Source organism: Lissotriton helveticus, chromosome 3_1 (genome assembly GCF_964261635.1).
Source record: "Lissotriton helveticus chromosome 3_1, aLisHel1.1, whole genome shotgun sequence".
Lineage (NCBI taxonomy): Eukaryota > Metazoa > Chordata > Amphibia > Caudata > Salamandridae > Lissotriton > Lissotriton helveticus.
Genome location: NC_136061.1, coordinates 87321288 through 87898003, shown reverse-complemented (window position 1 = coordinate 87898003; position 576716 = coordinate 87321288). Strand labels below are relative to the sequence as shown.

The 576716-nt window shown below is 46.0% G+C and overlaps 1 protein-coding gene across 1 annotated transcript; it reads right to left on the bottom strand.

Annotated features, from left to right (window-relative positions):
- Window positions 1-112286: 112286 nt before the first annotated feature.
- On the bottom strand, window positions 112287-516806 carry MAP3K2 (mitogen-activated protein kinase kinase kinase 2). The gene is made up of 17 exons (XM_078679280.1): window positions 516321-516806; window positions 403526-403591; window positions 389967-390085; window positions 377203-377243; window positions 368382-368481; window positions 363528-363641; window positions 362919-363018; window positions 353881-354011; window positions 295436-295515; window positions 246821-246888; window positions 244547-244639; window positions 229128-229334; window positions 182391-182539; window positions 175367-175498; window positions 167894-168023; window positions 133292-133469; window positions 112287-113491 (listed from the first exon to the last, which is right to left on the bottom strand). Exons 2-17 carry the CDS (start codon window positions 403527-403529, stop codon window positions 113266-113268), a joined length of 1872 nt encoding a protein of 623 aa, XP_078535406.1. The 5' UTR covers window positions 403530-403591; window positions 516321-516806; the 3' UTR covers window positions 112287-113265.
- Between the last annotated feature and the right edge of the window lie 59910 nt (window positions 516807-576716).

Sequence of the window (576716 nt, the reverse complement as noted above, 5' to 3'; positions counted from 1 at the left end):
AAAACATGGGAAAAACCGGAACTAGCTCCACCCTGCAGCTGTGACCATTTTTCATTTCAAGACACTATGCATTTTGTTATGTTTTGTGGGTTTTATTTAGAGCCCAGGAAAAAATACCTGGTACCAGTCATGAAGGAGGCGGGTTTCACACAAGTGAGACCGGCCCTGCTCTATTTGCAATCATTGATTAACCCACGCATTACCTTTTGTATGGCGAACTTTTTGGTTGCTGCAGCTAGGATAAAAAAGCACACCCACTAGTCCCATTGTCACCCCTTTTTTAACCCTTGTAGGCCTAGATCTGTATTAATGTATTAATGTAATTGATGGTATGGTTATATTCTATTGTGTATGAAATGTTCCATAATTCCCTGCATGAAATGTTTTTAATCTCTTTGTATGACTTTTAATTAAGTCGAATAAAGATAATTTGACTGATTGACTGACTGCCTAATGCAATGTTTAGCCATGTCACACAGCAGCGCGGCTGCAGGCAGGGCAGCATGACTGAAAGTAAAAATAAAATAAAGCAATACAACATTGTGCTTTTATTTTTGTGAGAGGTAGGGAAGGAGGAGAGACAACATGAGGGAGGAAGGATAGGCATGGAGGGCAGCACAGACAATGCAGGGTGTGAGAAAAAAGTGATATGATGCGGCCAGCAGCGCCAGCGTTATAGTGCTTTTTTTTGTTATTGTGGGTGGAGGAGCATAACAGACAACAGAGGAACAAGCACAACATGGACAATGGAGGTAGAGCGGGTTATGGCTAACATGTGCAACAGAGAGAGGACAGGTGAGGGGTTGAGACATGGACAAAAGAGTGCACTGGCAACACAGAAAATTGATAGGCAACACAACCATCAGAGTGGAGGGTGTGTTGGGGGTCAGTACGGAGAACAAGGGGGTGGTGGGTGGAGGGCAACACAGACAACTGAGGAAGGTTGGATTGGCGCAGCATGGACAATGAAGGGAGAGCAGGTGGGCAAGCGGCTTATGGCAACATAGGCAGTGGACAGGGGGCGGGTGGGAGGTCAACAGGAATAATGGAGGAAGGGTATGTGCAGTGGGGACATGAACAGAGGAGAGAGAGCCAGTAGGGGGGACATGAACAAAGTAGATGCAGTGAGTGGGAATTCAGGGCATATGCAAACTATGCAGTGCCTGAACTTCTCTTGTATAGGATATCGAAAGAACACATGGTGAGGATGGACAGTTTTGTGAATCAGTTCAACAGTCGTCACACAACTATGTGGAAACATATGCTTTTTCTGAATTCCTAGTGGCGGTCAGGCTCGCTCGCTACGCGCCGGACGGGGGCTGGTCTGGCAAAATTTGCCAGGGCTGGTTTCAGTTCCCAGTCCGGCCCTGGTTACCGACGCCTGAGCACTGCACACATGGCATATGATTTTAGATGTCCCGCCCGTGAAGCAAAGTGCACATTCTGTGGCCTAATTGGTCATTTCAACAAGGCATGCAATAGGAAGAAACCACAACATGTAAAAGCAGTGGTAGACGAAGAAGATGAGTTGGATGATGACACAGATGAAGACATCAACATGTACATCCTCAACATAGACGATGAACAAGAAGAAGTAAAGAAAACAGGAAAAGGAGCTAAGACAAGAAAACCGATGTGTACCATGACAATTGGTGGGGTGGAAATAAACATAGCTGCAGATTCAGGCTCACCTTACACCATCGTGAATGAAAAGGTATGAAAGGCAAAATTCAAAGAGGTGATCGGTGAGAGACTCAATAAACCGGACATAATTATCAAATCTTTTGAGGAAAAACTAATTGAAATATTAGGGTACAGGACTCTCAGGTTCATATTCAAGAGTAGAGAGGCTCAATGTAAACTCTATGTATCGAAGGTAGCACCATCTGTACTTGGATGGATGGACCAAGGTAGTCTAGGAATCAAGCTGGATCCTAACAGCCGTGAGCCAGTGCTTAGTATGACAGACGCAGACGACTACGCAGAATCTCAAAGTAGAATGCCTATCAAGACCGACAATGACACTAAAACAAATGAAATGGATGAGTCACGCATAGCAAATGTCAGGGAATGTTCCAGCAAAATAACAAGGGATGAATGGTTGGAGGAACAAATGAAGAACAAAGACATAGGAATACCATCCATGCCTTGGTAAATGATTGGCATCGACGTAATTGGACCGGTGTCTGACGGGAATGAATTACAATATATAATGGTTATAATTGACCACTACACGAAATGGCCAGAAATAAGGGTAAATAAAAAAGCTGATTCTCTGCACGTGGTCAAATTCTTGGAAGACATCTTTACGCCTGAGGGATTGCCAAAAAAATTAGTAAGTGGTAACGGGGTACAATTCACCTCAGACATATTCAAAGGATACATGAAGAAGCACCACATCGAACACATAACAACGTCAATATACCACCCTGCGGGCAACGGAGCCGTAGAGAAATTTAACAGAGTACTTGAAGGTAACATTCTGATAGCCACTTCAGACCAACTGGACTGGAAGAGAGAAATAATGAAAACAGTGTGGGCTTACAGGATAACGCCGTGCAAGTCTACTGGCAACAGCCCATTTGAACTCATGCGCGGACGGACTCCACTTACAAAGGACAATGTGGGCTGGGTTAAGGCTGCCCGCAGGGTACACTGGTCTTCAGTGAAAGAAAGACTAGCTCTAGCACAATCTAGGAGCAAGAGTTACGACAACAAGAAACCTGGGTGCAGGGAGGTGGAAATCAAGGCTGAAGATGTGGCGAAGGCAAGAAGAAGCAGACACGTCGGCAAGGGTCAAGAGAGATACACCAAACCTCTTACCGTTCGTGAAGGGTACTGCAATTCTGCACGCCTGAGTGATGGGAAAGCCTGGCGTTTCTCAGCATTGTCAGCTCGCAAACATCCCGGAAACGATACAGTGGGCAACACACTGTTTAAAACTACTGCAGAGCAATCCGGAACGCGGAAGGGTAGTACGGCAAGACAATACTTTTCTGACACTGAATCTGACATTGAACTTCCTGCAACCCTAGGGCGGAGAAGTGATGATGGTGAGCACGAAGGCACCCGACCAGAGGACTGTTTAGCCTCTTCATCCAGACCTGCAGGCGCAAGGCGCAGGCTACCTGCCATCCCGGTCTGTGACCTGGCGCAACCTATGGACAGAAGCAGGGCTGGTGGACTGTTGGGACCGCCAGCTAAACTTAAGGACTCTATATGTGGGTAGCGGAGCCTTATGCTCCCTTCCTGTTCTTGTTGGTTCCAGTTCTCCCCAAAGAAGGGGGATGTGTTGTGTTCATAATACATGTGTCCCTCTTGGGACACCTTACTCTGTGTGCTCGCCAGTGTCCCTGCGAGGACACCGTACCAGCAGTGAGGTCACCAACTGATAACTGTCAGAAGTGACAGTTACCAGCTGATCGCCGAGCTGACTGCAGCTGCGCTCCACGTTTGAGGAGCATGTGTGTTGGCCTTTGAATAAAGGAGTTAACTATCTACTTCTTGTTTGTTATTCTTAACACCTACATGATTTATTCAAGATTTTATGTCCTGATCTACAAAGGAAAAACCTCGTGATTTGTTGTTAACTTCTAGTTGACAATCTACTCATCTTTTAACCATCTATCAAGTTTGATTTCATACTGCTGTTTTCATCTTCATCATTACAAGAATTCATTCAAGCAACATTGGGCAATTCGGGAAAAAGGTACTGTGCAACTTTCTTAACCTTTTGAATGACAGCGGTAGCGCACGATTTACACTCGGACGCGCGTACAGTTTTAAATATTCAGTACGCGCTAGACTGTAAATTTGAGCAAACGATAGCTAAAAAAGTTTCGAGGTATCAGAGCGCTGCATAGAGACGACTTCAAGCATAGAAGCCGCCCTCTCGGCCTGGTCCAAATCTTTCCCGTAGGTGCCTGATGGAGCAGGGTTTCGCAAAAATGAAATCTGCTCGAACTGAGTACCCCCATAATACGTACTAACAATAAGAAGATATAGTAAAATTAACGTGCACCCAACATGAACATGGGGATACTGCATTGCGCATGCCTGAACCAACACGGAAATGAATAATAATGTAATAAATTTGTGGTTCAAAAGAAATTGCATGAATGCATGTGTTTCAGTATTTAGCATATTGCATTGTGCTATGAAGTAATGATTAATGCCGCTTTTCGTACTAGGCTTATGCTAGGTAACATTAATGGGAAACAGTGAATGGTGGGAGGTGAACAGTGATGGTGTCATTATCACATAATTAATAAATGTTCATTTCTATTTAGTGTGTTGGAGGAAGACGCCATTTTAGTTAACTTTGCTATGGTGGCAGGGGGACCTGTTAGGAGCGAATTTGTTCTGCAATGAGGAGAAAAAGATGTGCTGTGCACCACGGATGACATGAAGGAGTGAAGGTCAGTGTGTCAGTCGGCTGCCAACTACTGTATCCAAGCGTGAGACCGGAGTTGTTCTCTGCGAATAACTTTAAATCGTAAGAATATGAAAATGAATGTACATTTCTAACTTTTGTGGGGAACACTTGAACAAGGTGAGATTCAGACAATGGGAACTGTTGTACACAATAAAGTTGTTGAATAAAGGTGAAGTCATAGTGCTGTTACAACGCCACCCCCCCAGCCCACCAATCCCTGTGCGAGTTAGAGGTTAAAATGCAACATTTGAGGGATTAACATGTCAATGTAGACTATAATTAGGATGCCTTTAGGGTGTGGTTTAGAGAAGCTTTAGAGAGGAGAGAAGAGGGGAGATGCGTCACTGTTTGTCGGTTTGCAGAGAGGCCTAGCTGTTCCTGTCCTGTCCTGTCCTTATATCAGGTGCTTCCTGATTCCCTTTTGGGGGAACCCCCATCATCTCATGGGTCCAGTGGGAGGTTTTTCCTACAGACCGATAGGTTTGTATTTAGCCTATAATGCTCTCAGAATCTCAGCATTAATGTATTTGTCTCTGAATCTTTTGTCGCTCCACCTATACACTGCGTCTACAATATATTGATATGCATTATTTTAGATGAACCTATTGTCTCTTCATCTATCGCTCCATTAGGTATATTATTGTTTGGCATAATCATTTGCTGAATCTTTTGTCTCTTACACTATCCACTCCTTCATTGCATAATGTCATTGCATAATGAGTCTGTATAAAATGCATAATTTCTCCTGTCATGAGATTCGATGTTTATAATTGTGACCTAAAGCAGATGAGCATTTACCTTTAAATTGAGATAAAAACTTTCTTAATTAACCTTACCAAGAGTCTGCAATTCATTTTGACTAAATGGTTGACAATTTAGTATTTATCATTACCATCAACTATTCAACTAATTGGTCCATCGACCAAAATAGACGGAAAGTTGATATCAAGATTAGTTATTTAACGGATGACCCAAAGGGATCTATAAAAAGAAATATTTGATGAAAGGAAACAAATTGACCTCAACGCATCAGGGATACTGTGTGAATGCGTATGGGACATTGTAGTGATGTTGTTGAGTACCGATCCCTGATCAATTATTGGTATTGGTGCTGGATCAGTTTCTGTGGTAGCAGAGGACAGTTTAATTATTGATTAGTTTGGTAATGATTATTGATTGTTGGAAAGTGGGTTATTGGTAAGGGCAAATGTAGGTCTGCCACTGGCAATAGGGCCACTAACACATGGGAGGCCTCAGCATGGGTCTTAGAAAATTATTCCTATACTCAACCCTTGGTAACGTGGCTGCGAGAAGACAGGCTTTACTTCAAAGGCAGGTATGTAAAACATTTAAAAACACCAATTCAGGATATAATTATGACACAAATCATAATAAAAAACCAACACCAATTTATAAAAATAGGGAATATTTGTATCTTTGAAATGACACCAAAACGACAAAACTCCAATGTAGGGAACCAGAGATATGAATTTTCAAAGATTTAATAAAATATAGCACTTAGAAGATTACAGCACTATATTGTGATGCCTGCTCGCGATAGACCGGGCCAAAGTCAACGTTTCCAGCCGGGCGCGATGGAGTCCTAAGAGGCTACAGCTCGCGGCAGGTCCCGGTCTCAATTTCTGCCTTCACACTTAGAAACTTTTCTAGAGTTTTTCTTCTCGAGGCCCCTTGAAGCTCCCAGCCAGTCCGGATTCGGTGAGGGTTCGCTGGCTTGACTTGTGACGAGGTCCTGGGTCAACTTCCCTGGAGCGGACTTCGAAAATTTCTCAAGATCGCTTCAGCGGGGCAACCCAGGAATCCAGGCCGGCACGCGATGGAAGGCAGGCGGCCTGGGTCTCGCGGTTGCTCCCAGTCACCTTTTCTACGAGCGGACTTAGAAACTTTTCTTGAGCTTTTTCTCGTGGTGTCTCTTGATGCTCCTCATGTGGCCGGATCCGGTGAGGGTTCGCCGGCTTCAGATTTTCTCTAGTCCTGGTCAATCTCTGAGTAAATTATTTTGACCACACAAGCGCCAGAGTTCTGAGCTGAGTAGTCGACGGCGCTTCAACCTGATCAATTTCAGGTCTTCAAAACGACAAAGGTCACTTGATTTGGGAGTAGTGCAAGATGCTGCATACATGGAGGCCAGGGGGGTGGCGTTAGATGGTCCAACACGAGGAGGCAGTTAAAGGCAGAAGAGGCGAAACGATCCTTATTATAAGCACACAGGTCCGGTGTAAGAGTTCACAGGGGTAGAATCACTCCGGGGGTCCACAAGATCCAAGTAATGAAGATCTGGATTAGTAATACTGGCTGCAGAGAAAGTGGGGCTGTGCAAGTGAATTAGTGTAATATTTTAATACAGATTGCCAGTCTGAGGAACGGTCATTAAATACTAGGGAGGAGCGGCCGGTGGACCAATAAAGCGTCTGCGAGGGCCGGTGGGGTCAGGCCTTAGAAATCTTTGCACAGAAAAACTTCTCAGCAGGGCATTTCTTACTTCAGTAGTTTCAAGCAGCAGATCTGGAGGGCTCTGCCGCTCTCAGATAATTATTCCACATTCTCTGGGTCATGCAGGAGGTCACTTCTGACCAATGGGAGCAGGGTAACTCCTCAAAGTTATGACCACATCCTGTAGAGTGTGGCAGTATTCGGTCCCAGAGTGCATCAAATCTTCCAAATCCATAATGGCTGATTTTCCAGCAAGGAGGTAAGAGCTGGCTAAACACACCCTTGGGGAGGCTAATTTACGTAGACTCTCCCCCCTGCACCTGCTCATACCTTCCATAATCTTGTCATCTGCCTAAGGTGGGAAGTTCAGAGTTGAAATTCAACAATATGATATTGTTGGATTCATTAAAACCATTCTGGGAAGTCTTTGAATGGCATTTCTATCCTTCTCCTCTCAAGAGTTATTAATCAATAACTTTCTACCTTGTTAACCTATGTAACTGGGGATTTGCAATGGGAAAAATGACTTGGGCCATTTTTCCAGCACCGGGACTTACAAAAACATATTTTATAAGTACTTGCCTTATATCTACAGGAACCCCACCCCATGTGCAACTAGGGGAGACTTTAGGGGGTTCTGAATCTGTAGAAGTAGTGCAGATTCTCCCACCACAGTGCTCCTAGCATCAAAGTCGAATTTGAGCAGCACTTTACCACGATGTAGGGAGTGAAATATGAAATTGTGAAATTTCACTTTACCCCGGCATATAAAAACTCATTTTATTAGGGTTTACCGTATAAATATCTGACCCCCCCCTGGGATATCTAGGGGAGACCCTGGGGGTCCCTAATATGGCAAACAATCATAGGTTATCCATTTATAAGTGCCCCAAACACCAAAGTCCAGTTTGGACACCATTGACTTTTAAAAGCAGTCCTGGCACCCAGGGCTGTTTTTAAACCGACCTCAGGCCTCAGCAGTGCACACATGCAAGTCCAAAAATAGCTGTTGGCCTCTAAACTGCCATGCCCCAGGGTGCTGGGGACTTATAGGTAGTTTCAATCCCCTACCCTATTAGATACTAGGGGCCTACATGGGAGGTCATGCCAATGACAGGGGTACCCCACCATACCATTGTATACCCTAGTGTATGTAGGTGTTTTAACTGTATTCTAATGTATCTCTTTCAGCATAGCACTGGCCCTGGGACTGGTTAGGCAGAGCCCAGGGTCAGTCAAAATCAGTTACCTCCAGTATCAGTCAGAATAAAGTTGGGAGGTGCCCAGGGCAAATGATGACTTTGCAACATAGCCCCCCCTCCTCCCCCCCCCCCGACGAAAGGTGACCCTGGTAGTCCTCATCAGCTAAGTGGAAAAACCTGGAAAGTCCATCTGCATTTGCAGGGGCAACCCCAGGTCTGTGTTCCGGATCACTGACATAATATCGACGTCAAAAATATCGAGATACCAAAATATCGACTGCCTATCTTCAAACAGGTAAGTACTAAAATATCGACTCCAAAATATCGACTTACAAAAATATAGACTGTCAACATATCGATTTTTTTCAATGTCTTAAAATTAAGTTAAAAATAATATATATAAATATATTTAATATAAACTTAGAAATAATTATTAAATAAATGTAATATTCATAAATAATTAATATAAATTAAAAAATGATATCACCAAAAATAATACATATATATATATATATATATATATATATATATATATATATATATAAAAACATATTATTAAATAAACATAATATAATATAATTTAATTTAATTTCATTAAATTAATTTAAATTTAATTTTACTTTATTTTTACACTGTACCCCTAAAACCCAAAACTGACCCTGAACCCTAAAAATGCCCCTTTACCCAAAAACTAAAAACTGACCCTGAACCCTAAAAATACCCCTTTATCCAAAAACTAAAAACTGACCCTGAACCCTAAAAATACCCCTTTACCCAAAAACTAAAAACTGACCCTGAACCCTAAAAATACCCCTTTACCCAAAAACCCTGAACCCTATAAATACCCCTTTACCCAAAAACTAAAAACTGACCCTGAACCCTAAAAATACCCCTTTACCCAAACAGTAAAAACTGACCCTGAACCCTAAAAATACCCCTTTACCCAAAAACTGAAAACTGACCCTGAACCCTAAAAATACCCCTTTACCCAAAAACTAAAAACTGACCCTGAACCCTAAAAATACCCCTTTACCCAAAAACTAAAAACTGACCCTGAACCCTAAAAATACCCCTTTACCCAAAAACTAAAAACTGACCCTGAACACTAAAAATACCCCTTTACCCAAAAACTGAAAACTGACCCTGAACACTAAAAATACCCCTTTACCCAAAAACTAAAAACTGACCCTGAACCCTAAAAATACCCCTTTACCCAAACACTGAAAACTGACCCTGAACCCTAAAAATACCCCTTTACCCAAAAACTGACCCTGAACCCTAAAAATACCCCTTTACCCAAAAACTAAAAACTGACCCTGAACCCTAAAAATACCCCTTTACCCAAAAACTAAAAACTGACCCTGAACACTAAAAATACCCCTTTACCCAAAAACTAAAAACTGACGCTGAACCCTAAAAATACCCCTTTACCCAAAAACCCAAAACTGACCCTGAACCCTAAAAATACCCCTTTACCCAAAAACCCAAAACTGACCCTGAACCCTAAAAATACCCCTTTACCCAAAAACCCAAAACTTAAATTTAATTTCCAAAACCAATTACTTTTATTTACGAAGTAAATTTTATTTAATGGTCAATTATTAATTATATAACAAATTTAATTAATTAACATATTTAATTAGTTATTATTAAATTACTCCCCACCCTATCCCCCTATAAACTCACAACCCACTACAGAAATTAATTTACTAATTATTATTTATTTATTCTTAAAATATGAATAATTACCAATTATATTTTAATGATTTAGCATTAATAATTAATTAACAATTATTATTAATTTACATATTTAATTAATTAAATATAATTTACTTCCCACCCTATTCCCCTATAAACCCACAACCCGCTACAGAAAATATTTTACGAAAATATAATTATTGATCAATTAATCAATTATTATTAATTACCAATTATATTTTAATTAATTAACAATTAATTAATTAACAATTACTATTATATTACAGATTTAATTAATTATATTTAAATTACTTCCCACCCTATTCCCCTATAAACCCACAACCCGCTACAGAATAATATTACACAAAAAATTAAAAATATTATTAACTTACCTTAAATTCGATATTTTTGTTGTCTATATTATGTCTAGTCGATATTATGTCCATTCTATATTTTTGATTCGATATTATGTCCATTTTAGTCGATTTTTTTGTTGTCTATATTATGTCTAGTCGATATTATGTCCATTCTATATTTTTTACTCGATATTCTGTCCAGTCGAAATAAACAACTCGATATTATGACTGCACACCCTGTGTTCCACTGTAAAGTCCATCCCCTGTAGGGAAATGGACCACCTTAACAGCTTGGGATTCTCCCCTCTCATCTGCATGAGCCATTTGAGAGGTCTGTGGTCAGTTGGAACACGAAAGTGAGTCCCAAACAAATATGGTCTCAACTTTTTCAAGGACCACACCACAGCAAAAGCCTCTCTCTCAACGGCACTCCAACTTTGCTCTCTGGGAACAAACCTCCTACTAATAAAGGCAACTGGCTGATCAAGGCCCCCTTCATATAGCTGTGATAACTCTGCCCCAATCCTTTGCTCTGAAGCATCTGTCTGAACCACAAATTCCTTTGCGTAGTCAGGGGCTTGTAGCACTGGTGCTGAACACATAGCAGCTTTCAGAGTGTCAAAAGCCTTCAGACACTCTGGGGTCCAAATAACCATTTTGGGCCTCTTTTTAGAAGTGAGTTCTATTAGTGGCCCCACAATGGTCCCATATTTTTGAACACATCCTCTGTAGGATCCTGTCAGTCCAAGGAATGCCCTGACCTGAGTCTGGGTAACAAGAGCTGTCCAATCCAAAATAGTTTGGATTTTAGCTTGGAGAGACTGTACATGGCCCTCACCTACCAGGTGCGCAAGGTATACCACAGAACTCTGCCCTATTTGGCACCTACTTGCCTTAATAGTTAGGCCTGCTTGCTGCAAGGCCTGCCGCATTTCCCTCAGGTGTCTTAAGTGATCCCCCAGGTAGAACTGTATACAATTATATAACTCAGGTAAGCTGCATTGAACTGTTCCAACCCAGACAAGTCCCTGTTCAGCAACCTTTGGAAGGTGGCAGGCGCATTCTTTAAGCCAAAGGGCATTACCTTGAACTGATAATGTCCCTCTGGTGTGGAGAATGCTGACCGTTCCTTTGCTCCATCAGTGAGGGCAATCAGCCAGTAATCTGAAGTCAAATCAAAAGTACTCAGCAGCCCGTAACCTGTCAATGAGCTCATCAGCTCTAGGTATAGGGTGAATGCCAGTCTTTGTGACCGCATTCAGTCCTCTGTAGTCCACACAGAACCTTAACTCCTTGGGTCGGGTCCCCCCTGAGGATTAGGTTTGGGTACCAGTACCACTGGACTGGCCCATGGACTCTGACGGTTCAATTACCCCCAGTTCCAGCATCTTAGCAACCTCAGCTTTAATGCTGGCTCTGACATGGTCAGACAACCTGTACAGTTTAATTTTGACAGGTAGGCTGTCACCGGTGTCAATGTGGTACACACACCACTCAGTGATGCCTGGGGTCAAAGAGAACAGGCCAGAAAACTGCTCCAGCACTTGCTTACAGTCTCTGTGCTGCTGGTCTGTCAACTTGGGAGAGAGTATTACCCCCTCCTCTGACCCATTTTGCACATTAGTGGAAAGGAGGTCGGGCACAGGCTCAGTTTCCTCCTCCCCGCCTCATCAGTTACCAGTAACATGGTCATGTCTGCCCTGTCATGGTGGGGTTTCAATCTATTCACATGCAGGACCCTATGACGGTTCCTGGGGGTGCAAAGGTCAACCAAATAAGTAACCTCATCCTTCTTTTCTAAGATTGGATAGGGCCTACTCCATTTGTCTGGCATGCTCCAACCCCCACTCCAATTATCCTGGAGTATACTCAGGCATAATAGTCTTCTTATCATACCAGTGCTTCATGAGCTACTGGCTGGCCTCCAGTTTCCTGTTTACCTTGGACATGCCATTCTAGATCTCAGGCCTAGCACTTAGTCAAGCACTTTGCCCTTTGCTTCTTTAAGAGGCTTCTCCAAAGACTCTATCAGCAGGCTTAATGGCCTCCGCACAGGGTGTCCAAACAACAACTCAGAGGGACTGAAACCAATCCTTTTCTGTGGTACCTCCCTGTAGGCAAACAGTAAGCATGGGAGGAGAATATCCCATCTCCTGCTGAGTTTCTCTGACAACTAATTTATCATGCCTTTCAGGGTTTTGTTGAACCTCTCAACAAGACCATTTGCTTGTGAGTGATATGGGGAGGTGAACTTGTAGTTGACACCACACTCATCCCACATAGCATCCAGATAGCTAGTTTGTGCCCCTATCTGACATCACCTCTTTTGGAAAACTCACTCTGGTGAAAACAACAAGCAGTGCTCTAGCCACAGAAGGAGCATCAATGGTTCTAAGAGGAATTACTTCAGGGGACCTAGTGGCATGGTCCACTACTACTAAGATATAGCTATTCCCAGATGCAGTAGGTGGGTCCAGGGAGCCAACAATGTCCATCCCCACCCTTTCAAAAGGAACCCCAACAACTGGCATTGGTATTAGGGGAGACTTTGTCTTGCCCCTGGCTTGCCACTGGCCTGACAGGTGACAACAGCTTCAAAACTCCTTTACATTTTCAGACATATGGTGCCAGTAGAAATGGTTCATCAACCGGTTCCATGCCTTTGCCTGTCTCAAATATCCTGCCAGGGGGTATCATGATCCAAAGTCAGCATGAACTCTCTGTACTTCTGGGGCACCACCAACCTCCTGGTGGCCCCTTCCTTGAGGTTTCTGGCCTCAGTTTAAAACAGTCCATCTTCCCAGTAGATTTTGTGATACCCACTTGTGAGAAGTTGGCCTGCCATATGCTGTCCACTATTCTAGTGGGCACCTTGCACCAGTCCAAATGATCCCTTATTGATGGTAGGTTAAAGACAACCTTATAGAAAGCTATCCTAGTGGTAGCAGTGGAGAGCAGCGTTCTGGCTAAGTCTTGAAGGAATGTAAAGCAGCTTGTTTTACTAGTCTATAATCTCATGTAATAACCAAATGAAAGGAGAACCACGCCAGGTATATATAAAAAATATATGTATTTATTCTAAACACATCCCCTTAGTCTCTTTATGAGGCTAGTGGCAAAATAACCCTTTGTTGGAATGGGTTATTATGAAAGATGAATGAATGTTCGAAATTGTCCATATAAATTATAGCCAGGTCAGGTGCGAAGGCTGCCCCCATCGTGACCCCCTTGGTCTGAACATAGTGGTGGCCCTGGAAATAGAAAAAGTTATTTTTTATGGCTATTGATAGTAGCTGTGCAATGAAATCAGTGGGTACCTCCACTGGTGCTGGGCGCTGGTCTAACACCTTCCTGATGACTTCAAGAGCGGGGTCCTGGGGTATACTTGTATATAGGGAAACCACATCACAAGTCACTAATAGTTGGTCTTGAGGTTGGAATGGATGGTCATCAACCAGGTTTATAGTCTGCAATGTGTCCCGAAGGTATGCTTGGGTGTTCTCAGCGATTGGCTTTAGGAAGAAGTCGATGTACTTACATATGGGCTCAAGGATCGAGCCGCAGCCCGATACTATTGGTCTGACGGCTGGATTGGACATATCCTTGTGGATTTTGGGTAGGGTATATATTGTCGGGATGCGTGCGTAGGTTTTTCTTGTTGAGAAAGTCAAACTACAATTGACTCAAGAAACCCATACCCAGCCCTTTAGATGTCAACTCCAAGATTACATTGGATAAATCCTTTGTTGGATCAGCACCAAGGCGGGCATAACTGACCCCATCCTGTAATTGTCTCATAATTTCGGTTTTGTCGGCCTCTGTGTCCTGAACCACTATGGTACCACCCTTGTCCGCAGCTTTAATCACAATGTTTTTGTTATTTTTTAAGCTTAATAGTGCCATCAACTCTGATTTTGAGGTGTTGGGGGTAGCATGTTTGTAAGTGATAAGGAGTTTCAACACATCCTTCTGTACCATGGTTTTGTAGGCCAGAATTCTACTTGCATAGCTTGGTGGAAAGAAAGTAGAGGGGGTCTGTGAGGCCTGGTACTGATTTGTTTGGGATCGATGTTGAGTTTCTGAATAAGTAGCGTAGGCGTATCTTCCGGAAGAAACGATGGAGTTCTGTTTTGGTCTGAAACATATTGGGGTAAGTTGTAGGAACAAAGGACAGTCCTTTTGAAAGTACATTTTCCTCATCATCTTTCAACGTATAAGATGATATATTAACCAGCGGGTTGTGAGCCACCTCTACCATCTGTACACCTTGCAGCGGGTAGAGATCTCTCCGTGATTCTCGGGTAGGAAGCGTACTTGCTTGGGGATTGCTCCCCGACCTCTTTCCCAAGACGCATTGTTCTGCTGCTGCCCTCTGCCCGGACCTCTGGGCCAGTTCCCTCCTCATCCCTGTGGGGGTCTCCATTGGCCTTCTCCTAAAAAAGAGGGGTAGTTTTGTGGCGGATACCAGTTGTTGCGGTAGTCTGTACTGACTGAAGAGTCCGAGAATGTAGTGTAGTTTCTCCTGCCCCTCTATCCTCCTCTTCCTCTACCAGAGAAACGACCCTGCATATCCTGTTTGAAATAGTCTTCGTGGAGGTAAGGATAGGTATTCTTTTTGTCATAGAATCTGATGTCCTTAGAGAGTTTATCTAGTTTTTTGTTCTGAGTTGTTAGTTCAAAATCCTTCAGGCTTTTGCCCAGGTTTTGCAAAGTTTCCTTAGCGTTGGTCAGGGTGGAATCTCCTGCAATCTCTTGTCTAAGTGCAGCAATCTCACAGGTCAAGACTTGCACCTGTTCCGCCGCTGTTTCCACTCCTAGAACCATCCAATGTCGTGAAGCTTTAATAGCCACAAAGCTGCAGCAGGGCAGGAGCATAACTTATCTCAAATTCTTCCCCTTATTGGTGGCATTAAAAGTGGGGGGCCCTGAGTTTCGGAACAGGTCGGTTTTGTTTCATGTCGACAACAGGACAGTGGTGGACCTGGTAAACAATCAGAAGGCAAGGGACCTGCGTGTTTTGCTCTTATTGTGAAGTTTTATGCTGGTTTGTTTGCGATGTAATGTGCTGTTTCACGCGGAACATGTCCCGGGTGCAAGCAATGACATTGCGGATGCATTGTCTCGTTCGCAGTGGCAGCGTTTCAGGAGCCTGGCGCCAGGAGCGGAAGCTTGCAAGACCAAGGTGCCGGAGGGTATCTTGGCCAGGGGGGAGTTAGAGTAGTGGGTTTGGTGGAAAGATCTATAGCGGAATCCAGAAAGCGCTCTTACGGGTTGGTATCGTCTGAATTTGGTGCCTTTTTGGGTTGGAGCAGGGATGCATGGCGTATGCCCAGGAGTGACAGTGAGCAGGGAGTTGTTCGATTTGTGTTGGATTGCATGGACAGGGGATTGTCGCAGACGATGATTTCTGGTAAACTGGCAGGGATTTCCTTTTACAGCATGTTATATTTGGGTTTTGATCCGGCTAGGAATGATTTGCTGAGCAGAATGTTGAAAGGTTGGGGGCGGGTGAGGGGGGAGGTGGGGTGAGGCGCCTTATGATGCGATTACGTTTGAGTTGTTGCGGAGTTTGTTGGCTGAGTTGCCACATTGCTGTTATGATGGCCACAAAGTGGCTTTGTTCCGTTTGTGCATGTTTTTTGGGGCTTTTAGGGTGTCCAAGTTGGTGGGAACAAGGTGCGCACCTAGCAGAACGTTTGAGGATGTGCGTTTGGATGGGTCTCGACTGGGTATTTGGTTGGGCCGTTCCAAGACAGACCAGGTCGGACGGGGCAAGTGGGTATGGCTGGGAGAGAGTGGTTGTGCGGAGGTGGGCCCGGTGCGTGAGTGGAGAGTGTTTTGTGGCAAGGTGCAGAGGACAGTGGGGGGAATATTTTGGCATGCCTCTCAGAAGCGTTTGACTTTCTTTCAGTTGTTGGCGGTGTTGTGGATGGCACTGCGGCGCGTTGGCTGGGATCCAGCTCGGTATGGGACGCACTCGTTCCGGATAGGGGCGGCCACGGCAGCAGCTAGGTTGGGATGGTCATGGGATGAGATTAGGAGGATTGGGCGTTGGAGGTCTCGCTGCTGTGAACGCTATGTGCGCAAATGACGTGAGGGACGTTTTTGGGTAGGCAGGGCTGCTGCTGATGCGCTGATACTGCCTTGGCTGTGGTTCTAATATCTTTTTTCTTCGTAGGTTGCGTTCGGGGGCCGGGAACCAAGATGGTTACCTGGATTGTTGGGCACTCCTTTGTTCACTGGGCCTCAAAGTATGCGGACAAACAGGTGTACGGCCGGAGCCTGGGCCTGCGGAGCCATCATGAGGTCCATTGGTGGGGTAAGAGCGGGATGCGATGGGGTGCTTTGTTGCTCTGGTTGACGAAGAAGGTGGCTCAGCTGGGCTGCCCGGACATGATTTTTATCCACTTGGGGGAAAATGACTTGGTCAAGCAGTCAGGAGTGTCTTTACTACATTTGATGCAAAGGGACTTGAAGGCAATGAGGAGCAATCTGGCTGGCGCCTGCATTGTTTAGACTGAGTTTGTGCTACGACGTATCTGGAGGGGGGCGCTGAAGCCTGCAACCATTGAAAGGGCGAGGCGAAAGTTGAATAGGGCTATGAGACTTTTTTGTGGTGACCATGTGATCAAAGTGATTGCTCATGTCGGGCTGGGGCTCGAGGAGCCCCTTCTCTTTCGTGACGACGGAGTGCACCTTTCGTACATGGGGAATGCATACTATTTGATGGAAATGCAGGATACTATCAGTTTGTTGTGGAACGAGTCTATCTGATGCCGACGGGAGTGAGAACCAAAGGTGCGGTGGGGCAGGTAAACGCCCTCCGGGGGTTTCCTGGTTGGCAGTACTTGGGAGGAGTGGGGAGTCCATGACGGGCATAATCACCCTTCCGGGGAGCGGGATACAGGTGCAAGATGGGGGTGTGGCAGGCAGGAGTGCGATGGCTGGAGATGCTGGAGGAGGTTGAAAGTGAAGTGTGGAAGTGAATGATATAAGTGAAGAGGTTGTGGTGTGAATTGGGAGTGAGTAATTGAAGTACGAGAGTGGATGATGGTTGGAAGACATGAGGTTGGAGATTGTTAACTGTTTATTGGTGTTATGTGAAAATTGGTTGTCAACCCTGTCCTAATAAATGGCCTTTTATGCTAAAACTAACAGCGTGGAGTGGTTCTTGCGCGATGCTGTCCCCAGGGGAAGTGAGGTCGGCAGACCAGTCTGCCCCTGGGGAGTTCGCGCGAGAAGGGACAGTGTTAGGTAGTGTAGGGGGGTGGGGTTTAGGCTAGTGTTTTTATAAGGGGGCAGTGGGAGGAGGTTGAAAGAGAAGTGTGGAAGTGAATGATATAAGTGAAGAGGTTGTGGTGTGAATTGGGAGTGAGTAATTGGAGTACGAGAGTGGATGATGGTTGGAAGACATGAGGTTGGGGATTGTTAACTGTTTATTGGTGTTATGTTAAAATTGGTTGTCAACCATGTCCTAATTAATGGCCTTTTACGCTAAAACTAGCAGCGTGGAGTGGTTATTGCGCGACGTTCCTCAGATTTACACCTTTCCGGCCGAGCTCCACCTCGTCTGTCTCTGATCAGGGTTTGGAGGCATCTCTCAATATGTATGATGTGTATGTGCCCGCTCTCGCTTCAGTGGGCAACAGTGCCCCGTCCTACGGTTGCGGAGGTGCAGAGGACAGGACCGTCAGTCACTGCCCCCTCCCGCGAGAGTGAACGAAGACTCACAGATGCACGACATGCGCGGGGGACCTTTAACCTTTAGCAGTCCAACCTGAAGCGGATACCATAATTAACAGAATGTAACGTTATGCCTGCACCAGCGAGTATTTTATTGTCTTTCTAAATTCACAAATCTATTTTTAAACTGATTAATGTTAAACAACAGGTTAGTAAGGTTCATTTCACTCTCTCTCCCTTGTGTGTTTTACATCTGTCGCATTAATATTAACACGCTTTAAAAATGCGGACAAACGAGTCAGGGTGTGTAGATCTCTGCTGTGTCGGCTCCAGTTTCTGCCCTATTGACTCCCAAATACAAATTCCGTGACAAGAAAGCTCTTAGATTGCCTGAGGATTCCCTTTCAGTTTTTACTCAAGTAAAGTTCTGCACCTGAGTGTAACTGGTCCTTTGGCTTTGAACCCTATTTACCTTCAGGACACACATGCCCTCATTTTAAAGAAAACAAGCATTGGCATAGCCAATAGGTCTCGCCTTTGGGTCCTGTGTTTAGCCATGCAACGGTTGATGTTGTTGCACCAAGGATATTGAGCTGCATAACTAAATACTTATAAGGTCCCAAAAGCAAGACCTATTGGCTCTGCCAATGCTTGTTCCAGTTGAGAGCGCTACACTGGTGCCTCATCCCATGAGACTTTGTAAAACGCAATATCAGGTAAGGCTGCTCCTCTCGTATTAATGTCATGCAAAACAGGAAATACGATCAGTGTCCCGATTTAAGCACGCTGCAACCAAATATATTTATTTTGTCCCTTACTATGGTGGCATGTGGCTATCACCATTGATCTCTGATTAACTGGGAAATATTTGTGAAACTGCACAGTGATATCCGCTGAACGACAAAGCCTAACACAGGTTGGGATTACACACCATGACAAGATACAATGGGAAACCTAATGCTTATCACATCATGTGCCAGTATGCATCAGTAGATTTTATTTTATGTCCTATTAGTTGTACGTGTATTTTTTTGTCTGTCCACGACTGGTGGCCACTTTAGCTCCAGACACACATTTCGGTCCACGAGAAGGTACATTCTGGTTAATAAGGAGGTCTTATGCCAGAAACATGATGTCTATGTTGTTAGTACTATATGTAGTATTTCCTCTTTTTCTAACTAGGTTGGACATCCAACGCCAAGACAAGTAGGTACCACTGTTAGGTTACTATTTTTCGACACAATTGTGGGTTAGGAAACTTACCAATATTTATACTGCTGAAGAAGCGCCACGGATCCTTTTTGTCCACCAGGGGTACGAAACATGTTGATCCGAGTTTGACCTAGTTATGGGTGCCAAACCAGATTACGAGGGTACAATACAACCCCCTTAGTAGCAGTAACCTATGAGGCTTTTTAATTTGCCCGGGGAATCCATTTATTAAAGGTTTAGGTGATATACTCCAATCACTTTTAACTCACATCATAGCACACTCAACACCACCACACTTAGACACTACTTGCATTAAAATGGCAAAAAAACTAAAGATTTATGCGGTAGTGATTCTTTGGGGGATCCATAGGGCATTGCAGTGCCGGCCCGATGAGGAGCAACTGCCCTATGATGAAGCATGACATCCCTGTGAAACTGTCTTGTTGACTGTCCCTTATGATTTGTCCAACTCCTATATAGTTCTCCTCCTTCCTTTTTAGGAACAGTGAACCCTACCTCTTCATTTATCTCTAAACTCCCAGTCCCCTCTCTTAATTTGTTTTGATAGATCTGCAACAGTCTGCACAACTCTTTGCCTGGACCCCTGATCAGACACCCTAGTGTACCCATGATGTGGACACTGGAGATAGCTTGCCTATCAAAACAAAAATCCATTGCCAGTCTGACCAAGTCAAGGAAAGCATCATGGCTGAAGTCAGCAAGATGCTGGAGTTGAGAGTCATTGAGCCTTCTGTGAGTCCCTGGGCAAGTCCAACGGTCCTAGTCCCCAAACCTCATCCACAGGGTAGAAAGAGAGTGATGAGGTTTTGTGTGAACTACAGGAGTCTCAGTGTTGTCACCAGGACAGATGCACACCCCATCCCCTGGCCGGATGAACTGATCGATAAGTTGGAGGCTGCCAAATGCTTATTTACCTTTAACTTAACTGCAGGGTACTGACAGATTGGCATGGTCCTTGGGAGCAAAAGAAAAGACAGCATTCTCCACACATGATGGGCACTTCCAGTTTACTGTGATACCTTTTGGCTTAATGAATGCCCCTGCCAAGTTCCAAAGGTTGTTGAATCAAGTCCCTGCTGGGTTGGAAGGCTTTAGTACAGCTTAACTAGATGATATTGCTGTGTTTAGCTATTCCTGGCAGGCTCACCTGGTCCACATGGGGAAGGTTTTTTAGGCCCTGCAAGCTGCAGGCCTAACTATCAAGGCATCAAATTGCCAGATGGGGAAGGGGACATTTGTGTACTTGGGACACCTTGTAGGTGGAGCTCAAGTCCAACCCCCAACCCCTTCAACCCAACAATCCAGACCATTCTGGACTGGGAAGTTCCAACAACCCAGACCCGAGTCGGGGCATTCATTGGCTTGACTAGGTACTATAGGAGGTTTGTGAAGGTATATGGATCCATTGAGACACCCCCTCGCAGAACTCGCCTCCAACAAAATGACCAAGAAATGTAACTGGACAGCTGGCTGCCAAAAGGCTTTTGACACCCTAAATGTGGCAATGTGCTTGGCACCTATTCTCAAGGCTCCAGATTACTCCAAGCAGTTCATAGTGCAGACTGATGCATCTGAGCTAGAGAAAGGAGCAGTCCTATCCCAGACAATTGATGATAGACAAGACCAACCTGTTGATTTCATAAGCAGGGGGCTACTCCCCAGGGAACAGCGTTGGAGGTCCATTGAAAGAGAGGTCTTTGCTGTGGTTTGGTCACTGAAGAAGCTGAGACCATACCTATTTGGTACTCACTTGCTAGTTCAAACTGACCACAGACCACTCAAATGGCTAATGCAGATGAAAGGAGAAAACCCAAAATGTTTCAGGTGGTCTATAGCCCTACAGGGAATCAACTTAACAGTGGAACAGAGACCTTGGACTGCCCATGCCAATGCATATGGCCTTTCCAGATTTTTCTACCTAGACAATGAAGACCCTCTTGGGAAAAGTTAATCTTGTCCTCTTTCATTTGAGGGAGGAAGTTGTGTAGGAAAGTGCCCCTTTTTTCATGGTTACCCCCCACTTTTTGCCGGACATCTGATGAAACCTGACGATGTGCTCTGGGTCCCTGCCAATAAGGCTCCCAGGGCCTGTGTTCTTTCCTAAGACTGTACCTTTGCACCCAAAATTGGCACATCTCTGGCCACAGGTAAGCCACTTGTAAAAGGTACCATGGGAACCAAGGGCACTGTGACCAGGGAAGGCATCTAAGGGCTGCAGCACATATTGTACCACCCTTAGAGGCCCTGTTACTTACCACCCACACACTGACAATGCAGGCTGCGTGTTTTGGTGCAGTGAAAACTGAAGACTCAACATGGCACACATCTATGTGTGCAATGCCTGCAACCCACTGCCTAGGGCCTAGGTAAATTACCCCTCAAGTAGGGTGCACTAGCCCTAAGGTGAGGACACAGTGGCAAGAGCCCTGTACTCCTACAGTGTCTAAGCCCATTCTTAGACAGTGTAAGTGTAGTAAACCATAAAGAGTATATGGTCTGGAAGTTAGTCATTACAAACTCCACAGCTTCATAATGGTTTTACAAAAAATTGGCTGAGCACATGAAACCCACACTGTTGCCAGTGTTGGATGTAATATAAAATGCACTCAGAGGGCATCTGAGAGATTCCCCCTGAAACGACTAGCCCTGGTGTGGATCCTGAATGGCTACCAGCCATTTGCCACCACCAGACAAGTTTCTGGACCCCTGGGTAGAGAGCCCCTGCTAACTGGGTTCAGAAAGGAAGCCCATCCTGGGCAGAGGTGTCATGCCTCCTCCCCCACAATGGGCTGGGTCCATGAAAGGGGAAGCTTCAAGGGCCTGCCGCCTTTAAACGCTGTCCCAGCCTTTTGCTGCCCCCAGCAACTGGCTGCCACCGGTTATGGCACCCACTTTGGGCGGGAATATCGGCAGGAAATCCAAGCTAGGAAGAGAAGTATGCCCTTCTTTGCTAATCCCACTTCTCAAGTGGGGGAGGCGAGGTGAATCACACATCTCAGTCTCTTCCATCTTGAAGAAGAGGGGACTCAGCCAATAAGGAAGAAGCTCATGCCCCCTCCCTCTGGAGTCCGGCATAATAGGCGGAGTACCCATCCCAAGGAAGGGACCCATTGGTCCCAACCTACACACCCCTTTAACGCCCCAAAAGTTTGTATTTAGGGTAGACCCTGAACCTTGCCTCCTCAGATTCGAGGAAGAAAGAAGGACCAAAGAGCTGTGCTGACACAGGAAGGAGAAGAGGACACCAACTGCCTTGACCCCAGCCCTACCAGCCTGTCCCGTCAATGGCCTGTCCACAGCAAGAACGTCCAGCAACCCCCAGAGCCCGGAGGACTAGGCCTGCAACCCTCTTACAGACTGTCTCCTGTGAGCACCAGATTTGATCAAGCAAAGACTCACCTCCACAATCCAGATTCTGGCGACTACGTGATTCTGCACCCGATGCCCACGGTCCGAGTTCGAGTGGCCCAACACCCGAAGGTGGTCTCCCGAGTGATCCTGACCTGGGATATGGTGATCCCCAACCTCCCTTAACCCTCCAGATGACTTCTGCAGCTTCAACCAGAAGGGACCCCCCTCCCGACATCGACCGGAGCTAGTAAGAAAACCCGACACCAGAAGACAGCCCTGCACCTGATGCCCCACGGCCTTGGGTGGCCCAACTGACGCTGTTTAGGCATCCCCAGATCCCAACTTACCTCTACCAAGGGTGGTCACCTTAAGGAAGTCTCCCTGCCCGAGCCAGCAGGATCTTTCTGAAACCACAGGTCTCCATTAAAAAGCACAGGGTCCCCAATGTCCGTTTTGCACCCACCACCCGGCAGACCCAGTGACGCTGGTGGTGCAGCTCCTGTGCTGGTCGTTAGCCCCTGCAGTGCTGAAATTAACCCCAGGAGATTTGCTCCTGCACTCAAGCGGCCTGCTTGTAAGCAATCCCTAACCAAAGTCCCCTTTGCCTCATTGGCTAACATTTGGACCCGCACTCTGCACCCGGCCCCCCCAGTGTCGCTGGTGGTGCAAATCGAGTGCCCATCTAGACCTGTGGAACCTTGGTCCTAACCACCAAAACTCACCCTCATATGCCGTGTACTTACCTTCGAAACCACCAACACTTTTTCCCCATTGGAACCCATATAAAGAGAATTTGGGCCTAACAAATGTCTGTGTTGAACTGTGTGGTGTAAAAGCACAAATCTTTAGGGATAGACAATGTGGACACACACAGAGGCTGGTTGAGTGACTTTGTTGCCAATGAACTGCAGCTGAGACAATTTGCAGGTAGATCTGATTTCAAAAGGAAAAATCAGTCCTTATATACAGTTTCAGAACCTTCAGACTGTGGACATCATAGAAATTGCCGTTAGCATAAGCTGAAGGCATTTTAGTTGTGGCACCCATTTTGTTAGCCATGTGATTTCTCTGTATTCACTGTTGCCTGCCTTTCTATTCTGCTTGAGTCATCAACTGTGGTTAACTCCTTCAGTATCGAGCCAGAGCACTGTGTAAGCTCAGAAAGGCCTGTAGTTGCTAGAATGCACCTGTCTTAGAATGTAACTGTCAGGCTGTTACAACTGATGTAAGCAGTTCTGTGCCCCTCCCACTCTGCTGACAAAGTGGTTTCTATCTGTCCATGTTAGTCGATAGCTATTCCCATGTATGCTTCTCCCTTCTATTTGAGTCTCCATGCTTACTGTGCAACAAACTGGGTATATAAGACCCTTGGTTTCTGTATTCCTTGAACTACCTCATACAGTGCCCGAGGGTGTTGTATGGATGCAGTCCTACTCATGACTGATTAATAAACGTGTTATTTGATATTCCAGCTTCCATGCCAATCTCTATTTTGTAGGGTTAAGGACCAAAAAAGGTCCTTAAGGCTCATTTCCACAAATTGGCGCCCAACGTAGAGCTCATCCGAGACGCAGTCATCCGAAGGAGCTGTCTTGACGGAGGAATGGAATATTGCTGAGGAGGTACCCTGCTTGAGTAGACTCTTATCTTTGCAGGCCAAAGTGACTATTCCGGTTTTCCTGACCTGACCCTCCAGGTGGTGCCTTGCCCCGACTGAGATCTCCTTTGGCGTAAGTATTGCAGTGACCATTGGGTCGACCCAGAGCTTGGCAGGTGGAGGATGGAGACTTTTGTCATTTAGTAACATTTGTAAGTAGAGATGCTTAGCGCTCTTGAGTGTTCTGTAAACCCACTTGGTAATTTGGTCTCTTTTGCAAAGGCTTGGGGGTTTTACCCAAACTTGTTTTGGGTGGGTCTGCAGACCCCTGCAATAGGCATATCTTATGATTTGGTAAAGACACATAGTGTTTGCGAACACTCTGATAGACCAACTGGTAATTCGTGTATTTTGGAAAAGGTCTGGGGCTAGAGCCTGTCTTCTTTGGTAAGGTCGCTGAAGCAGCACTCTTGATTTTGATTTGCTTGGCCAAGATTCTGGTTTTGTTTGTTTGTTTGTTGCAATAAACGAAGGCAGGAAATGAGGAGATTTTTGGCTCTACTTTTTATAATTGGGGTAAATACTATGTGATGATAATATTATATTTTATTATAATATTTTTGGCATGCCTGCTCCTAGCACACTTCGTAGAATGTGTTGCTGTCTTGAAAGGTACCAATATGGATCTAGAAAGTAGTCAGCCGGCTCCCCTAGAGGGGACACCTAATAGGTTTATGTATATTAAATATGGTATTTCTTCCATAAATGTATAGTACACTATGGAACAAATATACGAAAAAGGATCCTGGTCTACGATGGCCAATAAATGGGTCATTAGATATTAAAAAGATTATATGTTTGTGTAGAAATGTGGGGATTTTTCTCCTTATGATATTTGTAACATGGAACGGTCTTTGGGCTGTTTACTTGTCTTGGTGCAGTCTCTGGACTGCTTTTGAGAGCTCTTGTTTGTAAATATGATTTACAATTGGTTTGGTTTGAGTACAGTCTGTGGGCTGCCTCTTGTTTTTGTCCTGGTGTGGTTTTGTGGGTCGATTGTGTGTCTGAGTGCCTATGAGGTTTGTGGACTGACACCGGTGGTAATGCTTGTGAAGTACTTGTTTGAGTGAGTAGCGACTGTGCTCTTTGGATGGCTTGCCTCTGCAAGCTGTGTTGTGTATTATGAGTGTGTGGCCCTTTCTTGAAAATGTTTGGAATAAGATCAATTTGGTTTGTTGTCGTCATTGTGTTCTGCAAATGTCATTGGAAGAATTACACTTTAAATTTCAAATAATGGATTATGTAAAATATGTTAGGTGATGCACGCTACTATGGAAAGTAAAAGCAGTAACAAAGTATAGATGTGTGAACGTACAATTATTATATTGCCACAATGGTTAAAAATTTGAATTAAAACTCGAAGCAGAATTGCCTAGCATTCCACATAAAAGGAGAAACTTTGATCTCACAACAAATAAAGCGCTTTGAGACCTTTGGGTATACAAGAGCTATATAATGTTAAAACTAACTTTACCTAGAAAAAGGCACTCAATAAGAAAAAGTAGGTCTCGCAGAGAAAAACAGATGTGTGTGTTTTACACAACGAGGACTTAACACAATTAAAAATAGATGACCAACATTTTGTTAGTACTGCCTATCAGCTGTGCAAAATGTTACAGCACTATCCTTAGATACATCATTTTAAATATTAAAAGGCATTCACATTATATGAGTAATTGGTTGCTGCTAAAATAAAAGCGTCCTCCTTTTACCAACCTGCAAACAATAGATTTTGACTGGCTTGGAATGCCTGGTTTTTAATAGAATGAACTGAACCTCATTCCCAGCTGCTTAAGCTGGCTGTCCGAAGGAAGCGGTCTGTTAGAGCAGAGGGTGGTAATGAGTGGTTTATCAACTTTTTGTGGTTTCTGTGAGGAAATTAGAATACAGCACATTGCTGTCATATTGGAAACAGATAGCATTATAAGGGGCTCTGTGCCATTACATGTTTGACAGGATTTATCAGTCCTAGAGCACAAGGCCTTCTCTCTTGAAAAAAGTGTAGAAGCTAACACCTGCCGGTCCTAAAACACAGCTAAATAAATAAGATGGGCTTTACCCAGGCACAAGCTACAAATAAACACCGTGGCAACTAGGTTTTAAGTTAGTATAAAATGGCATAAAAGCACGTGCATTAAACACTACTAATTTTGAAAGTTAGAAACACAGCTTCATTATTGTGGATAAAAGAGAAAGGATAAAAGTAAGGACTTTCTTTCTTGTCGCTTCCCTAAGAAGCACATCTGTGGATCTGATAGTAAAACTTTCTATGTTTCAGTAAAGCTTCTGTGCTTAGTTTCAAAAGAAGTTTTGTAAGGGTTATAAATAAATGCATTTAAAGACAAAAGAAAAGTAATGAGGCTTGCTTTTCATATGTAGAAACAACAAAAGGGTTTGTAATCATTATTCGAAAAATAACTACATGTAAAAAATTATTAAAAGTAATTGCACTAAAATTGTTTTTGCATTATTATAATCTTTATAATGTCTAATAACACTATTGTGAAAATTCAATAATATTTAGCAATGTAGAAAATTACCCAGTGTAAAGTATGCATTATGATTTCAATGTTTAAAATGGTTAAATATATTGTGCATCAAAATTAAAAAGGTGAGTATTAGTTTCTCTAACAATGACAATATTACTGTATCTTAGTGACAAACTTAAAATATGATTTCTAGTATGGCCTAATAGCTGCAGTCTCAAATACTATTAATAGTTATACAACAAGAGTAGCTCTAGAGACATGTGAATTACATCGCACGCCATAATGCACAATAGTTTTGGGCACATTATGGCGTCCTGAAAACTAACATTTTGAGCCAATTCTTTAGGTGCTAGAAAAGCACAGTGCACAAGAATACAAAAAATAAAGAGCAAAAGTTACATCCTACCTTTAAAATATCAGCACACAGGCACGGAGCAGGGATGACTTAGTCATGCTTCTATCAGACTAGCACTGTTGAAAGCAAAATGCCCATGTGTGAGGGTTTATATTTGGCAGGCTCGCTCTGGCACTTCGACTTTGGAAGACATTCCAAAGGACGGGGACAGAGAGTAGAGTGAGAGCGAGAGCGGAGAGAGTGGAGAGAGCGAGAGAGAGAGAGAGAGAGAGAGAGAGAGAGAGAGAGAGCGAGAGAGAGCGAGAGCGGAGCGAGAGAGAGAGCACGAGAGAGAGAGAGAGAGAGAGAGAGAGAGAGAGACAGAGACAGAGAGAGAGAGAGAGAGAGAGAGAGAGAGAGAGAGAGAGAGAGATTTTGCTTTGTATTTTTGGCAAAAGACCCGGCAGGTTCTATGAAGCCACAAGAGAGAAGGAGGGGCAGCAGCGCCTGTGGGCCATGTGCAGAGAGCAGCTCTGCCATGCATACAGAATAATGTTTTTTTAACTTAATATTACTGTGCCGGGGCTAGATAAGGAGGCAATAAAATTAAGTTTGCATTCATGCGCCATCATGTTAAACAGTACAATAGCTAAAGGAATTGGTATTCGGTCATTGGACTAATGTTTTTTAGTTAACTCAATGCGCTTGTGCAGTAAAATTTACAAAGTGGTACAGTCCAATAGTATTGGACATGGCCTCTTTGGTATGGATTCCCCTAGCTATTTACCTCCTACAAGTGTGTTCGTGTCCAGCTGCCAAAGGGGGTAAATATTGTCGACAGGAAGTCACCTGCTTAGGTCACCTCCTGTTGAAGGGGGGTTGGAAACTAGCTCTTGGGCACACTAAGGGTAAGCAAAAATAAGTAACACTATTTTTTTGGTTTTTGTTTGGTGTTGTGTTCTCTCTCTCTCTCTCTCTCTCTTTTTTGAGCCTGTCTAAGCTGTCTAGGAACGGCCATGAGACAATTGGTTGGGCTCGCTTTAGTCATTCATTTCACAGGATGCTGTGAATATGTTCTTGAATAAATAGAGACAAAGCACCTCACCAGTGCACATCTAATTGGCTATTAAATAATACTGTTTGAACAAATTGCTAGAATTAACAAAATGAATAAATAAATACGCCATGTTACTGCCCATATCGTCTTTAAATGGATGGAATTGGATAAGGATGGGTAGAATAGACTGATGTTCCCTTATTTGACCTTTAAGGGGAACTATATGTTGGTGGTTTTTGTTCCAAATTCCAAGGTGGCAACACCATTATTGTTGATGTTATTACAGCACTACATAAGTCGCAGAGGCATCACGAGTCCCTCATTAGTTAGTCTATGTAATTGAGCTGACCACCCTTGCTAGACCTGGTGAATAGGTTTCTCCCCTGAATATGATATTTCATGGCCCAGATGGTGAAAAGTATGATGCATATGGTTCACAATGCTAGGACAGATACCCATATGCCCTGAGGTCACTTTTTTAAAGAACAAAATGTTCTTTTGCTTGTTTTCTAGTCTGCCACAAAAAAGTTCTGCCTGGAAAATTCATGTACCTACTAGGTTATGTTTAATTGATCAGTTATTCATGTAATATGGATCTCTGTTATATTCACAGTTTTAGAGTTTCCCGCTACACCTATAATATGAGAGCATGGTCATAAGCGCAAAACATGGTTGTTCTTATGCAAGGAAAATAATTTTAGAGGTGTCTGCAGTTTTGCACAATAGTGAAGTTCACAAACTAGAAGCTGTATTGTGATTTCTATGACTTATTAAGTACAGGTTTGTTAAAAAGAATAGTTGTGAAATTCCTTTTTTTTAGGTTCTTCAGAAGAATAATATAGGGGCGTTTCTGAAATAGAATATCCTCTTTTGATTGATTATTTGTCTGTTTTGTCTACAGATTTCTGTTCTGTTCACTAACAGATATCTGCTGCCCTACAACCATTGCCAGAGGGGCCCAGACATCAGATCCTGCCTGGGGATTCAGCGCAAGTCCAGCTTGGAGCCAAGGTGAAGGGAACCAGTACAGGTGTTGCTGGCAACTAGAACCGCAGTGAAGGTAGAAGGCTGGAAGCACTGGGTCCATGAAAGTGACGTGAAACGTGTACCCCTACTACTGTTGGATAGTTCTTGGGTGACAGGGTCACCAATCAGGACAGAGACCTGATTCTTTGCTTTGTTCCTGTTTTTAAATGCCCAGCTGAGAGAGGCACAGACCGATAACAAGAGCAAGGAGGTTTTGCCTGAAGTGACCCCCTCTGAAACAAGGGATTCTTCGGATACACCGGTTTCTGTGCATCAGGCCTCTGAGTTCCGGTTCCCAAGTGAATGCAAGTCTGCACCTTTGTTTGTTGATAAGGAGGTGCCTGGGCAGACTAGGTACAATCTGCGGCCCTGACGAAAGAGCAGTGCGCCAGCAGGGCGACACAGGAGTTAGGGAAGGACTTGAGTTCAGGGTACAGGTGCTGTGTGCCTCTGGTGCCTGTTAGTTTTGAGTGAAGAATACTGGTGCACTGCCTGAGACACTGGACAGGATTGTTGAGGGTATTTGCCCTGGAGGGTGATTGCCCTATCCTGAAAGAAATACCTTTTCCATAGCCTTGGCCGTGATTGTTTTTCTGGGTTACAAGTTGTGCAGCTCCACCGTGGGAGAAGTGAACACTTGATGAACGATAAGAGCCTGCCTGTGAAGCTCAGATGGACACAGGGAGAAGACTCCCAGTGGCTTCAATTCCCCAAGTACTTTTTTTGTTAGCAATGTACCCCTTCAGCCATCCCATTTTTGAGGAGGAGCAGCCCTTTGCGGCTCCTCGTCCTAATTCCTATGGCCCCGTTTGGTCCTCCTGGTCCCCCAAAACAAAGATTGTTTTTGTTATAATATCTGTACTTGCTTGAATATTCGTATTTGGAATACTGTTTTTTCTGCAAGACAAAGATTTTGTGCACACTTGATAAGTACTACTCTGCCCTTCGAACATATCACTGGTAGTCTAGCCCTCATAAAGAAGAACACTGGAAGGTCTATCAAGATAATGCTTTTATTTAGACATTGCATCAGACATGTGCTGTTGGCTGTTTCCAAATTGAATAAGATAGCCACTGAAATATATCAGAGCCCTGGAACTTGGAATTGGACTGGATGGTTTTGGGATTTGCTTTCAGCTTGAGGTTGGAAAAGATTGACAGTTTTGTTTGTAATATTAACCATTATTTTCTCCTGTTATCGGTGTGTTCATTACGGCCCGATGCTCTGTTCCCTTTGTGCTACTACGTGTACCTCATGTATACTAGCTAAACAAAATGTTCAGAATGTAAATGCCCGACTAGTAACTGACCAAAAAAAGTAAGAAACTGATGTTTGTTGATATAGGTGACAACTTTCATGTTTCCTCTAGTGCATAGCAGATGTCTTCAGCTAATGCTAAAAGGGCCGTCTGTGGAAATCGCAGAAATTGCTGAAGCCATTTTAGTTGTGGCGCCCATTTTGTTAGCCATGTGATTTTTCTGTCTTCACTGTTGCCTGCCTTTCTATTCTGCTTGAGTCATCAACTGTAGTTAACTCCTTCAGTACTGAGCCAGAGCACTAGGTAAGCTCAGAAAGGCCTGTAGTTGCTAGAATGTACCTGTCTTAGAATGTAACTGTCAGGCTGTTCCAACTGATGTAAGCAGTTCTGTCTCCCATCTCACTCTGACAAAGTGGTTTCTATCTGTCCATGTTAGTCGATAGCTATACCCGTGTATGCGTTTGCCTTCTATTTGAGTCTCCATGCTTACTGTGCAACAAACTGGGCATATAAGACCATTGGTTTCTATGTTCCTTGTACTACCTCATAGAGTGCCCAAGGGTGTTGTATTAATGTAGTCCCACTTATTAGTGATAAACGTGTTATTTGATATTCCATCTTCCTTGACAATCTCTATTTTGTTGGTTTAAGAACCAGTAGACAGATATGGGCGAACCCCTGCACCAGTGGGCCCCTAAAAAGGCTCATTTCCACAAGACTTGTTAATCATTAACATCAGCACCATGGTGTGAGCATTTCACAAATATGTCCACGTATATTTTGTTTTATATGTGACACACATGATCATGCTAATATTTAGCCAATTCCTTACGCTACCACCTCCTGACCTAGAGCTCGAGTCTGTTATCTTGTTTTTGTCAAACAAGCACTGTTTGATCTTGTCGGCAGATGTTCCTGCTCTCTGCTTTCTATGCCCAATTTCCACACATGATATTTCCATGAACAAACACTTTACCCAAGCAGGAGCAGAGCAGATTGACATGTTCCAGTTCAGAGAGCTATTTCTAAGAATTAACTCACTGAACTGGCTTCTGTACACAGGTGAAGGCTAGTGAACCATTTCTCAGAATTCGAGCAAAGCCCAGCAAGGGGCACGTATAGGTACACAGTACATTTGCAATCCATTTGGTTCTTGCTGAATTGCAGACAGTTTAGATTAACCATTTCTGTATCATGGAGCTGTCCCTGATGAGTGAGCACATATTTGTAAGCAGGTGAAACACAGAAATTAATGTAAAACTATGGTTCACTTTAATATATCCATTCCCCAGAGGGGTTAATTAATTTTTCATCTTTCATAGAAGACCCTTTGAACCTTAGTTTAAAATAATTACATCCTGAATCATGTCAATATTCAATAATTATATTGTCTATTCCTATCATTGTCAGAAATGTCTATCTGCATCAATTCAGTAGTTACTGTTTGCACCAGTATTCAATCTTTTTCATTTGATACCATCACTGGGCTTTTTGCCAGCTTTCCCAATAGTTGACAGCATATCAGCAGGCAATTAATTAATAGACAACAGCCTATTAATAATAGGAATATTGTTATGAACATCATTTCTATTTTCCAACGCCATGCACTCAACAAACCCCAGAGTGACCCTTCTATATTCCATGTGCCAGAATCCCTATGTGCTTCTATGCCTATATTATGCAGTCTTTTCATTGCAGTAACAGAGGAGTCAGGGATATAGCTACAACATGATGCCCCTATTATTGTACAGACTCCTCCCTTCTCTGCCAGCATCATTTCAAGAACCATTCTATTTTGTAGGGAAACTAATCTATGCGCCTGAAGTTCTACTGTAATAATATGTAATATACTTGTAGCTTTGCTTATTGTTGCTTCTAGTAATCCAGATAATCTACGTATATTCCTGGAGTTAGTAGGTGGACCAATCCTTGGTATCACCCCTTTAAGTAGATCACCTGCTATTTCTGATACTGTATCTCTTTGATACACACTTCTTCTGCCTTTACGTGGTGTATGTCTTTGTATGTCCCTTCTTACATCTTTTATGTCTTTTATTGCTATAGCAGGTAGTACAAAACCCAGGTGACAACAACCACTCCAATTTGTTGGAAGCCATGTATAAGCTTTTTCTCCACAAATAAAATAAATTGAGTCACCTATATAAAGTGGAATGCTGTTATTTTCAGCCGTCATTTCGAAAGTCATATAATAATTTGCACTATGGCCCACCTGATAGGTACCAGTACGTTTAATACAAATACTCCCTATTGCGTTGTGTTTTTTTATTTTTAACTTTTTAACTTCAAAAATGCTTTTGATGGGCCTGCTATCCGTGTGCTTGTATTCTTATATAGAAAAAGGGGAGTAAAAATGTCAGAAAGGGGAAATGTTGCATTCTGTTCTACTTCTTCTTTGCAGGTCCCCAGTGTCAGAATATCTGCCATATATTGGTTATATAATGCTCCTGTAGGCTGCTCCATAGGTGTTCCTGTACCAGCAGTACTTTTCTGTACATTCTGCAAAACAGCTATTATCTCTATCTTTGCTATTGTTATATATAGAGCTTAACAGGATGCTACAAAGGCAAAGGAACATGAACCAGGGGCAAACCTTGGTCTACAGAAGCTGGGAATTGCAAACATACCCAGCAATCTCTACTTGTTAATACCTTATAGGTATGATGCAACAAAGTCACAAAGGAATTGTAATGCATTTCCTCCCTATGGGAACGTTCTTCAGGTGACAAAGTGTATGCAGGTATGGTACCCAGGGGTTTTGGTGTTGGGACTATCTGTTCCATGGGATAGAACACATCCAATAGATACACAGTGACTAATGCTAGCAATAATAGACAGAACATTACCCCATGTACGCACATTTTAGACTTGTACCATTTTTTCTCCATTTCAGAGCTGTATACTCCCTACGCATACCTATGTATTTTTATCCTTTCCTCAATTAGATGTAGTACTAGTAAGGACACTATGTTGTGAATTATCACTGTAAATTTGCACAATAATATAAACTAAACACACTAAAAGCATAAACATATCTAAGGTGAGACTATAGTACACAATATACTGAGAATAGTTATTTGTTAATATATCAGAGGGCCTTTGAAAACCCCTTGGTACTTCCTGCCTCCCAAATATATTCATGCAATCTTTGTAATGTACAACCCTTTGGTCATGTATATTGACCATTAGGGCAGCCATTTTACATGAGTGCCCACTGTACCTCACCCCAAGGTAGGCCTTTAAAGTTGGCGGTCAGTTTGTCTACTTATTTGCTGCAGTGGCACGGGCACTTTGCAGTCACAGGAGGACTCGCAAATACCTCCTGGATCTGTTCATCTATTCAATGCTACAATGACACACTCTTTGCTAAACAGTGTTATTTTAGACCAATCACTCCCGAATTAATGTTCTAAAACGTTTCTTGTATGCAAACGAGCTATTACCCCTGGTGGTAGTGTGTAATATACCCTAGTTGAATTTTCTCAGTCTGAAAGTATTCTACCCAAAGCTTCTTGTAATGCTATACTGTTTCATTCTCGCATTAATTGATATTCTAGCTGATCAAATACTTCCTGAAGGTGAATAAGTGTGCCTTCATCGTTTACCTCACTACTATTCTCGAAGTCAAGGATGGGTGTCAAAATATCTGTTAGGATAATATCTAGCAGTGATACTCCGTCTATTTCCTGTAGGAGATCAGTTACCGGAGTTACTGACATTCATGTCTTTTTTCTTTGTGGACCTCAAATTGTACCTTTTTTCCTCTTTGATCAGTTCTGATGTTGGCATGTGTTGCTGACCTGGGGCTTTGCTGGATGCCATCTCAGGGGGTACCCTCCTGTTATGGCTAGCGTGGATCCAGGATTTGTGATTGGTGCACTTTACTGTGTTGCGAGCAGGACTTGCTCCGGACCCTTCCAGCGAGCTTGGAGACAGTTAGACCTCTAGAATGTTTTGATCAGCACCCAATCTCCAGGCTTATACTTGTGCCCTTCAACTTGCAGTGGCTCTGGAAGGGTCCCTTTCATAGAAGCAAGAGTACGTGTAAGTGACATGCAGTAATCATTCAACAATTAATTGGTCAGGAGGCAGAGCATTTCTGTCTGGAACTCCCCACGCGACCATTAGCAGCCCAGTGACTATTTCATGTGCACGGAGTTTGTTCTTGGCATCTGGTGTGCTCCTCATGCTCATTAGGGAAATTGGTAAGGCATCCATCCAGGTAAATTTTGTGTCAGCACACACCTTTGCTATTTTATTCTTTAATATGCCATTTTTCCTTTCCACTGCACCAGCGGCCTCTGGATGATGGGCACAGTGTAGTTTCTGCTTTATTCCCAGAGCCTTGCATGTGAACTTTAGTATTTCATTACAGAAGTGGCTGCCATTGTCTGACCATATTGTTTTGGGACCCCAAAACGTGGTATCAACTCTTTTATTAGGCACTTGGCTGTGGAGATGGCATCAGTTTTTTTTACTGGATATGCCTCTATCCATTTTGAGTACATACACACCACCACCAGGAAATACCTGTATTTGTTGGTAGCATTTCACATAGTCAATTTGCAGGGCTTCAAATGACATTGTTGTTTTTTTAAAATGGCCCTTGGGTACAGGAGCAGTCTTACCCACATTGTACTGTGCTGTTTTTCTTATGTTCTTGTTCACCCAGAATTTGTCCATTGCAATTTGCTATGCCATTCCTGCATATGTGGGCCAGGCCATGCATGGCCAAACACATGGAATAGCCCATTCTTTCAGGTAACATGTATTTCTCCTTTGTTTTATTCATCCAGCACCCTTGAACAAATGACCCATTCTTTGACCAGCTCATCTGTTCTTTTGACGTTGCTTCTTCTAGCATTAGCCTCACACCTTCAGTTGTTCGATCTAGTGACTTCACTTCTTTAGGCAGTTCTTGGGCTGTTAATATTAGTGCTGAACGACTTTGTGCTGTCCGTTTTGATGTTGCATCTGCAAATGCAATTCCCTGGCCTACTTTGTCAGTCACTTTTTTGTGAGCACTGCATTTAACTAAGGCCAATTTCTTTGGGAGTGCCAAGGAGTTAAGTAATTTGGTGCTAAATACTCCATGCTGTATCTTTGTACCTTGTGAGTTAATAAACCCTCTTTCCTTCCAGAGCCTCCCTAAGGAATGTGCCACGTTGAAGGCATATTGACTGTCTGTGAATAGGTTAACAGACCTTCCTACAGATAATTCACAAGCTCATTTCAGTGTCACAAGCACTGCTGCTTGTGCAGACAACTCAGGTACTTACAAGACTCAACTACAGTGTTATTGGTTACAATTGCATAAGCTGCTGATGTAGTATATCCATCCTCTGTTCTCAGGTAGGACCCATCCACCCACAATTCTCCTTCAGCATTTACATAGGGTGTATCAGTCATATCTATTCTACCCTTTGTTTGTTCCTCATTTAACAAAATACAATAATGGTCTCAGTCCACTAAATCAACAGTGGCAACAGGTAACAGGATGGCAGGGTTTAGAACAGTACACTTGTGAAGTGTAACGTGCTGCAAACAAACAGATCTCATTCTGCGTGAGCCTGGCATTTGTGAGGTGCTGAGTACGTGTCTTATTCAGTATAGACATCAACTTCATGTCCCATTATTATGATTTCTGCACGTTGTAGTGATAAAGCAGTTGCTGCAACCGAACGTATACAGGAAGGTAACGCCTTGGCTACAGTATCCAAGGTGGCAGAGAAATATGCGCATGGTCTTTTGTGGTCACTTGACTGCTGGCAGAGGACCGCAAGAGCACCCCTGTCACACTCATGAACATAGAGTTGGAAAGACTTAGAATAGTCTGGTAGGCCCAAAGCAGGAGCAGAGAGCTTGCTGAATGGCAAGGAAGCTTTGTTCATGTTCTAGCAACCACTGAATTGGTTCAGGCATGTCCTTGTGGGTCAGAGCCAATAAAAGTTTTGAAAGCAAGGAGAAGTTAGCAATCCAATGTCGGCAATAGCTGGCCATGCCTAGGAAGGCTTGAACCTCTTTTTGGGTGCATGGCACTGGTGTCTGTAGAATCAATTTAATGCACTTATCATTGAATCTTCTCTGCCCTTTTAACAGGATGTGTCCTAAATAGGACACCTCCTGCTGAACAAATTGTATTTTCACTGGTGAAACCTTGTGACCACATTCAGCTAGGAAATTCAACAGATTGACGGTGTCAGTTGTACATTGTTCCTCAGAGGTGCTGGCGATCAGCAGATCGTCAATATACTGAATCAGCACAGAAATGGGTGATAAATATGAATGCATCGAGTTCTCTTTTACAGGCCTGATTATAAATACTAGGCTCTCTGAGAATCCTTGAGGGATTCGTGTGAAACAATACATTTGTCCTGTTAGAACTGGGATTTCTGGTAGGCTAAGGCTGACGCCAAAGCCAGGCAGAAACCACCATTCTAGTCAGGGCAAGGGAGTCACATGCCATGATAACCCCTGCTCACCCCCTTGGTAGCTTGGCACGAGCAGACAAGCTTATCCTGGAGGCAACGTGTAAAGCATTTGTGCACGCACGCAACAGCAACAACATCCTAGGCACACCACAAAAGGAACTCCACACAAGGTTATATAAAAATAACTTATGTATTGTCAAAACACATCAGATAGAAATCACACATGTACATTGTGCCAACTGGCAAGGGCAATATTCACAAGGGATTATTTTCAAGACAGGGCCACATGGGCCACTGTCAGAATCAGCACTTAGTAGAAATAGCACTTCTAGAACATAGAATATAGGATATAAAATCACTGTAGCACATATTTAGCAAGTATAGCACATAACCAGTAACTACTGGTAACAGGTAAGCACCACCTACGCAACCCTAACCACCTTAGGAGAATGTCACGCAGGGAACCAGGACCTCACTAGGACCACCTGTACTGGAAAGAACAACCACCTAAGAATAAAATACATTTAGGGGTATAAGCAAGAACACATTACACATGATGCATCACAACATTCAGTGGTGTAAGAACAAGGAAGACATATGATGCATAAAAACATTCAGAGGTGCCTGGACACAACTCAATCGCGCAAAAACACATAAGCCACCACCTGTGGCAGTCCTTAGGCCAACTGGCCTTGTTGGGGCTAGGACGCCCTGTGTCCAAAAGTCAGGGGCCTAAACGTGGCAGCTGCCCACTAATTGCTGGGCAGCTGGGAAAACTGCGACAGGGTCCTCACTGACCTTAGAACAGAACTGTGCCAACTGTGGGGGCCACACAGCCTCTGAAAACACTTGTGTCCCCCAAGAGCCTCACGGGGCTCTAAACATCATGTGGGCGGTGAGCCCCTCTGGACTCTAAATATAAAATGCCCTCAAGAGCCTCACTGGGCTCCAAATAAAGTAAATACGGCCACGAGCCTCTCTGGGCTCTTAAAACTAAGTAATGCCTGAGCCCCTCGTGGGCTCCTTAACAAATGTAGCGCCTAAGCCCCTCGTGGGCTCTTCAACAACTGTGGCGCCTGTGCCCCTCGTGGGCTCCTCGACAAATGGGGCGCAGTGAGCCTCTCTGGGCTCATGAACCAACAAAACTGCCCCCGGGGCCCTCGTGGGCCAAACAAGAATGTGGCCTGTCGCAGTCCCTCTCTGGGGGACTCGTAACCAAAGATATGCCCCTAAGAGCCTCTCTTAGGCTTGCACACACTGTCGTTGACACAGTCGTTTCTCCCTCTACGTGAAGGGCTCACCAAGATCCGGGCAGACGGCAGACATGCGAGGCTCCCGGGCCTGAAGGTCGGCTTCTCCTCCAGCAGCGCCTCTCCGGGGGAGACGCGAGCGATGAGCCAATCTCAGCGCGGCTCTCGCGGCGAGCCCCTGGTGACGTCGACAGGAGCTAGCCACTTTCAGCGCGACTCTCGGACAAGCCCTCCTTGACGCTGTAACTCCTGCGGGCGTCTCGGCCAATCAGAGCGCAGCTCCCTGGGACAGGCCCACAGCAGTGGCCAATCGGAGCACGGCTCCTACCGACAAGCTTCCAGCGGCTCCGTGATCAATTTCAGGCCCCGGACTGCGGCGGTGAGATGCGGGCAGGTTACTTTAGCGCGCCCAGTCAGCAGGCCGCTCGTGAAGTCGCTAGTCCGTACAGGGGGATCTTCTCACGCTGGGTGCGCTCACATCAGGTGAATCTTAGGCGCAGAGTCGGGGCTGAGCAGAACGATCTCGGCCCTCTTGAAGTCCTCCGGGGTGGCGGCGATGATAAGCGCGGCACTCTCAATCGGGTCAGAGAGCAGCCAGCGCGCCACACGGGTCAAAGGGCAGAACCTCCGTCCTTCAGCACACGGCAGCCCACGATCTCTTCAGCACACAGCAGCCCACGATCTCTGCAGCACACAGCAGCTTCAGGGGACACAGTAGAGTCTTATAGTCTTTGGCAACCTTTCTGTCCCTGGGTTGCAAAACAGGAGGCCAGCTCTTCTCAGGCCCTTGGAGATTCAGAGATTCAGAGACACAGCACACAGCAAAGTCTTTGTAGGTCAAGCAGGCAGGGGCATAGCACACAGCAAGCCCTTCTTCTCTCCTTCAGTTGAACAGCAGAACAGGTCAGCCCTTAGAGCACACAGCAAGGCAATCTTCATTAAGTTCCTTCAGCGGTCCTTCTTCTGGCAGAGGTTCCTCTTGATTGTAGAATCTAAAAATCTGTTGTCAGTGGTCCTTCTCTTATACCCCAAAAAGTCTTTGAAGTCTTTGTGCAAGTGGGCCCTGAGCACGGTCTAAACCAGTTCTGGGTGTTGCTGGAGCACTTAGGCTTCCTGGCTTCTTCCTTCCTTTCAGTGTGAGGGGTAGAGGTGACAGTAGCCCAGCATGAGGTGGAGCCAGCATTGTGGCAGGCAGGTTCACTCCCAGGTGCTATCTCCTCCCACCACTATAGTTGTAGATGAAGTCATTCAACCAAGGCCTGCCTCAGACAACCTCCTGGGGGCTCCCCAGTCCCTGTCACCCTTAAACCAGACAGTCAATCCACAAGCAGGCCCAGGCACACTCCTGGAGCCAGGCTCCAGCCGATCACGTGCCAGCAGATTCACTACACACGCAAACCCATGTCTAGAAGTGGCACTTCCACACTAGACACATTCATGCCACATACATAATTACGCAGCATTCAATCTCACGAGTTCGCACATACCAAACTCGACCCTGCACTCCCCACACATCAGGAACTACCATGGTCACACATTCCCCATGCATTCCTACGGGAGGGCAGGTCACTCACCACACATACACAGAGAGCTCACGCACTTTACACTGTACCACAGTGAAAAAGTCCGCAGAGGCCTAAAATCACTAACACCAGGTCACAGAAACAGGCTAGGCAAAAGCAAAAAGTTTCGGGGTGAACCTGCCAAAAAGAGCCAGGTCCAACATGTCCGTTTACAGAGAATGAAAACCGATACATGCTACCCTCATATACTGGAATTGAGAAGAAGGCATCTGTGACGAGGCGTCTGGACGGATCGGCATCGAAGATACATCTGAGTGCCCCAGGGCACTTCCCAGGCCCATCATGTGAGCACGATACTCACAAGCCCGGGGCGGGGCGTGTGCAACTTAAAATCACTTGAATCAGCTGTGCCGGGGGTGGGACCGGAGAGCAGAGAAGGCGAAGGAGCGGAACCACCGAGAGGAGCGAGGAAAGTCGAGACAAAACAAGAGACACGAAAACACCGAGAGAAAAGCGCGGAAAAGGAGAAAACCGACCGAAAGACCGGTACGGCGCAGGACGAAAGGAGGGTGTACCCTGGAGAAGCCGGGACGACGTCAGAGGAAAGCGCTATGGACGGAGACACCGGGATCTCACAAGCGGGTCCTGGACTCAGGCAAGTGCTCAAAAGGGTTGGGAACACGGTGGTTGGTTGGTGGGGAGTCCAGGCCAGCTATTCGGGGTTGTGAAACGGACAGGGGTTAGAGAAAGTGAGAGAGAAATACAGGCTGAACTAAATCAGGGATCACCCTGTTACAGGAGGCCCCGATACTTCGTGAAAAGAGCCTACCTCTCGCATCACATGCCGAAAAAAAGGGGAACCGAACCCAAAAGACCGAGGGATAGTTTGATTGGAGTATCAAAACGATCACTTTTATTTGTTGCATAGGAAGAGTAAGGCAGTGTAGTAACCGTCCTCTATCTTTTTTCTTTACCGAGGGTCCGTCCGGTGAAGGAGCGCAGGAACGGAGGGAGACAGCACCGACAGGAAAACGGACAGGAACCCCAGAGCTTCTTTTATAAACCACTGACCTTCTGTATCAAACCAAAAATAAAACCCTCTTAACACCGAAGCAAGCCTCTTCCCCCTTCTTGCGCAACGCGACAGTGGTGTCAGAAGTGGGATTTTTGGAGACCATCACACTAAGCACAGAACAATGACGCAACCAATATGAATGGACGATATGCTAGCCCAACTGGCGGAGGGTCAACGCCATTTACAGCTTGTGATGGAGGCACAATCGGAGGAGGCAAAGAAAGATAGGGAACACTTGCAAGAAGCGCTACAAGCACAAGACGGTCTTATGGCCCAGACCCAGACCCTCCAGGATTCTGCAATACAACGGCTCATTGACACGATAGCCAGCACAAAGGTACACCCAAACGTGCCAAGTTCAGTACTAAAAAATACAGAGCCGGAGAAGACCCGGACTTTTCTTCACAAATTTCGAGCGTGTGGCTAGTACTGCACAATGGCCCGAAGAAAGATGGGGTCAGTATATTGCCCCCTTACTATCGGGAGAGCTCCAAACAGCTTATCAAGCTGCAAACCCTGCCGGTACCACTCCCTATACAACCATAAAGAAAACGATATTGGAAAGACTTGGGTGTGACCAGGAGCAATACCGTACCCGCTTCCGCAGGGAAAAATGGCAAGCACAGGACAACCCAAGAGCCTACTTCTACCGAATACAGGATCTAGGTACAAGGTGGTTACAGCCCCATACCACAAGCAAAGAGGACGTAGTTGAAAAAGTCCTGTTAGAACAATTTATAGAAGGCCTCCCTGCCACTACCCGGGTGTGGGTAAGATAGCATCCCAATCTGACTGTCAATAACGCTATCAAATTGGCTTGTGCCCATCAGAGAAACCCAGAGACATGGCCCTTTACACCCCTTACACCCAATGCAGTCGTACAATGGTGGAGAGTAATGAACCCAGCTCCCCTACCGCCCCCGCCAAGACCTCTTATAGACCCCAGATTCCTGCCCCGGCCCCTGGGTAAAGAAGGGAGTCAAGCACCTCAATGCTTCAACTGCGCAGAGTGGGGTCACATCGCTCATAACTGTCCACACAAGACAAACAACGCAGAACCCATGGAAGTAGGTTACACGAAGGGTAGGGTCTTGTGGGCAGGTGAAGGCAAGGAAGCCTATCATCTCTCTCTCAACATCAACGGCATTACAACACTAGTCCTAATTGACTCCGGGTGCCGACACTCTGCTATTGCCGAGAACAGGGTACAACCGACCCAGTGGCAAGAGGGAGAACGGGTGTCAATCACATGCGTCCACGGGGACCAGAAAGAATACCCCGTAGCTATGACAACCTTAGAACATAAGGGCCACCAGGACTGTTTAAGGGTCGGAGTCATACCTCGATTAGTAGAAGAAATGATCATAGGCACCGATTATACCGGGTTTCCTGTTCTACTCACACAAGCCATTGAAGAACGAGAGACTCAACGCTGGCTACAGTAGGCCCGCTGTTCTCCTCTGAAATGGTCTCGGGTACGTATAAAAAAAAGAAGTCTTGCAGAGAAAAAAGGGAAGGGAAAAAAGATGGCAGTATTAAACGGTCAGGTTAACCCCTCCTCTGCTTCCACCTCTGTAGACACTGACATGGAAAACAAAACACCTGCCAGTTTTAGAGCTGAACAGAGGGAAGATCCAACATTAGGCCATGCCTGGGCAAGGAATGTAAACGACGAGGAAGACCAGGTAGGACCTTGTTTTGCTATACGTTAAGGGCTATTGTATAGAAAAACTAAAAAAGGTTCTGAACCCTTATATCAACTTCTGGTACCCCTTTCTTACCGCAGCCAGGTTTTGTATCTGGCCCATAATCAAGCGGGGGTGGGGGGGGGCACTATGGGAGAGAAAAGACTGAGGAATATTTGCTTAGGCGGTTTTACTGGCCAGGGTTTTTTTCGATCTTCGCAAATATTGTGCCACCTGTGCCATATGCCAGCTCTCGAATCCTCCCCACGTTCCCAAAGCCCCTTTGTGTCCCCTTCCTATCATAGAAATCCCTTTCACCACGGTGGGGATGGACTCGATTGGATCCTTAGTTACCTAGGCCTGAGGTTACCAATACATCTTGATCTTGGTTGATTATGCAACACGGTATCCTGAGGCCATTCCCCTGTCCAGTATGACCACCTCCAGTGTAGCTCAGGCCATGATCACTTTCTTCAGTAGAGTAGGTTTCCCAAAAGAACTACTCACCGACCAAGGGACACTCTTTATGTCCAAACTCATGGCTCAAATATGCACCCTACTGGGAGTCAAGCAGATCTGTACCTCAGTCTATCATCCCCAGACAGTCGGCCTGGTGGAGCGCTATAACCAAACCATAAAAACATTCCTGAAAAAGACTGTATTGGAAACAGGTCGGGACTGGGATAGACAGTTGCCCCTTACCTTATTTGCCGTACGAACCCATACACAGTCCTCCACTGGCCACAGCCCCTTTGAGCTAGTCTTCGGGAGGAAACCACGGACATTAGTAGACATGGCCGCTGACAGGTGGGAGGAGGAGGAAGACGAGGGACAGACCTTATTAGAGTATGCATCCAAGCTTAAGGACAGGCTGACAACCCTATGGGATAGCGTCCGTATACACCTAGAAACAGCCCAAGGAAAACAATAAGCCACTTATGATAAACAGGCCTCTCTCAGACAATTTTTTGTTGGAGACAAGGTCTTGCTCCTACTACCTTCTTCAGATAACAAGCTGTTAGCTCACTGGCAGGGCCCTTATAGCATTGGGTAGCCGTACCCCATAGAGGTAGAGCCGGTCAAATATACCATGTAAACCTGTTAAAAAAGTGGACAGATGAACCAGATGTTGCAGCAGAGGCAGCTCCTTCCCTATACATCACAAACAGTAAACACCTGGACATCCCGTTTCCCTCGAGAGCTGACGACCCCGGTATCATGATGATTCCCCGAGGTACCCAGTTATCCACGGAACAAAACATGTCACTTAATGACACAAATATGCGTTTAATTTGTTGGATTTAGACTTGTTAAAAAAGATGAATGCAACAATTAAGTGTAGTGCAGAAGGAGTTGTTTTCTTGGAAGTGGATGGGCCAATGACAGAGGAAATGGGTAACTGTTTTCTGTCAATCAGAATACGGAATATCACAGCACAAATAATGGAATATCCACAAACCAGTAAGCACACAGCATTTCCTAGAACAGTCTTGCATTTGAAAGTATATTTTACTCACCTGTGCAAAGTCCAGCTTGGTTCTAAATTAAAACCTAAGAATAACATTTTTTATAGTTACGTAACTGGTCTGGAGTCTGTATAGGAGTGTGTCCCACCAGCCTTGATTGAGTGAATACAATAAATGCTTAACACACCCTCTGGATAAGCCTAACTGGTCGCCTACACTAACAAAACGATAGCTATTAGTACTTACCTAATGTAGCCTCTGCTATACCTCTGGGGACTCTGTGCACACTATACCTTACTTTGGTATAGTATATGCAGAGCCAGCTTCCTACAACAACCCATTGGGGGATGGTCTGTATTTGAACAGCCCGACCTTTCTTGGCACCCACATAGCCAAATAAGAGTTGGTCATCCACGCAGAAGTGTTTTGTGCGATGAAAATAAAAAGATAATGTACGTTTTGGGGTACCAGATGGTGGAGTCTCTACTTCTCCTTAGAGGGATTAGGGGGGTGGATAAAAGGTGGGCAGAGTGAAAGATTGTCCCACATGAAAATGCAGGACAACCTTAGGAAGGAATGATGGCTTGGTACGAAGCATCACTTTATCCAGATAGACATAGAAAAGGGGGCTTAAAAGAAAGTCGTACAAAAGGGGGTGGTGATGGACGGAGCATCTGAACCAATCAAACACTCACACCCAGTCAACAGATCTGGGTTTAATCCATCACCGTTCTCTAGCCCACTCTGCCACCCCAGTTCAGACATGGCCATATGCAAATCAGTCTGACCCTGTACCTCATGGGAACAGTCCAGCCCGAACTGCCAAGCCATGCCTTCCCTGGACCGGATACAAGCTTCCGAGGACCGGTTTCTAGCATTTCACCCGTCTTCAGCTTGGCTTGCTTGAATCCAGTGGCAAAGTGAGCAAGGGACTCACGTCTGAGCATACCCTGCCAATTTACGGCATTCTGCATTCTGTCCATCAACTGTTGTTTTTGCATTTGTCAACCCGAGTGGGACGGGTATGCTCAGACGTAAGTCCCGTGCTCTCCATGCCACTGGAATCAAGCTATCCTGGCTGAAGAGGGCTGGAAGCCCGAAACCGGTCCTAGGATGTTTGTTTCCAGTCCAGGGAGAACCTGGCTTGGCAGTTCGGGCTGGACTGTTCTCATGGGGCACAGGGTCAAGACTGATTTGCATATGGCTAGGTTCAAACTGGAATGGCATGGTGAGCAATAAAACGATGGATTTAGGCCCAGATCTCTGTACTGGGGTGAATGTATGCCATTGTTCTGCATTCTGTCCATCAACTGTTGTTTTTGCCTTTGTCACCCCGAGTGGGACGGGTATGCTCAGACGTGAGTCCCGTGCTCTCCATGCCACTGGAATCAAGCTATCCTGGCTGAAGAGGGCTGAAAGCCCGAAACCGGTCCTAGGATGCTTGTTTCCAGTCCAGGGAGGACCTGGCTTGGCAGTTCGGGCTGGACTGTTCCCATGGGGCACAGGGTTAAGACTGATTTGCATATGGCTAGGTTCAAACTGGAATGGCATGGTGAGCAAAAAAACGATGGATTTAGGCCCAGATCTCTGTACTGGGGGGAATGTATGACATTGTTCTGCATTCTGTCCATCAACTGTTGTTTTTACAAGATAAAGTCTGCAGCTCGCCAACCCTGCAGGCAAAGGTGATGACAACAAAAAAAGTCAAGTTTGAGAGTCATCAACCTGAGGGGACAGTTATGAAGAAGATCGAAGGGAGCACACATAAGAAAGGTGAGAACCAGATTTAAGTCCCATTGGGGCAATAGAAAAGATGTAGGGAACAGATGAGTAAGGCCCTTAAAGAATCTGTTAACGATAGGAGATTTGTATAAAGAAGGCTGATCTGGCAGCCAAAGAAAAGCAGAGATGGCTGCAAGATATTCCAAGGCAGATCCATACTGGGCCAAAGAAAGTATAGGCAAGAAAAAACCTCTGAAAGAGGAGCAGAAAGGGGATCAACCTCCTTTGCTGTACACCATGCAACAAATTTGTTCCATCTACAGGCATATACAGTTTTAGTGGCAGGATGCCTGGCTGCCAAGATAACATCACAGACTTCGGGCGGAAGGTCGAAAGCTGTCAACTGCCGCCACTCAATCTCCACAGAAGGAGGTGGAGACTGGAAAGGTATGGTAAAGGAACCTACGACAGAAGATCCTCCTGAAGGGGAAGTCTGATCGGAGGATCGATGGTCTTGCTCAGAAGGTCGGGGTACCAGACTCTTTGTTCCCAGTCTGGAGCTACCAGAAGGACTTGAGCCCGGTCGCACTTGATCTTTTTGAGCACTCTGGGCAGAAGTGTTACAGACGAAAAGGCATACAGGAGGCTGAAAGCTCCACTCACGACGACAAGCATCAGTGAGCGCCGCCTTGTAAACTCCAACGCACAAAACTGTGGACATTGTCCATTCTTTTCAGAGGCGAACAGATCTAACGAAGGCTCTCCCCACCGCTGACAGACACCTTGCACCACCTCCGATGGAGACGCCATTCATGATCGACTAGGCATTGACGGCTGAGTTAGTTCATCCTGGTGTTCAGGGAACCCGCCAGGTGTTGAACCATCAGCGTTATATCCTGGTGTTCCAGCTATGTCAGAAGTAGAGCCTCTTGACAAGGGTCCCACAATCCCACCCGACTGGTCTGTTGCAGAAACACATGGTTGTGGTGAACACCTACACCACTTTCCCCCTGAGAGAGGGAAGGTATGCTTTTGGTGGCAGTCTGATCACCCTGAGCTCCAAAGGTTAATGAGGAGGCCGGACTCCGCTGGAGACCAGAGGCCTCTGATCTCCGCCTCTCCCATGTGGCCGCCCCATCCCAAAAGTGATGCATCTGTCACCATTGTGAAGTCTAGTTGGGAAGGGGGAGGCATCTGCTGTTGACCCAATCCTGGTTCGTTAGCCAGCAATGCAATTGGCGTGCAGTGCTCTCAGAGAACTGGATCACATTGGAAAGATTCCCTGATGCTGTGCCCACTGGAACTTCAGGTCCCACTGCAGAGCCCGCATATGCCACGTGGCATGGTCCCACCAGCAGGATGCATGAGTCCATGAGGTGCAGCAGCCTGATGGCCAATCTCACTGAAACCCGGGATAGAGGCTGAAACATCAGTATCGTAGCCAGAGTATCCCACACTCGCTGCTCGGGAGGATAAGCCAGAAACTGCTCTGTATCCAGAACTGCTCCGATGAAGAGGAGCTTCTGAGAGGGAATCAGGTGCGACTTCGGCGCATTGATAGTGAAACCCAGCAAATGCAGGAGGCCTGCCGTAGTCTGGAGGTGGGAGTCAACATCCTGGGGTGAGCCCACCTTCAACAGCCAGTCGTCGAGATAGAGGAAGACTGGAACCTCGGATCTGCGCAGATGAGCTGCGACCAACGCCATCACTTTAGTGAACACCAGAGGGGCGCTAGTAAGGTCAAAGGGGAGGACGGTAAACTGAAAATGTTCGTGGCCTACCATGAACCATAGGTAACACCAGTGGGCTGGCAAGACGAGAATGTGGCAGTAAGCTTCCTGCAAGTCCAACGCAACCATCCAGTCTCCATGGTTGAGGGCAGACAGGACCTGAGCCAATGTCAACATTTTGAACTTCTCCTTGCGGAGGAAGTAGTTAACGTTCCTAAGATCCAAGCTAGGACGCAGACCTTTGTCCTTCTTGGGCACCAGGAAGTAGTGGGAGGAACAACCACAACCTACATCTGGCAGAGGGACTCGCTCGATAGCTCTCTTGGCCAAGAGAGCCATAACTTCCTGACGGAGAAGGGCCAAGTGATCCCCTGAAATGGGATGGAATATGGGTGGCAATGAGGGAGGGGTAGTATCGTCGTGGAGGGAGTAGCCCCTTCGGACTATCTGCAAAACCCACCTGTCCAACATGATGTTGTGCCAGTGGGGGAGTTGAAGCCGGATCCTGCCGACCCCTGGGAACTGTTGGCCCTGGAAGTTTGGACTTGGAAGGTTGGACTAGGAAGGTTTAAAGGCTGCTGCAGAGGGGGCACTAGTGGACTGGCCCGCCCGCTGGCCCCTAGACCCACGGCATTGGGTCCCATGTCCCCGGCCATGCAGAGGCCAGATAGCTTGCACCGGTCTGTGGTCCTGGGTGGTGGGGCACCCCTTATGTAGCCACGAAAGGGGTGAAAGGCAGACTGTACTGGACGAGAGGTGGCAGCGAGGTCCAAGGATCTGGCCGTAGCTCTAGAATCCTTGAAGTGCTCGAGCGCACTGTCCGCCATGTCACCAAACAGGTGACGGCCATCAAAGGGAATGTCCAAAAGAGTCGATTGGACATCCCCAAAAAAGCCAGTGGATCTCGGCCAGGCTTAGCGCAGTAGGGCTACTGATGTAGAGATCGTTCTACCTAGTGAGTCAGCGTTGCCAAGCCAACAGCGGATGGCGAACTTAGCTGCGTCTCTCCCCTCTACGACCGCACGGGAGAGCATGACTCGGACCTCCTCCGGACACTGTAGCAGCACCTGCGCAACAATATACCACACAGAGTGGGTGTAACGTCCCAAGAGACATGCGGTGTTCACCGACCGTAGTCCTAAGCTGGCGGAAGAAAACATCTTCGTCCCAAGATGGTCCAGCTTTCTTGATTCCTTAACTGGGGAGCAGTAGGGAACGCGCCTTTGGATGTTGAGGCTTAGACCACCAAACTCTCAGGGGTTGGGTGTTGGGAGAGGAAAATGCTGTCAACCGGAGTTGGGCGGTGGTGTTGGGCAATTGTCCTACCCACAGGAGCCCCTGTGCTGGGCTTGGACCAAGTGCCCAGAAGGATGTCTGTGAGGGCCTCATTGAACAGCAGCAGGGGCCCGAAGAGGACGCTGCCGGCTGAAGCACTTCAGTCAGGAGATTAGTCCTGGCTGCCACCGTAGGAAGCTCAAAGGCCAAAGACCTTAGCTGCCCTGCGCAACACGACAGCGTAGGAGGTTCCCTCCTCCGTGGCCACGGTAGGGGGAGAAAGCATACCAAGTTCTGGTGAGGTATCAAGACCTCTGGGATCACCCAACTCCTCTCTCCAGTCCAGCTCTTCAAACTGGTATGCCAAAGGGTCAACAGACCCCTCCCAGGCCTCCTCTGGCTGCCACTCACGGCAATAGGGAATGCTAGGGTGGAACAGTGGTACAAAAGTACCAGTCCGCACCAGTCAGGCTCCGTGTCCAAGTCGAGAGGGAGGCTGGGGTTGACGCCGGCTGGGGACACAACCGTTATCGGAGGCTGCGGAGGCGTAGTCAATGGAGTCTGTGCCAAAGGAGGTGTCGTGGGGTCGACCAGCACTATCCGGATCCGGGCCTGGATCCCTGGGGGCCCTGCAGCGCTGGCTGGAGCAGCCAGCATCGAAGGCCTAGAACTCCCAGCCGAGTCTGCCGGGCCCGAAGCCACGTCGATGGAGTCGGACTGCCCAAAGATGGAGTGGAGGGCTTCGTAAAATATACAAAGTTGGGCAGAGGTCGCTCCGGCTCCGGGGAAAGGAGGGAAGCTTGTAGCAGTCCCAACAGGCTCTGCGGGCGGAGCCGAAGGACTATGACCTTCCACATCCTGCGTCGCGTCGGCCGATGGATGGGGAAGAGGCGAAGAGCGATGGTGCTTCTTTGCAGTCTTCTTGTGCTACAACTTACCCGATGACAAAGACTTCGAGGAGGAATGATGGTGGTGACTTCGCGACTGGTCCCGCGACCTCCATATTGACCGGGACCTAGAGCAGTGCAGATCTGACTGCCGCGCCTCCAGAAGCTTTCGGGACCGCTCCCGCAAAGACTTCAGGTTCATGGCCCAGCAGTCTGAGCACAACTTCGGGTCGTGGTCGTGCTCCAGGCACACGAGGTGTGGGTCCGTGACCGACATCAACTTGTGACAGGAGTCACAAGGTTTGAAGCCTGTCTGACGATGTGACATCCCTGCGTGCCTCCAAACCAATCAAACGCCATCACCATAACAACCATGGTGCTTGAAACAGGATGCATGTAACCCAGTGTTCCTTTACATCACCACATCGAAGCCAGGAACATTACTCTCCGTCTACACCTAGTTCCCCAACACAAGCACTGGTTACCACGATGAGACGCCTATAGAGAAGATGCTACATACATCAACATCTTCAGAACACATAAGCACCTTGCATAATGCACTGATCATATGTCTTATCACCGACAGCAGCATTGACTATCCAACAGACCAGATGCCCCATCCCTCGGACACAAAAAAGAGCTCCCCATGTAGTACCCACCTCACGGTCCATAGCTACTCCGCCCTCCTTCCTGGGACGTTAAGCTTAAAACCTGAAGTGAGGTTTGGGACTGCAAATAGACGCCATTACCCCGTTCGATTTGGATAGATTCAGTGATTTACAGATAGGTACATTTTTTTCCTTACTTTAGTTTTTTTTTAAAACAACTGTACTTTGAAATAACTTTATTGGTTTTATTTAAAAGAAAAAGACAAAAAAACTGCTGCAGCACTTCCTCCCGCGCAACAGGTTGAAATTCCCGCCCCTTCGTCCACCCTAACACTGTTACGCAAAGTCAAGCCCTGCATAGTGTGGTGGCGAGCCTCCAATGCCTGGCCTATCAGAGCGCGATCTCTGGAAAGCGAGCAAGGCGCGGCTCATCAACCCCATGACCAGTTTGCGCATGGGATTGTACTACTTCTAAACTCAACTCCGCACTGCCTTCACGGGCAAGCAGGGGAGCTGAGCACAGTAGGTCTCCGACGGGATAGACCTTTGATGAAGTAAGGCTTTACCCTCTAGAGATAAGAGATGCTGAGCTTACAGTAATTTATTTACCGAAGGGAACTCCCTTCAGCAGTCTCCTAACTTGCACACTTGGAATACTAATGCCAGCTTGTCATCTCTTTTTTGTGTTTTTTCCTTGCTAAATCCTTAGAGTGTGACTATACTCCTTTGGAAACTGCACTGGCTGCCTGTGAAGCTCAGGGTTCAGTTTAAATGTCTCTGTGTGGCCCATAAGGCACTCTCTGGTAAAGCCCCAGAGTACATTAAGCAGCGCCTGAGGAGGTATGTTCCCGGCAGAACTCTGCGCTCAGGTCAGACCTCCAATCTGACTCAACCCAGATTTAAACTAAAAACTAAAGGAGGCAGAGCTTTCTCGGTGATTCTTCCGCAACTTTGGAATGAGCTACCGGCCAGTCTGAAGGAAGATTCACAGCTACTTTCCTTCAGGAAGAAATTGAAGACGTACCTATTTAAAAAGGCAATACTTCCGGCCTAATCAGAGATGGCAGAGGGTTTTGGGGTGACAGCATGTTATGTTTTTTCTGTTTAAGCGCTTAGAGACAGGCGGTGATAGGCGCTATACAAAAACTTCATAACATAACATACAAGGCCTCCCCCTCTAAGCTCCTCCGAGGGAACTAGCGCCCAGTTTATCTCGGGGTCAGGGCCTCATTACATGGCCATTTACATATCATTTTCACTACACAAACCCCACCCTGCATGTATGTCACACTGAATAGCTTAACTATTGTGAATGGCACAAATTACATTAATTACATTTGCATTATCTATACATATAATGTATGGATGAGCAATGAGGCATGAATGAGTCCACTGGTATAATATTAGGTCTACGAACACCAGATCCTTTCACTTTCTGGTGCTCCCCACATTGTACCAGGCACTCTCACGGCACGTTGCCTAGGGGGACGATGATAGTGATGGTTCACTGCAACCATTAGCCTATCTCTGGCTTCACGACACATGTTGCAAAATATGTTTACCTTATGTGCTTTTTCTTTCTGTACTTTCTTTTGCAGGTAATTTCTCTAAGAAAACAGTGGCATGTACTAGACTTGGCTTTTTCGAGTGTGATGCATGTTAGTTGCATGAGCACCTTACATTCACGTCTCTGGGGAAGTGACCTATTTGCATCCCACCCTGATGAAAGCCCAAGACCTCTAAATAGGCCAATAGCAAGGGCTGAAACATGTTGGTGTTTTAGTTTAGGGTCATAGGACCATCACATCTTCCCACCCTACCATAGTCAGTTTTTTACCCTTCCCTCCCACGCCACTAATAAAGGACACTTTAGGAGCGGGAGAGGAATGTTATCTTAACGCTATGCCCCCATACAAAATCTTTATAAGTGCTCCTTGAAACACAGTTGAGACAACCCTGACCTTTAGGAGTCAGGGTGAGCCCAATGATGAAGCATGTCACTATTGGAGTGAGTGAGGGCTAGAATAAGAAAAGGGTATTTTTCCCTTCCCACCCTTGAAACAAGGGTGGTTAACAGCCTGTGGACCTGTTTAGGTGTTAATCTACACCTAACATACCTCATCCTCCCCCTCTCCTACCTTTTTCTAGGAACCATCCCGGTTCCAGAAGGGATATCCATATTAAACATTCCTGCGTGTACCAGGAGTCGAGCAACTCGAAAAAGAGGTCGACAAAAAGTTGAAATAGTATTAGTCAAAAAATGACTAACGGTACTGCTCGTTCCAGATCTGCGCTGACTGGCGCGGAAAAAGAAAGAACTGACGTCAGCGCGCAGGGGCGGCGTCTTAGTAGAAACCGCGACGAACGTGGAGTCGACCGATGTCACCTACCGACGAGCAGGAGTACTGCTGGAGAAAAATTCTCTGGATCCAGTCTGACGCATGGGGGTAATTCTAAGGTAAGGAAAGTGTAACTAATAGACTATTTCAGATGTCAGTGCTCATGGGCAGCGTCTATGTAGGTCCCGCTACGCCATCCCGGTGCCTACAACGCAGACGGCAGATGCGGAGCCGACCAATGCAACCTAATGACGCACAGGGGTACTGTTGAAAAAAAAAAATCAGGATCCAGACTGACGCCTCGGCTTTGTGGTTTTGAAGGTGAGGAATGCCTCATGATGAATTGTTTGTCTATTCTGTGAAAAAGTTTTATTTGTATGGCTTACACTTGTACAGCTGACAATAAAGAGTTGAATATCTGCAACGTCTAACTGATATAATGAAGTGTTACAATTACCAGATTCAGTGGTACCCAATCTACTAGTCATCTCTTCCGGGATATGAACCCTTAAACTGCAGGTTACTGCAGTGTCAGCATAGTGTGGAGCTGCCCCATTCTGGATTCAGGGAGTGGAGTAGGAACTTGAAACTGTAAAAGCCCCTCTACTGGAGGGAAGTAGTGGTGCAGATAGAAAGGCAGCCCACTATAATCAAACTCATGCTGTGGTAAGAATATAACTTCCTATTTGTATTTCATCAGAAAGGCAGGCAATGATGAATGTACAGCCGGGATGGCTTACGGAAGTAGACTCCTCTACAAATGGGAGCAAAATTAAAGCCTGCCACTTCTAATTCACCACTGACTGTAGGGCGATGCAATACTCAACTGCCTGCACGATCGACATGCATGCACACACAGTGTGTACTGCGATATTTCATTTGTGATAGAAATGGCTTATTTGTGATCATACTCCAAACAAAGAAAGACTACTAGGTGTGGCACCATATGACATAAGCCCACAAGAGGAAGGGGTGAGAGAGGGTGCTGGGCAGAAACTTGCTATCACCAGGTAGAAAGTGAGAGGAGCAGACAGGGAAAGCCTGGGGGAGAGCGAAATTTAAGTGGAAGATGCACAAGGGAGACGAAGAAAACATATTTACTACCATGGAGTGCTGATAGGCACATAAACAAGTTTATGGCGGCAAGCAGTAGAAAGCTATGGCCCATCAAAAACAATGGTAAAAAAAGCTGTGTTCCAAGGGAGAGATGAACTGAATAGAGAGAGAAAATCAATCAAGAAAACACAGGGGACTGAGATTGACACGAAAGCCATCTAACCACGAGCAAGGGTTGACTTGCAGCATTCTATAACATGTCATGTGCACAGACAGCTAGAGTTGTCTTTAAGGAGACTGCAAAATGGCCCCTCAATACCAGCTCATTAGAACACTCTTTGAACAGGGAAGCATCGAAAGAAGAGAATCCTTTCTGACCTGCCCATGATGCTTTGGTTGTTACTGGCTCTTCACTTGAATCCAAGGAGTGGAAGGGCTTTCCAAGTCTCAGTTCGCTGCCCCTTGTATTGCTTTAAGACTACAAAGAGTTGAATAGTGCCATCCAGTGTGGGAGAACGGTCTCCCTACTTGGGAAGAGACTACATTGGGCCATCTGAGAGGTCTGGCTGGATAAAGACCTGGATCATTGAAGCAATCCCAGAAGAACTAGGTTTGACCTAAGAGACCATAAGTCACTTTTCCAGTCTCCACAAGAAAGGGTACTTTGTCATTTGTTATCCTCTGTAGGACTGGGACAAAGCACCAACATCTCTTGCAGAATAATGTGACCTAGCAAGATAAGATCGGCATGTCCTACTTTGAGCTTTTTTTCTCCCGCAAAGTTTGAGGCTGCTGCAAAACTGTGAAAGTTATGCACCCGACCGTTAGGAGACTGTGTTGGAGAAATATGAGAACAAGCATTTGCAATGCAATAGGTCTCGCATTAGGAAAGTTTGAGCTATTGGTATTGTAAATGGCAAAGTTTTTATTTATGTTTTTTTTTTTTAAATAGCTAAATTAATAGCTTTGTCATTTACAATGCCAATAGTTATAACTTTCGCAAATGTGATACCTATAGCATTTGTAATGCAATATGTTTTGTATTTACATGACTTAGATGTATTGATATGACAAATAACAATGGCAATGAGTTGTCTCTATGTAGAAGACACTGAGTAAGTCGTCTACTGGTTTGTGGTCAATGCTCTTAGCTCACGAAATAGACTCTGTAGAGCAGTCTTTGGGCTTTTATTTGTTCGCTGATGTTTACTATAAGTATATGATTAAATCTATAAAAAAAAAAAAATCTATAAAAAAATAAAAACGACCACCAGCCAAGACAAAGTATTGTTCCAAAATAGGGAGCGGTAGCTAGCATTTGCCATGTGTGAACATGTGCCTGCAAAAACGGCAATGAGGATTAAGTGTGACAGGCGCAGAATGTAGTTAAAAGTCTCTCACAACTCTCTGGTTTCGCGTAGCACAGGCCGTCTTAAATGAGGACTGAGTGTGTCGGGTGCTGAATGTCGTGAAAAGTCGCTCTCTACTCTATTGATTTCGCATAGCACGGATAATTTAAGATTATGGCAGCCTGTATGCATGCATTCTTGTCGGCTACCCACCCATGCCCAGCCGCCATCAGCTCTCACCAGTATTGAAAACGCAGCACGGGCCCGGTGTAGAGAGGCACGGCAGGCTGCCTCCGTAGCTCGCGCGGTTCCTCTCTTTCTGGCGTGACCACATCTTCTTTGGCCATATACATGTCGCGTAGGGTCAAGGCGCTGAACAGAAGCACAGACAGCAGGGCTTTAAGTGGTCAGATAAAAAGTCAAAACAAAACCTAAAAGCCGCGCGCGTGAGCTTCTACCGTAGACAGCTCACGTCGCACGGCTCTTAGGTTTCGTTTTCCAAAGCGCATGGCAGAGTCGCGCTCGCACACATGCGCGCTCACGAGGTCAAATCCGAGATCCGAGACGGAAAGCGCGTGCACCTCCCCTGTCCCATTTACAAAGTATACTAAAGTATACTAGAGGTCCCTTCGCTACGCTCGACCTAAAAACGAAAATAACAACTATTCAGGATTCGGAGACTCTCCTGAATAGTTGTCATGTAGTACGCAGGGTCCCACGCTGAACCCTAAATCACAGAAGCAGCACTTCTTAGAATCAACTCTATGCTGTTATTTTTGTGATAACCCATCAAATACTAGATGTGCAGGTTGAAACACATTTTTTCATGTTAAAAACGAAAATAAGCCAGAAAGTATGACTTGGGAGCATGTCAGAGAAACAACCTTGAAGGTGATGAAATCCAGCTTTGTTTCAATAGGAGCTCTAGAGCCAAAACTCAAGACTTCAGTGGGATCCCAGACTCAGTGCTTCTGACTTGCCCGTATGAAGGAGTCCCCAAGCTAAAACTTTCAACCGGTGTAAGATGTACACCTTACTTGACCCAACACCAATGTGCTCAACCTGAAATCTCACCTAAATTCTGACAATCAGCAACCAATGATTTTAGCTGCCAATCAATTTTCTAGTTACATTGCCTTAAAACTTTAAACATTTGAACCTGTGGGTCCCTTCATCCAATATTTACCATAGTGTCACATTTTACTTATCTTTCAAGATTTTCCAAGTAGCCTTGGGAAATTTGTATTGTGTCACTTCTTGTCATTAGGCTGGGAATAATTGGTAGTCAATGTTTGCATAGCAGACTACATACAGACTAAGGATAAGTTACTTACCTGTAATCTTAGTTCTCTTCCAGGGGTATCCTCATCAAAGTCATAAGCACTGACCTCCATGCAGGCGCGATCCAAGGCCTAGCCAGACAGTAGTAATTAGACGGCCCTTCTCAGATGATTACACATTAGACACAGTGTACCTCCAGTTAGAACACCCCAGTTCTCCAGTTTAAAGCATTTGCTGGCATATAGAAACATTTACAATACAGAGCTGAATTAGAGGGTTATCGCCTTACCGAAGGTACGGCCTATTGACTACCATGCATGGACTCAAATCTAACCTCACATACCGTTCTAGAACAATGAGATCTGCTCGACAATACCTGATGAGATATGTATTCATAGGTTACTGTACTCCATGGCAAGATATATAAGTAATGGATGTTAAGCTACACTCGCAATAGATACTACTGTACGGTTATTTTTAAATGCCAATAAAAATGTATACACATATATGAACAAGTTACTTACCTTAGGTAACGGTATATCTGTAAGAAACATAGGTTAGTTATAGATTCTTTACCTTAGAATATTCCCCCGAGTGTCAGACTGGACCTGCAAAGTTTTTTCATCAGCAGTACCCCTGAGCATCGGAAGATGGCGTCGGTCGACTCAGTGTTTGTCGTGGTCGACGAGATGATGTCGCGGTAGCTACTTAGACGCGCCCTCGCGCGCAGACATCAGTTCTGTACACAACTTTCAACGCCAGAGCGCAGAGCCATGCAAGACACTGACCACTGGTACAAAAAACTAGGGCCCTGAAAAGAAATCCTTAACCCTAGAAGTCAATTTGCAGAACGGGGAGAATGGGTAGTAAGGAATCTATAACTAACTTATATTTCTTACAGATACACCGTTACCGAAGATAAGGAACTTGTTCATCTGAAAGAAACAGTTATAGATTCCTTACCTTAGAATAGATACCCCAGCAATACCAACCCCGGAGGTGGGTCTGCGAACCAAGTTCATACCAAAAAGTCATGGAGAACAGAATGGCAAAAGAAGCAGTCTCTCCGGACTTGGCTGTCCAGGCTGTAGTGTTTGGTGAACGTGTAAATCGATGCCCACGTAGCTGCCTGACAGATGTCATTTAGGGAGACTCCTTGTCCCAAAGCAGTAGTAGCTGCCGTCGCCCTGGTGGAATGGGCGCGCAGCCCCACTGGAGGCTCCTTCTTTTCCAAAGAATAGCAGGTTTTGATGCACAGAACGACCCACCTGGAGATGGACCGTTTATGCATGGCCGGACCTTTCTTAGCACCCAAGTAACCAACAAAGAGCTGGTCGCCCACCCAGAATTGTTTGGTGCCATCCAAGTAGAAGGAAAGCGGATGTTTTGGATCCAGACGGTGGAGCCTCTCTTCCTCTTTCGAAGGAGGCGGAAAGAAGGTGGGCACACTGATGGTTTGGCCAATGTGGAAAGAAGTAACCACCTTGGGAAGAAAGGAAGGTCTAGTTCTAAGGAAGACCTTGTCCGGATGGACAACCAGAAAGGGAGACTCGGAAGAAGGAGCTTGTCGCTCACTCACCCTGCGTGCAAAGGTGATGGCCACCAAAAAAGCAGTTTTCCAAGTGAGAAGTCTGAGAGGACAGTTGTGTAGCAGCTCAAAGGGAGCGCACGTAAGATATGTAAGAACCAAGTACAAGTCTCACAGGGGCATTCCGAAAGGAACAGGAGGTTAAAGATGAGTAATACCCTTAAGGAATCTATTTACAACATGGAACTTGAAAAGAGAAGGCTGATCAAGAACCCTAAGGAAGGCTGAAATGGCTGAGAGGTAGCCCCTTAGAGTGCCCAGAGCAGAGCCCTGCTGGGCCAAAGAAAGAAGGAACAAGAGAACCTCAGAAAGAGGGGCAGAAAGGGCAGATCTACAGCCTTTGCTGTGCACCATGGCACATATTTGTTCCATCTGTAGGCGTATACCGTCTTGGTGGAGGGATGCCTGGCTGCCAAGATAATATCGCAGACTTCGAGAGGCCGCTCAATCTCCATGCAAGGAGGTGGAGGCTGGACAGATTTGGATGCAACAGAAGATACTCCTGAAGAGGAAGTTGGATCGGAGGATCGATGGCGATGCTGAGCAGCTTGGGATACCAGACTCTTTGTGTCCAATCTGGAGCCACAAGAATGACTTGGGCCCGGTCGCCCTTGATCAACTTCAGCACTCTGGGCAGAAGTGGTATAAGCGGAAAGGCGTATAGAGGTCCGCACCTCCACTAGCAACGGAAAGCCTTGCCTAGCAAGTACCGCCTTGGAAATTCCAACACGCAGAATTGCTGACATTGCGGGTTCTCGTCGGTGGCGAATAGATCTAACCAAGGCTCTCCCCACTGTTGAAAGAGATATTGCACCACTCAGAGTAAAGACGCCACTCGTGATCCATCATGCACCTGCGGCTGAGTTCATCCACCCTGTTGTTCAGTGAACCGGCCAGGTGCTGAACCACCAGGGATATGCCCTGATGTTCCAGCCATGTCCAGAGGCAAAGAGCTTCTTGACATGGGGTCTACGACCCCACCGTAGCCTGTTTGTTGCAGTACCACACAGCAGTGGTGTTGTCCGTGAACACCTGCAGTACTCTTCTCCGGACAGAGGGAAGTAATGCTTTGAGTGCTAGATGGATCGCCTCGAAGCTCCAGAAGGCTGATGTGGAGCCCCGGCTCCGCCGGAGACCAGAGGCCTTTGATCTCCGCCTCTCCCATGTGGGCGCCCCATCCCAGAAGGGATGCGTCTGTCACCACAGTGTGTTCTGGTTGGGGAGGTGAGAGGGATCTGCCGTTGACCCAATCCTGGTTTGTTAGCCACCAATGCAATTGCTGTGCAGTGCCCTCTGATATCTGGGCGCAATTGGACAGATTCCGTTGATGTTGCGCCCACTGGTACTTCAGGTCCCACTGCAGAGCCCGCATATGCCACCTGGCATGATCTCGCAGTAGGATGCAGGAGGCCATGAGGCCCAGCAGCCTCAGGGTCATCCTGACTGAAACCCGGGATACAGACTGAAAGATCTGAATCACAGCCCGAATATCCCGGACTTGCGTCGTGTCCAGAACTGCTCCAATGAAGAGGAGATTCTGTGAGGGAATCGGGTGTGACTTCGGCAAGTTGATGGAAAACCGCAGCAAATGCAGGAGGTTGGCTGTAGTCTGGAGGTAGGTGACAACAGCCTGGGACAAGGCCGCCTTCAAAAGCAAGTTGTTGAGATAGGGGAAGACTGGAACCCCTGATCTGCGCAGATGAACTGCGACCACCGCCAAACCTCTCGTGAATACCTGAGGAGCGTTTGTAAAGCCAAAGGGGAGCACAGTAAACTGAAAATCATGTAGCGCCGGCAGGACGGGGATATGAAAGTAAGCGTCCTGCAAGTCCAACGCTACCATCCAGTCTCCAGGGTCTAGGACAGACAGAACCTGAGCGAGCGTCAACATTTTGACCTTCTCCTTATGGAGGAAGCGGTTGACGTTCCTGAGATTCAAGATAGGACGCATGCCTTTGTCCTTCTTGGGCACCAGAAAGTAGTGGGAATAGCAACCACAACCTACTTCCGGGACAGGATACGCTCGAAGGCTCCCTTGGCCAAGAGTGCCAAAACTTCATGTTGAAAAAGGGCTAGATGACCCTCCGACATGCAATGTTACTGAGGTGGCATGGATGGAGGGGCAGTCTCGAAGGAGAGAGAGTACCCCCTTCGGACTATCTGCAAAACCCACCTGTCCGATGTGATGGTGCGCCAGTGGGGGGGTGATGTCCAATCCTGCCGCCCACTGGCGTTTGGTGGCCCGGAAAGGTCAGACTAGGAGAGTTTGGAGGCTGCTGCAGAGGGGGCGGTGGTGAACTGGCCCGCTAACTGGCAGCCAGAACCATGGCGGTGGTTCCCACGTCCCCGGCCGCACTGGGGCTGAACAGCGAGCCACGGCCTGGTGCCCTGGGAGGAACGTGGTGTGGCACCCCTTTAAGGGGCCAAAGGCAGGTGGTGGAGAAGACCAAGGACCTGGCTGGAGCTCGAGAGTCCTTAAGGTGCTCTAGCGCGTGTCGGCCTTGTCGCTGAAAAGACGACAGCCATCAAAGGGCATGTCCATAGAAGTGTATTAGACATCCTCCGAAAACACAGTCGACCTTAACCAGGCGTAGCCTTGAAGGGCTACCGACGTGGAAATCGTCCTGCCTAGTGAGTTGGCGGTATACAGCCCAAAGCGGATGGTAAACTTTGCTGCGTCTCTCCCCTCGGCGACTGCACAGGAGAGCACGGCCCGGGCCTCCTTCGGGCACTGTGGCAGCACTTGGGTGGTGCATTAGGGTATCCAAGGTGGTACAGCTTTTTGGATTCCCTATTGGGTGGTGCGTTAGGGAATGCGCCTTTGGACGTGAAGGCTTGAACCACCAAGGTCTCAGGGGTGGGATGTTGGGAGGGAAAGTGGGGTCACCAGGGTCCGGGCAGTGGCGTCGAGCAATTATCCTGTCCACAGGAGCCCCAGTGTTGGCCCTGGACCGGGTGCCCAAAAGAACATCTGTGAGGGTTTCATTAAACGGCAGCAGGGGCTCTGAAGAGCTCGCTGCCGGTTGAAGCACCTTTGTCAGGAGGTTAGTCCCAACAGCCACCATAGGTAGCTCGAGGTGGAGAGCCTAGGCCACCTTATGCAACCCCACTGTGTATGACACTCCCTCCGCCGTAGCCACAGTAGGAGGAGACAACATGCCACGGTCTGGGGAGGTATCCAGACCACTGGCTTCCCCTAGGTCCTCTCGCCAGTCCGGTTCATAAACTAGTTGGTCGGTTAAAGGGTCCCCAGATTCCTCCCAGTCCTCCTCACCCTCTTCTGGCTGTCAATCTGGTCTCAAAGAGCCAGGGTAGAACAGGGGCACAAAAGTACCTGTTGGCGTCGGACCCGGTGTCAGTCAACGCCGGTCCGGCTCTGTGTCTACCTCATAGTGGAGGCCGGGGTCGACGTCGGCTGGGGCCACAGCAGACGCCGGTTGCGGACATGGTGCCGGTGGAGTCGGCGCCAGTTGAGGTGTTACAAGGTCGACTGATGCCAATCCAGATTCAGGCCTTATTCCAAGGGGACCCGCAGCATAACGTTTCGGCATTCACAGAGGCCTTGGTCACATGACGCAAAGGGGAGGGAGGGCACAATTTAAAGTGCAAATGCAAAAATAATTAAACCGTGATTGGTTGCATTAATCGCATGCTCCTGCAGTAAGTTCATAGACATGAAAAATATACTGGAAGGCTGCTCAAATTGCGGGATAATCCTCGTTTAGCCACTGTACATGTGCAAAAGCAATAAAGTGTAAACAGTTGTATCCAGAAGTGGGGTTTAAGAACACATAATAGGCATATTTACAAGATAAAATATCTGTTTAAACTTTATAATGTTGTCTATAATTATATATCAGGTAACAATTCACCAATATAAAACCAGGATAAGACTGTACAAAAGTTAAAATAAATTTAGACTTCTGATAAGGAAAACACTGATGTCCATATTCAACTATTGCACATTTTGTGATGGTTGGCACACACTACTGTGACTATACCATGGAGGAGATAATACCTGTCTAAATACGTTATCGCAGCCTCCAATTTTATTGTAAAGACGGTAATATCATCACTTTGCTAGCCTACAGGGGAACATTCAATATATTGCAACCAAAGTGATAGTAGAACAGGGGCACAAAAGTACCTGTTGGCGTCGGACCCGGTGTCAGTCAACGCCGGTCCGGCTCTGTGTCTACCTCATAGTGGAGGCCGGGGTCGACGTCGGCTGGGGCCACAGCAGACGCCGGTTGCGGACATGGTGCCGGTGGAGTCGGCGCCAGTTGAGGTGTTACAAGGTCGACTGATGCCAATCCAGATTCAGGCCTTATTCCAAGGGGACCCGCAGGCGTTGAAGGCCCAGGGCCCCCAGCCGAGTTCACAGGACCCGAAGAGTCGCGCTGCCCAACAGTGGCATGCACCGCTTTGTAGAAACCTCGAAGCTGGGCACGGGTCGCTCCAGGAAGGGAGGGAAGCCCAGAGCCGACCCTGCTGGCACCGCATGCAGAGCAGGGGAGAAGTGGAAGAGCGAATATGCTTCTCCGACTTCTTCTTGTGCTTCGACTAACCTGACCCAGAGTGCGAAGACTTGGAAGAAGATGGTGTTGGCTCCGCGACCGGTCGCTCGAACTCCTACGCGACGTGACCTCGAACGGCGCAGAGCTGACTTGAGTAGCTTTTGGGACCGCTCCTGCAAAGACTTCGGGACCATGGTTCGGCTTCGGAGCACGACTTGGGGTCATGGTCGCACTCCAGGCAGTATAGGCACACGCGGTGCGGATCAGTCACCGACATCAAACGGTTACAGGAACCGCAAACCTTGAAGCGGGGCATCCCTCGTGCACCAGGAGTCAATATACTCAAAAAATTTAAGTTGACATAAGTCGACAAAAAATCAGCCAAAAAGTGACTGGAGGTACTGCTCTCTCCGGATCTGTGCTTGCTAGCGTGGAAAAAGAAAGAACTGACGTCAGCGCGCGAGGGCGGTGTCTAAGAAGCTATCGCAACATCATCCCGGCGACCAAGACGCCGACGACGGACGTGGAGTCGACCGACGCCACCTTCCGACGCGCAGGGGTACTGATGACAAAAAAACTTTACGGGTCCAGTCTGAAGCCTGGGGGAATATTCTAAGGAAAGGAATCTATTACCAACTGTTTCTTTCAGAGAGATATATATATATATATATATATATATATGAGAATCTTTTCCGAAGAGAAGAACAGAGGCCACAAGGGGAGTTCAGGACAGGAAACAGCTTTATTTCGAAGGGCTCCAGCGTCGGCGGATGCATTTCGGCAAAGTAGCCTTCTTCAGCGCCTTAAGCTGTAAAGATCACATTCCTCATTAGCTCCTCCTGATTGAATGTCTGCTAGTACCTATTCTCCTCCCCCTTAAGCGGTCAGCACACCAATAGGAGTCCACGTTGAGTATAACGAACTTCAAGTCCCAGCATGCTTTGTGTTGGCATTCCCGAGATGGTGGCGTGGGGGAGTGAGTGACATCGTGGGATGGGTACAGGCTTCAGGTGAGTAGGGTGGGTCAGGGCACAGTCGAAATGGCGGAGTCCGTTCTGAGTCCCCTCAGACTGCAGCTGCCAGCCGCTCCAGGTAGATTGATGAGTGGGGGCAGTCAAATGCGAGACTACACGCCCCATTGAGAGGGATCTGCCGTATAATATCTCGGTCCACTATCGTTCTCCTGTAATGAATGGCGGACACCGGAGATACCAGTTCCCTGGTTGAAGAGATGCTGCGAGCAGCAGGGTGCCAAATTACCTCCGGGTCTCTTGATGCTGCAGGGCCGTCTGGACTGTGCGTCTGGGAAGCACAGAAAATATGAAGGAGAATCTTTTCCGAAGAGAAGAACAGAGGCCACAAGGGGAGTTCAGGACAGGAAACAGCTTTATTTCGAAGGGCCCCAGCGTCGGCGGATGCATTTCGGCAAAGTAGCCTTCTTCAGCGCCTTAAGCTGTAAAGATCACATCCCTCATTAGCTCCTCCTGATTGAATGTCTGCTAGTACCTATTCTCCTCCCCCTTAAGCGGTCAGTACACCAATAGGAGTCCGCGTTGAGTATAACGAACTTCAAGTCCCAGCATGCTTTGTTTTGGCATTCCCGAGATGGTGGCGTGGGGGAGTGAGTGACATCATGGGATGGGTACAGGCTTCAGGTGAGTAGGGTGGGTCAGGGCACATCCGAAATGGCGGAGTCCGTTCAGACTGCAGCTGCCAGCCGCTCCAGGTAGATTGATGAGTGGGGGCAGTCAAATGCGAGACTACACACCCCATTGAGATATAATATCTCGGTCCACTATCGTCCTCCAACGTCGGGGGATGCATTTCGGCAAAGTAGCCTTCTTCAGCGCCTTAAACTGTAAAGATCACATCCCTCATTAGCTCCTCCTGATTGAATGTCCATATTAATATATATACACACACATACATTTCGCGAAGATTCGTCAACCGGCGCCAAAGGTATTGGGAAAACAAAAAACGCTTTTCCTATGGAAACTAGGTCCTAGCTATAACTACCTACTGGCAACCGCCAGTAGGTAATATATGTGTGTGAGTGTGTATGTGTATGTGTATGTGTATGTGTATGTATATGTATATATGTATATATGTATATATGTATATATATATATATATATATATATATATATTCCACAAGTTGTTGCTTCTGGTAAGCCAAAAGCTCACCTCCTGTATTCCACAACAAAGAGCCGACCCAAAGATTGCTGGTGCGAAGAAAATTAATTCCAATAAAGCCAGCGCTGCCGCCATGACGCGTTTCGCCTCCAGGGAGGCTTGATCACATGACAAACTACACAAGCTTGCTGAAGCTATTTAACCCCTTCAGCGCTAATGACAAGGGTAACTCGTCATGGACTTTCCATTGATTTCAATGGAAAGTCAATGGACCTCGCACACACCCCTTAGCAGCCAAGTGGTTAAAGTGACAGTGCAATTAATGAAATCATAGGCATAGACAACATACTATACAATAGAAACGTCGCTGCAGTGCAGGAAATAGTCAAAGGGTGGTTACAATGAACCACAAATCTAAATGACCATATGCACATTCCAAAAAGTCATATAACCCGACATTTTTAGAAAGAAGAGCGTGTTTAAATGGGAAAAGTTCATATGAGAAAAAGGAGCAAACAAATTGATATATTCACATGATAATCAACATCATCTATGTACAACTAATGTTCGCTTTACATATAAAAAAAACCCTCTTTTTAAAAAACAATCGCTCTTCAATCAAATGCAGTTGCGTTTAGTCAATATGCCTTTGATGATTAATTTTTCTGGGATAGAGCCCAAGTGGGCATGTCACATTAGCAAAGACTGGAATAGTCAAAAAAGTGCAAAGAGGAAAATAGTGCAAAGATCGTTAAAGTGCTGATAGTCATTAAAAAAGTCCAATATTAAAAAACATGTGCCAACAAACTCAATCATTCTTAAAAACATCAATTCATCATTGAATACAGTTACATGATACAGAAAAAAGGGGAAATATATACATAGATCAATGAGATAAATGTAACCAGACAGGACTATGATAGGAAACTCCAAAAATCCTATAGACATGTATAAAGATCTTCTCTATCATTGAGACCGTTAGGATGCTTGGTATTGAGCTCCAAGATGTATCTTGTCTCAAGAAGACGGAGTTTGGCCTCACGGTCACCTCCTCTCCTTGAGGGTTCAACGCAGTCAATGAGGAAATATTGGAGTTTATCAGGGACACCAAGGTGTTTCTCCTGAAAGTGCCGGGCAACCGGGTAGCTCTGGTCGTGCCCCGTTATTGCTCGCATGTGCTGGAGAATGCGCCTGTGGGCGGGCAGCTTAGTGCTGCCCACATACTGGAGCCCACAGGGGCACTCCAACACATAAATAGCAAACTCAGTTTTGCAATTTAACCATTTAGTAATGGGAGTAGGATGTTGTAGGAAGGGGCTTTGGAAATGGGTTCTGTTGGTGCCCTGACGGCAGGCTTTACATTGAGGGCATATTTTGAAACCCTTTCTTAATGCTCCCCAAGTTGTAGAGATCTTGGGCTCTAAGGTGTTACTCACCAAAGTTTTAGACATGGAAGGGGACTTCCTGAAAGTCAGGATGGGTTTGGTGCCAATGTCAGGACCGATAATGGGGTCACTGCGGACCAAATTCCAGTTTTTATTTACGATTTTACGTAAAGCTCCATGTTGACGATTAAAAGCTAAAATGAGTCGTGGAGCACTCATTTGTCCCTCTCTTGAAATGGAGTTCACCATGTCATCTCTCATAGATTTGGGAATAAGAGCCTCTTGCCTGCTTGTAGAGTTAGAACGACGCATAGCTTTCGTGATAACATCTAAAGAATAGCCCCTTTCAAGGAAACGTTCCTTGCATGCCTCTTGTGCAATAGCACATTCGGCATCCGTGCTGCAAATACGCCGGATTCGAAGCATTTCCCCGAAAGGAATGCTTCGAATCAAGTGGGCGGGATGTTGACTATTTGAGTGTAGTATGGTATTACCAGCACTCGGTTTCCGATAGAGCCTAGTATTCAGGGTAGAATCTTTCACAAAGACCTCCACATCCAAAAAGCAAATCACGTCAGAACTTACAGTTGCAGTGAAGTTAAGGTTAACACTATTCACATTGATCAAATTAACAAAAGCCCTGGCATCATCCTGGCTACCTCTCCAAATAATAAAGACATCATCGATATAGCGAAGATAAAGGGAGATGTTATTACACAAAGTCTCATGGTATTCAGTAGCCAAGACCTGCTCCTCCCACAGCCCCACGTGTAAACACGCGTAGCTGGGAGAGAAGCAGGCCCCCATTGCCACACCCCTTATCTGATGATAGATTGCGCCATGAAAAATGAAAAAATTCTGTTCCAAGCACATCTTGGTCATTTCAATCAACATTTTGCTATGTGCAGTTGGATGAGGTAGATCTTTGTTGAGGTAATGCTCCAAGGCTTTGAGACCGTCCACATGCCTAATAGATGTATAGAGGGATGAAACATCCAAAGTCATGAGTACCATATCATCATCCCATGCGAAATCTGCAAGTTTGGCCAGGAAATCAAAAGAGTCCTTCACAAAAGAACCCAAGTTCCTGACATGGGACTGAAGAAAATAATCAATGTATTTGGATACATGTTCCAAGGAACTATCTATTGCCGAAATAATCGGGCGTCCGGGCGGTGTTGAACTGTCCTTATGCACTTTGGGGAGTAGATAGAAGGAGGGAATTACCGGATGTTCTTTTTTGAGGTATCTAAACTCCTCATGCGATAAAAGCCCTGCACTTCGCCAAATCTGAAGTTTGTTGGTTTGTTCCATCCATGAATTCTTCACAATTTGAATGTTACTCCTGCGGTAGCATGATATATCGTTGAGTTGCAGTTCCGCTTGATCAAGATACATCTTTCTCGGCCAAAGGACGACATTTCCGCCCTTGTCTGCCTCTTTCACAATGATGTCATTATTGGATCTTAATTTCTTGGTCAGTTGGTAGTAACACTGGTTTTGTTTGGAAATTTGAAATTTCTTTTTGTTGATAGTGGTGTATAGTTGTTTGATATCATTCACCACCAACTCTTGAAAAGAATCCAAATTGTCATGGGCCATAATTGGCTGGAACGTAGATTTGGGCTTAAAAGATGTCGTTAAACTCCCAATGGAAGCAAGTGGGACTTCACTCAAGTTGCCCGCAGAGGATTGTTGTTGTAAGTCCCATATGGTATCAAAGGTGGCTTGGCTTTGGGTACTCTGGAAGGTTGGACTCGATGTTATTGTTGATGGCAAAGGATCTTTTGGATGCAACTCGAAGAATTTTTTAAGTTTTAATTTCCTCGTGAATTTATAAAGATCCATTCGTGTGTCCGCATAGTTCATGTTGCAAGGCGGACAGTATGAAAGTCCTAAACTTAGTACTGCTGTTTCTGCTGGTGTGAGTACCAAGTTTGTGAGATTGATCACTGATTTTGTTTGGGTTTGCGACTTCTTTTCTGATTGCGCTTCCAATAAGTTGACTTGCCTTGATTGGTGTCTTTTGATGTTCCTGGAGCCGCGTTTCCGGCGTTCCCAGCGTTTGCGGTTTGCCCGCTGTTTTTTGGAGCGCGGGCTTTGTGAGAACGGAGAGTCTCCCGTCGATCCTGACACAGGCAATCCACCTCCTGCGCCAAGGATAGTTTGGTAAACCCCAACCCTGCATCACGGCTGGAGTCCATTTCCGGGTCGCTTTCCACCGCCGAACTTAAACTTGAAAAAGAGGTTGCCGGGAGCAAGGTTTCTTCTCTTGCTTGTTGATTCGTCAAGTTGGAACGTGCTTTGGCTTTTACAGCGTCATACTTTTTGGCAAAAGTAAAAACCCGGCCATTCGCATAATCAGCTCTATCTCTTTCGAACTTAAATGTTTTCCTTCTTTTGATTGTTTCTTCCTCCTTGGCCAAGCGATTCATCATATCTGCCCGTATTTTGGCAATGGCATCATTGGTTTCATGTTTGGAAATCTCATCTTCCAATGCATCTATTTTCAACTGTAGCTTTATGCGGTCGCTTTCGGCATATTTAACCAAAATGCGCAAATATACTTTTGAGCAATCCAGGTTGGCTTCTGCCCATTCGGCTAGCATGGCCGGGTCTGGGTCGTCATAGCTGGGGGCAATAGTACTACGTAAACCCCTAGGCACCCGACCCACCTCCAAATAGCGGGAGAGAGAGCAATGCTCCCACCACTTGGATTGCTCTGCTCGCATTAGTCGCTCAAGTTGTTTAAAAAGGTCTTTAATTGTGGGGGTTCCCGTATCCTGTATTGGTGGTGTGGCACTCGTTGACCCCCCGGCCGGGGAATCAAGAAACATGGATTCTGCAGCCTGTGCACGATTGCGTAGTCTGTCGGCGGCCATTTCGTAAAGCGCTATATGTTTTGGCTAATATATTGAACAGCACAAAAAACGACAAACGGGTACCTGGGAATCAATGTCCTGCCCGTTGCCGCGCACCTTCTCACTGCTCGCTCCTGAGTGTTTTCCGAGGGTTGCCGTGGCTCAGCTCCGGTCCCGTAGCAGGTAGGAACACAGATTCTGGCCGACCGCCCACTGAAACACATTTACGGCCAAGCAGGGGCGTTGCTGCCTTCTCCACGCCGGAGAGCGTAATGGAGTTCCGAACCCGGAACTACTGCTTCCTGCCGCGTTGCCCTCGTCGAGAAGGGGTCTTGCTCGTACCTGGAAAGCCTCGGTACTATAGATTCCACAAGTTGTTGCTTCTGGTAAGCCAAAAGCTCACCTCCTGTATTCCACAACAAAGAGCCGACCCAAAGATTGCTGGTGCGAAGAAAATTTATTCCAATAAAGCCAGCGCTGCCGCCATGACGCGTTTCGCCTCCAGGGAGGCTTGATCACATGACAAACTACACAAGCTTGCTGAAGCTATTTAAAGTGACAGTGCAATTAATGAAATCATAGGCATAGACAACATACTATACAATAGAAACGTCGCTGCAGTGCAGGAAATAGTCAAAGGGTGGTTACAATGAACCACAAATCTAAATGACCATATGCACATTCCAAAAAGTCATATAACCCGACATTTTTAGAAAGAAGAGCGTGTTTAAATGGGAAAAGTTCATATGAGAAAAAGGAGCAAACAAATTGATATATTCACATGATAATCAACATCATCTATGTACAACTAATGTTCGCTTTACATATAAAAAAACCCCTCTTTTTAAAAAACAATCGCTCTTCAATCAAATGCAGTTGCGTTTAGTCAATATGCCTTTGATGATTAATTTTTCTGGGATAGAGCCCAAGTGGGCATGTCACATTAGCAAAGACTGGAATAGTCAAAAAAGTGCAAAGAGGAAAATAGTGCAAAGATCGTTAAAGTGCTGATAGTCATTAAAAAAGTCCAATATTAAAAAACATGTGCCAACAAACTCAATCATTCTTAAAAACATCAATTCATCATTGAATACAGTTACATGATACAGAAAAAAGGGGAAATATATACATAGATCAATGAGATAAATGTAACCAGACAGGACTATGATAGGAAACTCCAAAAATCCTATAGACATGTATAAAGATCTTCTCTATCATTGAGACCGTTAGGATGCTTGGTATTGAGCTCCAAGATGTATCTTGTCTCAAGAAGACGGAGTTTGGCCTCACGGTCACCTCCTCTCCTTGAGGGTTCAACGCAGTCAATGAGGAAATATTGGAGTTTATCAGGGACACCAAGGTGTTTCTCCTGAAAGTGCCGGGCAACCGGGTAGCTCTGGTCGTGCCCCGTTATTGCTCGCATGTGCTGGAGAATGCGCCTGTGGGCGGGCAGCTTAGTGCTGCCCACATACTGGAGCCCACAGGGGCACTCCAACACATAAATAGCAAACTCAGTTTTGCAATTTAACCATTTAGTAATGGGAATAGGATGTTGTAGGAAGGGGCTTTGGAAATGGGTTCTGTTGGTGCCCTGACGGCAGGCTTTACATTGAGGGCATATTTTGAAACCCTTTCTTAATGCTCCCCAAGTTGTAGAGATCTTGGGCTCTAAGGTGTTACTCACCAAAGTTTTAGACATGGAAGGGGACTTCCTGAAAGTCAGGATGGGTTTGGTGCCAATGTCAGGACCGATAATGGGGTCACTGCGGACCAAATTCCAGTTTTTATTTACGATTTTACGTAAAGCTCCATGTTGACGATTAAAAGCTAAAATGAGTCGTGGAGCACTCATTTGTCCCTCTCTTGAAATGGAGTTCACCATGTCATCTCTCATAGATTTGGGAATAAGAGCCTCTTGCCTGCTTGTAGAGTTAGAACGACGCATAGCTTTCGTGATAACATCTAAAGAATAGCCCCTTTCAAGGAAACGTTCCTTGCATGCCTCTTGTGCAATAGCACATTCGGCATCCGTGCTGCAAATACGCCGGATTCGAAGCATTTCCCCGAAAGGAATGCTTCGAATCAAGTGGGCGGGATGTTGACTATTTGAGTGTAGTATGGTATTACCAGCACTCGGTTTCCGATAGAGCCTAGTATTCAGGGTAGAATCTTTCACAAAGACCTCCACATCCAAAAAGCAAATCACGTCAGAACTTACAGTTGCAGTGAAGTTAAGGTTAACACTATTCACATTGATCAAATTAACAAAAGCCCTGGCATCATCCTGGCTACCTCTCCAAATAATAAAGACATCATCGATATAGCGAAGATAAAGGGAGATGTTATTACACAAAGTCTCATGGTATTCAGTAGCCAAGACCTGCTCCTCCCACAGCCCCACGTGTAAACACGCGTAGCTGGGAGAGAAGCAGGCCCCCATTGCCACACCCCTTATCTGATGATAGATTGCGCCATGAAAAATGAAAAAATTCTGTTCCAAGCACATCTTGGTCATTTCAATCAACATTTTGCTATGTGCAGTTGGATGAGGTAGATCTTTGTTGAGGTAATGCTCCAAGGCTTTGAGACCGTCCACATGCCTAATAGATGTATAGAGGGATGAAACATCCAAAGTCATGAGTACCATATCATCATCCCATGCGAAATCTGTATCTATATATATACACAATTTCAACATTCTCTCACCAGGAGCCCTTATACTGGATACCAACGGCGCAGAAGAAGAGAGGAAGACCCAGGGTGCAGGTGAGCAGTAGTTTTATTCAATAACGTGGAAGGCCCACCTCAGCATAACGTTTCGGCATTCACAGAGGCCTTGGTCACATGACGCAAAGGGGAGGGAGGGCACAATTTAAAGTGCAAATGCAAAAATAATTAAACCGTGATTGGTTGCATTAATCGCATGCTCCTGCAGTAAGTTCATAGACATGAAAAATATACTGGAAGGCTGCTCAAATTGCGGGATAATCCTCGTTTAGCCACTGTACATGTGCAAAAGCAATAAAGTGTAAACAGTTGTATCCAGAAGTGGGGTTTAAGAACACATAATAGGCATATTTACAAGATAAAATATCTGTTTAAACTTTATAATGTTGTCTATAATTATATATCAGGTAACAATTCACCAATATAAAACCAGGATAAGACTGTACAAAAGTTAAAATAAATTTAGACTTCTGATAAGGAAAACACTGATGTCCATATTCAACTATTGCACATTTTGTGATGGTTGGCACACACTACTGTGACTATACCATGGAGGAGATAATACCTGTCTAAATACGTTATCGCAGCCTCCAATTTTATTGTAAAGACGGTAATATCATCACTTTGCTAGCCTACAGGGGAACATTCAATATATTGCAACCAAAGTGATAGTGCATAGTGATAAACATAAAATAAGTTTGTTTTCTTTACTATTAGTTTTTTCTCTTATTGCATAGCCTAATCCTAGGCTATTATGTTTCACTGCTGCGTCCACATTGCTCATCAGACATAGGGCCTATGATGTTAAGACAGTTAAATAACCCTATGTACAGTATCCTAGAACCAGCTATATAGTATGTCCATGAACTCAAGTCCCTGATCTGCGCTAAAAGAGACTATGAAAGGGAAGTGGGGTTCAAAGGCAAGTGTAAAAATCCTCCGTTGAGTTGAGACCACCTGGTGTCTTGCTGTCCATCTCTAAGATGTACCTGGTCTCTAACATTCTCAAAGTTCCCTCTCTGTCCCCCCCTCTTCTAAGGGGGCCCACAGAATCAATGGCATAATATTTTAATAGTGCACTGTTGTTATTATTCCACTCTTTAAAGTGCCGAGCTACCGGATACGCGGAGTCATTGGTGTTGATGGCTCGTATGTGCTGGAGTATCCTCTTGTGAACCTGCAACTTGGTACTACCAACATATCGCAGGCCACAGGGACACTCCAGCACATACACCACGTATTCGCTCTTGCAAGTTAGTTGTTTATTAATCTTGCGCGGGGTAGCTGAAAAGGGAATAGTGTATTCTGATTTGTTGATCCCATGAAGGCAGGCCTTACAGCTGGAGCATTTTCTGAAGCCCCTGCTTTTGTCCACCCAGTTTTTACGTGTAACCACCTCCGGACTAGACTTAACTAGGGCATCCTGCATAGAATATGCTTTCCTGAAGGTGATTGATGGCTTGCCCGGCATTTTTCCTCCTATAATAGGGTCACATCTGATTAGATCCCAATGTTTGGCAACAATTTTTCTGAGTGCGCCTTGTTGCTTATTGTAAGCCCAGATCAGTCTCACGGATTGTTTATCATGTGCCTCTGTGGATTTAGGTTTTTGCTTGTGCTCAAGGGCCAGATCACGGGGCAGTGCATTTGCCTTACGCATAGCCTTGTCAATCTCCCCCGTCTTGTAACCCCTAGCCAAAAATCTAATTTTGCTAGCTTCCTGAGCCTGGCTACATTGTGCGTCAGTACTGCACAGACGTCTGATTCGGAGCATCTCCCCGTAGGGGATGCTCCGAATCAAATGGGCGGGGTGATGGCTACTGGCATGGAGCACAGTGTTCCCTGCCGTTGGCTTCCTATACAGCTTGGTCTGTAGTTTACCCTTATTGATCTCTATGGTGATGTCCTGGAAGTGTACCTGAGATTGGCTGATATCTGATGTAAACGCCAAGTTATAGTGATTACAGTTGAGAGTATCAATAAACTGTTCAGCTTGTGTTCGTGTGCCACACCAAATTAAAAACACATCTTCAATGTAACAATACCACTGAACAATAGAGCTTGCAGCAATGTCAGCGTGCTCACCATAGATGACCTGTCTCTCCCAGTAGCCCATATGCAAACAGGCATAACTGGGAGAGAAACAGGCCCCCCATGGCTACCCCCCTGACCTGCTGATGATACTGGTTATTGAACATAAAAAAAATATGGTTCAAACAGAAAGTTATCATAGACAAGATCATCCTGTTGAGTTCCAACATAATTATAGGTCTTTGTCCCAAATAAAATTCAATAGCTCTAATTCCATCCCGGTGCACAATGCTGGTGTTCAATGATGTTACATCTAAAGTTATTACCCACCAGTTTGGATCCCACTGGATATCCTTAATTTTGCGGAGGAAGTCACTGGAGTCTTGGACAAATGATGGTAAGTTTTGCACATGCTCTTGTAAAAATGAGTCCACATAAATTGTTGTATTCTCCAGTAAACCCCCGCAAGCAGCAATGATAGGTCTACCAGGGGGTTTCGCTGGATCCTTATGAATTTTTGGGATCAGATACAGAACAGGCGTGATGGGGTGGTCATTTTTTAAGAACTTCAGTTCATCCATGCTAATAAGACCATAGGACCGCCACCCCATTAGCAAGGAGTAGAAGTCTGTCTGGGCTTTTCTTACCACCCCCACATCGCAATGTCTATAGCAGTCAGAAATATTCAATTGAGAGAGGGCTTCTTCCAGATAGAGTTGTCTTGGCCATAACACAATATTACCCCCTTTATCTGACTGCCTGACAATGATATTGTCATCTTGCTGGATCTTTTTAACCAGTTTAGTGTATTTGTCGTTCTGCTGGTATTTGTGTTGCTTAGTTTTGAGCATTTTGGAGTATAGCACCTTGATTTCTTTAATAGCTGCCTCATGGAATATTTCTATATTGTTATATAGCATAACCGGCGTGTAGGTGGAACGTGGCTTGAAGTTGGTGAGTCGGCCTAGATTGGTGTTCGGCTGTTCAGGTGTGCTCTGTGAAATCGATTGTTCGCATCTGAGGGATTCCATGTCATGTAGCAACGGGGCATCGCGCACCAAGAGCCCTTGGTTGTCTATTTCTGCTCGTACCCCAATCGCCCGTGTCTTACTCCCAGCAAAATGTTTTTGTAGCTTCAATTTGCGGACAAATTTGAATAAATCTATTCTAATATTGGCATAATTGAAGTCGCTAGGAGGACAATAAGACAGTCCCATCGATAGGATACGCAGTTCAGATGCTGTGAATTTGATGTTGGTAAGATTTAAAACAGAAAGAGCAGTACCTGATATTGCCGATGAGTTGCTCACTTCTTGTCCCACCGCCTGTTGAAATTCTTTTTTTGTTGACTTTTTCCTTGAGTTGGCTTTTCGGCGCTCGTAGCGCTTGGCATTGCGGCTTTTGATTTTTGTTGCGCTGATACCCTGGGGCGAAGAGTCTTGCGTCTGTCCTTGCATAGACACTCCGCCTCTTGGAACCCAGCCGGGGTTCCACCAGCGAAGTATTGGAGTCCATGTCACTTTCCACACTAGAGCTGAGATTGGATTCAGACGTGTCTTCCTGTTGGACCAAGCCAGGCATGGCTTTGGAGATAGACGGTTGCGATGGGGGGACAGAATTAAACGCTGTACTGGCTTTTATAGCGTCATATTTTTTCGCGAACGTGAAAATTCGCCCCTCAGCATAATCAGCCTTGTCGCGTTGAAACTTGTATGTTTTCCTTTTTCTAATTATCTCCTCCTCTTTCTGTAACCTTGCCATCATTTCACTCCTTAGCTTGGTGCATTCCGCAATTTCCTCAGTGCACATAGCTTCAACCTCTGCATTCAATTCCTCAATCTTTGCTTGAGTCTTCACACGGTCACTATCTGATATCGTACCAATATTTGCACATGCCGACGGGAGGAGTCAAGACTACACTCCGCCCACTCCCTGAGCATGTCTGGGTCAGGATCTTCGTAGCTGGGGGCTAACATAACTCGCAGCCCCCTGGGTATTCTATTGACCTCCAGTTAGCGGCTCAGGGAGCGGTGCTCCCACCATTTTGACTGTTCACGCCTCATACGTTTTTCAAGTTTTTTGAACTTCTCATGCGCATTAGCGCTTCCACTCTCGGCCACTTCCTGCGATGTGGACACAGCTACATCCCCGGCCGGGGAGTCGTCAAACGCGTTGAGGGCTGCCAGCTCCCTCCCACGTATAGCGTCTGCTGACATGGCACTTCCCAGGTGTTCTTGACGCTCAATGCGCACTCACAGTTACGATAGCGGCTTTGACAAATGCTTACCGCTAGCTAACTGGGCACTCACTTCCTCACCGGATCAATCTTTGAACGTGACGGCTTCACGAAACCGGGCTTCAGGTGCACATAGAGACAGCTGTCCCTGGGCTCCTCGCCAGGCTCAGGTTACCGCCACCGTATGCAGCGTCCGGGTGCTGGAGCAGTTTCTCCCCCACTGGAGGCACTAATCGACTTCCGGGTCAACAGAGGTCTTGGCTTCCTGCTGCTCCGCCACTTGAGAAGGAAGGGGTCAACCAGAACCGGAGAAGCTCGTAACCGGTTGTAGAGATAGACACAATCTCAACATTCTCTCACCAGGAGCCCTTATACTGGATACCAACGGCACAGAAGAAGAGAGGAAGACCCAGGGTGCAGGTGAGCAGTAGTTTTATTCAATAACGTGGAAGGCCCACCTCAGCATAACGTTTCGGCCTTCACAGAGGCCTTGGTCACATGACGCAAAGGGGAGGGAGGGCACAATTTAAAGTGCAAATGCAAAAATAATTAAACCGTGATTGGTTGCATTAATCACATGCTCCTGCAGTAAGTTCATAGACATGAAAAACATACTGGAAGGCTACTCAAATATATTGTTAGAAATGGGGGTCTCTAGTTGGCAATGGCTGGCACCAATGTCCAAATAGGGACCCTGCTTCCTAAGTCAGGGCAAGATGGCTACCCCTTTTGACAACCCCTGCTCAACCCTGTGGTAACGTAGCATGAGCACTTAGGCCTATCTCAGAGGCAGTGTGTGAAGCATTTATGACCATGTACAAAAAGGCAGTAAGGACACCACAAAAGGACACAACTCATGTAGGTACAGAAAAATAATATCTTTAACAGTTTAACTCAAAATTCTCAAAGCGTTTCAACAAGCTACAATGCACGTAACTAGTAGGGACTCAAGAAGGGCAATAACGTATTCCCCAGAACGTGACAATGACTGAGTTCAAGGCTGGGACCTACGTGACCGTGCCTTTTAGGCAGCTATGACCCCATGCCAATGGGGTGACAGGTCAGTTCTTTGCGAAGATCCAAAGATCAGGGCGCAAAGAGATGACAATGATTGATCATTTGTCCGAGGATATGGGCGGGTTGCTTAGGACTTTGATGAGGATAGCCCTATAAGGGAACTAGGATTACAGGTAAGTGAATTATCCTCCTCTTCCAGGGAAGCCTCATCAATAGTCATAAGCACTGAATCAAATAGAAAGCCCATCCATTACCTCTGTGGACAAATGATTAAGAATCAAAAGCGGCTCTTCTCAGCATTTAAACTTTTTTCTCAAAGAGGCCTGGCCTACATGAGTGTCTGCTCTCGTATCTGAATCGAGACAATAGGGTCTCGTGAATGTATGAAATGTCCTCCAAGTGGCTGCATTGCAGATCTCAGAAATGGGAATGTTATACAACAGGGCCACAGTAGTTGCTTTTCCCCTTGCGGAGTGAACCTTGGGGGTAGCCACAAGGAGTTTGTTGGATAACTGGTAAGCCAGTGTGATACATGAAACTGTTCATCTGGAGTTGGAATGTTTTGAGGCAAGAAAACCTGTTCTAATGGAACCGTAATTAACCAATAAATGGTCAGATTTTCCAATGGCCTTAGTCTTGTCTAAGGAGAATTTAATACTCTTAATGTCTAAAGAATGGAGAGACCTTTCAGCTGGTGTGGTGGGTTATAGGAAAGAAAGTGGATAGCAAAATGGACTGATTAAAGTCAAAGTCAGACACCACATTAGGCAGAAAAGCAGGGTAGGTTCTCATTACTACTCTGTGGCTGTGAAAGACTGTGTATGGCTCTTAAGTGCAGAGGGCTTGAATCTCGCTCGCCCTACGAGCAGCTATGAGCTCTACTAAGAAAGCAGCTTTCCATGTGAGATGTTGCAGGCTCGCTCTGTGAATGGGCTTAATGGGGGGGGGGGACCCATGAGCTTAGAAAGGACCAGATTGACCTCCCAGGGAGGAGAGGGGAACGAACTGGAGGAAAGAATTTCTTTAACCCTCCCAAAAAATCCTTAACCACCGGAAGCTGGAAGAACAATAGTTGGGAGGGTGACTTTTTATACACTGTAATAGCTGTAAGGTGTACTTTGATGGAAGCATACTGCAAACTCATTTTGGACAAGTGCAGGAGAAATGGCAAGATGACCTCCTCTTGCCCTTGAATCGGACACAACCATTTTTGCACACACCACAAATAGAATCTTATCCATTAAACGCATAAGTCATCGAGTGGAACGTCGCTTTGATTCTTTTAGAATGTTCATGCACTCCTGAGGAAGTCCTCGATGGCCATACTGAAGGAACTCAGAAGCGATGCAGCCAGGTTCAGTGAGGGAAGGTTGGAGTGATGGATTCTCCCGTTCAGTTTGGAGAGGAGATTCGGCCTGCACGGAGGCCTCTTGTGTGGAAGCTCTGACAGGGGTAGATGGTCCGGATACCACCATTGTCGTGCCAGTCCAGAGCAATCAGGATCATCCGAGCTCTGGAGTGATAGAGCTTGGTTATGACTTTTGGTATTGATGAAGTGGTGAAAAAGCGTGCAAATAGTCCCCTGACTAATCGATCAAAAGGGCATTCTCCTTTGTCCCTGTATGACAATAGCTTGACGCAAAGTTTTGGCATTTTTAGTTTGCGTCGTCCGCGAAGAGATTTATGCGCGGCTGGCCCTATTCCCTGAAAAGGTCTGCCACTATGTCATCATGCAGAACTCAGTCTTGATGGTCTGCGAAATGACGACTCAGGGGGCTTGTTTGAGTGTTCCCCTGGCAGGTGAACAGCTCTAATGGAGAGCTGCCTGGCTAAGAGCCAATACCAAATCGCTTGAGCCTTCATGGATAGGGAGCGAGATCGGGTATCTCCCTGCTTGTTCAGGTAGTATATAGTGATATTATTGTCTTTCTGGACCAATAGGGAGCTGGCCTGAATGGAGGGATAAAATGCCTTGAGGGCCAGATACACGGCCCGTAGCTCCAGCATATTGATGATATACTTGCTCCATGCTTGACAACAGACCCTGTGTTTGAAGAGGACCCATGTGGGCTCCCAAGGGGGCGTGGCTTTGGAGCCGATGAGGACAGTCACGTGAGCTGAGAGCTCCGCGCCGACCCCACCGTTTATCCTGAGAGAAGAGCCGGAAATATACTGCTGGCGTGCCGAGGAAGGAGCCTGAAGCTTAGGTGATCGACGGAGAACGAGATCGGTAGCAGTCCGGTCCCCGTTGCCCCTTAACGATCTGGGGGAGTGCGGAACCCGATCTGCCTTCACACAAAATGACGGCCGGAGCGGCGATCGCTCCACTTCCTGGGACTGCGGACCATCGGTGAGCCGGAGGGGAACTTGATGGTGGCTCGATCTGCAGAGAGCCGGACTGGTGCCCGTCTGACCCCCGCGCCTCTTAGTGCTCATCGGGAGTTCGGAGTTCGGTCTGCATCTTCATAGCCTGGCGGCCGATGCAGCAGATTGCTCTTCTGTCAAGAGGCTGGGAAATAGACTCTGGTGGCAGCCCTGCCTTACGGGAGACCCCCGCTGTTGTGAAGAGGACGCCGCACGATCGTGGCATAGACGCGATCCCCGGTGTGATTGGAGCGGGCAGAGAGGAGCTGCGAGACCTGCGCGGCCCCGTGGGCAATCGGCTGCGGGGAGGGGAGGGGCGGATGGCGTCCGGGAGCGAGCAATGTATAAAGAACCAGCTGACAGAGATTCTGCTGGTGCGGCCCTCTGGACAGTGGGGACTCTGGGAGCATAGTCCCTGGACCAGGGTTTCTCCTGTGCTGGCTTTACAGCCTGAAGGAGAGGGCTGGACTGAGCTGGGACTGTGCAGCTGCATAGAAAGTAACGGCGGGACTGGGCTTTGGTAGAGACCTCCCCCCCCCACGGTCCTACACCTCTGCAAAGCCCGGAAGGCCGAAAACTGGGTGACATAGGACTGACCTCAGTTTGGCCAATACGCAAAAGAGTGGATGGATTTGCTGGATGACCCAGCGGGAGTGGACTACTGGCACAGAGCTGTTTGGGCACGGAGGACTGACCTTCGGAGCCGACGGTGGGACCTGGGTGAGACGCTACTGCCCGGCTGACAGCGCGGGAGGAACCTGAGGTGCTTTGTGACCCCAGAGCTGGAGGCGTGCCCGATCTGGCGTACGGTGGCGACTGAGGTTGCGACGACACTGGTGGGCAGGAGTGGTTCCCCCCCGTATCTTGTAGTGGCCTCGAGCCCGGGACTGGAACTTTGCTCAGTAGCTGATTGTTGGGCCCTTCTCCCATAGTGGCTGGCTTTATGGACCGGGGTACACCGCTGGGTTGTCTCAGGGGCGGGGACTTGTCGATAGGACCGCTGTGATCTTGTTGGGCCTGATGCTCCCTCGTCTGGCAGCCGGAAGCCTAGTCTGAAAGTGGGCTGCTCAGTTGCACAGCCTGCAGGAAGTGGAAACAAGTGAGGAGCCCCCGGGAGAGTTGTGGTCGGCAGGAGCTAGAGGCTCGTAGCCCATAGTTGTTAATCTTGGTCCCTTTGTTGTTTATCTGTTTTTGATGGGAGAACTTCATGTTTATAAATGTTTTATTGCATTTATTTTCTCCTTTTCAGACCTAGTAGTCTGACCCTTTCTAAAGTATCCCCGGAAATTAGGCAGTACCGCTTTTTAGCGTTTTGAATATATTGGAACCTCGTCTATGCTTAATATTGTTTCTCTAAATTGATGGAATCCGTCGGGTAGTCCTATCTCTACCTCCTAAGTAGAGTTAGTGTGTGATGGAAAGAAACGGAGGTTGCTGTAAAGTCCGTTGTTTGTGCTTGGTGTGAGGCTTAGAGTCCTTTTTTTGTTACTTAGAGGCGGACGGGTGTTACGTACACAGTCACATGACACCCGACGTGACAATTAACTCACAAGATTTGCTTTAAAACGGATGGGGCGAACGCCCCTAAAGAAATGTTCTTCGGGAGAGGCGGCGCACGGTGCGGATAGACGGCCACACTGCCGGTTTGTTGAGGTAAGCGAGCCTTTGGCCCCCGGGGGTGTGAATAGATTGAGGGTATATTTACCTACTGGCATATACAGGTTTTTTTACCTCCATGCCGTTTTACCGTTTCATATGTCCATACCGCCTGAAATGTGAGTAAGGTTTCTCCCTGCCTTTTCAGACCGGTTGGGAAATCTCGGTGCTTAATATGCAAGCGTTCAAGTCACCGCCTGTCTGATATATGGTGCGAGGTCTTTTAATCTCCCCGCACCAATACACTGCTACAGAACCTCACGTTACATCCTTCGTCCATGTTAGAGCATGGGCGTGATCACAATCAATAGTTAGCAGTGGTTCGTTGCTTGCGCAGACCTTAGTTGTTTGGACTGCTTGGATTAATATGTCCTATTTCCACGTTGCAGGGTCCACGACTGAGAAGCCGGTCTGACCTACATATGGGACCAAACGTTCACATTAAGTAAGCTTACGCCCTATTTTAGGTTGCTCTCGTCTCCTCCTCTTCAAAGCTTTTAAAACTTTGCTGTAAAAATTATTAACTTAAACAAATCTTTCATTTTGGAAAACAGTTTTTTGCCATTATAGATTATGTTATGAATTATCACTGCTGACCGTTGATGCCCTAAGCCTCCCTCCGACTTTGAACATCTGTGAATAAGCCACGAACTCGTGTTGCGTAAAAATCACTGTCAACGCGGTTCCTTGTATTAAAAAGGTATCTTCCTCTTTGTAGCATTCCAGTGGCATTATACACGGACTTTATTTATTTAAGTAACTCGAACAGGTCTGTTCTGAAAATGTTGAGTTTGGATTTAATATGAGAAATCCTTTTTCTGCAGCAATCTCTTGATAATATAGGACGCTCAGTCCCCTGATATTTACTGGAAACGTCTTTGGCGACTCCACTTGCTTGGGGCGATTGGTAAGCATGTGGGCCATGCCTTTGTTTTGATTATTAGCACTAGTCGAAGGGCACATGAAGAGGCGTTGAATTTTGTTACCTCACACATTTTTGTAATTGTTTTTTGATAAATATGGGGAACTTTTACATGCTCTTGTGTTTTTTATTACTTTATAAATTCTTCTTCTGTTAACATTACCAATAGCAGTATAATATGGTATCATTTTGGGCAGCATGATTTCTCCCGGCTGGCCCTGGCTACTTGTTGCATTGATGCCCTGTCCCATTGTGGTCACGTTGTTGAGCCCCTGCTGTTTTGCAATGAAATTAATCAGTTTTAATGTTTGGGTGGTGACAAATTGGTCATTTTTTATGCATTTTTTTCAGATCCCCTGGTATTTGAACAGTCACGATGAAAAAGGTCCTGATGAAGGCGGCTTAAAGCTGCCGAAACGCGCGTAGACCTGCGTGGGCCTAAAGCTACATCTGGGCTCCCATATGTTTTAGCATTGTCATCTTGCTAACAATTCAGTTCCTTCTCCATCCTAGAGTGTGGTTTGAGTGTGGTGTGATTGTTAACACGTGAGTATGTTGAGAGGTATGGTTGTTGCCAAGGGGTAATTTTAATCATTATTCTTCTTGTAGATATTTTCCAATGTATGTGTTTTTGAGTTTTTTCATATGAATTAAGAATAATTCTCTGATAAATTTGGATTGATAACAGTTGTGATGAATTAAAAAAGAAAAAAGATAATAAAAATTTATATGTTTGAAATAATTTAGTATATTATGTGTTTTTGTCACCCGCTTGTTACATTTATAGACATAATTGCTTATTTAAAGTATAAGGCCACTGAAGGAACGTTTTCACATTGTGTTGGACGGCAAGACCAGTGGCTGCGTACCGAGGTCGCACCGGAGGGTCTGACACCATTCTATACCCTGGAAATGGCGCACAGGGTGCCTGCCCCTCAGTTGGCACCTGGGAGACCGCCCAGGCCTGTGGTGGCCCGCCTGCTCCATTATAAAGACAGGGACCTCCTGCTCCAGTGAGAGCGCACCGCAGGCCCTTATAAAGTGGACAATAATAACGTGTCACTGTTCCCGGATTATACTTTTGATGTACAGCACCATCGTGCCTTGTTCCTGGCGGTCAAGAATGCCATCCGAGGGGGGCGTGGCTTGCAGCCGACGAAAATGGCCGCTTGCTAGGAGAGCTCCGAGGTTGAAGTGACCCTCCGGAGTAAATCCGTTCATTTATCCTGATAATTTCTGGGAGGTGACGGCTCCAGTGACCGTCCGTGACCAGACGACAGCGCCGACAGCAAGTCCGGAGAAAATCTGCGGCACAGTTCTGATTCAACACGAGACCGGAGAAGGAGGGCCTACCCCGCTTGTGAAGCCGGGGCCTCACGTGATCCGCAGGCCCGGAGACCCGCCGGGGCGAAGAGCAACAAGAACGCCGCCCAACGCCGAGCGAAGAGTTGGGCACGGCAGGCAAGCAGAATCGTCCCACGCAGCCCCTGGGAAAGACGGGACCATAAGGTGGGAGCGCGCAATAGGAGCCGCAGCGCGGGAATGTAACTGGGGGCGGAGAGGCGGACCGCAGGCCCGGACAGAACGCAGTGAGGCACCCACGCCGGTGTAAAGGACAACTGCACCCGCGATCGGCATTGGAACGGCCACCAACCCCCGCGGCGAATCCCGACAGTCACCAGAAAAGGTCCTAGACCGGAGACAGGAAGCCGGGGCCCTGGGTATATACGCACACCGAGTGGGCTCCGAAATCGGCAGCATAACTGCGGCGCAATCCACATGTAAGGACCCAGCCGACCCATTTCGCCGTATTCAGGGTGGAGGCCCCACAGCACTATCCAGGCAACTGCAAGGTGGGCCCGGGTGAACTCAGTGTAAAGACTAGACGCGGCCCGCAATCTTCACGTGCGTGAGGTGCTTATGGAGGCTCTAGGGGCCCTCTCATACAAGACCCCTGTCAGCGTCTGACTGCCCACGCCATTAGCCCGGGTCTATACTGCGCATAAGCGAGAAAGGGGCGACTCATCGCAAAAGCTTCAAGCCCCACCTTGTGCATTGTGAATAGCGACGCGTCCTCCCATTACAGCCGACCCAGTGTGCCGAGATGTCTGGCAGGGGCCCACGAAACCTCACAACGCAGGCTAAACTGGACAAATATGCTTATAATAAAGTCTTTCCCCCATTGCAAGAAGGGAGGACCTCATCAAGCGGAGCCCAAGGCGGAGGAACGCCCAAAAAAGTCACGCTGGAGGACATAATGGCGGCACTGGCCGAAGTGCAAACCACTGTGGGCTCCATTTCTACAGACGTCTCCCTGCTCCGTGCAGACTTTCAAAAAATCACCGCCAGAGTGACGGAGGTGGAACGAATCACAAAATCTCTAGTGGGCGACACGGCAACACTGGCAAAGACGGTCTCCCGACTTGAGACAGAGAACAAAATGCTGGCCGAGAAGCTAGACGACCAAGAAGGACGCGCACGACGTAATAATGTACGCATTTTAGGTATTCCGGAAAGTGAAGGCACCCAGGCAATGGACTTATTCGTGGAAGACCTAATAAAAACTAGGCTGCAGCTCAAGGGGCTTTCCACATTCTTCTCAGTGGAAAGGGCGCACAGAGTGCCAGGTGGCAAGGCTCAGCCGGGAGCGTGCCCGAGACCGGTGCTGGCGCGCCTCTTCAACTTCAGGGACAGGGATGTCATTCTCCAGACTGCGCGGATCTCCCCACAAATCCGAATCCAAAACTCATCGATCTCCTTCTTCCATGACTACACTGCGGCGGTGTCAAAACGACGCCGAAGCTTTCTGGAAGTCAAAAAAGTCTGCGGTCCCGTGAAATTCCCTACTCCATGCTGTTTCCGGCAAGACTTAGAGTGGTAGCTGAGGGGAAGACGTGGTTCTTCGAATCTCCGGAGGAAACGTACGACTGGCTCGAAGGCTGGAGGAAGAAGGATGGACACCGTCGTAATGGAAGAGACCGCGGCCACCACGCAGAGGAAGCAGAGATACGTAGCCCTGAACTTTTCACTCCCACCGAAGAGGACTCACAGAATCCGGATCAGGGAGGCTCTGGCCTGAAATAAACCAGATGGACGAGTAAAGACTTCCACCTACCGGCCTGCAGATGCAGAAGGACATTGTTAGACGCCGGCTCTGGACATGGGGCGGAAACGGGCCCACCCGCAGACGAGGGTCACGTTCACCTCGGACTTCGTAACCCCGACACGCAAGTACACTGTTGGGACATGGGTTAGAGCACTCTGCTGAGTTGGGGTGGCGGGCAGTTCTGAGTCCGCCGGGCAGGGAGGCAGGGAGGGGGGAGGCGTTCAGGGATGGGAAAGTTAGTAATGCAAAGTTTTCTGTTTTTGTTCGAATATTGCAACACAGGCACCGTTTCTTCATCACCCACTTAGGCACGTCGACCTGGCCGAAGCGACCAGCTGGGCATCCTCGGTCACGATCACCTCGACGAGACACTCACACCATAAGCGTACTGCTAGACGCGCGGAAACGCGCTCTACACTCCCACATACCTCGTTCCTCGGTCCATAATTTAAATCCGGAGACATTAATGCATCAGCTTACAAATGACCATGGCTATCCATGATAACTCTTCACCAACCCCCCAAGCGCAACCACTAGCTGCCCCCACGCTAACGATCTTATCGTGGAATGTCAATGGACTGGGCCATAAAATTAAGCGGGGCTTAGTCCTTCAGTATCTCAAGAGGAAGGCGCCCACGTTAGCCCTATTACAAGAAACGCATTTGGTGGGAACTACCTCAAAGGCCCTTAATCGATGGGGTTTCAAGATGGTCACACACGCAGAATTCTCGGCGGGTTCCCGTGGGGTGGGTATCCTGGCCCAAAAAACCCTCCACTCCTCATCCAACGCACCTGGGCGGATGATCAAGGACGATTTGCGGCGATACACTGTCAATGGGAGGGGAGGCCATATAATGTAATCTCAGTCTACATTCCCCCTACATTAAACCAAGGGGCATTCCAAGACCTGGGTAAACTACTACTCGAACTCCCAGAAGGTGAACTAATCATGGGAGGAGACTTCAATGCGGTATCAAATACAGCGATCGACCGGCACCCTCCTCGTGACACCACTAGGCCTAACCAAATATTTAAAGATTTCCTAGATGCACTGGGTTTGGTGGATATGTGGAGACTTAAACATCCCCATGACCGTCATTACACATTTCATTCAGGGGTGCATAATAGTCTCTCCAGGATAGACTACATACTAACCTTGTCGATCCCCCCGGAAAAGATCACGGCTCTGGAACACCTGCCAAGAGGGATTTCCGATCATTCCCCGGTACAACTCATTTACACGGCACAGCCCACCAAACGACAAAGAATATTCCCGATATACCCCGGCTATCTAAAAAACAGAGCTATTCTGAAAACACTAAAGACTTCTACCACACATTACTTTGGGGAAAACCCAGGCTTTGTAGATTCGCCATCGGTCTTATGGGAGGCATTCAAGGTGGTGCTCAGAGGGCAGGCTATTTCTACCATTACCAGGCACAAGAGAGAACAGAGGGCTACTGTTGAAGCATTAGAAACAGCAGTTCAAACAGCAGAATTGGCACATGCCACAGATAGCACAGAAGACACGGCACACGCACTAACATTAGCATCACGGGAATACAAGGCATACGTAGAGGACGTAACCAAGACCAAACTGACTAACACACTACATAGGATCTATGAGTTGGGTGACAAGACTGGCAAGATGCTAGCCTGGATCGAACGTAGGGACAGGGCCAGTAGATTGATTGCCACAGTAGAACGCCCAGATGGCACACGCGTGACAGCGCCCCCACAAATTGTAGAAGAATTGGCCACTTATTATGAGACTGTGTACACTTCTCAGGGGGGGGGGGGGGGGGAGGACAGAGGAAGACTGCCTGCAATACCTGCGGGATATACCTCTACCCACACTATCACAGGAAGATGCACAGACACTTGAGGGCGACTTCACAGGGGAAGAAGTGGGAAAGGCTATATCAGCACTGCATACTGGGAAAGCGATGGGGCCGGACGGCCTACCCGTCAAACTCTACAAAACACTATCAAGACAGATAATCCCCTACATGCTCCCGATGTATAATGACTGCCTGTCAAATGGAGAGCTCACGGCTGACCAAAGACTAGCCACCATTGTAGTAATACATAAACCCGGTAAGCCACCTGACCGACCATCTTCCTACAGGCCTATCTCCCTAATGAATGTAGATGCTAAAGTCCTGGCGAAAGTCCTGGCGCTACGACTGCAACCCCACCTTACAGACCTGATACACCCAGACCAATCGGGCTTCATTCCTGGTAGAAGTACGTCACTTAACTTACGGCGTGTTAATGGAGTCCTTCACCGTATTCCCCTCTTACAGGAAGATGCGGCCATCCTCTCCCTTGACGCTACAATGGCCTTTGACCTAGTGGAATGGCCGATCCTGTTTGCGGTTCTCAAGAAGGTAGGCTTTGGCCCTAAATTTTGCAGTTGGGTTAAACTTCTCTACGCCAAACCAATGGCACAAGTGGTAGCAAATGGCCACACTTCCCGCACATTCACACTGGGATGCGAACGAGGCAAGGATGTCCTCTATCCCCGTTACTCTTCGCACTCATACTTGAACCTCTGGCAACGCGGGTACGAGTGGACCCCGTAATCAGAGGGATCACATGGGGGACGGGATGGGAGGATCGCATCTCCCTTTACGCGGACGATGTATTGGTTTATTTGATGTCCCCCTCCCAGTCGCTGGCAGCTCTGATGGACCTGCTCAGTGCCTACGGTGAAGTGTCGGGATTATTATTATTATTATATCTGATTTTGTAGAGCGCTCAGCTACCCGTAGGTTTCCCGGCGCTAAACGGACAGAAGTAAGAGAGGACAACGGAAGATAAGGAATCGGTTACAGAGAAAATAACCAGGTTTTCACACCTTTGCGGAATTTGATGTAAGATGTTTCAGACCGCAGAGGGATAGGAAGTGAGTTCCAGAGCGCAGGTGCCAGGTGGGAGAACGAACGTCCGCCGACTCTGGCACGCTTAAAGCGGGGAACAGAGAATCTGCAATGAGTGGAAGACCTAAGGGTGCGAGAGGGACAATATTGCTGGACTAAGGTGGAGAGATAGTGGGGGGCTTTTCCAGCTTTGATGCGGTGCATAAAGCAAAGTGCTTTAAATTTGGTCCTAGATTCTATGCGCAACCAGTGAAGGCTGCGCAGGGAAGAAGAGACTGAGGTTGTTCTCGGGAGATTACAGAGTAGACGGGCAGCCATGTTCTGAACTACTTGGAGCTTCCTGGTAACCTCCTTACAGGCACCCAGAAGAAGTACGTTGCCGTAGTCCAGCCGCGATGTCACTAGGGCCTGGACCACTGACTTCTGGGTATCTGGAGGCAGCATCCATGTGATCTTCCTCAGCCACCTGATGATGGTGGTACAGGTGGCCGAGACCTTGACCACATGTTGTCTCATGGATAACTGATTATCAAAGAGGACCCCCAGATTGCGTGCTGACGTTACTGGGACCGGTAAAGGTCCCATTTGCTGAGGCCAATGTTGCGGGCCCCAGAGAGCGGAATCCGGCCCAAACAGGAGAAGCTCTGTTTTATCGCCGTTCAGCTTAAGCTTGTTAGTCAGCATCCAGTTGGCGATATCAGTGAGTCCAGCACAGAGAGAAGAGGAAGGGGAGTGTTGATTAGAGGAGAGAGAAAAAATAATCTGGGTATCATCAGCATAAGAAAAAATAGAAAGTCCCGCCTGTTCCGCAAGAAAAGCAAGAGGTCTAACATAAAGGTTAAAGAATAAAGGACTAAGAATAGAACCTTGGGGAACACCATATGGAGAGTTGTGAACAGTGGACACAGAAGAGGGGGAAAAAACCTGGAAAGTGCGATGAGAAAGAAAGTCAGAAATCCAGGCAAGGGCGGGGCCGCAGATACCCACAGACTTCAGGGCAGACAAAAGGATGCTATGGGAGACGGTGTCGAAAGCGGCACTCAAATCCAAAAGGATGAGTGCCACTGTCTCCCCTTTGTCTACCTGGCACCTAACTGTCTCCGAGACTCCCAAAAGGGTGGACTCCGTAGAGAAGCCTGCACGGAAACCAGACTGGGAAGGGTGGAGGACGTCTGCTGATTCAATGTAGGTGGTGAGATGACGGTTGATATGTTTCTCCAACACCTTTGAGAGGCAGGGGAGCAAGGAAATGGGCCGGAAGTTGGCAGGATTGCTGACATCCGCATTGGCTTTTTTCAGCAATGGAACCACCATCGCATGCTTCCAGATATTAGGAACCACTGCCTCAGTGAGGGATGCATTCAGAAGAGCCAAGATGCAATCCAAAGGGGCAGTGTCCAGAGTACAAAGAATCTGGGGAGGCATGGGATCCAATGGAGAGCCGGATTTAATCTCTGCCAACAATTTCTGGAAGACGGGCATGGAGATACATTCCCATTTATCTAGTCGAGGAGAAGAGAGTCGTTCAGGATCATCCTGTGAGAAGAGTTGGTCCTGTGGCTGGAATGGTGGCCTAATTGAGACGGAAGGAGAAACGCCAAAGCCTGCGTAGATGTTATCAATTTTAGATGTAAAGAACTCTGCCAGGGAATTGCATTGATTGCTATTTAGGCAGGGGGCTTTGGGGGCACATGACATACCCGATAGTTCCTGAACTGCCTTAAAGAGGGCTTTAGGACGATTCTGGGCTTTCAGTATCGTGTCGTTAACATGATTAGCCCGGGCAGTGTTACATAGAGTGTGGTATTTATGTAATGCAAGTTTGTAGTTCTCTTTATCTGCCAACAGGTAGTTGGATCTCCAAATGCGCTCCAGTCTTTTGCAGCGTGACTTTTCCACTTTGAGTTCTTCATTGAACCAAGGGGCAGGAGGGTGCAGGAACTTTTGTGTACATTTACGTGCTGGAAGGCAGGACTCAATGGCAGAAGTAAGCCAGGTACTGATCTTGCCCACGTCATCCATGGTGATATTAGCCGAAAGGGGCAGAGTTTCTTTTAAGGAAAAATTAAGTTGCTCCAAATTCAGTTTATGCCAATTCCTTCTTGTTCCAAGGGAAGGTGGGCTGCCAGGGGGGCCAGGTGCAGCCGTTGTCTTGATGTGAAACTCTACAATGAAGTGATCCGACCAAATAATCGGTTTTGGGGATACTCCATCAACTGGACCAAATCGCTTCTCTATGTCCTGCGAGGCCACACACCGACACTGCCCCCAGACTGCACCCTACAGACGGTCACCAGGGGGTTTAAATACCTAGGGATCTATGTCATGCCACAAGAACCCTTATTTATGGAAGAAAACCTAATGAAACCACTACTGAGGCTAAAATCAGACGTCACACACTGGCGATCTTTACCGCTTACACTGCTAGGGAGGGCCGCATTATTCAAGATGCTATCACTCCCCAGATTTCTTTACGCGTTGCAAAACACGCCCTTTCCGGTCCCTCTTAGCTATTTCAAATCCATAGACACAGAAATGTCATCGCTCCTGTGGGATGGGAAGCCGGCCCGTATAGCACAGGCCAAATTACTCCAATCCTGGTATGACGGGGGGGATCGCCCTACCCTGTGTCAAATTGTATTACTGGGCAGCACAATTAATAGTGGTTAATCAATGGATACACGCCCCTCAAATGGATCCGGCCTTCCGCCTTGACCGAACTGTGCTACCACCTGACCAACTCATGCGGGCACTCTACACGAACAAACGACGCCACACCTTTACAGGCCCAACAGCCCACACGATCAAGATATGGCATACAGCGCAAAGAGCCTTGGGGTGGGAGGGAGTACTCACGCTTGCAACGCCACTTTGGGACACACGGCGACTAGGTACCCTGGCAAACACAAAGGGCTTCCGGCAATGGGACTTAATTGGTATCTCCAAAATCGGGGACTTATGGAAAAAAGGCGAAATAATCACCTTCCCTGCCCTTAAAGAACAATACGGGATGGCAGACACCGAACAGTATCGCTACGCACAAATCAAGCATGCACTACATGGGGCGATTCCAACAGGCACCCGACTGGCTGAGTCCTCCCCCCTGGAGGATAGACTCCTTAATGAATCCCTAGATAGAAGAGCGATCTCCCTCACATATTGCAAACTTATGAATAACATGCCCGACCCCACGGCTGTCCTCCGGAGCAAATGGGAGATAGACCTGGGGGACATAGAGGATGAAGATTGGCTGTACGCTCTAGCATCTCCCAGGGAGGCCTCCATTCCATCACGACTCAAGCTGGTGCAACTGAAAATATTACACAGAATATACTACTCCCGCACACTCCTACACCGGCTAGGTCGTATCCCAGAACCTACCTGCTTACGTGGGTGCGGTATCCCGGGCACATTCTTCCACATAATATGGGACTGCCCAAAGATCCAATATTATTGGGACCGAATACTCTCCGAAATATCAGAGGCAGGGGGTATCGTATTACCAAGAGAACCTAGGTCTTGTTTACTGAACATTTGGTCGCCCACTGACATGAACCGAGGAATGCAGACATGGGCAACACTGGGCCTAGCCCTTGCTAAACGGAACATTGCCAGGAACTGGGGCTCAGGGGTAGGACCCACCCGCGCTCAATGGGGAAGAGATATGGACACAGCCATGCTGGCAGAAAAGGCAGTATATGTGCATCGAGGATGCCCCAAGAAATGGACTAGGGTATGGGGGAAATGGAACGAATACAGAGGACAATTATGCGACCCACCACAGGACCTCTCTGATCTTGAAAGTAATCCATGAAGGAGACGCCCAGTGATGTTATGGTACATTGACATGGGGTTCTGGTTACCGGAGGGAGGGATATAGATCGTATGTACCCATAGACTGATGAGATGAAAAGATAGCAAACAACTATGTTGAGTGGATATCACTCCTCGGTGTGGGTGCCATGTCGCAAACACCGGTGCCCGATATGATGGAGAAAACTTTCGCATTAAGTGGAAAGGTGATGAAGTTTACTTGATGTATGAAACGGAAAATATGTTGCAAAGGAGTTATGCCTGTATCCTAGGTCTGAACCGAGATGCCAAACGTTCAGTATAATAGGTAAAGCAAATAATATACACATGGTTGCTCATTTCACCTATGCTGTATGATGCAATTTCAACAAGTTTGTTTTAAAAAAAAAAATAAAAAAAAATCACAGACCAGATTTCGACCCATACTGTACATTGTGTACCCACATTGTTACTAAACGCCGCCGTGCCCCTGGGATATCGGCACAAAGGCTGTGTTATCCGAATATTACAGACTGTTACTGACTAAATTGTGGCCGGCCCAAGGGGTTGTAGGCCGGAAGCTGTCTTTACTATCAGAGGTACAATAAAGGTCTTAAAAAAAAAAAAAGAATGCCATCCGAGGCGAAGGCATTCAATACTCCCCGATGTTCCCGGCGCGCTTGCGAGTGACACTGGACGGCAAAACTTTCTCCCATAACGATCCTGATGAGGCATGGAGCTGGTTGGAAACTTACCGGGCGGGGACGGATGGAGCAGGGGCCGCTGGAGGGTATACACCCATTACAACGCATTTTTTACAACGCACTACCATTACAACGGAACTTTTACAACGCAAATACTATTACAACGCATTTATTTACAACGCATGTTTTTACAACGCAGGTACTTTTACAACGCATACCATTACAACGTAAGTATTGGTAAGTATATAATTATATTTAAAATGTTATATGTTAGGTTTTTTTAAAGGGGTATTTTTAGGGTTCAGGGTCAGTTTTGGGTTTTTGGGTAAAGGGGTATTTTTAGGGTTCAGGGTCAGTTTTGGGTTTTTGGGTAAAGGGGTATTTTTAGGGTTCAGGGTCAGTTTTGGGTTTTTGGGTAAAGGGGTATTTTTAGGGTTCAGGGTCAGTTTTCAGTTTTTGGGTAAAGGGGTATTTTTAGGGTTTAGGGTCAGTTTTCAGTTTTTGGGTAAAGGGGTATTTTTAGGGTTCAGGGTCAGTTTTCAGTTTTTGGGTAAAGGGGTATTTTTAGGGTTTAGGGTCAGTTTTCAGTTTTTGGGTAAAGGGGTATTTTTAGGGTTCAGGGTCAGTTTTCAGTTTTTGGGTAAAGGGGTATTTTTAGGGTTCAGGGTCAGTTTTTGGGTAAAGGGGTATTTTTAGGGTTCAGGGTCAGTTTTCAGTTTTTGGGTAAAGGGGTATTTTTAGGGTTCAGGGTCAGTTTTCAGTTTTTGGGTAAAGGGGTATTTTTAAGGTTTAGGGTCAGTTTTCAGTTTTTGGGTAAAGGGGTATTTTTAGGGTTCAGGGTCAGTTTTCAGTTTTTGGGTAAAGGGGTATTTTTAGGGTTCAGGGTCAGTTTTCAGTTTTTGGGTAAAGGGGTATTTTTAAGGTTTAGGGTCAGTTTTCAGTTTTTGGGTAAAGGGGTATTTTTAGGGTTCAGGGTCAGTTTTCAGTTTTTGGGTAAAGGGGTATTTTTAGGGTTCAGGGTCAGTTTTCAGTTTTTGGGTAAAGGGGTATTTTTAGGGTTTAGGGTCAGTTTTCAGTTTTTGGGTAAAGGGGTATTTTTTGGGTTCAGGGTCAGTTTTGGGTTTTTGGATAAAAGGGTATTTTTAGGGTTCAGGGTCAGTTTTGGGTTTTTGGGTAAAGGGGTACAGGGTAAAAATAAAATAAAATTAAATTTAAATTAAATTAATTAAATGAAATGAAATTAAATTAAATTAAATACAATTACATTAAATTATATTATTTTTAAATAATATACAATTAAAAAAATTATAAATACTTACCAATACTTACGTTGTAATGGCAGCGTTGTAAAGGTACCTGCGTTGTAAAAAAATGCGTTGTAAATACATGCGTTGTAATAGTATTTGCGTTGTAAAAGTCCCGTTGTAACGGTATGCGTTGTAAAAGTATGCGTTTTAACGTCATACATCCCCGCTGGAGGCACTGCGTACAAGGTGTACCAGAAGACTGCGTCCTGGGACACAGAAGCCTTCCACGACGCAGACGGAGAGGGAGAGGTCAGCAGCCCTGCAGGCAGTGACAGATCTCACATGCGAGTGGTGCCGCGCTGCCGGGAGCAACTGACTCCGAAAAAGAGTCGGATGGAACGGACGCAGGGAGTGTTACTCAACCACATGTCACTCCAGGGACGGCGGACAAGATAGTTGATGCCTGAACTTCTGCAGTCTCCAGTGACTAGTGAGGGGTGGGTCGATTGGCCCTAGTACTGTGGCCTTTGGGTGGTTGGGTGGGGGTGCTTGGGAGAGACTTGGCGGTTTGGTGGACTTGGGCCAGACGTCATTTATGCTGTGTAGTTGGTCGCTTGACTGGAGGCCCTTCCGAGGGTGAGGAGAATTTCTTTTTGTTATAGTGGGGTTTGGCGTTTGGACACAGCGAGGCTGCAGATCGGATCTTCTTGGTGATCGAGCTCCCTCCTTAGTATCACTCTTAGAGTGAATCCCTGGTAGCTACCAGAGGGACTGCTAGTGGATAGTTTGGATGGGTACTAGCTGTTTAGAGCCTGTTCTGGGGTGGGGTAAGTGTGGGGATTGTTTTTGGGGTAGTTAGAGCCACCAGTGTGCCAATGCAGGAAGTGCAGTTATGGACCAGAGATATTCTGTATTATGGGGGCGTTACCCGAGTTTAAATGTATTATGTGGAATGTACGGGGGGTGCATACGATGTTGAGATGCCACAGGGTTCATACTTATTTAGTGCGTAGAGGGGTACAGATAGCTTTCCTCCAAGAAACCCATATGGATCGCGTTGAAGGCCAGGCATTGCAGCGCCGGTGGAGGGGGCAGATTTTTTATACAACGTATTCTGCTATCGCTAGGGGCGCGCTGGTTTGGGTGAGGGAGGGGGTTCCCTTCCAACCGACTCAGCAAATCGTGGATCCTGATGGGAGGTTTGTGGCTGTTATGGGGAGGCTGGATGGGAGGGACGTGACATTGTGCAGTGTGTACGCCCCTAATGTGGAACAGAGGGCTTACTTTGCTCGACTATATGGAAAATTGGCGTCATTTCTGACCGGCTCAGTGATCTTAGGGGGCGATTTTTACTCGGTCATAGATGTTGAGATGGATAGGTCCCACCCTCCGCTACCCCAGGCACCCATACATAAGCTCTCGAAACTCCTTAGGGACATGCAGTCTGAATGGGGACTGATAGATAGCTGGCGGGCGCAGCATGTTTGGGAGTGGGACTATTCTTATTTTTTTGCCCTACAGGATCTGCATGTGTGGCTGGACGCAGTGTTGTGTTGCCCGGACGTTCATGCGTTGCTCTGTCATAGCGAGTACCCGGCAAGGACTATATCTGATCATAATCATCTACTGTTGGTGCGGAGATGGACTCGGGGATGGCCTGCAATCCCTACATGGCACTTACGCCCGGAGGCTTTAGAAGACCAGTTGTTCCGCACAGGGGTGCAGGAGGGCATAGAGCATTATTTCCTCGAGAATGAGGGGACGGCCTTGACCCTGGCCCTAGAGTGGGATGCCTTTAAGGTGGTGGTATGGGGCTTATGCTTTGCTCAAACAGCGGGAGTTCGGAGGATGCTTTTACAGGATATATAGAGGGAGGAACAGCGGCTGCGTCGGGCAGAGAGGGCTCATTCTGAGGGCCAGGGAGCACAGGCCGAAGTCTTAGCTGCGAGAGAGGGAGTAGCGACGCATGTAGAGAGGTAGCGCTGCTTTGACCACAAAGATCATTTGGTACGAGCACACGCGGAGAGGGATAAGGTGGGTAACAACCTGGCATGGCTGGCCAATCCGTCGCCGAGGGGTACGCCTATCCTGGCTTTGTCCACCCCAGCGGGTACGCCGGAATATAACCAACAAGGGATTAATGAGATGTTCTTGGCATTTTATAAAGACCTGTATAAGAGTAAGTTGTGGGAAACGAGTGATGGATTGGATGAGTTCTTGGCTGAAATACAATTGCCGCACATTGAGGCCGACCAGGGAATCGTGCTGGGGCAGGAGATCACACTGGGGGAAATTCGTAGTGCAATAAAAATATGGCGCGCAGGAAAACCCAGGGGGCAGATGGCCTACCAATTGAATTTTACTCGACATATGTTGATATCCTGGCCCCCAAATTGTTAGCGGTTTATCGGGAAGCATGGGAATTAGGTGAACTGCCGGAATCTATGCGCGAGGCTATCATTATCCCGTTAATGAAACCGGATAGGGACTCGTTGTCTAAGTCGGTTTACCGCCCATTGTCAATGTTGACAACTGACTACAAGATCTTGAGTAGGATACTTGCGACTAAGCTTCTTCCCTTTATGGCACAACTAGTCCATTCTGACCAGGCAGGCTTTATCCCAAGGCATAACACAGCGACTAATACACGACGCCTTCTGCGGATTTTGGGTGAAGACTATAACGAGACCCCTGCCGCGGCGGTGCTCTCAGTTGACATCGAAAAGGCGTTCGACAGTTTAGAATGGCAGTATTTGTATCGGGTCCTACACGCGTTCGGACTTGGGGACTCCTTTGTAAATCGGTGACGGCTCGAGTGCGGACGGGCGTGACGATCTCAACAGCCTGCCAGGTAGGGCGGGGCACACAACAGGGTTGCCCGCTCTCTCCATTGATATTTGCCTTGGCCATTGACTCTCTGGCCTCCCACGCCCGGTTGGGGAGACATTATACTAGTTTATGCCTCTGTGGGGATGTGCAGTTCATCTCCCTCTATGCGGATGATTTGTTGATCTTTCTTGCGGCTACGGAAAATGCTTTGGAGGACGCTTGATACTTGCTGACAGTGTTTGGACAGTAGTCGGGCTGATGGTGAACTGGACAAAGACGTGCTTGTTTCCGGTGGCGCCGGCTGTGTTGAACCCTTCGCAGGTGGCGGGTATCCGCTGGGAACCCCACTTTTTACCTTACTTAGGTACCAACGTTTATCATACCCCCGAGGACCTACTGGAGGGCAATTTGGGTCGGGCCATATGCGGATTTAGGGGTAGTTTTGGGTTTTGGAGTACGTTGCCACTATCGGTAGCGGGTCGCGTGGCGCTTCTGAAGAGGCTGGCGCTCCCATGCTTATTGTATTATTTTCAGACAATGCCGATCTGGGTGCCGGGATCCATCTTCCGACAGCTCCGCTCTATGGCGGTAGGGTTTATCTGGGGGTCGGTAAGACGGCGGGTTGCTATGGCTACTATGACGCTCCAGAGAGCTGAAGGAGGCCTGGCAGTGCCGGACTTCGGCTGGTACTATTTAGCAGCGCAATTGCAATGGCTTACCCAGGCTGTAGCTCGGGAGTTCCGCGGCCCAGATAACCCGAAGGGAGATGGATCCCACGCTATATCTTGTCCTTTATAGTACTTCAGCAGAAGATGCGTCTTGCACCGCTCACTGTTGAAGAGAGGATGCTGCAGTTGTGTTGGATTCGGAGCCAACGCAGGGCTGGATTCACTTGCCCGTATGGGCATGTGCACAGCCTTCCCGTATGGCTGGGACTGGATGGCACTGGCTAACTAGGAAGATTTGAGAGTACAAGTGCTAGGAGACCTCTACGAAAATAGAAGGAGCTTACTTTCAACATATGATGTGGGGATGTACGAATTTGGGAACATATTGGAAGGAAGTGTTGGAACTGATGTGTAGTATAACTGATCGTACGATACAACTAGACCTGGGCACTTGGTTGCTGCACTGGTTCCCACACACCGCTAAAACGAAAGTAACAAGTACATTTTTAGACTTGGGCCTCGTGTTAGCAAACAGGGAAATTACTATGCATTGGAAATCGGCAAGGGGGCCGGGTGTGGGGAGATGGCGGGCGGAACTGCTCAAGTGGGCGCAGAGTGAAGGTACACTTAGAGTACAACAGACCACAGGCACCAACAACGACAAAGCGCAAGAGGCGGCAAGGGCGTGGGAGGCTTTAGTTGCAACATTGCAGGCTCCTGAAACTGGCTCGGAGGAGGGATCGGACTTGGAAGACCAGGGGGACCCAACTGGCACTGTGGCGCAAGGGGAAATATCCAGGGAACGGGTACTGAGATGGATGGTGCTTACTAATGAACATGCATGCCTTGTGCTGAATTCTGTTGCACCCTTATTGTAGATAGTCCATGCTGTGGAAGCACACTGGAGGCGGAGGGAGGGATGTGGGCGGGGGTTACAGTGAGAAGCATCTTGAGAGATACTATGCTGTCAATTGTACATTTGATATCGTTTCGCTTCTCATGACGATGGTTGTTTGAAAATCAAATAAAAAATATATTTTTAAAAAATGTCGGCTTCCCAGCCCTGGAGAAATGCATCTGTGATCAGTGTCTGTGTTAACGGTGTCTGATGGAATGGGACTCCCACTAGCAGATTTTTGCGACAAGTCCACCACGGGATGGAAGCCCTCGCTGACTGGGAGAGATGGACCTTGTCATCCCACCGAGTTGACTGCTAATCCCATTTGTCCTCCAGATCCTGCTGCAAGGGTCGTATTTTCAATCTGGCATTGAGACCTAGAAAGATGCAAAATGCCAATGATCCCAGGAGACAGGCAATCTGCCGGTCTGACAGCTGAAGAGTGAGAATAGAGATGGTTGCACTTCAGGGCGATATAGGATAGTCTCACCTCCGAAGGATACACTCTTCCTTCTTTGGAGTCCAGTCTGGCACCCAGATAATGTATCCTTTGGGTAGGCTGATGAATCAACATGGCAAAGTTGACGTGGAGACCCAGCCGCTGAAGCAAACCTAGACATGTTTGATACTTGGTCTTCGGCACAGGGGAGAAGAACTCTTTAGGAACCAGTTGTCCAGATAAGGATAGACTAACAGATCTTGGAGAAGTAAAGCCGCTGCAACCATGGCCATGCACTTTTAGAGGCTTGTGGGGCTGACTTTAGCCTGAGACAGAGAAATTTGTACTGGTATTGCTAGGCCCCTACCATGAAGAGTAGAAATTGCTGATGGCTTGCATTGATTGGTACCTGGTAATACGCATCCTGAAGGTCTATTGAGCACATCCAGTCTCCCTGCTGGAGGGGACAATATAATTGATGGAGAGCCAGCATGCAAAATTTCTCTCTGCGGATGGACATGTTTAGGAGATGTAGACCCAATATAGGGCTGAACACTGTTTTGGGACCTTTCTTTCTTTCACACCGGAAAGTAGAGTGTACACTCTTCTTCCTCTTTGAGGAGGAGGAACTTCCTCTATGGGGGATTTTTGTAGTAGAGTGGCAACTTCTCGTTGCAGTAGTTGCAGCTGGGAGCCTACAGCTTTACTGGAGGCATCGCTGGAGGTAGATGGCGAAACCTGAGACAATACCCATTTTGCAGCGTATTCAAAATCCACTGATCTTTTGTAATGTTGAGAGACTCTGGTGGATGATTGGCAATACTCTGCCCCCCCCTCACTGAAGTGGTGAACTCTGACAGAGGAAGCAACTGCTCATTGCTTCGCTTGCGCTTTTGTGGAGGGAGAGGTTTGACGTGGAGTTCCCCGACCACGGGAAGAGCGGTGCCCATGGTAGTGTGCTTTGGGCTGGTGTTGTGGTCACCTTTGAGACCACTGAGGGACTTAAACCCTCTGATGAAAGGGCCTACGATCGTACCGCCTGTATCGACGAGGGAAATATTTCCTTTTTTCCACCTCCTTCAGCCTGTCGAGTTCCACCTTCATCTTCGTAATTTCCTCGTCTGTATGGGACCCAAAGAGTGTATTCCTGGTAAAAAGTAGGATCAAAATACCGTGCAGAGCTTCGGGCTTAAGTGCGGTAAGTTGGAGCTACGACGAACGTCTATCACATATTCCATGTGCGTAAGCATGAGCTGCCAGGGTTACACCATCTGCTGTTGCACTAATCATTTGATTCGCTACTAGGCCGCCTTCTTGGAGAACTTCTTCAAATCTTGATATGTATTCTCTCCCCGACGGCGTATGCCGTGGCGATGGGAGTCCGGGTCGAGCCCCATGACTGTCCTGTAGTTGCTGAGTGTCTCTTTGGCGTTGAATGCTTGGACGTTGAGAGACTTGGACATACCGCTAGCGGTGAAGAGAGGTGCCCTGTCGACCCAGACATGGGTGAGTGTCTCGCCATCGAGCGGTGCTGTACCTGAGGCACATATTGAGCCGGCGTTGAGCGTTGTTGGGTAAACGCAGATGGGGCCCGAATTCTAGACGCCCTGCGTGGTGTCGCCGAAGGAGACTAATGCCTCAACGTCTTGAGTTGTCCAGATGACGTCGATGGAGACCGCCGCCTTGACTTTGATCATCGTTGATTGAAATTCCTCAAAATTATGATACATTGGTACCTAAAATTAAAAATAGTCAAAAAGTCAGTTTCTGGGAGTTGAGGACTGACATGCTGTAGATAATCAGGCCTGTGGAGTCGGATGGGAGTTCAGCTCTGCATCTATCTACCTCATAGGTTGGAGTTTGAGTGACTTAGAGCAATGGATAAACACCATGTATATGGCAGTTGCAGTTTCAATGTCTACAAAATATATGAATATACTTATGTAAACATTGATGAGGGAGGACTCCAAGCTGGACAGGGAATCCACTAAAGATCCAATGATGAAAAACCTAACATTTTACACATTGGAAGGATGGGTTTAATATTTATTCCCACTTTAAATTTTTACTTACAATAATTTTGATATGGATAGTCCTTGTGCATCCTATTTCAGATATTACAATCACAAATTAGTGATGTCATTCCTCTGGATTCAGGACAATACTATACAATTGTTTATCACCAACCCCACACAATTGTGCTATCTCCCTTATAAATGTGAGTGTAAAAAATGACCAGTAACATTTTCATGGGTGACAGCCGGGCAGACAGACGTTCGTGGTGTGTTAATTTGGTCCGTCCCATCACAGCTGACTCAACAGTAACATGTCTACATTTAATGTGCACAACACTGTAAACAGTCCAAAAAAGTAATACGCTTCAAGCAAATTGGAAATAAATATTTGTATTTATTAACACTCATGAAAATGCCAGTATCTTTCTGTAGTCAACAAAGGTTACTTCCAGAAATCCTTTTGCACCATAAATCTGTCCAATTAATTAAACTTTTAGATAATCCGATCTTTTAACTGTGCGAATTCTCTTCAGGCTCTCATGCATGATGAACCAAAGTAGAACAAAACAAAATGTGAACCAGCAATATACAAATTTCATATAAATCAAGTCTTTGCTCACTTACTAAATAGAAACATGGCTTCTTTTACATTTGATACAATAACAAAATAAAAGCCATTGTACCAGCAGGAGGAAAACTGCAAATACATTGAGAATTATAATAATAAAAAAAGTATTTGTTTTATACATTTGTACAAGCACAGTTCTGAGAATTAAAGTCAAAATGTGCGTGAATTGTGGACAACGCCACTGTGTACCTGGCATTAATAGGCATGTATTTCAACAGGAGTATACCGGCTCTCTTTAGACATACAGAGCAAGTGACATTCAACAGTGCGCTGTGTACCATGTGGACTATAAGAAAATGTAGGTGGTGTCGCTTTAGAAACACACCAGAGGCTGCACACAACAGATGCTGGCAATCAGCCGTAAACAAGAGATTACTATTGTAACAATTACAGTAAGGCACGTTGAGGCACATGACATTGGTGTACTCAGGCACTGAATAGGGACAGAGGTGAATCCTTTAAGACTTGCAGATTCGTCCAGCACCACAGGAATGCATTGGCTGGTACACTGCAGCAAGGAAAAGCCAATCAACTTAGAGTCGGTGTCTGCAAATTAAAGGTAATATCTGCTTACAACCAGCCTTCAGGACTTATCTCTAGTAACCAAAAATCAGGATAGCGATTGGCAACTGTTCAGAATGATAGTGTTAAAGAAAACGGCAGCAGGATTATCTGAGCAGCAGGTCTATGCATCACTAAAAATATACTAAAACTTATATGTTTGTCCCCACAGCATTATAGTGCTCGGGATCATGAGAAATACCCATTTTGTTGAGTTGTTTCAGCATGTCTAACAAACTATAATCAGAATGAGTCACTGTGGTTAGACCCTTCTGGTTGGTTACTTGGGAATAATTATGAACAATAGGCAGCCTGCACATCTCAGGACTGATCATGGGGTTCAGGAAAAATGAGGCAGCACAAACACAAGTTGTTTTCCTGCATTCGCTCAGATCGCCCTTTTTTATAGTCTGGCTATGGAACAGATGATTGTTTTTTTTAACCATGATCCACTCACCCATGGAACAAGTGGAAAAGAAACGGCAAGTACTGCTATTTCGCAAAAATTTCCACAGAGCTCTAGAAGTAATAAAACCTAATATACTGTTACTGAAACAACAGCTAGAGCAGTTGCTAGAGCAGTTGAAAAGTAATTTCAAGTTTCTAAATGTTCTGATTTTTTTTTTCTTTTGGGAAACATGGCAATGCCTGGGTAAACCAATGACATATGGCAATGCACCTGTGAGAAAATAAAAGCTTTGATGTTTCCTAGTTCTGTAAAACTAGAAAGAATAGCACCAGTTGTGATGAAAGTAAAGGAGGAAAATATTTGTGAAACATAACCTGAGGCACAATAATCTAAGAGGAAAGAGAAACGGATCATATCTGTTTCTAAGTGTAGTAAATACTTTTTCTTTCTGCTTAAGATACAATGATGATTTATGTACCGATTCACCTTTAATGAACACCTATTCAACATTGTATGATGAAAGGATTGAGGACACAAAAGAGTCTAAACAAACATTTAAAGGATGAATGTAAATGCATATAAACAAAGACCAACTGATTAAAATCAAACATATACAAAAGACATTAATATTTTTAAAAAAGCCGGATGAAATCAGTCATCCAGTAAAACATTAATCCTGAAACCTTTGAATACATTCTAACTGAACACTGATGGGAAATAAGTGAGACTGCAAAAGTCAAACTATGACTTGAGATAAGATAAAACAATAGAGAATGCCACCATTTAAGAGCCCTACTCTCCACAGGCTAGATAAAAACAACTTTCTACGTAAGGTAGAAAAAAGGGGAGTGCCAAATTTTACAAGTCTTTTATGTTTATTTTTCTTATTTCCACATCTTCACGAAATTAGTAAACATTCTAAAATAAACAATGTCTAAACAGATTCAGGAAAAGTATGATTTGCAGGGGGTAATGTCCTGCTACAACCTTTTTCCCAACGAGTTACCCTGCACAAAGAATTTCTGTGACAATCTCCAGCAGAAGCATTATTGTGACACACTTAACAGTTGGCTAATATTCACTGAGTGGACTATCTTTGCAATCTTCTGATTTGTTACCATTGAAAAATCTTGACAAACTAAAGTATTATTTTGCACACCCCTATGAAAATTGTGTGGAATCTGAATGGCGACAAAAGACCATTTGATCAGGACCCTTGGGCAAACTATTTGAATGTACCTTGACTTCTGGATTACTATCTGCTCAGGTTGCGAATCACACTCACTCCACTCATGTTTGGTGAAAGGGAAATGGGAAGCTGAGGACACATCTTGAAGAAACTGCCTTTTTACAATCAGCAGCGGGGTTTAAAGATAATACTAGCATAAGCACACTAAGAAATTACCCGCATAAGTGCCCCCAGTTTACAGCTATCTCCATACAACTTACTGACTCCAAATCAGGATAAAGGATAATTGGCCATGGGATAACGCTTGCAATTTCGCATAACTTGTAAGAGAAATGCCACTGCCTCTCTTGGTCGCCAGAATGAAGTGTAAATACTATAGATTTAAATTAAACCCTTTGGAAGCCTGTTTCCCCAGAAACAGTATCAAAAGGCCACAATCCAGATCATTATAGAACATGACATGTGGCTGCTGCTGAGTCCGGTGAACCATTAGGGTTCAAGAGGATACTGCAGGGTCCTAGGAAGAATGAGCAAACCTCTTTATAATGCAACCCGTTGTCTAATAACCCCACACTCCAAGACTAAAGCCCCCCCTGGCTCCATAAACTGGAGGACCCTAGAAGCCTGAACAGCCAATTGTTTGAGAAGTGTCTTCAAGGTCTGCCCTGAGCAACGGAATCTGCTGCTGTAGTATGCAACATCAGAGGTACTGGAGTTCATAGGGCCCCCTAGCCCCTAGAGTCCATGCCCAAGGCACTAAAGTGGAGGACTTCTTAAGAGAAGAAGACACACCACTTCCAAAGCTGCAAGACATTACACAGATTTAATAAAGCACATGCTACACCCTTCACATACCTCGAACTACCAAGACACGCTTCATATACGGGCAGACTCAAACAAAGAGACTCCATTTAAAGCAGCGCCATTAACTGACAGCAAAATCTTCATAAACATACACCCAGACAGTAGTACATTGCACACATACAACAGGTTTCACACACTCATTAACAATTGGTCAGAGTATTAAATCAGTGTACAAAATAATGTGCAAAAAAGTAAACATCGATAGAAATAAAAAAAATAAACACCTTTGCATGTACAGTAAAACAGTGCCAGCATTCATCTGAGAGTAAGTGTATACAACCATTTACAGAGAGTAGCCTCTAAAGAAGTATAGAGTTCAATGGCTACGCAAAATACTTACATTTAGATTTAAAAAAACATACATTTACACATTTGTACTTATAGCTTTTGCAAGCATGAAAAGCACACTTTTACATACACAAGTGCACTCTCATTTACAAAGATTTCACTGAACTATTCGTGCGATTTGTCAGAGACAAGTGTCTTGAGAACAGTCTGTGATTGAGCACATATTGATAAGTGAGAACTTTCATTTTAAAACCGGCATGAATGAAGAAGAAGACTATAGAACTAAGCAATTCAGTTCAACAATTTCGCTACCATGTCCTAAAACGAAAATGCAAAGCTCATCTTTAAAAAAATATATATATGCATATTTACAAACTTTGGAGAAAATAAACTGTACTTCAATAAAAGGGGAACTTGTAACGGTTACAGAGATGTCACACAAGAGGCTGACTGTGACAAACAGTACGTTTTATCATCTTAAAATGAGGCAATTCGCTCAGCCTACATTCGCACGCTTCATCGGTCCCAATACCATGAGGGAAGGCTTAAAGTCGCTCTGGTTCTGCAACCATTTGCACATATCATGTTCGGACTTTGTTAAAACTTTCCATTACATTTTAAGTCCTGCAATGCTTGGTGTGGTCAGCTAAAAAATCAGGACCAGCATAACATCTCCTCATTATGTTCTCATTGGCTAATTTAATGTGGCCGAGACCTAAGGGGATTTTAGATTAGGTCCTGGTGCTCACTCCATGATCTCTGGATGCTTAGCACATTTTGACAGCAGAGGCACTGCTATTGAGCTGCATGTTTTCTAGGCACCTTCCCCACCCTGCCCACTTTGGCAACAATGGAACGGAATACTTGCCTATTCCAGGATCTGCACAACTCAATGTACTGACGGAGTCTGTATCCCACATTTTTCTTTTTAGAGAAGCTTTTAAAGCCTGCCGTTGCGGGTTATTCCAGCCATTACAGACCCGCTCCAGTGTTCGGCTCGTGCCTTTAACAAGTGAGCAGACCTTTAAAGGCAGGTATAGCTCGCTACAAAAGGCTTTAAGGCTATTACAACATTCTGCCCCTTGAAGGCAAAATGTCCCAATTATAAAAACAAAGGCCTTTTGGAGCTCAAGAGGATTGAAATCCCCAAGGCTCCGTAGCCTGTATTTCATAGCTGTTGCTGTGATTGTTCAACAGCTATCAGCCCCATGCAGGGCCTCGGCTGTTAGCTGTTGAACATTCACAGCAATAAAGGGGGCTGAAGTCTTCCAATTTGTCTCCCTTGGCTTGGCTAAACTGTTTTTTTCTCGTTCAGGAACGGAGCAGCATTCCCCCTCCCTCCTTCCGAGGCTCCATTGACTGTGAGCTACTGGAAAAGATTTGGTGTACCCTGCAGCACAGTTGTGTACTAGAACATTGAAATGATGAGAGCAGTGGTCCTATACCAGTTTCTATATGCCACTGTTGCTCCATTGTCTTGAATGGACCTCTCAACATTGCAATATTTATTATTACTTTTAGAGCCTCATCAACCCCATGTTTGATTTGTAATGCCCAACTAAGGAAGCAAAAACAGCTCTCAGTAATCCCTGACCGAAGTGGAAAAGAAGTGAGGACGGCATCAAAAGAAACTCAAAAAGCTAGGCAAACGTACAATATTCCTGGGTGCGGGTTTGGTCCTACAAAGCACTGGACTATTTGGGAAATACAATAAGAAGACGCAGTTTAGGAATGAAAATACGTGACCATCCGCTAACAAAGTAGACCAGGGCAGTGGGATCTCGTGCTGAAAGTACAACATTTGCTTGTACCCCTCTATAGTGAGACATGACGATGCACAATTTGTGCACAGCTGTGCCTACCTTACAACTCAGTGAGATTGTGGGCTGTTTCACAGACTGTAGTAAAAGGCTGTTGAAAAAAAGAATTTCGCACCATCTCAGGCTGATTTTGCAGGTATGTGAATATTGTTATATTGAGTGAGACAAAGCACAGTGTTTTTGACCACTATAGATAATACTACAATCTGTGGGTGAAGCAGGGATTCATCCAAGTGATAGAACACTACAATTTAGCCTTGCCTTCCCGCCTTATATGCAAGATACACCACACATGGAAGATAGAGCCTCTGACGGAGATTTAAAAAAAACCAAATTCTAAAACAATAATGCTATACTTCAATAACACACAATGAACTGAAGCAGCATCTCTGTGGTAATAATAAGCATTACTATCAAACTCAATTGTACCTCTTATCCACAAGTGGAGGAATTAACACCTAGTAGAGCAGCCCCATTTGGTTATACAGATCCTTCGAGTCTATGTCATCTTTCCATGTCCATGCCCCAACTGTAATCTGAAGATTTAGTAACATATACGATTGCTCCTGAATAGCACATTCTCAGTAACTGAAGTATGGTCTATTAAAACTTGAAAATAAAATGAATCAAAACTAGAGTAAAGCCTATGGTATAAGGTATACTATTTACTTGACGCCCAAAAGATAGAAACAGTCAAACACATGACTGGTATCAACATAAAAATAAAATATTCAACGCATCAGTAAAAAGCCTCAAAATGTAAATGATTATGCAGTATGCAACAAAAACAGAATAACAGTGGTTACAGAAGGCCAGCAAATAACAAATTCTCAATTTGAGAAAATAACATTAGGAATAATTAAACCTGAACAAGTTATCCCACATACAGAGAAGGATTTACAGCTTGTTAAAAACGGGGTGAACTAAGAACATGATGCCTCAGCAGGCAGACGGACTAATACAAAATAAGATCTGGGCTCAGCCGTTTTGTAACAAATAAAGAATTCTGCTAACAAATACCTCAGTCTTCCAACAAAGCATACTGTTTAAAAATTATGTAAAATGCAAATTTCAAAGGCATCAGACTCCAGAACTGACTCGCATTACAGTACAGAAGTCCGCCTCTGGAACAGGAATGTCTCAACAGTCGCTCTATCTTCCACAGACTGGAAACAGAGATATAGAACAGCACTTAAAGGTTGCTAATGATCGCCCTCTCTGCAAAAGGGAATGGAAATCATGAAAGAAAGAAGAGCTGATTCTAAGGCAGATGAACTTTGGCAGAACTTTGTAGACTCGGAGCTAGCACAGTTTTTGTAATTTTGCACAAGTAATGCCAGGAAGATGTGCGATGCAAAAGTTGAGGAACAAGAGATGACATCTCACAATGGAATGATGGTTGGCACTACTGAGAGAACAAGGGTCAATGGATTCAACCTAACCCAATACCTTACAGTAGTTGTAATCACTTTTCGCCAGTATGAATAGGATTAATGTGTATTAATACGACAAAAAAGATCATGTGATGCTAACATCTATCTAAGCCACTAACATCTATCTAAGCCACTTGAGTTTGCCTGCTAAAACACATGACTTTTCACAGGGAACAGCTCATTTGTATAATGTGAGAACCAGATTAAATACCACAAGCAATATTCAGCCTACGGGTTGGGACTGTCCAGGCAAACATCTGCCATGGTCAAAGAAAAAATAATAAGTGGCAGCTAGGGCAATCATAGCCACTGATATACTCCTACAAGCAACAAATGCAGTAAATGTCTTAAATCGCAATAAACGCTTCAGAGACCATCAATAAAACCTAAACTCATGATTCTGGTGTAAAATCAGCCATGACTAAAAAGCTCCGAAGTCCTGGAACTGAAATTGAAGTATACAGAAAATAGTATGCAAGGCACGCAAAAATACAACAGTGTGGTCATACGTGGGGAGATTCCTGTGAAAGAGGGGAGGAGCCCCAAGTACGTAAAAGATATTAGGGACAGTCATAACATGACCCATAGGGGTTCCGCCAATGATGTACTGCAGCTTGGCTTTGGTTGCTTTCAACACATGGAGTTTATAAAAGACCTGTAGATCATGGCAACTGTCTGCTCAGCTGATATTGACACGAGCATTTCTGAACTTCAACACAATGCTGCCAAGGCCCACATCATACAAGCATAAATCCAAACAGGCATGTGTGGGGGCAGATCTATGCATGGAATAGAATAGTCAGACGGCTAGTCAGGAGGACAGAGGCCTCAAAAGACCACTTCCTTGGGTCGAGCCTCTCTATGTGACAAAACATATCTTATCGTACTGGTCAGAGTCTGCTTTGTCTCAAGCAAATAATTAACTATGGCACATCAGGTGCAAGATTTTTTGATTGATCTGTACACAAAACTGCCTTACGATTGTAAAATGTCATGAAATAATTTTAGATACAGTACTGGCAATGTCAATAACTCAAGGTGATATCATCCCAAAAAAAACTGTTTCCATGGTTGATAAACTGCCACTAGCATAAGAATCACTAAGCAGGACCGAATAACTGCCATCGAGGAAACGCGTCAATCCAACTCAGTATGAAACTGCAGAAAAGCAGAGATGAAAAATAGGAGCTCTGCTGAGACACTCTCAACTATGACATTTCAAGCTAAGTATCCCTTAGCAAGTGACAAAAGAAGGGCGCCATAGAACAAAAGACATCAAGAATGTTACATTTGAGGCCACAGAGCAGAACAAAAGTTCAACCACGTTCACACATCTTCAACTGGTAAACGTCTTCCAATAACTAACAAACAGCTTAACCGGTGGTTCCAAAAGAACACTTCAGATATTTCCAAACCAAAAAGCCCAATCTGGACCTCATTCTCTCACCAGCCAGACATAAAGGTTACGGCTCAACAGGTTTGGATATTGAATCAAACTCTCTACCACATCCCTCCTTAAGGAATAGGCTACCAAAGGACTCCTAAGGGGTATTGTAAATTAGGAAAGGAATGATACATCTCAATTCTTTTTTCAAAATCAGAGGAATAAGGGTAACAGAAACAAAGCAGCACGTATCGCCGAAAACTCAAGGGAAGATAATGGCATTCGCTACATTCTTGTACATATACTACTCAGAAACTGTTTCATACTTGCTGAAATCATCCACAATAGTCTGTTTCTGGGCAAAATGGACTACAGTGAGAGAAATGTCACTCAGAGACAAAATCAGAGTGCACCAATATCGGGACACCAGGAGTGAGCCCCTTCTACTTGTTTGTTCAGATAGTACATGGCTGGGTTTATGTTAAGTCACATGTAACCTTAACCAATCTCTCTCAAGCAAAGGAAGAAACACTGTTATAAAAAGTCTGGTAGATATGTTGGGGGTGTGTGTGTGCACATGCATGTGTGGTGGGGCATGGTAAAGACTATAGAACCACAACGGCAAACAAATTATTAGCAGCACAGAGCTAAATCATTCTCCCTCCATCAGGAACTCCGCCACCATACTCCTCACCAGTCCCAAATGTTAAAAAAAAATGTTTCATTAATCATTTTATTGTACATGGGCCCATAAGTACTATTCTAATGTAACAGGAATACATTTATTTTTCGAGAGCTATTGTCTGGAAAGCTGCTTGACAGGTTGCTGGGGAAACAATGCGCTTAAACTACTTAATAGGCATAGACAGTCCTTGTGATTTAGGAAAGTCTAATCACAAATCATACTCAACATCTTAGAATAACCCAGATGTCCTCATAAACAGTTGGCGAAACGCAACACCCCAACACTTAGAATGAGAAATAAAGCCCACTGTGGTAGGTCTTCATACTCAATGTGAGCTTAGCTGAATCCTTCCCAGCCGCCACCACCTAGAGGCATGCCTGCCAACATTGCTGATATTCCTGTTTTTATCTTACATTGGGATTAACTGGCTAAATATAACGCTGCATCTGAAGCACAATGGTATATGCTGACAGTAGAATGAGGGTTGTGAATCTTCCTAATCAGGTGAAGGCAATAGCAACACTCACATTTCCCACCTACCTATTGGAGGAGCAGGTAATGGGCTCTTTCATGATGCCAGTACAGGTTCTACGGGGCATAACTAAATGGCAGAAGGAACATTACTTAGTGGTAGCCTCCTCGATATTTGTGGGTCATGAATCATCCTCTCAACAGAAAGTGGAGAAATATCCCTTGCTTATAGTGGCCTTCACCAACACGGTGAAACAAAGAAATTCACCCAAGGACCACCACAGGAGCTCCCTGAAAGTGAAGTGTACAAATTTACTGGCAAAATCCACAACTTGTTGCTCATCATGAACATCATCCCGCTCACCCCCTAAAAAAATGAGGGGACTTTCTCTGAATTAGTATCAACATGGGAGTAAAATCAGGCCAGGCTCTCTTACTGTGACACTGGCTGCAGTGAAAATACCAAGTTAAAACAGGAGGTGTCCTTATTCCAAAGAGCAGGTGGGTGCAGGTCAAGATTTATCACTATCGGGTCTGGGCCAAGCACGGATGTCAGCAGCATACATGGTGCAGACTGCAGACAAGTCTAGTTTCCAAGGGAGATGTGATGATGTCTTTAAAACACCAAATATTGGATGAGACTGAGCCCTCTGATACAAAGTAAAACCATGAATCTATGATCCCATCCAGTCAAGTATGCTTGATTGCAGGATACAAAATAAAGACGAATAATACTCGGAATATTTTGTCAAGTGGACTACGGTAAATTAAGTTACGGTAAGGTAATGGTATCCGTGACCTTTCTAAACGGTAGCTGTGTGCACTTAAATGATGAAAGCGGCAACACTTTGTCAATAGCTTGAAGTGCAAGGGATAATTAGAACCCATTTTGGTCACTCACGAAGTTGGGATTACGTTTGTATTGTTTTAGTACAGAAGGTGCTTGCAATGAACTCACTGTGTCTAAAGGTCAGAATGGAGCAGCTCCCAATTTTATATGTTTCAAAACCTTGAGTTGCTAAAGCATTTCTTAAACTTTAGCAATCAAGCTGAAAAACTGAAAAACACCTAGAAAGTCACCCCCAGCTACTCAAAGGTGACCTGATGCCATACCAACAGCAGACGGAGTAATATATCAATGCCAAAGAATAGGACTATAGAAACGGCTTGTCAGTTCATGGAGTATACTGCTGCCAACCTGTATCTACATGTACCATCACTCATTCATCGGATCCCTTCTCATATGCAGCTATCAAACCAGAGGATTCAAAATTATACATTTTGTGCATTCTGCATAATATCGAAAACTCAAAGCGTGTATGGCTGCACGCCATTTACATTGTTGTTTTCTTTTTTTCGCCAAACCTTCAATAAACAATTATGAAACAAAAAAACTCTGCCTAATCTAAGACCTTAAAACTCTGGAACATAGCCTTTTCCCAATAAAGCTGAAACTACCATAAACAAACTGGATTAGATAATCCAGTCCTAGGTAACATGGAAGAGTGGATCAGCTACTAAACTGACAAGCATAAGGCCAGGATGACAAAAGGGCTCTCCTTTTTGGACTTCTGGAATCGATAAAATAGCCCTGCGTAAACAGAACTCGCATCACTTTAACTACAACAGTAACATCCCAGGAGAAATTCCACACCAATGTTTGCATATTCCACCTCAGTCTAACCAGAGGAAGGGTCTGGCCAGTAAACACTATCCTCCTGCTGGCCAAATGGCTGCCAGCCCAATCCCCTAAACTATCTCTGTCCCTTTTCTCCCAGCGCTCTGACATATGTCAATTGCCACCAATATCTTTCAATGTACTGCACTTTTTAAGCATCTAATATGTTATTTTACCTTTGAGGCTACAGATATGCATAGTACTCTTACATTTTTATATGCAAGTGTCCCTCCCTTTCTCTTACACATGACGAAGGAGAATTACATTCTGAAACTGTGTTTTCTGAATTCTAATTGGCTAGGGAGCTACAATGTTAGACTGGTTTTGACGAAAGCTTGTTGCATTAATGGTCTATCATTAGACTGTACCGGTCCGACAGGGGGACATTATTTTAAAGCAAATGTATCCTCAGAGTATATACTGGATTCACAACATTGTCCCTGTGCAAGCACTTGAGCCTGTTCTGCACTGCCACTGTGCACAATAACACTGCACAGATCGGGCACTGCTCCCGAATTCATCTGCTCTGCCATTAAGCCCTACCTCCCAGGCAGAGAACTCCGCTCCACTCATTTGGCCCTCCTAACCATCCCCCGTTTTAAAAAACAGAAGGCGGGTGGAGCGAGATTCGCCGTCTTGGGCCCAGCCTTTTGGAACTCCCTCCCAGTTACCCTGCGCACCTCACCTTCTTACCTCCAGTTCCGAAAGTACCTTAAAACCTTCCTCTTTATGCAAGCCTATTTGACTTAGACCCTTTCTTAGCTGCTGCCGTCCACTGCTTCAACACTAGCGCCATGAAACCGCTGGGTAAACGAACGCTGTATAAATGTTTTTAAATTCAAATTCAAAAATTTCAGATGTCAAAACAATGAACTACCTCCAGACATGCTACACTTGACAAAATATTGGGGCAGATGTAAAAAAAAAATGTATGACACTCTGGTCTGATTAATAATAATTCTGAGTAATGGAGCATACCACAGTCCATGGTTAGCAGGATCTCAAAGCACTTTAACAAGATGCAAATTTATCAAAAGATGGCCTAATTTTAATCTCCTGGTGACTATTAAAAAGTGGCGCCAGTTAATTTGTATCTTGTGATACAAGGCAGAGGCATAGACCTCGGCAGCACAGTAGACATCTTTCGCCTCTGCCTTCATTTTACATCGGACTGATTCTACGTTCAAATCAAAAAGAGGGAAAGTGCAGAACTCACGATACAAAAAGAGTTATGAAATTAACCGTCTGAATTGCACGGAGTCACCTCAAATTCGGCTTGAGCAATTCTCTCTCCAGTACAAGTTCCCAGTGCAAGTGGCTGGAATGATAGTCATACACAATTAAAGACAACTCGTGCAGCACCCGCGACTGAATGCGGCTGAGCGAAAGCAGCCAAACAAATTAAATTGCCTCTTAGATTTTCCCCAGTAAGTAGGCCCACTCTAGTCCCATAAAAGTAATCATGATTGGTTTTCAAGACTTCCAAGACCTACACGTGATCAAAGAAGTTCTACTGAGTATGGGAAGAACAGTCCTGTGACCAAATTATGGCACACAACCCCCCTAAATGTAGTCACAAAGCTGATTTACTCAACAGCATTACAACAGCTTGTTAAACCCTCTGCAGTTTTTGGGACTCATTTAGAACCGTTTTTTATCCAGGAGCGAACCTGTACTAAAGTGCTTTATCTGGGTGATCCACCTCAGTACTATCTTTGAAAAAAACCTATAATCTCCATGGAAAAAAGTTCTCGTCCTATATATAAAAAAAAAGCTTAATCATTCATTGCAATCGAGGCAAATTCGATTTTCAAGAGAAATACCACTTTTCCCTCTCGTCTATTCTTCCTTCTTGAAAGTGCAGTCAAACAGGAGATTAGGTCCACATGAACCAATGGAAGGGGAGCTGCTAGTGATAATGCGCAAATGTGTGCCGTAAAAGTTCTTCTGCAGAGGGTCTTAATTTAGCCTCTACAAAAATCCTCTTTAAAAAATCCCGGCAAAACTCAGAGCTGTGAGGTGGCAACTGTGGATTGGTGGTCTGTGTGGCAATTTTAAAGATGGCAGCCATGGCTTCAAACTCCGCCCAGGGAGGCTTCTCAGTCAGCATTTCTACCACTGTACATCCCACGCTCCTGTAAACACAAAATGATTGTATATTAGAGCCTAGTGACCATTATCTACGAAGCAAGATCACCAATTAAAACTCTCAAAGCTGGATTGTTATTGGAAAATTAGTTTCTGCAGAATTTTTTAAAATAAAATTCAAACGTGTTACAAGGCTACACCAAGTAAGCAGATAAGTATTTACATATTTATAGATATTGGCTTCAAATTGTTTACCCTGTGATGTATTCATTATGGTGTCATATACTACACTTCAAGAAAGAATCAAATCTTTTGGTTTTCTTCTAATTAGCAAGTAAGCTGTGCAGAAGTACTGATTTTGTTATCACGAAGGTCACTTCTGTTACGAGGGCTAAATCATCTTTCTCAATAAATACAAATACACCATATGCAGAACCTAAATTGGTGTTTTAAAGAGTAATTAATAAAGCCAAGAACACCACAATCAGTTCAGCTGATGAAGAGTAAGTTACTTACCTTTCATAACGGTGAAAAATAGAACATGCTAGTCAGCTGTAGAAAGAGAACATGCCTGATCACTACACCTTGCGGTCCAAAGATAAATGGCAACCATACCTGAAGAAAAATTGCCTCCTCTTCGACCCACCAAATAAAACTCACTCGGTCATGCGCAGACTCAACAGCAGGGTACCGTGCAGTCAATACAACGTTCGTAACCAAAGGAGTAAAGACGTATAGCTATGATGAAACACTCAAGCCCTAATGTCCGTATGAAGAACCAATCCCAGCCAAACTAGCGGGGATCTACCAGGAAAGTATTTACTAGACACAAACATAGGAATATGTGTTACGGGTCAGTGTGGCAGCTCTTGTGCAGTGTGGCTCGTTGCTATTAAGATCACAAACATGAGGAAGCTGAACAAAAGCACAAAATTAGAACCACAGTTTCACACTGGAGGAAAATCTCACAGATGGCCCACAGGGGGGACACAATGGCAGTAAAAATGTGATGGTAGCGCACTACGAAGTACAGACTAAACCGCATCCAGAAGTTGACGTTATGCAGTCAATGAGACGTACTTTAACGGAGGAGCCGCCCCTGACCGAATCCCTGTACGAAATCAAAAGGCCTCAGCGGTCTGCACTGCCAGCACCTCAGGCTGGAAATGACCGACTTCCAAAAGGACGTATGCACTCCTATGAGGATCTAAATCAAGGGGAGGGCAGAGAGGCCGGGATGGAGAAGATGGAAAGAGAAGGTTGCTGCTGTTCTTGGCATGTTCAGCCAGCAGCACACGTCTTCCCCCCCCCCCCACTAACCAATGGTAACACTGGAAAGGCAGGGACTGCAGTTGAACAGGTTGAGAAGACTAGTGGTGTTTATTTGACTGCATTTCCACACAGACTTTGAATCTCTGGTACTACCGAAATGAAGAACCCAAGATCGGGCAGTTGTGCACATTTGTTTAAATCCATGTTATGGTCAAGTAAGCACTTTTTGTCAAAAAGGCATGAGCCATCACAGGGAGTAGCAATCAAGCTCACCTTGATGTATTCAAGGAGATCAGTATAGTGCATCCGAGCGTGCCTACGAATGATCACAGAAGAACCCACAGACCTGACCACCAGGTCTATGGATTCGAGACTGGATCAAAGAATTGACCCAAAATCCATCACAAACCAGTCTGGCAAAGTACCCTCACTCATGGTGTAGGAAAAGGGGGACCCACCATCTGTGCTATCTTCCAAATAAAATGGAAGTATCTTGCCAATAGGCACGTAGTGGTGCATGACACAACAGCAAGGCTTTTCCATAAGAATAATCCCTCTCCCACCATCTCACTTCGTTGTGACTGTTGGAAAAATAAATGACACTGATTTTTTTGCATTAAAGAATCTTAAGTATCAAACACTGAAGCAAAGGATGAGAGGAAAGACATGTTGAATAGTCTGGAGCTGGGGGGTGACAGTGAACAACCGACAGGAAGCCTCTTGGGCAGACTTTAGCTGAACCGAAGCAGACAAAAAAGGGCTAAGATTGCATCATTATAAGGTAATATGGTACCTGACGAAAGCAAGGAAAATGGGACCCTAAGCCCTGGTTAGATAATAAGAAACATTGATACTAGGGATTCAAAGAACCCCTCACATACCTGGGTTCCAGCACGACTGCACCAGGTGGCCTTCTGTTTCTGGAGAAGGGACTATTATGGCTTGCTGGTGATGTACAAGCTAGGCGAGGGACTTGAGTAGTTTTTCTGTCTACTGAAAGTGTTGTTTGTGAGTGATACTTACAATGATGCAGTCATGGCTGTAGAAGTTCTACGAGGTATGCTTGCAATTCTGTTGACTTTGCTGTAAATGGTCTGAATATGAAAATAGCCAGCCCTGCTGCTTGTGCTGGACTGGTTAAGTGTCCTAGATAATGGGCATATAAGGTTATCTATTGATATATGTAGGTATCCTTGGGAATATCTTGCCGTCCTCATTGCATATTGGACTCTGCATGACGACTGAAAATAGTCAATCTGATGTTTGCAAAATTTAATAAATTCTACTTAAATGAAATGCTGGAATTTGGCAAAAACATTAATGAACTTACTAAAATTGACAATCTGTTATTTGATGGCAACATTTGTGTTTTTGCAGGCAGAGCAAGCCGTGGACGGGACATAAATAAAATGCCACTAACATGAAATCCTGGCACATACAGCATATTGAAAGCAATTACTAAAATTAATATGATTATATTTTAATTAATTATATTTGGAGGCAACATCAATGCATATACAGCCTTTGGATGCTGAATTTGCTTGGGAAAACCTCAAATTATGAAATGAGACATTTCTACATTTCATATCAACATCATACTGTCCCCTAAAGAGGAAGGTACTCTGTACTGCTATTATATGAATCATTTGCCTAAATAGAGGTAAAACTAAAATTCTAATCTTAGGAAGACAAGACACTACCACTCTGCCAGTTCAGTGGACATTCAGTAGTGGGCTTACCCCATCATCATTCAAAAAATACAAGAACTGAAGATAATCTTTGATGCAAACATCTTCTCCCCCTCAAAGGTGTAGCAAATAAGGCCTTCAAGCATTTATCCTTACTCTCCATAATCCGCCCTCTCTTGAAAACCTCTTACTGAATCGGACATACAAGATGCCTCATTTTGGGCCAAATCCTCTACTACAATGTGACAAAACAGGCCTGCTAAAAAACTTGATTGACAGACTCCAGGCTGCCACCAAGGTGCCTCAACTTACAAACATGTGACCGTATTAAAGCCAGCTTCAAATGCGTTTCACTGTACACACCAAGGCACTGGGCCTACTTGCAAAAATTGGACCCACAATACATCCCCTCTTGAAAAGTATGTTGAGTTTCCTCAAACGCGATTCCCCTTTTCCCATTCAATTGGCAGAAATATGGAGGACAATCCTTGGGTGTGATGGGTGGAAAATTGGATCACTTTAAGCCCAAAACTGAAAGTTAAACCTACATTTCTAACTCCTCTGAAAACTGAACATTAAGTCAGCCTTAGCGTACAACCTGTCCTAAACAGCTACTGAACAAAGTCAGGCATGTTACCACCTACCTGACTAGACACCAATGGGCTAGCTTTCAACATTCTGTATTTGATTATATTTGTTCTCACAGGTCGTTAGATCACAGAACTGTAAAGTTATCATATGATGAGTGGAATTAAAAAAGCATTTTTTTTGCAGAGCTGCTTTATTTACCAAGTGTTAGTCAATGCAAACCCTTTCTGTAGGACAAACGCCAGATAAGACAACAGCAGCTGGTGCTAGCCATCTTAGCAAAAAAAAGTTTTGTTATCGTAAGGAGGCACAAATTGATCCTAGGAATGTGCTCATTGGCAATAGACCTAGTGTTCTTAGCCAGGCTCAAGATGAGACCTCTCCACGAGGAACTTCAATACTAGCAGCTGCAAACGTCGGAATCCTTCGAAGACATTCTTCATGTCATCTCTAGCATGAAAGAAGCAATGCAATGGTGGTATCACAGGCCAAATCTCTCGAAGACCTCACTTTCTTGCAAGGGATTCCAGATTACATCTTGACAACAGACACCTCTGTGAGAGGCTGGGGAGGACACTTACAGGACCTCACGATTCAAGGCAAATGGTCCAGTACTCAGAAACTAAAGCACATCAACAGTCTGGAGCTAAAAGCCATATTCCTCTTTCTACCGGCTTTTTAATAATTAATTTTTTACTGAGGATTGCAGGTGCCTTCGTGCTGATTTATATGGACAATACGACCAGTATGTTCTACATAAACAGGGGGGAACCAAGTCTCTCACGCTTTTGCAAGAAGCTCAAGAGTTATGGAAATGGACAACCGGCATGTGATGTCTCTGAGCCAAACACGTTCTTGGCCTACACAATACAGTTGTGGTTGCTCTTAGGAGAGCAACAGACAGTTGCAATGAATGGGAGCTCAGTCAACACCAGCTGAGCATTGTATTTACGGTGTGGGGAAAACCAGCCCTAGACCTATTTGCCACAGATGTCAATGCCAAATACCAGTCCTATGCCAACAGCGATGGTCTGAGATATATGCCTATGCCTCTCCCCCCCGTCCCATTGATCCCCAGAGTGTTGACCTAAATGAAGCAGGAAGGTTGTCGCCTGATACTGATAGCTCCCAGATGGCCCAGGCAACAAAGGTTCCCAAAGCTTCTTCAACTTTCAGAGTCTGGACCCATACGCCAGCACCCATTGCCTTCTCTCCTCATCAGGAACAACAGACAGGTGTGCTATCCGGAACGGGTGTCACTGCGATTGCAGTCATGGCTCCTGAGTTATTAGAATTCCGGGACATGTGCATCTCGCATAAATGCAGGAACATCCTCGTAAAATCTGGAGCTGAAAGGACCAACAATATGTACAGACTAAGATAGAAACGGTTCTGCTTCTGGTGCCAATGAAATGACTTGAATCCATTTCAAGCATTCCCGGTGCAGATTTTGCCATACCTCCTCTCCTCAGGTTTGACTTTCACTTCAGTCAAGGTACATCTGGCCCCCATTTCTCGTTACAGAAGAGCTTCTAAAGCTCCTTCACTTTGTGCTTCAAGCTTGGTGAAACAATTTATGAAGGGTCTTTTCCGCACCTTTCCTCAAGGAGCAAGCACCTCCCTTGGAATGGAAGCATAACTTGGTCTTAGCACTGTTGATGACAGGGACCATTTGAACCGATTCACAGAGCTGAATTTAAAGTTCTTGACATGGAAGGTCGCTCTTCTCCTGGCTCTCACATTAGCTAGGAGAGGGACTGAAATACAAGCATTCACAATCAAGGAGACATTTTTACAGTTCAAAGAGGATACTGTGATTCTGAGAACTAATCCTACCTTTATACCTAAAGTAGCCTTTCAATTCCACCTTAATGAGCCGCTCATACTCTGTTCCTTCTTCCAAAATCCATCAACACCAGCGGTAGCAGGCAATACACACGCTTGATGGTAAGCGGTGTCTCAAGTTTTACCTGCAGAGAACATAGTATGCCCGAAAGACCGATCAATTACTTGTGGCTTACTGCCATGACAGGGAAGGAAGTGCAATCACGAAAGCTACTGTTGCCAGATGGGTTTCTGCGACAATGCAGTTTTGCCACATTAAGGCTAACATGCCTTTGACAAGAAGGACTAGAGCTCACTCAACCAGATCAGGAGCTACGTCAGCTGCCCTTTTCAACGGAGTGACTTGGGAAAAAAAAAATTGTGCTGCGACCTGGAGAAGCACTCATACCTTCACACAGCACTACTACCTAAAATCCGCAGAGTGAAGATGCAGCTTTTGGCCAGGCGGTACTACGCCATCTCTTCAACTACGGTAAACCTCTTTCTTGAAAAGTGTAATTGTTTTTTCTGGTAATTACAGGCACATATAGGAATATGATTGTATACAGTATAAGTAAACATGTTTAGGTATGTATTTGATCACTTTTTCTTTTTTTTAACCTTCTTTGGATATTTTGCAAATGAACATGAGATTATATAAAAAGTAAATTAGCATTTTCTCTGAATAATTGGATAAATTGTCTCATATTCTTTATTTAGGAGCACGTTGTATTGCCCATGCTTACTTCAGCCAAGATATGTAGCAACACTTGGAAAATGAGATAAGCATGCAGACATCTGTTAGTATAGCTAGTATATTTTGACAGACTTTGCTAGCAACATACTTGTGCTGTCTCCCTCCATCTACAACAGACGTGATCTTGGATGTTACTGCTTGGTGTTTTGATTCAAGCATGTGAATCTACTAAACATACCCCAATTACCTGTAACCATGGTTATCCAGTATTAAGATCTTTCATAGATTCATAAGCAACCCACCCTCCTCCCGTAGAGGCTTCTCTCTTTTGCTTATGGGATACTTACTTACCACTTGTGCAAGGAAAACCTGAGGGAATCTGCCTCCCCTGGGAGTGTTTTAGAGGGTGCTAGAAGCTGACTGGTTGTATTTAACATTTGGTCCTTTTAAAAAACAAAAAAGCTCATAGATAGGCTATAATGGCCCCATGATAGCCTATGACATTGATTAACTACTGCTTGATAATGATAACGTGGGATTCCCATCTCGACGAAGGGGAATTATTCAAGCATTTGAATCTATGAAAATACCCCAATACTGGGTAACTTGGTTATCCAATCAGAGTGCATTAGCTATGGCCCTCACAGGTACGCAAGGAAACAACAGTACCCATCGGTTACACAATGATGTTTCCAGAAACTTTATAAATGACTAATATTCAATCAAACACTAGAAGTCCACATCTTTTTCCATATTTGTGCAGTTGAGAGGACAGAATCATTCTGAAAGTTGCCATTATTAGTTCTTTTCCTGAAATTCATATGTTTTATTTATTTGGATGGCAGTGCTCAGGAGTGTCACTGAATTGAATGTGTATCCTACTCTGTTGGCTGTGGTTTAAGTAGGACCATGCTCTACGAGTAATCTCTGGCAATAGAGGCAATTTGGCTGAGGCAAGAATTAATCAGTACGACTAAGACAGATTGGAAAAAATAAACTAGGAGGAGAAGAATAAGATAAATCAACACCATGGACTAGTCTGTGACATATGTGTCATTGGGATTTTGGGCCTTATTTGGTTAAACTTTTCTTTGGTGCATGTGTATATGTTTTTGCTTACTGTTTTTTGAAGGTCAAATGTTTGTAACAGTTTGTCGTGTAGTTCCTATAATAATTATATAGGATCTGCGCGTTTGGACAGCATACACTGTAGGACTGGTGGCCGACTGACTCTGAACACTCCCACCGGGTATGCGGGCCTTGTGTACCAACTAGCTCACAGTGCCACTAGAATCCCCTCTTACCAAGGAGAGAATAGTTCTTGGCAACCATTGAACATGACAACCCTGATCCCTCAGGACAGTGGAAACAATATACTACTTTTCGCTCAGTCACTTGTGCTTACTTGGTCTGTCTCAGAGAGATACACAGACTAAACAGGCTGAGCATTTTCAAAAAGAATTTACTGAACAGTTGTTATTCTGGTGTAGAATAGATGAGCTGCAACAATCTTTAGAGAGTATAAGATATAAGTGATTAGCAGTACTATAAAGGTAAATGGATGGTATAGCTCTACCATCTTACAATAATCGTGTATACATACGAGTATTTAAAACACATGATAAAAAGATGCGTACTCCTACGATGCCTCCCTAACTAGATGTATCTAAATGTACCTAGCATGTGTATAGGTGTTAAGCCAAGAATCCCTCTAGTATTTAGTCAACCCCATTACCTGACGTGAGAGATTGTGGGACCCCATTCTGGTCTTGAGCTGGACACCCCGCTAGGGATGTCAGACCACTGCGAGCTGGAGTATCTGCATGCAGGAACCTGTGTCGGCCGGGAAGTCTCGGTCTCCTCTGCTCTATCTTAGCAACATGGGATGTATAAATACCCATCTGGACCATGGACCCCGCGGACCCTTAGCCAACTCCATCACGGATATTATCTCCCCGCAGGCCATCGCATCCACCAACTACACCCTGCTGGGAGACCTCAACTTCCACCTCAACAATCAACTGGACCCCAACACCACATGCCTCCTGGACAACCTCCACAACATTGGACTCCGCCAGATCGTGACCGAGCCCACGCACTCAGCAGGACACACCCTCGACCCCCTCTTCACTACAGGAAACTCCATCACCTTCAGCCACACCACCGAACTCCCATGGACCGACCATCGTTGCGTCCACTTCACCTTCAGAACACCCACCATCCACAGACACCAGCACCTGCTTCCACAAAGAAACTGGACCAAAATCACCGACGACCAGCTCACCTCCTCACTCAACAACTCCACCCCAACCATCGCGGAAAACGACGACCCCAAAACCGCAGCCCGAACCCTGCATAGATGGATCTCGGACAGCACCAACACCATAGCCCCCCTCAAGAAAAACAACAATACCCGTGCCAAGAAAGCCAGATGGTTTACCACCGAACTTCGAGAATCCAGGCGCACATGCCGCCGCCTCGAAAAGGCCTGGAGAAACACCAAATCCACAGAAGCCCACAAAAACTTCAGAGCCGCCACCAACGCCCACCATCAACTCATCAGAGAAACGAGGAAAAAAGCGATTGAAGACAGAATCTCCACCCACGCACAAAACAGCATGGAACTCTTCAGCATCATCAAGGAGTTCGCCCAACCCACCAGCGAGTCTACCGACATCCCTCCCTCACAAGACCTCTGCGACAAACTCAGCACCTTTTTCCACCACAAAATCAAGAGCATCTACGACAACTTCGACGAAGACAACCAACACACTGAACCCTCACCAACCACCCCCGACACCCGGAAACCAGCGATTGATGACTGGACAGCCCTCACCACCGTAGACACACTGAAGACAATGAAGTCAATATAATCAGGGGGCCCCACAGACCCCTGCCCCCACCACATCTTCAACAGAGCCGCCGACACCATCGCACCCATGCTCCGCCACACCAACAACCGCTCCCTGGCGACTGCCTCGTTCCCCGACGACTGGAAACATGCCGCGGTGAACCCCCTCCTAAAGAAACCATCAGCGGACCCCACCGACCTCAAAAACTACAGACCCATCTCCCTGCTCCCGTTCCCAGCGAAAGTCATCGAGAAAGCCATCAACAGCCAACTCGCCACATTAATTGAAGAACACAACATCCTCGACTCCTCCCAATCCGGCTTTAGAAAAAAACACAGTCCGGAAACCGCCCTCCTCGCCGCAACAGACGACATCCGCACCCTACTGGACAAAGGAGAAACAGTAGCCCTCATCCTCCTCGACCTATCAGCGGCGTTCGACACAGTCTCCCCCGCACCCTAATACGCAGACTCTATGACGCAGGAATCCAGGACAAGGCCCTCGACTGGATCTGCTCCTTCCTCTCTGGCAGGACGCAGCGGGTCAGACTCCCCCCATTCCTCTCGGACCCCAGACCTACCACCTGCGGAGTCCACCAGGGCTCCTCCCTCAGCCCTTCAACGTCTACATGCCTCCACTTGCCCCCATCGTCAGAACCTACGGACTCAACATCGTGTCATACGCAGACGACACCCAGCTCATCCTCTCCCTATCTAACGAGCCCAGCACCGCCAGACGCAACTTTCGAGAAGGCATGGAAGCCGTCGCCAAATGGATGAAAAACCGCTGCCTACAACTAAACACCAACAAAACAGAAGTACTCATCATGGGCCCAAACCCCGACGCCTGGAGCGACACCTGGTGGCCCAACACCCTCGGAAACCCGCCAACCCCCACAGACCACGCACGCAACCTGGGAATCATCCTGGACTCCGAGCTCAAAATGGACCGCCAAATCACCTCTGTCTCATCTTCCTGCTTCCACACCCTCCGCCTCCTTCGTAAGACCTTCAAATGGATCCCCCTCGAACACTGAAAGACAGTTACTCACGCCCTGGTCACCAGCAGACTCGACTACGGCAACGCACTCTATGCCGGAATAAACAAAAACGTCATCCGCAAGCTACAGAACATCCAGAACGCCGCCGCAAGACTGGTCCTCAACCTGCCAAAACACTGCCACATCTCCCAGCACCTGCGCACACTCCACTGGCTCCCCGTCGAGGCGAGAATCACCTTTAAGATGCTCACCCACGCACACAAGGCCCTCCACGGCACCGGACCAGCATACCGGAACAGCCGACTCAAATTCCACGCACCCCAAAGGACCCTACGATCAGCCCAGCTCTCCTACGCCGTGGTCACCCGCACCAGAAAGACCAGATCGGGAGGCCGCTCCTTCTCCTTCCTCGCTGCCAAAGCAATAAACGCCCTTCCGCTCCACCTCAGACAGACAACATCGCTCCCCATCTTCGCAAGAAACCTCAAAACCTGGCTCTTCGACAGACCCCCTCCTTGATGGAATGGAACCTGCACCCCCCCCCCCCCCACCCCTAGCGCCTTGAGACCCTTACGGGTGAGTAGTCGCGCTTTAACAAACCCCTGATTGATAAGTCTCACCAGGGGTCCTACCTCGCTGTAGTACTGTGTCGGCTTAAGGGTTACGTCGGCTAGGAACTTTATACATAGATATTATACAGGAGATGGTCGTCCAGTCGTGCTTCCAAGAATCCTCATGCATAATGTATGAGATCTCGAACTAAGGAAAACCTGTGTTCTGAATGCAGCGTGGTATCTAGGTAAAAGGTCAGTCCCTGTAAACCGTGACAAGAGTAAAGTAGGGAAGAATATTGGTGAAGGGTGATGAAGTTACTGGGCCTATATTAATTTGAAAAGTTTTATCTAGCGCTACTAGACCCGGAGGTATCAGAGCGCTTTACATGAGTTACAGCAAGTTACAGGTTACATAGTTACATCAATTAAATCAAAGAGTCACAGGGGAGGGAGGGAATAAACAACAGGAAAAACGAGGAAAACAATTTCAGATGTGCGGCTAGGTAGGTGATGGCTGATGGGATGAAACCAGTGCAGACTATTCTTTAGCGGCATATGACAGCTCCACTGGGAATCAGCCAAGGTTGCTCGTGTATCGAGGTGAGTACAAACAGTTTTGACGCCCATGGGACGTTGTCAAAGGTCCAACAGAAGTTCAGAGGAACGTTATTTATGACTTCTATATAGTGCTGGCTAGACCCGTAGGTATCAGAGCACTTTACATTAGGCTACACAATGTTACAGAGAATGAAAAAAAATACACATTACGTCAAAAATTAAGCAACAAATTGAAAGAGGAAAGAAAGGTGAGACAAATAAAGAGGAGGGAGGAAAGAGGGGAGTGTAAAGGGGGAGGATGAAGGAAAAGACGGCAGGAGAGATGAAAGGAAGTCTGCCCAAAGACCGACTGGGTAGGTGACGTCCGAGGAGGGAATCCACAGCCCATCACCCCGAAAGCTAAACAGATAGCTCCATCGGGCATCAATCAGATTCTTAGGTCTCAATTGACCAGGGAAAGTTACTAGAACAAAGTCCAGTGGATAGACAGGGTGGGAACTATGAGCAAGGACGGGTGAGGGCAAAGGTCAATAGCTGGAAAGAGGAGAAGAATAGAGAGGAGAAGAGTAGCAGGTATGGTGAAGAGGAGACGGGAGAAAAGTCCAGTAGAGAGACGCTTGAGAATTTGCCCAAAGAGCGGCTGGGTAGGTGATGGTCTAGGAGGGAAATCCATAGTCCATCTCCCCTTTAGCTCGCAAGGTAGCTCCACCGTGCGTCAGTCAAAATGTCTCGGTCTCAGCTGCCGATGGCAAGATCTCAGAGTCAAGTGTCATGGAGGGTGAGCATGCGTAGGGGGCGGTGAGGGCTAATCCAGAAAAGGATGATGACCAATGATTTTAGATCAGGAGAGATACTTGACACCGTGGAACGTCCCACCAGCTCAGTTTGGGATTCCCCCTGTACCTCAGGAGTCCCCCGCGGTGGTAGTCAGGACTGGCCCCAGTCGCCATCTTGGGGACAGGCACTGCAGCAAACTTCACCTCCGCCTGAGATGTAAGCATTGTGAAAGGCAGAGGGGAGCCAAGAAATCACGGTAGCCTTTCCAGCAGGAGACGTGGACCAAGGTCCTTCAGGTCGTTGGGCCAAGAATCCGAAGGTGTAACAGGTACTCACTGTGGACGGTGAAGGTTCAGCTGAGCGTCGGGTGCTCCTCACGGCAGCGATGGCACAGGCCCAGGATTCTATGGCACGGGACATCTACCTGCTCCCCACCAGCAGCGACTGTGTGCAACCTAGGCTGGGTTTGGAATTTTGTATTGTTGTTTATTTCGTTATTTTATTTATTTTAGGTATTGGTGTCCCACTCCTGGGGGTTCGAGCAGACTTCAGTCTTTCCATCGCACATCCTGTACCCGTGCCATTTTAGGGACAGGCATGAACAAAATGGTGGTGGAGCGCCTGTAATTGGGGCCCTGCCTCGCACAAACAGTCCCAGTGTGGGAGCAGGAGTAAACAGGATCAAGTAAAGCACTGACGGTGGGCGAGCTCCAGATCCAACTTTGCAATTCGAGATGGAATATAACAGGTGGAATTGTCTACATCTTTTTAGGTGAATAATTACATTTACATTTGGACTTACAGGATTGTATGATGATGGCCATTATGTGTAATGTGTTTATGGAGGACACTGGCCTTTGAGTGCACTGTTTTGGGATAATAAAAAACATGAACTACTCACTGTACTGGATCGATTCGGTTTCCAGGGCCTGTATTTCATTTGTGTGCATGCATGAGTGTGTCACAAGAACAAGCTCCAACCCGACTTATATGGCTTTACCATTTACTCTAAATACATGCATGCATGAGTGTGTGCCTGTAAAGTGAGACCTCATAAGGTGTTTTGAAACAGAATATGAATTTTGTTGATTAATATATTAGATTAATGTATGTAAAAAAAAGAGATTTCATTTTTTGACAGCTAATGAGGAATATTACATTATTGATGGTTTACTGGAAAACAATAGTCATTTTCCAGTGTGTGTGTTATTTAGGAGGACTGGGTACTTGTTGCAGTACCCCTTTCCCCCACACTTTTTGCCTGGTTTTTGATGCAACTGTGACTGAGGTGTACTGGGGCCCTGCTATCAATATTCACCGTACCAGTGTTTTTTCCCTAAAACTGTACCACAATTGGCACAACTTCAGTAATTCCTGTAAGTCCCTAGTAACATTCTACCCCTAGAACTTGGGGCACTGGGTCTGAAGATCATGCAAACTGCCATTGCAGTGTGCGTATCTTGGTGCAGAGAAAACTGAAAAGTCGACATGGCACACATCCCTCTGTGCTATGCCTGAAGACACTGCATGCAGTATAGGTAAGCCACCACTACTGTAGGCCTTACTTGCAGGGTGCACTATACTACATGTAAGGGTGTAACTGCATGAGCAGATATGCCACTGTAAGGGGCTGTTCCATTACTGCCAGTGCAAGTGAACAGGGAAACTATTTTAAAACATGAGTTGGGCACTAGTGTAAACGAGTTCCCCAGCTACATGATGACTTCACTGAAAATAGGGATGTGTTTGATATAAAACATCTCATATTGATAAACCCACACTGATTCCAGTGATGGATTTATCGATACAGAGAGCACCTCAGAGGTGCCCCTGAAATCGTACTAAATGCTGGTGGGCTGAATGGCTGGTTTTACCCAGCCTGACACCAGAGATGAATTCCTGACCCCAAGGATGAGGGCCTTCACTCTAGGGAGGCCAGAAACCAGGCCAGCTCTGACAGGGGCGGTCTTCCACCCCCTCCCATGAGAAGACCAGCAGATTTGCCTGCCAAGGCAAGGGAGCTTCAAAGCAGCCTCTCGCCTTTGGTATGCAACTCTGGTTTCTCACATGGTGGAGGGTGCCAACCCCCCTATCCTCCTCCACAGGTGGGAAAATTAGTTAGATTAGGAGAGGTGTCCATATTCAGCCAGCACCACCCCTAGAGTGGGACAGTTGATGTGGAACCCTCTTCAAATTCGTCCATCTTGTCTTGCGAGAATTAACCAACAGGGTCAAGGTTATGACCAGTTCCCAACGGAAGTAGTCATATGAGGGTGTAGTCAACCTAAAGGGAAGTAGCCAAAAGGCTACTATCTGGAACTCCCTCTCACGCCCCGAAATTCGCTACTTAGGGGAGCCCCTGGCACCTGAAAAGCAGATCCTGATGACCTAAGTAGAGAGAGGACACCAAAGAGCTGCAAAAGCAGAAGCCTGAACAGAGCACCTGACTTGGCCCCAACCCGGCCAGCCTGTCTGCAGCCCTTGTCGAAAACTCTACCAAAGTCAACTCATCCTGCATCTGACTCCAGAAACTTGGGAGGACTGCTTGTCTTAGAAAAAGAGTCAAGAGCTTCTGTTAACAGCGGACCTGTTCAAGAAGAAACTCCAAAGCAAAGACTCCGAGGCCTCCAGGACCACCAAAACCCGACACCTGAAGCAACCACTGCACCAGTCGCCTTCAGACCCTGGGCATTGGAGAAGAGGACCAAACGTGTCCACGCGTCCCTGAGCACCACAAGGCCTGAGCCCACTTGCTGGTGCAGCCTGACTGGCTTCCTAGCCTGAAACTGCAGCCCCTTTTTACAGAGACCGATCCCTATGAAACGCATTGGACTCTCAACGCTGAGTTCCACCCTGCACACGGCCGCCCTTTTGCCGCTGGTGCTGTACTGTTGGCGCTGTCTTTGACATTGCCCACCACTCACCTTAACTCCTGGAGGTTGGTCCTGTAAGTCGCTGTACTATACCTGTTTGCAGAACTTGTTCTTACTTTCATAGGATAACATTGCAGAATTCAGAAACTCCAGTGTTTAAAGTGAAAAGAATTTATGTTTGAAAATGTACTTACCAGAAAGATTTTTCTCTGACTGCCAAAATAATGATATTTGGTGATTTTGTAAATTGGTGTGGATCTCCTGCTCGAGTTGTGTATTCATTTATTAGTCATTCTGTGTATTTTGCAAATGTCTTACATTCCTCTGTGTTAAGCCTACAGCTGCTCGATCTCACTACCCTCTAACAGAGCATTTTGGGATTGCATAGCAAGCCCTTTCCACTAGGTAAGGGAACCCCTGAACTATTTAAACGGTTTATCAGAATATTGATATATCACGTAAAGAGCTAGCTTCCTACAGTGTGCTATTGTCACACCAACATTAATTTTGTTTTGGGGTCTGTATATTACAGTGAGTGGGCTTGTCCTCTGTTTTTGCCAGTCCAGGGATCTTACATGATCAGCAACTGAGATGAAAATATAACAACACATACAAGAGAATTAAACACTAATGTATACTTTCAGCCTTCAATTAATATTATATGCTGGAAGGAGGCAAAGCACAAGTATATATTGATACACACAAATCATATGAGTGAGGGCATTTGATGAGCTGTGTTACTTAGGTAGGAGACAAACTGATGAGTTGCTCATTAACTCAGGTTGTAATTGAGGCTTGCTCTTTAGTTTTCTAAAATGTATTTAGTTTCCTCCTTTAGTGCAATGTTTACAATTAGAGGTATGCCACTAGGGCTCAGGAAACAGGCAATGCTTGGAACAATCAGAGAATTATTAGTTTATACTTCCCTCATAGATAGGATCCCCTGACAACAGAAAGCTGCAGTGCGTCACAAGTGGGATTAGTAGACAATTACAAGTCCTCTGGATTATTGCAGCATGATCCTCTCTTTATAGAATGTTCCCATTTTATATTTAGCAATAAAAAGCTGATGGAGTTTGTTTGTATATGTAACTTAGGAGGATGTAATTACGTGCTAGACACAGGGAGATCCAGTAACTGCACATTGAAAAGGTGTAGGATGCAACAAGTGAAGGAATGTACACATGTTTTAATTAGAAATAGAGCCTACTTTAATTGTAATGCTGGGTAACGAGTACTTCAGAAGTAATAATGAGAATATTTGTGACTGTAGGGATGCGAACCACATTGTAGAATGTTTAACGGTGATTGCAGACTACTTAAATCGTAACAAAGATTTGAGGACAACTCTGCACTCAAAATCTTGAGGGCCAGCATGCAGTTGAGGTATTCTGTTTGCATCTCTGAAAACAATGGGTCGTCAACCAGACACTTACTTTTGAGTCAAATGTACCTCTATCATCAGAGAAGCAAAGCTACTAAATTGTAGTGGTAATTTGCCATACCGCCTTTATGTTTATGTCAGAGAAAAATCCCAGAGGCATGTGTATAAATGTGTACGAATTATGAAATTGTGGTATGGCCTGTAAAAAAACCTCTATTATAAAGGGTACTAGATTAAAGTACGATGTACAAAAAAGGAGGGAGAACATTGGTTCTCAGAGACCAGGACAGGCCTCATCCAATTAATAGCACAAAATAAACCTGGCTCGAAAGCACGAAGTTAATCAAAGTAGGTAGTCAAAGTAGGTAGTCAGGCCTCACAATCCCAACGGTATAAGCAAGTAAGCATCCTTATATAATCTAGACTGTACCCCTTTGATATTTGAATTGCAAATATATAATATAGTGGGAAGTGAAATAATGAAAATCCACTGTAGGTTTATGCAGTTACTGACAGTATCACAGGGGACATTTTACTAATGTAACTCCTCTCCTCAAACAAATTTTAGTTATCAATTAAAGGGTTGATGTTTCAAGGATCCAGATGAATCTACCAGGCAGTAAGGAGGACTGGGTACTCTACTGACCCTCTGCAATGTGGGTAAGGCCTGGCCTGCCTTGCCTTTTTAGGTTATACGATTTGTGACTGGAGTAAAAACTGAAAAATCACAATTTGGATATATTTGTACATTCCACCCTACAAACATGTAATCCCTTTACCTGTGAATGGATAAACTGGAAAGGCAGAATAAAACTAGTTGTGAAAATCATTTTCTCGCTACACTAAGTACATCCGGACTAGGAATAGTGAATTTCCATTCTTTTCAGTCAGACTGACACTACTGACACCAATGAGAAGACTGGGGAAGCAGGTTAAACAACTGGTCCCAGCTCCAAAGGGGGATCCGTGAGGCGTTCCTCTGTTTTTATATGCACACGGTTGACCATGACACTCTGAAACAAAGACTTTATGAAGCCGGCATAGAGGGAACTGCTCTCGACTGGATCGCGCCCTACCTTCATAACAGAAATAATGTCATCCATACCCCACCTTTCTCGTCCAAACCGTACTCCACAAAAGCAGGGGTCCCTCAAGGTTCTATCATCTCGCCCAAGCTTTTCAACATCTACATGAAGTCATTACCATTACTGATCAATAAATTTCACCTCACTTGCTATAACTATGCAGATGACACGCAAATACTCCTTCAACTGGAATGCCCCAAAGACATTGGAAAATCACCAATTTTCAGCTGTCTCAGAGCCGTGGATCAGTGCATGACTTGGAGCCATCTCAAATTGAATGCTTCAAAAATTGAAATACTCGCGTGTGAAAACATTACAACCCACTTGCCACATGGCCTGATGAACTGGGATCACTGCCTAAAGTATTGAAGGAAGTAAGAAACCTCGGAATGACCATGGACTCCAAGCTGTTGATGAATGCACAAGTGGATAAACTAGCAAGATCAAGCTTTGCTACTATAAAAACACTGCAACAAATGTTCCCTCATTTGGGATTTCCATACAAGGTCCAAGCTACCATCTCCCTTGTTCTGTCCAAACTCGATTATGTCAATAGCCTCTACCACGGATCACCTTTAACGACCATGAAAAGACTACAACGGATTCAGAACTCGGCTGCCAGACTACTCTTGCATATCAAACCGCGAGACCACATCTCCCCTGCCTTGAAAGCCCTACATTGGTTACCGGTTGCCAGGAGATCCATGTTCAAGCTGCTTTGTATCACCCACAAAGCAATACATGGAATAGGACCACTCTTCCTCAGGAATAAATCACCAAACACATTCAACAAAGGAACCTCCGCACTAAAGGAGCCTCTCGTCTCAAAATCCCACCATACCAGAAAAAACCATGGGTGGCACATCCTTCTCTGTTCAAGCAGTTAAACTATGGAACTATTTACCCCCAACATAAGGTCCACGACAACCACCTTATCTCAGAAAACTACTCAAGATTTGGCTCTTCCCCACATAAGCACCATACGCAACCAGAAATGTACAGCATATCCCTCTGTATATAAGCATTTGTTTTCACTATAGATATGTACCTATCTTTGTGTATTACTTTGTATAAATATGTACAATAATTATGTTGTTAAGAAAAAAAATAATAATAAATAAATAAAAATCATCTTTGGTCTACATGTACATACTTTCATTGTGCATCTATGTACCTTCCATGTACTTGGATCCGTGTGTCTGTTACTTTTCTACTGAAAAAGCATAACCAATGCACTACCCTATTTCTCATCCTGTGCCTCTATCAATATATTTAATCTACATATACTTACCTCCTTTAAGTATCTATATACTTTCAACATACTTATGGATCTATATATTTATCACTTTCTTCTAATTTAGCATTTCCAGTGCACTACCCTATTTCTCAGCCTATACTTCGCTCAATATATCTTCTAGCCCAACCTTCTGACTCATCTCAAACTTTTCTACTACTCCTTCCAATGCACTACCCTATCTCTCATCCTATATATCTATAAATATATTCTCTACATCCACTCTCTCATTTACCCCAAAATCCATACCACTACTATGATCGACAAAATAACCCCTTCTAGACTCTCTCCTACTCTACCCCTCCTTGCATCATCCGACACCTCTTTTTACTATACCAATCCCCTAAAATAAACCTTTCTAAACTCTTCCCTCCGACTCCTCCTCTCCAAAACTCCTTTTCACTCATCCAAAAGCGTCCTCCTATTGCTAAGACCTAAAAAAAATCCTTCACTCTTTTATCCCTCCACTATCCTTTTCAATCAAAATTAAGAGACTAACATGTTCACTTCTCAAATTCCATATTCAACTATACTAACATACTACCCAAATAACTGAATTACATATCTACTACTCAAATTACTTCATATTTATACTATACTAATTTTCAACACTAATCCTTTATGGGTTCCGGAGTGGCGTGCTACTCACCAGAAAAGGGCTTCAACACCCATCAGGGGTAACAAGTGCTATATGAATGCAAATCTTTCAGCCCCTTTTATGCCTCCGCTATCCTTCTCACTCCAAGTAACTGACTAATATCCACCACTGAAATTACTTCATATTTCACCATATTAATTCACCACTAATCCTTTATAGGCTTCCTGAATAGCGTGCGTCAACAAGCGCTATATAAATACAAACCTTTGTCCTCCTCTATCCCTCTGCTATCATTCCAAATCCAAATAACTGACTAACCTATCCACCACTTAAAATGACCTTGCATGTTTCACTATACTAATTCAACACTAATCCTCTGTGGGTCTACTCGCCGAAAATGCGTTTCGACGCCTCGTCAGCCAGGGGTTGTAAGCGCTATATAAATGCAATTACAATACAATACAATACAATTTCAGAAGATATTCACCCACATATTGCGGAAAAGTATGCTTGTTTACAGAGTGGAGACTGAGGTTCTATAGTCTTGAGTGCATACGTTTATTAATTTGGTACAGTGGATTTTTTTTTTGTCTACTAGTGGAAAAAATTGCTTAAAGAAGCCGATTAAATGCTACCAGCCAGCACAATTTTCTACAGAGAGGTATTCGGACAGTAATGTCTGCCCCTTTAGTTCAGTTATAATATGGATCGTGCTCAGTGTTTTCCTGACTTAAGACATGTACACACTACTTTCCAAGATTCAAATGGTGCTTTTTGTTTTTATAGAAAATGCAAAGACCCACCAGATGTCTGCTTTCCGGCCATAGCCTTCCCCGCTGATCACTTCTGGGCTCATCCAATAAGGGGTTCCAGTTACAGACATCATTCCTGTGCCAGACAGGCAGATAGTCTGGAGCCTCTTGCTGGCACCGAAATCTCCCAACTTGACGTTTCCCGCGGAATCACGAAGAATGTTTGCTCCTAGATGGAAAGGGATACACTTATACTATTAAGTATCACATGGTTGTGGTAAAATGTGCAAGCAAAAAAGATTGCTATAACCTGGATTAGCCTAAATAAAACATTATCTAAAATAGCGCGAGCCTGTACAAAAAAGTGTATTCTAGGTATTTATAATTTTCGATCAGTCCAATAGGTATAATTCAGAATATTTTCAAGCGTTTGAGCAAACCACTGTGTAACTCAGAAGCTGCATGAAGACATTTGTCTCCATAAAACATGAAGTCAACAGAGTGGACATGTTGGCATATGCTATGCATAGCAGGTTATCAAGAAACACGTTTTTACTGATCTTTAGGATAACCGTTTATTGAAAGAATATGATAAAAACCTAGGTTGTTGGAAATGGAACGTAAGACGACGCAGTGCTTGTTGATTGAAATAATGTGGTAAAAACCTAGGTTGTTGGAAATGGAACGCAAGACGACGCAGTGCTTGGTTATTGAAAGAATATGGTAAAAACCTAGGTTGTTGGAAATGGAACGAAAGACGACGCAGTGCTTGTTGCAGATGTGATACGAAAACCAAAAAAGTTAGATTTTGCACTAAATGTATATATATTTTCCCTCACCAAATGTCCTTGTGGAAGGGAACCCCTCTCAGGAGATTCTCCGCTGAACACCACCACTTCAGAGACTGAAGAGCATGCAGAGACAGTCGTATCTTGTCGTTGGTTGATCCCATGACAGTAACCATGGGCCGCCAACAGGGAACCATCCGCAGCCGCGCTGATAACCTGGTTCGAAACCAGCAACCCTTCCTACAGGATCTCTAGGAAATCCTTCCTCTTGTCTCGTGGCAGGAGTTCCGTGAACTGTTGTACCGTCCCAGCAGAGCAGTATCGCTAACGGTCTTCATGGCCGTAGCTGCTGTCCCACAAGCCTTCCTGCCATTAGAGTCGATCCATCGGCTCTCCTTATCCGGAGGCACGGTAGAAGACAGAGAGGTAGAATGTTGTTTTCTGGCTGCCGTCACTATAACGGAGTCCGGAACCGGGCCAGACCTTAGAAAAGCCGGGTCGGAATCCAGAGCCCTATATTTCTTCAGGTGACTGGATGGAGCAGCTCTTGTTACTGCAGGCATAAGGAACAGCTCCTCCGCTGGCTCCACCAAGCCTGGCACGAGCGGCAGCAGAGGGCGAGACAAATGTTTCTTGTGAAGTGTCTCAAAGATCACGGACGTCGTAGGTGTGGGAGCCGTCACCGTGATTCCTAATTTCGCTGCACCCCTCAGGAGAACATCCTGTAACGTGCTGATGTCATCCACGGGAGACACCCTCGTCCCCGGGGAGTCTGACAAGGTTGGGGAGTAGGACCTTGTCCTGGAAGAGCCCGTGCGGGACCGTGATCCGCGCCTCCTGTGGCGCCGTCTGGACCTCGTCGAGGATCTGTGACGACTGCGCGACCTCCCTCTCCGTCCGGAGCAGGATCGCGACTTCCGTGGCTTCGGTCGCCCTGCCGGTTCCACCGGGACAGGAGACTGTGGCTTGGTTGGTCCCCTCGGCCGAGGAGTCCCCTTGAGGAGTCGGGTACCTGGGCAGGGAAACCGACCTCGGAGGAAGCGGTGGAGGCTTGTCAACCAATAGCTGAGGTTGAGGCTGATGCCGAGGTGGTAGAGGCGGCGGGGTAGGGACCCGCGGAGGAAGCCCTCTCGGCAAAGGAGGCGGAGGAGGAGGCGTCACTGTCCCCGGCTTAGGAGGGGTATACACAAGGGAGTACACCGAGCCCGGTGACACGCCCTCCTTATCAGGCTGGGAAGTGGGAGAGTCTCTCATAGGCACTGGACGCCTGTCAGACTGACTCCTGGTGCCCAAACTCCTTCTGCACCGTTCCTGCGCCGAAGAACGGCTTCCTCGACGGCGAACGCCTGTCCCTCGACGGCGAACGGTTCCGCCTCGACGGCGACCTCCATCGCCTCGACGTCGATCGTCTTCGCCTCGACGGCTTCCTGTGCCTCGACGGCGATCTCTTCCTCGACGGCGATCTCTTGTGCCTCGACGGCGATCGCCCCCTCGACGCCGAGGATCCCCTCGACGACGATCTTCTCCTTTCCGCCGACGGCGAACGGCGGTGTCGCCACGACGGCGAGCGCCGCCGCCGGGCCACCCGTCGACATCGAGTCCTTGACGACGGCGAAGACGACGGCGAAACCGTCACCGGTGATGTCGACGGTGGTCTGTTCAGATCCCTCGACGTCGAACGTCGACGCCGCTTCGACCCAGAGCCCTGGGGAGACGGGGAACAGACTGTAGTCATCCCTCTCGTCGCCGTAGTCGGTGCAATCAACGCCGACGGAGAATGGGGACGCTTGCTGGACTTCCTGCCTCTGGGGCGCCCCCAAAGGCCTCAGCATGGGCAGATGAAGCCCCTCCAGACCCACCTCGTGCTTGCAGTCTTCTCTCCTCCATGCCTTGGAGCCTGATCTTCTTTCTGTCTCTCAGGGTCCTGGTTGTAAATCCCTGGCAGATCTCACACTCATCAGGGTTATGAGAGGAGGGAAGGCAGAGGATACACACTTCATGTGGGTCAGTCTTGGCCTTCTTCCTGGAACACTCAGGGCATTTGTCAAATAATGCAGGCATATTCGACAAAAAGACTGCCCCAAAAGCACACCAAAGAATAATTAACCAAAGTACTTTGAACAAAGTACCAAAAAACACTTGAAAAAGTGAGAAATCACAAAAATAAATCCCAAAAGGGAGAGCTCAATGCTCCAGGGTCCTGCTAGCAGGAGCCGGAAAAAAGAACTGAAAGTAAAAGGGACCTGCAGTGCATTCTGGGATACTGTGAAGTTCTGGAAGGTTCTCTTAAAGGCACAGTATCCTGTTTTGAGCCACATAATGGCAGCCTATGGGGCTTGTCTGTCCAGGTCTTTCTCTCTATCATTCCAGAGGGTTTTTCCTGTTAAAGCAAGGGAAATCTGGACAGGCTTTGCTGTTTGTGGATTTTTGGTGGAATTTCTAGTTGAAGTACTGGACAGTGTAGCCTGTGGATATAGGCTGCATTATCTGTCTTTAAATTCTCTCTTAAGTGTCTGTGCAGTTCTGCATTTTTTCGACACCTTAAGAGATTATTTTTGATTGCTCCGGGGTCCACGCACATGGGCGGAACTATTCACTAGACTATGACTATACACAGAGATCCCCTAATACAGAACTGGTAACAGCTTCATCTTGAGACTCCACATTGATACTCTCCTTAGTTTTATTTAAAGAATTATCCTGAACGGTTCCTTTAGTACTCTCTTCCATAGTGGTGTCATGCTTTGTTCATCCACCATCCCACTGTGGACAATCTTTCCCATTTCATCCAGTAACCAATCACACTCAGGTTGACACATTTGACCAGTATTCCTACTTTTCACGATTCTGTTTAAGTTCCACAAGCTTCCCCACTTCCTTTGGTTCAAAATATTGACTCTGTCCCTTGTGAGCAAAACCTGGTTTCCTGACCTGCACCCAATCACCCACCTTTACGTCAGGAGATATAACACCATGTTTTTCCGTCATAATATTCCTTATTTTTACTGTGCACAGCTTCCATACGATTCTTCACTTCATCCAAGTACCATGACTCCACTCCCATATGATACAACCAACCAGGAGTATACTTCGATATCGCTTTACTACCCCTCATTATTACAAAAGGAGGCAACCCTTTGGCATTATTGCATGTGACCCTCTAAGTCCAAACAGTTTTACCTATCTGCGTGATCCAATCCGGATTGCTTTTCATTGCCAATGGAATTGTGCCTTTCCACCATTCCATTACCCCTCAGGTTATATAGAGAGGTGGTTCTGTGTTTAATCCCCGGCTTCTTAAAATATGCCTTGGGCTTAGAAGATAAAAATTGCACCCCTTGATCACTGACAATAGATGCTGGAATGCCGTCAGAAGTAAAAGTTTCATCTAAATACCTCAAAACAGAATGAGTATCAGCATTACCAACCACCTTGACTACAGGCTATCTAGAAAATAAATTGATTACAACAATTAAATACTGATGCCATTCCCCAAAAGGTCCCTTGATATCTATGGCTGCTATCTCCCAAGAGTTCTTTGGTAAAAGTCCCTCACTCATAGGTGGGCGATATGTCCGCAAGGACTTGTCAGCAGTGGCACACACACAACAGTCAAGCACTACTCTTTCAACATGAAAGTCCATCCTAGGCCACTAAAACAATCTATTGATTACAGATTTAGTCCTGACAATGCCTGAATGGCCTTCGTTTGACAAATCCACAATCATGCGGCATAAACTTTCAGGTGGAACGATCCTTTCACCTCTAGACAAGGTGCCATCCTCTAGTGTTAATTCAAATCTTACCTCCAAAAGGGTTTAATAGAGGCATTCAAAGAATCCTTCCTAGGCCACCAGTCCAACATGTGCGCTCTCACTTCTTGAAGTATTAGTACTTTTGCACACTCTGCTGCCCATTCACTCTTATCAATGACAGAAAAAACCTGGTCATGGATTAGAGCCACTCGGAATCCAGTTCATTCCTCATCCTCACACTTTTCTAGCATGATTGGCATCCTAGACAGGAAATCAGCCACCACATTGTTCTTACCCGGATTGTAAATCATTTTGTACACAAAATTCTGCATCCGCATTGATATTTTTGCAAGTCTTGCAGATGCTGTGGTAGCACCTTCTATTGTTCGAATTTTGATTAAAGGCTTATGGTCACAACTGAGTGTTCAAGGCTTCCCCCAGATAAAGGATCAAAAATGTTCCAAGGCCCACGCACATGACAAGGCTTCTCTTTCAATTATTTGGTATTTTTCTTTGCAATGAGATCGATCGAGAAGCATAGGTAACTATATTTTCCTTACCCATACTATCCATTTCTGAGAGTACTACCCCCAACCCCTTGTTACTAGAATCTGTGGTAATGATGTTGTTTAAGTAAGGGTCAAAACTACGTAGTGCTGTAGTGTTAGTAATTGCCAATTTAACACCTTCAATGCAAAGGCAATTCCCGCTGGGTGCTGGTACTAGAGATTTCCCATTGTTCATGACAAGGTCAGCTCGTCATAAGCACAGCTCCAGTGTACTGCATGACGAGCTGGCCTTGTCATTAGCATGGAAGTGGTTAATGGCTTTAAAATCCCTTTTGCTCTATAGAGACCAACTAAGCACACTATTCTTTTTAAGCAATTGGCGGATATTAAATGTTTTTCCAGCAAAGTTGGGAACGTATTTAGAGCAGAATTCTGCCATACGTAGGAATAACCGGACATCTTCCTTACTGGCTAAAGCAGGCATCAAGGTAGGTTTAGGCTTGACACCTGACTCTCCTTTCTGCAAATTAGCACTTGGTGTGTTCCAAAGTGAGACCTTTGTTCTCTAAGATGCTTTAAACTATCCTAAATCCGGAAGAATGCTCCTCTTTACCAGCAGCAAAAACAAGAAAGTCATCTTGAAAGAAGGTGTCGCCTTGTTCCTTGCTGAAACATTGGAACATGAACTGCCGAAGCTAATCCGAATGCATCCGCTTAAATTGAAAACAACCAAAAGAAGTAATAAACGAGATGAGCTTCATTGACTCTGGTGACAATGAGATCTGGTAATAATAAGAGGCCGAAAGGTCTATTGTGAAAACCATTAAGCCGTCTTTAAACATGTCACCATTTCATTTATTGTTGGCAAAGGAAATCTGTCAATCAATATGTTGTTATTCAAATGTCTCAAGTCCACAGAGTCTGATATTGAAGTTGCTAGGTCTGGCCACAACAATGGGGCAAACGCATTCAGATGATTCAATGGGTTCTATAATGTATGCAGCAACCAGTTGATCTAACTCTCTTGAAACTTCTTCCCTTACTAGTATAGGAATGTTGCAAAATTTTTGTACCTCTGGTATAGCGCTCTCCTTTAAAGTTATTTGATGTTCAAAACCTTAGAGATTGCCCAAAAACCCTTACTAAATACTTTAGGAAATTGTCTAAGCAAGCTATCTCCAACGGTGTCACATTCATCAACTACCAAAACCTGCTCCTTACTATTGGGATTTAAAATGATGTGCAGTTGTTTTTGGTCAAACTACCCCAGAACAGGTGGACCAGTCTTAGCAACGTACAATATGCCTCTACATTCTCACTCTTTGACCTTGAAAGTAAACCAAGTATAACCCAATAAATCAATGGTTTCACCATCATAACCTTCTGGAGTAAGTCTGGTTCTACTAATTGTCTACCTACCTTTTGCACTAAAGAGGATTACCATAATTCTTCATTTATAATTGTGTATGGGGAACCAGAATCTGTGTAAATCTTTATGCTCACCCCAAAAATTTCCATCCAACATACCGGTTTGGTCTTACACACATTATCATTAAAGTTAAGTACCAAGTTGTTACCTACATTCATTATCAAACTTACAAAATGAATTCCAAAATGGCCGCTGAGTGAGGTCACGTAACGTGACCTTCGTAATGACAACTCTGGGAATGTAGGTTGCAAAATGTGCAATCTTCACACGCCCTGTGCAACTGAGCCTCGGAGTTAGCCTACCTCATGTAACGCTGTGCAAGCAAGTAACAGAGTCCGCCTAGCTCGCGCTGCCTGGACAAACCCGTGTGGTGCTCACAAGTCATAAGACCGGCCGTCCACTCACAAGTGCAAATTCAAAAACTGGAAATTTCGACACAGCCGACAACCTCCACTGCCACACAAGGCATCCAGGAAACAACGCTTCAGTCAAGTTGAGGCAATGCTGGCATGTACACGTCGTTCTGATAAAAACTCACAGTGACACTCATAATCCAAAAGTAGTGATCCAGATAAACTGCAAAATTATCAAATGGCCATTCGCGTAAGTTCAAATCTGTAGGCTCCTCAACTTCTCGATTTTAAGTGTCTATTTAGATACTGCGACACATTAAATCATAATGTAATTTTGTACTGGCAAATCAAACATCATTTTGTGAGTCTGTTTTTTATATGTCTTATTCATTGTATGTTTACATGGATTTTATAGGAGATTGAATAGTATTAGTCATGTTTGTCCGTAGTCTGTTTTTTGATTTCACTAATCCGGCTTGGCTATTTTCTACATCTGGTAGTGCATACATTTTGTTTAAATTGTTAGATGTCATGTGGCGATTCATGTGGTCATGATCGCAGTTGGCGACTGAAACGAGTCATGGCAGGCACTATGCCTGAGCTATACTGGAGTTCTTATTCACGGGAAATAAATCCCTGTAACTGAAACCAGCAATTGGAGTCTGCTGTATTCTTCTGTGTGACCCGTACCTGGAAGTCCCATTGTGATCATAGACGGACAAGAGATCTCACACACACACACAAAATCGCACACACACAATCACACACACTCACAATCACACAATCACACACACACTCACACAATCACACACAATCACACACACACACTCACAATCACACACTCACAATCACACACACACTCACAATCACACACACACAATCACAATCACACACGCACTCAGACAATCACACAATCACACACACACACAATCACACACACACACTCACAATCACACATACACAGCCACAATCACACACAATCACACACACACACTCACAATCACATACAATCACACACACATACAATCACACACACACACACAATCACATACACACACACAATCACACACACACAATCACACACACACAATCACACACACACGGGTCTCTAGTTCGCAAGGGCATGCACCTTTGTCCAAATTGGGACCTTTTTTCCGAGTCAGGATAAGGGAGTTACACTCCTGAAATAACCCCTGCTCATCCCCTTGGTAGCTTGGCACAAGCAGTCAGGCTTATCTCAGACGCAGTGTGTAAAGCATTTGCACATAACCAACACTAATACAGTGCAAGCACTACAAAAGGACACCACACCAGTTTAGGGGAAAAAAAATCCAATATTTTTATATACTTAAGACAAGACCACAAACAATAAAAATCCACTATACAGTACTTAAAAAAATCTTCAGTTATCAAAATAACGTTGAAAAACAATTCCTTGATGTTGATAGCTCTGTCCAGGGCTATCACGGCATCGTGAGCAAACAAATCCAAACAGTTCTGGTTGACCGCCGTGTCGTGGGCCAGCTAAGGTGTTGGGATGACTCGCAAACAGTACCTTTTAGAAATGCAGGGCGTCGGCAACCTCTCGTTGAGCTTCCGAAGCACGGCGTTCGCACGAGTCTGTTCCGGTGGTCGGGGCAGGAGTTGTCAGGGCCCTTGAAGTCAAACGCGTTGCCGGTCCAAATCCGCTTTGTTGAAGTCAGGAGCGCTGGCGGCGTTGGGTGCTGCGGTGCAAAGTGCAGCTCCCTCAGGTCACGTTGCGAGCAGCGGCTTGGTGGCCGCGTCAGATGGTGTCGTTAGTGAGACCAGGGTCGCGGTGCTGGCAGGTCACGGTGCAAGCAGCATCGTCGTCATTGTTGAAGCGAGGTCATTGGCTGATGAACTGGAGCTGATGGCACCAGCCAGGACTGCGGTGCGGGATGGGGGCGGTGCGTATTGTAACTTTACGGGCGGTGCCCTCGTACCATGGTGCGAGCAGCAGCATCGATTCCGGCATGGAGCAGCGGCATCAGGGCTACCAAGGCGTCATCGAGACCAGGGTCACAGTGTGGGGTTGCGGTGTTGCCCTCTGCAGTGCGATCAGGACACGGAGTCGATGGGTTGCTTTTTCTTCTGTTGCAGCACAAAACACACAGTTCCCAGTGCTGAGGGCAGAAGAGCTTGAAGTCTTTGCTGTTCCTTAGACTTCTTGAAAAGGGGGCAAGCTCTACCTCAAGCCCTTGGAGAAACTCACAAAAGTAGATTGCAGAAAGTTCCGTCCAGTTGTTTCACTGCCCAAGACAGAAGCAGCCACTGCAGGCCAACACAGCATAGCACACAGCAAAGTGGTAGTTCCTCCTCACAGCTTCTCGAGCTCTTCTTCTTGGCAGTCTTCTTGGTTCAAAAGACGTCTAAAGTTCTGGGGTTTGGGCCCCAATATTTATACCACCAAATCCTTGTTCTCTGAAGGCAGAGAGTGTCTGTACCCAGCCCAAACCAATTCTGCCCTCCCTGGTTCAGCTTCCTGGCAGGAGGTGGAGACAGCATTGTTGAAAGCAGACCTGGCCCAGGTAGCTGAAAGGAAATCTCCTCCCTCTAATCTCTATTCAACGCAGGCCCTATTCAGCCCAGCCCTGACCCATCAGACTGCTGGAGCCAAGGCCCTCTCCAGCCCACTGTCACTCACAAACCAGACATGGAATACACAACCTAGCAGTGGCATCCTGGATGGTTAGGCAAGAAAATACCTACTTTCTAAAAGTGGTATTTTCAAACAAAGAATGCAAAAATCACCCTCACTAAAAGATGTATTTTAACATTCTGAGTTCAGGCATACTAAACTCTTTTTTCTACCTTGTTCCCTGGGTCAGTTAGAATTATGAGATGTTATAATCAAACAGCCCATTCTGGCCTATGGGAACAGGTAACCTTGCAATAGTGAAATACGAAATTGGCCATCGCACACACACCAGGGCATGCCCTACCTTTCACATACAATGCACCCTGCCCACAGGGGTACCTTGGGCCTACCTTAGGGGTGACTAACATGTAGAAAAGGGAAGGTTTAGGGACTGGCAAGTGGGTGCACTTGCCAAGTCGACATGGCAGTCCCAGACTGCACACAGGCTCTGCAATGGCAGGGCAGAGTTACACTTTACGGGCTGTTTGTGTGGGTGGCACAACCCAGTGTTGCAGCCCATTAACAGCATTTGATTCACAGGCCCTGGCACACTCAGTGCATGTTACTAGGGACTGACACATAAATCAAACAGGCCAATCATGGAAACACCAATCCATACCACATTTTACTACAGGAGCACTTGCACGTCACCACTGATCAGCAGTGAGAAAAGTGCACAGAAACACTACACCAGAGTAAAAATCCGGGAGGTCAGAAAGCAAAAACTCAGGGGAAACACGCAAAAAGATGCCAAGTCTAAAAAAAAAAAAAAAAAAACACACACACACACACACACACACACACACACACACACACACACACACACACACACACACACACACACACACACACACACACACACACACACACACACACACACACACACACACACACACACACACCCCCCCCCCCCCCCCCCCCCCCCCCCCGTCCCGTCCCCCCCCGCCCCCCCCCCCCCCCCCTACTGGCGATAGCCAGTAGGTATATATAGTTAGGATTGTTTTCCATATGAAATCGCAACATTCTATTGGGAATAACTTTGGCGCCGGTTGAGGAATCTTCCTGAAATTTTCCTTAACTTTGCCTCGCGGCGCTCCGGTCCTTCCCTGAAAGTTTGGGGGGGATTCGTCAAGCGGGGCAGAGATAAAAGGGGGGTCCCAAAACATGTTTTCCCCATGTTAATTTCCATAGGGCGGTTGGACTCACTTTTAGCCCGAACGGCTGAATGGTTTTCCACCAAACTTGACAAAATTGTAGGGACTGGTAGCCCGATGTGCCTTTGCTATGTCTCAAGATATGTGCTCCAGTGGTTTTTACGAAAATCTACTTTGAAAAAATATATATTGGGCTACATTGGGCTATATATATGTTAGAGCCCAAATGTAGCCCAATGTAGCCCAAAGATGGCCACCAGAGACAAAAAAAAACAAATGTAGCCCAAATATCAGCCAGATGTAGCCCAACTATAGCCCAATGACAGAATGTCCGAGTGTTCTAAAGAACAACTAGAGCGCTAACAGTCTTACTTATGACAAAAGTATGGCACATCTGAAGTCATCTTGATTGGAATAAAGTGTTAACACTTAAAACATTTAATTTGCAAAGGAACAAAATGACGGGGTTCATTTTGCCATAGAAAATATGATTAGTGCTGAAGAAAGAAAAATTAGGGCACATTTTGAGTGACTTCTCAAATCCTCTTATATTTCATTAAAAAAATTGTGATATGCAGTCTCCCAAGATGGCCACCAGAGACAAAAGAGCCTGTGCTTAAAAACTCTGTTAGCAAAGCAGGCATTTTAGATTTAAAAAACGTTTTAATATATAAAAACGTTATCCGCTAATAGAATTAGCATTTAAAAAACCTTGCGAATTCAATGAAAAAACCATAGGTTTCAGGCCTTAGATAGTTAGGAATTAGCATTTAAAAAACCTTGCGAATTCACTGAAAAAACCATAGGTTTCAGGCCTTATATAGTTAGGAATTAGCATTTAAAAAAACCTTGCAAATTCACTGAAAAAACCATAGGTTTCAGGCCTTATATAGTTAGGAATTAGCATTTAAAAAACCTTTGGAATTCACTGAAAAAAACATAGGTTTCAGGCCTTATATAGTTAGGAATTAGCATTTAAAAAAACCTTGCAAATTCACTGAAAAAAACATAGGTTTCAGGAGTTATATAGTTAGGAATTAGCTTTTAAAAAACCTTTGAAATTCACTCAAAAAACTATAAGTTTTAGTGGTGTTATAGTTAGATGGACATTTTGCTCATACAAAACCATTGAAATTGCTCCTATATAGTTAGTTATACTAACTATATTTCGCGGACCCGCAATCCACTGCTGATGATGTCACATATTAGATCATTCATGACATGGTCAGTGACATCACTGATGACATCTCAAATGACATCACTGATGACATCATCCACGTGACAATCACATACACCTTTTCATACACTATTACAATTTTTCATCACTCTTTGTAAAATACAGAGTATCATATTTAAATCCATTGTCACAGCAATACAAGTATCTAAAAATCCACTCAGTGATTCATAGATGTATACACACATCTAATCATTTACCTATGGATTCACTCATACATGCTGTCAATGAACAATAGAACACTATCAAAAATACTTATACATCTATATCGACATTAAACAACAGCATGCATCCTATTCACATATGAAGTCATCCTACTCACTTATGCAAACAATGAATCATACTTACATATTTACTTAGCAAAACACTTATACAAACACCACTTCTTCTATTCATTTAGATAGTAAGTCATACTTAGTGAATTATAAAATCATTATTACAAGTATAGTTATCCATACAGTCACTCACACAATCATTGTGTCTTATGTATACTTATTTATATACAACAACTGACACACACTGCTTTTTATTTTTCTAGTTTGTTGGACCTGTACCATTGAGAAATATATTTGCTCATCACCACACCCATAAAGATATTCACTCACCCAAACAACTGTTAGAACATGTAGTTTTAACTTCATATATCTACTGAATCCACTATTCACACATCTTTGGACAGTCACACCCCCCCACCGAACCACACACACTTTCACACTCCCATACAAATACTCAGTTAACTAATCAATAACTAATATAGACTTTCACATAGCTAGTAACCAACTGTAGAATCAGTTTACACAACAACTGACAAAGTGATACAGATATTCACACAGTTTAGTCACTATCCACTATATTTAGTGAGACATTATAAATTGGTCAAGTAAACAGTCAATTACACTGCTACTAAATCCTCCATCCAAATATTTATTTATATATATCCACTTATTCTTCAATGCAAATTGCTATATATATAATGCATATTTAAATAACGAAGCAAACCACATTCACTGGATGATGTCATCAGTGATGTCATCAGTGATGTCATCAGTGATGTCACTGACCATGTCATGAATGATCTAATATGTGACATCATCAGCAGTGGATTGCGGGTGCGCGAAATATAGTTAGTACAACTAACTATATAGGAGTAATTTCAATGGTTTTGTATGAGTAAAATGTCCAGCTAACTATAACACCACTAAAACTTATAGTTTTTTGAGTGAAAATATATATATATATATACACACACATATACATATACACACACACACACATATACACATAAAAAAAGAATGTAACTTACCCAGTAAGCATCTGTTCTTGACATTTAGAGCTGTAGATTCACATGCTTTGCATACTCCTGCCATCTGGTGTTGGGTCCGAATGTTTGCAAGTTATTTTTCTTTAAAGAAGTCTTTCCTAGTCACTAGGTATGGTGACTCCTCCTTTCGGTGATAGTGTGCATGATCATCCACTCCATTGTTAGATTGTTCTCCCGCAAGAGGGTGAGAATGGAGTTAGTGAGAGTAGTATAGAGATGTCCATGCATATGAATGTCGAATCAAGGACTGCAACAACAATACAGGTACCAGGGGAGGCGAATGTGAATCTACAGCTCTACATGCCAAGAGCGGATGCTTACTGGGTAAGTAACATTATCCGTTCGAGGCACATGTGCTGTAGATACACATGCTTTGCATAGACTACAAAGCAGTATACTCCCAAAGTGGTGGCTAACCTGTAGATGTTACAATTGTTTGAAATACTGTTTTAAGTACTGCTTTGCCTACATTAGCTTGTCGACGTGCTAACACATCTACACAATAGTGTTTGGTAAATGTGTATGGTGTAGATCATGTAGCTGCCTTAAATATGTCAGCTAGAGGAATGTTACCTAAAAAGGCCACAGAAGTACCCATTTTGGAGGTGGGATACGCTTTGGGGGTTTGGATAAAGTTCTTTTAGCTTTAGCGCAGCATGTTTGAATGCATTTAACAATCCATCTTGCAAAACCAGATTTAGAAATGGGATTGCCTTTGTGAGGTGGAGCAAATGCAACAAACAGTTGTTTTGTTTTGCGAAAAGCTTTTGTCCTATTTATGTAGTACAATAAAGCTCTTTTTACGTTGAGTGTGAAGAGCGCATTTTGCTATAGAATCAGGTTGAGGAAAAGCACAGGTAACTCAACAGATTGGTTTATCGGAAAAGCAGAAACCATTTTGGGGAGGAATTTAGGGTTGGTGCGGAGAACTACTCTGTCTTTGAGTAACCAAAAGAAGGGTTCTTCTAATGTTAATGCCTGTAGCTCACCAACTCTCCTTAATGAGGAAAGCAACTGTCCATGAGAGAAACTGCAAAGGGCACTTATGCAATGGTTCAAAGGTGGACCCATGAGCCTTGTAAGGACAATGTTGAGATTCTATACTGGGGCAGGAGGAATCCTGGATGGCATTACCCTTTTCAAGCCTTCCATGAAGGGTTTGGTTAATGGAACTCTGAATAGTGACAAATACGCAAATACTTCGAGGTACAAACGAATAGATGTACGTGTAACAGTGAATAGATAATGTGTTGCATAGAAGCATTTTGAGGGTTGATTTTGTTGTTATTGCAGTAGACAACAAATATTTTCCTCTTTGCTGCATAGCAAGCACTGGTGGTAGGCTTTCTTGCTTCTTTTAGAATATTCATACAGTCTGGTGGCAGATTTAAACAACCAAACTCTGACTTCAGAAGCCAAATTGGTAAGCTCAGTTCTTTGGGATTTAGATGTCTGATTTCTCCATGGTTCTGCGTGAGGAGGCTGGAGGTGAGTTGCAGCTTTTGATGTGGAACTAGTGACAGCTCGAACAGGGTGGTATACAATGGTTGACGGGCCCAGGTGATAGCTACTAGAATTAGTGAGAGGTACATTTGTCTGGGCTTTTGAACCATACACGGAATGTGGGGGAGAGTTGGAAAAGCGTAGGCAAATATCCCTGACCAGTTTATCCATACAGCATTGCCATTTAAGAGTGGGTGTGGGAACCTGGAGCCGAAGTTTGGGCATTTTGCGCTGTTGGCTGTGGCGTCCCTCCCTGTTTTTGCACATAATACATTGCTGTCATGTTGTCTGTGCAGTCTAGGACAGTTTTACCTATCAGGTGAGTTTGAAAAATCTTGAGCACTAGAAAAACTGCTAGATGTTCTAGATAGTTGATGTGGAGACTTTGGTGATTGTTACTCCACAGGCCTTGTATTGTGTAATGTTGGAGTTGGGTACCCCAACCTGTCAGAGATGCTGTGAGCACAATCTGTGTTATAAAGAACAAGGGAACCCAAATAAGGTTGGTCAGGGACCTTGGGCAATCAAATATTTCTAAACACAGTGGTCCCTAGACAAGGATTAATGAGAGCAAACAATGAATATAGATCCAATCAGTACTATATTTTACAGCTGTCCAGACGGACAGGTGTTTTCAATATATAATTGCTTAAATATACACAAAATTCAGCAAGAAACAAATAAAGTGGGACACAAGACTGAATCCAACTTAGCGGTAAGGACGTACAACCTGAAACAAAAAGGCTCAGACAGAGTAAATTGTTAGTATGAGATTTTGGTAGGAAAAACAAATTATAGTAGAGACACCATTACACATAATAAGTATTAAATAAAGAGGTGTATATGGTGTACAACAAGTCAATACGCCATATACACCTCTTTATTAAATACTTATTATGTGTAATGGTGTCTCCACTACAGATCAAACACTAGATGGCAGGAGTATGCAAAGAATGTGTATGTACAACACACATGCCTCGAACACAAAGGTTACAGGGACATTATAGTTAGGTTCAGATTTTACAGCAGTTATAGTTCTACTTATCGCAAGAAACTATAACTCGTGCCCTTAGGTAACTATAACTCGCGCCCGTGCAGTTTTCTCATAAATAATTTTATTTGAAATGTTACAGATGTGCTCAATGATGTCGTGACTGATGTGGGTTAATTAGCAGTGCATTATGAGGACGAGAGTTATAGTTACCTTAGGGCACCAGTAATAGTTTCTTGAGATACGTAAAACTGTTGAATTTCTATGGTTCTGTGTGTGTAAAATCAGAACCAACTATAACATGCCTGTAACATTTGTTTTTTAGTGAATATCTAAAGTTTTTTAAAATTCCTTTGCCTAAAAATAACATCCCTGTAACCTTTGTTTTTTTCAGTGAATTTCTACAGCTTTTTTTAGGTAAAATGTAATTACCATACGTTAATCCAACTGCCACCTGGCCTGAGGCCAATACCACTCCCAACAGAGACAGCCGACCTATGGCCCCATCTTGGACTGTATGCGTGTGTGAGTGAGTTACCGCCCCATTAGTACTTCTTTTTAAATGTGCAGGTCTCCTAAATTGCTGTAAAATATAAAGCAAATTCTAAATACATTTCTCTACCTATTTACACTTTAATAAAGTGGTAACAGGTATAGAACAACAATAACATCGATTACTTCCATTGATCTGAGACCCTAACCCAGAATGCAGCAAAACGCAGAATGCAGACAAAATGTGCTGAAAATGACATGACTGCCTTCTACTTTTGGTAAACAGCCATTTGCCAATCACATACTGCCTTAATATGCGCATATACCACGGTACAATACATAACTAAAAACTTTAAAACTTATAACTTTAAAACCACTTACACTATTCACACATACTACGAAACATTACCATTATTTTCTACTGCCACATTACATCTACATCCGTAAACACACTTCCAAGCTACACTCCACTGTATGCCACACCATTTTATGGAAGTATGCTACTTCACTGTACATTATTGACCTCTACACAGCTCCACTCTATGAAAGTTCACTCTATGCGACTGCTCTGTATGCCACTACACTGTACCTCACTGTGAGCCGCTTCACTCTACGCTACTCCACTGTACGCTTTTACAAACTACCACACTCCACTCAACTCCATAACACTCCACTCTACGCCATTCCATTGTACCACACTGCACAACACTCCACTCTACACCACTTTACACTACTCCACTGTAAGCTATTCCACTCCACTGTACAACACTATACTCTAAAACAGTACTTTACGACACTCTCCTCTACAGTAACTTCTGCAATGTCAAAAAAGTATTAAAAATTTAAATTATAGAAATCCAATGAAAACAACAAAAGTTAAACCTTTGATATAGTTAGGAAAACTGTATTTATTCTTTCTATACAAGCCAAACTTAAAATACACAAACATTAGACACTCTTCAGGAATTCTTCAGTAAAGTTATTCCTTAAATTTATAATTTACAGACCACCTTTAAATTTATATAACTGTATTTATTCTTTAGCTACAAACGAAAGTACACAAAAATAACATTTCTAAACTAATAACTTTAATTTATAATTTATGCAACAACAACTTATCATTATAACTTGCGCACCTCCATATCGTGTATTCAACTCAATAGCCACCCTACATTAACTATAACTCACGCATTCTCCATGCACTGCTTATACCGTTTTATATTATATCAGTTATACCTTCTAAAATAATATTATTTATAATGATAGATATGACATCACACATCATATCTTGTGTGAGAGCACAGTGCATGGTAGAGTGGCGAGTGGCCAAAGTCTAGGATTGGAGGCAGACTGCCATCCTTCTTTGGAAGAAGGAAGTATATCGATTAACAACCCTGCCCAATTTCTTGCTTTAATACTAAATCCATTGCTCCTTTTATGAGAAGTGAGGCCACCTACTCTTGTGAAATAAAGAGGTAGTCTTTGGAGAAGGAAGAAGGTTGAGGAGGGATGAGGGAAGGAACGCGAAAGAAGGGTGAGGTATACCAACTTTCTACTACCTGAAGCATCCACTTGTCCAAAGTAATGGCTTGCCACGCTCACAGAAAGGAGGACACACAACCTCCCACAGGCTCCTGGTGTTCTAGTAGGAATGAACTAGAAATGCTTCCATGGTTGAGCCAGGGAGGAGGAGGAGGCGATAATAAGGAGGAGGCGATAATAAGTGGACGCTGTGACCCTTCCTTTGGCCTGAGGAGATTTAAAGTCTGGCGCTTTTGGTATTGAGTCGGTCGTAGGCAAAAACGGAATCCCTTAGAAAACCTTAATAGCTGCAGAACTGCCTTTTATTCCCTTTGGAACTGATGTGGTCAGCCAAGGGTCCTAGCTGTCACCCTTCTGGCCTTAATTCTTTAAAATTCTGTCTCCACTTTATCACCAAAGGGGTAGGCCAGTTGAATGAAAGATCCATCATGGGGGCCTGCACATCTGAAGAAAATCAGATGATCCCACGGCTTGAGCTATGGAATCTGCAGTGTCCAACCCTGACTTAATAATGTGCCGGGAAGCTTCTTGTACATACTTGAAGATCTCAGAAAAATGGCCTCTGTGGTCTATCGGAACATATGGCACCACCAATTTAGCCATGTTCCACAAAGTATATGTATATCTCCAAGGAAGCATCTAAAGTTTAGGGATTTGAGCGTCATATTGCCAACGGAGAAGAGTTTCTGAAACCATGCTCTCAGAGCTTGGATTCTCAGTCGTAAGGTGTAGAAGGGATGGTCCAGATACCTGCTCAGAACTGCAAGATGCCTAAATCATTAAGTTTTCCAGTGACGGGTGGGCCGACACAAAAGAAGGATAAACAAACGGCAGGGTGATACTATTTTGCCACCAACCTATTCAAAGCCTGGCCGACAAAGATGTGACCCATACAGCCCGCACTGGTTCAATCAGTCACCAATAAAAGGCAGAATTGTTTCCCACAAGGGAGTTGAAGGCTGAAGAACCCCGGTTAGCAGATTTGGGTACGGCTCAATAGATGGTAGGGGGAAGTTCCAACACTTCCGCAGCCTGGAAGAAGTGACCTTAGTGGAGGTGAACAAAAGAAATTCAGTGGAGGCATCTAAACCACTGGCCAAAGTAAGGCCTGCATATTCCAGCATCAGAATAATAGGATCCTGGTCCAGGTAGCATCACTAACCCCAAGAGAGTCCATGTCCGTTCCGAAGGGCTCATTAAGGAGTGATGTGCAAGCAAAATTTCTTAAGAGTATCCCTCCTCTTCATGAAACTGTTGCACCTCTCTAATGGATCATAGGTCCTGTGAAGGATGGGTTGGCCCTGAATCCAAAGAGGCACGTTATGCCGGTGTAGTCAAGCTTGGCACCAGCGGAGTCATGGTGAGCAGAGGAGGTGATGTCAGTGGCAGAGCAATATACAGCAGCGTTAAAGTATAGTGCTGTACAGGAGAGGAAAAGATAAGTGTTACAGCACCAGCGGTTTGGTGCTAAAGGATACTGCCACTGCCACAAAGGGCATGAATATAGGCTGGAGCAGAAAAGCCAGGAAATGTTGGCATTGAGGCTGAAGGTTTTCCAGGTAAGAACAATTTGGCCACCGGCTCCAGGGAAGATTCTGCCGGTGATGCTGGTTCAAAGAGCTCTAGAGGCATCAACTCTGGCTCAGTGGATCAATATACTGTGGGAATAGTAGATGGGTGGGTGAGGTGGCTTACATTTTGACAAATGCTTCTTATTCCTGTTCAAGAAGTGGGATATCGGTGACCTTCAGCAGGGCTACAAACATTATCAGCCACATTTATCTTTGTAGGCAAACACCATTACAAAATCAGCCTTCCACTATTTACTTGCCTTAGTGTGCATGCTGCAACAGGATTCACATGACCTGAAGTCGTGGTTCGACCCCAGGCCCCACATGCAAATAGGGTGAGGGCCTGTTATGGACATCTGCACCTCACAGTTCCTACAAGGCATAAAGTCCAAAAGATTTGGGGGAGACCTCTCTAGCACTGCACCTAGGAGATTTACAAATTATGTTGACGCGAAAAGGTGCATAAAATAAGGGACTAAGAACAAGCTTTGGGTCCACATTGAAGTAGCGGAAAAAAGCAGACTGATGTCACGCCACGATAGATGCTACATGGCTTCAGTGACATCACCAGGCACCACTACTAGCACAAATGCAGAGGCAGGATCCCATTCCAGCGTAGGGAGCAGTGCAGTTTCTGGATCCAGTCTGATGCCTGGAATTATTCAACAGATGCAGAATTTGCATATATAAGTATCCACCAGAAAGTGCTAACAAAAGGTAGCAGACTCTGTAGTGTACAGTAGAGTACAGTACAATTCGGTCCATTTCCCTGCAGAGCTTTTAAATGTGATTGGATTTATTTTCTAATAGGCACTGACAAATCCAATTGGTTTGGGATTTAATGTAACTAATATATGGGAACAGTATATGTGCATTATGCCTGCATTTGAAACATTACAACAAGGCAATTGACTTTTCCAATGCTTGTTTGTGTGGTTTACAGGCCGCATCAAGTGTCATATACTCACTTAATTGCAATAATTACACCATCTCCCTACAAACCTATTTAGACTCTACTCTGCGATGAAAAACTCAGAACCCTGCATAATGATCTACAGGCCACCAAAGGTGCTGCAATGGAACACAGGTGACTCCATGTGCACTATGCAGTGACATAGCAGTAACTATGAAAAAAATGTCTTTAGATTTATCTGCTGGTCCTGTAAGCGCCTGTCTGATATTGTACATCTCCATGCTATGGTGTATTTCTTCCTCAAATACATATTCTTTGAATGGCGCCTCTTCATCCCTAAGCATCACACATGGTTTACTCTTTTTCCTTTGGCAAACCCCAAATCCCTCCTATGTTACTATCTATAGCAGCCTCCTTGCGACAAGCAGTGTTGCATAAATGAATAAACGCAAAGTATGCTACCTGCAGTATGGTGTTGATATTCAGATGTCCAACTTCACTCTTCGCTTTTACACCTATTGATAAATCATACCTACCCCCTTTCTTTACTTCATAATGTGATTTCCTCGGAAAGAAATTGCATCGGCAAAACTGACGCTAGGTTACACTCACATTGAGCTTACTTGTTGCCATTACAATTATACAGTGTGTCAGCAGAAAGCTGGGACAATCACATAACGGGTTCTCTCTGTAACTGGTTATCTCTATATATTATAAATGATTAATTGAGGTTTTCCAGTAACACAATTTTAGACTTCTGATTTGGTTTTCAACCTACAAAGCTTATAGTGAGATCCTTCGCATTTGCTGCACATAACAATTTTCAGTTGGAGAATATAATCCACGTGAGCGATATGGGAGTGCGTATATGCTAGAAAAACTGTCTTTTCAGCTGTCTTTTCAGCTTGTCAAGCTCCTGGTAGATGTTGATGGGACAAGCAACAAGTCAAGGGGCAGTCTATCAAATGACTATTGTTGTGTCTCGCTTTGTGCAGTCTCATGGGTCTGTATTAGTGCTATGTCATTGGCTTCTGAACATGGCCTTACTAAGTGGGGGAGTCCCATGGGATGGTATGTATCTTCTAAAAGAGTTGGAGCGGTCCACACCAAGGCTCCAAAGAAAGACATCAGTGCACTGTGCAGGCCACATTTCTTTCAAGAGTTACTAGGTTAAACTTTGCTTTATGCATTCCAGACATTGTCTAGTCATTCCTAAAGTAAGTGAACATAGTCACTTCAACTGTTGTTAAAGAAACTGCAGTTCAAAGTTACAAAGACTTCCAAAAAATCCTACACACCCAGGAAGGAAGGCCAGGAAGGCAATAGTGGGGATTCTAGTCAACTGGTACCTTTTGCCTGGAATTGTTTGCACCTTCTAATATCCATCATCAGTATCATCGCAAAGCTGCCTGGGGAAACAAGAACTTTTAGAGATCTACAGGGCAGGCATGGTTCCTAAACTGGACCAAGAACAGCACTTCCGCATATAAAAGGTAACAAAGGCATAAGTACAAACTTTCCCAGGGTCGGAGTGTAGAGGACAGAAACTGAGCAGTCAACAGTCAACCAACAGACACAATAACGTTGTTCAGCCCAATGTTTATCGTAGGAAAATGAGCAGTGATTTTATAGATTAAAAGAAAATATTGTACACATTAATAGAGCTTACCTAGGGGGCGTGGCTTGGACGCCGACGGGAATGGCGGCGTGAGCTCGGAGCTCCGCGCCTGCTCCCAGCCAAAATCCTGATTTTGCCCTCCTCTCCACGCATAATTGCCTGGCGCTAAATCCCCAAGCAGCCTGCAGCATATAGGCAGCGGACAGTGGCGCTGGGGGACTCTCCTGGGTACTCAGGAGCGGGGTGTCCGGTGCGGCCGTACGTTCCCGAACAAAGGCAAGATGGCGGACGACAGCCGAAGCTGAAGACGATCCCCGGTGCCGGACGGTGAAGTGGGCTGCCAGCGGACCCAGAACTACGTCGACCGCCGTCTGGGGTTTGACCTAGCTCCCTGACGCTGCGGCTTGACGACTTGCCCGCACGGAGGCTCCGAACCCCGATTTTGGCAGAAGTGGAGGTGGGGCTCGACTCAGATTAGGGCGAGCGCTGTGGCTGCATGCTGGCTGAGCCCTGAATTCCGGCGGGGGACTGCAGCAAGGAGGACATCCTTGGCCGGCACCGGCGACTGCCTGCAGCGTTGGAGGGGGCTGGTTCATGCCCCGGGAGGCCTGTGGAGGTCGGCGGTGGCGGACCCTGATGCGGCTATAGTGGCGGGGAACATCGGAAGCGTGGCGGAGAGGAAAGACGCCCAGAGATTCGCACTGGACCAGCAGCACAGCGGAGGTGCGGCCCTGGAAGTGATCCCGAGGTAGGTGCGGTGCTGGGTGCCTGGGCTCCGCGCTACGGAGGTGGGGCGGGCTTCAGGCGCGCGGCGCTGTGCTTGCTGAGGGAGCAAGGGCCGCTGGAGTAGCGCGGGACCTGGATGAAAGTGCAGTGACCGATCTGAGCAGAGCGGAGACTGCAGCGGGGCCTGCAGGGACACCTCGTGATCGGCTGTGGCACTCGGCGGACTCCTGGAGCACTGTGCTGAAGGGGGATGACCATTGCTTGAGCCTACTCTAACAGTGACGCGATATCTGGTGACCCGCGATTTGCCCTCGGTGCGGTGATCTGGTAGTACCTCATGGGACGCTCTCCTGGAACTAGCGAGGGGCTATCCTAGGAGTGCTGAGAAGGGAGTGCTTGGAGCTTAGTAGGGACGGGCCTTCCTGGGGAAACTCTCCTGGCGGCTGCTCTGCATTTGGAAGGGCAAGACTGCGCGCTTGCTGTGGATGCTGGAGAACTGACTGGGGTCTCTGCTGTTGCTGGCCGACTGGGGGTGAATTAGTAGTGGTTCAGAACTGTGCCCTACATCAGGTCGAACATTAGCACTAGATCCGGCACAGCTCCCGTGTCATAGAAAGCACTGGCAGTGCGGAGGAGGCGAGAGAACAGCGGAGTGGCCTTTGAGGTGACGCATTCTGTGGGCTATCCGGTAGGGGACTTACTAGCCAAGATGAAGCCTAAAGGCAAAAAGGATGAAACAGTGGATTCGAGTGGTGTTGCCACTGCGGAATGTAAGACAGGGGAGGGGGGGCCCGACCTGGGGCTCCAGCTCGATAGGATTATAGAAGCGATAGCTGCCTCTAAAGACGCCCTACAACAAGACATTGCGCAAGTAGCTACTGGTCTGGGACTCCTGAGAGCGGACCATGCGAAACTGGTAGACAGGGTCAAGACTAATGAAGATACCCTCCGAGACTTGGCGTCAGCGCAGTCTGCTCTGGCAGCGAAATTGGAAGAGGCGCTGGATCGCATACAGGTCCTGGAGCAGTGGGCAGAAGATGCCGAGAGCCGCAATAGGCGCAACAATGTACGCGTGGTGGGCCTTCCTGAACAAATTGAAGGGACAGACATGGTGGCATATTTGGAGAACTGGTTCAGGACGACGGTGGCGCCGGAGGGATTGTCCACCTTCTTCACGCTTGAGAGGGCGCATAGGGTGCCAGCACGGCCTCCGTCGCCGGGCCGACCCCCCTGGCCGGTGGTTGCCAGGTTGCTTCACTACAAAGACAGGGACCTGCTGATCCAAAGGGCCCGCTCGTCTGGCCCATTTGCGTTGGAGAATAGCAAGGTGACGATCTTTCCGGACTACACGCAGGACGTCCAGAGGCGCCGCGCGTCGTTTCTGGCAGTTAAAAAAGAGCTCAGGGAAGAAGGGATCCAATATTCCTTGTTATTCCCTGCGAAGCTGAGAATCATTGTGCATGGCCATGCGCAGTTTTTTCACACGACGGAAGAGGCGTGGTCATGGCTCGAAACATACAGGGCGGGAACAGAAAGTAAAAAACATCGACGATCGGAGCTGACTGCAGTGCCGCAGGTCCGCAAACAGGAACAGGAATTTGCGAGCGCAGCTGCTGTCGCAGGCAGCAGCGGAAAGACAGGGGGCGTTGGAGGCGGCGGCGGCGATCACTGGCTCCCAGACACCTGTCTCAGTTGTAGGAACTGACACTGAGGAAGAACGGCAGCGGTCGGAAGTCGAACACTCGGACACAGACAGCACCAGGGGCCCGGACGTCACACCCGGGACGGCAGACGGAATGCTGGATGAGTAACCGAAGGAAGGGCGGCCATGTGGCATGGGTCAATGGGGCAACTTCGTTCTGACTATGGGGAGAGGGGGGCACTTGCTCCTGTGTGCACGAAGGGGGAGCACTGGGCGATGGAGTGTGTGGCTGGTGCTGCTGCCCGTCGGGGCTGAGCTGCCCCCGATTGCCCATAAGACAACCTGTAGTGGCTGCTGCAGGGTTTAGGTGTGTGTGTGAGGGACTAGTTTAGATGGGGGCTGATATTTTTGTATTAGGTCCTGTTCTGGGGGGGTGAGGGGGGTTATTGAAGTGGTAGTTGTTGTTTGGGGTAGCAATTTTGGTGTGGGTGACCGACTGCGGGACACCTGGAGGTGGTGGTACAGGCGGGATGGGAGTGTTACCTGAACTGCGTTGTATCACGTGGAATGTTCGAGGCTCGAATTCAATGGCTAAAAGGTATAAGGTCCATGCATATCTGGTGCGGAGAGGAGTACACATAGCTATGCTTCAGGAAACCCATCTTACTGAGGTGGAGGGTCGGGCATTGCAGCGTAGTTGGAGAGGTCAGGTCTTAAGCACGTCGTACTCGGCGTTCGCTAGGGGGCGCTGATTTGGGTGCGAGCGGGTGTTCCGCTTCAGGCCACGAGCCATGCCTTGGACCCAGAGGGACGGTACGTAGTGGTAGAAGGGAGGTTGTTTGGTAAGGATGTTGCACTTTGTAGTATTTATGCTCCCAATGTGGATCAGGCTCGCTTCTTCGAAGGTCTTTCAGGGACACTAGCGCGATATTTGGCTGGGCCAGTAATTGTAGGAGGGGACTTTAATTCCATAAGTGACGTGGCCCTGGATCGATCACATCCGCCACTGCTTGATTCCCCAGTCAGGAGAGTGGCAGGAAAACGCTTGGATTGGCAGAATAACTGGGGCCTGGTAGATGTGTGGCGTGCACACCACCCTCATGACAGTGATTACTCCTTGTTTTCGGCGCAACACAAGTTGCACGTCCGGTTAGATGCTATACTATGTTCCCGGACGGTGGCCCGCCTGGTAGCACATTCCGAGTACCTAGCACAGACCATTTCTGATCACAACCCGCTGTTATTGTCCTTTAATTGGCAACAGGAGAGGTTGGCCATACCCATGTGGCGGCTCCAACCTGACACCCTGGAGGACTCTGTCTTCCAAGCGGCGGTTAGAGAGGGCATTGAGCACTATTTTGAGGAGAATCAGGGTGCGGCCTCCAACCGTGCAGAAGAGTGGGACGCCTTCAAAGTAGTGATACGGGGGCTCTGTATTAGCAAATTCTCGGGAGTGCGGAAAGTGATTATGGGAGATGTGGCCAAAGCGGAAGAACGATTAAGGGAGGTGGAGAGGCTGAGACCAGAACAGCCTACTTTACAGGATAGGCTTGTGGAAGCAAGGGAACCGGCGGCGGCTGAAGTTGAGCGCCTCCGCTGCTTTGATCACAAGAACTACGTGATAAAAACCCATGCGGAGCGTGATAAAGTGGGCGCGTTGTTAGCGCGGTTGGCTGATCCTGTGCAGAGGGGAGCTCCAATCATGAGCATAGAAACTGGAACAGGTACCATGGCTTACACCCAAAGGGAGGTGTCATCGTGGTTCCTAACGTACTACGAAACACTATATCAGAGTCAGCTAGATGGAGAGGAAGCAGAGATAGACTACTACTTAGCTGAGATTCCCCTCCCGGCCTTAGACGATGAACAGGCGAAACTGTTGGGGTCGGATGTGACTCTGTCCGAAATCCGCAGCGCGATCAAAAGTATGGCCCGAAATAAAACGCCTGGCGCTGAAGGGCTCCCCATTGAATTTTATTCATACTATGTAGACATCTTGGCACCCCGTCTACTGGAGGTCTATCGGGAAGCGAAGGTGGTGGGTCACTTGCCCACGTCAATGCATGCATTCCCCTTTTGAAGCCAGGAAGGAGTGCGACAGATGTGACCTCCTACAGGCCGCTATCTATGCTGACGGTAGACTATAAAATCCTGAGTCGGATATTAGCGACCCGATTAATACCATATATGACCACATTAGTACACTTGGACCCGGCGGGATTTATCCCGAACAGGAATACATCGTCGGACATTCGGAGGCTGATCAGGATTATGGGAGGGGACCACCGTGAGGCGCGGTTGCCCGCGGCTTTATCGGTGGATATAGAGAAGGCGTTCGATAGCTTGGAATGGCCCTTCCTTCACAGGGTGCTGGCGAGATTTGGTGTGGGGGAACACTTTGGGACTTGGACGAAAGTGCTATACTCTTCGGCGAGGGCTAGAGTACGACTGGGGCGGTGATCTCAGCCCAGTACCCGGTCCTGAGGGGGACGAGGCAGGGATGCTCGCTTTCTCCTTTACTGTTTGCCCTAGCAATAGAGCCCCTTGCAGTACGAGCTAGATCGGGATTAGCCTATCCGGAGCTCTGGTTACGAGATACACCTCACTTTATATCCTTATATGCAGACGATCTGCTCTTGTTCTTGGACAATGCGGGAGAGGCGTTGCAAGCCGCAGTCTCCCTGTTGTCGCAGTTTGGAGCCCTGTCGGGCCTAAAAGTAAACTGGCGTAAGACTAGTCTTTTCCCGTTACGACCGTGTGCGCAGCCACCTCAACTAGTGGGTGCGATAAAGTGGGAACCAACATGCCTCACGTATTTGGGGGTTCGAATCTATCACGAAACCACAGACATGCTGGACGGTAATGTAGGGCGCTGTATAGGAGCATTAAAAGGAAGCATGACGTTCTGGTCGACGCTTCCTCTGTCAGTTGTGGGGAGGGTGGCCCTCATCAAGATGGTGGCCCTACCTAGATTACTTTATTATTTTAGGACTCTACCAATCTTGGTCCCTCCGCGCATATTCAGGGAGCTGCGCTCGTTGCTCGTAGGCTTTTTGTGGGGAAAGGAAAGACAGAGAGTAGCATTGACGACACTGATGCGCCCCAAGGCGGAGGGCGGCATGGCGGTTCCTGACTTCAAGCTCTATTATTTGACTGCCCAACTGCAGATACTAACGCAACATGTAGCGTTAGATTTCAGAGGCCAAGAGCTGATGCGTGGGGCGGGGATTCAGAGACACGTCCTTTCCTACATAGTCCTGCAACAAAAAATTGACTTAAGAGACTTGACGATAAGAGGAAAAAACTCTTAAACTTTGCTGGAGCAGGAGTCAGCGCAGAGCTGGGGTACGGCACCACTATGCCCCGGAAATCTCATTGGGGATGCTGACCGCCCTGCCGCATGGTGGCGATTGGTCTCCCCTTATGGAGTGGGAACAGCTGGTGATCCAAGTGGTAGGTGACCTGTACGAAGATGGGGAACTGATCCCATTTCCGACCTTGCACGACAGATATGGGCTACCAGATGGAAGTTTTCTGCTCCATGCGGCTGTTCTGGCAGCCCTCCGACAACACTGGAAGGGAGGACAGACTGAACCGGTGACAACTAAGATCTGTCAATATGTGGTGATGGCAGCAGGAACATTTAAAGCAGTGACCTGTCTTTATTCCAGGTTGATACACGAGGGACTCAGCCATCTCGTTGGCCTCAAGCAGAAGTGGGAGGCGAGCATAGCTAAGCAGATACCTGACACTGTGTGGGAACACATTATGCGGAGAGCATGGAAGGGTAGCAGGAATGCACGCTTTCAACAAGTACAATTCTTTATACTGCACCGTGCATATCGGACTCCAGGAAAGATTACCAAATATTTCCGGGTTCAAGACGCGGCATGCCCTCGGTGCCGTGAGCTGGGTGCTGATTTAGATCACATGCTCTGGAACTGCCCTGCCTAGGGCAATTATTGGACGGAGGTGGGGGAACTCCTTACAGAGATCACAGATAGGCACCTTAACTTTGTTATGGCAGTATGCCTTCTACATTGGTTTCCACACACAGCCAGGACTAAAATTATTAGTCAATTCATAGACCTGGGCCTACTTCTTGCGAAAAGGGAGATTACATGGCATTTGAAATCGAAGGAAGGGCCATTGTATAGGAGGTGGAGGTCGGAGCTCTGTAAGTGGGCAGATAGCGAAGGCTCTATTAACATGAGACAGGCTAAGCGCATGAATAACGATAAAGCGCTAGAGCTCGCCAGGGCGTGGGTAGCGCTGGTGCAGGCTTTACGGGACCACCAGGAGGGAGCTGAGGACTGAACTATATGGAACATCCATGTTCTATGCAAGCAAAGTGCGTTGAATCACATCTGATTGTCCCAATAGCCGCTGTTATGCTATGTGACTATGCGCGTCTGGTGTTGCTCACACCAATTGCCGAACGGGGGGGGGGGAGGGATCCGAGTTACGTTGGGAGTAAAATGGAACATATATTTGATATTGCTACGAGGGGTTGATGATGTTGTGATGTATCTGTGGCTTAAAATCAATAAAATATGGTTTTTTTAAAAAAAAGTAATAGAGCTTACCTACAGCGTTTACAACACTATGAGATAAAACCAATTCTTATAGCTCCCACATCCACTACAGTGACATAATGCAGTGATGGCCGGTTTCTGCCTTTCTACAGCAGTCTGCAGTTCTCTAGTAATGCAGGAAAACTTATGGGAGAGAGCTTAGGTGATGCAGTTAATAGCTATGGGTGGAGATTTATAGGTCAGTTAAGTCCAGGCTTCCAAAATGGATCCTATTGGTCTCAGCAATCTGACTCTTACCACAACATGGTGGCGTGTTACCTTTCAGACAATACATACACACACACTTGACATTCCATGGAATGACAGCACAAGCATCTGGGCGTTACATCCAAGCGGAACTGTACATGGGTGGGGTTGGTAGACCACACTTCTATTCAAACATAAAACTGATTTTTTTCAATGCTATCTATCCAAAAAAGATGTGCATGCTGCCCTGTCACAAACTCAGGTCATGGACGATCGCTTCAGGTCAATGAAGAGGGAACGACTATTGCGCCCCTTCATGGTCACCAAACTGACTGAAGTTCTTGGATTCAGCATGCACAGGCCTCCTAGGCAATAAAGCATACGTTAGATTAGTGTGTCAACTGGGCTAACAAAATCAGAATACCAGTTTCACACACAGTTAGGTCAATTAGGGAAGGGTATAGGCCAGTTTAACATACAGGCAACATTCCCATCCCAAAATGGGAGCAGCTCAGTGAGGAGGGTCAGGTTAGTGCGAGCAGCTGAGGTGAAGAGAACATTCAAAGTGAAACCCAGGAGGAATGGACACTGTGAGAGTGCTAGGCTAAAAAGAAAGCAGTACTTAAACAATATAATGACTGTTAGGTGTACATCCTTAAAAGTTTGTATCGCTGTGTCATGCCAGTCGCCTAACTTTTCTTTAAGGGCTTACGTTGGTTTATTTTTAAATAATTGAGACTCTGTGTGAATTGTCATACTGATCTTTCTGTTCAGTATTGTACAGGTATTCACAGAGTGTAATCTTACCCCTTGACACCAAGATAGTTCTTTAGGTCACTGAGTGAGCAGCTACTCCAACTGTCATACGAGGTTGGATGAATGCTGGTGGAGCTACAGCCATGTGCTGTATGTTTTGGTACTGTGTATGAAATTCATCAGTTGTGCTCCTGTCATACTGAAGTTCACCATAATAGGGAAGCCTATAACCTCCCAGTAGCCTGGGTATGCAGTAAATGCAACAGAGTGAGCTCTTAGTGGGTGCAGTTCAAAGCCCACTATATATCAAGTAACTAAAAATATCAATTCATGATGTGATTGAAAAAAGGATAAACAAATATAAGGGTTTTCAAAACAGTATAAAACTTTTTTTATTATTGATTAGAAAACGTTGTATAAACAAAACATTCACATTAATGGGCCTAAATACAAACTTTATTAAGACTATGCAAAATATAAATAATGAGGAAGGAGTCAAACAGTGCTAACACAATCATGACAAAAACATTGGTCGACATGAATAGACTTGCAAAACAAATACTGATCCAACACCAACAAAGACATCAAGCAATAATAAAGCTAATATAAATATTTACAAAAATTGAATTAAACAGTCAACCACATTGAGGCGTGGCAGTGCATTATATGTGAGGTGAGCTGAAAGAGTGTGAGAACAAATGTGCAACTTGCATAAAGAAACTTGTTACTCCCTGTCATCCAGAAGGAGTCAAAGTGAAATCAGTAACCAGGATAAAATCACAGACCAAACAGTGCATCTGTGAATTTCACCCAGAAGTGATGAGAGCGTGACTCATCTAAAATCACAGATACCACCAGTAGATGGTTGCATGTGGCTTACATAGCGGTGAGATGTAGTATACAAGGAAGGGCTGCTTTAAGAACCAACAAGCTTGTGTGTCTATCAGTGTTCCTATGGAAGAAATGTGGTTATGGTGCAGTTAATGAGAACAGGCACAAAGGAAAGGATCAATAAAGGAGAAGAGGATCAGAGTGAGGGGTTATGCCCCTAAGCACTTTCTGACCCTACAATGAAGACTCCATAGAAGAGGCCTCTCCGCCCTTGATCTAGATTCCAGGGAAGGAGGTATTAAGCAATATACAGCAATGAGTGGGGGGTAGAGAATAGGTTCAGATGGTGTGTGCAGGCGAGGAATAAGCATCAAGGTCCTGGAGAGGAGAAGAGGAAAGGGCTGGGTGATGCAATGAAGCTGAAGACATTTCAATTAGTAACCTATGACCAGAAAATAAATAAGCACCGTTTGTCAGAATTCAGACAAACCAGCACAATGTTAATCCCACAACATGGACCTTCTCCGTTACACTTCACACAAAACGTAAGTTCAAGTGCAAATATAGCCAGGAGCAGCCCACTCCTATGTACAGCCAGTAACTCACCTGTTGTACTCACCCTCTCTGCAAGCAACATGCCAAGTCACATTGTTCCTGGGCACATTCACACAGTGCCAACTAACGCAAACACTATGCTTGTCAATGCCAGCGGGGCCAATGACCCTTAGAAACAGCTTACACTGGGGATTGGTAAGGAGGAGCAACAGGCTTCATGACACACTGACGTGATCGGCATAGCCTGTGCCCATCCTCTCAGCATTTGCAGTTTCTAGTGCCTAAAACAGCATAGTGAGTGTGGTGGTAGAAGGCATACAGATGGTGCGCCTCTACCTCTCAGAGTTGGACCAAACTAATCCTGATCTGTAGTGCCTTAACACTCCTGCAATCCCCATTCTGTCTAGACTTCAGCCTATGATTTCTTGCAAGTTCATCAGTCTTTTGTGAAAAATTGTGTAATTAACAAAACTCCTGCCCAAAGCCCCAGTTTCAACCAGATGCTTCTTTCTCTAGGATATATAAAAGCAAATATCCCCAATTAACCTCCTCCCCAGCCCCGTGAAGAGCCCACAAACAACCCTTCTGGAGCAGCTTCTGATAATGCTGTACTAGCATCAGTCAACAGCTGTCAGGACTCAGGGAATAAGTTGGCTCCCTCTGGGTCTCTAGTATACTGTACTCCTTCTCTGGAAGTGTCAATTTTCTTCAGATGATGTTGAAGCACATCTTTCTTTTCTTCCATCATGATTACATGCGCATGTATGTCTATCATGTATCCATACTAAGGTATACAAAAACGTGATGTATGGAATGCTTGAATTAATCTCACCCACTGGTAATTACACACGCTGATTATGTCTTCTGGTTCAGGGAGGACCTGGCTTGGCAGTTCGGGCTGAATTGTTCCCATTGGAGTAGGGTCAATACTGATTTGCATATAGTGAGGTTCAAACTGAGGTGACATGGTGTACACAATATTGATGGATTAGGATGCACCCGAGTAAATACCAGTGACTGAGATTAATTCAAGCATTCCAGCCATTACCTTTTTTTGGCATACTTTAGTGTATCCTGTCTGCCATGGCAAGCTGTCTGCCCTGGCGCACTTGCAGCCATACCATGTGCCGATCTTTCTGTTGAGAGATAACAAGGATATTATTTATCCTGGTCGTCTCTTCTCTCATCTCACAATAATTTGCTTCTGCTTCCAAGGAAATTGTACTTGTAATGAATGATCCCACTGAGAGATTCGCTGTGCTCAAAGGAGGTTTGTGATTGGGCATAAGACCCAGTGTTTTCTCAGGTCTACCGCCAAGTCCTCATAGATTTGAATCTCGTCACCAGTGAATATCACCCTGTATTTCAATCGAATGAGCATCATAATCAATGTATTTGATAGTACGGCTTTCAAACCTGCTAAGGAGGAGGCAAAAACGAAGGTGTGGAATGAGCTGAAAGATGCATGCTGTGCCTCCAGAATGAGATCTTTCCAGAGGTAGGTCGCTGGTTGGGGGTCAAATAACAAAACTGATTCTGTCCCTGAAGTAACCATTACTGAGTAGAAGTCCTAGCTGATTGGAGGCAGACAGACCAATGCATATGGAGGTGCTAAAGGCAGCAGGTGATAGTCCATCGAGGTTGAACCCAAAGTCCTGATGTGGTGGCCATGGACCCTTATAAAGGTAATTTAGATCCGTTGTATCTGCTCCTGACTAATATTCTTATGATTTTTGTGTCTTTTGGTTACTTCTGAGCCATCATCCTTTTCAGTTATAGAGATCAGGTAAATTCCATTACCTTCCTGGATTACACTGTGAAATTGTTGGGAAGGATAATTTTAGGTAGGCTTTAAGTCTGGGCAAGAGAAAATACTGTCAATGCAGATATCAAAATGGGTTTTATCGAGGGCGATTGTAACTGTGAGCAGTGCCGTAACCTTACTTGCTTAGTAGCAAGTATGTCCATGTGAACAAAATTGTTTCGGGTATCTGACTGGCCATTATTTATTCGTCCTCCGCAGTTAAGATGGTGAACAGGTTCAAACTCTAGGTGTGGCCAAAATGGAGATTGCAGTGTCACTCCTAGCAAAAATAAGGATGTATAGCAGGGTCGAGTTCCCTTTTAGTTGTATTGGTCTGGATGATACATTTACCAGTTTTCTCTGATTCACCCAAAGTAGATAGTAGACCAGCTCCCACACCAAGTTGAAAAATACCATGCTTGTATTGCACTTTGAAATTCTAAGTGCGTAGAGTTCATGAAAACACTACAATTAAAAGCTAACCCCACCAGGTCAGAAACAATGCCTTTCTGCCCTCCAAATAAGAGGACAACGAATAGTCTGGTAAATAGCATCAGCCTGGAGTCTGGAAAGAATACATTCATTTTCATATTTTGGAGAGGTCTTTGATTCCAAGCTGAACTGGTTTCATTAACCAGGTTTATGAGACAAGCAGCCAAATTAAGGGAGGCTTATTGAGCTATGCTAGGGAAATATGGTAATTTGTGGTAGCTCAGCAACCAAGAAGTTAATAAATATTGTACTGCACGGTGCTGATAAACTTTGCTGAAATGCTTTATTTTTGCTGCCCTAAGAACGCCTGCAGCAAACTATCTGAGCATAAATTTCAATTAAATACTGTCTGGAACAATATCTTATCAGAGTCAGTTGTGTAGCGCCTATGACGGAAACGTTTTACCCCGCTTCAGGGTCAGGTCTTGTGGCTAACTCACTCCGAATTTCCAAAGATATAAGTGTCAGAAACATATGTGCAATGCTGACTTTACGATAATGTCCCCACTCAATAATGCATTCACGTTTTCTTCCACAATGCCCTTAGGAGATAATTTCTGCAACCTTTATTTTCGATTGCTTGAGATCATAGGCTGGAGGGCATGGCAGCTTCCTCAATATTATTATGTTGAATAGGAGGCTCATTTGCTCTGCGTGACTGAATTTATGAGAGCCACATTTCTGCAAAGGAGATTCTGGGGTTACATACCTATTGTTAATAAAAGTCAGTCTTTCTTGATGAGAATATATTCTTTCTGATCATTAACCACACTTTTCAATACTCTACGAAACGCCAAGATAATGCGTAAATGTAATGGCAGAGGAAAAGAATGTTGCAACAAAAGCGCTATATAGTCCAGTTCCATATCATCTTTTTTTAACTGATGAAATAATAGGTCTCAAATTCAATACTACCATTATCAAGTCTTGTCCTTGGTGCCAAGCTTTCGAGAAAAAGCAGAAAATCTTGATCAAGAATATAAAGTAGTCTGTGATCAATCAGGGTGAAGTAGCAGTTCAACAAGGCAAGTTTACAGTACCTGAACCAGTTTGACAAACACGTTTTTCACTTTGTTTAATCAATGTGTATATATTTTAAATTTAAATGCAAAATAGCAAACTGAGAGTTCAAAACTGCTATTAAGTTGTACACAATGGGATGCATTTCATTAGTGATGGGAAAAATTAAATCAAAAATTAAGCTAGGAACAGAAATTTTAAATCTGCCACTTACCTTTGATATCTCTGTGTACAATCATATTACTGTGCAAATAGTACACGCCCTCTAGGATCTGTCTGGTATATTTGCGGGTTACATTCTCAGTAAGGGCTCCATAGGCTTTCAGCTGATCCTTGATTGAACCCTGCATAAATCAGAGAGAGAAGCACAGTTACAAAGTTGTGCAGGAATAAGCCATTTATTGCATGGAACTACAGAGAATTCATTTATCAAATAAATAGGAGCAAATAATTCGATACGTTCAATGCTATGTGACTTATTAGGTTTAATATTGCTGATACATTAACGAAAATCCTAGTTTGCACAATCACTTACTGACACTATGAAGGAAAAGGGCCACCCATCACCTTTCACTAGCTGCAGAAAAAACAGAGCATTAAGCTAAGCTAATAGCTGGACTGGGCAATGGCCCCACTTTCTCTTTTCGGGCCTAATTGGTGCCCTGGTACTAAGAAACACATACATTTCTACTAGAATACAATTTTAGCCCCAAATGTATGTCATTCACTGAGGTTTAAGAATGAATAAATGGCCACAATGTATGAACCTTATAGGTGGTTCATGAGGGTGCACAGTTTAAAGTTTTAGCCCCCAATAGAAGTTCGACATGTTGTCTTATAAAATGACCACGCATAGAGTATGCCACCAAACTCTGTTCCAATAAACAGCTGGCAAGTATGTGCTATGATTAACATTTTATTTAACCTTTATAAATGTCCCATATTGTGGGAAAGGTACTGACACCTTTCACAGCACATTCTCTTGCCTGAAGGGCTGCTGCAGACCATTGCGTTCCCCAGCTATATGTTTGTTTTGCACAAAGCTGAACTTTGCATTTGCTACATATTACTGGTGAGAGCAGCAATCCCTTGAAACAGACCAGACAAAATGTAATAACGACCATAAAACAGGTCAAAAGTTCATTATAAACAACCAGGTAAATGCATAATGAAACGCAAAGAAGCACGTTAGGTGTGGAGTAAAGCCAGAGAATGAAATCAGCTCGAAAAAGGAATCACAAACAAATGTTGCTATACTAAAGAAAATACCTATAAAAGCAAATCCTGTAAAAGATACTGTGTACAAAAGAGAGGTTACTTACTTGTAATAAATGCTTCATCCTGGTAATCCTCTAGATTTACAAACAGCTACGCACGTTTGCCCGATTCCAGAAATTGTGCTGGTGTGCGTAGATATTCTACTGTTTTGCACCATCAATCCTTTTCTGGATTCACTTCCTGTGCCCTATTCTACCATTTAGTGGTTGGGTCCAGAAACTTAAAAAAAAAAAAATTATTGTGGGCATCATCGACCACCGTTTGGTGGTTAGTCCATACCATGTGTGACGTCAGATGGCACCTCGGAAGTTCATATATGTGGGCGCCATCGCCAGATTCTTTTTACCGCCGTTGGGAATGGAAGCACGCCAGAGGAGCTCCAAAGAAACACAGAGTAGAGAAAAAAAGAGACAAGGGCGAAAACTAATCACTGAAAACACCAAAGGCCACTTTAAGTTCTAAGTAACATAGAAGAGGTGTCTTCTCGAACCTAGATGGGGGGGGGAGGGAGGCAGTCGGTAATACCCATAATGCAGGAGAATGAAGAGGGGAGAGGAAGTAGAAGGTTATGTAAATACCCCCTTTAAGTTCTGCCCCAACTGCCGCAACAAAATGGCACCAAGAGACCCTCACAAGGTCTGCAACTTTTGCCTATTGAGAGACCACAAAGACGAAGACTGCGAGGCCTGCAACACATTTGTATTGACACTAAAGGAAAGACGGCGACAGAGGCTAGAACACAATGCCATGGCTAGCACTCATAAGACCAGGAATCCCTGAAAGGCCTCTGTTTATCAAGCGATGAGGAGAAAAACATGTAGGAGGCCAAACCATCACGAGGAGTTGAGCATTGAAGACTCCGCAGCCGACACCGAAAAAAGAAAAGAGGCATAGAAGGCGGACAAAGTTAGTGTGAAGAAATTGCTAAAGGTAATGAAACTGCTGAGAGGCATGGACGTTAAGTCCTCCGACTCAAAGTCCTCAAAGACACTCTGGTTCGAAACACACGAGGACCGAAGATCAACACAAGCAGAGTGAGCCATTCGGGTCCGAACCAGAGGACTCCGAAGGGGCAAGTCGGTGAAAAAAACACCTACGCAAGCAAGTGCTCGTAGTGGAGGTCAAAGTTTCAGGCCCAGGACAGCCCTCGACACTGAAAAGAAAGGCACCACCCACGGTCAAAGCCAAACAAAGAGGGTTCAACGTCGAAACAGCATCCCTATGTCAAAGGAAGAAGGAGTTCGACAACCTCTTGAGGGAGTTTCAGATCTCAACAAAACCTTCGTCAAACAGAGAAGTCAGAAACAAACCGTTAGGCACGGAGGGCCTGTGCAACCCCAGAGCCATATGAGGAGGATCAAGTAGAGCTCTACGAACTTAAAGAGGCTGCAGTTTCCGAGGAGCACAGCCAGTTTAAGGACACATGGCAAGGCCTTGACGCAGAGTCCCTCGGGAAAGGGGTAAACAGTTACCCCTCAAGGCCTTCAACTCCTGACAACTTGTACCTATTCAACAGCCTCATCAAAAGGGCTGCAGGTACCTATGGGGTGCAGCTAGAGGAAGAAAAGGAGGAGGCATGCTTCCTACCGGAAACACTGATGCCCTCACAGAAAGCGAACTTCTGACAACCTATACTCCCCCGCACCCTCAAACAGGGAAAGGAGGGCTTCTGAGAACCAGCCAGAGCAAAAGCAATAACCCATTGGGTGGGGCATTTCAAACATTCCACTCAAGATCCTAAATATATTAAAGGCAACGTCCGGGCGGGGGTCAAACATGGTCTCCACTGCAAGGAAAATAAGCAATGCCCCCATATCAACAGAGCCACCACCAGAGAAGGAGAGCATGAGGCTTGATCTGTTGGGGAGGAAGATGGAGAAAGAAGCAGGCACTAAGTGGAGAACAGCTAACTCCAACGCGTTTCTTAACCACTACGGCCATCAGCATTGGGATGAGATATAGGGGCTAATGCAACATTTTCAGGAGGACCACCACAAGAGGGCCAAGACCGTGAGCCAGGAGGGCAGGAATATCACCAACACCAGCCTTAAAACCTCCCTGGATGCAGTAGATACAACTAGCATGCAGATCTGCATCGGCAGAACCCTCAGGAGACACACCTGGCTCAGGTTCTTAGGTTTCCAAACGGAGGTACAAGCCTCTATTATCAACATACCTTCACAAGCAACGCCCTGATCGGACAGTCTGTAGATGAGGTGCTAATTCAGATTAAAAAGGATAATGACAGTGCAAAGGCCACGGAGGCACTCCAGATCTGAGAATCCTTTAGGAGATGGGGAGTTGCGAACAAAATGCCTAGAGGCACGGCAGCATTCACAACAGGCAGCACCAGCCGCAAATCCTCACTCACCAAACAGCACAGCAAGCGCCACACCATCAATGACAACACCCTGCAAGACAATCCTTTTGAGGGAGGCCAAGAGGAAGAGGCCAACCTCCCGGGGATGTGGGGTGAGGGGCATAAACAACCAATTGACTCATTCATCACCCAGCCCCTCCACAATGCACCAATGGGGGACAGAACAGAGGGGGGGAGGGGGTTCATCGAGGAATGAAGGACGATCACATCAGACAACTGGATCCTAAGCATAATCAAACATGGATACTGCATACAATTCACCGAGACACTGACAAACAGACCCCTGAAGATAAGGCACTTCAAGGGACAGGAACCCACACAACTGCGAGAAGAGGTCAAAGAGCTCTTCCAAAAAAGAGCCATAGGAAGGGTTCCCTCTAGGAAGCTGGGCAGGGGCATCTACTCGCCATACTTTCTGGTACCAAAGCAAGACGTAACAGTGAGACCAATCCTAGACCTCTGATTTCTAAAAAAGTTAATACGAACCCAAGACTTCAAGATGATACCATCACAAGAAGTAATACCAATCCAAAGTAAATTTGGAATATACGGCCACCTTAGGTCTACAGGATTCCTACCTACACATACCTATACTCTAAAGACACAAGACGTCTACACTACCAGTTCATTGTGCTACCCTTTGGCATAAAATCCGCACTAAGAGTATTCACAAAGTGCATAGCGGCAGTAGCAGCGCACCTAAGAAGACAGGGCATTCATGTCTACTCGTACCTACTAGACTGGTTAGTAAAGGCACATTCATAGCAAAGATGCCACAAGGGCATGCCGAAGGTAATTGCAACACTGCTATGTCTCAGGTTCACAATAAACCACAAAAAGTCTTTATCCCAACTGAAACACCAAAGGTGTCCCTGGGAGCAACCATAAATTCACAAACAGTATTGGCGTGCCCAGTCTGCAACAGATTGGAGGCGATTGCAGAGTAAACTCGCCTTTACCAGAGGGGTTGGTCTTTGACAATGAGGTCTGCATCATGCATCATGCATCCTACTCATACCGAATGCAAGACTTCATGTGCATCCCATATAGAAATGGATCTCGGATGCATCCCACAAGGCTTGGGGTGCACACAGGCAACCTGAAGGTCAGTGGACTCTGGAAACCCAACTATCTACAGATGAAAACAGTTTTTCTTGCTTTGAAAGAGTTCCAGGCGCATATCATTGGACAGACAGTACTGATCCAAATGGACAACTTAACTATGTTCTAACTCAACAAACAAGGGGGAACAAAGTCCTTCCCTCTGTCCAAACTGGCACAAAAGATATGGAGGTGGGCGATCCCAAGGGAAATCATGCTACTGACAAACCCGCTACCATGGAAGCAGAACACAGAGGGAGACAGATTGAGCAGGCAAGACAGCACCTCCCACAAATGGGAGATGAAGCAGGAGGTACTGGACAACGTCTTCAAAATCTGGGGCACACCAAGCATACGCCTCTTCGCAAACCGGCAAAATATTCCCAAGGGTACTGGACAAAGCCAGACAGCCAGGGACATCACTCATCCTCCAATACCCACAATGGGCCAGACAGACCTGGTAATCAGACCGATTGGAGATGTCCAGAGGGGAAATGATCCCAATCAGGGCAGAACAGGATCTACTAACCATGCAAAACGGAACAGTGTGCCATCAGGAACATGCCACTCTCAACCTGAATACCTCGAATTCGGTCATCTAGAGCTACATCCATGACGATGGAAATCATAGGCTAGGAAATCAAGCACTAGCAAATGCTACACAGAGAAGGGGAACATAGACAAATGCATACAATAAGAGAATGCAAACAAGGACAGAAAGGAAACTGTACTAAGATACCGCACATACCTGTTAGACAATGGCCTGACCTACGCATCGCTTAAGGTTTACCGAGCTGCAATAGTAGTTTATTACAGAAGTACAACAAAGTCTCTTTACATTTCCAGGTGTGAAAAGATTCCTGGAAGGATCGAAAGTGTAGCGCCACCAATAGTGGTACAGACACAACTGATGACAGTCTTTTGAACCAATGCACAAGAGGGATTTAAAATCTCTAAGCCCAAAGAAAACCTTCCTAATCGCGTTCACATTCCTACACAAGGTCAGCGAGCTAAAAGCAATGATAAAACAGGAACTATACCTGCAAATCTGCAAGAACAAAGTAGTCCTAAGAACAAATCAATAGTTCCTACCAGAGGTAGTATCTCAATTCCACGTCAACTAAAGCATACAATTACCTGCCATCTTCCAAGAACCAAAGACACAAGCAGGGAAAGCCCTTCACACACTGGATGTGCGCAGGGCACTGTTGTACTACGTACAGTAAACAAAGGCTTTCCGTAAGAGAAACCAATTATTCATCTCCTTTGCAAAAGCAAGCAAGAGATCACCAATGACCAAGAGAACAATCTTACAATGGCTAGTAGAGACTATGGGAACCTTTGACAACAGAGCGGGAAAAACATTCCCCCATGCACCCCAGAGCACACTCAACCAAGAAAAAGGGCAATACGCTAGTATTCCTAGCAAACGTACCCAGTGTCGAAATCGGCTACTTGGTCATCTCCACATAGCTTCACAAAGCACTACTGTGTGGACATCCAAATGAATAAGGAAGCACAGGTGGTACAGAAAGTACTACAAACCCTGTTTGTCAACACATCCACACTTCAACCCAACCCGACCCAAGGTACGGGATACCGCTACATAATCTAATGTACAGCATGTGAATCCAGAAAAGGATTATGCTGCAAAATGAAGTAGTTACTCATCAGGAATAGATTTGTAGCGTGAATAATTTTCTGGAGTCACATGCGACCCACCCACCTCCCTCAAAATGGAAGATGAAGAAAACTGGTGAGGAGAACAATATCTTATGAACAAAATAATTGGAAAAACAGAAAAAAAGGATCTGAAGATGGCGACCACGTACTTGAACATCAGAGGCACTGCCTGACATCACACAAGAGATGGACTTACCACCAAATGATGGTCCATGACGCCCACACAAAAATAAACAATAAACACGATTCAGGACTCAGCCATCAAATGAGGGAATAATGCACAGCAGGCGAATCCAGAAAATTCTTCAAGCTGCAAAACTACTCCTGCTGGTAACCATTAACACTAATGGGATATGTTTAAACTGTTAATTACTGTATTCTTCTTTAGAGATTACATGTTGGTCCCTCTTTGCTGAAGTATTTATTACAAATATTTTTATTTAAACTTACATTACACTCAGTTCCTTAGATTAAACATGATTATTGGACAGTCTCGACTAATTGAGAGAAAAAAGCACTGCCCTTTCAAAACGCACGTCACTTTTCCATCTTGTTTCTCCTCTCATTCAGTGTAGTGTCATCAGCACTCTACAGTAAACTGCACAACTGTATAATTACTTTGCTCTTATTACCTAAAGGTAAACAGTCTGCAAGATTGTGCTCATGCGGTTCTGTATTTTTGTAGCCCTATGCAGGCTGCACTACTTTAATAAGGAGACCATGCATTATGAACAGCTGTTCTGGGATGTTATATTTCATCTTAATGTCCTTAAATAGGAGTAGGGAGTTGCCATTGCATAAGTCACCTCCATTTGTGTCACAAGCAACAAGCCATGAGGATTAATTTGCTCCTAGCCTAGATAATGTGATAAAGGCAATGTAATCACCATTTATAGTGCTCTTTGATACCTAACAGGCATCCTGGTGCTAAACATTGAAGAGAGGTAACAGCAAGCAACAGAGTTAATAAACAAATCAGTTTCAAGCTGCTAGAGTGCGAAAAGCCAGTGCCTTACCGATTGTCAATGTCTTAATATTAGGTCAATCCTTAAGCATAAACCACTGCACCACCAGAAAATGCCAGGTAAGTGTTCCACATATAGGGGGCTACGTTAAAGAGATTGGCTGTCCCCCAGGTCAAGTTTGCTAAATAAGTCTCAGGTTAAGAGTCTAGTGTATTCAAATCTAAAGCTGCTACAGATCTGATTGCACATAACAGTTATTTTTGTAGTGCTTTTAACTTACCCCAGGCATGTATTCCATGAAGATGGACAGAGTGCGTTCTTGGGAATCCCTCAAGCATCCGTAATACTGAACAATTCTTTCGTGCAACAGATTCTTCAGCAGCTGAATCTCACACTCAAGAGCACTTACCTCCTGCAACCGAAATATGCAAAATTAGTAAACAAATGATTTGCGCTAAAGAGAATGGCAACAAGCAGAAAAATGCAATAACAAGGTCCCTACTACGAGATTGAATAGAAATTAATAAATTCTGAATAAAAGCAAATACTTTAAGTAATGAAAAAAGTGTACAACAAACTTGCGTGTAGGGTCTGCAAAACAAAATATGGCTCAACTGCAGCATATTTGTACTGTAAGCAGAAACAATATGTAAATAAGTCAAAAGATATGCATCTTTTGCACCATCTTAAAATGTAAAAAGGAAAGTACACTTCCCTTCCACGTTAGTCCGGTAATCTCCCCATTACTGGAGGACAGTAATAATATTTAAAGATCTGGGACGTTGCACAAGTATGCTTTATGAGTGTGGCATACACACTTTGTCAGCTGCAGTCTTGCTCATTTGAACTGATGCAAGCTAAATAGTATTCAGCCTGCCGCAGAAACGGATTGGAAACATATGGTGAGAGATGGTAGTAGGAGAAACAAAAATGTGTCTGGATTACCGGTTACATTTCTTTACTGTTCTGTCTGGTTCTGTCAAATTGTAAACATATTGGTGTAGCAAACCAAGGAGGAAGGAAAGACTAGGAGCTTGCAATGGCATAGACTCAAGCGATGATTAAAGCCAACAGTTTAGCAAGGAGAACTTGGCCCACAGATTGTGCCAAGAATTCAGAAGAACCAGTTACTTACTGTCTGATGAATACTTCTAACCACAGATTCCTGAACTTTATAATAGATACCAAAGCATTACCACCTCAGGTGATGGTTTTGTGGAAAAACACACACAAAAAACTCCTGCAGGACTGAACGGCCAAAATATCCTTCCCGTCAGACCTGACTATCAAGGAAGGAGTTCTTCGTGATTGTGTGCACTGATGCACATGTTCCAGCTATTGCATAACACATTTCCATGAAATGGACTATCCATCTGGACAAAGCACTGTTCTGTACTGCTTTGCCTTTCATTGCACAGGAGATCCGCACAAAGAGCTGATCATGAACCTGATGGTCTTTGGTATGATCAATATAAAAAAACAGAGCCCTTTAGGGGTCTAGCCAGTGGTGTCTTTCCTCCTCTTTCACGCGGTGAGGTGGGGCAAAGAAAGAGAGAAGAGTGATGGATTGGCCGATGCTAAGAGAGGGCAAAACCTTGTGGAGAAAAGCAGCTCTGGTCCTCAGCATTAGCTTCTCTGTAAATACGGTGGTATAAGGTGGCTGACACTGACAGTCTGAAGCTCACTTGCATGATGAGTTGATGTTACTGTGATGTGATTTAGTGTCAGGAGAGGACGGGGACAGGTGTGTTGTAGCTCAAAGGGAGTATATATCAGCTAAGTAAGAACCAAGTTAATGTCCCTCATAGCATCAAAAAAGGTTTAGAGGGAACTTGTGGTCCAAACCTTTGAGAAAGCACATCACAGGTGACTGGAGCAAGGACTGCTGGTACAGTAAAATGGGCCAACAAGTGGTGAGTCTGCATTCAACAGCCACTCGCTGAGATACTCCCTAACTCCAAAGATACGCTGTGACCATTGCCATCACCTTTGTGAACGCTGTGGGTCAACTAATGAGACCAAAAGGGAGCACAGTAAACTTAAAATGTTTGTAGCCGCCCACCTTGAACAGCAGGTAGTGTCTGTGGGCCTTCAGTACGTAAACATGGAAATAGGCATCTGAAGGTGCAATGCCACCATTCAGTCTCCCAGATCCAGGACTGAGAGAACCATGGCCAGGTGTGAACTTCCTGAATGTGAACATCTTGGATTTGTCCTTCCTTAGAAAGAAGTTTAAGGGTTGAAGAATTAAACAGGTCAAAGGCCTCGGACTTTCTTTAGTGCTGGAAAATAGCAGGAGTTACAGGAAGTTCAGATTTCGGAGGTCAGCACCTTCCCTATGGCCCCTTTCTGCAAAACAGCCAGAACATCCTGCAACAAAATAGAGTTATGGTCCTCCAAAAGTTGCTCTGATGTATTTACGATAGGCAGCACGACGGAAAGGAATGGCAGGGTGTAGCTCCTTTGGACTATCTGCTGGACCCATCTGTCAGACATTATTGCTGCCTGCCAATTGGTGGTCGTGTGACACTAAAGGGAAACTAACGTGGCTTGGATGCTGCTGCCATAGGGGCTGTGCACTGGGTAGTTTGTTGGCCCTGGTGGCCTGCACAGTGCATGCCAGATCACTTCCTGTGACCCCCGAAAGGACTGAAGTGTCTGCTGTTGGAGTGGTGGACATTGATGTTGTCTGAGACGGACAAAATGTTTGTAGATAGTGCCTTGCAGGTGTAGAAAGATTTAGGGAGCGTGTTTTAAGCTTTGCTTTCTTTAAGGTGCTTGAGAATGGAGTCAGTCATCTTCACAAAGCCCTACCTCACCATCCGTATCCCCCTTTCCCTCCCCTCATACCCCTGTGTCTTGCACTTTATCCATTCGTTATCTAAATACGCGCTCCCTGGTGAGACACCAATTGGACATTTATCGTCTATTAGATGATACTGATACAGATATTCTTTTCCTGTCTGAGACTTGGCTGACCGAGGACTCAGTGCCTGATATTTTAGCAGCTATCCCTAATGGGTACTATATTTTACATGTTAACCGTCCCAGGGGACAAGTCGGTGGCGGAGTTGCAGCCATTATTCGCAAGGAATATGTCTTTTTAATCTTAGATTGCACTCCCATTCCTGATACTCAAACTCTTGTTATACAGCTTCGCTCTGCTACCACCTCCCTTACCTGTGCGCTCATGTACAGACCCCCCTCCTACATGCCCTCTTTTTCTCAGTCAGTCGGGGAGATGGTTTCCCAGCTTCTCATTAATCACTCTAGGATCATTATCCTGGGTGATTTTAATTACTGGCCCAATGATCCTCAAGACAGTCGACTGTCTGAACGGTTCTCAGAAACCCTCATCAGTCTGAACTGCCAGCAATTGATTTCTAGTCCCACCCACTGTAAGGGTCACATACTTGATCAGGTTTGGTCGGCCAATCTTGACATCGACCCTCCTCTGATCACTCCATGTACCTGGTTAGACCACTATATTATTTCTTTCTCAGTTGACCTTCCCAGTTTTCACCGCCCCCCTCGTCCAGCGAACATTAGGGCCCGCAACTGGAAAAATGCCAACCTGCCAAAACTTCACTCTCTCTTGGCAGCTTCAGTCCCTCTAGACTCCGAATCAGTATCCCACCAAGCCTCCTCTCTTGAGCACTGGTTGAAGGAAGCAGCCGATTCTGTAGCTCCCCTAAAGACCATAAAAGTCCAGCGCCCCCACGACGCCCAGCGCTGGTTCAATGACCAGCTTAAATCTGACAAACTCGCCCTCCGCCAAGCTGAACGTCGCTGGCGCCACAAGTACGACCCTTCACTCAAGATAGAGTTTACTACTCTACTGAACAAATATAAATCTTCGATACTTGAGGCGAAAATTTCTTATTTTTCCAGAAAAATCTTGGAGTCGGCTTCTAAAACCAAAGACATTTTTTCTATTGTCAATGAGCTCTCCCTCCCTGACCGCATCACTCTTCCCCTGGTACCTACCCAGGCTCTGTGTGATGAGCTCAATGTCTTCTTTCAAGACAAAATTTCCATCATTAAAACTAACATTTCTCCACCTTCTCCTTCTAAACCCTTTCCCCTTCCTCCTGTAAACCTTCAGGAATTTTCTACTTTTCCTCTTATTTCTACTTCTGATTTCCACAGCCTTCTTCATAAGGTCTGCTCCGGCTCTCCTAGGGATTGTTGTCCCCCTCACATTCTGAAGGAAATTTTCATGGCCTGTCCCGGTCCTGCCTTGGCCCTCCTCAACTCCTCTCTAATATCAGGAGTTGTCCCAGAGGCCTTCAAGCAGGCCGTGGTACTACCCATTTTAAAGAAACCCAGCGCAGATCCACTTGTGCTGAGTAATTACAGGCCCATCTCTCTCCTCCCTTTTTTGGGAAAGATCCTAGAAACCTATGTCACCAGGTGCCTGAGCTCGTTTGTGGAGACCTCTCTTTTCTTGGACCCCCAGCAGGCTGGTTTTCGCCCTCTCCATTCCACCGAGATGGTGATTGCGGCTGTCATGGACACCCTTAGAGCTGGCGCCGATAACAATCTCTCTCAAGCCCTGGTATTGTTGGATCTCTCGGCGGCATTTGACACGGTCGATCATACTATTCTGATCGACCGTGTCAGAAACGCCGGCATCCGGGGCATCGCTCTGGACTGGGTGCGGTCCTTCTTGCAAGGCCGCTCGCAGGCAGTCCACCTGTCTACCTTCGCTGCTCCCTTCTCCCCCCTCACCTGCGGTGTCCCTCAGGGTTCTGCCCTCTCTCCCCTTCTTTTTAATTTGTATATGCAACCACTTATGGTTTCCCTCCGTCACTCCCCTGCCACTATTTATAATTATGCAGATGACCTTCAGTTGGTCTTTCCCCTGGACACTTTACCCTCCTCCCGATCCAATTTTCAAACCACAATGTTGTTCATTTCTGACTGGATGGCTCACAGCCAGCTCAAGCTGAACCCGTCAAAGACGGAACTTGTCCTGGTGGGTGGCCCTACTAATCCTTGGGATGACAATTATTGGCCCCCCTCTCTCGGCACCCCTCCTCGTCCGGTCAGCACTGTGAAAAGCCTTGGAGTGGTCATCTCTGAGGATTTATCCATGAAACCCCAGATCTCGGCTGTGACATCATCCTGTTTTTTTCAACTGCGCAGGATCCGTAAGATCTGTCGTTTTCTTACCAGAGAGGCACTCATTTTAGTTTTACTGGCTTTGGTCATCTCCAGGGTTGACTTTGCCAATCTCCTGTATGTGGGGATTCCTGCTTATCAGCTTCAAAAACTCCAGTTAATTCAGAATCAGGCGGCCCATCTGGTGTTTCACCAACCTAAACACCAGCATGTTTCCCCTCTTTTGAGGAGCCTTCATTGGCTCCCAGTGGCCCAACGGTGCTCCTTTAAACTCGGATGCACCGTCTTCAAATCTCTTCACAACCGCGCCCCTGAATTTGTGTCTTCTAAACTAAAGAGATACCTTCCCACCCGTAATCTTAGATCGTCTGCTGATAATCTTCTCTGCATTCCACCTAACCGTCGGAAAAAGCATGGTGGCCTGCGTTTTTCTTCTCTCGGCCCCATCTTTTGGAATTCCCGCCCTTCTTCTTTTCGTCACTGCCCTACCTATGAGTCATTTAGGAAAACCTTGAAAACTTTTCTTTTCAAAGCAGCTGCAGTATGATACCCTTGCCCTGGCTTGCTATGTCTGTTATGAGCGCCAAGAAACCGTTTCGGTGTACGTGCGCGGTATAAAATTTTTAACATAACATAACAAAGAGGCAAGACCAATTTAAAGTCATATCCAAGAGTGATGCTGAAACGTCACCCAAAAAAAGATGATCTCATCCAAGAATAGCGTTGGAGAACCACGCTAATACTGACTTCTCTCCCCAAGCAGACTATTGTGTCCAGTCGGATGACGTACTTGGCCATATCCTGAATGGTGTGTGCCATGTTAGCTCTGAGCTCCACTTGGACCACCGGTAACATTTCGGCCACTGAGTCCCACAATTCATTGGAGCAGCATCCCAGCAAACAAACAGCCTTGATGGATCAAAAAGCAAGGCTGGCAGAGAAAAACATTTTCGCAAACATCTCTGTTCTCTTCAACTACCTATCGTAGCGAAGGAATTTGTGTTAACTTGGCTGGAGCAGGCCTGTACCACCAGGCTCTCGGGAGAATGATGCTGTGTGAGCAAGGCAGTCACCAGGAGCTGGCCTTTGGAGAGGAGCTTCAACAAGAACAATGTTTTGACCAAGTGTCCATGAGGGTGACAGTAAGAGCCTTAATACATGTCACCAGAGGTTGTCCTTGCTGTAGGACCTCTGTGAAAAAGTTAGTCTTTACTTCAACTGAAGCTTTAAATCTAGGATTTCAGTTGCCCTTCTGATAACCATGGCAAAGGACACCAACTCTTCCATGAAAGAACCAGTGGAGGGCTTGGAATGGGAGTGAGAAATGTGGTTGTGGAGGGGTGTGGTCACCAACCAGTCGGGTGTAGTATCTAGCCCACTCATCTCCTATATGTCCATATAGAAATTGTCATTATATTATATTATGGAGAAATATCGCCCTCAAGATCACTATAACCATCAAAAGCAGGTTGGCTCTGGTCAGAGTGCGATCCAAAGAATTACTGGAGAAATGGATGATGGCCTCTGGGGAAAGGCATTGTGTCTTGTCCGAGTCAGACAGAATAGGGGTAGGGCACAAAGGAAATTATCTTGTGCATGGGTACATTCAAGGTAAGGATGGATTTGGTTCAGAGACGAACATAATAACGGGCTTGATGCCTGTGTCAATGAGGCTAGGACAGACATAGATCATGGGGCTAGGGGAGGATTATGCTCAGGAATCGAACCTAAATTCAAAGTGGATTCAGGAGGCACAGCCAGAACAGAGGTCGGACGAGATGGAGGTAACCTGGCTGGAGGCCTCCATGGGTTGATGGGGCCTAAACCAGTACCAGGAAACCAGTAAATTACTCAAAATGAGGAACATGGGCACCTTAAAATCCTCAATGTATTGTAATATTGCTGACGGACATGTAACACTTTGTAGCAAGTTGGCTTGTGAAAAGACTAGACAATCTTAAACTCTTTATTCTGATGGATACTTTTTAATGCAGATTCCTCACTTTTTAAATTCTCTTAGGTTTCAGACATGATCCAGACCTTTATCAACTGCTGATGCATGTGATAGATGGTGCCATCAAACCCATGCACAAAATACTTGCCAACAAGCAATTAGGCACAAGAAAAAAATGTATTAATATTTTATTTTTCTGCAAACAAAGCCATCTGACTTTACTTACCTTGCTGGTTTCTGGGCTGTCAGGGTCAAACTGAACTTGCTTAACAGCAAGTTCTCTTCCTGTATCTGCATCGTAACACAGAAATACTCTGCCAAAGGCACCTTGACCCAACAGCTTGCCAAGCCTCCAGTTAGTTGGTGCTCTCGGTGCTGGAAATGGAGATAAGGAAAGGTATTAGTATTGGTCAAGTCTTTTTATATAAACTAAATTAATGTTAGTGGATATAGTTTTCACACGGCTCTTACGAGCCTTTCCAACTGAACGTCAATGCAGTATACAATTGTTGTATTTTCAAATACACATACTTGTGAACCAGCAGGAATCTGCAGGAACTAGAGTGATGTATACCAAGGAGAACATTCAACTGTTCATCCCAACACCATCTTGGTACAAGCTTAGTTAGCCCTAAGCAGCAGTTTAGGGCCTAGGTGTTTTCAGATTTCCACCACATCCCATGTGACTTTGTTATACCTACCTGAGTCTGAAACAAATCTTTAACCCAGTCACAGCCTACCGGTCTCAAAGTGACAAACTGGTGAAGGACACCATTTTCCTATTCATGGTGGGACATACAAGGCAAGATGCAAGACAGTTATCTTGTGTTTAAACTTAAAGGACCAGAGGTGCCTGTCTTGCAAGCTTGGTCCACCTTACAGAGTAAGGACTAGGACAAGGAAGTGGGCATAACAGCATGCTGTCTCACATGTGCTTCAGCTATTGAAATATTGGATGAAGGTGCCAGGAAACATAAGACCACTACAGGTTTTAATCAGTAAAATAGTCTAAGTACCACTCACATCAAAACAAGGGTGATGATCACAAGACCATAAAAAAGTTAGTAGGTGTTGAATGGAAAGCTGCTACTGGTACATAGGAAAGGATTGAACCATGCTAACTCACAAAATATTTATTTTGGCAGAATTTGTTTTATTTCTATTGCTAAAACAATTACAGCTCTGACACGGTAGAGAGATAAGGGCTGCACAAGCTGAAATCTTCTATTTGGGAAACCCGTAAATGCAATATATTGGGGAACAAACCTTTAATCAGAACATGATCATTCGTTCCCCTGCAGGCATCCAAGTTTTCAATCCAACATTAGGAATACTTTTATGTTTACAACTATCCTAACCCTAGTCATTTACCTTCAAAAGACATTATGCAACAATGTGTATGTGCGGTATACTGCTATGTTGCAACTGAAGCTGCAATCACTACAATTGCATCTAAGAGATTAAACCCATATAGCAGCACTTAATGTTAACAGGATTACCATAGTGCCTGTGTAAAACGTGGCCTAAAATGTAAAATTATAAATCACTGCTGAGGGAAGTAGAGGTTTTACAGCTAATAAAGATGGGCTCTAGTCTCTTGAAGTCTCCTCTCTCATCTTTCTTTGGGATTAGTAATCTCTTCCCACTCTGAGCTACTTAAATGTACACCAGCGATAGTCAAGATGAAGAAGTTGCTGGCCTTCCGTAACTTTCTTTACCGTGGATACTCTAGCTCATCAGTTTCCTCACCTTGTGGATATTCCCCAGGTGTCAGACTTCATCCGTAAATGTTTCGAGCAGTAATCAAGAACACTGGTAGGTGGTTCGCACAGCTCTGCACCAATGTTGTTCTGCTCTAGAAGTGACTAGCGCCTATGCACAATATTGTATTTTGCTTTCTTAGGTATCTTCAGAAGCATAGCGGTTATATTCACTGTTGCTTCTGTCTCGTGTGGGGATGGGTTGGAACCTGGAATCACATAATAGAATAAGTGTGGTTCCAGATACGAGTCATTCTAGCAAGGGCGGTTGCTGAGGCAGGATCATTACTGCTTACTTTGGCTCTCCAATAAACCTTCTACAATGTATCCTACCTGGTCTCCTGGACTGTTTACTTACAATGTTTGGCGACGATCCTGTGCTTCGACCATCACGTCTCAAACTCCTGTTCCGACCTCTCAGAACTTTTCCTTCGGTGGTTCCCGGCACTCATCAGAAACCCGGCAATTTACTGAATTGACACAAACTTGGTAATCTAACCTTGGCAACATCCACTCGACAGGTAACCTCCGGCAATTTATATTATTTTCGGCAATTTCCTATCCAACGGAAGACGTTAGGAAACGTTACTTCCACGCGCTGCCTCTTGAATCCCTTTTCTTTCACGCGCCTCCCGCGAGACTCTCTCTGAATCCATTACAAGCAGGCATCACGCAGCGGTACCACATCATCTGGCAGCGACATTGTGTCATCACGTTTTGACGCTCGGCGGCCATTTTCAACATTTTTGCCAACCATTATTTGCCAATCACGCACCATTTTACACGGAGCTATCGTGATTTATGTGCTGTGCTTGATTCTTACCTGTTACCTCTAGTTATTTACCATTTATTTACAATTTTACACTGAGAAACACTGAACTAACGTATTTAGATTCATTTTTGATTTGTTCCTCAAAAAAAAGAAGAGAATTTTTTTTATGATAGTTTCTTGCATTGTGCATCTTGTAACACTCCTTCTGCCATCATAAGCACCGTTTATTATTTCATCTTCTCCTGAATCATCTTAATTCCGTATTCAATATTTTAAATTGTAATTAAATGGCTACTACAGCTAATTCTACTATTGCACCTCCACCTCCATTTTTAATTGATGGTGATACTCCTACCATTGAATGGGAAGAATGGTTAGGTATTTTTGAAAACTACTTGGAAGCCATCGATGTACTCAGATTTCCTGTGTCACGCAAAAAAGCTATTTTATTAAATTCTTTGGGTAAAGGAGGTCAGCATGCCTTTAAATTCCTACCAGAATTAATTGGTGCAGATGGACAACCTGTGGATAATCCATACAATGAAGCAAAAATGAGACTTTGAAAAATACTTTGGCAAACAAGTGAATATCGTCATGCAAAGACACAAATTCTATACTGTGCCGCAAAAAGAAAAAGAAACTGTTGATCAAATGGTCACTCGTTTAAGGGAACTTTCGTTGAAATGTGATTTTGGTGCCATGGCTGATCAAATGATTAGAGATCAGTTGATCGTTCAATGCAAGAATAAGAGAATGCAACAAAAACTTTGGGCAGCCAAGAATCCAAGCCTCATGGAAGCTATTGCTATCGCCAAAGTGGTGGAAGAGTCAGACAAATGCATGGAAGAAATGCATATTTTGGAATTAAAAAAAGAAGATTCAATTAATATTGTGAACAAAGTGGATAAAAACTTTGCTTCTACGGATGTTAAGCCTAAAAACTTTGGTTCTACTGATGTTAAGCCTAAATTTGCCACTTTTAAGCCGAAACCTAAAAGTTTTATTCCCGCAGGGAAAAGTCATTTTATGGGTTGCTTTCGCTGTGGGAGTATGTCTCATGCAGCGGATTTTGTAGGTTGTTTTGCTAGAGACAAAACTTGCAAGAAATGTGGAAAAAGGGAGGAGCTTCGCGGGCATCCAAGATGGTCGCGTGAGCACAGAGCTCCCGGGACCCTCGCCGCCCTTCACAACTATCCTAACATATATCCTGATTTCGCAGATGGGCTTTTGAAGATGTGCTTTGGCTGATCTCAACATTCTTTTAAAAATGTAATTCGGACGTCGGGAACCGCTGCTACATCGACTTTAACTTCTGCGGCCTGCCCCGGGACTTGGCCGGGGGCTCGATTCGCCAGCAAGCCGTGGAGTAGTTGAACAACATCGGCCGGAGGGTTCTCCCCCAGACGGCCTCATCCCAACTTTCGGTTTCCCTTTCCTACTCCGGGCCTCGTTCGATTGGAGAACGACTCAGATCCACCCTTGATCTGGCTTGGCTTGCCCTTTCACTAAGTGTTTCCTCTGTGAGCATTTTGCCTTCGATCTTCCTGGCATTTATCTCACTTCGACTCACTTTTATTGACTTTTGGCCTCGCCATCACCGGCCATTTTCACCAGGTCTCGCGGGCCCCTTCGGGGCACCTTATTCAATATGGCCGACAGACCTGACCCTGAAAAGCGCAAGACTAAAACACCTCTCCGAGTGGGACAGATTCAAACTAATGTTATGGATCGTTATACCCTTCCTAAGGGATCCCCCGGTGGTACCGGCCGCACTCCTGAGGATCAGAGTGCTGAATCTGCCGCTTCTTCTGAACTTTCCCTTCGGGATGTTATGAGCACCATCGCCGGCATGAAGGCTTCGATGGGTCAGCAATACGAGGCCCTTGCATCAAAGATCGACACGGTGGCCATCGACGTTACTTTGATCAGAGCGGACCTGGCGAAAACGAATGAGAGGGTCAAGTCCCTAGATTTGAAGACCTCCAGCCTGACTACTGACGTCTCCGACATACAGACTGAAGTCGGCAACCTACGTGCCACGAACGATTTGAGTGAGCTAAAAAACGGTGATGGATCAAGCCCTGATCTTTTGACTGGGTAGGAGTGTTCTGCTCAATTCAGATGCTCTGTCCATCACCAACCCCTTTTATGAATCGTTTTGGTCACTATAGGAGTGGAAGGGTATGCTCAGACATGAGTCCCTTGCTCACTGCACCATCAGGATTCAAGTAAGCCGGGCCGAAGACGGCTGCAATGCCAGAAACCGGTCCCCGGAAGCTTGTTTCCTTTCCAGTAAAGAATTGGCTTGGTAATTTGGTCTGCCCTGTTCTCATGATGCACTGGGCCAGGGACAGACTAATTTGCAAGTAGCCAGGTTCTGAACTGGGATGGAGCAGGGAGCTAAAAAACGGTGATGGATCAAGCCCTGATCTTTTGACTGGGTAGGAGTGTTCTGCTTAATTCAGATGCTCTGTCCAGCACCACCCCCTTTCATGAATCGTTTTGGCCACTAAAGGAGTGGAAGGGTATGCTCAGACATGAGTCCCTTGCTCACTGCACCATCAGGATTCAAGCAAGCCGGGCCGAAGACGGCTGCAATGCCAGAAACCGGTCCCCGGAAGCTTGTTTCCTTTCCAGTAAAGAATTGGCTTGGTAGCTTGGTCTGCCCTGTTCCCATGATGCACTGGGCCAGGGACAGACTAATTTGCATGTAGCCAGGTTCTGAACTGGGATGGTGCAGTGAGCTAAAAAACGGTGATGGATCAAGCCCTGATCTTTTGACTGGGTAGGAGTGTTCTGCTTAATTCAGATGCTCTGTCCATCACCACCCCCTTTTATGAATCGTTTTGGCCACTATAGGAGTGGAAGGGTATGCTCAGACATGAGTCCCTTGCTCACTGCACCATTAGGATTCAAGCAAGCCGGGCCGAAGACGGCTGCAATACCAGAAACCAGTCCCCGGAAGCTTGTTTCCTTTCCAGTAAAGAATTGGCTTGGTAGTTTGGTCTGCCCTGTTCCCATGATGCACTGGGCCAGGGACAGACTAATTTGCATGTAGCCAGGTTCTGAACTGGGATGGTGCAGTGAGCTAAAAAACGGTGATGGATCAAGCCCTGATCTTTTGACTGGGTAGGAGTGTTCTGCTTAATTCAGAGGCTCTGTCGATCACCACCCCTTTTATGAATCGTTTTGGCCACTATAGGAGTGGAAGGGTATGCTCAGACATGAGTCCCTTGCTCACTGCACCATCAGGATTCAAGCAAGCCGGGCCGAAGACGGCTGCAATGCCAGAAACCGGTCCCCGGAAGCTTGTTTCCTTTCCAGTAAAGAATTGGCTTGGTAGTTTGGTCTGCCCTGTTCCCATGATGCACTGGGCCAGGGACAGACTAATTTGCATGTAGCCAGGTTCTGAACTGGGATGGTGCAGTGAGCTAAAAAACGGTGATGGATCAAGCCCTGATCTTTTGACTGGGTAGGAGTGTTCTGCTTAATTCAGATACTCTGTCCATCCCACCCCCTTTATGAATCGTTTTGACCACCACAAGTGTGGAAGGGTATGCTCAGATGTGAGTCCCTTGCTCACTGCACCATCAGGATTCAAGCAAGCCGGGCCGAAGACGGCTGTAATGCCAGAAACCGGTCCCCGGAAGCTTGTTCCCTTTCCAGTAAAGAATTGGCTTGGTAGTTTGGTCTGCCCTGTTCCCATGATGCACTGGGCCAGGGACAGACTAATTTGCATGTAGCCAGGTTCTGAACTGGGATGGTGCAGTGAGCTAAAAAACGGTGATGGATCAAGCTCTGATCTTTTGACTGGGTAGGAGTGTTCTGCTTAATTCAGATGCTCTGTCCATCACCACCCCCTTTTATGAATCGAACGATTTGATTGCACACCGGCTCGAGGATTTTGAAAATAGGGCACGGCGTAATAATGTACGCATTATTGGAGTTCCTGAGAACCATAAATATGCTTCAGTCGATCTCCTGGTGGAAGATCTGTTTTTAAATCATCTTGCCCCTTCCGGGCTCAGCAAATTCTTCGCCGTTGAGAGAGCGCATTGAGTTCCGGGTGGAAGACCAAAAGTAGGTGCCCCCCCCCGAGACCTATCATTGCAAAAAAATGTCACTTTCGTGACAGAGACGCTATCCTGCAGGCCTCTCGGGTGAGCGGCCCGGTGAAGTTTGAGAACACATCTGTTTCCTTCTACCCTGACTTTACTCAGTTGGTTCAAAGGCAGAGAATGGGTTTTCAGGGTGTTAAACGGAGGTTGCGTGACTTAGGTCTTAAGTATGCCATGCTGTTCCCAACTAGACTCCGTATCGAATATGAGGATCGGACAATTTTCTTCGATCGCCCGGAGAGTGTCAGTGACTGGCTGGACTCTTTACCTAAAAGGGGCGATCGGTCCGAGCACCCTGGTGGTGCGGAGGGCGGCTTGCCGGAGCAGGAGTGACACTGTGGTTCCTGATGTCTGAACTTTTCATTAGTATTTCAGCTGAGTTTAATATTTTGGTCTTCTTCTGTCCTGTTATATTGGGCTGGGGTGGCGGGGGGTAAATTGGGGCTCTTTCCTCCTCCTGGGTTTCTTTGTTTAAATTAGTTTAATGGCTGGGCGACAGGCACACTGCAAGTTGGGGTGGCTATTGAGTCTCACGCAGAGGTGCAGGGTGGGGGGAGTTGTAACGGGTTCCTGTTGGGGGGTGGTGGGGGGGGGGTTGGTTTGTTTGTTCATTTTCGCAAGGCATCGTCTTGTACTCTTTATTATTTCGATTAATGTGCTCTGTGTGGAGTGTGCTCTGTAGTCTTCTCGGGAATGGGGGCTAGTGAGTTGAGACTGTTGTCTTGGAATGTCAACGGGTTGGGGGACAGGATAAGGGGGTTGGTGCTGCAGTTTTTGAGACGCCATGCTCCTGATTTTGTCCTCCTGCAAGAGACACACTTAATTGGTAACGTTTGCCAAGCCATGAATAGACGAGGATATCGCTTGGTTGCTCATTCCGGATTCACTTCAGGCTCTAGGGGGGTGGGTATTCTGGTCCGCACTTCCCTTCCCTTTGAGATTGATGATGTAATACTTGATGATAGGGGGCGCTACGCCGCGCTCACTGGTAGATGGGAGGGGAAGACACTCTCTATACTCTCAATTTATGTCCCCCCTGGCCTACAGACTCTCACCTTTGCTGATGTTGGACGTTCTGGGGATTCCTGAAGGTCTCCTAATCTTGGGTGGGGACTTTAACTCTGTTGTTTCTGGAACTTCTGATTGCTACCCTCCCAGAGATTTGGCCAGCTCTCAGTCATGGATGAGTGGGTTTTTAGACACTTTCGGACTGGTGGATAGTTGGAGATTGATGCACCCCGTACAGTTACAATTTACCTTCCATTCAGGTGTCCATGGGAGCCTCTTCAGGCTTGATTATTTCCTAATGCCGGCGGCTCAATCCTCCTCTATCAGGGAAATTCGGCACCTTCCCAGGGGCATTTCAGATCATTCCCCCTGGTTCTGTGTGGAAGCTGGAGTGCGCAGCGAGGGAAGAATCGCTCCCATCAACTCTTGGTATCTCCGGAATCTTAAAATTCGCTCGGAGCTGATAAAATCTATTGATCATTATTTCCTCGATAATTTGGGATCTGTGTCATTGTGGGAGGCTTTTAAGACAGTCATACGTGGACATTCATTGTCGTTAATTACTGGCGCCAAGAAGGCTAAATGTGAGGAACTGGTCCGCATTGATGCTGAAATAACTGTGCTCGAGAGTGACCTCGAGGCAGGTGTCACCCGTGCTAAACTTCACTCCCTCAGCTTGAAACAATCTGAATATAAAGCCCTGGTGACCGACGCTGTTAAGGTTATGAACAGAAAGCAACAGGGTAGGCTGTATGATGTGGGTGACAAGGCTGGTAAACTGCTTGCTTGGCTGGATAAGAAAGAAAGAGCGAGTCGTGTGGTTCCTATGATTGAAAGGTCGGATGGAGTATGTGTGACTGACCCGACTGGTATCATTGACTGTTTTGTGGATCATTTCCGTACTGTGTATTCTCCAGTTTGTGATAGGGACGAGGAGGATTCTCATTTGTTACTGCGGGACATTGCATTGCCCTGTCTCTCTGATGTTGATATGGAGTTCATGGACGCACCGCTTTCGACAGACGAGATAGCGGGTGCCATCCACTCCCTTCGCTCTGGCAAGGCTATGGGCCCCAATGGCTTGCCTATCGAGTTGTACAAATTGCGGCCCAACAAAATGGCGCCCTATCTGAGGGATATGTTCCTTGAGGCGCTGGAATCTGGTTCCCTCCCTGCTGATCAACGGCTGGCCTCCATCGTGGTAATACACAAGGAGGGTAAGCCGCGAGACCGTTGTGCCTCTTATAGGCCCATCTCCCTTTTAAACGCCGAACCTAAAATTTTAGCCAATTGTTGGCTAACCGCTTGGTCAAGGTGATCGGTGACTTGATCCATCCGGATCAATCCGGTTTTATCCGGAATCGCAATACTGCCCTTAACCTCCGGCGGCTTTATGGAGTTCTCGCGAGAGCCGCGATCATCTCTGAGCCGGCCATTTTGGCTTCCTTGGATGCCACCATGGCCTTTGATACTATCGAATGGCCTTATCTCTGGGCGGCTCTCGCCAAATTTGGTTTCGGCCCTGCATTCATCGCATGGGTGAAACTTCTTTATGAGAAACCTCTGGCTCGGGTGGTGGTCAATGGGAAGGTATCTGGCATTTTCACTCTTGGGCGAGGTACTCAGCAGGGTTGCCCGCTGTCTCCCTTACTTTTTGCCCTGGCACTCGAACCACTAGCTGCGTGGCTCCGTTGGGAACCCTCGATAAAGGGCGTCAGATGGACTCCTGATTTCGAAGATCGTATTTCGTTGTATGCGGATGACATTCTTTTGTACCTCACATCCCCCCAGAAATCCCTGAATGTGCTCTTCGATGTTTTGACTTCATTTGGGAAGAACTCAGGACTCGTTATTAACTGGACGAAATCCTGTGTCTATGTATTAGCAGGAGGGTTCCCCGCGCTGCCTCGCAGATTCCCGATCCAGCTCACCGAGTCAGGGTTCAAGTATTTGGGGATTTAGATCTCCCTGGATCCTGTGGTTCGCTACGAGCGCAACTTACTTCCCCCGCTTCAACGACTGAAACTTGATGTCTCGCGCTGGCGTCAGTTACCGCTGTCACCGCTGGGGCGTGCAGCTTTGTTTAAGATGATGTCGCTGCCGAGATTTTGGTACGCTTTGCAAAACTCCTTTGACCCTATTCCCTCCGGATTTTTTCGGGAGGTCGAGAGCCTACAGCGTCGTTTGTTTTGGGACGGACGTGCGCGTATTGCTCTCCCCAAGCTCACGCTCCCCTGGTACGACGGAGGCATCGCTCTCCCAGACATCAAGCGTTACTATTGGGCCTCTCAATTGAGTGCGATTAATCATGCTACTTACGCACCGGGTCCTTCGCCGGCTTTTGATATGGATAAACACCTTTTACCGGGCGGGACCTTCACTAGGGCGCTTTATTCTAGAGGTATTGGTAGGACATTAACTGGGCCCACTAAGATTGCTGTGCGTATTTGGCATGATGCGAATGCTGCTTTGGGATGGGGTGATAGATTGACTCGTGCTGCTCCATTTATGCCTCTGAAAGATTGGGTTGTTTGTGGAGAACGAAAGGGTTTGAAAAATGGGACATGATTGGCATCAGTAGAGTGGGTGACCTCTGGACCAAGGGAAATGTTAAAACCTATGAGGCGCTGCGGACGGAATATAAGCTCGGAGACACAGAGTTTTTCAGATACGTTCAGGTGCGCCATGCTTTGTTGTCGGTTTTCGCTGTGGGCACTGATGTCCCAGAGTCCTCCCCTCTGGAGGACCGTATATTGGACGGTTATGTTCCTGACAGCACGATCTCATTGATTTATAAAAAATTGATCAATAATCGTGCTGATTTACTTGTGCGTCTCAGAGCAGTCTGGACCGAGGATGGGTTGGAATTAGATGAGGAAGACTGGCAATCCGCATTGTCGTCCCCCAAGGAGGTTACCATTCCTGCCCGTCTCCGCTTCGTCCAACTTAAGATCCTTCACCGTATCTATGTTACTAGTCCGAGTCTGGTGCGAATGGGCTATTCTCTGGATGGGTTGTGTAAGCGTGGTTGCGGCATGCCTGGAACTTTCCTCCATATTCTCTGGGAATGTTCGGCGGTGGCGACGTTTTGGACGCGAGTGCATGCGGTGATGGAAAGAGTTACAGGAGTGTCTTTGCTCCCTGAAGCTAGGCGTTTCCTCCTGAATGTATGGGAACCGAATGATTATACTGTGGCTCAGATCCGCTGGGCGACCCTTGGTAACATGATAGCTAAGAGAGACATCGCATAGCTGTGGGGTTCCCAGAGGTCGCCCACGGTTTTGGTATGGAAGAAGGGCATGGACTGGTGCATGTTCAGGGAGAACACGGTGTATCTGGCTAGGGGTAGACCTAGGCAATGGAATAGGGTTTGGTCTCAGTGGAATGCATATCGTGGGAATATTTGCACTCCCCCACCAGACTTACTGCCTGATACTCCCTTGACCCCATAAATGGCGTTCCTCGTACTGTTTGATATTAGGATTGCTGCACTCTTTTCCCACTGCCCCCTCCTTCCTGACGTATTGTAAATGTATAACTTTACCTGACCATTGGAGTAATGCTCTCTGAGGGCGCATGATCGTCTGTACTGTATCTTAAATGCCTTGACTGTTGTTATTGTGTTTTATTGTTAATAAAAGTTTATAAAAATTTTTTTTTTAAAGAAATGTGGAAAAAGGGGTCACATCAGTAAGGCCTGTAGAAATCCCTCAGTCAACAGGGTTGCGTATGTTGAAGATGACACAATTCCTAATGAAATGTCTTTATGCATAGAAGAAACTTCTTGTATTGAGAATTGTTTATGCATTGGTCTTCAAAGACCTAAGGCTGTCTTTATTGTGAATGAAGTTCCTGTAACGCTCTTGGTTGACCCTGGATCCATGTTCTCTATTATTCCTTTTTTTTTGTTTAATGAATGCTGGCCCAATTTTTCACTATACAAAAGTGACATCACTCCAAATGGTTATGGAGGCCAAACCATCAATATTAAGGGCGTTATGGATGCTTCGTTTGAATTCAAGGGCAGATTTTCGTCTGGGAAAATGTATGTTTCTGATGATGGTCCAGCTATTTTGGGCTGGATGCAGCAATATGACTTACACATCATTTTAGATCCCAGGTCTGCTGACAAGGTTCTTGTTGTTGATGATTTTCCTAATGTTGATGCTATTCTTGATAAGTACAGTGATGTGTTTTGCTCAAATTTAGGCAAATTAGAAGGTTATATGCATGAGATAAAACTTAAGAAAAACTCTTCTCCTGTGAGACATACTCTTAGGAGAATTCCTATTGCTATTCGGAATGAAGTTAAAGAAATGCTGGATGACATGCAGAAACAAGATATAATTGAGCCTGTTGAAGCCTCTGAATGGCTTTCCCATGTCGTGGTTACCCAAACAAAAGATGGCAAACTTTGTTTTTGTGTAGATATTAGGTCCCTCAACCAGAATATTATTGTTGATAAGTTTCCCCTCCCAAACATCTCTGAAATGGTACTGTTGATGGACAAGGCTAAGTTCTATGGTATCGGTGCTACTTTGTCACAAAGGAAAAATGGTTTGGAGAGAACAGTTGCCTTCGCTTCACTTACTCTTGGTGCTTCGGAACGCAATTATGCAGTAATTGAGCGTGAAGCGTTGGCTGCTGTTTGGGGAGTTTCTCATTTTCGCACATATGTATGGGGCACACATTTTTCTTTACAAACTGACCACAAGTCACTCATTAGGATCCTGTCACCAGGAGGAGCCAATAATGGTTCTCCTCGCCTAATGAGATTTGCTGCTAAATTGCAAGAATATACTTATAAGTTGCAACACATCTCTGGTTGGAAAAATGTACAAGCGGATTGCTTGTCCAGTCTACCTATTCAATCTGAAGACTGTGTTGATTTTAATGATGAGAATGTGTGTGTGGTTGCTGATTTTGATGATGCTTTCTCAGGTGGTTTTAGTTCAATTTCTAAAGATGAGTGGCATCAAGCTGTTGTTGAAGACCTTGATTTTGGTGAATTGATTAGTGCCATATGCCTTGTTTGGAAAAGGGAGGGTGATGTGAAGCCTTCCTTACGTAACTTTGTGAAAGTTCAAGAAGAGCTGAGTTTCAGTAGTTCTGATGACTTGGTGATGAGAGGTGAACGGTTTGTACCTCCTAATTCTCTTAAAAAGAGACTTTTTATTTTAGCACATGAGGGGTCACCTTGGTCAGAGTATGACTAGTAAATGTTTGAAAGTTACTTTCTGGTGGCCTGGAATGGATAAAGACGTTAGAAGATGGGTTGAGAACTGTTCTTTATGCAGAGAGAGCGAGAAGAGATTAAAGATTGATTCACGTGCTCAAGGTTCCATTGCAAGTGATAAAGATTTGCCTTGGGGCAAGGTTTGTTTGGACTTTATTGGTCCAATGGACTACTTACCTGGAGAATGTTGTTTTGCTATGGTGTTGGTGAATGTGTGCTCACATTGGATGTGTGTTGAATTCATGAAAAATATTACTACTGAAAGTGTTATTAAGCAACTCAAATCTATTTTTTTGAAAGAAAGTTTTCCTTGTATTTTGTTAACAGATAATGGTACTCAATTGACCTCTTCTTCCATGCGGTTGTTTTGATCTGATCATGGAATCAAGCATATGTGTACATCTTTGTACAATCCGCAAGGCAACGGAATTGTGGAGCGTATGAATAGGTTGGTCAAAGGTACTATTCAATTGGCGGTGCAAGGTCAACGTGATGTTCGCAGTGCTGTGGAGGAGGTAGTTTGGTCATATAATACCACTGTTCATAGCGTCACCAATGCCATCCCTTTTGAACGTATGCATGGTAGGGTTCCAAAGACCAAGATGGTTCCTCAGTGGTTATTTGAAGAGAGGTGTTATGATGGCGACAATTCTAGTGGAAATTTTCGGAAGACTTCCAGTTATTCCAAGAGTAAGGTAGGTAGAGTTGAGGTCGGCGATTTGGTCAAGATCAAATTGGGTAGGAAGGAATTTGGTGTTAACAAGTTTTCGGAACCTTTAAAAGTCAAAGAAGTGCATAGGTGGCATGTAGTATTGGAGAATGGACAAAGTTGGAACTTTAGAAGAATTGCCTTGTATTCGAAAGGAGATAGTGGTAGTGATTCTGGTTCTGGTTCTACTGCTCTTAAGGAAGATATTTCTAGGAAGTTGGTTTCAAGTAGGACTGTTTCAAGTTCCGTTGGTCACAAGAATGTTCTTCCTAGTAATATTGCTCAGGAGAGCATACGCTCTGCACTGCAGCGCCATGTGCCCAGAAAGTATGATGATTTTATGATGTGTTAGTTTTCTTTTTTAGTTTTTACTTTCTTTGTCATTGTTGAATGCCAATTATACTCTGCCTTTTCTACTTATTATATTATTGTATGCTTTAACTTGTACTTCTTTGTTATCCTGTATTTAGCTGTGCTTTTCATTTTGTGTGTTTCTTTTGTTTCTGAAAAGGAGATGCGTTATACTCACTGTTGCTTCTGTCTCGTGTGGGGATGGGTTGGAACCTGGAATCACATAGTAGAATCAATGTGGTTCCAGATACTATTCATTCTAGCAAGGGCGGTTGCTGAGGCAGGATCATTACTGCTTACTTTGGCTCTCCAATAAACCTTCTACAATTTATCCTACCTGGTCTCCTGGACTGTTTACCTACAATATTAGCCTATTGGCAGACTGACATTATTAATTGGCAGATCTCTAGATAGGTAGAGTCCAGTTCACAGAATGGGAAAGTGAGACTACCGGTGAGGAATCTGCAGTAAGATCATTACAGAAGGTAAGTAACTTGTTCTTCTGATGGATACTCCAAACTGCAGAAATACTTTAAAGTGCACATTCTTCAGATTGTGATTAGATACCACAATAGTCCCTCCTCAGGAAGTTGGACAGTGAACTGGCTCTGACCACAAAGTCCTGCGGTACCGAGCAGGCAAAATGACCTTCTTGACATGACCAGAATTTCGAGGCAGTAATGCTTTGGGAATGTTTGTACCAACGAACATTGATGTGCAGCTAGGAATCTGTCAGAGACCAGAGTCTTCTGATCTCTACCTCTCCCAGATGGCCCCCTGTAGTGCTATCAACACTCCCATGTAGTGAAACCACGTGATGACCTTTGACTACCATTATTTTAATTGACTTTTGGTGTTTTACTTTACTTAAGCCTGAATGTACGACATCATCTTCCCGGAATGTGCCTTGTTTTCATGAAGATTTCATTTATGTCTTATTGTAGTTTTAAAGTGGGAGAGCTTTTACAGAGTTGAACAACCTTGCCAGGTGCAGAACGTGTGGGATGTGCATTCAAAAGCATGAGAGAGAGGTGTGGAATGTACTTCTTGGTTTCGGAGTGCAGTGTTATAAGCAGTGGTGCTCAAATGTGCATTATGCTGTACACTGGGAAATATAATGAATTTCTTACTATTGGCTTTGACATGCCCTCATGCCATCTTGAACTCTAACAGCTATTTTGAGCTTTTTCCGCACACAGGCAGGCCCCCCAGATTACTCAAGTTGTTTAGGATAGTCACGTTCAAGGTTGTTTTGTTTTCTGTTCTAGTGGACACTTCCCTAAGCTTCGTTAAAATAAAGGCTGGAATATGTGAGAGCGCTGAAGGAACATGAGAACTCTTTTGCCTTTGGAATGCTTGCATGGAAAGTGTCCGATTCCAGTAAGTTTCCTTGGCGCAGAGGAGGGCCTCTCGGTGTTTTTTGAAATTATAAAGCTGGAGTTTGACGACTCAGAAACTGGGATTTTGGAATTCGAATGGGTACGGACTTGTCTCCTTCGGCAAAATCCAGTTTACTGAGGCCCTTAACCAGGGTTGTGAATCCTGGAGTGGGCTAAGATGAAGTGTTTGCAGCCGGTGAGGTGTTTTGTGTTTGAGTATTGACTTTGTGATGTGTGAGTGAGACTGTGGCACGTCCAAGTCTCCAGTGGTTATAATCGTCTACGGTGTTTTCATTTAATGTTGTCCATTTGACATCTGGGAAAGCCTTTCTGCTTGAGAGTGCTGCATGAATAAAACCCCATACCTTATTCTGAAAACAGTGTTTTGATGGGTCTCCTTTTATAAAAATGAAATCCCTTTCCTGGTGCCATTTTTTTTTATTGCTTCGTCATGTTTGAGCCTCTGTGTGGGAGGGCGGTATTTTCTATTATTTGGGAGGGTGAAGCAATACACACCTCAATCAAAGTGATGCATCCTTCACTACAGTCAAACTTGAGTGAGGTAAGGAGAGGGTCTGCCACTGACCCATCAACTGTGTTTTTTGCAATTTCACCCCAAGTGTGCTTGGGATGCTCAGACGTGAGTCCCAGGCTCTCCACACCACTGGAGTCAAGCTATCCAGGCTGATGAAGGCTGATAGCCAGAAACCGGTCCTTGGATGCTTGATTCCGGTCTGGGAAAGACATGGCTTGGTAGTTCGGACTGGACTGTTCCCATGAGGCACAGGGTCAGAGCTGATTTGCATATAGCCAGTGTCTAACCCAGGGTGGTGTGGAGTGCAAAAAAACGATGGATTTAGGCCCAGATCCTTGTACTGGGGTGAATGTATGACATTGTTCTACATTCTGTCCATCAACTGTGTTTTTTGCAACTGACCCAATAGCAGTCCAGCAAACGCCACAGCAGGTGTTTTGCTGTGTTATAATCGGACAGATCATCCTGGTGCTGTGCCCTCTGGGACTTCAGATTCCACTGCAAAGCCTGCATGTGGCATCTGGCAAGGTCCTCTACCAGGATGCAGCAGACCAGCAATCCCAGCAGCCTCATCGTTCTCAGCAACATCCAGGACAGAGGCTGAAACATCAGGATCATAGCCCAAATGTAGGGTAAAGGCATGAAACCGTGTGTTCAGAATGGCTCTGATCAAAAGGGAGTGCCTTAAGGAGTAAGGTGTAATTTTGGCACATTGACAGCAAACCCTAATGATTTCAAAACGTTCGCTGTCCCCCTGGGGGTGGTCTACGATTGCCTAGGGCAAGCACAGTTTGTGAAATTCTGTCTGTCTGTCATCAAGGTAAGGGAAGACTGGATCATCTTACCTCCAAAGATGTGCTTTGACCACTGCCATCTCTTTCATGAACACCCAAGGGGAAGAGGTGAGGCCAAAGGGGAGTACCACAAACAGAATATTCTCCTGGCCCACTGTAAAGCAGATTGCGCAGGACATGATGTGGAAATCCGACCTGACAACTCAATCTCCTGGATTCAGGGCATACAGGAGCTGGGCTAGCATGAGCATCTCAACTTTCCCTTTCGCAGGAAGGTTATTAGGGAGAAGATCTAAAATACGACAAGGCCTTCATTTCTCTTCAGCACTAGGATGTAACTGAAGTAACATCCAGTTCCTAACTGATGACAGAAGATTGGCCTTCCATCAGCCACCTTGATGGTTGTGGAAGGTGCTGGGGAATGGAACTGTGTGCCCCGATGGACTTGTTCAAGGACTCACTTATCAAAGTAATTGCTGGTGGTTGTGTGTCAGGACGGACAGGGGAGAATGGGGCTGAGCTTAAAATACACCTCATGGTGTATTGCCTTTGCGAAGCACAGCACCAGCCACGAAAAAACTGGGGAGGTTACTGGATCGGTGGTGTATGGATCGTAGTGAGAATACCTGCTGTAGGTAATGAAGGGGCAATATTGCTGGCAAAACGGTCTGACCAGGGTGGACAGGCCCAAGAAAAGTGCTGTAGCCCTGCTATCCTTAAACTGTTCCAAGACAGAGTCTGCTTTATCTCTGTTAAGGCAGGAGCCATCAAATGGCATGTATATTAAGGATGCCTGGACATCCCCAGATGAGCCTGTAGACCTCATCCATACATGATGTTTGAGTATCTCGCTAGTACCCATTGCCATCCTAGACAATGCGTGATGTCCAGATCAAAACAAATAACAAATTTGGCCGATTCAGGGTTGGAAGGCTAGAATCAGGAACACCCAGAGGTCGTCCTTAACTACTGTCAAAGCCTGGGCATCATGAACAGCTAAGGAGGTAAGTGGTTCTGGGCATATTCCGGTCATAGAGCCTTCCAAGTATCAGGTTATGGGGAGGAACATATTATTAGTCTCCACTACATATGTGGATACGTATTGGAGTACCAATGCTTCTTACACTATGGTGTTAGTGGCATGAATGTTTTATCGATCTCAGCCCTCATGCTGTTTACCATTCTTAAAGCCAGTCTCTGAGTCCTTTTCTGATACAGGATTGACATTGTTCTATAGTGTGCAATAAGGAAATGCAGTTAGCACTGTGTGGCCAAGATCCCACAAGATCTCGGCAAGTTGCCGTGCCTTCCTGGATGTGGTGTGCCGAGTGCGATATTTAGTTTACAACAAGGGGTGGTGATGGACAGAGTCTCTGAATTAAGCAGAGTACTCTCACCCAGTCAAGAGATCAGGGCTAGATCCAACACCGTTTTTTAGCTCATTGCACCATCCCAGTTTCAGAACCTGGCTGTATGCAAATTAGTCTGTCCCTGGCCCAGTGCATCATGGGAACAGGGCAGACCAGACTACAAAAGCCAATTCTTACACTGGGAAGGAAACAAGCTTCCGGGGACCGGTTTCTGCCATTTCAGGCGTCTTCGGCCCGGCTTGCTTGAATCCTGATGGTGCAATGAGCAAGGGACTCACATCTGAGTATGCCCTTCCACGCTTAGGGTGGACAAAATAATTTACAACAAGGGGTGGTGATGGACAGAGTCTCTGAATTAAGCAGAGTACTCTCACCCAGTCAAGAGATCAGGGCTAGATCCAACACCGTTTTTTAGCTCATTGCACCATCCCAGTTTCAGAACCTGGCTGTATGCAAATTAGTCTGTCCCTGGCCCAGTGCATCATGGGAACAGGGCAGACCAGACTACAAAAGCCAATTCTTACACTGGGAAGGAAACAAGCTTCCGGGGACCGGTTTCTGCCATTTCAGGCGTCTTCGGCCCGGCTTGCTTGAATCCTGATGGTGCAATGAGCAAGGGACTCACATCTGAGTATGCCCTTCCACGCTTAGGGTGGACAAAATAATTTACAACAAGGGGTGGTGATGGACAGAGTCTCTGAATTAAGCAGAGTACTCTCACCCAGTCAAGAGATCAGGGCTAGATCCAACACCGTTTTTTAGCTCATTGCACCATCCCAGTTTCAGAACCTGGCTGTATGCAAATTAGTCTGTCCCTGGCCCAGTGCATCATGGGAACAGGGCAGACCAGACTACAAAAGCCAATTCTTACACTGGGAAGGAAACAAGCTTCCGGGGACCGGTTTCTGCCATTTCAGGCGTCTTCGGCCCGGCTTGCTTGAATCCTGATGGTGCAATGAGCAAGGGACTCACATCTGAGTATGCCCTTCCACGCTTAGGGTGGACAAAATAATTTACAACAAGGGGTGGTGATGGACAGAGTCTCTGAATTAAGCAGAGTACTCTCACCCAGTCAAGAGATCAGGGCTAGATCCAACACCGTTTTTTAGCTCATTGCACCATCCCAGTTTCAGAACCTGGCTGTATGCAAATTAGTCTGTCCCTGGCCCAGTGCATCATGGGAACAGGGCAGACCAGACTACAAAAGCCAATTCTTACACTGGGAAGGAAACAAGCTTCCGGGGACCGGTTTCTGCCATTTCAGGCGTCTTCGGCCCGGCTTGCTTGAATCCTGATGGTGCAATGAGCAAGGGACTCACATCTGAGTATGCCCTTCCACGCTTAGGGTGGACAAAATAATTTACAACAAGGGGTGGTGATGGACAGAGTCTCTGAATTAAGCAGAGTACTCTCACCCAGTCAAGAGATCAGGGCTAGATCCAACACCGTTTTTTAGCTCATTGCAAAATCCCAGTTTCAGAACCTGGCTGTATGCAAATTAGTCTGTCCCTGGCCCAGTGCATCATGGGAACAGGGCAGACCAGACTACAAAAGCCAATTCTTACACTGGGAAGGAAACAAGCTTCCGGGGACCGGTTTCTGCCATTTCAGGCGTCTTCGGCCCGGCTTGCTTGAATCCTGATGGTGCAATGAGCAAGGGACTCACATCTGAGTATGCCCTTCCACGCTTAGGGTGGACAAAATAATTTACAACAAGGGGTGGTGATGGACAGAGTCTCTGAATTAAGCAGAGTACTCTCACCCAGTCAAGAGATCAGGGCTAGATCCAACAACGTTTTTTAGCTCATTGCACCATCCCAGTTTCAGAACCTGGCTGTATGCAAATTAGTCTGTCCCTGGCCCAGTGCATCATGGGAACAGGGCAGACCAGACTACAAAAGCCAATTCTTACACTGGGAAGGAAACAAGCTTCCGGGGACCGGTTTCTGCCATTTCAGGCGTCTTCGGCCCGGCTTGCTTGAATCCTGATGGTGCAATGAGCAAGGGACTCACATCTGAGTATGCCCTTCCACGCTTAGGGTGGACAAAATAATTTACAACAAGGGGTGGTGATGGACAGAGTCTCTGAATTAAGCAGAGTACTCTCACCCAGTCAAGAGATCAGGGCTAGATCCAACACCGTTTTTTAGCTCATTGCACCATCCCAGTTTCAGAACCTGGCTGTATGCAAATTAGTCTGTCCCTGGCCCAGTGCATCATGGGAACAGGGCAGACCAGACTACAAAAGCCAATTCTTACACTGGGAAGGAAACAAGCTTCCGGGGACCGGTTTCTGCCATTTCAGGCGTCTTCGGCCCGGCTTGCTTGAATCCTGATGGTGCAATGAGCAAGGGACTCACATCTGAGTATGCCCTTCCACGCTTAGGGTGGACAAAATAATTTACAACAAGGGGTGGTGATGGACAGAGTCTCTGAATTAAGCAGAGTACTCTCACCCAGTCAAGAGATCAGGGCTAGATCCAACACCGTTTTTTAGCTCATTGCACCATCCCAGTTTCAGAACCTGGCTGTATGCAAATTAGTCTGTCCCTGGCCCAGTGCATCATGGGAACAGGGCAGACCAGACTACAAAAGCCAATTCTTACACTGGGAAGGAAACAGTGCGATATTTAAAGCGTGTCTACACTCCCTACATTGCCCCGATTACTTTAGAGGAAGCTGCTCATTGGACCAGCCAAGGCTTTTTTTTTTTTTAGAGTCTCTTCTACGGCGGAGCTTGACTTGCTGCTATTTTTATCTAGACCTCAGCCACTTCACTGACGTACCTGGACTCACCATCAATGTGAAGGTATCCTTATTTAAACCCAGATTGAAGCACATAATAGAGTACAGCGTAACAAGCCTTCACTTGTGAAAGCAATTGCTTTATATTTCTACGGATTGTAACACACAAGACTTTTGTTTTAATTACAGCATATGCAAGACTTTGCGTCAATCATAGCACATGCAAAAAAAAACTGTAAAAAACTTGGGAGTTTGAATGGACAACTCTTTGGCGTTTGAGATCCAAGCTAAAACTGTAGCAGGTACTTGATTTGGGCTCCTGAGAAGCCTCAAGCCCAGTTTGTTTTTTATTTTTTATTTCTCCACTCTGCATTTTTCAGACGCTGATCTTGTCCTGCTTGGATTTTTGTAATGTCCTGTATCTGGAAGTCAATAAGTCAGTCATCAGAAGACTGTAGCTGAACCAAAATGCTGCTGCCAGACTGCTCTTTTCACTCCCCCAAATTGTCATCCATATCGGGCCTTCTTTGAACGTTACATTGGCTCCCTGTGGATAAACATAACCAATTCCAGACTTTGTGCATTGCTCATAAGACCTGGCATTCCCAAGGGACTCCCATTCTGGCTAATCTTATTTTTCCTTACCCGCCTTCTCGTCCCCTCCCCTCTGCTGACCTCTTCTCAGCCACGGTCCCGCTAGTCAGAAGAGCGAGAGTGGGTGAGAGGACCTTCCGTGCCTTGGCCTCTCTCTTTGGAACTCCCCCCTCCTCCATCTTAGGAAAATCCAGAACCGCTTTCTCTTCAGAAAATATCTTAAGACCTGGCTTTTCTTTATCTAGCCCCTCTTTGTCAACTCCTTTTGGGCAGCTGCAGCTTGTATGTTGTCAGGGTCTAGCGGTGGGAAGCCCTGTTTAGGACAGCTATGCGCTTTATAAAACCTTTAACATAACATGCAAACTTTGCCTCAATCATAGCGAATGCAAGATTTACTATGTATTTTGATGCCATTAAACCCTTGTTGATACCCAACGTATCAGTGCCTGCAAACAATCTAATTTTGCAATGCAGATGAAGTGCCCTCCTTTCAGAAGGAATGCGTTACTTACCTGTAACAGCAGTTATCCAGTATTGGTGTCTTTCATAGATTCACATGCCTGAATCATTCCCCGTCGTCAAGATGGGAGCCCCGGTAATAGAAAAGTAATGTCCTATAGACATACATAGAGAAAAGTAGGCCTAAAGGCCTTGCCTTAGTAGCCTATCTGTGTCCTTTTGTAAAAAGGACCAAAATCCTGAAGGTAGCCAATCAGCTACCACCTCCCTCTAGAACCTTCCTGCCAGGAGCCTCAGTCTCTCAGATTTTCGTACGCACCAAGCTAGGTAGACGTAATGTATGTTCTGGAGTGAGAGATGAGTACTTCCTGGGGAGGTGGGAGGGTTGCATGTGAATCTATGAAAGACACCAAGACTGGATAACTGCTGTTACAGGTAAGTTACGCATTCCTTATCCAGTATTATGGGTGTCTTTCATAGATTCACATGCCTGAATCAGAATAGCAAGCAATACATTATGCACATTTGCGATGGAACATTAGAATTAGTCTGAGATAAAACATATCATGCGACTATATACCATCAGTAATACAAGAAATAAAGTAAATAAATGTGCATACCATTGCAGGACGGTGGGAAGAAGGAAGGCTCATCTCACTGGAATAGATGTCGAGGTACAGCCTGGCCCACAGCTGCATCCTGCATCAGTTCCGTATCCAGGCAGTAGTGCCTGGTAAATGTATGCGGCGATTTCCAGGTCGCTGCTCTGCAAATGTCCAGAATCGGTACTCCAGCGAATAGTGCTGCCGATGTGGACACTGCCCTTGTGGAATGCGCTCGGACTGTGGAATGTAATGGACGTCCGGCTTTGTCATGGCAAAAGGCAATTGCTGCTGATATCCATCGGGAAATGCTCTGCTTAGAGAGTGGCATGCCTTTTCTAGGTCTGCTGAAGGCAATGAAAAGTTGATTTGTTTTTCTGAAATGTTTCGTTTTGCCCAGATAAAATTTTAGACATCTCTTGAGGTCCAAAGAATGTAGAGATCTTTCAGCAACAGTACTGGGGTTCGGGAAGAATGAGCGAAGTACAAGTGGTTCATTGAGATGGAAGTCCGAGGGGACTTTAGGAATGAAGCGAGGATTGGTTCTTAAAATTACTCTGTCCTCTCTGAATTGCATGAAAGGATCTTGTATTGAAAGCGCTTGTAACTCACTGACCCTTCTTGCTGATGTTAAGGCCAAAAGAAGTGCAGTTTTCCATGAGAGGTATTTGAGATCAGCCCTATGTATGGGCTCAAATGGATGCTTCATCAATTGGTTGAGCACTATATTCAGGTGCCACGTTGGCGGTATACGTCTTGGCCTTGGAAAAGATCTATAGAGTCCTTTAACCACTTGGATGCTAAGGCATGCCGATCATGCCCATTGACTTTCCATTGAAATCAATGGAAACTCCATGACGAGTTACCCTTGTCATTAGCGCTGAAGGGGTTAAGGAATTGCTTTATCAGCCTGTTGGACCATAGTGAGGGACCTCTTGAAGTCCTTGTAAAGTGTGAGATTGCTGCCAGATGTACTCTAATGGAGGCATGTGCAAGCCCTGTTTGTGCCAGATGTAGTAAATAAGGCAGTATTTGCTCCGGAGTGATTCTGAAAGGATGGATATTGTTGTCTGAACACCAAACACAAAAGCGTTTCCATTTCAAGGAATACGTTTTGTTTGTACTGACAGCTCTTGCTTTAGCTAGGACATCCTTGCACTCCTGCGGGATGTTTAAGTGACAGAATTCTCTGTACTCAGGAGCCATGCCGATAATCTGAGAGATTTCAGATTCGGGTGGAGTACTTGGCCTTTGGACATTGAGAGAAGAGTTGGATGTTGATGTAGTTGGATCGATGGTCGAACAGAAAGGCGACGGAGGTCCGTGAACCAATGCTGTCTCGGCCAGTATGGGGCAATGAGAATCAAGGTGTAGTGTTCCATTTTCATTTTCCGAATGACTCTGGTTATCAGGGGAAATGGCGGAAATGCGTACGCAAACACGTTGCGCCATGCGATGGAAAATGCATTGCCTAGTGACCTCGGTTGGGGATGCCAGCTTGCGAAGCTGTGGCATTTGGCGTTCTCCCTGGTGGCGAAGAGGTCTATGTGCGGTTTCCCCCATGCCGAGAAGATGTTGTTGAGAACTTGTTGGTCCAGTTCCCATTCGTGGGACAGTGACCTCTGTCTGCTGAGAGCGTCCGCTATTACGTTGTCTTTTCCTGGAACATACTCTGCTGTCAATGTGATGTTGTTGAGCAGTAGCCAGTTCCAGATTTTTTGCGATTCGCGAGACAGTGTCAGTGAACGCGTCCCTCCCTGCTTGTTCAAGTAGTGCATTGTGGTTGTGTTGTCCGTTCGCACAAGCACTGCTGAGTTTTTGATGCGAGGGAGGAATGCCTGTAGAGAGTGAAGAACTGCTCTTAGTTCTAGGAGGTTGATATGTAGAGTCCTCTCTCTGTCCGTCCATTTGCCACTGATTTGCAGATCCTGAAGGACTGCACCTCAACCTTCCAGAGAAGCGTCTGTCGTTATGACGTGTGGAGTTGCTGGTATCAAGAACGTTAGACCTTTGGATAAGTTCTTGTTCGTCGTCCACCACAGCAAAGCCTTGGTTATTTGTCGAGTGATGACTATGTGATCCTCGAAAGAATCTGTACATTGGGTCCACTGTTTGTTCAGAGCCTCCTGAAGTGGGCGCATTCTGAGGCGACAGTGAGGGATGAGAAGTATGCAAGAAGACATCATCCCTAGAAGGGATTTGAAAGTTCGGACTTTGATGGACCTTTTTGAAGACACTGCGGTAGCCAGAGCCATCAGTTTTTGTGCTTTCGTTCTTGAGATGGGAAGGCTTTGGAAGAAATGGTGTTTAGAGTCGCCCCCAGGAATGTTATAATTCTGGTGGGTTGCAAGGTTGATTTCTCGTAGTTGAGAGTTAAACCTAGGTGCTGGAAAATATTGAGACAGGCGGTTGAAGACAGCTGTGCATCTGTGAGAGATGGTGCTTTCACCAGCCAGTCGTCTAGGTAGGGGAAGACCTGGTGATTCTGCTGTCTCAGAAAAGCTGCCACTGGAGCCAGGCATTTCGTAAAAATGCGTGGCGCTGATTTGAGGCCAAATGGTAGGACACAGAATTGGTAGTGTTGACCTGCCACTTCGAAGCGAAGACATTTTTTGTGGCGATTGTGTATTGGGATATGGTAATATGCGTCTTGCAGGTCCAAAGACGTCATATAGTCTCCTTCCTCTAGGGATCCTAAGATTTCCTGGATCGTCGCCATTCGAAACGATTGGCTCTTTAGGAAGGCATTGAGTGCCCTGAGATCGAGAATGGGCCTCCATTTCTTCTTTTTTTGCTGAATTAAAAAGAAGCGGGAATAAAATCCCTTCCCTTTCTGGGTGGATGGAACTCGTTCTATTGCTCCCTTCTTCAGCATTTAAGAGATTTCTTGTAGAAGCAAACAAAGGTGTCTGTGTGGAAGTTTGCGAGGAGGAGTTAACGGTGGGAGTGAGTCGAATTCCAATGTGTGACCGTGCTGGATTAATTGGAGAACCCACCGATCCGTCGTTATCGATCTCCAGTTGTGGAGGAAATGTGTCAATTTTCCTCTAATCTTGAGAGGACACGACGGTGTGGGGAGTGTCTGCGGGAATAGGTCATTGTCGTCCGCCGGTCGTTTTCTTCTGGGATTTTCCCCTGAAGTTCGATCTCCCGTAGGAGGTCTGACGACCTTGTTGTGGCTGGCGCTGCTGATATTGTGAGCGATTTTGGTTGTAGGAGTAAGAGGATCTTCCCGGATATGAACCTCTGTATGTGGGCTGATCTCGTCCTCTGTTCCCTCGAAAGGACTGAGTTTTGAATTGTAAAGTCCTGAGAGTGTCTTTCTTGATCGTCTGCAAGGCTTCATCTATTTTTGCCCCAAATAGATGTTGTCCGTCATAGGGCATGTCCAAAACTTTGGTTTGTACTTCTTGACGGAAGGACGTCGCTTTGAGCCATCCTTTATCTGCGCAAAACAGCTGCGCCTGCTAGCTGTCTAAAGCCTGTCATGGCGACATCCACAGCCGAATCAATGATCTCCGATGCGGACATCTGTCCTTCTTTAAGGAGTGATTGGACTTCATCCTTCAAGTTTTCGGGTAATTGTCTATTGTATCTGCCTAGCAGAGCAATGGCATTGGCCACCTTTACCGTCATGGCTGACGTTGTGGAGAAGCGTTTGCCGATGCCATCTAATTTTCTGCCCTCTTTGTCTGGTGGTGCTGACAGTGGCGAAGATGGATTTCTGGAATTCTTTTGAGCGGCTTGGGTGACAACTGAATCCGGCTTGGGATGTGTATTAAGGCAAATAGGTGCAGATGTTGGTGCCTTATACTTTTTATCTAGTCGAGGCACCACTATTGAAACAGAAGCAGGCGTTTGCATGAGTTGTTGACCTTGTTCCCAGATGTAGTCTATTATGGGAATTGACCTCGCCGATTTCTTTATAGGATCTTTAAAATCATAGAGAAAACAATCCGTTTCCTTTGATTCCATGGTCATGTGGAATCTAATGGCCGCTCTCTCAATCAAATTGTGGAAACCACCGATGTCCACTGGTGGAGAGCCAGAAGTGTTGGGTTCCGGCGTGGCTGGAGAATGAGCGACGTAATCCTCGTCGTCTCTGTTATGTGAAAGGTCGTCTCGAACCTCTCCTTCCTCAGGAACATCTTCTTCTTCCTCAGAAGATTGAATGTTATGAACCGCTTCACTGTCCTGCGGCATAACCAAAGGTGGTGGTCGTGACCTTGGGGATTGATGTGGTCTGGATGAATCATGAGGCTTTTCTTTGGAAGAGGCCGCTGGTGATTCTGGGAATCGTTTTTTGTAGTCTGTGATTAAGAATTGCAAGTCAGAGACTATTTCAGCCGGCAGGCATATCATCGGAGTATGCTCTTGTATCTGCGTAGTTTCTTCCGTAATGATGACATCATCTCCGTCATCGTCAGTACTCTGGCATTTGACAGTGAGATCCGATGGACTGGTAGCCTATTCGAAGTGGTCGTCATCAGATTCATCAGTTCGCAATAAGCAAGCTGGAGGTAGTTTCTGAACCCTACTGGGTGATGTTAATTCTGGTGTAATAGGGAGTTTGGTGATCATTTTTGATGGAATCAACTCTGCTTTTTTCCATGGCGTCGACGATGTCGTCGTCGACGATGAGATTGTCGACGGTGTCGTCGACGGTAATGATGACGATCTTTTATCGGGCGTCGACGGTTCTCTCGTCGTCGTCGCTGATGTCGGCTATGTGATCGTCGACGGTGTGGTCGTCGGCGCAATCTTCGCCGTCGTCTATGCGGTCGTCGACGGTATTTTCGCCGTCGAAGATGTTCTCGTTGACGATGTTTTAGTCGTCGACGGTGCTTTCGTTGTCGGTGGCGACTTTGGCGTCGACGGTGCTTTCGTCGACGACATACCTGATGTCGACGGAATCTTCGTCGACGGTGAAGGCGTCGTCGTCTTTTGTTTTATCGTCGTCGTCGATGTCGTCGTCGTCGATGGTGACGTCGACGAAGCTTTAACAAATGACTGTTGCTTTTTAATCAGTACAATTGACGACAGTGGCTTACCCATCGTCGACGATTGAGTGGTCGTCGTCGTTGTTGCAAAGGCGGACGACGCCATCGTCGTCGAAACCGTCATCGTCGACGTGGAGACATATGTGGTTTTTCGTGAAGAAAACGTCGACGCGGTCGTCGACGAAGACTGCGATGGCTTTTTGAAGGTTGTCGGCTCCTTCACAGATGTGTCTGATCTTACCCCCAGAAGACTTGGTAGTAGTCTTTTTGTGAGGGACGTCTGAATGGCTAGGGGAAGCCTCCCTTGGCCGTTTCAGGGACAGTTTCGAAGAAACTGAAGCCATTTCACTGCCCTCCGAGGACAGCACATCATCATCTCTGGTCTTGAGTCTGTTTAACCAGAGGAGCAGTCTTCCTTCTCTATCTTTGAGAGTTTTAGTAGAGAATGTTCTGCAAATCCTACATTCCTTGGCAGAATGATCCGGATAAAGACAGTAGAGACAAGTCTCATGCTTGTCATCAATGTGCAGTCTCTTCTTGCACAAGAGGAACAGGCTCTAAATAGTCCTTTCTTCTGTTGTTCAGCCATAGTAGAAGTAAATAATCCAAGTTTTCTGTTGAAAAAGTGAGAAATACAAGAAACCTGAGGAGAGCTCAGGTGGGGACTCCCTAGCACAACGTGCGGTGGAAAATCTGAGAGACTGAGGCTCCTGGCAGGAAGGTTCTAGAGGGAGGTGGTAGCTGATTGGCTACCTTCAGGATTTTGGTCCTTTTTACAAAAGGACACAGATAGGCTACTAAGGCAAGGCCTTTAGGCCTACTTTTCTCTATGTATGTCTATAGGACATTACTTTTCTATTACCGGGGCTCCCATCTCGACGACGGGGAATGATTCAGGCATGTGAATCTATCAAAGACACCCATAATACTGGATAAATAAGAGTCAGTGATGCGACAACTTATAAACCTAACACTGACTAACCCTGCTTAGGGAAGTGTGAAATCAACAGTCTCTAAAGTCCCTATATGCTGTGTTTTTAGTGGATTCAAATTGGTATTCTACGGCATCATAGCAATTGTGCTATCAGGTTATTATTTATGTGTTTCCCTCCTGTTAGACAGTCCATGTTGAAGCATGTATGATACTAATGTGTATTTGATTTGGGTACCTAGAAACTATAATTCCTGGGCCATTTTGGAGTCTGCAGTTTGACCTCACACCATCTGACCCCCAGATGTACCTGTATGTGTGCTACATATGATTTCAGGTAGACATTCACTTATATCCTACGATGGGGTATACAAAGGGGTTAACCTACACACCTTCACTTATTGATAGGTGCCCCTTACTTTTTAAGGTTTAACCACTGAATGCATAGAGGGACTTCCATTGCCGAAACACCCAGGACATCCTCCCCAGCTTTTCTTGCTTGTCTTGTTTTCACATATACAACTAAGAGGTAAGGGTTTGTGGAGTCAGCCCACATCATCTCTGCGAGGCCACACCTTAGGCATAAGGTAAGGTTCGCAGTGATTTGACACTAGGCATGAGTTACATAATGGGCAACAGAGGTTCTCGGTGTGTGTATGAGCTGCCTAGAGGACCTTTGTGAGGACATTGGTTTGTATTTACATTGTGACCAATTGAAGGTCAAGTACTTCTAACACCCGCCACATAATCAGAGTGAAGATGGGGCTTTTCTCTGTCGCAGGGTCATGAGGAGAGACCAGGTAGGTGTTTGGAGCAGTGTCTAAGCTAGCCACAAACATCTTGCAATTTCGCATACCAATTCTCCTTAGTATATTATGGGAAAAATGTATCCCCATTTTAAAAATTGCCATTGTCCAAGTCAGTCTCAAAAATATTATGGCGTTCTTGGCCCCGGTTACGTGGTAAGGGAAGTATACTAAAATCTGCTGGATTGCCAGAAGGCCGTGTCTCAGTAGAATCAGAGCATGGCTTCAGTCAAGGTCCAAATGAGTTCGGCTTTGAGTTGGAGAGAACAATAGACTGTGCTTCCTCCTTAGGCCGTGACAGTTTCTGCGCAGACGTCAATGGTAGAGTAAACTGTGCCGGTCATGAAGCCAAAACCAAAAATGACACTGGAGCGGGTGCAGAACTCGAAGCAGGTTTGAAGGGTCATGATGGCACCCAGGGCGAACCTGCCTGCACAAGTCCAACTGGTGGCCTCTCTGATCCTTGGGAATCAAAGCTGTGCCAAAAAGAGCTGGTCAGGTACCAGATAGAAGCCGCATAGCTTTACTAAAAGACCTGGATGGACCTGGGAATTTGGGCTTTATCGGGACTAAGCTCGGAAGAGGCTCTGATGGAGACCAAGATGTACATTGACACTGTCGCACCTTCTCTTAAGTACGAGAGTGGCGGAAGTGGCAAAGTCATGCTTGCAATTCCTGTGCTTTTATTTTGACACATCTGGTGACTGACTGTAATGAAGATCTGCTGCAGGAACAGGACCTCCCTTCTGATTTGCGTGGAGTCTTTCGGTGCTTGGCAATGTAAAATTTCACATTGTGATCCCATATGGCCTTCGATTCATCCGAGAACAACCATCGCAGGCCCTGGAGTTGTGTTACAATCCCAAGCATCAAATGTGTTTCACTATCCCAAGCACCATAAGGTTTACCTTGTGGGATCCATCACAGTCATCTGTTTTCAACAGTCTCTACAAGCTTGAACCCTATGGTTTTGTGATGTGACATTTTCCTTGCACAATGGATTTAAAAGACATTGGATTTAAAAGACGTATCTACAAAACTTTTTGGGAGGTTTCTAATGGCCCGATTAGCAGACTGACTATTTGCGACTGCAAAAAATTTTTTTTAAATGTACATACGCCAAATTGCGATTTGCAATTTGGACTAGCGAGTCGGTATTTGGACGGAGCGAGTTTAGTGTATGCTTTCAAAATATTGATTTGCAGTGGTATGTATTATGGTTTGCCACCGAATTACGGTCGCAAAACATTAATTTTTTACTGACAACTGAAAGGTAGTGGTAACCATTTGTAAATGGGATGGGGTCCCATTCCCTTTTGAGTATGTAAAAAAATATACATTTCCCACAAACCACAGCCTACTCTTGAAAAAATAAACGTTTATTAAATGATTCTTTTTTTAAATGCATCAGAAAGAAACCGGTTTGCCTTAAAAATATATATATTTTTTTTTTAATAGACCTTTTCTTTATTAAACAGCGATCACAGACATGGTGCTCTGCTAACCCCAGCCAGCCACCATCCCTGTAATGGATATCATTCCTAACGATTCGTAAACTGTGAAATACCTTGTTAATATTCATGCGGTAGATCGGTTTGCGAAACATTCGGAATCGCTAATTAAAAAAGTAGAAAGGTTTCACACATTAGGAATGGCGATTTCCAAATTGCAATTTGCCGAAAATCGCAATTTGGAAACCGTGATCCCCAAATTTTGTATATCTGTCCCTACATTTGTAGAAAAAGAGACTCGTCAGAGAGCAATGATGGTGGCTCGGAAAGAAAGGAACTGACATCAGTGGCTCTTACATGCGGCTCCACTCATCACTTCCAGAGGAGAACGACATCTGTGTGGAACCACAGAAAGCCACCTACTGGTACGCAAGAGTATTATTCCAAATGTTTTTGGATCCAGTCTGACGCCAGGGAATATTTACAAGGTGAGGAATCCATCAGACTAGTTTCTAGCAACAGAATGAGAAATGTGCACTCAATCCAATGTTTTACACTGAAAAACAGGACGCAGCATGACTGATTATCAGTTGAACTAGTAGTATCAAGCACCAAGAGCACGTTTACATATGGGTTAGTTAAAGTATTTCAGGAACGAAACCAGTCGTTTTTGCATATGCTGTTAGGCTCAAAGTTTACAAATTATAGGATGAAATTACAAGAAAAAAATGTGGAGAGAGGAATTTGTACACAACGTACAAATGAAATACAAGGACTAAACCTGACAAAAATATATTTTATGCCCACACAAAATACACTGCAAAAAAGTTTTTTAATTAAAACTATTTGCTAGCTAGAAAAGAAAATAATTAGCAGTCGCATGTCATGGCTTAACCCCTCCCATGCTCATGACGAGCTTAGCTCGTCATGAGCCGTGGAACGCTCAGGTGCGGGGAGAATTTCTCTCCTGTGCTGAACGTTCCACTGAGCCAATGCACCTGTGACGAGCTGAGCTCGTCATGAGCACAGGAGCGCCGTGCCTCATGACGAGCTCAGCTTGTCATGAGCATGCAGGCGCTGTGCGCGCCCCCCTCCACCCCAGCACAGCGGGGGAATAACCCCCGCAGCGGAGGGGTTACGAAAGGGGCAAGGGCATAAAGGACATTTACATTAAGGTGGTTCTGAGTGTTCAGCACAGGAACACAAATTGTGTTAGTCACTAGGTGGAGCCTTCATTTTCAAAGAAACAAGTGACTGCACAGAGCGACAGGGATACTAGAAGGGGAAGACAGAGGACTGATGTTTATATCCATACAGGAATAATGTAGCAACAGCAGAGATGAGAATAATCCAGGTGTGAAAGGAGGATGATATGTTCTAATTATATTGGTGCTCCTAGTAGTGCTCATGGCTATACTTTACTGGAGAAAGGTAAGAGGGTCTGGGTGCAATGACAATGACAAGGGGACTGCCAAGCTGTTCAGCTACCATCAGACTCAAGAGAAGAATCACGCTTCAGGACACACAGCTCTACATTCAACCCTTTCAAGAGGGGAATGGGTCAAACGTAAACAGCCCAAAAATATAATTTTCAGAAAAACTGTTAGAGGAAGAAGCCCCAAAAGGAAAATAACTATCAGCATTACTAGTGAAGTGTAAAGAAGAACCAGACCACGGCAAACACATACTATGCCCTTATCATTCCTGACCCTATTTCCCCTTTTCTGTGATTTATAACATCCATGGAACTGCAACCACTTTCAATGCTAGCTCGAGGACCTTGATAACGGGCTAGCCTCTGGAGTACGAAAATATGCAGACTATGAAGAAGTTTTAGGGGAAGCCTCACCTCTACCCAGAGAAAAGAGCTCTAAGCAAGACCAAATACTAACAGGTCCATTAACCGCATGTGTGCGGCGGCTTTTTTTGCGCTGTGCGGGGTTTTCCGAAAAGCCGCGTTACATGACGAGCTGAGCTCGTCATGAGCATGCGAGCGGCGCAACTCATGACGAGCTCAGCTCGTCATGAGCATGGAAGGGGTTAAAGTACTAAGTGCAATGTAAGTGAGGGAGGGAAGACCCAATGTACTTTGGTGAAATCAACAAAGTGAGCTATGATTTCAAAGGAAATCGAGCACAAAAATAATTACAAACAGGGAGGCAGTCAAAATCAGTAGCAAGAAAAATAGACAGCAGCATTATGAACCACAGAGATGTGCCTAGCTTATGTGAAGGATGAGAGCAGAAAGGGTAGCCTAAATTAGTCCACCAGACGGATGAAGCAGGGGCGCAGGCCATTCTAGATCAATAGCTACTGGCAACTGGACCTTACCAAATGGCAAAGAGGCTGAAAAAATGAGCAATCTACAAAAGGAGCGGCAAATCGTCCAACAGTTAAATAATGTAAAAGTGTAAAATAGTCTGAAATAAGTTATCTCTTAGGTGCTTGCCCAATAGCTTGGTTAAACTGAAAGACCAGGACATTTCCTTAAGAATATTCCTTGAATGTAAGTGATGCTCCTAGATCTCCAACAGTGTCAGCAGAGAATAATCCCAGCAATTTCCTTCAGGAGACAGTTTTTGAAACAGTTGTGTGATCATAACAAAAAAGCCAAATATTTTATAACATATGTTTATTATTTCATGTTATGTTATGCAGATTTGTAGAGCACACAACCGTCCAGAAGGGTATCCAGGCACTCTGCAGGTGTGAATGTAGCCATCCCTAGGGGTTAGTGGGACTACTCGAAAAGCCAGGTTTTCAGCTTCTTGCGTAGCCGGACGTCTTTCCACACTTAAGTAGCAATGTAGGAGAAGGCTCAACCACTAGGACTGATTTTATGTATGCTTGGGATTTGTGCAAGTAATAGTCTGGATGAGTGGAGGTGTCGGGAAGGTTTACGAGAAATGCGCATGCGCGGGCGGCCGCGCATGCGCATTGGTATCCAGGTTGACGGCGCGAACGAGAAGAGGGAGCCCCGGGACGCAGAGGACAAGGTAAGTGCTTTTTATTTACTTTTCTTTTACTATTTGCAGAAATTGGGTATGTAGGGGAGGGGCGCAGGCGGCGCGTAGTGGGGCTACGCGAAGTGCGTAGGTGGGCGTAGTTTCTCGCCCACTTTGCGTAGCTTCATGTAGCCCCACTACGCATACTACGCCAAGGGTTAGTGCACGTATGGCGATTCCTTTGCGGCAGCGAGCTTTGAAACCATCTGTTTGTAATTAACTTGAAACCAGATGGTGCCTTTGCTCGCTCCCGCAAGGGAAACAGGCGCAGGCCTCCGCCTTTCTTCCCTCCCGCCTCCTCCTCTCCTCGTTCCGTTTGGCAGGCTCTCGCCGGACACTGCGTCCCGAACCCTCTAGCTCTCTGTGGGGATCCGGATTGTTTTGGAGCCGGCCGGAGACCCTCCCTGCTCGTCCCGCAAGGGAAACGCGCTACTGAAACCCCTTTTAGTGGTGAAGCAAGGGTTAACCGGCTAGAGTTGGGTCAGGTTCAGTGAATCCTGCTACGGAGTCAATCTTCACTGCCCCTTCACTGCCTTCCTTCCCTCTCAGTAGCAGTAGACCCAGCTTGGAGCACAGACAGCAGACACACACAGACACCTGGGGAACAGGCGGAGGAAGAAAACCCACTCCTGCCCCCCTTCGTTAACCCCCTTCCATTTACCATCTACATTTGTGGGGTGAAAAAACACAGCCCACAAAAAATATAAGTGCAGCTTTTTCACTCAAGCTAAAGGTGATATGTAACCCTCTCCGGCGCTCTGTGTGGAGGAAGAGGTGCCTAGACTGTGGATCGAGACTTTGTTTAGTTTGAGTTTTCCTGGTGCCCTGGGCAGCTGCGGGGGCAGACACGCCGCACTCGACTAGCACAGACAACGCGGAGCGCTTTCCTCAGGGCAGTGGTGAGTACAGATGTATGGCGTATGTGGCAACATTTTCCAATTCACGTATGGGTGTGCTGCCTGTTTGTAATTCCAACTGAAAGTGAGTAAAAGAGTTTTAAAGAACGCACTATTGGAGGGGTGAGTTTGGGGGCACCTACGTTTTTTTTAAATCTCTGTGCTTTTGGGTTCCCTACTTGTGCAATAGTCCGGCATGTTTACAAATCCGTTTTCCCCTAAATGGCACGCGGTGGAGGCACCATCTGCTTTGAATGTTGGGCTGTGGTGACCCTGTGTTCCTGCTTGGCTACCCCCCACCACTCTTTTGTAGACTAGTAGAGAATGGCATCATTTTTAGTAAACCACCCTCAGTGGTTGGCGGTCCGTGCACCAAAAGTACGTAGAGCATGTGAATTAGTGTGATGATGACGTAGCAGGGATTCATGACAGGAAGGTATAAGTGTTGGTGGATTTTGCCACTATTAATGAGCTGTTTTGCCAGCTTTTAAGAATATTTAATGTTCAGGTTTGAACTGGGAGGCACTACTGAGGTAGTTCACTAGCACCTAGGTGGCAAACAATGATTTAAGTGTTATTGTTAAACGCAGGTGCACGCCAGTGGACTCTCTGGCTGTGGAGAGCCTCGGGTTTCGCCCAGCACCCGTGACAGTTATGCAAAAAAGTTGTGTGTGAAATTCCAGTGTTCAAAACTGTATGAGTAACAACGCGTCTGTAGTAAAAAACACAATTCCGAACATATACACAAAATGCATAAGGAAACTAGTTAAGCAGAACATGTAATTTGTATACAACAATTCAGTTAAAAGGGCGTGCACGTTTTGGTAAAACGGTCTGTAAAAAAGCGGACTGTCACAAAATAACTACATTATTTCAGCATTTCCCAAAGGTAAGATTTTAAAGACTAGCCCAATAAAAGACAATTAGACATTTTGTTCACTTTGGAGATGCCTTCTTTTATAACAAGCATTGGCATAGGCAATAGGTCTCGCCTTTGGGACATTATAAGATTTTAGCCATGCAACAGTTGATGATGCACCAAGGATATTGTGCTGCATAACTAAATACTTGCCAATGCGGGTTTTAAATTTGATTCTGATGGGCTGTGACAAATACCTCTTCTCTCACAAAAGTGTGGGACTACAGGAGAGGTTCCTCCCCGGTATGCCTGAAAGGCACAACACCCGACTAATATAGGATAAGTGACGTCACAAAGTGTGCATGAGTCACAACTTTGTTTTTTACATATACGTTTACGTATGTTGTAAATTCACGTGTGTACCATGATGGGAGCATGAATGTGCAACACAGGACACAATAAAGCATAGATACATAGAGTATGCTGTTCTTAAATTACTTACAAAGACTATGGATATCTTGAATGTGTTGCGTGTCATGGGCAAAGAAGAGGACGCAGATGTTGTGGGAGCAGATAATGCTGCCTAGAGGGAACATGTATGCATTGAAGGGTGCCAGGTTAGGGAGGATCCTTGAAGAACTCTGCAGATGAAGTCACGGGTGTCCGAGGTGTATAATTCCAGGCTGACTGACTGGGTCCTCCCAGTAAGGAACGATCAAATCCATTGGCGGGCGTGTCCTTAGATTCAGAAGTTGCGTAGGCATTGGATGATGAGGGGTGAGAGACTGTCAAATGCTGCAAAGAGGTCCAGGAAGAGGAATACCGTTGTGTCTCCCCTGTCCATTCATGCAAATGTCATCTGTGGTGGTGATGAGGGCAGTTCCAGTGCTGGCGTCAGATCTGAAATCAGACTGAGCGTTTCAAAGGAGTTGGTGGGTTTTGCGGTATTTGTGATGTGCCTGTTGATGATTACCTCTAAGATCTGGGCAGGGAATGGTAGCAAGGAAATCACTTTGTAGTTGGCTAACACGTTCTAGGGTTTCTTCAGCAATGGGAGGACAGTTGTGCATTTCCAAGGATCTGAGAATGTTATGGAAGAGGTGGAGTCATTCAGAATGTGTGTGAACATGGCGCTGATAAGTTGCAGTCCTCTAAATTAGGCAAGTTGGGTGCAGGGCTCCGATGGGGCCCCTGAGTGGTTGAACTTTATGATGGAGCAGTTTCTTCTGGGGTGATGAGGGACAAGATAGTTAGCACTGGTCGGGAGGCATTTGTGGAGGCCTGTTGGGTCTGGATGCGGGATGAACTTGCTGTAAATTGTGGTGATTTTGTTGCTGGATAATTGAGAGAGATTGTTGCAGTGGTCCTATAAGGGGGTGATTGAGTTGGAGGTTTAAATGTAGGCTTGGGTTTTACGGAGTGCTTCCCACAAACTATTATACACTGGCATGCAGCATGAACAGTATTGCACTGCTATACAGTACAGATTTGGTAACTGTTACACGTTTTGCATAGTATGTGTTGAATGCATACAATTTCCTAAGAAACCCTTATTCTTGCTAAAGTATTAGGATTCTTTTGGGGGCGTGGCTTGGAAGCCACCAATGGCGGACGTGTGAGCAAAGAGCTCAGCGGCAGCCGTACTGCTTATCCTGAAGATCGAGGTGTCCGCCGAGGCCTGGGGCGCGCTGCTGGTGGCGGCGGAGACCCTGCGAAGCTGCTGGGATGGTCCGGGACAGGAGCAAAGACGGACGCGGGGCTGCGGGTGCGGATGCTGCGCCAGTAACAAAATGGCGGCCTAGGACGCTCCCAAGAGGAGACAGGACTGCAGAACTGCCGTCGGAGCAGTGCGTCCCCCTGTGAAGTGAGTTCAAGGGCAACAGGGAAGCCATGCCTGTTCGAGACTCTGCTGAGGGCTGTAGAGGCTCGGAAAGCTTCGCCTCGAAGAGGATAATCGGGGAGCAGCGGGGCCCTGCAGGGGGCACGGGAATTTTCACTGCTTCTGCGGCCACGATATAAGCGGGAGTGAGTGGTGTGGAAGGCTGGGAATCCCGCTCACCACCGGGGACTAATAGAGCCCAGATTTGCACATCCCTCCTCCCCCCTGGCGTGCGAAGCGAGGGCCCCCGAACTTAAGCCGGGAGAGACCCCGTGGATGTGAGAGGAGTGCTGGAGGTTTCATTCTCCAATCTGACCCGGGAGGTGGCAGGCCTGGTCGCAGTGGAACCGTGAGTGCACCGGTGGAGCGCGACCTGGGAAACAGTGGCGGACAGACGCCTGAGATGAGCCGTGATGTTCCTGGCCAGGCTGCGGATAGTGCTAGATGGGAAGACACACTTTTGTGAGGACCCTGCAGCTGATTGGGAATGGTTGGAAGCCTTTAAAACGGAGAGCTAGCACGAGGTGCTCCCGAGGATGCCCCAGCCTGCAGTCAGGGAGCCACGGAAGTGGTTCAGAAGTCAGTGGCGGTGGAACTCGAAGAAACCGAGCCCATCACGGACTGCTAAGGAAAGAGCGGAGGCGCTACAGGCAGTGGTGGCCATAATACAGGGCCAGAGGTAATCGTCGGACGGCGGCACAGGATCAAAGAAAATGACAAATTAACCTGACTCTGATGTGTCCCGCAGTGAGTGTCCAGCTACCGATTGTGACTCCGTACACAGCAGATGATATTATCTAATTGATGGGCTGTTATTTCAGGTTTCAATTTGTCTCTCTCCCCACCACCCTCCTCTTTTGCACTGCCGCTCTCCTCTTCCCCCTGTTTTAATGGTATGGGAGTAGGTGCTTGCCTGCATTGCATGGGGTCATGAAGAGGGTGTGACGAAGGCAGGATGCGCCCCTGGATAAGGGCTGGACAGGCAAATTACGGCTGGCGCAGTCTAGGTGTTTGCTGTTGCACTTGCTGGATGCCTGTGGTGACGGCCAAGCTCCCCTTAGGTCTTAGCTCTGTGGCTTTGTGCCGGTTATTTAGGTCCTTGCACCAGTGGCTTTGAGCTTAAATATTTACTGCAGGTTAGTGTAATGCAGTTTCTCCGTAGGTTTGGGCAGCTAACCATTGTCAGTTCGCTCAAGGGTTTGGGAGGCGGGGAGCCCACGTGGTATTGCTGCAGGAGACCCACCTTATGGAGGTAGAAGTGGCTAAGCTGCGACGTCGTTGGCAAAGGCAGTTATTAGCAACTACTTATTCAGCATTTGCAAGAGGGGTGCTGGTGTGGGTTAGGCCTGGGGTTCCCTTCCAGGTATCTCGGAAACTTATAGATACAGAGGGGAGATCCGTCGTGGTTAGAGGCAAGTTAAATGGCAGAAACATAGCGTTGGGAAGCATTTACGCACAGAGATCAGGTTTATGACCTGATCCTGGGGGGCGACTTTAATCGTGTATGCGATCTGGGATGGGATAGATCTACTCCCCCAGTACGAGGTACAGTAGCAGCAGCTATGGCTAAGGGACTCATGACCTGGATCATGGGGTGGGAATTAATAGATGTTTGGAGACTGAACAACAATCAAAAAAGAGAATATTCTTATTACTCTTCACTGTATGATTTACATACTACTAAAAGGGCCCCAATCCCCTTATGACGCCTAGATCCCACCCTGTTGGAAGATGACCGCTTTAATCAAAGCCTCTCTGAAGCCATGGCCTCTTATTTTGTGGAAAAACATGTCACTGCTAGCTCCCATTTGATGGAATGGGACGCCTTTAAAGTGATAATCCGAGGATAAGGTTTAGGGCAGGTAGTGGGGGCTAGACGGGAAATTACCTGGGAGGACTCCTTAGAGGTTCAGATTTTGGCATTGGATAGCGAGATGAGGGGTGGGGCTGCAGTGCAGGGTCGACTGACAAAAGTGAGGAGCCTCTGTAACGCTACATGGGATAGGCTATGGACTTTGGACTACCGAACATACCAAGAGCGGCAACAAGTGGAGGGGAGTGGAGCAGGGAGGCTGCTGGCCTGCGTGAGCAGACCTGACAGCAGGGGAACTCCAATTCCCAGTATCCTTGACAGGGAGGGGCATATAAATGCTCCCCGCCGGACATTAATGATTCCTTTTGAGAGTACCATGAGAAACTCTACGGGCCACTGGGAGAATTACGGGGAGAGGATATAATGGAATACTTAGAAGAGGTAGGATTGCGAGGTTTAGACCAAGACTCCCGAGACACGCTGGCACTGCCGGTGAAGGCCGGGAAAATTAGAGTGGCCCTCAAGGAGATGGCACGGGGAAAACGCATGGGCCGGACGGCCTTCTGGCTGAATTTTACTTCTCCTTCCTGGATATCTTGGCCGCGAGGTTGGAAGGGGTCTATGCGACCGCGCTACAGGAGAAGCAATTACCAGCGTCAATTAGCGAAGCAATGGTGATTTCCCTACCAAAGACAAAGAAAGATGTAGCCGAGGCGACAGAATTATGGCCCCTGTCCATGTTAAACGTTGATTTTAGAATCCTAAGTACGGCATTGCCGACTAGGCTTCTACCACTGATGCAGAGGCTGGTCCATACAGACCAAAGCGGTTTCATCCTGTCACGCTCCACATCCGATAATTTGAGGTTATATCATGTCATGTTTCATAATGACTTGGGGGACTATCCCGACACTGTAGTAGTAGCGGTAGACCTAGAAAAGGCCTTCGATTTGTTAAGATGGGACTTCTTGCTAGCGGTCATGGGGAAAATGCAGATGGGAGATGGCTGGTCTTAATGGGTCCGCCTTCTGTATAAGGCTCCTAGAGCACGGGTGCGCACAGGCGCTACGGTCTCTACCCCTTATTTATATATAGAGGAACCAGTCAGGGGTGCCCTCTGTCGCAATTGCTCTTCGCTCTGGCTATGGAGCCACTAGTGGAGCGATTTAGGCTGGAAAGTGAGAGCCTTGGGGTGGCTCTTGACGGGATACACCATATATTATCTTTATATGCCGACAACGTACTGATCTACCTGCAAAATGGGTCACGCAGGATTCCGATTGTATTGAGGATTTTTGAGGATTTTGTTAAGCTCTCAGGTCTACGTATAAATAAAGCGAAAACTTGTGTGTTCCCATTGAGCCCTGCCCTTGACAAACCGTTGGATTTCCCGTCAGACCTGGAATGGGCATCGACCTCATTCCAGTACCTAGGAATACAGGTTTACCACAGTCAGTTGGACCTCCTTGAGGGGACCCTTGGTGTTGCCCTGAGAGCTTTACGAGCAAATGTCTCCTTTTGGCGACAGATGGTGGTGCTGCCACAATAGTTATATTTTTTCGTCAACCTACCTGTGATGATCCCTAGGAGTTGGTTTCACCCCTTGGACACTTTATGGAGAGATTTAGTATGGGATGGTGGACGCAATAGGGTATCTCTGCAAACGCTGCAACTTCGATTCACAGGGAGTGGGTTGGGTGCTTCGGACTATGAAGCCTACTATTTAGCAGCGCAGCTCCAGTGGCTGGCCAGGTGGCTTGCGGAGAGAGGGCTTGGTACATTATCACTGCCGGTTAGTACTACTCAAGTGGTCTTGCTCCCTAGAGTGCTCAACCGTCGCCAGAAGATCAAATGTATGGGGACTTTGCTCTTTGAGGTGACCCTTGGTGGAGCCCTGAGAGCTTTACAGGCAAATATCGCATTTTGGCGCTCCCTCAAACTGCTGGTAATGGCCAGGGTGGCATGTGGATAGATGCACAGCGAGATCCAAAGAAAGGCAGCTTTATACACCAAGTATTACTCTTACGGGATTCCCGCAGGTAGGGATGGGTCTCCCTTTTAAGCAGCGTCAGTTGCGGGGCTGGGAGGAAGCAGGAGTGTTGACGGTTGGGGACGGTTATCTAGATGGCACGCTGCTCCCGTTGGAAGACTTTTTGGAATATTAGGACTTACCACAGGGACAGTTTTTAAACTACCATAAGATATGGGGAGCACTGGCTGAGCAGTGTGGAGATGGCACGGTAGAACCTGCCACTCATGAGGTCTTTCATTCAATGGTAACTTTGGGTACGGCGGGTCACCTGGTGAAATGGCTTTACCTAGCAATAAGAGAAACGACTACCCGGCCTTTGCATCGAGTGAAGGAAAGATGGGAGGGCACCCTAAATAGACAGCTGACTGAGGAGTGGCAAAAGGTCCTGCGAGGCCCAAAAAAGTGTTTAGAAATGCAGCTTTAAACCTCTTACAATTCAATATACTACATAGAACTTAGCTTACCCCACACAGGCCGAATGTAGTATATAGTAGGGAAGATCAGACGGGGCGCAAGTTAGTACACCCCCCGGAGGTGTGCCTCCTGGGTCTCTTGCCGAGATCTAAAACCAAACAAATGGGTCACAGGTTTGTAGATCTGGCTTTCCTCTTAGCTAAGAGACAAATAGCTCTTAGGTGGAAGGCACCGTTAAGTCCCTTGGTGGTAGATTGGGAAACCGATGTGTCCCGTTGGGCTAGAGCAGAGAAGGCCCTGATAAGGGAGGATAAGATTACGAAGCGGCGCAAACCTTTGGCAGAATCGTGGGTGGACATACTGCATGGGATACACGCAACACACCGGATCAGGAGACACAGGCAAGCAAGAGCGACTCTGAGAGACCAGGGTAGGCACACAACCCCTAATGACTAACTGACGCGCATTGGAGCTTGGGCGAGATTGAGTCCTAGGAGAGAGGACTGGGATAGCCCCCTATCTATATCAAGACGCTACTAAGATGCCTCTCTGGATCCATCTGTTGCTGATCCCTGCCCTTAATTATAGTGGGCTCTCTTGGTATTCCCCTCTTCCTCCCCCCATCTCTGGTGGATCCCCGACCCACTAGTAGCACTAACCACATGGCCTTTGTTAATGGAGATAACGGACGAACCCTAGCAGGCGTGTAGTTGTTAGTTATGCACAAAGTTCGTAGATGCGCTGAGTTAGTGTTCCCTTTTATTCTATTTTACTTTAGATGTTTCTTTATCTCTTCTTTATTTTCGGAATTATTATATGGCAGTTACATACGCGCTCTAAATATACATGTGATGTTTAGTGTTGATAACAAACCTAGCCACTCACCTTTATACTCGCTGCCATAGCGAAGGGTATCATTAACGTGAAGCTAGAAGCAATGAGCATGTTGGACAAAATAACCATTATATTAATGCCGTAGAGAGCTCATAACTTGATTCAGAAGTGCATAAATAATGTGATAGCAAGAGAGAATGATGGAAACTAAGTTTGTGATAACATCATTGCTGCAGATATGAAAATATATAGAATGTAGAAATGTTACTTTGTTTCTTAAATGGCAATAAAACAGTTCTTTAAAAAAAAGTATTAGGATCCTTTTTAATTTTTTTTATATATGTACGTACTAGACAATGTGCCCACCCCACTGGACCTGACTGTCCAGGCAGTAGTGTTTGGTGAACGTGTGCAGAGAAGCCCACGTTGCTGCCTGGCAGATGTCCAGGATCAGGACTCTGTGTGCCAACGCAGTGGCCGCAGCCTTGGTCCTGGTGGAATGAGCACGCAAGCCCTCAGGGGGGTGCTTCTTGGCCAATGCGCAGAAGATTTTGATGCAGATTATGATTCGCGGGGAGACAGTCCAGTTCTGCACAGCCTTTCCCTTCTTTACTCAGACATGCCCCACAAACAGTTGGTTATCAACCCAGAATCCCACAAACTTGCCCCAACAGTAGGCGTATACCATTTTAGTGGAGGGACGCTTGGCTGCCAAGATAACACTGCAAACTTTGGGTGGAAGGTCGAAAGCTGTCAACTGTCTCTGCTCAATCTCCAAGCACGAAGGCAGTGCGTTGACAGGTTTGGGTGGAGAACCCTTCACTGCTGCTGCGACAGAAGATCCTTCCGAAGGGGCAGCCTGATTGGTGGATCGATGGCCATACTTGGGATTCCAAACTTTCTGAGCCCTGTCCAGAGTCTCAAGGATGACTTGGACCTAGTCGTTCATGATCTTCGAGAATCCGGGAAGGAATGGATCAGGCGCAAAGGTGTGCAGGAGGCCTCAGCTCCACTGGAGACTAAAAACGTTTCTGAGTGAGAGCCGCCTTGGAAACTACAGCAAGAATTACTGTTGACATTGCGAGTTCTCTGCAGTGACCAACAGATCCAACCGAAGTTATCTCCCCATTGCTGAAAGAGACCTGGCACTACCTCCGAATGGAGTGTCAATCATGATCCGCTGGACTTCATCGGTTGAGTTTGTCTGCCCTGGCAATCAGAGAGCCTGACAGGTGTTGTCCGCCCTGGTGTTCAGAGAGCCTGCCAGGTGTTGACCCACCAGCGAAATGCCCTGACGTTCCAGCCATGTCTAGAGACGCTGAGGATTAACTGGATCTGACTTTTCCTCTGGGTTAGTCTGCAGAGATTCAGCAGGATTATGAGGTGGTATTTTGCTTGGAGAGATGTGCTCTGGCAAAATTGAGGACAAAAGTAACCCTTTTCCTGATATAGGAACCAGTCGACAGAATGGATGTCAACAGGTCAGTCGCTGACAAGGCATTGTAGACTCTTTGTCAACGAGAACACCAAAGGTGTAGTAAACCGGTGAACTGTTAGTTATTTTGCCTGGTTTGTCTTAGGAAAAGTTGGAAAGAGCATAGTTGGTATTAATGGCTTTTTCTTCAATATGTGGCGCTAAGTTGAAGATGAGGCAGGCCAGTGTGATTTTTAGAGCCTTTTTTGGACCTTTTCCTACAGATCAAAGCATTTATCCTTTGAATATGCTTCTGTGGTGCTTTAGAACCCTCCACATAGCACTGGTAAGTATTTTTCTCTTGTACAGGAGGACCACTTGGTTTCGATTTTTAAAGTCAATTCAGCAATCCTACCTCACAGTCACTGTAGAAAGCAGCAGAAAAATGTCTGTACATTTTAGTCTTCTGGTTGTGATCAAGATAGAGGCAATATGTGCACATCATGTCAAGATTAGTTAAGTCCTCATTTTAACACATTACGCACAGTCTTTGAAGAAGTTTCCTTCAAAAAATGTATTTAAGTACCTGATATAGGGGTGGTTGTAGAGACTGAATCAAACACAATCCAAGGAAAGGCACAGAGAAGGATTTAGAATAAAGTGATTTATCGATTTGAAAATATGCAAAGCTCTGCAACCTTCTTCCCAATAACATGCACTAGAAATCTGAGGAGAGAGGACCACTGGGATGAGTGGAGGTCAGGACACTCATTTCAAAGGCTGGACACTGAAACTTTTCACTATAGTGACACTTATTTAAAAACCTTTCTGGCTGTTATGTTCTGCACTGCTATTCTACAGTTACTACGTGACTTCCACATCAGTGACAGGAAATGATTCCAGCATGTGAATTTGTGAAAGATACAATTCTGGAGAACCAATATTAGTTCTATGTTTGCTTGGAATACCAACCGTTGCCGTTTGTCTTAAATTCATTATGCAGATTTCTGTTTATGTGGCTCAATGCTACACTACTGCCTTTATCGGAGGCTGCCTGAAAGGCACAGGCCTACAATCTTGTTACGATATTTACAAATTAATGGCTTGATGGTTTCCAACAACACTGCAAACCCCAATAACTTCATAGTCTTTAGAACTTAAGACCAAATTAGTACACAAACTACATGAACATCTTGGTCTCTTAGAGCTGCAATTTTTGGAAGGAATATGTACATGTTACTTTGTGGACGAGATATGCAGTCTCTAGTGTCTCAATTCTTTTAAGGAATGATCATCTGGAGTGACATTCTTCTTAAATAAATAGGCCTTTGGCTATGCAGCACACAGGCAACATGTTGTCTCTTAACATTGCAACCCTGTGGGGCGGGCAGAGGTGCCTCTTTTTCAGGCTGTCCTTTGGTATTTGGATGTCAAGGCAATGTGGAACTATTACCATTAAGTGCCATAGCCTTATGACAACACTGTTGGCGGATTCATAGCCCCGTGGAGCCCTTATTCAATGGAGGTTGGCCTTCTCAAAATATGGCCATGCTTACATAACAAAACATTATGTTCCAGCCTTTCGGTTGTAAGAAGGTATCTGGTTTATTGTACCCCTAACATCCAGTTGAGCTCAAATGCCACAGCCAGAGAGATATTTAAGCCGTTGAGGCCTTTTCAACATGTAGGAGGCCTTTTCAACATGTAGGAATCTTTCAATGTTGAGGACACATCTGATGTTTAGGGCATCCACTTGGTAGATTTAGTGATCAAATAGCAATATTGGTGCTGTATCTCAAGAGACATACAAAATAGAACAACGCCTCAAAGGGATATACTTGAGATATCTAAACTGACGCCAGATAGAATTGGATAAGAGTATAGGTCGTTCCTGGTCGTTTTAGCTGTGCTGCCCTTAAATCAAGGGTAGAGAACAGTTGCACTCGGAAAGGTCGGAAAGGTCTTCATTAGCCTCACAGCAATGTCTGTTAATATTTTTCCTTCATTTTTGTCATAACTACAGGCACAAAAAGAATTACAAGAGTAAAGAAATTAGGGAACGTAGACAACAATTACACACTACCTGGAATGAATGCTAAACACTGAATGCTCAACATTATAATCAAAATTCAACAGACCTCTTTAATTACCCTAATAAGCCCTTAATATCACTTAATCACATCAGTGATGTTATGAGTGAGGTCATGAGGGGTGCACTGCTGGGCCATGAGTTGTGGTATGTACAGGTTCCTATAATAGGGAATGTTGAGTGCTTTAGAGGTTTTGCATTATAATCACTGTTAAATTTATAACCTGAGGTGTGAGCAATACTTGTATTCAATGCTCAACTATGTTCTACTGCATTTTCATTTATTGTTTGGTAAAAGATTAAAAATAGTGGTAAAGTGCTGCATTATCCGTGGCCTTTTTCTTCTCAATAAGTGCTTGGGGATAATTACACAAGGTTAAAACAGGATTTGTTTTTAATACTTATGAGGTATGAAGTGTGGCCCTATGTAAACTAAATAAAGCTTGCCCTATTTTACACAAAACTGGCCCACACGTGAAAAATGTAGATAGCTAGATAGTTAGCTATACGCTTTTTCTATGTATTAAGAAATCAAACCCAGAGTCTGAGAAAGAAATCCTTCATCATTCAGCAATGATCCTACAGTGCAGGTCTGGCAAGATATCAGACAAATGTAAATATCACACTATTTTGTAACCTATAATCAGAAATGCCCAACACTTATTAAAAGATTTCAGATACTTCTGTAGAAGTATGTGTATCTTTTTAAAAACACAAGAGGGAGAGAGCACGAACTGGCACCAAATACCAGGTTGTAAAGAAGGTTACACATGGAACTCCCCCAAAAGTGATTTTATATTACCCTCAATTATTTTCTTATTTTTTTGTGGAACATTCCATTGAACAGCAAAATGGATGAGCTATATAATTAAAGAAAGTGTTTAAAAAGACCAGGAATGCTAGATACAAATTATTTAATTAAAGCATTTACATAAAACACGTTTTGGCAACCAAGTACTGTTTTTCAGTCTTAAAATGTGTTTATAATTATTTTCCTTAGAAATGCTCATAAAACCTTCTGAAATAGTACAAGTAGCCTCAATCCTTATATCCCAAACCACCAATTTCAAATGTTTGGTCAATATGTTAACTGCCACTATATACGTACATCGGCTTGGTGGGCTGATGTCCATGACGGTCAGAGTTGGATTATCTATGTCACTCCCTCTTCTCCTCAATCGGTTATCCTCATACTCTGGACTGAAAATACTGCTTCCACTGCTTGTGCTCAAGGAGTGATCGGTAGGGCTGAAACTAACTGGAGACCGGAAATTGTTGCCATGAGTTCTCCTTGCTCTTGGAAACGTTTTTCGGCCTGCAAGGGAGAAAAGTTGGAAAATAATTTGCACAAACAGCATCAAAGAATAAAAGGCTTTTAACTGAAAAATAAAAAAGTTAGAGAAAAACTTAAAGACCTGCTAGCTTTTTAAATGTGGAGCCCACAATAGATTCAAATGCCTGAAGACGCTCTTGATGTCTGACATCTTGACAGTTTTTTTTAAGTTATGTATAGATGCGGTGCATCTACACTTAGCCACATCCTTCATGTTTTATTTTTATATTCAGCTGGTAGTCAGAAGAGGACAAGAAGCAATGGCAGACAAATGATACATCTGTTTCTCAAAAGTGAACTGCACTGAAATCAGAAGGATAGGTATACATAGGTATAAATGCACCTATAAAACTAAACAACCCAAGCCTGAGGTCTAGATGGTACAGTCAGCTGCATAAGCCACAGGAAAAAAGAAGATACATTCATGGTTTGTACTTTTGTTTTTTTGGATAACTTTATTTATTGATTTTATGAATGCAAGCAGATAACGGTACAGTACATCAGGGAAAGACACCACCTGCCCCCACCAACAGGTATATTAAAGAACCGCCGCATAGGGCCCCGGCATGTGTATTCGGTATCCCACCAACACTCACCCAGGGCAGAAGTGGAGTACCTGCCCCCAGTCTATGTATGCCAGTGGTGCCGTAGCCAACAAAAAGCAAGTCCAACCCCATAACGCCCCTATCCCACCACCCCTCACCCCCGCCCTTCCAGTCCCAACCCAACACCCCGCCTCTCTCACCCCAGTACCCGGAACCGGTGTGCCTTGTTCAAATGGAAGTATAGTGGATTACCCATCCGGGGACCTTTCTGCAGGAGACTGAGCCTCTGACTCGCAGCAATCGCAGATACTTAGGACAAGCCACTTCAATAAATTCTTGCGCCAACAGCGAGATGATCGGCCATGACACCTTCTGAAAGGAGGCTGTCGAGACCGTAAGGGTAGCCTGCATACGCTCCATACCGATAACATACCATAAATTGTGCAACCGCCCCGTATGGGAGGGTCGGGTCTTGGAGCCCCAGAGAGATAAGATATGATGATCAGCTGCACCTAGGGCTATCCCCATTTGTTTCCCCCGTATAGATTTGAGTGGGAAGGTGAGGGCGTTAAGCAATCCAAGAAGGGTGTAAGCAGGGAAGCGGGGAATCTTTGTTGCAAAGGAGGCATCCACATCCCTAAGAACTGCGTCCCAGAACTCCTGCACCTCCCTACAATCCCACAGCAGGTGAGTCAAAGTACCCATTTCCATACATCCCCTTTAGCACTCAGAACTGCGGGCCGGATCGATTTGATGCAGGCGGGCTGATGTCAGATGCCAGTAAGTGGCCACTTTTACCGCTACTTCCCTACTCCCCACATTACGTGCCGTGTGATGAGCCCTATAATAGATATGGTGCCATTCCTTTAGCGCTAGACTACGGCCTAGTTCTGCTTCCCAACGGCGTTGACCCGCTGACTTCTCCTGCGATGCTGGCGGGAGCAGCATAGGGTACAGTTCAGAGATCATTTTACGATCAGAGTGCTTGGACAGGAGCCATTTCTCGAAGGTCGCAAGTTTGCGGCTGGCCCTGGGGCGCACATCGGGATGGAGCAGCCAATGACAGATCTGAAAATATTGGAACCGTTTTGAGTCCTTGATTTCATACCAATCAGGCAGATCCGAATAGGAAATAAAGCCCTGAAGATCAAATAGATGGCCTGCCGAGCGGCAGGGCGATACACGCCACTGAGGGAAGGCACGGGCATCGCCACCCGGAGGAAAGTCGGGATTATCAAAAAGAGGAGTCCGAGGCGAGGGGAAGGACGTGAGGTTCCTTTGCAAGGCGACCGAGTCCCACACCTTCAGCGCTGATCGGGTAATCAAAGATCTCTGTATATATGAGGGGCGATCAGCTGGTTTCAGGAAGGGAACCTTCCACAGGGGTAGGCGGGCCATAGCCCTGTCCTGAAAGAGCTACCGCTTTTCGGATTCTGGTCTGCTCCATTCTACTAGATAGCGGAGCTGGGCCGCTCGATAATATGTCAAGAAATGAGGGATCCCGAGAACACCCTCAGCAGGAGGACGATAGGTCAAGTCACGGCGAAGCCTCAGTCGTTTCCCGCCCCATATAAAATGCTGAATCTCAGACTGTAGCCCCCTGGTGTAAGGAGGTGTGGCCGGCAGTGTTTGAAAGACATACAGTATTTTAGGCAAGATGGACATTTTTACCGCAGCCACCCTACCCAACAGCGACAGAGGGTACGTTCTCCAGCGCTGCAGAGCAGTGGTCATCTGAAGGGTAAGCTTAGTGTCGTTACGGGTGAGCGTGGAGCTAGTGGACGGGGTTAACGTGATTCCCAGGTATGGGATTTCTCCCTGGATCCTCAACCCCCCCTTCTCCTGAAAGGCATCTGCCGGGGCGCCCTCATGGAGGCCCAGGGGTAGGAGCATAGATTTCGCCACGTTGACCTTAAACCCCGATACCCTGCCGAATTCTTCAAGCTCTCCTAAAAAGGCAGGGACAGACTGCCGAGGGGCAGTGAGCGTCGCCAAGATGTCATCGGCATATAAGCTGACTGTGTGCTGCCCCCCCCCCAAACAGGATGCCAGATATTTGAGGGTGGTCTCTGATGCGCTGGGCTAGGGGTTCAACATAGAACGCAAAGAGTAGGGGGGGGGGAAGAGGACACCCTGTCTTGTGCCCGCCGTATCGCGAAAGGTTTGGAGAACCATTAACCTGGATCGTCGCCCTGAGCCTATCGTAACAACTCGCCACCCAAGCTCGGAAGCGCTCTCCCACACCAAAATGGGCCAATGTTTTATCCAGGAACCCCCAATCCACTTGATCAAATGCTTTCTCAGCATCGATCGAGAGCAATAGGGCGTCCAGGCCCACATAATGTGCTTCATCAATGAGATGCAGGATTCTCTTGGTGTTATCGCTGCTTTGCCTATTAGGAATAAAGCCCGACTGATCAGGTTCAATTATTCCTGGAAGGTGTGGACCCAATCTAGCTGCCAGAACACCCGTGAATAATTTCAGATCGAGATTCAGGAGGGAGATCGGCCTATAGGCTTCCAGCATTTCCACCGGAATCGACCCAGGCCCCCTAAAAGAGTTGAAGAAGCGCGTCAGTACAGGTGCCAAGGTTTGGCAAAATGTCTTCTAAAATCCAGCGAAGAACCCGTCTGGGCCCGGAGACTTCAACGGCTTTAGTCGCGCTATCGCGCTGATCACCTCTTCCACCCTAATGGGAGCATCCAGCGCCGCAGCCCCCAAAGCATTGAGAGCCGTAGTAGAGGCTCGGCCCAGATATTCCTCCCCGGCGCCATAAACGGTGGGGTCCATGCTGTACAATGAGGCGTAGAACGCCCGAAAAGCGTCGGCAATCTGCTCATCGCCTTAAACCTTAAAACCATCAGAGGTATAAACCGCGCCAACCCTGGAACGCTCGGTGCGCGCCCGAGCTTACTGGCAAGAAGCTACCCCGTCCTGTCCCCGTCTATATAATAGTAGTGCCTGAGCCAGAGGGCAGCATATTCCGCCCGGTCAAGATCCAAACTTGCCAGCTGAGCTCTGGCTGCTTTGAGTTGTCGCCACATGCGCGGGACCCTGGTCCTGCTGTGCACCCGCTCGAGTTCCAGCACCTCTGCAGTGAGCTCTTCCCTCTTTTCCTTACGCGCACGGTTATTGGCTGCAGAGAGCGCGATTAGCTCTCCTCTCACCACTGCCTTAAGGGCCCCCCCAAAGAGTCGTCAGTGAAGTGCCCTTCGGTGTCGTTAGACGTTAAGTAATCTGTCAGGCGTCCGGCCGCTGCAACAGACACTCCGTAAACACCACTTCCCTCTGCTGTGACTCGTCGAGCGCCAGTCAATAGTCAGCTGTATCGCATCGTGATCAGACAAAGCCACGGGTTGATATCGACCGACCGGACCAAGGCATTAAGTTCGGAAGACCGAATAAAGTGGTCAAGGCGGGCATAGGTATGGTGGACATGGGAATAAAAGGAATATTGCGTACCATGAGGGTGGGCTACCCTCCAAATATACACCAACCCTCTATCACGGAGCCAGTCAGCCCCTACCTGCGTCCTGATTGTCCTTGTCCGGGTCCATGGCTATGTTACGGTCCCCTCCCAATAGGACCCGCCTGTCGTGATAGTGGAGCGTATCCAAGATAAAATCAACGAGAAATGGCTCCTGTCCGGAGTTGGGGGCGTAGATAGTACCTATGACGATAGAGGAATTCCCCCATCCAAAACCTGTACACCAAAAGCCTCCCTTTCACTTCTGCCACCTTATCCCCAACCTTCCCTTGGAAGTGTCGTGCTAGGAGTATGGCTACCCCCCCCTCTCTTATCCGGCATGGAGGAGTAGAGCTGCTGGGGGAAGGCTCGGGACTTCATTCTGTGCCAGTCCTTGGGTAATAAATGTGTCTCCTGCAATAAACAGATAGAGGCCCCGGAATTCTCTAGATAACTCAGGATCGCCCGCCTCTTGATTGGGTTGTTCAAACCCTTTACGTTAAGCCATAAAACCGGAGTCATAAGAAGGGACTAGGACCGGGCTCTGATGTACGGCGGCTCATTGTTGGGGGGGTAGGGGAGAAACGCTAGCCGCGCCCGCTTGGACCCCTCCGAGGTAGAAGCTCCATGGCACTCACTCCCCTACGCCCACCTCCCCTCACAGACTGCACACCGGTTCCACCCCCCGACCCATCCCAGCCCCCAACAAGCCAACCCCCCCTGCCCCCCACCCAACCCCAAAAAAACAGCCCTCCATCTCCTCCCCCCTCCCTAACCCCAACAAGTCAGCCCCAGTCCATCACCATTGTCCAGCACCGGGTATCCACAGTTCCCGGCGGTTGGAATAAAGAAGAAAAAAAAAAGAGGGTCTACGTGGAGTCCGGGCACCCCCGCTCTTCCTCCCTGGCCAGCCAATACATCGTGCTAAGCACACCCCGACTGCTATAATGGAGTCACTCAACAGGGGAGGTGTCCCGCTTCACCGCCTCCAGAGCCGCCTCCAGAGCCGCCTCCCTCTCCTGAGCCACGGCCGATGCGTCTGGCTTTATAGCTGATTTGGGAGAGCGCCTGCGTTCCACTTTCTGCCAATCATCCCTTGGCGGTGTCGGAGGGGGAAGAGGACTCGCGGCTCCGCCTCTCGATGCCCAACAAGTCGCAAGTTTCCTGAAGGGATCTCAGCTGCTAAATCTTGCCATTCCACTTGAAAATGATGCAGAAGGGGTGTCCCCATGAATAAGGCACCCCCTTGTCCCTTAGAAATGAGGTCACTTCCTTGAAGGCTTTCCTCTTTTGTAACGTGATGGAGGCAAGGTCTTGATAGAGAGCTACTGCATGGCCCTGGTATTGGAGAGACTGCTTCTTCCTGACCTCCCGCAAAATACGCTCCTTCAGGACGAAGTCTGGTAGAAAAGCCAAAATGTCTGGAGGGGGGGCCGCTCCCATCTGATCAGGCCGACCCGATGCGCCCTATCAATGCATATCTCGAAGTCAGCAGCTTTGCCTGAAAATGTCCCGAAAGAGGCCTTGTAGGTAGCCCACCATGTCGGACCCCTATTCCTTGGACGGGACACCTCTGACGCGGATGTTGTTGCGCCGAGACCTATTTTCTAGGTCCTCGGCGTGTGCCTGAAGGTCCAATTGTTGATCCTTTCGGCGGAGGATTTCCTGTTGCAAGGCCTCGATGTCTTCAGAGTTGGAATGTGCGTTCTCCTCGACTTCAACGACTCGCTCACCCAGCCCATCCACAACCCTACGAATTTCTCTTACTTCGCCCGCTACTTCTTCCTTCAGTGAGCGAAAATCAGCCCGGAGAGAGTTGAACAGTGTCTCTAGAAACACCCTCGTCACCGGATTTTCGGTAGGCCCCGGGGCCTGCGGCGGCCGGGAAGTCAGTGGAGACACCCCACTGGAATGCCCTGTAGAGGGCGATTTAATGAGCATGTCCTTGAGGGAGCGTTCCCCCTTCTTCCTCGTGGTAGCCACGACTCGCCTTCGGCGCGGTGAGCAAATAGTGTGTAGGACCATGCTATTTCAGGACCCTCTCAGCTGAATATCACTCCTGTGTTGCTGTGGCTATAGCACCGGACCCTTGTGCGCTTGCAGAAGCGCCACCGATTCCCGCACCAGCCGCCACCTTCCTATGGGCCCCTGGACCTGAAGCCAGCGCTATACTCGGGTAGAAGAGTCGTCCAGTAGCTCGACAGATGCTGTATTGGGGTCGGGGTGCCACCCCCGCATCAACTGCGCCACTCAACCCTGGGAAGCTCCGGTCATCGGCCCCAGCAACACTTCAGAGGCTGCCACTACAGACCTCCAGGGCCCCCACTCCGGTCTGCAGGCCACCCCGGGATGGTAGTGGGTGGGCCAAACGTCCCTCTCTATGGGGGGTACAGCACTCGTGGAGGGGAGCAAGGCTCCCACCCTCCCAGAGACCAGGGGACCTCAGTACAGCCCGGGGCCAAGGTCACCGCCTCCACCCGACCCCCGGCCGGGGTCTCAGTCCCAGCCCCAGTTTCGAATGGCCGACCTCTCCCGGCCTTCGCAGGTTACAGGGTGTGCGGCAGGGTTGGGATGTAGCTCCGCTGGGGGCCCAACCTGACCGTTCCTTACTGCCAGGTGGTCCTCGGTTTTGTCCGTTGGCGGCCTATAGGCCCAGCGTCCCCGGCGTAGATTTTCGCGCCAATCCCAGCAGGGTGCCAGTACTCCTCCAGACGCCGCGCCGCAGCCCGGGCACCGCTGCTCACGTCGCCTCCTGCCAGCACACTGCCCCCGGCCAAGGTCCCAGGTGCGTATCACAGGGCCCAGCCCCCGCCTGCTGCCTAGGGGCGCACCGAAGCTGCCGATCAGGGCCAAGCGGGAAGGCCCGGGCGCCTGGGCCGCGAGTGGCGCGACATCTGCCGCAGGGACTCTCCCCGGCTTCCAGCCACTCCCTTGGGTTCCGACGTTCGCTCCTCAGCACGGCGCCCCAGGCCTCTCCCGGCCAGCCAGCACCCAGTCGCGGCGATTCCACAGCAGCAATAGCTCCCATGTGCACCAGTCACAGCCGCCCCAGCATCCGCCTCACGCAGCCACCATGTCGCTGCAGCAGGCCTCGGACTGTCCCTTCGCACTGCCGAGAGTCCACGGGTCGGCAGGACCCCACACCACGCTCCTGATGCTCCCGCAGTCCAGCCAGCGCCGTTTCATGCGAAACCGGGGGTTAAAGTGCGCTAAATCGGACCAGAAGGGGATATCAGAGCAGGGAGCCACGAGGAATAGCAGCCTCCTAGCTCGCCATCTTAGCCACGCCCCCCATGGTTTGTACTTTTGGCTTGCCAGACCCTGTACGGAGGGCTTCAGTTCAAGCTGGGCCAACAGTGGCGCCAGGGCACATTTGACTCTGGTGTCCTGCCACAACTCCACAAACTGAGCCAGCTGCACCTTTTTGCACTTCACTCTCCGGGTAGCGAGCGCAATCACTCAAATGCTTTTTTGGGGGAATCTAGTGTGGGACTAGATTTTTAGAAATCAAACAACATACAAGAATTTAAACTCACAGATCACTATGTGTTATAGTTGAATAAAAATAGTTTTAAGAGTTATACCAGATTGAAGGGTTTTTAGTGTAAAGGGACCAATGGCGCTCTGCAGGATAAACGGCTGTCAAATGGACATAGAACTAAATGTTATGGTGCCAACAGGAAAGGGGTGACCCTACTAACCACTTACTTAGTGTATGGAACACCAAAACCATAAACATTTGCGAAAGACCTGTGCACACAAAGTCAACAACATAGTATGTTCATATTATACACAAAAGGACAAAGGTCGCCGTGGATTTTCTGGTTTCTTTTAATGCTTGTTGGCAAAAAGACCAGCCAGCCGACACCTGTTTCGTCAGAGAACAGTCAACTCTGACTCTTCGGGGCCAAGTCGTAATAGACTGTATGTGTGCAATTTGGATTCCGTAACTATTAGTGCTTTCGCCAGTTGAGAACCCTGTGTCATCATCTTGCACGTGATCCTTTCCACGCTATCCCAGACTCCGACTGGGTTGGAATTATCACCGGTTTAGGGATTACATATACCGTCTGTACACTAGTCTGTATCGCAAGACAAGCGATCGTAACACCTTGCTTAGATATACCAGCCATCATCCCTGCAATCTCAGAGAGAATCTACCATTCGTGCAGTTCTTGAGATTGCGGAGGAATTGTTCCAAGAAAGAGTATTTCTTTGAGCAATCTGCACACCTCCTCAATCGACTAAAAGACAGAGGATATCCCATCAGGCTCCTCAAGAGGGCTCGTAAACGAGCATGGTTTAACCATAGAGAATGCCTTCTAGTACGCACCAAGTCACAGGAAGAAAAGGAATGTCTAGTCTGCGTCACTACATTATCTACTGAGAGCAACGCAATTAAAAAGGTGATTAACCGACATTGGCACCTAGTCCAGGAAGACATAGGGGGGATACCACCACCCCTACACGCTTTCAAGAAAGCAAAAAATGTAAGAACACATTGTCAAATCACTACTACCCCCACCTGAACCACAGTTAGTGTCCACACTATGGGGTATACCACCGATCAAGGGACACAACAGATGTGGTAGCTGCAAGGCTTGCCCTATGATTCAGGAATGCAAATCCTTCAGTCATAATGACTACACCCACCACCTCCAAGAGCACAGTAATTGTAACACATCAGGGGTTATTTATGCCATCACATGCCCCTGTAACTTTATGTATGTGGGTCAGACTACACAAAAGGTGAAGAGCAGAATCCTGCAACATTCCAGACGGATTCGGTGTGAGGTTCAAGGCACGCCACTAGTGGACCACTTTACTGCGTTTGAACATCCACCAGAGAGTTTGAAGTGGAGGATCATTGAAAAGGTCAAACCTAACCCCCGGGGCGGAGACTTCACCAACATCCTTAACTTCAGAGAGTGTAGGTGGATACATTTTGCTAGACACAGTGAGAAAGGGCCTGAATGAATCTGAGGAGATGGGACGGCAGGTAGCAGTCCTCACGAACACCTACATTAGATACGACGCACTTGACACCAACCTAGATTACCCCCAGGGTCATAATCTTAGGTTATGCCCTACCCCTAGAAGACTGGGCTTTGAGAGAGGCTCTCATAGTGACATAATTCCCATGAGGACTACCCTTGATATGACATCAGTCTGCACAGTTTAATTTGTATGCATAAATTCGTTTTTAATTCCCCTTATTTCCCCTTGTATTATACAACTTGACTAAACTACAATTAGCACTGCATATATTGTATATGTTATTCATGTATATAGTGTAAATGTCACCTTTGTTTGTCCAGTCAATCGTAATAAAATGTGTATTTTATAGTGCTGCATAATTCTATGCCCCGGTAAATGCCATTGCCTAAATGTACAACTCACATGCACATTACGTAATTCATGTCTCAAAATATACTTTAATTTGCTGCATAAATTGATGCCCCTTACTAAATGCTCTTGCTGAAATGTACAGTTCCTGTTTAATTTTTATGTTTCAACTCGATCTGAGGTGGGTCCAGCGTCCACCAAGTGACTGCCCACACTTCCGCGACTAGCGTATCAGAGGAGGTATCTGATACCCGTAGTCTGCCTTCCCTCTCTATTCTCCACGTGCAAGGCGGGAGTATCAGCCTGGTGCAGATATACCAGAGAGCGCTCGATGGGTGCGGTCTCTGTCTTCGACAGCTGACACTACCAGCGGACATCTAGCCCTGTACAGGTGAGCGGCAGCAATAGTAACCTTGAAACGTTTTAGCCCACGAAGGGGTAGTGAGGTTTTTGTAGACCTACGGACTGATTAAGTCACTATAGAGACTGCATTGTGTTGAGCGGGGGCCTCTTAAGCTGCCTTTTGTTATGTATGTAGGACGTGATATGGCAATTGCAGGTTGGCACTCGGGCCACTCTAATTGCAGATTGGAAAGCATGATTGGTAATTGAGTATGACATTTTCCAGCACCAATTAGACGTGCGGTCGCCGGCACACGCCACCTTAACATGGTTATTGTGTTCTACTCTGGCTTAGAGACCGTACTGCTTTAATAATTTTTTTCATGGAATTATAAATTGTGGAATTACATTGCTATTTAGTGGCATGGACCTGCTGGCTGACATACACTGTTTTTAGGAAGAGAGCTGGTATTTTCCTCTTCTGGAATTAACTTTGTGGAAGCACTTGGCGGATGCGTGGCATTGACCTGCTGGCTTACAAACACTGTTTCTTCTCATATATGTAGTGAATGCCTGATACTTACTCACACAGATCCCGCCAATTGAATTAGCTCTAGGACTGACCTCCCAGGCATCCAGAAGATATTGAACTAAACCCACGATACGGCTACCCCTTCCCACTATCTCAAGGGAGGGTAAGCACGATTACTGACCTCCTAATGGTTTTTATGAGGGGATGTGCTGATTTGGAGTGGATGACTCATAGCTTCTTTCCTTATCATTAGATGAGGGCTCCTAACCACGAGGTGGTTAACCCCCTTCTCACCCCCATACTGTCCTGAGGAAGAATCGCAGGCAAAGGTTCAACTCTCCCACAAGTCGAGTCGAAACGTCGACGAGCCCACCCCCGGTATCTGGACCCACCGATCCCCTAACCTATACGTGCCACAGATGATTACAATCTGTGATTGTACGAACAATTGTAAATAGACCGTGTAAAATAGACCTTTGGGCCAGTACACCTTGATTGATACGCTTGATGAATCTCACCTTGAGTCTGTCTACTTTCTTCTCAATTTCACGTTGGGAACACTTCCTCACTCACCAAAAACCTTCGAGCACTCCTTCTTTGCACGTTCCTCCTTGGAGCAACCACATTGACTACCTGATGATAAATGCTAATTATGTTTGTAATGAAAATAAATTCATGTTGCTGACTTACAAAGTTGAAGTCTCTGCACATCCACTCTCTCTTTTTTGGTTCTGAAAAATGTATGTTTTATTTGTACACTGATGTATGTATTAAACAAAGAATGATATGTTGTTGGACATTTTGCCCAAAGGAGCAATAACTTTTCTCTAGCTCCCTACTAAGGAAACAATCAAATAGTACCATTTGTTTAAATTATTGGTTTGAGGACCATTGTTTTCTATACCGTACATTACCCAGGTCCACAGACTGTTTGGGTCACCCCAAACTTGTAATGGCAACGCAACACCACAGCATATGACGCTCCCTCCTCCGCAGCCACAGTAGGAGGAGACAACACCCGACCAACATGCCAAGGTCGGGTGAAGTGTCAAGACCACTGGCATCCCCTAGTTCGTCTCTCCAGTCTGACCCCTCCCAGTCCTCCTCATCTTCCTCAGGGAACAGGGGCATGAAAACCCGACGCGATGGTGGTCTGGTGCCGTGCCCACATCAGGAAGGAGGCTGGGGTCGACGCTGGCTGGGGGACCAACTGGCGTCGGGTACGGTAGTGGCCCAGTCCCCCAGAGGGGCCTGCAGTGCCAGGGCTGGAGCCGCTGACAGCAAAGACCTAGGCCCAGTCTGCAGGGCCCGAAGGCGCGGTCGGTCCGCCCAAAGATGGCTTGCATCGCCTCGTAGAACGTACGAAGCTGGGCGGGGGGTTGCTTCGGGTGCCGGAAAGGGAAGGAAGCTCGGAGTCGACCCTTCAGGCTCAGCCCGCAGAGCCGCAGGAGTAGCACCACCTGCGCGCCTCGTCGAGTCGGCCGACCGACAAGGGGAAGGCGTAGAGAGACGATGCTTCTTCGACTTCTTATGCTTCGACTTACCCGACCCAAAGTGCGAAGACTTCGATGAGTTCGAGCCGGACTGATGGTGGTTCCGCATCCGGTCCCTCGACCTCCCTTCCGACCGGGACCTTGAACAGCGAATAGTCGACTGCTGTCTTTCAAGCAGCTTTTGGGACTGCTCCTGCAAAACCCTTGGCGTCAACTACTGACAGTCAGGGACCACTTAGGGTCATAGCCGCGCTCCAGGCAAAACAGGCACACGTGGTGCGGATCTGTCACCGACAACATTCGGTTACGGAAACTGCAGGCCTTGAAACCCTTGAGGGCATCCCTCGTGCACCTATTCACAGTTGGATACTTGAAACAAGACATCGACAAAAGTCGAGAAAAACTTAGTCAAAAAATGACTGAGGTACCGCTCTTCCTGGATCTGCGCTGGCTGGCGCAGAAAAAGAAAGATCTGACGTCACCGCGCGAGGGCGGCGTCTAAGTAGCAGCCGCGACATCATCCTGGCAACTACGACGAACGCGGAGCCGACTGACGCCACCTTCCGACGCACAGAGGTACTGCTGACGAAAAAACTGGACACCTGGAGCTAATTCTAAGGTTAGGAATCTATAACTAACGTGTTTCTTTCAGATACATTCTCTAATTAAGCAAACTTTTGGAACCTTGGTGAGTGCGCACAATAGAGTGGATTAAGGCATGGATAATCCTTTCCCCAATCCTGGCCTTGGTAGCACAGCTTAGGCTCCATGGGCGATGTCATCAGCAGCTTCGAAATCGTTTTCAAATAGGAGCTTGAGTGAATGAGAAACAGTAGCCTAGATGGTTTTGACTTCACCTCAGGTGTCACAGGAACAGCCTGAGGAGTCAGGGACAGAGCAGCCAGAGTCCTTTAGTATTTTGCAAAACAGTCCAGAAATGATTCAGCATTGGTACATGGAAGGCCTTAAACTAAATCTGCGGTCTCACCTTAGGCGTTCGGAGGTAAGATGCAGAGAAAGAGTCTGGTGGCGGGGAGTGAAGTTGAGGCTGAAGTCCACGGAACGCTTCCTTGAGGAAGAAGACATCTCCTTCCTATGGTGAGAAGCTATTAAGACAACACTCACTGGAAGATGAAATGTTTGGGAGAGGGTCTGCTTGGAAGACTCCCTGCAGGCCTTAGTCAAAAATAACTCTAGAGGACGTGGGTATGCAGTCTCTCTGCGTAATATTAACTTGTGCGGTAAGAATTAAATTCAACAACTTGAAGACATTATATAGTCTGCAATTCTTGCCAGATAGATGAATATCAAGAAGCACACTATCAGGCACTAGTGATGGTAGAAGCTACATGGTTAGTTTTTTCGGGGTTTCCTAGAGCCTTGAACTTTCTAAGGAGAAAAGGTCATGTTAGAGGAAGCTCTTCAGGGGGTAAACCAACTGTGCACAAAGTTCTAACAAGGATAAGGTGTTGTGCAATATTTATCTTGATAGCCTGATGGTGAAAGAAAGTCTGACTGGACTCAGATACTTTATTGTCACAAGTATCACCTCATCAGAGGGCTTTAGTATTAATGGCTCCTATTAAGATATAGTAGCTAAAATCCAGCTGCATCATTTACACAGTTATCACAGCTCCCACCTATCTGGCTGATAAGCTTACCACCTTAGAGTGGCTCGTGACACATCTGCAGCCATCACACTGGAGATAATGATGTGGAAAAAAACTAAAAATAAGGCAACTGACAATCACCATTTATACACCCAGGATCTACAACAACAGCACTGCGATCATCAGAACAGCTCTATCTCTGCTCAAACTTACAAAACAGATGAAAGCACATGATAATGAGGTAACAGTCCACCTCCACTTTTGGAACCCAGCATCATTTCCAACCAGTGACTGACTGTATCTTTGTATTTGACCCTGTATAGCACTTTGCTGCATTTGGATTAAGTTATCTCTATAAATCATTTGTAAATACCTATATAAAAGAGTAATAATCAAGGTTTCTGGGGAAAAAGACAATATGGATCATACAAGTGATGTGTCTATAAAGGATGTCTCTCACTTTGTTCTGCTTTTCGGTTTTTAGTTCTTGCCCTCAATTGGTGGAGAAAAGTGTTGGACATATAGGAATTCAAAAACCATAATAGTAATAACAAGCATAACCAAAAAGAATAGGTTTGTTAAATGCAACAGGAAGTCTTCTGCACAACACACAATTGTGAAACCTTCCACACAGACAATCTAATAAACTTTGAGTACTAAACAGGAATGTATATCCTTCCTAAATGTATTTAACAGAAGGTTCAAATATGTAAGCCATTCAAGTATCAAGGCCTAGCATGTCTTTAATTCTTCACAGATTAATTGATGGTAACTTGGCTACGAGTACTTAAAAACAGAACTGTACATTTCTCTATTAAAAAAAAGTCAATATAAACAAGTCGTAATTTCTCTATAAAAATAAGTCAGGACTATGGATCCAGTGGCACACTCCAATGGCCAACAAGAGGGACTACACACAGGCTCCCCATACGTATGGAATGGAAGCAACCATAACAATGGACAACAGCAAAGAAGACCTAACATCGCCGGGAACAGTTTACAATCAATTGGCACAAAACCACAGGCCTGAAAAGCTTGCACTTCTTTCTTTCAAGATGTTCCTTCACAAGATGAAAAATGCGTATTTAATTTTTTTCTTTCTCAATTCCTAAAAATAGATTGCAGGTATGGAATTAGGTTTTCTTTTTTATCAAGAAACAGAAGATCACCTTTAGAAGCGTAGTCCTTCTTTCCTATGCTGATCTTGAGTGTCAGAAAACAAAAGAAAACAAAAGATTCACAAAGAGGTCAACTAAAGGTCAAAAGAATCCAGATATTAAACCGCCATCCCAGGAACTTCAATAGAAAAGGAGAAGCATATGATGCAAGGATCAGGACATATGCTGAGCCCCAGCAGGCACTCTTTGCATCAGATCTACACACTGCAATGATTTGACCATTGATGTTTCAAGGTTCAACACCATGCATCACCAAACCAGAGATCTTGTTGCTGCTCCATTATATAAAATAGACTAGCACATGGCCCATCTTGACGGTACAGCCAAACTGTGAAATCCAGTTCGACTTTCAGTATGATGTGGCTACCCTGAGAGCGTGATGCAGTGAATCACCTTTTACAAAGATTTGCAAATTCACAAAAAAGATTCTACCTTTCTGTTTTATAATTCCCAGAATAAGGCAACAACATAACGTTCAGCAAACTGGTTCCAGATTTCTCATTATGTCCTCCTTGCCCCTTAAACATTTTTAAAAATGAGAACACATTAGCAATCTATGAGAATATGAAATAAGATTTCATTTTTAAAGCCGCGAGCAATAACTGCATCTTTGCAAACTAGCCAACAATTGAGGTATTCTAATGAATAATACATGTAGCACAATGTTTGACAATTTCTCACCATCATTGTAGTCCTGGTGATGATATGGAATATGATACCTGCGAGGATATGTTCCGCCTTTGCCAAATTTCTCAAAGACAGGGCTATCGTAGTCTATTGGGAATGGAGACACAGACAATAACAATGCTGCGCTAGAGAGCATCATAGACAAAATATACAGTTCATAAGTAAAATTATACAGTATTATACAGAACAAGCGTTTTGGCACAGACCATTATCAGACTCAAACACTCCATACTTAAGAGTCATTGGCCCATATGAAATAAACACCTACTCTTGAACACAATTTTGGAACATTTCATCCAGGAATTGCTGACTACACATGAATCACTAGTCAATGTTTTTTAATTGGCAGACTTTAAGTCTTCAAAACCTTTCAGTTGGTTTGGTAAGGTAGAACATGCTTTCTGACATGAAGAGCTCAGATATGCACATAAAGAGACGTGCATCTCTGAGCTAGTCAAAGGGGGCTGGATAGAGGTGAAAGACTTGGTGGTGTCCTTAAGACTACTTGATTTAATTTCCAAGAGAAGGGTGTTGCAGGATCGAGCATCCATTATGTGGTTATTAGTAAGAGCGGACTTTGTTTTATGAGGTCTGTAGGTTTAACATTTGGAAATCTGTCAGTTAGCCAAAAATGTCTAGGGGTGTGGCATTTAATCAAATATCTACCTGACCATCAGAGAGTTTGATTCATAAAACTACTTGTACTGTAACACAATCCACTTGTCCTTTTGGTGCCATGTAGTGTGACACCAAATTATGGCAGCAATCTCATTATATAAGAGCTCTACTAGCCTCTCAGATTATGCCAGATCTCATACTGTAATAGGGTTTGAGAACTAGCAATTCACATATTTTGACACCTTTCTGCACATGTACTTAATGGGGCTGGAGGTACCAGTAATTAATAGTTCTGGGACAGGAATATCCTTTTAAGTCTGTGCAAACCTACTTACTTGTATGCGTTATGGATTTTCACCAGCTCTTCTCTAATCTTTTCCCATAATGAGAACGCTTGGAAATGTATGCCTGACAAGGCAGAAGTCAAATTTCTTTCAGGGCTGGGAAAAAAAGTGGTTCAAGGGAACGTGAACTTGTAAACGTTCAACAGATTTTTGCATGCTAAAATGCAGTTCACAAATATTTTCTAGGAGTGCCATGTTCTGGCCTACTTCTGTAAATTCTTGGTAATGCATGAAAGCCTTATATCTGCACTAATGAAAGGACATATTCCATGGGTAAACCTTTGTAAATTTCTTCAAGAAATGGGCCACTAATTTGGTCTGGTGTTGACCAACACCTTTTGTTTTTATTAAAATTCTGTCTGTCTCTGTCTCTCTCTCAGACAGCCTTAAGCTTTATCACAAGGAACATATCGGCACAGAAAGTAGTTTTGTTCAGTGCCAGAAACTACTATGGCAATGCATGCTTTGAGACCCAAAAATACTTTTGCTTATTGCCAGTGTCGGTTATAATAGTGAGGGCTCAGCAGTTCCCACAATAATAAAGTTTCTTGTCAAAACAAGAAATACATGGACAAAACCAAAAGACTGAGTGCCGATGTAGAACCTACTGGCTTTGCCAATGCTTGTTTATTTTCATATTTCAATAATCTTGTTAAAACTGGTTACAATGATTTTCCATTATGCATATTTCTTGAAAATACTGGTGTGCATTAACTCATTTTACAAAATGCTGCTTCAAAGAAATAGTACCAAAAATGTAAAATTAGTTTAGCAAAAAAAAATATTTCCTACTTGTATTTGTTTTATGAACGTTATATTTTTAAAGCAAAGAAACCTTAATTTTACTTACCAACTTCTGCAACTATTTGCATCAAATCAGGGAGCATTCTTGGAGTATTATACATAGTCTCATAATGTTAGACTTTGCAAACATGTGTACACATTTTTATACTGGAACTATCAGTAGTTCAGTCCGAGCTTACATTTCCTTAGAGCAGTCAGCCTAATAATAAAGGCTTTGCGTTAATGAACCTTATATACAAGTTCAAACAATATTAACCTAAGGACACAAATATTGCCTTAACTGCAGACAGTGCCCTTCCTTGATCCATAATGTGGTACTGGAAACTGGCAGCCAAAGGGTTTGTGCTGTAGGCGGTTGGGCTTACTCGTCACAAACGGACAAAATAAATATGAAAACTTGTTGTCCTTGACCCCAAACAATATGTTCTGAGAGTTGGGCTATAGGAATTCTACACCGGTACTCTTACAAACAAATCCAGATTTGCTCATGTGTCATCTTTACCTGAAAAGTCTTGGTGGTTGTCTGGATAACTTTGGGCTCTTGGCATCCGACACTTTGGGTAGGTGTCGCTGGAAGAAAATAAGCAGTGTAATATGAACACATTGAAATACCATTATACAACATCAGCACTCACTGCAGAGGGCTCGATCAGTCTTAAGGACTGGAGCAGGTGTAGCAATAAGTGCAGATTCGGTTAGATATAAACATCACTGAACTGCAGAGTTCCAAGGCAAGGTTTGTCTTTCAGTAGAGCTACGCCCTCTGCACCTCGATCAACCCCTAGAAGTTCACTGCTTTGCACTACGGGTCTAAGCAATAGATTCTCGAGTCTCCTTACTGAACAAAGTTTAAAAACTAACACAATAAAAGCGTAATGACGGTGCCATATCGTCTAGCTTGCATGCAATACCACCAATAAGCACATGGGGATGCCATTGTTCCAGGAATACAAAATTGGAAAGCTGAAAATCGGACGCCACTTAACACAACCCAACGTTGTCTGCATCTGTGATATGCTGTGGCTACGTAAGCATAGATCACACTAGTGACGGGACAGACCGCTAAGATGGAACAGCCGGGCATAAACCATAGATGCAGGTGCAGAGAGCGATCTGCTCTTTATTACCAGAGCTGAGGGTGGAGAGGGGAGGGCATGGACCACTCGAGTCACCTCTTGCGGGTCATGGCCCCTCCCATTATATATTTATACATGTACTCAAATAAAACGGCATAAAATGAAATACGAGTAATTAAAACAGAATCACCCATTGAGGGGAAACCGCTGCAAATAAAAGTGTTAATGGACAGAGATATTGAAATGTAGGAGCAGAAAATCTAAAGAATCAACTGCTTTCTGCAATGTCTGTCTTCAACAGAGTTTCCATCATTCTCGTGTTCTACCACAGTTTAATTTCAAAGAAAAGAAGGTCAATGAGGTGCGCACAGTGCGGGCACTGCCTGAAGAACGGAGAAAAAGAAAGGCAGAAAAGGCGACAGACTGCACCGCTTTCCGTCACAGCATATTGGTGTGAGTTAGCATCTCGCGATATCTCCAGCAATGATGGCAATGCTCTCAGACTAGACTGGCCTTAGGACATGGTTAACTAGGCAAAGCAGCCAGCCAGGACTTCAAAAACGGCCCACTTCCTCCATTGTTGGGAGGATCAGGTGAAGAGGATAAGTTCTGAAAAGTCGCAGACAAGGGCAGCCTTACAGGGGAGGCCAAACACACTGCTTCCACAGACTCAGAAAGATAGAGAACTTCTAGTATACCAACTTGAAATGTTGGAGTAATGGCCTACAACTTCTCTCTAAGAATGTAGTGCTTATTATGATCTCTGCTAAATATTTAGGTAAGCTTAAATAATCTGAATCTGACCAACACACTGCCAGGGAGTCAGTGCAGGCTTATTAGAATTGGAGGGGGGGGGGGGGGGGGGGTTCTGTGTCTTTTTTTTAAGGCAGAAATTGTCTTAAAGGCTGAATCTTATGCAGACTGTCACCCGGATTTTCAATTGGCAACACAAGATGGCATATTAACACTCCAAATTATTCAGGACCTTACTGGTGCCAACTGTGGAGTCAGTGAAGATTTTGTAAAAATCAGCTTTTAAAAAGAACATGTTCAAGTCCCATAGTGTGTTGGCAAATTTGGAAAAGGTGCTCAAAGTATGGGATAAGAGAACGAAAGCTTAACATTGTGTAAGAGCCACGGAGTAAGACCGGTTTGAGAGCCATTCAGTATTAATTTATTACTACACATCTCGTGCTCCAAAATAGTTATGTTCTTCATAACCTAAGAAAAATTATGTGAACCAAGGACATGCAAACAGATTTAGGCGTCATCAGGAAGAGAGAAGGGCGTGGCTTTAACTGGGATGATAAAGTGTGGGGGTATCTAATGGAGGTGTAGCTTATTATTGAGGGCGTGGCTTAAATACAATCTACATTTCAGGGATTCCCATAGTGGCCTCACGACTGGAATTTTCATTACTATGAGCTTTGTTATTGCATCCAGAAGAACAAGTTACTTTCCTTTGGTAACAATGTTTCTGTAAGAAACACAGGTTAATTATACATTCCTTTCCTTAGTATTACCCCCAAGCGTCAGACTGGATCCAGAGAATTTTTTCTCTGCAGTACCTCTGCGCATCGGTAGGTGGCGTCGGTCGACTCCACATCCGTCGTCGGAGTTGTGTTCACTGGGATGACGTCGCAGGGTATATTTAGACACCGCTCCTGCACGCTGACGTCAGTTCTGGCACAACTTTCCACGCCAGAAGCGCAGAGCCATGAAAGACACTGACCACAGGTGCGCTATAACTAGGGCCCTGCAATGGAGTCTCTGTCCCTAGAAGTCAGTTCGCAGAGCGAGGAGGATGGGTGGGCGGTAAGCAATCTATAACTAGCCTATGTCTCTTACTGATACATCGTTACCAAAGATAAGTAACTTGCTCATCTGAAAGAGACAGTTCGTTATAGATTCCTTACCTTAGAATAGAGAACCCAGTAATACCAACCCTGGAGGAGAGTCTGCGAGGACAGAATGGGCAAAATGTCTGTCCCTCCGGACTTGGTTGTCCAAGGCAGTGATGTCTGGTGAACGTGTGCAAGGATGCCCACATTACTGCCTGACCGATGTCAAGGAGTGGAACTCCACGTGCAAGAGCCATGGTGGCTGCCGTAGGTCTGGCGGAATGAGCATGAAGCCCCACTGGAGGTTACTTTTTCACCAAAGCATAACAGATTTTAATACAAAAGACAGCCCATGTAGAGATGGTCCGCTTTTGAACCGCCCAACTTTTCTTGGCACCTACATAGTCAACGAACAGTTGAACATCCACACGGAACTCTCTCGCACGGTCAAGGTACGACAGCGCACATTTGGGGTCCAGATGGTGGAGTCTCTCCTCCTTGGGAAAAGGGTAGGCAAAGTAATAGTTTGTCCAATGTGAAAATGTGTAACAACTTTTGGAAGGAACGAGGGCATAGTCCTAAGCACCACTTTATCCGGATGCACAGAGAAGAAAGGGGGCTTAGAAGAAAGAGCCTGGAGCTTACTGACTTTGCGACCCGAGGTGATAGCAACAGGGAAAGCTGTCTTCAGAGTGAGGATCCGGAGAGGACCGTTGTGAAGGGAGCGTACATAAGATAAGACCAGGTTCCAGTCCGACTGGGGCATTACAAAAGGAGATGGAGGAAAGAGATGAGTAATACCCTTAATGAATCTATTTACAATAGGGAACTTGAATAAAGATGGCTGATCTGGTAGCCAAAGCAAAGCAGAGATGGAAGTAAGATAGCCTTTAAGAGTGCTCAGGGCAGAGCCCTGCTGGGAAAAAGAAAGTATATACAGCAGAACATCTGAAAGAGGCAGAAAGGGGATCGACAGCCTTTGCTGTGCCCAATGCCACAAACGTATTCCATTGATAGGCGTTTACCGTCTTCGTGGAGAGACACCTGGCTGCCTAGATGACGTTACAGACTGCGGGTAGAAGGTCAAAAGCTGTCAACTGTCACCGCTCAATCTCCACACAAGGAGGTGGAGGCTGGACAGGTTCAGATGAAGAGCCCTCCCCTGCTGCTGTGACAGAAGATCCAGTCTGAGTGGAGGATCGATGCCCATGCTCAGAAACTCTGGGTACCAGACTCTTCATGCCCAGTCCAGAGCCTCAAGAATAACATGGCCCAGTCGCGCTTGATCCTCTTCAGCACTCTGGGCAGAAGTGGTATCGGCGGAAAGGCATACAGGAGGCCGCAGTTCCACTCACAGTGAAAAGCATCGCCGAGCGAGTGCCGCCTTGGAAATTCCAACACGCAAAATTGCTGACATTGCGCTTTCTCTTTGGTGGCGATAGATCTAACCAAGGCTCTCCCCACTGCTGAAAGAGACCTTACACCACCTCCGAGTGAAGACGCAATTCGTGATCTACCGGGCACCGGCAGCTGAGTTTGTCAGCCCTGGCGTTCCGAGAACCTGGCAGGTGTTGAACCACCAGGGTCATGCCCTGATGTTCTAGCCATGTCCAGATACGAAAAGCCTATTGAACAGGGTCCTTAAATCAATCAATCATTCAGAGTACTTGTAAAGCGCGCTACTTACCCGTGAGGGTCTCAAGGCACTGAGGGGAGGGGGTGCCGCTACTGCTCGAAGAGCCAGGTCTTGAGGAGTCTTATAAAGGCGAGTAGGTCTTGGGTCTGCCGTAGGTGGGTAGGAAGGGTGTTCCAGGTCTTGGCGGCGAGGTAGGAGAAGGATCTACCGCAGAGGTTGTTCGTTGGATGCGGGGAACATCGGGGTGGGCGAGGCTGGCGGAGCGGAGCTGGCGGGTCGGGGTGTAGAAGTTGAGGTCTGCTGTTCAGGTAGGCTGGTCCGGCGTTGTGGAGTGCTTTGTGTGCGTGGGTGAGGAGCTTGAAGGTGATCCTCTTGTCGACAGGGAGCCAGTGTAGGTCTCTCAGGTGGGGGGTGATGTGGCTGCGGCAGGGGTCGTTGACAATCAGTCGGGTGGAGGCGTTTTGGATGCGTTGTAGTCGTCGTAGGTGTTTGGCTGGGATTCCTGCTTAGAGTGCGTTGCCGTAGTCCAGTCTGCTGCTGACGAGGGCCTGTGTCACCGTTCTTCTTGTTTCGGTCGGGATCCACTTGTAGATCCTGCGGAGCTTGAGGAGGGAAAGGGGCAAAGCTCTCGCAACCACAAAGCAGTAAAATGACATGTAAAACAGTATTGACAATAAAGTTGAGAACAACAGCAGATCTTGTATTTTCAAATTCCCAAATGTTTATTTGGATCCACATTCAGCCGACACGTGTTTCGTCGTGTTCAAAAGTAGAGTCAACACGACTCTTCAGGGCTGACAAAAGATAAAACAACATATGTACAAAACGTTTAGTTTATAGCATGTGTAGTACATACTTTCATATCCCAGGTGCGCACAGTGGTGCTCGTGATTGTGAGAATCACACACGGGTGTTGTGTGTCTGCCGTCTCTATTCGTGCCTATATATAAAAAACAACTGTGTGCATCCGCATGCCTATATCGTGATAATAGTGCAGGCCAAGCTAGAGATAACATATACTGTGTATCCATTCGTACTGGATCACCTATAAGGTCATACTCAAGCAGATCCGCAAATGATGAAGGGGTCAGGGTGCAGGAAGCATTAAAAGTGCATTGATAAAAAAGGAGTGTCATGCTCCGTGCTGGATGGCTATATCTCTCATGTGAGGGAGTCCTCATGCACATAGAGTGTCTCACATTAGTTCCTAATCGCCTACCTGATAAAGATCCAGGCATCTATTCGTTAAGGCAAAAGCGTTGAAGTTGTATGGCGCTGAATCTAAGAACACAGTGGAGAGAATGTAGTTTAGAAAACCACATTAAAACGGAAGGAAAAGGAAGAGAGAGGCACGTGATTGTAATCACAGGGTGCCTAGGTACGTTGGGTAAAGTTCAATCTCGCTTACCCTGTATAAAATCTAAACGAAGATCACTGTATAAGTAATCCAGAGAAAACCAGTTCCGGGTTTGGAATACGACTAGATTTTCAAAGTTCGCGCTCAATGAGGCGCAAAGGTGAATGATTAAAGAGACTGTAGGAATTGGAGAAAAATGACAAAGTCCATAACTAAATGTCAGGTTCCTATTATAATAACCATTGGGCATAGCAAAGTAATACACTGAAAATTCTGTTTGTAATGACTTCAATCAAAACGACAGATTGGTAAAAAAGGCATTTTCGTAACTTACATACCTGTACACGTGTACGTGTCAGATTGTACCGGGAGGGGATCCAATACTAAGGGCTGGAGTAGTTAGCTCGGTTGCTGTAGCACAAGCGGTGCGCTAGGGAGAACAAGAAAGCGGCAAGAGAACAAAGTCAAGAACCGCGCAAATAGCGGACTGTAAAACGAAAAGCGGCCAGTTTAGACTCTAACCTGTTATTTGGAATCCCTCCTCCGAGTGTTCCCGGTCGCCGTGTTCCATGGACGGACACGTGACCGGAAAACGGAAACCTAGTCATGCTTCCCGAGCACACACAACTAGAGTGCATCGCAAGGAAGTCTGAAGGTCAAGTTTAGCCACCATTTTGGGTGAGGAAAAATATACACATTTATAATAGTAGCGGGGCACAAAACGGCTAGCCAACAGAAATGCTACTTTCTGTGAATGAGTGAAATGCGACACCAACCCGCGATAGTCAGTCTCCAGTTAATCTTAAATTGTAGTTATACCAAAAGTACAATTTGGCCCGATTTATATTTCGATAAAGGCTGATCGAAATCAGCATCAGAAATATGGTGAAACAGAATGAACAGGCTGCATCTAATACGAGTGACGTGATGTATCCATTTCGCACATGAACCCATCTGGTATTGAGGGTATTTGTAGAAAGGTTACTGCATCCTAGTACACGGCTATCTAGTGAGAGTCACAAGATGTGTCCACCATGGCAACTCTGTCTATCGCTGTGCAGTGGTAAGAGTAAATAGCCCTGGTGTGGACAGGTAATCTGTGCAATATTGAATTCGCTTGATTAGCGATTGTATGTAACAGGAGAATAAACCTCACAGAATAAAGATTAGATGCCAAAGTGGCTGGGTATAGCATAATAACCAATTAATCACGTCGACTACAAACGAATGGTGCACCCATAAGTGTTGCTTCGAATAAAAAACACCCACGCAGTGAATGGTGACTTTAGAACATATATCTATACATTAAAAAATGGCAATAGTTCAGAAACAATAGGTCGCTCAGTGTACTGACAAAGACATAAATTATAAATTCTGAATCTTATCCATGTTCAAACACTGTGGTCAACATAGATTGCAACAAAAGTAGTTTCCTGCGATTCACCATATTTAACACAAAATTCATGTAGGATAACATATTAAATGTAACCAGTTTTTTAAATGAATGTAATTACAGAATTATTGAGTTTCGAATATTCAATTCCCCAAGAAAAATTGAAGCTCAGGGTCAAAATTTAGCCCGTGTTCTACGCATAACAAACGCATGATCCACGTGGCCTCCCTACGTCTCAAAGTGAGTTCTCTGTTGCCCCCCCTAATGTTAGGAGGGATCAGGTCAATACCAAAGAAACGTACCTTCACTTCATCCTCAAGTGGTTTACATGTAGCAACGTGCAGGGCAACCGGGTATTTTGGATCTCTTTTCTGGATGGCTCTCATGTGTTCAGCAAGTCTTTCTTTCAGGGGTCTGATGGTGCTACCCACATATAGCTTGCCACATCGGCATTCAATGATATAGACCACATATCTGGTAATGCACGTGATATTGTGTCTGATTTTGTAAGTGACACCATCATGTCCTGTGAAACTCTTCGTTCCATGTTTAGCCCATTTACATAAAGAGCAGAAGCCGCATTTGTAGAAGCCTAGGCTCCGTGTGGTGAGCCAGTCTACGGCTAAAGTATTGTGTGGAACTGTGGGACTGAGTTTATTCTTCAGAGTGCATCCCTTTTTGTATGTGATGGCTGGTCTTACTGGTAGCCATTCTTTTAGGGTTGTATCCTCAGTTAATATTTTCCAATGCTTATTAAAGCTTCTGGAAATTGTCTGGTGCAGTGCATTAAACTCAGTAATGAGTCTAATTTTTGGAGTGGAGGACTCTGTTTCGGTACGTTTCTTTAGACAATCAGGCCTTGAGGCGCGACGAACCCTTTTTTCTGCAGATTTCAGAACTTTAAGGGGGTAGCCTCTATTTAGAAATCTATTTTCCATGTTCTCCAAACAGTTATCAAATTCTTTAGATTCACTACAGTTGCGTCTGGCTCTGAGATATTCACCATAAGGTATGGCTTTTATTTGGTGTGTGGGATGAGCGCTGCAAGCATGGAGAATAGAGTTACAAGAAGTAGGTTTTCTGTAAAGTCTACTATGGAGTTCATTTTCTTTTACATAAAATTCAAGATCAAGGAATTCCATCTTTTCTTTGCTATGTTGCATGGTGAATTGTATTCCCCATGTGTTCTCATTAAGATAACTGAAAAAATTGGATAAAGAATCTAAGGTTCCAGACCAAAGTAAAAGACAATCGTCGATATATCGACCCCAAAACAGAATTGAGTCGATATAAGATGAACCTTTGGGGCCCCAAATGAGGTCTGACTCAAGTGCCCCCATGAACAGGTTGGCAAACGAGGGAGAAAATTTAGACCCCCATTGCCACCCCTTTCGTCTGTCGAAACCATTTGCGGTCAAAGATAAAAAAGTTATTGTCCAAAATGATTCTCATCATGTGAAGTAACATCTTCGTGTGAGCCCACAACGAAGCTGGTTGATTGGAGAGCATTTTCTCCATGGCTTGCATTCCCAAAATAGGATTGATGCTGGTGTACAGCGACACCACATCCAATGTCACTATAAAGGTATCTGTTTGCCAGTCAATGTCCGACATAATTCCTAGGATATGTTTGGAATCTTGGATGTAAGAAGGTAGATTTTTGACCAAGGGGCCTATGAATAGGTCGACATACTCCGCAAGTCTCTCTGTCGGGCCCCCTATTCCCGAGACAATTGGTCTTCCAGGAGGGAATGGTAAATTTTTGTGTACTTTGGGGAGTGTATACAACCATGGGAATGTAGGTCTGAAAACCTTTAGATAAAGGTATTCGTCCTCGTTCAAAAGGCCTGATTGTTTCCATTCAAGAAGTAGTTTGTTGATTAGAATAGTTAAAGGACCCATCGGGTTGTGGGAAATTCGCTCGTAACAGGAGTTATCACTAAGTTGTGTAAGAATCTCGTTGTTGTAGTCCACGAGATTCATCACAACCACATTACCTCCCTTATCAGCCTCCCTAATTATGATATTGGGATTGTCACTAAGAATCGAGAGTGCAAGACGTTCGCCTTTAGTCAGATTGTCCTTAAATTTGAATTTGTCATTCAGGTTCTTAAAGTTCACTTTATTTATGTCTTCAAGGACATGCCTATGGAAATTATCTATGGCATTCCCCACAGAGAGAGTGGGGGTCCACCTAGATTTACTCTTTAGCCCACTGGCCATGCCATACTCTGTTTCAATATCAAGTTCTTCTAGAAGCCTCTCCATGTCATAGGGGCTATCTTCTCTATCTGTTAAGGAAAGAAGCAGATGAGTTGCTTGAACATCTTTAATGGTCAAAATGTCTGTGTCAAAAACAATACGTGGCATCTAATCTTTATTCTGTGAGGTTTATTCTCCTGTTACATACAATCGCTAATCAAGCGAATTCAATATTGCACAGATTACCTGTCCACACCAGGGCTATTTACTCTTACCACTGCACAGCGATAGACAGAGTTGCCATGGTGGACACATCTTGTGACTCTCACTAGATAGCCGTGTACTAGGATGCAGTAACCTTTCTACAAATACCCTCAATACCAGATGGGTTCATGTGCGAAATGGATACATCACGTCACTCGTATTAGATGCAGCCTGTTCATTCTGTTTCACCATATTTCTGATGCTGATTTCGATCAGCCTTTATCGAAATATAAATCGGGCCAAATTGTACTTTTGGTATAACTACAATTTAAGATTAACTGGAGACTGACTATCGCGGGTTGGTGTCGCATTTCACTCATTCACAGAAAGTAGCATTTCGGTTGGCTAGCCGTTTTGTGCCCCGCTACTATTATAAATGTGTATATTTTTCCTCACCCAAAATGGTGGCTAAACTTGACCTTCAGACTTCCTTGCGATGCACTCTAGTTGTGTGTGCTCGGGAAGCATGAATAGGTTTCCGTTTTCCGGTCACGTGTCCGTCCATGGAACACGGCGACCGGGAACACTCGGAGGAGGGATTCCAAATAACAGGTTAGAGTCTAAACTGGCCGCTTTTCGTTTTACAGTCCGCTATTTGCGCGGTTCTTGACTTTGTTCTCTTGCCGCTTTCTTGTTCTCCCTAGCGCACCGCTTGTGCTACAGCAACCGAGCTAACTACTCCAGCCCTTAGTATTGGATCCCCTCCCGGTACAATCTGACACGTACACGTGTACAGGTATGTAAGTTACGAAAATGCCTTTTTTACCAATCTGTCGTTTTGATTGAAGTCATTACAAACAGAATTTTCAGTGTATTACTTTGCTATGCCCAATGGTTATTATAATAGGAACCTGACATTTAGTTATGGACTTTGTCATTTTTCTCCAATTCCTACAGTCTCTTTAATCATTCACCTTTGCGCCTCATTGAGCGCGAACTTTGAAAATCTAGTCGTATTCCAAACCCGGAACTGGTTTTCTCTGGATTACTTATACAGTGATCTTCGTTTAGATTTTATACAGGGTAAGCGAGATTGAACTTTACCCAACGTACCTAGGCACCCTGTGATTACAATCACGTGCCTCTCTCTTCCTTTTCCTTCCGTTTTAATGTGGTTTTCTAAACTACATTCTCTCCACTGTGTTCTTAGATTCAGCGCCATACAACTTCAACGCTTTTGCCTTAACGAATAGATGCCTGGATCTTTACCAGGTAGGCGATTAGGAACTAATGTGAGACACTCTATGTGCATGAGGACTCCCTCACATGAGAGATATAGCCATCCAGCACGGAGCATGACACTCCTTTTTTATCAATGCACTTTTAATGCTTCCTGCACCCTGACCCCTTCATCATTTGCGGATCTGCTTGAGTATGACCTTATAGGTGATCCAGTACGAATGGATACACAGTATATGTTATCTCTAGCTTGGCCTGCACTATTATCACGATATAGGAATGCGGATGCACACAGTTGTTTTTTATATATAGGCACGAATAGAGACGGCAGACACACAACACCCGTGTGTGATTCTCACAATCACGAGCACCACTGTGCGCACCTGGGATATGAAAGTATGTACTACACATGCTATAAACTAAACGTTTTGTACATATGTTGTTTTATCTTTTGTCAGCCCTGAAGAGTCGTGTTGACTGAATGTGGATCCAAATAAACGTTTGGGAATTTGAAAATACAAGATCTGCTGTTGTTCTCAACTTTATTGTCAATACTGTTTTACATGTCATTTTACTGCTTTGTGGTTGCGAGAGCTTTGCCTTTTTCTCATTTTGAAACTCTTTGAGTTCTTTGAACGGTTAGGGTTATCCCGTTCGCTCTTTACGCACCACACTACAAGTACTATTCTCTCAACACACTATAACGTTTACTATAGGCAGAGCGCCTTCCATCTGCACCTAAATAACCCTCATAGCTGTCTCCGAGCTTGAGGAGGGTATTGTAGCAGGAGGAGGAGACGGCGTTGACCTGTTTAGACATGGAGAGGGAGGAGTCGAGGATGAATCCTAGGTTGCGTGCATAGTCGGTGGGTGTAGGAGCTGCTCCCAGTGTGGTCGGCTACCAGGAGTCGTCCCAGGCTGAGGGGGTGGGTCCGAGGATGAGTGCTTCCTTCTTGTCAGAGTTTAGCTTCAGACGGCTGTTCTGCATCCAGTCGGCGACGGCCTTCATTCCCTCGTGGAGGTTGGTTTTGGCAGTGTGCGGGTCCTTGGTGAGGGAAAGGATGAGCTTGTTGTCATCGGCGTAGGAGATGATGTTGAGGTCGTGTTGGCGGGCCATTGTGCGAGGGGGGCCATGTAGATGTTGAACAGCGTTGGGGCGAGGGATGAGCCCTGTGGGACGCCGCAGATGTCAGTGGCCTCGGATCGGAAGGGCTGGAGGCGGACGCTATGGGTTCTACCGGAGAGGAAGACGTGGTCCAGTCCAGGGCCTTCTCTTGGATCCCGGCTTCTAGGAGGCGTGTTTTTAGAGTGCAATGGCAAACAGGTCCAGGAGGCTGAGGGCTGATGTTTCGCCATTGTTTAGTTGGTGCCTGATGTCATCTGTGGCGGCGATGAGGGCTGTCTCGGTGCTGTGGTTTCGTCTGAACCTGGACTGGGACGGGTCCAAGATCTTGTTGTCTTCCAGGTGGCGGGCCAGTTGCAGGTTGACGATTTTCTCAATGACCTTTGCCAGGATTGGGAGCAGGGAAATGGGCCGGAAGTTCTTGAGGTTCTTGGGGTCCGCCTTGGGCTTCTTGAGGAGGGTGCTGATTTCGGCGTGTTTCCAGCTTTCCGGGTATGTCGCTGTTTCGAAGGAGATGTTGATGACCTTCCGTAGTTGGGGTGCGATGGCAGCGTCTGCTTTGTTGAATACTTGGTGTGGGCACGGATCTGACGGAGATCCTGAGTGGATGGAGTTCATGACCTTGCGGGTCTCGTCGTCGTTGGACCAGGAGGTCAGGCGGTTGGCGTTGGTGGTGTTCACAGGGGAGGTGGGGTCTGGCGTAGTCGGGGTGGTCATGGTATTGCATCTGTCATGGATGTCAGCGATCTTGCGGTGTAAGAAGATGGCCAGTGAGTTGCACAGTTCTTGTGAGGGCGGTATGTCGTTGGCGCTGGGGTTGGAGAGTTCCTTTACGATGCTGAAGAGCTCTTTGCTGTCGTATGCGTTGTTATCCAGGCGGTCTTTGAAGGAGGATCTCTTAGCTAATCTGATGAGGTTGTGATGTCTGCGGGTGGCGTCCTTGTGGGCTGTGTGGTTGTCTGGAGTGCGTTCGTGGAGCCATATATTCTCCAGTTTCCGGCAACCGCGTTTGGAGGTCTGCAGCTCGCCGGTGTGGTTGTTGGAGGGTTTCTTGAGTGGGGCGAGGGTGTTGGCGTAGTCGTCGATCCACTGTCTGAGGTTGGGGCTGCGGCGTCTGGGTTGGTGGGGTCAGTGGGTGGGTTCTGGGCGAGGGTGGTGATCAGCTGGTCTTCTGTGACTTTGGTCCAGCAGCGGCGAGGCAGCTGTTGTGTGGGGTGGTGCGTGGTTGGTTTGTTGAAGGTGAAATGGATGCAGCAGTGGTCGGTCCAGTGGAGTTCGGTGGTGTGGTCGAAGGCGATGTGGGTGCCTGTGGAGAAGATGGTGTCCAGTCTGTGGCCAGCGGTGACGAGTTGTCTGAGGCCGAGGTTGGCGATCAGGGTGGCGGAGTTGGCGTCGTTGTTGTTCTCGAGGTTGAAATTCAGGTCCCCGAGGAGGATGTAGTCTGTAGAGGTGAGTGCGTGGGTGCTGGCGAGGTCGGCGATGGAGTCGCTGAATTGTGCTCGGGGTCTGGGTGGTCTGTAGAGGAGTGTTCCTCTGAGGGTGGTGGTGGGGTCGGTGTGGATCCGGAAGTGCAGGTGTTCGGCGGTGTTAAGTGTGTCGTCTGCGTGGGTGGCGACCTTGAGGGTGGACTTGTGGACGATGGCTATCCCTCCTTCGATTCCGTTGGCGCGATCCCTGCGGGTGATCTTGTAGCCATCAGGGATGGCTATGGCGATGTCGGGCACTGAGGAGTCGTTCCACCAGGTCTCGGTCAGGAAAGCCACGTCTGGGGCAGAGGTGTCGAGCAGATCCCAACGGCGTGTTTGCGTGCGGAGCGGGTGTTGAGGAGTATGAAGTGGAGGCGTTTGGGTCCGGTCCTTGGAGGTTTGGTGGTTCTGTCGCAGGTGAAGCTGCAGGTGTGGCAGGTGAAAGGTCCGTGAGTCCGTTTCGGTGTGGCTTTGAAGCAGGTGTGGTTTCGGCCGGCATTGAGTGCATGAAGAGTGCTGGCGTCGTAGCGGAGTCTGGTGTTTGTGGCTTTCGCGGGGTCCAGGAGTTCTGGCGCTGGGCGCGGTCCAGGCATAGACTGGTTTGCCTTTGGCGCACATGCTGCACACGTCCACTGCGCGGCATCCATAAGAGGTGGGTAAGGAGGAGCTGCTGGGAGGCAGGAGCAGGGTGGCCAATGGGTGTCAGGGCGGCGGGGGTGCAGGGACGCAACGGCGGGAACGAGGGAGCGTGAGACGGCGGCGGCAGGAGCAACGAGGCAGCTGGCGGCTGTGTGGTGGCTTGGGGAGCAACCTGCCTGCAAGCAGGTTCAAAGGTCGCTCCCACGCCACTGCGCAGCCCCCTTAAGAGGTAGAACGGGAGGGAGAAGCAGCTGGGAGCGGGGTTGCCAATGGGTGTCAGGGGGCGGGCCGCAGTGACGCAGCAGCGGGAACGAGGGAGCGGGAGATGGCGGCGGCAGGAGCAACGAGGCAGCTGTGTGGTGGTGTGGGGAGAGACCTGCCTGCCTTGACCCCACCCCACCCGTGATCTTCACAGATGAGCTGCAACCACCACCATCACTTTCCTGAACACGCGAGAGGCACTGGTAATGCCAAAGGCGAGCACGGTGAACTAAAAATGCTTGGGCATACCGTGAACCGCAGGTCGCGTCTGTGGACTAGCAGGAGGGGGATGTGAAAATAGGCAACCTGCAAGTCCAGTCTCCTGGGTCGAAGGCAGACCAGTCCTGAGTCAAGGTCAGCATTTTGAACATCTCCTTCCGGAGGAAGCAGTTTAGGGCCCAGAGGTCTAGAACCTGTTTGTTGCAGTACCACATGGTGGTGGTGTGGTTTGTTAACACCTGCACCACTTTCCCTTTGAGAGAGGGAAGGAATGCCTTCAGTGCCAGGTGAATCGCCCGGACGGTGAACTAAAAATGCTTCGGCCTACCGTGAACCGCAGGTCGCGTCTGTGGACTAGCAGGAGGGGGATGTGAAAATAGGCAACCTGCAAGTCCAGCTCCACCATCCAGTCTCCTGGGTCGAGGGCAGACCAGTCCTGAGACAAGGTCAGCATTTTGAACATCTCCTTCCGGAGGAAGCAGTTTAGGGCCCAGAGCTCTAGAATAGGACGCAGGCCTATGTTCTTCTTGGGCACCAGAAAACTTACTGGCGGAGAAGCGCAAAATGATCCTTCGACATGCGATCCAAATATGGTGGCATTGAGTGAGGGATAATGTCGAAGGGGAGGGATTAGCCCCTTCGGATTATCTGCAAAATCCAACTGTCCGCTGTGATGTTTTGCCAGTGGGGGAGGTGATGGCGAATGCTGTCGCCCACTGGCCTTTGGTGGCTTTGAAAGGTCGGACTAGGAAGGTGTGGAGGCAACTGCGGGGGAAAAAGGGTATGGACTGGCCCACCAGTTCCCAGACCCACGCCACTGAGTCCCACATCCGTGACCATGCTGAGGCTGTGCAACTTGCTTTAACCAGTGGCTGGACTGTGCCGGACGTGCTGGGGTGCCCCTTCCATAGCCACGAAAGGGGTAAAAAGCAGACTGAGGTAGACGGGCCAACACTGCAGAGCTCAAGGATCTGGCCGTAGCTCTATAGTCCTTAAAGTGCTCCTGCGCAGAGTCTGCTATGTCGCCACAAAAGCCACTGCCATCAAAGGACATGGCTAGCAAGGTTGACTGGACATCCCCCGAAAAGCCAGACATCCTCGACCAGGTGTAGCGCCGAAGGGCTACCGACGTGGCAATCATTCTGCCTAGTGAGTTGGTGGTTACCAGTCCACATCTAATCGTGAATTTGGATGCGTCTCTCCCATCCGCCACTGCCCGGGAGAGACTGACACGGTTTTCCTCCGGGTACTGAGACAGCACCTGCGCAACCATATCCCAGATGGTATCGGAGTATCGGCTCAAGAGGCACACGGTATTCACGGACTGCAGTTCCAAGCTAGAGGAAGAGAACATGCACTTCCCAAGATGATGCAGCTTCTTGGACTCCCTGCCTGCGGGAGCAGGAAAAAATGTGCCCTTAGAAGAAGAGGCTTGTGCTACCAAGCTCTCTGGAAGATGGAGTTAAGTGAGGAAAACTGGGTCGCCCGGAACCAGGCGGTGGAGGCGGGCGATCGTCCGTTCCACAGGAGCCCCTGTGCTGGGCTTGGATCAGGTGCCCAGAAGGAAGTCAGTGAGGGCTTTGTTGAATGGCAAAAGGGGCTCAGACAAGATTGCCGCCAGTTGAAGCACCTCGGTCAGGAGATTAGTCCTAACCGCCAGCAAAGGGAGCTCCAGAGCCTCAGCTGCCCTTCTCAATTCCACAACTTAAGACGTTCACTCCTCCGTAGCCACGGTAGAGGAAGAAAGCATGTCAAGGTCGGGGGAAGTGTCCAGACCAGTGGCGTCACCCAGGCCCTTTCTCTGGTTCAGCTCTTCAAGCTGGTCTGTGAAAGGGTCAGGTAGCCCCTCCCAATCAACATCACCACCTTCTGGCCCATTGGGAACAACAGGGATGAAAAGGGAAACAAAAGTACCCTCCGGCGTCTGATTCGACGTTGATCCGGCTCCGGTTCCATCACGGGGGTGAGGTTGGGGATGGCGTCGGTGGGGGGCACGACCGATGCGGGGGGGTGTTGTCGCCGGGGAATGTCGGGTTAGGTCGACCGGCGTCGATCCTGATCCAGGCCTGGATCCTCTGGGGTCCTCCTGCACCAGAGCCGACAGCATCGAAGGCCCAGGACGCCCGACATGCTCCGCAGGGCCCGAAGACGCACCAGCAGAGTTGGGCTGCCCAAAGATGGGAGTGGAGGGCTATGAAAAATGCACAAAGCTGGGCAGGGGACGCTGCGGCTCCCAGAAACAGAGGGACGCGCGGAGTCGTCCGTGAAGTATGCACAGAAGATGGAGCCTTTGAGCGACGATGCTCTGGGGCCCACGTCGCGTCAGTCGACTGACGGCGTGAAGGCGAAGAGCACCAGAGGTCTTCTTGTGCTACGACTTACCCGAAGACTTGAAGGACTTGGAGTGCGACGAGGTGTGGGGGCTCTGTGACCGGTCTCGAGACCTTCCTCTTGAGCGAGAACGGTAACACCGTGGAGTCGAATGCAGGGCTTAAAAAGCTTTTGGGACCTCTCCTGCAAAGACCTGGGTTCATGGCCCGGCAGGCGGAGCACGACTTCGGGTCGTGGTCGCGGTCAAGGTACCAGAAGCACACAAGGTGCGGGTCCGTCACAGACAACAGTTTGTGACAGGCCACACAGGGCTTGAAGCCGGTCTGACGATGGGATATTCCTCACACACCAGGAATCGAAGACTCAAAAAAGAAGTTGACAAAAGTCAAAAAAGCTTAGTCAAAAAGTGACTAAAGGGGTAGCTCTCTCCGTATTTGCAGCGAGGCTGGTGCGGAAAAAGAAAAAACTGACATCAGTGTGCAGAGGCGGCGTCTAAATAGGCACCATGACGTCATTCAAGCGTACACGATGCCGATGACAGAGGCGGAGTCGAACGACACCACCTAACAACGCACAGGGGTAGTGCTGAGAAAAAATTCTCAGGGTCCAGTCTGATGCCTGGGGTGATTCTAAGGTAAGGAATCTATAACTAACTGTCTCTTTCAGATATAGAACACAATAACTGACATACGCCTAAAATCATCCAGGTATATCAGTTTTGTCAATGGCGTGTTGGTTGTTTAAGGTAAGTGAGTAACAATAATGATGCAAATGTTTAAATTCTGAAATTAAGAGACTGTGAATTAAACATTACTGAGGCGTGTGATAGGGATAGTGAGTGATCTTGAGGGTGTCTCAATCACTCCTGTTCTGTTCACTCTGTTTGAGATGCACGCCCTTTTTCTCTTCACATCTGCTATCTTACACCGCATCTCTTTCCTATTCAGCACCCGCATTTTCGCTCTCTTCTGAATGCACTTGCTTGAATCTCATCATTTCACCACCCTCCAAATACAACACGCACTTGTGTACCTACTTCACACATATTTGCACAGAATTACAGCTGCAACCGGAATACGAGACAACTGTTCTGTGTTTTCTGCAGACAGGCCAAAGATTGAATGGTCACGTGATCTGAACACCTTCTGACCCACTGACAGACACTCTGAGAACCTCTGCCTCAAATCCAAAGAGTTCAATCGTGCTCTGTTATAAACACCTGGAGGCAGGTCAGTTCAAAGTATGCCCTATCCGAGAATAGAATGCTGCACGAAAAAACCTACAGAAACACAACACCCTGTAAATAGCGGACACTCTTGGGGAATGCAAGAGTAAGTAAAATATGTAACATATGAAATTATGTGCATTGCCTGAACATTTCTTATATTCTTTGTTCAGTAATCGATCAGTGTTTTTGATGGCAAAATATTTAAGGACATGAACATAGAGCTTGATAGGAACCCGTTTCAATGTCCGTTTTAAATTACTGCTGGGTCTCAGACCTAGCCCACTTAAAGACCTGGAGAACAGAAGAGGCAATGTCAGTCTGAACTACAGGATGCTATTTTGTCCATGAAACATCTTTCAACTTAGAACTAACATCTTGGGAGGCAGTGGGCAGAGACTAGTTAGCATGAAGAAACTTGACTACTGGATTGGGATGTAGCCTGAGTAAATACCAGTGGCTTAGATTAATTCAAGTATTCCATCCACCAATAGTTTTGTATACTTCAGTGTGATGCCCTAAGTTCGACGGGTCTGCACAGACCTGGGCCCCGTGCTCAGGGTGCCACTGAAACCGAGCTACACTTGACAGAAGAGCCCCAATTAGGGTGAAACCAGTCCTGGTTGCTTGTGTTATGGTTAAGGGAGGACTAGGCCTGGAAGTTTGGGATGGACTGCTCTGACTGGAGAAGGGTCAAGACTAATTTGCACCTGGGTGGGCCCAAACTGAGATGGCATAGTGTGCAAAATAACTATGAACTGGGATGTGGTCCCAGTAAATATCAGTGGCTGAGATTAATTCAAGCATTCCAACCATCAATTTTGCATATTTTAGAAACTTTGCTAAAGCCATGAAAAGTCTTTGAGGACTGTTAAGAAAGTTGTGCATTTTCTTGAAAGGAAAGTATTGTTTGCTTTGCCAGTGCACAAAGGAGAAACAACACTAATTGCATAAAACAGACTGTAGCTTTGAAGACGTGGCAGCCTGTCCTGGAAAACAGGGACTGGCAGTGGTGGGGTTCTACACTTCTGTAGAGGAGAGCAACATTTATGGACTGAAAATAGGTACTAGAGAGAGTGATGCCCAGGATGAAGTATCCTTTCAGAGGAAATTCTTAATAACGGCATAAATCAAACAGGAAGAAGTTGTGTGGGGATAGATGCCACATTAGAGGTGGGGTAGAATTCAGGTAGGCCTAGCCAGAAGTAAAAACCTACTTGGAGTTACAGAAAATATGCTGCGAGTGTGCAGAAGGAAGCGGACAAGAAACCTTCGTAAACAGCAATTCAGCCAGCCCAAGAAGAGTAGTGAGCAGAAAGCAAATAGAAAGACAGACTTAAAATATGTTGGCAATACCAAGACCTCTCTTTCTTGGGTCTACTAGTGTGCTGTAAGGTAACATCTCTTGGTGCACATCACATAGAGAGAGATTACACAGAGGACAGAAACAAGGTAGTACATAAAAGATAATGGAAGCAGGTGAAAGAATGAATGAATGAAAGAATATTTGTATAGCCCCATACTACCCGGAGGCCTCGTAGCGCTTCAGAACCAAGAGTGACAATTTAGTGAAGACATTAGTTGAAAAGATGTGTCTTCAGGTGTTTACGGAAGGCAGTGAGGTTGTGTATCTCTCTTAACCCCTTCGACGCTGATGACGAGCTGGGCTCGTCATGAGGTAGCCTCCTCGCACGCTCATGACGAGCCCAGCTCGTCACGTAAAGTGCGCTTTTGAAAAAGTCAGCGTACGAGCGGAATTCCGCCCGCACGCATGCGGTTAAAGACTGGGGGAGAGCGTTCCACGATTTAGCCGCTAGATGTGAGAAGGCGCGCCCCCCCACCCCCATCTTGCTTTCTTTATCTTTCTAGTGGAGGCTAGAAATTGGTTGCTAGATCGGAGCGATCTAGAAGGAAGATAGATTGGTATTAATGAATGGAGGATTTTAGGGCCTGTTTTCCAAATGGCTTTATGAGCTATGCAGGTGGCTACGAGATTCAAATTGATGCCATACCTCAGACATTCTGGACGTTTATTACTTCCCATATAGTAATCAAATGATGAAATAAATTAGTGGTATAAGTCTACCCTAATTTTCTGATTTTGAAGGAAAAATTATAAAATTCCTCCAATTTCATGGATGCAAGCAACTGACATTACACTAATAAGTAACTTTTATGAGATGCTATCAACCAACTGCAATACAGCAAGTGAAGGAACATGTTGGCATATTTTAACGAAAAATATTGGTTTACTTCTAAAACCTAAACAATTTTATTTATAATTATTTTATTAGTTTCTCAAGAAAACATACAATATATATATCATAGGTGGGCATACTTCCTTATAACGTTTTTCTAACCATATCACATAGAGTGCTACGGGGGGGCGTGGCTAGCAGAAGAGCATGTAGGACGTGAGCCACACTAGCTCCGTCTTAAAACCCCCGTTTTTGGCAATTATCCTGTAAACTTGGCACCTACTGACCTCATCCCTGACCGTACTGGGAAAAAACGACCTACCGGCTCCGAAACAAGGAAGATACGAGCTCCATAGACTGAACGCCGACTAATTACTCCGGCAACACAGTGCGGCCTAACTGCAGGGACACATCCCCGGCCCACAGTGCACACGCCGGAAGTGCTCAGAGAACGGGCGAGATCCATACCCGCTCCCCCTACCCTCCAAACGTGATCGCCGGAGGTCCCTACCGGGCCACTGCGGGGGCTGCGCTGTGTCGTCCTCCCCCACCCCCGTGTCCCTCTGTGACCGCCTGCTGGAGGGGCCCAGCTGCGCTGCCTCACGGACGCACGGTGTGAGACCGGCGACGCCCGTGGGATCAGGACCCGGCGTCGGAACCAAGATCGAAGCTTCCACCTCCCCCCAACCCCCAGGGGGGCCAAACGCGCAGGTTTGTGACTGCGACGGGAGTGGCATGGTATGAAGCATTCAGGAGGGCCAGGCGGACATAGCGGTGCTGCGACAGGGGGCCGTTCCAGGCCACGCCCACGACCGACGGCGGCGGCCATTGCTCCATTATGTTGGTGAGCCCTGCCTAACTGCTGGGACCCGGGCCTGGAGGTGTATCTCGTGGGGTGATCGAAGCTGCCCACCCCCACCCCATTGCAGCGCAGGCCTGCTGTGGTAGTTGTTGGGCGCCGCACGGTGGACAGGCATAAACAGAGCACAGATTGCCGCTCCCCCCACCCTCCACGGACATGAGTCAGAGAGCGGGGATACTACGAGCCCTGCTTCCTCCTGTGGGATGCAAAGGTAAACCCCCATGGGCAATTACACCTTTTAACTGGCAAGCGCTCAACTGCCCACTGGGGGGCCCTCAGAACACTATCTGCTACAGCGGCGGATCGCCTGGGACAAGCGGTGGGGATCCCCTACTGCGAGTCCGCTGAGAGGGTGCACTCAGACGGGACACTTACTGGAAACTTGGTGGACCCCCGCAACGCGGAGTCTCTGCTTCAACGACGAAATTAAGCTACACGATGGTGCGCAACAGGACCCGTAGAACTGACCCAGCGCCGCGCATGGTGGTACCCTCATCTGGATCGGATGACCCTGGCCTCCTCCACAGAAGACATCATTCCTCCGACAGGACAGGGAGCATAGGACGCCAAACTGGACCTTATTCTCTCAGAAATAAGAGCATCAAGGGAGGCGCTTGAGACAAGGATAGACAGAATGTCCACTGGCCTCTCACTGTTGCAAGATGACCACAAAAAACTGGCAGAGAGAATAGCTGAGCATAAAATCGCACTGGCTGATCTGATCCCACAAAAGACTGCACACTCCACGCAACTTGAGGGCTTGGAGAGACAAATCAAAGGCTTAAGAGAGAGGGTAGATGACGTGGAAGGGCGCTCCCGTGCAACAATATACGTATTTTGGGCGTACCGGAATGCAGCGTGGGGACTAATCCGACCAGTTTCGTGGAAGAATGGCTGAAGACAATTATGAACCCTGACGACCTCACCCCGATGTACAGTGTGGAGAGGGCCCACAGGGTGGCCCCCAGACCGCCGAAACCTGGAGCCCCTCCGCGTCCACTAACAGCAAGACTTTTACACTTTAAAGACCAGGATGCAATACTGAAAACTGCAAGAGAGAGAACACCGATCAAATACGAGAACAAAACGATCTCCATCTACCCAGATTTCACTCAAGCAGTGCAGAAAGCCTGAGCCTCTTTCTGGTAAGTGAAACGGATGTTGAGAGAGCGGAACATGAAATATTCACTCTTCTTCCCAGTGCAACTTAAAATTATGCATGATCGCAAGACCTTTTTCTTTGACACCCCGGAGGAAGCGTCGGAATGGATAGAGGTGTCGCTCACACCGCCCCAGTCCCGCGGAGATCATCCAGGAGAGCAAAATGGACAAACACCGAAAGCTTCAGGAGCACACTCAGACCGGCAAGCAACGAAGGAAGAGGAGAACTCACACAATAATGGGCAACACCACGCGGGAGAGGGGACCTCCCTAAATATTACAGCACTGACGGCTGATGCACTGGCAGAACATTATGCGAATAATGACATGGACACGAACAGTCAAGCCAGTTCCCACACTGTGGCATCAGATACGGATGCGAGCGTGCAGCTGTTCCCGCGCATCACGGCGCAGATGGCAGAGGACTTATGAACCTTGGTATTGCAGATGGAGTCTGGTAACGTAGCTCTGCAGCAGCCTGACTGATTGGAGGGTGGGGAAAGGTGCCGAGTGACATAGTGCACATGGGGTGTTGTGCAGCTGAGACTTTTGGAGGTCACCTGATAGAAGGCAATGTCTAGACGCACTCCCCTGGGCGCAGGCACTATTGCAATTTGTTTCTACCCCAGTTGGGTAATTGGATTCGGTCCTTCACAGTTCAGGAGGAGGGACCTTATAGTTGGGGAATTCAGCACAAATGTAGCACTTTCACTGTCTAAAGAAATGTGGTTTATGTTGAGGTCAGGGGCAATGCCTAATGTGAAATGTACCTTTTGCCATGTCGACCCCTAATAATTATAAAATATGCACCTGGAATGTGAGAGGTTTGGGATCAGTGCACAAAAGGCATAGGGTCCTAGCACAGCTAAATAGGCGTCAAATATCCGTGGCATACCTTCAGGAAACCCACTTGAACAGGGAAGAGCGAGCTAAGTTACTACGTAAGTGGAGGGGTCAACTGTTTGCTACAGAATACTCTGCGTTCTCCAGAGGGGCAGCCATCTGGATTAGAAATACTATCCCTTTTAAAGTCTTAGAGCATAGGATTGACAAAGAGGGGAGATTTGTGTTCATAAGGGGAATGTTAGATGGTATGTGCATAGTCCTGGGATGTGTATATGCCCCTAATTCTGAGCAATCGAAGTTTTATCAGGATATTAGTGTGGTGTTGTCGGGCTGGGTAGCACATGACTGGCTGGTGGGAGGAGACTGCAATGCGGTGTTGGATATCACGCTTGATAGGTCGCACCCCCCACTGCATGCAACAGACAGTAGACGACAAGCTGAGGCACTGGCTTCCTGGGCGAGTGGATGGGACCTTATTGATGCGTGGAGGATGCTGAATAAGGCTAATAGAGAATACACGTTCTACTCCCCGCCTCATAAATTACACACTAGAATTGACCGTATCTTCTGTTCCTGACCATTGACTGGGTCCATAACGTCAGTGATACACATGGGCAAGACATTATCGGACCATAACCCGGTGGAACTGACACTGCAGTGGGGGAGACTCCCTGCCCCCATACCAACGTGGCGCTTACCACCAAGTTTACTGGAAGACTCGGTCTTCCGCTCCGCCTTGCTGGACGCCACCACTAGGTATTTTAGTGAGAATGAGAACACGGCCAGTTCCAGACAAATTGAGTGGGACGCATTTAAGGTGACTGTGCGTGGAGTAGCAATGTGCACGAAAGTGGGCATCAGACATATGGTACGGGACAAACTCAGGTCAGTCGAGGGCAGCTTGGCACTGCTTGAGAACGAAGCGGTGGGCACGGATGGCAACCTCACCCAGCTCCAAGAAGCACACATTGTACAGGCGGAACTGTTAGAGGAGCGACGAGTGATAGATTACAAGGAATATACCAATAGGCAACACACACAAGCCGACAGGGCGGGGCCTCTACTGGCGCGCTTAATACGTGATACCCCAGAGAGCGCCCCCATAACGGAGGTGATAGATAAAAGTGGGTCGCTCATATGCACTCAAATAGACATAAACACTGCATTTAAAGATTACTATACCTAGTTATATGGGTCACATGCCCCACTTGCGACGCACGACTTGGAACACTTCCTTTCTGGCATACAGATCCCACAACTAACACCTGCAGAGCAAACAGAACTCTCGAAACCCATCACGCTAGCGGAAATCAGACAGGCCATTAAAGCGATGCCAAGAAATAAAGCCCCTAGATCGGATGGCCTACCGGCTGAATTTTATTTGACATATATTGATACCCCAGCCCCGAGACTACTCACGATGTACAGGGAAGCCCTGGCAGGTAACGCACTGCCCGGAACGACGTTGCAGGCACTGATTGTGTCTCTGTTGAAACCAGGTAAAGACGCCCTACGGCTAGAGAATTATCGACCACTGTCACTGTTAAATACGGACTACAAAATCCTCAGTAAACTACTGGCAACCCGATTGTCCCAATGCGTCGCAGACATAATACACCCAGACCAATGTGGTTTTGTACCGGGGTGGAGCACTGCACTAAATTTACGAAGACTGAGTCAGCTGATGTCACAGGGTGGTGGGGATGGGGACACAGAAGGGTGTATCTCCCTGGCCCTTAGACAAGCTTTTGACTCACTACGATGGGACTACATGTTTGAGGTAATGAGCAAATTCGGCATTCCGCCTGAATACATTGCGTGGGTGAGACTACTATATTACGGACCCACTGCACGTGTCCGTACTAACCTGTGTATCTCTGAGCAGTTTGACATGGAGAAGGGTACTAGACAGGGTTGCCCTCGGTCGCCTCTGCTCTTCATTATCGCCTTAGAGCCCTTACTAGTGAAGGTTCGGACTATAGCGGCTAATAAGGGCATAACCAGTCTCAATACCAATCATGTCATCTCAGCTTATGTGGATGGCATATTATTGTTCCTCAAAGATATGACACACCCACTTACACCGCTACCGGAGATATTCAGTGATTTTCGAGGTCTGTCAGGACTGGCGATTAATGAAAGCAAATCCTATGGATTTTGTTTTCATGGGTCTCTTGAGGACACACAGATACAGTTTAGACCGCACAGATTCCAGATTGCGCCAGAGACCTTCAAATACTTGGGTATACAGATTTATAGGAGACCGCAGGATCTGTTGGAGGGTAACCTGGGTAGGGCGCTTGGCGCCCTGAAGACACAAGTTCGCTTATGGAACACATTACCGCTCTCAGTGGCAGGTAGAGTTACGATCTCCAAAATGGTGGTCCTGCCCAGACTGATATATTATTTCACAAACATACCAATACTGATACCCCCTTTTTTTAAAACTCTAAACACAGTCTTAACGGAACTAGTGTGGGGGACAGGCAGAAGACGTATCAGCCTGGCGAAATTGCAACTGCCGACAGACAGGGGCGGTATGGGGGTTCCAGACCTGATCGCATATAGTTATGCGTGTCAGCTCCAATGGCTGGCCTATTGGCTAGCAGGACGCAACCTCCATGAACTTAATATGTCCGAAGCTGATAGAGCACGAGGAACATTACACCGCCTACTACCCCCACACGCTAAGATACCGGACTCTGCCCCACCTTTGCTTGGACTAGCACTTAAATACTGGAAGGCTGCGGTGAAATACACGAATAGGCACTCTATGTACGCGCCCACAATCCCGTTATTAGGAATTCCCTTAGGGACAGGTACACTCACGGAACGCAGACTAAAGCCATGGCACGATGCAGGAGTAATACAAGTTGGGGATTTTTTCTCGGAGGGCGCACTTTTGACACATGCAGACTTTGCCAGATTGAACCAAACACCGAGGGCGTTATTCCTCACACATGCGCAGCTAACCCATTACATTACTACACACTGGGCGCGAGATGGGACGGAACCAGTCACGAACACGCTACTTACAATGCAATACCTGATGGGGTCGGGAAGTTATCTGACGAAGTGGCTGACCAATGGAATTCGGGTGGGCAGAGCGGTATTGTTGCAACCGCTCCGGACCCGCTGGGAAGTGGAGGCGGGCAGAGCTCTCAGGGATGGCGAATGGGAGAAGGTACTGAAATACCCCAAGAAAGTGGCGCGCAACCCAAAGTTTAAGTATATCCAATTAATGATAGTTCATAGAGCATACCTAACACCACACAGACTACATGCCATGTTCCCTGAATCGGCGGATACCTGTCCCAGATGTGGCGTGGCTGATGCAGGACTAATACATATGTTCTGGGACTGCCCCAAGCTCGGGTATTACTGAGTGAAGATTCGTGAGATCCTAGTGGCAGTGGCCCCGGACAGGCCTTATACGTCCCTGTTGTATGGAATTTTGGGTCTGGGCCACACCGAAAGAAAGAGGAGTGCTGCCACTAGGTTTGTAGACCTGGCTCTGCTACTGGCTAAACGAACGATAGCAATGAGGTGGAAATCGGCTAAGCAGCCAGACATTGAGGCCTGGCACGGGGAGGTGTTGAGGTGGGGGAAAGCTGAAAGATTGGAATTACAAAGAGAGGAACGTAGAGGCCTTAGAAAGACCCACATCTCACTGGAATGGAATTCGTTAATGATAGAGTTTGAAACCTGCGCCACGGCGCACCTTGAGTGAGTAACCATAATAGAGAAAGGTATACTGCAAACAAGCACTTGTGCTCAATCCCTTATGCTACCTCTATACAGATAATGATGAACGCGTCCCCGATCCACTTGCAGTACGGGTTGCGGAACTAGTTGATTTGTTATGTAACATTCGCTATGTAAAGGGAAGAAAAGCTGGCAGTTGTGACGATCTTATAGATATACTGCTGCGAGGCGTTGCCTATCTGATGTAGACTGCTATACATACTGAGTGCTGAGGGGGGAGGGAAGAGGGAGTTAATGTAAGTTGAAATAATGTGGTATGAAGTAGATAAAAATGAAAATTACATTGCTATACTGTTTCTGTTGACAACAAAAGGAAATGAGAAGCTATATAATGCTGAAGTGATTATAAGTATGTGTACTTAACGACCAATGCATCAATAAAAACAATTTAAAAAAAAGAAAAAAAATCACAGAGTGCTACAGGCTACCTTCACAGAAATAAATACGCTTGTTGACACATGAGACAACTACATGCCAGGGTACAGGGCAGAGCTTACATTGCAACGCCAGAGTAATAGCAGGCGCACGCCTAAGGCAAGCCCGTCTGCGCCCGTCCGCGCTCAGGACGCGCTCAGCGCCAGCCATGCTGTCCTGTTTGGCCTGGGACGGGGGCCAGTGGCAGAGGGTGATCTTAGGTGTTATACCAGCAAATAACTTAACATTATTGGTGGGAGGGGGCATGAAAAAGGGACTCTTATGCTGTCCAACACTGCCTTCCCTGTTTCTGACTTTTTGAGGAGTGATACTATAGTCGGTGGGCTTTTGAATTTGAGGTCTCTCCCCAAACAGTGTTGAGATACAACTGGTGTTGGAGACTCATGAACTTGATTTCTTGTGTATGACCGAAACATGGACTGCGCTGGAGTGCGACGTTGATGCTGGGAATGCTTGCCCGTTAGGGTTTAAAATTCACCACAAGCCTAGAACCAGTGGTGGGGGGGTGGGGTGGGTGTGATTTTTAGAGACAAAATGGACTTGGTGACCTCTCCTACCTCGTAGTAAGCGGCCGCTCCCCGTGCATCCTGCCTGACTGCCACAGCGCTTTACAGAGACTGGTATCGTAGCGCTATACGCCTGCCTGCCATAGTTTTGCCTGCAACAGCTGCCGCCTTGTATACCTGCACTTTATGTTTGAAAATTGCATTGTGCGCTCAATTCCGATTTTGCTAACGTGCACCTCGGCATTTTAACATCGATTGTCAGCCAGCGCTCAGACTCACTTTTCTAACTCTACGTAGCGCCGGTGCCACTGCCCTCAGCGTCTCTCCTCTCATCCACCCCAACCTCGCCCAGGCTGTAGTTCGATCCCCCCACCATTTTGGTTGTTGTGCCTAACCAGCACCTAGAGCCCACCTCCCGCCTCCCAGCTGCCCCTCCCCCGCTCCGCCCCCTCCACTATCCATTAATGTCAGATGTCCCAACGCGCAGCGTCCACGCGCTGCGGCCGCGCCGAAGGTGCGCCAAAGGTAAGCCCGTCTACGCCCGTCCGCGCCTGGACCGCGCCCAGCGCCAGACCCCCTGCTCTATGTCGCTCCCAACCCCCCAGAGTAACTTATGATGCCACTACTCTCCTCGCCCTCAACCCCGGACGCACCCCACTTTGCTGCGAAGCTACCCCAGGACGTACCCACGGCCCATTCTCCTGCCTCTCCTGTAAGTTCAACTGCGTCAGGACCCTCACCAAACACACTTCCTCCATACACAGCTCCGAACCCAACGACTTGAAATGCATCCTACTGAACACCCGCTCGGTCCACAGACATGCAACCGAACTCTGGGACCTAATCGACACTACATCACCTGACATCGCCTTCCTCACTGAAACTTGGATGAATGCATCTTCTGCCCCCGACATCGCCATAGCCATACCGGACACTTACAAGATCATTCGAAAAGACCGCACCAATAAAAAAACTGGAGGAGGCATCGCCATCGTCCATAGAAACACCATCAAAATTACAACCAGCTCTGACGCCAATCTCGCAACCGCCGAACACCTCCACTTTCAGATCCACACCGACCCCAGGACCACACTCAGAGGAACCCTCATTTACAGGCCCCCAGGCACCCGATCTCAATTCAGCGACGACATCACTGACTTCGTCAGCCCGCACGCCCTCGCCTCCGAGAACTACATTCTTCTAGGATACCTCAACTACCACCTTGACAACATTCTCGACAACAACACCACCACCCTTCTGGACAACCTGTCCAATCTCGGACTCAAACAACTTGTTGACACCCCCACCCACATAGCCGGTCAAACGCTCGACCCTATCTTCACCTCCAGCAAGCACATCTCCTTCGATCATACTACAGCCCTCCACTGGACAGATCACAGCTGTGTTCACTTCAGCTACAAAACAACCCGGACCCACAACCGTCCACAACCCATTCCACAAAGAAAATGGAACAAAATCACCACCGAACAACTCCTCACATCACTCAACCAAAACACTCCCACCCTGGCAACGGACCCAGACCTAGCGGCCACCAACCTCAGGCAATGGATTACCCACAGTGCAGACAAACTAGCACCCCTGAAAAAACACCAGTCGAAATTATCCAGCAAAAAAGCTCCCTGGTTCAATGATGACCTTAAAAAATCCAAGAAGACATGCCGCACCCTGGAGAAGAATTGGAGAAAAGAACCAACATCAGACAACATGGCCTCCCTCAAGACAGCCACCCGCAAACACCACCAACTGATCCGATCCACCAAGAAATCAGCACTGAAGGACCGTCTCGACAACAATTCTCATAACAGCAAGGAACTCTTCAATATCGTCAAAGAATTCACCAACCCTCCCGCAGCATCCAACGACATCACTAACTCCCAAGGCCTCTGCAATGCGCTATCCTCCTTCTTCTACAACAAAATTGCCGACATCCACAACAGCTTCAAGAACACTCCCAATGACCAACTCAACTCACCCCACCCCCTTCAGATCCCACCCCTCCAACTAACTACCTCAACTCCTGGAACCCAATCACCATTGAAGACACCATTCGCCTCATGAACTCAATCCACTCTGGCTCACCTTCTGACCCCTGCCCCCACTACATCTTCAACAAAGCTGACTCCATCATCGCTCCCCAACTCCGCGATGTCATCAACTGCTCCTTCGACTCCGCCACCTTTCCAGAAATATGGAAACACGCCGAACTTAGCGCCCTTCTGAAAAAACCAACAGCAGACCCCTCAGATCTGAAAAACTACCGACCCATTTCCCTCCTCCCTTTCCCGGCCAAAGTCATCGAGAAAGCCGTCAATAGCCAACTAGCAGCCTTCCTTGAATCCAACAACTCCCTTGATCCCTCACAGAACGGCTTTCGAGCTAAACACAGCACGGAAACCGCCCTCATTGCAGCGACCGACGACATCCGAGCACTCCTGGACAACGGTGAAACAGTGGCCCTCATTCTACTCGACCTCTCCGCCGCCTTCGACACTGTCTGTCACAACACCCTCATACAACGCCTCAACAACATCGGCATACAAGGAAAAGCCTTGGACTGGATCATCTCATTCCTAGCCGGGAGAACACAGAGAGTCCGACTCCCCCCATTCTACTCAGAGCCCACCGAAGTCATCTGCGGCGTACCTCAAGGCTCCTCACTCAGTCCCACCCTCTTCAACGTCTACATGAGTCCCCTCGCCTCCATCGCACGTCAACACAACCTCAACATCATCTCCTACGACGACGACACCCAGCTAATCCTTTCCCTCACCAAAGAACCCAACACCGCCAAAAACAACCTTCACGAAGGCATGAAAGAAGTAGCCGAATGGATGAAACAGAGCCGCTTAAAACTCAACTCAGACAAGACGGAGGTGCACATCCTAGGATCCTCCCCCTCAGCTTGGGACGACTCCTGGTGGCCTTCCGCTTTGGGATCTGCGCCCACACCCACAGACCATGCACGTAACCTTGGCTTCATTCTAGACTCCTCCCTCTCAATGTCCAGACAAGTCAACGCCGTATCGTCCTCCTGCTTCAACGTCCTCCGCATTCTCAAAAAGATCTTCCGCTGGATCCCCCTCGAAACAAGAAAGACTGTCACCCATGCTCTGGTCACGAGTCGACTGGACTATGGCAACTCACTCTACGCAGGAATTACAACAAAATTGCAGAAAAAGCTCCAGCGCATCCAAAACGCATCAGCGAGACTCATATTAGACATACCGCGCCAAGAGCACATCACCGGTCACTTAAAAAACCTCCACTGGCTCCCCGTCAACAAAAGAATTACTTTCCGCCTTCTTACCCACGCACACAAGGCCCTTTATAATCTTGGACCCGAATGCCTCAACACCCGACTGTCCTTCTACTATCCCACCCGCCAACTAAGATCATCCAATCAAGCCCTCGCCGCAGTCCCGCGCATCCGAAAAACCACCATGGGTGGCAGATCCTTCTCCTTCCTGGCAGCCAAGACCTGGAACTCACTCCCCACACACCTCCGCCTTACTCAGAATCACATCTCCTTCAGAAAAGAACTGAAAACATGGCTATTCGATAAAAAGTAAACCCCCCCCCCCCCCCCAAGCGCCTTGAGACCCTCTGGGTGAGTAGTGCGCTTTATAAATGCTTGAACTTGAACTTGAATGTCATTGAAATTGAGGAGTGTAATGGCTGTAAATTATTTGACTTCTCTCTTAAGAATGCACAGAGGTTTTTTTTAACGGGCATTATCTTGGGGCCGTTTATGAACAAGGAGGAGTTGAGCCCCTCGTGGAATTCGCGCAGCTGTCTGAGGAGGAGTTCAGGGAAGTGGCTTTTGGTATCACTTCTGGATCTCCGCTTGATCCGATTCGACTAAAAATCTGGATGGAGTTTGAGGCTGAGCTCTTCCCTGCGCTTCGGCTGGTATGTAACCAGTCGCTCACTACTGGTGTGGTTCCACCTCAGTGGAAACAAGCGGTGGTGACCCCACTATTGAAAAAGCCCACCCATGATCCTGAATGCCTCAAGAACTTTAGGCCCATCTCGCTTCTACCGTACCCAGCAAAAATTGTTGAGAGGGTGGTGGCAGGCACCCTCTCCAGACATTTAGAACAGAACAAGCTTCTGGAGGACGTCCAGTTTGGCTTTCAGCCAGTCCATGGCACCAAGACGGCCCTGGTGACCGTGTTGGATGAGGTTCATTGGCAGGCAGAAAGGGGACAGGCTGGGGTTCTGATCCTGCTTGACCTGTCTGCTGCCTTCGACACGGTGCACCATGGAACTCTGCTGGACAGGCTGAGAGGTGGGGGTTGCAGGTAGTGCCCTTGGGTGGTTTGAGTCTTTCCTTCAGGGTAGAGAACAAGCTGTATCCCTCCCTCCCTTCCAATCCGCTTTTTCCAACATCTCGCATGGCGTCCCTCAAGGTTCGGCAGTTAGTCCGATATTATTCAACATCTTTATGAAGCCTTTAATCGTGGTCCTCAAACAATATAAGATCGAAATTGTTAACTACGCGGATGATACACAGTTGATTTTCTCCCTGGAGGGAGATAATTCAACCTCCTTGGAAGTACTTGATAACTGCCTGCGAGACACAGCAGATTGGCTGAAAGCCAATTCCTTGCAATTCAACACAGGAAAGACTGAGGTGCTATACTGACCTAGGCCCAGGGTACAATCTTTTCTCCCAAGCAACTTCTGGCCTGTGGATTTTTCTCCACTGGTGCAGCCTGTGAAGGTAGTGTGGAACCTCGGCGTGATGTTTAATAGCGATCTTACTTTGGAGGTGCAGGTATCTAAAGTAGTAGCTGGCTGCTTGGCTATTATTCGTCTCCTGAGAAAAATCCTTCCTTTGCTACCGCCTCTTGCGCGGGTCGAGGTGGTGCGCTGTACTGTGCTTAGCAGGTTAGATTATTGTAACTCGTTACTGTTGGAGTCCTCGAGTTATCTTATGGATAGACTCCAGAGAATTCAGTCTGCAGCTGCAAAATTAGCCTTGGGGTGGCCAACGAGATCTTCTTCCTCAACGCCTTGCATTGGCTACCAGTGAGACAGAGGGTGCATTTTAAGTCTCTCTGTCTGGCCTTCATGGGTTGGGCCCTGCTCCTCTGCAAAGGAAGTTCTCATAGCATGCGCCGGCTCGTAATCTACCCTCCGCCTCGGCCAGGTTGGTGATCATTCCGAGGTTCAGGAGATCTAGAGCTGGAGGTAGATCGTTCGGCGTGGCCGCTGCGAAACTTTGGAATTCTCTTCCGATTGTTCTTAGGCAGGTTACCGACCTTCTCACATTTAGAAGACACTTGAAAACCTGGCTTTTTCCAAACCCTTAGCTTGCTAGTAGTCTGCCCTCCCCTTCGATTTGAGTTTGCCAGCGCCAGGATGCCTTTTTAGGTGAAAGTGCGCTTTAGAAATAAAATAAATAAAAAATAAATAAATACATAATGATGTATCACATTATTGTGTCACCAGAGCTTGGGCATCTTAGAACACTATGTGTCATCAGCCATCTTACAAATGGAACACTGTGTATGTCACGAGAGATGTCGTAGGAGGGCTGAGGGAAGAATGTTAGGACTTTGTCAGCCAGTCAGTAGCCCTCAGCTTCTTGATCTGATGGATGAGATCTTCTCTGTGGAATAAACTTCAAGTTACCAAACCAACTCCATGTGTACTGGTGGAGTTCTTTAACAGAGTAGGGGGCATCATCACAGGTAGATCTGAACGCACCAGGCTTCTGGCGTTTCGGCAGACACTGGCCAGTCTGCTCTGGTGACCTTCGGACTCAACCTGCATATTTTGGTGAAATCTGTCCTATGTCAAGGAATGGATGTAGCGTGTGTTTCTTTTCTGTTCACCAAATGTTTGCTTTTAGGTGAGGCCAACAGTGGCAATTGGGGCAAGTGTTGCGTGTGTGGTGGAAAAACAGTTTCTCGCGCGCTGGGAACTCATGCCGGGGAGCGCTCATCGCTCGGTCTCAGGAGCTTTGGCTGCTGTGAGGGCTGTTTTTTTTCTCAATAGACTCAGACTCTATTCACTCTCACACAGACTCGTCATGTATTTACCTCCGCTTTAACTGGACCCAGGCACTCCTCTCGTGCCTAGTCTCTCTTACAAGCATCTCCTTACGCAAACTTTTTTCGAGTGCTCAGCTGAGCGTCTACTCATGAAGCCTCATTTGGATGCAAAGGAGTGTGGCCTACGCATGGTCGTCAGGATGACTGTCTGGAGCACTAACCCTATACCCTAATGCCTGAATTCTGTTTCATTTGGAAGGCGTGTGTAAAAGGGTGTGGCTGGCCTATGCGTGGCCCTGCGGATTACTGGAGTGTTAACCCTTCATCGTCAAGCCTGCATTCTGCTTCATTTGGAAGGTGTATGGAGCATTAACCCTCCTTGCCTGTATTATGGTTACTGGATGTGTTCTTCAGTCAAGGTTGTTACAGTGACACGCACACTTTTAAGAGTTACTGGCGTGTCCTATGATCTTTGCATCTTCGGTGACACGCTTAATCACTTTTCTTCTTTTGGGTACCCAATTCCACGCGGTTTGCAGTAACACACACACTTGTTATGTTCCTTGTGTGTCCTGTTACTGGCACATCTTCAGTGACAAACTCACTTTTCTTCTTTTGGGTACCCAACTCCAGGCTGTTTGCTGTGAGACGCAGATTTGTTCAGTTCCTGGTGTGTTCTGAGATTCCTTTATCTTCAGTGACACACTCACTTTTCATCGTTGGGCCACTGCACACATGCTCGGCATTCTTGATCAGTCAAACGCACATTGATACTCACATCGTGTCCTGCGTATAAGTACAGTGACACACACACACACTGATCATCCTGGTGTGTTGCTACCTAATGCAGTGACATGCACTTGATGCTTCTGGCCTGCCCTGCATTTTGACACAGTGACACGCACACTGATACTTGTGGCATGTCCAGCATTGAGTTGTGAGCAGCGGTACACTTCTTCTGGAGGACAACTCTCCGCCCATAGAGGATTGCAAGTTGACGATTGTAGTTGTACATCTTACAGAGGTGTTCCTTTGTTGCTTTAGCCAATGTATTTATTAACATAGTAACAAGTATTATTTTCATTTTTTCTCTTCCCCAAACATGCAGAATATAACACCTTCACCTTTCTTTCTGTTTAGGCACACCTCTTCTGAAATGGCAAAAATTGAATGTTTTAATAGGTATGTCGAATTGTGTGGGACCTCACTAAGCGAGGGGGAGAAAGACGTCATTACTTCTTCATTGCCTGGGTTCTGAGGGTCATGAAATTTTTGTTCAACTTCCAGATCTACCGATACTGGAAGCTGGAGATCTTAATGAATAATAGATTTGCAGTCAAAAATGTGATATGCATTTCCTGCCAAAAGTTAGCACTATCTTAGAGAGATACTATTTTTCCAAGAGACTACAAAGGGAGGAAAAGTATGTTGAAGGCTACATAACTAATTTAAAGAAACTTGCACATTCATGTAAATTTGCAGGATTGGTGGAAGAACAGAAGCGGGACAAGTTAATGTTTGACTGTAACAATGAAAAGGTGAGAGAAGAACTGTGGCTACGTGATGAGCTTACTCTTGATGAGGTTTTGTTAGTGGCTAAGAGGATTCAACACTCAATACAGTGTGTGGCAATAATTAAGGAAGATAGTGAGAAGAAACTTAAGGTGCAGGTTGTGAAAGAAAAATGAACAAAATTACACGTGAATGGCCAAGGGGATAATTAATCGGGTAAAAGTAAAAACCTTTGTATGCAAATGCTGTAGATGGGACAAGATTGGTCACCTGGCCAATGATAAAAAATGTCCAACCCTAAAAGTCACGTGTGAAATGCAAAAAAAAAAATATTCTACAGTTTGCAAGAGTAAGGACAAACCCAAGGTCAGGAGAGTTGGTCTGGAAGATGACCAAAAGAGTAATGGCACAGAAGTAGATGATGTCCAGTGTGGGCAAATTATATTACAAGTTGCTGATGAAAGGAAAAACAAATCTAGCCCACTTGATACTATAATATTGGATAGGGAGGCCATTCGCGTTTTATTGGACTCAGGTGCCAAAATTACCATAAATTCTGATAAAATTCTTAACAAGTAAACTTCAAAATAAGGTCCACTTATTCAAACCAGACATAAAACCCGGTGCATAAGGTGGGGAATCAATAAAGTTGCATGGTTATTTTGTTGGACGAACAGAAAACAAGGAGAGGTTTGTATATGGAAAAATATATGTCTCGAAGAAGGATGATAGCATCATCAGTTGGGTGCATCAAGGTGATTTGCGGATTATGCTGGATCCCAAAAGTGATCCCCCTATTGTACTGAGGGAGAGGACAAAGTTGTGGGCTGTAGAGACACACATTGAGAATTATCTTTTGGATGTATTAAAGAGTGATTTTCCAAAAGTATTCACAGAGGAACTTGGGCGCCTAAGAGTTTATAATCACAAGATAAAACTAATACAGAATGCTCAACCTGTTTGCTGTAAGGTCTGGAACATGCCTATTGCTCTCAGTGAAGAGATGGAGGGTGGCATTTTGAAATTAAGAAATACTAGGATTAAAGGATGTGGAGTGTACTGAACGGTTGGCTCCGGTTGTAGCAGCTGGAAACCCTAATGGAAATCTACGCTTATCCGTAGATTTAAGACAACTCAATTAGAAAATAACTGTGGATATCCAATGTTGCAGAACTGTTATTACTGGGAGGTGCTAGAGTGTTCAGTACCATCGACCTCACCTCAGCTTATCATTAAGTTGAGCTGGAAGAATCCTCTAGGGACTACACAGTTTTTATTACACCAAATGTTACATTAAGATTTGTTAGACTTCACTTTGTGTTGGTGCCCGCAGTGTCGGTCTTTCAGCGGGACACGGAGAAGATTGTAAAAGATACGTGCGGATGGGGTATGCATCTATCAAGATGATATCTTGATCTTTGGAAAAGATGATGCGGAGCACAACATTCGCCTGAGGAACGTTTTGGGAAAGTTGAGCAATTGTAACCTCACAATTAAGGAGGAGAAATGCAAGTTTTGAATGAATACTATTAATTGCCTAGGCCATAGCATTTCTGGTGAGGGGATCAAACCTAAAGATGAACTTGTCCACACCATTCAACACATGAGTTCTCCTTCTTCTAAAGAGGAATTAATGAAGTTCTTGGGAATGGTGGAATACTATAGCAAGTTAGTCAGGAATTTTGCGAGACTTCATGCAAACATGAGAAGTCTTTTGAGAAAGGGTGCAGATTTTGCGTTGGATTGTAGTTGTGAGTGAGATCCTTGTGTTAAAGGGGGAAACTCAGTGCTGCCCTTAATTTGAAGAATTTCAATTCGAAACAGAAACTCATCATAATCATGGATGCAAGTGTAAAAGGACTCGGTGCTGTCCTGCAACAGGAGGGTCCAAATGGCATGAGTACTATTATGTTCATTTCAAGAAGCTTGAGGGATGCGGAGTCTAGATACTCTGTGGTGGAAAGGGAAGCACTTGCTATATATTGGGCAGTCAAAAAGTTTAATAAAATGTTTGGGGTGTTAATTATGAAATTAAAACTGATCATAAGCCTCTTGTTGACACTTTGTATAAAAAAGGACTGGACTTGGTTGCTTGGCGGACTACAAAATGGATTATTGCTTCCCAGAAATACTGTTTTACATCAACGTACATTCCAGGTGGGAGAATGGAGTATCAGACACTCTTTCAAGACTTGTTCCTAAAGGGGACTCTGTAATTATGGATGATCTATTAGAGGAGAATAATTAATTTGTATGCTTTTTGGAATGTGAAGCCAACTCTGAGCAGAGATGGCGAGAAGAAATGAATACCGATCCAGTATTAGCAGAAACATTGGAATAACAGAAAACAAGGCTCCGAGGCCCCTAGACCTTTTTGGGGAGTGAAGGACGAACTGAGTGTCTCCAAGAACCTTTTGTTTCGATGCACTAGGCTGGTGCCCCAGTGTGGTCTTTGAGCAGAGTTGATAAATGTAGCTCACAAGACTCACCAGGGTATCAACAAAACCAAGGAGGGGTTTTAGGCTTCATATTTGTGGCCCTGAATGGACAAACACATTGAGAGGGACAAACATGACTGTTTCCCATGTACCAGGAGTGATAAGTCCAACAGCTCAAGAGTGCAACCCATGATTATTAGTGAGCCTCCTACTGGTCATTGGAAGGATATTGCACTAGATATTCTGGGGCCCATTCATTAGGATAGACAGCAAATGTATCTCATGATGGCTAGAAGTTTTTATGAGTGCCATAAACACCAAGCATATTACCAGGTTTCTAAAAGAACTTATGTCCAGAGAGGGGCTCCAGAAACTATCCTAACGGACAATGGGGTTCAACTTGTTTCTAAGAAATTGGAAGAGCGCTAGAGTAAAAGAGGCATACAGCCCGTTTTCACCCAGAAACCAATAGTATGGTTGAGAGGCAAAATAAAGTACTCAAAGAAATGATAAGCATGGCCAAGTTGAGGTGCTCAAAAAAATTAGAAATGTACAGATTTTCACCCCATAGTACTACTGGGAAAACTTATTTGTAGCTTTTTAGAACGAGGATTCCCAACACTTCCCTTGAACCTCCATGGGTAAGCAAATATGAGATGATGAAAGGGAAAACTTGTGGGGGGCATAACTGGCAAGGTAGAGAGGTAAAGGTGGAGGGCAGGGGAAAAAACTGATGAGAGGAAAGCAGTAAAGATGACTTAGGTTGCTGTGGGTGACTTAGTAGGGATAAAACGTCCTGCAATGAGTGGAGGTGGTCCAGAGTTCTCCAAACCTATACGTGTGATTAAGATTTTCGATACTGCCATTAATACCCAGGACTATAGTATTTGGAATCTTAACAGGGTTGCTGTGTTCAAAAGAAAATCTGATTTTGCTGATGTTTTGTGGGATGAGGGTGGTGTGTGTATTGATAAGGGTGAGAAGGTGGTAAGTCTGAAAGGGTTGTGAGGAAACTTGTCGATCTAGAAGACTACATTTAATCTTTTATCACTTGTAAATAGTTTCCAGGGTATTCAGAAAACCTGTACATCCAAAAGACCATGTTTAATCTGGTAATCTTGTATCCCTTGTAAATAGTGTATTAATTTGAGCAAGGGAGATGTGTGGCACCTGAGCTTGGGAATCACAACAAAATGGGTGTGACATCAGCCATCTTTCTAATAGGAAAACTGTGTACATCATGAGAGATGTCATAGGAGGGCTGAGGGAAGAATGTTAGGACTTTGATAGTCAGTTGCCCTCAGCTTCTTGATGTAATGGAAGATATCTTTTCTGTGGAATAAACTTCCAAGTTACCAAAGCAACTGAATGCATCTTAGTGGAGTTCTTTGGATACCGCAATTATGTTTACACTTCAATACAGACCGATTGGACACTTTTGGTGTGGTAATCCACCGGACCACTTTTTGCCTTCATTACCCTGTTTTTGATTAGCCGGTTTTTGTTTGCATTAGGACGTTGTGCACTATAACATTGCTAACCAGTGGTAAAGTGCTTGGGATTGTAACTGACCCATTTAACTTATTAGTCTCTAGTAAATGGTATATTCAAAACATGCACATTAAATGCTGCAAGTCGGCTGCAGCACCCATTGTGTCACTCTGTCCCAGGCCAGCCACTTCAGCCTGTAAGTGTAGTTTTAAACTGCTGTTTCGACCTGGTAAAATAAACCATTTGCCAGGCCTAAACCTTCCTTTGTTATAATTATAAGTCACTCCTAAGGTAGGCCCTAAAGGCTCATAGGGCAGGGTGTATGATCTTTAAACAATAGGGCACGTGCTTACATTTTCCATGTCTTGACAATGAAAACTCCTAGTTATTTGTCGCAGTGGCAATGCTCTCTCTCCTATAGACTAACACTGGGTTAACTTATTACTTTACTAAGTGATAACTTCAATTAGGGAACAGATAGAGAAATGCTTCTTCTGGTCATTTGAATTGTAATTTAATTGCCCCTTTAATAGTTATGTCAGAATTTAAGTCACTATTTGGAAAATGCCACTTTTAGAAAGCTGTGGTATGTCACATAAAAGCAGCATAGACCAAGAAATTAGGGATGAATAAAGGTCCCAGGGGTGGTGACACTGTAGAAGCCCAGGAGCTTTCCGAATATGGTCACCCTAATCAGATCCATGAAGTACCAGGCCACTTTGGATTACGTAGGAACCTAACCCAAATGTGCCTTTCTACCAGTGTCCCTTGCCATAGGACTTTGAGTGGCTCTCCTGTGGTGTGCTGTGTATTTCTTCCAGACATGGGCACAAAAGGGACCCTGCCTGTAGCACACTCAAAGGAACCTGACACCAGGCCTGTCCCAGCCTTTGTCCACCTGGACAAATAGGTGCCAAACTCAGGAAGGCAGAGAACTGTCTAGAGCTAGTTTGAGAGTAAGCCAAGGATTGCCCCAACACAAAGTCAGCCATTGAGTATACAAGTGGCACCCTCAGAACCCTTCATCTGAGCACTCCTGGACCTGTGAAGATTCAGAAGAAGGACTGCCCTACTGTCTGCTGAAGAAACACTGGACCGGTTTGCCGTAAACCCAAAATCCTCGGAAGAGACTTTAAAGGTCACTTTGGCTGACCTCCTGTTTGAGCTGCAGGGACACAACAAGCTTCCAGAGGCTTTTCCTGCAACTGTCCAAGACCACCTGGACCTGCCTGAGCCCTACTGCTGGCCTCTGCTTGAGTGAGCCCTGACACTTAAGAGGTGCACCTAGGTCCTGGACTCTTGGTAGGCATCAGTGTACTTCTCCTGCTTCACACCTACAAAATCTGCACTTCTGGTAAAAATCCAGAAGTTTGGAGTTCTTTCCGAGCGCGAGAATGTAACAGTCACTGTACTCCCGCCAATGTCGAAGTTCTGCTGGCGACCTGCTTTTCGCGCCAAACAACGACCGCCTGCACTACTCACCAATGCAAATCTCCTGGGATGACCTTCTGCTGACAACAATCTCCTCGCAGCACCTTCTAAAGCGAAGCTCCATCTGAAGCTCGTAGTGTGAACTTGGAGAAGGTAAATTCTTCACTAGAGACCATCTCTGTAGCCTGAACTTATGACTTTGACCAGGTCTGGCGCGACTACAGACTCACGAGTGGCACTTTGTGCTTTTTCGAGCTATATTCACCTAAAATATAAAACTCATAACTTAGCTCTGCTTGTTGGGTATTTGTCATTTTGGTGTCATTTTTTATTTTTTTTGTACATTAGTTTGGGATTTTTCTAGAGTTGTGTTTTAACTTAATTATTGTTAAGCACAACTACTTTTGTTCCAATCTACCAGTGGGTTAAGCATTGTTTTTTTTTAGTGACTATTGTGATTCACCCTGACATAGATGATGTTTCTTATTTGAGCAGGGCAAGCAACCCTCTCAACTATGTATCATACAATAATCAATCGGAGCAGTTCAGTGTCCCCAGTGCAGGCAATATCACAGTGTGCGAACAGTAGGACACAGGCAAAAAGCCTATAGTAATATAGAAGGGACAATCTGCTGGTCAGACAAGAGGGGGTTCTTAACAATGCAGTTAAGCCATTTGTGATCTTCTAGATAGCTTAATTTGGGGGTATTCCAATATTGTATTAAAGAATGTGATAACAGATCCAAATGTAGCACTTCTTATTTTAAAACAAGTTAAACACAATCTGCAAATTCCAAGTTTGACCTCATGTTAATTGTGCAATCAACAGTACAAACACCATTTTTGAAGTGAATATGCTTTCGTTAGGTTTTTATCTTTATTTGTACTTTCATGTGTGAAAATACAACATTTCCCTATAGAGGATTGTTTTTGGGGAAAATATGACTATTTTCTTCTTTCTTACAGTCAGAAAAAAAACATGGCCTCTGATAGGAAGGTGGGGATTTTGACATTTGGGATGAACTGTTTGGAGTTTTAGATACACATACTCCCGTCTACACCACTCGGCCAATGGGAAACACAAATTGAAACACGTGGTGTCACAGTGTCAATGTGCACATCAAGGACCCACACACCAATATGGAAGTCATAAGAAATAAGCAAAGTAACAGAAGAATGAATTTTACAAAAAAAAAAAAAAATTGTACAAAAAAAAAAGAATGAACAAAACACAATAATATCCTACAACAACAAAAAACATCCATCTGCCCCCTGCCTCTCCTACACACCAGAACCTTCCCTACCCATTCCAGGAACCCCCAGAGAGTTGGAATCCAGCAGCGAATGCCATCAGAAACATACTGGGCTAAACCCCACCGGCCTAGAACCGTAGGACTTGTACCTACCATATTAAGGAGATAAACAAATATTTGGGGCATATCACCTTAAGAAATTCAGATGATAGTGTGCTTCGGTAGGCCTGCTTAAGAGACTCAAACCTGAATCCCCTGACTGCTAAGCCCAAAGAGATCCTTTCGAACCCAAGCAAAGGCCAAACCTGATGTAGCCAGGTTCCATTGGGACGGACATCCTCCCTGACCTGGCTGAGTACCAGGCGAGCAAGTATTGGATCCCACCCCTTATTTATAAAGGTCCACCCAATCTCTGCCTCGCACCTTAATTGGCCTGCAGTCCTTACTGTGTGATGGTTAGAGTTTAAAGTTTTAGGCATCTATTGTGAGTAATAACCAGCCCTCACTTCCCAATGCCATAATTGAGCAGAATGCAATCTCTCGGATTGATCTTGCTTGGTTTAAATGTTTTGAAACCTTGTGGTACAAACACAATTAGCCTTCTGCCACTCTGAAAAATCAATTTCACGAGTACAATCTGAGTTCCCTACAATAGGAATTGGAAGTGAGAGACCCTTTTTGTCCATGACTGTATGCCATGAAGAGAGTATAATCCAAATAATCGAGGATGAATAAACGCCCTAGGAGCAGTGGTATCGCAAAAGTCAAGCCTTCCAAATAGGGTCATCTGAGATTATCTGATCTATGAAGGAAGTATCAGGCTTTCTCAATGGCTGCCCTCCCACACTCCACCATGTATCCAAGTTAAGCAGCATGAGAGTAGTGTGTTATACGTGGAAACCCCAGACTCCTTTAGAAGAGGGAACGTCTTCTACGATTTTAGGGAGTCTGGCTCTCTTGCCCCTTCAAATAAGGTAGAGTGTAAGCTGTAATTTCCTGAGGGTCTTGCTCGCGGGAATCGGGGTAAACAAGAAACCAAGTATGGAAACCTAGGCAAGGCTGTCAACTGAACTGCGGCTATTCAACCCAGCACTTGTAGAGTTCAGCACAAAGAGTTGTTAAAAGACCACGTAATTGACATTAGCAGCATGCTCCAGGGTTGAGTAGATCTTGACTCCTAGCTAGGTGATACATTTCTTGGCCCAGGCTAAGGGAGAGTGAACCCATAGTTATTCCTCACAATTAGGCTAGAGGGAGATATTCAAGATTTGGGATTTCTAGATCTTAATTCTAAAGCCCGCTACTCAGCTGAATCTGTCCAGTTCCTCTAGGAGGCACTGCCTTGAATTTGTATGCTCCGTTATCCATTAGTGTCAGTAGCACTTCGTCTGAGTATAGACAGATTTTCTACAATTCCTTGCCAATGGACACCCCTTTGATATCAGCAGGGGTACAGGGGGAAGCCCTGTCTCGTCCCCTTCTCAATCCGAAATCCATCAGAAGGCCTCCCATTTATCTTTGGCAATTGGGTTGTGGTAGATACTGGCAATCCAAAATCAGGGACCAAGCCTGTACCGCCCATGAATGGACCATAAAGACGGGCACGCATTTATCAGCTTCAACAGCTAAAAATAGCACAGGGGCTGAGACCATTGGACTTTATCAATTAAGTTTAGGGTGCATTTAGTGTTATCAGACGTATTCCTAGCAGGTATAAAGCCAGCTTTTTTTGCAGAGTTTTATATAGCGCGAACTTGACCCAAATCTGAATCGGGTATCAGAGCGCTTTACATAGCACCAGTTACGTTACATGAGGACACACATTCATTTTTGTTAGGCACGGGGAGATTAAGTGATTTGCCCAGAATCACAGGAGGTTTAGCGTCATTACCAAGACTCGAACTCAGTTCCCCAGGTCAGGTCTGAGGTCGAGCGCCCTAGCCGTTAGGCCAACTCCTCTCCCCTATTGATTGGGCTTGATTGGGATCAACAAGGACCTTCATTAATGGGGCCAAATGTGCCACCAGAATCTCAAAGTTAAGTTTCTCCTCAAGACGGAGTAGGGCTATTGGTCTATATGAGGAACACCAGACAAGATTCTTGCCAGGTATTGGAATAACTACAATGGTAGCCTTGCACTTCGTGTCTGTGAGGGAGGGCGAGAAGTCAAAGGAATTATAAAGATGAGAATTGGACCCAAGGTGTTACAGAAGGAATTGTAAAATAATCATGTAATACCATCAGGTCCGGTGTCCTCTGCAGTTTTAAACAGGCAATTGTCAACATAACCTTTGTTACATCTACTGGAATCTCTAGAGAATCTCTAAGGGGTGGTGGGAGGTGCGAGAATGTAGCGTTGCTAACATAATTCAAGATCTATGGATTCCCTGCTTGGTCCATATTGTATAAGGTTTTATAGAAATCTTGGTACCCCTGGTGGATGTTTTGATCATCTATGTGATGAACCCCTTCACTAGCCCTTACAAAGGTAACCCTTTCTAGTTGGAGCCCAGCTATCGGTTCATCTTAGCATTTGGTAGTGAGGTCAGGCTATAGTTTGAGCTTTGTAGATCAGTTCTGAAAAAGCTACAATACATACACCAGACTATGACATTTTTTCATTTATTATTTGATGTACTGCTACGGACCGCCTGAAAATGTACAAGTACAACTGAAATAAAGCTTCAGAACAACATTACTGAGAAACAGAGAGGTAAAACTAAATATTTAGGGGCCATGGTTTGTCATAATCCTTACAGGACACGGATCAACTACGGTGCAGATTAAGTGCAGCTAACACTTAAGGAGAATGTATAAATAGATGGTAGTGTAAGGGCATGGCTGGTACATCATTAGTTTATTATTACTTATTAGAGAATAGTGTTTGTCATTTTGCACTTTGGTTATATCATAGGAAACATTCTACTCAGTTAATTAATGGCATATTACTGAAAAACCTATGAGCAAGACAAAATCATTTTGCGCGATATTTGTTCTCCATTATAGAGACTTGAATTCTACCTGACCAGTCCCAATTCTACCTGATTAGCCAGTATAACAGGTTAATGAATAAGATTCTTTATGCACAGCACTGCCTCATGACAAATGTGAACCTTAATTTCAGTTCAAAAAAGGAAAATAGTGCTTTTAGCTAAGTATTTAAGAAGAGGAATCACTTTTAGGAGTGTCTATTCACACACACAGATATTATGTTCCTAGAATTATCAACAATGATCGTCAGATGAAGTAAAATCACAATAACATGCTTAAAAAAACGACTAATGCTTACTTTAAAATCTAGCCCCATCTCATACTATAATGAAATGAAATGAGGATTTATAAAGCGCATGGCTGCCCTTGAGCGTCCCAACCAACCATCTGTCTTAACTGTAAGTCTGATTACAATGGAAAACACCTTTCCTGAGATAAACAGATGAACAAAAACTCAACATAGAACAGCAGGATGGTATTAAATATTGGTAATAGGTCTTCAAATGCAGACATTCAAACTCTGGCTGAGAAAGTATTGAAACCATCAAATCTAAACACTGTGCAGTGTGAGTGGCCTGGCAAATACATAAGTATGATCAAGGAAAAGCAAAGATAATGGATGGAGAGGGGAGTCAGTGCAATAAAAACATTTAAACAGCATTTAAATAGAATGGGCACAATTTACAGACCCTTCTATCGGCTGTTGCTAGTTATACATCTGCAATAATATCAGCTCTAATTCTTTTGATTGGGTGCAACTTGGCAACCGGATGGTTTTGCAAGCAAATATTTAACGCAATAATTAATACTCTTTGCTTCCCAATTTTTTTAATTTTTTTTTACATTACAAAAGAGGAAACAAACTATTCTGGGCCTTTATTTTACACAAAAAAAGCACAAAGAACTACCTAATGTACGTTAATAAGGAAATGATCCCGTTTGTGAGTTTCTAGCTAGAGAAAAGATTGGAGACAGTTGCTGTTTTTAGGTCGAACCTCGACAGCGCATGTGCTGTCTGCAGGACGTGGTGTATCCGTCTGTTGGCTTTTGGCACGCCCACCATTTGCCATTGGTTCCTCCTTGTGGCATTCCGAAATGATAGCTTTCGATTGGTCCACTCCTCTTAATTGTACCTCCTTTGGGCGTTTGTTATAGCTGAGGCGATTTCACTTAGTGATGGCTATTGTTGGCCATCGCACGATTCCTCCTCACACAGAGTGCCATGAATTGTTTTGACATCGCAACGCAGAAGATTCACTTTGATATACAGTGCAGCTAACTTTACTTTGTGCACGGTATGCGCACACCACTAAATCTCCCTGTGCAGAGCCAGCCCCCAGAACACAGTTTGCCTGACCCCATCACAACACTGGAGCCTGCCCCCAGCGCTACCCCTCGCTTCAAGGTCGATGCTCGCAGTTCCTCGCAGTCATCGGGAAGGCTGCAGGTGGTAGATAATATGGTATCTCTAATTTTAAGCGAGTTTGTTGTTTTACGTTCCTATATGACTGTGTATGCCGCATACCAAATCAAGAAAAGAAACTACGAGGTATTTATAACTGCTCTTATGAGCACTCTACTCTGCATTTAGTCCGACAATCGTCATCTAAGCTAAACTGCTGAATTGTTCATAATTACTTTTGTATTTGACACCAAAGTTAGATGTGCGTTATAACGCTTCAATCCAAGTCTTTTCCCTATAGGTATTCACTAACGTGCAGAACTTGGACGCCCAGCACACAAAACCAATCAGGTGAACAATGTAATATATTTGAGGGGGAGAAAGTATGGCGAGTTTGGAATCGTCACAGGAATTTATGCTATGGGATTGGCTGCCATGAGCTACTGCGGGTTATACATAGGCTGCGAGGACTAGGACCTTGCAACGTGGTTTAAGGTAGGCTGAAAAATGTTACCCACTTCTTCATTGGCTATGAGGCCCAGAGACCCATGTAAACTGGATAGCTGTTGGTGGGTAGATTTCCCCAAGCCGGGCTCACTTAAACCCGAACAGGTCTGAATCATTTTTACTTGTATATAAACTTGGGTGCTTCCCCCCATATCCTTCCCTGACGTTTATGCAGTTCACCGATGTTCATTCAGCTCTTCATCGCTGGGTCGGTTTGAAAAGCCGCTTGTGTGGCATGCTGCCCACCGTGGCAGCGTAAAGTCCAATGTTTTCAACTCTTTTCTTCAAGAAAAGAAAACCACCACTACATGGAGACTGCTGACCCAGCTGCTCTCCACTGTCCAAATATTTCAAGAGGCATATGCATCATATTTCTATTTTCAGGCTCCTGTGTGAAGCTTGATAAGTCTGTGCAATACATGTCAACAGTCAAAGGCGTAATAGTGTATTAGCTAAAGCGGTATTATGATTATTAGGAAAGCACGTACACTTACCAGATTGGAATGGCAACATCTTATTTTTTTTATCATGCATTTCATACCAGGCTTCAGCCGTTTCAACACGCTATTAATAACGGGTGTTATTACCCTTTTGAATTGTACTAAGTTGACCGATTTTTAAAGGACCGGTTAAGTTTAGAACTTGTTTCTTGCCTTTAAACAGTTTACTCCACCAGTCAGCATTTAATGTACTAGACCGTTGGTTTTTTTATGGGGGGGGGGGGGGGAGAACATGTACGTGTTTTCGCATTGTGATTGCACGAAACTCAAAATCATGACAAGAATGCTTTAGGTAAAACGTGGGCACAGAAAGGAAATTCCTTGGAGATGAAGGGCATGAATACATTAGAAGGGCCTGGCTGTGCGTGAAGCTGCTTTGCTTTCTGTTTCGAGCTTAGGGGGGAAGGGCTCAGTGTCATTAGTCATGTACAGGCTAGTATTTCAAATGAAAATGTGCGCACAGGAGTTCTAGATAACACTGTTGCGGTCTATCCCAGCCGCTGAGAATGAAGCAGATTGGTGACTTATTTTGTATCTCTAAAATTCAAATCCCATGCCTATCTTAGAGCCGTAGAATGAATTGCACCTAAACAGTGTCACAGCCCTCTAAATCATGTGACATAAATAGAGATTTATTTTTCTATAACACATTGCCTGTATATGTATTTGATTACAACATTACACATCATCATATGCTGCAGAAGGAACTGCTTCAAGTCCCTTTATCGCGTCATTGGGCTTCTTTTTTAGGTGTACATCGGTACCATATATGGTTTGCAGTTTATTTGCATAGAACCATATACCTTACTATAATTTATTCTATCCTATACATCGGCACTGTCGTGCCAGTCTCATGTTTTACAAAAATATAAATAGCTATAGAGCATTTCAGTTCAATGACCTGTTGAATTGTCATTGCCATTTTTGCTTCTGCTCACCACAGCATACAACATGTTACAGTGGCTCAGCTCACCACAGGTATTGGCTGTCTGGTACTCTTAATGGTAGTACTTTTCCTGATCAAGTGGACAGCAGCCTGAAAACGAGGCTGGTGTGTCTGCATTGCTTTACAACTCTTTTAATTGTCAAATGTGTTAGTTTATTGCGTAGGTTTGCAAAAAAAAAAAATTTTTTTATTAAATAGCACTGCTGAAGCCAGAATAATGAGTTTATCTTGGACCCCCTTATCCCTGGTTGCCCCCTCACACTATTTGAGCTACGGCGCCACTGTGCCTGTTGAACTACTTGCAGCTGTTTACGGCTCTCTCTCCGCTTCCAGTCTGTCCCCGCTGAACCCCTCCACCCCAGGCTCTGCTTGTGCTGCCGCCTCCCCCTTCACCCCATCCCCCACCGGCACCAGCTCACGCGAGGTATACTGTTCCATGCAGCGTGAGAATGCATTTCTGAAAGGAAAGGGGCGCACAGCTTTTCTCGCGCCATGTGTCCCTGGAAGCTGCATATCACGTTGCACAAAAAATGTCAGCTTCGTTAATACTTATAAAGTACCAAAGGCGAGACAGATTGCATTGCAAATGCTTCTTTAATTTTGGAAGAAACCAGCTAATACAAATAAATATGTCATCTTACCCATCTAAAGGACTGTCGAGCGATGGGCAGCTGCCAGAACCAGAGTTTTCAGGACTACTCAAGGACAACGGATCAAGCATCTGTAGGGAAAAACCAAAAAGACTTGATGACAGGGTTTAATGTCGATTCGGTGTGTTGCAAATGCATACATTTGACTTTACAACAAATCATAGAATTAGTTTGAAATTTGGTTTTGAGGAGGTGGGCGGTTCACTGATGACAACGAAGAGATGTGCAGTACTGATCACAGTACTTTTTTCAGCATTTTCACTCTGCAGTAAGCTCCATTCTATTATACACACAGTTAATATCACAGGTCCTTACTGTAAGGGACAGCAACATGGGGGTACCACAGTGTCAAACTTCAAGAATACTGCACTGTTGTGGAGTGCCAGAGGTTAGAAGGTACTACGCCGCATAATCCTTGTAGTGCAGCAGCATCTATTGGCTTCCGACGGCTGCTGAACGACAGCCTGCCTGCGATATTGCCTCCATTAGTTCCTGTTCTAGCGGCTGCAGTTTTCATTTACCCAGGAATGCAGCTAGCTTGAACAAGAGACCTGAAGATCGCCTGTAGGAGACTTTGGTGGAGGGGATTGGCCTGTAGCTCCCTATGGCTATCCAACAGATCCTCTGTGCACGGCGCAGGCCTGAACCAGCAGCTATCAGGTGCTTATTAATGACTGGCATCAGGTCATGATCGGCTGCAATGTCACAGGGTGCACCAGTCTTTGACCTAGATCTGGCCCTAGCTGGCGCCCTGCTATTATGAGACACTTGAATAGCTTTAGCCAGGCCCCTGTTTTTGACGAACGTGCATAAAGCACTAGAAAATATGGTGTGAGCTCACGCTGTAATTGCCTGGCCTCTTGATCACTTTACATGAACTTGTATCTGTGATCAGATATGGAAGAACTGATCAGATTGTGGGTGAGTGGATTCACACTGGCCTGCAACAGCATGTGCTAATTTGCTGCATTCTGGTTCATCTGCAAATCTTCAATACACATAGGTCTGCTCATGCCCCATGGATTGCAGGACCTATGCCGCTAATGTGGCAAGGGGGAGAGAACGTACTATGAACACTCCTTATTGCTGACACCACATGCAATATGCAGCAATGTTGATCCTGGAGGGGGTGACTGTGTCTTTTATGGTAAGGCTGGGTAACCAAGATATGAAGTCACTACTTAACGCAATGAAGCATAGTGTATTATCAGTTGATGGCAAGATTGAGTCACTTACCACCAGGGTGGATCTCATTAATTGTAAAATAGACCAGCAGGATGTTGAAAAGTGACCTCTTCTTGGATGGTCACACTGTTATTCATTTTTTTGGGACTCACCGGCTAGTAATTTTCAACTTTAACTCGATGTGTATTTGCACTAAACCCTGGAACAAAGTCAAAATTGGTTTAAAAATGCACCTGTCAATTTATATCTATACTATTGTTATAAAGCCTTCCAGACTTTCCTCGACGCGCTTGACCTCACCCAAATCTGCAACGGTCCGACACATGAAAAAGGCTCTATCATTGACCTTATCATCGCCAAAGAAGACTCTACCCAACTAGTCGCAATCGAACCATGCGACTGGTCAGACCACCACATCATCACCTTCTTCATCAACGAAAAGGTCAAACTTAACCCGGCGCAACCTGCCAAAACCAAGATTTGGAAGAGGGACCTGAAGAACCTGAACCCAAAGTCCTTGCCTGCCCACACAGGCAGTCTCCTTCTTCCCCCGACGGACGTCTCTGATGTGCATTCATTGACCAACCTCTACCTAGACTCCATGTCTACAATAATCAACGAAGCCGCACCCTTGCAATTGAAGAGAGTCTCCACCAAGAACTCGAACCCATGGTACGATGGCAGACTCAATGAAGACAGACGTGTGATGCGCTTAGCTGAGCGCGCGTGGAGATCTGACCCCTCAGCACTGAACCTTAGAACGCTTAAGAATAAGAGAAACGCTTACTTCAGAAAAATCAAACGCTCGAAATCAATATTCTTTAGCCAACAGCTGGATCAAGCTAAAAACCGACCAAAAAAACTGTTCGAGTTAGTCAAAACCCAAACCAAAACGCAACCTCCACAACCCAACAACTTAACAAAGGCTATCCCAAGTTGCGAAGACTTCTCTGCTTTCTTCAATCAAAAGAACAACACTATAAGAAGCGATCTCATCAAGGATGTAAGTCGATTCGCCGGCTCCATATGCATAACTAACACTCATGCTAAAAACAACGCTTCATGGACGTCCTTCGACACCTATTCCGAAGAATCAATTCACAAGCTGCTGGTCACCTTGAAACCCGCCAATCATCACACAGACCCCCTACCTGCCAATGCTGTTAAAGTCCTCACCCCCCTGTTCCTCCCAATCTGGACTAAAATCATCAACTGTTCCCTGCAACAAGGGCTCATCCCAGACTCCCTCAAGATTGGGCAAGTCACGCCTATACTCAAGAAACCCACAGCTGACCCGGCTGACCTAAACAACTATCGTCCTATCACCAATATCACCACTCTAGCAAAACTGTTAGAAAAATGCGTACAACTCCAACTGACAAAACACATTGAGCAGTTTGACCTCCTCAACTCTCACCAATCCGGATTCAGAGCAAAGCATAGCACGGAAACGGCCATGACACACATAATAGATGATGCCCTCCAAATCCTTGATCACAATGAGTCTTGCCTCCTCATCCTTCTTGACCTCTCTTCAGCATTTGATACGGTCAAACACGAGAATCTACTGGAGCTCCTAAATACCAGAATGGGCATATCCGGGACGGTTCTCAAATGGTTCACGTCCTTTCTGCACAACCGTTCTCAGAGGTTCAAGATCAACAACGCACTGTCCTCGCCTGTGCCAGTAACACTGGGCGTCCCGCAAGGTTCCTCCCTATCCCCCACATTGTTCAACCTCGTCATGGAACCACTCACCACCTTGCTTCAATCTTCTAAGGTACATTTCCATATGTACGCCGATGACACTCAGCTCTACCTCAAGCTTCAATCCCCTGAAGACATCAAACTGTTGAATGCCACACTAAGAAACACCCAAGCTTGGCTGGCCGACAATCACCTCAAACTAAATGCTCTGAAAACTGAGTTCCTTCTGATCTCTCCTCCTGCGAAAAAGGCCATCACCCAAACCTGGCTCAATCATCTAACCGCACTCAATGTCCAACCCACCATCGTGGACTCAGCGAAATCCCTTGGCATCACACTGGACTGCAATCTCGACATGCAGCAGCATATTAGCATAGCAACTAAAGGAGCCAACTTCCAAATCAACACGCGGAGAAAACTCAAACCCTTCCTACCACCCAAGGACTTCCAAACTGTGGTACAAGCCTTAGTCATTCCTCGCATAGACTACGGAATTGTGGCTCTGAGCGGGCTCCCCCTGACAACAACGGCTCCCCTAAGAGCCTCCCTGAACGCGGCCGCGAGACTCATCACTGGCTCAAGAAAACACTCGCATATATCCCCTGACTTAAAAACCCTGAACTGGCTGCCTATTGAAGCCAGAATTCAGTTGAAAATTGCCTGTATGACACACTCGGCCATACACCACAAGGCACCCAACTACCTCTCTCATAAGCTGACCATATCAGGAGGCTCAAGATCCAACAGAAGCACAAACACTCTCCTCCTGAAACCACGGAGATTCCGGAAGGAAAAAACATACAAACGCTCCTTCTCTGGAATGGCACCTAGGATCTGGAATGCACTCCCACCAGAAAAAAGGCTTATCCCGTCCACTATACTCTTCAAGAAAGAGGTGAAGGCCATCCTTATGGCTGAATACACCTGAACACTATTGATACTGGAACAATGACAGTATTTGGCTCCCACATTATCGGCTGTCTGAATACTTATCTATGTCAGTCCATTTTTTGTCTGCTTCTGGATCTAATTCATTGCACGGATGCTATACTATTGATTTCCAACTTGTTTATTGGGTCGTACACTAGGACTTGAGTGCCTCAATAACCTGCAACGCACCCACTACTGACTACTACTTTGCTTTCAACATTGTGTTTACTCACCCTCTGGGGTGCTATAATCTTATCCGTTTAGACATTGTACTGCTTCCATATTATTGTTTCTTGATTGTTATTACTCTGTATACTCTTGTATGATTGATACCCTATTTTTGCATCTCACTGTCTACGGAATCTCAGATTGATTTAAGAGTCTTGTTTATCCTACCTACTGTTTCTGTAAAGCGCTCTGATATCTGCAAAGATCTCGTTCGCGCTATATAAAACTTTAAAAATAAATAAATAAATAAAAGCAAGTAACTTTGAACCTTTGAGGCGGGTAAACTCGGGAACCACAGCGCCAATCCACACACCGGATACATCATTGTAATCGTCAGGGTGTGCAGATGGACATAGGCTATATAAACTATAAAAATATGCGTTATTTAAAAAATGTACCTTAAAAAAAAAGTAGTCCCTTCGAAGTAGCGCCGGCCGCGACCTGCGTGCTGATGTCAGGAGCGCGGGGAGGAGCGGCGTCCAGGAGCGGCGGGCATGGCGCGGGGGAGGAGCGGTGACGAGCGGCGTACAGGCGGTGAGGACCGGCGTACAGGCGGGAGGAGCGGTGAACTGAGGAGCGCGGGGGAGGAGCGGCAGCTGAGGTAAGGCTCGGGGTACCCGGGGGACCAACGGACAATGTCGGGGCAGGCGGGGGTCGGGGCAGGCGGGGGACGGGGCGGGCGGGGGCCCGGGCTACTGGACAATGTCGGGGCGGGCAGGGATCGGGGCGGGCAGGGTCCCGGGCTGCTGGACAATGTCGGGGCGGGCGGGGAAGCCTGATTGCTCCCGGACAAGGTCGGGACGGGCTGCTAGTGTTATTATAAATTCAATTTTACTATAATACTACTTTATATGGTGTAAAACCAAAGTAAAATTAAACGCCACATGTGGACTGAAGCCTAATTTTATGACATCCACTTTGTGACATTGAAAACATGATACAGGTCTTCAATTGAGGCTTGGGTCCACTGTAGCATGCTAGCTCTCATGCTTGCAGACAGACCTGTAAAAGTAAACTCTTTACGAAGTAAGTCACCCAAAAACTATCTTGTTGCCCATAATGATGGGAAAAGTAGTGCCCAGAAGTGGTACATTTTTTTTTGTTTTTTTTGTCGGAGTTTTATATAGCGCGAACTAGAACCGAACCGAATTAGTTATCAGAGCGCTTTACATAGCACCAGTTACGTTACATGAGAACACACTTTCATTTTTTTTTTTTTTTTAGGCACGGGGAGATTAAGTGATTTTGCCCAGAATCACAGGGGTTTTTTTGGCGTCGTTACCGAGACTCGAGCTCAGATCCCCAGGTCCGAGGTCGAGCGCCTTAGCCGTCAGGCCAACCCCTCTCCCTTACTTGCATAAATTATTGCTAGTAAGTACCTATAGTGACACCAAAATATATTTTCACTGTATTGGGTTTAGCTGTTTCCATAGGAAATACTGGTAAAGCAGAATAAATCAATATTCCTTGCATTAGCTGGTATGAAAGAGCTACAAAAAGCGTTCATTAACATTTTTTTTTTTTTAAATCATTGATAAAGTCTTTTTCTAACTAGTGAGGAAATATAACTTTTTGAAAAGTTATATTTACTTGTCTGAACCACTGTAAGCTTATTAGGTTTAGTATGCAGTTACTGCCCATTCTGTAATGAGGTGTGAAATTCCTTCCAGGACCCAACAATCGACCACTTTGATTGACAGGTCGACCTAAATGGGCAGAGATGACCCATCTGAGCTCAGCAGAACGTCCAGGGTAAGAACTGTTGTCCCTTCTGTTGGCATCACAGTCTCGAATCCTGCAAGACAGGCCTATCACAGGCACATGTAAACCCTTTGCAGATCATACCAGCCAAGATCACAGTTCTTGCGTATCTCTTCTCCGGTTACTGAAAAACCCTGCTTTGTCTTACTAGACTTCAGTCTCATTTTAAGTTGTGGATACAGAGCCCGTTTCAAACTGGGTTTAGTGTAAGATGTTGGAGAACACTAGTAATTTCTACAGTACACTCCCAGCTCGTAGAGACAAAGTTTAATGTTTCCTGACAGACTGCATTTTGGGCCTGTTTGCGGTAAGGGAAACAGGAACAACTGAAACAATAGACAGGGCGGGCCAAGGAAAATTTACTGATAACAGAGGGACTAGCGGTGCCCACGGTGTCCCCACCCATGGCTTGAGAACTCCACAAAGCTGGACCCTACCCAGCCTCAACACTGCTGGATGTGTGAGAGGATATCAAGAGGACTGAACCTGCTGTACTTGGCATCTGTCATCTGTGAGAAGGACCTGCGGAGGTTGGACTTATTTCCATTGGAAATCAAATGGCAGAAAGATCTCCAAGCATCTTAAGGCTGATCCCAGGGGTGGCTCCAGATACATAAAAAACTGAATAGGGTACATCCCTGTGAAAAATTCCAGTGGACCAGTGGCAACTGTACTGGTAATGGACTTTGCTCTTGGCCTCTACCTCACAACCTGAGAGTCTCTAAGTGCCTTCCCCTTGAGGTGCCATGGTGGCCTTAGAAGAGTGGTGGTCCTCCAAAGGTACCACCGCAATAAAACCAGTAGCTTTAAAGAGCTCAATTGGATTTCAGCTTTGCCCTATGCAGAGATCTCCACACCTATGAAAAAACACTACTAAGCACCATTCTGAGCTGTGACATTTTCAGCGAGAAACCTCAAAAGCTGTAGAACACTAGTGGGATCAACATGCTTTAGGTAGCTGGCCTTTGGTTCCACAGCAGCTGCTACACTTTCTGATATCACATGTAGAAAGTATTTTTCATACTCACAAAGAGACAAATAGTCCCATACTTATAAGAAATGTCTACATTATCTTCAAAAAGTGATAAATCCCTTTCTAAAGTGGGACTTCCAGACTTTCACCAGGACCAATCCACTTAGTACCTGACCCAGGCTCCACTGGGGTGGGCATCAGGTCGAGATATATATATATACATATATATACACTGTCTGGATCAAATGTCTTGGAGTCTCAATTTCAAGGCCATACAGGAACAATAGCCAAAACAGTGTAGTCTGAATTGTTGTATTTTTAGCTTATTTATGACAATGCCTCTTAGACTAGGCTCCTGATGCTCCCTGGTTATGCTAGACATTCCTAGGTGATGCTGGAAACTCCATCTTAGATAAGATGTGGTATAAAAGAGCTGCCACTTGTCAGGAGAAGTCTTTCGCCCCAGATTATCACACAAGATACTGTCAGAGGAGAACCTGACTGCCACAGATGCTGCCATATCACACTTTCTACTGAAAGCAGATATCAAGCTGCCAAGTCTGGTAGGAGAGTAGCTGGTGAGATGTGGGTTTATGCTGCTAATAACGACAGCAATTTGCTGTAAACAGATAAACATTGCACTGATTCTCCCTAAGAAACTGTGGATGCACGTTATACTACTCCATACTCTCCTAGCCTTGCACACAGAAGAAGGTTTTAGGGTATAACATTTTTAGATTACATATCAATCACAGTAGAAATGTTAATTTTTATTCTCGCTGTTCGCAAAATGCATTTGTGTTGTTTTAATTATATTCTGTTTGGATGTTTTAGATGTGCTAAGCAACAGGGCGAGCCTATTGAAATAGTGAAGAGTGCAGTTTGTGTACATGGCACCGAGAAGAACTAAATAGATTTGTTCCCAATCACCATTGTGTCCTTTGACCTCTGTTTAGGGGCTGTTAGTAACCCAAAAGCAAAGACGCCACTCCAACTATGTATTGGGTGGAGTTCTGCGGGGCTACAAAAATCTGTCTATCACATTCAAGTGGCGGTGCACTGAATTAAGTTCACTTGTGTCATCCACAAACGAGAAAACATGCCTTTAACTTAAACTGGGAACTTTTATTTTTCTTGGTTCTTTATCATTTCAAAGTGTTATAATATCCCATCCAAGGTTCTCTGTGTGTATTTTTGCAATTTTAGCCTTGTTGAAGTCCTAAATCTTTTTTCTTTATTTTACAATTGGTTTTGTGACTTTTTATGACGTATGCCCTGCTTAAATATTTTACACATAGCCTTTGACTTAAGGCTGACTGCTTTGGGATACCAGGGATTGAGTACAGGTTTATTCTATTCAATATGTGGGATATCTAGCAGGTGGTAGCCTTATTCTTCGAAGTTGACACTTTTCCACCCCAAAAAATAAACCAGCTACCTACATACTAATGTCTGCACAACAGCATATTTCTAATAGGAATTTTCTGTCTTGGCATACATATCATGATATGTATGCCAAGACTGAAAATTCTGAACATGGAAAAAGTCCTAAGCCTGAACACAGCCAAAACATAAGAGGACCTTGAGGTGTACTCTTGGCACAATAACTTCCAAATACTTGGCATACCAGATGCCATTAACATGGGCAGACTGTTAGCAAATCAAATGCAGGTGACCCCGTTTGGAGGGGATGATCTCAATTATATATTTGCAGTGGAAAGGGCTCATCACTCTCCTGCGCAGAGCTCACCGTCTGGGGCATCTGCACAGCCTACAACTGCCCGCTTGTTTAATTTTAGGGATAGAGTTTTGATTTTTGGCTGACAAAAAAAAGAAATGACAAACTACAATGGACAATCCAGCTCAATCTTTCCAACTTCCATGTGGTAGTCCAAGGAGTGAGATAAGAGTAGCTGTGTCAAACTGAGATAATATACTCTGCTAGGCTAAAGATCCTGATACAAGAAAAACATACTATCTTCCAAATGACAAAGCAAGATCACTCCTTCCTGTGTAGCGATTGTCTGTGTCTGCTATGGTCTGGTTGCATTAAGTATGTTGTTAGACCTACATCAGGCCCAATTAATGACACTGATTGACGTGGTCTAGGAGCAACCATTTCAGAATATGTTAGGAGACCTGACAACTGCCAATGTTTCCGGTGCCAAAGGGAACAAGAGATGGGTGTTGGATAATGGATATTGACTGAGCCCCTGATTGTGGGGGTGGCGCCGAGATTTCCCTTATACATAATGTTTTTATATGATACCGCCTATCTTACAGTTACTATTCCTAATGGTGTAGATATAATGCTAGTGCACATCATTAGTTCTTACAATACCTATGGGCCACCACGACCACCATCCTCCTCGGGTGGAGAAATAACCTCATCACTCATTGCGCAAACCGGGTACACCCCACACTCCTGAAGTTATAATGAAAGTATGTTGTTTGAATGTTTGTTTTCAGTGCCCCAAATTGATGTAAAGTTTGTGGGAGGGTCTGTTTCAAATGACCACTGGAAGTGTTGGCTTGCTAGTGCGGGAGGGGGTCACACACATAGTGACTCAGTCAAACAACTGCACGTCATAGAAACTAATATGCTACTTACCAGTATGCATCTGTTCTTGGCATGTAGGGCTGCTGACATTCATATCTTGTGCATAGATCGCCGCCTAGTGTTGGGTCCGGATGATTGCACAATGTTGTCCTGGAAGAGTCTTCGAAGTATCACGAGATTGGTGGCTCCTCCCCTGGACTACAGTGCGCATGGGCATCGACTCCATCCTCAGATTGTTTTTCGCCATTGTGGCAGAGATGGAGTGTAACACCGTGAGTGATGACCATGCTAAGAGTAATTGCAAGTGCTGCAGCCGCTACAGGCGCCGGGGAGGAGGGCGGGCGATATGAATGTCAGCAGCCCTACATGCCAAGAACAGATGCATACTGGTAAGTAGCATATTCGGTTCGAGGCATGTGGGCCGCTGAATTCATATCTTGTGCATAGAATACATAGCAGTCCCTCCATTAGCGGCGGCCGCCTGTGCCAGCTGCAGCAGTTTGAAAAAGTGTTTTTAGAACAGCCTGCCCTACAGCTGCCTGCTGTTTGGAGTGCACATCTACACAGTAGTGTTTTGTAAATGTGTGTGTGGTAGACCATGTGGCTGCTCTACATATGTCTTCTAAAGGAATATTTCCAAGGAAAGCCATAGAGGCTCCCAAATTGCGCATGGAGTGGGCCCGTGGGGGAACCGTTAATGTGCGCTTGGCTTTTTGATAGCAAATTTGAATACACTTAACGATCCACCTGGCTATACCTGCTTTGGAAATGGGGTTGCCTTTGTGTTTTGGCGAAAAGGCAACAAACAGTTATTTTGTTTTCCGAAAATCTTTGGTCCTATCTATGTAGTACATTAGAGCTCTCTTGACGTCTAGTGGGTGGACCTTCCTCTCCGCCACTGACTCCGGATTTTGGAAGAACACTGGCAGTTCTATAGTCTGATTGATATGGAACTGTGAAACCACCTTAGGAAGAAACTTAGGGTTAGTACGGAGTACCACCCTGTTGGAGTGAATCTGTATGAATGGCTCCTGGATAGTTAGTGACTGGAGTTCACTAACGCGTCGCAGCGATGTGATTGCTATCAGGAAAGCCACTTTCCACGTCAAGAACTGAATCTCGCATGAATGTAGAGGCTCAAAAGGTGGACCCATCAGTCTGGTGAGGACCACATTTAGGTTCCATTCAGGAGCTGGTGAGTTCCGGGGAGGAATAACTCGTTTGAGTCCCTCCAGAAAAACTTAATGGCAGGTACTCTGAAAAGTGAGAGATGCTGCCTGTTTTGGAGATAAGCTGCTATTGCGGACAAATGTATACGAATGGAAGCATAGGCCAGATTGCATTTGTATAGATGTAACAGATAACAAATGATGTTGTGAGTAGATGCATCTAGCGGGTTGATGTTGTGGTCTGCACAATAAATGACAAACCGCTTCCATTTTGCCGCATAACATGCTCTGGTGGTGGGCTTTCTTGCCTCTCTTATGATATCCATACAGTCGGGAGGCAAGTTGAGGTAGCCAAACTCTAAGACCTCAGGAGCCAGATCGCCAGGTTGATCTGTTGCGGATCTGGATGCTGAATGTCGCCATGGTTCTGCGTCAAAAGCCTGGGTGTGAGGTGCAGCCTTTGATGCGGTACCACGGATAGTTCTAGAAAAGTGGTGTACCATGGTTGGCGTGCCCACGTTGGGAGCAACCAGGATGAGTGTCATCGAGTGTTGCTTCAGCTTGCGTGCCACCAGCGGTATTAGAGGTGCTGGGGAAAAGCGTACGCAAATATGCCTGACCAGTTCATCCATATCGCATTGCCCTGAGACTGTGGGTGTGGAAACCTGGCGGCAAAGCTTTGGCATTTGGCGTTTTCTTTTGTGGCGAACAGGTCTATCTGCGGATGACCCCACTGCTGGAAGTACGGGTGGAGTACGGGTGGAGTACAGATGGATGTATCTCCCACTCGTGCATTTGGTGGCTGTGCCTGCTGAGCAGGTCCGCCATCTGATTGTCCTTGCCCGGGAGGTGTTCCGCCATGAGGAAGATGTTTCTCTGAATGGCCCACTTCCACATGCTCTGAGCTAGATGAGACTTCCACATGCTCTGAGCTAGATGAGACAACTGTGGAGAGTGTGTACCTCCCTGCTTCTGTATGTGGTACATGGCCTTCATGTTTTCCGTCCGGATCAACACAACCTTGTTGCACAGATGTACTTTGAATGCTTTCATTGCCAAGAAGATAGCCATCAGTTCTAGAAGGCTGATGTGCATCTTCCTTTGCTGCGCTGTCCATAGTCCCTGCACTGTGTAGTGGAGTACATGAGCTACCCATCCCTGGAGAGATGTGTCCGTTGTCAGAATAATCTGTGGCAGAGGCTCTTGGAACGGTCGGCCCTTGCAAAGGTTTTGTGGATTCCACCAATGCAGAGAGTTGTATGCACGACCGGTCACCAACACTAGGTCTTTCAACTGTCCGTGAGCCTGGTTCCACTGACGTGCTAAGCACTCCTGAAGCGGACGCATATGTAGTCTCGCGTGCGGAACTATGAAGATGCAGGAGGCCATCATGCCTATCAACTGCATGAACACTCGTGCCGGAAGCGAGTGTTGTGGTCTGAATTTTTGTATCAGCAATTGAATGCTGTTGATTCTCACTGAATTTGCCTGTGCTTTGGCTGCCAGAGTATCTATTGTCGCACATAGATACTGCCGTACGTGGGCGGGCTGAAGGTGGGATTTTGGATAATTCAGTGAAAACCCCAGATTGTGAAGAAGGTGAATGGTGGGGGACATGTGGGCGGCACACTGCTTGGCCGACTTCGCCTGGATAAGCCAGTCGTCCAGATAAGGGTAGATGTGAACGTTCTGTCTCCGTAGGTGTGCAGCCACACTTCGCTAGGCACTTTGTAAACACCCTGGGTGCTGCCGTCACTCCGAAAGGGAGGACCTTGAATTGATAATGTTGAAGTTGAATGGTGAATCTGAGGTATTTTCTGTGTGACTAGTGTAGCGGAATATGGAAATATGCATCCTTCAGATCTAATGTTGCAAGGAAATCTCCCTGACTGAGTAACGGTAGAACCTGCTGCAATGTGAGCATGTGAAAGTGTTCTGATATGATGTACTGGTTTAGGGGCCTGAGGGACCCGTCCTTTTTTGGGATTAAGAAATACAGCGAGTACACCCCTGTACCTCTTTCCTCCACAGGCATGAGCTCTATTGCTCATTTTTGCAGCATGACTACTACCTCCTGCTGCAATAAGTGCAAATGCTCTGTGGACAGAGGACGGTGTCTTGGGGGTATGTTGGGTGGAGTGGATGTTAGCTCCAGACAATAACCGTACTGGATAAGCTTTCTCACCCACCTGTATGTAGTGATTGATGTCCAGACTGGTAGGAACTGTTGCAGTCTCCCCCCGACTGGTGTGGCATGGTCGGGGGGCAGTGACAAGACGTCACTGTTTGTTAGTGGTGGAGGATCGGGAGCTGTTGTTTCCACGACCTCTGCCCTTGGTGCTGTTTCCACGATAGCCACCTCTACTTTGTTTGGTGTAGGTGGTTTGCGTGCCTCCTTTACCGTATTGTGTCTGCTGTGACAGCTGGCCTCTGGAAACTCCTCTATTGTTTGAGCGACGAAAAGAACCACCCCTGAACTGCTGGGACTGTAGAGCCCCCATAGACTTTGCAGTCTCAGTGTCCTTTTTGATCTTTTCCAAGGTGGTGTCCACCTCTGGTCCAAATAAGTGATCAGGGTTTACAGGCTGATTCAGTATGGTGGTTTGTATCTTGGGCTTGAAACCGGAGATTCTCAGCCAGGGATGTCGGCGCAACATTACACTTTTGTTAATTGCCCTGGCCGCGGTGTCTGGTGCGTCCAGCGCACACTTGATAGATGCATTTGATATAAGCTTCCCTTCCTGTATGAGCATCTCTGCTGCCACCTTATATTCATCTGGCAAGTGTTGTAACAGGGTTTCAAATGTATCGTAATGAGCCCTGTCATATCTGGCTAAGATTGCCTGAGTGTTGGAAATGCGCCAGATATTGGCCGCTTGAGCCGCTACCCTTTTCCCTGATGTTTCTAGCACTTTAGATTCTTTTTTATTTTTTTTGTCCTCATTTGCCTGTACCTCTTAACCAGAGACTGTATAGCCAACCACCTATTCGTGCGACCAGGAATGGAACGCACCCACTATCACCACATCCTTAGGGACCAACTAAGCACTTTAGATTCTTTGTCAGGGGGAGGAGCATCACCCGTTGTTTGCGAGTTTGCCCTCTTCCGGGCATTTGAAACAACCAGAGAGTCCAACGGCAACTGTCCCTTGATATAGGTAGGGTCCCCAGGTGCTGGTCTGTACTTTTTCTCAATTCTGGGGTTTATTACCCTTGCTCTCGTGTTTTCTTTAAAAATGTCTGCAGCATGTTTTAAGACACCCTTTAGCATTGGTAGGTGGAGAAGGTGTCAAACAAAAAATCCACTTCAATAGGGTCAGCATGGAGCTGGACATGATTTTTGGCTGCCCTTTCAATAAGCGCATTAAACGCCGCTGAGTCTTCAGTAGGCGATGTTTTTACAGCATACACCTGACTGTCTGGGGCAGTGTGTGGATCTCCTGGGTCAGCAGCGTCAGCCCAGGGTTCATTGTGATCTTCAGGATCAGTGTCTATAGGATAACTGTACTCCTCATTGTCACCTTCCCCTGTCTCCACATCCGAGTAAGTTGGCGAGATAGGAGCAGTGTCTTGGCCATGTGGTGAAATAGGCTCAACAAGAAGAGGTGATGTAGTAGAATCCTTCTTTTTCAATGGAATTTTATATGACTCCATAGGCTGTTCAGGGGCGATCTTTCGTTTATAGATAGAAAGTCTACCCGTGTCTGCGTCGATAAATTGCCTTGACTGCTCTTCAAGCGGGGGCTGTCGATGCTTTGTGACAAGTTCCGCAGTTGTAGGCTTCGGCCCTGTGGACACCTTCTTGGACGCCTCGACGGCCGTTTTAGGGGCGAAGGCCTTAGGTACCACTTTTGACGGCAGTGTGAACTGGATGGGCGCAGACGATTTTTGAGGCTTAGTGGTAGGCTTCGGTGTTGGAGTGTCCTTCGGTCCGACAGTAGAAGCCTTCTCTTTAATGCGTCTCAGCGATTCCGACACCTGCTTGGAGAAGGAGGCGGACGGCTGTGTCAACTCGACGGGTTCCTTCGAGGCACCGCCAGGTGTGGGCTTGAGGTTCGTACCGCTTTTAGCCTTCTCTGGTCGACTCGTAGGATCTAGAACCTTCTGAGCTTCGAGTCCTTTTTCTGTGTCGACGGCCTTCGGCGCCGACTGTTTTGGGTCGACGTCCTTGACCAGTTTTTTCTGTGTCGCAGTCTTCGTCTCGACACCCTTCGCGACCTCACCGGGTCGATAACACTTTTATGCTTTGCCGGTGCCGATAGTTCGGAGGACTTCGAGCCGACCAAAGCAATACGCACTTTTGGTTTCGATTTTGCCTCTAGTTATGTTATGTTATGTTAAGTGATTTTGTATAGCGCATGGCTACCCCAGCGACGGGGCGTCCCAGCGCTTGCAGACATGCCAGGTCCTAGTATGGTAAGGAGGTGCTAGATGGATGCAAACAACCAAGTTTTTATGAGTTTTCGAAATTGCAATTGATTTGAAGTAGCCCGAACTTTAAAGGGGATAGAATTCCAGAGCTTAGGGGCCAAATACCTGAAGGAGCGGCCACCGGCTCTGCTCCTCCGAATTCTGACAGTGCAGGCAAGTGAGAGGTCCGCTGAGCGGAGTGCGCGCGTGGGAGTATAGAAAGAGCACAGTCCCTGCAGAGTTTGGGGGCCACCTTATACAGGATTTTGTGGGTGAGACAAAGGGTTTTGTAATGGATACGCTGTTGTATAGGAAGCCAGTGTAGTCGACGGAGAAGGGGGGACGTGTGACAGGTTTTGGGTAGAGCAAATAGAACGCGGGCGGCAGCGTTCTGTGCTCTTTGCAACCTATTTATTGCAGTCATGTTGGATCCTAGCAGGAGGGCATTGCAGTAATCCAGGTGAGATATAACTAATGCCTGGACTATAATCTGACGAGTAGCAGGCTAAAAAAAAAACAGAATGGGTTTAAGAGAGCGAAGACGCCCAAAGCAGGTGCCTGCCACTTTTTGAGCATGAGACTCCAAGTTGAGTGTATTGTCCAATAACACCCCCAGATTTTTTACTGACTCCTTGGGTATAGGAGCAGGTCCCAGCGCCTGAGGCCACCAGTGCTCTTCCCAAGTCTGCGTGCCATTGCCAATCAGGAGTACCTCTGTTTTGGAGGCATTAAGTTGAAGGCAGTTGTTAGAAAGCCACCTTGAGATCGCCAGAATGTCTTCCTGGAATTTAATTTGGTCCTCCACATTGTTGTTAGAAAAGTTGAAAATAAGTTGCGTGTCGTCCGCAAAAGACGTTAATGAGATCTTACGTTCCCGAGCCAACAAGGCCAGGGGGCGGAAGTACACGTTGAACAATGCGGGACTGAGCGCAGACCCCTGAGGCACTCCACATTCAAGAGGGAGCTTGCTGGATGAGTACGGCGGGGCGTGCACCTGGAAGGAGCGGTCAGATAGAAAAGACGCGAACCAGTCCAGGGCCGTTTCCCTGACTCCGATCTCCCACAGTCTCTCAAGTAGTATCTTGTGGGAGACCGTGTCAAAGGCCGCACTCAAATCCAGCAAAACCAAGATAGAGGTTGCGCCCATATCCAGGGAGGCCCTTAGGTGTTCTGTAACTGTTAACAGGGCAGACTCCGTACTATGATTAGCACGGAAGCCATTCTGGGACTCATCAAGGATCCCATTAGACTCCAAGTAGGCAGTCAGAATGGAATTGACATGTTCCTCCGCCACTTTCGCAAGATAGGGAAGCAGCGAAATAGGTCGAAAACGGTCTGGCCTTAAGGGATCCAAAGAAGGTTTTTTCAAGAGGGGTAGTACTTTGGCACGTTTCCAGGATTTAGGGACCTCGGCTTGCCGTAAAGATAGATTAATCAGCTCCCGCCCTTCCTGCAGGACAGAATCATGAAGTGATCTGAACAGATCTGGTTTAATGGGATCATCTGGAGAGCCTGATTTTACTCTTAGGGCTAGATGTTCCATCCCTGGCTGTTCTATAGATGGGAAAATCAGGAGGGAATAGGGGGGGCCAGAGATGTCTTTGTCAGGATTAGTGGGCCCCAGCGGGCTGTCCAGTTGTAAAGAATCATATATACCTTTAACTTTGTTAATAAACGAACAGATAGTTCTTCGCACTGTGCGTCTGACACTATCAGATTAACTGTGCCTACCGGGGCTTTAGTCATATCCTTTACCAAGGAAAAGATCGTCTTGGAGCGATATGTACTTGAAATGATCAGGTCTGTGTAGTACGTGGCTTTAGTTTTCTTTATAAGCTTATGATAAGCTTTAGTGGCCATTCTAAATTTAGTTTTGGCTAGGGGGTCATACGATCATCTCCAGATGCGTTCTAGGAGCTTACAGTGTTTTTTTGTTTCTGCAAGAGTCTCCGAGTACCAGGGGTGGGTCTGAACTCTCCTAGGTCTCAAAAATTTCATAGGGATAAAATGGTCTAGAGAATTATTTATCCACTGTCTATAAGTATAGTCTGCTTCATCCATGTTGCCTGACCAAACAGGACGGGTCTGGTTAAGCCTAGCTTCAAAATTGGCTTTATCTAGGCTGCTCCAAGGACGTCTCTGCAAAGGGGGAGGAGGGGTCTCCCTACCACTGACTGGGATCTTCACTGAAACCGACACCAAAAAGTGATCAGTCCAGCTAAGAGGGCTAGGGGATTCCGCTATAGCTTCCTCTATATTAGTAAAAACTGGGTCAAGGAGGTGGCCTGCCTGATGAGAGGGTCCCACAATCAATTGATGAAGCTGGCATGCTTCTAAGTTGCCAAGAAACTTCAATATGTTGGGGGAGTCTTGCCGCTCAGGGTGGAGGTTGAACTCGCCAATAATGCTGAAATTTGCTGATTGAAGCGCTAGTGATGAAGTAATTGCTAATAGTGACTCTTGAAAAGCACTTGCCGGTCCGGGGGGATGGTATACAAGAAGCCCTGTAAAAGTAAAGGTGTCAGAGATTTTTATCTTAAATAGCGCACATTCACTACTGGCTAAGCTAATGGCCTTGAGGGTGCAAGTGTATTTGGACTTGTAAATCACCCCTAGTCCACCACCCCTACCAATAGGTCTATTTTGAACACATATAAGATATTCTGGAGGGAGGGCCAGAGCAAAGATAGCCGTAGAATCCTCGGATAGCCATGTTTGTGTCAAAAACAGAACGTCTGGCCTTTCATCTAAAAGGAGCTCATGGACATCCTCATGGTGCTTGACCAGAGACCTGCAATTAAGACTTAGAATGTGTAGCTTGGAAGAGCAGGTGGGCGCTAGGGTTAGGCCGGATGGCGAAGGGCAAACCCCAGAAATCTTGAACCTGCAATAAGTGCAGTTAATAATAGAGGAGCCTGGGTGACATGCATGCGCCAGGCACTCAGTCTGTGGTCTAAGGGCAAGCAACTCATCCCTGGCATAGGGCGCCATCAATGGGACGGCAATCAGGGATCTGGGCGACAGGTGACGGACCAGCGCAGACGGGCTCGCCTTTGGCGACCCGCCGGCGGCCCGCCGCGCGTGTCCGCTGCGCGGGAGATAGTGTCCCCGCCTAAATATGCACCGGTCCCGCCTCTGGCGGTAAAGTTACACCCTCGGGGGCCGTGCAAAGAGGTCAGGTACGCCCTCCACACAATCGGCACAAGCCGTGGTGGAACGGGGCGGCGACCTGGAGAAAGTAGAAGTAAGTGCGGGTAAGGTTATGTCAAAGAAACGCTAATGAGGATTTTTAAAACATAAATCAGTATGACAACAAGTTATAAAAAACATGGAGCAGAGCGCTGCTGCAGTGCCTCGCGTTCCTAGCGTGTCCGTGGCGCGGGAGGTAGTGTCTCCGCCTAAATATGCACCGGTCCTGCCTCTGGCGGTAAAGTTACACCCTCGGGGGCCGTGCAAAGAGGTCAGGTACGCCCTCCACACAATCGGCACAAGCCGTGGTGGAACGGGGCGGCGACCTGGAGAAAGAAGAAGTAAGTGCGGGTAAGGTTATGTCAAAGAAACGCTAATGAGGATTTTTAAAACATAAATCAGTATGACAACAAGTTTAAAAACATGGAGCAGAGCGCTGCTGCAGTGCCTCGCGTTCCTAGCGTGTCCTTTTAGTGCTTTTGGTTATGTAGACACCGATGCTTTCTCTTTCGGTTTCGATCGGTCAACCAGTGGCTCGCTAGAAATGTCCGTAGCCGAGGCTGTAGAACTAAGTGTACGATCTCGGGTAAGGCCATGTGGCGATCCCTCGACCTGAGCCTTATTGAGTGTCTTGGTTTCGGGCCCCGTACCAATGATCGGGTCTTGCTCTTCGCCCGAGCTATCTTCTACGGCCCCAAAGGCCACATCGTCGTCTCCTACCTCGTCGACGACGTCTTCAATATCGACCATCTCGACATCTGTGTCGTAGTTGGAGTCGATCTCCGATGTAGGATCAGACTCTCGAATTTCCTGCTCGACTCCCACATCCTCTTCGGTATCGAAAATGTTCACCGGGTAAGGTGCCGTCTGCTGGGCCTCCTTGCGCGCTGCGCGTCGAAGTCGAATCGTCTTCTTGGAGCGGAAACGAGAACAAGCCATACAGCTGGCTTTATCGTGATCCGGAGACAGGCAATTGTTGCACACCGGGTGGACGTAGATATGAAGATATTTTGAGTTGCAAACAGGACATCTTTTGAACGGGCTCCGTTCCATGATGGTTCGTCAATAAGGCCTCTGGCGTCGACCGGGCCTTCAGTGCCAAAAAGCCACGCGGCTCCTCTGGAGGTTCGGCTCGGAAACCGAGCTGGAACAAGAACTGGGCACCGATCGCAAGACAATACCGATGATAACTAAAGGCCTTTTGGCCAAAAAGAAAGTTTTCTATCGATTCCGAACTTGAGTTAACAAATATGCATCCGAACCCGACGGTGGAAAAAAACAATCTGAGGATGGAGTCGATGCCCATGCACACTGTAGTCCAGGGGAGGAGCCACCTATCTCGTGATACTTCGAAGACTCTTCCAGGACAACAATGTGCAATCATCCGGACCCAACACTAGGCGGCGATCTATGCACAAGATATGAATTCAGCAGCCCACATGCCTCGAACACATGCAGCGTGACAGAGCTTTACCTCTTGAAAGGCTAGAACTATGTGATTACCTCACTGGTTATCATGTGCGCTAGAGAGGTACAATTCTTCACATGATTAAACTGAAGAGAACAACGGTGGTAAAGAACTGGGGGGCATTCCACTATGCCTCAATAACTATACTCACAACAACTTAGCATCCAAGTTAAGGAGGAGACTCCATTGCGCTCAGCACACCGTAATAGATGACCTGGGCAGATTTGTAGCTGTACTGGGCACGTGTGCAGGAAACAATGTCAGTAAACAGTTAAGGGCCAAATATAGATGAACTACAATCTTTGCCAGGTCATGGTAAGAGGTGCCTGCAGTATACACACAGGCAATGCTGTGGGATGTCCACTTCAACAAGACTCTCAACCCAACACTTGTGGGTGCAGCAGGGCTTCAGAGGGGTGCTAGGTGGGCTACTAGCCTCTCATGACCTAGTAGACGTATGGAGTTAGATACCCTGCGTCACGCGACGGCATCTTCAAACCAACTGTACATAACTCATGGTCGAGACTGGGCATTCTGGTTGGCCACCCAAGACAGAAAACACCAAGGTAAAATATTCTCAGATCACTCCCCTGTTCTATTGTACCTGGATATTCTGGACATACCGCAGCCTCCATTCGTGTGGACACTGTGAGCAGACGCAGTGTTGGATGTAGTCGTATGCAAAAACTTAGAGAAGAAATTGCTGAATATTGTATTAGGAACAGTGGAAGTGTGGGCAGCACCAGTACTCTGTGGGAGGCCTTTAAGGCGCTTATCAGGGGAGTCTGATTACCACAGAAGGATGCGATTCTAAAAACACAATATGTGCACAGGAGTAGACTAGAGCGCAAGATACAAAACTTAGAGGCCAATTAGATCACTGGTTTAGACCACCAGTTGTGGCTAAACTAACGGAATACAATAAGGTGGCTGACAGGGAGGACAAGAATAGCACACAAAATATGAAGGCCCAATCACTCTTTGTGGAGAAGTGTGGCTCAATGGTTAAAGCGGCAGACCCTGAGGCAGAGGTCTGGGACGGAACCAGGGTTCAATTCCCGCCTCGGTGGGTCTTGGGCTCAATTTCCCCGGACCTGATAATTCTCACCTCGGTGCCTATTCTAATCATGGGTCACACTCTGCAACTCTGGGCAATAGCTTGCTTAATCTCCACAACGGCCCCAACAGCGCTGGGATGCCTGGCTTCACCATACGGGTGCCCAGGAGTGGACATTTCACAGGGAAAAGCCAGGAAGGGTTCCACAGCAGTATGAGTACAGCGCCAGGACGCCCCGTTGCTTGGACAGCAGTGCGCTTTACAAGTACAAATTAATTCAAATTAATTCATTCATACGGTGAGGGAGAAAGGCAAGTAAAGCAAAGGCCAGATATATTCAAGCAGTCTTGGGCAACTGTGGGTTTGTCATATTAACCTCAGTCTATGGTCACGAATACAATGTTGATGCAAGTACACAACAAGCTCTCATTGATTTCTATACAGACCTAGTCACATATAAAACACACACCGAGACCAACCTGCTGTTGGAATATTTAGATAATATTTTACTGCTGTGGATGACTGATGGGCACCATGAATCTCCACTACAACCTATCACTTTAAAAGAATTAATAGCGGGGGTGTAGCGAAACGCCTACCACTAAGGCCCAGGACGTTGTTGGTTTACCCTGTGAATTTTACAAAACCTATTTCCCCTTATTAGCCCTGCCCTGACTTGGAAAAAATCTTCTAAGAATATTTAACATTTGTCATTATATCTGGTCTACAAAAAAAGCCCCCTTGAATATCCACTCGAATGATGCACCAATTAAAGGAAAGTCCTAGCAATACAGATCATTCGACACCCAGATGCAGTTATACAAGCAAACTGTGACACAGATATTGCTAAGGAAAGGCCCAGATCAACCACTGGACAACCTTGTCTCTTTCCCGGGCATGGAGAATTTTACTACTGAAAATGGTTATTTTTTTTTAATCATAAATTATATGCCTCATGTGGCTCATTAGGGATATTTCTGCAGGAGCGGGAGACTTGCTGCTGTAGTGTTACTGCTGACAAAATGCCACATAGCCGTACACTGGGGGAGGGAGTGTGCAGTCAAGTGCATCGAGTGTCTTGGAAACCTTATACACTGCAATGATCAGTTGAAAAGGTGGATACACTTTGGTGGTCGGTGAACCAAGGTCAGGGCATGATTCTCTTCACAGATTTTCACACTGAGATTGGAACCCCAAGCAATACAGAAGTGAAGGATTTGAAAGATATAGTTCAGTAGAAAACAAGGCTTTAAGAGAAATCTTTTAAAGCGACCATCCAGTATACATTGAGAAAGTAGGAGACAACAACTCTTAACTCTATGAACACTTCAATTGGATTGTGTTTTTGATGTGCTGTACGCATTACACATGCTTCTTTTTGTCTCACTAGCATTTCTCAATAACTCCCTCCTCATGTATTGGGTTTGTGGAATCAGCACATCAGAGAAGTAACAGTTTTGCCAGAAGTTTATCAAGGACTGTTGAGTTTAACAACGTCAAAATGAATCTTCTCAGAAGTTAAGAGAAATGCTTAAAGAAAAGAAGCAGCATTGTATGATATGGCACAAAAGCATATCGAGTGTTCCATGGGAACCACTATATGAAGAACAAGTTACTTACCTTTGATAAAGATATTCCTGGTGGATGCGCCAACTGCATATTCCTCACACTGTGAATATTTCCCACGCGCCAGTAGTTGTCATCATGCAGCACCGCACTAAGGTTGTTTACTCCACAAGAGAAGAGCCAGGCAGCATATAAGTGCCACCGATGCATGGTGATGTCAGTTGCTTTATTAAGCTCTCCACACCCTCAGATTCGAAGCTATCGGCAGATTGGCTCATCAGAAAGTAGATGTCTACACTGGGATCTTTTTAGAAAGAAAAAACGGGGCTTTAAGGGGGTCAGTGAGGGATCTGCAGTTCGATAGAATATCCACCAAAGAGATCGTTATTAATCAAGTTAAGTAGCTTGTTCTGCTGATGGATACATCAAACCGCAGATTCCTCACCTCATGAATAGTTACCACAGTAGTGCCTCCCCAGGTGGTGGATCTGTAAAATGTCTTAGAATAAAAAGTCCTGCAGGACCAAATTGGGAAAATGCCCCTCTCGACTGACCTGAAGGTCAAGGAAGTAGTGCTCCATTTTAATATGTACCAAGACCCTTGCTGCCGCTTGACAAATATCCAAGGCAGGCACGCCACGAGCCAGCAGCTTTGACCCTGGTAGAATGAGCTTGTAAACTTTCGAGAGGCTGCTTCTTATCAGTGTATAGCAGAGTTTAATACAGAGAATATTCCATCTGGAGATGGTTCATTTTTACACTGCCTTGCTATTCTTTGCTGTGGAGAACAACAATAGTTACTTACCTGAAATCTGTGGTTCTCCAGTATTGGTGTCTTTCATAGATTCACATGCCTGATTCATTCCCAGTTGTCGGAGTGGGAGTCCCACGGTACAAAAAAAAGCAATAACTTGTATATAAGAAAACCAAAACCCTTGGTAATACCAACCAGGAAGTAAAGTAGCCCTAAGCTACAATGGAAAAAACTTCAACACTCATGACTATCCTAGTCATTTTGTATAGACCAAACTACAGCCAATCAGGCGCCAGAACCCACTAGAATGCTCTCCCCAGAGACACAGGCTCTCAGATTTTCTCGCACAGGAGTGAAAGTAATAATATCGCGTGAGGAGCCTCTGAAGGTAGGTGGGCAGGTGCATGTGAATCTATGAAAGACACCAATACTGGAGAACCACAGATTACAGGTAGGTAACTATTGTTCTTCTCCAGTATTGGGGTGTCTTTCATAGATTCACATGCCTGAATCAGAGTAAATAGCAGAACACACCATCCTGCTCATAGACGCTTTTTTGCATTACTATGCATATGTACATTTTGCAAACAATATTACATGAAACATAAGCGTCTAGAAGAGCATAGAGGAGGAGGGAGAACAGAGGCTCACCTTATTTAAAAAGATTGCGAAGCACTGCTCGTCCCATTGAAGTATCTGCATCACTGGCAGCATCCAAGCAATAGTGCTGGGTAAAGGTATGCGTGCTGGTCCAGGTTGCCGCTCTGCAGATATGATGAAGAGGCACTCCAGCGAAGAGGGCTGTTGAGGAGGAGACCGCTCTCGCAGAATGCGCTCTTGGCAATGACTGCAATGGTCTTCCTGCTTGTTGGTGACAGAGACTAATTGCTGAGGACACCCAACGACCTATGGTCTGCTTAGATACAGCGTATCCTTGACGTATCCTTCCATATGCTACAAAGAGCTGATCTGTTTTAAACAATGTAGCAGTTCGTTGGAGGTAAAATTTAAGACATCGCCAAGGCCTTCTCCGCTCTCGTTTGTGGATTAGGAAAGAATGTCTTTCGATGGGGGTGAAATCCGCAGGCGATGGCTTGGGCCTTCTGCCTCGGGCTCGTCGAAGATGTCGTCGGGTGCCGGAGCCGCTCGCTGGGCCTCGAGGCGCGCCGCGCCCCGAAGCTTGAGCGTTTTCTTCGACCTGAACTGTGAGCAGGCCATACAGTTGTCCTCGTTGTGGTCCGGCGAGAGGCATTTGTTACAGACTGGATGCACGTCGATATGTGGGTACTTGGATCCACACACGGGGCAGCGCTTGAACGGACTTCGTTCCATGGTAAGCTCGTCGGGGTCTTGCTGCGACGACAGGGCCTCGATGTCCGAAGAGTTAGTCGACTCCGCAGAATTTCGACTCGAAGAGTCGGATGAAGGCCGAGACCGTACGCGAAAAATACCGACGCAGTTAACGAAGGCCTTTTGGCCTTAAAGAAGTATGTTTTTCGATTCCGACAAGGAGACGTCGAAATCACATCCGAACCCAATGGCGGAAAAAAACAATCTGGGGATGGAGTCGATGCCCATGCGCACTGTAGTCCAGGGGAGGAGCCACCTATCTCGTGATACTTCGAAGACTCTTCCAGGACAACAATGTGCAATCATCCGGACCCAACACTAGGCGGCGATCTATGCAATAGATATGAATTTAGCAGCCCACATGCCTCGAACAGAATGTCTTTAAGCGCACCGGCTCATTAAGGTGAAATTCGGATGGAACTTTAGGCATGTAGCTTGGATTGGTACGTATAACCACCGAATTTGAAGTGAACTTTAAAAACGGAGCTTTGATGGTGAATGCTTGAATGTCACTGACTCTAAGTGCCGATGTTAGAGCTAGAAGGAGAGAAACCTTCCAGGAAAGGAATTTGAGATCCACTTTATGAATAGGCTCAAAGGGATGACGCATGAGCTGAGAGAGTACCACATTCAAGTACCAGGAAGGAGGTGGACGCCAAACAGGCGGGAACATTCGAAAAAGGCCTTTTAAGAAGTGCTGAATTATTCTAGTGGAATACAAAGAATTAGAGCCATCTTGACGGAATCTGGAAATGGCCGCTAAAAACACTTTCAGAGTAGAATGAGACAAGCCAGACTTAGCCAATTGAAGAAAGAATGGTAAGATCTGTTCTGGTTTCGCATGGAGTGGAAGTAAATTGGCCGCGAGACACTAGGCACAAAACCTTTTCCATTTAAGCTAGTAAGTCTTAATAGTAGCAGCCGCTCGAGCATTGGCTAAAACCTCTTTACAATCCTCTGGGATATTTAGATGGGCGAATTCAACGTGTTGAGGAGCCAAACTGCTAATTTCAAGGAAGCTGGGTCCGGATGACAAATTTGACCCTCTTGCATTGTTAGAAGATTTGGTAGTGCTTGAAGTTGTATAATAATAATAAAGTAGTTTATATAGCGCATGGTGGCGCCATCCCGGCGTGTCCCCGCGCTATTGAGAGAAAGAGATAGCAGGCCCCAGCTAAGAGGAGACATTCCATCAGGCCCCGAGCTTATGAGCTGTAGAGGTAAGTTTTTAATAGACCTCTGAACTTGACCTCAGATTTCTCCAGTCTGAGGCACGGCGGAAGTTTGTTCCAATTTCGAGCTGCTAAGACTCTAAAGGATTTGCCCCCAAGTTTGGCGCTTCTTACACGGGGGACCGTCACCTGGCCCGTGCCTACAGAGCGAAGGGCTCTTGTTGGCTCGTATCTTTCTATTAGGTCTTGGGGATAGGCGGGGGAGTTCTGCCATAATATCCGGTGACATATGAGGAGAGTTTTGTACATAACTCTCTTTTTTACTGGTAGCCAGTGTAGGGCCGCCAGAGCAGTTTTAGACGCAGCTCTTTTCGGAAGTCTCAGCACTAGGCGAGCTGCCGAGTTTTGTAAGCGTCCCAAACTTTTTTCGGTAGCGCCCAGAAATAAGACATTCCCATAGTCTAAACGGGACGTCACAAGTGCCTGAGTTAAAGTACGTCTAGCTTCAAGGGGTAGTAGATCCAAGGTTTGATTGAGTGTTTTAAGCACCCCAAAACACTTGCCCACGGGGCGACTAATGTGGCCCTCGTAAGAAAGAGTGGGGTCAACCAATATCCCCAGGTTCTTCGCCTCCTTACAAGGGGCGGGGGTAGGACCCAGACACGGTGGCCACCAGTCCGCAGTCCAGTTGAGGCTGGTGCCCCCAACCACCAGTACCTCGGTTTTAGAACCGTTTAATTTTAGGCAGTGCAAGTTCATCCATGTGGCCAGAGCCTGCATACAGGCCTTAAAGTTGGACGCCGCTGATGATGGTGCTTGAGACAGGGAGATGAACAGTTGGGTGTCATCAGCGTAGGAGACTAACTCCGCTCCATACGCCTGCACCACCTCGGCTAGAGGGACCAAATAAAGATTAAATAGGGTAGGGCTCAGGGCCGAGCCCTGAGGCACTCCCTGTTCAAGCGCTAGCTCTGAAGATCCAAAGGAGGCCCTTTGGACCTGAAAGCTCCGACCTGTAAGAAAGGATTTCAGCCACCCCAGGGCAGAGCCTGTGACACCCGCCCGGTTTAGACACTGTAGCAAGATGTAATGAGCTACAGTGTCAAACGCTGCGCTGAGGTCTAACATCACCAGCGCCATGGTGTGACCGGCATCAGCCCCACGTCTGAGGGTCTCAGTCGCTCTCAGAAGGGCAGTCTCAGTCGAGTAACCCGACCGGAAGCCCAATTGGGAGGGGTGGAGGATGTTTGCTGTTTCTAGGTGAGCCATCAGTTGGGAGGTGGCCACTTTCTCAGCCACTTTGGCTAGATATGGCAGTAAGGAGATCGGCCTCAGATTCTCAAGCACTTCATGGCTTACGTTAGGTTTCTTTTTTATGGGAAGAAGTACAGCTTTTTTCCAGTCATCCGGAAGTGTCTGGGAAGCAAAGGATGTCTGTAATACATGCCTGATGTAGGGTTCGAGAGTTGCCAGGCTCTCTCCCAATACTTTAGGAGGGGCTGGATCACGAGGGGAGCCGGACTTGATCCCTCGACAGATTTTACTTAGTACCTCCGGGGAAGGGACGGTAAAATATTCCATACAATGTTCCGGGTTTCTAACATCGGTCCGTCCTACAAAGTCTAGCCCATTTTCAGGCTTGTTAGGGAAGGAAGCGTAAATATCCCTGACTTTTTCTGCGAAGTATTCTGCTACCCTGTTGCATTCTGCTACAGAGTCATTAGCTGGATTGTTAGGGCTCGCTACCAGCGAGATCTCTTTGAAGATTTTAAAGAGTTCTTACGAGGAGTTTTCAGCCTCCCCTATACGTTTTTTATGGTGGGAGGCTTTGGCTCCCCGCACCATGGTTTGGTACTTCCTTTGTGCTTCCCTATAGGTTATTTTTAATTGAGGGCAGAAGTCTGCTCGCCACCTGCGTTCGAATCTTTTGCATTTGGATTTAGCGGTTTGCAGAGCAGGCGTGAACCACGGTGCTGACATTTTGCCTCTAATACTAGCCTTGGATGAGTGCAACGGAGCCGTTGCATTGAGCGCATACAAAATGCGCTCCTGAAGCCTGTGATTCGCACTCTCTATGTCACCACCCCCCGGTGGGCCCCCTTCCTGTAGTAATTTGCTAAAATTGGTTTGTGAGAAGTGCTTCCATTTGCGACGGGGATAGCAATTTGGCTGTCCTTTTTGTGTGTCAGTCACTAAGATATGTAAGCTAAAAGGAACTAAGTGGTGATCTGACCAAGGGACAGGAAGCGGAGCGTCCGCTACCACTCCGTCCCAGCTAGCAAACACTGGATCCAGTAGGTGACCAGGGCTTGTGGGTCGGGTGCGATTTTTCAGTTCTAGTTGTACAGCCTGCATCTCTTGTCTTAAATCTATGGCCTCCTTGTTACGCTCATCCTCAAGATGAATGTTGAAGTCTCCTACTACCAGAAGTCTGCTCCTCCTCATCGCTAAATGAGCGACGCCCTCCATCAGACTAGTAGAGAACTCTTTAAGGCCCCCTGGGGGTCTATATACAAGGATACCAGCGACCGAATTTAGGGGTGCCAGTTTCAGATTAAAATATCCTGCCTCACAGCTATCAATTTTTAATGGTTCTAGAGTGCATTCCAGAGGATCCTTAGTAACTATAGCAATCCCACCTCCCCTTCCCCCACATCTGTCTATTCTGACAATGTTGTAGTCTGGCGTGATAGCTTCTATAATGACCGGGTCAGAGTGCTCCCCTAACCAGGTTTCCGTCAGAAAGAGAATGTCTAGCTTCTCGTCCTCAAGGAGGCCCCTGGTTTGAATACTGTGCTTGCAGAGCGATCTGCAGTTCAGCAAACCTCCCCGGAAGCTCCTGTTACAAGTCCCGCTAGCTGGTTCTCTCCTTCCCTTAAAGGAGCATTGCAGGCAATCTCGGAGTGACAGTACCTCCATAGAGTGCCTTCATGTCTCTGGTATCAGTGGACGCAGGTCTAACAGGTCTGGTCTCCCACAGAAATACGTGGTCCGTGCAGTTTGAGCAGAGGTCGCGGCCCCCGGCCCTGTCTGGCCGCGGACGGGCGCAGATGGGCTTGACTTTGGCGCGACTTCGGCGCGCTTCCGTCGCGCCCGCTGCACGCGCCCGCTGTGTGGTCGCTGTGTGGTCGCAGTCCCATACACATAAGACGTGGCTGGAGAGGGTCAGCTAGAGCGCTGACCTCACTGCTCTGTGCCCGGAAGTGTTGGTCTCCTCCTCACCCTCCGCAACAAACGCCCAGAATGGACGCGGCGGACCGGGGCGGGAGTGCAGGAGGTGAGTGACCCCCCCCCGAACTAAAATCAGCCGAGAGTGAGATACACACAAGATATAAAATGATTTTCCAGCTCAAGTGCAGTGACAGTCGTAGTGCCTGCCCGCAATTATTCACTCACACCATGTGTTTAAAAAGCAACAATCGCTTTCAATTAAAAAACGCTCTCAGATCAGCGCCCACAGTGCAAGCACGTAGCTCACAAGCGAAGGGAGTCAGCCTCTGCCACCGGCTTCCTCCTCTCCACAATGTGGCCTCGTTCCTCCCCTCTTTTTAAGTGGTGGCGAAAACAGCGAAGCTAGAGCGCTGACCTCACTGCTCTGTGCCCGGAAGTGTTGGGCTCCTCCTCACCCTCCGCAACAAACGCCCAGAATGGACGCGGCAGGAGTGCAGGAGGTGAGGGGCCCCTACCCCGAACTAAAATCGGGGATTGCACTCCGAGAGAAGTAGGAGATCGATGAACCAATACTGGCGAGGCCACCGGGCCGCGAAGAGGATGATGCGGCATGGTTGCTGTTTCATTTTCCAGATAACTCTGGGAACCAAAGGAATCGGCGGAAAAGCGTATGCAAATATTTTATACCAGTTCATCGAAAGTGCTTCTCCGCATGAATCCCTGTGAGGGATCCAACTAGCAAAGTATGGGCATTTGTGGTTCTGCTTCGTCGCAAATAAGTCCAGGTCGGGATGACCCCACTGCTGAAAAACTCTGTCCAGAGTCAGCTGATGAAGTTTCCCATTCGTGATTTGTCGCTGTCGTTCTGCTGAGAGAATCGGCGAGCACATTGGACATTCCTGGAACGTGCGTTGTTGACAGATTTATCCTGTGACGCAGAGCCCAACTCCAAATCTCCTGCGCCTCCTGAGAAAGAAGGGCCGATCTTGTGCCCCCTTGTTTGTTCAAGTAATGCATATTGTATTGTCTGTTCTGATTAGAACTGTGGATCCGTGTATCACCGCCTGAAAAGATTTCAGGGCCAGAAAAATAGCTCTCAACTCTAGAAGGTTGATGTGCCATTTCTTTTGATGTGTATTCCATTTCCCATTGACTGTCATTCCCTGTAGGTGTGCCCCCCCCCCCATCCTTCCAGGGAAGCGTCCGTGGTGATGGTGTAACTTGGTATCTCCGTTAGGAATGAACGCCCTATTTGCAGATTCTCTTTTCGGGTCCACCATAGAAAAGCTTCTCTCATACAGTAGGTTATGGCGATCCTGTCGTCGAACGACCATGACACATGAAAACATTGTAGACTGAGATCCTCTTGGAAAGGTCTCATCCGAATACAGCAGTTGAGTATGAGAGGGATGCAGGATGATAGCATCCCTAGGAATGACTTGTACATTCGTACTGAAACGTACTCTTTTTGCCGTAAGTGGAGGGCCATCTTGCAAATCTTGAGTTGTCTTTCTTTTGAGACAAAGGCTTGGGTGAGGCGAGTGTCTAATGATGCCCCCAGAAACGATATCCTTTGTGACGGAACAAGATGGGATTTCTTGAAATTGATTGAAAGTCCCAGGGACTGAACGAGCGAGAGGCATCTTTGGATATGTATTCTTGCTGCTCTTAGAGAACTGGCCTTGATAAGACGATCGTCTAATTACGGGAAGATTTGAATGCCTTCCAAGCGAAGATGTGCCGCCACTGGGGCTAATATCTTCGTGAACACTCGGGGCGCTGCACGAAGCCCAAACGGGAGGACTTTGAATTGAACGTCCCTGCCAGCCACTCTAAACCTCAGGAATTTCCTGTCCCTGGGGAGAATGGGCACATGAAAGTAGGCATCTTGAAGATCTAGGGTAGTCATGTGATCGCCTTGGGAAAGAAGCTGGAGGATTTCTTGAAGTGTTAACATCCGGAAGGACATCTTCTTGAGGTATTTGTTGAGGGTGCGTAGGTCGAGAATGGGGCGTCATTTGCCTGTTTTCTTTCGTATGAGGAAGAACCTCGAATAGAAACCTCTTCCTCTTTGTAATTGAGGAACTCTCTCGATTGCACCTTTCGGAATCATTATATTTATTTGGGAAAGAAGCTCTTTGAGGTGAGCTGGTGGCGGACCTTTTGGAAGTGAACGTGGAGGGATTTTGACAAATTCTAAAGCGTGACCTCTGGCCACTATATCCAGGACCCACTTGTCCGTAGTAATCTTGGACTAATTTGATAAGTAATGGGTTATTCTTCCTCCAACTTTTGACTTTGGTACAGGCAGCGGTGGCGGCAGATGGCAGTTCTCATTGCCTTTTAGTAGAATCTAGTCCCCGATAGGAGGATTTTCTTTACCCTTGCGAAAAGTTGTTGCCTCGCTGTCCGTATGTCTGTATGTCTGTTTATACGGTTGATATCGCTGGTTACCTTGTGATGAATGGAACGAGCGTTGCTGAGAATATCCTCCTCTATTTGAATAGGACCCACGTCTTGGCGCCACGAAAGGATGATTTACGAAATTGCAGGTTTCCCAGCGACCTTGCGGTGCCTGTATCTTTCTTTATGGAATGCAAAGCCTCATCAATGTGCTGGCCAAATAGATATTCTCCGTCGTAGGGCATATCTATTATCTTTGCCTGGACTTCTTGCCGGAAGGAAGTTGACTTCAGCCAACCCTGTCTCCGTAATACTGCAGCACCCGCCAACTGTCGGAAGCCTGTGGTTGCCACATCCACAGCTGCGTCAATCATCTCTGCAGAGACGCACTCCCATTCATGTAACACCTTCTTTGCTTCTGACCTCTCCGGTTCCGGAAGCTTTTCGAGATATGGAGATATGTCTGACCACATCTGTCTATCATATCTCCCTAGGATTGCTAAAGAATTTGCTGCTCGGATTATAGTCGCAGCTATCGTTGACACCTTTTTCCCGATGGAGTCGAGACGTCTTCCATCTCTGTCAGATGGGGCGGACACTTGTGAGGACGGGTATCTAGCTTTATTCTGTGCCGCTTGAGTGAAAACGGACTCTGTCTTAGCTTGTCCGATAAGGCATGCAGGTGATGTAATGGGCGCCTTGTACTTTTTGTCAATTCGAGGTAAGACTGCGGGTAAAGAATTTGGAGTGGACATGACTTTCAGGGCCTCCTTCCAAATGAAATCTATTATCGGGATTGTCCTCACTTGTTTGTGTGGCTGATCTTTAAAGACATATAAAAAACAATACTGCTGTTTAGCTTCCATAGTAATCTGAAACCTCTTTGTTGCTCTTTCCATTACTAGATGGAATCCTCCAATATCAACAGGTGGAGAGTCCGCCATATGAGGAGCAGTAGATGATGGGGTCTGCGTCTGATAATTATCCCACTCCGACATTACTGATTGAACGCCCACCTCTCCTTCCTCTCGGTCGTCATCAGTGGTGTTACACGTATGGTGGGATTGAGCCGGAGAAGGTGGATTAGAAGATTGTACCTCAGGTACCGGTGTCAAAGGAGCCTGTCTTGGGACTCTCAAGGCTGAGGCAGGTTCTTGAGTCATGGGTGTCGCCGGAAGCGATTCTGCCGACTCAGACGGAGGGAATCGGCAGTAATAGTCATTTAACATGTATTGTAAATTTGTAAGGAGGTCTAATGGCATCTGTGCTGTTGGTACTGCTGCAGGGGCTTGAGCAACTGGTGCAGGAAAAAACTCTTCCTCTTCGTGATCTTCCTCCTGCATCTTTATTAATAGTTCTGTCGTCCTCATCAGATTGTTCCTGATTATCATCCTCCTCTGAATCCAGAAGCTGCTCAGGCAACGTTAGGGGTGAAAGAGGAGGTAGAGTAGAGCCTCTTCTTTGTAATAATTAAGCCCCCGTCGACGGTAAAGTAAAAGAGGCAGCAGCTGGAGCAGCGGACCAAACCTGCAGATCCGTACATGATGACAGAAGAGGCGCCGACGGACCAATCGTCGACGGTATCGAAGGAGATATTGCATGCTTCGTCGACGGGGCTTTCAATGTTGATGATGTGCTCAACGACGAAATGCGTATCGTCGACGAAGCCTTCGACGACGATGTTGACTTCATCGACGACGAAGCTGTCGACGACGGTAGAACTTTTGTCGACGAGGAACTTGACGACAGTGGAATCTTCAACGACGATAGAATTCTCGTCGACGGTGTGGTCGTCGACGGCAAAGCTGCTTTAGTCGACGAGGGACCCGTCGACGATGTCATCTTTAACTTCGACGACGAAGGAACGTCGACACTTGATGGTTGAATCTTCGTCCACGAGATGGGTCTCACTGAAACCAAGACCATCGTCGACGGTGAAGAAGCCGACGACATCATCATCTCAGGCTTTGGCGAAGAGAAAGTGCCAGTCGACGTGGAGGAAATACTGTAGACGGGACCCGTCAACGGAGCAGCCGTCGACGATGTCGTTGACGAGGTCTTTTTCTGAGGTAATTTTTTCTCTGACAGTCTTTTAGATGGCAAAGACTTAGCAGACTTTTTCGGGGGCGTTTTAGGTGCAGATTTAGAAGGTGGAGAAGCCTTTTTTGCAGAAGAGGAAGGCAAGCTAGAATCCTTAGTTTTTCTCAACACCTTAGCCCCAGGAGAAGATACCTCTTCCTCAATCTTTCTCTTTCTGGAAGATATAGAAGACCCCGAAGCCAAACTTCCTCCCTTAGATAGAGGCTCATCCTGTTCCTTAATCTTTTGCAACCATAGTAGAAGACGACCTTCCCTGTCTCGGAGGGTCTTCTGAGGAAAGGTCCTGCAGGTCTTACAGTCCTTTACCTCATGGTCTGGATATAGGCAATAAATGCACTTTTTGTGGTGCTCTTCTTTAAAAAGCCTAAGCTTCCCACAAGACTCACATGGTCTGAAGAGAGATGTTGAAAAAGACATTACATAAAAAGGAGAAAAACCCGTCAGGTTAAGAAGTACTGAGCAGAGCTCAGGGAGACTCCCTTTCGCACGACGTGCAGTAGAAAATCTGAGAGCCTGAGTCTCTGGGGAGAGCATTCTAGTGGGTGCTGGCGCCTGATTGGCTGTAGTTTGGTTTATACAAAATGACTAGGATAGTCATGAGTGTGGAAGTGTTTTCCATTGTAGCTTAGGGCTACTTTACATTCCTAGTTGGTATTACCATGGGTTTTGGTTTTCTTATATACAAATTTATGCTTTTTTATGTACCGTGGGACTCCCACTCCGACGACGGGGAATGATTCAGGCATGTGAATCTATAAAAGACACCCCAATACTGGAGAACTGAATGTCCACTCAATGTTCTTTGCCGCGATCTATTTAAAAACTTGACGCCCTCTTAGGGTCCAAATGATTATTTATTTGTAAGTTTTATATAGCGCTTGCTAGACCCTAATGTATCAGAGCAGTTTACAAAATCATGACCAGAAAATACAGTAAAACAGACATGAGAACACAAACGAGGTGAGAATTCCAAATAGAAAATAGTAAACATCCAAGAAATAAAGGCAGTACCAAAAACAAGAGAAGCAATTCGAGAGGATCTAATAGACAGCATAAAACAGATAAAATAGCATATGGTCGTCTGGACTAAATCGGTACAGACGATAATTAATCCAGGTCAATAATCTAGGAGTTAAATGGTTAGCTGAGGAGGAATTGTTTCAGGTTTATTTTGAAGTTGGGGAAGGAGGGGTTGCATCGTCCAACATGAATTGGAGGGTCCACTTTCGGCAGTAAGGAAACACAGGACGTCAATACCAACGTATCCGGGACGAATGTTGTATAAGGTGGGAGTCTGTAGCTTACAAACATGCCTAGCAGATATTATGACAATGAGAAAGACCGTTTTTAAATCAGAAGTCTTAATTGGACTGATGTGCAGAGTTTCAAAAGGGGAGCACATAAAAAAAGTAAGAAGTGCAATGCTACTGCGATGGGAGATCTTCGCGAAGCAACAGATTGATCCTAGGACAGATGCCCATCCTCATGAGCTCTGGGTACCATACTCTCCAAGCCCAATCCAATGTCATTAAGAAAACTTGGGCCCAAACATTCTTGATTTACTTTCTTCAGAATTCTGTGCAAGAGTGGCAGTGGTGGAAAGGCATACATGAATTTCGAGCTACACTCTAGTCGGAATGTGTCTCAGAGAGACAGCCTTCTTGGAAACTCTAACACGCAAAAGTGCTGACATTGCGAGTTCTCGGCAGTGGCAAAAAGACTGAGCCATAGTTCTCCCCATTGATGGAAGATGTTATGCACCCTCCCGGGTGCAACTGCCATTTGTGATTCACTAAGCATTGGAGGCTGAGTTCGTCCACCCTGGCTTATAGAGATCCCGCCAGTTGGGTCACCATGAGATAAATTCCCTGCTGGTCCGGACACTTCCAGAGGAAAAGGGCCTACTGGCTCAGGATCCCAAATCCTACCCCACTCTGCTTATTGCAGTACCACGTAGCAATAGTATTGTCAAGCCTGCCTCTGATGGTAGTTAGAAAGACCTTCAATGCCAGGCAAATAGCCCTCAACTGATGTTGAGTCAAGCTTCCACTTCCACCTGAGACTAGAAGCCTCTAATTTCCACCTCCCCCAGTTGGCCTCCCCAACCTAGAAGCGATGCATCTGTGACCACTGACAAATGAAGCTGGGGTAAGGGGAGGAGGCCAGCCACTGACCCATTTGCGATCCAGCAGCTACCACTGCAGGTCATTTGTAGCCCACTTTGAACTCACCCTCCCCTGAAATCTGTTTGCAATCCAACAGATTTGTCATTCTATCTGGTCTACAAAAAAGCCCCCTTGAATATCCACTCGAATGATGCACCAATTATAGGAAAGTCCTAGGAATACAGATCATTCAGCACCCAGATGCAGTTAAAAAGCAAACTGTGACACAGATATTGCTAAGGAAAGGCCCAGATCAACCACTGGGACTTCAGGTCTTACTGCAAGCTCGCATATGACACCTGGACACAGAGTCATACAAATACAGTTATATTTCTATAATTGTATCTTTTTACTAAGATAGAACAATAAATTACATACAGGCACTCCAAATAGACTACTTTGAAGGTGAACTGTGACAAGTGTGATTAATAGTGTGCGTGCGATATTAACAGAGAATTAGAAACTATCAACCAATTGGTAATACATCTTCAATGATGCAGAACTCTCATGTTGAGAGTACTGTACATAAATCCACAATTAATTACAGTCAACAGTTTAATGACATTTCGACCAGGGGCGGCTCCTCTTATGTCGAAGTAGCATCGCGCCACTGCTGAAAGGCAGCAAATGAAAAATAAAATGATAATAGAACTATTTTATTATCTTACTCAGCCGAGTCCGTCGAGTCTAGAGTGGGGAGGGCCATCCTCTGCGTCAGCAGCAGCCAGGGAGGAGGAGTTGTAAGTGTACTGTAAGTGAGAATGTCAGTTTGGCTGGTAGTCTTAGGCTTGCCAAACCGACATGTGCACTTACATTTCTCCAACCCAGCTGTCTTGCACAGGGGCGGTGGGAGCAGAGGAGCACAGAGGCGGCGGGAGCAAAGGAGCACCGAGGCGGCGGGAGCAAAGGAGCACCGAGGCGGCGGGAGCAAAGGAGCACCGAGGCGGCGGGAGCAAAGGAGCACCGAGGCGGCGGGAGCAAAGGAGCACCGAGGCGGCGGGAGCAAAGGAGCACCGAGGAGGCGGGAGCAAAGGAGCACCGAGGCGGCGGGAGCAAAGGAGCACCGAGGCGGCGGGAGCAAAGGAGCACCGAGGCAGCGGGAGCAAAAGAGCACCGAAGCGGCGGGAGCAAAAGAGCACCGAAGCGGCGGGAGCATAAGAGCACCGAGGCGGCGGGAGCAGAGGAGCACCGAGGCAGCGGGAGCAGAGGAGCACCGAGGCAGCGGGAGCAGAGGAGCACCGAGGCGGCGGGAGCAGAGAAGCACCAAAGCAGCATCCGGCAGCAGTACGTGCGCACTTAAAATTACACTTCAGATTGGAGAACAGCTCCAAAAGTTGTTTTGTTCTGCCACGGGAGCTTAGGCCTAAGGCTCTAGGAGAACCATTATTTCAGGTTAGGTATCTATCATCCAGGTTTCCCAAGAATACAGGGTTGCCCCTTATTTGGTCTATGTCTATCTGGAAGTAGTGGACATACAACTCGGCTCCTACTTCTAATGCTGGAACCCTTTTCCTGTCACCTTTGGCCAAGAGGCCTGCACTTCATTCAAGGCAGACAGGTGGTCCTTCATCAGCTAGCCTGATAGTTGGTGATGGTGCAGAGGGGTGAAAGGAAATGGAAGGGCATAGCCCTAGGCAATTGGGAAAAAAATTGATGTGTCCGAGTGGATGGCTTGCCACCCTTGGAGGAAATATTGGGTCCTGCCCAACAAGGTAGCAGTGTGCTGGAAAGGACAAAGTAAAGCGGTGTTGTAGCTGCGGTTGAAGGAAGGGCGGAGGACTGGACAGTATGTTATCTCCGATACCCTGGATGTGGTCTTTGTGAGCCATGACATCAGGCACAAAAATGCTGGAAGGCCTACTGGGCTAGCGGAGGGGACTGTCGTCTGAATCTGATTTTTCGCCAAAAAGGCAAGAGCCATCTAATGGCATGTCCATTAAAGATGCCTAGACATCCCTGTTGTAGCCTTCATTCTGGTGTGGCGCTTACCTGCCATTTTTCCCACATCCCACCCTAAACAAACTTTTGTGCCCAAACCACAGTGAATCCCAAAATTCGATGTGTCATATCAATCCTGAAGTGAGGGATGGCCATAGGTTATCGAGATAGTAGGCCACATTTGGGCCGCCGCGTATTATCGGGCATGTGAATTACAACCGAAGAAGCAGCTACTGTTGACAGAGCAAGGCCTACAGACGAGTACATATGCTTCCTAAATGTTTCAATTAATTTTGGTTCACAATCTGGTAATGTTGTAGAGAAGGCACAGGGATTAACCTTACTTGTGGACGCCTGCATGCCCTAGCTCTCTGGCATGGGATACTGTGTAAGAAATTCAGGGTTGTCTAGTGCTGGCCAATGACGCTGAGCAGTCTACCTGTTAACTGGTGGTCCTAAAATGGTTTCAACCAAGTGACCAAGATGGTACCCATGAGGGCCTCCTTAAATGGTAATAACGATTCATAGGCAAGTTATCAGAAGGCTTGTCTGCTGGCTGCGCTCCGGTGAAAGCAGGGCATGGCCTCAATAGACACTGTGGCGATTCCCCGATTCGGAAAGCACAATGGGCTGCAAATCCTCATCCGTTGTTGGCATTGGCATTGATGCAAAGGGAGCCCTTGCAAGTAGGTGGAGTCGGAACTAAAGTAGGTGTGGTTCTGTACCCAAATCAAACTTATGGGGCACAACCGCACCAAGGGCGGACTAGCTGGTGGAAGTCTGACTGTGATGGAGCAAGGATTCGCATATTACGCGACTTGCTCGGATTCATGAACCTCGAATAACTTATAACAATATAATTCAACCTGTTATGTCTTACTAATTTCCCTTTATTCCGACATTTGGGGTGTCCCAGAGACGCTTGCATATATGTTTACTAACTCAATAACGTTTGTATCTAAAATGGCCGCTGCTTGGCGGGTTTTCTTTCTGCACATGCGTTAGTCACACTCACGTGACGTGACGTATTTGCAGTTATGGTGGGAAACTTTGCGCTTGCGCACTTGCTTTTAAGATGGCTGTCTGTGTCCTCACATGGTGAAGCTTGCGCAAATGTTTTATGTTATTGTCTGTTTGCATTAATCTCTCACGCAATAGTCTATTTTAAGTAAAGGGGTATAGAGTAGCTATTCATGGTATACAGTGAATTCATTTATTTCTATGTTTTAATATGTTTTCGCTTACTTTTCATGTACCGCGATATTGAGGGTCTAAGGGATACGCGAGCTATCTTGAAAATCTCTACTGCGCATGTCACCCTGGCAGAGAGAAGACAACCTTGAACAGTGGAACTCAGCCAGCTGGCAGCCACAGTCAAGATGCTCCTGAGAGAGTGACCTGCGACCCAGCAGGGTAGAGCCGAACTGTACTGAATTTGATACAAATGTAATTTGTTCATTGTATTCTGAAGAATATCTCATGGGAACCCCAAAATCAATAGGCGGTTCCAGAATATGTAAATGTGAGCTTGTAGAAGTGAGACATGATTGGTGTGTTGACCTATCCTACTTGAGGACCAATCGAAATTGGGGATTCTTACACTTGCAACATTTGGGGGGTGGTACACTGACCCGAAAACAGTATATCTAGCCTAGGTTTAGCTAGAGAAATTGTCCGACTTGTCCGAATAGCTGACCTGTCACTGACCCAACGCACTCAATAGGTGACTGATACAGAGGGCTGCGGAGCACTCTGTCCGAAATATCCATAAACTCAGAGGTTTTACTAAACCTTAAGTGCTGGCGAAGCACTTTGCTGGGGAATTCGCTAACCCAATCGGGGTTCTGGCAGATAGCTGCAGAGAGGGTGGAGCGCAGGCGTTGCTTCCAAACTGCGGGTGCTGGTCGTGCCTTGGTGGTCCTGTCCTGATCCTAATCTGGGTTTCCTGTCCTGTCCTGGGGTGTCCATTCTGCACCTGCTGTCCCTTTGATGACTGTTTTTCCTTGGGGTTTTTCCTGTCCTTGACTGATCCGTGGCCAGGGTTGGTCTTCACACCATTCTAGGTAAATATATAGTTCTGAAAACTCTATACTGCTCCTTCTATTTTTCTGTCTTTTGCTTTAATAAATACACACCTTTGCGCATAATTGATTTTTCCATGCTTTTGCAAAGCTACTGAATGAAAGCTCATACGTTATTACTGTTTCTAGCATGTTCCTATGTTACCCTTCCTTTAAGTACAACTCTTCATACTGTTTATGAAATATATATGTGGTTTATAATTTTCACTTTTCGAGTTAATTGAAGTAAGATTCCTAGAAATATAGCGTGTTCCATTTTCTCTACCCTACCTATACATGTATAGGATTTTTCCAAAACCTCTTATCCAACTTTGAAGTATTTCCCAGTAGTGAAATCCTAGTTTGTGTCTAAGATTGTCCCATCTATAGTTATTCAAACTCACGTTCATCTCTGCAAGTTCTGATTAGCATATTTCTTGTTTTTATCTTTCATTAGACTCATAAATGGTTGCCCTGATATATTTTATATATGGATATGTGCTCTTGTTATCTTGATTATCGATTGCCTATTAGTTATAAACTGTATGCTTTCTGAATCTGAATTCTAGATAAAACCTTTTAAACTTCCTGAGTTTGTGGTCATTTACGAATGCAAAAAATATAGAGTTGGTATTGTGTTGCCTGCCTTTCTTTTACAGCTAGCTCCCTGATCCATTGTGGTCATTAGGTACCCGAAACGGTGGATTGGTAAGTCGGGTACACGAGAAATAAATAGGAAAGGAATCAGGGTTACTGGTAGAAGAGTGTAAGGTCACCCGATTAATGTATATGATAAAATTGAAAAGATATATGGGCCCGATACGTGTATGGTGAAATTATTGGCCGGGTGACCTGCGTGCTATATCAGTAATTTTCAGGTAGCAGAGGAAATGGTTAGGGACTAGTTAAAGTTAGGTAGGACGAGTTAAGGTAGCTAGGTATGTCGGATGCTGCTATAAAGATTTTTGCTGCTAAAGTATAACAATATTGTTGATAATAATTTGATCAATCACGTGAAATGTTTTTGCTGTGAAAATTATGAAATGTTTTAAATTGTTTTTTCTGCTGATATACTGATAAATGTATGAACCCACTCGTTAGTAATTGTTTAGTGTTTGTCTGGAATCCCCGGGGAATTGAATAGCGAGTGGTGAAGAGACTCCACTTCGCTTTGAGGTCACTTACTCTAGGAAAATTGGTGCAGGTTAGGCAGAACTGGAAGCACTAATTAGGGTTTTTTTTTTCTGAATATATGCTAGAATAAATGATAGCAACGAGTTCGCTGGCAAAACGTCTATTGTGATATAACCTAGTAAGGGTCACACCGGAAGGAGTAGCAGGTTCGTCGGAGTTTGGGTGATAGCAAAGGGGTTCGCTGGTGAAACTTTGGACTTAGTATATATCCCGAAAAGAAGTGGATGAGTCAAAGAAGTAGCAGGTTCCCTAATGCTTGAGTGAAGGGTAGGCGGAAGAGATCTATCCGTAGTGCGTGAAAACTGGACAGAAGAGGTTTACTTGCAGTAAAACATAATCTTTCCTTTCTAGAACACTCGAGTACAGTGGCGAATGTGTTTATGTTGTTAAATAACTAAAGCACTTGCACTTTAAAAGAGAAATCAAGTTTCCGTTACCTTGTAAAGGAGGGAGTCAGTTGCGGAACTGCTCTGAGGTCACTCTGTGCCGTGCTGGTATTGGTCGAAACATCGGGTGTGTAGCGGAGCTGGAATTGTAAAGGAGGGGTGAGTGCCGAAGCGTGAGAACCTGTCTCGCGAAAAGGCCGCGCACCCATTGGTCGAAATTTTTGAACTCGTGCATTCTATTGGTTGCACGAAAATAAAAAGCGCTTTTGGATTGGGAGTGATTTGTAAACAAAGTCGCTCGCAGAAGTCGTATGTGGCACACGTATAGACCGAATACTATAACACAGCAATGCTCTCGCAGCCACAAAAACAGTGTAAAATTGTTTTAACAACGACAATAAGTAGCAATACAAATGAAAGAAAGCAGCAGATCTTTCTGTTCAGGTTCTTTTTCAATGAAGTTTTAATTGGATCCAAGCTCAGCCGACACGTGTTTCATCGCGTTAAAGTGGAGTCAACACGACTCTTCAGGGCTAGTGGATAGCTTCAGGCATCCACGGTTAGATGCGTGATATTCAGCGCGGTAGATGGCGTGTCCTGATAAGATATTGGCGAGTCTGCCAATATAACTAATCGATCAAAAACCTGGTTCCGGGTTCAGGAGTATGTATGACACAGGTAAATACGAAGTAAGCACACAAATTGTTGCACGTCTGAATTCGAGGAAGACTATGCACGAGTGCGTGAATAGCCGTACCGGGAGGGGACCCGACTGTTGGAGTTGCGAGTTTCAATTATAAGTATAGGTTTCTTCACGGGTAGCTTCAGACTAACTGACAGTCGGTGTCCCTCCTCCGTTGGTTCCCGGTCGCCGTGTTCCAAGGACGGACCAATATCAATTAAAACTTCATTGAAAAAGAACCTGAACAGAAAGATCTGCTGCTTTCTTTCATTTGTATTGCTACTTATTGTCGTTGTTCAAACAATTTTACACTGTTTTTGTGGCTGCGAGAGCATTGCTGTGTTACAGTTTGGGTAATCTCTGATTGTCTTAGAACGGTTTTTGGGTTAATCCGTTCGCTCTTTACGCGCCACACTCAAGAACTCATCTCCACATACTGTCCAGCGTTTACTCCAGGCAGAGCGCCATTTTCTGAAATTTCTGAAAACCCGTCTAGCCTTTGTCTATAGACCGAATACTAGACCTGATCCACGACATTTAGGGTTTGAAAACGATCAGTGGAAAGGGCATAACACCAGCATTATGTACGGAAATAAGAGAAAATTGTCCCTTGTAAATAAAGTAAAGAACTATTTCAAAAGGGACAAACCTATTAAAACTAGAGAAGGTGTTGTCATACCGCCACCTAATACCCCCGCATCTTTCATGATATTTGATAAAGGGTACCACTCATGTGTATGGTTGGAAAATTGGGTGGAATACACAAAGGACGACGGAATTTTGGCTTTTCCGTTGGAAGGTACTTTTAATGGCAGAATCCTTTTTAATTTGAGAACGCGAATGAATGATTTACATCCCAGACCTAGGTTAACGCGATACGAAGCATTAGAGGAATGGCTGATCGAGGCTTTTGAGAGAGACAAGCCCCGATTGGACAAGGGGTTAACAAAATTTTATCCGAAGTTAACACAAGAGACCCGTGATAAAAAGATGAAACAGTGGAGACAGAATATGATTGTGGAAGGATTGTTTCCAATGATGCCAATGGGTGGTCCTGCGGGAGAGAAAAAGACAGAAAAATGCAAACATTGGGTGCCACTTGGGGATTCGGATGATGAGTTATTAGATGACATGTTTATGAAAAGTCCGCCTGCTTATAATGAAGGACCCAGATCATCTAGTTTAGGGGATTCTTCCCAACGACCCCCGTGTCAGGAAGGAAAAAGATCTGTAAACATAAGAGACAGTTGTCAAATACCTCCTTATACTGAAGGCCTAGGACCCATAGGTGCCAGAGACACCTGTCTAAGACCTCCATTTAGTGGAGAATCAAGATATTCAGGAGAAAGAGACTTTTGTCCAAAACCTCCTTATGAGGAAGGATCGAGATCCTTAAACACAGGAAGCCTGTTTCCGAAACCGAATTATGGTGAAGGACTTGTATGACGCATCCAACTGCCCCAACATTAAGTCCGCAAATAGTACCTGAAATAAGCTTGGAAAGAATGCTGCAGGAAAAAGAGCGAGAGGCTCTAGCCAAACAGAGAACCGAAATAATTCAGAAACTCACCCAGTTAAATACAAGCTCCGAAGCCTTGACAATCCAAGTAACTATTGGACCCTTTGTTCCTTTGTATGGGGATAGACAAGTGAGTCCACAAGCCCCAATTATTACACCGACTATAGTACAGCCCCGAAGAGAGCCCTTAATTGTAGATGATCAGACGAGTGAATGTGAATCTGAAGCTTCTTTAATGGATTTACCAATTAGGAACTCAGGAAGGAGTCTGCAGAAGAGACATAATCCTTTCAATACGAGAGAGATTCAAATGGAATCAACTTCAGGTACCAAAAGTGTCATATTGGTAACTCCTGAAGAGATTGAGAGATGGAGTCGAGAATTAGAGAAACAGACTCCTCAGTCAAAACCCTTAGATATTTACAAATTAAGAATTGAAATGGAAGAACTGACGGACGGAAATGTGGGGTTAGACAGATTAAATACCTATTCCGAGGAAGAGCTGCTATTTATCTGCAAGAGTCTTACCCGTAATACCAAAGTGCTTCATGAGAAATTAACAGACACTGCAGCTAGTATGGGAATAGATATTTCCAAATCAAAGCCATTACAAAAGCCCTACAGAGCAGAGTTCTCAGACAAAGATCTAGAGAATATGAATGTGTCAGGAAAGAAGGTTCAAATCAAAGAATTGTTGACCGTGTTGCAAAAATGGGGAGACGTAGAAAAATGGAAAGCCAGGTGGGCAAAGAAAAAGGAAGAGGTTAGGTCCAAACAGGCGACTTCTGAGTTCGTTTTAAAAGAAGCAGACAAGCCAGAACAGTTATACCCCATGCGAGAAGTGCCAGGTGGAAAGTATGTGCACGTTCCATGGTCCCGACAGGATATTGTGTCCTTTACAAATGACTTTCCAAAATTACGAGAGAAGCCTGTGGAATGGTACAGGCAAGTAGAAAGGTTTGTAAAAGTGCAGAAATGCCTATGGAAAGACCTGGATGGGTTTTTCGACATAGTGGTTCGTGTGGATTTATGGACCGAATGTAAAATCGCCGTTGATTGGCCTAATAAAGAATATACGAGGGACCCTGCTAAAGGAGCTCCCTCTGATGAGGTGATGAGAAAATACGACCAGGGCATGTTACACCTAAAGAAAAAGGTGCCTGCAAAGGAAACTGATTGGACCAAGATAGATAGAACCACGCAGGAAAGGGATGAGACTGTGCACTCCTTTTATGAAAGACTGTTACAGGTGTTTAAAACGTACAGTGGTATAGATAACATCGAGATGAAGGATATGACCCATTTCATTTACAGGTTTGTAAACGGTTTAAGACCTGAAATTTGTCAGTGGATCAAAGACAATAAAATCTGTTGGCAGTCTAAGAAAATAGACGAAGTCTTGCGATACGCAAAGTATTGCGAAGACGAGATGGCAGACAAGCGAAAGGCTCTGAAGGAAAAGGTTATGTGGGCACTAGTAAAACTAGCGGAACAGCAGGAAAAACAATTAGGTAAAATGAATAAAAATTCTCAAAATCAAGGTTCTGGGGGAGGAGGGAAGCCAAGAGCGAAAATGAGTCGAGAGGAAGCCAAAAAGAAATTTCCCTGTCACCAGTGCGGCGAGATGGGGCACAGGAGAGACGAGTGTCCATATGCACAGCATAATAACCCTCAAACCCCTGATTTAAATCCACAGACGCAGAATGAAAGGCAAAGAAAGACCCAGCAACAGGTAAAGGCAAGTCAGTTGCCCCGTGCACCTAAACCAAATTATAAGGGAAAAACACCGCAGGGTGATGACATAGAGATCTGGGGAGGAAACGAGGACAGAAATGCAGCAACTTCGCAATTTTTATTGAATGATACTTTTCTCTTTGATGAACCTTACTGACGGGGCCTGAGGGGGGAGGACGAGGAGTGCGTACTTGGCGCCTCCTTGCCGGTAGACCAGTCAGGGCCATACATCGAAGGAAAGGTTGAAGGCAATGATGTTACCTTTCTGTTGGACACTGGTGCTACCCGTTCTACTGTGAGAACAGCAGACGTTCCAAACCTACCCCTCTCGGGAGAAGCAATCCAAGTAGTGGGTGTATCTAATCAATTGATTAGTACCCCAGTTACTGAGCCCATGGAGATTACAATAGGAAACTTTAAAGAAACGTATAGATTTGCAGTTTGTGATACCAGTCCAGTCAACTTACTGGGACGTGATTTGTTGTGTAAAATGAACTGTACCATCTTTTGCACACCAAAGGGCGTCGAAATTCAGACCCCAGACGAGGATGGAATATACAAATTAATGTTAATCAAACCTGACTCAGAAATTAAACAATTGACTATTCAAGACTTATCCGAAGAACTCCAAAAGACAGTGAAACCAGAAGTATGGGACTTTACTGGAAAAGATGTAGGCCTGATGTAGATCCAATCAAAATAGCCATGAAGGAAAATACAGTTTACCCCAATACCAAGCCATACAAAATGAGTGCAGGAGTTGCCATTGAAATAAAAAGATTGCTAGAAGCCAACATCATACAAGAAGTGATGAGTAGCCCTTGTAATTCACCAATAATTGGAATCAAGAAACCTAGTGGCAAGTATAGGGTAGTGCAGGACCTGAGAAAGGTAAACAAAATCGTTGTTCCATGTTGTCCTATTGTTCCAAACCCAGCAGTGATCCTGTATCAAATTCCCTGGGATGCTGAATGGTTCACCGTGATTGACCTATGTCATGCATTCTTTTCGATCCCATTGCATCCAGTTAGCAAATTTCTTTTCTCATTTGCCTTCGACAGTCACGTGTTCGTTGGGAATCGCGTCCCCCAGGGGTACACAGAAAGCCCCTCAATCTTTAATCAGATTCTGAAAAAGTGCCTTGAATCCTTAGTCTTACCTGGGAAATCAGTTTTGGTGCAATATATAGACGACCTCTTGGTGGCGTTTAAAAGTCAGAAAGATTGTGTTATTGACACCATTGCCCTACTGAACCACTTAGGTGAAGGAGGACATAAAGTATCACCTGACAAACTGCAATTCTGCACCAAGGCAGTAAAATATCTGGGGCACCAGATAGAGAAAGGTATCAGAAAGGTTACTTCAGAGAGAATCAGGATAATTCGAAATATGCAGTTACCCAATACTCAAAAAGAAGTCAGAATGTTCCTTGGAGTGGTAGGTTACTGCAGGCAGTGGATTGTGGGATTTGCAGTCCTAGCCAACCTCTGATCAAAATGACAAAGAAAGGAGCAAAGGACCCAGTGGAGTGGGATGAGGAGAGCCTGACAGCATTTACTAAATTACGAGAATGTTTGTGTACAGCCCCTGCTTTAGGCATGCCTGATTATTCTAAGGAATTTTCATTGTTCTGTGACACACGAGACAATTGTGCATTGTCAGTCTTAACCCAAGCCCATGGTTTGACTAGACGTCCAGTGGCTTATTTTTCTGCCACTTTGGATCCAGTGGCTGCTGGATTGCCCGGATATCTAAAAGCAGTAGCTGCAACGTCTTGATTCATAGCGCTCTAGGAAGGACTTGGTGCTCACAGCATATTACTGCAACTCTGCTCTGTTCAATTCTGTTTTAATCGTCCCGTTTTTGCCTATTTTGTTTTGCTTCTTAGTTTACCTTTTTCCCCTGTTTTTACCTGAGGCCATCAGCAGACTTGCACGGCTGTTACGCTTACCCCCACTCTAATTGTGAGAACACCGCGTTATCGCGGGTCCCTTGCCCACTGTCTCGTTTGTGGTGGCCATTTTGGGAGGGGGTACACTGCCGGCGGCGCGGTCAGCGCTCTACTTTATTGACGCTGGGCGAGCATAAAGAAAGGCTCTTCCCAGGTGAGCGCCCTTAACATCTTGATTCATAGCGCTCTAGGAAGGACTTGGTGCTCACAGCATATTACTGCAACTCTGCTCTGTTCAATTCTGTTTTAATCGTCCCGTTTTTGCCTATTTTGTTTTGCTTCTTAGTTTACCTTTTTCCCCTGTTTTTACCTGAGGCCATCCGCAGACTTGCACGGCTGTTACGCTTACCCCCGCTCTAATTGTGAGAACACCGCGTTATCGCGGGTCCCTTGCCCACTGTCTCGTTTGTGGTGGCCATTTTGGGAGGGGGTACACTGCCGGCGGCGCGGTCAGCGCTCTAGTTTATTGACGCTGGGCGAACATAAAGCCAGCCATGCTGACGCGCAGCGTCATCACGCAGCGTCATCGCCGGAACGTCGCCGGAGTCTCGCCAGAGTTAAGCCCGTCTGGGCCCGTCCGGGCCCAGACGGGCATAGGGCGCATTATTCTGCCCAGTTCGACGGGACTCACGGATCCTACTCGCAGGTACTCCAGTAACACTTTACTTTCGCTACGCGTTCCTAGAGACCCTAGTTGCGGCTACCAATGGGCAGAAGGTGTCCCCTTTAAGAACTGCTCCTTATGTTGCTCCGGTAGTTCGTCAAAATATCACATTCAAATTTCTATGGCTCTGCTTAATTGCAGGTCATTGCCCTGTCACGCCACGGAAATTAATTTGTTGATTCTGGACCACAGCTTAGATGCCTTGCTTCTTACTGAAACTTGGCTGACCCCATGCTCAGGACCTGATATTGTCCAAGCCCTTCCTCCTGGATATCTTATGTTTAATTTAGATAGGCCGGTCGGGAGAGGGGGAGGAGTGGCCATTTTGTACAGAGATAAATTTACGTGTAAAGCCTTAGATAGCGGTATGGATAACTGTGAAGGCTGTCAATTCTCGCTACTTATCTCTCCTACCATTTCTATTGCGGGCCTTCTCGTCTATCGGCCTCCTGCAGCGATAGGGAATTTCACTGATTCTTTTCTTGAGTCGGTTATACAATTAGCCGCCGCGTCTTCCAACTTTATAGTCCTTGGGGACCTCAACCTGCATTTTGAAGATCCGAGCGATGCAGTGGCGAGAGACCTACGAGGCATTTTGGGAGCACTTGATCTGCAGCTCATTAACATCGGAGCTACCCACAACAAGGGTCACCAGTTGGATGTGGCTTTCTCTAATTCAGAGAACCTACAGGCCCTGCCGCCCCTGGCGCTTCCCTGGACAGACCATTGCCTAGTCCCCTTTAGGTGGCAGTTGGAGAAGGGGAGAGATCCTGTACCCAGACGGTATACAGTTGAGCGGCTATGGTCTAGGCTGCCAGTGGACAGCTGGGCGGTTGAGTTGGCGAGAACCTGTCCTCCTCCTGTCTCTGACCCAATTATAGCTGACCAGCACGTGGAAAATTGGCTGACTAGTTCCCTTGATCTAATAATACCGAAAAAGAAAAGGCCTACCAGGGAAAGAAGAACTGGTTCCGCTCCCTGGTACACTCCTGAACTTAGGTGTCTGAGAACAATCTGTAAAAGATTGGAACGGGCATGGAGGAGAGAGTGGAATGAAGAGAGCCGGCAAGATTATAAGGTAGCCATGAGGAAATACAAAGTTGCTTTGAAGGACGCGAAAATTAGCTACTTTAGTGACAGGATTGATAGGCCGAGTAACTCCTCAGGGGAATCCTTTAAAATCTTTAAGGATCTTCTGAAGGCTCCGGTCCCTCCAGTCGTGCATGGTAACCCTCAGGAAAAATGTGAGGAGTTGGCAGATTTCTTCCACTCTAAAATAGTGAAGATCTTGTCCTCTTTGCCGGTGACGTCACAGATCTTGGAGGTGGGTTTTGGCCCAGTAACATGCCCTTTTGAGCTGTCCTCCTTTGGCCCTTTTACAGAGGAAGAGGTTGTAAAAGTCCTGAAAGTAATGAAGAGTGGGTCGCCTAGTGACCCGGTGCCTATGAAATGGCTTAAACAAGTGGCCAACATTCTTTCCACCCCGCTTACGGACCTTATCAATCTTTCCCTCTCTCAGGGTACGGTGCCCCAGAGTTGGAAAAAAGCAGTTGTTAAAGCACTGCTGAAAAAACCGGGCGTGGACCCTTCCAATTTGGCCAATTTTAGGCCCATTTCACTTTTGCCCGGGTTTTCTAAAATTACAGAAAAATTGGTTAATCGCCAGCTCTCACACCATCTTGAATTCCATCGTTTGTTGGGAGACTCCCAGACTGGCTTTCGCCCTGGTCAGGGGACGGACACGGCCTTATTGGCAGTGGTGGAGGAAGCTAGGAGCATTCTTGATTCAGGGGGGTCAGTGGCAGTGATCCTCCTGGACTTGAGTGCTGCCTTCGACACCGTTAGTCATCAGGTGCTCCTCCAACGTCTGTCAGAGGTGGGCATTACGGGAATGGCCCTGAAGTGGCTTGAGTCCTTCCTCTCAGACCGTTTTTATCAAGTCTGGGAAGGGGCAGAGCAGTCGACCTCGTTCCCTCTTCAATGTGGAGTCCCCCAGGGCTCATCTTTGAGCCCTACTTTATTTAATGTTTATATGACTCCACTTGAAAGAGTGGTCTCCCCTTCAGGTGTGAAGATCATCAGCTATGCTGATGATACTCAGCTGGTAGTAGGTCTGACCCAGCTGGCGGAACGACCTGAGGTTCTCCACGACTGTCTTGCCAATGTACATCGGTGGATGTCCCACTCTGCTTTGAAGCTCAATGGAGAAAAAACTGAGCTGATGTTGCTTGGTAAATCCAGGCCTTCACTCATAGCTAGTTGTTGGCCCCGGTCCTTGGGCGTTCCACCATCTCCTAAGAAGGAGATCAAGAGCTTAGGAGTATGGTTGGAAGAAGATCTGTCCTTTAGGACACACGCCAGGAAGACAGCGGGGATTTGTTTTGGCCTGCTGCGGTCAGCTCGCAAGGTGTTACCATTGCTCCCTGATTCATCAAGGAAACTTCTGATCCGTGGTCTTGTTTTGTCTAGACTCGATTATGGGAATGCGTTGTTCCTCGGTGCCCCGGAGTCGACTTTTAAGACCCTCCAACAAGTTCAGAATGCAGCCGCTAGACTGCTGTTGATGGTCCCTAGGAGACAATCAGCTGCTCCGGCCCTGAAAACTCTTCACTGGCTCCCTGTTAAGGAGCGGGTGAAATTCAAATCCTTATGCACTGCACACAAAATCCTGCATGGGAGGGGCCCCTCCATTTTGATTAATATGGCACGTCCATATAAGTCCACACGGGCTCTTCGCTCTGACCAAAAACACCTGCTTCAGTCAGCCAGAGTTAAAAGAGCTCGTTCAGGTGGCCGGCGTTTCTCGGTGCAAGTAGCGGCACTGTGGAACTCCCTGCCCCTTAAGATACGCTCAGAGCCTAACATCTTGCACTTTAGGAAACTCCTTAAGACCCATCTGTTTCCGGTGTAATGGCTGAGTTTTAGTCTTTTTTTTTCCTTCGCTGTGTCCTGCGCCGGGATGCCCCTGGGTAACTGAGCGCGTTATAAATTTCACAATATTAATAATAACGTGCACGAGTCTTGAGCAAAGTGAGTCCATTATTATGGGACATCCTGTAACTGTGTATGTTCCACATGCAGTTGTAATCTTGCTGACAAGAACTAAAACTCAGTATCTCACACCTAGTCGGCTGACATTGTACGAGAAAATTTTGGTAGGTGCTGCAAATGTAGTCATTACTCGGTGTAATATATTGAATCCAGCTACCTTATTACCAGACTCATTAATTGCAGAAGCAAAGGGAGAGGTCGAGCATGATTGCATTGACCTGACAGAATTCAGTACTAAGCCACGCCCAGATATCAAGGAAGTACCCCTGCCAGTAGAAGATAGTGAACTGTTTGTGGATGGCTCATGTCTGAGACACGAACTTGTAGGTCTAAGTGCTGCTTATGCTGTAGTCACGGTAAAACGCACTATAGAAGCATCCTGTTTGTTTGGAGTGAAGTCTGCACAAGTAGCCGAATTGATTGCATTGACAAGGGCTTGTAAAATTGGAAAAAACCGAAGAATAACAGTATATACTGACAATCAATACTGTTATGGGGTTGTGCATGACTTCGGCCAATTGTGGCTACAGAGAGAGTTCCTGACTTTTTCAGGTACTCCTATTAGAAATGGAAAGGTTGTACAAGAATTACTGGATGCAATCCAGTTACCAAAAGAATTGGCAGTGGTCAAGTGTGCTGCTTACAAATCTGGCACTGATCATGTGACAGTAGGGAATCGATATGCCGACGAAGTGGCCCAACATTGTGCCAGACATCGAATCTCTGTTAATATTAAATTGGGAGGATATGGAAACAGCTGCCAACTTATGGTGTTTGAGGAAGTGCCTACATGGGAGGAATTGAGAGATTGGCAGTATGCTGCACAATTAAAAGAAAAGGAAAAATGGAGAAAGCTTGGTTGTCGACAGAAGTGAGGATGGTATCATTGTGGGCCCTGACAGTATGCCTGTGTTGCCTAGACGCTTGCTTGCTTCTATGGCCAGATTGATGCATGGAGATGCACACGTTGGCAGGGATGCCATGGTTCGGGTTTTCCAACAAACCTGGTACAACCCCAAGTTCAGGAAGGTAGCAGAGTCACTCTGCCAGAGGTGCTTTACATGTCAGCAGTTCAACGCTGGGAAAGGAACTGTAGTCGAATTGGGAAAAATTGGGAAGTCAGGAGGTCCCTTTGTAAGATTACAGGTAGACTTCATTCAATTGCCCCTTTGTAAAGGAATGAGATACGTCCTTGTCATCGTCTGCCTGTTTTCGAAATGGGTGGAAGCTTACCCAGCCAAAAAGAATGACGCCATCACTGTAGCCAAGTTGTTACTGCGAGAACTAATACCTAGGTACGGGGTTCCAGTCACAATTGAATCAGATAGAGGTGGGCATTCCAGAATGAAGTAATCAATCAGCTCTGTAAAGCATTCAAGATTACACAAAAGCTGCACTGTGAATATCGTCCAGAGGCTTCTGGAGTAGTGGAACAAGTAAATGGCACTATCAAGTCAAGATTAGGGAAGATGTGTGAATCTACGGGCATGAACTGGATAGAGGCTTTACCTCTTGTTCTGATGGGAATCTAAAGTATTCCAGACCGAAATACAGGCCTGAGTCCCCATGAGATCCTAATTGGAAGAGTGATGAGACAAGCATGGGTACCAGGATGCAAACAGCTAAGCATTTCTGATGATTTGGTACTTGAGTACTGCAAGCAACTGGGTGACCAAGTGCGTTCTATCTCTCGCCAGATTGGGGAAGACGCCGTCGCCAGTCCAACAACTCCAGTCCATAAATTGGTTCCAGGCGACAGGGTTGTACTCAAGAAGCATACTCGTTCAAATTGCCTTGCACCGAAGTGGGGAAAACAACGCCAAGTGATACTAGTGACCACGACAGCGGTGAAGTGTGCCGGCGTTCCAAAGTGGATCCATGCCAGCCATACCAAGAAGGTAATAAGAGACGAAAAGAAGACTGACGCTGAAGTTGCCCAGCTGAGGAGTCTTCAGAAGTAGGTTCCGAAGTAGCTGATGAAGAACAACCGAGCACCAGTCGAGATGAGTGGATACCCATAATCGACCTAACTGACGACCCAATCAGAACGAGAAGTCAAACCTACGCAGACAGAGAGTGGAATAGTGAGGACGAGACAGGAATAGGAGAAGACAATCAGATTATCGAAATCCATGTAAAATCTGAAGAAGAAGAAGATCAGATAGGGACAGAACAAGTGATCGACACACCTCCACAAACTCCTGAAATTGAGAAGGGACAGATAGGAACTAGTGCAAAAGTTCAAGGAGAAGAAAATCAAGGGTTCAAAGTGCTTGAACAGGATCAGATAGAATTAGACGAACGTGTTCAGGACACAGAAATTGAAACGCCCAAAAGTCAAGTCCAGTATACACCTGAACAAGGTCAGCTTAGTAACCAGGCAGAAGAAACAGATATAAGACCTGGGACTAGTCAGACAGGAAGAGAAAAAGCAGAAGTGCCACAAACCAGTGAGAATAAAAGAGTATTAGAAGAAAGCCAAACCACAGTGCCAGCTATAAGACTCAAGAAAAAGAAACATACTGAACCTAGATTTATTAAGAGACTGAGACTAAAAGCAGTAAAAGAGAAACTTGAGCAAAGAAGACAAAGTACCCGTATAGCAGAGAAGGAGAAAGCTCCAAACGAAGGAGTGATCGAATAAAAAGACTGAACGAAAAGTATCAAGACCCTGAATGGACTTATTTGGTGTTGGAAGAATTTGAGGATCTTGATATAACTGACGAAAGTGACGAAGAACAGATAGCTGACCAGTCTGCCGAAGAAGACTAACCAACCTGAAGTTGCTCAGTGTAAGATACCTGTGCAAAGTTACAAAGAGGGGTTGAGAACTTCTTCTGAGTGAAAATGTCTGATTCAAATGTGAATGGAAGGCCTAGACGTAATTGTTGTAAAACATGCTGAAAAGTATGTATATATAGTGTAGCTATAGTATTAATACTATGGATAGGACTAACAGTTTTTATTCCTTATATGGTGAGCAAAAACACTAATATTGACCCTACACAGACGGTGACAAAAGACACTGAAGAACTGGCAACACGAAGTGTAGTAAGACGTGAGAAAACACGTAGCCTCAGACAAACAAAACAAGACTTAGAAGCACCAGATGAGGGAGGACTACATTATCACGGAGTTAAGAACCAAACTCATTTAAATGTATTCGCTAACCTTTTAGTGCATTATGTAGAAAATATGGAGATAGAAGATTGCTATGTCTGTATGAAGCTACCTACTTCTGTAGCTGAAGGCGTGACTTATCATCACCTGCCCCTGACTTATGGAATTTCCTGTAGTATTTTAGCTAGTTTGTTCTACAAAAGAGGACCGTTACAGTACTACTACTCAAACTCTGACGTAATATTTTCTGAACTTCCTATACGTGGAAATCTGAATCCTGTACATACTAAAAGTGACGTTACACGTTATATGGGAGAATACTTTCTGACTATAGGTACCATAGATTTAGGTGAAGCACACAGAGATAACTTGACCTGTTCATTACATGAACAAGAGAAAATGTTTTTAAACATGGCAGAGAAAAGAAGGGAAAGTTTCCAAAGAAAGGCAAATGATAAAAGACAGAAAACTCCTAAATGGGCTGAAAGCATGGAAAGCACCTCAAATGGTGGGAGTGGTCCTGCTTTGTTGCTGGATTTCGAGAGAAAAGGGAAACTCTGTCTTCACCGCGAAAAGACTAGTTATTATAATAACATGTTCATTGGTTCCAGTCAATGTGAACACAATTACAAGGTAATTGGAGGTTGGGGTTTCAAAAATGGGTCAGAACCTGTGTTTCCCGGAATTTATTATATATGTGGAAACAAGGATTATTTCAAATTGCCGGATCACTGGTATGGAAGCTGCTACTTTGGCATTGTCTTCCCGAAAATATACCATGTGAATGAAGTTGCTGGAAGCAGTGAAAACACTAATGGCTTAGTGCGTAATAAAAGAGAAAGCGTAGGTGAAATAATGGGTAGTATTTTTAGTGCACTGATACCTGGAGTGGGAGTGGTTCTGAACACACACAGAATTTGCAAATTGTCAACAATAGTGGCTCTGTTGTCTACTGACACAGCTCATGGATTTCTGTTGGTCAATACCGAAATGGTTGCGATCAGATCTATGGTTTTGCAGAACAGACTTGCTCTTGACACCTTATTAGCAAAAGAGGGCGGAGTCTGCCGGATGTTGAAAGCGCAACATTGCTGCACTTACATACCGGACAAAAGTGTACAAATTAAAAAGTATGTAAGGAACATTACTAATTTGGAAAAGGAACTCAAACCACTGGAGGTTGACAGTGCCTGGAAGAGACTTACTGATGGTCTCTCCAATGTAGGTCATTGGTTTTCTAATTTAGGTAAAAGTTTCTTGTTTAAGGTACTGATGCCAATTGGAGTAATAGGTTTCATCATATTCCTCATATTTGTCTGTTGCAAATGTCGCAAACACCAAAAGAAGTACACTGTGAATAAAAGAGGTGTGAAAAGGAGTGTGGATGAACTTGAATTGGAGGAACTGAATATTCAGATTTACAAAAGGGTGAAAAATTCTCACCCTAACAAAGACGTTAAGGAAAAACTGAATCGAATGTTGGAAGAGATTGAAATGAACAAAGTGTGAAAAAGTTGGCATCTGATTCCATTAGTTTGTGATGATAGTAAATATCATCAAAGAGGGGATTGATGGAGCAAGGATTCGCATATTACGCGACTTGCTCGGATTCATGAACCTCAAATAACTTATAACAATATAATTCAACCTGTTATGTCTTACTAATTTCCATTTATTCTGACATTTGGGGTGTCCCAGAGACGCTTGCATATGTGTTTACTAACTCAATAACGTTTGTATCTAAAATGGCCGCTGCTTGGCGGGTTTTCTTTCTGCGCATGCGTTAGTCACACTCACGTGACGTGACGTATTTGCAGTTATGGTGGGAAACTTTGCGCTTGCACACTTGCTTTTAAATTGGCTGTCTGTGTCCTCACATGGTGAAGCTTGCGCAAATGTTTTATGTTATTGTCTGTTTGCATTAATCTCTCACGCAATAGTATATTTTAAGAAAAGGGGTATAGAGTAGCTATTCATGGTATACAGTGAATTCATTTATTTCTATGTTTTAATTTGTTTTCGCTTACTTTTCATGTACCGCGATATTGAGGGTCTAAGGGATACTCGAGCCATCTTGAAAATCTCTACTGCGCATGTCACCCTGGCAGAGAGAAGACAACCTTGAACAGTGGAACTCAGTCAGCTGGCAGCCACAGTCAAGATGCTCCTGAGAGAGTGACCTGCGACCCAGCAGGGTAGAGCAGAACTGTACTGAATTTGATACAAATGTAATTTGTTCATTGTATTCTGAAGAATATCTCATGGGAACCCCAAAATCATTAGGCGGTTCCAGAATATGTAAATGTGAGCTTGTAGAAGTGAGACATGATTGGTGTGTTGACCTATCCTACTTGAGGACCAATCGAAATTGGGGATTCTTACACTTGCAACATTTGGGGGGTGGTACACTGACCCGAAAACAGTATATCTAGCCTAGGTTTAGCTAGAGAAATTGTCCGACTTGTCCAAATAGCTGACCTGTCACTGACCCAACGCACTCAATAGGTGACTGATACAGAGGGCTGCGGAGCACTCTGTCCGAAATATCCATAAACTCAAGAGGTTTTACTAAACCTTAAGTACTGGCGAAGCACTTTACTGGGGAATTCGCTAACCCAATCGTGGTTCTGGCCGATAGCTGCAGAGAGGGTGGAGTGCAGACGTTGCTTCCAAACTGCGGGTGCTGGTCGTTCCATGGTGGTCCTGTCCTGATCCTAATCTGGGTTTCCTGTCCTGGGGTGTCCATTCTGCACCTGCTGTCCCTTTGATGACTGTTTTTCCTTGGGGTTTTTCCTGTCCTTGACTGATCCGTGGCCAGGGTTGGTCTTCACACCATTCTAGGTAAATATATAGTGCTGAAAATTCTATACTGCTCCTTCTATTGTTCTGTCTTTTGCTTTAATAAAGACACACCTTTGCGCATAATTGATTTTTCCATGCTTTTGCAAAGCTACTGAATGAAAGCTCATACATTACTGTTTCTAGCATGTTCCTATGTTACCCTTCCTTTAAGTACAACTCTTCATACTGTTTATGAAATATAGATGTGGTTTATAATTTTCACTTTTCGAGTTAATTGAAGTAAGATTCCTAGAAATATAGCATGTTCCATTTTCTCTACCCTACCTATAGATGTATAGGATTTTTCCAAAACCTCTTATCCAACTTTGAAGTATTTCCCAGTAGTGAAATCCTAGTTTGTGTCTAAGATTGTCCCATCTATAGTTATTCAACTCACGTTCATCTCTGCAAGTTCTGATTAGCATATTTCTTGTTATTATCTTTCATTAGACTCATAAATGGTTGCCCTGATATATTTTATATATGGATATGTGCTCTTTGTTATCTTGATTATCGATTGCCTATTAGTTATAAACTGTATGCTTTCTGAATCTGAATTCTAGATAAAACCTTTTAAACTTCCTGAGTTACTGGTCATTTACGAATACAAAAAATATAGAGTTGGTATTGTGTTGCCTGCCTTTCTTTTACAGCTAGCTCCCTGATCCATTGTGGTCATTAGGTACCCGAAACGGTGGATTGGTAAGTCGGGTAGACGAGAAATAAATAGGAAAGGAATCAGGGTTACTGGTAGTAGAGTGTAAGGTCACCCGATTAATGTATATGATAAAATTGAAAATATATATGGGCCCGATACGTGTATGGTGAAATTATTGGCCGGGTGATCTGCGCGCTCTATCAACTGAACCTCCCTGCAGATCTTTGGGGCCAGAAGGTGTGCCAGCGGAAACTGGTTAAGAGGAAAAAAATAAGTATTGCCTCCCCAAAGGCCCTCATTTGCGTCAACACCGTTGAAAATACCGAGAGGTTAGGGGTGGATCGGGAATAGGCTCAGGATTGGCTCCAATGAAGATCTGGAGAGTGACCTGGCGGTACGCGGACGTCCTCTCAGAATTACCAAAATGGTAGGGAGGAGCTTATTCCCACTTCTATATCTTATGCTTTTTCTTGGACTTACCGCAAGACTACAACCATAATGGCGATGTGCTATGGGACCTTCCTTTCGACTTCGACCAGGTCATGGCATAGATTCTTCTGATGTTTGGCGACATACAGCTTCGCCTCACAGTTCTATATGGCCTTCAGATTACTCTGGGCGCAACTGTCAGTCCCTGGAACCTTACTCTGAACCAAGACACCACACACTCCCTTTCTGAGGGCCCGTCATCGACATCTGATTGCGAAGGTCCCTACACGGCGTAAACCCTACTGTTTAAATTTTTGAAAAACGGTTTTGACAAGACTAGGGGGTTGCACTGGATCCACGCCTAAAGGTCTTGAAAGAAAGGAAATGATGTCAGCAGGCATAAGTGGAGCTTATAAGAGGCCCCTGCTCGTCACGTTCAGAGTAGAACAACATCAGCACAGAGCCACAATGCCACCTACCAGTGCGCAGCAGTACTGCTCTAAAATTTCAAGATCCAGCCTGACACCTCGGGAATTTTCACATGGTGAGAAATCTACAGTTAGAAGTATCTATTGGAATAGTTTCTGTGCTAGGAATCCAGTACAGGCCCTATACCTTATTTCTGTTATATTATTAAATGTGGCATTCAGTATTATATGACAATATGGCAAAGGAGAGATGGCATGAATCCACCCAAAGCATTTGGCAGATCTGATCTGTTTGCATGCTTTTTCTCACTACGTGGATGAATGTACAATCAATTCAGAGGGGCTATTCTATTAAACATGATTCAGCTGGAAATGACTATCTACTTAATACTCAAATCGATCCTAACGGTATTACATGACTGGAATGGAGAAGTGAAAGTAAAAAAAAGATTGTAAAACTTACTTGGTCCATGCTCTCTGGAATGAACTCGCCCTCGCTGGTGATACTAGTGAAAGATCCATTTCGAACAACCTGGTGCTGCGCATCTGGAATGTAGCCAGGGGGTGGAGAACTACGGTCTCTGGTCTGAATACCTGGAAAACAAATGTAAAGACAAACAAGGCTCTTGAGCTGCAAAAAGTCAGAATTTATTGTGTTTAACACACAATCTCACTTTGTATAACACAAGTTCGGGAAATACAAGCAGAACCAATGCTATACTCTAAATAGAATTTAGAAAAATAGGGCTCTTAGAGCTATATACTGAGATACGAAGCAAATTAGCAGATTTTAATGATTCCCAGGAGCTTAGAGGGGGACACAGATCTGCACAGTTTCTCTTAAATTAGCTCATACCCTAACAGCGACTCGCTCTTATATTTGACAGACTTTTTTTTTCTAACTAAAGATACACTTTAATAGGATAATGGTGTTATGAAGAGCAGGTCTTCAGTAACAAATAATCCTGTTCACCCTGCCATATTTCTAGTTAACTGTTCTTTATAGTGCTCCTGTACTAAGAAACAATTGGGGCACTTTACACTAGATCAAAGTGTACCCTGTCAGTAAACAGATATAAGGAGAGTGGTAAGAGGGAAGCAAGAGTAACAGAATAATGAATATGCTACTTACCAGTATGCATCTGTTCTTGGCAATGTAGGGCTGCTAACATTCATATCTTAGCATTAGATCGCCGCCTAGTGTTGGGTCCGGATGATCGCACATTGTTGTCCTGGAAGAGTCTTCGAAGTATCCTGAGATAGGTGGCTCCTCCCCTGGACTACAGTGCGCATGGGCATCGGCTCCATCCCCAGATTGTTTTTCGCCATTGTGGCAGAAGATGGAGTGAAAAGTGTAAAGGATGTCCATGCTAATGAGTGAATACAATAGTATATCTGCAGCTGCGACAGGCACCGGGGAGGAGGGTGGGCGATATGAATGTTAGCAGCCCTACATGCCAAGAACAGATGCATACTGGTAAGTAGCATATTCAGTTCGAGGCATGTGGGCTGCTAAATTCATATCTTAGCATAGAATACATAGCAGTCCCTCCATCAGCGGCGGTTGCCCGTGCCAGCTGCAGAAACCTGAAAAAGTGTTTTGAGAACAGCTTGTCCTACAGCAGCTTGCTGCTTGGAATGTACATCAACACAGTAGTGTTTTGTAAAGGTATGTGGTGTAACCCACGTGGCTGCTCTACAAATATCCTCTAAAGGAATGTTCCCTAGGAAAGCCATGGATGCCCCCAATTTGCGTGTGGAGTGCGCCCTTGGGGGTATCGTTAAAGTGCGCTTGGCCTTTTGATAACATATCTGGATGCACTTAACAATCCACCTGGCTATTCCTGCTTTGGAAATAGGGTTGCCTTTGTGTTGTGGTGCGAAGGCAACAAAAAGTTGTTTTGTCTTTCTAAAGGGTTGTGTCCTGTCTATGTAGTACATCAACGCCCTCCGTACATCTAAGGTATGGAGCATTCTTTCCGCCACCGTTTGTGGGTTTTGAAAGAATGCCGGCAAGTCAATAGTTTGGTTGAGATGAAACTGTGACATTACCTTCGGAAGGAATTTGGGGTTAGTGCGTAGCACTACCCTATTTGGATGAATCTGAATGAATGGCTCTTGGATTGTGAGCGCTTGTAGCTCACTAACACGCCTCAGTGACGTAATAGCTATTAGGAAAGCTACTTTCCACGTTAGGAACTGGAGTTCACACGAGTGCAGTGGCTCAAAAGGTGGTCCCATCAGTCTGGTGAGGACCACATTGAGGTTCCACACCGGAGCCGGTGGTGTTCTTGGGGGAATGACTCGTTTCAGGCCTTCAAGAAAGGCTTTAATGGCAGGCACTCTGAAGACAGAGAGATGCTGCCTGTTCTGAAGGTAAGCCGCTATGGCGGATAGATGTATCCGAATGGAAGTGTACGCTAGATTGCACTTGTAAAGATGCAACAGATAGCAAATGATGTCAGGGATAGATGCATCTAGCGGGTTGATGTCATTGGCTGTACAGTAAATGACAAAACGCTTCCATTTCGCAGCATAGCATGCTCTGGTAGTTGGCTTCCTTGCCTCCTTGATGATGTCCATGCATTCCGGAGGTAGGTTAAGGTATCCAAACTCTAGGACTTCAGGAGCCAGATCGCCAGGTTGAGCTGTTGCGGATCTGGATGCTGAATTTCTCCATGGTTCTGCGTCAAAAGTCTGGGCGTGAGGCGCAGTCTTTGATGCGGCACCACTGAGAGTTCGAGGAACGTGGTGTACCATGCTTGGCGCGCCCACGTTGGAGCAACTAGGATGAGAGTCATCGCGTGCTGCCTTAGCTTTCTTGCCACCAGCGGTATCAGAGGGGCTGGCGGAAAAGCGTACGCAAATTTGCCTGACCAGTTCATCCATATCGCATTCCCCTGCGACTGTGGGTGAGGGAACCTGGCGGCAAAGTGTTGGCATTTTGCGTTTTCTTTTGTGGCAAACAGGTCTATCTCCGGATGACCCCACTGCTGGAAGTACGGGTGGAGGACAGATGGGTGTATCTCCCACTCGTGCATTTGATGGCTGTACCTGCTGAGCAGATCCGCCATCTGATTGTCCTTTCCCGGGAGGTGTTCTGCCATGAGGAAAATGTTCCTCTGAATGGCCCACTTCCACATGCTCTGAGCCAGATGAGACAGCTGTGGCGAGTGGGTGCCTCCCTGCTTTTGAATGTAGTACATCGCGGTCATGTTGTCCGTCCGGACTAACACTACCTTGTTGCACAGATGTACAATGAAGGACTTGATCGCCATGAAGATTGCCATCAGTTCCAGATAGTTGATGTGCATCTTCTGTTGCTGCGTCGTCCATAGTCCCTGCACTGTGTAAGTGAGCAGATGAGCTCCCCATCCCTGGAGAGACGCGTCCGTTGTCAGGATAATCTGTGGCACTGGCTCTTGGAACAGTCGGCCCTTGCAAAGGTTGTGTGGAGTCCACCAATGCAGAGAGTCGTAAGCCCGACTGGTAACCAACACTAGGTCTGTCAATTGTCCCTGAGCCTGTGTCCACTGATTTGCTAAGCACTCCTGGAGCGGGCGCATATGTAACCGTGCGTGAGGGACTATGAAGATGCAGGAGGCCATCATGCCTATCAACTGCATGAACACTCTCGCTGGAAGCGAGTGTTGTGGTCTGAACTTTTGGATTAGAGACTGCATGCTGTCTATCCTGACTTGGTTTGGTTGAGCCATGGCCGTCAGGGTATTGATTGTCGCACCTAGAAACTGCCGGACATGTGCCGGCTGAAGATGCGACTTTGGGTAGTTCAACGAGAAACCTAGATTGTGAAGGAGGTGAATGGTGGTCGACATGTCCGCGGCGCACTGTTGTTCCGACTTGGCTTGAACGAGCCAGTCGTCCAGGTAGGGGTAGACATGGATGTTCTGCCTCCTGAGGTGCGCTGCTACTGTCGCCAGACACTTGGTAAACACCCTTGGGGCTGTGGTGACTCCGAAGGGTAGGACCTTGAACTGGTAATGCTTGCCTTGAATAGTGAACCTGAGGTATTTCTTGTGGGACGGGTGTAGTGGAATGTGGAAATAAGCATCCTTGAGATCTAAGGTTGCTAAGAAGTCCCCTTGGTTCAACAAGGGAAGAATCTGTTGCAGTGTAAGCATATGGAAATGTTCTGATAGTATGTACAGGTTGAGGGGACGTAGATCTAGAATGGGTCTGAGAGATCCGTCCTTCTTTGGAATAAGGAAGTACAGGGAATATACCCCTGTGCCTTCCTCCTCCACCGGCACGAGCTCGATTGCGCCTTTTTGCAGCATCACTACTACTTCCTGCTGCAATAAGTTCAAGTGCTCTGCGGACATAGGCCTTTGCCTTGGCGGGATGTTGGGTGGAGTGGATTTCAACTCTAGGCAATAACCATACTGGACTAGTTGTCGCACCCACCTGTCTGTGGTGATGTTTCTCCAGACGGGCAGGAACTGCTGCAGTCTCCCCCCGACAGGTGTTAAGTGGTCGGGGGGCAGTGACAGAGAGTCACTGTTTGCTTGGGGTAGAGGAGCGGGAGTTGTTGTTTCCTCTGCCGCGACCTCTGTTGCTGTTATTTCTGTAACCTCCCTTGTTCTTTTTTGTGAACGAGGATTGTGCTCCACCTCTTGAGAATTGCGATTGTTGACCCATTTGTCCTCTGGTGACTCCACGTGCACCTGAGCGACGAAAATTATTGCCACGAAACTGTTGTGACTGTAGGGCCCCCATGGACTTAGCAGTTTCTGTGTCCTTTTTTATCTTTTCGAGGGTGGTGTCAACATCTGGACCAAACAGTCGATCTGGATTGACTGGCTGATTAAGGATGGTTGTCTGAATATCAGGTTTAAACCCAGATATGCGGAGCCAAGCCTGTCGTCTCAGCATGACGCTAGTGTTGATCGCCCTAGCTGCTGTGTCTGCGGCGTCAAGTGCACACTTGATGGCTGCGTTGGAGATCAATTTCCCCTCCTCTATAAGCAGTTTTGTGCCCTCTTGAAACTGTGGAGGCAGGTGTTGTACAATCTGCTCTAGGGTGTCATAATGCGCCCTATCGTAACGTGCTAAGAGTGCTTGTGTATTAGAAATACGCCAAAAGTTGGCAGCCTGTGCAGCTACTCTTTTGCCCCCTGCCTCTAGCACTTTGGACTCCTTATCCGGGGGAGGAGCTTCACCCGTTGTTTGGGAGTTGGCCCTTTTGCGGGCATTGGCGACCACCAGGGAGTCTAGCGGCAACTGTCCCCGAATGTATGCAGGGTCTGCAGGTGCTGGTCTGTACTTTTTTTCAATACGTGGATTGACCACTCTCGCCCTGGTAGGTTCTTTAAAGATGTCCGCAGCATGTTTGAGGACTCCCTTGAGCATAGGCAGTGTCTTTACAGTTCTCTCAGAGACTGAAAAGGTGTCAAAGAGAAAGTCTTCTTCAACCGGGTCAGCATGCATGTCCACATCATGATTAGCAGCTGCCCTCTCAATTAGTGCATGAAAACCTGCAGAATCCTCTGTTGGGGATGCACGTGCACTGAAAGGTTGTGGGTCTTGCCCCACACTCTGGGTGCCTTGGTCACCAATGTCATCATATGCATCTGGATGTGCATCTGGTTCATTGATGGGGAAGGTGTATTGGTCCTCTTCATTATATCCCTCACCCTCAGATTGGTCTGGTGAGGGAGTAGGGCTTCTTCTAGGAGGAGGCTGGATAGGCTCTATGAGGTTAGAAGCGTCCTGAGGAACCCTTTTCTTCTTTAGTGGGATGACATAGGAGTCCAGAGGCTCTGAAGTGATCCTCCTTTTGTATAGGGTTAATTTGCCTGTGTTGGCGTCGATGAAGTGCTCAGAATCGTCCTCTGATTCGAGTTCTCGACCTGAAGGTGCTCCTGCCGTAGAAGAATCCGACGTCTTTGGCGTCGATTTCGTGGAAAAGGCCTTCGGAGCCTCTTTCGGCGGCAGAAGGAAGAGAAGCTTACTCTTAGGCTTTGCCGGAGCGTCCTTCGGCGTCTGAGGCGACGGCAACGGAGCCGACGTAGCAGCGGCCCTGTCCCTGATTCTCTGTAGCGAAGCGGCGATGGGGGACGCTTCACTCACAGTGGCTTTTGGCGCAGACGAGGATGTCTTGACCTTCCCCTCGGATCCGACGTCACGGTGGCCTTTCTTAGGTTTGGACGCCGATGCAGTTGTCGCTGACCCAGAGTCCTTGGATCGATGCGCAGATGTGCCAGCTGTCGATCCGTGCGCCTGCGTCGGTTCCGTGTCCACTACGCGACCGACTAACGGAGTCCCAGGCGTAACCGGAGCCGTGGCGCTGGCCTTGGCGTGCTTAGACGGTGTCGCCGTGGTTGATCCGTGCCGACCACCCTTTGTAGAGGATCCCTCCTCTTGCGCCGATTTAGACCCTTTGGAATCGACCGACTTCTTCGACTTCTGCGGACCGGAGGTCGACGGACCCGATGCGGCGGCGGGTGCAGTAGTTTTCTGTGGGCCGGCCGCCATTGTAGGGACGCTCGAGTCCATAAGTTTCGGTTTCGTTTTCGGGTCGGCCATTTTAGGTGTAGTCGACACCGTAGGTTTCGGTTTCGGTTTCGATGTGGCCTGCTCAGCAAGTACGTCCGTGGCCGGGCCTGATGGCGGGGCCGTGGCTTGCGGGGCCGTGGCTTGCGGCACGGGGTCTTGGGTAAGGCCGACTGGCGATCCCGTGACCCGATTGTGATCTTCAAAACCTTCGGGGCATAGCTCGTCCCCTGAGCTATCTTCCGCGGCCCCATAAATCTCTTCGACGTCCCCTACCTCGTCGACGTATTCAAGGCCTTGACCCGCGACTCCGTCGTCGTCTACCGGATCCGCCTCGACCTCCGTTTCGGGTGGGGATATCTGGAGATGATGACCCTGTTCATCTTCTTCTTGGTCGTCGAAGATGTTTTCTGGATCCGGGGCCGCTTGTCTGGCCTCCAGGCGCACCGCGCGCCGGAGCTTAAGAGTCTTCTTAGACCGGAACTGAGCGCAAGCCTTGCACTTGCCGTCGTCATGGTCCGGTGAAAGGCATTTGTTGCAGACCGGGTGCAGGTCTATATGTGGGTACTTAGACCCACAGAGCGGACAGTACTTAAACGGACTCCGCTCCATGCTGGAAAGTTACGGTCGTGTCGCGATGAGAAGGCCTCGACGTCCGAAGAGTGAAAAACTCCGCTGAATCCGACTCCAAGAGTTGGAAGAACTCGAGACCGTGCGCAAACAATACCGACGCTATAAAATACAAGACCTTTTGGCCTTAAAAAATCAGTTTTACTCGGTTTCGACAGAGAGAAGTCGAGACCGCATCCGAACCCAATGGCGGAAAAAAACAATCTGGGGATGGAGCCGATGCCCATGCGCACTGTAGTCCAGGGGAGGAGCCACCTATCTCAGGATACTTCGAAGACTCTTCCAGGACAACAATGTGCGATCATCCGGACCCAACACTAGGCGGCGATCTAATGCTAAGATATGAATTTAGCAGCCCACATGCCTCGAACCTTTCTATTTCAGGGAATGTGTCCAAAATAAATGATCTGAGGTGCCACCTGAATGATATAAGCAAATGTTCGGTCCTTACATCTGCCAGCAATAAGTTCCAGAAAGTAGAAGCTGTTCCTGAAAAGGATTCGCTGTGGGCTTTATACCCTGAGAATTTAGTTCCTACTTCTAAGACCTTATTGACTCCCACAGATGTAGAGGAAAGTGGCAAAATTTGATGGTGTCCTCAGATGAAGAGCTTTGTAGGTTAGTTATCCAATACTAAATGTCATTTTTTTTTGTTTATTTTCTTTTTATTAAACGACACTTTTGGTACAATAGGAAGCCAAAGTAAGCCTGAAATGATTAGTGTGATATTGTCACAGGCTCCTCCCTGCTTCATCATGGAACGACGCCATCGGTGACTATGGGGACACAATCCTTTGGGCACTTTCTTCTACAAATGAATCCAAACTTCCAGAGGAAGCCATTTCTAGACTTTTGGAAGCTAGCCAGATCAGTGGAAGTTAACAAACATTACATTTATTTAAAAAAAAAAAAATCTTTAACTCTTTACCTCATGATTTTCTATTATCTTAAAACAACCGATTGCTACCGATCTTCCATACATGTATGCATCAGAGGTTCCAATTCAAGTCTATGCATTTATTCAGAGGTAATTTTGTTAACCGATGCTTCACAACTAAAATACTATTTTGTGTTACGGATGGAACTATGTGACCCTTACTTTGACAATGCTGTGTCTTTGACAGCAATCTTCGTTTTCATGAGTAATCTCCAAGATAATGAACTGTTTTGATTTATAATGGGGGATTGAGTTTTGCCTGTAACCTATTTAACTGTATCTTAAGAGGCATCTCTCTTTGCACTTTTCACAGACTGACACCAGTATTTCATGTCATTCGCAAAGGTATATGAAAAGAGAACAACTGCTATGACTAATAGAGCTTTTTCCAGAAACATTAAATATTTTTCAAACATACGAAATTTTACAGTAAAAATGCACACAACTTAGTTTCAAATGCGGTCTCTGGATTTTCTGCCTGTGTTTATAATCAGTCTCTTTAGAAACTGCTCAAGTCCACAATACCTACTTAAGGTCCCTATTTTCGGGACTTGGCCAAGATACTATCAGAAAGTTTTTCCGAAGAGGAGGTCCACTCTTAATGTGCAGAAGGTCTTTAGTCATGTATAATTGAATCATGATTAATATAATATCAATACTGGACAAATGTTCTTCCTGTACAATCACAATCATATGCCACAAGAATGAAAGCAAAAGACTTCTCAGTCTCATTCTTCCAGACCTGGTTTGAAACTCAAGTTTTACATTTATTCCCCAAATAGATGGAGCTTGTTGGGAAGTGGATGGAAGAGGCACAGATTTTAGTAACCGCATCTTATAACTGTTGTTGTTATAGTTGTGCTCAGTAGGAAAACAATCCGGTTAGAGTTTGGGTGGGAAAGTGGGGATCTGGGCTGTAGTTTGAGAGAACGCAACTTCCATTATATCACTTTATCCTCCTGCTATATAGCTATATATTCTGTGGCTCATAGGCTTACACAATGTACAGAGAGAATCCGGAAGTAGTAATTCTCCATACTTCCAACATTGTGTTAAGTAGGGCATCTCTTATTGTTTTCCTAGCACTCCTAATTTACGATGCGGCTTTCTTTAATAAACTTCATGGATTTTTCCTTATAACAGGCCTAAGAAAATTGGCTTTTGCACATGCCTGTCTTAGTGGAAAACTAGAGTTACACTTGAGAACAGACACATAACACACACTACAGCAAAAGCAGCTCATAGGACACAATGTACAAATAAATATAATAAATAAAGACAGGCAACACATACCACAATAATACGGTATAGGTATTTTTCAGCCTATTCATGCAGGCTAGGTTGTTCGACAAATATATCCTCAAGCACAGATACAAAGATATGCAATTGTGGCACAACCTAAGATTTAATCCTTATCTTACCCGTTATTGGAATCCTATTATTTTTATCCATCCCTGCAAATACAACATTATCCAAATCTTCAAGGGATGGCAAGGGGTCTATGTTGCAAAGAGTGGAGCTCTGTGGAAAAGACAAAGGTTTATAATGAGACAAGTATTCAAAGGAAAGTCTGCAATGTAGTCTGCTTTGTAACATAAGGAGCTTGCCACAATGCACTGAAGTAATGCCTTGATTATCATGAGAGGATAGGGACGTGCCCTTATTTTTATTAACCCATTTTGCCTTTACTCTTAAAAGCTTGCAACATAAACACTTACAAATTTTAATTTCCATGCACATTTGTGCTTTCACATTTGCATTCGCATAGCCAGCAAATTTAAACTGCACTGGTATTGTGAATAGAGAGTTCATCGTTCATCAGCACTTGAATATTATACATTATACAAATATACGCTCGAATAGAGCAGTTGCAACTGACAAGACACTCGCCCCCCTCTCCCTAAAACATTCGATTCCTGGGACACAGGATAGTTATTTTATTTACACACAACAACATATGGTTACACTTCTGCTTATGTAACACAAATACCACTAAATGGGAGCGGAATAGGAACATCTTTATGTCCTACCTGGGAATTTCTATGCACCACCAGCAGAATCTTCAGGCTTTTCATGTGAAGACTTCGGTCCAGCAGTTCAACAGCCTTGTCCAAGTCATCCTGTGTCATTAGCGGGATCGCCAGCTGCGAGGAGTGAACACGTTTAATACACGACCAGGTCACCACAACTGTGCCCCTAATCTTGGGTTTACACTTGAATGAAAACAGCCATACAGGATGAAATGCATAGCCAAATAGGAAGTTCAGGTTTGTGTTTCCTCCTGCATGGGATCATCAGAATCAAAAACCAACAGCACTTTCTAGTAACAGGCTTAACAACATTACATTTGTGTGTGTTTTAGCCCAAGACTTTGTGCCAACGAGCAACTGTAATGTGTGTTCATACAGGTGCATAGAGCACCACACGTGGTAACGTCACACACCGACGCGCAAACTAACTGCAGTGAACGCTGTTCTGCATTGATCACTTCTTATACTTTAATCGACCCAGATGCAGCACGGACACTCCCCTGCACATATACTGCAGATTTTTGACATCAATAGTTCTACAATTGTAAGGTTTTTTAAGGTTGGTATTTTCAAAAAATCTTGATAGAGATTAAGGGGACGAAAGTAGAGGACACAAAGCAAGTCATTATTAAATTGTCTGCACGATATGTAGAATAGTTATATTAAGGAGGTGGGGGGGAGCTAACTGCGGTTAGAAGAGTGGTAGGGACTGTAGGTCATGGATTTTATTTAATCTTTGTGGGAGCACGTTCTTTATAGATCTCCTGTGTATTGTCTCTCCAGACACAGCAGTTAATTTCGTGTTGGAGAGGGTACTTTATCAGGAGTCCGTTCTGAAATTAATGTCACAAATGTGGTACTTTTATTTTACTTCACCAGAGGCAGAAAGTGACTCTGGGAACTTAAAATATATTCTCCCTAGATGGCTGCGGAGATGTAGTTTTATTCTACTGGGCCGACTTGCCAACACTGGCATCTAAGGAGATTCAAGAAACTGGATCAATATTTTTTTATCTAATCGTTCTCAAAATGTTATATTCAGATCTTTCAGTCAAAAAATCCTGGGCTTTGTCCGCAAGTTCTGCAGGGCTCGACTTTAAGGCCAACACTTTTTAACATATACACAGTCCTCCATTGTAAAACTGGTTCAATCTGCTAGTAATTAAATAGCTTCATACGCCCACTGGCGTATGACAATTTCATCTTCTGTCTCTCAGCAGTTGCAGTGTTGGTGTTCACTCGCTGTGAAGTGTGAGGACTGCATATATCATCACTTTGTGCAGACATTAGGCCATGCTCGAGAGGTTCGACCTTCATGAGGTAACGTAAAAAAACATTTCCCTTGTTTGCCATTCCTCAAAATCCACAAATATCTTTTCATAATTATTTCTCTCTATGTAATCCTAATCCGTATCTAAATCATGATTTTATTTGGTTACTGTATCGGGCCGGTATTATCCTCCACAGTGGAGCAATTTTTAAAATCTGGGTCCAAGTCCATCATTTGCTCTGGACAAACCAAATAGGGTTTATGATTGACACTTTCTTTTATTTATTTTTCTTCAAAAATGACATATAGATTTTGCTGTATATTCCTAAAATGTGTTTAATAGGTACTCTATGGTTCATATGTAGTTTAATTCCATTACAGATTTTCTGCATTTAATAACACTTTTAAAAAAAAGACACAATTGATCTTGTAAAACATGATAACCAACAAAATTGATGTTCTGCTCTGAAAATATCCCCGGAAAATTCTGACACAGACAAAATGTATGTCAACGATTCAATGCCAGAATGAATGGACCACATGCACCTGAACGTAGGATGATCAAACAGTACCACTGCTGGACACAGCTGCATCATCATTCCCCATAAACTTTGTAGTATATGTTTTACTAAAATCCCTGCTATTAATTGCCCACTTCATATGTGTTCCAAATGCATTCCTCACATTTTAAAATTGAGATACTATACGACTGATTCAAATAAGTTAAATAATATAGCATTCCTTTTCTTCTGGCACAATATACTTTATAAACGGAGTGTTAAACTATTACTACATAGGGACCATTACTGGCAAACTTCCTAGAAGTTCTTAATTCGATAATAGAACACAACTGCCAGATCTCTAAATTACGCATGTAAACCAAAAAATGTATATATAATTAATTGGGGGTATGTGAAATTCTCGCAATTTGCTTTTGCGTAATTATGCAAATTACACAAATTTTCGCAAAGGGTGAATGCAAACAAAAGCATTGCAAACAGCCACTCGCATTGTGTGTGTTTGTAGTAATTGTTTACACTAAACTGTACCATCAGCTGTAAATTTCGGAGAACAATTATGTGAAGTGGCATAATTTCCGGAATTTGGTCTGACAAGCATAACACAAAATTCCTCAAGTTCCAAGCATAATTTAAACTTCACCCAAGCCTATTCTAACTGTATACATTTTATAGAAACTGTCCCTATCCCATTTAGCATAAAGAACTCCAGTCTCATGATCAACTTATCACCATCCAGTAAATTACTGTCAAGAAACTTAATGAAAAGAAAATTTACTGAGAATACCGATCAATTTGGTTCTGTATAAAACAGTTTTTTTTTTTTAACACTGGAATGTTGGGAGCACCTATGAAGACAAAAGAGTGCTCCAGGCAACTAATGGTTGGTAAAAGTCCGGAGCTCCGACATTCCAATGTTTGTCCTTCATGTGAACAAAGGCCGCCTGGAGCCCGAGGGGATGGGCTAACTGAAGCCTTTGTTTTACATTCTGCCATCTGGTGGCGGAATGTTCTAATAGACTTATAGCCCACCGTATCAAGGCTATACCGGCCATTAAATGCCCTCTCCCGTGTTAAAGGCCCTTGCCATCAGCTCGTGTCTTCATCGCTGGAGCGGGCCTTTAGTGGATAGTATAGCTCACTACGGCAGGCTATAATAGGCTATGGTGAGGAAATGTACTAAATTGTGACAGTAGCAATAAATGGAAGGATTTCCTCCTTAGCGGTAATAAATCAAGTACTTATGTCTCTGAAGTAACTGTGATTTCTGCTGATCTGATAGGAAAGAGGGGTTAGAAGAAGGGTACAAAAGGACCTAAACTGGGTGGGCGCATTTGGTAGCTAGCAAATACCAAAACAGGTTCCCAAAGTCCTAAAAAGAGTCTTTAAGTGCTGTGAAATATTTCGAAGGTGAACAGAATCACATAATAACAAATCTAAATTTCCAAACTCCATGTGATATTACTAACCAAACAAACTAGGACCTGTTAAGATCTCAATGGCCTGCAGAATATTGTACATTATAAAATTAAGTATCAATTATCATTTTTGCTAAAATATTTTAAGTGAGATGAGCTGAAACAAGTGCACCAATGTGGGGTAAGCAATAGTTTTAATAATGTCAGCATATTCAATTAATAACAAGTTTTGCTCCCCCTCCTCAGAACTGGCCTTGATTAAGTATGAAAAACTCCGAGTTTAAAAGGCCACTTTGGAAATATTGACAAAGTACTGCTGCTGTTATTATAACATATATAATTTATAAAGGCTGATCATATACCCAAAACAGAGATCAGATCTTCAGCGACTGAGAATTCTAGCAAATACATCTGAAACATCTACATATGTTCAGCAGCATAGCGAGGAAGTTTTCTGCAAGATATAATGAACCCCCTCAAAAAGCTTGTTTTGCTAAATTTTTATAGCCAGCATTTAGTAAATGACAAAATGAGAGTTGATAAAGGTGGCACCCACGCCTTGTACCTCTGTGTGTTATCTGCACAATTTGCAACCTACTGAATACAAACATAGCGTATCAGCTCAAATATAGGGACTTCACTCACATCACAACCTTAGTTTAACAACTAAATGCTGCATAACAGTCCAGAGGGAGTCTCACCAGGCCTTCTCCGAATATACAAAATATTCATGAGAAATGGTTGACATAAGAAGAGCTAGTCACTCACTCCATATAATTTCTCATTCTATTCTCAACCTTAAGGTTATCTTTACACACGGTGCAATCTCCTCAAAATTATGTATGAGGGCAACCTTGCATGCCAGGATAGAATTCAGATCAACAATTAAAGGAATATATTTTTTACCCAACCATCCATAAATCCTCTCCACAGAAAGCATCAGAAATAAAGCTCGACCTACCATGCCCACGTGGCTTCTTAATGCTGATATCATTTCAAACTCAAATTTGGCCTGAGATATATCTAGTGGACAGCATCACGCCCATACGTTCTGCTAAACAGCAATCTCTCAATATTCGACATTTTTTTCTAGTCAATTCTTACACACCTACACCCAATTTAAGATCTATAGGAGCTCACTTGGTTACGGTGCCGAGATTTCAAAAAGTCAGGATGGGGGCACGATCCTTTTGATATCTTGCAGCCAAAAGATGGAAACCTTGCCAGTGACTCGCCAAACCATGTGAAAGTACCTCCTGCAAGGAATTTCATCTTTGAAAAAAGAACACCCAGCTGCAGATCTAGGTTCCGATTTCCTTAGCCCAAGCACAGACTCTCTTTTTCACCTTTCTAGAGTTCTAGATCCTAGTGCGGGGACACAGCGGCGGTGAAACCAAGCGCTTTACAAAATGGAAGAAATAAAATATAAATATAAATTCTCACACTTCAAGACACCAAAATGCAAGTTGAAATCCTCTAAATACTAATGATACACAGACATCATAAGCAAAGGGAAGGGCAGTCTAGCATAAAGTAGTCCCCTGGAATAATAAAACGCATCTAAATAGGTTTTTAGCTACAAAATAAACTAATTATATGCACTTAAAAAAATAATTTCAAGCAGGTACAACAAATTAAATATCAGTACCTCATTATTGCTGTAATGTAGATCCATGGCCTGTCCAAAGGCAACCTTAGCTTTAGAAATAAGGTCTTCTAGCAAAACCGGTCTAGGAAATTGCAGAATTCTGTTTGAAAATAAACAAATATTTACATGGTATCTTGTTGAAATATGAAAAAAAATACAGAGGCAAAACACATTTAAAATGTTTTTAGTGTGAAACAAAATAAAAACATGTTTCATTAATTACTATTTTCTTCTCATGCGCCCTGAATTTAGAAAATCCTGTTACTATGGTTGCCAACAAAAACCCAAAGAAGATCATATCAAACCATATTCAGTAGTAATGTAATTTTAAACTGTATAGCATCACACACTCGTTGGGTTCATAAACGAATAAAACAATCAAGGCCTGATAAAACCAACATAAAACTTGCAGCTAGAGCTATTGAATGTAGGTAAATATCGGTAATGATAAAGTCTAGATGGACACTGGTTAAGAATATCTTTTCCTACGAATTAGTGAACCTCTATTAAAGCTAATAACAACAGCACAGAAAACCTCTGCCGTACCTAGATGCAGTAAATACAAGAAGCCCCTTTTATACCACCTAAAATTAAAAGGATGGAAGACCGGGACTAAAAAAAAGTGAGAACCCAGACTGGTATAGAGAACAGAAAAGCATAAAATGAACTGTACATAACAGTACAATGTGAAAGAACCTGACTATTGTGCATTTTATGGCTGTATCATAAAACTGGTTTAAACCTTTGAAACTTAGCAGGTCAAGAAAACCTCCTGATGGACTAAAAGATATCTACAAAGCCAGAAACATTAATGCATTCACCATTAATGAGGACAGTGAAGTTCCGGGTACTAGGGGCACTAACAATAAACTACATTTACTGCAACAAAAAAGTACTCTGGATGCTCACTACTACCAAAAGAACAATACAAACACATGTGAAACCCATATACAATGTAATGCAGGAGATCTGTTTTTGTTCAACACTAAGATTGCAGTGAAAGGAAAGAATTTGGGCAAAGGAGCAATTTAATTGCTACTGAAGTAAATCTCAGGGTTGATAAAGATCTGAATCACATCTGGCAATATTATTCTTTCTGCAATCTAAACTGTTTCTCTTCTTGGGACACAATGGTAAAATATCTGAGAAGTGCAAAATAAGTTTGAATGAGTGCTCAAAGTTTATGTATTTGTGAATGTCGAACACAACACTTTACAGTCCCAACTGTACAACTTCCTTTACTTTGAATTATGAAAAAATATGTTTTTTTTCCATAAAAGCAAAAACAGACTTTCGTCTAAAACTATTGAAAACCGTTGTGTTTTGATATCAGGGTAACTTGAGAAAACGTCCTTTTAGACCCACCACATTTTGCATTTTTCTTGGAGACCGTTTTAATAATTTGTTTTATCTTGTAAGATTATGAACACAAATCGAAGACCGGAATCAAAGGGAAAAAAACTAAATCCCCCTCCCAATCTTTATGCATCCAAATTTGCTTCTTCAAAAGTAGTCAATGCCATAGGTAATCAAATTGAAATAATTATGGTGGAAGCTCTTCTATCAGATGAACGAAAGTTAATCCTAGAGCAACGCATCATGAGTCTCATTCAGTCTTAAAGCTCTCAATGTGTTGGGGCTCTTAAGCTACTCAAGCAGTTTGGTAGGCAACTTGTGTCTCAAGCCCTTAATAAACCGCTTCCCAACAGATGATTTAAACAAGGACGGCTGGCCTGGCAAACTGTCGGAAGAGGTCCCACACCCGCTAGGCATGTAGATGCGATTCGTAATCTGCCACTCACCACCGGCTGAGCTCATCCATCCTGCCATTTAAGGATTCTGCCAGGTAGTTCACAATCAGGGAGATGCCCCGATGCTCCAAACAGCTTCATGGACGCTGAGCCTCTTTACACAGGACCTCACTACGTCCCGTTGTTGCAGTAACACATGGCAGTGGTGTTATCCGTAACTGCACAAGCCATTCCTTGATGAATGGAAGGAATGTCTTCAGTGCCCGACGAATGACCCACAACTCTAACTATATGGAGCTGGGCTTCTGCCAGAGACAAGAGTCCTCTGACCTCCACCTCACTCAGATGACTTTCCCCAACAAAGCAGTGCTGCATCTGTCATCACCATCAGCTTTGGGTGGAGAAGGGAGACGGGTCTGAAGCTTGTCCAACTGCAGTCTAGCAGTCAGCACTACAAATTGCGTGCACTCTCAGAAACCTGAATTTCATCTGACAGGTTTCCTAGAATCTGAGCGTACTATGACTTTCACAGTCCACATATGGCATGCGACATCGTTAATAAGCAGGATCAATCAATCAATCAATCAGGTCATTTGTAGAGCGCACTACTCACCCGTAGGGTCTCAAGGCGCTGGGGGGGGGGTGCCGCTACTGCTCGAACAGCCAGGTCTTGAGCTTCTTCCTGAAGGAGAGGTGGTCTTGGGTCAGGCGCAGGTTGGTCGGAAGTGAGTTCCAGGTCTTGGCGGCCAGGTAGGAGAAGGATCTTCCTCCTGTTGTCGCTCTTCGGATGCGGGGGACGGCGGCGAGGGCGTGGTTGGTTGATCTGAGGAGGCGCTTGGGAGTGTAGAAGTTGATCCGGTTGTTGAGGTAGCTCGGGCCTTGGTCGTGTAGGGCTTTGTGTGCGTGGGTGAGGAGTCGGAAGGTGATTCTCTTGTTGACCGGGAGCCAGTGCAGGTCTCTCAGGTGTCCGGAGATGTGGCTGCGTCGGGGGATGTCGAGGATGAGTCTCGCCGAGGCGTTCTGGATCCGCTGGAGTCTCTTCTGGAGTTTTGCAGTGGTTCCGGCGTAGAGGGCGTTGCCGTAGTCCAGACGGCTGGTGACGAGGGCTTGGGTGACCGTCTTCCTCGTCTCGGTGGGGATCCACTGGAAGATCTTACGTAGCATGCGCAGGATGTTGAAGCATGACGAGGAGACGGCGTTGACTTGTCTGGTCATGGAGAGGGAGGAGTCCAGGATGAAGCCCAGGTTGCGTGCGTGGTCTGTCGGTTTGGGTGCGGTGCCCAGGGCGGGGGGCCACCAGGAGTCGTCCCAGGCGGAGGGCGTGGAGCCCAGGATGAGGACCTCCGTCTTGTCTGAATTCAGTTTCAGGCGGCTGGTCGTCATCCATTCGGCCACGTCTCTCATCCCTTCGTGCAGGTTGGCTCTGGCGGTGGCGGGGTCGTTGGTCAGGGAGAGGATAAGCTGGGTGTCGTCGGCGTAGGAGATTATGTTGAGGTTGTGTTGGCGTGCGATGGCCGCGAGGGGGCTCATGTAGACGTTGAAGAGGGTGGGGCTCAGTGAGGATCCTTGAGGGACGCCGCAGATGACTTCGGTGGCCTCTGACTTGTACGGTGGTAGGCGGACTCTTTGTGTTCTTCCGTCGAGGAAGGAGGTGATCCATTCCAGTGCCTTCTCCTGGATTCCGATGTTGCTGAGGCGCTGTATTAGGGTGCGGTGGCAGACGGTGTCGAAAGCCGCGGAGAGGTCCAGGAGGATGAGGGCCGCTGTTTCTCCGTTGTCTCCGTTGCAGAAAGTGTCTCAGAACTGGTTTCACAGAGATTCAAGACCAAGGCAGAAATATTGGGATCCTAGCCCGAATGTCCTGGACTTGTTGCAACTTATGAAAGGCCCTGAAAGGTAGAATGCAGCTTCTATAAAAGGAAGTCTGTGCAAAGGAGTCGGGTGACCTCGGCTCATTGATGGAGAACCCTAATAAAGTCATGAGGTTCGCTGTTATGAGGTGGTCAATTACTGACAGTGGCGAGCCTTCCTTCAACAGTCCAATATTGAGGAAGGGCATAGCCATGCTGAACAATTTGAAGGACCCATCTGGTGGATGAAATAGATGGACACTCTTGGGGAATATGATTTATCCTACATGGTGGTTGTGCACCACTAAGGGCAAAGTAAAGCGGCTGGGAGTCTATTGCCACAAAAGAGTGGGACAGTGAAGCAGGCTTAACCTGTTGGGACCTGCGTGTTGCCTGCCTTATCCACACCGCTGCTCTTATAAGGACTGGGTTGACTGCAGTGGGGGCTGTGGTAACTGGAGTTGCTGTACACCAACCCCCTGGAGTAGTCTCAGAGTATGCTGCACGGGTGAGAAAACTGTCAGGGGCCCAAAAAGCCCCATGGATTGTGCTGTGGCCCTACTCTCCTTAAAATGGTCCAAGGCAGAATAAACATTACCACTGAAGCGCTATGAGCCATCAAAAGGCAAGTGGATAAGGGAATCCTGTATGCCTCATGAGAAACCACACACAGGGACAGAGCACTACACTGGTGCCAACTGCTCGTACCAGACATTCTGTAGCCTCTGAGAATCCTTGGTCCGAAGGCACATCAGAGGAAGCCAGACAAGTGGCAAACTTGTGAAGCATGGCCTTCTTAAAGGCTTCAACCTGCTTCAACATCGCTGATGGCCCAGGAAACTCAGAACCGGCTCCCCAATTGGGGAATGGGAGAGAGCTCAAGTGGCACCCTGGTGCCCTCCCTCGTGACAACGAGTCACATTGAGTCCCACTTCGCATTCTTATGTTACCACTTGGAATTGGACGTTATAGAGGACTTTGTTAACTACAAAGAAAACTTTCTGCAGGAGGGTCCGCACCCCACACTAGGAGCAAGAGCAGGACTTCCACGAGGCCAGGAACCTCTTCCTGCCTTCAGCAACGTACAGCTTGGCTTCACATTCGAGATCGCCTTTGGGTGCATGAGGGTGCACTCATCACACGACATTGGACTCCTGCTTTGAGCCCAAAGATGCACATTGTGCAGATCTCTGTGACCAACATCTCTATCTTGCATTTGTGGTATGATTTGAAGCCTGTAATTTTAGGACGGCACACTGTTCCCTTTCACTCCGAATTTAGATTTCCAGGAGTCGTTGAAAGACTGACGAAAGTGAGAGCAGAGCTTTGGATCCACGTCCAAGGCGCATAATGAAAAATTACATCAGTGTGCTTTGTTTGGCACTTATAAGTGACTCCTCTCTGTCACTACAAAGTGCAACAAAGCCAATACAGGATGAGCAGTGGCACCTAGCGGTGCTTGGGAGCACTGCTATGAAACGTTTCTGGACTCAGGACAATATGCAGTTAGATGTCAGAAAAAGTGATACTACATCCTCAAAGATTAGAAAGTTCTACCCATATTTTCATTATGCACACAAAAATAAAACTGAGCCATCGTCTCTTAAAATCTAAAATGCATGCGTCTGTCACGAGAGCACTGCAAGTCCAAAACAGAGTCTCTGTCAATCAATCAATCAATCATGCCATTTGTATAGCGCACTACTCACCCGGGAGGGTCTCAAGGCGCTTAGGGGAAGGGGTATGCTACTGCTCGAACAGCCAGGTCTTGAGTTGTCTCCTGAAGGCGAGATGGTCCTGGGTCAGCCGGAGGTGGATGGGGAGGGAGTTCCATGTCTTGGCAGCCAGGTAAGAGAAGGATCTTCCTCCGGCGGTGGCTCTTCGGATGCGTGGTACGGCTGCGAGGGCGAGGCTGGTGGACCGTAGCTGGCGGGTGGGCGTGTAGGAGGTCATGCGGTCGTTGAGGTACTTGGGGCCCAGGTCGTGGAGAGACTTGTGTGCGTGGGTGAGGAGCCGGAAAGTGATCCTCTTGTCGACGGGGAGCCAGTGCAGGTTCCTCAGGTAGCTGGAGATGTGGCTGCGTCGGGGGACATCCAGGATGAGTCGGGCGGAGGCGTTCTGGATGCGCTGGAGTCTTTTCTGTAGCTTGGCTGTGGTTCCGGCGTAGAGGGCGTTTCCGTAGTCCAGTCGGCTGGTGACGAGTGCCTGGGTGACTGTCTTCCTGGTCTCGGTCGGGATCCAGCGGAAGATCTTGCGAAGCATGCGCAGGGTGTTGAAGCACGATGAGGAGACGGCGTTGACTTGTCTGGTCATCGAGAGGGAGGAGTCCAGGATGAAGCCCAGGTTGCGTGCGTGGTCGGTTGGCTTGGGTGCGGTGCCCAGGGCTGGGGGCCACCAGGAGTCGTCCCAGGCGGAGGGCGAAGATCCCAGGATGAGGACTTCCGTCTTGTCCGAGTTCAGTTTCAGGCGGCTGTCCTTCATCCACTCGGCGACGTCTTTCATCCCTTCGTGTGGCGCGTTGTCGGGGTCCCTGGTGAGGGAGAGGATCAGCTGGGTGTCGTCGGCGTAGGAGATGATGTTGAGGTCGTGCTGGCGTGCGATGGCTGCAAGAGGTCTCATGTAGACGTTGAACAGGGTGGGGCTGAGTGAAGATCCTTGCGGAACGCCGCAGATGACTTCGGTGGCCACGGAGCGAAATGGGGGGGAGGCGGACTCTTTGTGTTCTTCCGGCGAGGAACGAGATGATCCACTCCAGTGCCTTCTCTTGGATACCGATATTGCTGAGGCGCTTGACTATGGTGCGGTGGCAGACAGTGTCGAACGCAGCTGAGAGATCCAGGAGGATGAGGGCCACTGTTTCCCCCTTGTCGAGCAGGGTCTGGATGTCGCCGGTGGCTGCGATGAGGGCGGTCTCGGTGCTGTGGTTGGCTCTGAAGCCGGACTGCGAGGGGTCGAGGGATCCGTTCGTCTCGAGGAAGGCGGCCAGCTGTCTGTTGACGATCTTCTCGATGACTTTAGCAGGAAAAGGGAGGAGCGAGATGGGGCGGAAGTTTTTGAGGTCGGCGGGGTCCGCTGTTGGTTTCTTCAGGAGGGCGCTGAGCTCGGCGTGCTTCCAGCTCTCCGGGAAGGTGGCGGTGTTGAAGGAGGTGTTGATGATGTTCCGAGTTGGGGTGCGATGGTGGAGTCGGCCTTGTTGAAGACGTGGTGGGGGCAGGGGTCGGTCGGAGATCCGGAGTGGATGGTGTTCATCATGAGGGCTGTGTCTTCGGTGGTCACCGTGGTCCAGGTGCGGAGGGTGGCGGTGGGGGGCGTTGGTTCTGCGGTTGGGTGCGTGGATGGTGCGCCGAAGCTGTTGTGGATGTCGGCGATCTAGCGGTGGAAGAACGAGGCGAGGGAGTCGCAGAGGTCTTATGACGGAGTGATGTCGTTGGTGTCAGTGCTGGGGTTGGAGAACTCCTTGACGATGCTGAAGAGTTCCTTGCTGTCGTGGGTATTGTTGTCCAGTCGTTCCTTCAGGGATTTCTTCTTGGTGGTGCGGACAAGCTGGTGGTGCTTGCGGGTAGCGTGTTTGAGGGCGGTCATGTTGTCGGTGGTCCGGTCGAGGAGCCAGGCTTTCCCGAGGGTGCGGCAGGTCTTCTTGGAGTCCTTGAGTTCGTCGGTGAACCAGGATGCCTTCTTGCTTCTGGGTCTGCTGGGAGGGTTCTTCAGTGGTGCGAGGTCGTCAGCGCAGGCTGTCAGCCACTGTGTGAAGTTCCGAGCTGCTTTGTTGGGGTCCGTTGCGCTGGCGGGTGGGTTCTGGCTGAGAGAGGGGGTGAGCTGCTCGGTGGTGATCCTACTCCAGCTTCTGTGGGGGATCTGAAGCGGGTGGTGGTGGGTCGTGGTTCTTCTGAAGCTGAAGTGGACGCAGCTGTGGTCGGTCCAGTGGAGTCCGGTGGAGTGGCTGAAGGTGATGTGCTTGCTGGATGAGAAGACTGGATCAAGCGTGTGGCCGGCGTAGTGGGTGGGGGTGTTGACCAGTTGCTTGAGTCCGAGGTTGGCGAGGTTGTCCAGCAGGGCGGCGGTGTTGCGGTCCTTGTTGTTCTCCAGGTGAAAGTTGAGGTCTCCAAAGAGGATGTAGTCAGCGGAGGGGCGGGCGTGCGGGCTGATGAAGTCTGTGATGTGTTCGCTGAATTGTGTGCGTGGTCCCGGGGGTCTGTAGACGAGGGTGCCTCTGAAGGTCGTCTTTGGGTCGGTGTGTATCTGGAAGTGGAGGTGCTCGGCTGCGGCGAAGGTGTCGTTGGAGTCGGTCGTGATGCGGATGGTGTTCCTGTGGACGATCGCGATGCCTCCTCCGGTCTGGTTGACGCGGTCCCTCCTGATGATCTTGTACCCGTCCGGGATGGCGATGGCGATGTCGGGTGCAGAGGAGGCGTTCATCCAGGTTTCCGTGAGGAAGGCGACGTCCGGTGATGTAGCGTCGAGGAGGTTCCAGAGTTCCACGGCGTGTCTGTGGACGGAGCGGGTGTTGATCAGGATGCACTTGAGGTGGTTGCTGCTGGTGCTTGGCTTGGCGAGTGCGGGGAAGGTTCGGAGGCAGGTGAACTTGCAGGTACAGCAGGTGAAGGGTCCGTGGGTGCGTCTCGGGGTGGCTCGGCAGCAGGCGTGGTTCCGGCCGGTATTGAGTGCGTTGAGAGTGGCGGCGTCGTAGGTCCGTCGTGTGGGCTGGCATCGTCGGGGGCCAGGGGTCCTGGCACTGGGCGCGGTCCAGGCACGGACGGGCGCAGACGGGCTTACCTTTGGCGCACCTTCGGCACTCCTCGGAGCTCCCACTGCGCGCGTCCGCCGGGAGGGAGGAGTAGCTGGGTGGCGGGAGCGGGGCGGCCAATGGGATCATGGGGGGGCGGGGCCGCAGGGAGTCAGCGGCGGGAATCCAGCGGCGATCAGCGGGAAGGACCAGCGGAGAGCGAGGTCAGGAGGCGGCAGGCAGGCAGGAGCGGCAGCAGTGAGTGGAGCGACCAAGCCCTGTGGAGGGCTGAGCGGTCACAGTTCAAATTCTAAATTAATTTTCCTGCATGTAAGCCTTTAAACGCTAACAATGTACTTCATTTCAAACATCTAAACTTTAATAATCCTGTTGAGGTCTACAGGCACACCCACGGGGACTTTGAAGACAACTTTACAACCAAAATCATAAACGTGCAATCGAAGCAATCTAAAATATTTGATATTCTCGAGCCTTACCGCTTCTCGCCGTGATGGTCAAATTTCACCCTCACATCAGTCTGTTATGAAAAAAAGAAAAGATAAGTTACAGACAATAAAAAGAAACCATTAGGAAAGGAAAGCAATTCAAGTAAATGTCTCAGAGAACGGGAAACTATTGATTTTCTTCAGCAGACATTAACAGAGAAACAAATAAATGAAAGGGAGGAAATAAATCTACTCTGCACGCTAGCTGAAGGCAAACACCTTGCAGTCACTTGGGACAATAACTATTTCATATTGTTTATCACTAACGAACCATGTGGTGTACAAGTAATAAAACAAAAGCATGCATTTTTATTATGATCCCAAATTATGATGTGGGCCATTCAGATCAATCCAAATCAAAAAACCTAACCAGAGCTGAATCGCTCAAAATATTAGCAGCAATAATAAGGTGGTGTGCACCAAGATGAATTCCCCAACGCACCAAGCGGCATCTTTATTTGAGATACAATAAAGACTGAATGAAGCAAGCAGAAGGTTCCAGGTGCAGCCACCATCAGTTTACACAACGCTAAACATAAGAGGTGTTTGAATTTACCAGCGCCTTATGGTTCGCAATATCGTAGATAACACCACTATCAAAACTGCAACGGATTGTACATTCCAGCATTGTACAGCAAATCATCAGGTCATTAGTGTGATTTCAGGGCATAGGCAAGGCATAAGTAAATAAGTAAAAAAATCTGGAATACCAAAATGTATTTTCACTGTGTGTCTTCATAAGCAGTTTAAGACACACAATTGATGGACGGAATGCAGAACAAATCAAAACATTCACCCCAGTCAGGAGATCTGGGTTAAATCCATCATTCTTTTGCTCACCATGCCACCCCAGTTTAGGCCCAGATCTCTGTACTGGGGTGAATGTATGACATTGTTCTGCATTCTGTCCATCAATTGTTCTTTTTGCATTTGTCACCCCGATTAGAACGGGTATGCTCAGACGTGGGTCCCGTGCTTTCCATGCCACTGGAGTCAAGCTATCTTGGCTGATGAGGCCCGAAACCGGTCCTAGGACTTGTTAACAGTCCAGGGAGGACCTGGCCTGGCAGCATTGAGCACAGGGTCAAGACTGATTTGCATATGGCTGGGTCCGAACTGGAACGGCATAGTGAGCAAAAAAATCGATGGATTTAGGCCCAGATCTCTGTACTGGGGTGAATGTATGACATTGTTCTGCATTCTGTCCATCAACTGTTCTTTTTGCATTCATAAGCAGTTTAGCCATTGTAAGAATTTGAATGGCACAAAAGGTATACTTTTAGAATATGTACTCCATAACCAATAAATGAGAAATGTGAATTATCATTTTGCAAAAGCGACTTGAAATTGTTTTGCTAAGCAAAAATAAAAAAATGCTTTTTAAAGAACGCATATTGCGACACTTTCACAAGTTGTCAGCTTATATGGTAAGCGTATTCAGTCACATGCATGTAGTGAAAAAACATCACATCAGTGGGCTCAGACACATAGGAAGCCCGTTTTACTAGGGGACCTTAATGGTGAACACAACCTAAAGGACAAATTATTTACCAGCAGTAACGTTTCATGTGTTGAATACTCTATCCTACAGCAGACTTCTTTTACAGAAATAGGCACGGGGAGAGCGTGTAATTTCAGTAACATCAGATTTGCACTAAAGGGGATTCCATCCATTGAGATGCTTATGCATCATAGCTGCATAAGATGCCACCAGTGGAGTCACTTTTACTCGTGCTAGATACAAATCTCTACTTCAAAGAAAAAATCATCAAAACGGCAAATAATGCTGGCTAATTAATAACACCCTACCTCCCTATTCAACAAGGACTGGCATAGCCAATAGGTCTCGCTTTTGAGACCTTATAAGTAATTAGTTACGCAGCACAATATCCTTGGTGCAACAACATCAACTGTTGCATGGCTACACACTTATAAGGTACAATGTTTAGCCATGCAACAGCTGATGTTGTTGCAATAAGGATATTGTGCTGCAAAACTAAATACTTATAAGGTCCCAAAAGGCCTATTGGCTATGCTAATGCTTGTTTAATATATAGCTTAGCTCTCTCTCCAGTAAAATGCAGGCCAGTGCAGTCGTTCTGTAGGGGTCCGCATTTGAAGGGTAGGGTGCCGTATGTGAAGGTTGGGGCGCCGCATGTGAAGTTTGGGAGGGCCGCATGTGGCACCATGGCCATACTTTGAGTGTCACTGCTTGTGAGAAGTTGGCCTGATATATGATGTTTCCAATTCTGGAACCACCCTGTATCAGTCCAAACAATCCCTTATGGTGTCTGGTTGTAAGTCAACCTTATTAGACAAGCTATCCTAGGGGTAGCATGGACTAAGCAGCCTTAAAGGCTTAACTTAAGAGGTCGTGTTAAGCGAGCTGTTTTACCACATACAATCTTGTAATATCAAATGAAAGGACACCACACAAGTATATATTATAAAAATATATGTATTTATTACTAAAACAATCCCCAGTATTCTTTATGAATAAAGGGGCACAAGCGTTAAATCAAAAGCACAGTATGACATACAAAGTTGCACAATTTTGGATGAGGCCAAGGGGCCACTCAAACCATATACTAAAAAAATGGTATAAGAGAGACCATTCGATCAGTGGTTAGGCCTAGGGCCTAGGGAATCGCTGGGAGCAGTCGGGACAAGCAATGCTGAAGTCGGGAAAAGCCCGCGGGATTCGGGTGCAGTGCAGAAAGTGCACGCATGCATCAATGTTAACCAATGGTGCGTAAAAGTTACAAAGTTAAAGTTTAAGGACACTTCCGCTGAACCTAGAGGAACAAAACTTAAGACACAGACCCTAGAGGTGTGTACCAGTGTGGTAACACCGGCGTTGCAATGTTACCTCACCCACAGGAAGTGGGTGCACAGGGTCGAAGTTGAGTCGGGTTTCGTCACGCAGGCTCTTGGTGCTTGGAGCTGAAAGGGCTGCAGGCGGGGTGAAAGAGAAGTGTCCGGTGGAGTCCAAGGGTGGACTCAAGTCGAAAAGTACCTGAAAGCAGAGGGGACAGAGTCTGGGTCACTCAGCAGTGACCAGGGTGGAACCAGGACGGAACCAGGCAATGTCGGGCGCAATCAGGTGGTTGTCGAGGAGCTTCTCTCCGCTGTCACGTGGGCTCTGGGGCATCTACGACGTCCAGGAGCGGGTCACGATCTGTCCCACGCAGGCTCTCGCCGTCGGCGCTGTCGGCTTCAAGATTGGAGCAAACAACACTTGGCAAAAGCAATCCACGCGAAACCGGGAGATTGCTTCTCACTCGAACCAGGAGGGTCAGAGTGGGGGCTCCTTTTCAGGGGAGCTGGTGCAAATCTGGAGCAACCAGAATCGCAAGTCGAATTTCAAGTTTCGTCGGTACAGGGGCCACAAGCCAGCTGGCAAGTGACCGGACCAACGCGTTGAGCCAAAAGAAGCAGAAGGGCCCCACGCAGCACTCGTCGAGTGTGGAGGGCTGAACTTCGGTGCAAGAGTGGCTCAGGGTTGGGGCTTCTCAAACCCCGGTGTACAGCTTCGAGGGTCACTCGTGGGCTGCACGGTCAGCGTCTCGTGGTCTTTTCAAGATGGCGTGCCCCACGCTTCCGGTCGCCTCCACGGGTCTCAGCTCTGCAGGGACTGTGGATCGGGCTGTTAGAAGGCAGGCAAGCTTGATCTCGTCGATCTCTGTCGCTCGAGTTCCGGCGGGAACTGCAACAAAGCAGACGTCGAGGGCTGGATGGTGCCTGTTTGCACAGGGTGGTCACTCCTTGACCACAAGGGAGATTCTTCAGTCTTCTACGTTGAGTAGGATGTCAAAGCGTCCAGAGTTTCGTTTCTTATGTTTCATCAGGATAATCTGAAGTGCTTTGGCACTGCTCCCATTCTTATACCAATCTAGGGGGCTGGATTACCTGCTAGGTCCCCTCCTATGGGTGGGACCCAGGAAGGGGGTGGATACACCCCTTTCCTTTGATCCAGGCCGCGCTGGGACTGGGGCTGGTGTGCCCCAGAACCGGTTTGACCGGATTATGCAAGGGGCAGCCTTGTGCTCCCCAGGCAGTGTCTGGTTTCTTTCAAACCTCCCTGCTACAATCCACTATCTCCTGTCTGGGGGGTTGTGACACCTCCCTGCGACAGGAAACCCTTTGTCCAGGCCCCTTTGGCTGAGTTTCGGTCAGCTTCAGGGGGGCAGACTTGTGTCTGTGGCAGAAGCATCCATTTTGTGGATCTGAGGCCCTTTTAGAAATTAACCGCATTTAAGTAAAGTAACATGTCTTACCCCTCTAGAGGGGTGGAATGCTATCCCCGTCGCCAGAACTGGCGAGGGATAGTATTCCAAATCGTATGACACCTTACACGACATGTTTTGATAAAGCCAAACCAAAGTTGCTATATAATCGCGAGAATTATAATGCACTTAAGAGTAGATGGTATGGCATTATCCTGAAACAGCTTAGGGAGTTGTTCCTGACGTCTGCAGACAGGCTCAGCTCATGCTAGAGCTCCATCTTGCATTAAACCACGCACTCAGCCTCCAGGATTGATGAGGCCTTCCATAGGAGTGGCTCACAGGTTTATATGTGTCCAGATATAGGTTTAGATATAGGTATACTATATCTAAGCAAGGGGTGATTACACCACCTTACCCCAGCTGAGTGATCAGCCAGTTGTGTCAATTTAAGAACCAGCCAGGGGTGGCAAAAGATATGCTGCAGCCCCTGGTAGGCCTTGGTGGCTCCTATGCCCTGGGCACCTATAGTGCATGGTACAGGGGCTGACAAGAAGTCCATTTCCGATTGTGGTATGTACCTAGGGTACATGGAATCCATTTTACAGAGAGAGCAGATAGTTGTCCTGGTTCCCTGCTAATCAGGGCCCCAAGCTAAGTCAAAAACCAGCTAAACACAAGGCAAAAAAATCTGGGGTAACCATAGTCAGGTAGCCACCTTCCTACACTGCTGTAGAAGAATTAGAGAATAAACAACTACTCAAGATAGTTTACAAAAGAAAGGCAAGCAGGAGTGCAACCAGGCGCCTGAGAGTGTGGTGGTGAAATGTTGACACTACATGAGATGCTCTTTGGTCTATGACTAACATCTTCATTGGTTTTCTGGTTTGATTGTGAATCAATGCATCAGTTGTCCAAGGTGGATGAAACATTCAATGCTCTCCATGTGTGCTTCATTACCTTTCTAAGGGAGCCACATAGGACCTTAGGCCAGCTTGTTCATCCGATATTTGGAGCACCACAAAAAGAGATCAAGAACGTTTAAGGATGCCAATGTAGGCTGTCAGAGGGTGCTTTGCTCAGACAATTGTATTACATTATTCTGGTCTGAAATAATTCCACTGACTCCCTGTGTATCAAAGAATCATATCTATAACTAAAAAAAAGCGGGCACACCAGGAAGTGAAACACACAGAATATAAATGAAAATTGGGCAGTTCTCTTTCTACCGAGGGAAAACTGTACATCAGCCATATCTAGACTGTTCAAGCCTATCACATGAAAAGAAGAATTTGCAAAGCAAAAATGCCTGGCTTTAACGTGGTAACAAATACACAATATGTTATATGCCTATTTACCTGTGCTTGCACATAAATGCAAGAAACATTTTACATATTTTCAGATAGTGATTGTTTTTAGTAGGTTGATGAAAGGGTAAAGCAGCTGTTTATAGTACAAATAGCTTCATAATTTCAACATACGGTACAATATTAATTTGCTTAGTGCATTCGCAACATTCATATGGTCGTGAAGAGCTTTTACGAGCCTTGTTGTGCATAACTATTCTGGGATTCAATGACATGTGACATCTTGTAATGATATGTTAAGTGTACTTGTAAAATGCTCATCTATCTAGGGAGGGTATCCTGGTGTCAATGAGTTGGCGTTTGCTGCGTCCTGCATGAAGCCGAAGGGGTCAAGGTGAGGTTGTGTACATGTGTAGTAAGTGCTATTTGGGCATGGAGGGGGGACGTCTTTTGCTGGTGGCAAATGGGTTATATTTGGAGAAGTCAATGGAGAAGGTACAGGAACAGATGAAAGAGTTGTGAATATTTGGTGGGACAGAAAAAACAACTCGGGGAGATTGGTTTTTGTGGAAGAGTGAAGGCTCAGAAAAGAGATGGATATGTAGCAAAGAAGGGCGTCAGGAAGAGGGAGAATAGAGAGGAAGGGAAAGAGGGAAGACGGACGAAGATTGGAGAGGGGGAAATCAGAGAGAGGAGAGAAATAAGGAAAGAAAAGTGTAAACATGGTAAGAGGGTTGGGGCGAAATTAGAAAGAAGAAAAGTGAGAGATTGGAGAAAGAAACAAAGGAAGGGAAAGTGTTAAAGTCGGGGAGATGGAAGAGAGCAAAATGAGAGAATGTAAATGAAAGCAGAGAGAACAAGCATTGGCCACGCGGCCGTAAAAGTAACGCCGTGTGGCCGTGAAAGCGAAAGTCATCGCGATCGCAGTAAAAGCAAAAGTGATGGCGATGACGCGCTCTGTGCTCAGCACACGAGGGATGTGCGCGAAGCAGTGTTGATTGCAGAGACAGAGCAAGGCGCGCGCGCTTGTCATCGTAACCGAAAGCTGGTGGCCGGCAACAGCCTTAGGAAGCATTTCCAAAAGCCACTGACTAAAAGTCACGCATAGCAGCCCATGCGCTGACTCCGCAAGACCTAAAAATGACTTTAAACAGCAGTGAAATACCTGGTCCTCTTTTACCCCCATGGACGCTATGCTCCGGTCAACAGCCATCCTGTTACCACTGTAGCATCTCTAAAAAGCAGCTTACTTACAACAACATGTCTAATCAAAGGTTAGGAGATTGACTACCGCAGATAACACTGGAGGTGCCACACTGGCCCCTCTCCTAGGACTCATCTCCAGCTGCATCAACTTCAAGGGAATCAGTCACGTTATCCCTGCATATGAGACTAAAAACATAACTACCTCAGGCAGACAGCGTTAAACGCAAGAAGGCAGTCATTTTCCATCAATTCAGCATAGATTTGGAATAACAGCTGATCTGAAGACATATCTGTTCATTTAGAACCATCTCCCCACACTGCAGGAACCTATGCATAACCATGCCACTTGTAAATTATTATAAAACATTTTCTAGGGCTCAAATCCATGGTTCATTTTGCATAACTACATATATATCCAAATATTGCCATGTGATCAATGTTACTTGTTAACCGAAACGCGTCATGCCAGAAGAAAGCCGTGAGAAGAGTTAATAAATGTTCCTAAAATACTTATCTGCTGCTTGGTGGTCCATCATTCTGTGGTCCGAAAATGCCGTTTTTCAGAATGTGCTAGGATATATATATATATATATATATATATATATATATATATATATATATATATATATATATATACACACATACATACACACACATATATATACATACAAACATATACAATCAAAGCTGTTGAAAAACGAATGTGTGGCTAGTAACATAGCGACATTAAGAAGGATGTCAGCCACATGTGATTTTGGGGTCCTCACAGACTAATAAGAGATCAATTGGTTAAATGCACTAACTACCATAAAATGCAAGAAAAGGTCTTGTCTCAGAGTTCAGACCTTGCAGGAGCCAGTATTACTCTAGCTAAAGGCATTAAGCACATTAAACAAATCAAACAACCTATGGAAACTTTGAGATTGAAGGCAGACGCAAATGTGGTGACAGAGATGAGTGATCATATAAAACCTTACATAGTCAGAAGAAGAAAGAGAAGGTGAGTAGCTGCAAATGCGGATATCAAAACTACTTAGAGCTAATAGTGTGACGTGTCCTGCAAGGGGTTTAACTTGCAGGAAATGTAATAGGAAGGGACATTTTGCCAAACTGTGTAGGAGGCAAATGAACAAACCTGTACAGATGATACACTGTGAGAATGAAGATGTTAAGGAAAATTGGGTATTCCAGATGAATTCCAGAAATGAAAGTGACAGAGTAAAGTATCCAACATGTAGGGTCTTTCTGGAAGGAGTTCCTTTCAAAGTGTATGCAGATTCCTGCTCACCCTACACCTTCATCAATTAAGAAACATTCTATGACAAATTCGGGAAAACATGCAGTTTAGATCTTCCTAACATCAGTCCAGGTGTTTACAACCACCTACTTTTAGAAGGCATGTTGACCATGCATATTGACACAGTGTATATCACTAAGAAGGGTTCTAACCTCCTGGGGTAGAGGCACCAACGAGATTTGGGAATCAAGTTGGATCCCAACAATGTTGACCAAGTTCTGCTGGTAGACAGGTCAATAACAGGATTAGATATTTGAAAATAATTCCCCGCAGTGTTCTCTGATACATTAGGGCCCCTTAAAAAATTCTCTCACAAAATTAAATTAAAAATCAACGTCAAACCAGTGGTGCACAAAACACGACCAGTCCCATTGAAAAAGAGAGAATCGGCTCAGCGAGTCGTGGCTGAGAGAGAAACAGACTCACATTCTCATCTCACTGCACCACAAGTTATCGCGGACGCCTTTGGCCAATACTACCAGTCAATTTACACCTCCCACACGTTGCATACGGAGGAGGAGGCATCCTTGTTTTTACGTGATATCTCGATGCCGTTACTTACCGAGGAGGAGTGCTCTGACCTCGATCTTGACGGAGGTTGAAAAAGCCATCCAAACCTTGCATGAGGGGTAAGCATCGGGCCAGAACGGTCTGCCCATTGAGTTATTCAAGCTCACGCGGGCAAGACAGCACCCTATGTCACCGAAATGTAGAGCGAAAGTAAAAAAGAGGGTGTCCTTCCTGAGGATCAGCGACTCGTCAACATTGTCGTAATCCATAAAGTGGGTAAGCCAGCCAACAAGTGTTCATCCTATAGGCCCATCATGTTGATTTAACTGTGAAGCGAAAATCCTAGCGAAGGTTCTTGCCACTCGCCTGCTCAGGGTCCTTACCCAACTGGTACATCCTGACCAATCAGGATTTATGCACGCTAGGAATACCACCCTCAACTTGCACAGGCTCAATGGAGTGCTGTGCCGGGTTGACACGATCAGGTAGGACGCTGTTGTGGTATTCCTTGATGCTGCTTCGGCATTTGACACCATCGAATGGCCCTACATGTTCGCGGTTCTTCATAAACTCGATTTTGGGTTCGAATTTATCAAATGGGTACGTCTTTTAGATCATCAATCGCTTGCCCAAGTAGTCGTTAACAATAGGAAATCTCCCATTTTCGTTCTCGGCAGGGGCACCAGACAGGGTTGCCCCTTGTCTCCGCCTCTCTTCGCCTGGGCCCTAGAGCCTTTGGCGACATGGGCTAGTCAGGACCCCGTCATAAGGGGCCTTAAATGGACGTCAGGGTGGGAGGATTGCATCTTGCTGTATGCGGATGATATTTTGCTTTATTTGGATTCTCCAGCGGCATCCCTCAATGTTGTTCTGGACATATTTCATGTGTTTGGTAGGTTTGCGGGGTATTCGATAAACTGGTCTAAATCGGTGCTCTACGTTGTTTATGGCAAACAGCCTTCACTCCCTCGGGGTTGCCGATTGGCGGAGGCAGCCGGTGGCTTTACATATTTGGGGATCTGAGTCTCTAAAGATCTATCTAGATTCTACAACTGTATTCTCCTGCCACCTCTATTGCATCTTAAATCAGACGTCCAACACTGGAAGTCGCTTTCGTTGACCCTTTTGGGACGAGCGGCCCTATTCAAAATGATGACCCATCCCAGACTCTTATATGTGTTATAGAACACCCCGCTTCCTGTTGCTACCTCATACTTCAAGGAAATCGACAGTATCATTCTGGACTTGCTGTGGGAGGGTAAACCACCTCGTATTGCAATCGGAGTGGAGAGGTGTGGTGTAGCGGCCAGGACAGCTGACTTTAGAGCACAGGGTTCACGGTTCGATCCCCGGCTCCGGTGGCAGTTCAGCTCAGCACCATGTGACTCTGGGCAATAGCTCACTTAATTTCCACGACGACCCTAGCGCCTTGAGACCCACCAGGGTGATTAGTTCGCGTTTTACAAATACGGATTTAAATTTTCTTTTTTTGTTTTGCAACATACAAACTCCCGCTCGGATGGTTTGAAGGGGGTATTGGACTTCCAGATATCAGGAGGAACTATTGGGCATCGCAACTCGCAGCAACCAACCAATGCATGTACAGACCTCAGGGGGACCCCGCCTTTCAGATCGACAGGTGGATCCTCCCGGGTGGCGGCTTTGAGGGTGCTTTATATGTACGATCTTTGAAACCTGCTCGGACTGGCCCTACTGGACACGCGGTGTACTTGTGGAGGGTGGATACTAGGAGTCTGGGCTGAGAGGGAAAACTCACACAGGCCACGCCACTCTGGCACAGTGAGCAATTAGGTAAACTGATCCACTCGAAGGGCTTCAATAGATGGGACCTCATAGGCATCTCCAAGGTGGGTGATTTGTGGAAGTCATGTGATGTGGTCCCTTTTCCAAGGTTACAGCAAGAATACGATCTAGCCCAGTCGGAATATTTTAGATATCTCCAAATTAGGCATGCCTTGCTAGCGGTCCTACCCATGGGTAGTGAGCTCCCTGAATCCTCCCCACTCGAAGATAGGATCTCAGACGCGACCTACCGGAAAAGGCATATCACTCATTTACAAAAAGCTCATCACCAACATGGCGGATCCCCTGACCCGCTTGAGAGCCAAATGGGACCACGATGTGGCTGGTCTAGATGATGAGGAGTGGCAGGCGGCAGTGGCTCCCCTTGAGAAGTGATCATCTCCACCCGGCTCCGCCTGGTGCAGCTAAAGCTTCTCCACAGATCCTACTTATCTGGGTCCTGATGGTTAGCATGGGTTACACGTTGGATGGTTACTGTGTGCGACAATGTGATCAGGAGGGAACTTTTATCCATGCTCTCTGGGAATGCGCAGTGATCCAGAGTTACTGGGAGGGGATGGTGCGCCAGATGGAGAAAGCGTTAGAGCAAACGATCTATTGCAATATTAAATTGGCTTTGTTGAACATATCGGATCCTACTGACTTTAACTCCAGGGAACGAACATGGGTCACTTTGGGGCTGATGGTTGCAAAAAGGAATATTGCACCGATTGTGTGAGGGCACAGAACACGCCGAATGTGGCTGATTGGGGCAACGATATGGATTGGTGTATGGTTACAGAAAAGTCCATCTATGAAGCCAGGGGGTGCCTGAACTAATGGACGCAATGGAATGTCCACAGTGGAGAGATTTGTGAACCTCTGAGATCCAGGGAGGATGTTACGGTGGGACCCAATTCTGTACAATTGAATCTGTCAATTTCACTTTGTGTTACGCATGTTTTAAAGAACCATTTAGTGTGCAACACTTATTGCCATCTCGCATGTAACTGTATAACCTATGTGTAATGCCTTAATTTCAATAATAAAAGTCATTGAAAAAAATAAAATGAGAGAATCTTTGAAGAAGGAACACAATAAGTTAGAGACTGATGGAGTTATACAACAAATTTCAAAGTTCCAAGTGGTTGGCTCCCATTTTCATAGAATGGGAAAAATATACTCTTATGTGTTAATCTCAGGGATTTCAACACAAACATCTGAATAGATAGGCATGCTCTGCCCAAGATTAATGAAATGCAGAGCATTATTCGAGAAGCCAAAATCTTTACTTAAACTTTGGTTCAGAGTGTTCTTTAAAACCATTATTGTATACAAAATTATGTACTCTTCTCAAAATATTATATAGCTAAGAGATTATTCTGACACTAAACTCTAAATCTGACCTGAAAAGAAATAGCATCTGATGATTCTCAAATCCCGCACCCTCAAATGGGTGACAGAACCCTCTCTACTGCAGCTGCAAAATATTGGAATGTCCTCCCCTCTAGACCTCCGCAATATTCCATCAGCCACTTCAAAAAGACATTGAAAGAGTTTCTGTTCAGCTAAGGTATCTCCAATAACTGTGTCGAGCACCTTGAAACCATGTATAGTGAACGTATGCTTGTTACAAAATACCTAAATCTAAAATGATGGTAAAGACGCTATGCTCCAATGGAGGGACATGAACAAGATTGAACAAGGAAAGCCATCAAAGAAGCATGCAATTATCAGTGACAACAAAACTAACCAATGGTAAAAAAATAATCGTTGGGCTGTTAAATTCAGTTGAGGAGATACAAGGGAAAAGAGATGATTAGGGCAGTTGGTCGTTCTTTCCTACAATCATAAATGCAAGTCTAATAATTTGATGAATAAAATGCCATTAAAACTGTACTTGGGGTTCCAAGAATCATTTCTCACCAAGACTAGAGAAAGGGGAGATGGCTTACTTGATTGCTGAAAAGGGGCTCAAAGCTCTGACATTTAACGTCACCAGAGAAGTGGGAATTGAGAATCACATTTAAAGAGTACGGGGAACATATCTGTAAGTGACAAAGTACATGCACTTGAATTATTTAATCTTTTCATCATATGGAAAAGGAAAATAAGCTGAACATCTGACCCATTACATTAGTAATCTCACGTTGTAAGCAATAAAAAAAAATACAATTCATGAGTGTAGCCAATGTACAACAAAATAATCTTGAGTGATGCACTTGTTTATATTTACATCTTAGTAAAACTGGTTAAAATGCTATGAGTACAGCTTACCACTATTACTGTGCAACTTGGCTTACTCCATATAGGCCCATTTATATATGAGAGGTACTGTGTTTCTGCCATTTATATTCCCAAATTTGAAAGCCGTAAGCATTTTAAACAGAATCATATTTTTATTACCTGCTTCTTGGGCGAAGAGGATTTTGCCTTTCCGGTTTCCTGCATGGACATGGCAGGACGACTGGCTTTATGAAGGACAGCTAGATCCTGCATAATGGAGTTTAAAGCTTGCTGCTCGTCTGTAGAAAATGGAAACATAATTAGAAGGGAAAGAACATTTTATACAGGGTGTTAATTCTAACACGCAGTTCTGGGAGAGAAGTTTTCGTTTTCAGAAACATGAAGAGATATTAACAGGTAGACCAATGAACAATCAGTAACATTTAGAGCTATTCAGATATGATAGTGACATTTTCTAATTTGTTTAACTTCAGTATCTATTAGGCTCCAATTAGATGCAATGCTGATTTTCTCACATTCCCTGTGCAACATAAGATCCAACTACCAAGGTTCTGGCATATAACTGTGTAGAGTCACTGATATATACTGACCTATGTGCTGGCCTCCTACAACGAATGGGGATAAGAATCAAACAAATAAATGTACACTCTTGCCTGTCAATTACTGGTGGAGCAGGAGATTGTCTCTTCACAAGTGCAAAGGCAGTCCCTCACCAAGACCTTCATCACAGAAGATCCCATTAATGTTAACTTTTTATCTGACAGTCAAAGTGCTAGCAGGACGGTGCAACTTTAAAGGTTACTTTAAGATATTCCTTCACTGTTTAACGTTCTCTACCAGTGGAAATATTCCACAGCTCTGATGAACTTACAGTAATGCTCTTTCAGGCTAGATCCAGTAAGCTTTCACTAGGAACCTGGGATCAGATGAAGTATCCACTGGAATGAGTATTACTGAAGGTAAGTAAATTATTCTTCTGATTCCTACTTCTAACTGCAGATTCCTCATTTTACATTAGATATGAAAGCAGTAACTCCCCTAGGTGGAGGAACTGTGGAGTAGGATCACACTAAACAATCCTGTAGGCTCGAACAAGTGAAGTGTCATTCCCATTAGACGTGCTTGTCAAGGCCCTAGTTCTTCTTAAACGTGTGCACTGGTGCCCTTGTTGCAGCCCGGCACATATCATGGACAGGCACTCTGTGTAATAAAGTAGTGTAGGAGGCTTGGTTCTGATGGAATGAGCACTCAGACTTTATGGAAGCTGCTTCTTGGACAGTGCAAAACAGATCAGTGGACTATCCACTTTAACAGGGTTCTTTTCTGCACCATCTTCATTCCCTTCTTTTGCCCTAGAGAACCCTACCTGATCATCAATCTCACATACCATGAAATCCATGTAAAAGCTGAAAGCCGTTTTGTGGTCCAGCCAATGACATCTCTTTTTTTCAAAGGCTGAGTACAGGAAAAGAACGCTGGTATGGTGATGGATTTCCCAACATGGAAGGGAGTCGCAACTTTCAGTAAGACAGCCGCTCACGTCCTCAGAACAAATTCATCGAGCAGCAGTTGCACATGATAGTGCCTGAAGTTCACTCACAAGATGAGCTGAGGTGATTGCAATGAGGAAGGCAGCCTTTAAAGTCAGAAGAAGCAATGACTAGCTGTACATAGGCTCAAACCGAGTGCACAGGAGAAACGTCAAAACTAAATTAAGGGATCACTGTGGCATCAGAAAAGGTTTGGAGTAATAACCGTTAACAGTGCCCATTACAGGCGCTTGCTGGGCCCAAGACAAAAAAACACAAACATCCAAAAGTGTGGATTGTACATGGGTCTGTTTTGCAGACTGCACACCAGGCTACAGGTTTGTTCCAGCGCCCAGAGTAAATGGACTCAGTGGAAGGACGTCTGGCAGCAAAGATAACATCCACCATTTCGAGTGATAGACTGAACGCAGTTAACTACTGCTGCTCAATCTCCAAACATAAAGGTGTAGACTGCACAGGTTTGGGAGAAGGACCCTGCCATGATGCTGCAGTAGAAGACACTCATGAAGTAGTAGCCTGATCGGAGGGCAGATAGATGTTCATGCCAAGACGTTCTGGATATCCCAATCTCCTGGCCCAATCTGAAGCTTCTATGATTAGTTGGGCCCAGTTGTTCTTGATCTTCGGAACAAGGGGCAAGGGAGGGAGGAAAAAGTCCTGTGTCCAATCCAGCCAGAATGCACCTCCTAGTGAGTCTCTGAAGTGCAACTCAGACAAGTCTGAGTTGCTCTTCTTCGGCTGTTCTCCCGACCCGGCCTGGAAGTCATGGTGGCCGTGTGATATGTCTCCTCCAAGCACGGTTGCAGTTAAGGCGAGGAATCTTGGTTTCTTGTGCGATGTCGACCTTTCCCTGAGACCTCAGATCATCGGGCTGACGGGGAAATGCTTCGGCATCCTCAGGATGCTACGGAAATTCCTCCCTTTGCTGTCCTTTCACCACAAAAGAATTACGGTGCAGGCCCTGATAGGATCACGCCTCGATTACGTGAACTCTCTCTATTTGGGCCTTCCTAAATATCTGATGGCCCGTCTGCAGGTTGTGCAGAATTCGGCAGCCAGAGCCATCTTTGGACTTCCCCGGAGGGCGCGGGCCTCGGAGCTTTTGGAGCAACTCCATTGGCTTCCGATTGCCAAGAGAGTCACGTTTAAGACCCTGACTCTGGCTTTTAAGGCGCTCCACCGAATTGGTCCCAACTATCTCCGTAAGCGGATAGCCTTCTACGTCCCCAAAAGAGCTCTCAGGTCTGCCTTCGAGGCTAAAGCTGTGGTTCCTTCCATCAGGCGCTCTCGAATCGGAGGTCGCTCCTTTCGGTACCTTGCGCCTCGGTGCTGGAACGATCTCCCTCGATCCTTAAGACTGATGACCAATCTGTTAGCCTTTAGAAAGGAGCTAAAGACTTGGCTTTTCACTATGTTATCTGCAGGCTTTTTCACTCTGTAAACTGTGTCTTTTCTGGAGCACTGTTTTGCTGTACCTCTCCTTGTATCACTCTTCGCCAAAGCGCCGGGACACTCCTCCGAGTAGCCGTGCGCTATAGAAGAGCCAATTTAACATAACATAACATAACTGCTCTACCTCCGGATTTAGACATCAGTGATCCACCAGATGCCACTGGCTGAGCTGATCCATCCAGGCATTCAGGTTTCCCGACAGGTGGAACAGATCAGTGAAATGTACTGGCCCTCTGACTCCACAGGTACAGAGCCTACTGGCAAAGTACCCAGGACCACACACTGCCCCCTGCATGTTGCCGTACCACATGGCCATAGAGTTGTCTGTGAGAATTTGCACCAGCCTTCCCAGGAGCCCTGCCCATCCAGGAGACAAACCTGTAATTCTGGGGGGTGGCAAAAGCATCAATAACAGGGAGCACAAGAGCCTTTTGTATCCTGCCAATACTTTTTGGGTGAGCTACATACTCATGGGGGCAGGGGGGGATAAACCTAGCTAGGCTGTTGCTTTTCTGTTGTCTATATGGTTTACTTTTCTGTTGTCTCCACCCACAAACCAGACTACCATCAGGGGCATTTCCTAGGTAGTGGATCATTATGACATTTCTACTTCCAGCTGGAAAATGTTGCTGGCAATAAGCAACCTAATTTTAAAAAGCTGAAGTTAGCCATGTTGTTCGGGTAAACAGTTGTCCTTTTGGTCATGACCTGTATATAAGGGAGGCTTATAGGGCTTGCACGCTTCCAGCTCCAGCAAATCTGTATGGGAAAAGAATCCGATTTATTGGTGTGATTCCCTGCCCTGTTCCAAAATAGAGGACTATCCTAACCACATGCAAAAATTCCTGGATAATAACTGTAGTTCGAGATACCAACAGTGTAAAGTGATACAGACTGTGGCTTGGGTGGAGATGCTAAAGGGTCTGCAAAGCAAAGCTTTTTAGCAATAGTTGGATAAGGTGAAGAAGATTTCTGTGGTGCCTGTGACAAGATTGGAGCATTTGGAAACAAGGGTCGTTCCAATCTAATCTGGTAAAGCAATGGTAGATTCAAAGTGTAGGAGCTGGAGGACTAGACTGACAGATAGGAGACAAAATTAAGACCTAAACAAGCTTCTAAGGCAAGGTGGTAGGGGCATTGTGGCCCTGGATGGTAACACAGATGTCTGGCAGAACTCAAAGAAGTCTCTAACATCATGGTTCTGAGTTCCCTAACTTTCCTCAAAAGAATATGGAGACAAAATGAATGCAGTCCTATTTAAGAAAAAAAAGTGGCACCGGTAATGACAACATGGAGCTGGTGAGAAGAATATAGATTGACATCAAAGTCCTGGCGCAACTCAAAAATTACAAGTGACAAGGCTATCACTGAGACCCCGCATATCTCTTGATTCACGCTATGTAATATTGTAGAAGATGGTTGTCTCCAAAGAACAGGAACTGGAGAACCAGTATTTCTGCAATGTAATACTTGATCTAATCAGATAAATTAGAGTATGTGCATGCACATTTGATAGAACGAGGGACAGCGAAGAGCTTTATGGAACATGGAGGTGAGAAGAACTAACCACAGAAGTTGCAATTAACCACACAATGATACCATCAATGTTGTTTGGACTGAACTTGAACCAACTCTGTTACTCCGTCCCGTCTAATTCACAAAGTCATTCTGTGTCTTACCCTGGGACCAAAAAAAGGCGAAGTTCATGCCTCTTTAGAATCCCAAACAGGACTGAGATTTCTCTTGCCATGTGTTAGGTCTAGATGATGGAAGGTTTTCCTTTCCTGACCATCCCAGCACAGCAGCGCACTAGCCTCACAAGATAGCATGGTGCTTTTGCCAGTCATATACTACGAGCTGTCACTATGACAACTCTTTGTAGCAACAGTTGCTATAACTTTTTACTAAATGTACTCTGTGATCTAACAGTCTCACCGCTTCAATCTAGGACGCTCTTTTGTGTTCTCTGCATGAAATGATTTGATATTTTTAAGTTGTCATATTGTGCATTTTATGAAGGAGTTATTTGTGTTAGAAGCATTTGATATGCCTTCATTCACAACTTGCATTCCAAAATATTAAGCAATGAATGGAGAACCCCAACTATGGCCACCATTCTACACTGGGCTTCCTCAACAGCCTAAAACTATTCTGCATTGCCTTCCTCCCAAGGAACAACTAACAGCAACAAAGTGATTACGTGTCTCAAGACAACGTAAGGTTTCTAATTTTTTTTAAGGAAAACAAACCAAATCAACAACTGGTCTTTAACAGACAGTATTCTCTTTAAAGAGAATGTGTTACGTTCTGCCTTGGAGAATCAAGCAGATTACTTGTAATATTGCTCGTGTAAGGGGGCATAGGTAAAGTCGCAATAAGTAATAAGAAACACCACTAATGACATATGTAACTACATTAAAATGAAGGAGCTTAGGACATCTTACTTTTACTATCTGATTAGTTTACCTTAATCAATGGCATGTAGTGTCATAATCTCTATTAATTACACTAAATCTGTAGGGACTATACTATACTCTGGAAGAGATCAGATAGTAAGCGGTGTGGGTCAAAGTTAGTCATCTATAGTAAAATTGTGGGGCTCATAACAATTACTGCACAACTCCAAAAACATACGTAGTCCAACTGGGGAATGTTTAAGTCTATATATATGCATAAATACACTTTATAAAAAATACAGATTGACACATTGTTTATAATAGTTGGTGTGCAAAAAAGGCAGAGGGACACACAAGACTGGGTTCATTCATTATCCATGTTGCCATCTCTATATTTTCACAAACCATTGTACAAGGTAGAGCTCCCGCTTCACTGTAACTGGCATCCCCTATGTTTAAAGTAGCTTATCACTGTGTTTAATGAAACAGTATAGGTAGCACCAGGATTTACAGTGTGCACAAACGAAGTACATCCATACCCCTCCTTTATGAAAAGCATAGGAAAGCTTGGTAATAAAAAGCAAATGTTTAAAATATTCACCAAATGCACAAAACTGCAACAGTATGACAACCTGGCTGTTAATGAAAATCTAGATGTAACCTAATAATTGCTGTGCTGATGAAGGTGTCTTGCAGTTGCACCTTTAAGAGAGCAAAGTACCAATACTTTGTTGTCTTACTAATGTTCAAGAAGAACAAGTTACTTACCTTCGGTAACGCTTTTTCTGGTAGATATAGTATCTGCCTGTGGATTCCCCACCTTGTGAATATCCCCTTGCGTCAGCAACATTCGGAAATTCTTTTCGTAGCCTCGCGCCGACGTGGACTTGGACGTCATAGAGACATGGCATCGCACACGACTCCGTGGACGTCACCGACGCCTATAATAGGCACACGCCGGCGTGATGACCTCAGTTCCGCCCTTTTTTCCGTGCCTTCGAGGCACACGGACGGACCAATGACAGTAGAAATATACATAGCATACACAGTACACAATAGTCAAAGTAACACACACAGTGTGAAGTCAATGCAAGAAAACATTTGAAATAACATTTTCTTTGAACATAAAACAAATACAATACAGTTATTCTGGTATAGAAGAGTTGACAAAGGGGAGGCGAGTGGGTCAGGGAGGAATCCACAGGCAGATACTGTATATACCAGAAAAAGCGTTACCGAAGGTAACTAACTTGTTCTTCTGATAGATACATCTGCCAGTGGATTCCACACCTTGTGAATAGATTCCCACAGCAGTCCCCACTCCCGGAGCAGGGTGTCCACTCTCCTAAACCAGTAAATTCTGGAGGACAGAGCGCGTAAAGTGGCCGTCCCTCCTCACCTCAGAGTCCAAGCAGTAATGCTTCTCAAAAGTGTGGAGGGAGGACCAAGTTGCGACCCTACAAATATCCTCTACAGGAACACCTCTAGACAAAGCCGAGGTTGACGACTTAGCTCTTGTAGAATGAGCCCTTATACCCTCTGGAGGTTCCTTACCAGCCAAAGAGTAGCAGATCTTTATACAGAGGATGATCCATCTTGAAAGAGTTCTTTTATGAACCGCTCTTCCTTTCTTGCAGCCAGCAAAACCAATGAAGAGCTGGTCATCCACACGACAGTCTTTAGATCTGTCCAGGTAAAAAGACACTGCCCTTCTAGGGTCCAGACGGTGTAACTTCTCCTCCTCCTTGAAAGAGTGAGGGGGAGGATAAAAGGTAGGGAGGGTAATGGATTGTCCTAGGTGAAAGGGAGTCCCCACCTTAGGGAGAAAAGCAGCCCTGGTCCTAAGAACCATTCGATCAGCATGAATGGTCAAGAAAGGGGGCTTAGAACTAAGAGCTTGAAGCTCACTTACTCTCCTTGCCGAGGTAATTGCAACCAGGAAGACTGTCTTAAAAGTCAAAAGCCTCATAGGGCACTTGTGTAAGGGCTCAAAGGGAGCACCCATCAAGTATGTTAAGACAAGATTTAAGTCCCATTGAGGCACAATAAAGGGAGTAGGAGGAAATTTATTAGTGAGACCCTTCAAAAATCTTAAAACTACAGGAGATTTGAAAAGAGAAGGCTGGTCCGGCAAACATATAAACGCCGACAAAGCCGAGAGATAACCCTCGACTGTAGCAACGGCAAGCCCTTGCCGCGCCAAAGAGAGAGCAAACTGAAGAATATCAGATAAATGGGCTTTCAAAGGGTCTACAGACTTCTCTCTACACCAGGTGACAAATCTAGACCACCTATACGAATAGATGGACTTAGTGGAGTGACGTCCAGCTGAAAGAATGACATCCACCACAAAGTGTGAGAGAGAAAAGGAGTTCAGGTTAACCCGTTCAATCTCCAGGCATGAAGGTGTAATGTCTGGAGGTGGGGGTGTAGAACTTGCCCCTTCATCTGAGAGAGGAGGTCTGCCCTGTGAGGGAGACGGAGCGGCGGGTGAGTGGAGAGGTGGAGAAGATCCGTGTACCACACCCTTCTTGGCCAATCCGGGGCGACCAAAATGACTTGGGCCCGGTCTTGGCGAATCTTCCTCAGAACCTGAGGAATCAAGGGTATGGGAGGAAATGCGTAAAGGAGTTGACTTCCCCAACTCAACTGAAACGCATCCCCCAAGGCTCCTTGCATCGGATACTGGAGACTGCAGAATGACGGGCAGTGAGCCTTCTCGTGAGTGGCAAACAGGTCCACCTGAGGAGTCCCCCACGTTCGAAAGACGTGACGAACCACCTCCGGGTGAAGCCTCCACTCGTGGTCGGCTGAGAACTGCCGAATGAGGCTGTCTGCACGCACGTTCAGAACTCCGGCCAGATGATTTGCCATCAGACAAATCTGATGGTCCTGAACCCAGGACCAGAGGCACAGAGCCTCTCTGCAGAGACACTGCGACCCCACTACTCCCTGCTTGTTGATATACCACATCGCGGTCGTGTTGTCCGTCAGAACTTGAACCGACCGACCGCGAAGGGAAGGGAGGAAGGCCTTGAGCGCCAAACGTATCGCCCGCAATTCCAGAAGGTTGATATGAAGCAACCTTTCCTCTGGAGACCAAAGACCCTTGACCTCCAGGTCCCCCAGATGAGCACCCCACCCTAGAGTGGATGCATCCGTTATCACTGTGACCACCGGAGGAGGCCGTTGAAAAGGCTTCCCCTGAGACAGATTGCCTTCCACGCCCCACCAAGACAGATCCGCTGCAGTTTCTCTGGAGACCCTCACTGACTCCCTTAGATCTCCGTTGTGTTGATACCACTGCCTGCGGAGGCACCACTGGAGTGCCCTCATGTGCCAGCATGCATGGTTGACCAACAGAATGCAGGAAGCCATCAGACCAAGCAGGCGAAGGGCCTTCAGGACTGGAACGACCGCTCCAGTGTAAAATAAAGGAATCATTTCCTGTATGTCGCGAATCTTTTGAGGAGGAGGGAATGCACGACATACAGTTGTGTCAAGTACAGCACATATGAACAGGATGCGCTGGGAGGGCACCAGGTGAGACTTGGGTACATTTATCGAAAAACCCAACGTGTACAACAACTGGGTTGTCTCTTGCAGATGTTGGAGCACTCTCTCCGACGACTCTGCTTTGAACAGCCAGTCGTCCAATTAGGGGAATACCGGAATCCCCGACCTTCTGAGATGTGCTGCCACCACCCTCATCACCTTGGTAAAGACTCGAGGCGCAGTAGTAATTCCAAAAGGAAGGACCGCAAACTGATAGTGTTGCGATTCCACCGTAAAACGGAGATACTTTCTGTGCGACTTCAGGATTGGGATGTGAAAGTACGCATCCTGCAAGTCGAGCGACACCATCCAGTCTTCTTCCAGCAGCGCTTGAAGAACCTGAGCAAGGGTGAGCATCTTGAATTTCTCTTGTTTTAAATAGAGATTCAAAATCCTGAGATCCAGGATTGGACGAAGTCTGCCATCCTTCTTGGGAATCAGGAAATACCGGGAGTAGCATCCCTGACCCCTTTCCTGCTCTGGGACCACCTCTATCGCACCCTTTCTTAATAGAGTCTGAACCTCCTCCTGCAGGAGTAACAGGTGTTCCTCCGTTCAAAAACCTTGGCAAGGAGGGTAATAGGGAGGGAATTCCCGAAAAGGAAGGGCATACCCATTTTCTATGAGATTGAGAACCCAAAGATCTGATGTAAACGATTCCCAATCCCGTAGAAAATGGGTAAGCCGACCCCCCACCGGACCCACATGATCCTGAATGGCGGATCTAGGGCTGCTTTTCTGTGGCTGGAGGGTTGGGGGAGGTGGAGGAGGAAGAGGCCAGACGTCCACGAGGACGCGCTCTTTGCTTTCCCCTGTAACATCTGTACATGGAATTTTGCTGCTGCTGTTGTTGTTGCTGCTGCTGACCTTGTCGGTAATTCTGAAAGGAAGAGCGACCAAAACCTCTGAATCTCCTGGTCGAAGAACACCTGATCTGGAGACCTAAAGATTTAGCAGTCGCCCTACTGTCTTTAAATCTCTCCAAGGCCGTATCAGCCTTCTTGCCAAAGAGGCCAGATCCATCAAACGGCAAATCCAGCAAAGCCGCCTGAACATCTGCCGAAAAGTCTGAGGATTTAAGCCAAGCTGATCTTCTAGTGGCAACCGCAGTGCCCATGATACGTGCCACCGAGTCCCCAGTGTCCAGACCACTCTGTATCACCTGGCGTGCCGCAGCCTGTGCATCTGATATTACCTCCTCAAAATCCTTCCTGTTGGCATCAGGAATCTTAGGAGCTAAAGTATGCATAGTATCCATAAGGGCATACACATACCTCCCCATTAGGCAAGTGGCATTAGTTGACTTCAACGCCATACCTGCAGAGGAGAAGAACTTTTTAGCCACCTGATCCTGTTTCTTTGCCTCTTTATCTCCTGGGACCTGAGGAAAGGCACTCACAATCTTTTTGGAAAAGGCTGCTTGTATGACTAGACTCTCTGGTGATGGATGAGACGTCAAAAAAGCAGGGTCTTCAGGTGCAACCCTGTACCTTCTCGCCACACTCTTGGATACTGCAGGAGCAGACAGTGGTTTTTCCACACCTCCAAAATGGGTTCCGTCAAGGCATCATTAAACGGAAGCAATGGTTCTACCACAGAGCTAGGCGAATGCAAAACTTCTGTAAGAAGATTGGACTTAAACTCCACTGTTGGCAATGTCAATTGCAGAAGATCTGCCGCCTTCCTCATCACTACATGATAAGGCTGGACGTCCTTAGAAGGTGTGTCTGAGCCTGATGGCAACTCCCACTATGGAGAGAAATCTAGGCTACCAGCATCAGCCAGATCCTCAAAACAGTCCTCCTCCAGTTCACCTTTCTCCATATCAGGATGTAACTCTATATACCTTTGCTCTTCCAAAAGGCATTGTGCTTCCCTTCTGGACCTCTCCTTTACACGCTTCGCAGCTGGATCCACCAACGGCTCCGACGGAGCCGGGATCGACGCCGGTATCTAATACGACGGCTCAGAAGGATGCCCTCGAGGTCGAACTGGAGCGGGCGACGCCGGAAGCGGCGTCGACGACCTCGGCGGAGCCGGATATTGCCATGGCGGCGTCGGAGCCGGCATAAGGGCATGAATTGAGCAGGAGGATAGGAGTGAGGAATTGAAGGCCAGAGGACCCATGGGACCCGAAGGTGCGCCAGAGGGGACCACGCCCTTGTAAAGACGCCATACATAGCGTTAAAAAAAAACGATGGGTCCTGGCCTGGGGCTGGAAACCCTCAGGCTGGTCTTGTGGAGGGTTCGGATTCGGCTCTTCAACAGGCGCAGAATCCACATCCACCTTAACCTCTTCCTCATCTCGGGCCGAAGACGGGGCCGAAGATGGATTCGAAGCTGGAGTCGGCGACTGTACCCGCGACTCCGAAGGCGAGGCCTCACCTTCATGATCCGAGACATCCAGCGTAACCACCTTAGAACGAACCTTCTTCGGTGACCTCAACCTCGAGCCCGACTCCTTACCGGAACGACGTCGGGACTCATGCCTCTTCTTCTTATGCTTCCTTCTTGACTTCGAAGCATGGTCTCAAGCGGACCTCGAAGACGACTCCTCTCGAGATCTGGATCTTGACTTCGACCTCTACCTCGCTCTTCGAGAACAAGACCTCGAAGATTTTCCTTTCCCAGCCTTCAGCTTCGCTACCAGGAGTTTGGTCTCTCTTTCCCTCAGGGCCTTTGGGTTCATCTTCCGACAAGATGAACATCCATCCACATCGTGATCAGAGCTCAAACACCAAATGCAGTCCTCGTGCGGGTCAGTTATGGACATCATTTTCTCTCACTCCCTGCAGGGCTTGAAGCCGGTTTTCTTTGTCGACATCGTAGAAGAGACAAGAAACAAAGAAGCAGAAAGCGGTAACAAAAAAGCAACAAAGTACCAAATGGCTACTGAGATTGCCGAAACCGTTAGCGTCGACGACGTGGAAAAAAGGGAACTGATGTCATCACGGGTCTATTATAGGCGACGGTGACGTCAGCGGAGTCGCGTGCGATGCCGTGTCTCTATGACGTCCAAGTCCACGTCGGCGCGAGGCTACGAAAAGAATTTACGAATGTTGCTGACGCAAGGGGATATTCACAAGGTGAGGAATCCACTGGCAGATGTATCTATCAGAAAACACCACACTAGGATTGCTTTTGCTTCTGCCAGAGTGTGGTTGTTTATCGAGAGGTTTTTACTGTTATTTCTTGAAGTACTACTTAAATGTTTTGCTTTTCTTAATGTTCTTTATAAATTGGTACAGCTCAGAACGAAGTGATAATGTGAATGCAAATTTATCAGAAATCACCTAAAAGGGACTCCAATAATTTCTTTACTGAAACTTGTGCCATTTTAAATAGATTGCAGCTTTCCTACTTCATGCTGTTCTCCACTCAAGAAAGCGAATTAACGTACAGGTGGATTCCCAATATCCTTAAACCTATGGTTAAAGATTGTATCTAAGATGTTACATATACCTAACATATCAATAGTCAAAGAAAGACTTAAGAAAGGGAAACGTGACACTATCTGAGGGTAAAGACTGATGGGTAAGAGGTGCGCATGGCAGTTTCACGATCACAGACAGACGACTGATGATCTTACAACTACTCAACTGTTGGATAGATAGATAACCAAGTTCGGCAAAGAATGGTAAAAAAAAATTAACAGTGGGGAACATGTTTTGGTATGGTTGATAACGTTTTGCTACATAGTTTCTTTAAAAACTCCCCTGTTCGTCACTCCAATATAACATTTCAATTTGAACATAGTGGCTTTTGAAATCCTACGTTTGTGTATGTGCACCTAGTAAAAACTTACATTCATTCACAGAAAAATATTTTTTTAGAGGATGGACTCGCAATTGAGCACACACTCGCTTATATACACACTCAAAAAAATCTTAATTTTAAGAACTGAACAAAAAGCTGTAGTGTTATGGAAGACATTAAAAACAGTTTCTTTGCTGAATAAACGGATGATTAAATTGGAATGTAACTTACTTAAAATATAATGAAATGTACTGAGTTTTATTTCCAAGGTGAATATCATAAACGCTGGTAGAGTTTTATATTCATTATTTCACACCAGAAGTTACTGTACTTGAGTAAGCTTGGATACCTGATGAGGCACCAGTTACAAAGAGTTGAGTTTGTGCTTTAGGTATTTCTAACTTTAAGTTACTGAAAGATGTGATGAATGTGTAGTACAGTGTTTAAATGGAGTGCAATCAGCACACAATATTTTCATTTTTTGACAGGTAGGAGGAAGTGCCTGTCTCCAAACCACGTTCGTAACAAAGGCCAGATTTTATATTTTTTTTAGAATGAAAGTTAATCCACTTCACACCAAACTTAATTCGATTCAATCTTAACACTAGCTTTCACGCTGCTTGGAACTAGACTACTAGTTTTCACTTGGCAAAATTCTAAAGTTTGAAACAGTAACTACTGTCTAGGAAATAAATTTCGATCTAGTTAATATTATTTTACTATTGGTCAATGCTTATGACAGACTACTATGGTCAGAGGGGTTGGATCCTAATAAAGTGACTAAGGCTATCTCAACACATTTGGTGTGCAGACTCATGCATGAGCATCTTTGACAACAATTTCTGACACATCCTTAAGAACGTACAATAAACAATTACAAGTGACATCTGCAAAAACACAAGCAACAACAACATAGGTCCATATATTACCAGTCAAAGACAATGTCAAAAGTCAAGTTTTGTTAATGTTTATCCTCAATAAAAAAAGTTTGATCAATATTTAAACTTACCCATGGCGTCAGGGAGCCAGTTAAAATATGGTCAAATGAATAAACGGCCCATCAGAATTCAGTTTTCTAAAAGAAACAAAGCTTGGCTTTACAATTTGAACTGATGACATTAAAGAAACAATGTTCGAAACACCCAACTGATACAGATGGAGTGCGAGGTAAGCTTGAAATGAAGTAAATTTGGCAATTAACTGAAATCAACCAATGAATTTGCTAAACTTAAAAAATGAAACTAGAAGACAAGCAAGATCCCAGAAATATCATGTAGTCTCATTGCATCTAATAGCAGGGAGTGACATAGATCAGATTAGGGTTTTCAACCCCTTTGATGTCACATCAGTAGCGCACAGATATTACATAACAGCATCTGAAAGCTATAGCACGCTTCTTCTAACACCCTTCCATTTATACCTTCCTCCTCCCTCTGTCTCTTTCACGTGTTTTGAACTTGTAGGAAAGTTGAGGTTTATGCAGCGAGTCTATTTCGGCTACACTATGTAATACTCACACAATACTGCTAAGATGTTCCTTGGATTCACAATAATAAATCATTTTCTCAGTCCTGGTGGTGTGGCAAAGAGCATTCAGGCTTTACTAGAGGAGTATATGTTAAGCATGTCACAGTACCAACATAGACGGTAAGTAATTGCACGACTCAAAAGAAATTCAACACCGATGTATAAAAATATATCAGATTTTTATATAAACTTAGATACCAAAACTGAGTCAATCAGATAGGTAGAACCGGAGTAATGGATTTCAGATGCAAAATTAAATCAATACTACAAAACTTTAGCATTGCGGTCAATGCTAAAAAGCACTAGTGACAATCGGTCACTTGTAGGTTGAGTTGCGTGGAACCCAGGAGGGTAAAAGGGATGCGGGTCCCAGGACCAAGCTACAACAGTCAGTATGACTTTGCCTGGCAGAAGAAGCCTGGCTGCAGAATGTGCTGGCTATCCAAGGTGCTGAAGTGGGAGCTGAGGAGGAGCTGGTTTCACCTCTTACATGGTGCTAGTGATGAAACGGGTGCAAAAAGTCGACAACGCATCCGCTGCTGTCTGACCAAGGTGCTACGGTGTTTCCTCGTGGAGCAGCGTCGAATAAAGGTGGTGGTTTCCAGGATGGCCAACAACAAGCCTAGGCAGCGGTAAGGTCAGCAAGAAATTGTTTCGATGTCTGGAGGAAAATGGTAGCCGCATGTAACTTGTTGGGAGGTCAGGACTACATTTCCCACATTGTAATGGACAGTCTACTCTAGGGTGACCCCTCGGAGGGCACGATGGTCAGCAATACGTTTGTTCCGGTGCGCTGTTTTTACCTGCACTGTACTGGGAACTAGGGCCACTAGTCCAGGGGAGTCTGGAGTTGCCTTTGGCTCTCAAACAGAGGGTCCCTCTGTCTGGGAGAACCAGTTTTAGGCCCAGAACAAGTCGGAGTCGTGCAGTAACAGCAAGGTTGGCAAAGATGCAAAGTATCACACCTTTGCTTAGTACAGATCCTGTTGTTGCACACCTAGGTCTCTTCTTAGTCCACTGCTGCAAGTCAAATTAGAAGTGAGGTTCTGGTGTCTGGGGTGACCCTTGAATAACCTGTATTTAGGGGCGTTAGGGGTGTGGGTGCAAGTGGCCAATGGGTTACTTACCCCAGGGGCTAATCTGTACCTGAGGTGACTTGATCCAGTGGTGTGTGTCACCATTGCTACCCAGAACAATCCATTCTACCACTTTTTAAAATGGCAGAGTCTTCCTCAGCTGTTCAGATAAGATAGCCCACCCTAGGGGCGTGGCTAGCCTTCTGGAGATCTACACCTCTTGACTACATGATTTTCCCACCTGTCTCGGTGCAAATGTGCCTGGGGGCAGGGGAGGGTTTTTTACTACTTTGGGAGGCAGCATGGATGCATATCAGAGGTGGTGAAAGCTTTGAAGCCCACAACCTTGATGTGCCACTTCACTAGCCATCGTTTCAGGGAGGGAGGAGTCACCTTCTGGTTGCATACCACAACTCTGGTACGGGAATCAGCTCAGGGGTAAGGAGGTAAGTTGTTTGATGCCAAACAATACATATTTTATCAGTACCATAATGGAGCTGGCATCCTCTGGAATACCCGCATGTTATCCAATGGACCGATGATCACTTATAGCGGTTATTAATGGAAAAAGGCTACTGTAGGAACATATAAGCTTGCACTTACATGTCTTCACCTTTACTATAATGCACCCTGCCTCCTAGGCTCAGGAGGCTATCTTAGAGGTAACTGGTATATATTAAAAATAGTGCTTTTACCAAGCAACACTTGGTGAGGGAAAAGTCAAGTTCAAGCAGTTTGCACTACTCCTGCAGTCTACAATTGCAGGACTACTGTCATATGTTTTCTTGGGTAAATCATGGTGACACAAACAGTGCTTCAGGCCCTGGTGACCCCTTTAACCACCATGCCTTGGGCACCACTGATACCATTTACCAGGGACTTATGAGGGGGTCACCAATTTATATATATCAGTTTTAGGAAGAGAGCCCTGGAACTGGGGAATGGTTAGCAGGCTCCAGTACACTTTCAGAGTAACTCAAACTGCAGCACTGGAAGACCTTGCTTCTCCCATTTTATTGTAATACGAATGCGGTGCAGCATTTGCTTGGGAGACTGGACAGGATTATGACAATGCCACCAAGAATTTTGTTCACTAGCGAGAGGCAGAAGAGCAGGTTATACCAGTGAAAAGACTAGACCACAAACAATGTAATGAAAATGATTAAGGCATTAACATTTTTCAACATAAAACCCCAAGTGACAGACACGTGAGAAGGAAGGTCAAAGTTCACACTAGCACAAAGTGTCACTAAGATCCCAAAACCTACACTTATTTAAATACTGCTTTCAATTAAAGACAAACTTGTTTAATAAGCAAGAAAAAATGCACGAAACACAACTAGTGGATACTGCAACTTTCCGGAAAGATAATGGGCATTTTAAGGGTGGAGAATAAGCCCTTTTTCAGATGGTAGACTCTAAGCCATCAACTGAAGCGTTTCTGTCACATAGGGAATCCTTTTCTAACTTCTAAAACTTTCCATCACTGGCCCTATCCACATTCAGTACAAGTGCTACATTAAGTTCAGAAAATATGGTAGTACCTCCTAACTTTACCAGATATACTTATGTCCAGCCACTAACTAGCGTTGATTCTCCTCTTTGAACGTGTTGCTTACCTCATTAATTCATTTGAAATTCCCACATAGGACACCATGGTATCTTACTGACACCTCCATTAGTCCTATTTAACCAACCAGTTTCAGTTTCAAAATACTTTATTCGGTTTTTTTTGTGCAAAACCATAAAAGTTCATAAAACAAGATATGTTTCAAACTTTAAGTTAAAAACTTATTAAAATGTACAGTGAATAAAACAGGTGTTTCATGACGTTAAAAATCCATCTATCACATATTAAAAAGAACATCTTTCGGAGGGATTACTTATACAATTCTATGTATCCAGACATTTTCTATACTTCATTGAGATTTTTAAGAAATCGATCACATAAGGTATACATTCGGATTTTAACAATTGTAAATACAGTAGTGCAGGGCGAGCTTGTACAAAATGCAATCTTTTTAAAATAGGTTTAAGATAAAAAGCCCCGGGGAATTCATAGTAATTACAGAAAAACATAAAGTGCAGCAGATCCTGTGGAGACAGGTTGTCGCAGCCACAGGGTGCTAGAACTGTCCCTTTGTGACACCCCCTAGGGACTGCTATTAAAAGGTGAAACAAATTAAACCTAAACCTAGTTAGGAAAAAGCGCTTGTGAGCTGTTAGTGGCCAGAGTAAATGTAAATGTAAATGTACAGGAATTTATATAGCGCAAATCACCAAGCGGTTTCTAAGCGCTTGCTTAGGGAACCCGTCCTGGTATTCCCCTGTGAGATAACCCCGGCAGGGTATCCGCAACGTGAAAGACAGACATCCCGCCGCGAGGGGCCGTTGTGGAGATTAAGCAAGCTATTGCCCAGAGTCGCAGAGTGTGAACCCGTGAATCGAGTAGGCACCGGAGCGAGAATTGTCGAGTCCATTGACATTTTAGGACTCAAGACCCCGCCAAGCCGGGAATTGAACCCTGGTCCCGGGCTGACCTCTGCTTCCAGGTCTGCCTCCTCTAACCAGTGAGCCACACTTCTCCACACAAAGTATGGTTCCTCGCCTGGCGAGGTTTTGAGCATCATATGGTGGCGCACGTTGGGCTTCAACAGGTCCTTTTCCTGCCTGTCCATTATAATCTACGTGTAATGAAGGACTGTTTTATATATGCTACATCATTTCTAGCGATACCTTCTGGGTTTAAAAACCGGTCCAAGCGTCCTTCCTTCCCAAAACTAGTTTTAAGATATTTCATCCAGGGAATCTTGGTCATACAATCTAGGCTCAGTGTCTCTTTTAAGAGGCTATGGGTTAAACCAAGCTGTTTATTTAGCCAGCATTGTAGCCAGAAGATAAGAGGGCGCATGGACAGTGTGTCACTGATGAAAGGCATACCAGTCTCTTCATGCACAGACATATTCGGTGTACCCTGTGGGACACATAAGAGCGGTTTTAAAAATTTATTTTCAACAACCTGGAGGCCCTCTAGGTTACAGTAGCCTCATAGTGCGCTTCCATAGCTGGCTATCGAGACACTCTTTGCACGATAAACCTTCAGCATGGCCCCCCACTGGTCTATGGCCCATTCTCGCAGCGAAATCGAAGAGCGCTGCGTTTGCCCTTATAACCTCCCCCCTTTTTTTTATTTAAAAGAGAGGCCCAGTTCAGCTGGTCATCCAAATGGACACCTAGATAAGAAAAAGAGGTACACAGAGGCACCCTGGTGCCATTTACCATAAAAGGGTACTGTTTTTTGCTCCTTTCCCCACCTGCATTACGTAAGATTTTGTGTTATTTATGGAAAGATCTCGACTGTCCATAAACCCGTAAAAGGCGTTGAGTAAAGATTGTAACCCCTTCGGGGTGTGGGCAATAAGGACAGCATTGTCCGCGTACAGCAGGACGGGCAGTCCCCGGCGACCCGCAAAGGGGTAATCAGCCCCTGTGTCAACCAAGGTATCTTCAAGGTCATTTATATAAAGATTAAAAAGAAAGGGGGCCAGGATGCACCCCTACCTGACCCCCCGACTAGTTCTAAAATTTCTTGTTACCTTGAGATCCATGGAGTATCTTACATTGGCCTTTGTGTCTCTGTGTAGATCCTTTAAAAAGTTCACCAGCTGTTGTTCCACCTCCATGGCCTCCATGGACTGCCACAGCCTACCCCGGTTGACACAGTCAAAAGCCAAGGAGAGTTCCATGAAGGCCATGTAGATAGTACCAGGGCGTGCGAGGGTATATTTGCCCAAAATCAAATAAAGGTTAAGGCATTGCGCCAAGGTTGAATGCCCTGTGCGAATCAGAAATTATCGCATTCTCATTCGCTTTAATATAACGCCCCCTAAGACTTTCACGATAGAATCGATTAGGGAGATTGGCCTATAGTTTAGTGTACTGTTACGATCTCCCTTCTTAAATACAGGTACAATTGTTGATAATCCCCAAGATGATGGACAACCTTTGTCCGCTGCGGCGTTTCCCACTGCTGTCAAAATTGGGGCCCAGAATGAGGGGCAGGATTTAAATAGATCAGGGGGAAGGCCATCTGGACCAGGGGCCTTCTTATTTGAGAGGTTGTGGATTCCCTCCGTCATTTCCATAACTGTAAACACCATAGGTGCCAACCTCTGCTCCTCTGTTGGTTGGAATGGACATATGACATTGTCCTTAAAAATTGACGCAAAGTGAGACACCCAGTCTTCCTCCGTAATATTTGACCCCACTTCTTTTGCCCCTGATGTTAAAAAGGGAGAGCGATTAATCGTAGACCAGAATCTTGAGCAACTTCCCAAGGTCACAGGATCCTTCCAGAGCTCATTTTTCAACTCCTTTTTCCTGTTCGCCAGCACACTTTTATATATTAATCGCTGGGTGCGAATCAGAGATCTGTCCCGGGGAATTGTTTTAAGGGTCTTCTTCAGGTCTCTAGCTGCTTTAGAGCAATTGTGACAGAACCATTTGGGATCGCCAGATGGGTTTTTTCCCCCGGGGCCTGTAACATCTTTCCTACGTGAAGGGCTATGCTTTCAAAGGCTTTTAGAACCCCTTCGCCTAAGGGTTCAGTGCTAGTGCAGATTGAAAAATCAGCAGCGCAAACCTTTTTAAGTCTATCAAGGAAGTCAGCCGGTGTAACCTGATTCATTTGATACGTCGCCCTCCATTTGTAGCTTGCAGCGTGTTTCCGCCTACGACTTTATCCTTTTTTTGATTAGATTCCCTCCTAGCAGCACACAGACAGGGTTATGGTCACTATGTGCACTCGCTGTTATACTAAAAGCCAAAAGGAGTTTCAAAATGGATCTGGATACTAGAATAAAGTCTATAAAGGTCCCAGAACTTCTACCCTTATAAGTAGGTATCTTTTGTATAGATAATGGTGGTACGATACTCATAGTAAATAAGAGGTCTTGCTCGTCTAACATCAAGGTTCAGCGCATTTCCCTGTTTGGTGTGTTCGAAATGTAACCCCGCTATCAAATGGCAACCCATGGTCGCTAGGGTGGTTAACATAGGGTCGCCGCAGGGGTGTACGTTCAAGTCACCTGCGAGAAGCAGGTTCCTTCTTGTTGTTGTTCCACGGCACTGGATGATAAAGTTGTGCAATTCTGTAATCCTACACCCCTCGCCCTGGTTACTTGCATTATAGAAATTTGCCACACACAGGCTGCTGTCTTTTTTCCCCAAGATAATGGCCTGGATATTTCTGTTACCTGAGGTGAAGACCCTTATGTTGCATCTTAATGCCAGGGAGGTAAAGATGGCTAATCCACCCGAGGCACGGCCACTATTTGTACTTGTGGCTGGGACACAGAATGATTTGTAGCCCTCCAATGGGATGTTACTACAATTGGTAGCCCATGTCTCTTGGAGACAGATGATGGAATACTTTCTTACAAGCTGCACCCACAGGGGGTCTTCAACCTTTCCTGACAGCCCCGCGACATTCCATGAGACAACGTTAAATTCTGGGTTATCCTCTATGGTCAACCGGACAAGTTTTATGGATGAGTCAAGTTGAATTGTTCCAGGGTGGTTAACCTCACAGGAACCTTCATCTACTGGAGGTGCAGTGTTGTTAGAGATAGCTGCGACCAGATTGTTAAAACCGCTCGCCAAACTGGCCCGGGGTAAAGAAAATACAGGCAAAGTGTTAAGGCCATCCTGAGGGGGAAAACTAGACGTATTACCACCCAGTCAATCACAATCATTAAGGCCCGAAAGGACGTTGAATCTATTTGTGACTTCTACATCCGTAATATCTCCCGGTCCACATCTCAACTGGACTCCGTTGAAGCTCAACGGTATTGTATTCCACCCTTCTGATCCCCTAGGATAAGGTAGATTGGTAACAAACGTCCTATTCCTGTTGTTTTGGTTACTGAAACCGCCCTGTTGTCCTGGTCTATAGAAGAACCCCAGGGGCAATATGTCTATGCCCTGTCCCCCCATCAAGGTGCTTCCCTTTGCTTCCCTGAGTATCCTATCTACTGGTACCGGACTGTTAAAATGTATTACTATACAGTCACCATCTCTGGTTTTCCTAGAGTGTCCCAACCAGGCGACTCGATGGGCCATGATTATATTGTGTGCTACCCTTTGGCCACCTACAGTATTTCGGGAAAACCAGTAAGTGACCTTGTTTTTGATCTGGGGGAAGTCCTCTCTTTCTCCTTGACGGAGAGGGGAAACATTTCCCAAGACTATTACTAGGGGGGTACTTTGTGGGGGTAGATCTAGAATAGTTCGGTTACCCACGGCCTGGGCCGGCTTGTTGAGCAGGGTGGATACGGTCGTCAGTAGAGGCGGTTGGGAGCTCTCGCCCTGATGTGTCTGCTGGGCCCCCACAAGACTCTGACTTCCCTCCTTGCCCCAAGGTCTATCCTTTGTATCCACTTGTCTATTATCCCTGTTTGTCAGAGTCCCTTTTTCTGTTGACAATACGGGTTGAGGTGGCATAGATGAGAGGGGTTGAGTATTATCTAGCCGTTTGCATGTGTGTGTAGCTTGTCCTCCCCCCTTCTTATGGTCTCTTAAAGAGTATAGCAGTTGAGTGTTGTCTAAAGTGGCCTGTTGAAGTTTGCCAAGCTTGTCATTAATTATTTTCAATCTCTCAACGAGAGGAAGTATTAGGGATTTGACTAGCTGTTCCACCTGCCCTATCAGTGCACCGTCTCCCTGTGCAGACATTGATGAATTTTTCGACGGCTGAAATTCGCCATTTTTTAACAGATGGGGAATACTCTTGTTCTGTACGGTGGTATCAGCCTGTTTGTGATTTTGTGTACCCAGAAGTTTAGCCCCTAAGGTCACTAGTTTAGGGATCTTTGCCCGTTTGCCTTTCTGCCCACCCCCACCTCGCTTTCTTTTTCCTGTGGAAATATTCCTTGGGGGTATCGTTTCAACAGTGGAGTGAGCGGGTCTGTTCGTGAGGGTTATCATACAAGGCCCATTATCTTCATGAGTAGAATTCCCAATCTGTGTATTCTGTGTGCTGTTCCCCAGGGAAATGTTACTATGCGTGTCTGACCCAATGCTAATCTCTAGCAGTCCCAAATCTATAAGGCGTTGACTTAAACGATTCTCAGGGGTTGTGCAGCATTTAATAGATCACAATGAGGATCGTTTAGAGAATATTTCAAGTGAGAGCCGTTTCTCAACATCTACTATCTCCTGGTCGAGAGCAGCTGTGACCCGGGTGATATAGTTATCAAGAGTTCCGATAAGGTTTCCACTTGTGACTTTAGATGCTAGCCTTCCCCCTATGTCCGGTCGTGTAGGCATGTTTAATAAAGCAGCCCGTACTTAAAGGAATAGCAATTTACTAATATTTTTGTAACATGGAGAAGCCATCAAACCCCCAGAGCAGGAAAACCATACCCCGAGTGGGGATTCATCCTGTGACCCCCTCCCCCCCCTCTTGTTTCCACAGCATAACGACTGGAGATGTTCGATAGACCCAGGCAGCTCACAGGACGAAGAAGAAGTAGACGGCGGCCCCTTTAACTGGGAGATCCTGGAAGAGGAGGAGCCGACAGCAGCATCAAATACGTAAGTCGACGGCACACCGGTGTGCTTGTTCACCGGAGGAGTAGGAGACAAGTGTGGAGCGGAGTCGAGTGCGGAGTTGGAGAGAGCAGCGAAAGAAGAACCGAAGTAACATCTGCGGAAAGGAGGAGAAGAGACCCGTTGGCGGCGCGGGAGCCAGGAGGCCATCGGCACCACGAGCCGCCCAGCCGCACGCCAGGAGGTGTGTGGATAAACGAGGTACGGAGCCGTATAGCGGGCTGGGTAGAGAGAAGGGGGAGGTCCGTCCCGTGACCTAAGACCCTGTGGAGTAACCCGGTTTCCCCTCCAGTCACATCCCCGTCCTCACACTTGATTGTACAGTACAACGACTGGTGTTCCCTCACTCCCTTTTCCTTGTACTAATCCCGAGAGTGGACGTAGGACTGAATTCTGTCCTTTCTTCCTTTCCTTACATACTGCTGACTTACCACCATCACGGAGGAAGTGCGTTCCCGAAGAAGCCCGCGACGCAGCCCAAGGGACGAGAGCACCAGCCCACAAAGGAGAACCGTCCGGAGCAGATCACCTCGGAGGCCCCCGTGGAGAAAGATGTGTACTGACTTTTTGTTTGCACAAATAAAACCGGCTATCACAAAAACACGCCTCCTGCCCTTCCCTACTCAACCCGCTACAATTTTAAACAGATATCAGGTTAGTCCTTTACAAATTGCAAGCGTCCTGTTCACCTGTCAATAATGTCGCACCGTTGGTCGAGTCCTTGGGGAGGTGGCCCAGCCCGGCCTCGTCTGGCCCCGGACGGCCCCCCCTTTGCCCGGGCTTAGCCCGGCGCGTCCCACACGCGTCCTCGCAGGACAAGGGACCTGACGCGGCTTTATGCGCCTCCTGGCGCGATCAGTGGTGGCGTGGGCGTTTGCCTCAAAGGATCCTGGGGGTTGAAGTCAGTCGTTGGACCGGCGGAGCAAGGCCCGGCCGGTCGTTCCTGAAGCAAGGAGGCGGAGCGAAGCCCGGCCGCAGGTCGGGAAACAGCGGGCACAGCAGCGTGAACAAGCAATCCCGGATTCAGTTTCAGCGTCAGGAGGCACCAACCAGTATAAACCTTCAAATTAGTTTTACACCCTTTCAATTTCTCAAAAGAGCCATTCCAATTCTGCGCAAGGTGGGCAGTCTTGAGATGATGAAATCACTGCCTGGCTAATACCAAGGATAGGTAGCACTTGCGCCAACTCAGTGCTAGCAACCTTAGCCAAGGTGGAATTAGATCTTAAACCTTCTGGGGAATGCTTCTTGGCCAGCACGTAGCAGATCCTAATGAACAAGACTATCCAACTCAACAGGTCTTCTGTACAGTTTTATTTTGTCCAGAAACCCCCACAAATAGTTGATCTTCTATGATCCTTGGAATGATCTATAAGAGAATAAAGAACTTTTCAGGTTCAACCAATAGGGACCATTGGTAAGGGGGAGCAAAGAAAGCTGGTAGACTAGAGCAATGGATCACTCGATGTGGACTAAACCACATTTTGGTAAGAAGGCCACTCGAGTGTTCAGCACCAGCTTTCAATGAAGAGCACTCTTCAAGGTTAGGAGATCAAGTTGTGCATAGGCTCGAAGGGCATACACAGGAGGACTGTCAAGACTAAGTTAAGGCAGCACCAAGGCATTACAACCTGCTTGGTAGGGAAGGTGAGTGAAACTTTTCATAAAACTCATCACAACAGGTGAATTGAACAAGGACGTTTGGTTAGGCAAATTTAGAAAACAAGGAAGGGCCGACAAATAACCTTTTACAGTGGCCACTGCAAAATCTTGCTGGGCTAAACACAAAACAAAAGGGCATTCAACATTTTCAGCTGTAATGGGTCAGAGGCCAGAGCACCACATCAAGCAATGAATCTTTCTCAGTGCCTGACAGAAATGGATTTTGTGGCGGGCTTATGGTGCTGAAGAAGACACCTACCACCTACCATCGAAAGCAGTTAACTGCCACTGCTCTATCTCCACTCATGGAGATGTAAGTGGCATATATGTGGGTGGAGGACCCCAACATGCTGCCGAGACAGGAGGCTTGCCTGAAGTAATATCCTGATCGAAGGACAGATGTTCAGGTTTAGATGTTCCGACTACCACATTCTCCTACCCCATTTCAGAGCCACCAGGATGACTTGGGCCCAGTTGTTCTTTATGTCCTTCAGGACACAAGGCAGGAGAGGCAGTGGGGGGAATGCATACCGGATTCCCCCATCTCATTCCACCCAGAATGCATCTACTAATGAGTGCTCCTCATTAGCAGATGCATTCTGCATAGAACACGCAGAATTGTTCACACTGCATGTTCCTGACAATGGTGAAAAAGTCTAGCCAGGGTTCCTCTCTGTGGTGGAAGATATCCTGCACCATTTTGGGATGTAAACGCACATCATCTCTGTCATTCATTGACCCTGCCAGGTGGTTGGCAACCGTAAAGATGTCCTGGAGCTCCAGCTAGGTCAAAGCCTCCTGGCACAGGACCTCATTCACCCATGCTTGCTGCAGTACCATATAGCAGTGGTGACCTTGCAGAGTTTAAATTGTAAAAGGATCAGTGCCAAAGCCTAGAAAGTTGGCTCCAAGGCTGCCACCATCACTGCAAAAGGTTGTAATGCTGAATTTCAAGGCTATGTAGTTTTGATTCACCCACATGTATTGTTAATCCATCACCAAACACTCACTGCCACTGTTTTTCAGTCTCTCTTTACTCATCTTTCCTCTACTGTATTTTTCTCTCTATTGTTCTGGGTCAAAGTCTGATGTGGACAAATAAGTGCTGGTGCCCAAAGTTAAGGTGAATTAGGTGGAATTTTGTCTCGTTTATGGTGAAATTCAGCAATGGTAAACGTTCCTGTCAGAAGGTGGTTAATGACTTTCAGCAGCCTCTCGTCAAGGTACAAGAATGCAGAACCTCCCAACCTGCGAAGATGGGCAGCAACCACGACTAACACTTTCGTTAAAACCTGTGGGGTGTAGGTGAGGCCGAAAGGGAGCAGAGCCAACTGAAAATGCTCCTGGCCTACCTTGAACTGCAGGTAATGCCCATATGACTGCAGGTCGGGTACAGGAAAGCACACATCCTGCATGTACAAGTAGACAATCCAGAACTTGGGGACAGAGCATATAGGATCTGGGCCAATTAAAGCACTTTGAATTCTTCCTCATGCTGGAAGGCATTCAGGTGTTGGATGAAGAGTCAAGTTAGACCTGAGGCTGCGTCCTTTTTTTAGGACGAAGAAATAACAAGAATAGCTATCTTGTCATCTTGGAGTCGAGTACACGCTCTATGGCAACCTTTTTTTTTTTTTTTGTTACATTTTATTGGGTGATTAAATGGGTTACACAGCTCCATGCCTAAAACCAGTCGTGTGGCCGGCAGCGCTTTCAAACAGTGTGTATCATCAGTACCAACGGAAGGTTAGTACGAAATTTCTAACACAGCAAGCCGCCTACAACCTCTCAGGGCCGGCCGCGTCTCAACATTTAAACATCTGTGAAATATACATGTGCATGATTGAACCCATAACAAAGTGAACAAGCATTTACAATGCAATGGTTTCGCCTTTGAAAAAGTTTGAGCTATTGGCATTGCTCACACACAGAGCCCCACACACAAAAACACACACAGAGCCGGACACACACACACAGAGCCAGACACACACACACAGAGCCAGACACACACACACACAGAGCCAGACACACACACACAGAGCCAGACACACACACACACAGAGAGCCAGACACACACACACACAGAGCCAGACACACACACAGAGAGCCAGATACACACACACACAGTCAGACACACACACACACACACACAGTCAGACACACACACAGAGTCAGACACACACACAGAGTCAGACACACACACAGAGTCAGACACACACACAGAGTCAGACACACACACACAGAGTCAGACACACACACAGAGTCAGACACACACACACACACACACACACACAGAGTCAGACACACACACACACACACACACACACACACACACAGAGTCAATGAACCTCAAACCTAGATTCCTCTAAAACACACATTTCCAATTTGTTATGCAAGCATTGCTATGGTACTTTTTTTCCTAAATTGATAAACATTTGCTGCAGATGTTTGCGCGGATAATGCCATGGCGGTCGTTTCCCCCTTGAAAGCACCCTGAAAGCGGTTATGAAAGGGTACGCATCTGGTGTGACAGGTGGCCGCACGGGCGCTGCACGGTCTGTACACGCGTCCAATGCAAATTTCAGACATTGGCTACTAATAACACTCAACAGCATGCGGCTGTGAATTAGATCAGGCGCTATGACGACATTCATTGCATATTAAGTAGGGGTGGGGTGGAGAGTTGCAAGAGAAATATGAACAAAACTTGAAGATTAAATTCCTTATTATGGAATGCATCTGTTATGACTAGATTGAAAAGTCCACAGCAAAAGCATTTTTGTTTCAATTATAACAGTTTCATGTACAGTACACACCAAACTTTTCCAAAAAAGGTCATTTACAATTGGCTGGTCCTAGAAAGGTTTACAAGTAATGGGTAAAGAAAAAAGGTTATAGGCATTGCATAATTTACTTTCACCATTTTAAGTAGCACATGAACGTTTTAGCCAAAGCTACAAATAAACCAAAGAAAAGGAGAAAAACTGTCTCCACAAAACAACACCAAAACTTGGCATGCCAGGAGAGGTCAGGTTTTATGTATAGTTTTAATGATTTAATTTACACCAGTTCAAAGAATGTCAAAAAATTTCTAGATGAGGCTAAACAAGCACTACAAAGACATTCTACATTCTATAACTGAAAGGGCCTCTTCAGTTACTGCGGAGTTTAGGCACTCAAGACATCAACAAGCACTCTGTCACGCATCCTTGCAATCATACATCCATCCCGACACCTACTTACTGGTCGACAATAAAACAGATACCTTGTTGAGTTTGCGTAAATTATTATTTCAATAACAACCATAAATCATACATAAATCATGAAAACAAATAAAAGAGACAACATTATATAAATAATGTACTAGTGTTGTTTAATCACACTGGACATACAGCGTTTCTAGCATCAATTGTTATTAGAAAAGCAGTAAGTGCCCAGGAGAAGAGGGGAATAGGGAAAGCTGTGTGATTCAAGTGAGGTTTAAAAGGGTATAAGGAAAGGAAATGTAGTGACAATCACAGATTCATATGTATATTACAGACTGGCTTTTTCTTCGGCCAATAGATTCATAACATATGCTCTATAAATGATCATCTAGCCATTGTTCAGACAAAAGACCACAGTGGACTAATCACTGTTAGTTATATTGGCAGAGTGTAGTGTCTCGACGTTTCGACCCCGTGCCTATGTAGGTTCTTCAATCCCTTACGTGGGGGTCTTCATCAGGACTGGGGTGAAAGGAGGAGGGGCACCATAAAAGGCCCTATAGAAAGGGCATGTTCAGCAAAAAGAAGGGCGCGTAGGCTCCAGGTGAGTAAAACAGCGAAATACCAGCTTTTCTCTCCCTCTCCCTGATATTCCAGAAATACCCCATGCCCTCCCACGCTAATACCCGCAGTCTATTTTTACCAGAAGATGTGTGGGGGGAGGTGGCGCCAGAAACCGGTGCCACGAGCATCCCTCGCACATTTGGAAGGAACTTATGCCATCACATCGACCAGAAACACTACAACAGTCACCTGGCCCTTCATCAAAACGAAACCTCGTGCAAATACTTTTTTTTCTGTTTTGCTCAAACTCGCAACGGACTGTGGGAAAGGTTGTATTTTTTTTCATCACTTTTTAACTTCTGAGTGAAAATTGTGACTTCTGTAACAATTATCCTTGTTTATTGTTAATAAAATGGTTCAGCATAACATATCCTCTGCAGAAAACACCATGGCCCGGAATTAGTTGTGAGAAACCGAGAACCCACGTGGCATTTACGCTCTGCACAACTCTTGGTAGGCCGGTGCTCGTGCACCTTGATTTACAGGGTGCTGGAGCAGCGGAACCAGTTTTCCAGCCTGAAGATTGGACAAGTAAAATTGCCCTGGGTAAGGGCTGCATGCATCTCAGGTCCTTTCCATGGCCTGGCCCTTTACCCACCGCACAAGGGAGCATGCAGTGATCCTGCCTGCCAAGGACATCACCTCTTCTCCCCCAGCTTTCCCTTCACTGCACAGGGGCCCTCACATGTATTCGCCTCAAAGCAGGTGGTTAATGTACTTCTGAACAATGTGATTGTGCATACAAAAGCTCAACAATAAGAGACTTGCTGAGAGAATCTCTAAATGCATTTTTCAGTTTGGTTGGCTTGGATTAGAGTGAAACTTTTGTTTTGCAGCCTATATTGTCCTGCAATGCAGCAATAAACGTGGCTCGTAAGAAGTTTAATAAGAATTATTTGTAAAATTAGTAAAGGTTAAAAAAAAATCATAATAAAAAAAAAATCAGGAGCTATGCACATCTTCCCTGGAGGAGAGGAGAGACGGTGGTCTTTGCACACCGTTCATATTTAGCATCAATACCCCTATAAAGTTAATTCCAGTCAGAAACCCCTTTAGTGAAATCAGCCCGCAGGGCTGGCCAGCACAAAACACAGCAGCGGTTGTTTACAGATATTTAGTATTCTTCGGTACAACTTTTAAAAGGAAGTCATGAGTTTTGTGAGATTTTTTGCTTGGTTGGTGAGATACATATTATGATAAATATATGTGAAGCTAACAAGCGCTGCCCCCGAGGGCTGCCCAGTTTGCTTCTGTCAGCAATACTGCAGCCTGCCAAGAGCAGATCCCAATAAGTATTGTTTCTGAAAGACGAAATCTGTGAATCATAAAAACAAATTTAGAGAACACTTTTGCAGTAAATTAATTTTCAGAGAGTTAATTTGGGCGAATAGCTACTCTAATATTTTTGTTGATGGGACAGAGGTCCTGGGGAGAGTGAGGCCAGAGGTGTCTAGAATTCGGAAAGTCACCCTACAAAAGTCTCTAGAGTTCGGTGGCATCCTTTAGCGTTCTCTGGCATCGGGGTGAAGTGCCAATGACGTCAGATATGTTTCCAACTTGAGGAGGAAGGAGAGAAGTCACACGGGAGCCTCTCGGCCACCAAACCCTCTGTGATGTCATCATGGCTATGCTAAGAATCTAAGGCTTTGTGGAAGTTTTTAACCAGTTCCCAGCGCTCAGTGCAGTCTATTTAGGGGTGATTTATCGGTTAAGGGGGGCAGATTCAGGTAGGACTGTGGACAGACTGGAGAGCTCTGCATACCTAAAGTGATTGGCATCTGTGGCAGTACCCAGGTCAGCGCGGAGACTCCATTTCTCACCTTGCAGGTACATCAGCTCTCACTGGCTCCCAGTTCCCGGGGCCTGGCTGCACCCCGCATTTGACACCCCCGCTGCCGCGGCTGCTGGCGGGACGCAGGCCACTCGGTTATTAGTTTCACGCACTTGGTAACCTTAGACTCGGGTTACCAGGGCGATTTCTGCTGTCAATTTAGTCTAACTATTTTTGAATGCATATAATTTGTTCCAGCTCTTCCCCCTTCTCAGCTGGGCAAGTGGTGTCTGCCACAGCGCGTTGCTGCACGTGGCTTCGATTACAGCTCGGCGTGGCCTGGCGAGCCCTCACCCACGCCCGGGACTGCTGTCGGAGCGGGCGGGGGGGGGGGGGGCAGGGCCCGTAAATCTGCCACCCTACCTCCGAGTAGTATGGTTCGACTTCGCCCCTTCCTCTGCTGTGCTACCTGGTAATCAAGTGCACTCTGCAGGGAAAGGAATAACACAGAAGCAGGGGAGAGCTACGCGCCGTGCCCGAGGGCACACGCCTCCTCTGCGGCGTGGTACCCATTGGCAATGCCCTGCTGTCTCGATGTTCTGGTGGAGCAGCCTGCCTCCGCTTCACTGCAGTCCTCATCCGAGGGAGGGGGGCGGGAAAGACACGGAAGCGGGAGGGGGGGGGGGGGGGGGGGAAGCACACGGTCCGGGTGGGGGGGGCGTATAGCGGCTTCTTAATCCTGCTCAGAAAGAATGGAGCTATAGGAGAGCTGCCAATTTAGCACTTATTAGGTCCCCAATCTTATTATCAACGGTGAGATGGCTAGTGGAAAGAAGGATGCAGACAGATTCATGCACGCTAAAACATTGTAGTACTTCATAACACTACAAAAATAAAATCAGAAAAGGACTGACCTCGGCAATTATTTCCCCTACTTTAAGACAAAAACATGGCAAATTAGACAGAAACACTGTCATATTCTAGACCACAGAAAAAGGTGGTATTAAAAGCATACAATACAAATTGTGTTATGAGCAACCAGACGCCTGTGAATGTGTCGAACTGCGCACCCCTTACTCAGTGACCACGCGCATTCTTGTCATGACAATTACTTAGACTGTCCCTTGTCTGGAGGCAGTAACTCTACTAACTCTAGTAGAGCACCAGCAAGCGCCCCTACAATGGGGATTCATCTTAAATGGTTTCAGCCAGGGGTTCGCAACACTAGCTGATAAGCTGCAAAGTTTGGTTTTGGAATGTCGCACAAGATCACACGGGGGAAGCCACACATAGGTACTGGCTGATGACAAAATGGCAGTCCTACATATCTCAACAAGAAGGAGTCCAGGTACTTCTGACTACGTTTTGGGCACACCCATTGTAGAGGGGGGGGTCAGTCTCTTTAACTGCACCCATGCTGGATGGGCGCTGCACGGGCACAAATGCCTGCCGAGGTTGAAGCCACGCCCTTAGTGAGTGATGAGGAAGAAGGACACGCAGGAAGTTTGGTCAATTATGCATACTATAGACCATTTGTTTTAGAATTCTTCCCAGTTTTATCTATAACTTGATTTAATGCTTTTCATGCTATCGCCCCTGGCAGGTGGAAGGCTAAGTCAGCCCCGCCGTGGTGGGCACCTAGCACCTGGGTTCACACTGATTTTTGCAGTCGATCCTCGACCACTGACCTCTCATAGTGTTTGCGAATAATCCAATTAGTGTTTCTAATAAAAACACCCCTAATAAAGCTGAGCCAGCTTGTAAAAAGTAACTGTGATTAGTTGCACCTGTCCACGAGGGATTCCATTCAGCTTAAAGCGGTTCTTGGCAAAGGGGCCCACATCTTGCGTGCAGCGCCCGCTCACATCGTAAAAGGCGTCAGATTCGTGGGTCAAAAGCTTAATGTCCGTGCTAGATAAACGATCACGGCTATTATTGCTTTACCTTTATGACCCCCGGGTCTGCGCTGGGCCCGGATAGGTCGAGTCACACAGATGGTCCCCGTATGTGAGGCCTCGCCCCCTTCAGGTATGGTCACATTCTCTGTGCCCCGATTGGTGGCCTCGGTGGGCGTCTGCCCCACAGTGGTGCTCTGGGGTGCAGGGGCTGCCTCCTCTTGATGGCGCTGTCTGCCCAGGATGGAGGGGGGCGCATCAGTATGGCGGACCTTGTTTGTCCCTGAAGGCAGTTTTTAAATGAACGAAGGAAAGGGTGCCGTCATTCTTCTGCAGCCATTGAATGCCAGGGTTGTGCTCCTTAGCAGTGATTAATAAATCCTGGCACCTTTAAGTGCCTAGAAGTATTCGTCCTCCGCTGCAGACACGGAAGCGGGAGGGGGAAAGCACACGGTGGGGGGGGGCAGGAAAGACACGGACGGCGGGGGGCGGGAAAGACACGGAGGGGGGGGAAGACACGGAGGGGGGGGGAAGACACGGAGGGGGGGGGAGAAGACACGGACAGCGGGAGGGGGGGGGAACAAACACTCAACTGGACTTCTTCCGGCGCCGTGGTCGGCATAATGACGAAAACAAACACCCCAAGGAAAAAAAACGAAACTCCGCCCACCGCCGCGATGACGTCATCGCAGAGGCGGAGAGGGAAAAAATCGCGGGAACGCCCCCGAATCTGGTCCGGCCTTGACAGACAGATCTCTGTTCCAATGGCTAGCCTCCATTTATGGAGCTAGCCAATGGAACAGAGGGCGGAAGAGGGCGTATTCAAGTGTCCCTTACTGTGAAGACTACAGATTTCTCTGGAGGCGGAGCTAAAAGCTCCGTGCTCCAGCGAAACCTAAAAAGGTGCATTAGGCACAGTGGTTCTCTTGGGAGCTCTGGCCAAAGAACAGCAATCAACAAGTTCCTTCCTAGACAACCGCTCCTTCTGTGTTGCCATCCCTCCCTTCAAGTCCAGGTTCCAGCCTCTGGCCATGGGGGTTCCGCAGGGATCCTCGCTGAGTCCCACGTTGTTTAACCTTTACGTGAGACCGCTGGCTGATGTCGCAAGGCAGTGGGCCTAACTTTGGTCTCATATGCCGACGACACACATCTGGCGGTTACTCTCAGCGGGGACGCGGAACAGGACGCCCCCAGGTTCCAGTCTGGACTGAAGGCGGTGGCCAGCTGGCTGACCGGCAACTGTCTCCAGCTTAATGCCACAAAAACAGAGGTCATGGTTGTCGGGAAGGGAGTGGAGCTCTGGGGCGATCAGTGGTGGCCTTCGGAGTTGGGCCCCACTCCGACCCCGGTGTCGGAGGTGAAGAACCTAGGGGTCTGGTTAGACGCCGGTCTCAAATTCATAGGGCACACCAAAAAAACTGCAGCCTGTTGCTTTGGACTCTTAAGAGGCTTAAGGCCAGTGCTTAGGTTCTTCGATGCCCCCACCAGACAGCTTGTAGTCCAGGCAACCATCATCTCCCGTCTGGACTATGCAAGCTCTTTGTTGGCTGGGGCTAACCAGGCTGAGTTAACCCGCCTGCAGCGGGTGCAAAACGCCGCGGCGAGAGCCATTGTTGGCTTACCTAGGTTTTGCCCGGTGACTAATGTCCCTCGCTCCCTGCACTGGCTCCCGGTCAGGAAGCGTATTCTTTTCAAGGTCTTGTGTTTGACCTTCAAAATCCTAAGAGGCATAGGCCCTGAGATTCTGGCCAACTCTATTTCCTTCTACGTCCCCACCCGCAACCTCCGATCTCAAGGTCAGGCCCTTGCTGTTGTCCCTAGATTTAGGCTCAGCAGGATGGGGGGTCGTTCTTTCAGGGTGAAAGCGGCGTTAATCTGGAACACCCTTCCAGTTGAAATCCGGCTGCTTGAGGACCTGTTGTCTTTCCGTAGAGCCATCAAGACCTTCCTGTTTTAGCCTCTTTTCTGTGGCATTGTCTCCCTGTTATGTTATGTTGCTCCGTTGTCGCTGCGCCGGGATGCTCCTTCGCTGGGGTCGCTGTGCGCATAATAAATTGTTATAACATAACATAACATAACATAGCTAAAAGCGCATCACACAATAATTCTCATATCATTGTACATGTAAGTATAATGTAAGGCAAACATGAGAATACAAAAAAGGCGTAAGGGGGTGGCTAGGGGCCTTCTTCTCTTGATATGATCCCCCGGGGGTTCAGCAGGACATTGGGATTGTTGGTCAGGAAGCAACTTGTAGGAAGACCACTCTAATAGCTTAGTGTCACAGAAAGACAGCTCTTTCACTTAATTATTAGCAAGAGGTTGGTTGTTTGCCTCAGCGCGGGACAACAGATAAGCTGCAAATGGTGCCCATATGTCTCTGGGTCAGGAGTTGGTAGGGAGAAGTTCTGCATAAAGGGTGAGGTGATCTTGGCAGTGTATCATGTCTGCAAGCCAGTCCTTGAATTTCGGTGCTCTTCCCCATCCCCATCAGCAGGCTATATGGCGCTTGGCCACCAGCAGAGCTAGGGCTGCGAATCTGCGATGCGCTGTGGAGACATGCTGAACATAGTTCAGTAATGCGGTCAATGGGGTAGCCTCAAGGCTTGTATTGATTATCTGGGTAAGGGCTGCAAAGACTTGTGTCCAGTACTCGGAGATGGTGGGGCAGTCTCAGGCCAAATGCAAGAAATCAGCCTGCGGCGCGCGGCATCTATCGCAGTAGTCAGTGTCGGGCAGTTGGCGTCTGTGCATGCCAGCAGGGGTACAGTACAATCTATGTAGATACTTATAATGTAGTATCCGAAACAGACTGCTGGCAGACACTCGTTCAGTTTGTGAGCAGCAGTACTCCCACTGGTCGTCTGTTATGGGTGCGCCCAGGTCCGCCTCCCATTTAGTACGAGATGGCAAATCCAGCGTCACAGGTCTAGTGTGTATGGCTCGGTAGATGAGCGAGACCAGTCGCCTGGGTGAGGGTTGTTGTAGTACAGCGTGAAGTGGTGGAAGCGATGGAGGCTCAGTAGGAAAGTCAGTGTGAAGCGCCCTCATCCCCTGTTTAAGTCTAATATACAGAAAGCTATCTAATGGAGTATGTTGTGCATCCTTGAACAAATCGCTTGAGTCTCTGAACACGCCATTCGTGTAGAGATTTTCCCATAATGGAATGGATAGTCTGTGCTGCAGCCTGTGGAAGACTGTCTCTGGTAGCAGCGGCATGTCTGGATGGTAGGTCAAAGGGAGTAACGGCAAATAAAGCAGGGGGAGATCGACCATGCACTTTATGCGTTGCCATGCTGTATTTGTGGCATTCACTGTGGTCTGTGTGCGCTATCGAGCATTCAGATTCATTTAGATTGCACCTTTTATCGGAATAGGGTGTAACAGCAAATGTTCAGCCGCAACTTGTGGCATGTACCTGGGCTGTCTAATCCAGTAGTATATGTAATGTGCCTGGGCACTAAGATAATAAAGTTCAAAATCAGGAACTCCGAACCCACCCGCTGCATAAGGTTTAGTAAGCGTGGACCACTGCAGTCTAGCTCTTTTCCCGCCCCACACCAATCTGCTCAGTTCGGACCTGAGGGTTGAAAATAAATGTCTCCCAGGATAGTAGGGAATATTCAGGAACAGGTACAATAGTTGTGGTAGAACTGCCATTTTGATCAATGAGGCTCTCCCTGCCATAGAGAGCGGGAGTGTAATCCAATGGTCAATTTTATCCGTAAGGCGTGAGACTGCTACACCATAATTAAGACGCATGAGTTCATCCTTGTCCCTGGTGATTTTGATGCCCAAGTAGCGTAAGTCCTCGTCACACCATTGCAATGGGTAGTCCAGGGGGAAACGCGACACTGCCTCCGTAATCGGGAAGAAGCAGGACTTATTCCAGTTTATATGGATACCTGACAGACGACCAAATGTCACAAACTCTCTAAGTAGGATTTGAATTTGAATTTAAAATTATTTATATAGCGCTCGTTCACCAGCGGTTTCATGGCGCTAACAACTGACAGATATCAGGGCGGGAGTGGCTAAAGGTAAAAGGAAATCATAACTGCTGATAGGCTAATTCAAAGATTTAGTAAATAGGTGAGCTTTGAGCGGTTTCCGGAATTGCGGATAGAGAGTTAAGGCTCTAAGCTCTAGAGGCAGGGAATTCCAAAGAAGTGGAGCAAGGGTCGCAAATTTCGATCCTCCCCACTTCTTCCTCCGGAATCGCGGAACTGTGAGAAGGGATTGGGTGGATGAGCGCAATTCCCTAGAAGGTACATAGGGAACGATCTCAGATGAGATAAAGGCCGGTGCCGTGCCCAGTCGTGCTAAAAAGGTGATAGAGGCAAGCTTAAACTGGACACGTTCACGAACTGGGAGCCAATGTAGCGACTTAAGGAGAGGAGTGACATGGTGGAATTTTGGCAATTTAAATACAAGGCGCGCCGCCTGGTTCTGGATCTGCTGCAGACGCCTTAAACTATATGCAGGTATACTTGCATTTAGGGCGTTGCCATAATCCAGGCGGGAGATGACCATTGCCAGGGTAATCAGTTTCAGAGCATCAAAAGAAAAGAAGCGGGACACCTTGCGTATAGTACGCAGTGAAAGAAAGGAAGAGGACACCACAGAACTAACCTGGGAGTGAAGGGTGAGCTGAGAATTGAGTTTAATACCTAATGTTTTTACTGAGGTGGAGGGGACAGGGGGGGAACCTAGGGAAGGGAGCCAAAACAAAGAAGACCAGGGGCTGGATGAGCCACCCGTCAACACCAGCTCGGTCTTGTCTGGGTTGAGTTTCAGATGGTTGTGGCTCATCCAGTCCCAGATATGAGTCATGATAGATTGAAAGTTAAGAACAGAAGCAGGGGAAGAAGACCGGTTGAAGACGAGTTGGAGGTCATCCGCATAATTGTATACGGTGACCTCCATCTGCTGCAGCGAAAAAATCAGAGGGGCAATGTAAAGATTAAACAGAAGAGGTGAAAGGGAGGAACCTTGGGGGACCCCGCACTGGACTTTCTGGAAGTCCGCAGAAAAATCACCCAGGCGAACCGCCTGGGTGCGGTCCCTCAGGAAGGAGGATAACCATACCAGGGCGGTACCCCCGATCCCCGCCGCCCTGACACGGGAAAGTAAGATGGTGTGATCAACCGTGTCAAAAGCGGCAGAGAGGTCGAGGAGGACCAAGGCCTGGGTCTGGTTAGTATCCATTCCCTCCCTGAGTTTGTCAAGGACCGAAAGTACTACGGACTCCGTAGAGTGTGCGTGGCGGAAACCGGCCTGGCGGGGGGCTAGAGCCCCATACATCTCCACAAAAGAGCTCAAGACGCTGGTGACATAGCGCTCGAGCACCTTTGCCAAAAATGGCAGGAGGGAGATGGGGCGAAAGTTGGCAGGGACTGAGGGGTCTGCGCCTGGCTTCTTCAAGATGGGAACAATGACTGCTGTTTTAAGTGGGGCGGGTACAACACCCTGAGAAAGAGAGCAATTGAGGAGATGAAGGGGAGGGTCTGGACAAGTTGAAAAGATGTGACGGAGGATGTGAGCGGGACAAGGATCTAAGGGGGAGCCAGATTTAACAAGGGAGATTATTGAAATCAGAGATTCTTTAGTCAAGGGAGGAAGGGCACCAAGTTGTCCCTTGGGGGGAGGACACTGGGGATCCACAAAAGTAGGAGAAGGGAGAGGAATATTGACTTTGATAGTGGCGATTTTCTGAATGAAAAAGTCATTTAGAGTGTGGCAGAGTTCCTGAGAAGGAGTGGGCTTCAGAGTAGTTCTATCGGAGAGTGCCAGATTGTGCACAATCGAGAAAATTTCCTTTGATTGGTTGTCAGCTGCGAGAACTTTAGAGGAGAAATAGGCTGTTTTTGCCGCCAAAATAGCCTTTTTATATTGAGTCAAGATGTTGATGAACTCTGATCGAAGTAAGGGGCAATAGTTTCTCCTCCAGGCGCGCTCCGCTCGGCGTACCGCTAATTTGGTGGTCTTAAGATCTTCATTAAACCACAGGTTTGCATCCTTCTCCCGTTTAGAAGTGACCCGCTTCAAAGGAGAAATGGAGTCACAACCTAAGGAGAGCCACTGATCAATGAGCTGGACCTGGGAAAGAGAGGATTGACCTTGTAGAGAGGGGTAGGAAGCAATGAGTGAGTCGGATAATTTGTCGGGATCTACTCGCCCCCAAGCACGAACCCAGATGTTCTTAGGAAGTGGTGGCTTAAGCGGGGGATAGATGGGAAGGACAAATGAGATCAGATGATGGTCCGACCACGTGCAGGGTGAAATGGATATGGAGTTTACGGGACAATTCAAAGACCAGATCTGGTCTAAGATATGTCCTTTAACATGGGTGGAGGAATGAATGTGAGATATAAAATTAAGAGATTGAAGGGTATCAGAAAAGTCTTTTGAAGAGAGACACTCTGCAGGGTCTGATGGCCAAAAATTGAAATCCCCCAACAGCAAAACGGAGGAATTATTGACTGTAATTGTGGCCAGTACTTCCAGAAAATTAGGGAGAAACAATGTAGGAGATTGAGGGGGACGATAAATGAGTACACAAGTGAGAGGGGGAGTAATGGCGGTAGTAGGGTATTCAAGTTATGCTGCGGGTCTCTAACATACAAGGTAATATCGTCAGCATACATGGATATTAATATTTGCCTCATATTACAGCGAAGGGCCAGATCATTGTGGTGTTGCCGTAGGCGAGCAGCCAGAGGTTCAGTGGCGATAGCAAATAAGAGTGGGGACAACGGGCATCCCTGCCGCGTGCCCCTGGTAATCAAAAAAGTTTTGGCGATCTGGCCACTGATCAGTATTCTTGCTCCTGGTTTGTGATAAAGTAAGCGTATCCACGATATGAATAGGGGGGGAGCCCATGCGGTGCATTATCCCAAAAAGGAATGGCCACTCAAACGAGTCAAAAGCTTTTGTTGCGTCTAGAAAGACCGATGCGAGGGGTAGCTCAGGGGACACGTTGTGCAATATTGTAAATAGGGTTCTCAGGTTGTGGGAAGTGGATCTGCCAGGGACAAATCCAGACTGATCTGGCAATATAAGATGTTCCAGCAAGAGACTAACTCGATTAGCGATGAGTTTGGCCAGGATTTTGGCGTCGCAATTGAGGAGTGACAGAGGTCTATAGGACTCTCACAAATGAGCAGGTTTGTCCGGTTTCAACAGGGATATTATGAGGGTTTCCTTCATAGAAGCAGGCAAGGAACCAACTTCTAGTGATTCTTCATATACTTCTCGGAGAATGGGTGCCATTAAGTCTATGTAGGTTTTGTAAAATTCTACGGGTATGCCGTCCATACCCGTAGCCTTCCCCGACTGAAGGCCCATTATGGCATCTCGTACTTCATCTAGTTCGAAGGGAGCGCACAGGAGAGTGCGATCCGCGTCACTTAGCCAACCTAGCTCTATATCTCCAAGATAAGCGTCAAGATCTACATCCACAGACCCGGAGGTCGTGTATAAAGCTTCATAGTGGTCAGTAAACTCACCGATTATGCTCGCAGTGTCGCAGTGGCGTGTCCCATCACGACACTCCACCTCCAATACAAAACCAGAGTATCGAGGACGTCGAATAGTGTCCGCCAGGGCCTTAACGGGCGTTCCCCTTCGCCATACCGGCGGGCCTGCCAGTGTCTCCCCCTAAAGCGCACTTCTCTTTGTGCCTCCTCCATGTACTCATTCAGCAGGGTCCTAAATTTCTCCTGCGTTGCACCGTCTGGTGTGCTTCTACGCTTATCCTCCAGTGCCCGCAGTTCTCGTTCCAGCCTAGACAAAGTGTTCAGGATATCCTTAAGGATCCCTGCCCCCTTGGAGATGCAGTAACCCCTTATGGTAACCTTAAAGGCTTCCCAAATTGTCTCCACTGCGTTAACTGACCCCTTAATCCTCTGAAAGAAATCTCGCACCTCTTCGCGCAATTCTTCCTGAGAGACTATGTCTGAGAGCATGCGTGTGTTAAGTCGCCAAGCGCTGCGCGGAGGGCTAAAGTCAGCATACGAAAAGGCTATCCGTACTGGGGCATAGTCCGAATATGTCCTGGCGAGGTGGTGGGCCTGGTGCAGTGCAGGGCCCAGACCTCGAGAGACAAGCCAAAGATCTAGTCGGGCCCAAGTGGCCGCGTGAGCCGTGAAGTGTGTGCCTTCCCTATCTAGTGGGTGCATGTGTCGCCAGGCGTCAACCAATTGATTTTCGTCTATCATGTCTTTCAGCAATAAGCCAGATTTAGTGCGATGGTGCAGACTGGGGTGAGATCTGTCCAGAGTTGGTGCGTACGTAACATTAAAATCGCCACCCCAAATAATGTGCGTAGAGCCTATGCGTCTGATTGCCTCCCACAGAGAGGAGAAGAACTCAGGGGTATCTACATTAGGGCCGTAACAGCACACTAGTGTGACCGATTCCAGGCCCAATCGGCCCCAAATCATACAGTACCGCCCCTGGTCATCTCCCATCGATCCTGTAAGGTGAAAGGGGATGTGTTTCTTGATTAATATCGCAGTGCCCCTAGCATAGGAGGAGTACATTGCTATGTGGGTGTGATGCCTATCAAGGTATGCCAATATCGGTCGTCGTTTCCTGGGGTCCCCAAGTTCCCTTACATTCCATGTAATTACATTGAGTTGTGTGTCAGTCTGCTTAGCCATTAGGGTGTAGAATTCGTGAGAAAACTGATAAGATATGACACTCGCAGCAAACAGTCAGAGTCTAGCCAAGAACCACCATGAAATTAAAGCACTCATGTAAATAGAAGTATCGACTGTACCAACTTCGTCATCCCTCCCCGTCCAACCCCCCTCCCACTGAAGTAGCCCCAACTTGCCAGTATAGGATTCCCCCCCGCCCACCCCACCATCTCTACCCAACATACCCAAAAACCAGTCCTCGCCAGATCTTGTGGCCAGGCAAATGTGGGGGAACACCCAAGAAGAGACATCTAGGTGGCAACACAATCCACCCCTTGCTGCCGGAGCTCGTGTCAAACACTACAGCTCCAACTCGCATATGGGGTGCCCAGCGAGTCAACGACCAGCATCCAGAAGGAGTCCAAACCAGTCAGTGCAATTTCGATAGATCCTACCTAAGTGTGGATGGATTATACCTGCAAAAGTTGTCGTGTGGAGCAAAACACGCAGGGAACGTCGCCCTTCATTGTTCATCAGCGCCCTCTTCATCTAGCGGTCCCTGACGTTCGTCTTCTGCACCTTACCCGGGGCGCGCTGCACGCCGGAGATGCTTGAGAAAGTCATATACCTGCTGTGGTTTCGTAAAGAAGTGCTGTCGGCCTTGATGAGTCACACGCAATCGCGCCGGGTACAGGAGAGCGTAATCAATTTGAGCATTACGCAGTTCTGCTTTGGCATCTAGGAACTTCCTCCGCTCTTCCTGCACCAGGGGCGTGAACTCGGGAAACACAGTAAAGGAGTTTCCCTTATAGGATAACGATTTTGTACTGCGTGCGGCCTTCAACGTCTCGATCCCGATAGTTAAGGAGTCTGGCAATTTTATGTCTCGGGGGCGCGCCGGGCTTAGGTCTGGGTCCCAACGATCTGTGCGCCCGCTCGACAATAAACTGGGGGGAAAAGGCCTCGGAGCCCACTGCAGACAGAAGAAGCTTCTCCACATATTCCTCCATGCGACCTGTGTTGGTGGACTCCGGAATTCCAATTATGCGTATGTTATTTCTTCGACTCCTGGCCTCCAAATCCTCATTCTTGGAGGCGATGACACGCAGCAGATTTTCCATCCTAGAGAGCTGGGTAGTATGTCCGGCCAGCACGTCATCCGAGTCCGATATACGTCTCTCCGCCTCCTTGATACGTTCTTCGTGAACATCCATTTTATGAACAATCCCATCCATTCGGGAGGACAATCTGTCTACTTTATCCGCTATGGTGGCAAACCCCTGGCGCATCTCTCGTAAGATATCCTGTATCTCAGCGGGCTGGGCCGCTGCTCCCGCAGCCGAGTCGGCCGTGGAGGAGGTGGCGGGTGGATCTTGCCCGGTCCGGGCGTTCCGCTTGGAGGCGTCGAAGGTAAGCCTAGGCTGTCTCGGGTCCGCCTTGCCCATGGTGGTATTGAGGCCAGTCCAGAAATTAGTGCCAGATGAGGATAGGGCAGAGCGAAGGATAGCGCCACCCTAGAGGCGCAACCTATAGAAGAACAAGGTCTAGGCCGCAGTTCAAGCAATCCAAAAAATAGGTTGGTGCGCAAATATCTCGCAGCTGCAGCCCATCGGAGAGCCCACTCCACGTATATAGCAAAAAGGCTTCAGGATTCGGCTAGGGGCATCCCCAGGAATGTGAGCAAGGGCCCAGGCACATACAGCGGCAGTCGTCCTTCCCTCGGGGGCCCGCGTCGCGGTGGTTCGATCAGAGGGGGGCCCTGTGCAGCAGAAAGGGGTGGTGTGGAAAGCCCGACAGGCCTCAAGCACCGCGCCATCCAGGGGGAAGCTTGGCGCCGTAATCGCGACGCGCCGGGCGTTTGGTGCCAGCAGTTTCGCACTCACTCTTGGTGGCAAAGGGAGGTGGCCACAGAGGTTCCACACCGAGATTGTCCCAGAACACCTAGAAGTTCGCCACAGTCACTAGCTACAGGCCCAAGGTCCGCAACAGTCAGCAAGGCCGCAGGGAGCTCCGGGGGGGTGGGGGGCGGTAACTGGAATCTCCTCCTTACCGCCGTAATCCGATGATACTCCGCTCTCCCCGGGGCCGATCCGATTCGAGGGAGGGGTCGTAGACAGCCCACAGGAGGTTGCAGGGCGCTGAAATGCCGGTGCTAGGCCGTCAAAGTGCCCCGGGCGCCCTATCTTCACCTCCTACGCCACGGAGTGGCGTGATTGGCCGATCCGGCTCGCGCGCAGCTCAGGCTCCGATGGTCCGCCCCGTCACAGATCGCCGGGCGGATATACGGCATTCCACAGCTCCGATTAGGCTGCAAAGCTCCCTGCAGGTTCCGCAAGTCTGCCGGGAGCGGTGTTGCTGGTCTGGGCCTCCTGGATGCCGAATTGAAGGATCTTAGGACGGATTTTGGTCGCCGGGCGGCAAGAGCCTCACAATCAGGCGGCCATTCCCCAGTGCGCCACCTAGCGCTCCCCGCTCTATGGCAACCTTGGAGAGAAAAAGGTATACCGTCTGTAGTACGATGGATGCTCTGCTGAAATCTGTTTTTGTATGGAAGGGATATCTGATACAGAGAAGAGAAAAGGTGGGGCGCAGCCTGTTAGGCTGAAACAAAGAGAAGGAAGCTGCTCCTCTAGATTGGATGTCAACCACCAACTATTTAGTGGTGGTGGAGGTAGGGATTAGGAAAGCGGAGGTAGTGGGATGGGGGATCCCGCTTTTGCGAACTAGGGTCCTCACACACCCAGAAAGCTAGGTGTCATGCTTCATCATATGGACCTGCTCCTCGTTGAGCCGGCGCTGCAATGCTCAACGGGCACCCGCAAAGGGGCTCTTTGTCGGAGAGCTTTTGTTCCTTTGCCGTTGGATGAAGTGGGGGTGTGTGGCCCGTGGGTGTGTAGATATGGTGTTGTGCAGTGGGTGCGTGTTTTAATTAAAAAAGGTTGGATATTCGAAGTAAGTAATTTTATTCCGGCTGGTAATCCACCTTAATAAACAAAAATATCTAATGGAGTGGCAATACCCTAAGAAGGGCTACTTATTTAATATTATACTCTACTCTCTGTTAGGACAATTTCCAAAACCCATCTGTCAAATGGGGAAAACTAAAGTGATTTGTTGGCCATTGTAGCAGAGGAAGAAGAGTTGGAGGATTGGAACCACTGCCAGTTTTTGCACTATCTGAAGGATCCTCATCTGTGGCCCCGAAATGAATGAGTTACTTTCTTCCACTGGTGGCCCAAGTGGCAAGTCAAGCTCTGTTTTAGGGGAGGTATAAAGCTCACTGCCATTTTTAAATCCAAGATATAAGGCATCATCAGCACCATCAATGTCCAGAGGGCACCCTGCTCTGGCACAGGATCAGAGGCAAAAAGATAATGGAGGCGCTGCAGATGGGTGAGACAATGTAGAGAGACAGGGTTAGAATCAGGGAGCATAACAACAGATTGTGCTTTTGTAATCACATTGTGACATCAGTCAAGCTCGAGCCAACATTAGTTATAGATCCAACATGGGTATCAGCACCAGACCACTCCCCAGCTCTGGTGGCTCTTAGGGGCGGTGTGGTGGTACGGGCCTGGTAACAGGTCCTGAGGGTGCAGGAGGCGAAGGAGAGAACTACCAGCTGTACCCGGACTGGGGGCCCCTGCTGTTTCAGAGGCCCTAAATGACAGAGTGTGCTGGAAAAGCACTGAAGATTTGCAGCTTGGCCTCTCTGAAGGCATCATTCTGCTAAGGGTTACATCGGTCTGGTAAACCTGAGGCACATTAGGACCAACTGCGGAATTCAATCTCTGGCCAATGACCACAGTGGTGTGTGACTGACATTTTGGTGCCCTTGCGCCTTTTTCTTTGGAGTCAAAGTGGCAGGAAAAGGTTGTATGGGAAGTGGAACAGTCATAGTAACGGCTCGTGCCTGAGACCACGACTTAGGGCAGGATTTGCACAAAGGCAGTGACTTCTTGCGTTTAGTGACACACACTTTTGCCACAAGATCTCTAATTCTAAGTGTGTAATGGTCACACAACTCTGAGTCGTGTCTAGCCCCCAGGCACCAAACCCATAGCTTGTGAATGTCCGTGACCAGCATCTACTTCCTGCAGTGTAGGCAAGGCTTGCATCCTGGTATTATCAGTGGAGACACAGTTCCGTAACACACTCTGTTGATTTTTCAATTACTTCAAAACATTTTATAAAGTCAGGAAAGGAGCTCAGAATACATACACAGCATGTGACGTATCAAGAAAGGAACTGATGTAAGGGGAAAAGGATGGTGCTGATGTTCTGCTCTGCTCCATCACTTCCAGGATGGTATGGTGCCAACACCAAGCTCCCTGACACTGCTATAACAAGCACTGGCGTTGCCAATAGTTCTCGCATTAGGAAAGTTTGAGCTATTGGTATTGTAAATGACAATTTATTTATTTATGTGTTGGTTTTGAAAATAGCGAAATTAATAGCTTTGTCATTTACAATGCTAATAGTTTTAACTTTCACAAATGTGACACCTAAAGCATTTGTAATGCAATATGTGTTGTATTTATGTGACTTAGATGTATTGATAAGATATGAAGACCTCTGTTTGTAATTTCAAGAATCATGGTGCTATAGAAAGTGGTGGGGGTGGTTCAAAGACTCTTGACATAATGTAGAGGGTCATGGAGCATCTAAGGGTCTTGTGGTATAATGTTATGTTAAAGTGGGAAGAGAAATGTTCATCGAGCAATTCCAAGGCTTGAGCAGCAACTCAAAGACCACAAGTTAATTTGAAAGCTGCGGGTGTTTACAGGACTCAAGGGATTATCTCAGATCTGGAGATATATTTGCATGTGCATTGATAGATTGCGAGACCTAAAAAGCATCAACAGCACTGCAGTGACATTAGGGGCGCCACTGAAGTTAATATTGTAACATTGGTTTTTCCCGCTGTCCACTGACGTCCATCTGGAAAGATAGCTCTGTGGGATAATGCGCGTGTGGCAGACAACAGTATATTCTTACAACCAAGCCTCAAGATGCAGCTGGTTGGCCCAGCCTCTCCTCCTTCCGCGGTCAAAAAAGAAGTGCTACCGTACTGGGTGCTTGCAACACCTGCCCTGTTCGTCCTGGAAACTAATACTACAGGACGGAGATGTATACCGAGGCAGTAAGGTTCGTGTAGAACTTGTTATTGAATAACACCCGTCCCGAGGCACAGGCAGAAAGTTTACATGCGCTCATTTTAGTTCTTATCACAGTACATAAATCACAATGCAATGCGTAGCTGGAGATGACAAATAATAATTAATGTATAATTCAAGGCAGGTGCGCCGGTAGCACAAAACTGAAACTAACTACTTTTGATGTTAATATTCTCATTTATTTCGGGAAACTCAAGTAGAAGTCTTGGCAATTCTGGGTTGACTTGCGTCCATTTCAAAATTATAAACATGTTATATTCATTATTACCACGGTAAGATTTTTTTTAATGTAGCTCTCGTCCTAATCATATGCTTTTTAAAGTGCTAAACTAACACGAACCGGGTATCGGGTAATTGGCTTGCAGATGTCACCTGAACGCTGCGATGGCTTCTTGAACAAAAATGCCCTTTTTCGGTAACATGTTACATTTTACACTACATGCATCTCGCATGACTCGAAACAATAACAATATCTCGTGCTCATTTACATCGCTGACGCAACTTCTTAGAGTAGCACTGGGGGAGGAGAATGAAGACATTACCTTAATGCACATTGCCTGGGATAATGCAGAGCGGCTGACGGAAAAAAAGGGCAGCCTGCCGGCTTTTTTTCAGACCCATGGCAAATCACACGGATATCTGCGAACTTAGCAGGGTTACAGAGGGCCATAGCTCCAAGCATGTTGTCCTCTTATGTTTGTTATGCCAAAAATCGTTTGGTTTTGGCAGGGTGGGGAGGGAGAGCGCCTTTGTGTCTGATGGCAGAGTTTTTTTTATTCTCCAGAGCTTGTTTTTGTTCGTAATTTCTCAGATTCGGCATGTTCAAAGACATGTTCCAAGGAGTGCTGCTACGGCCTGGGGGAAGCTAGCTGGGGAGGGGGAGGAGAAATGAAAGTAAAGGCTGTGTTTGCGGGGAGAGAAAGGGGAGGTGCTGGTGTGGGAGGAGAGCTGCTACGGCCTGGGGGAAGCTGGCTGGGGAGGGGGAGGAGAAATGAAAATAAAGGCAGTGTTTGCGGGGAGGTGCTGGTGTAGGAGGAGTGCTGCTACGGCTTGGGGGAAGTTGGCTGGGGAGGGGGAGGAGAAATGAAAGTAAAGGCTGTGTTTGCGGGGAGAGAGAGGGGAGGTGCTGGTGTGGAAGGAGTGCTGCTACGGCCTGGGGGAAGCTGGCTGGGGAGGGGGAGGAGAAATGAAAGTAAAGGCTGTGTTTGCGGGGAGTGAGAAGGGAGGTGCTGGTGTGGGAGGAGTGCTGCTACGGCCCGGGGGAAGCTGGCTGGGGAGGGGGAGGAGAAATGAATGTAAGGCTGTGTTTGCGGGGAGAGAGAGGGGAGGTGCTGGAGCTGGGAAACAGAGTTTATGGCCCAAAAGCGCGTGCCTGTGGCCACGTGAACTTCAAGAAAACCGCAGGAACGAAGCCCTTGGTTTGACGAGGATTTTCAGGACATGAATTCTCGCTCCGCTCAATGCGCTTGCGCGCATTGATAGGTCGCGAGACCTAAAAATGTCTGGATACAGCCTGGTGCCTGGGGGACATTCTAAGGTGAGGAATCTGCGATTAGATGTATTTATCATAACTAACTTTTGCTTTGGGCTACTTCAAATAACAACATAAAAAGTGGCATACTCCCAAAAATACTTGGTTCAAAAAATCCAGTACTACTTTTCATCAAGGCAACGCTGGAAACCACAACAGTAACATCGGAGGCTGAGTTGCCCTTTGTTTCTTGTCACTATCTATACTACTGAAAGACTTCATAATCGTCCCTTCAAAGGTGAAAGTCATTTATTGTCAGCAATATTAGGTATGAAACCTTTGCTTGGTGTCAGTTATGTCTCAAGGTCCTTCGTTAGGCAAGAAACCCAGATCCCATGCACTGTCATGAAAAAAGATGATTTTGCTTTCCGAGAGAAAAACATATTACTTCATGTTCTAATATCCTCCAATATCGTCCTGCTCTCTGCCAAATCAGAGTGGCCACGAAAATCAAATGCCCTAAGCTGATCTTTACAACAACAAATGCTTGTGAGTCTTAAGATATTGCATTTACAGACTCCCAGCAAACAAAACAAATATTTCACTATGGTAGCAGGGCTGTTGTCCAGCTACTGATGCACGAAGTATTATAACCTGTTAAAAGCACATGATTGCAAATGTTTTCGGTCTGCTATGGGCAGCACAAACGTTACTGTTGGAACTATCAGGCACCGACGATTGACAGAACTTTTTTAGACCCAAACTATCAAGAATCCTGGGACCTGGAAGGCCTGCAGGATGCCATGGACTAAAGGAGCGCTGGAAACAGGCATGCTGCAGCTCAGAGCACGTCTGCAGAATCCAGGACACACTTTTAGAATAAACAGGTCCGTTCTTCAAAAACGTCATCACTTGAGCAGGTCGGCTGTGCTTGTGAGCAGCGTGCTGTGGGCCAAGGATGTTTGTAGATGGAGTAGCCTTGCTGATCTAATGATATCACTTGGAATAAATCGACACCTGACACCTGACACGGTATTTAATAACCATATATTGTAGAAAATCAACTAGCGCTGCACTATTTAAAATGGTGTGATACTAAAAAACTGCAGATGTTTCCAGTTTTAAAATAACGCACAGTATATCAAGCTGCAGCAATATACACATCTTTAGAAGGAAAGGTATTTCAGGCATGTGAACTGTACATTAAATACTCGGCACCTTGCACGGCAAATGTCAACACTTGTGGGAAACATTGTGAACACCTCCTCGGGTGTTAATCTGCCAGCTTCTATAAATTCCTCAACAGGAAAGTGTGTCTGCACTCTTCTTAATAGCAAAGGCATCTGGTAAAAAAAAATGCTGTGTGTATGAAACCTGACCTGAGATTCCTGAATGTAAGAGCGAATGAAAGTAATGCTCTGCCGAAATCACGATAACAGGGATGAAAAGGCGCCCACCTACCTACCCTATAAGAATTAAAACACACTTCAAAAACTAAACTGTAGAAAAACTTGTTATTTCAGCATAATATTGCGGACGGCAAGAAGAAATTTTGCAGTATTATTCTGCCGGTTTGCACACTCCCACCGGATCAATCTTTGTGCATGCATATACAGATCAGTCAATTTCAATTTCAATTTATAATCTTTATTCGGTTCTTAAAAAGACACCATAAAAGCACAGATACAAAATACACACACAAATTATTTTTTTTAAAACAGCAAGTGGTATTCAATATAAAAAGTATAAATGTTAGGATTGTCTGTCCTCAGGGAATGGGCCAGGGGATTTTTCTCCTTAAATGTTCAAATCAGGTTAGGGGCCAATTTCTCTAGTATTCCTCAGTCTTGTTGCTAACCGGATAAAGTTTATCGTGCAGAACAGGGTATAAGCGTCCTCCGCTTCCTGTAGGAATCTCAGCGCCCGTTTTGCATGTTTAAATTTTAACTCTTTCAGGATCCCTACCAGGAACTTGCGTCTTGGCAAAGTATAAAATGGGCACAATAGAACAAAATGAAGGGTATCCTGCGGAGATCTGAGATCGCAGCCGCAGGTACCCTTCTCTTCCACTGTGTGGGTAAACCCAGATGGCACCGCAAGGAGATGGTGTAGCATATTAATTCTGAAGCGGGTCATGAGGTAGCGATCCTGCGCGTTATACATAACCCTCAGGTAAGGTTCCATGCCTTGTTTCACAGTGAGCTCATTGTAGAGGAGATTGGTGGGTTTGTGCTTCTCTTTTGCTGCCCTTGATGTCTTCAGCTGTGTTAGAAAAAGGTTTTTCACCAGGGTCTTGCTCTCCGGGGTAAGAGAGTCAGGGGATGAGAAGAAGTTAGAGCAACCAATCTCCGTTAGGGACTTCTTGACATATTTCAGCCAGGGGATCGCATGGCCTTTGTCTCTTTTGAGGCAGTCCTCAATAATTTGTCTTGTAAGGGCCGCCTCTGGGTTGGTCCATACTTTCACCATTGCCAGAAGAGGTTTGGCTTTAATTTTATCCTCTATGAAGGGTTCTCCTACCTCTTCATGTATTATGTGGGCCGATACGCTCTGTGGAACTTTTAATATTCTTCTCAAGAATTTATTCTCTTCAGTCTGAAGTGGCTGTGCTTTTTTGTCCAGGAAGCCCCACACTTCTGCCCCGTAGCTTACTTTCGCACAGCAGATTGATCTGTATAAGTTCAATATTTGTTCTGGGGACCATTTCCCTAGTCTTTGCCCATACCCCATGATAGCTCCTACTGAGGCTGCCAGTTTTGTGGAGTGCTTTTCAATCAAGGGTTTGAACGTTAGGTCGTGATCAAATAATACCCCCAAATACGTAAAAGACTTGACCTGGTCTATTTTGTGTGACCCAATGTGATAAGTGAAGGTTCCTTTAATAGGTTTCCCAGATGACATAATATAGGACTTTTCCAGGTTTGTTGCCAAGTCCAATTTGTCCATGAATTTGACAAACCCGTCAATTAGTTTCTGCAGTCCCAAAGGTGTTCTAGCGAGCAAAACCGCGTCATCGGCGTAGAGTAGTACGGGCACTGCTCGATGACCAATTTGGGGGGAGTCTACCTTAAGTTTGAGGAGATCCTTTTCCAATGAATTAATATAGATAGAAAAGAGAAAGGGCGCAAGGATGCATCCCTGCCTTACTCCACTGTTGCAAGTGAAGGGATCGGTCTTTTTGCCCTCATGGCTGTACCTTACACTTGCAGAGGTGTTCCGGTGGAGATTTTGTAGGGTGTCAACTAGTGATTGGTCCACTCCTAGTTCCTTTAACATGGCCCAGAGCTTTCTCCTGTTTACGCGATCAAAGGCCGCTGAGAGGTCCATAAACCCCATATGGATGGACCCCTTCCCGGCGATGGTATATTTTGCTATCAGGAGGTATAAATTTAGGCATTGATCGGTGGTAGATCTACCTTTCCTGAAGCCGTATTGGATTTCAGAGAGGACTTGTTGCTCCTCGGCCCAGTCTTGCAATCTCAGTAAGATGACTCGCCCCAGAACCTTAGCTATCACGTCGATGAGGGAAATGGGTCGGTAGCATTGGGGGTCATCACGGTTGCCTTTTTTATATATGGGCACTATAGTCGCCGTTGACCAGGACTGGGGAAGTCCTGCCTCCACTGCCTCGTTTAGCACCCTGGTGAGTAACGGAGCCCATAGTTCAGGTCTGCTTAGGAATAGGTCTGGTGGAATTCCGTCCGGACCCGGCGCTTTGTTTTTGCTGAGCCCGGCTATTCCTAATTCGACCTCTTTCAAAGTGAAGTTTGGCTTGACAGGCCGGTGAATCTCCGGTACCTCCTCCGTGAATGCCTGGCTTGAGTGATTGTATAGGCTCTGGAAATGTTTCTGCCATTGCTCCGGCAGGATGGTGTTCATAATTTTTGGTGCCCCTTGATCCTGGAAGCATGGGGAATTAATCACTTTCCAGAAAGTGATAGAGTCTTTTCTTTCTGCAGCCTCCCTTAAGTCTTCCCAGGCTTGGTTTTGTATACTTTGCTTTCGTGCCTTCAGCGTTTTTTTATATTCGACTCTGTTCTGTGCAACCTTTGTTTTGTCCCTGGGTTGGGCATGGAGGCTATCCTTCAGATTTTTCAATGCCTTTGTGCAGTTCGAATCAAACCAACTGGGGTTTGAGGGCATTTTGTTAGGTCCTGTGGTTTGTAGGGAATTGTTTACGAACTGCGCAATTTCTTCGAACGCCTTCACCACCTCAGCTCCAATCACACAGGGGTCAAGACATTTATCAATTGCTGCTGAGGCTTCGAGTAATAGTTTTTTGTAAAAGCTGTCCCCGTCAATTTTGGCCCATTTGATTCTTCTTCCCTGGTCCACTGCTCTTTCCATGATAACAGGTCTTTTTGGGCGTGAGTAAACAAAACCTTCCATTTTAATGATCACCGGATTGTGATCACTAAAGCTACTGGCCTCTATAATGGTTTTGCTGATGCTTCTTTTTAAATTAGGAGAGACTAATGCAAAGTCAATGTAGGAGTGGCAGCCTCTACCTTTATATGTCGGGGTTAGTTCTCCTTTCTCACTTAGTGTGACAAGGTCTAGAGTTTGGGTTAAATTGTGCCTTTTCATTAATCTTTCTAGATCCCAGCCCTCTTTTGAGTGAGTGAAGTGTGGACCTTTCATAGTCGTGCATCTTGACCAGTCATTGTTGAAAGGTATTAGTTTCTCACAAAGGTGGCAGTTAAAATCTCCCATTAGTATCAGACTCGTGGGATTTGGTGTCTTGGATAAAAAGTTCAAACAATTTTCTAGTTCATTTATGGCTATTCCCTTCTCCGTCGTGGCCGGAGCATTGTACCAGTTCATTAGAAGAAAGGTTAGACTTGGCGAAGTGAACCTTAATACTTGAAGGTTGTGTGTGGCCCATTTAGTGTCGGACCAAGTACCCTTAATGTCTAAATTAACGTAGACCGCGAGCCCCCCACTTGCTCTCCCTGAGGTTGCTTTTTTTGCAGGGACAAAAAAGCTTTTGTAGCCTTCCAGACTGTAGACATATGGTTCAATGGCCCAGGTTTCTTGCAGGCATAAGATATGGAATTTATTTATGTAGCTGAGCCAGTCCTGCGATTCGAATTTGGCCGCTATCCCTGCGATGTTCCATGATGCTATTAATAGATTTTCATGGGTCATGTCCTTTAATGTCCTTTTTTCCTCGCCTAATGGAGGCTTTACTTGTTTACCCGTTTCGGGTACGGCAACGAGGCTTAGTTGCGACCTGTGGGGGATAGCGATTCTTCTCTGAGCAGAGCGGGAGTTATCAATTACGGGGTTTGTCCCCTCTCCTTTTCCCCGGGTAGTGATCGATGATGTAATACTGCCTCCTATGGTATGCTCGAGTTCCAGAACGTCTTCTTGGCCCTGGTCTGCCCCCTTGCTTATACATGTTGGTGAAAAACTTGGCTCATTCATACCTTTGGCCTTTGAAAGTTGATAGCCCAATCTTTGTCAGTCCACACCATCAAGTGTGCTGAACCTATTCCAATGTGCATACTGCATTAAGGAAGAGTCATAGGTTGGAAATACAGAATTTGGCCTTTGCCATTGGGGTGGGCCATATTGGAAGCCCAATTGCGGTGTTCTATTCGGCCCAATGATCTGCCTGGGCCTTTGAGGTGCGAAGGGGTAAAAATAGGATAGGTGAACCGGGTGAATTTGTGATCGAGTATAGCTAGGGGGGGTATTGCAGATAAAATTAACTGCCGCCATATCTCTAAAGTTCACCGTGATGATGTCCCCTGCTATAGTCTTGATACCTTTGCCAATCCACTCACCCCTTCTTACTGAGAGAATTCCCCCATAAATGTTAGGGGGCAAAGGTCTGTGTATTTGCAGCCACTGTGCACATTTGTTTTTTAGTTCAATTTGTGATTCCCGTTGGCCCTCCCTTAAAGGTGGAACTCCTGTTAGGACAACCACGAAGGGCAGTGCTTCAGGCGGGAGATTAATTGTCCTGAAGCGAGTTGCCGTTTTCTTTTCATTAGTGGTTGTCGCAGTGGGAATCCGGGAAGACTTGGGATCCGCTTTAGGGGTTTGGGCGTTATTTCCTTCCAGCGTTTGAGAAGATCCAGGTGGAAGTTTTTTGTTGTCAGTCGATGTTTGTTTTTTATTTTTGCCTACGGGCGAGGTAGAGGCAGCCTTTTGTTTATCCTTAACTCCTTTCTGTGTGACATTGTTGTTATTAGGTTTTGCCATCCCATCAGATGTTAAAGAGGCCTTATCTTTAGGTGCACTTGTTGGTGTAGGGTCCTTTGATTTTGTCGAGTCACATTCCTGCGCTAAATGAATTTTCGGGCTGATCCCCTTGTTGTTAACCAGTGATGTCAGTCTATCTATTTTTGCTATAAGGGGTTTTAACAGCACCGTGATGGAGTGCTCAAGGTCAAGTTTAAGATCAGCCACCATGTTGGTTATCCAACATGGTATTCCTGATGTGGGTGGATTGATGGGCGTGATCAGATTATGGTTACTTGTTTTTGAAGATCCTTTTTTTCTCCCTTGTTTATGGCCTTCCTTGTGCCGCATTTTCTCCGCTGGTGGTACATTTATGTCATGAATATTCATTTGTGCGCCAGGTCTATCCCTACTCATTTCGGCGGGCGCCTGGGCGCAAGGAAGGTCGGCAAAGGAGGAGGAGGTTAGGGGCCGGCTAGTATCGATCTCCTCTGCCAAGTCTCGGGAGGCTTCTGATAGATTGATCAGGGATTCCTGAGTTTCTTGGATGATGGTCACGGGTGGTAAGGACAATCTTCTCTCGGTGTTAGCTATGGCATTGGATACCGCCCCTATAGTCTGTTTGAGCATTTTATCAATGGCAGTAAGGGTTGGCAAGGGAGGTGGATAATCCGTATTAGCCTTTGTGCTCGATCTCAGGGTAGGCATCCTGGTCTTTTTGGCAGTTTTCCTCATTGCCAGGGATGCGGGGTTAGGAGGTACCCGATAGTTATAACTTGTCTCAATAAAGGAGACCTAATGTCAAGCTGGTTGCTGTGAGACTAAGTACGATGAAATCAAAGGGCAATTTTAGGGGGCTGGCCCAGCCCGGCCTCTTCTGGCCCCTGAGGGCCACAGAGGGCCCGCCCTTTGCCCGGGCTTCGCTCGGCGTCCCGCTCGCGTCCCGCTAAGCGTTATCTCGCTGCGTTTAAAGGGGGTGTTGCAGCCGGGGGCGTGGCTTGCTGGGGGCGCGGCCGTGCACACCTGTGCAGCGCAGGGACTCCTGGTCTATGGAGTCCCTGCCTCACGCGCCCCCAGTTACCTTGCACAGTTCTTTCTTCCTCCCGGGTGCTGGATGCTGGGTGTAGACCTGCTGCCTCGACCCCACACCAGAGCCCTGCGCAGCGGCACCCGGGAAGCGGGTGCTGCAAGCTGTTAACGCGGGGCTCAGGCGGTCAATCCCTCCTGGGACACAGGGAGGCTGCAGGAGCGAGTGGCGGTTCCCAGGTTCAAGGCGTCGGCGAATATCGGCGTTCAGGAAAGGTTTTCACCTTCAAGTAGGTCCCACTGCTCTCAAGGGAGCTCCGCTCTTAAGCAGAGCTTGGACAGCCGGGGGCGTGGCTTGCTGGGGGCGCGGCCGTGCACACCTGTGCAGCGCAGGGACTCCTGGTCTATGGAGTCCCTGCCTCACGCGCCCCCAGTTACCTTGCACAGTTCTTTCTTCCTCCCGGGTGCTGGATGCTGGGTGTAGACCTGCTGCCTCGACCCCACACCAGAGCCCTGCGCAGCGGCACCCGCGAAGCGGGTGCTGCAAGCTGTTAACGCGGGGCTCAGGCGGTCAATCCCTCCTGGGACACAGGGAGGCTGCAGGAGCGAGTGGCGGTTCCCAGGTTCAAGGCGTCGGCGAATATCGGCGTTCAGGAAAGGTTTTCACCTTCAAGTAGGTCCCACTGCTCTCAAGGGAGCTCCGCTCTTAAGCAGAGCTTGGACAGCCGGGGGCGTGGCTTGCTGGGGGCGCGGCCGTGCACACCTGTGCAGCGCAGGGACTCCTGGTCTATGGAGTCCCTGCCTCACGCGCCCCCAGTTACCTTGCACAGTTCTTTCTTCCTCCCGGGTGCTGGATGCTGGGTGTAGACCTGCTGCCTCGACCCCACACCAGAGCCCTGCGCAGCGGCACCCGCGAAGCGGGTGCTGCAAGCTGTTAACGCGGGGCTCAGGCGGTCAATCCCTCCTGGGACACAGGGAGGCTGCAGGAGCGAGTGGCGGTTCCCAGGTTCAAGGCGTCGGCGAATATCGGCGTTCAGGAAAGGTTTTCACCTTCAAGTAGGTCCGTCAGATCAGATCAGATCAGTCAGTATAGTGTCTGAGCTCCAAATACTCCTGTTTGTTATGAACAGATCGGCAAGAACAGTTCTACACTGGGCATCGGGATAGATAGATAGATATATACATACATATACATACATATACATACATACATACATATATATATATATATATATATATATATATATATATAAAATTCCGTCTGGCTCTCCCCTTCACACACGGTCAGGTGCTCTGTAGCGCGGTGACGGACACCGCGCGGACTCAAAATCCACAGCTCATGGTACAAATAACAGCACCAGCACTCACAGGAACGTAGATTTTCCAGATTTTATTGGGCTTCTTTTCACACGACCATATATATAAAACTTTAAAACACTACTTTAATTAAAAATTATGCTTGTGGAAAAGCAGCAGAGAAATATGAGAGCGAAGCTTTGACATTTATAGAAAAAAATTAAAAACTTGAGCCTAAAATATAAATGTATACTGTGCAAATATGGGGAGTAAATTTAATAAAATAGAAGGTGATGGAATGGTTTCATCTGCAAATTTAAATGCATTTGCAAAGGCCATTTGGTCCGCTGGCAAGCTTCCCCTTTTATACTCTGCATAATTCAATTTGTCACCTACTGAAAACCTATCAGTAAACAATTAGATTCAGGATACAAAGAAAACAAACGGCACAAACAATGCATAGGAACCATCCTTGCTTGACTGCACTGTAGAGACCAGTATTAACAAGCATTGGCAAAACCAGCAGATCTCACCTTTTTGGTGATGCAGTGCAGCAAGCATGCAACATGGCCAATTATATATATATATACTTTTTTAAAGGAGCAAACATGCCTACAAACTGACAAAGGCACTTTTTTTAAGTTTTTTAACAGATCCATAATGAATTGGCAAACTTAAAATAGCAGTAGAAATCTGCTGCCTGGTTGTGTGTGTAGACAGACACAGACAGACAGACAGACATACAGACAGACACACACACAGACAGACACACAGACAGACACACAGACAGACACACAGACAGACACACAGACAGACACACAGACAGACACACAGACAGACAGACACACAGACAGACAGACACACAGACAGACAGACACACAGACACACAGACACACAGACACACAGACACATATATGTTTTTATTTTTTATTTTACACAGAATCTGCAGCAGGCAACATAGTAGTGGAAAAGCAGCACACGCGGTAGAGGAACACGGGGGTGAGAAGCACCCAAGCAAGAAAGCAACGTTGAGCATAGGCGGGACAGAGAGAGCTTGCATCACAAGGTAGGGTGACCAACTAGCATGGGTGCAAATTCAAGGACGCAGAGTGTAAAAATTCAGGACAAAGGGTCGAAATTCAGGACAGAAGGTCAAAATTCGGGACAAAAGGCATGTTTTACAGTCAAATCAGAAGAAGTTACACGACTTTGCCACTGGATACAAGCTAGCCTGGCTGAAGAGGCGTGATGCCCTGTAACCGGTCCAAGGATGATTGTTGCTGGTCCAGGGAGGACCTGGCTTAGCAGTTGGGGCTAGACAGTTCCCATGAGGAGCAGGATCATCACTGATTTGCATATGGCTGGGTCCAAACTGGGGTTGAGTAGTGAGCAAAAGAATGATGGATTTAACACAGACGTCTTGACTGGGGGTGTATGTTTGATTTATTCAGCATTCCGTTCGTTTGTTGCCGCAGAACCTTTATTGCTTGCAGTATGGTCTAGAACACCACCTAGTAATCTCCAGAATCTCTCAGGAAGGCAGTGAAGGTCTGTTGATCACTTTCAAAAGACATGCACTGGCCTTGGGTGTGCCTCAATCTAGCAGTGAAAAGAGGCGCAGAAGGCAGTCACGACGTGATCGAAGCGGTACTATAAATTGAGAAGTGTTAGAGGAAAATCTGAATTTCGTTAAGCAATGCCATTAATATTTCCCCGCAGCAAGTGTCTCCAAATTTGTTCCTTAGAGCTAGTAAGTTATCTTACCTCAAGGGGGTTCTACAATGTCATCGCTGGGGGCAGGAGCTCTGCGTATGGATGATCAGTCATCCCAGAGCTACAGAAGCAGTCTGCTTCCATTAAAGGAGGCATTTAAAGATTCGGTCATTGTGCCGGATACCAGGACACCATTACTTCTTATGTCAAGGGTTTAATGCAGGATCATTTAATTAAAAATCTTCATAATGCACTGGAACTAGTTTCAAAGATAGCACCTTGGGAAACGTGAAGCTACAATGAACGCTGAAAGGTGGTGAGGGGGCTGATTGAAGGGAAGAGGGTCTCACGAGGGTAACAAATAAAGACGTGACTCCTGCAGCACATACACTCGGTGAATCTGTGCTGTGTTGCCATTAGCCAGTTGCACAGGTCACTCACTGACAGAGGTATGCAACAGAAAAAAAGAAAAATATTTGCACACATATACATACTCACTTACCAGTCATGCAAAAATAAGAAAGGCTGGTTCATTCCTGCATGATTTGATTGACAAAAAAGAATCACCAGGAGGAGTGGGTTGCAAGGTATGCCTGAAAGGCTGTGTGGATTCACATTAGACGAGCATGCACACGTCTTTGGCTCTGCTAGCTATAACTCTGCCACCATTTCTAAAGCTGTCCACAATGAGGCGCTGTTTCACAGTGACAGGAGCCCCTAAACAAAAGCAGGGTACCATGACCTAGGGTCTGGCAGGAGGAGACCCAGCAAATGCTGTCACTGTGCAGAGGCCCATTATCATTCTGTATGTGATAATTAGATCAACATACAGAATGATAATGGGCCGATAACAATCTGTGCCAGGTCAGGGAGGGGCTGCTGCAGGCCCTTAAGATCATAGGAGGAGTGTGAGCTGTCCCCTGGAGTGAAAGTTACAGAACTCTCAGGCTGCTTGCCCAGGACAGCTTGCTCTAATGTCCGTACTTACGGACAAAAGGCGTCCGTGAAAGAATCACGGGCAACAGACAAGAGTCCTAAATAACGAACGGTCCGTGAAATTTACAGACTGTTGGTCACCTTATAGACAGGAACATGGGAGAAATGCAGGGAGAGAGCAGGAATAAACATGCACTCATATGAAGTGGTAAGCCAAAAAGTAGTTCCTTAAAAGTAAGCAGCTGAACAATAGAAGCCAGCAAATAAGAGAGAGGGTAAAAAGGTAATGCTGCAGGGAGGCACAAAAACAAGATGAACAAATTGAAATAAGGAGAGCCATTGATCAAGCAAGTGTGGCAATAAAATCAACTAATGGTAGGTTGTAAGCCACAGTAAGTTCTCGGTAAGCCACACAAGAGTTCTTTTAAACCAGTGTGGAAAAGTAAATTTTGCCATGTTCTGTGTCCCTACGCCTCATCCATCATATGTTATGTGTGCATGACCAATATGCATATGTTATTCCCCATGTCCGATTAATGACGCAATTACAGTTGTGTCCACCTCTGATATGTCAGTTTCCAGTCCTCGTGAATACTACGAATATCAGGCCTATGTAAAGTAATGTTGCCACGTTTCTCAGTGTGCACGTTATTCCATTATAAAGCCCCCGTTTCCAGGCCTCAAAAGGGCCCGGACATCAGATTCAGCTCCTGTCTCCTGAAAGCCTCGCTGAGGAGCGATACAGCCCCCACCTGTATCCTCGACCCTTCACTTACTTCCTGCCTCGCAGTGCCCGGTGCAGCTTGGTTCTGCCTCTGAGTCTGCCAAAAGTATGTTATAGTTCCAGTTATCAGTTCAGTTCTCCTTCTCTGCATTCCTAAGCTACTGAACTGTATCAATAGTTTCCGTCATTGTCTAGCCTATACGGCTCCACGTTAGAGAAATACTGTATTTAAATGGTCATTTAATGTTCTTCATCACGCACTACATATAGAATAATGCATGGTCCAGTCTTAGAATCAAGTTAGCTTTTCCCCTCATGACTTCTAGTTTATATCAACATGTTCCCTAAACACCAGATACCAGATAGGGTTTAGGTACATGTCGCTCCGACCCTCCAGACTCTAGTCTCTGCTCCTAGCACAGAGTTCGTAGCCCCCAGCTTCTCCTAGTGATACGTCATTGCCAGTTTACGCGCACCATTAGGTTAGAGGTCCCGGCTCCTCAGGTAGCCCCCTCCAAAGTTTCCGCCCATTCATGACATATTCTGTTACGTTTTCATCACATGCCTAAGTGTACTCCCAGTTACACCTCTTTTTACTGTTATCTTTCGCGACTGCTACGCGTCACGCCTTCTGCTCCACCCACTGCTACGCCTACTGCAATGTAATGCTATGTGTTTGCGCTATGTATATAAGTTGATGTATTGTTATTAAAAAGTTAGCGCGCTCATCCCAGATCAAGCCCCGGCAGCTGCTGGGCCCCAGTTGTCCTGCTGGGCCCTGTCACCTCTGTTCTATGCAGGTTGTCCTGATCCTGTCCTTATGCTGTAATAAACCTGCAGAAACTCCTACTACCTCGAATCTTGACTCTTATTTTATTGAGCTATCTGTTATTCATTCATTCATTCAAAAATAGATCCGGTATTATTTATTTATATACCACATAATGGCGCCCGAATAGGGACTTGCCCTTTCCCCACGCGTCGGTGAAGCCACGCCGACCCCCTGACCCTCTGCAGTCGTGACGGAACTCTTCTGCGCAGTGGCAGATATTTCTGCTCAAGTATCCCTCAGGCCCACGGAGGAGACGGAGGAGGCGGTCCAGCATCCGAACGAGACGGTGGAGGAACGCGGCGAGTCCCGACCAGAGCCCAAGCCGAGAGTCCAAGGTCCGAGGTATCCGGAGGCCCACCCGTAACTGAAGTCCGAAGTCCGAAGTTCGTCGTCGTAGCAGTCCAGTCCCGTCCGAGGCCTTCCGTTCCGTGCTGCCCGGTGAGTACCATTGCTGGGGTAGTATCTAGACAGGACCAATCTAAATTGACTCCTGGTCCGTGGGTTGGTGGTGCCCAGACTCACAAACGAAGTGTTCACCTAGGTGGATACGGGTCTTGATGCGTCCCTTTATGGGACCGGTATGTTCCGTACTGTTACAGCAGTGCATCCAGTAACTCTAGTCTGTTCCGTTCTCGAGAAAATTCTTGTATTTCTGTTCTCAGTATTTCAGGTAATATTCTGTTCGAACTGTTATTTATAATGTTCTTTATGTATTTTACTGTTGTGGTATGAGTGCGACGTGATTTTGTGTTTTCATTGTGTATTGTATTGTGTCCAGATTACAGTTCAGTCATGCCGCTCTTTTCCAAGTTACGACAGTTAAAAACTAGAAAGGGTTTATTAGAAGAAGCAGTTCCTGTTGCGCCGAGGGACAGTCCAGGTCATTTTATGTATCAGAAACATGGCATAAGCGCCATATTGTATCTAGATTTATGGGTAGAGTATACCAAACAGTTAGAAGAAAAGTATAGATGGCCCGTATCGGGTACATGGGATGCCGAATGTATCATGCGAGTAGAAGAAGCATTATGGAAAAAGAAAGCCAGACAGTCACAGAAAGATGCCATCGAGTTATGGCGTAAGGAAGCCCATAGAAGGACCGAAAAGGAAGTCAGAAAGTCGGAGTTAAGTAGAGAATCCCAGGAACGAGCCCAAGAAAGAGAATTAATCGAGATAGGTGAACAAGTCAAAGCCGAACAGTCAGACAGACAGAGGCATGCCCTTATTAAGGGTATGTATCCTCTTCTTGCCGAAGGTGTGCCAAAAGCGACCCCAGAGGCATCCAGTAATTTCCCGCCACCATTAGTTCCGACTAAGTTACGTCACAAACAGACCGCAGCTGATATTTTTATTTCGTCCTATTTGGACGACACAGTCCCAGAATATGCGAATCCTGTTCGCGCTCCGCCAGTCCCTGCAAATCAGGCACTTCCAGCTCCTCCAGACACCGGAGTACCTGTTACGGTACCCCCGGTCCAGCCTACAGTTCCATTTTCCACTCTGCCAGGACGAAGAGCCTCAGTAGACGACTCCAGTCTAGGGGCCGCAGGAGGAGCTACTCCTCAAACCCCGCCGCCACACAAGCGTTTATCAGCACTCGAATTACATGCTCAAGCATCACAGCGTACTCCTAAAAGTAATAAGTCTGTCACAGAAATCAGACAAGCCCTTGGCGAATGTGTCTATGACGCAGTCCCAGGCGAGTATAATATGGTTTTATATTCCGTACGCGTAAGGAGGGTGACCGAGTATCTAGTCACCTTACCGAATATGAAAGAAGATCTAGACAGAATATATCGTTTCATCCGTACAGGGGATGATCCAGAAAGTATTGGCGAGATTATGTCTCAAAGGAAAGCCGAGATTCAGCTCATGATATTAAAGTTCCTGATCAATTGTCTAATAAGAGAACAAGATTACCCGTCTAAAGATTCCGCCGAAATGAGAATCCTGACAAGGTGGAGTGATAATATAGCCGAGGGTAAGCACAAGACCGTCGGTGCCATGGAGAGTATGTACAAGAAAATTCGTAAAGAAATAATAAGGTTACACGAACAGCGTAAAGCAGCACAAGTAAGCGAGAAAGAAAGTATCTCTGATCCTGAAGAGGAAGACGAGAATTCCGCCAGAATAGCGTATGTAGGAAAATCTAGATTTCCAGATCGCCATTTACGTCTAGAACACAAGTCTATTTTTCATCATCCAGCACCAGAACAAGGTTCTCTAGAACAAGTATTTCAAGCTACCGATCACATTCTGAAATCACGAATCGGTTATAGTGAGTTAAGTACCATGCATGAACAAGAACTAGCCCGATCAGCAGTCCGATGGATTACTGATTCTACCACTTTTCCAGACGAAATAGTGGCACAAATGTTTCTGAAACTGCCCCCAGCCGAGCAACGACTGGTGGGTATGTATATGATCCAGCACCTCATTACTCTGTATGAGGGTCAACATTCTGATCCAGGTCCGTTGCATGATATCCTGAACGAGTTACTCCAGTATAGATGGAGAGGTCTAGGTACCGATTTAATTAGTGTCATTCTAGAACAGCGCCACAAATATAGAACGTTTTTGAACCCGCATTTTGTTCATGTCTCACCCCCAGAAAGTAAATCATTTTACATAGACAGACAGAATCCGTTACGAGAAGTCCACCCAGTCAGAGGGACGGGTGGCGAAATGCAACGAGTGTTTGTATACACTCCAATATCAAAGATGGAACTTCTTGAAATGAAGAAATTAATTCCCTGTCATGACAAAGATCCAGCGGGGTTCCATAGAGAATTAAAAGACATGCTCCGTATGGGAGAATATACTTACCCAGATATCATTAAAATGTTAAAAGTCCTGTTACCCGCAGGGGTGTATGAAAAGTTAAAGGAAAAAGAATGGGAGGTGGGAGAGAAAAAGATCGATTGGGCAGTTCTAGAAGGTGAAGACAAGGCACGAGTACCAGGTACCGGTCTTGGAGATAAATGTAAAGAATTACCAGAATTATTGATTCAAGTTTTACCCAGATTATTGACAACGAGAAAAGAAGACTGGGATGCAATCTCAGCCTGTAAACAGAAACAAGATGAAGATATTAGTGATTTTTATTCTAGATTTGAAAAATGTTTTAGTATTAACAGTGGTCTCAAGACAAGTAGTGAGTCATACCCTCACCTTTTCGTTACTAAATTAGTCGAGAATTCAAGTCCACAAATTAAAAATCGAGTTTTGAAAGTCGAAAGCACCTGGCAAGCAAATACTCCGTCCCAGATGCTCCAGATGCTCCAGTACCACCAGAATAGAATCAGGGAAGAGCAAGAACACGAGAGAAAACGTATGAAAGACACGAAAATGAAAGTGCTAGTTGCACAATCTGTTCCTCAAGACAGTCAGAAGAGGGGTCCGAATCAAGCCAGTCATCCTGCAGCACCCGCTAAAGGGAACTGCAATTATTGTAAACAACCAGGTCATTTTATAAACGAGTGTGCAGTTCTGAAACATAACATAGCTACTGGTAAGACTAAAGAAAGACCACGTCCGCCTAGACAAGAACAAGTTTCACAGATTCCTCAGTCACAGAATGCACAACAGACAGTTACAGTACCGCAGCCTATCGCTGCAACACAGCATGTCACATCACAGATGTACCAGTATGCACAGTCCGAGTATCCAGAGTATCAGCCATATTCATGAAACAGCCTAGAGAGGGAGGTAGGCTTGCCTCTCATCGAGATACCTGTAGATCAAGAAGGTCCTTATGTTCACAGTCAAGTATTAGGGAAAGACAGAAAGTTTTTGATCGATACAGGGGCAAGTAGGACCACAATTAGTCATGCCGAAGTTCCAGGGGCTCCGCTCTCAGGCTCAAGAAATGTTTCCCTTGGATTTTCAGGAAAGCCAATAGTTAATGAGATATCTAAGCCAGTTACTCTAGAAGTAGGTCCATTGTCCCGTACTACTGATCTGTTACTTACTAAGTCATGTCCAGAAAACCTATTAGGTATTAAGACACTGAAAGAATTAGGTGCAGTTATTTGCTGTTCCCCAGAAGGAGGTACGTGCCTTTATCGGCCTTACTTCTTATTGTAGACAATGGATTCCTCAGTATGCATTTCTAGCCAAGCCACTGATACAGTTAACGACACAGGAGGCAGCCGTATCGACTGTCCTCCCTTGGACATCTGACCATACACTTAGTTTCAACGAGTTAAAGAAAGCCCTATGTCAAGCTCCAGTTCTAGCTACACCGAACTACAGTAAGCCTTTTACACTTTTCGTTACTGAACGCGAAGGTACAGCATTATCTGTTCTCACACAAGATCAAGCAGGACAATACAAGCCCTGTGCTTATTTTTCGAGCACATTAGATCCAGTCGCCCAGGCGTTGCCTGCGTGCCTCAAGTCAGTTGCAGCCACAGCACTAGCTATCAGACAAAGTGATTCCATAGTTTTAGGACACCCCCTGACAGTACAAGTTCCACACTCCGTAGAAGTTCTTTTAAACCGAACACAAACGCAGCACTTGACAATTGCACGTTTAACAGGTTATGAATTGACACTGTTTCAGCCACACATAGAAATTAGACGCTGCAACGTCCTGAATCCTGCTACACTGTTACCATCAGTTAATTCAAATCCTGACACACATGATTGTGTGGAAGTAGTCAACATTACGACAAAGCCAAGACAAGACCTGACAGACATTCCGTTACCAGATCCTGACCTGACACTTTATGTGGATGGTTCATGTATGAGAACTAGTACAGGAGAACTAGTCGCCGCGTATGCAGTGACTACTGACACCGAAGTTATTGAAACACACCGTATTGATACCCTGTCCGCTCAAGCAGCAGAGCTAGTCGCTCTGACACAAGCCTGTATACACGCCAAGAACCTGAAAGTTAATGTTTATACAGATTCACGTTACGCATTCGGAGTTGTACACGACTTCGGAGTGCTCTGGCAGGAGAGAGGTTTCATGACTTCTCATGGAACCAAGATTCAGCATGGTCTCCTTATTCAAGCTCTGTTAGATGCCATACATTTACCGACATCCATTGCTATCATGAAATGTAAAGCACATACGAAAGTTACTGACATTATTTCCCAAGGTAATGATCTAGCAGACCGCACAGCCAAGCTTACAACACAGACTCCAGACATTCCAGTTAACATGACACATACTCCAGATCCGACTACATGCATGACAGTTAAGGACCCTACTCAAGATGTCATAGATATCCAGTTACATGCTACTCCTGAAGAAATCAAGAAATGGTCTGAACAAGGAGGGGTCCAGACAGATCAAGGATGGCTAACGAAGGGTAGAGCCACATGGTTTCTCCCCGATTCTATGGTTCAAGTCATTATCAATACCGCACATAGTCCAGCACATTTAGGAGAAAAAGCTATGTTAGACAGTATCCAGAACATTTGGTTCAACAAGCATTTACGAGCTGCAGCCAAGCAGAAAGTCCGTACCTGTATGATATGTTGTCAGTTTAATCCAGGTAAAAGTGTCCCGGTGGAACAAGGTGGTTTCCAGCCCCCTGACCACCCTTTTGAGGTCCTCCAGATGGATTATATTCAGATGGAGCGATGTCGAGGTTTCAAGTATGTCCTTGTAGTTGTATGCGCTTTGTCCAGGTGGACAGAAGCATATCCAGTCCCAGATTACACAGCCGCGACCACTGCCAAGCAGTTGGTTCGTGAATTTTTCCCTAGATATGGACTCCCTAGAGTCGTATATTCTGATAACGGCCAGCCATTCTCATCTGAACTGATGAAGCACGTTTCCCTGTTGTTAGGGTACCAGTGGAAGTTCCATTGTGTACGCCATCCTGAAGCAGCCGGTCTAGTCGAGAGACATAATCAGACCCTGAAAATCCGCATTGCCAAGGTTTGTAAGGAAAAAGGTGTGGACTGGCTAGTAGCTCTGCCAGTCGCTTTGTTTTATATGCGCATGGTCGCACATTCCAGATCAGGTCTGTCCCCGTATGAGGTCGTATTCGGCCGCCCCCCTAACATGTGGGGTACTCCTAGACCCCGAAGTATTACCGATGTTTCATGTAATATGCTGACAGATTACCTAGCTTCCTTGATGTCTGCCCTCAACTCATGTCGTTCACAGGTTGCTGCCGCCTTTCCAGACAATACCGAGGTGGCACCGCATGAAATCGTTCCAGGTTCCCTAGTGATGGTCCGAAATTTTGACAGATCAAGTCCGTTGGAGCCTCGTTGGAAGGAGCCACGTCAGGTCCTCTTGACCACCCGTACCGCCGTCAAGTTGGAAGGCAGAAAAGGATGGATCCACCTTTCTCATGTTAAACTTTTTAAAGGATTAAAATCCGTTTCTAAAAACATTTCCCAGGATTTGAAAGACTGCCAGAATATTGCTCTTAAGGACTGTCCCGCACAAGACATTATTACAACCCCTCCCTTGTTAGAGAAAACTCCGCAACAGGAGTATAAGTTAAAGCTCAGGTCTAGTAAAATAAGTCAGTCAGTTTGATTGTATAAGTCCTCCCCTAGGTGAAACGGTTAGACTGTTTCTGACATGTATAAAATAGACCCCCATAGTGAGAGAGTTAGTCGAAGTTCAATTCAATGTATCGTTTTTCTGAGTTTCGTATTATTCATCAGCATTTTGATTTCCTGCACCAGCTATGCGTTCTATCTGTATTTTCCAGTTCCTCATGCTAATATGTCTGCTAATGCTACAGTAGAGCACACGTTTAGTGATCTACCTCCTCACGAATATTCTTACCGCCTCGCTATGCGCAACAACACATTTATCCGTATGTTACATTACTCACACCAGACCAGCAATGCCACTAATTGTTGGGTGTGTGGTCGACTCCCCCCTTTCCAGACACCGAAGGGAGTTCTGCCACTTTTTCCTTATCCATTCTCACACAATGGTTCGTGTGGAGCATGGTCCACGTTAACGTCATCCTCAACAGATATGTCTTTTCTTAACAGTACATGTTTCTCAGACAAGCAAGGTTTCCCCCACAGAACAGGTTTAGATCTAGAAAATGAAGTATATAATTTAGGTAACTATTCGTCGAATTTCATGGTCCTGAATGTTCAGTCTGATACTACTCCAGACTTACCTGCTATTTCAGTATTACCAGTTAAAGGTGAATTATGTGTCCGTAGTTATGGTTCTGTACACGTAGGACATAGTGAATGTACTACTGTTATCAAGTATAGTGACAGTGGGAAATCTATTTTTAAAGCCTCACGTCATTCTTATTTTGTTTGTGGTCAAACTGCATATGTCCGTCTGCCCCTCGATTGGGAGGGAACCTGTTACATTGCTTTCCTACTGCCACCTGTTTTCCTAGCCCCATCTGATTATCACAGAAACACACATCTAGTACACATTAGACATAGAAGGGAGTCCCCAATTGTCGATTATACTGAAACTACTCTAGAACAGTATACAGATTTCAATAAAGGTTTCTTCTTCTTTGTAGGACCTGTCCAGAATAGTAAACTGATCCGTAGGTTAACAAGAACCCTTGAAGCTGTAGTAAATGAGACTGCCTCTGCTCTAGGTAACCTAACCGAAGAACAATCTGCTATGAGATTTGTCGTTTTGCAAAATCGTCTCGTCCTTGACGTCATACTGGCCGATAGGGGCGGGGCCTGTAGAGTCATCGGATCTAGTTGCTGCATTTTCATTCCAAATAACGCGCCGTCTGTTTATTCAGCTATAACCAGACTCCATAAAATTGCCCATCTGTTACATCAAGACCCAGGCACCTGGACATGGTCCGGTTGGTTCTGGAATATAATTTCCGCATGGGGATGGAAAATCCTGTCCTTTCTAAGTATTGCAGTAGCAATCATATTTAGCTGCTGCCTCTGTATACAATGTGGCCCTGCGATTTGCAGCATGTGTGCTACCTCTTGCATCCCTAGTCCCAAGCCCCGTTCTAAATCCCGTTCCAAGACAATTCGAGACGAGCAAATGGTACTGTATGAAATGATAGATGGTATCATGAAAATTGATGTTTCCTGATGGAAACGTAGTGACAAGGAGGGAATGTGGAAAAGTAAATTTTGCCATGTTCTGTGTCCCTACGCCTCATCCATCATATGTTATGTGTGCATGACCAATATGCATATGTTATTCCCCATGTCCGATTAATGACGCAATTACAGTTGTGTCCACCTCTGATATGTCAGTTTCCAGTCCTCGTGAATACTACGAATATCAGGCCTATGTAAAGTAATGTTGCCACGTTTCTCAGTGTGCACGTTATTCCATTATAAAGCCCCCGTTTCCAGGCCTCAAAAGGGCCCGGACATCAGATTCAGCTCCTGTCTCCTGAAAGCCTCGCTGAGGAGCGATACAGCCCCCACCTGTATCCTCGACCCTTCACTTACTTCCTGCCTCGCAGTGCCCGGTGCAGCTTGGTTCTGCCTCTGAGTCTGCCAAAAGTATGTTATAGTTCCAGTTATCAGTTCAGTTCTCCTTCTCTGCATTCCTAAGCTACTGAACTGTATCAATAGTTTCCGTCATTGTCTAGCCTATACGGCTCCACGTTAGAGAAATACTGTATTTAAATGGTCATTTAATGTTCTTCATCACGCACTACATATAGAATAATGCATGGTCCAGTCTTAGAATCAAGTTAGCTTTTCCCCTCATGACTTCTAGTTTATATCAACATGTTCCCTAAACACCAGATACTAGATAGGGTTTAGGTACATGTCGCTCCGACCCTCCAGACTCTAGTCTCTGCTCCTAGCACAGAGTTCGTAGCCCCCAGCTTCTCCTAGTGATACGTCATTGCCAGTTTACGCGCACCATTAGGTTAGAGGTCCCGGCTCCTCAGGTAGCCCCCTCCAAAGTTTCCGCCCATTCATGACATATTCTGTTACGTTTTCATCACATGCCTAAGTGTACTCCCAGTTACACCTCTTTTTACTGTTATCTTTCGCGACTGCTACGCGTCACGCCTTCTGCTCCACCCACTGCTACGCCTACTGCAATGTAATGCTATGTGTTTGCGCTATGTATATAAGTTGATGTATTGTTATTAAAAAGTTAGCGCGCTCATCCCAGATCAAGCCCCGGCAGCTGCTGGGCCCCAGTTGTCCTGCTGGGCCCTGTCACCTCTGTTCTATGCAGGTTGTCCTGATCCTGTCCTTATGCTGTAATAAACCTGCAGAAACTCCTACTACCTCGAATCTTGACTCTTATTTTATTGAGCTATCTGTTATTCATTCATTCATTCAAAAATAGATCCGGTATTATTTATTTATATACCACACCAGACAGCTTATGCTTTCTGGTAGGCTCAACCCAAAAGCCATTGCTCTGTGGCCTTATTGTATTTGTATGGGCTGGTGATTTTTCTCTTTCCATATAATATGTTTTTATTGTGAGATGTTAAGTCAACTGTACTAGGCCAAAATCTCTGTGTATTTACTTGGTGTCCTACAATTTCCCTTACTGCTGTTCCTGTTTTTCCAGCAGGTTTGGCCTTTTCCGTTTCTTTATCTATTTGCACTATGGTGATCATCTTTATCTAATGCTTTATTCAGAACTTCCAACAATTTCTCGACACTGTAAATAGTAGATGGAACCATTACAATCTGTAAAACGTTAGAATGTATCATTATAAAACACTAACTAAATGAAATGCAAACAATTTTCCACTGGATGTAAATTGAACGTATATGAAGGGGAAAAGCATACAAAAGGTGAGTGACAGAGGAGAGGTTTTCCACTTTAAAAGTTGTCGAATCACAGTTAGGCATATAAATAGCATCTTTATACAAGCATTTGAAAAGCCAATAGGACCCACCTATGTAAAAGCTATTGGCTTTGCCAATGTGTTTTAGCCATATTGCACACCAGTGTGACTGCTGTTCAGCATGGCTAAAAGTTAGTGACCAGGTGTGGCGTTCCATGGTGTAGAGTGTAGTGTAGAGAATAGTGGAGTGGAGTGAAGTGGATTGGAGCATAGTGGAGTGTAGAGAAGAGTAGTGTAGAATAGAGTAGTAGCGAGGCGCGCAGAGTGGGGTAAAGTGACGTAGAGTATCGTGGGGTAGAGTGGAGTGGAAAAGAGTGTTGTAGAGTAGAGTGGAATGGCTTTTTATGAAATGGAGTGATTCATGTCATACTAGCCGCTTGAAGCTGCAGTCTCAGTGTGTTTGTCAACCAAAAAATATTAAACCAAGATGTGTCTCTCTCAAATCTAAATACGCGAAACCCAAATCCGCCAAAAGCCATCTTGAGCAAGACCAGTGGCAAACTGAGCCCAGATCAGCTGCGGCTGAACAATGAAGATAAAAATATTAGGAGTGATGAATGTGCTAACTAATGGTAAGTAATGGGTGGGCTCAAAGCCCTTTTTAGGTTTAAGATGCATAGATCTCGATCAGACCGAGCATGAGCGCTCCCTCAGACAGGTCCTAAAAAACTGCTACATGTGAATAGTAAGCATCACAAAATAATTGCCCGCACTGCAGGCAAGAACACAGACTTCACTAATGAAAGTCTCTAACAAAAAATGCAACTAAACATCAATGGTTAGAAAGAACACACCCGTTGCCATATTCCATTTAAGGGGAATGTAGGCAGCCAAAGGAATGGAAAAGAAATATTTTACGGATAACAAGAGTCGTGTCAAATGCTAAAGCTGTCTCAAGGTCAGAACTAAAAACCAGGGTTTTAAAACACAGACCAAAACATCTGATCGTTTTTAAAGTATTGGCTCTCCTCAGAAGAAACATAGCAGCAGGCACGTTTGTGTAGTGAGACCTCCTCACACTGCAGAATCAGAATTGCTGTATGCCACCTCAGCTTAACCTGTGGTAGGACAATGCACTTCACTAAATATTGATGATACTAGAGAGTAAAGGCTTGCAAAAGAACAGCTGTGAGTGCTGTAAGAGTGAAACTAAAGTTTATCACTAGTCAACTGACAAAACAAGCATTGGCAAATCAAATGGTTCTAGCTTCAAAGTACAAAACCCACACAAACACAAGCATTCGCAAACACTTTGCATGTTCTGCATGTACAAATGCCATTTAATATGTTGAAGGTATTGGCTTTGTCAAAGCCAATACCCATTTGCTTTGCCAAGACCACGAAAAAGTAGCAAACTGTTGCTATGCAGAATGCATAGGACATATATAACTGAATAGGACAAGTGGCGTAGTGATTCACTGTACTTTTCAGTGGCAGATTAGTCTTTCGTGCATTCCAATGGAAGCAATTCCTAGAGGGTGGAATGATGCACGAAGCAGCCAATAGCATGAGGACAGAGGGAAACTTCCATGGGTGGAACCAACTATGTGTTTATTTTTAAAGACTTGATAAAAATAGGACTGTAGACAGTTATGCTTTTGTTTTTTCCCCGCGGTTTAGCCCTCAGATAGTCAAAATGTTAAACAGTCAGTCAGCTTTGAAAACAAGAAAGGAAATTATTGTTAAAGAACAATAACCAAGAGTGCAGGAAGATTGGTATAATTAAACTGAATCATTCTAGTACATTAAAGATATGTTTTCCGCCAATTTCCAATGTCAAATAATTTTTGATGAATAAAAACCATGTGAGACCAGGTTTTAAGCCTGGAAGAGATATATAAACAATAGTCTCTTCATATATATACAAAAAACAAACCAGATCAAAGATTGCTTTACGTGGCTCAATTTGCAAAATTACATTTAAAATGTACAGACACAAACGGATCACATCGCCTTCCTTGGCATAGATAATTAACCAGAAGAAGGTGATTTGGTAACTAAGGTCTTTATAACTTTTGACATTTTGAAAGTTTCCACCCCAGGGTTCCAAGGGAAAAACTCCAGTTTAGACAATTTTTCATCGTAAAAATTAAGTTAAAGTATATTTAAGACAAATTTATAGACATTAAATCTAACATTCATCATTACATATTTTTGTAATATGAAGTTACCCAAACTCAGTTATTTATCAGGTCTTTTATACAGAGCCTTGGGCAAGGATAGCAGAGCTCTTTAGAGGGTGGAGGGAGAGAGAGAAATTATGCTGGGAAATAATACATCATATGGTAATGAAAATACCAGTGAAAATACCTGAGAAATACGTTCCTTTATTTCGCAATTGTTAATGTACACTTCTATTATTATTGTTATTACAATAACCCAAATTTGCACTTTCGCCACAGACGTCACCCACTGAGGTAGAATGAAACGAAGTATTGCTCCATCTAAAAATACGAAGTGCTAGTAGTTCCATGTGTCAATTTAGATTACAAAGTCGGTCATTAAAAACATCCCAATAAATAATCTAAAATAAAAAAATAATCCTTTCCGTAATACTTAACCCAGAGTTTAGGTTCTAAAATAAAGCTAAATTCACGGACCCAGTATCTGGAGGCCAACAGTGCTTTCAAGGTGAAGCATATTCCAAATTCGTGGCGGCTAACTGTTCTACAAAACTGCGAATTAAGAGATGCAAATAGTTTGATGGCGTGGAAATGAAGAAATAGGACTAAGTGTTAGACAGCACTTAAAAGTATAATTTTTTTGAAAGGCTGGCGTGAAAAGCAATAATGGATACAATTTGTGGATATATCAATAAAGTATAGTAATGGATTCATCTAGTTAAGATGGAAGACCAAATGTTTTGACAAATCAAGGAACACCTCCAATTAGAAGAGCGGATACTTCACAGATGGGACTGGTAATTTTTACCACTGTGGAATAAATCAGAATTATTTACCTGGATCCATGATGGCTGTAAGATCATGATGTAGATTTAAAAGCTACAGCATCAAAAAGTAGCAAGAGGAAATTATATGAAAAGGACTCAAATTATGTTTTCTAGGTCAACCTGTGAATAATTTGGAAAAATACCTAGATTATCTGTTAAAAGATCAGGGATCACTCAATCTCTTAGTTTAATATACTCTGGTTCTCGTATCTTCAGAAAAGGAAGCGGACCCCTCTCTTCTACTCTGGGTGCCATGGTTCGTTATAAGGGGTTGCTCGTTCACCAACAGTAATGCTGCAAGGTAGGCTTATCTTGACCTCTTGATATGTATGTATATAGTGAGCATGGATTTTGTTTATGAATGTCTTCGGTGTAGAAGACTTAAAGTGTGGACATAAGAGGGGACTATTGGGACCTAATCTAATTTGTGAATCCAAACAGCGTGTTTCAGCCCGTTATAAGCAGCTTAATCGACGTCAGGGTCTGGTGTTTCTACTATGCTATTCCCTGAACAATCTCCTAACACTGCCTTGCTACTATTATGTCATGGTTTTAGTGGTTCCAAGGAAAAGAAAAATAACCAGTTGGTCAGCCACATCAGGTTAAATCTAGGCCACTGTAATCTGCATCATTTCAGGAACTTCCCAATACACTTGTTACGCTAAATTCCAGAAATTACACCATTTGAGTAATTTTGCGCCATCTAATGTAAAAATGTACAGTGAATGGTGCAATCTTCATAAACTTGCAGTAAATATTTACAGCAAAAACACTGAAACAATAGATGCACTTCTACCAAGATACAGTGAATACATTAGCCAGAGAGACCTACATGTCCAGGGTGCTCATGTAGTCAATGGATGCTATGATGTAAAAATATCAACCATAGACCTTTGACACTGATATTAAAGATCACTTGGCAAGGAAAAAAGTAAAGGACCTCAAAAAGGCCCTCAGAGAGAGTTGTGAAATGGTATGTAGACTGGAGTTAAGACTCTAGGGTAAGGCAGTGTAAGGGTGAGCTTAATGCATTCTCTACATTTTTCTAGAACACATAATTCAGTTTTCAAGGCCCCCCCTTGCACCAAGGGCTCAGTTAATGTGCCAAACTGAAGCAGAAACCCAGTTGGACTGCAGCCACTCCACAACCCATGGAGCATTAGAGGTGTTTCAAGTAATGATCAATCTCATGAGACATTACAGGGATAGCTAGTAGAACCCAAATCCTCTTTTATTGATGGAGTAAAACACTCCAGAACCCTAGAACACGAGGGATACATTTTAAAGATTTTAAAATCAATATCCTATTCTACTGCATACAATATGAATGGTAACAGCAATTAAGACAAATTGAATGGCTGCAGTGTTTACCAAAAGCATGAAGAGAAAAAACAACATAACTGCTGTTATACAATTATTCTCCCTTTCTGCTACTTGTATGCACTAAGCCAATTCGATCACACCAGAAAATAAAAATCTATTTCGAGTTTTAAACTCCTAACAAGCCTTGAAATGTTATCGTCTGTGGCTAGGAGTGGAGAGTATGGTAAAGGACTATAAGCCGTTTTCTATCACCACAAAGTAACACTGGTTGGGTGCCTCTAGGTCCTCAGGGGGGAGAACCCACGATAATAATGTGCTGTAAAGCATGGCTTACATATTTTATCTGGCATAATGTGCCACTAGAGTAGAATGAGCCGATATACATTTAAGCCAGAACTATTTTGGATTGTAGAAAAGTTGTGAAGATGTTGCAAGCAGGGTTAGGTGAATGGGTGAAAATCAAGATACCAAAATTGGCAATAAAGGAGTCGTCTAGTTTCTCTACAAACTAAGGACACAGGAGGTTATAGAAGTCTCTCCACACCTCCAATGTGTGTCTGCATTTAGGTCCAAGTCATATTGGCTCTCCCCAGAGTCACCTGCAGATCGAAGCAATCACAGGCCAGGGTGAGAGGTCGGTCAAGAAATACTCAAAGTCTCGCGGGACTCAAAAAGATTAGTAGACTTTAATTTATCACCTGCAAGATTTGATTTAAAAGCATTCTCTTTCGCAGTCTGGTGTATAGTTTGCTTTTGGGAGTCATGTGGGTGGAGTGTGCTTAAAACGTTGAGGGAATGTTTGGTTAAACGAGTGTGGAATTGAGCAACGAGCGCGTGTGATACGTGCTTGCCATGGGATATGGAGCTTGGATGTGCAGTTTGTCACATTTATTACGTGCTCTTGAGTATTGTTTTGAAAGATTAAGTCAGTTGGAGTAAAGAGCAAACTGCGGTCAATGAAATATATTTCAAGAGTTGGGGGTGTATTATTACAAATTAAAATTCCTTAAAATTTCCACAGAGTCCATGATTCTTCTTATGCACATGGCTGCCTGCGTATTCAGAATCTTTGATGATAAGTATCTATGGAGTGAGGAAGCAGAGCTTCCATTCGGTTAGTCAACCTCTTTATAAACAGTTTAACAACTAAGTGGTAAACATAAGAATAAGCCTTTTCTTAACAACTTATTGCTTCTAGCTGTAGCAGTTTAAGATATGCTCATCTGACTGACTGCATGCTTATCAGCAGACATTATCAGTAACACCATGCATCTGAAGTCTAAAACATAATTTTAGGTGACGAGGCATAGCTGAAAGATAGTTATGCCCCTGTCATTACTGAGGCAATATAAGCTGGATATCATTTCTACATTAAAGACCCAGGGACTAGAATTTCACACCCTAAATTCTGATTTACGTTTGGACAGCGAGTAACTTAATACTTATATGTTTCATGACAGCGTAAGGACTATTTCACAGACGCACACTTACCCAACACAGGGCTTTCCCTGAACAGGAAGAGGACATCCAGAATCATGAGCATTCCTGTTAGTTTATGACAAAATATTCTGTAGCACTATAAAAATTAAAAGTTCCACGTATATGACCTTGATAAGTTAGTATCAAAAGGACATAGGTCCAGTATATCACAGGAAAACAGCAGAGATGTGTACATACCAAAATGCTTCCATTTATTTTGAGCAAGTATTTTGAAAAACATATATGTGACAGTTTCAGATAGAACTGTAAGTACCACAATTCTAAAACAAGTACAGATGGGAAGACAACTAGTGTATCTCTAGGGGGAACTTTCAGAACATATTTGGATCCTGAAGTTATAAATGTACCATGCACAGTCAATGGTGAAACATGGTCGGTTAGCAACGTGATTATCAAATTAACTTTGAGAGCCTTGAGGAAGTCACTGGATGTGATGTAGCACGTGTCGGCTGTTCTTGTGCGTGCTGAAAAGGACTGATTTGTGTCACTATGTTTTAAAGAATGTCTTCCCATCTGTACTTGTTTTAGAATAGAGCTACTTACAGTCCTATCAGAGACTATCATATATATGTTTTTCAAAATTCTTGCACAAAATAAATGGAAGCATTTTTGTATGAATACATCTCTGCTGTTTTCCTGTGATATACTTTAGCTGTCTGGCGAGAGCATTACTGTGAGCACACTCCACACTCATACATAAAGATACATATACAGAAAGGGCCTTTGCAGTGGACCCTTTCAGCCATAGGCTCCTGTGGTTTACACCTCACTTTAGGCACTGGCTGACAGGACAGTCCATCAGCTTTGGTATCAGCCCACTGTTTTTCACATGTGAACCCACACACACACACACACACACACACACCACCGTCCCACCTATCCGTTTCCCGAGTTTCTTGCTCGCCTATGCTTGCTTAGCCATCCCAGCCCGATTCTGGTATATCACTCAACAATCCACCAGCTAAGCAATGTACTGTCCAATATATTTTAATTGATTGATTTTACACAATTTGTGTGATTTATAGGCATTCTGATAATATGAGAATAATGTGGGAAACTCTAGTAAGGTATACCAGACAAAATCCTTTTTTAACTCCTGTTATGTTATAAAGATGTATAAAGCGACAGCTACTCACAAGAGTCTCCCAGCGCTAAAGGCAAAACGGCACCTACATATGAAACTTGTACAGATTGTGTGAAAAGTCAAGTTTTCAGTTTCTTTTTAAAGACGAGAAGGATCTGTGTTTGACGCAGTTCCCTAGGGCGCATGTTCCAGTTTAGATGTTCTAGATACGAGAATGACCTGCCGCCTGTTCTGAGCCGGCAAATGATCTGGACTTTAACCAGATGTTCAGAAGTGGAGCACAAGGTGAGGGCAGGAATGTAATCTTGGATCCTCTCTTTCAGATAGCCGGCGCCTGAGCTGTGCGGGGCTTTATGCATTAAAACCATGGCCTTAAGTTGTATCCTCTTTCTCACTGGGAGTAAATGTAGAACCTTCAAGTGAGCGATAATATGTGATCTAGGGCATGGTTGAGTAACAGCCGAGCGGCCGAGTTCTAAACCACCTCAAGTCTGCACAGAAGGTACTCTGGGAGGCCAAGATAAAGGACATTACCATAGTCCAGTCTCAAGGTTAGAAGCGCTTGGATGACCGTATTCCAAGCAGATTCAGACAGAAGGGGCAGACATTTTTTCAGCTTCCGAATCGTTCCAAAGCAGGAGCTAGTCAGAGACTTAATCTATGGTTGAAAAGAGAGGGCACTGTCAAATTTAATACCTAGGTTCCTTACATAACTCTGTTGGGAACCCCCCTTTAGGAGCCTCCTTTGGCCAACAAGATCTCCAAAGGTCAGGGGAAGATGCACCGAAGATCGTGATGTCGGTCCTATCCAGGCTGCATTTTAGTTGGTTCCTAGCCAGCCACAAACACCTTGGAGTGGCAGTTTGGAATAGCCTCACCTTTAGCTCATTTCCTTTTCCACAGGAGAAGAGAAGCAGGCTGTCATCTGCATAAGAGATTACTTACATGCCCAGTGACTTCAATAATTTGAAGCTGAAAATAATACAGAAATTTATAATAAAAAGTATACACCAAAGACATGCTCAAATATGGAAATACTTTACTTCACAATCTAATATAGAAAAAGTGAGTATAATTTGCAAACCACTGGGGTCCCCAGACCACACATTAAGAACCACTGATCTACAGGTATTGGAAAAGCGACCATGTGGAATGGCCTGTAACTCAAATTTCAACATCACAACTCTGCTAGCTTACCACTGCTCTGCTTTATGAAACCAGGTAGATTCTTCTTATGCCATTATGTTGGGACTGAAACTTTCCCAGAAACTAGCCTAAAACTTCCCAATTTTTTCTTCCTTAACTTAGTTGCAACTCAGTCCGATTTAATCCCTGGAACTGCTCTCCTCAACTCCTTCTCCACTGAGACTGTTAGTACTCTATTCCCTAACTGATAGAACATGCCATCTAGATCATTATTCTGTAACATGGGATTGGTAGAGGCATAAAGGGACATTGCCCTAAGGTGGAGCTCAACTTAATGGCCGACAAAATAACAATGAGCCTTGGGCATATATTTGTGTATGGGAGCATGAAGACTGGTTCGAGAAGGTCTTGGGGAAATGGAGGGTGCATTCTGGCCTGAACTGGGTAGAACAGGAAGCGCAGGACCTGGAAGGACGGAGTCACTTGAGGCTGCGGCAACTAAGCCAAACTAGGACATTCCAGAGAGACCGGGACGCTACGTCCACAGAAGAAGAGTGGCTGTGCGCGCATAGGTTTGAGACGGAGTGGGCTGCAAACCGGCTGAGAGAAATTGTTCACGGATATCTATTGTGACTGCTTAAACTAGCAAATGCATAGAAGAAATCCTTTTTTAGGTCTCGGCTGAACGCGCGGAAGCGCGTGTCCGCCGACAACCTATTGTGGCCGTGTCTCCTTTCCAGGAGACACTCCTGGCCGCACGCATCGCCTTGGAGGCGATTTCAAACGAGCACGCGCACGCGAACGCTCGCTGCATTCTCTCACACACACACACACAGAAGCGCCCATGCATGCACGCACGCACGCACGCACATACAGCCTCCCCCACACACATACACACGCGCACGCACACAGACACACGAGTGCTGCCCCCCTTGCCCCCCCGCACTGCGCACACCGCACCCCCCAGCCCTTTCTAACTTACCGGGGCAATCTCGGGGGACTCCGCCGCTGCAGCTCTTGCCAGCTCCTTTCACGGGGCTCCCTCTTGGTCAAGGGAGCCCCGCAACAGTCGCCTAACCTCCTGCTTGCGGGCCCGGGGTTCTCCACTGCTCACAGGAGCCCCGGGCCGCGATACGCATGCCTCCTCTTCCGGTCGTGACGCGGCCCCGCCCCCGTCACAGGCGACATTGCCTGACTTCCGGTGGGTGCGTACATTTCCGTCTTCGTTATTTATTTATGCAATTTTATAGCGCTTCACAAAAGGACCAATAGTGATACACGAGGAACAAAATACAAAAACAAACGATATGTGTTGCGGGCAGTTCAGTGCATTCTTCCACATACCATACACCTGGGGCTAAGGACAGCTCATTGCCTAAAAATGTTTCGACATTCACGTGTTAAATTAATCATGTCATGTACAATGCTAATAGCTCTAACTTTTGCAATGCCGAGACCGTTGCATTGTAAATGCTTGTTAAATGTTTGTTAACGGAAAAAAAAAAGAAAAGAAAAACCGTTTAAAAAGAAAAAATAGCATACGGAGATATCATTCATGCCTGACAATTCAAAAAATCCCTATCTCCAACTGTCTTTAATGACACCAACTCAAACAAGCATTAGCATAGCCAATAGTTCTCGCTTTTGGGACCTTATAAGTATTTAGTTATGCAGAACAATATCCTTGGATCAACCAATGCATGGCTAAACACTTATATGGTCCCAAAGGCGAGCCCTGTTGGCTATGCCATTGCTTGTTCGTAAAGACAAAACTAACGCTGCATTTTAGTTTTAGTACAGCCTCGATAGGTCATGCATTCCTGCTGCAGTGATGAAACCATAGAATATCTTCAACTATCACTGGTCACTAAAGTTACTCAATAACCATCTGCATTCTTTACACTAGTTTGACTATATATCCCTCCTCGTGACAGTTTTTATTTATTACTGTATATTAAATAGTTTCCGTCTTTATTCATATGCAAATCTTTAAGCGCTCTGGTCTGTAGCCACTCCATGACTTTTCTCAAATGCAAATGTAACACTAGAGGAAACTGAATACAGTATTCTCCAAACTGATCTTCTTCAGTGACTCGTAAATGCTCCTGCTTTTCTCGCTTACTCATTACGTCTGCTTCCTTTAGCAAATACAGCAGCGTTGCTGCAAAGAAACGTGGAGTACAAAAAACTCTGTGCTCTGCATCTTAAATTAATCAATTAAAAAATGGATGGGGAATGCCCAAGCTCCATCAGACACCAACCGTCATCGGTAAACACTCTTGACCTCCATAAGAAAACCAAAGCGGCACCATAAACCTGTACAGTAGACATCATAGTGTTAACGATCGACTTTGTAAACATGTTTAACCCACCACAAATACGAATTGATTAACACTTCTGGAATGGATTTTTTTTTTTTTTAAAGTAAACCATTGACTACTCTCATTTGCCCTTTTGTTCCTACTTCCCAGGTTGGCATACAAACAAACGCATGCTAGAGGGACCTGAATCGCACGTCTCTTGCTCTGAATAAAGACCATTTCCAAAATCCAGTTTTGCCCCTACTGAAAAAGTCGCAACAATGCCGCCTAATTTTGAAGGGGAGAAAAATTACTTTTCAAAGCTGTAGTTGACAGAAATGAACAGGCTGAGAAAATCTGATGGGTCTAAATCCACTGCATAAAATTGGGACCTCTGGTTACTCAAAGTCCCCTATGGCTAGAGGGCTATTTGCCAAAGTCTCCATATTATTAAAAATAGAGGTTGGAACCCTGTGGAACCTTTACTGTCCAGTAACCAGAGGTAACCCGTTGTTGTGGGCACAGGCAAAGAAAAGAGCCATATCACAAATTATCACTAAGGACGATAAATGGGCATCCGTGGACTGAGGTGAAGCATGAGTTCTCAATGGGTACACCCCTCTGTCACTGGACAGCAGCTGCATGAAGACACCATGCCCTTCCTGGCTGCGGCTAAGAACTGCAAACACTAGTGTCAATGCATCCGCCACTCTTCCCGCTTCTCCCCATGTCACACTGCATTCACTCCTCAACCAACTTGTTTTTTCACTGCTCCTGGACTCAACTCATCTCTTCAGCGCTACTTAAAGACACCGCAGTGGTCTCATCGCGTTCTTCACGGAGCAACATGATGAAAGTGCCAGCAACATGATTAAAGTGCCAAATCAGAGCCGCAGAACAATCAGCAAGTTTGTAAAAAGCAGAGGCTGTACAGGTGGATTATGTTTTTATGCAGTCATGTCAACATACAAGACGACGGTCATTACAATAGTTAAACTAATGTAACATCTAACTGAAGATATGCCTGCTTGGTATGCGGTTTCATAAACTAATGAAATGCTTGAGTTAACCCTGGAGTGGAAGGTCATTTAGATGATGACGCAGACAGGAATTAAAGGAAGAACAGTGTGGGAAGAAACGCAAGAGAAACCCGGGAGTTGGGTGCGAAAGTGAAAGTGATTGCGATGCACTTAATGAGGCCAGCAGAGTGACGAGTTCTGTGGAGGGGGAAGGAATTGAAGCGCGGAGAGAGGCACGCACAGAGCACGCCCGCGCACATGTACTCAAGCTCTAGGCCGGCCATGGCAGCATCTGGTAGCACTTTTTTTTTACCCCTTTACTAAAAGTCGAGCAAGCAGCTTATGAGCTGCTCTAGGCTCGACCTAAAAATGGTCAACAAACACACCAGTCCAAGTGCATCTGTGATGAAATACTCTTCATAACAGGAAGTGCCTTTGCAGAGAAGATTTGTGCAGCTCAGAAAACTTTAGAACATAGGCACAAGTTCTTCACTACCCGTTTTCCAACTACCAAAAACCTCTGCTTGCAATGCACCGCAAATAAAAATATATATAAACCCTTCAGAAATGATTAAAAGGAGAGTTACACCACCAAAGGGTGAGCATGCACATCAACTATTTGTTACAATTGTGCACTCATAAGAAGAAGACAAAAAGAAGGCATTAGTAAGTATAATACGAGTAGCAAAGAACCTCTGTTGAGCAGCAAAACTATATTATTAAGATCTGTTTGGCCAGCATGAATGTGAAGTAGAACAATTACCTACATGGGGTTTTGAAAAATGCCATTGTTTCATGTAAAGAACCACAAGCCCCTGCGGATACACTGAATCTCTCAGTAGAGAGTTTCACAGCATTAAGTAACTGTATTGAAATAAGCTCAGTAACTAGAGAGATTTCAAAGTCCTCTGCAGGTAAGGTGCCGAGCTCAGATGGGGTACCAATAGACATTTTCAGACTTATGTTTTCATTAGCTACCACCACTTTGCACTTACAAGATCTTTGGAATAATTGCCTAGCCATCAGAAAACGTGAAAATCCTAATGACTTCCACCACACTAAAACTTAACCACACTGGTATTCACGGACTTTAAAAAGTTAAGCATTGTACTTCATCCATCCCGTTAAACTCTGCGGTGAATTAATACCAAGCTCTCTGAATGCTACTCCAAAGTAATGCCAGTTCTTTCCCTTCTCACTTTTTTCTCTCTTAAGATACTCTCACTAATCTCTTGCCCACTTTATGCTCGTTAGTGGATTTTATATTAGCCCTAGACGTCAATTTTTTCATCCTCTTTTACATTCAAATGGCCTCAGATCTTACAATATAAGTTTGCAATTTTTCCAACGTCTTGCTTCACAGTTTGTCACACCGTTATTAGCTATTTTCGACAAGCTCTTAAGATAAGAGAAAAATAGAGACTGCAACTCCATTGCTTTATATCATTGGGCAAAGTTCTTTGTTAATGTTGTATAGATTTTAAATTTTTTGATATTTCAGCTGTTACAATATAAAGTGCCAAAGTTTTATATGCTATAGATTTACATTTCGATTCTGATTATGTGTTATATTTTTGAGTTTTTGCTTTTTGAGGTTGTTGCATTATCTGTTTGATCGATTTTATTTCTTTTTATTTTGTGTTTACGCTGATGCTCTAATCTTTTTATAGCTCACAGCCAAATAAAAGTTTTAGAACCCCTTTAAACACTCAACATTCAAACAGATATTTACAAATTATTCCAATTAGAGGTTAGTTTGATTATTGTGTAATTTAATCATGTTAAAAATATTTGTATTTATTCTGAAAACAAGGTTAGGCACTCCACAAACAGTGATATTCTGTTAAGACATGTAGCCCTTGCTTTCCATTAGCTTTTAATGTGACACAAAGCCTTTATATATCAATTTTGCAATCATTAACGTAGCAACAGATGGACAGAAATGGGCATCTCTTTGGAATTCCCCTATTCACTGTGCTGAAGCAAGCCCAAAAGACAGTATTCACATTTGGTACAAAGATCCTACCTGTGGCAAGATTCACAACTCTACAGGGTGTTGTTGTAGGGTAAACAACAACTACACCAGTCTCTTCGACTGGTCAAAATCCAAGCACTATTCTCCCAGCACTGACAGTCAAGGCACGTGGAAGATACACTAGGAAGCAGAAGTTTCAAAATGGAGCCCAGATGCTGGTCTCCAGTCTCAATGCCTACTGACTTGTCTGGCACTCTAATCGCTCCAGACGAGGTCCGATGTACACGGAGGTTCTGCTAGGTCGGGTTCATTGTAAAAGTAATTACAGTTCTCACTGGTTAGGCATTCATCACACTCCTTTCCCGTCCTGGGTGCCAATCCATTTCTGCCCCCACCTCATTAAATCGGATGGCCTGTTGTCACTTAAAAATTAGCCATAAAGTCACTTTACATGTAAATATGTACGAGATAATTGTATAGCAGAAACCTAACTGAAAAACAGCAGGATCAACGGTACAGTCAACAAGTGATTGGAGGGGTAGCTGTGTTCTGAGAGCAGAAGTGACAACTGTCTATAACATATGCTTTGCACATTAAATGCACGTCTACTTGCTTTGTCGTAGCTTTAAATAAACAGATCGGGACTGTGACTTTACTGGAAGGCTTGTTACAATAACCAGTACTTGTGCCCTGAACACAAGTTTCCCCGCGTGGAAAAACTACAATACAAGAACTCATTTGTTTCAGAATTTCTGTCCTAAAAAACTCGTACACAAAGATATCAACATGTGGACCGAGCCAAAGCCCTTTTCTTATTAGCGCTACTGTACGCTACTTTTCTGTTAATTGCATAAGGGATGGTGACAGCTGATCAGTTAAGTAAAATCTAGTAAATTTAATCTTGTCAACCATTTAGGATTCAGTTCCAACATTCACCATGTCAATGAGGCAGGAACTTGGAGGGCAAGAAAAGTAAAAAAACAATAATTAGCATTACACACTACCTGTAGAAGCTTGATCACTTCGAGAAAAAAAAAACTAAAAGTGGCAAGTATCTGCTGATCACAGGCCAGCACCCGTAGCATGTGCTGGCCAAAGTGGCACAAAGAACTAAGAGACATATAGCCAAATCGGAATGACAAACAACTACTTGTCTAATACAAAGACACACGGCGCTTTTTTGCCAAGGTGTCTTATTTTCTTTTTTTAACCCTCACCCCAACCCGCCTCACAAGTCCTGACATGTTGCATTTGACACAGTTTATACATGCTTTTATGCATTTAAGAAAGGCCTGTGGGTCCAAAAATGTAAATAAAGTAAATGCTTTCACCAATGGTAAACCACTTCATTAGCAGATCCATTTACAATTGTATATTAGAAAATAATTTCAGGAGATGTAGAGGGTTTATCAACTAATTTTTGGGGCACTCTCTTGCACCAACCGGAAGTGATCGCAAACTTTCCTCTGCTACTTGATTTGCAAACATAAAAATGTCTCCCGGACTCTTTAAGGTTAATGCATATAAATTGGCCCCCTTTGTTAAGGATATGTTTACTGAAAGTAGGGAGTGGGGCCAGCTTCCTTATGACCAGCGTGTCGCGAATATTGTTAGTATACACAAGGTGGGCAAACCGAAAACAGAATGTTCTTCGTATCGGCCGATCTCTTCATTGAATGCTGAGCCGAAGGTCTTGGCGAAGCTGCTGGCGACCCGTCTTGTCAAGGTCATTACTACGCTGATACACCCGGATCAGTCCGGTTTCATGCCCCGCCGTAACACGCCCCTTAATTTACGCAGATTACATGGAGTTCAGGGGGGGGGCTTCTCAGATACATGAGCAGGCGATTTTGCTGTCATTGGATGCCACCCGGAAGCTTGTTTCCTTTCCAGTAAAGAATTGGCTTGGTAGTTTGGTCTGCCCTGTTCCCATGATGCACTGGGCCAGGGTCAGACTAATTTGCATGTAGCCAGGTTCTGAGCTGGGATGGTGCAGTGAGCTAAAAAACGGTGATGGATCAAGCCCTGATCTTTTGACTGGGTAGGAGTGTTCTGCTTAATTCAGATACTCTGTCCATCACCACCCCCTTTATAAATCGTTTTGGCCACCACAAGTGTGGAAGGGTATGCTCAGATGTGAGTCCCTTGCTCACTGCACCATCAGGATTCAAGCAAGCCGGGCCGAAGACGGCTGTAATGCCAGAAACCGGTCCCCGGAAGCTTGTTTCCTTTCCAGTAAAGAATTGGCTTGGTAGTTTGGTCTGCCCTGTTCCCATGATGCACTGGGCCAGGGTCAGACTAATTTGCATGTCGCCAGGTTCTGAGCTGGGATGGTGCAGTGAGCTAAAAAACGGTGATGGATCAAGCCCTGATCTTTTGACTGGGTAGGAGTGTTCTGCTTAATTCAGATACTCTGTCCATCACCACCCCCTTTATGAATCGTTTTGGATGCCACCATGGCATTCGATAGAGTGGAGTGGCCTTATCTCTTTGCTGTGTTGGAAAAGTTAGGCTTCGGTCCAGATTTCGCTGCCTGGGTTCGTCTCTTGTACTCCTGCCCTTTGGCCCGTGTGGTTGTAAATAACCATAGATCGGCTGAGTTTGCCTTAGGGAGGGGCACCCGTCAGGGTTGTCCCCTCTCCCCACTGTTATTTGCTTTGGCCCTGGAGCCCCTGGCGGCGTGGGTTCGTTGGGACAGATCGATCAGGGGCCTCAGGTGGACGCCTGAGTGGGAGGAAAAGGTATCGCTCTACGCTGACAACATATTGTTGTACTTGACCTCCCCCCGGTCTTCACTTTCGGCGTTCCTAGACGTACTGGCGGTGTTCGGTAGGTATTCTGGATTCGCCATTAATTGGGCGAAATCGGTCCTATTTGTATTAAGCGGTGATCCTCCGGCTATTCCTTCGGGCTGCCCGGTTAGGCTGGAGGCGGAGGGGTTTCAGTATCTTGGCATCTCGTGTCCCTGGATCCGCAGTGTAGATACGCTAATAATTTGTTGCCGCCTCTGGACCGGCTCCGGAGGGATGTTGAGCAGTGGAAGTCTCTTCTGCTCTCCTTGCTGGGGCGTTCGGTTCTATTTCAGATGATGGCACATCCCCGCTTTCTCTACGTACTCCAGAACTCCACGGACCCGGTGCCCCTGTCGTACTTCAAGGAGATCGAGTCTCTCCAGAGACAACTCCTCTGGGGGGTAGGCCTCGAATCGCGTTTGCTAAATTGACGTTGTCCTGGTACGACGGGGGGATTGGCTTGCCGAATATTCGGAAGTATTATTGGGCGTCTCAGTTGGCGGCTATTAACCATGCCACCTATGGCTCGCCACATGACCCTGGATACGCCATGGATCGCGGCCAACTACCCGGTGGGGAGTTCTCTAGGGCATTATACGCCAGACGAGGGTGTTTTCCCTCGGTGAGCCCTACGGCGGTGGCAGTCCAGGTGTGGCACGATGCCACTCGCTCCCTTAATTGGGAAGGGAAGATAACTATGGCCACGCCACTATGGAATGCTGAATGCTTGGGTAGCCTATGGAACACCAAGGGCTTCGATAAGTGGGACATTATTGGGATCTCCAGAGTAGGTGATATGTGGGGCAAAGATGGGATCCTAGAGTTTGAGCTCTTACAGGAGCGGTACCAATTGCAGGGGAGTGAACGGTTCCACTATATGCAGATCAGGCATGTGTTGCTAGCAAAAATTCCCCAGGAGGTGAACCCCCCCTGAGGCCTCCCCGCTGGAGGATCGGATCCTTGATGGTTATCTTCCGACGAAAACGATCTCCCTGGGTTATAAAAAACTGGTTAACCATATGGGGGACCCATTAGCGGCTCTTAAAGATCAATGGGCTGCTGATGGGATGATGAGGATTGGGGGGACGCGGTGGCCTCGTCGAGTGTCATTGCTATTCAGATGAGACTCAGGCTGGTGCAATTGAAGATTCTTCATCGATGTTATGTTACCGGCCCACGATTGGTGCGCATGGGTTTGGCTGCCAGTGGTGAGTGCAGAAGGGGTTGTGGTGAGGCAGGGACATTCCTGCATGTGTTGTGGGAGTGTGCCCTTATCCGTGAGTATTGGTCCGCGATCCATGGTAAAATACGCGAGGTGTGGGGAGTTGGTTTTGAGTTGGAGGCACGGCGGTGTCTCTTGAATGTTTAGGAACCGACTGATCTTACATCCCATGGGAGGGTGTGGGCGACGCTAGCATGTGCTGTTGCCAAGCGTAACATTGCTCAACTATGGGGAGGCTGCTCAACGGCCTACTATCGGGAGATGGATGGAAGATTTGGACTGGTGTATGTTTCGAGAGCGTGTGGTGTATGTGGCCAGGGGGAGGCCCAGGAAGTGGGGGAAGATTTGGGGGGCTTGGAATGTTTATAGAGGGGATATCTGTGCTCCCCCCGCTGTGTTGGACGACTCACCTGTGTCGGAGGTTCCCTGAACCGATAAGTCAATATTCGTATTGTATTTTTTGCGATTGAAAGATGTGGCATCATCTATTATTATGCTTTATCGAAACCCAGTGTATTTTTTGGTTTGTGTTTGTGATTTATTTATGTGTGTTTTAATAAAAAGAATTAAAAAAACAAAATGTCTCCCGGAGATTATCAGGGAGTGCAAATCACATGGGTAAAGATTATTGACTATTTTGAGAATAAAAAAACAGATTTTGCTGTTGTAAATGTTTACTGCACACCTAAAGTCAATAGCGGGAAAATGGTTTAGAAATTGGGACAATAGTATCTATCTTTTTACACATGCAGAGTTCATTGAATAAACTTCCCAAAAATGCCTTATGCAACAGCTAAAAGATTAATAGAAGCAGAATACAAAATATACTAAATAAAATAAGTGCTTAAGCCCTGTTGTAGATTTGTGGTTGATTTACCAGCCACTGGCACATATACTCCCCAATGCCAGAAATAGTAAGGAGAGGAAAAGCAACAGAAGCTTGAATGTACCATGCGCCCCTTACAGGGAGTGGACAAGTGCAACCCGCTGCCTACCTAGTTCATATTAGTTGTGATCACCGCACTTGCGTTAGGACCAGCTGCCACAACTCGTCTAGTGCACGGAGTCGTGTTTGACTTTGTTTAAATATCCCTGTATGCTTATTGGTCTTCATGCATGCAGAGGCAGCCTCCATCTTGAAGGTTTCTCTAGTACTGTGGGAGAGGCATGAACTTCATGATGTGTTTGTCTGATCGAGTCTGACATGAATATGGATACATAGTGGTTCAAGGGGCTTCTCTGGAGGTGTCAGCTATAAGAGGACTCGTTTAGTAGCAGCTCTTTACCTGGATTAACCTGCAGAGGTGAACGTCCGGGACATTTCGGTTTTTGAATAGGGAGGAAAACACCAAATGGCAGTTGATAAACGTGTAATCTTAGAAAGCTCAAGTCGTTACATGTGCGGTGCCCCACTTTGGATAGTTCTAAATTGGAGGGGGGGAAACATAAATTTCTCCTTGGGGATGCAACTGAACAATGAACCAGGGAGGTAGGTACAAGCATGTTTACATTTTACGATGTCATAGGTTTATGAAAATCTCTCTCACGATGGTTTCAACTGCACTCGCAGAACATATTTTAATGTTAAGTAAAAATTATGATTTATGCCACAATAAATAAGCGTGCATCATGCATTCATCCCCTTCCAGATGCCGTTCGTGTAAACGCATAACCTCCAAAGAAAAAAAATGTAGTTAATGCAAAGTCATAAATATTTTGTAACCAATAAATTGGGGAAGTATAGCTTGGTAGCTTGTGAGTTTGTGCAACCCACAAATGAAAGTTTTTTTAAGCAGCATTTGTATAGCAAACGTTTCTAACACGCCATCTTGGTCAAAATAAATACAAGTGTTGCTTCATTTCCATGTGCATATAAGAATAGGCAATGAATATTAACAAGGTAAAAATGCAAAATCCCAAATTTCGTAATCTGTGCCCACAAGCAGAAAGTAGCAATTTACAATATGTAGCAATACCTAGCTAGATGAGCCCATAATCTTGAGGAAGTGCTCAGTAAAATGTACTGCATGCTAACTAGAAGGGATGCGTGCGATTATGCTATATGGCAGGACACTTTCGGTGGGGTATTTCATAAAACCTGCACATCAAAGTAATGCGATTGATATATTTCATTGGTAAAGACCACTTGGAGGTTTCAGATAACATGCACTTCATTTTTATAAAGTGTGCCACAGGACAGACTACCTTTCTATGATTATGAGCACTACGTTCATCATGTGTTGTTATACAGGAAGAATGAAATATGCCTTCAGTCAGTGCACTGTTCCTATAACACTGAACTTTTAAGAGACTCTCTAGACTCGGGCCACTTCCTAAATGGAGCCATCCGAGTGAACTGTGCATTCATAATGTACTTGCCAGCCCGTCTCACTTGGACAGGCTTCTGCGGACAAGTTGCCCCTTACCATTCATCCTTCGCATGTTGTGCCTCCAGTGGAGAGACTGGCCCAATCAGATCCTCTTCTGCACCCCTCCTACGACACCCCCGTCCCCCGCCGCAGAAACCATCTTAGAAAGCCATACCACGGGCAAACATTATGTGAGAGTTTGTGTATTTTGTGTATACAGCACTTTCTAAACAAAAGAGCATGTTTAGTTTAAGCTCATTGCTAAACGACATCAGTTCCAACCCCACCCGTGCTAAATTAGTCATGTCAGCTGCAGTGATGTATAATAAGTATATGTTTAAATTATACATGGCTGCCACGTCATTAGCTGCGTTATCTTTTGTTGCAGCGCTCCTTTTATCTGTTTACTGTGCCGTGTAGGCCTTAAGGTAGAATAGATGGGCCCAGAGTTCTAGGTCTGAATGTAATTTATAGAACACATGGCGGGGAGAGAATAAGGTAAAGGAGAAGCGGGTAATTTAGATGGCAGTCGAGTATTTATGCTGTGCTGTCTTCACTGTGAGCTGTTCGCAAGATTAGAAGATTCTCACATTAACTAATGAGGAGGAGCCTTCAATGCATGCGCCCGTGACGTTCCTCGTTTCCTGCAACTTCACTCGTCCGATCAGATAAATGCTTTAACACCTGTATTTCAGAACTAAAAGCTATATGTATGTTACAGTAAAACACATATAGTGTTTAACAGCTGATAAATCTTTGAGCATGTAGAACAAAGCGTATTTTCATATCTAGCTACTCGCTCACCCATAGCAATCACTTGACGGTACAAAAATATTCTAATGCAATTTTACCCCTATTCCCGGACCACTTTACCCGCCATGACGCAAAGGCCAGCCCAGACGGTTTAAACTAAGGCAAAGTTTAAACGTGGTTCGACATGTTATATTACTATTGAATCAGCTTAAAAGAGTCACGATTTTAGCACAGGAGCCACCTTTCCAAGGAAATGTACCAATGCAGCATACCAAATTCACAAGCTTTTGGTATTCACTTCGAAACGAGTTTATCAAAAGCAATTCCTGCCACAAAGCAATGGTTCATTAGTCTGTCGAACCACAATAAAGGGCAAAAGACCGAGTAGGCGTCCTAAGGGCTCAGTGAAAGCTCCCTACGGTTTCCTTCACCAAGAAGCCAGCTAGCTCTTTAATTTTGGCCAGTGTGTGCCTTTCACACTTAAGGTTTCCCAATGTGCTCAAAATATTGTACTGCACTGCATAGTTGTGCATGCCTCAGCGCTCCCCTGTGATCCCGAAATCCGAACTTTGAGGACATTTTCTTTACGTCTAATAAGTGTTAGAGTTACAGTAACATATTATACACACAATGTTAATTGTTTGGTCTGTACCTGTACGCCGATAGAAAGCGTACATGTTCTATCTTCTAAGCACATTCATACATTCGCTCAAGTAGTTGCAACTTCCACAAGAAGGTACGCAGGTATCTGCATAATCATTGAGACAGTATTTGAAAGACAGAATTATTTTCTCTAATTCGCACCTTAAAACTTTAAACTGGTGTCTAAACTGTTAATACTCAGTCGTTCCAACTTCAGTCAACATATACAGTGTGTAACATTTGCAAAATACATATAAAGCTACATGAACCTTCCACCCTGTATCACTAGTAGCTCTACCGTACTTAACTCCTTGAGGAATGGTGCCCTCCATGTTATCCATGACCCCAAAGTACTTACAAGTCACTGAAACCTCGGATGACATTGAAACTGTGAATTACTATGGTATTACTAGCCTGCACCTGGTAAACAGGTTGCTTATGCTGAGCAAATGACAAAATCAGGAAAAACACAGAACTTGTGCCTGATTGGATGAGAGAGCTTGCTTTGTCTGAATGTACAAGAAAGAGAAAGACACACAAATGATGGACGGAATGCAGAACAAATCAAAACATTCACCCCAGTCAAGAGATCTGGGTTAAATCCATCATTCTTTTGCTCACCATGTCACCCCAGTTTAGACCTGGCAATATGCAAATCAGTCTTGACCCTGTGCCTCATGGGAACAGTCCAACCCGAACTGCCAAGCCAGGTCTTCCCTGGACGGGAAACAAGCATCCTAGGACCGGTTTCGGGGTTTCACCCCTCTTCAGCCAGGATAGCATGATTCCAGTGGCACAGTGAGCCCAGGACCCACGTCTAGGCATACCTGGCGCACTTAGGGCGAGAAAGCAAAAGACACAAAATTGATGGACGGAATACATAACAAATCAAAACATTCACCCCAGTCAAGAGATCTGGGTTAAATCCATCTTTTTTGCTCACCATGCCACCCAAGTGTAGACCTGACCATATGGCCATATGCAAATCAGTCTTGACCCTATGCCTCATGGGAACAGTAGCACTTTTCCCCCTAAGCGGGATGAGTATGCCCAGATGTGGGTCCTGGGCTCACTGTGCCACTGGAATCAAGCTATCCTGGCTGAAGAGGTGTGAAACCCCGAAACCGGTCCTAGGATGCTTGTTTTCGGTCCAGGGAGGACCTGGCTTAACAGTTCTGGCTGGACTGTTCCCATGAGGCACAGGGTCAAGACTGATTTGCATATGGCCAGGTCTAAACTGGGGTGGCATGGTGAGCAAAAGAATGATGGATTTAACCCAGATCTCTTGACTGGGGGTGAATGTTCTGATTTGTTATGCATTCCGTCCAACAATTGTGTGTCTTGTACAAGAAAGAGAGCAGGCCCAGTCCTTTAGGGCTCCTCTAAGGTCACAGACAGCAGGTCAAGTCATTTTCTGTTCCTCCAGAGATTCATAGTGTTCTGAAGTAGGTGCCTGGCAGTAGCTAGTGGGATTAAATGACCCCCGGACATGCCCTAATCAATTGGGTAACACTTACCGGGGCCAACCCTACACACTTTGGGCATGTCTGGAATGTTAAATTCTTTTTCAAATAGTCCCATTCCAGAGATACAGAATTTGGATTTTAATCTGTACTCTGGGTTTCTACATATGATAGCTAGGCCTGTCACAGTAAACAATAGCTTTTGAGCGCTAGTCACTGCAAAACATTTTAGTAATACATTTCTACGTGTCATACTTTTAAATATCAGCCTTGTGGGCTATCAAGCTTACATAAAAGATGACTTATTAAAACTTAAAAGGAAGGTTTTGACCTGTCAAAGGGGTTTATTTTGAAAGGTTGAATTGCAATGTTTACACTGCTACAGTAAATCAATCAATCAATCAATCAATCAGGGAATTGTAAGTGCACTACTCACCCGTGAGGGTCTCAAGGCGCAGGGGAAGGAATGGGGAGGTCCAGGGGGAGGGGACAGCAGTTACGTTCAGTAGAAGAGCCAAGTCTTGAGAGACTTCCTGAAGGTGTTCAGGGAGGGGAGCCGCGCCTGATGTCGATAGGAAGCTTGTTCCAGATCCTCGCCTCGATGTAGGATAAGGCTCTTCTCCCTGTTCTAGCTCTGCGGATGCGCAGGGTTTCGGCTAGGGTGAGGTTGGTGGAGCGGAGGCTTGTTTTGGGTACGTGGAAGGCGATTCTCTCGTATTGGGGTCCTGTGTTGTGGAGACATTTATAGGCTTGGGTGAGTATCTTGAATGTGATTCTTCTCAATGGGGAGCCAGTGGAGGTTCCGTAGATGTTGGCTGATGTGCTTGTGTCAGGGTATGCAGAGGATGAGTCGGGCTGCGGTGTTCTGTATCGTGTGGAGCTTACGGATTAGTGTGTTGTTGATGCCGGCGTAGAGGGCATTTCCATAGTCCAATCTGTTGGTTAGGAGTGCATGGGTGACTGTCTTCCTTGACTCGGGGGTGGGGGGTGGTCACTGAGTCAGGCTACAATGGTATGCATGTTTGCACTGCAACTCTAATGAATGGCACAATAGGTACCTCAGTTCACTAGTGGCATTTCAGGCCCTGGGCACATTTTGTATAGAAACTAGAGACTTGTAGGCAAGTTAAACATATCAAGTAGCAGTATGCCAATTTTACCATGTTAAAAAGGAGGAGCATAGGCACTTTTCTACTGGTTAGCAGGGATAAGCACAGAGTTCTAAAGCCAACAAAAATATAAAGCAGAGATCTTGGGGTACACTACCCAAGAGACGTTCATTTTCAGAGAGTTTGAGTAACAGTATAATTAAATTACTGCAACATGTGCACTACACGCCCACAACTATTCGGCACTGGCTCACTGCCCAATGTGTTGTCAAATGAGCCTTCAATCAGATCAAACAAGGAGGAAGGAATCTGTGAATTCAGATTCTGAGACTGTAAAATGTTCTACGCCCGTTCACAAGATTACAGCCCGAAGAACTGCATTTCCGCAAAGGCTTGATCAAAAATGTTACATATTGCCTCTTCTGAAATGGCCAAGCAAGAGACGTAGAAGTTTAAAAAAATGGATCTGACACTCCCTTCTCGGACTAAATCCTAATTTCTTCACCACCCTCCCAATGTAAAACCTCTGGTACATCTTCAGCACTGTGAAGTAACAAAAAGAAAATATCCATGTTTATAAAACACCTTAGTCAGTAGGTTGCCTACAGATGTGGTTAATGACTAATATTTAAGCAAAATTTGCTTTCATACCTATATCAGAGCTCCTTTCCAGATGAACAGGGCTTCTTGTACTTCTCACCTTCAATACCACCCTTTGCACCGTATGTCACATTTTCGGAAATAAAAATTTGCTATAAAAGATCAGTTACAACATTGCAGAGAGTATGTGGGTGTTTGGATGTCTAATGGTGAGAGTCTGTGCAATGCTCACATTTACTTGCTGCTCTGCATCATGACTCTGTAAGGTTTCCAACACCTAATACCATGAAACACTGATGGGATGGGATTGCCCCAGGTTCCAATATACAATCAGACAATATTTTTCCGACATCGCTCAGTGAATTCTTTATTTTCCTTTTATCCGCAGCCTCCATTAACAACTGAAAAAGCATAATAAATTCAGGCCTATTCAAACAGTCATAATACGTAAATCATGAGCTGCAGCTCATCTGGTCGGATTCTTAATTTTTTACATATATTTGGGGAGTGGAAGTGCAGTGCCCCCTTCACGAAGTGCCCCATCTTCCCAGAGTGAAGAAGGCTTCTAGGTACCCCGAAGCACATTAGATAGGGCAGGGCACCACCGCACACCTCCACATTGCAGTATGCCGCTCCCTCACCCTGTGACCACGGGGAAGCAAGGCACACACTGCACTCACCCTATCCATATGATGCGGCTAAGTAGAGGGAAGCCGACGGCTCCTGCTGCTAGCAAGGTATGTGCTGAAAGGCGGGGAGCCAATTTGGCAGCACAGCAGTGGGCTCACCGCGCTGCCACTCTCTCAAAAACAAAAAAGCAGAAACCTCTGTGTTAACTAAAGTAACTGTTCTTTGTGCCCTCACCATCCACTATTTATGACCTAACATATTACAACACTCATAACATATTCTGAGACATCATTGATAACATAACTGATGAGATGACACGTGAAATTATATCATTGAAGGCCTCACTGTCCATGGCGAGGGCACAAGTTATTGTTACTAGAGTTTGCTATAACTGGTGACTTTCAGTGTTTTTTTAGTTCAAAATGTTAAGTTTTAACTGAAATATTCACCCAATTATAACGTCACTTTAATGTTTGTTTTTTCAGTGAATTTGAATTTAAGTTTTTTTAAAGGTAAAGTAAGATATTATTTCCATACCTAACTATAACATCATTTTTATTTGTTTCAGTCTATCAGAAGGAAAAATACGGAATGCTGGTGTGCTATATGTTAAAGGGTTCTTGGTATAGTGCAAGCGTCTCGCCTTCAGAGGGGCATCTCGGCGCTTTGTTGGCAGACAAGTGGAGATGCTGCTGATCAGAACAACCAGGTCTTGAGGTGTTTTTGGAAGCCAGAGAAATCAGTGCACACATGGATGAAAAGAGATAGCCTGTTCCTGTGGTATGGGGCAAGACATGAGAAAGAATGGCCACCGTATTTTGACTTACGGATGCACCAGGGTATAGAAGAAGTTGATTTTTGGATCATAGGTTTCTGTCAGTATGTTATGTTATGTTAAAATAATTTATAAAGCGCACGTTCACCAGCGGTTTTTTGGCGCTAAGCAGAGTCAATCAGTTACCATGACAACACATAAACTTTCAAATTTAGGCCTGGACAAATAACTAAGTTTTAAGAGACTTTCTAAACTGGGTGTAAGAAGTAGACAGTCGCAATTCAGGAGAAAGAGAGTTCCAAAATTGTGGTGCCAGAAATGAAAATCTTAAACCTCCTTGTTTTTTGCGTTATGGAGAAGGAGTCAGCAGATACATGTTTGCGGACCGTAAGTCATGGGACGGAACATAGCGCCGTACTTTAGAAGAGATGAAAGCCGGACCACAGGCAGAGAGGGCTTTATAAATTGTGCAGCTGAGCTTAAAAAGGCAGCGTTGGATGACTGGAAGCCAATGTACCTTTTTCAACAGAGGTTTTGCATGATAAGATTTCAGTTGGCCACAGACAAGCCTGGCGGCTTGATTCTGCACTAGTGGAAGCCGCCGTAATTGGTAAGCTGGAATGCTGGTATATAAAGAGTTAGCCTAATCAATACGCGACATAATCAGAGCCCGCCAGTATGGTAGCAGATTAGTCGATCCTGTAAGTATTTAGGGCCTTTGTCTGACAGTAATTTGTAGGTCAGGCAGAGCGGTTTGAACAGTGCTCTCTTTGTAATGGGGAGCCAATGAAGGGTACTGAGTGTTGAGGCTGAAGGTGTCTGTGGAGGCAGTGTTTTGACCAGGCAGGCTGCAATGTTTTGAACCACCTGCATTTTGGATGGAAGGGATTCATTGGATGATAGTTTAAGTGCATTGCCATAATCAAGGTGACTGATTACCAGTGCTTGGGTGAGAGTCTTATGGGAGCTCAGAGGAAGCCACTGAAAGAATCTCCTGAAGAGGCGCATTGTACAAAAACAAGTGCCACAGATGGACGTAATCTAGTCTTTCATTGCTAGATCATCATGTAGTAGTATGCCCAGATTCCTAACGGTTTTTCAGGGAGATGGAAACTCAGCTCAGCTGGCCACCAGTCATTACTCCAGTGGAGCTGAGCTTTGCCAAATAGGAGGATCTCTGCATTGTCCCGATTTAATTGAAGACAGTTAAAGGACATCCCAGTAGCAATTTTCCTCATGCAGACAACGAATCACTGTTTGACGTTCTCAATGTCCTACCCATGGGAGATGACTAACTGGGTGTCTTCTGCATAAGAAAGTATCTAGAAACAATAGGACTTTGACTAGCTGGACAAGGGGAGCTATATAGCTGTTAAAAAGTGTGGGGCTCATGGAGGAACCCCGAGGACACACCTCACCCAGGGAAAGGGTTTTAGATAAAAAATTGCCAATGGAAAATGTTTGGACCCTGTCGTTAAGAACATCTTTAAACCAGTCGTATTTGAGATCCTAGGCAGACCCAGATTTTACCCTCTTCACTCTACATTGTATAAGCAGACCTCTCACCTCTTCCTAGTCACCAAACATGCATTCCTTTCAATCTGGGGAAGTGCATCATAGCCACTTACAAACATTGGATTGCTAAACGGAGGCTCCTGCTGGGCCACGAAAAGGTCGCTTCTAACTTGGTAGACAAATTGCAGCTTTCACACAAACTATGGGACCCAGTTCTTGCCTACTTGAACTATAACTTTCAGGGCAGGATGTGCCCTCGGAGACTCCGCACCTTGGGCCAACTCAACACAGCACTATTGCCTCGTTTTGGTGCAAATCATACGGTAGATTCCAATATGTGGGTCGCAATGATACAATATGTACTTAACTTGGTGTGAGGATGGACAAGGGTGGGAGGATATTGTATGTTATGATGGGAAGTTGGATTTGAAGGTACAGCTTGCGCGCCACTATATGTAAAACCTCAATAGAAAAACTGAAACAAAAATCTAGCTTTCTGCCAAATTTGGTGTAATTCTGACCACATCTTTTTCTCAGCTCCTCTTAATAGATCACTCCAAAACTGTTTAGGAAGGGGTGGTGTTGGATGAACTTTTTTTAGTGGAAAGTTTTATAAAGATTAGTCAAATGGCACCAAAGTTTCTATCAAAACAAAAAGAAATCCTGTGGAATCCTGGTCTAACTTTAACTGTAGTGGCAAATGCCACTGTGTAATGGGATAATGTATAATTCTTCTCAAGACTCGGTGCAGTGTCCCAAGGGACCTGAACAGAGGTAGTGCACAGCTTCTAGGAGGGCTGCCACCTTCTGTAATTTTCTCCAAGATCTACTCTCCTCGGATTCAAAGAAAAGTGCCGGCACTCTTCAAAATTCAAGTTTAACTGAAAATCTGTGTTGTGACTTAAGAAACTCACAAACCTGCATCCTGGTATATGCCATTGTATTGGTGGTGCAGATTTACTTATTACTTTCATTAATTCCACAAAATGTACAGAGTAAGGCCAAAGAACCATACGTCTAGAAAAAGTTTGCTAACTGAATTTTCACACCACACAATATGCACACGTATATTTGCTCATGCAATAATCTGCTGATCGTTTGCAGTTCACTTTCAATAAAAACCCTTTTTTTCTCCCAGACTGGAAAAAGTTTTACAACTGCCCTAGTCAGGAGTAAACGTACAACCTTTCACAGTACGGGAATAGATTAAAGAAGAGTTGGTGAAAACCTTTAGACATACACATTTGTAGATGTTCTCAGACTTAAATAGCATTCCAAATCTGGAACTACAGCTACTTCTAGCCCACATATTAGATCTGCAGAAAAGTGACAAAGTTAGAGCTCTAATTAAATCAAAACCTTGCTTGGATTACAAGAGTTCTGCTATAATGAGAAAACAGTCATTATATGTGACCTCACTGCATTACATTATTAAAAAGAAATATATACAGGGCAAGTAGTTGTATGAAGCATCGTGTTTCAACGACAAGTGGATATATTAAAATATTCCACACCTCTGCTATCTAAAAACGACATTAGGGGCAGCCACTAATCAAGACAAGCAGACTGTCTTATTAACTGTTCGGTATCTCATTCTTTACACAACCTGCAAATACGGGATTTATGATACTGATAAACTATGAAACATTCAGAATATTGGCTGTCTAAAATACCTCAGACAAATTCTTTACCACTATTTATAAGCTTCTGAACGCTATGCAATTTAATCCAGTCATCACAAACATTAGACTTTAACAACTAAATTGTTATTTTATTTAAAATTTCTAAAGAGTGAATATGCGCCCCAGTACTGTTGACAAGTTAATCACGGTTTCATTGCAAGCCTTTTGATATATTCAAGTTGTGATTTTATAATGCAACCTGCCTTTCTGTAGTGATCAGTAGTATGCATCCAAGACTACAGACCTTTATCCAACATTCGCTCAAAGGGCAAACACATCGATACAGAATCATTCAAAAGGATTTATTTATATTTGAGGAGGCAACCAATAGTACACCACTACTACAAAACCTCCTCAGAATCTCAATGTGCTCTCAAATGATCAATCAATATTAAACTTATCATTTGAAATTACACCCATTCTCTGCAGACATGGCTCCAGAAGCATTGTGTCACAATAGATTTCAAAGCTCTCTTTGCTGAGCTGTGTCAGGCGAGGGGGAAAAAAAAGTTCTGGATGATCCAGTGGTGAAAAGAGGAACCTGTAAAGAGGGATTAGTCAAACGTTGAACTATCAAAAACAACCTTAAAATCATGGTTGATCGGCTACAGCTTTATAGCCCGCATTAATGGGCTATACCGGCTATTAAAGGCCCACTCCAGCATGAGCCTCTAGTGGACAATAAAGACCAGCTATGGGGGCTATAAAGCTATTAGAATATCCTGCCCAATCAGAATGTTCTACTTAGTAAAACAAAGGCCTTACAGAGCCCGAGGGAGCTGAAATCCTCTCGGCTTCGTAAGGCCTTTATTCACAGCTGTTGCTGTTAATGTTCTACAGCTAACAGGTGCATGCAGCCTTCGAACATTCACAGCAAGAGCTGTGAAAAGGGGTTGAAGTGAGCCCCTGGTTCTCCATGGCTTCATACCAGTTCATATAGGCCGCTGCTGCTCCATTGTTTTCAATGGTGTTCTCAGCATTCCTATGTTCTAATAACCTTTCGACACAGACAACATTGTGAGTTCCTTCTTTACATTCTAGCACTCCTACTATTTAAGTATCAATGTCTCATTGAGCAAAAGGTGAGATGAAGGAGGTAATTTCACCACCCCAAATCCCAAGGCCTTCGCCAGAAAACCCAATACAAAACAAATTCTATCGAAAAAAGAGGGTTTTTAGGATGGGGGAAATACCGGGCGCACTGCCCCTGTTTTGCGCATAGGTGTAATGTAATGATGGTGGAGACGGCGGTGCAGACAGGCGAGGGCATGAGCCCTATAACACCTCTTTAAGTGTGTAGTAGAAACCACACGCTGAAACAAGACAAACAAATGTCTGTTGCACACATCCAAAGAAAAAGTATAGATTTTGTGTCACGATGGACACCTAAAAGATCAAATCACAGCTGTCAGAGAGAACACAAGTGTCTTTAAAGGTCAAATCTTCATTTAATATTCTTGATGGCCAGCCGACACGTGTTTCGTTCGTTAGGAATGTAATGATTCCGCGACTCCTCAGGGCTGGGAGGGATACAAAAAATAAAGATGGAGCGCACCACAGTACAAAAAATAAACAGAATCATTGTTTACATGATGTGATTTAGTGATGGTACTGTGCCATAACAAAAACTTTGAACAAAGTGACTTGGGGCAACTCTTAGTGCAAACCTAAGAACCAAACCCACATAATAATAATAATTAAAATTGTAATTCTGAAGCTTATAAAGCGCATGGTTATACTTACCAGTGTGTCCCCGCGCTGAATAAACCGCTGAGGAACCCGTCCTGGCCTGTTCCTGTGAGGCGCCCAACTCCTGGGCACCCCCCTGGTGAAGCCAGGCATCCTTAGCGATTAGGGCCGGTGTGGAGACTAAGCAAGCTATTGCCCAGAGTTGCAGCGTGGGACCCCATGATTAGAGTAGGCACCGTGCCGAGAATTATCGGGCCAGCGGACATTTGAGCTCAAGACCCTGCCGCGACAGGAATTGAACCCTGGTCCCGGGCCAGACCTCTGCATCAGGGTCTGCCGCTCTAATCAGTGAGCCACACTCCTCCACACATACCATTGTGGGCAAGAACGTGCAAAAAAGTTGTGCCACATTTGCAGACCAATATGACATTGTGCGTAACAAATGAGGAGAAGACTAAAATGCCACTAAGATGTGGAGGACGATGGATAGAGGTGCGGCTTCCAATTGGGACATCCTAGTAGGTGACAGAATTCGTGACTGCATATCTATAGACAAGTGCGTGCCCGTTTAGGGCATGCTAATCAGTGTCATAACAGGATCGGGAGGTGTAATAACAGAAAACTTATAAGTGTACTACCCGCATAGCGGAGAAGATGTACGCCCTACCTGAAAGAATGAGGTGGCGCACCACATTCAAAAGGAGAAGGAAAAAAGGGACATAAGTCTAAAACCTGGTTGATCAGAGTGGATACCACACAGGAATGAGTGGGTGGATAAGTAAAGTGTGAATAAACATGCAAGGAAAATGCTCACCGCTAGGCAGGTGATAATTCCAACCCGGCCCAGCTCGAGACCAGGTAGTCAGTTGTGGGTCCTGATCGCAGTCTGCGCGATTCTTTGGGTGACCATGGTAAAAAGGGAAAGAAAAATGGGGGAGGGAAGGGAAAAGAGGGGGGAGAATTTAGCTACAAAGGATCAGGTACTGGTCCGGTTCTTACGAAAATGAGGAGGATGCAAGTCAAGTCAGTATCTCACCTCTAGGTGAGTCTGCTTGTCGCTTATTCGTTATCCATATGGGTCTGTGACCGTGCGATCAGCGTAGGATTCTTCAAAGTAAGGGATACTCTAAAATTAAAAAAATAATCAAGGAAGTGTGGGTCACACAGTACGTGAGGAATAATACCGTAAAAGGTGCTAAAGGACTACTACCGCACGATAAAACAATCTGGCCGGATAATTACCTTGTGTTAGCATTTGAGGTAATAGTTGTCCAGTGAGTGAGAAGGAGTAGGTCAGGGAGTGAGTAGGCTCCAAGTCGTTCTATGGCCCTGAAACACAATTAAGTAAACAAGACGAAGAGAGCATAAGTTACGTTGCTCTCCTGCTTCTGAGTTTGTATAAGATGTAAAGAGTTGCACAAGCAGCATCTCAACTTAAAAAACTGAAATAAGTTCACTCAAATGAAATAAAGAGAGCGAACGAGAAGCTGATCACTTGCTTTCGATAAATACAGAAAGCACGATTAGTTACTCAACAGCAACTTGACTTAAAACCGAAGAGGGATTGGCTTAATGCCGTAAAAGTCTTACCCGGTGCGGGGAGGTTTCTATGAAGCGTCTGTCTCCTGCGAGTATGTGATGTGTCTTGTTCCGGGTTCAGACACGTGATCCGTGACCCGGAAACGTTTAAATAGAGTGTTATGGCCCCGGATGTGGACGACTAGAGCGTCAAGTTCTCTCGCTGATACTTGATAATAACGCTTGGTTAATAAGCGGCAACCAAGATCTCATCATAATGGTCCTTAAGTAGTGCACGGGCAAGTGTGTGAGAGGGCATATAAGGGTGAATGCCTGTTATAACTAAAAAGAGATGCTGAGAAATGGGCAAATTGCGTAAGATAATGAGGATTTAGTGCCTATCGTGCAGTCCCTGAGTGAGAGGTTGTACGAGACATAATGTGTGATGGTGCACACGATAGGGAACCTGTAACAAATTTGCATGCGGCGAGTAGTCACACATTGAATTACAATACTAAAAGCCTGTTTACATCATACGTCAACATTTATAACTTATCATCCAAGTTACACTAGGGATTCTCCAATGGACCATGGTAATCTGGCTAATAGGTGCAGTTATTCCTGTAGCCATGGTGACAGTGTGATATCACAAATAGAGCCGTGGCCAAAAAATTGACATTGAGTCGTCATTAAAATAAAGACAGTATAGAAATATAAAGGGATTCATCAGTTGTTACACTCATTTTGGTTATATCATAATTGATACCTCATGGATATCTCATGAGTAATTAGCACATTCGGTCTATCATCTTGATATGCCACCAACGCAATCAGACACAAATATATTGAGTGCTCCACCTTATATGACAAAGAGGGAAATTTGTCTGTATGAGATGAATAGTAGTTAAGAAAACTCAATTATGCTATTGGTATCAAAATACGCTTTAAAGTAAAGAGACACACATATTCGCTGTATCTATGGATTGATAATGGTGATATGTTGATCAATCACCTAAGAAGTACTGTAGCTCCTGATCATAATTGAGGCCCCGTTCCACCGTACGGAGGCGCAGAATCCACATCGCCTCTAGGCGTCTCAACTTGAGTTCTCTATTCCCACCACAAACTCCAGGTTGTAGAGTATCAATTCCAAAGAAAGTGACTCTCTTGTCCATCTTCTGGTCATGACATGCAGCCGCATGCAATGCTACTGGATATTTAGGATCCCGTTTGTGGATGGCTCTCATGTGTTCAGCTATTTGGTCCTTGAGTGGTCGAATTGTGCTGCCTACATAGAATTTCTTATAGATACGCTCAATGATGTAGACTACAAAGCGTGTCGTGCAGTTGATGTTGGTCTTGATGGTATAAATTCCTCCTTTGGTACCTTGGAAATGTTGCGTGTTATGTTTAGCCCAAGGGCACATGGAGCAAAAACCACATTTATAGAAACCCACACTACGTGGAGTCAGCCATGTGATAGCCATGGCGCCCCGTGGGATAGTGGGACTGAGTCTATTCTTGAGGGTTCTACCCCTCCTGAACGTGATCTGTGGGTGTTCCGCAATGTATTCCTGAATGCCTTTATCCGCTTTAAGTTTGCCCCAGTGCCTGGCAAAGCTCTTGCGAACGAATGGATGTTGACTGTTAAAGTCTGTGATCATTCGTATTTGTGCTGAGTCTTTCTGTGTATTGGTTTTGACCTGGAGTGTGTCTATTCTGTTGATTTTCTTGATCCTTCGAGTGGCCTTACTTAGTGTGTCTTCTGTGTAGACTCTCTTTCTGAAACGGTCTTGCATTTCCCTCAAGTTTCTGATAAAGTCTATGTCATGTGTCACGTGTCGGCTGGCTATCAAGAATATTAAATGAAGATTTGACCTTTAAAGACACTTGTGTTCTCTCTGACAGCTGTGATTTGATCTTTTAGGTGTCCATCGTGACACAAAATCTATACTTTTTCTTTGGATGTGTGCAACATATATTTGTTTGGCCAATACAAGACAAATCCTAGTTTTGTACTGGCACCTAGAACGTCAGAATAAACTTGCTTTCCCTGGCATTAAAATACACCCTTCCTAGCCATCCAAATGATCTAAACAATCAGATGTAATTTTTTTATTAACTATTATTTTAGTTGTGTGTACTCCCATCTCTTTTTTAAACATTACATCCAAAGTCTGACTCTAGTAGAATCCATTTCACTTGGAGACCAAACCTTAGATCTATTCCTTCTAAACAACAAAATTTACTTTATTGGTTTGCCTTAAAATGACTCCATAGGTTTGCATGAAGGAAGCAGGTTCTCACTAAGGGTCATTATAACAGAAAACATATTTATAAACTGTGGCAGTATATTCACATATTAATAATCCATTGGAAATGGGGTAAGGCAGGACAACTGGTTAGGTTTCTCAGCTGGGTCTTTCTAAATATTACAAGGCATAGATGGCTGTGGTGCGGTTAGGCTATTTGTATTTTATTTCCATTTTAAAAATCTGCCCTTTCATTACACTAACAGGTCAAAAATATGCTAACAAAGACCTGAATGCAGTCCAAAAAATGAGGCTCTAAACATTGATTGTAAGTGAAATATTTATAACTTTCCTCCAGTATAGACCTTGCATGATGATTATCTGCCAGTGGATCTCAGAGGACTTCCACCAGAGGGAGGTTTTGATTAACCCCTCAGATCAGTTTGGGTGGGGAAAAGGATAAAGATTTAAATAAGAATAAGCAATCAGAAACAGGAACAACTGCCAACAGACTAAATAACATTTCACAAGTCCTGAAAAACGAAACAATCACTGCTAGCATCTGTGCTAGAAGATCAAATTGCAACATAATACACAGCACAAAAATAGACATTAGAATTAGAACATGAAACATAAGACTCCTTAAGAGAGCACCTAAAGTCAGACAGGTCCTAGAGTACCAGGAGTGGTACATCAATATAACAATGTTAGAAGAAATGCATCTTACTGGCAGGTCTGAGGAAGGATTTGCTACATAATGGAGTACTGCCTGCTTTTCCGCCTCCTACTCCTCATAATCAAGCAGCGTCATAATTATACCATACAACAACAGAGACTTCATTCCAGCTGAACATTATCAAGCGAGACCTTGAGGACCACCATGTTGCTTAACACTTATGACCCAAAGACCAACACCTCAATAAAAAAAAAATTAAAAATCACAACTGATATGTCGAGGATACCTTTAAATACTTTTATTCTGGGATGGAGTCATTAACCGAACAGTTGACCCCCTCATGGATAAACACAAACACTACAACTTGGCAGAAGTCGCAAAAACACTACATCAAATGTTTCTCCAACAAAACCTACTGGATTGTGGCAAGGTCACAATCCAAATACACATGAATTCACATTTCACTCTGCACCTAGCCTGGGCTTTATTACTACATGCTACCTTCAAGGGAATTCCAGTAGCACTGACACCCCACGTGACACGGCGATTCCGCGCTTGGGCTGAACTAGACCATTGCATTTCAAGAAAAAATAGAAACACCATTAAAATTTTGAAATAAATTCCGACTCAGTCGCCAGTCCTGACACACTATGAAAGGCCTTTAAAGTTTATATTAGGGCAGACTTCATAGAGAAACAGAGACACACTGGTATCTTCAAAGCGGTATACTTAGAGCCCTCTGCATGCCCTTAGCCCATATGGAACAGAAACTGCACGAATTAGAAACAAACTAATAGGTGATAGCGTAAAAGTGAAAAACGTAATATTCAACACCCTCAGGAAAAATCATGTCAGAGAAGTGACCTACTTAAAGTAATACTCAACAGTTCGCTGATAGGACGAAGTTCAATGACCAGATAAATCCCTGACTGAATTTGTACATCATCCAGGGGCTTCCGCAGACTAAGATGCACAAGCTTTATGGAGATAGGATTTTAGATTCAGAAGGTATTCCATACAATACAAAACTATACTCATTCACTAGAATATCATCCCCTAAGGAAGGAAGGAATGATTACATTCCATTACATACTTTTACGACAGAGGAAAACACGGAGGAGCAAGATGGCGGACTGAAGCCGCCACAGAGCACAGCCGCACGGAGGAGCCTCCCCACACCCTGCCACTCTATGTGCTAAATCTGCAAACAATGCCTAACTATTTCGCGGAATACTGATGGATAATAGTGGGAGCAAGTCACTTACCGGACAGCCTGCGAAAGCCTGCAAAATCCTAAGCGAATGTGGATAATTGGCGTGGCTAAGGTCGGATGCTTGCTGCTTGCGTCTCGGCTTGCATGTTAGCTCCGATCGCAGGTCATCGTTTTACTGGTCAAGACTGCTCCTGTCCGTAGCTCTGACACTTGCTGTTAGCAGAGACATGGAGCTGTCAAAAACTGCCCCAAGAAGCACACGGGCTGGACGAGTTCCTGCAGCCATCTCAGGGGTCAACACAGATACTACAGTGGCGGGCAGTAACAAGCATAAAACCAACATATCAGTAGTAGGTAAGCCGCTTCTGCGATTACTTCAAATCGGGAAAGGCAGCAGAACTTCTTTCTACTGGGGTTACTAACGAACAATTGACTGGCAACAATTTAACTGAAGCGTTATTGGAGACTATCCCGGTTTGCTATAATATTGCTAAAGAAACTTCTTTGCCAGCGATAGTTAGTAGCCATGTGGGCGGTGATGCTGAGACGGGCTGCTGTGAGAAGGGTGTCCAAATGAAGGTGCTTACAGCTCAGATGCAAGGTCAGGCGCTTCCGACATCGGTTGATGGTGTGAACCAGTCCTTAGTAACTGATAATGCAACGGAACTGAAGGAACGGGCTGGTAGTCTGCCCAACGGCAATACCTTGGGCTGTGTGGGTGATGGAGAGGGCGATGGAGTGGCTCATTCAAGTCCCCTAAGGCTGAATAGTGAAGGTATCAAACAGGGGTCACTAGCTCTGGCGGATGTAGATTTTGACTCGAGAGCTGATAACCTGATGCCTATGCGTATTGAAGCAGGCGAGGAGGAGAGTGTAGAACTAGTAGAGACTTTTGCTAAATCCTCTAAAACACCTCCAGGGAAAAAAGCGAAGGCCAAAGTTAAAACAAAGATAACACCCCCAAGGGCCTGATAACCCACGGCAGAACACAGCAATTACACGTGTGAAAGGCAACTCGAATAATAGCCCCCTCCACAAGTGAGTACAAGCGAAGGGGGGGGGGGGGTAGGAGGTGAGATCATGGTATCTCGAATAACAGGCAATAGCCCAACAGAGAGCTGTACGACAAGAGGGTATCCCAGACAGAACAGAGAGAAGAGAGTGGAGATAGTTCTAAGCAGGTATCCTCCTCAGTGGCAGAACAGTCTCTGATGTGTATACTGAACCCTGTTAATATAAGGAACCAGCCAACTAAGCAGCTAGCTCTCTAGAAGGCACTAAGCCTTCTCTAGGCCTGATATTACAGTCTCTGAAGGATCAAAGATCAGAAGCTTAAGAGCGTTATATGCAGGTTAGAGCAGACAATAATATGATGCAACAGACACTACAAGAAATGACAGCAAAAATCGGGGTACTTACAAGGGATATGTCGGAGGTGCAACAGAGAGTTGGGGATACCAAGCAATTGGCTACTCTCACAGATACTTTGGCACAGAAACACAATACTCAGATCTCAGGTATCCAGACTAAGCTAGAAGACCTGAAAAATCACCAACGCCGACAAAACCTTTGGTTATTCGGCATTCCAGAAGGCACGGAAGGCACAGATCCTAGGATAGATGTGGTGCGGCTGCTTCAGAAAGCATTCCCCGACCTGTCCGATTGGGATTGAGACTCTCAGTTGCAAAGAGTGCACAGACTCCCACTGGGGCAGCATAACCAGAGGGGTCAATATCACCGTCCGTTCCTGATCTTTATTGGGAACATTTTGCTCAGACATGTGGGTGCTTTGAAAGCTCGACCTAGTTCCCCTGTAACAGTCGAATCAGTTACTTTTTTTGTCAGATCTGACCTTTGTAAAATAACGATGGATAGGCGTTGGAAACTACGCCAGTTAATTGATCTGTTAAATACTCTCAGGAGCTAGTCTACCCCTTCAAGCACCAGCACGTTTAAAGGTTTTTAAAGATGGACGCACTCATTTCTTTACTGATGACCAGAAAGCTAAACAAGCAATTGTTAAGTGGCAAACTGAAGCTGCTAAGAAGACGAAGCATACAAGGGCAGAATATGCTCCACTAGCCCAAATCTAAAAGAGAGTGCAGAACTGGATTTGGATTTGGACTTGGTCAGAAGCCGCTAAGAAGACCTAGCATAAGGGTGTCAGAATATGCTCCACTAGTCCAAATTTAAAAAAGAGAGAGCAGAATGGGATTTGGTCTTGGACCTGGACCTGGACTTGGAGCGCGCATCCATCATTCTTATAGTTTTCTTTTTATTTCCCTTTCTTATCGCTTATTAATTGTCAGGGTTTTTCTTTTTTTTCCATTGGGGCTTCTTCTCTTAACTATGCTCTCACTTTGGTCTTACTATTCAAGGTGTGGGATGGTGTGTGGGGGTGGCCACCGTAGCGGCTATAGTTCTGTGCCCAGACAGCGGCAGCAGGTTAAGGGGGATGATTCCTCCTTTCTGGGACTGGGAGTGAGGTGGGTCTCCAGGAGTCCCCCAGGACAGAGGGGCGTATGGGAGGGTTTTAGCGGGGCAAAAAAAAAATCATATTGGCATTCTAGGGTTATGGCAAGGGAACGGCTATTAGATTGTGTGTTTTAGATTATTTTGTAGGAGCTCAAATGTTATTCTCCATCATAGGTAAAAGGGACTTGTTGTAAAGGAATAAAGTCTATTATGGCGAGGTTTAAATGCATGTCATGGAATGTGGCTGGTCTTAATCGTGCAAACAAGCGGCAATTAGTGCGGGAGGAGTTAAAAATGTACCACCCACACATAGTTTTTATCACAGAAACTCCTTGGCCTACATAAATCGCAATTTGCTCAAACATCTGGGGTATGAAACGATAGTCTGTACTACACAAAATAGATCTATAGAAGGTGCTGCCATATTAAAGGACAAGAGGTTCGTTTGTAGAATAGTTAGGACAGTGGCTGATCGGCGAGGGCGCTGGGCACTGGCTCAGCTCGAAATACGTGGCAAAAAATACGTACTATGCTCAGTATAAGGGCCTAATTTAGGTGACCATGCCATTTTCGATTCTCTCAATCTTGAATTGTTGAACTGGGATGGGGAGCGGCTGCTCATGGGTGACTTCAACTGCATTACGGATTATAACATTGACTCAATGAGAAAGGGGGGTACTCCTAGAATGCAAAGGACCCAGGCGGCAATATTAGAAATGGCGAGACTTACGTTTTTAAAAGATGCATGGAGACAAGTATATCCAGCTATCCCGGGATATACGTACTACTCAGCCCCCCACATGTCATATTCTAGAATCGATATGGCTTGGGTCTCTGATAGCTTAATCTTAGATTTAGACATGGAAATATGCCCCTGGGTTACATCAGATCACAACCCCATTTTACTATCTTTTCTGGCCACAGCTGAGAGTAAAACAGTCAGACCAAACTCTTTTTCTAGGTACCTGCTTACAGATAGCAAATTCATGTCCAATACATTACAACAGCTCGAGGTATTTTCTAGGGAAAATACTGGGACAGCATCCCCGCTGATTGTCTGGGATACGATGAAAGCTTATGTCAGAAGCATTACCCAACAATACATATGGCAGCAGAACAAACAACGGAAAAGCGATATGAGATATAAGGTCTGCGCCTTACGCAACATCGAAAAACAACATGCTGAGGCTGTAGCGCGAGACCAGAGGGGTCAGGATTATTTGCTCTTTTTCCCTAATAGACGAAAGAATGGCAGTAAAAAAGTCTTTTAGGGAAAAAATAGCGGCTAGATACAATAAATACCGTATAGAGCAATATGAATATGGTAAGCAAATTGGTACGGTCCTGGCTTATCAGGCAGCAGAAGCAAAGGCTAAAACTAAGATAAATGCTATAAAGGGCGCAGATGGTATTTTACATACTTTTCTTTATTTTATCAGAAACTTTATTCATACACTTCTGTACCTGACAAAGATGACATGGCACGGTATCTTTCAGACAGCAACCGCCCAGCTGTGAGCAAGGCGGATGCAGCTTTATTAGACAGCATAGTATCACTGGAAGAGATTGAGATGGCTATATCGGCACTGCCCTCAGGGAAAGCCGTAAGGGAAGTTTCCATACTCTGAGAATTTTACAAGGTTTTTAAAAGGGTATTGCTTATACCATTTAGCATGGTTATTCACTATGTTGGTACAAGTGGGAGGACACCTGAGTCATGGAGTATGACTCAGATAGTATTCATTCTTAAGAAAGGAAAACCACCTACAGAGTGCGGATCATACCGATCCATCTCTCATAAATGCTGTTGCCAAGATTCTCGAAAATCTTGGCAAGCCTCCTTGCCCCAATGATGCCAGGATTAGTATTTGAAAACCAACACAGCTTTATCCCAGGCAGAGACACTACTGCTCACGTCAACATGGCCATTGGGGCTTTCGACTTTGCTGAGAAGAATATGGTAGGTCTTGGTATGATTCTCTTGGACGCCGAAAAGGCCTTTGACAGGGTTGGTGGGACTTCTTGTGGGCCACACTAACTACACTCAGCCTTGGAGGGCAGTTTAGGCAGTGGGTGCAAGCCCTATATTATAAACCTCAAGCTAAACTGTCTTATTCAGGGTCATACTCAACTCCCTTTGGTATTTGTGAGGCACTAGGCAGGGTTGCCCCCTCTCCCCATTATTATTTGTTCTATACATAGAGCCATTCATTCGTATTTTGCAATCTTGTGTACTTATGAAACCGTTAGTGTCTGAGATAACTAAGCTCAAGATTACGGCAAACGCAGACAACATTGTGATTTTTAACCCAGTCAAGGCTGTTACAGCTATTGAGATAGAAGCAACTAAGTTTGGTGCTGTCTCCGGTTATAAGTTAAACGTCAATGAAACGCAGTGCTTATTAATTTCAAACCCGAATCTCCAATTTTGGGGGTTTGCACTACAGTCACGTATCTGGGGGTTAAGATACCAGCTAAAGTTGACCAGATTGTAACCTTAAATTACATACCATTACTGAACGATACTACTAAACTACTAAAGAACTGGAACAAGCTTCCCATAGGGATTTTAGGGAGATGTAATATAATAAAAATAAAAATACTCCCTACGTTTTTATATTTGTTTCTCTAATACATTGTTTTTTTAACTCGAGGGGGTTCTTAGCAGTTTCATATGTAGGTATAAGAAGCCTAGACGGGCGATTGATCTGCTTAAATCTCGTTATAATCAAGGTGGACTAGGCCAGACTTCAAAATTTATTTTTCGGCTGCATTTGCTGGACGTTTCCGCAGCCTTCGCAGTCTTGATCAGAAAGGTTCCCTTTACCGGCTGATCCTAGATAACAATAGCCAACTATTTCTATACCGTACTAACGACCCAAATTACTTTAAGCGAGTTAGGTTTGAGACAGTAAGGGACAGTATCTATATATGGCGGGCTATGGCTGCCAGAGGCAAACTATCATTATTTCATGATAATCTCAGATTGTGGGGGAATCCTAGGTTTCCTGAGGTGTTCCATGACCATGCTGGTAAATCCTGGTCCAAGTACAGGAGTACATGCTTAGGCGATCTGTATGAAGGGAGCGGACTGAAGTCATTCAAAGGTTACGCTTTTATGATTTTGCAACTTTAAATCGAATAAAGCTTAATTGAATTCGACTCAATCATAAAATACCCGCCCATTTTCTTTTTAATTCTTCTGCAGATCAGGTTGAACGCGATAAATCATTCTATGATCTGGGACTGCCGGTATGGGGAAAAAACGAAGTCCCTAATTGGTGATATGTACAAACATCTGTATAATCTTAGACTGGACCGAAGTGAAAAACTTTGCTAACGCGTTGGAGTCAAGTATTGGGGGTAGACGTAACACTTGGCGTGATTAAACAGGCCCTAGGAAATGTAAGTGATACAGTCCACTCTATGAGTTTACAATTATAACAATTTCGCACGATATGCATGTTGTACTACACGCCTGAAAAGATAGCTAAATGGGCCCAAGCAAATAACTTTGGTGACAAGACAAAATGCCCTAAATGCGGGCTAACCTTATACATATGTTTATAGAGTGCCCAGAATTGAAGGCTTATTGGTCGAAGATAGGCTAGGTGCTCCATCTTAAATTAGGATTGGATCCCTTATTAACAGTCCTGGAAATCATGTTAGGCTATAAGAGAGACAAACCAGTACTTGCACGACTTTTCTCAATTTTGATGGTCGCCGCTCGATTAGCTATCACTCGTGCATGGGTCTCTCCGGCACTGCCATCTATTGGCGAGTGGTGTACCATCATTAGGGAAACATTTGGTTTGGAAACTGCTCTGGCTAAACCTAGGGGTGTTCGTTCCTTGGTCAAGCTAAAAGCAATATGGGGAGCCATGGCTCTGGAGGCATCATACTAATTAAATAAGGAGATGCATTGATGCATTCCGCCATCTATGCAATATCAATATCTCGATACATTTGGGTCATATGTGATTGCTTTTTTGTAAATGCTCTTGCTTTTTCTTTCGTTCTCAATATGAAAGGGCTGTCTTATTTGTCTTTTTTTTTACTCCCTTTCGTTGTGATTAATTCAAATGCTAAGTTGATATATGTTACTAATATTGATTTATGTTCATCGTTACTTGCCCTTTTGATGACAATAAAAAAATTTTTTTTTTTTAAAACCATCATGATAGCATTAAGTTGGCCAACAGAATCACGCTGTGAATCCTTAGCTAGGCCAATCTCTGATGACGACATCATCAACACCATCAATGAAGTATAAACCATGCTGAATGATTATCTCAGAGGATATGTAGCAGTTATAGAGCTACACCTACTTCGAACATATTAAGAAATAATGAAAGTAGGCAACCTCCATCCATCCACACGATAAGTGCTATTTTTCGCCCACCTCAGGGATGATAAATTAACAGCACAATGCGATTCACAATGATGGCTGTCACTAATCCTCACTGATTATAAAATACGAGCCAAAATACAGAAAGAAACCCAACCCACCCATACTCCATACTGTACTTCCAGGGCAATCAGGATTCATCTGAGGAGATAAATCTACTAACAATATTCTCAATGTTACACTATCTCAGACCAAAGATCGAGGTAGTAGCAGTATTCCTGGATGCCGCCTCAGCATTCAACTATAATATAGTCAAATGGGAATCTTTGTTTGCTGTACTAAAGCAAGTCATATGAAGTCCAGACTTAATAAAATTGGTGGAACTACTCTACACGCAGTCTGCCGTTCGCTTATGGGAAAATAACTTTTTCTCTCTCTCTCAATAAATATCACATTTGGGATTAGACAGCGAAGCCCATTGTCCCTTCTGTTTGATTGATTGAGAAAATTTGTAAAGAAGAAGGGCCTGGCACCAGTATAAAGGAAGATTAGTAGGGATCAACAATCCAGCATCTTGTTACGAGTACTGAACGGTTGTGAAAACAAGATGGTTTTAACTTGCTTCCTAAAAATACACAAATTCAGTCGAGTACGAACGGAAGGTAGCATGGAGTTCCTAGCTTAAGCTATTACCACAGCCAAAGAGTGACCACCTAGACTGTGGTAACTTTGACCAGATGAACATGCCGCGATCTAGGAGCACACGTGGGCAGATACCAAGAGAACAACAAGGCCATGTAAGTTTTCTGATCTGCTCCTCGTTCGAGACTGTTCTATGGCACAGGGCTCTGAAGTGTTATCTTTTGGACTGGGAGACCATGCAATTTGCGAGCTTGGTGGAGATAAGGCATTGATTTATTTAACCCCGGGACCAACCGTGCTGCAGAATTTTGTAGCAGCAGCTCTCTGTGAAAGAGGCATTTGTAGTCACACATATGAAGTTACAAAAGTCCATAATACTCAGACAAGAACCTGTGAAACACGTGATCTTATTACATTTACCAAAAGATAAGTCTGCATTCATCACAACTCCCACATCACCAGCCTGATAAGACGGAGCTGGCAGTACTCCCAACAACTCAGGCCACCAGTTCTATGTCAAAGTGGTTCCTGTCCAAAAAAACTATTTGATTTTTTTAGCTGTGGAGTACAAGGGAGTGTGAACTGAGATTACTACCCACCCCCTTGGAAATTTCTCTAGTCTAACAATCAGTTTGTATATTCAGCATAGATGTGGAAAGGAATGCCAAATGATACAAACCAGCAGGCCAGAGGTGCGACATAAAGACTGTGGCTCAAGTAGGCTCCCCGTGGAACCCCTTGATTTAGAGTTTGATCTAAATGAGGATAGGATGACCATTTGTGTCTGTTCCTTCATAAAAGATTAAAACCATGCAAGAACATTACCACAGAAGTCAGTGGTCGCCAGTATCTGTAGCAGGATGAGATGGTATCAACGGCCGCTGATAGATCAAAGAGAATTAGGGCTTCCACTCTCCCACCATCAATGATGCCTCTGATGCCCTCCGTGGCTTTTACCAGCGCAGTCTCAGTGTAGACACTCCTGCGTAAGCCTGATTATGTCTTGTATAGGAGCTGAAGAGACTCTAGATATTGGGTTAGTAGAGCGGTCGTACAGCTTTCATCAATTTTTCAAGCAATGGAGGTAGGGAGATGGGACTAAAATTAGCCAAGACCAGGGTTTTGAGAGCGAGATCATTTAACAGATAGGCCTTACATTCTTTAAGTACATTGCTAGAGGTCAAGAGAGAATTGCTCATGGCTGCCAGGCAGAGTACATTAGTACAGCTGAATTTCTTTAGTTGGTGTACCTAATAGATATCCAAAGGACGGGAAGAGGCATTTGCATCAAAAATATTCAAGAATTGAGCGACCAACCCTAAGGAGAGAGAGGGAGCTGTAGTAAACTATCTGAGGCAGTTTATTAATTAGGTTGGTGACCTTGTAATGTAGGAAGTCTGAGAAAACTTTGCAAAGATATTGCGTAGCATGAAAATCTCCCTTGCAGAGTTTTATATGTAGACTATTATGACATGGGACCAGGAGAGGGCAGACTACCCTTTACAACACTATTCAAAACTTTTATCGAAACAGGGGCCCAAAGGTCGGTATTATTTTTGTCAATGTCCAAATTAGGGCAAGGAGACTTTACTCTTCTAAATCCTAATAATTACAGAAATGCCGTTAGTGACCCCATAACTCATAGTAATAGGAGAGTTATGTGAAAGCAAACGTTGGATGTTCTAGACCCATAGGTAGAGTAAATACCACAGAAATGTGTCACCCATCTATCTGCAGAGATCAAAGTGACAAAACTAGAAGCAGTGACATCTAACTTCCAGTAACGCACAATTATCATTAGTGGCATTAGCTAACTAGTAGAGTATCTAAAGCGTCCTAATGCAATTGCCACTCCCAAATTAAACGCCCAGTAAGTCAACTAACACTGTAAGCCACGTTATAGAAATTCTCTCCTGGAACATTGCGGGTGCTAAAGACATTGTGAACAAAATCGGCAAAGCCGCTACCTGGAACCCGTATGCGATAATAGCCTTACGACCCAAATGATATACCAGGCCGTTTGTGTTATCATGTAAGTGCGACTCGCCTACAGCGTTTTGGGCGAGCCCGCGGAGGCCTTTCCGTCTACATTTCAACATCTCTAAAGATCAGAACAACACAACTGCCTGAATCGATGGCGGACATGCAAATCTTAAAATTAGAGAGTACAACAATGGCCACAACCAGAACCTTAATCTTAATAAACATACACGCAAATCCAAAAAAATCTCTCAAAAAAACACTCTTCCAACGTATCACCTCTGTGGTCTCAAACATGCGTTTGGAACATTCTGACTGGGAGATAATTCTCACGGGCGATTTTAACTCAAACCTCCTACAACAACCGGGGATGAAGCTAACATCAACGACGCAAATTAAATTTGGAATGTCTCGCCGCAGGCAGTCCCTCAGGCAAGGAAGAACGACAAGGAGGGTAAACAACTCATGTGGTACCTTGAAAATCTCGGTCTAAGAGCATTAAACGGAAGAACCAATCAAGACAACCCTCCCTCCATGACCTACATAGGCCACAACTCCGGCTCCATACTGGACTACACACTTGTTACTTTACCCATGCTTAGTCAAATACAAGACTTCCACGTCATCTGTTCTCTGGACAGCGACCATTCTAAACAGCACTTTGAGATCACGATGGACATACCTAAACACGCACCAGCTCCGACGCTACCAGGCAATGTCACGACCATCAACCTGAAGCGGCTTAAGTGGACAAGTGAATCCCTTCCACGGATAGCTAATGACGCCAAAAATCTATTAGAAGAGTTCCTGACAGAGAACGCCCTGAGCCCAGACACCTGGAATAACTACTTGAAGCAACTCCCAAGGACTAACTCAAGTAAAAAAACTCTTTCAAATACAACATCGTATTTAATAGATCAGCACTACTATTAAAGAGGTACTTGATAAAATTAACACATCGAGCATGTAGGCAAACCCAAAATGCTAGCCTCTGGGCGGCAGTAAGCAAGGTCAGGACTCAATACAAGAAACTAATATGGACCGAAAAACAAAATCTCCAATACGAGTTCTGGTCTAAATTACTGCACAATATAAAGAAAGCTGACTCCCGGGCCTTTTGGTTACAAGTTAACTCCGTAAATCGGACAGCCCAACCAATAAGCATGGCCTGTATAACCGAGTCGGATTGGTCTCAACACTTAACGGACACATTCTTAATTAACAACTTGAGCACAGCTACAACCTTGGTTACCGAAGCAATAGACAACCCAGTACGGGAAGACACCGCACCAGTGCACCAAGGGAATAGTGCAAAGGTCCATGGTACAATGACATTATGCCTCAGGCAAGATGATGAACAAAGCATCTAAAAAATAATTGGAAAAAGTAGGCAAGACAGCGCCCCAGGTCCGAACGGCATTCCGCAAGCCATATACAAGGAGGACCCACAGTACTGGGCTAGTAAATTTAACTTACTGTTTCGAACGGTAACCAACACAGGTGGCATTCCCGAGAGTTGGAGGGGGGCGATCGTAACTCAAATCTATAAAGGCGGAGACCGCAAGGATCCGAACAACTACCGTCTGATCGCCCTCCTTGACGCTGAAGCAAAACACTACGCGTCATCGAGCAGACCTGGCTGAATGGTCTGAAACAAACAGTAAAATACCACTGAATCAGACCGGATTTCGCCGCGGTATGGGAACAATGACGAATGCTATGGCCCTACGCCTGATCGCTGAGAAAAGTCTACAGAATTCCCAGGAGCTTTACACCTGTTTTGTGGACTTTAAGGCCGCATTTGATCGCGTCAACAGGCAAATGCTATGGGCAAAACTGAAACTCCTTGTCCTACCAGACTCAATCCTCTTGCCTATTATCAACCTCCACACCGAAACCTGGATGCAGGTAAAAATTGATAATGGGCGCCGCCTGACCAGGAAGATCTACACCGCCGATGGACTAAAACAGGGCTGCGTCTTGGCTCCACATCTATTTAATTTATTTATGAGCGATCTGGCAGAAAGCCTAGACAAGGTCAATGCGCATCCTCCTAGGCTAGGCACCCTTCGTCTAACGCACTTATCGTACGCGGACAACGTGGTACTGTTGAGCCAGACAAGAATCGGCCTTCAACGCCTGTTACATGACCTGTCCCGTTACACAAAAAGGAACCTGCTAACAATAAATATCAGGAAAGCAAAGACAATGCTCATAACACCGCGGCCAGGGCGACTGACGGTGGAATCTGGGGATCAGGGTTCGATCCCCGGCTCCGGCGGCAGGTTAGCCCAGCACCATGTGACTCTGGGCAATAGCTTGCTTTATCTTCCCGACGGCCCCCAGCGCCTAGAGACCCTTACGGGTGATTGTGCGCTTTACAAATGTGGATTATTATTATTATTATAACACGATGACGTAAAAATCCGCCAACCTTCCGAATAAATAATGATCAGCTGGAAGACGTAAACAGCTATAAATATCTGGGGGTACACCTAGATAAGCGCCTAAATTTCCTAGTGCACCTCAAAGACATAGAAAGAAAGGGGGCCACTTTACTGCACGCCTTCGCCAGTTTGGCAGTCGAGCTAAAGGGTCCTCTTGTCTCCCCTTTGCTAACCGCAATGAAAGCAAAATTATTGCCCACAATAGCATATGGGAGTGTTTTGCACCATGGGAAAAGCGCCACCCTCCTGGACCAAATTCAAACTAAAGTCTATAAACGGGTTTTCTTGTGATCGAATAGTTCCTCTCCAGCGCAAGTCAGACTTGAATTTGGATTACAATCTCAAGTTTTACTGAAAAAATACGAGGCCATTAAATTCTGGCACAATGTCTGGAGGAACCAGGAGATTAAAATGAACGGTGCACTTTGGGAAGCGATCCAGACAAGCCTGAACTCAGAGTACTTAAAGTACCTAAAGCTCTCACTAGAGGCAACTGAGCTGGGAACATTGTGGGAAACAAAACTGCCAGTTCCTTCGTTTAACCAGGTGGTTAAAAAGATTGCTAAGAAACATTAGTTTCTTAATGACAAAATAACCTTTAGCACCCGAACTCATGCCTGGATGTCTATTAAATCATATACAAGGCCTGTCCCTGCACCCTATCTAGATACTGCATTCTCGTTGACACTCAAACGAAAATTCCTGCATTTAAGGCTGGGCATTCTGCCCACAAGACTAGATCAACCTAAATGGAGACCGCAAGATACAACGGAATGCGATCTTTGTGGTGCAGGTAAACAAGACATTATACATATAGTTTGCATCTGTCCAGCCATGTATCAAGGTCGGCGGCACTGGCTCAAGGACAAACTTAACGAGCAAGGAGTCCGCACCTGCCGATCCGCGATAGTCCAGATCCTATGTTCAGCGGACCCCCAACTGATCTGCAGATCAGTAAAATTCCTGGACAGTTTTGTGAAAAAACGAGGCCCCCTGCCATAGGCCCGATCCTTATTGAGATTTAAGAATATTGTTGAAAGACAAATTTGTGCTTTGGAAGAGATTATTGAAACTGTTGACAGATTCCTTGCTACATAGTCTTTATGCTTTTTTTTATACATTTCTTTCCCTTTCCCTCTTCATATTTATCATTTCTTCATTATAGCCCCAAAAGCTCTTGTTTTAAATGCTGCAGAATGCTACATATTGTAATGGTTTTAATTAACCGAACAATAAAGAATTTACTTTACTTTACTTTAAAGCGTCCTACCTTAGACATAATTGCCTGGCCTGCCGCGCATTAAAAAAAAAAAAAATCTGCATCCGTGAACCTCTGCAGCATCTTGTGGAGTTTATTTATTTACTTTTTTGAAACAGACATGTGGTTTTAATGAGCCAGGGAACATGAGAAATCTAACAGTTTAACTGGCATGTCCTTGTACAATCCAAGGGCATAGTCAAAGGATTTCATTGTTGCACGGACATTATAGATGATTTCAGAGCTTATGGGGCATCAGCAAATTCACCCAAGCAACAAAATAAATTGGTACATTTAAACTTCATCAATCAAATAATAAACATTTAGAATTGATAAAGAGTCACACTATTGCAAAAATTCGTAATGATATCAATCATCAGAGTCCTTTTAGCAGGTGATGGTGAACCTTTCCTCAAACAGATATATACAAATAATGGCTGTCAAAAGATCAAATTATTGATTCGCAACAATTAAGCACGCATAACCCTAGAGCGATCACAGCCCTCTTTCAACTGAATACTATTTGAGTTAGCTGTACGCTAGGTAAAACACCAACGTCAACATAGAATACAAATGTTTGTTTACACACCATCTAAATATTGGCTACCTGAATGTAAACATCTACAATGAATAAATCTATAAAATGTAGGACTTCACAGTGTGCCTTGCAGCAATACTTTCTATATCCGCTCGCTTCAGGAAAGCAATAAACTGCTTGAGTTTGCATTGTACAATTTGTAAGAAAGTTTTAAGACATGTTCAATATAAACAGCACTGCAGGTCGATATAAATGCTTAGGAAATGCTAACGGTTTCCAACAATTGTCTAGGCCATCCATAACTCTCCATACATGTTATTCTGTTAAAACCCCTGTAGTGCAAAAAAGTTTCTATTTTTGCAGGTAAAACTTTATTTTATTTTTATAGCACTGTGACGAACTAGGTTGGGGTGGTTCAAAGCACTCTATTAGAAAGTCCTAATCATTCACATTTCACTCTCTCGAAAATCCTCCAAGCCATTGGTTGTACAAGCCTTCAAAAACTTCCTACAGAAACTAAAATACTAGATGAATATATTCTCTATAAAAATGAAGCGGAACAAGACTAATTTCTTACTTCTGTACTCCAAAAATTCTAATTCAGTGCAAAATGTCTCAAGGCCCTCTACCATATTAGCATTTAGCAACCACTGGCACAGCTTAAATAACCGTTGGGTGTCACCTTTGATTCAAATCTCAGCTATCATACGAACTCATCTCTGAACAAAGAGAAAACCATCCATTCTTCCCACTTCAGGTTAGCAGTCCATGCACAAATGCCTTTCCTGCTCAACTGGGGCCATACCCCTTTCATGTCCCCTCATATTTTTGCTCTTTAGTTTGGTTCACAGAACCCCAAAATAGTCAGCGTGCAACTTGAAACACCTTTTGCAGCCTGTCTCTTAGTACATCTGACCCAGATATCTGGAGCCATCAGACTAAACACAAACCTCCAATGCTTTACTAAAAACCTAACACAGCTGTTAAAGCTACATCCACCAGAATAAATGTTCTCTATACAGTCCTATTGCTCAGACTGCCTCTTAATCTACAGCTGCAGCTTTCTCTTCCTATCAACTGTGGTCCCACCTACTACTACCCCGGAATTGCTAATCGACTATGCCTCTATGCACTACTGTGACACCCTACATATATTGTGCAAGTCAAATGTACCTATGTTTTGCATGTAAAGCACTCCAGCACCTGTGGCTAGATCCACATTCTATAAATACCAAAATAAATAACTGAATAAATTAATCAGAGATGGTAAGAGTCCAAATATCAAGAGAGCAGCAGGTCAAATGTCTATCAGAAGCGACGAGCCTTAAGTAATTTCCGGAATTAGAGAAACGTGTCTCCAAGTAGGGGCAAAGGAAGCAAATTCCAAAAGGAAGAGCTTTGAGAAAGAAAAGTTCTGCCACAAAAGCATGTTTACCTCACTGGGAGACTGACAAGAATGTCTGAGCAACTAAATAGTTTAGGTAACCGTCATTACAAAAGTACTGATATAAGTATAGGGTAATTTTATTTCAATTAACATTTAACAATCATCTATTTTATCGGCAAGTTTTGGAGTCTTAATTCACCCGTCCACCATTCCTATAATATCCAGATCATGCTGTATGTGTGTGATCTTCAAAGCTTCAGTACATTCAACTGATCCAAATTACAGAGAACCAAAAATAATGCTAGAAATCAGTGACAATAGAGTACACTACACCCAAGCTTAGTTTCAACAAACTACTGATACATTATGCCCATCCTCCAACAGATAACTATAAACACACAGGGAAAGCCTGGTGAACCCAAGAATATGGGCTTTGTATACAGAATATACATGCATCCTCCAACAGACATCAGCACATTCCCCAGTTATCTCTGATCCTTTAGATCCCTCCTTTCATAGATAATTCACTGCCTTTCTTGTCAACGGTTTTTGTTCACTCATTCCTATAATCGTCAGTGCCCAAAACCAAAACAGCAAACTACACAACCAAGATGAGCCTCTACTCTACTAAAAGGTATACCATTGCCTTACTGTTTCCGATTGAATCATGAGGCTCTACAATTAGAGTCATCATCCTCCTAGAGATGTTCTCTTATTGTCTTCTACTGGTCCATAGCCATATTGTGCCTCTATTAATCTGTCGGATAAACCTATTTCTGGTGAGAGCCTAGTTTTAATCCTAGAGGAAATACTGTATTTTTGTCTCCTGACAATCCCTGATAGAGACTTTCACCATGTAGAGCACCTGTCATTACTATTTCATCTACAAGACCACGTAATTCATAGAGGGTTTGCTGCCTTCCAGCCTTGTACTGAGCCATTATTTAGCACTATTCCCAGTGATAGAATGCCATTCATGTCCCCTACTAATTGATAAGCCAGGCCTATTGCAAAACATTGCAATGTCTTCCCACTGCCTTTTTGCCCATCATTTGGCCCTGTTCCTAAATATAATGTTGGCTTCAGCTCACCTACTGATCCATCAGACAAGCCCACTTCTAGAAAGGACACTGCCATCTTGATCAATAAGACGGCCCTACTCTAATATATGATTGTCTCTCTATTGACATATAGGCAGGGATGTGGAATTCCTATAGCCCAAAGCCTAGGACATATTGTTTGGGGTCACGGGTAACAAGGTTTCATGTGTATTTTGTCCTTGGGGCAAGCAAGATCAAACCCTGTGGCTGTGGTATATGTCTTTGCATTAAGTGCATATATACGGCTTTTGTGATTTCACAGGAATTTACAGTAGTAGGTCAAGAAGTAGTACGCCTAGGAAATGTTTGTGAACTGCATTTAGCTGAGCAAATATCCATGCGTAGAGTTTCTAATGCGAAAATCTGAGTGTTTTCAAGTTCACTATCCCTCCAACCACTTTTTCCCCACCCCTGGAAGAGGTTTTACGTTTGCCATTGTCAGGGGTAAATTTCAAACCTTTCTCAGTGCAGGACAAGATTAGAGAAGAATTGGTGAAAACTCTTAAACATGCAAGTTAGTAGATTTGCACAGACTCAAAAGGGAATCCCAAACCTGGAACTATTGCTTACCACTACCTTCAGCCCCAGTATGTAGATCTGCAGAAACGTGGCAACATAAGGGATTGTTAGTATTCAGACCCCACCACGGTATGAGCCCTGGCATAATGGGAGAGGTTACATCAGAGCTCATTATGAGACTGCTGCCATAATTTGTCTCCAGATTTCATAGCACAACAGGGAAAAGTGGATTTTGTTATAGGACAAGTAAAATGATGAAGCAACCTGCCCCATGGACAAGTAGATATGTTATTAAATTCCACACCGCTGATAGGTATACACATGCATGTGCACACACACAACGGGGATCTGTAACAGGCAACTGTGTAATATGGTCCGCTATTGCCAATGAGTGGTTCGAGAGGTATCATAAATCACCAAGACAGATTAGTTTGTAATGTCACCAGGAATCAAAGACGTCAATATCGGGCAATTTTACACCTTAGCCATTTTTTATATATATTTAATTGGGGATTTTTTTATATATATTTATTTGGGGGAATTTAACTTTTAAAAAAGTGGTTTTCTTCAATGTGGCTACCAACAGGCACGGCTATTAAAATATTTAGGTTGTATTTGCCTTTCTTGAATAAACTGTCAATAAAACAATGGGCAATGGTGAAGGTCAGTAGATTTGTGTCATTCTGTGGCTACAATATTTACCACATAATTATGTATTTACCCTCACGATGCCCTGGCTAGCAGAAGTGGAGGCAAGTCTTCAAAAGATTGGCTATCAGCATGTATTTTCAGATTCTGAGCACTCCATTGGTATTAACAAAAACATCTTCAGCAAGCTTTGTATGATTTCACTCACACTGAAAGAATATTGATGGAAACTAGGAAGTCGACTGTGGTGGCCTATCTGAAGATGACAATAGATAGCCCAGTTATAAGATTCCTTCCTGTTTGGATAAACGGGTGGCTGGGGGTGCAGTTTATTGTTCCAATATAGGACCGGAACAATCAAATATCTACTGTGCTTCCCTCTGGGTTCTCAAAGAAATCTTTATCGAACACCTTGCCCCTGTGATGGGAGATCTGGGCAAACCCCAATCCAATTCCTATTTTTTGTGGCTTTTATTCAATGTACAGGTCTTACTTCCCCTTATAAAGAGATAATATTACTGATTTTAAGATTGCTTTTAATATGTTATATCAACTTTCTGAAGAGGTAACTGTGCACGTACGCACTTTTTAAGAAAGGCAGTGCAAGCCTGTAGCTCTATGAATTCCAATTAGTTTTGGTTAATTGATTATGCTGCTAAGAGTTGTGATTGTAATGAAGACAAATATCCTTTTTAAAGATTGGTTTTATACATTGCATATTTCTATGTATTTAGTTGTTTTTGTTGTATATGTCTGTGCTTTTATGAATATTTGTGTACTCAAATAAAGATTTTGAACTGAAGTTGAATTGAACTGTATTTACCCCATTTGATACAAAATTTGCCACTTAATTTGCAGATTTAAACAAAATTTGTATTTATAGTTCAAATAAACAAAAACAATACTGCCGGGAATGTGCCACATAATTTGAATTTTTGCTACACAATTTGGTTCTCCATGCTGCATCACAGTACCCTTGACAATAGTAAAGCTCTCCCGGGCGGTTTGGGGACTATCATTATAAGAATAAAAATCCATATTTCACAAGGAATAGTCAAATTTGGACATTTATACAACTGAAATTTGTGGAATAAAGGAACCTGCATGTAATATATATCTCATTGCCTACTTGTTTACAAAACTGCCTCCTCCTATTGATCCATCAAATGGACCAAGCACTGTGAGGCAACTACTGGGTGACAAACAAATAAATTAAATCAATACTGCTATACTGCCAGAGATCAGTACATGTCTGTTTCAATAAATATTTGTAGACATAATTGCTTGCCTGGTAGTTACTTATTTATTTATTTATTTATTTATTTATTTCAAGGGTTTTATATAGCGCTGCTGGACCCTGGAGTATCAGAGCGCTTTACAACAGAGTTAGACACAATAGGATAGAATAGAAATATATGCGGAATTAGCAACGGGATACAGTTTGCAAAAAGTATATGATAAGGTGGGGGAGTAAGAGACAGGTACAAATTAAAAATACTTGCATTTGATATACCCTTTTCTCATAGCTGTGATGACTTTTCTATTTCGTAATGACTGCCTATGGATCACAGGCTTAGTGTTTCTTATCAATCTTTAATCAGGCCTTATTGTCAGGGATACAATTCATTTCCTTTGTGCGTTTTGCTTGACAGCATAGTTGCCAACAAGACCTATTGTTACCAATTATTTTGCAAATAAATACAGTGGCCATTTGCTCTGCCCAGAGGACTACTTCTAAAAAATAATAACAAACGTGATAGTACATTTTTACTATACATAGCTTCATATGCACTTCAGCTTATTCTACACTGGGTTCGAGAAAACTGTTAATATCAACCAGTGTAATGTATTTAATTTACCAACCTTCGGGAGTCGAGAAGGCCTTGCCAGCAATCCAACTTATGAGGTTTTCTCAAGTGTTGGATGCTCAACTTAAAGCTCTCCTACCTCATGCTGTTACCAGTTTGTCTATTATTCACCTCCTCTAGGGTATTTACACTGCAAAGCATGAGACCCCTACATTGCATATGAGAAGTACACAGAAAAATCACACATTGACTTATTTATCTAATAGATGTGGGGCATACAGACAGAAAATATGTTTTCCTTCTTTTTCATTGCAGCAGGCTTTTATGTAATGTTTTAGTCAGGAATCGTGTGTGTGTGTGTTTCCCTTGTTTGGCAAGGTTACCCCATTGTTATTTCCCAGGTCTCTTTCCAATGATCTGTCCATGGACACGAACTCCAATTGTTTTTTACTCTAAGAATTTTACCTTTGTTTTATCCATTTTTCTCTCAACGATTGCTCTTCCTTGTCTACGTTTTCACATTATAAAACGTTTTGACTAAGCCAATTGGTCTAGCTTTAATGAGTTAACACACACATAGACATGCACACATGTTGTTTCCTAGCGATAACACCATATAGTCAAACATGTTAGCTCTACCATTTCTTATGCTTATTGATAACATGTTCTGTTCCGATCAGCGAAATTGCATTACTATTTCGAAATGCTCATTTGTGCATTCTTATTCACACAAATAGCATGGATTTACTGTTTGACGCAATTATCACGTTTTATTCTTTCTTTACAGCAATCTGCAAGCCTTTTAATATCAACCCTTACCTGTTGATATTGATTTTTTTTATGTAAAAGCGTTCCAATTATACCCTGCGGGAAGGTGGAATAGAAGAATCCGCAACAAGTATATATGAATAGAATTGCAATAAAAGAGGAAACAATAACACACATATTAACCCCCACCCTTCCTGTTTATTATGGACCCTCTCCTGCCTCGTTCTTATATTGCACTTGAATAGCACTTCCTGTGCAGAGCTGAGTTAAATGCAATGTACGTGCCCATTCTCTAATCACAATCCTAGCTAAACATTTTGGTTCCTTAAAATATGCGCATCCCTTGTTCTGAGAAAGAAATCACACAGCACGTTCTTATTGCTCGTGCATAGACCCTTATTATCTAATTACATCTAGCTAGTTCTCCATATTACTCATTTGAGTGCCCCTTTCTCCTTCCTGCACATACATCACAGACAGGTCATTGCCCTTACAAGTAAGTAACACTGCTTGTAACCATTGATACATCTGTGGCCTCTCTCACCTTTCTAGGGGTTGGCAGAGGGGTCCTGGTGTTGGGGGGCCTACAGATGCGTACGGACCGGCCCTGCGCTCTGCTGACAGCTTCAGTCAGGGGGAGCCAGGCCGCGGGGGATCCAGTCCTCCACAGTGGCGGTTCTCGCCTCTCGGAGGCGAGCAAGGGTTCCTCCAGACCACCAACTTGCACCGGATGAGGTTGCGGGCTGCACTCTGCCCCCGCAGCACCTACTCCAACGGAATGAGGGGTGCTCCTTTACACCGGGGAACCCGAGGCCGCAAACACTGCGTCCTCTTCCAAGGGTCTCCTGTCACTCCTTCTTCTTCTGGGCTCACCCCCGAGGCCTCCGCGCAGCCACCAGTGGCCGAGGAGGCGGGGACCACGGGGAACAACACTGCTGTCAGCAGCCCACCATCCCCCAGCCCGCTAACCGATTCTGGAATCACGCATGCGCGAAGAGACGCGCAGTGCGTGCTCCCGTCGCTAGCTGTCAGATGGGAGGAGGAGTGCGTTCCAAGCCTCGTTCTGGGAAGGGAAATTGAATTGCTAAAAGAAATGAAGGAAGGGCTACGATAATATTTTTTCTATGTAGGGCGAACTTGACCTGAAGGTATGCGGGTGCTTTACATGAGCACTAGTTGCTTGCATCACAGAAGGACACATTCATTTTTTATTTTTTTTTAAGGATGGGGATATTAAATGATTTGCCCAGAGTCACACGATGTTGAGCTGATGCGAGACTCGAACCGGTTTCCCTACTTTCTAAAGTGGCAACTCTGGCCGTTTCCCCACGTCCTCGCCCAGGTTTTTTCCGTTCTCTGTGATCAGTGAAACAGCTGAGTCGGCAATGCCCAGCTTTAATTATGGAGTACCTGTGACCTTTCAGGTTTAGCTTTCCACGACCTCAATACAGACAGTTTCAACAATTGCTGACTGCACTCTACAATATTCCACAGAGTCAGCCCTTGATTATGATTAGATTGCTTCTTTGTCAATGTCAGTTCACTTTTTTATTGGTAACTTTCCTCTTAGTCTGTGTTTGTCACTCCCCTGGAGAATAGCTCTTTTAACACTTTTTAGGTCGAGCGTCAGCGAAAGACCTATTGTGGCCCGTATTTGGGAATGTAGACACGAGAGGGTGCACGAGCGCAGATTTGACCTCGTGGGCGCGCACGGCGCCGTGCCCCTCTCGTGCCTCAAATTCCCGTGCGCACACAGCCAGCCCCCACACCCCTGCACACACGCCACACAGGCACACGTACACACAGGCAGGCACACACACAGGTACAACATACGCAGGCACATACAAGCGCCCCCCCTCCGCCGCCGCCCCCCGCTTACATACAAACACAAACGCGCACACACACACTCCCAACCCCGCTCACCAGGCACACGCAGGGCTTCCGTCACTGGGGGGGGCGGGCACCGTCAATGTGCCCCGACTCCCCCCTCACCGGGTCTGCTATACTCTTTTTAGGGCTCGCCTGGTGTTGCAGCGGCTTCTAAGACGCGTCCCCGTCCCACAGCCTCACAGCACTCCTCAAGTACAGTGGGCGAAGACTGCAGGCGCCGCCACTGTCATGAGCCGCAGGGAACGCCAACGTGCACGCTCACGGCATCACACTCCTGCCCTCCCGCGTCTCTTCTGCGCTCCAGGCCGACTTTTTTTTTTTTATAACGCGGTCCTCTTCCACTGTTTTGCTGTAGTATGGGCCGCTTTCGCATTTTGTATGTCTTTAATTATTTTGGAGCACGGTCCCTACCTTTAGCCGCCGTGCTTGTTTGTACTTTACAACTGAGCAGGGCCCCGCTTCAAGGAGACTGCGCCCTACTGTTTAGAATGGGTGGAGGTCGAGCTGCTGCCGTCCAGTCAAGTACCTCTGTTCGCGGCCGTACCCGGCCAGCTCTTCCTCCTCACCGCCCACCAGGGTCCCGCTGCTACCCTAGTCGCTGCTGGACTGCTCGGCCAAGAGTGTGGCCGAAGCTGGGCATTTGAGCAGGTGGAGGAGCTCTTCAGCTGCATCCCTGAGCCCTTCCAGCGCCGCATCGTGCACTGGAATTCTCCCGCTCCAAGTGTCAAATATACATGTTTTCCTCCTTCCAGTACCGGGGTGGTCAGGAAAGCCCACCGCTGCCGGCCAGGGTCACAGCCTTCTCAGCCCCAGCGCCTGCAGGGGCAGCAGGAGCCGCTCCGGCAACTCCCACGGGGACCACCGTAGCACCCGCAGCCAGGGATGGGCTACCCTTCTGCCGAGGCATCCGCCTGCTAGAGACGGGCTGCATGGATAATGGCCTGCAAGTCGGTGAGTGCACGCCCCGTGCCCCTTCTTGAGATCCCCCCCCCGCACCCCCTACCCCTCCCCCGAAGCTCCTGTGGCTGAGTGGATTCAGTATCCCATAAATGACTTTTGGGAAAAAAGACGTGCGCAGTGGCAGAGCTTCCAAGCCCCCCTCTCCCAAGGGATGGTGACGTTGCTAGCAGTTTGCTAGTAATCTGAGCTAAAGCCCATCATGGTTTTGTTGGTTAGGGCACTCCGAGCCGCTGGGGCCATGCCCAACAAAAGGCGACTCCCAAGCATCAATCTGTGCAACCATTCAACAACAAGTGGTTCAAATATGTTCTCTCAATGTTTCAAGCTTTATTACAAATGTCACAAAAATATGTCAATATTTCACTTCTGTTTTTGTCGTTACAATAAAATACACTAAACATAATATACACAAAAGTTATGTACAAAACTTTAAGCCATTGCCATTATAAATTACAATAACTTTTATTTAAGTATTAATTATTTAAAAAAGTGAAAAGCCATCGTTATTTGTAATATCAATACATCAAAATCACGTAAATACAACACATATTGCAGTACAAATGCTATAGGTGTCACAACTGCGAAAGTTAAAACTATTGGCATTGTAGATGACAAAGCTATTAATTTCGCTGTTTTCAAAACCAACACATAAATACAAAATTTGACGTTTACAATACCAATAGCTCAAACTTTCCTAATGCGAGACCTATTGTTGACTACTTTGTAGTTTTCCAATGTGGACATTGTGAAATTTCTTTTTCTTTTAATGTCACTACTTGTTTGACTGCATGCCTTTGTTTTCTGCGTGTGCTGTTTGCTTTACTTTAATCTCCTAGCTTCCCTCCAGGAGCTCCTCTGCAGCACACCAGGCAGTGGATGACAGCCCTGGTGATGCGCAGGATGTTCCAACCTGAGAGCTATTTGTTGGTGTTGCCTATGTTGATGTCTATTAGCCATGTTGAATAGTGTTGAAAGTAAATACCTCACAGGAGTCCAGGTAGTTGTTCCAAGTGAGAATCTTAATTCATATTGAGGTACAAAGGTGGTAAGTAAGTAGGTCAGGGTAATAGGTAGGCCAAGATGAAGATGGTATGAAGGCCCCACCAGGAGCTGTTTCCTTGAGCTCAGCCAGGAGTCAACTGACTCACATGAGTCACATTACATTTTATGACATCATTGAACATTGTAAATGTCCCCAGACTGAACAAGGAAGGAAGACAGGGTGGAAAGGAGGAAGAGAAGGAAAGACCTTACAACAAATAGCAGCACGGTTGCTGTTTAACATGGCTGAAAGTCCTGGAAAGCAAGCTTCATCACCGCTGAACTGTGCCAGGTTGAGAGTTTCTCCTCCTTCCACAGCCCTCGAGTTATGTAACCTGTTGCCATCAGTTTGTGTACAACATCCACACTTCAATACCCCCAACTCACTCACATGTGACATTAATGACGCTTTAATGCACGGTAATGAAGAATTTTTTGGAGGGGAAATAAAATAATTGCACCAAAATAAAACGGGGAAGCCAGATTCAAGTATCTGCCACAGCTTCTTGGGCTTGTGTGTATGTATTCAGTTCTGTTATATAGCTTTGTAGCCTGCAAAGACAAATACCTAATGGACACAATAAAGGAGAAGATAGTATGTCACTAAAGTGCCCAATAAATCCCGCATTCCATATTTACTGTACACTATTACATGTCCAATGTGAGAAGTTCATACCATTACGTTCTGACACTTGTAGTCCTGCAACTACAACCGGATAATCAAAGTACAAGTATCAAAATGCAAAATAAAAAACATAAGACTCGCACCTCACTGGAGACAGTTTGACAATGCTTTTTGATCTCAAAGGGTTTAACAAGCATACTTAAATATTGAATTCACTGAAGGTTTTTATGTGGACTAGTACAATCTAATTAGTTAAAAAAAAATTGGGTATTTACAAATAATTCAGAAAAACTGCTGAGGAGAACACATAACTGCCAAGTCTTTGTATTGACTTGACATTTTTTTAATCCAGGAGTGTTCTTATTATTTTCAATTTCCCGATTACAAATTCTTAATTACCATGTAATGCAAAGCACCCAGAAGCAAGTGACTTTCCTGTTGCCCCCTTTAATTATGTCTAGTTTGCAGAATTAATCAGTCATCCACTTTTGAATAAACACGTTAACAATCAATAGCTGCCAAGCTGTGCCTTCCTATATATGAATCCTTCTGCACATTCCAACTTTTAATCAACGATGAGTTGCATTCTGATATTTGTAGTTTCACTTTTACAAATACAAGTTTGTGTTTATGTCCTTATGTGCAAAGTGTAATGGGTTCAAATGCTATGCTCAGAACAGGGATGTAGGGCTCAACTTTGAAAGGTATGATTAGTCCAAGTTAGTTACTCTCTTGTGAATGTCAGGACGCCTGAACTCCCCACTCTCCTCTGTCATGGCTGCGCTTCTGCAGACACCCTTGGTCTCTGAGATGCAGGCTGTGGCAGCACAGCCTGATGGGCCACCCCTTTGTACACGAACAGATGGAGATATTTAAATGAACACAGAAGCAAGAGGGAGGAGAACCCTGCCAAGCCAAGAAAGCAGACAAATGAGCATCGAAGAACTAGAGGCCTAGAAGCATCTACCTCAAGGCGCTGCAAACAGACATGAGAAAAGACTGGAGTGTGAGTAGAAACAGTAGCGCTTGTGAAAAGAAATACCAGGACAGTCTTTAAACAAGGTGAGGTGAAGCGAGGAAGCATACGGCAGCATGAGCAACGTTGTGAATAAAAACAGTAGCGCTCGTGAAAAGCAATCTCAAATAAATAAAAAAGTAGTCTTGAAACAATGCTTTAGAATGGCCGCTGCACATGTTTAGCTGTAATTGGTCGCTGCTCTTGGACAGGGCTAAACCCTGGAAGAGGCATGACACATGCATGCCATCGACAAATGGGAGAACAAATAATGGAACAACAATCAATCAATCAATGCATTTATAAAGCGCACTACTCACCCGTGAGGGTCTCAAGGACCTTGGGGGTAGGGTGCTGCTACTGCTCGAACAGCCAGGTCTTGAGAAGCTTCCTGAAGGTAAGTAGGTCCTGGGTCTGCCGCAGGTGGGTGGGGAGGGTGTTCCAGGTCTTTGCTGCGAGGTAGGAGAATGATCTGCCGCCGGAGGTCACTCTTCGGAAGCGGGGGACGGTAGACAGAGTGAGGTCGGCTGAGCGGAGTTGACGGTTCGGGTTGTAGAAGGTGAGTCGTCTGTTGAGGTATGCCGGTCCGGAGTTGTGGAGTGCCTGTGTGCGTGGGTGAGAAGCTTGAAGGTGATCCTTTTGTTGACGGGGAGCCAGTGCAGGTTTCTTAGGTGAGGTGTGATGTGGCTGTGGCGAGGGACGTCGAGGATCAGGCATGCAGAGGCGTTCTGTATGCATTGTAGTCGTTTCAGGAGTTTGGCTGAGATTTCTGCGTAGAGGGTGTTTCCGTAGTCCAGTCTGCTGCTGACGAGGGCTTGGGTAACTGTTCTTGTTTCGGTGGGGATCCATCTGTAGATCTTGCGGAGCATGCAGAAGGTGTTGAAACAGGAGGATGAGACGGCGTTGACTTGCTTGGTCATGGAGAGCGTGGCGTCGAGGGTGAATCCCAGATTGCGTGCGTGGTCGGTGGGTGTCGGTGCTGTTCCCAGATAGGTCGGTCACCAGGAGTCGTTCCAGGCTGAGGTGGTGGAGCCGAGGATGAGGACCTCCGTCTTGTCAGAGTTCAGCTTCAGACGGATGCTCTTCTTCCATTCGGCGACGACCCTCATTCCTTCGTGAAGGTTGGTTTTGGGGGTGAAGGGGTCCTTGGTGAGGGAGAAGATCAGCTGGGTGTCGTCGACGTAGGAGATGATGTTGAGGTTGTGTAGTCGGGCTATGTGGGCCAGGTGTCCCATGTAGATGTTGAACAGTGTTGGTCTGAGGGAGGATCCTTGGGGTATGCCACAGAGGATCTCGGAGGCTTTGGATCGGAAAGGCAGGTGGCGGACACGCTGGGTTCTGTCGGAGAGGAAGGTGGTGGTCCATTCCAGGGCCTTGTTTCCGATCCCTGCGTTGTGGAGGCGGGTGCGGTGGCAAACTGTGTCGAAGTCGAAGGCGGCTGAAAGGTCCAGGAAGATGAGGGCTGCGGTCTCCCCGTTGCCCAGCAGGGCCCTGATGTCATCGGTGGCGGCGATGAGAGCGGTTTCGGTACTGTGGTTGCTGCGGAACCGGGACTGGGGTGGGTCCAGGATGTTGTTTTCCTCAAAGTGTCGGGTCAGTTGTCCGTTGATGATCTTCTCGATGACCTTTGCCAGGAACTGGAGCAGGGAGATGGACCGGAAGTTCTTGAGGTCTCTCGGATCCGCCTTGGGTTTCTTGAGTAAGGTGTTGATCTCTGCGTTCTTCCAGCTCTCTGCGAAGTTTGCGGTCTCGAAGGAGGTGTTGATGACCTTGCGGAGACGGGTGCGTTGGTGGCGCTGGCTTTGTTGAAGATGTGGTGCGGGCACGGGTCTGACGGGGAACCGGAGTGGATGGTGCTCATGATTTTGATGGTGTCATCGTCGTTCAAGTTGGTCCAGGCGAGCAGAGGGTTGATGTGAGTGTTTGCTGGAGGATCTGAGGTGTCGGTGGCTGTCAGTGCGGTCTCGCTATTGAAGCTGTTGTGGATGTCTGCGATCTTGCGGTGGAAGAAGGTGGCTAGGGAGTTGCACAGGTCTTGCGATGGTGGGATGTCTTTGGTGTTAGAGCTGGGGTTGGAGAGTTCTTTCACAATGTTGAAGAGCTCTCTGCTGTTGTGTACGTTGTTGTCGAGGCGGTCTTTGAAGGAGGCTCTTTTTGCGGATCGGATGAGGTGATTGTGTCTGCGGATGGCATGTCTGTGGGCTGTATAGCTGTCCAGTGTTTGTTCGCGGTGCCATTCCTTCTCGAGTTTTCAGCAGTGTCTCTTGGAGGTCCATGGTGAACCAGCTGGCTCTCCTGTCTGTGTGTCTGTTGGAGAGTTTCTTGATCAGGGGGAGAATGTTGGCTCAGTCGTCGATCCATCGCCTGAGGTTGCGGGCGGCGGTGTCGGTGGGGTCGGCGGGCAGGCTTTGGGCGAGGGTGGTGTTGAGCTGGTCTTCGGAGACTTTACTCCAGCTGCGGTGGGGGAGCTGTTGAGAGCGGTGGTGCGTGGTGGGTTTCCGGAAGGTGAAGTGGACGCAGCAATGGTCGGTCCATTGGAGTTCGGTGGTGTAGCTGAAGGTGACGTGGGAGCTTACAGAGAAGATGGGGTCAAGCGTGTGGCCAGCAGAGTGGGTGGGTGTTGTGACGAGCTGTCTGAGTCCGAGGTTGGCGAAGTTTTGATCAGGGCGGTGGGATTGCTGTTGTTGTTCTCAAGGTGGAAGTTCGGGTCTCCGAGGAGCATGAAGTCTGTGGAGACGAGGGCGTGCGTGCTGATGAGGTTGGTGATGGAGTCGCTGAACTGTGGCCGGGGTCCCGGGGGTCTGTAGACGGACGTCCCTCTGAGGGTGGTGTTGGGGGTCGGTGTTGTTCTGGAAGTGCAGGTGTTCAGCGTTGCTGAGGGTGCCGTCGGTGCTGGTCGAGACCTCTGGGGTGTTCCTGTGGACAATGGCGATTCCTCCTCCCGCTCCATTGGCGCGGTCCCTGCGGGTGATCTTGTAGCCGTCTGGGATGGCTAAGGCGATGTCCGGCCCGAGGAGGCGTTCATCCAGGTTTATGTCAGGAAGGCAACGTCCGGGGAGGATGAGTCGAGCAGGTCCCAGAGTTTGACGGCGTGTTTGCGTGCGGAGCGGGTGTTGATTAGTAGGCAGCTGAGGTGGTTCCGTCCTGTCTCGGTGGGCGGGTTGGCTTCTTGGAGGCTGGTGAATCTATCTCTGGCAGAAGAAGGGTCCCTGGGGGCGCTTCGGAGTGGCTTGGAAGCAGGTGTGGGATCGTCCAGTGTTGAGAGCGTGGATGGTGCTGGCGTCATAGTCGTGATGGTCGTCGTCCTGGCGGTCGCGGGACCAGGGTGTCGGGCGCAGTCCAGGCGCAGACGGGCTTGCCTTAGCCGTGCCTCCGGTGCGCCAGCAGCGCTGCCACACAGCAACCGCCATATAAGGGGAGGTGTGAGGGAGGAGCAGCTGGGAGGTGGGAGTGTGGAGACAAATGGGTGAGCAGGGGGGGCGGGCCGCAGGGGACGCAGCGGCAGGAAAACGTGTAAAGGCAGGGGCAAAGCGAAACAGAAAGAAAAACAAGGGGGCACAGAGGAAATGGAGGAACGAAGGAGACAAAATACACAGGGCAGCAAAACAATTACACGGGCAGTAATACAAAGCAATTCAGTAGTACCAGCCTACCGAGGCAGAGGGGCCTTGAACCTGCGGCAGCGGTGGTGACAAGCAGCAGGGACACACACCGTCCCAATGGTGGAGCTGTGCGGTGTGGGGGGAGCGACCTGCTTGAAGACAGGGTCAAGGGTCGCTCTCCTCACCACGCAGTGGCCGCCATATAAGGGGAGGTGGGAGGGAGGAGCAGCTAGGAGTGTGGAGATGAATGGGAGAGCAGGGGGACGGGGCCGCAGAGGACGCAGCGGTGGGAAAACAGGTGAAGGCAGGGGCAAAACTAAACAGAAGGCAAAATAAGGGGGCACAGGGGTAACGGAGGAACAAAGGAGACAAAATACACAGGGCAGGAAAACAATTACACAGGCAGTAATACAAAGCAATACAGCAGTACCGACCTACCGAGGCAGAGGAGCCTCGAACCTGCGGCAGCGGCGGTGACAAGCGGCAGGGACACACACCGTCCCACTGGTGGAGCTGTGCGGTGTAGGGGGAGCGGCCTGCCTGAAGACAGGGTCACGGGTCGCTCTCCTCACTGCGCAGCGGCCACCATATAAGGGGAGGTGGGAGGGAGGAGCAGCTAGGAGGTCGGAGTGTGGAGACGAATGGGCGAGCAGGGGGGCGGGGCCGCATGGGACGCAGCGGCAGGAAAACGGGTGAAGGCAGGGGCAAAACAAAACAGAAGGCAAAGCAAAGGGGCACAGGGGTAAAGGAGGAACGAAGGAGACAGAATACACAGGGCAGCAAAACAATTACATGGGCAGTAATACAAAGCAATAAAGCAGTACAGGCCCACCGAGGCAGAGGGGCCTCAAACCTGCGGCAGCGGCGGTGACAAGCGGCAGGGACACACACCGTCCCACTGGTGGAGCTGTGCGGTGTGGTGGGAGCGACCTGCCTGAAGACAGGGACAATGGAGTCAGCAAATCTGAAGCCTATGAGTGGGCTGAAGCCCACAAACTACATACAACAGGTCTCTTTTCAAGACAGCGCATCCAAGTTGTCTAAAGCAGAGACCTAAAAAAATAATGATAGCCCTGTTTCATATACATCCAAGATGGTTGCCTCATTCCATTGTAACAATGCAGCAACACATACCACAAAGTTTAATGGGTGTTCTACAGACTGTGAAAGTGAGGGTATAAGTGGAATTTCTGGCTGCACAATGGGTTGAGCTACGCCAGCAATCTTCAGGAATGGGAATTTTTGAGCTGTAGCATATAATTTTTATAGCACGAGTTGTTTTACATTTATTTCTAGCTCATTACTGTCACAGCAACCAAAGTACCAAAAAAACGGTTTAACAATGTAAACGACATGTCCCATGACTCTAAGTGAATCATTGTTAATCACAACAAGCCCCATAACATGATCATGAACCATTTGGAATGCTGGTAATGCTCAATATCAATCCATCTTTCTTAGAAGCCCAAATAAGTCACCCCTCCTTTGCTTTTGGTTACTGTCTGCTCGCTAAAATAGTAGTGTTTATCAATACTATTTTTGGACGTGTATCCTAGTGATTTTTGTAAGACTTTGTGGAGTGCATTCAATTTTACTATTGCAGCATGCTTCAAGGAATGTTGCCTTATGATGACTTGCAGCTGCCTTTTTTTCTTTCGCAGGTGCTTGATCTCATTGTTGAAGGATGAGTTCCATTCCATGCACCTGCAAGGTGTCTTTTTCAATAAACTCTGGGCTCTGCTGATTTGTAACAACCTTCACACAGACCTACCAAGTGCAACTTTAATCAAAGAAAGCATTCGCTCTGCTTCTTTTTGAGAAGGCCAACTGTAGCAGGGGACACACTGTCAGCTGAGATCAAGCGCACGGCTCTCAAAGATATCCAGAAAACGAGCAAAGAGGTGGTTGGAGCCAAGGAAATGTCACCACTTTCTTCTCCGTAAGAGACTGCAGAGGCTGGCAACATTTTAAAGGTCACCCCAGTGTAACTAGCAGCTTCTAAACAAAAAATGCAGGTAAGGCATGTATATATTTTTTGTTTAGATTTCTTTATTTGGTTTAAGAATAACATCGGAACATAACATACGCAAATACATTTGTCATGTGCAGACAGAGTTACATTGACATTTCAATAACTGGGCAATAAGTAGGTAGCGTACTTCAGCTGATGTGTCGTGGCATGAGTTGGTAAGATGGTGATGCCTCGGTCAGTGTTTGAGAGCCCTGCATGCACGGTGGCCAAGGATTGCATCGAATAGTGATCCCAGCGTTGGTACTGTCCTGATTCAGGCAAACAACTGGAATCTAGAGGCTTTCGACTCCCTCTTCCCAATACTCCGCTCCGCTCTTCCGTTCATCCCTAGTTACTTTTCGGCGCAGCACCCACCAACAGCTAACCGTCCCCACCAGGGTTTCCAAACTGACCCAGCCTCGTCCCACTCCTCCTCTTCTCGACACCCCAGAGACCCCCCCCACTCCAGCGCCTCCATAGAGAATGTCCGCCAACTCTCAAAAGGACGACAAACCCGACCTCCTAATTTGACACACCCTCCACATCTCCTTGAACCCTCTCGGCCGCCTTCGGCCCCCAATAACACTAGAACTCACCCAGATCTTAGAAGGTCGATTTCACGCCATGGCACAACGCACCCTCCTCCTGGGGTGCAAAAAGGAAACAACATGCTCTACACCAGTAGCAACAGACATCTCAGCATAAACACCACCGTCACTACTCTGGCCGACCCGCCCCTTGATGACCTCACCCCTGCACACAACACCATGGCGCAGCGTCTCGCTTCACTTGAAAACCAGTTAGAAACCATTTCCCGGGCCTGAACGAAATCCTCACCAACCACGACAAGGCCTGAAGGCCCCAACAATACCCCACCACGTCACCCTCTCCATCCAACTCCCTCCACCACCAGTGCCCCTCTATGCCCGTTGCAATCCCTGTGACACAGGTACAGAGTCCCCCTAGAATGGAGAAGGAGAACTTATCATAAAAAACCCTAAGAAACACAGCCCGCGGCACTAGAGCTCAGATTCATCCAAATACTGACATCAAGCCCGTCTCCTCTAGACTTACGAGGACCGAAGCCGCTATGTCTGACAAAGCAGCAGCCGATCTATCCTCCTCGTACGACACCCCCCCTTTGACTCCCCTAAATCCAAGATCCAAGTGATCACTGGTCTTGGAAGAGACCCTCCGTGCACTAAACTCCCCAGACCGACTTTCCTCACCTCCCTTCCCAGAGCACCTAACGCATAGAACCCTAGCTCTAAAGAGTTTTTCACCAACTGCATGTTCATCAACTGCAGATCTGCATCCATGCATGCAACCGAACTAGCAGAAGCAATTCTCTCGCAGGACGTTGACATTGCGTTCATCACGGAGACCTGGCTCAATGAGCTCTCCTCACCAGGTGCCCCCAGGTTTTTTCATTATCAACGAAAACAGAAAAGACCAACAAGGGGGTGGAGTAGCCATCATCCATAAAGACAACATCTCCATCATGGAAATAGACTCGTGCAAATACAACACCTTACCGCAAACATAAAGACCAAAGATAATAGAACACTGCTCTGTCACCTTTGGTATCACCCACCGGGCAACACCTCAGCTTTTGGGGAACAACTATCAGACCTGATTGCTCACTGTGCTTTTAGAGACTCCAACACCTTAATTCTTGGTGACCTTAAGCTGCGATGGAATGAAACACATAATCCGCTAATTTCAAACGCTATCCAATCTTCTCGGTGACTATAATCTAACCCAACATTGCACAGAGGAGACGCACTACAAAGGAGCTAACTTAGATGCCTTCATAGCCAAACGAGACACAATCTCGATCGAACATGTACTCCCCGTGGACTGGTCGGACCACCACATGATCCTATTCCATATCAACCAACAAATTTTCCCTCAACCACCGTTGCAAGACCCCCCCAAATGAGTCATAAACCGCTCTCAGATTCCCATGGAAGTCCTCGAAGAAAGGATAAGCTCGCTCCTGCCCCAATGACCACCTCTCCACTACTGCTGAACTCACGACGCTTTACAGATCTAACCTGGAGACTATGCTGGACCAACTCGCTCCCCGAAAGTTGAAAAAAAGTAGAGCCATTCCGTCCAGGTCTTGGTTCAACACTGACTCTAATGCCGAAAGGAGAAACTTAAGAGCCATAGAAAGAAGTTGGAGGAAGAACCCTACCTCCTCTCTCCTCGAACAACTCAAAACAACCCGCACAACAATCACATTAAAAACAAGAAATCCACGATTTTTTTCTCTGCGCTGGAAAGCGCAAAAAAAGACCTACAGAGCTCTACAGCATCATTAGGCAACAAACCTCCAAGCCTGTGGCCTCCTTAATTCAGGCGTCCAACGAACTTTGTGACGACTACGCCAAATTCTTTAACGACAAGATCACTAAGATCGAACTCTCTCTGGACACCATTAACACTCAACCCACCAAGAGCACCACGCTTGGGTGGTCATTGTCGCTTCTTGCCCCTCCTCCAATTCTTGCCTAAGTTTCCGCCTGATCCAAGAACATGAGATAATCACACTGATCTCCACTTCCAAACCCTCTTCCCATGTCCTTGACCCCATTCCACTCCTACTAACCAAAAAAACTGAAGCACTCCCTAGTACCACTTTGGTGTACAATAATAAACAGCTCCATGGAAAATGGAGACATTCGAGACTGCCTTAAAGTAGGTCAAGTTATACCCCTGTTGAAAAAACTGGCCTTGACACAACAAATTTGAATGACTTTAGACCTGTATCTAACCTTCCCTTTCTTTCCAAAATCCTACAAAAGTGTGTACTCCAACAGCTTACCCAACACCTGGATAACATCAACCTCTTGGACTCCCACCAATCTGACTTCAGAAAAGGCTGCAGCACAGAAACCGCGATCCTCAACTTTATAGACGATATCCACCACTCACTAGACTCTGATCAATGCTGCCTCCTCATTCTCCGTGACCTATCGGCAGCATTTGACACAGTAGACCACAAACTCCTCATTAGGGCTCTCCAAGAAAGAGCCGGTCTTGGTGAATCGGTCCTCCAATGGTTTTCCTCATTCCTACACAATCGCACTCAAAAAGAAAAAAAAAGAAAAAACTTTGCTTCTGACTCTCACCCTATCAAGAAAGGAGTCCCTCAAGGCTAAGTGCTCTCCCCGCAACTCTTTAACATCTACATGGCACCCCTCACTAAACTACTCAGAGCAGCCAACATCCGCTTCTATCTTTAAGCAGACGACACTCAGATAGATCTGGAAACCTCCTCCCTCATTGACATTCAAAGACTCAATGACGTACTGAATGATGTCCAACACTGGCTGTCTGCGAATCATCTTAAACTAAACCCAGTGCTTAATTTGTGGCGGTGCTTTCCGGTGCTCAGCACCGGCACTTATTTCAAAGGGCCGGGAATATAAATTCCTTCTCTCACTCAGAATTTTAGATAATTGTAAAAATAAACATACCTGCCAAACATACCTGCCTGGGTGAAAGAATGCCTGTATTGTCTTCCCACAGACTGGCCCACCTTGGTGCCGGTGTTCTGCAGATGCAGAAGGGGAGATCATCCCGATGGGGAGATTAAAACGACGGAACACCAGCATTATGATGATTGTGTATTGTTATTACCTAAGTGAAGTCATCATCCTTCTTGTCTCGGCCCTCACCAATCACTGACTAAACTGTGCAGTGCTCCGGGACCCTCAGCCAATCATCCATGCCCTTGCTTGATGCAGCCTGGCTACACCCTCCTATTGGACAATTTCAGCTGAGGGCTGGGTCATCGCTAAACTGAGGCAAGTTAGACAGGCTCTGAAAGCACTGGCAAACTTAACAGGAAGGGCACATGAGCATAAAATAAAAGCGCAGACTTTGCTTTCAATTCGCTGCCTAGACCATTACTCATTACTGGACGCAAAACTCGCAATGGACTGTCGTGCTCATGGCCCACAGCACCCCAAATCCTCCTGTTAGCAGTGTGCTTAGAACTGTGCCTGCCTGTACCCGCACACCTTCTAGGGGGCCCCCATTCAGCTGTAGGCCGTCTGGAAAATCTGTAAGATATGGGAGACCTGGTGGCTCTTGTCGCAGATTCAGCAGCCGGATGGTGGTCCCCATCAATCACTTGGGCCCTATAAATTAAGAGTTAAGCAGCTGCCGTACTCCAATTGCTGAGCTGCATGATACTGGTAGCATTACTCAGACAGCTAATGTGCAGCACGCAAGGCAGCTGGGCAAGGGGAACGAACATTGGCCATCCGGATGCCAGTCCCTAACAGATTAATTACATCACCAGTGCCTGGATGACCTGCTATGACCTGCCATTCCCCCCGAGGTTGTGCATGGAGCGGGAGCAGAGGAGACCATGGTGGGCACGCAAGTCTCCAGTGTGCCTCACGAATCTGAACCTCTCACAGTAAACTGATTCCAGCACTGTTTGAGCAGCAGCGTAGTGTGTGAAAACAGTGCCGACATACAGACAATACAACCAATCCAGAGAGCCAAAGCCAGGAGGTTAGTAGATTATTTTCCATGGGTAATCAAAAAGTCAGAGCTTCAGATGACTTGGGGGTTGGCCACTTGGCTACGAGTGAGATAGAGCTCTTAAGAATCCCTTATTCATGTGTGCCTGACGCATTCAGTTCAGATTTTATGGGTGAATTTCAGTATTTGTATGCCTGTTGATTCCTATTATGAAAACAGCATTACAAATTTGTAAACGTTGTGTAATACACACTCCAAAATGTTGTTGTTTGCTGTACATGTTGGCATCTGTGGGATGTCCCTAGTAACTCTTAGGTACAGCAGGTAGGTGTAGATATACCACGATGAGCTCTGCAGGTGACCATGAAGAGTGCCAGTGTATATTCACGTAACTAATAGGAATATAAGCATCAGTTTAGGAGATGTCCTGAAAAATGCAATTTTAATACTGAGATACTAATTACCAGGAAAGTTAAGCTCTACAGTGAAGTGACCCTAAAAAATCAGAGGAGCTCCAATAAAGCATTTAATGCAGTACTCACTCCTCACAGATTAAGTTAGTGGTTAGTATGTCCGAATGAGGTCGCACACTGCTCGTCCCATCAGCGTGTAACCCCAGAGCATGATGGTCGATGTGGTCGGTATCAGCGGGTGCGCTTCTACCCGAGTCTTGAGTCTTGAGGGTGTTCACTGGTGTGCTTGCCATCCCTGGACACGTGTTTCGCGTTCATTAACGCTCATCAGCAGGGATTAGGCGTGTGCACGGGGTTGCTGCGTGGGCTGCCGAAAATATTCGTAGGTCCAGATACCTCTTAAGGCACGCAGGTGCGTTGTCTCAAGGTCGTCACCTCCACCGGCTCAAGGGAGCCTGTATAAATAGTATGTCTGATTGAGGTCGCACACTGCTCGTCCCATCAGCGTGTGACTCCGGAGCATGATGGTCGATGTGGTCGGTATCAGCGGGTGGGCTTCTACCCGAGTCTTGAGTCTTGAGGGTGTTCACTGGTGTGCTTGCCATCCCTGGACACATGTTTCGCGTTCATTAACGCTCATCAGCAGGGATTAGGCGTGTGCACGGGGTTGCTGCGTGGGCTTCCAAAATATTCGTAGGTCCAGATACCTCTTAAGGCGCGCAGGAGCGTTGTCTCGAGGTTGTCACCTCCACCGGCTCAAGGGAGCCTGTATAAATAGTATGTCCGAATGAGGTCGCACACTGCTCGTCCCATCAGCGTGTGACCCCGGAGCATGATGGTCGATGTGGTCGGTATCAGCGGGTGCGCTTCTACCCGAGTCTTGAGTCTTGAGGGTGTTCACTGGTGTGCTTGCCATCCCTGGACACGTGTTTCGCGTTCATTAACGCTCATCAGCAGGGATTAGGCATGTGCACGGGGTTGCTGCGTGGGCTGCCGAAAATATTCGTAGGTCCAGATACATCTTAAGGCGCGCAGGTGGGTTGTCTCGAGGTCGTCACCTCCACCGGCTCAAGGGATCCTGTATAAATAGTATGTCCGAATGAGGTCGCACACTGCTCGTCCCATCAGCGTGTGACCCCGGAGCATGATGGTCGATGTGGTCGGTATCAGCGGGTGCGCTTCTACCCGGGTTGAGTCTTCAAGGTACGAATATACGAATATTTTCGGCACCCGCTGATACCGACTACATCGACCATCATGCTCCGGGGTCACACGCTGATGGGACGAGCGGTGTGCGACCTCGTTCGGACATACTATTTAGACAGGCTCCCTTGAGCCGGTGGAGGTGACGACCTCGAGATAACGCATCCGCGTGCCTTAAGAGGTATCTGGACCTACGAATATTTTCGGAAGCCCACGCAGCAACCCCGTGCACACGCCTAATCCCTGCTGATGAGCGTTAATGAACGCGAAACACGTGTCCAGGGATGGCAAGCACACCAAGTGAATACCTTGAAGATTCAAGACCCGGGTAGAAGCGCACCCGCTGATACCGACTACATAGACCATCATGCTCCGGGGTCACACGCTGATGGGACGAGCGGTGTGCGACCTCATTCGGACATAAGTTAGTGGTTAGTCCAAGCCCACTTGACTAACAGTAGTTCCCTTAAAGCTGTGCTCTTGTAGTCTGACTAGCATTTTGCAGGTATGTACCACAGACGCAAGAGTCTCATCTCACCATCAGCATTCAAAGATGTGTCAATCACAAGTAACATTAAAGTTAGAACCATGAAAATCACTCAGTTAGGCCCATTAGTGTTGTGTTTCCATGGCACAGATTAAGCTTTGCAAAATGAAGGCGCAGGGTTATAAGGCCTCAGTGTAAAAAAGTTTACTTCCCATCTGATTTGGTGTGCTCGGCTGATAGAGCCTTTCAGATTGTGTAAACGGCTTTGCCAGTTTTGCCTGTGTTCGTTTTAAACATCTTCATTAGTTTTGTTGTGCAAGGCATGTTTCTCCATGGCAACTGGGTCTCTGGCATTAATGCAAGCACTCTATAGTGAAGTGGTTAAAGCGTCTAGACCCCAGTTCAAAGTACAGGTATTGGTTTTCTGTAATTTTTGATAAATAATATACTTTTCCCTTGTTCACAAACCTTTTGTTTTGAAGTATATTGCTGCTGTCAAATAAGTGGACTTGTGAGTTTGCCTGTGCTTTCACAGCCTGTTATGTTTCTAAAGCAGTAGTATTCTTTAGATTTGGTTGCTTTCGCTTTGCCCATGTGTGCGACGGACATGTCAAATGGTGCAATTTGATGGTGCCAGGAATGTAGCTGGGCGGACAGCTGGAAGAAGTGGCAGCAGCCTCTTAAGAAAAAATGTAGAGCACCCGGACTTATTTTTTTACAAATTAAGCACTGACTAAACCCCAACAAAACTGAGATACTTCTCATTTCAAACAAGGAGGAGAACCCTCAAATTGCCGAATGGCTAAAAGCCGTAGATGTGCTCAACGGGAACCTCGCCCTAGCTGACTCTGTCAAATCACTAGGCATCACACTAGACCCGAAACTAAACATGACCAGCCACATCAAGAATTTGGCTAAGATCGCCTTCCTTAACCTTAAACTCCTGAACAAAATAAAATCCTTCATTCCGCATGGTGATCTCAAACAGGTCACTCAAACACTGGTAATATCAAGGCTGGACTTTGAGTACGCAGTCCTCTCAGGAATTGCAAAGTCACACCTAGCTCCCATCAAAACAACTCTGAATGCAGCAGCCAGAATGGTCACTGGAATCAAGAAATATGACCACATCTCTCCTGCACTCAGTAAACTTAAGTGGCTCCTAGTTGAAATGAGGATCAGCTTCAGAGTAGCGTGCCTCACTCATAAAGCCCTACATACCAGCAAATCTGAATACCTGGCGGCCAAACTCAAAAAAGCTGGTCAGGCCAGGATCCTCAGAAGCTGAACCTCCCTCCTCATCCTGCCAAAAACTCAAAAAATAAAAACTCACTTGCTCCTTCGCCGGAGGCGCGCCCAAAATCTGGAACTCCATTCCCCCCCACATCAGAACCATTCCCTCCTTTGTAAAATTCAAAAGCCAACTCAAATTCCTGTTCCTCAATCGTGCCCCAGGGTGTCGATAGGAGCACTCAGAGTGGGGTAACAGACTCTTAATTACCGCTCCATCATCATGTCAGCGAGACTACGAAACAGATGTTCCCTCGACTACGAAGTTGACCCCTCAACATCGCCATGCATTATTTTGATCTCTTTCTCTTGTCTAGTTTGTTATCTTTGCAATGTTTACTCTGTAAAGCGCTCCGATACCCTCGTTCAGGCTAACGCTATAAAAAACTACTAAAATAAATAAATAATACTGTGCGTATTGGGAGAAGGATAACAGGGGGACAGGGAACTGCATTGGTTGGCCCAGCTATATACCCAAGCAATCAATCCCGGTTTATCCACTAATCTCTGCGACACTTCCAATCAGTAGTCTGGCCGTGTGCGAAGTGGCATGTAGTGCTGAGTGAGGGGGTTGAGTGACAGCGGGATAAATTTGGGCCTTGGATACGTAGGCCAGTCTGTAGTGTCTATGGAGTTCTCAACTCTTCTATCTCAGGTGTGCTGCTGGACTCGGAGTGTGGGGATCAAGACCCTTACCAGGGATTCTGAAGATCTAGGAGCATGGCATCCCAGGCAGACGCCAGGGGAGTCTTGCGTAACCACAGAGTGTCGTCTCGTCTCAGGGCCACACTCTCCGCCTATGCCCAATTTGTGAAGGTGCAATACCATGCCTCCCGTGGTGGAGGATCAGGACCTTTCCACGGCCTGGTAATCAAACGCCTAGCAGTGATCAGACCTAAATCTATGACACCTTGTGCTTTTTGGATCTGCGGAATAGGCCTAGAATACTGTCACGGGGCCACCGCTGAGCTGGGACGGGGTGAGGACTTTAACATTTATTCCTTACCACCCCGTCCACAGGATGACTGCGGGCCCTTTAATTCGGCCTGGGCTTCCCCTGAGGCGGAGCCCTTCATCATGACGTCACCCCATGTGGACCAATCAAGCGGTTGGAAGGCGGATAAGGAAGTCTTCCCGGAACCTGTCGGGGCGAAAGCCGGTGTTGGTGAGAAGGAGACACTTCGGGAGGCGAGGACAGAGGAGAGCAGAGGACGGGAGACGGAGTCGAAGGAGAGCAGAGCACGGAAGGCGAGGACGGACGAGAGCGGAGGACGGGAGGCGGAGTCGAAGGAGAGCAGAGCCCGGGAGACGAGGACGGAGGAGAGCGGAGGAAGGACGGTGCGTGTCGGAATCGGAGGGGACGAAGGTACCAAGGAGCCAGGAGGCCAACGAAACCGCGAATCGCCCGGCCACGCTTCAAGGGAAGTGTGGCTAGAAAAGGTACGGGCTCGTATACGGAACGCTTGGTCACGGGGAGGGACGGGGTAAAGCTACGGGGAGGTCACAGGACTGTGCTGGTGGTGTTTTCTTTCTTTGTGCTTTCTTTTTGACTCGTAATCACCATTCACCTTTCTGTTCTGCACACCCCCCGGGGTTTTATCACCCGAGGTCCAGTACCGGTTTAGGTGACTCCTCACACCCGTTCCCTGATTGGATGATTGGTCCGATAACCGTACCCTAAAAAGCCTCTTTTTCTTTTGTTTTTTTGTTGCCATTTTCCTGTCCGAGTGGAGGGAAGAGGAGAGGAACGCCCGAGAAGAACATCGGGATCAAGAGGCCAAGACTGCTGTCTTTATGCTTGTAATGGAGTGTCTCCTTATCCAGCAGCAATATCAATAAATATTTCGAACAAATCCAGTGTCTCCAGTCGATACCTTAGTGGCCCCGTGGCGCAGTCTCACAAATACATATTTCCCACGTGTTACCCAGCATGCGCTCAGTGTTGTCGGAGAGGCGAGTGGTGTTTTCCCGCCAGTAGGCAGCCAGAGCAGTGCAGCCCAAAGCATGTGAATGAGATCAGCATCCACCAACTGGCAACGAGGGCACTAGGTATCAGTACGTCAGAAAAATCTGTTTATATTTTCTGGCGTGAGATATGTAGAGCTGTATGTGGTGAAACCTAGAATTTGAGGTATGAAAACAGGACCCATCAGGATGGTTTCCTAAACCGTAGGGGACATAGTCACTGGTGAGAGATACAGGGCGTTTGAAGCACCTATGGGCCACTGCTAGCATTAACTGCCCGGGCATCTTGTCGCGACTCCCAGTGTGGAATAAACAAAGGATGGACAGGACCGACCAGGCCTGGTAATGTGCAGCCGTGTCTTCCAGATTCTGCCCACTTACCCATCTTGAACCCATTGGATTTGTGCTGCCAGATAGTAGTGTTCCGTTTGGGGCACTGCGAGGCATCCGCCGTCTACTAGCATGTACAATTTAGATAGAGCGACATGGCAGCGAGTGCCATTCCAAATGAAGTCTCTCATTGTATGCTCAAAGGAGCGAAATACATGGGCACGGATAAAGAGTGGTAGAGTCACAAAGGAGTATAGGAGTCTGGGCAACACTACCATTTTCAGTAGGGCAACACGGCCTGTGACCGACAGGGGCAGACTCAGCCAGAAGGACATTTGCGATTGTCACCGGGTCACGAAAGCACCAGGATCGTTCCCCGTGACTGACTTTCCGTCTTCCCTGCAGGATTGGTCCGGGCCCTTTAAGGAAAGCCTGGATTCCCTTGGCCGTGAATCCGCCCCTCTGACGTCAGCGGAGATCAGCCTATCCCCAGGAGAAGTTGCCGAAGAAAAGGAGGACCCGGAAGACGCAGAGTTGCTGCTGTGCCGAGGAGACATCGAGCCCGGAGAAGAAGCAGACGTGGAGAACAAGGAACAGAGGACGCCGAGTTGGACTGGAGAAGCAGAGGACCCGGGACGAAGCAAACCGACAACGGAACGTCGGAGCGAGAGAGAGAGTCGGAGTCCCCGCCGAGGGAGAAGCCAGGAGGCCACCGGTCCCCGCACCACCCAGCCACGTGCAGGAAGACACGTGGCTCAGTCAGGTACGGGGTCGTTTCTGCAACCTTCTTCATTTTAATAAAGGGGGAACTGGGTAACGGAGGGAGCGGGAGGGACCAGGACACACCAGTTGCTTTGTGCACTTCACCGCACTTCGGGTTCAATGCTTATGAGATCGTTGTTGGTGACGGTGGTTCGGTCTATCATCTTCCCTCATTAGTTACCCTCACTCCCTTCCCCTTTAATTACTAGGACTCAGGCAGTGAAGTAATTGCCACCTTTCTTTTGTTTTCCTGTGTACACCGGACAAGCCGCGAAGACCGGGCTGTGGAGACCTCCCGAAGAGAAAAGCAGGAAGTTACCCCAAGTCCCCTGGAACTGTGTACTGGACTTAATCAGCTGTCTTGCGTAGAAAGCCTAATAAACCTTTTGTACAAAGACCTTAATAGTGGCTCCTTCCCTCCTTGTATACCCACAAGGTTACAGCGATCTTATGGCAGACATTGCACGCATAACGTTACCATCTAGTAGGTCATCAGGTTGGTGGTAAATCCAAACTTCGAGATAGCAGAAGACAGTGGGATGCCATCGGATGCTTTGGCCAGAGATGATTAGTTTGGGGTCTGTGGGAATGGAGCAAACAGGTATAAGCAGGTCTTTGCCCAGTTGACACGGAGTTCACAGAGAGACGCAAAGTCGGCCAGTGTCTTAGCGATATCATCTCTGGGCACCTAAATGTCCCTGACTTAAAGAAGGAGGTAATCCGCATAAAACGAGACCGAATGCATCCGTCGCCTAGCGCTATCCTCCATGATGCCCCTCTACACCTGAGGAACGGCGCCAGAGGCTCCATTGCCAGGGAGAACAGGAGTGGCGATAGGGGGCACCCTTGCCTTGTACTGAGTCCGATGGTAACTGGACCAGACAGGTAGGGGCCTGTCTTCACTCTCAGAGAGTGACAGTGTAGAGAGCTTTATCAGGCCTAATAAACGATCGCCTAGGCCACTTCTGGAGAGGACTGCGAATAGGTAATCCCATTCTAGCATATCAAACGCATTTTTCAAATCGAGTAGCATATACCCCGAATGCGGCCACTACTCTGGTGAGTATCTGGCCACCCAAAAGAAGCGGCGCAGGTTCAGGGATGTGCTGCGGAACATGACGAAACCATTTGGGTCAGCGTGGACCAGTGCAGGGACCAAGGGGGTCAGGCATTCCGCCAGTATTTTAGCCAGAATTTTATCGCCCGTGTGTTGGGATCTGGTCTCTCTTACTTCAGAACCCTGATGTGAGAATGTTCCCTGCATGGAACAAGGAGTGGGTAGTGTTCTGTCCACGGCAGTTGCTGCCGGGGAGTCGCTTTAACTGGAGGCAATAAAGTATTCTCCCTCCCCATATACGTGTGGAGACTTACTTCATTTCACTGGCGACGAGGATGGGATATTTGGGACTGGTGGAACATTATGCGAAATCTGTCAGTAATTTTTTCACCAAGACTACTTCCATGCGCAATTTGCTTAAGAAAAATGTAAAATTTGTATGGGATGAAGATTGTCAAAATAACTTTGAATCGATTAAGAATGAGATTCTGCAAGCTGGTCCGCTTAAACTGTTTAACATCAATGACTTATGCATTATATCAACTGATGCTAGCAATGTTGGTCTGGATGCTGTTCTTCTTCAACAAAGAAGTGATGGTCGTGAAGAAACCATTGCTTCACTTCCAGAACTTTGAGGGGTGCAGAAGGCACTTACTCAACTATTGAGAAGGAGGCTCTTGGTTTGTGGTGGGGTGTACAGCATTTTAAGAACTTTCTATGGGGCAATGAATTCAATGAATTCATACTGAGGATTTATTCACAACCAAGGGGGGTGGTAGGGCTACACCACGTGTCGCCAAGTGGCAATTCAGGTTGCAGGAGTTTCGTTATCGCCTTGAATATGTGCCTGGTGTTAGGAAACATGTGGCTGATTGTTTGTCTAGATTGCCCCTCTGTGCTGGTAATGATGTTTCTGAATGTGATGACTTAGAAATTGTCTGTGCTGTGTGTTCTTTGGTAGACACTGTGGGTTGTGCACTTTCTGAGTGTGAGTGGTTAGACAGCATTTCTGAGGATGTTGTAGTCACGAAAGTCCTTGACTATTTATCCGGTGTGTGGCCTTGTGATAAAGATTGTCCTCCCGAGTTGGTTCCCTACAAAAGAGTTAAAGACTAATTATCTGTTGTGGATGGTGTGTTACGCAGGGGTGGTCTGCTTGTAGTTCCCTCCTCTATTCGCAGTAGAATTTTGAATTTGGCTCATGAGGGCCATCCGGGTATTCGTGCTATGAAGCGTAGAGTTAGGCAAGATTATTGGTGGCCAGCTCTAGACAAGGATGTTGGACCTTTTTTGTGTGTGATTGTTGTACGTGTGTTACTAGTGATAAGTCCCAAGTGACACAGCCTTATCCCATTGAGCCAATTGTTGTAAAGAATATACCTTGGACTAAACTTGCTTTTGATATTGCTGGTCTGTTTGGTCTCATTGGATCTTCTCCCAAGTATGCTCTTGTTTTGATTGATTATATGTCTAAATGTCCTGAGGTTAGATTTGTGGATAATGTAAATTCTTCTTCTATTATCAGTTTCTTCCACAACATTTTTCTCAGGGAGGGTTTTCCGGAAGAACTTGTATCTGACAATGGCACACAGTTGACTTCTTTTGAAATGCAGAGTTTTCTCAAAGAGGCAGGGATTAAATACATTTGTACGCCTCTTTATCATCCTCATAGTAATGGTTTAGTTGAGCGGTTCAACCTGGTTATCAAGGAACATTTACAACTTGCTTTGGTTAACGGTTTGCATTGGCGCAGGGCACTTTGTGATATGTTATGGACTGTAAGAACCACTCCCCATTTTAGCACTGGAATTGCTCCTTTTACTTTGCTTCGTGGTAGAGTAGCATGTTCCAAATTGAAAAAGGAGTGGATATCTAGACGTGTGGTTGATACCAGCAAGTTGTCTGCTGTGACTGATGTTAGAGCTGCTGTTCAGTCGAAATATGATACTAGGCCGGGTGCACGTCATTCTTTGGATGTTAAGGCGGGTGATTGGGTGAGGATTAGAAAACCGGGTTTTCTTCATAAAGGAGAGTCTCGATTTTCCTCTCCAAAAAGGGTGTCTATTGTAAAGGATCGGGTGGTGGTGTTGATGGATGATAGAGTGTGGAATAAATCCTCCATTTCCGTTGTCCCGAAACCTTTGGTTGATGAGGTTAACAAAAGACTTGGCGCACGTTCTTTTGGCAGTGTGCCCTCTGATGTTCATGGGAGGGATGGTGTTGGCCTTCCTGATCATGATGCTCCTCTTAGGAGGGTGTCTTCCAGGTCGAAATGTTTACCTGTCAAGTTCCGTGATTATAACATGGTGTAGTTTGCTTTTGTAGTTATTCTTTTTTCTATGCATTTTTTTCTTATGTCTTCCTTGCTTTTATTCTTTTTTTTCTACTCATTTCATCTCTGTTTGTTCTTCTTCACTTTCATTTTCTTTTTTCTTCCTTTTATGAAGAAGGGGAGGTGTGTTGGGATCTGGTCTCTCTTACTTCAGAACCCTGATGTGAGAATGCTCCCTGCGTGGAACAAGGTGTTCTGTCCACGGCAGTTGCTGCCGGGGAGTCGCTTTAACTGGAGGCAATAAAGTATTCTCCCTCCCCATATACGTGTGGAGACGTACTTCTTTACACCATGTTAAGGAGCGCCAGCGGGAGGTAAGAGGCCAGCATTTCTGGGTCTCGATCTGGTTTCGGCAAGGAGAGTAATAGTGACTCTCGTAAGGACGGTGGCAGCCTTGACGTCTCCAGAGCGGCCTCGTATAGGGCCAAGAAGAGGGTGGCTAATTCTGAGGTATATGCCTTATAGTATTCTATCAGCAGGCCATCAAGGACTGGGGCTTTTCTAGTGGCCAGGGCTCTAATGGCTTCCTGGACTTCAAAAAGAATAATCAGCTCATCTAACTCTGTCCGCTGCAGTGGCATGATGATGGGTAGGGGGAGAAGGGAGAGGAACTCCTCTAGTTTGCACTGGTTTGCGACAACAAGCGGGCTGTATAGATCTGTGTAGTGTTTATCGTATTCGGCATGAATTTCCTGTTGAGTGTGTAAGAGATGTCCGAGGCCTGAGCGCATGGCCAGGAAAGGCCGGTGCGGATGCTCCTGTCTAATTAGCCATGGCCATAAGCGACCGGCTTGGTCTGCAGAAGCGTGAATACAGGTAGAGTGAGCAGCGTAATTGAGGCAGCGGAGCCTTTCCAGTAAGTGAATGAATGAATGAAGCAAGTTTTATAACGCGCAACTTAGCCCCAGAGGGCGTCAAGGCGCCTAGCCAAATGAAGTGGTACGGTCAAAGAGCATGATTAATGGAAGGCTTTAATGAAACACCACGTCTTTAACGCTTTCTTAAAGAGAACTATGGTGGGTTGGGATTTGATCTCAGAGGGGAGGGCATTTCATAATTTAGGGGCCACAGATGAGAAAGCTCTTCCACCCCATCTGACCTTGTTTGTCCGAGGGTCGGTGAGAAGGTTCTTATTGGCAGAGCGAAGGTTTCTGCTGGGAGTGTAAGGACTCAGAAGGGAGCTTATGGCCTCAGAGCTGCCGCCGGATAGGGCACTGAAAACTAGGCATAGAATTTTAAAAGAGACTCTAGACTGAATCGGGAGCCAATGAAGGCTCTTCCTTGCAAGAGAGACATAAGCGGTGTTAGGGACGTCCAGAACAAATCTGGCAGCCGCGTTCTGGATAATCTGGAGGCGTTGGATGAGGCCTTTATTAATGCCTGCATAAAGGGCGTTACAATAATCCAGCCGTGATGTAACTAAGGCCACCACGGTCTGTTTACGAGCTTGAGGAGAAAGATAGTGGGCAATTTTTCTAAGTACCTTAATCACTCCCCAACAGGTAGAAACAGTTCTATTGACCTGTAGTGACATATCTAGAGAGGTGTCAGAAATCACGCCAAGATTCCGGGCGGAATTTGACGGTACGGGACAGGCTCAGAGAGAAGGAGGCCACCATTCATTAGACCAGCTGTTTTGATCTTTGCCGAAGATCAAGACCTCTGTTTTCTCTCCGTTCAGCTTCAGGGTATTTAAAATCATCCAATCGGAGACAGCTTGCATGAAATTCCTGAAGCTGAGCGCGGAGGTACTCACAGAGTGGGAGAGGGACACCATGATCTGGCTGTCATCGGCGTATGACACCACCTCCATCCCCTGAGCTCTTACAAGTCTAGCAAGTGGGGCCACATAAATGTTAAAGAGGGTCGGACTCAAGGCCGACCCCTGTGGAACCCCACATTGCACAGGCTTGGCAGGGGAGAGGAACTCTCCTAGCTTGACCCTCTGTTCTCTCTGATCAAGGAAAGAGGACAGCAAGCTCAATGCAGGACCCTCCACCCCTATCTCCCTCAGACGAGCAGTTAAAGTCGAGGGAGATAGGGTATCAAAGGCGGCGGTCAGGTCTAAGAGGACCAAAAAGGTGGTCTGGCCTTGGTCGACCTTAGATCGTATGTTGTCTGTCACTACTGTGAGGGCCGACTCAGTGCTGTGGAAAAGTCTGCGTGCTTGCGCTTCGCTGAAGCTAAGCGCTTTGCACCCGTAGGATCTGTTATCGCAATGGATTCCAGGCAGAGGAGTGATTGTTCAAGGTTGCCACCTCGCCGTCTAACTGCCTGCAGATACCCCTGCTGAGGCTCAGGCAGTGGCTGTGGATCACTGCTTTGTGAGCCTCCCATTTCGACCCCGCATCTGTTCCCGAGCCTGCGTTAGTGTCAAAGTAGGTGAAGATTGCGCCGCTGAGGGCAGCGCAATAGGGCAGGTCTTCTAGCGCCGCCGGTTGAAGACGCCATAGGTGTGTGGCTTGATCAGGTCCCTGCCACTTGAGCCGAAGGAAGTGGAGGGTTGTGGTCTGAATGTGTGCGTCCCAGGTAATCCACGTGCTGACACCCAGGAAGCAGAGCCGCTGAGTTCACAAAGAGGTCAATGCGGACATGTAAATCATACTGCAGGGAGTAAAAGAAGTAGATTTTAGTCCCAGGATGTTGTGTGCACCAAATATCCGTTAGGTGCCAGTGGTACAACCAGTTGCCTAGTGTCTTAGCATTGGACATTGCTATCATGTGTGAGAGGGGGGGAAAGGATCTGTCTAGTTCAGTGTCAAGCACTGCGTTTAAAATCCCCTCCTATTAACCAGGGGAGGGAGCTTCAGCATGCCAGGACACCTGATAAGGAGTGCCAAAAGTATGCCTGCTCGGTATTAGGAGCGTATATTGTCCCGAGTATCATGTGTCGCCCGTCTAAGTAGCGGCGCACAAAGACATAGCATCCATCCGCATCTGTTACCGACTCTTCAACATGGAGTGGAGTCCCTGGCCTTACTCAGATCAGTACCCCTCTGGCCTGCGAAGAGTACCCCGTGGAGTAGACTTGCCCGCGCCACCTGTGCCAGAGACAGTGAGTGTTTAGCAGTGTGAGATGTTTTTCCTGAAGTAGCGCTATATGCGCTGACTGGCGTTTAAAGTAGGTATGAGTGTTGTAGAGGTGTGCTGAAGTATGTATTCCCCTCACATTACAAGAGATTATGTTAATGTGGATGACATGGTTTATGTAAGTGAGCATGGGATGGTGCACCCTGCACAATACATGCTGCAGCCCGAAGGGACCCTCTCTGGTTAGAAGGCCCCTGGTACCACTGGTACCTTTTACAAGGGACTTACAGGTATGCCAGAGGTTGACAATTGTAGAAACAGAGGTACAGTTTTGGGAAAGAACACATACACTGGGAACTTGATTGGCAGGGACCCAGTGCACACTCAGTCAAAGTGCATCAGATCTCAGGCAAAAAGTGGGGGGTAACCATGAAAAAGGGGCAATTTCCTACGGTGATGCTTTGGTATAGGTCGATAGGGCATCAGTAGCTCATATGTTATGTATATCAAATAGCATGATTTATAAAGGTACAGTCTACAAATGTGGCAAAAGTAGGTAAATGTGTAGAAGAAATTCACTTTTTCCACACTTTAGATCTCAACTCATGAGGTCTGTTTTTCTCATAATAATGCTGCTAAATTGTTGTATATAAGTCGGAGGCACAGGCATCTCAACAAAGAGGATTACTATAGCACTTTTGGGGCTAATATAAATATTAACTAGATGGCTAGGAAGAGAGGTATTCAGATAGAGCTTGATTCCATCAATGATGTGACTTAATGACAACATTTAATATTTTGCTATTTTTTCTCATACCTACATATATCACATTTTTGCTTTTCATTATTATTTTTATGTATACAATAATGCTCATTCATATAATCTGCACTAAAATGGGGCTTTAATATTTAAGAAAGATTTTTAAAATACCTCGGATTTCTTGTGCGTGCCCATCTTTTGGTGAAATGGGATCCAGAGCTCACTAGTAAATACAATCCTGCAGTCTCTGAAGGATTGTATTTACTAGTGAGCTCTGGATCCCATTTCAGACAAAAAGGGGAGAAAAAAGAATTAAAGAACAAATTAAATAAGTATTTGGCGAAAGAAGGAGAGAAAGAAAGGTGAAAAAGAAAAAATAAGAGATAAAAAAGAAAGAAGCAATGACAAATATGGAATAATAGAGTGAATGCAAGAGGAGAATAAAATAATGCAGGAGAAAATGGAAGAAAAGGAGAAAAGTACATGTAGAAATGAGAAAAAATAAACCACAGAGAAAAATAGCAAGACTAAATTAAGTCAAGAAGAAAAAGAGAGAACTAAACTGAAAAAGAATGCACAACGAAGAAAGAGGGAAAGAAATAAGTAGTGTCCAAAGATATGAGGAAAGAGAGAAAGAAGGAGAGAGAAAGAAAGAGGGAAAGAAAGAAAGGGGTTAAAAGAAATTGAGAAAGGAAGACATAAAAGCAAAGAAAAACAAATAGGAGGAAAGAGAGGTAAGGGTGAAAGGTGGAGAAGAAGTAACAACATTTTTTTTTAAAAGAGGGTAGGCTGCAACATCCTGTACTGTCAGTGTTCAATTGCACATTGTTTTAAATAATTGCCTAATTAGTTAGGCATCTATATATTTTCAAGACTGCTGACAGGCAGTTACCATGTGCGTGCTATTCAGTGCAAGCATGTGAGCTACTGGTAGCTTGTGATCAACCAGTTGGAGACCCTGGAATATACAGAATATATGACGTTACAATGCATGCAATTACAACGCATGCTTTTACAACGCATTCTTTACATCGCAACTACCATTACATCACATGATTTTACAACACATGCCATTACAACGCATTTTTAAAAACTACCATCACAACGCATACCATTACAACGCATAATACTTTTATACTTTTAGGGCAACAGTAGGGTAAGTGGTGGATAGTGTAAGGGTACAAATTACCATTCCCACTCCAGTGAGTGCAACAGTAGGGAAAGTGTTGGATAATGTAGGGGTAAAATTACTATTACCAATGACACCAAAACCCATACCATCCTAGTACTAAAATAATCTCCATTACTTACCATATAATGCCTTGTAATGGCATGCGTTTTAATGGTATGCGTTGAAATGGCATGCGTTGTACTGACATGCATTTGTAATGGCATGCATTTGTAATGGCATGCATTGTAATGGCATGCGATGTAAAGGCAGTTGCATTGTAACAGTTGCGTTTTAAAGGTCGGTCGTTGTAATGACTGCACTGTAATGGATGTTTCCCCATATACCTAATGGAGAACCTTATATTAGATTTGATTTAATGCAACTCATGGAGTGTTTGCTTTTACCCATGCTGCCAGTAGTGTTACAGTATCCATGCCACAGTGGTGATACTGGTGGTCTTATTTACCAAAGAATGTGTACAAAAATGTAACTAATTGTGACTAGGGGGCTCGGATCAAAGATAGGGCAGACTCAGCATTCCGGGGCTTGGCGCTCATTATCCTGCGCTGTGAGGGGTGGGGGAGGGGGCCTTCACCTGGGCCTCATAGCACTACATTATACAGCAAGGTCCAGGGCAGGTACAATTATTCATTAAATGGTAGGCTTTGAAAGAATTCTATATTGAACTCCATTTTTATATTCTTTACAGTGCAAAACCCTGATGACTATCTCAAGCAAAGACAGTAAAAAACATTACAATAGTCCATGTCAGTCATGACAGTGATGTTGCTCCTATTTACATTTCACATGTCTTGCCTAATTTACTTCCCTAAGAGTGCACATTTTTTCCTGGATTTTCTTTTTATGTATTTTTGCCAAAACAACATATAAACTATTGTTATGCATACTATCAACTCGCTTACAGGTGTTTATGCTAGTTCAGGTTATGAGCCAGTGAGTAAAATGGGCCATGATTGAGAGCCCTGGAGTTGAGTCTAAAGGTCATGTGCAGCTCTCACAGTGGCTGCCAGTGTGTCACAAATGTGTTTAGAATACTTGCTCAACCAATCTTGTTAGGCTCCTCTGTGGAGGGCAGGGGGCAATGGTAGCATGCACGAATTGTACTTGTAATTATGTGTAAAAGCGTGCGAAGGAAGTAGAAAGATCCTGTTGAAATATTGACCGGCCAAATGGAAATACAGTGTTCATAAGTGAATGGCTGTGTTGTGAGTTCATGGTGGAGAGTGGTAAATGTGAAGCAGATGCAAGAGAATATGTGCAGAAGGAGAAAGTGAAAAGAGGGTTCAGAAAGGAAAGAGGAGGTCTCAAATATGTAGAGGGAAGATTTCAATATGATGTGGGTGGGAAAAGGGTAAGTCTCGCAGAGAGGTGTCAGAGAAAAGTGGTGTGAAGTGGACAATAGGAATGATTCTGTCACTCTAAAGGCCACTACCCCTTCCACATGCCAAAGACGCGTCAAAGGCAAGCCCGTCAGGGCTCGTTCGTGCCCTAATGGGACCAGGGGCATGGAACCCTGCCCGAATCCCCACAAAGAATGTAACTTATTCAGCTCAATCTCTATACTTGCTCGGGCCTAAACTTTCCAGGTGCACCTGCCCCCCATTACGGCCAGGGAATGGGGATCTGTGCTGCCCCTCTGTAGTTTTTCGATTTGAAATCCTGAGGAAGTCAGAGCTAAAATACCTAAGCCCATAAAATGGAACCTCACATTTATCACTTGTAGATCCCAGTCCCGTCATAGGTTTGAGCTACTATCACAAATGGCTGATGAACATCTGGATGTCCTGTTCCTAACAAAAACGTGGCAACATGACAGTGCTACACTAGATATCAATCAGGTGTTCCCCTCAGGATACTATATAAGTAGGAAAAACTGCATGCACAAATGCGGTGGGGGTATCGCTATCATCCTAAAAGACACACAAAGATGTACATTTAATCCCCTGTCTATTCCAGACTGTGAACAATTCTCTTTTACTATAAACTTGTCACCCACTGCTTCCTTCTCAGGACTACTAAGGTATAGACCTCCAGGCCCATGTACTAGCTTTGCAGACGCCTTACCTGAGATAGTAGCTAGCCTTGCCATAGAAAAACCAAATTTCACTCTCCTGTGGGATGACAATGTACATGTGGATAAAATCAACAACCCCACAGTGTCAGGCAGCTTACATGATCAAGGCTCACTGCAGCTCACCCAAAGAGTAGAAGCTCCCACCCATGATGAAGGACATCTTCTAGATCCAGTATTTAGATAGATAACCCTAACATAAAAATTTGAGTCTAGGAGTCCCTGCCTGCAGTGGAGCCACGAGAGGGCTGAGTGGGTATTGATGTTCCGACGCGGCTGCATCCAAAATACCCACAGGTCCTGGCCCCAGACATTGGGGGAAATCAATCAATCATAACATTTGTAGAGCACGCTACATACCCGTGAGGGTCACAAGGCACTAAGGGTGGAGAAAGGCAGCTACTAGTCGAATAGCCATGTCTTGAGGCACCTCCTGAAGGTCAGCAGGTCCTGGGTCCTCCGTAGGTGGGCGGGAGGGTGTTCCATGTCTTTGCGGCGAGGTGGGAGAAGGATCTGCCACCGGTGGTTGTTCGGCGGATGCGTGGAACGGTAGCGAGGGCAAGGTCGGTGGAGCGCAGATGGCGGTTAGGGGTGTAGGAGGACAGTCGTTTGTTTAGATATGCTGGTCCGGCGTTGTGGAGTGCTTTGTGAGCATGGGTTTGGAGTTTGAAAGTGATCCTTTTGTTGACCAGGAGCCAATGCAGGTCTCGTAGGTGGGTGGTGATGTGGCTGTGGCGGGGGAGTCTGAGGATGAGGCGTGCGGAGGCATTCTGTATCCGCTGGAGTCTCCTCTGGAGTGTGGCCGAGGTTCCTGCGTAGACTGCTTTGCCGTAGTCCAGCCTGCCGCTGGCGAGCGCCTGGGTGACTGTTCTCCTGGTTTCAGTGGAGATCCATCTGTAGATTTTTCGGAGCATTCGGAGGGTGTTGAAGCAGGAGGAGGAGACGGCGTTGACCTGCTGGGTCATGGTGAGCGTTGAGTCCAGGATGAACCCTGGATTGCTTCCGTGGTTTTTGGGTGTCGGGGCAGTTCCTAGCGCGGTCGGCCACCAGGAGTCGCCCCATGCGGAGGGGATGGATCCGAGAATGAGGACCTCCATCTTCTCTGAGGTCAGCTTCAGGCGGCTCCCCGGGGAGACTCTCGTGGGAAGGAGGATCACTCGCTCATCATGCGCTCACGTTTTTGACGTGTTTCACAATTAAAATACACAAGAACAGAGGCGGCCCCCTTCGGCTCGGAGGTGAGCCTGTCAATCTGGGCGTCACTGCCACCGTGACCCTGGGAGCAGATCTGCAAACGCTGGCAAAGATCGTCTTTGCCCCTGAGGCTGGGACTACAGAGCACATACTGAAGCGAAAGCTGGAAAAGGTATTTACTTTGCCCCACTCGTTTTTGATGAAAAAGGTATTTACTTTGCCCCACTCGTTTTTGTTTTGCAAAACCTCTTTTGTTCAAAATGGCCGGGGCCATAAACTGAGCAATTAATCCCCTCCTGTACCGCCTGAGCCCACGAGGCCCCTCAGCAGCTCCACCTAAGATAACCAAAATAGAGATAAGACTCCCCATGGCATGCAAGATCCTGAGCCAGCTGGAATAGAATCTGAAACTGCTCTTCCCTGCTCTGAAAACAGCAACAACTAAAAGAGGACTAATGATTCTATCCCCCCTACTTGGCGGCCATTTTAGACTACTCTTTCTCTTTGGCGGCCATCATGGACTAGTCTTTCTGACTATTCTTGACTATCGGTACCACAGACTTTAGATAGCTCTGCATTTAAATCTTTGTGTGATTAAGTGTCTGCCTTTTATTGCAGTATTATATTACTATTGGTATTTTTACACTTTATGTAACCTGCACCCATTTTCACTTTTTCCTCACCGACAGTGCACTGATTGCTACCTCATATTCTACCGGTTGCTCACTAGTGTCATATTTGTTTATTGTAGCCATTTGTTTGCACCTATATTGGTTCCAGTATTTCATTAGTATTTTATTCCTAATTGTATACTGTATATTCTGTAAGCTGCACCCATCTAACTTTTATCCCTATTATTATTCACTGATCGCTACCTCATTTATTTGGTTCAGTCTTGTAAGCTGCACCCATCTCACTTTTATCACTATGATGCACTGATTACTACCTCATTTATTTTGTTTAGTCTTGTAAGCTGCACCCATTCACTTTCTATTCCTTGATTACACAGATGCTACCTCTTACATTCTGATGTGTCACTTTGGCTCCATTTAACTGATTGCTACCTCTGCACCTATATTGGTTCCAGTATTTCATTAGTATTTTATTCCTATTTGTATACTGTATATACTGTAAGCTGCACCCATCTCACTTTTATCCCTATTATTCACTGATCGCTACCTCATTTATTTGGTTCAGTCTTGTAAGCTGCACCCATCTCACTTTTATCACTATGATGCACTGATTACTACCTCATTTATTTTGTTTAGTCTTGTAAGCTGCACCCATTCACTTTCTATTCCTTGATTACACCGATGCTACCTCTTACATTCTGATGTGTCACTTTGGCTCCATTTAACTGATTGCTACCTCTTATATATTGTACATTTTGTAAGCTGCACCTATGCACTGTTTGTTCCTGGATTGCACCGATTGCTACCTCTTATATTTTTGGCTATTTTTGGCCACTCACTAGTGTCACTCTTGTGCTATGTAACCTACGGTTGACAGTTGTTCTTTGCATATGTGTATTACTATCGTTCTTCCTCCCACACCCACCGTTACAGCCATCCTAACATGGATCTCATCGGCAAGCACACATATAGAATCAACTACCCATCCACTCTCACCAAAAAAGCCGCTAAACGCTTTAAACACAACTTCTTGAGGTCCCACCCTGAAACCCCCTTTGCCGACACCTACTTCTCACCGGGCAATGGAGCCCTGAACATTGATATCATCTTCCACACCTCACGCAGAGCTCAATGGAGAAAAGCGTTCCTAACCCTACTCACCGTCTCCACCACCAGGAAAACCGCTCATGGCCTAACTCTCTCCATCACACCTTCCCAACTCTTCCCTGGCAGAACCACCATTACTATCTACAATAACGGGATTGTCCTAATTCAATCCACAGACAAGAACCTGGAACTACTAGTCAACCTGTTCCCCAAGTTCAAAGAGCACCTTTCCAAGCTGCGGACCTCCACCCATAACTCCTCCAGCACTATCACTCCTGACGTCGCAGCCCCCACCCACAACCCTTCTAACTTAGCTCTGAATCGTTTTTGGCCACTATAGGTGTGGCAGGGTATACTCAGACATGAGTCCCTTGCTCACTGCTCCATCAGGATTCAAGCAAGCCGGGCCGACGAGGCTGAAATGCCAGAAACCGGTCCCCGGTAGCTTGTCTCCTTTCTGGTGAAGAATTGGCTTGGTAGTTTGGTCTGCCCTGTTCCCATGATGCACTGGGCTAGGGACAGACTAATTTGCATATAGCCAGGTTCTGAGCTGGGATGGGGCAGTGAGCTAAATAACGGTGATGGATCAAGCCCTGATCTTTGGACTGGGTAAGAGTGGTCTGCTTAATTCAGACACTCTGTTCATCACCACCCCCTTTTCTGAATCGTTTTTGGCCACTATAGGTGTGGCAGGGTATACTCAGACATGAGTCCCATGCTACTGCTCCATCAGGATTCAAGCAAGCCGGGCCGACGAGGCTGAAATGCCAGAAACCGGTCCCCGGTAGCTTGTCTCCTTTCTGGTGAAGAATTGGCTTGGTAGTTTGGTCTGCCCTGTTCCCATGATGCACTGGGCCAGGGACAGACTAATTTGCATATAGCCAGGTTCTGAGCTGGGATGGGGCAGTGAGCTAAATAACGGTGATGGATCAAGCCCTGATCTTTGGACTGGGTAAGAGTGGTCTGCTTAATTCAGACACTCTGTTCATCACCACCCCCTTTTCTGAATCGTTTTTGGCCACTATAGGTGTGGCAGGGTATACTCAGACATGAGTCCCTTGCTCACTGCTCCATCAGGATTCAAGCAAGGCGGGCCGACGAGGCTGAAATGCCAGAAACCGGTCCTCGGTAGCTTGTCTCCTTTCTGGTGAAGAATTGGCTTGGTAGTTTGGTCTGCCCTTTTCCCATGATGCACTGGGCCAGGGACAGACTAATTTGCATATAGCCAGGTTCTGAGCTGGGATGGGGCAGTGAGCTAAATAACGGTGATGGATCAAGCCCTGAATTTTGGACTGGGTAAGAGTGGTCTGCTTAATTCAGACACTCTGTTCATCACCATCCCCTTTTCTGAATCTTTTTTGGCCACTATAGGTGTGGGAGGGTATACTCAGACATGAGTCCCTTGCTCACTGATCCATCAGGATTCAAGCAAGCCGGGCCGACGAGGCTGAAATGCCAGAAACCGGTCCCCGGTAGCTTGTCTCCTTTCTGGTGAAGAATTGGCTTGGTAGTTTGATCTGCCCTGTTCCCATGATGCACTGGGCCAGGGACAGACTAATTTGCATATAGCCAGGTTCTGAGCTGGGATGGGGCAGTGAGCTAAATAACGGTGATGGATCAAGCCCTGATCTTTGGACTGGGTAAGAGTGGTCTGCTTAATTCAGACACTCTGTTCATCACCACCCCCTTTTCTGAATCGTTCTAACTTAGCTCAGCATCAGATCCACACGCACCTCACCTCTACCCCCAGCACTCTAGTTAATCACCCACCTGCTGTTACCATCCCACACTCCCAAATCACAGTCACAAATCTCTCCCCCTCATACACTAGCCGCCCCTCTAACACTATCCCTTTGATCCCCACTCATACCACTCCCATTCCTCTCTCCCCTGACATAACAACTCCCACCCACAACCCCTCTAACCTAGATCAGCACCAGAACGACACGCATAACGACAAATCCCACCCTTTGTTCCCCCCCACTCTCAGTCCCCACTACCACCCGCTAATTAACCTCGCAGAGCACACCACACCTATTATTCGTATTGTATAGCTTTATTTCGAAATATTTTGTCATTTCTTAAAAGCATTACAGTATAAAAATAATTATAAAATTTAAACAATTTGTACAATTCCGCCAACAGTACAAACAAGCAGATCAATAGAAGACAGTATAATATATACAGCAATTCTACAAATCAGCCGACTAAAATACATTTATACACATTGACAATATATCATCCATAGGGGGAAAAAGAGCACAGCAATAAATGGATCGGGGTAAATGACTTTACTGGAGGATCATTTTTCTTGCAGATCTAATCCTCCAAACCCATCCCAAAAATTTTCCCAGTCCACAAGCAATGAAGGGGTGCGTATCTGATCTTAGCATCTGTAGGGCCTCCACGTGTGACCGAGTGCCCAGCCTCAAACAAAGCGGTTTCAGCCATCTGCGGCGAGGAGCAGCATACGCCGAACATTCAAACATTAGGTGGGCAATGGATTCATCCCTACTAGCACAGAAAGGGCAGGTTGCTGTAGTTTGCCAAGGGGGTTTCCACTTCGCTGTCCGTGTACCAAGGGGCAAAACTCCAACCCTAAATTTAAAATACAGTGCCCTATCTGTTGGGTTAGAGATCACATCCAAGTAAGGTTCTCTAAAAGGGAGATTTTTAATGACCAGAAACTCAGCAGCCGATCTACATAGATTGGAGTGGCTCCCTCTCTCGTTATCCACCCACGACCAGAATATTTTCTTTAGTAACTGTTTAGGTGGTGAAGATCTATTGGCCCAAGCGTCTCCCAGGCCCAATACGCAAAGGAGGCGCTTCACTTCCAGGAGCCATCCGATCTTGTACCAACCCGGGGTTGAGAGGAGTTCACATAGTGCATCAGCGTAGCTTGAGAGTTGAGGGACATTCCATATACGGGCCCACAATAAAAGAGGGCGTAGCTTAGCCTGCTCGGCTATAGGGCGTGTGCCTGTGTCAAGTAATAGAGGGAGAGTGGGAGAGCTCTGAGGGAGCCTCATTAGGTCTTTGTGAAATTTATTCTCGAGTTGAGACAAAGTGTCAAATTTCTGTGTACCCCACAGCTCCGCCCCATATAACGCCGCACTCACAGCTTTAGCCCTATAGATATCTAATATCACCCCGATAGGTTTAAGGGGAGAGGCACGATGTTCTTTTAGTAACGCACCCGTGACCCTTCTATGAGACAGAATAGTTTTTTGGTGATGTGCCTTCCAACTCATAGAGTCACAGATTCGGATGCCCAGATAATCGAATTCCCTTACCCTTTCTAGTGGAATTGAGTCAAGGGTTGGGGGGTGTACTGTCTTCCTAGGGGGATTCAGCACCAGGAACTTGGTTTTACTGATGTTAATAGCCAAGCCCCTGGAATCACAAAAGCCCTTGAACCTTGATAACAGCGTTTGGAGGCCTAGAGGGGATTTCGAGATCAGCAGGGTATCATCTGCAAACAGGAGAGTTGGTATCTTCCTGCCCGCCAGGGAGGGTGCATCTGCTGGTAGTTTAAGAAGATGCTCCACCACTCCGTTTAGATATAATGAAAACAGAGTGGGGGCTAGCACACACCCCTGGCGGACACCCCTGTCTACAGAGATGCTAGATGTTTTTTCGCCCTGCGCCCCCCATCTGACTTGAGCAAAATTGCTTCCATGGAATTTAATAATCAATGCGAGCAGGTACGGGGGCATGCCCATGTCCTCAAGAACAGCCCACAGTTGATTACGTGGAACTAGGTCAAAGGCAGTCCGCAAATCTATGAAGGCGAGATACAGACTGCCTTTGCCCAGTTTTACCACTTTCCAATAAAGCATTAGGAAACGAAAGGTCTGCTCAATCGTGCCAGTACCTGTTCTAAAACCGGCCTGAAAGTCAGACAAGACCTGCTTTTCATCGGCCCACTGCAAAATCCTCCCTAAAACTACCTTCCCTGCTACCTTCTGAGTGGAATCAAGCAGACTTATAGGTCGGTAGTTGGCAGGGTCGTCCCTACAGCCTTTTTTAAAAATAGGGACCACTTCCGCACCCCTCCAAGAATCTGGGAAGCCACCGCCCTTCATGGCCTCATTCAGGAGTTGGGCAATGACTAGGCTCCACACCTCCACGTTAATCCGGAGCAAGTCGCCCGGAACGCCGTCTGGGCCAGCCGCCTTATTGGGCACAAGGCAACGGATCGCTACTTCGACCTCCTTAGATGTAAAAATAGGGTCTAGATCTATGCTAGCGTCAGGTACTCTGCATCTGACACCCCTAGTCTGGTCCGAAGCCCCTAATGGGTTAGAGTAAAGTTTGGAAAAATGAGCCAACCAGGCCTCCCCTGTGATGTTACATGTCAACAGTGAGTCGACCGGCCTGTCCCTTCCTCTAAGCAAGGCCCAGAAACCCCTCGTGTCCTTACTGGAGCCAGCATCCATTAGATCTCTCCAGAAGTTTGTTTCATGGGTAGCCTTTGCCACTGCTTGGGCTTTTTTATAGTTTTTCCTTGCGAGTGAAATCAGAGCGGGCACTTTCTTGCCAACTGCCCGGATCAGTTCGCTTTTGGCTACACGACAGGCGGGGGAGTACCATTGATCTCTACCCCTAGTTGCAGCTCTCCGAATAGCCCTGGCCTTGCCCTGGGGAACTAAAAACAAATTACTGAGCGATGCGATGGTCTCCGTAAATGTCGTAAGGACGGCATTATCGGAATTCAACGCACCTAAAAGGAGCTTAGCTTTCGTCATTATGGTCCCAACTTGGGCCATTCTTTTTTCGTCCACGGCGATCTTTGCCCATTTTAATCGCCTGCCACAATTAGATGGAACAACCTCGTGGGACGATTTCCAGTTAGAGCTGGGTGATGATGAATTCCCTATTACCCACGGGATGGCAAGTGATAGGACCAGGGGATTATGGTCACTATCCATTGTTTGTTGGACTTCCATGTCTTGAAAATACTGCCATCAGTTGTGGTTTAGCAGTATATAATCTATTCTCGAGGTGCAGCCCACCCTGTTATAGGTGTGCGCACCCCTGGAATCTGATTTAGAACGGCCATTGGTGGCCCTGAGGTCATATTCTAAACAGAGAGAATTAATGTCAATGACATTCTGTGTCCATTTTTTGATTGGGTCGAGAGCAAGCAAAGGGATACCTCGCTTGGCATCGTCTTCCCAGGTGTCCAAAGTGTCTTCACTGGCCAGCGGTTCAAAACAGCAATTAAAATCCCCAGCTAGGACGATAAGGGAATCAATGTTGCAACCACTAAGCTCCTCTTCAACTCTTGTTGAGGATAAAGAAGAGTTCCCCCCCCCTGACCCCCCTAAGGTACAGGTTAAACACTTCTAAGAACCTGCCCCCCGGACACTGTATGGTAAGTCTCATCAGGTCTGGAGATTGGGTGTTTATGTGTTTTATTGAGAGCCCCAGTGTAATACTAACCCAGATAAGAAGTCCACCAGAAGGGCGGCCTTTACTGCCCTTGGGTTTAGATGCTGGTACAAAGTACGTCGTAAAACCCACCCTGTGCAAGGGCTCCAAACACCAGGTTATGATAACTCCCCCTCCACACGACAGGACCATCCCCAACCCCATCTCCCCCCCCCCACTTTCAGCCCTCACTACCCATCAGGCTCCCCCATCACCACCAACATACACTCCACTTTCACCCGCTCTCTCCGACCGCTACCAATGCCCTCCTATTCGCCACCAACCTACTCCGCACCTCATCCACTCCCATCGCCCCCATACCCTCTCTCCTCCCTAAAACCATCCCTTACGCCGACACCACGGAGCCCTGCGTGAACACCAAACCACCCCCCCACTCGCACGATAATCCACAGAACAGCCACTCACCCATGACTCCCACCCCCAGCACTCACACTTATCCCACGCTGGACATGATTATGTCCTCCCTCCTCCAGCTCAAAGAAGACATTCACACCATCAAAGAAGACATTCACACCATCAAAGAGCTACTCATCGCACCCCCTAGACACACCTCACGCACCACCACCCCCCTCTCAACTTGCCCTACACCCGACCTGATGACACTTCCAAGCTACAGCCATCACACAGGACCGCGATCCACGCCCACAATCGCAACAACCGCACCCGTCGCCCACAATAGACAGCGATCCCTGCCCACAATCGCAACAACCGCCCCCGTCGCACATGCAACCCTCTTTCGGATCTCGACACTCTCACCCTCCTCCGCTCCTACGACCCAGCTGCCCTAAACCACCCAACCGCCTCGCACCTCCCCATTCCCACGATACACTCAAATCCCCGTAGACCCCCCACACTAAACAACAGAATCTTCATCTCGGATAACCTTAGAAAAGTCCCCCTCTCTCTAGTACCCTCTACCTCCCCTGACACACCCTGTCTCAAATGCACTCTCCTAAACTGCAGATCGGCCTCTAGACACTCCTCCGCCATCGCTGACCTAATCCTAACATTGGACCTTGACCTAATCATCTTGACTGAAACCTGGCTAACCGAATCTTCTACACCTATAATGGACATTCCGGTTCCCCCCAACTACCACATCATTAGGCTTGACAGGTCTGGCAAGATAGGTGGTGGAATCGCATGCATATACAGGAACAACCTTTCTGTTCTGAAAGTCTCCGCATCGTCCCTACCCTCCCCAACTTCCTACGAATACATCTGCTTCGACATTATCAGTGAGGGCAAACTGATATGTTCTCTTCACGGCATTTACCACCCACCCAGAGACAACCTCTCCTTCGTCCAACATATCATGGACATGATTTCAACGAACGCCGGACGACAGCTCACCCAAATATACCTTGGTGACTTCAACCTCCACTGGAACGATCACAATGATGCGGTGGTAAATAGTCTTAAAAACTTCCTCGACGCCCTGGACCTCACCCAAATATGCAACAGCCCGACCCACGAGAAAGGCTCTATCCTCGACCTTATCATCACCAAAGAGGACGCTATCCAACTTGAGTCTATCCAACCATGTGACTGGTCAGACCATCATATTGTCACATTCTTCATCAATAAAAAAGTCAAACTCAACACGGGTCAATCCTCCAGACCTAAAGTCTGGAAAAGAGATCTGAAAAAACTCAACCCACACTCCCTACCCCCGAACAGCCACGACCTCCTGCTCCCTCCTACGGGCGCTACAGATGTCCAATCCTTGACTGACCATTATCTCAACGGCATGACCTCAATAATTAACGAGGCTGCTCCCATGCAGCTAAAAAGAGTCTCCGCTAAAATCTCCAATCCATGGTACGACGGGAGTCTCAATGAAGATAGACGAGCCATGCGAATGGCAGAGCGCACCTGGAGAACAGCTCCCTCTGCACTGCACCTGAAAATCCTGAAGAGAAAGAGAAACGCCTACTTCAGGAAAATAAAGCGCTCAAAAGCAAACTTTTTCAGCCTCCAGCTCGACCAAGCAAAAAATCGGCCAAGAAAATTGTTTGAGCTAATCAGAACGCAAGCCAAGGAACAACCCCAACCTCTAAGTACTCTATGCGAAGCACCCTCCTGTGAAGACTTCGCCGCTTTCTTTACCCAAAAAACTGACAACATAAAGAGTGATCTCCGCAATGACGCAAGCCTCTTCGCCACACCCAACTGCATAACACCCACCGAACCAAAAAACAATGCTACATGGTCTTCCTTTGACACCTATTCAGAAGAAGAAATAGGCAAATTGCTCAGCACCTTGAAACCTTCCAATCACCTCACGGATCCCCTCCCTGCTAACGCTGTCAAAGATTTCACCCCTTTGCTCCTTCCACTCTGGACTAAAATTATCAACAGCTCGCTCCAACAAGGAACCATCCCAGACTCCCTCAAAGTTGGACAAGTCACACCTTTACTAAAGAAACCTACCGCCGACCCTTCCGACCTAAACAACTACCGTCCCATTACCAATATTCCCACTCTCGCCAAACTATTGGAAAAATGCGCACAACTACAACTGACTAAACACATTGATCAGTTTGACCTCCTCAACCCTCATCAATCAGGCTTCCGAGCAGGACACAGTACTGAAACTGCTATGACTCACATAATTGACGACGCCCTTCAAATCCTAGATCAAAATGATACCTGCCTCCTCATCCTTCTTGATCTCTCTTCAGCATTCGACACTGTCAAACATGAGAATTTACTCGAACTCTTGAACACAAGAATGGGTATATCTGGGACTGTTCTCAAGTGGTTCACCTCCTTTTTACACAACAGGTCGCAGAAATTCAAGAGTAACAACCTGATGTCCTCACCTATACCTGTTTCGCTAGGCGTCCCCCAAGGATCCTCCCTATCACCAACTTTGTTCAACCTAGTTATGGAACCTCTCACCACCTTGCTACAAGCATCCAATGTACTTTTTCACATGTACGCAGATGACACCCAACTATATCTCAAATTACAATCCCCCAATGACATTTTACTCCTGAACTCAACGATCAGAAACACCCAATCCTGGCTTGCCGATAATCATCTCAAACTCAACGCTCTGAAAACAGAGTTCCTTCTGATCTCACCTCCCTCGAAGATCTCTACCATTCAAACCTGGCTTAAACAGCTAACTGCACTCAATGTCCAACCCACCATAGTGGATTCAGCAAAATCTCTAGGCATAACTCTCGACTCCAATCTCAACATGCAGCATCATATCAGCAAGGCTACTAAGGGAGCGAACTTCCAAATCAATACCCTGAGGAAACTTAAACCCTTTCTGCCAGCCAAAGACTTCCAAACTGCAGTACAGGCACTAGTAATCCCGCGAATTGAATACGGCAGCATCGCCCTCTGCGGTCTCCCGCTAACGACTACTGCACCCTTAAGAGCTTCTCTAAACGCTGCAGCGAGACTCATCACTGGGTCAAAAAAACACTCGCATATCTCCCCTGACTTTAGATCCTTGGACTGGCTGCCTTTTGAAGCTAGAATACATCTGAAAATTGCCTGCATGACACACAAGGCTCTACACCTGAGCTCTCCCGGATACCTCACACAGAAGCTGTCAATCTCTGGCGACTCTAGACACACTAGAGGCACAAACAATCTTCTGCTAAAACCTCGAAGATTCCGGAAGGAAAAAACTTATAAACGCTCTTTCTCAGGAATGGCACCCAGGATCTGGAACTCACTCCCTCCTGAAACCAGGCTCATCTCCTCCATCACACTTTTTAAGAAAGAAGTAAAAGCTAATCTCATGGCCAAATACACCTGACCTACTAATTTGGATCTGTAAAGACTCTGCACCGATCTGTATTATTTTGCTCGATCCCTACGACTATGTGTTTTACCTGTATTATTGATTTATTTGACTATTTATGCACACAGTTATTAGGAATATTTGCATTATTGTTGTACCTGTTCTACTTTACTCCCTAATGACTTGCTCCTCACTCTCTTGTTGGTATTCCCTGCTCTGTAAAGCGCTCTGATATCTGCAAGGATCCTGTTCGCACTATATAAAACTTTCAAAATAAAAATAAATCCATTCTGCAATGGCCTTCATTCCCACGTGGAGATTGGATTTAGTGATGGTCGTATCTTTGGTGAGGGAGAGGATAAGCTGTGTATTGTCGGCATATGAGACGATGTTGAGGTGGTGTTGTCGGACGATGTTGGCGAGCGGTGCCATGTAGATGTTAAAGAGGGTTGGGCTGAGGGATGATCCTTGGGGTACGCCGCAGGTGATCGTGGTGGCTTCGGATTGGTACGGGGGGAGGCGGACTCTCTGGGTTTGGCCGGTGAGGAAGGAGGTGATCCAGTCTACGGTTTTGCCACGGATCCCCGAGTCGTGGAGGCGTGTGCGAAGGGTGTGGTGGCAGATAGTGTCGAAAGCAGCTGAGAGGTCCAGGAGGAAGAGGGCCACGGTCACGCCTTTGTCCAGTATGGTCCTGATGTTGTCAGTGGCGGCGATGAGGGCGGTCTCTGTGCTGTGGTTGCTGCAAAAGCCAGATTGGGAGGAATCCAGGACATTGTTCTCCTCCAGGAAGAGGGTCAGTTGTCTGTTTGTGGTCTTCTCAATGACTTTTGCCGGGAACAGGAGCAGGGAGATGGGTCGGAAGTTCTTGAGGTCTTAGGGTCCGCTTTGGGTTTCTTGAGGAGGGCGTTGATTTCGGCATGTTTCCAGCTCTCTGTGGAGGTGTAGGTCTTGAAGGAGAAGTTGATGATTTTTCAAAGTTGGGGTGCGATGATGGTGCTTGCCTTGTTGAAAATGTGGTAGGGGTCGGACGGTGAACCGGAGTGGATGGTGTTCATGATTCTGCCGGTTTCTTCGTCGTTAACATTGTTCCAGGTGAGCAGAAGGTCGATGCGATCGGTGGGTGTTGGTTCTGGGGAGTCGGCGTCTGCCATTTGCGGCCGGGAGTCGAAACTGTTGTAGATGTCTGCGATCTTGCGGTGGAAGAAGGTAGCCAGGGAGTCGCAGAGTTGTTGTGAAGGTGGAATGTCGTTGTAGGTGGAGCTGGGGGTGGCGAGTTCTTTCACGATGTTGAAGAGCTCTTTGCTGTTGTGTGCATTGTTGTCTATGCGATCCTTGAAGGAGGTTCTTTTGGCTTAGCTGGTGGTGTCTGTGTCTGGCGTTCATGAGGGGTGCGTGGTTGTCTGGTGTCTGGTCCTTGCGCTATTGTTTCTCAAGTTTTCTGCAGGTCTGTTTGGAGTTCTGGAGGTTGTCATTGAACCAGGTGGCTCTGGTGCCGGTGTATCTGTTGGAGGATTTCCTGATTGGGGCGAGGGTGTTGGCGCAGTCATTAATCCATATTTTGAGGTCGTGGGCTGCTCCGTTGATCTCGGAGGGCTCGGGGGGAGAGTCTCGGGTGAGTGCGATGATAAGCTGGTGTTTGGTTACTTTTTTCCAGCTGCGGTGCGGTATGCATTGCGGTTCATTGTGTGCGGTGTGTTTCTCGAAAGAGAAGTGGATGCAGTGGTGGTCGGTCCAGTGGAGTTCGGTGGTGTGGTTGAAGGTGACGTGGTCGCTGGCAGAGAATATGGGGTCGAGCGTGTGTCCAGCGGAGTGGGTGGGTGACGTGATGAGTTGTTTGAGTCGGAGGTTGTCGATCAGTGTTATGGAGTTGTTGTCGTTGGCGTTCTCGAGGTGGAAGTTCAGGTCTCCGAGGAGTATGTAGTCTGTGGAGGCAATGGCGTGCATGCTGATGAGGTCAGCGATGGATTAGCTTAACTATGGTCGAGGGCACGGGGGTCTGTAGACAAGGGTTCCTCTGAGGGTGGTGTTGTTGTTGACATGGATCTGGAAGTGTAGGAGTTCGGCAATGTTGAGGGCGTCTTCGGTGATGGTTGAGACTCTGACGGTGTCTCAGTGGATAATGGCGATCACTCCTCCAGGTTTGTTGTTGTTCCGGTCTCTGCACGTGATCTTGTAGCCGTCGGGGATGGCTATGGCTATGTCTGGTGCCGAGGAGGTGTTCAGCCAGGTTTCTGTCAGGAAGGCGACGTCCGGTGCGGAGGAGTCAAGCAGATCCCAAAGTTCGACGTGTGCTTGTGGATTGAGCGGGTGTTGAGCATTATTGCACCTGAGATGGTTGTGTCCTGCAGTGTTGGGATGGGCAAGGCGGGCTGGCGTGCGCAGGTTGGAGAAGCTACAGCTGCAGCAGGTGAAGGGTCTGTGGTGCTCTTCAGGGAGGCCTGGATGCAGGTGGTGTTTCGGCCCTCGTTTAGTGCGTGGAGGGTATTTGCGTCATAGCGGCATCGGGTCCTGTGGGGCTCACGGGGGAAAGGGAGTCTGGCGCTGGGCGCGGTCCAGGCGAGGACGGGCACAGATGGGCTTGCCTTAGGTGCGCCTTCGGCGAGCCAGCAGCGCGACCGTGCAGTGGTCGGCATTTATTGGGGAGGAGGGAGGGACGAGCAGCTGTGAAGCAGGGGCAGGAAGCAGGGCGAAAGCGGTGGGAAAAAATAAGAAAACAGCGAGTGGGTAACCAGGAGGAGGACCTGAGAGGAACTAAAAGGGCATAGATAAAAAAGAACACGTGCAGGAGACCATTAAACAGTACCAGGCACAATAAGCAGGGCTTACACTGGCAGAAAAGAAAACGGGCTGAGGGTGTGCTCGAACTCCACCACGGAAGGCGGGCTGGCTGCAAGGCAGCGCTGAACGCTGTAGAGCTGCTGGGGTGAGTGACGTCCTGGGACCAAGGTCTAAGGGAAAGGGCACCCGGTCAGTCCTGCACGGGACAAACAGCTCGGGACCCTCGGACAGAAGCCAGACGGGCCAAAGAGAGCTAATGGGCATCAGAATCTCATGCCAAAATAACCATCGGGTTATACATACTACTTCCTTAATCTCTGATCAAAAGCGACACGCAAGGAGGGGGCCACAGCATGCCTAACTGCGACAAAAGCAAGCCTGTCAGAGGAGATGCTGGCCCAGGACCAACCCTCAAGCAGCAACTAACAATAATTTCCTGGAACATAGCAGGGATCAATAAAATATGTGAAAATGAAAATCTGAAGCAGTTCCTGGAAAGCGGAGATATATTCTGTTTCTAAGAAACATGGGCCCTTTCCAGCACCCCTTTGGCAGGGTATTACGAACATCAGGTCCCAGCCATAAAAAGGAATCTTTTTGGCCTTCCAGCTGGCCGCTTAACAGCCATCAATCAGAACTCCCCTGGTCTGCAAGCCCTACAGATCAGAGGTTTGAGCGTCAACAAACATCCAATGCGTCTGCTGGTAATAAACTGTTACATCAAACCTGCACAGACCCTGATGAAAGATCAGCTGGAGGCACTTGCACAGAACCTAGATGACCTGCTAAACAAACACAAATCATACCAGGTTATTCTAGCCAGGGATTTTAATCTGAAAGATCTTGATAAAACAGAATCACCCCTTCCCCCCCCGGAGGCCAGGCAGGGTAGCTCCCCTGCAGGACTTTCTCAACAATTATAATCTGACATCAATTTACGTACTGAAAAAAGCCTGCTCGGCCTTCTGGCATCCTCAGTTCACCTTTCGGGATGCTTAGAGAATCGATTATATCATGGCCAGCGCAGAGATGGCGACCAGAATGGAAGACTTTGAAGTCGAAGATCAGAAGGAAAGCGATCACAGGCCATTAAGAGCAGTATTTCAGCTGGACGTACCGCCAGCCACCATCTACCAACCCATCTGGAGACAAGCGGGGAGGTAAAACACAGCGTCCTGAGGAGGATCAAGTGGTCAGACAAGACCGGGACCACACTTCAAATATGGCTGGGTCAGGCACAGGAAGGGAGCCTGCCCACAGAGCGCTCATCCATAAACGGATGGGAAAATATTGTGGAGTACCTACTGTCACGCCTGCCAGTTTCCGGATCGGTCCGCGGGCGAGACAAAGATGGACGCTGGGTAATGCGCATGTGCAAGGGGGTCAGGCAGGAGTTAAAGCCTGACTTCCCCTTCGCACTAGCGCTTCGCGTTCTAGTGCACCGCGATACTTGCGTCGCGTCACTTCCGTTCTGGCTATCGTCTTTGGTGCTTCAAACCGAAGATTTGTTTGTTCTATGTTCTGCTGTCTGCGCCGTAGTTTCTGGACCCACGAGGTGCTGTAACCTCGTCCTTCTGCATTTTTGTTCTTTGAGTCTGAGAGGCTTGTTCCCCCTCTCACTCCGCCTCCGTGCTTAGATTCGAATCGGACTCGGAGTTCCAAAATAGTCCCTCCTGGTGCCGGCTGCTTTCTGCCCCTCTTTCCTCGGAAAGCCAACCTGCTACTCCCGGTTCCACCCGCCGGTCGGACTTGGTGTTCTGTCGGCCGGCCGGACCAGGGCAGAGCTAGTGTGTGGTCTTGCCTGGGGCATTGTGGTAATTGTACTCCGCCCAGTATCCTTTTTTGTTTCATGCCCTTGCTTACCTAGTCCTTACTTCTTTAATTTGGACTTACACTGATTGTTGGAGACTGGCTGTCGTCACGGTTGGGGAAGGAGAAGATCACGGCAACGCGCTTTTGCGCACTCTTACTTACTATCTCTCACTATTCGTTAGAAAGAACTTTAAAGTACTAATATATTCTTCTTTCTTAGATACTACACAAGGAATGTTCACTGGTTAGATAAACATACTACAACTTGTTACCGAGTTCTTGATAGGGTAAGCCCAGATTTCTCTTTACACCTATACAGTGATTACATTGACCTCCTAGAGGTGACATTAATGTATCCTCCATTCACAGGCACATCAGGAGAAAGTTCCCGAAGAAGAGGCCAACTGCTTACTGTACATACCTTGTTGACTTTCACATAGTTCGGGGATTTCAGAAACCCTAATCGGTAATCACATATATAGAAAAGCCAAGATATTCATGTATGTGATTCTTTCTGTATATTGACCTCTTCTTTCTTTTAGTTCCTGTATTCAACCATTTGGGAGCATTGCCAGTGGAGTCCTTTTTCCCTTTTGCTTTCCTTGTTTTGTTCCCTCCTTTCCCTCCATATCACCCTTGCATTCTAGGGTTTGATAGAAGCAAGTGGTGTAGGGGGGACGGGGTGGGCTTATCGACGGTTCCTGACACTCCTGCAGAAACAGCTCGTGGATCCTTACACCTACAAACCAAGCTCGGGAACCCCAAGACACAGAACCCAAGACCGAAAGGGCAACTGAGACCAGGAAGCACCTGTCCAAACAACGATATATGAGATCGCAAAAAGCTTCTGCGTAAGGCCCGCGCAGAAAAGAAAAAAGGGGACAGCCAAAAAGAGGGATCATCAATTGCAGTGCTGAGGGCATCTTTAAGGAAAAAACTATGGGAACACAAAAAAGCCAACATGGAAAGTGAATGGCTCAATGTCTTTTCCTTGCTCAAACAAAAGAACCCCGCATGACTCTGGAGATACATAAAGCAGCTGAGCAATCGAGGACCAACAAGAGAAAATGGAGTTGCTGAAAAAGACTGGATGCTACATGTGAAACAGGTATATGTAACAGCATCCATTAACGAAGACCCAACATGTGGTATACAGCAGAGCAAGTCAATCTAGTTAACACAAAGCCAGGAGTCAAGATCCCGAGCCCAGGCAAGGCCCCCATGGGTAACAGATCTCTGGCCGTCGCCCATGGCACTTCACCAGCCTGGACAAACACCCAACAGGTTATCAAAACTATTAAGAGTATGAAGAATGACGGGGCACCTGGGCCCAATGGGATTCCAGCACCTGTCTATAAACTGGCACCAGGGTTCTGGGCATCACTCCTAACCCCACTCTTCAATCACACCTCCGCAACTGCCACAACCCTCGAGTCTTGGAGGGGTTTCATGCTGGTCCCTATTTTTAAAAAAGGAGACTGCCTAAAGCCATCGAACTACAGGCTTATCGCCCTGCTTGATCTGGAAGCCAAGGCATTTGCCCGCCTACTTCTGAAAGATCTAGAGAAGTGGGTCGAAGAGAGAAACATAATACCCTTGCACCAGACTGGCTTTAGGTCACAGGCATCAACCATGGATAATGTTTCTGGACCCACGAGGTGCTGTAACCTTGTCCTTCTGCATTTTTTGTTCTTTGAGTCTGAGAGGCTTGTTCCCCCTCTCACTCCGCCTCCGTGCTTAGATTCGAATCAGACTCGTAGTTCCAAAATAGTCCCTCCTGGTGCCGGCTGCTTTCTGCCCCTCTTTCCTCGGAAAGCCAACCTGCTACTCCCGGTTCCACCCGCCGGTCGGACTTGGTGTTCCGTCGGCCGGCCGGACCAGGGCAGAGCTAGTGTGTGGTCTTGCCTGGGGCATTGTGGTAATTGTACTCCGCCCAGTATCCTTTTTTGTTTCATGCCCTTGCTTACCTAGTCCTTACTTCTTTAATTTGGACTTACACTGATTGTTGGAGACTGGCTGTCGTCACGGTTGGGGAAGGAGAAGATCACGGCAACGCGCTTTTGCGCACTCTTACTTACTATCTCTCACTGTTCGTTAGAAAGAACTTTAAAGTACTAATGTATTCTTCTTTCTTAGATACTACACAAGGAATGTTCACTGGTTAGATAAACATACTACAACTTGTTACCGAGTACTTGATAGGGTAAGCCCAGATTTCTCTTTACACCTATACAATGATTACATTGACCTCCTAGAGGTGACATTAATGTATCCTCCATTCACAGGCACATCAGGAGAAAGTTCCCGAAGAAGAGGCCAACTGCTTACTGTACATACCTTGTTGACTTTCACATAGTTCGGGGATTTCAGAAACCCTAATCGGTAATCACATATATAGAAAAGCCAAGATATTCATGTATGTGATTCTTTCTGTATATTGACCCTCTTCTTTATTTTAGTTCCTGTATTCAACCATTTGGGAGCATTGCCAGTGGAGTCCTTTTTCCCTTTTGCTTTCCTTGTTTTGTTCCCTCCTTTCCCTCCATATCACCCTTGCATTCTAGGGTTTGATAGAAGCAAGTGGTGTAGGGGGGACGGGGTGGGCTTATCAACGGTTCCTGACACTCCTGCAGAAACAGCTCGTGGATCCTTACACCTACAAACCAAGCTTGGGAACCCCAAGACACAAAACCCAAGACCGAAAGGGCAACTGAGACCAGGAAGCACCTGTCCAAACAACGATATATGAGATCGCAAAAAGCTTCTGCGTAAGGCCCGCGCAGAAAAGAAAAAAGGGGACAGCCAAAAAGAGGGATCATCAATTGCAGTGCTGAGGGCATCTTTAAGGAAAAAACTATGGGAACACAAAAAAGCCAACATGGAAAGTGAATGGCTCAATGTCTTTTCCTTGCTCAAACAAAAGAACCCAGCATGACTCTGGAGATACATAAAGCAGCTGAGCAATCGAGGACCAACAAGAGAAAATGGAGTTGCTGAAAAAGACTGGATGCTACATGTGAAACAGGTATATGTAACAGCATCCATTAACGAAGACCCAACATGTGGTATACAGCAGAGCAAGTCAATCTAGTTAACACAAAGCCAGGAGTCAAGATCCCGAGCCCAGGCAAGGCCCCCATGGGTAACAGATCTCTGGCCGTCGCCCATGGCACTTCACCAGCCTGGACAAACACCCAACAGGTTATCAAAACTATTAAGAGTATGAAGAATGACGGGGCACCTGGGCCCAATGGGATTCCAGCACCTGTCTATAAACTGGCACCAGGGTTCTGGGCATCACTCCTAACCCCACTCTTCAATAACACCTCCGCAACTGCCACAACCCTCGAGTCTTGGAGGGGTTTCATGCTGGTCCCTATTTTTAAAAAAGGAGACTGCCTAAAGCCATCGAACTACAGGCTTATCGCCCTGCTTGATCTGGAAGCCAAGGCATTTGCCCGCCTACTTCTGAAAGATCTAGAGAAGTGGGTCGAAGAGAGAAACATAATACCCTTGCACCAGACTGGCTTTAGGTCACAGGCATCAACCATGGATAATGTTTCTGGACCCACGAGGTGCTGTAACCTCGTCCTTCTGCATTTTTTGTTCTTTGAGTCTGAGAGGCTTGTTCCCCCTCTCACTCCGCCTCCGTGCTTAGATTCGAATCAGACTCGGAGTTCCAAAATAGTCCCTCCTGGTGCCGGCTGCTTTCTGCCCCTCTTTCCTCGGAAAGCCAACCTGCTACTCCCGGTTCCACCCGCCGGTCGGACTTGGTGTTCCGTCGGCCGGCCGGACCAGGGCAGAGCTAGTGTGTGGTCTTGCCTGGGGCATTGTGGTAATTGTACTCCGCCCAGTATCCTTTTTTGTTTCATGCCCTTGCTTACCTAGTCCTTACTTCTTTAATTTGGACTTACACTGATTGTTGGAGACTGGCTGTCGTCACGGTTGGGGAAGGAGAAGATCACGGCAACGCGCTTTTGCGCACTCTTACTTACTATCTCTCACTGTTCGTTAGAAAGAACTTTAAAGTACTAATGTATTCTTCTTTCTTAGATACTACACAAGGAATGTTCACTGGTTAGATAAACATTCTACAACTTGTTACCGAGTTCTTGATAGGGTAAGCCCAGATTTCTCTTTACACCTATACAGTGATTACATTGACCTCCTAAAGGTGACATTAATGTATCCTCCATTCACAGGCACATCAGGAGAAAGTTCCTGAAGAAGAGGCCAACTGCTTACTGTACATACCTTGTTGACTTTCACATAGTTCGGGGATTTCAGAAACCCTAATCGGTAATCACATATATAGAAAAGCCAAGATATTCATGTATGTGATTCTTTCTGTATATTGACCCTCTTCTTTATTTTAGTTCCTGTATTCAACCATTTGGGAGCATTGCCAGTGGAGTCCTTTTTCCCTTTTGCTTTCCTTGTTTTGTTCCCTCCTTTCCCTCCATATCACCCTTGCATTCTAGGGATGATAGAAGCAAGTGATGTAGGGGGGACGGGGTGGGCTTATCGACGGTTCCTGACACTCCTGCAGAAACAGCTCGTGGATCCTTACACCTACAAACCAAGCTCGGGAACCCCAAGACACAGAACCCAAGACCGAAAGGGCAACTGAGACCAGGAAGCACCTGTCTAAACAACGATATATGAGATTGCAAAAAGCTTCTGCATAAGGCCCGCGCAGAAAAGAAAAAAGGGGACAGCCAAAAAGAGGGATCATCAATTGCAGTGCTGAGGGCATCTTTAAGGAAAAAACTATGGGAACACAAAAAAGCCAACATGGAAAGTGAATGGCTCAATGTCTTTTCCTTGCTCAAACAAAAGAACCCAGCATGACTCTGGAGATACATAAAGCAGCTGAGCAATCGAGGACCAACAAGAGAAAATAGAGTTGCTGAAAAAGACTGGATGCTACATGTGAAACAGGTATATGTAACAGCATCCATTAACGAAGACCCAACATGTGGTATACAGCAGAGCAAGTCAATCTAGTTAACACAAAGCCAGGAGTCAAGATCCCGAGCCCAGGCAAGGCCCCCATGGGTAACAGATCTCTGGCCATCGCCCATGGCACTTCACCAGCCTGGACAAACACCCAACAGGTTATCAAAACTATTAAGAGTATGAAGAATGACGGGGCACCTGGGCCCAATGGGATTCCAGCACCTGTCTATAAACTGGCATCAGAGTTCTGGGCATCACTCCTAACCCCACTCTTCAATCACACCTCCGCGACTGCCACAACCCTCGAGTCTTGGAGGGGTTTCATGCTGGTCCCTATTTTTAAAAAAGGAGACTGCCTAAAGCCATCGAACTACAGGCTTATCGCCCTGCTTGATCTGGAAGCCAAGGCATTTGCCCGCCTACTTCTGAAAGATCTAGAGAAGTGGGTCGAAGAGAGAAACATAATACCCTTGCACCAGACTGGCTTTAGGTCACAGGCATCAACCATGGATAATGTTCCGGTGCTAGCACACCTCTCAGCCCAGGCAATCCTGAAGAACCATCCCGCACTCTTCTGCTGCTTCGTGGACTATAGCACAACCTTCGACAAAGTAGTCAGAAAAAGATTATGGCGGAAGTTAGAAAACTGGGGCATTCCAGCATATCTCCTGAAGGCAATAAGATCATTATATGAGGACACCTGGGTGCGGGTCAAAACAAGCGCCCTCACAGTTTTCCCTAAAATAAACACAGAAAATGGGTTGAAGCAAGGATGCGTGCTGGCCCCCATCCTCTTCAACTTATACACGGCGGATCTGGGGCAGTTTAGTAGCTCCAAGACTAGGAAGTGTGAGGCTGCCAGTTCTTCAGTATGCTGATGACACGGTTATAATGGACCATACGAAGGTGGGCCTACAAAGAGCCCTAAACAGTTATAACATCATTAAAAACTTGATAGCTAACCAAGGAAAAACTAAGGTCATCATTTTTGGGTCCTACCATCTGAAAAAGAATGCACTGTGGCAACTGGGAAACTCGCAAATTAATACGGGGGTCTCATACAACTACCTAGGGGTCTGGTTGATGGAACGGCCAAGGCGAACGTACACCTAAAACAGCAGAGCTCCAAGGCCAGCAGAGTCACACATCTATTAAAACAATTAAGCCAGCACTTGATCAGTCCGTCCGCCAGCCCAATTCTGACAGTTCTAAGAGCGAAGCTCGTCCCAGCAATCAGCTTTAGCCACCTTGCCTTCCCCGGTAAACTGGAAGCCTTCCTTTATTCAGCCCAAGTCAAGGCATACCAGTCAGTGCTACATATACCGAGGTCAGCAAGAAAAGCAAGGCTAAGACTAGAGCTAGGCCTGGCGAGGCCAGACCTGATCTGCCAGGGTGAGATCATAAAACTGTATCCAAGGATATTAAGGGCACCCGCTAACTCCCTGAAAAATCTTCTGAGACCGAGTTTTTAGGGGCCAGGCTCTGCATGGCACACTGGCCTAGAAAACACAATCAAATTAATGAAGATCGAAGAAAAAAGCATACCGCGGCTGGAGATCCCCCTGAATGCCTAGAAGAGTGCTAATAGCAAAAAAGTGCGTGAAATCTCCTTCGACCTCGATCTTATAATGCTCAGTCAAAGCTCTCATCTAGAGCCGCTGAACAATTCCTACATGGCAGAAAAAGCAAAACCCTACCTAAGAGAGGTTCTTACTATACAGGCCCGAAGTAAAATTTTATTCATGAGGCTGACCACACTTGGGATTGCGGACTTCAATCCTGCTTGGGCCCCAAGAGGGGAATTCACAACTTGTAGACTGTGCCACTATAGGAGGGAATCCTGGCTGTATCTCTTATGCTGCTGTCCCAACCTCAACAACGAACGCTGACAACTTCTGCGCCTGATCTGCATCAACAAGGGTATAAAGTTGTGCAGCGAAGCATCAGCCTTGTTTTTTTCAACCACTAACACAATGCCCCTAGCGAGACTGGCGAAATGTATCCATCAAATCAGTATAGCTTTAAAAGCTGCCTACGAAAGCAGCACAACCTAGGGAAGATGCGGGGTTAACTCTGCAGTCGAATGCCGATGGGACCACTCAACGATGCACCATGGACTGTGCCCCTCTTGCACGGCCCCTAAGAGAGCATTTTTACCATAGTGACACTTAGAGCGCCACAGATGGCAGACCAAGAGCTCTGTAATACAGATCAACTTCAGGGCACAAAACAGGGGCTTCAAGATCAAGTCCACAAATGCTGGGGAAAGGCTGACTACGCTGGACTCGGGAGGGGTGTTAAATTTTACCCAGAACAGAAGTTTGAAATCACCGTTTTTAGCTTTTATATATTGACTGTTTTTCCTGTAACGATTTTAATTAATTATACAGTCAATAAAGTTTACCAAAGTAGCCTCCCTGGGAGCGCAAATCATCTGTGCTCAGGCCAATCCTGAAGCTGCTCTCATGGATGAGAGCAGCTTCAGGATTGGGCGCAGGGGAGTCTAGGAGTCTCTGCCTGCAGTGGAGCCACGAGAGGAGCAAAAGATGGCGATGCGGTGTGCGGTAGGTAAGTTATTTTTTTTATTGTTTGTCTCTCCCCTCTCCTCTGACACCAGCCGCTACTGCTTTAAGACCACAATCAGCCTAAGACAACGCTGGTAAAAATCTTCTCCACAGGCTCCCACGTCGCCTTCGACCACACCACCGAACCCCACTGGACCGACCACCGCTGCATCCATTTCACCTTCAAGCAACAAACCACGCACCACCGCACCCAACAGCTGCCTCGCCGCTGCTGGAGCAAAGTCACCGAAGACCAGCTGATCACCTCCCTCGCCAAGAACCCACCCACCGACCCCAACAACCCAGACGCCGCAGCCCGAAACCTCAGACAGTGGATGACGTATGCGCGAACACCCTCGCCTTGCTCAAGAAATCCTCTAACACCCACGCCAACAAGAGAGCTACCTGGTTCACCGACGAGCTCCAGACCTCTAAACGTGCATGCCGGAAACTGGAGAAGACATGGCTCCATGAACGCACAGCGGACAACCACGCAGCCCACAAGGATGCCACCTGCAGACACCACCATCTCATCAGATTAGCCAAGAGATCCTCCTTCAAAGATTGCTTGGATAACAACGCACACAACAGCAAAGAGCTCTTCAGCATCGTAAAGGAACTCTCCTACCCCAGCACCAACGCCAACGACATCCCGCCCTCACAAGAACTGTGCAACTCACTAGCCATCTTCCACCGCAAGATCGCTAACATCCACGACAGCTTCAACACCACGACCGCCCCGACTACGCCAGACTCCACCTCCCCTGTGAACACCACCAACGCCTACCACCTGACCTCCTGCTCCAACGTCAACGACGATGAGACACGCAAGGTCATGAACTCCATTCACTCAGGATCTCCGTCTGACCCGTGCCTAAACCACGTATTCAACAAAGCAGATGCAGCCATCGCACCCCAACTAGGTATGGTCATCAACATCTCCTTCGAAACAGCGACATTCCAGGAAAGCTGGAAGCACGCCGAAATCAACGCCCTCCTCAAGAAGCCCAAAGCGGACCCCAAGGACCTCAAGAACTTCCGGCCCATCTCCCTGCTCCCCTTCCCGGCAAAGGTCATTGAGAAAATCGTCAACATGGAACTGGCCCGCCACCTCGAAGACAACAACATCTTGGACCCATCCCAGTCCGGATTCAGACGAAACCACAGCACTGAGACAGCCCTCATCGCCGCCACAGACGACATCAGGTGCCAACTAGACAACGGCGAAACATCAGCCCTCATCCTCCTGGACCTGTCAGCCACCTTCGACACGGTCTGCCATCGCACTCTAAAGACAAGCCTCCTAGAAGCCGAAAGCCAAAAGAAGGCTCTTGACTTGACCACCTCCTTCCTCTCCGGCAGAACCCAGAGCATCCGCCCTCCCACCCTTCCGATCCGAAGCCACAGACATCATCTGTGGCGTCCCCCAGGGCTCATCCCTCAACCCAACGCTGTTCAACGTCTACATGGCCCCCCTCGCACAAGTGGCCCGCCATCACGACCTCAACATCATCTCCTACGCTGACGACACCCAGCTCATCATCTCCCTCACCGCCAAAACCAACCTCCACGAGGGAATGAAGGCCGTCGCCGATTGGATGAGGAGCAGCTGTCTGAAGCTGAACTCGGACAAGACGGAGGTCCTCATCCTCGATCCCACCCCCTCAGCCTGGGACAACTCCTGGTGGCCAACCACACTGGGAACAGCACAAACACCCACCGACCATGCACGCAATCTAGGATTCATCCTCGACTCCTCCCTCTCCATGTCTAAGCAGGTCCACGCCATCTCCTCCTCCTGCTACAACACCCTCCGCATGCTCCACAGGATCTACAATTGGATCCCAACCGAAACAAGATGAACGGTGACACAGGCCCTCGTCAGCAGCAGACTGGACTACGGCAACGCACTCTACGCAGGAATCCCAGCCAAACACCTACGACGACTACAACACATCCAAAACGCCTCCGCCCGACTGATCTTCAACGTCCCCTGCCGCAGCCACATCACACCCACCTGAGAGACCCGTTGACAAGAAGATCACCTTCAAGATCCTCACCCACGCACACAAAGCACTCCACAACGCCGGACCAACCTACCTGAACAGCAGACTCAGTTTCCACACCCCCACACGCCAGCTCCGCTCCGCCAGCTTCACCCTCGCCGCTGCCCCCCGCATCCAAAGAATGACCTCCGGCGGCAGAACCTTCTCCTACCTCGCCGCCAAGACCTGGAACACCCTCCCTACCCACATATGGCAGACCCAAGAACTACTCACCTTCAGAAGACTCCTTAAGACCTGGCTCTTTGAGCAGTAGCAGCACCCCACCCACCCCCCTCCCCTCAGCGCCTTGGGACCCTTACGGGTAAGTAGCGCGCTTTACAAGTACTCTGATTGATTGATCGAATAAAAAAATATGGATGAGCTCCCTAGCCTCAAATAAGCCGGCCATAGGTAAACATCCTTCAGCTGCAAATTTCCATAATAGAAGAATGGATTAAGGACTCACTAGTTGAAACGATCCGTATCACTACTATAAAGAATGGAAATAAAGAGAAATTAGCACCTTGGTTCACTGCCCACCTTGGTCTTCCCCCAAAAAAAGTCGTAATATCCTAGAAAGTAAATGGAGAAAGAATCATGAAGAAAACCAAAAACTCTGCTCTCTGACATTTCCATCAGGAAATTAAAAAGACACAGGCAGCATATTATGAAGCTGTAATGATGAATATAGTCACTGTCCCGAGGGAACTTTTCCATATTCGTGAGTCACTCACCACTCCAAAAGATGAAAAAACACTACCTACCCCTACAGTATCACCCTGCAATGAACTTGCAGCGTACTACCAACATAAAGTTTCTGTTATCTACAGTAATTTACAACAGACAAAAAAAACCTTGTCTTTTCAGCAAGAGGCACATATTCTGCACGAGGAGACAAGTATCTTAAACTTCCCCCCATCACTGGGGAGTCACTCCCAGCATTATTTAGCAAAGTTAAATCGGGATCCCCTTTGTACCCGGTACCACCTCACATTCTGCTACAAGTTGCACACGATATTCTCCCCACACTTCTGGATCTCCATCTATCCCTTTCCACTAGAGTAGTTCCACGAACTTGTAAACAAGCACTGGTTAAACCTCTGCTAAAGCAACCCAACCTTGAACCCTCATGTCCCGGGAACTAAAGACTTATCTCCTTGATTCCTACCATTGGGAAGGTACTAGAAAAACATATCAATTAACAGCTCTCCCTGTTCCTGCAGGAGAACTCTCTTCTTAACTGGACTCAGACTGGTTTCCGTCCACAACATAGTACTGAAACCGCATTATTGGCATTCACAGAGGAGCTGAAAGAATTCGTGGAGGTTCCACGGCCATTATCCTTCTCTACCTAAATGCAGGGTATAACACCGCTGACCACAAGACTTTGGTCCTCGGGATTAGTGAAATAGGAATTAAAAATGGTGCTCTGACCTGGCTTGCCTCGTTCCTAAAAGAAAGACAGTTTCAAATTTGTGAACCTCCCTGCTATTCAGATGTCTGCCTTTTGAAGTGTGGGGTGCCACAGGGCTTTGCATTGAAGCCTACACTTTTCAACATTTATTTGAGTCCATTGGCAGACATCGTCAAGGAATTTTGGGTGTTGATTGTCTCCTATGCTGACGACACCAAACTGGTAGTGACCCTTTATGGGGGAACAGGTTTACAACAACACCTAGCCCCTTGTCTGGAGAAAGTTGCATGGTGGATGGCTAACTGCTCACTTAAATTGAAGGGAAAGAAAACCAAGCTTATGACTTTAGGAAACAAGCCAACACCGCAAACAACCCTCGGGTGGCCAGAGTGCCGGGGGGACCACCAATCCCTTCCTCCCCCATTAAGAGCTTAGGTATGTGGTTGGATAGCTCTCTATCTATGGAGCCCCAAGTAAAAAACTTGGCAGCATCTTGCTGTGGCCCTATTAGAACCCTACGTAAAATCCTAGACCTCCTACCTACACAGTCTAGGAGAATAAGAGCCCAAGTGCTTGGGCTATGGGAATTCCCTGTAAATCGGCTCGCCCAAATATATTAGAAGAGATTCCAGATAGACCAAAAGGCAGCAGCAAGGACTATCCTCAAGCTTCC

Coding starts and splice junctions, on each gene's coding strand:
- MAP3K2 (XM_078679280.1), bottom strand. Junction 368,482..377,202: donor GACCATCACGGCGAGAAGCG/GTAAGGCTCGAG, acceptor ATTTTCAAACAG/AATTCTGCAATTTCCTAGAC. Junction 113,492..133,291: donor GGCCGGAAAGCAGACATCTG/GTGGGTCTTTGC, acceptor TTGTGTTTACAG/GAGCGTGGGATGTACAGTGG.